Raw genomic sequence first — 493,304 nt, 5'->3', positions numbered from 1 at the left:
TCACACCCTGACAGCAATCAATAATAGAATAGGACTAAACATTAAAACATTTACATATATTCTGTGGTAGTCACAGGAACAAAAACATGTTTGTCCCATCGAATTATACAATACAAATGATGCAATGTCCTACCTGGCTGTCAATGTATGTATTTTGAGTGTAAATGTCAGCATTATCATATTTGTCTGAAGGATTAATGTCTAGTTTAAAATAAGAGCTGTACTCCTGATTGGAGGCTTCCATAAATATAAATTTATAGCCTTACAGCTAAGTTTAATGGTGCAAAGCAAAAATATTTAGAATTGAGTTTGTAACTAACTTAGAGCCCATGCTTCAAAACCAGGCTAAATTGGGCGTAACTGAATAGAGATTGTTTCAAAGCAGCTTCACAGTATTAAACAGGAAAGTACAATCAATAATGCAAACTTCAAAAATAAAATACAAATTCTGATGTGAAGCAGCTGTAGCAAAACAATAGTGTCACTCCAGTTAGTTCAGTGTGGATTCAATTCAATAAGTGTGTAAAGTTAATTCTATATTAATTTAAATTCCGATATAAGCAACTCTACTGATGACAGTTATGTCATTAACTGATTGATTCAGACTTTTTTGATAGAATGTCAAGCAAACGATTCAATGACTTGCTTATAATTAATCACTTTTTGACCCCTACTGATGTAACATGCAGAAGACATGGGCTGTGTTCGAAATTGCCCCATACCCTTAAAGGGATATGTGGTGTGGCAAGCAGCGGGGCGAGGGACCGGCGAACGTTCAACAAACATTTATTTAAAGTAAAGAAACAAAACGAAAGTAAAACCGCGGACAGCCCCTCACGGACGACTGCCCGCAAACACACAAAATAAAACATAACAAACTCCAGGCCTGGTCCTCTCTCGTCTTCCGCTGTCCTTGCTCCTCCTTATATGCTCCCGTCACATGGCCGCGAGACGAGACCGGTGTGCCACGCAGCTGGCACTCGTGAACGTTAATCACCGGCCCGCTCTCGCGGTCCCTCGCCCCGCTGCTTGCCACACCACAGGATACTTCACCACTTTTTCATATTGAACTGTTATTCCCTTAACTAAAACAAGTTGATACATACCTCTCTCGTCTGAGTGCGTGCACTTAATCTCTCTGACGTGCGGTGACGATCTGATAGCATTTAGCTTAGCCCACTAAGCCCAGTTCATTCACTATGGTACCAAACGGAGATCAAGTTAGAAGCCACAAAATATCTCCATGTTTTCCCCTATTTAAATACAGTTACACGAATAGTCGAACGATTAAGTATGGTGACACAAAATAAAACGTGGCGCTTTTAAAAAGGAGAACTATAATATATGGCGGAATAGCACTTCTGAGATTACTTCGACTCGGTGCAGTAAAAAGTCCCGGCCGAAACATCTTCCCTCACATCTCCCCCTCCCCCCTATTGACAGAAATGAGAGTCCAAATTACGCAAAATAACTACTTAAGCACTAGTTAAAGCCCAAATTACGGCGAATAACAAATTGAGTTTAAATCATTTGCTGACAGCTTGGTCCCCCCCAGTTAAAAATTTCTATCTGCGCCCCTGGTGTCAATAGTGATCAATTGCGTTATGCTACGGGTGTATGTGTGTTCATGGAGCGGGGTAATTTTCATTGATTGAAACAATAAGATCTACTCTGTTCTTTACATAAAGATAGTGCGTGGCTTTAGAAGACTTGGAATGCAACATTTTTAATACTTTTATACTGTTTTGGTCAGTTTTTGCAATAAATACCTGTGGCTGACTACATTTGAACCACAATTTTTTTTATAAATAATATATAATACTAATACATATATAACACACACGCACAGTATTTGTAATTATCACCATTTGTTTTGTGAAAATTAGACCCATGATTAATTTTTAGTGTCACTCCTCAACCCTGCATACATTTTGTTCTAAAACAGATAATGATCAATTTAAATAAATTAGCCCCTCAATGTTGTTTAATTAGTTTTGTTCCAATGTTATTTTCATTTCAAAGTAATAAAATAACCCAAAGTTGTTGTAGATGCAGTTATCATTAATTCCAATGTAAAACTCACTGAGAAACACTGTTCCATCTAATCCTCAATCACTCTTCAAATGTTTATCACTGAGTCTGCAGCGTTCTGCTCTGAAGATCTTTCCTGCAACTCTAAATATTCTCTCAACAGGTGCAGAAGAAGCTGCTATGCCAAGATGGCCATGTATATGAATTGCTTTAAATTTTATTGGAATTTAAAATCTGCTTTCTTTAATTCAAATTTTAATTTTAATGCTACATCCTGTTTTTGACATCAATTCAAAATCAAGAATTTAATTGGAATTTGGGAGTCATTCCTAATTCAATTCTGAATTGTGCACAAGCCTGCAACTGACCTTTGATGGCATTTTTACCATGTACTTTTTGCCCTGTAGATGTACCACAACCTCTTATCCTTCAACCCAATGATCTGAAGGAAGTGATGGAGAACACAACAGTCAATCTGAGCTGCTCTGCTGAAGCCCCCTGTCCTGAACAACCTCCTACAATATCCTGGACCAACATCCCTGAATCTGCCAACATTACAACATATTTACGGGAGAACCCTGATAAAACCCAGTCAGTGTTTTCACACGTGACCTTCAAAGCTTCATACATGGATCACAGAAAGAACATCTCCTGCACTGCTACATATCCAAGAAAAACATCTGAAGATTTAACTGTGGAGACCAGCGTGATGCTGCGAGTCCTGTGTAAGAGATTTTGAGTGGTTGTGCTCTTTCGTTAGCATTATGATGTTTAGATTTGTAATATTATAGCATCTAGTTTAGCTAAATATGTTTCTATTTTGCCCTCAAGTTCCTCCAAAAGAAACTCACATCACCATCACTCCATCTGCTTCCGTCTCTGTTGGCACTAATGTGACTTTGACCTGCAAAAGCAAAGCCAGTCCATCAAATGAAATGAACTACACCTGGTACAAACATGGAGAGGACAATCAGCTGGATTTAGGAGAACAACTGACCTTTACTGTAAATAGTAGGAGTGGAGGCTGGTACTTTTGCATAACAAAGAATGAACATGGTTTTCAAAATTCAAATGAGATCCGGCTGATTGTGGAAGGTGAGTTTATTTCTATATACAGATACTAAACATTATCTGATGATCATCATAGGTAGCTCCAGTGTTATGATTGGATAATATTTTTAAATGATCTGCACAGTCCAACCAATTTGACTTTATTTTATTTTTTTTCAATCTGGCTCTGCTTTATTAGAATCAACATCTTTGATCATTGGTTGTATAGTAGGAGTTTCAGCCTTTCTGTTGATATTTCTTCTGATAACACTTTTCTTAAGGTAAGAAGTTACAAGTTGAATTGTATGGAATAGAGGAACCAGACTTCAGAATAAATGAATTAAGACCTGTCATTTTACTTTGAAACGTAACATATCAAATCTGGTGTTTATATAATATGGTGGATTTCTGCTTTTACTATTAATACAGAGCGAAAAGGGTAAAGGCATCCACTATTAGGGAAAACGATGCTTCAGATCAGGTTTGTTACACACACTTTTAGCAGATCATTTTACTTCTTTTTCAAACAGAAAGTTCCATAATAAGCAGATATCAATACCATGCATTTATAATAATGGTTTATTGTACAGAAACCAAAAACCAAGGACAGCAGAGCCACAATAAACAGTAATTTATTATGTTTTTTTCTTTCAGTGTCAGGAAAAACAAGTGCAGATCAGTTCCATTTATGCTAATGGTGCTTTTGTGTCGGGTGAAGAGCTAGAGATGCCAAAGGATCAGAATGACATTGTGCACTATGGACAGATTGACTTCTCCACTCCCCAAACCAAAAGCACCACAGTGAAGAGTTCAGGACAAGAGACGATATATGCCCAGGTCAGAGGCTCAGAGAAGGTGATGGTCAGGAGATTAGTTGACCAGAATTAGTTTACATTAGAATAATGCTTCAGTGAATGGCTGTAAATGTAGTATGCTATATATATATGTGTTGTTGTCGAGTCACCAACTGTTGAGGTCGAGTCTCGAGTCCCAGTGTTCCGAGTCCAAGTCCGAGTCACCAAAGAAGAGTCCGAGTCGAGTCACCATTACCTGAGTCCGAGTCGAGGCTCGAGTCCCGTGTTTGAGTCCAATTAATTATACTTTAAATTATAATTTATTTCTGCGATGCAAAGCTGAATTTTTAGTATCATTCCTCCAGTCTTCAGTGTCACATTATCCTTAAGAAATCATTATAATAATGATGATTCATTATTAAAGTTGGAAACAGTTCTGCTGCTTAATATTTTTTCATATCCTGTGATATTTTTTTTATAATACTTTGATGAATAAAAAGTAAAAAAAAAAAAAAAAAAGCAAATGTTTTAAAAATAGAACTCTTTTGTATCAACAATATACACTACTGGTCAGTAATTTGGGGTCAGTCATTTTTTTCTTTCTTTTTTTTTAAATTAATCCATATTCAGCAAGGATGTGATAAATTGATAAGAAGTGACAGTGAAGGAGATTTATATTATTTGAAAATGTTTTTATTTTGAATAATTCTTTTGAACCTTTTATTCATCAAATATATTAGGCAGCAGAACTGTTTCAAACACTCATAAGAAATCAGAATATTAGAATGATTTCTGAAGGATCATGTGACACTGAAGACTGGAGGAACGATCCTGAAAATTCAGCTTTGCATCACAGAAATAAATGATAATTTAAAGTATAATAAATTGAAAACCAAATCATTTAAATTGTTATAATATATCACAATATTAAAAAAGAAATCTGTATTTTTAATCAAATAAATGCAGGCTTGATGAGCAGAAGAAACTTCTTTCAAAAACATTACATATAGTAATGTGTCCAAACTTTTGGCCTCTACTGAATATGATCATTTAAACATTTGATTATCACCCTAACCCTATGTCAGTGCATGGTTATGTTTTAGTCACACAAGTTAGTTTTTTGGTGAAGGGGTGACAGAGCGAATGTATTTGTATGCCTTTATAGTTTAGAATGTTACACACCCAGTTTGTAATAGAATATTACACACCCATAAATAACTTTTTTCAGGTAACATTTTGTGTATATTTGTTTATTAAAACTAAATTTTATTTTAAATTAAAGTAATTTTAGTCAGAGGAGTTCAGAGCAGATCTTAAATATCTTTTACTGTCAGGTTATTTCATATTGAGGAACAAAAACATACAAAAGAACGTGCATGTTAACGCACCCAATGTTTTATTCTCCGTCATTCAATGCGTTTTGCCTGCACATAAATGAACCTTTATTGTATGTCATCGCAGACAACATTAAGGGGAACGTTAAGGGGAGCACATTCACTATTAACTACAACTTTTGCCTCAATAAACTCTTAATTTACTGCTTATTAATAGTTAGTAAGGTGGTTTTTGTAGCATTTATCCCAACTTCCCAAACTGGACTATTTGCCTTTTTTTCCGGCTACAACTGCGTTCCCACGGGATTTCAGTGCAAGACTACAGCTAGCCGTCTAAAACAGGTGAATTTAAACAATGGCTAAGTGGCTAAACACATCTCGTTGTCATGTAAGGGACCTGTTCATGTTGGACAGTCATTTTAATTGAATTTTGTGTCTGTTAAGAGGCACTAAGACACCCTTTACGTTATCCCCCCAAAGCTGCCGTTTTAGCTGAATGGAGGCTCTGGGCATTAACTGTAATAGCTCTGTATTGCAAGCACCAATCCGGTTTGTTTTTTTAAAGATGCGAATAAAATGACAGGTCATGCATAGATCATTTTTTGTCTCTGATTTTAAATCTTGTTGTATTCACATTGGTTTCTATGTAAATACATTTGACCGTGACCTCAAGAAGCGCGCTATCAACCGAGTTTAGAGAAAGCTGTCTTTAGCATCGCTGTTAACTTGACCGTCCTTGCGCAGGTAACACGCAGGTGAGCGGGTCGACAAGGATCGGTGAGACCCAGTAAAAGTGCGGGGGACAAATACATTTTATTAAAAGTGAGGGGGACACGTCCCCCACGTAATCTACACCCATGGGCTCTATATTGTCATTTGTTTCCTTGGTTACTGATTAATTTATTCACCTGTGTTTTACTTGTTTAGTTTATCATTGTCTTGTGTATTTGAATTTCTGGTTTATTCTGTTCATTGTCAGTTTTATTAAACTGCTGCATGCTGATTTCCATCTCAACTCTCTTTCTGCATGGTGAATGAAACTACTTAAAAAAGATGTTTGTAATCCACACTTTAGGCCTACTCACTGTATACTGCAGCGAAACGCCTTCAATTCAATTTGAGGAACAAATTGTCTTGAGGAACGTACAAAAAAAGCATGTAAACATTCTGTGGTATTACTTTTCTATTAAAAGAACTCTAATGCAATACAAAGAAAGTTTCAGTTCCTTTTTCCAGACCTCAACAAAGCCAAAAATACCACTAAAATCACTAGTGTTGTTCAGTTAAAAAGACAACTGACTGGAAATGACTACACTCTAAAAAATGCTGGGTTAAAAACAACCCAAGTTGGGTTGAAAATGCACCAACCCAACAACTGGGTTGTTTTAACCCAACGGTTGAGTTGTTTTAACACAATGGTTGAGTTGTTTTAACCCAGTGGTTGGGTTAAATGTTGCTTAAGACAACCCAATTGCTGGGTAAGAACAACTCAACCATTGGGTTAAAACAACCCAAATGTTGGGTAGGTGCATTTTCAACCCAACTTGGGTTGTTTTTAACCCAGCATTTTTTAGAGTGTAATGTTGACTCGTCATACAGTTATGGAATTATTCTGTCACATATTGTTAGAATAGAATAGAAGTTTATTGTCATTACAAATGTACAAGTACACAGCAACGAAATTACGTTTGGAGTAAGCCTCCGGGCTGCAGCCAATTGCGGCGCTGCCACGCGCTCTCCGAAGAAAATAAATGCAGATTTTGCAAAGCATAGCATACGTACATAAAAGAAACACAACATAACATAACACAGCACACGTGGTCACGTGATGGGATTTTTTGTTTGGTTTGGGTAAGGGAGGAATTGAGGGAAGGAGGCAGACGGATGGACGGGGGGATGGGATCGGAGTGGGTGTGTATGGTGCGAGTAAGAGTCTGAGTTTGTGTTGTGAGAATGTCAGCCATAACTTAAGATGTTTACTGTTCAGTTCTGTGGCTTGCCCTTGAAGGGAGATAAGGCAGTGCACGGGGAACGATAGCAGACCCAGCTGTCAAGCTGACCTCCCAACCGAGAGAAAGGGAGAAGGTCGGGGTTGCAGGGTGAAATGAAGCAATTTTAATCCATTTTAGTTGATCTTCGGTAATTTGTCCGGATCATAATCAATCAATCAGTCACTGATCCTCAGCGTTCCTGGCGAACGTCCGGTTCGTGGAGTGACTTGGACATTTCGTCCAATTTCATACCCAGACCGGTCATAATCCGTAGAAGTTCACCAGTCTGTCCCCCGATGGTGTCCACTCTTTTCTGTGTCTCCACAGTCCGAGCTGAGATGTAACGGTTCAGTTCATCGATCTGTGTCACTTTCTGATCTAATACCTTCTGTCGGTCACGCACAACCCCGAAGCACCCTATAATTTCCACAGACAGCGGCTGGGTGAATTTGCTTGCAGCTGTCTTACAAATCTTCCGATATGTCAGGGCAATCCCAAGGCCGAGAAATAGGAACCCCGCTATCAAAATCTTGTCAATTGCGCTGAGTGACCAGTTAATCAATTCCATTTCCAGTATTTTCAGGATTCCAGCAAACAGGGGGTCAGAGAAAAGAAAGTTGAACAAGACCAAAACAAGAGCAAACGCTAGAGCGGAGCGGGAGCAGTGGGAAAACACGTCTGCTCTGAGTGAGATCAGGAAGAGCAGACCAATAACCTTTTGTTATTTGAACAAAAGGTTATTGGTTTATTTTTATTTGTATGACATGGCATGTATTTTTAAATTTTTGTTTTATGATTTGAGATTATGATTCTCATACAGTAGGCTAGTGGCTAAAAGTGATGTCCTGAAGGATATTTGTTTTTTAAGACCCTACAACAGGGGTCCCCAAACTCGGTCCTGGAGGGCCAATGTCCTGCAGAGTTTAGCCCCAACCCCAATCAAACACACCTGAAACAGCTAATCAATGCCTTTATAGGACCTATAGAGGGAATGCATCGACGTCACTTTCCCGCCGTAACACGCCCCCTCAGCTGGGCTGAGTGGCAGAAAAGCTGCTGCGTGACTTAGTAAACAAACTCAAAACACGAGTAGAGCAAACGATCCTTACAACTTGCCAAAGATTCAGTGATCCATGGATAATATGCAGCCAGCAATCGTGTTTTCCTGACATTTTTAGGAGCCTCATTTCAACAAGAATGTTTATAACTCATTCATCACATTTTTCAAGTGAATATATGTGACCAATGTACCAATGTATATGTGGATGGGTCTGTGTTTTGAAGCGTGTAGTGGTGATAATATACTTTATATTCACTAAAAGCTGTCACTCATTTAATAAACGCAATCTCACAAAGTTCTGCAGTGATGTTGGTATACAATGAATCTCTTATTTTCACAATGTCTGCACTTACAGAGGATTGCTGCGCGTGTTTAACTGAACTCAGCGCCTGGACAAACGTTCGAGCGGTGAGTGATTCCAAATTCAACACCTGTGATTGGCCAATTCCGTTGTAGAAGTCTACAAACATGTCTGTGATTGGCTACATTACTCACCGAGGCGAAAACACGTTGGAAATGTAATCTTTTGACGAGTGCAAATACAGATACACACTGGATAGCTCCTTTTCGCTGATAATATGCAATTATTACGAATTCTTACAGAGGATTACAGATCACAGACAAGCAGTTATGGGCAGCTTTTCACTCTAAAAGCAGACGCAGCAGCAGGTAGCTGTGGTTTGAGTGAGAAAATTACACGCTATTATCAAGTCCGTCTTAAGCTCAGAACAGCGATGACTATGCGGTCCGTGGACAAGCCTCCCCTACCCCCCTTCTGGCGCCGGGCCTGGTTTTGTGAGTTTTCGCTGCATTCGCACTGTAAACCAATGCTGCCTCTCAGTCTTTCTGCCACTCAGCGGGGGCGTAATCACAGGCACGCCAGCTGACAATGATGTCACGTGCATTTCCTCTATAGAGTCTGGGAATCAACATCACTGCGCGTTGCATTCTGGGCAGTCGCCGCCATGTTTTAGGTCACGCTCATGAGCGTACAATGATAACAAATACGAATCACTAGAAAAAAAACGACTGTATTCGCGTTATTTAAGAACTGCTTGCACACTTGGAATGAATGTATTAATATTTGAATCTATTGCGTACATGAGCACTCAGTCGTAATGTCAGGACATTGCACATATTCATCTCATTTCATTCAATCAGAAATCATACGGCCGTCTATCGCACCACACACAGGACTACACATTGATTTCTCTTTCGGAGTTTTTTTTTAATATAGCCTAACGAAAAGGTCTGTATCTGATATTTAAAATAATATTGCTTGATCTCAGCCAGTGGGTCAGTTGTTTAATCAACATATATCATATCGCAATTCCATAGCGTAACGTAATCATAAGGGATAACATATGAGAGTATGGCCTGTAATGCAGCTTTGAAATGATTTGAATTGTGAACGCAACTTTAGCCTAAGTTACAGTACTAAACAGTTTTACTGGACTTAAAAGGTGCAAGTACAAGAGTCCTTCTACTGAGAGAAGCAATGAAGAATTTCCAGATGTGTTTACATTATTTATGGCGTAACGTTACGCATATGCGGTTCAGAAATCATTCATCTGTAATATATTGGTTATGAATAATAAATAAACACAAATTATAAAGACACATTTTGGGTAAACTGTTTATTTTAATTGAGGTTTACTTTCACCTTCACCTGTTGTTTCCAAGCTGGTAAACTGATAAATTGCACGTCATTTGAGGGTTTTCCCCCCCACGCAGTTCACGAGAGCGGCTATAGCAGTCCATAACACAGCAAGCGTACACCATTAGAATGTGTTTTTAACTATCTAACACAAGTTTTTACGACTACCTTCACTACTACACATTCGCTGATGTAGTGTCTGTGTCCTAAAGTCCACGAATGAGATCCAATGTGCTGTTTCCAGGAGGGAAAGCTAAACAATCACACTCCATTTGCGATTAGATTTCCACTCCGGTCGTGAGTGCGATTATGGCAGTTAATGACACAACACGCGTTCACCATTGTAACTGTTTTTAGCTGAATTAGTTCTACTTTTAGAACTAAAAGTGTCAATTTCCTATACAACACAGTATCGACAGCGGCCTCCGTGACCTAAAGTCCCAAAATGCATTGCGTTGCTTACGTCACAAAGACTAGTCCCAGACTCTATAGTAAGATATTTATTATGTGTTTGTTTGGGGTTGGAGCTAAACTCTGCAGGACAGTGGCCCTCCAGGACCAAGTCTGGGGACCCCTACCCTACAAGTTTGATTAAACCATCAAAATATGAGGAAAACATAGTTTTTTTTTTTTAATATATATGTATGAAAACATAGTGTGGCAAGCAGCTAGGCGAGGGACCATGAGAGCGGGTGCTAATGAGTGCCAGCTGCGCGCCACACCGGTCTTGTCTCACGGTGGAGTGACGGGAACATAAAAGCAGGAGCGAAGACAGTGGAAGACGAGTGAGGACTAGGCCTGGATGTTATGTTTTGTTTTGTTGTGTGTGCGGGCAGTCGTCCGTGAGTGGCTGCCTGTGTTATTTTCGTTACGTTAATTTTTATTTTATTAAAAGTCTTTGAATGTTCGCCGGTTCCCGCCTCGTTCCTTCCCATCTACGAACCCTGTAACACATAGATACAGCTTTTCTATTTACGGTGCAAAAATGCAACAAAAGCTCATAGGAAAAAGCATATATTGACTACAAAATATCAGTGTGTTGGTTCTCTTGTTTTTTGTTTGTGTTCATAATTTCTTTGTACAACAGCCTGGCCAAAATTATGTTGGCACAATTTGGCATGTTTTATTGCACTATGCATGTTTTATCACAAATAAAACTATTGACTCCAAGCACAACTACACAATATGATTCCAAATCCTTTATGATATTTTATATTAATATTTAAATAAAAGGTGAAGATAAAAAATTGTAAATCACGTTTGGTCACTACTGTTTGTTTCACTCACAACGGAAGTGTAGTAATTTACTGAGTTAATGTAATACACACTGATCAAGGAACAAGCACATTTTTGATTGTAGTTGTTAACATGTTTATTAAATGATAAAAGAACATCCATTATATTGTTGTTGATCTATGCTATTCAGTCTCTGTTAAATGTCTAGTGAGACTGACATCTTGAAGAGCAATTCATCACTAATTCATCAGACATCATCACAATAGATTTGTAAAGATTTTTACATTCCCTGCTGGCCACAAGTAAGTTTTGTGTTCCAGGAAATTAAGACTAAGTGTCCAAGTATGTAGAGCTTCAGGAAATGTCCTTGTTTTAATTCAAAGCTGTCTGCATTTAGTCTTTAAAGTGTTGCATGTTTGTGGGTTTTAAGTGTTGTAACCTCCCTCCAAACCAACCACAATGAGACAATGGCTATTTGTAATTTGTAAATGTTTTGTGAGTGACCCTTAAAACACTGTGGATACAAAAATGCAGAAGTACAATTTAGTTTTCACAAAAGCCCTGAGGCTGACAAATAAACATGAATTTCTCAGGTAACAAGGAAAACATTGTTCAGTTACTGTACATATACCGACATAAAATCATCAAAATTACTTAATTATTTAAGTAGTCATGGGTCGCATAAACACATTGTTCATCCATTCACTGGATTATTAGATTTCTGCCAAATTTGATTGGATAAAAATGTAAAGTCAAGGTCCACCCTTACGAAAGGGTGGTAAGTAAAGTAATTAAGTAATTTTGATGATTTTATGTCTGTATATGTACAGTAACTGAACAATGTTTTCCTTATTCTCCATGTTACCTCAGAAATTCATGTTTATTTGTCAGCCTCAGGGCTTTTGTGAAAACTAAATTGTATTGTGAAATATATTTTAATATATGGAATAATATATTGATGGTATTATAAAATATATTATATATTCATGCAATATATTGCAAAATATACAAATGATTGCCACTTTCAATATATTGTAATATATTGGAAAATATAAATATTAAATCCCATATATGTGAGTATATTGCATGATATTTTCAAATATATTGCAATATATTTTTGTTTCGTAAGGGCACATATAATGTTTCATTCAATGTTAAAGGACAACTCCGGCAAATTTTTAAGTTTATCTTGATCATTATACCTTTGTGAGTACAGTCTATAAAAAATAAAAAAAAACGGAAATAAAAAAACGAACCGGTTTGGTGCTTGCAACACGAAGTTATTACAGTTAATGCCCAGAGCCCCCCCTCAGCTTAAACGGCAGCTTTGAGGGCATAAACATAAAGTTGAACGCTAAAACCTCCGCCTACACGTGGAAATTGTGTCTTCTCCTTCTGTCCAAGCCATGCAGGACCACTTCCGCTTTGATCGGAAAGTCCTACGTCAGGCTGGTTTGGCCCTCCACATGATGGCCATTCTTCAAGCTTATCAACCGGACATCTTGAAGGATTTGGATGAAGGTGGCGGTGTCACGCCCGAGGCTGTTAAGGAGCTCCGCAGGGCCACGGATTTGGCCCTGAGGGCTACTAAAGATACTGCGGGTGCCATCCAGCTCCCTAGAGTCATTCCTGACCCTCTGGTCAGGAAAAGGAGAGCTGCGCCCAACGTACGGGGCTGGGTCAGACCGCTTAAGCATTTCTGCCCGCCCCCTGGTTGCTCTCCAAACCCAGTCTCGTCACATTCGCCGCTAAGCGTGTTTCGATGTGCGGGGTTGGCTCAACCCTTTACACCTCTGGTGTCAGAGAAAAGAAACGTTTTAGACTTTCTCCCCTTATGTTCATTGAGCCGAGTCGCGGCTGCCTATAATATGAGATACAGTCTGTTCTCTCCAGGGGTTAGCAAACCTCCAATCATCTACCCAGGCCTGGGAAGTTCTCACTCTGCAACCGGATGACAAGGGCTTTCCGTTGCGGTCAGACGTACCCCCTTACCGAGGTCAGGCCCATCACCTCAGCAAAACAGGTATGTTCACGGCACCTCACCACTTCGCTTCCTCTGTCTCATATCTTCCATGAGTAGAAGCGTCTGCCAGGGGTGTCGCCAACGGTAGTTTGCACGATTCTCTCAGGCTATACGCTTCAGTTTTGCTAGTTTCAACGGGGTCCTCCAAACTGTGGTAAACAGCGCCTCAGAGGCCTCTGTGCTACAGCAGGAATTAGCCTTCCTCCTTCTCAAGGGGATGTGAGAGGACATTCCATCAACAAATGTAGAGCAGGGTTTTTTTTAAGGGATGCACCGAATCCAGATTTTTGAGGTTCGGCCAAATACCGAATCCACTGGTTAAGATTCTGCTGAATCCGAAACCACATGCCGAATCCAACTCCCATCCTCAGTCCATTATCACAGTAAACACATTAATGACATAAACAACGTCCACAGCAGTGTATTTTTAATTTAAATTTAAAAAAAAAGGCAACATTATGCCAGGATGACTGTGCCGTATTGCTGTCTTTAGATTCCTTCATGCACAACTCTTATTCTCTCGGATGGGAAGTTCGGTTCTTTTCCGCGAAACGGTTCTTTCGAACAGTTCGTTTCAATGAACCGGTTAAAAAAAACGGATCACTGCTTCTTTTATGTCCTTACGTAATGACGTTATTTCTATCATCCCGGCGGATGAAAATACATTCAAAACACATTCATATAAAGTATTTTTAATCCAAACTTAAAGTAATAATTAGTATTGTCATCATCATCATCTTGGATACGTTTTTTAATTCATGTTTTGCAAAAGCACTTAATACAGCCACTGTCGTGCAAACACTGATGTTTTACACAGATTAAATAAACTTACATTGACATAACATAAACTTACACAAATCCTTGGTTCACCCGTGCTCATATATTATCAGCATCCGTTTTCCGAGAGAAACAGCAGCCGTCCCACTCCGAGAGAAACAGTTCTGTTCAAGACGACGCTATCACGCATGCAGTATCTCAGCTCACCGGTTCTCACAGCAAAACATGTCTCAGTTCAGTGAACTGTTGGAGTTACAACATATACTTCAAGACATTAGTTTATTTCTAGTCTGAGGGACTGTCACTCATGTCAGAAAGTGAGTAACTATAGTAACTTGTGAGATCAGCGCTGATTTGAGAAGCGAACCGTTTAGAGCGATTCAGTCCGATTTGTTGAACTGGTTTGACCGGATCACTAAAAAGATCCGGTTAAAAAGAACGATTCATTCGCAAATCGGACATCCAGTGGCTATTGTTTAGGGTTCTTGCCACCACGAGACAAATCGGCATTGCAAATTGAACATATAGCACGACTTGAATTGGCTTCTTGGGACTGAAAGTACTGCCGAACAACACATTTTCTGTCCACAAGTTTTCACTTTCTCACAGCCTACTTCATTCGAACGGTCCACCTAGTAAACACGTTGCCATAATCAGCCACGGCATCATGTTCGACCAGTATCGCGTAGTGCAAGCGGGTTCGGTTCGGTGGAAAACAATTCTAAGGTTCGGCAGAAACCGAACCCAGTCAAAAAGCCTAATATTCGGCCGAATCCGAACCCTGGATTCGGTGCATCCCTAGTTTTTTTGAGCCGTTACTTCTTGGTTCCGAAGACGGACGGCGGTCTGCGGCTTATTCTAGACCTGCGTCGTTTGAACTTCTCCCTCATCAAAGGGAGGTTCAAAATGCTTACACTGAAGTCTATCATTGCCCAGGTTCATGCTGGAGACTGGTTCGTTTCGATAGACCTGAAGGATGCTTATTTTCATATTCAGGTCATTCAGCGACACAGGAAGTTCCCCAGGTTTGCCTTCGAGGCAAAGGTCTGTCAGTACAAAGTACTCCCCTTTGGTCTTGCTCTAGTGCCAAGAATGTTTACAAAGTGTATGGACGCTGTGCTGGCCCCTCTGAGGCTCCAGGGCATCCGTATACTCAATTATCTGGACTATTGGCTCCTTTTAGGTCAGTCCAGGGAGCTGGCGAGCTGTCAAAGGGACATTGTACTTCGCCATGTTCAGTCTCTTGGCCTGAGAGTGAACACCGACTAGAGTGTTCTTATACAGTCCCAGCAGACCATCTTTTTAGGGGTCTGTCTGGATTCCGTGTCTATGCAGGTCCTTTTGGCTCCTGTCCGGATTTCCAGTTTCAGAACATGTCTGGCCTGCTTCTCACTCAGCCTTCATGCATCTGTCGGGACCTGTAGCAGACTTCTGGGTCTCATGGCCACAGCTTCTCAAGTGCTTCCTCTGGGACTGCTTCACATGAGACCGTTCCACTGGTGGATAAAGTTTGCAGGGGCTCAATCGGGCATTACCATTTATTGCCTACTAAGAGTGTCGCAAAGTTGTTCTCAAGCTCTGTCAGTATGGCGAGACCCTCTCTTCTCCAAAGAGGCGTCAGCATGGGGGTTGTTTTCTGTCGTCAGATGATTACGACGGATGCCTCTCTCACCGGTTGGGGTGCAGTGTTCAAAGGCAGACCAGCATGCAGAGTCTGGACGGAAAAGACTCTAGCCTGGCACATAAACTGTCTAGAGCTGAGAGTTGTCTTCCTGAGCCTTCGGCACTTTCTCCATTTCCTCATGGGGCACCATGTCATTGTCAAGACAGACAACATGGCGGTGAAGTGTTATGTAAACCGCCTGGGGGGATCGCGATCGCATACCCTGGACAGACATGCACGTCACCTTCTCCTATGTTCTCAGGGCAAGTTCCTGTCCCTTAGGGCGGTTCAGGTTCCTGGGATCCTTAACCTCGCACCAGAATTTGTATCGAGGCAGAAACTCGGGTCAGGGGAATGGATGCTGAACCCGCTAACAGTAGCCCAGATTTGGGAGAGGTTCAGCAGGGCGGAGGTAGACCTCTTAGCGATGGAGGAGTCATCCCAATGCCCACTTTGGTTTCCCTGAGCCCTCCAGCCACGCTGGGTCTAGATGTGTTCGCTCATCCTTGGCCAATCCTATGCATTTTCACCCATCAAGTTGATCCCGGCGGTTCTGCACAGGGTGCGTCAGAGCGGAGTCTGGACTCCCCTCCATGGGAGATTCCAATCGGGGAAGACCTCCCAGTCAGCAAATTTCCTTTGGCCTAGATCTGGCCCAGATAAACAGTTTAGATGTGGCCCAGTTTAGATTGTGTTTGCCAGCCCAGATCTGGCCCCCTTCTTCTTTACCACAGCTCAGCCAAAGCAGTGCCAAACAATACAATTGTATGTGGCCCTTATGTGGGCCTTATATGGAATTATAGTACGGCTGATTTTTGTTAAAATCTAATGGCCCTTATGTGGCCCACATGCAACTTTGAGCATTATGTAAAAGTCTTATTAACTCCATGGTAAATACAACACTCAACAACAAAAATGTATTCAATAATTTACTTTTGACAAGTATTTACAGTTAATCAAACCATTTATATTAATATAAATAACATTCAAAGTGTGACACCAAATTTCAAGTGTGTATTATGCTCAACTAGCAATGAGAGTTAAAGTAGAAGGGAGGGGAAAAGATAACAAACAACAACTTCACAAGAGAAAAAAAGTCTCTAATTGTAAAGAACCGCTCTGAGACAGAAGGTAGGAGATCCAAATGCAGTATTTATTAAGAGGGTAATCCACAATCATAGTCAAAAGCAGGCAAAAGGTCATACACAAGCAAACAGTCCAAAAAGGCAAACAAGACAGGAGAGACAGGCAAACGGGTAATCTGGGAAACAGGCAAGAAATCCAACAAACCAAGAGACATGAAACCGAGGAAAATGCTCAGAAATGCAGTGTACACAAAACAAGACTTCACAGTAAATAACAGAGATAACCAGGCGGAAAACAGAATAATAAGACACAGGTGTAAACAGTGAGTGCTAATGACTCCAAGCAAAGGATAATGGGTAATGTAGTTTATGATAGAATGACAGTCTGGATTGGAGTGCCCTCTGGTGGTGAGCACGGGCACTCACACTGGTGAATTGTGACACTAATCAGTGTTGGAAGTGTGTTGCTGGGACTGGTGTTGTTTCAACCAACTGCACCTGCAAAAAACAGCAATACAACCTGGAAGCTAGGTCTGCATAATTATGATTAAAATAAATGTTAAACTAAAGGGACAATTTTTGAATTTTTTTGTCACTTTTTTTTAATCATTGTAATTTATCATTAGCCAGGTTAAGATTTGAATTTATTAATTTATTTTTTGCGCCAAAAAAAACTAACTTAATTTGTTGCGGCCGCAACCAAACTTAACCCGGGTGCACACTTTTAGATTTATTATAGTCCTTCACGATTGTTCCTTGTCAGGCTGTACAAACATAATCAGTGCTGTAAGCCATGTCACACTGTAAGATCAAAACTGTCATAAATGTCAGACTGTACGATAGTTGAGGCGTGTTAAAAACGGACGCACGCAAGAAAACTAGTCCGGAGTTTTAAATCATCAATCAATGACTCGTTTGGTGATTGTGTGCTGCATTGTGTGCTGAAAATACACTCAACTGAGGCTAATTCAACACCCTCCTCCAACAAATACATAATGCTGCACAAAATAACCTTAACAAGACTTTGAAATGCCAAAACCTCACTTACCTGAAGATATGCGTGACCGAAAACTCATGAGAGCAGATGTGAAAATGGTGCCGTATCAGTCAGATTCATTCCACTAATGAGATGCAAGCACCCGAGGTGTGGAACCTCGGAGGTCAGTTGCGCTTGATTTCAGGTTTCCTGTGTTTTTCCATATATAATCCAAAGGTTTACCACAAGTCAGCCTTTCTCACTTTGTGCCATAGCTCAAACACATATGGCTCTATGACACATATGTGTACATTGTTATCTGGGCCATATACCTCAAATTGAGTTGTGAACCAAGAGAACATTTCCCGCCGATTTTAAAGTTATGGCAAAACAAATAATGGTCACATTCTGGCCCATATCTGTTCAGCCATGCCATATCTGGGCCATATGTGCCAGATAATACCCACATATGGCCCAAATATGCTTGCTATCTGGGCTGTTGTCCCAACTTCAGGGCAGGATCTGGCATCCTCATCTGGAAATTTGGAAGCTGTGGGTCTGGCCAGTCAAGGGCCACCCACTATGAGCGATGGTCTTCCTGCTGACGTTCAGGAGACCATTGATAGTGCTAAAGCTCCCTCTACTAGAAAGCTCTATTTCTCAAAGTGGGGAGTTTTTGGGACATGGTGTTCAGCTTAGCTCGGTACTAGAGTTCCTGCAAGAAAATGTTACAGTTTGTGTGGCGGCAACTACCCTTAGGGTGTATATAGCTGCCATTGCTGCTCAGCAATGAAGCGGATGAACTTCCGCTAGGGAAACTAATAGATTGGTTTCCTCTTTCATGAGAGGGATAAGGTGCCTGAGACCAGTTCGCCCCCTGGTGGTCACTCCTGGGACCTGTCAGTTGTCCTGGAGGTATCGTCAGAGGCTCCATTCGAGCCATTGGAGTCAGCAGTCACCAGTTCAGATTCTGACTCTTAAGGTGGCTTTTTTTTGTTGGCCTTTACCTCTCTTTAGCAAGTAGGGGACTTACAAGCTCTCTCTGTTAGCGAGACTTGTTTGAATATAGCTCCTGGGTTAGTTAAGGTCTCTTTAAGACCCAGGCCGCATTATGTAACCAAGGTTTTTTCCACCTCTTTTTGCTCGCAGGTCACTCACTGCCGGTTCAAGAATTGAAAATATATGTGGACCGTTTGGGTGGCTGGAGGAAGTCTAACCAATTACTGGTATATTTCAGAACCAGCCGTTGGGGGCTTGCCGCTTCGAAACAGAGAGTTTCACATTGGCTTACAAAGGCTATTTCTCTGGCTTATGAGGTGCGCATGCTTCCTTAACCTCTAGGCATTCGGGCTCACTCTACTAAAGGTGTGGCCTCCTCTCAGGCTGTATGGCTTTATAGGGAGTTTGTTTAGAAAACATTTGTGTAGCCTCTGGGTGGTCCTCCCCGCACACATTTGTTAAGTTTTATAGTCTAGATCTTGACATGGCTCCGGGTTTGCATGTTCTATTAGCTTAAATCCAGTCATGTGTGTCTTTCCTGACATTTTGTGCCAGATGCAGCAGCACGTAGCTTGCCGTGTGTACAGTTCTCCTAATGCATCACTACGCAGCGTCAAGTGAACCTATGAAAGAGAACGTCTCAGATTACTCCCGTAACCTATGTTCTGAATACCTATAACCTATGCTCCCTTCTGAATAGGGAATGAGAAGCTGCATACGCTGCCAAGCTCCTATCACTGCCAACAAGCTTCTTTTTCAGCAGAGAAATCTGGAGATAAGATGGCGCGCATGCTGGTATAGGCTCAAGGTGTTGAGTAGAGGGGCAGCGCTGCATCATCAGCCAATGAATTGGCGTGATTTCTCAATTCATCACCCCTTTAAAACTGATCGTAGTGTTTATATCTTTGTAAGATTGGCCAATCTATAGAGCAATGGCAAGGAAAACGTACTCGGTTACTTTCGTAACCTCGGTTCCCTGAGAGAGAGGAACGAGTATTACGTATGGGAAAAACTCCTTTTCTCGAGAATATGAAGCAAAACTTTAATAAAGGTATCCATGTAAAGCGCAGTGCCGCTGAACGGCCATAGCTCAGCGCGAGGAGCGCTCTGATTGGCCGGGCCACGGCAACTGCATGAACCTATGGTGAGGCGGCTGAGAGGAACGAGCCAATGGGGGGCGTTCCAGGAGCCCGCCGAAAAAAGGTGCTTATATTTGCATACAGGAGGCTATATAAAGCCCTAATTTCGCCATAGGTGTCAGGTTTTTAGATCGACTGAAGCGATACCTGAGAAGCATAAACACGGCACGGAACGTAATACTCGTTCCTCTCTCTCAGGGAACCGAGGTTACGAAAGTAACCGAGTACGTTCCCTTTCGAGAGAGGTTCCTCGTATTACGTATGGGAACACAATGTAAAGCGCCGTGTGTGCTGACTGACCCAGTATGCCCAAAGCACATGTAAATAACCCCCGAGACACCGAAGAGGCGGCTATAAGGGGGATGAAGAACCGGAAGAGTCGGTTCGTTTGAACGGCTGATCGGACATAGTCGGATCTTATGATAGATGAAAAGTGCTTAAGGACTGATGTGTACAGGCCAAAACTAAAGGCAATCTGTTTACCAGGGTCAAGATAGAGCCTAGATGGAGAGAAGCCCTGCTTGTAGAGCTGGAACCTCCAATTTATAGAATCTGATAAAAGTGGACGGAGAGGCCCAGCCTGCCGCCGCACAGATATCTTCCAAAGAAATGCCACACGACCAAGCCCAAGATGAGGCCATGCCTCTAGTGGAGTGGGCTTTAACGCCTATAGGGCAAGTCAGGTTTTTAGACTCATATGCCAGCGAGATAGCGTCCACTATCCAGTGTGAGAGTCTTTGCTTCGTGACAGCACAACCTTTAGTGCGGCCGCCGAAGCAGACAAACAGCTGGTCCGACTGCCTGAAGGGGGAGGAGCGCTCCAGATACAGTCTCAAAGCTCTGACCGGGCAGAGTAGATTCGCGTCCTGTTCACCCTGAGATGCGGGTAAAGGAAGCAGAGTAATAACCTGTGCTCTAAAAGGGGTAGAAAGCACTTTGGGTATAAAACCATGTCTCGGTTTAAGAACAACTTTGGAGTTGTTGGGCCCGAACTCGAGACAGGACGGACTCACTGAGAGTGCGTGTAAGTCACTCACACGTTTAACCGAGGCCAGAGCCAGCAGAAACGCAGTTTTGAGTGATAAAAGCTTTATGGTCGCGGTCTGGAGAGGCTCGAAGGGGGGACCCTTCATAGCGTCTAGAACCACCGCGAGGTCCCAAATAGGGACCGAAGGGGGGCGAGGGGGGTTCAATCTCCTGGCCCCTTTAAGAAAACGTACAATGAGCTCACTTTTCCCTAGTGAATGTCCCGCGACCTGAGCGTGGTTAGCTGCTATGGCGGCGACATAAACTTTGAGCGTGGAGGGGGAACGACCCGCGTCCAGTAGCTCTTGGAGAAAAGCGAGCACTTCTGTTGTTTCGCATGAGCGTGCGTCGATATTTCGGACGGCACACCAGTTAGAAAACACTGACCACTTCAGAGTATATAGCCGCCTCGTCGAGGGGGCTCTAGCTTCCGCTATAGTGTTCATAACTCTGTCAGAGAGGTTTCCCGATACCAGTTGATGGGCCATACGTGGAGGGCCCATAGTTCGGGACTGGGATGCCAGATCCCCCCCTTCGCCTGCGTGAGGAGGTCTTTCCTCAGCGGAATGGGCCATGGGGCTGTGTCTGACAGCTGGATCAGATCGGAGAACCACGTTCGGTTCCTCCAGAGCGGGGCTATTAAAAGCACCGCGGATGCTGTCTCCCTGATTTTCTTGATGGTTTGTGGTAGCATCGCGATCGGGGGGAAAGCATACAGCGGGAGGCTGGGCCAGACATGGGCCAGGGCATCCCTGCGTTTGGAGAAAAATATTGGGCAGTGAGTGTTGTCTTCTGAGGCGAAGAGATCCACTTTCGCTCTGCCGAAGGTGTTCCAAATTAAGAGAACCGTTTGCGGGTGAAGAGACCATTCCCCTGGGGGAATGGTTCTCCTGGATAACATATCCGGACCCACATTCAGAATACCTGGCACGTGAGCCGCCCTCAAGGAGCTCAGGTTGTGCTCTGCCCATAAAAGGAGATGCTTCGCCATGCGGTGAAGGGAATATGATCTCAGGCCACCCTGGCGGTTTATGTACGCTACCACCGACATGTTGTCTGAACGAACAGAGACGTGGTGGTTCTTTATATGTGGAAGGAAAGCTCTCAGCGATAAGGCGACCGCTTTCATCTCTAGACAGTTTATGTGCAGCCGCTTTTCTGTTTCTGCCCACAGGCCAGAGATCGGCTTGCCCTCATGCAGGGCTCCCCACCCCCGAGTGGAGGCATCTGTCGAGACCACTTTCAACTTCGTAACTGTGCCCATAAGCACGCCCCTCCGATACCACTCTGTCCTCGTCCAAGGAGCCAAAGTTTTGACAACGCTGTGGCCCACTTTGACGGGAAAACGGCCCCATTTCCATGCATAAGGAGGGACACGGGCGCGTAGCCAACGCTGGAGGGGGCGCATGTGTAGCAGTCCCAGCCTGAGCACTGACGATGCCGAGGCCATAAGGCCGAGCATTCTCTGAAAGTGTTTCAGGGGAACGCGAGTTCCGGCTTTGAATGAAGTCGCCATGTTCTGGACGGATAGCGCGCGCTGTGTCGTTAGCCGCGCGTTCATGAGTCTCGAGTCTAGAACAATGCCCAGAAAAGATATCTTTTGAGTGGGTGACATCGAGCTCTTGGCGATATTGATCCTGAGACCCAAACAGTCTAAATGGTTGAGGAGCCAGGATCTGTGTGTTAGTAGTTCTGCTCGAGACTGGGCTATCACTAGCCAGTCGTCGAGGTAGTTGAGCACCCGCATCCCTTTCAGCCTGAGCGGGGCTAATGCCGCGTCCATACATTTCGTAAACGTGCGGGGCGCCAGGGATAAGCCGAATGGCAGGACCGTGTACTGATAAGCCTGCCCCTCGAAGGCGAATCTCAAGAATGGCCTGTGGTGGGGGGCTATCTGCACGTGAAAGTACGCATCTTTCAGATCTATCGTGAAAAACCAGTCCCCAGGGCGAATGTGCGCGAGGATCTGTTTCATCGTTAGCATTTTGAAAGAGCGAGTCATTAGAGCTTTGTTCAAATGCCTTAGATCTAGGATGGGCCTGAGCTCCCCGTCCTTCTTCGGAACGAGAAAGTATCGGCTGTAGAAGCCCGACTCGCTTTTGGAAGGGGGAACGGGCTCCACCGCTCCCTTCTCTACCAGTTTCAAAATCTCGGTGCGAAGCACGTGACTGACGCTGCTTCTCACCGAGGTCTCGACCACGGCGCGAAAGCGCGGGGGCCTGCGAACGAACTGTAGCGAGTAGCCCCTTTTTACTATGTTCATAAGCCAATTTGATACCCCGGGCATGGCTTGCCAGGCCTGAGCCCGACACGATAGCGGCTGGAGCCGGCGCGGATAAGGGTCGCCTACTAGAGGGAACTCGGTAGCGCTGCCATTTTGTGCTTGAGACATAGAGGGGGTAGTGCTTATGTGTGGCGGCGTGCACTGTGGAGTGGGCGCCGGGACATTTATAGCATGGGTGGGAGGGGTGAATGAGTGTAGGAGTGCAGACTGATGTGTGGGCACATTTACTACAGAGAAAAAGCTATTTTTGAGATTTATTTGGGTCGCCGTGATAACGGCGTTTGTGTGCAGGCGAGTGCGTTTGACAACGGGCTCGTTGGCTGCTAAACTGAGGTCGGCAGTCACCTGGGTGCAGGGAACTGGGAGACCGGGAGGGAGAGATGGGGGTCCGGCCGAGGCGAGACCTGACCATCTCCTTTTTATCCCTGCGGCTAGGACGGCTTCGGAGGCTCGGGGTTCAACACAAGCCTGGGTCGAGGTCCCCGGCGTTCAGGCCGACTGCTGCGGTTCGCAGAGCGGGAACGTTGGCGCGGTCCAGAAGAGGAGCGAGGCCGGGAAGGTGGCTCTGCCGGCTTAGCGGGTTGAGAAGGCGGGGGTCTACCTCGAGAGCGTCCCTGGCCTGAAGACGAGCTGGAGCGCTTAGGCAGGAAATGCCTCATAGCCTGCGAAGCCTTTTGCGCTTCAGTGAAACGCTCCGCGAAACCCACGACGGACGGGCCGAAGAGACCGGTAGTGGAGATGGGGGCGTCCAAAAAGGAGGCATTATCCGCGTCCTTCATCTCGGTCAAATTCAGCCAAAGGTGCCTCTCTAAGACCGTCAGGTTAGCCATATTTTTCCCGATGGCTTGTGCAGTGGCTTTAGTGGCGCGAAGGGCCAAGTCCGTCGCGCTGCGGAGGTCCTTCAAAACCTCGGAGTCGGGGACAGACTCATCCAAGGAGCGGAGAAGTCTGGCCTGGAACACCTGAAGGACAGCCATGGTGTGAAGAGCCGCGGAAGCCTGGCCAGCGGAGGCATATGCCCGGCCAGCGAGAGCAGAAGTGGTGCGGCAGGGCTTGGACGGGTGCTGAGCCCTGGACTGCCATCCTCTGGAGGAGGAGGGCGGGCAGAGGTGCGCGGCGACAGCCTCCTCGAGGGGAGGAAGAGACTCATAGCCTTTTTCCTTAGCGCTGTCGACAACGGAGAGCGCTGGGGAAAAGGCGGATCTGGCGCGAGCAGAGTAGGGCGACTTCCACGACTTCGTAAGCTCGTCGTGTACCTCAGGGAAGAAAGGCGCGGGCTTCTGAGGAGAAGAGAGGCGGCGGCTTTCCAGGAACCACTCGTCCAATCTGCTGCGCGTTGGCTCATCGGGCTGGGACCACTCGAGCCCGAGGTCTTCCACGGCCCTGGAGAGCACGCGGATGAGTTCCGCGTCGACGTTAGATTTGGCGCTCGTGGCGGTCTGCGTCGAAGCGGGGGGCTCCGAGACAGAAGCTGACCACTCGCTACCAGAAGCGGCTGTGGAGAGGCTGTCCTCATCATCCTCTGGCGACGGGCCACCAAAGGAAACCGAACAGGCCGCTGCATGAGAGGGACGCTGTTCCTCCTGGGTGAAGGTGACCGGCGATGGCGAGGCACGCGGGGAGTCATCCGGCGTGCAGTCGCCAGACCGTTCCGGCAGTCTCTGGTCGCGGCGTTTCTTGCGGCGCGGCCCAGCGGCAGGAGGAGGGACCTGGTCGAAGGTGGCGAGGCGAGCCCGAAGGGTCTGCAGCGCCATCTCATCGCACTCGGGGCAGCCGCCCAGAGAGAGTGCGAGCTGCGCGTGGTCCCGTCCAAGGCATACCACACAGATGACGTGACGGTCGCCGCCGAGGAGAGGAGCTCTGCAAGAGCCGCAGGAAATGCGAGGCATTTGAAACAACGCCCCGCGCTCTTTTAGGAGAAGAGAGTTAAAAGGATACGATCGCCGGATGGCGTAGCTGGAACGGCAGAGAAGGCGGAGAGGGAGTCCGTCGTCCTCAGCTGCAGGTTCCGCTGGTGCCTTTTCGACGGCGGTTGCTTCTTCCGGAGGTCAGCGAAGGTATCGCTGAAGGAGATAAAATCTGACACCTATGGCGAAATTAGGGCTTTATATAGCCTCCTGTATGCAAATATAAGCACCTTTTTTCGGCGGGCTCCTGGAACGCCCCCCATTGGCTCGTTCCTCTCAGCCGCCTCACCATAGGTTCATGCAGTTGCCGTGGCCCGGCCAATCAGAGCGCTCCTCGCGCTGAGCTATAGCCGTTCAGCAGCACTGCGCTTTACATGGATACCTTTATTAAAGTTTTGCTTCATATTCTCGAGAAAAGGAGTTTTTCCCATACGTAATACGAGGAACCTCTCTCGAAAGGGAACTAACTTTATTGCACTCTGAGAGCCCCCTCGTGGTCAGGAGCATTTCCATTGTATTGTGACGATTTCGTTGTTGTGGCTTGTTTCTGTTGTGTTGTGATGATTTTGTTGTGTTGTGGTTTAATTTAGTACAGCTGCACTACTGGGCCATCGAAATAAACAGCATTTAATAAATTTGACTGAAAACATATAATTGATATGACAATTAAATACAATAGAATCTCTACGATCTACAATTGTATTATTCATGGGAGCTGCTATACATTCACACAGATATGTAAATATTTTACATTTTTAGTGCTGTTAATATCAAATCCCTTTTGAAACATATTTCTGCTGTCATGTGGTCTGTTTGAATATAATTATGTGGCATTTATTTAGACCATGCAAAAAAAGACCATTTTAAACATCATTTTTTTATTAGGAGAAATATGTTCAATAAACCCAGCGACAATGAGAATAAGCCTTCTGGTCTGGTAAGGCCTCAGTTTAGTTTTGTGTGCAAATCTGGTTCATAAAGGTTTGGTACTCTAGACATTTTTTAATTATTCATTCATCAGCTAATTTATTTATTTTATCCAGCTGATGATGTGAAATATAAAAGTATTTTGCACATAAAACATGATTATAATCTTTTCTCATAGTGCACAGCAGGTTAATATCAGAGACTTAGATTGTGTCAACACGGTTTTGATCATCTACTATGAAAAGACTAATGTCTCAAAACAGCAGAACTCCTGGATCACAGAGACACACTTCAGACATAATGAATACACTGTAGTAGAGTACAGAGTATCTTCGGATTTAATCACTTATGGCCAATACACACTTCACTAGCTCTGTTGGAATCTGTAGCTTTTAGTCACCTTTTCTTTAAAATCAAAAACTTCCAGGCACAGCTCTGCCATTGACTATAAGGATGGGGCGATTACCGCTTTCACGATAAACCATGATAAAATGTACTTTATGGTTAGTATTATCATTTAAAATTTAATTAACATTAAAACCGTGTTTGATTATCACAATTTTGAAAACTTGTGGTAAATCCTGACGCAACCTGCAACATAGTATGTGAACGAGAAAAAATAAAAAATGTAAAATAATTTTCTATTGGCAGTGAACACGTTTTGTTCAGTGCTCTAAGCGTCTGAAGTTGAAAAAAACAACAACCCTGAGCAGAAAAATGGGTACGATATGTTTTGTTGTATCTGCCGACTCACGCATGATACGGTCATGCATCTCTGCGCTCTCGTGTCTCTAGTCATCGGCTCTGGTCTAGATTATGTTGTGCGCTGCTGCAGTGCGCGTAAAACTAACATGAAACCAGACTTTGTTTGCCTCAACTGAAACCATATTTACACTGTCTGAATCGTGCCCTTCACCATGTAGAAAATAGTAAATGTGTGTACAGCTTCAGCGTCTGTTTACAGTGTAACAGGGCCAGACGCTTCAGAGAGCATTTGATTGGACAGAAGAAGTGATGAGAAGATGAAGTCTGCGATGATGTCATCCAAATCTGTGATTCATTTTAACGGAAGTGAGAGACTGTGGCTACGTCTACACTAATCCGGATAAATTTAAAAACGGAGTTTTCGTCTAAAAACACTCCACGTCCACACTATCATTTTCAATCGTTTTCCAAAAAGTGTTCATCTACACTGAAACGTCTGAAAACGCTTACATCCCCGTACTGCGCATGAGCAAATCCAAGACGCTTTGACTTGCGTCATTTCCGCTACTCGTTTATATACTAATTTTGCGACAATGTCGAGAAAAGGCACTGAGTTTTTTAACAGTATGTACAAACTGACATTAATATTTAACAAGGCGGTCAAAACAGAAAGCATACAAAACAACTGCTGTACAATGTCGTTCACCATCTTGGCTGAATCGGTCATATGACTGCATCACATGGCTAAAAATGCGTCATCTTATTAAAAAGCCTCCGTTTTCACAGTCCACATTACTACGCGAAGACAGCGTTTTCAAATTTATCAGCTCTGGAGAGCGTTTTCAAAACGATACGTTTTTATTGACTTAAAATGCTGTCTCAGTGTGGACGGAAGGCCAAAACGGGGAGAAAAATAAACGTTTTTAAATGAAAACATAGTGTGGACATGGCCTGTAAGTTTCGAATGCTTATATCTCCTAAATGCAAATTTTGTCATTGTTTTGGAACACACCAGCTTATTCCTAACCTTAAGGCTAACATAATCCTACCAAAAGCTAAAAAACTTACATTTTTATTTCATGGGGCCTTTAAGATGTTCTTGCAGACGTACGTGTGCATTAGTAAAAATTGCATACAGCACCTTTAAAAGCTCTGTGTGTCTTCCTGTAACTACAGTGGGAGTTCAGTGGTATATGACACCACTAAAGCTATGTTTAAACGGAATAGCAGAAATGAGATACTTTTAGAAACTTTTGGTTTCAGTTCTTTTTTTTCCTTTTCTTTTTTTCTTAATTTTTTCACATATGAATATACCATTTTACACGTCTCCTATGCCAGCTTTGAGTCTAAATATGGTGTAAATTTGAGGGTTTAAGTGCAGTTTTGTGCACCAGTCACAATGAACTCAATCTCATCTGCATTCATAAGCTGTCGGTGGTTAGTTAGTGTAGTTATGGTTAGATTTATTGATAAGGACAAAAAAAGATAGGCAAAAACAGGGTTCACAATAAGCAATGAATGAGTGTAAAAATATGACATTTATCCCGCAAAAAAACTTTAAAAAAAGTATCAAGGAAAGTTTGATATGACCTTATTTCCAATAATGATGTATTCTGATTAATAAACATTTTTGTATTTGAGTTTATCTGCTTATTTGTTGTGTTATGTTTGCACCCTTTTTGAACAAATGACAAACACTTATGCACAGAATGAACAAAGGCAGACTGGTAATATGGTACTGATAAACTGGTGATAAACTGCATAAATGCATAAATGCAAAAACTCATCCTGTAGTGCTGCTTGGAAAAAGTCAAGAGGGCATTACCTCACTAAGTGTTTACCATAGAGGATCTTGCATAGAGGAAGACGTGTTCATAGACTTCTCTTTGACTGCACTGCTCTGAGGTAAGGCTTATCTCTTGTGAACTGACATTTTTAATCGTATAGGCTAAACAACGTGTTCATGACTATGCTTAATTAATAAAGATATTAATCAGTGATGGGAGATTCATGCAGTGACTCTCTCTTCATATCTCAGTAATAATAACACACAAGCTGAAGGTAAATTTAATTACTTACAATCGTGGTTAGACCCTTATGTAAAAGAAGTATAGGTCTACTATTAGTACTGTACATCTTTTATGCTAAAGAATAAGAAAGTATACCACATTGTCTACCTTTTACATATTTCTCAGAAATATACTTAAAACATAAGTATTCTTGACCAGGGGCGTAGCCATCTTTTCAGAAGTAAGGGGGACAGAAATGTCGTAATACCATTTTTTTTTTTTTTTTACCAATATAATTTATCGCATCTCTTGCTTTTAATTCGGTAATATATCAAATACATTGCTGAACAATAACCACTAATATCTATAATTTTTTTCTCCTATATTTTATGCCAATTTAATGATTGGTTTTTATGTAGCCTAAACACTTGTGCATTAAGTCTCCATAGATTGTATGCAATGTAAAAAAAAAAAAAGTTAATACAGGTAATAAAAAAGGTAATACAGTGAAATATTATTCTGATGTAAATCAGCTGTTCTTTATTTGAATATATAGTAAAGTGCAATTTATTCCTGTGATCTAAGCTGAATTAATCATCATTACTCCAATCTTCAGTGTCACATGATCCTTCACTAATTATTCTCATATGAGGATCTGATGATCAACACATTTATGATGATTATCAGTGTTGAAAACAGTTGTGCTGCTTCATTTTTGTGGAAACCACCACACCATTCAAAAATTCATTAGAAAAGAGAAATTAATACTTTTATTGATCAGACATGCATTAAACTGAACACAGGGGATATTTTTAATATTACAAAAGATATATTTTTTAATAAGTGCAAATGAAATGCTGTGCATTGAACTTTCTATTCATCAAAGAATCCTGAAAATGAAAATGTCTCATGGTTTCCACAACATTTTTAAGCAGCACAACTGTTTTCAACACAGATAATAATCATAAATGTTTCTTGATTCTAAAATCATCATGAGAATGATTAGTGAAGGATCTTTGAAGACTGGAGTAATGATGATAAATTCAGCTTTGATCACAGGAATAAATTACACTAGGAGGCCTACTATATATTCACATAGAAAAAAAAGCTTTTAATTTGTAATCATATTTCACAATTACTGTTTTAACTGTATTGTTTTAACTGTATTTTTGATTAAATAAATGCAGCCTTGGTGAGCAGAAGATACTTAACATTAAAAAAACGTCATTATTAACATTAAAAAAACTGCATTATTCATATGATGACATTATTGCCAATAAATAGCTTACATTGTGATGGCTTGAAAAACATACATAAAGCATATTGTCGCAATCGTCTGATTGTCGTCGTCACATTTCAGCTCATAACGATTATTTTCCTTCAGCTGCAGCTCCAGCGCGACAGGGTACGATCCGCTTTTGGACTTTCTGTGAGAGAGTGCCCTCCTCATATTTAGATACGAATAAAATGACAGGTCATGCATAGACTATTTTTTGACCCTGAATTTGATGTATTCACATTGGTTTCTATGTAAATACACTTGCCCGTGGGCTGTGACCTCAAGAAGCGCGCTATCAAACAAGGTTGGAGAAAGCTGTCTTTAGTGTCATTGCCTCCCGCCCACCTCCCGCTCAGGTAACGCCGGTTCGTATGAGGCGCCGTATAGGTTATGACAAAAGCGAAGTGAACCTCGCGAGAGAGACCAACAGTCCGCGAGAGATGCCCAGCGTGTCCGCGGGAGAGACCGACCCTGCATCCCAATTCGCATACTATCCATCCTAAATAGTATTCGAAAATAGAATTAGTAGGCTACGTCCCAAATCGTAGTATGTTGAAAAGAGTATTCCAAAGATTCCCGGAGGGTTTAGCCTACTATTTCCGGTCCGAATTCGAAGTATGGATCGATGGGCACTCTAACTGCTGATATTGCGCACAACCCATTGCGAGTTGGACGAGGATTCGATTAGAACTACAAACGCGGACAAAAAGCGTTAAAAACTACAAACATGACGGATGTGCGAGTCTGACGGTTAAGTAGAGAAGTTTAGATAAAGGGGTTTGAGTGACCAACTATCAATATTTAACCTGACAAAAAATATATTTATTCAGTGTTGTCCACATTATATTTCACCTGCAGCAGCATTGTGAACTTTTTTAAAGGGGGGGGGGGGGGGGGGGGTGCTGTTTCATGCATAGGCTACTGAGCTTTTTACACTGTTAAAGACTTGGATTCCCATCCTAAACATAGACAAAGTTTTAAAACTAATGTTGGACGTTTGATGGAGTATTTCTGTGTCAAAAATACTCCTTCCGGTTTCTCACAAGTTTCGGAGAGTTTTTTTCGAGTATGGGTCCACTTGACGTTAATAGAGTGGAAGGTCCTTGTATGGGCCGTACGGGCTCTTCTCCCGGTAGGGTGCGCGCGCGTGTGACTAGAGCACGCCGTAAACAGTCTCTCAGGTGCAGATCCAGTCGTCCGTGAACACTTATGTGGCGCGCCGCGCTCCACTTTATTCCTATGGGTGACGTCGAGCGACTTCCACGCTTCAGCACAGCATTCCGGGAAGGCAGCGCTGCATTTGAACCGATTTGAACGCAGAAATGACGGGAAGCTTCACAACATCGTTTCAGTCGCGTCTCAAATTGGATTTACTGGAAGCTTGCATACTTTTCTGCTACACACTCAAAAGTATATACCTTTTCTTCACAAAAAGAGTACATACTTTTAGGACGTAGTATAAGTAGGCGAATTGGGACGCAGCACGACAGTGCGCGAGAGATGCCCAGCGTGTCCGCGAGAGAGACACTAGGTGTTTCTCAATGTCAATGATGTTTCCTTGGAAGGACTGATCCTTCCAAGTCACTTCCTTCAGAGGCTAGGCGAGGCTCCTCTTTAGCATTCGGAGAACACGTAAATGGAACCATAGACATCATGTACGTAGACACCCCATGATGTGCTGGAGCGTGATCCAGCGTCGCCGCCATATTGGTTGGGTCTCTCCACTCAACGCTAGCATTCAGAGTCAATGGAGAGCGAGCAGTAATGCCTGAATTTTATGCAGTTTACGGTTGCAATAACGCAATATTGATACCAGATCGCATGGGATTACGTTTCACAAGTAAGATTGAACAATAATTTAGGTTATTTTACAATATTTTACATCATTATCATTTCATGCTTGTGTCATTTGTGGTGTCTGTAGGCCTATTTCACAAAGTAAGGCTGCAACACATCGCAAAATTAACTACCCTGGAGTTACAGAGTGCAAGCATACGCAAGAAGCTGTGCAAAACAGTTCTTTTTAAAGGATTTTAGCTCCCCAGTCCCAGTTGCAAGTCTGACAGTGTAATGTAAGATGCTGGAATGACCTGGAATTATAACGTTTACTTTAGGCCTTTAAAAAATTATAATTCTGAGCTGGTACAGTATACAGGGAGTTTGTATGTGTTACAGAAGGTGAGTGTGTGTGTGTGTGTGTGTGTGTGTGTGTGTGTGTGTGTGTGTGTGTGTGTGTGTGTGTGTGTGTGTGTGTGTGTGTGTGTGTGTGTGTGTGTGTGCGTGTGTGTGTGTGTGTGTGTGTGCGTGTGTGAGAGAGAAATAAATTAAGTGAAAAATCAAACTTGTTTCTTTATTAAAATATAAAATTAATAAATGTATACATTTATCAATATGTCATAGTCTACCATATGTCTTAGTTAAAGCTCGTAATACAAAGTCTTTCTACATGAAAGCAGAATTTTTCAATGTGTGACAGTGTCCTGTATCATAACTAAGTCTCTGCAGTTTGTAACAAACCAAACTGTGTGAAAATCCGGTAAAAACTCGGGGAGTTATGATCATTGTAGTTGAGAATACATCTTCCTCAGTAGAAATAAATGCGGGGGGCGGAGCATTGGGGACCCATCCAAGATGGCGCCGCGCTGATACGTCCGCTCCAATAGCCAGCGTAAGTCTATGGGGCGTCTACGTATATTATGTCTATGAATGGAACAGGCTAGCAAGTGCACGTCATTGTGTCATTACGTCAGTGAAAAGGTCCGTTGGCCATCAATAACGTTATGTGTAACATTATTTGTATATTTTTTTTATATCAATACAGTGGTAATTTGTACCGGCATTTAAACGTTAAACTTTATGTATATTTACTACGGTTATAATAAATGTTTGGTAATGTAAATAAAAGCATTGTGGCAATCAGCAAGGCGAGGGACCGTGAGAGCGGGCCGGTGGAGTGATAATGAGCGGCAGCTGATCGCCACACCGGTCTCGGCTCCCGGCAGAGTGATTGGAGTATAAATGGTGGAGCGTGGAAGACGAGAGAGGACTAGGCCTGGAGTTTATGTTATGGTTTGTTTATGTTTTAAAGTTGCTGAACGCCGGTTCCCGCCTCCTTCCTTCCCATCTCCAATTCATTCATTCATTCATTCATTCATTCATTCATTCATTCATTCATTCATTCATTCAATCATTCATTCATTCAATCATTCATTCATAATAACGTGATGTCTGACGCAGCAAGAAAAATAGTAAACAATACGGGGGACGAAAATACATTTTATTAAAAGTGCGGGGGACACGTCCCCCGTCCCCCGTGTAATCTACGCCCATGTTCTTGACTTATACTGAATAAATATATTTGGGTCTAAAGGTCTAAATATATTTGGACTATACATGCAATTTCTTGTCTTTTGATCGAGATCAGGCCCGGGTTATATGGTGCAGAGCACCCTCAAATGAAAGCAAAAACACCCTCAGTTGATTCTGTAATAATACTGGTGAAACAGATTTGGCAGATTTGCACATTTGTGTCCGAGCTCAGAGCTTTGGAGAGCGTCAAGTTTTTTTCTGCCAGATTTTTTTAGCAGGTTATTCAAGTGTTGAGTTGATGCAGGCTCGCAAAACCTCTCATTAACAAAGTCAAGACAAGATGTAGGGTAAGTAAGAGATTTATTGTTGACAACTTAATTTGTATAATGGAACTTTGTGAGATTGTGATGAACTGACAAAGCAACAGCATTTTAGTGATGGTAGCGATCTTGGCTCGCTTTTTCACGTCTACAGTCTACAGAGGTGTCAAAAGTACTCGCATTCATTACTCAAGTGGAAGTATAGATACTAGGGTTTAAAAATACTTCTGTAGAAGTTGAAGAATCAACTCAAGTTTTTTACTTAAGTAAAAGTGTAAAAGTACTGGTTTTCAAAACTACTTAAAGTATAAAAGTAAAAGTAATGTAAGGAAAAAAATACCATTAAAGACAAAAGCTTAGGCCACACCACAGGGGCATATAGCGCACTACCCCACCTCCTCAAAAAACATTTTTCTAAAGGCCATAATGACTATAATGTTATATTAAAATGTTAATGTTGAAAAATTTTGGGAGGCACTGGCTACCTGTTTCAGCCACATATATACCCATTGAAAATTAATGCATTTTAGTACAATGGAAATATACCATTATGTGTACTGCTGAGCATTAACATGGGTTTCCTGAAGCGGAAGATATGATGAGTGCCTATAAGTAATGTTATCAATAACCTTTATTGGAATGTAAATGTAGGCTACATGTGTGATCAGCCTTTCGCCTTCAGAACTGCCTTAATTCTACGTGGCATTGATTCAACAAGGTGCTGAAAGCATTCTTTCGAAATGTTGGTCCATATTGATAGGATAGCATCTTGCAGTTAATGGAGATTTGTGGGATGCACATCCAGGGCATGAAGCTCCCGTTCCACCACATCCCAAAGATGCTCTATTGGGTTGAGATCTGGTGACTGAGGGCCATTTTAGTACAGTGAACTCATTGTCATGTTCAAGAAACTAATTTGAAATGATTTGAGCTTTGTGACATGGTGCATTATCCTGCTGGCAGTAGCCATCAGAGGATGGGTACATAGTGGTCATAAAGGGATGGACATGGTCAGAAACAATGGTCAGGTAGGCCATGGCATTAAAACAATGCCCAATTAGCACCAAGGGGCCTAAAGTGTGCCAAGAAAACATCCCCCACCCATTACACCACCACCACCAGCCTGCACAGTGGTAACAAGGCATGATGGATCCATGTTCTCATTCTGTTTACGCCAAATTCTGACTCATACCATCTGAATGTCTCAACAGAAATCGAGACTCATCAGACCAGGCAACATTTTTCCAGTCTTCAACTGTCCAATTTTGGTGAGCTTGTGCAAATTGTAGCCTCTTTTTCCTATTTGTAGTGGAGATGAGTGGTACCCGGTGGGGTCTTCTACTGTTGAAGCCCATCCGCCTCAAGGTTGTGTGTGTTGTGGCTTCACAAATGCTTTGCTGCATACCTAGGTTGTAACGAGTGGTTATTTCAGTCAAAGTTGCTCTTCTATCAGCTTGAAACAGTCTGCCAATTCTCCTCTGACCTCTATGGAATAGATTCTCCCAAAATATAATATTACAAAATACTTGTCCACTAGGTCTTGGCTACTGTTTGTGCAGTTTGATTCTTTGAAACAAACACCTGGGCGTATCTTGTAAAATGGTCTGTGCCACCAATATGTTACCCTTTGAGTCAGGCTCAAGTTAGAGGAAATCTATACAGACCAGCTCCATCGGTCCATTGCCAATTTGTTGCAAATGAGCTGCTTTCATGCATGCCGTTTTGTGAGTAATACACTCCCCACAATCCTTGAAGTATCGTTCCACCTCGTAAGCCATTTTGGGCCAGTAGTACTACTGTAGATTAGATCTGTGATTATTATTGCCTAGATGTTCTCAAATCATGTAACAACTTGCATACCTCCTCTCTGAATTCCATAGGCCAAACAAGCTGCAAAACTTATTTTCCTGTGGGTGTTTTACTGATTCAGTAGAGCAAACCTTCTGTCATTAGAAGCCAATTTTCTCACGTTTCATAAGCCATACCTCAGAATTCACTTCACATCAGTAGGTCACGTCCCTTGCTTCAACGCTTCAGTTACTTTTCTCAGAACAACATCACTCTTTTAAGCTTTTGCCAAACAGCTCTGGCCTGGGGTGAAATATTGTGCCCCTAGCCTGAGACAGCTGGGAGGAAGTGCCAAGAATTGCTGCGATGTCTGAGAACAATACTCGGACATACATTGCACTGAGAGACGACAGTCTCCCATGGGAACACAGGAGGATCTGGTGGGTAAGTTTGCATAATGGGCGCTACCTCAGACCCCCCTGATGGTTTAGATACGTGATTACCGACATATAGGCGGAGCGTATCAGGACATGGTGGCCGCGGAGATCCGGGAAAAAGCTCCTCAGAGCTTTGAACACCGCTAGCATCTCCAGTCAATTTATGTGTCAATTTAATATACACTTATACTATTTATATGCATTTTCATGAGATCGGGCTCGGGAAACCCATTATTTATCACATTGCTAGATGCAAGTTACAATAACTTCACAAAATTTACTAATCTAGTGTCACAATGCCATACCTTAGATCTGCAGCAACTTCCATTTATGAATCATCAGCGAAAAAACAAAGGGAGAAAGTCGACGAACAAGTCTCATCACTTCCTTTTATAGAACTGAGGCTGATGGGATATGTTGTTCCTGAAACACGCCCCGTTACATATACTTGAACATTACTTAAGTTTACCTCAAAAAATTAACTCAAAGGGGGATAAAACAATATGTGGGCTTTTTGGCACACAAGTATAGAGTTTACTTTCTGTGTTTGTATTTTCTGTGTTTTTCAGATCTCTAGTGATGTCTGTGTTCCAGATCCCATCCTTCATCATAATCATCATCAACATCATCAGCTCTGTGTTTATACACACTTACTCAGGTTGGTCCATATTACGCCCAGTTTATTATTATTGTTCTTTTTAAAATAATCATATTTACCAGCAGAACCACAAATTATATGATGACACAAGAGGAAAAATACATATTGACAAAGGACAAGAAAATGTATCAAGCAAAGATTACAAATTATTATTTTTATTTTTATTATCTGTTCATCAGATAAAGCTATAATATGGATTCAGAAGACTTTTAAAGGACAACTCCAGTGAGAAATGACCCTAGAGGTATAATTAACAGATGGTTACCAAGTAGATCTTTCTCTGGGATGCGTTTTCATGAAAATCGAATGGAAAGAGTTTTATCTCTAAAAACAGATTAGTTTATAACGCTTGTCTATGGAGCAACGGGTAAGTGAAATTAAATCGCTAGTTAATACAACTAACAAGGCTCAAAATAGCCTCACACTAACACAGTAGGATAATGAGGATCCCTACATGCAAACCGAAGCATTGAGAACTTTGTAAGTGTACAAACAGTTTAATATAGAGACAGTGCCTTGCGCGGTTTACAGTCAGACGCCATCTTGGAAAACAGTCTTGAATAGTCGAGCGACGAACGCTGTTCTAAGTGAGCTGGTCAATAAGTTTGTGAAATTTACTTACATGGACATTTTTATTTTTATTTATTTATTTTTTCTGTTGCGTTCAGTGCTTTCATCCGGAAACAACGGCCCATATGAGATTCCAAGTCACAGTTCATCACTTAGCACAGCGTTCATGGTTTGACTTGTCAAGACTGTGTTCCAAGATGGCGTCTGACCGTAAAAGTGTAATGGATTTTCTCTATAAAATATATTTTTATTAAACGGTTTGTACACTTACAAAGTTCTCAATCTCTTAGCACAGCGTTCGTGGTTTGATTTGTCGAGACCAAGATGGTGCCTGTCCGTAACTGCGTAATGTTCTGTGTTTATAAATTATCTTCTTATTAAACTGTTTGTACACTTACAAAGTTCTCAATGCTTTGGTTTGCATGTAGGGACCCTCATTATGCTACCGTGTTAGTGTGAGGCTTTTTTGAGCCTTGTTAGTTGTATTAACTAGCGATTTAATTTCACTTACCGTTTGCTCCATAGACTAGCGTTATAAGCTAATAAGATTTTAGAGATAAAACTCTTTACATTCAATTTTAATGAAAACTCATCCCAGAGAACGATCTACTCGGTAACCATCTGTTAATTACCCCTAGGGTCATTTCTCAACGGAGTTGTCCGTTAACTGTCACCGTCCCACAGGTGGCTATTTAGTTAAAGGGTTAAAAACTGAGCACAAGTCATATATGTCATAATTGTTTTTATGTTGCTTATTTGTCCTTTTTTCACTTTCCTATGTCAGTGTATATTTTTGTTGTATGCAAGGGCAGCATGAAAAAAATCTCAAATATTTATGTTAGAAGAATAGTTACACAGGTTTGGAAGACCGTGAGGATTTGGAATTGAGAAGGTGTGATTTTTCCAAATTTTCATTTTTTGTAAACTGTCCCTTTAAGACCCCCTCCTCTCTAAGGTTTAAGTCATAATGCACAAATGTGTTTTTATATTTCAGCTGATGATATCTACTATGCAGTGATGCCTCAGACAGTAACAGCTCTGACAGGCTCTTGTGTGCAGATTCCTTGCTCATTCATCATCCCCGATTTTGAGGTCAAACGTTATAGGGCAAAATCTATTTATGGGATCTGGCAGAAAAATAAATCACAAATTGCTGATAGTGATGGTTTTATAGCTTTTAATAGCAGTGAAAACATCATTAGAGGATTTAGTGACATACAGATGACTGGAAATCTCAGTGAGAGGAACTGCACAACTGTCTTCAATAACATCATGAGGAATCATTTAGATTCTCCACTGTCTAGCATACACATTCTTATGCTTTTCTTCACTGATAAATCACTTGATCAATTTAATAAATAAATATCTACTGACATCACTAAGAATGGGCTCTTAATGATGAACTACAACCATTCATCCTGCAGATTCACCACAACCTCCTGAACTAAAACCCAATGATAAACTCTCTGTGATGGAGAACAAAACAGTCAATCTGAGGTGCTCTGCTGAAGCCCCCTGTCCTGAACAACCTCCTACAATATCCTGGACCAACATCCCTGAATCTGCCAACATTACAACACAGTTACAGAAGAAACCTGATAAAACCCAGTCAGTGTTTTCATACGTGACCTTCAAAGCTTCATACATGGATCACAAAAAGAACATCTCCTGCACTGCTACATATCCAAGAAAAACATCTGAAGATTTAACTGTGGAGACCAGCGTGATGCTGCGAGTCCTGTGTAAGAGATTTGAGTATTTATTGCAAAACATGCTGCTTAAACATAGAATGTGATGTTTTACCAAAAAATGTATAATGCGTGTGTTTTACTGCTCTTATGTGTTTGTGTTTCTGTCAAAGTTCCTCCAAAAGAAACTCACATCACTATCGATCCATCTGCTTCAGTCTCTGTTGGCACTAATGTGACTTTGACCTGCAAAAGCAAAGCCAGTCCATCAAATGACATGAACTACACCTGGTACAAACGTGAACAGGAGATGCCAATAGCTTGGGGAAAGAAGATTAGTTTAATCGTAACTCATAATAATACAGGATCGTACTTCTGCATTGCAGAAAATAAACATGGCAATCAGTCATCAGCAGAGATCCAGCTCACGATTGAAGGTGAGTTTACACAATCTAAATGTAAAGAACAAGATCATTTACAGATCTGAAGCAATGAAGATTATTAGAAATACAATATTCTGTCCAATAACAAGTGTTTCATATGCTATAGGAGAAGATGGACACTCTATGTCTATGATTGCTGGTTGTGTGGGAGGAATTGTGGCAGTGCTCACGCTCTCAGCTCTTGGCTTTTTTGCAAGGTAAAATTATTCATATTTTCAGTTATTTAATAATCACTAATGTCATTTTGAGAGAAGCTGTTTTAAGATGTACTCAGCATTGTGTTTGTGTTAACTTAAGCCTCAGCCACAGTTAGAACATATGAGAGTTGATAGTGTTTGACTTCCTACAGCGATCAGATCAGCTATTAAAGCACTTCATTCATGCACAGTCAAGTTTTCAGTTGAATTATTTATTTCCTATCACAGAACCAGGACAAAGACACACAGGGAAGACAAAGTTGGAGAAAAAGTTTCCTTTAATCAGGTTTGTGAATTTCCTCAAACACCAGTTTCAAACAACCACAAAGTTGTTTTTTTCTTTTTTTATAGATCAATGTCATTGCTATGCAATATCAAACAGAATAATGAGCTAAATACAGATAAAAATAACTGGAAGCAGATTACACGGGAAGCCAGACAGATTTAATTTACAAATAGCCATGTCTGTTTTTATGTTCACAATAAGATGGATAGTGTTCGCTGTAAGCTGGTACTGCTGCAAACTATCAGAGTACCTCTGAAACCTATCCAGCAACTGAGTTTGAGACCACTATGCTATGGGATTTTATTTTATTTATTATTATTATTATTATTATTATTATTATTATTATTATTATTTGTATGTGTCAGCAGTGTCATGTCTATGTATTTATTGGCAATAGCAAGTCCATACTCTGTGGCAGCAGCTGCAGCAGCTTAGCAGATCTACAAACTGATTCCCCAAAAGTTGGGACACTGTACAAATTGTGAACAAAAAAAGGAATGTAATAATTGACAAATCTCATAAACTTATATTTTATTCACAATAGAATATAGATAACATATCAAATGTTGAAAGTGATCTATTTTGGATTTCATGAGAGCTACACATTCCAAAAAAGTTGGTACAGGTAGCAATAAGAGGCCAGAAAAATATGTACATATAAGGAACAGCTAGAGGACCAATTTGCAACTTATTAGGTCAATTTGCAACATGATTAGGTATAAAAAGAGCCTCTCAGAGTGGCAGTGTCTGTCAGAATTTAAGATGGGCAGAGGATCACCACTTTCTCCACTGCTGTGGCGAAAAATAGTAGAGCAATATCAGAAAGGAGTTTCTCAGAGAAAAATTGCAAAGAGTTTGAAGTTATCATCATCTACAGTGCATAATATTATCCAAAGAATCTGAAACAATCTCTGTGCATAAGACTCAAGGCCGGAAAACCATACTGGATGCCAGTGATCTTTGGGCCCTTAGATGGCACTGCGACATACAAGAGTGCTACTGTAATGGAAATCACAACATGGGCTCAGGAATACTTCCAAAAAACATTGCAGTGAACACAATCCACCGAGACATTCATTGTTGCTGGCTTAAACTCTATACGTCAAAAAATAAGCCATATCTAAACATGATCCAGAAGCGCAAGGGCCAAGGCTCATTTACAATGGACTGTGGCAAAATGGAAAACTGTTCTGTCATCAGACGAATCCAAATTTGAAGTTATTTTTGGAAAATTGGGACACCATATCATCCGGACTAAAGAGGTCAAGGACAACCCAAGTTGCTATCATTGCTCAGTTCAGAAGCCTGCATCTCTGATGGTATGGGGTTGCATGAATGCGTGTTGCATGGGCAGCTTACACATCTGGAAAGGCACCATCAATGCTGAAAGGTATATCCAAGTTCTAGAACAACATATGCTCCCATCCAGATGTCGTCTCTTTCACATAAGACCTTGCATTTTCCAACATGACAATGCCAGACCATATACTGCATCAATTACAACACCATGGCTGTGTAAAAGAACGATTGAACTGAAATTGCCAGCCTGCAGTCCAGATCTTTCACCCATAGAAAACATTTGGCACATCATCAAGAGGAAGATCTAAGAAAGTTGAGCAACTTAGAAGCCTGTATTGGACAAGAATGGGACAACATTTCTATTCCTAAACTTGAGCAACGTGTCTCCTGAGTCCCCAGACGTTTGCAGACTGTTATAAAAAGAAGAGGGGATGCCACACAGTGGTAAACATGGCCTTGTCCCAACTTTTTTGAGTGTTGATACCATGAAATTTAAAAGCAACTCATTTTTCCCTTAAATTGATACATTTTCTCAGTTTAAACATTTTATATGTCATCTATGTTGTATTCTGAATAAAATATTGGGTAACGCTTTTATATTACAGCCCGGAAAGTACTGCAAATTAAAGTGAATTTACAGCATAACTTTTGGTAGTGTAACTATAAAGTAAGTGCGTGTAGGTATATGGGAACAATATGTAATATTGTGGGAATAAAGGGCTAACTATCAGGAAAATGAATAAATTATTTATACTGTAAGAATTTTTTCAATTAAGTGGTAATTATCTGTGCAGTTACAGGGAAAGTAAGAATCTGCGGGCTGTTAATTAAAGTGTCTTTTGTTCCTCTCGTTTCATGTAGTTTAAGGGTAAGTACAATAAAAACACATACACAAATATCAGCTTATTACTCGGAAAACTTTATTTAAAAAACTAAAAATATATATATATTTTTTTAAACCGATTTACAACACATTCATTGCTCTTGCTTGGCTTCATCCTCCTCTTGTTCCTCTTTTTTTTCATCCTTGCCACAGATGAATCTTAAGAAGGAATCCGAGGTCTCTAGCTAGTATTCTGTATTATGTAACTGTTACACTGAAAATACAGTGCCTGCAGAAATGTCCTCACTGTTTACTCGTCTTTTACCCTCATGCCATCCGAGATGCCATAAAGTCGTATACATAAATAAATAATCTCTGATAATGAAAACACTTTTGGGTTTCTAGCATCAAACAACACAGCAATAACTACAGTAATCCATACAATCAATGGATGAATCAATGTCTTCTGAAGTTAAACGAAAAGTGTTTGTAAGAAAAGTAACAATATAAAAAAAAATAGACTATCGCTTCCGACCAGCAGTCATCTGCGTGTGCATCCGAGGGTTGATTTCACGCTCTGATACGAAAAGATTACTAAATTATGACAGCCTTTCTTGGTGTACTACTTTTTCTTTTAATAAATAATAATATAAAATTTCAAAAGACATGGGATTCCTCTTAAGATCCATCAATGGAAATCACGAAAAAGAAGAAGAGGAACAAGAAAAGAAAAGAAAAGAAAGAGAAGGGGACAAAACAAGCCTCTTTCTGTCAGAATGTTATCATTTGAAATGGAAAGTTTATTTAAAAAAAAAGAAGTGTCATAGCTGTTTTGAATTAAGTTGTTTTTCAAATAAATATTTCTGAGTAATATCAGATGGTGTATGTGTTTTTATTGTACTTACCATGTAACTACATGAAACAAGAGGGGAACAAGAGCCACTTTAATTTACAGCCCACACATTCGTACTTAAAGGAGTACTTCAGCACTGAGAGGATGAATCTGTATCATTAATGTCATTAATTAATGTAGTAGAAATGTGAAATTATTTTTTAATTTGGTGCTTTCTAGACTGAGAAAAGACAGAAAATGTATATTTTGTCTCATGGGGATGAAAGACAACAATTCCCAGAATGCCTCATTGCTCTACGAGGCCACTCGCAAAGCCACCGCTACTAGATTACTGAATTACTTTCACTTTCCCACCGCAACCGCGTTCATTTTCATAAAATCAATTCAGTTAGCGAACAGACACTACAATTAAAAACTGAACGTGTCTGAATATGTGATTTAGCCGCTGAGGGAGTCTCACAGCCCAAAACGCTGCAGGAGTCAAATATATTGACAGTCATGGATGAGCTCGTGATGAGAGCTGAGGTAAACGCATCCGCAGCATAGATTCACAGTGCATGTTCAGTCTGGCGCGTTTTCAGTTCATGCCTTTGAAAGCATAACTTTCATAGGAATTAGTTTGAGAAGTTGAAAGACTTACTTTGCTCTGCTGGCCGCACTGTTTCCATGAATGCCTGAGGCTTCAGCTGCGAGCTGAGTGCTGTGAGTGTGATCTCCCATCCCCCACGCGTGAGTTGAAAACATGCAGAAATGGCTCCCTCTGCTGGCTGTAGTTTTTAGCCTATGGCCAACAATTCCTCCGATTGCGCAAACTGACGATATTTGCGTCATGGGTAGCCTAGAAATCTAGATGCACCCTAGCGGCAGCAAATCTAATCTGCCTGCGAGTGTCGTCTAGCAACTCTCAATACCCTTCTGAGCTGTAATCGCCTAACTCTGGCCGGGCCAATCACATCGTGTATAGAGTCGGTGGGCGGGGCCATAATGACAACGGCCGAGTTGTGTTTGCGTGCTTCTAGTAAACACATGGTGACCGGCGGTCTTTCGAATCAGCTTTGACCGCGACTCTGGAAGACTTGGAGTTAAGCTTTTCTCTGAGAAAAGAACAAAGAACGGCACTGAAGTCATTCTTAAAAAGGGAAGATGTGTTCGGAGTTTTGCTGACCGGATACGGCAAATGTTTAATCTATCAACGAGCTCTGTTTCCCCTTCGTTGCTCTGGTTGGTGGTAACACTATCCTATCGCGTGCAGAAGGAGTTTGAAAGACAACCATTTATCCCGCCCCTCGGATTGAGCCCTATCTATGGTGAGTTTCCAGACCAAACATCTTGATGTGGGTCTGGCTTGTCAGGCTACGTCATGGGAGGAATTTTTCCATAAATCTTGTGACAGGAGGATATGGGGGGGGGGGGGGGAGCTCAATCATTCAAATATACTCCACGGTTTCTACTGATACAAAGCCATATGCTAATCGCTGAAGTAACCCTTTAACCTGTAACTACACGGATAATTACCCCTAAATTAAAAAAATACTTACAGTATAAATAATTTTGTCTGATAGTTACCCCTTTGTTCCACAAATATTACATATTGTTCCCTTATACCTACACGTACTTACTTTATAGTTACACTATAATTACCAAAAGTTATGCTGTAAATTCGCTTTAATTATGCAGTACTTTCCAGGAGTAATCTAAAGCGTTACCAAATATGGTAATGTGAAAGTTCCACATCATTGCATTCTGTTTTTATTCAAAATTGACACAGTGTCCCAACTTTTTTGGAATCGGGTTTGTAGTAAGCTAAGACCAAATACATTAAAGGACAACTCCGGGGAAATTTTAAGTTAATCTCGATCGCTATACCTTTGTGTGTACTGTCACTAAATAGTCTTTAAGTAGTCTTGTGCTGAAGTCCCGTGGGAACTCAGTGTAGCCGGGAAAAAACGCAAATAGTCCCGGGAAGAGCGTCATGTGTGTAAAGTATGATTATTTTATTACTGCACATCTTTCCTCAAGCTGTGTGTCCCCAAATGGAAGGATAAATAGAGTTTACATTACCTCTACAGTGGTTGCACCTGTCTTTGACCATGTAATGGCATTTTTCTTCAATCTTCGCTGTGCTGTGTTGTGTCTGTGTAAGTTAGTCATCCTTGTGCAAGTGTTCACTGCAAATATTTGCATTCTGTTGCCACAATTCAGAAAGGCACAAACACGACCATTTCTTCTTCACTTGTGAGCCGATCATCACTCTAGTGATTAGTGATGTCCGGTTCACAAACAAATCGTTCTTTTTAACCGGATCTTTTTAATGAACCGGTCGAACCAGTTCACCAAATCGGACTGAATCGTTCTAAACGGTTCGCGTCTCAAATCAGCGCTGATCCCACAATAGTTACTCACTTTCTGACATGAGTGACAGTCCCTCCGACTATAAATAAACTAATGTCTTGATTTATATGTTGTAACTCCAACAGTTCACTGAACTGAGACATGTTTTGCTGAGAGAACTGATGAACTCATGAGCAGCTGATACTGAGCATGTGCTCGTATCCGAGCAGATCAGCAGTACAGAATCGAAAACCGCTTCTTTCGGACATGTTCTATACTGAGAACCGACGAGCCGATGAGCAGAGCAATGAGATCACTCTTCATACAAACGACACTCTTCCCAACTGGACTATTTGCCTTTTTTTCCAGCTACAACAGTTCCCATGGAACTTCTACGCGATACTACAGCTAACCGTCTAAAACAGGTGAATTTAACCTTTAAATGGAGACGGATCTCACGAAAATGCGTATAAATAGTACGAGTTTGCAATCTCGTGGAATGTATATGCCAAATGAGTTTTGGCGTGCGTATGGTACGCGGTTTTTCGTGTGCATATGATACGCACTTTATGGCATATTATACATATTATACATATTATACCGAACGACTATTTATACGCATGACCATGAGATCGTGTTGTTAAATGCGTACTTCGGGTCGTTAGCGACCCGAGACGTCATTCACTACCCTGTTCCTTATTAATTTTTTAAAAGTTAGACATCAACCTTCTTAGTATTCCTCAATCAATCCATTTTAAACAATATAGCAAGAAAAAAATAATAGAATTATAATTGAATGCCTGTTTTTTCACTAGTTTTTTGTCAAAATTGTATAGGGTCGCTAACGACCCGAGGTGTGTAGGATTGTACTTATATTTTTTTTGCACAATGATAAATTAATCTATAATGACAAAATAAGGCACAATTCACCTTTATTCCACAAGGTGGCAATGTCTGATACGCAATTATGAAGTGACGTTTCACTCATAGTTACCGCTGACAGAAAACGAAACAATAAAAATGTAATCTGCAAAACTTGAAATGGCTCAGTGATTTACTGCAGAGAGCAAGAACTAAACACAATCAAATATTAGTGTCACTGTCTCTTGATGATGGATGTGGTCCAGAAGCTGTCAGTGATCAAAATTTTGATTTTGAAGACCTTGAAAATGAGTTTGGAGAATATGCTCGAGATCGCGAATATGAGGCAGATGCTGAATATACTGGTAAACGAACTCTGACGAGGACATATGATGATGGTATTAAACATCTGCTCAAACTGAATCCTTCCAAGCTCCAAAAGGTAACGAAATAGGTTTTATTTTATTCTTCTGTAGGTGTTACTCTAACATTAGGAGTTTTATATACTATCACGACAGGTAGAGGTCTATCCATGTTAAATATAGATCCAGGTCGCTAACGAATGTCTGGCGAAACAGTCATGCATTTAAGGGTTAAACAATGGCTAAGTGGCTAAACGCATCTCGCTGTCATGTAAAGGCCCTGTTCATGTTGGACAGACATTTTTATTGCATTTTGTGTCTGTTAAGAGGCACAAAGACACCATTTACGTTTATGCCCCCATAACTGCCCTTTTAGCTGAGTGGGGGTTCTGGGCATTAACTGTAATAACTCCATGTTGCAAGCACCAATCCAGTTCGTTTTTAAAGGTATAGCGATCAAGATTAACTTAAAAATTCCTTTAACATTGTCATATCCATTAACTGTGTTGTCATGATTAAAACGCTGGTATTTAAACACCAACTATTTTTGTTTTAATTTTAGGCACAATGTGAAACTATTGACAGAAATCCCACATATGATAATGTCCTCACCATGACCAACCAGGACAACAAGATCTCTGATGATCAGTTCACGACTGAGATCAACCAAAATACTGGGGCAGACTCAAGTGAAGAAGACAATGAAAAAGATTCAGATGTAGTATATGCTCAGGTCCACATGATACACAAAAAAACAAAAGCCATCAGTGTTGTGCCTGATAACATTTATGCTCAGGTGAAAATATAACTTCTATATCTCAGAGCAACAACAACAACAACAAAAAAATCTATTAAAATACTTTTAAGTTTATGCAAAAAGTGTATTAAAAATGTATTTTATGCTATCTATATGAAAAATAATCATAAACAGTTACTTGAGAGCAATTACAAAAAAGGAGACAAACAATTTAGCTTTCTTTTAAATGTAAATGAGAATTTAATGTTTTCTAGCAACATTCTGAAATGACTTGTATTTTATATTTTTGTATGCTTGTATATATTATGTCTTTTTATGTGAAAAAATATATTTCAGCTTTATATTTTCCGATGAATAATGAATCTGAATAAAACGAGTGACTGCATTTCTTTCTGTTTTCATTGGGTTTCTGTTTTTTTAAATAATGAAAAGTTAGTGAAAAATTGATTAACTTTTTGTCAGTATTAACATTTCAAAAATATTTTTACATACAACACTTTAACTATTAAAAGTCTCTACAATATTCCAAAATGAACAAATAATTAAAGGGCAGTACTGCTTTGCAATAGATTTATATACATTTGTATAACTGAACGAGATTTGAGAACTAAGAAACATTTGCGCAGCACACTTGAGTGTCACTACTTCATTTACTTTCACAGTTGGGTGAATTATTTCTTACAGTCACATATAATTATTTTGCAAATAGTCTTCTTATATCATATTCTTCTAAATATCAGTATAATGCATGTGAATTTGTCTGGGCATTGTCACAAACTCCCATCGCCAGCCCAGTCAAGGCATTATATTTTTTTTATGGTTTTTTTTTTTTTTAAGTTTTATTTTAAGATGTAGATGGCCCGGAGCCTCTCATTAAACCCACTGATCTGAAAGAAGTGATGGAGGAAACAGTCAATCTGAGCCACTCTGCCCCTGAACATCCTCCTACAATATCCTCCTGGACCAACATCCCTGAATCGAACACAAAAAACCATGATTTATTATGTTTGCTTTTTGGAGCATCAGGAAAAACAAGTGAATATCGCTCCATTTATGCTAATGGTGCTTTTGTGTCGGGTGAAGAGCTAGAGATGCGTTAGGATGAGAATTACAGAGAGACTGAAAGACTGAGAAACCATGTCAAGTCAACTTTATTTATATAGTGCTTTTACAATGACGATTGTGTCAAAGCAGCTTCACAGTGTTAAACAGGACAATATTGCAACAAAGTTTGATTTGGCAGTACAGTCGTCCTGGAGAAAACAGTGATGTTATCAGCTTATTTTAATTTAACATATAGACAATGTTGGCAGATCAATTAATTAAGACAATTAATTAAGACCTAATAAATTATTTTTATTTGGATATTTAATTGAATAACTTACATTGAAATTTAAGTGTCCCCAACTGAGCAGTCCAAGCTAAAGGCGACAGTGGCAAGGAACCAAAACTTCATCAGGGCATGATGGAGAAAAATAAACCTTAGAAACCAGACTCAGTCGGGGTGCCAGTTCTCCTCTGACCTATTATTAAACAGTGTATGATTATTATGGCAACCTTACTGTCACGGTTCATGAATGTGTTGGAGGCGTGGTCTCTGATTTTTACCTCTCATTATCCCCTCCAGCTGCACCTCATATCACCTGCCTATATATTAGCTGTGTCTCATTTCAGAAGGCTGCGTCCTCCGGAGGTCGCATTTGAAGGCTGCATACGTCATAAGGCCGTCTCATTTAAAAAAGTGAGTAGGACACTCCAAATGCGTCCTTCTTTCACAGGATTTCGGAGTGTGCATGAGGTGTAGCCTTCGTGGCTGGAGATAACCCATAATTCTTTGCGTCGCCATTAACAACCGTCATATTTATGTTTTTATATTATATGAAAAAAACTGCACCACTGCCAGATATACATGCGAGCATAGGTGTGGTGTTTAAAATGTAAGTTCAAGCTTGTTTTTGTTTTTAAAGCTCTATTACCTCAAACAGATAGTTGGTTAACAGGATTACAACACTTTAGTGCTTTTTAAACGTTTAGAACAGTACATTGCAGTCAAGACAAGAAACATTTCATAGTAATTTTCAAGTTATAAATAATTTTCATTCATATAAACTGGCGTGAGAGCGCAGCGAGGCTGAACATGTTGGCACTGCAACCTGATACTTCCTGCCTGTGTGTCCTACAAAGGACGTCTCGTTTAATTCTGACCGAGGACACTCCGTATACTGCATCCTACACAGGACGTGTCCTCCGGAGGACGCAGCCTTCGAAATTTAACGAAATGAGACACAGCTATTGTCTCACCACACATTCCTGTTTGTCAGATCGTCACAGACTGTTTGTACGGTGTTCCAGCAGGTGCAGTGGATTCGTCCGCTCTTGAGGTTCTTTCTAGTTCCTGTCTCTGGATTACCTCGCCCGGCTCGCCGGCAGAGTTTGCCCATTCGTCCCCTTGGAATTATAAGGTTCTATCTGCGTTCTGAGTAGTTTTGAGATATTGAGCTTCAAAGTTTTTGCATTACATATAGGAAAATTTATATGGGGAACAAGTTTCTTTCAAACATGAAAATAACAGGGACCCTAAATGTATTCGAAATATACAATATCAAAATCCTCTCAAAATTGTACATGGGGATTTTTGGAATGGGTCAAATGCAGATAGAACCTTCTAATTCTAAAAACACATTTTTCGCATAATTAAGAATTATAAAGTTCTATCTGCAAAAACATGATTTAATTAACATTAAATATAAAATTAATGTTGTAACAATGTCTCAACGTGTTAGAAAGTACAGTTTTATCATTAATATGACATTTATTTCATATTTTTAGCACTTCCATGTATTTAGGACATTTCAAATTACAGTTTTTCTCAATTGCTAAAACACTAAATCCCATCGGCTGAACAAATTTCTCAGTTGCCTGAACTCGTTTAGCTAATTGTGCAGTCTGTTTTCAATACTTTAAACCATCTCACATGGTAAAACACAATTTGCAGATCACTTAGACTTTTCAGCAAAACTCTAAACACACTCTCATTGCACATGTCATCCATATGGGTTAACACAAGTGGCAACAATCAAATACAAATGGAGAAAACAATGTCATTGATTGAACACAACCACTCAAAACTGATTTAACCTGTTTCAAATGATGAGACACAACCAATATACAGTTTTTCTCAATTGCTAAAACACTATTTCTGAAACCTTGCTCTATTTTCTGAAACCATTAAACACAAAACCTCTTCTTCAAGCACTATTCACAAAACCTCTGACTCCTCTTGCCAAATGAAACTTTCGCCTCAAAACAGTTTTACCTGTGTTCAAAATCAAACACTGCTCTCAAATCATAAACAAAGTGATCAAAATGATAAACACTATCAAGCAATCAGTAAACAATACAGCAAAAAATAGAAAACACATTGTTCAAAACAGTTCTCAGGCAAAAGTAAATTTTTAATCTCAAAACAAATTTCATATTTTTCTGTCATTGTCTTGTGATCATAGTAGCTCAAGATTGGTCAGAAATTATTACTACTCTGCTTTGCTTTGCAATTTTTTGTTCTTCCTCTTGCTTGTAGCCCTATTTTTACCAGCTCATTCTCATGAAGTGCATATCACATATTGTATCTATTGTGTGATTTATACGGCACAATTATTTTTTATGTGCATATGATTTGCATTGTCATCCCATTGGGTAGGTTGAGTTGTTTGGAGTACGTGCGCATAACACAATATAAAGTACATATCATATGCACGCGAAAACTGCATGCGTAACATATGCACATAAAAACTAATTTTGGCATATAAATCGCTCTATAAATACAATTTGTGCTATAGATATGCATTTTCATTAGATTAGGCTGATTTTTACAGTACTGTACTCTGCATCTCACAAACTTGTCCTTTGTTTCTGTGATACTGTAATACTTGTTCTTTGTTGATATGAACCTGCAACCAGTCAAAATCTATTGAGCAGTCAGTAGCCTACTGTAAACAAATGGAAAGCAACATGTTCAGGGCAATAAGATTTGTTAATTGTACAGTATACAGCCTACAATGCACTGTACTTATATTGGTTGTGTCTCCTCATTTGAAACAGGTTAAATCAGTTTTGAGTGGTTGTGTTTAATAAATGACATTGTGTTCTCCATTTTTATTTGATTGTTGCCACTTGTGTTAACCCGTATGGATGACATGTGCATTAGAGTGCAGAATGTGTCTTGACAATGAGAATGTGTTTAGAGTTTTGCTGAAAAGTCTAAGTGAGATCTGCAAATTGTGTTTTACCATGTGAACTGGTTTAAGGTGTTGAAAACAGACTGCACAATTAGCTAAATGAGTTCAGACAACTGAGAAATGTGTTCAGCCGATGGGTTTTAGTGTTTTAGTAATTGAGAAAAACTGTAAGTACAGTGCATTGTAGGCTATATACTGTACAATTAACAAGTCGAATTGCCCAGAACATGTGGCTTTCCATTTGTTGACAGTACTGACTGCTCAATAGATTTTGACTGGTTGCGGGTTCATATCAACAAAGAACAAGTATTACAGTATCAGAGATCCAAAGGACAAGTTTGTGAGATGCAGAGTACAGTCCTGTAAAAATCAGCCTAATCTAATGAAAATGCATATCTTTAGCACAAATTGTATTTATTGTGCGATTAATATGCCAAAATGAATTTTTATGTGCATATGTTACGTGTGCACGTACTCCAAACAACTAAACCTAACCAATGGGGTGACAATGCAAATTATATGCACATAAAAACTAATTGTGCCGTATAAATCGCACAATAAATACAATTTGTGATGTATATGCATTTCATGAGAATGAGTTGGTAAAAATAGGGCTACACGCAAGAGTAAGAACAAAAAATTGCAAAGCAAAGCAGAGTAGCAATAATTTCTGACCAATTTTGAGCTACTATGATGAAACATGTTTTCATTCATCACAAGACAATGACAGAAAAATATGAAATTTGTTTTGAGAATAAAAATTTACTTCTGCCTGAGAACTATGTTTTGAACAATGTGTTTTCTATTTTTTGCTGTATTGTTTACTGATTGCTTGATAGTGTTTATCATTTTGATCACTTTGTTTATGATTTGAGAGCAGTGTTTGATTTTGAACACAGGTAAAACTGTTTTGAGGCGAAAGTTTCATTTTTCAAGAGAAGTCAGAGGTTTTGTGAATAGTGCTTGAAGAAGAGGTTTTGTGTTTAATGGTTTCAGAAAATAGAGCAAGGTTTCAGAAATAGTGTTTTAGCAATTGAGAAAAACTGTAAGCAAGGTAGGTCAAAATATTTTGTCCAGCGCATAGTCCGGATATTATTGCAGAAATTGTCGATCTTTCTTTTGTTTAGTAATACAGCTGAGCAGGATTTTATTCCACCTATAGTGGGCCAGGTAAAATGGCTTTTTCTCTAGACATCATTATGGCTGAAATAACATGCTAACATTTATTGTTGTTATTAAACCCTATCAATTAAATTGTTGACTATTTGACCTTTAGTCTTAATATTGTAAACATTGAGACATTTTAAGACTTTAAAAAAATGAAAATAAAATTGTCGGTCTTGAGGTTTCTTAAAAACTTTGCGTTGCGTGCCATAATCCTCACAGATATTGGCTGCGTCCGAAACCTGGAAAATGCTGCCTTCGGGGGACACATTTCAAGACAGGAAGGCATTAAGCCACGTCCGAATCTAATGTTAGCTTCACTTCCTGTCTCCTGAAAGACCTTCATCTGATCGAGTTTTGAAGGCAGCATACATGTATCCGTCGCTGCCTTTGATATCCCACAATCCTGTGCTTTGTGTTCTGTGACAGTTGTGCTGGGATTCCCAGCCTGGGAAAAAAGATGGTGTCTGAAAGTTGCGTTTTCTGGTCAGTTTGTGTGTAAATGTACGTATTTTACCAATATTTTCCACTTCTGATGTCCTTTCTAGTGAGAAATTACTAATGTAGTAATTAAATATTTGTTTAGTTCTCAGCAAAGCTCGCTCTATTTTGCTGTAGATCATTGAACTATTACACTGCCTTAGAAGTCTGTCCGAAATCAGTTTTGTGAGGTGCCTTCATGCACAAAACACCGCCTTACAAGCCATTGTCTGATAAGGCATCGAGGCAACAAGTCAGCTGTCTATAGGTGTTCGGACTCAGCCATTGTGTGTCTGCGGTCTTTCCTGTCAAGGAAAAAGCCGGCGACACAATATATAAAGTTGATCATGATTGGTCCTCTTCTGTGCATTCGAAGAGCTGATTGGCTCACGCAGATAAAACCTTATAGAGCCAAGTCAGAGTTCGACTTTGAAGATAGAACCTTTTTCTTTTTTCGATAACAAGTCCCAAAATGTAAACAAATTTAAAAATAATGTAAATAAGTTGTCACAGAATAAGAATATGTGAATAACTCAATTTCGACAAAAATGTCAGATGGAACCTTATAATTCCAAGGGGACGCATAGCGTTCCTTTGTCACCTGGACCCAGCTTCCTCTGTGTCTGTCTGCCTTTCTGGATTCTCCTGCCAGCTTTCCTGGATTCTCCTGCCTGCTTTACTGGATTCTCCTGCCAGCTTTCCTGGATTCTCCTGCCTGCTTTCCTGGATTCTCCTGCCTGCTTTACTGGATTCTCCTGCCAGCTTTACTGGATTCACCTGCCTGCCTGGACGCTGTCTTTCTTCTGCCCTGCGGTTGTTCTGTGTTCTATTTTCTGGTGTTTACTAAGAGTAATAAATCTCTTTGACTCGCTATTGGATCTTTTGCAGGTATTCCCTCACAACAGCATGACACTTACAGGTCAGAAATCATATTAGATATGAAAGCTTTAGCATAAGTTCTGCTGGGAAGACTCAATTACTACGTCACTTAATGCCTTCACTCTAATCCAATGATATTCTCATGCTCACGGTATAAAGGCTCTGTACTTACACGTTTGAGTTCGCAGATACTGAAGTGACGATTACCCCCATCCTCCCCACCACCACCAGGATGGCCCTGTCCATACCCTGCCGGGGGGTCGGCTGCGCCCCTGCCCTCGTCTTCAGGCAGGAATTGCAGATCCGAGACCCTCGGATTATGCTCTTCGGACGGGGCCTACGCCAAAATGACTCTGTACACTATCAGCTTGCTGAGCTGTTAATAAATGCACTATTGTTAATATATTTCTCCCAGAGTCTTTCTGGTAAAACTGAATATTCAACATTTCTGGGTATCACGCAAGAGACAGATTTATTCAGGATGATGCGTTGATTACACTTATTAGAATAATGACAATATTTTATTTGAAAAAGGTAATATTTTATTGACAAAATATTTTAGTTTTTTTGTGTTGTTGATTATGATTTAAGGTGCCATTTGGTCATGCTACAATGTAACAGCCAAACCTGTAAACAATTTTTTTTTTTCTTCTTCATTGTTTTAATTATACTACTCACCATGAGGGGGAGTAATACTCTCAGGTATAAAGTTGGGTGTAGAGAATAGAAGTACAGTAGTAGATTTGAATGGAGGCATTTGTAAGCATGGCTTATGGCTCCAGACAATCATTTGTTCTGATTGGGAAACAGAGTTTGATGCCCAATCTGAAGTAAGCAGTTTCTCTTCTTATATTGATTAAATGTTTACAGTTATGTATGTATAGTTATTTTCCTGTGATTCTTTTTGTTGAATGACTCCACATTCTGTGGGATGTATTTTCCCATAGGGGTGCACCGATCCGACTTTTTCAGTCCCGATACCAATGCGTGGGCTTTGTGTATCTGTCGATGTCTGATACCAATCCGATACTATTGTTAAATTAATAATAAACTGTATACCTTCCACCTTATACCTTCCTTGAAGAGGTTAAAGGCACCAGACTTACTAAATAAAGATAAGACAAAATAACAGATGTATGCAAAGTTTTGAATTCTTATTTATTTAAAAAACAATTGTGCATTTAAATCTAAAATAGAATGTAATCAAACTTCTTTAAATAAATAAAATGGAAACAAAACAGTGTATTGGTAAAACATACAATAGTAATCTGATAGTTACCAAACATTGTAAACATGTAAAAAAAAAAAAAAATCTTATACATTTGTTATATAACAATTTTGCATTTAAATCTAAAATATAATTTAGGGCTCGACATTAAGCATGCTCATGTCTCTCCTTCGGTTAAGTAAATCGGTCATTCGCTTGTCCGAGTAAAAAATGTGTTTGTCCGGAAAAAAGTTGTGTGTGTGTGCTGTAAATATAAGTTATTCTGAAGCAATATTCTCAGTGTTCAATCTGCTTTGACATATTTTAAATCTGCATATTTGTGATATTTTACCTTTTATAAAGGGCATTTTCCCCTAATCTTATTAAATATAAGCTATGCTTCAGGTTTTATATTATATTCTTAAATTTGATCTATACATTAAATTAAAATAAGACACTATAGGCATGTTGCCAATCAAATTAAATTATTTACCCAGAAAAATTACTACTGCATTAAATAATGTTATGAGATTTGTATCTTTGAATAAACAAAATAAATGTTGAAAAATATAGGAAACCAAACCACCAGTAGGTGGCAGTAGGTGAGTCTTAATGAGTGAGTCATTGAGTCATTAATTCAAACAATTCATTCAAACGACTGATTCCTTTAAGAATGAGGCAGGGAGCTTCCCATTTCTTATTTGTGCATCCTCGTTTCCTTTCCTAGTTTCCTTTCCTTGCTCCTTAGCTCCGCCCCTTCAGGACACGAGGGAAAGGCGCAAGGAAAAGACGCTAGGGTGGAGGAATTGAATCAAGTGAAATTATATATCCTCGCACCTTTAACATCACTTCAAAGCGTGTGACTTCATGTCCACCTTCACTACATCCATAAACCTCATCTTTGGTCTTCCTCTTGACCTCCTGCCTGGCAGCTCTAACCTCAGCATCCTTTTACCAATATATTCCCTCTCCCTCCTCTGAACATGTCCAAACCATCTCAACCTGACCTCTCTAACTTTGTCTCCAAAACATCTCCTATCCATCCTCGTCACTCCCAAAGAGAACCTCTTCATCTTCAGCTCTGCTATCTCTAGCTCTTCCTCCTGTCTTTTCCTCAGTGCAACTGTCTCCAAACCATACAACATCGCTGTCCTGTACACCTTTCCTTTCATTCTTGCTGGTACTCTTTTATCACACAACAGACCTGACACTTTTCTCCACCCATTCCAACCTGCCTGCACACGTTTCTTCACCTCTTTTCCACACTCCCCATTGCTCTGGATTGTTGACCCTAAGTACTTAAAATCCTGCACCTTCTTTACCTCTTCTCCTTGTAACCTCACTGTTCCACTTGGTTCTCTCTTGTTCACACACATGTATTCGACTAACCTTCATTCCTCTTCTCTCCAGAGCAAACCTCCACCACTCTAGACTTTCCTCCACCTGCTCCCTGCTCTCACTACAAATCACAATGTGATCCGCAAAAATCATAGTCCATGGAGATTCCTGTCTGACCTCATCTGTCAGCCTGTCCATCACCACCGCAAACAAGAAGGGGCTCAGAGCCGATCCTTGATGCAGTCCAACCTTCACCATGAAGTCCTCTGTCTCACCTACGGCACACCTTACCACTGTCCTACTGCTCTCATACATATCCTGTAGGCTACCACTCTAACATACTTCTCTGCCACTCCACTTTTTACCACTTTTTACTACCCCACTTTTTCTTTTATATTGTCCAGTAAAAGTTCCACTATCCTCTGTGATTTGAGACCCAGACATTGCACCACAGCTCCCACATTTTCAAAAACATTTCCCGCAACTCCTAACAGTTGTCGCAAACAGTGTTGTGCAAGTTACTTCCAAACTGAAATATATTATAGATTAATTATTACTGCTATTTAAAAGTAATTCATTACATTACAATATTACTGTCTCAGAATTGTAATGCGTTACATTACTCCTTTATTACTTTTGAGTTACTTTCACCAAAATAACTTCAGAAGTAGCTCTTATATTCTAAAATGTAGGCAGAGAGCATTTTACATCCAGTAGAAGGCGATATGATGAAGCATAATGACATGGGCTATCCAGGCTAACAATAGAGAATTGGCAAAAAAGTGAATGCTCAAGACAATGCAAGAAATCATGACGATCCAACTCTGTTATAAGTATTATTTTAGAGGTAAAGTGATTATCTGGCAATATCTGGGAATAGACACAACAGAACTGTGTAAACTAAGTTCTGACAATATGCGCATTTGTTCTTTTCTTATTGTTGCAACATAGTTGCGAGATAGTTATTTCGGTTTTAGAAAAAGGTTGTATTTGACTGCATTTGCATTTGACTAGCATACGTTCTTGTCCTTATCTCTGATAAACTAAGCAATGCGCATCCATCTCGCAAATGTGCAGTACGGATGAGACGGTGGGGACATTTTCCCACCAGTTAATCAAAGTGTGATGACAAAACCGGTGTCTGGGCTTTTAAATCACTATTCTATTTAACTGAAAGGAACATGCGCAGTGCCGCTTGGGCATTAATAACGGGAGCGGATGCAAAGTGAGTGCTTTCAAAGAATTCCTATAAAAGTTAAGCTTCCATATGAACTGAAAACGCGCCAGTGCGCACTCACCGTGAATGACAGCTCGTTAGTAAATGCGCGCTCTGTGCAGCCAAGCAGATTTTAGTTTCGGTTTAAAATTAGCCTATTATTCTTAATGAAATACACAACACAACGACAAACCCCCCTTTAATAGGCGCTTTTACATTTCACTTTGAAATCTTCCGCGATCATCTGTCAGCTCAAGATCACACGTTCACATCATGCAGCAGACACCTTCCGTTTTTATTTGAACGGCCTGTTCTCTAACTGAACTAAATTACTGTATTACTATAAAAAATCTAAACGACGGTGTCACGGTGTGCAGTAGTCTGATTCTGTCATCTTCACCCAAGTGTTGTTTATAGACATTAGGCCTATAGTTTGGCTCTGCAGCGCGCGCCTCGTCTCTCGCCCATTCTTCGACGCGCTTGTCGTTGTGCTATTCTTTGAAATGACAGAGCATTTAAACCTTCTTTAGCCACTTTTCCACTGGCCAGCGCGAGCACAGAGGCTGAAATCATGCCTGCGGCACTTCTGTAAAATCCGCAATAAACACGTAGGCCTACGCCTTCACTGGACTATATCACACAATATCCAAATGTACACCAGCAAGAGGGAGATGAATTGAAGTATTGAATTGAAGGAAAATGAAGTAAATCGCTATACAAAAATATATCAGAAGCTGTCATTTAGTATTTAATTACTAACCTGGACACCACACGCGGCATTGAATGACCACGAACAGGTAATAACGCATTTTTCATGCGTTAAAGGGGGGGTGAAATGCTGTTTCATGCATACTGATCTTTTTACACTGTTAAAGACTTGGAATCCCATACTAAACATAGACAAAGTTTCAAAAGTTAAGGTGGACGTTTGATGGGAGTATTTCTTTGTCAAAAATACTACTTCCGGTTAGTCATAAGTTTCGGCAAGTTTTTTGAGATCATGCGTCCCCTTTGACGTTAATGGGGGCGGAATTTCCTTGAATGGGCCTTACGGACAATTCTACCGGAAGAGAGAGAGAGAGAGGGAGAGAGCGAAAGTAACAGGCTACGTCCATCAAAGCGCTGGCTTGTAGGATGCTGGACAGGTGATGTGCACATAACAATGTCACCAAAAAAGTGCGTTTTTGGTTGCCAGACCAAGACAGTCCTGCACAGATTCCCCAAAAACCCCGCGTTAAGGCAACAGTGGATGTAATTTGCTTTTCCGGATCAGCAACTGAGTTGCGCGAATGTTTATATCTGTTCGCTGCATTTCGGTGCCGACTGTTTCATAAACAAGGCCCAGCTCGACGCCGGATTTTCCCGATCGCCTAATGCTGAATGATGGAGCAGTCCCAACGTTAGAACCGCAGGCGGTGAGTGAGACTGCTTCAAATGTCTGTGTTTTTGCCTATGCTCATCAAGTAGCCCAAACATGATCACGTATAGTTAATTGATCAATGCAGCATGCGATGTGTAGTGCGTGTACATTTGTTTAGCTGGCCACTATATGTGTAACTTTATGTTTGTGTATTGTAAAAGCACTCCAAACAACAATACACAAATGGGGGGAAATATGTTGAACTAAATAAGCACGCTTCTTCATTCAAATGCGCTACTATTCCGTGTCTTTCTATGTAAACACTAACTTAACCTGCCGTGCAAAACCAGTCCGCTTACTGTCTACACAAACCACGCGTAAACACACAAACACACGTGCACAACTGCACTTCCCACATGTACACCTTCAAAGACAAAAATACGACGATATAATTCAAGTATAAATATGTAAATAACACAAGCCGCTAAGCATATTATATAGTTAGTGTATAACTTGTACCACATAGAGACGTCCTGCTCTAGTCGTTTTTGCTGCTGCTCCTGTTCAACTGCAGCCTCTGGGTCTGATTCCGGATCATAGATGTATGGCTGTATCTGATTAAAAGCCATATTTTTATTTTGAATAAAGTTTTTTTCCCGCTGTTAGGGATGACACAGCTTTACGACGCACTCGACTCAACACAATAGCAGCAGCGAGCACACGTCATTATTTAGCTCCGCTCAGACGACACGCCTCCACCCGCTCGGCTTTTTTCGGAAAGACTCGGAACAGCGCATCTTTCTTATATAATTATAAAAAAATAAAGACTTTTCTGAGATATGCAGGATGCAATGCTACTCTATAGGTACTCAAGATTGACATGACACTGACTGAAACTGAGTGTTTCACCCCCCCTTTAATGTATCGCGCCTTTTTTCCTTTTCCTTTTTCGTTTTATTGTATTTTTTTGGGGGGGGGGGGTGGTAACGCAAGCATTACTGGAAATTTACAGAGTAAAATATTACTGAAAATTGATTAGTAATGCCTTATACTACTACGTTACAGCAAAAAGTAATAAGTTACTGTAATGTATTACTTTTGTAATGCGTTACTCCCAACACTGGTCGCAAAGTAGTAATTTTTGCTATTATTAGAAAGTTTGTCATTCCTGGTGATGGCATAGACACAGTCCTTACAGTTCTTACTATTGACCAAGCCTTAAGAATACTGCGTTAGTATGACGGGAGACTTTTTATGTCTCCCGTTTCACATTTAATCCAAAACAGATTCTTATTCAATCCCAAACCTACTACTTTTTCCAAAATAAGATTTATTTCTGCTTTCCATACATTGCTTTGACCATATACAATTTTTTTTTTTTAAATAAACTGTAATCTAAAAGCTGTTTTGAGACTTTCTAAATGCAGCAGACCCTCCCTGCCCTCATCCCTTGTTAAATGTAAAACACATTGTGGAACCCATTGCATCTTATTCCAAAAATGATCTACAGTCAGAGCCTGAATTCTTGAATTCTTGAATTCTATTCTACCTGTAGGTGGCAGTCCTGTGGGTGAAAATGCCTTGTTGATGCTAGAGGTCAGAGGAGAATGGGCCGACTGATTGAAGCTGATAGAAGAGCAACTTTGACTGAAATAACCACTCGTTACAACCGAGGTATGCAGCAAACCATTTGTGAAGCAACAACACACACAACCTTGAGGCTGATGGGCTACAACAGCAGAAGACCCCACCGGGCACCGCTCATCTCCACTACAAATAGGAAAAAGAGGCTACAATTTGCACAAGCTCACCAAAATTGGACTGTTTAATACTGGAAAAATGTTGCCTGGTCTGATGAGTCTCGATTTCTGTTGAGACATTCAGATGATAGAGTCAGAATTTGGCGTAAACAGAATGAGAGCATGGATTCATCATGCCTTGTTACCACTGTGCAGGCTGCTGGTGGTGGTGTAATGGTGTGGGGGATGTTTTCTTGGCACACTTTAGGCCTCTCAGTGCCCAATTGGGTCTCGTTTTAATGCCACGGCCTACCTGAGCATTGTTTCTGACCATGTCCATCCCTTTATGACCACCATGTAACCATCCTCTGATGGCTACTTCCAGCAGGATAATGCACCTTGTCACAAAGCTTGAATCATTTCAAAATTGGTTTCTTGAACGTGACAATGATTTCACTGTAGTACCAGCCCAATAGAGCATATTTGTGATGTCGTGGAACGGGAGCTTCGTGCCCTGGATGTGCATCCCACAAATCTCCATCAACTGCAAGATGCTATCCTATCAATATGGGCCAACATTTCTAAAGAATGCTTTCAGTACCTTGTTGAATCAATGCCATGTATAAAGCAATTCTTAAGGCAAAAGGGGGTCAAACACATATGGTGTTCCTAATAATCCTTTAGGTGAGTGTAAGTTAATACAGCCTCTTATTTACATAAGGTTAACATAATGCAGCTTGGTTATTTTAATATAATTGCTGCCATAAAATGTTCCATTTCAAATGTTTACGTGCTTTTAATCTTTTTTTTTTCTTTTTTTTTTAGCGGAGATGAAATGTACTGTTCTTGTAAATACATGCCAAAATTTCAATAATAAAAGGCTGGCTCTTCAAAATGCATCCTAATCCCAGCAAAGCGCAACCGTACGGTGCTCCGCAGTGGCTGTTAGTGAGGAATGGATGGTTTACTATTATAGGATCAATGTGTTAAAGTATATAAAATGTCTTGCTGAAGTTTCATAGAGAGTTTTAGAAATGGACACTTTTCACAGAGAGTGATGACGCATTTCCACAGTTATCAGCATTGCAAATCTAGAAAAGTTCTTCATATAGTCATTTTTTTTCTTTTCTTTTTCCTGCCATCTCCTGTGCACCACTTTAGAAGTTTACCCAACTGACGACTTCTGAGAATCACAGAAATGTTAAAAGGGTCCCATTCAAAGAAAATGGGCTATTGAAGGTCTGTGGCTTTTCACTCCAGAATTTGACCTTTTCAAACAACAAATTGAAAAAGTATAAAAGTATTATACATATTGCAACAATTTTATTGCTAATGCCAGCAAATTAAAACTGCTTCTAAATGAACTAACCACATATTTAACCTTCTGTTTTATTACAATCCATAAAAAGTTGCCATGCTATAATCGGAATTAGATTGGATAGTGGGTGTTACATGTCAGAATAGAGCAACACCAAATGTGGGTTTGCTAAAACAACGCCTAAATAACTATTTGAAAAGGGGAAGTAATTTCAGAGGAAGAGCGAGTTATTACAATATCACCAGTAATGTACTTTTAAGTAAATAATATGGTTCATTTTGATTTCTTATAGACTTGTTGGAACAGTAATTTGCATCATTGGACTATTGAGTGCACTGCAGAAAAGTTGATTAGAAATGGTGGCAAGTCACTTAAACCACTTAAATATATCAGTATGTTCTCAGTGATTTCCGAGAAACACTGTTGATATTTGAAATCCACACCCAAACAAACACACATTGGCCCTCATTTATCAAAAGTGCGTACACCAAATTTCCAGCCTACACCTTGCGTACACCCAAACCCACGGTGACTTTGAGATTTATCAATATGGACGTTGGCGTTCGGCACGCTCAAATCCTACGCCAGCTCAGGAGGTGGTGTACGCACGTTTGAGTTAGTGGGAAAATGCGCAGAAAAACAATTCCTAACACCACAAAACGCACTGACAAGATATGCTGTATTATGACCCACTGTTAAAAACCACAACAACAACATTCAGTGTTTATTTTTGTGCAACATGAACGTCAATGTTTAATTTGTGTGACTTTACCAAAGCGTTTGATTTGTAGGCATATGTATTCTTCCAGTCGCGAGCCTGTGCGCTTCATCTGACGTTTCAGGCCCGCCTGGCCCGGCAGCTGCGCACGGACTGGGACTAAAATAATTCAGACTGACAAAATAATAAAAATGACATTCTTCTTTTAAACAATAATAGTAATAAAATCAATAAAAACGACACTCTTCTTCTAAATAACAAGCGTCATTAAGAATAATAATCATAATAATAAGAATAAGAATCTTACAAATTGTCATGTAATTATTAATGTGAATGAATCTTACTCCACATCACATCATCATCACTATTGTACACCCCAATACATGTGCCGTGATACGAAATTAAATGCTAATTGTTTCAAAACGTGCTGTAAAATAATGCATTGTGATGGTAATTTATCATCCAAACAGCTTTAAACTGCTGGAGTGCGCTTCTCAACCTCCTAAGAGTACTCGTAATTTGGGTCCATATTTTGTTTTTGTAGGTGCCTTTAATCCCACTCTTTAAACTCCCAAATAAAACAATTTCGTTTTTTTTTTCACTTATTCCCTGGTGATGGTCTCAATGGGCGCGTCTCAATCATCTCACTAGTTCAGTAGCCAGGGCACTGATCAGGGAGTCAGCCCATTGACTTATGTCCTAATCAGTACCCTGACTAGTGGACTAGTGAGATGATTGAGCGCGCCCGATCTCCACGTCGGAGAAGTTTCGCTTCTTTGCTGTCTTCTGTTTGTCCATGACGTAAAATGAGGGCGTGGGAGAGGCGGAGACTTGAATATATAGGGGCGTGTTATTCTAATGACGATCGTTTTCAGCCGCCGCATTTATCAAGGGCAAGTATTGCGTACACCTGGATTGCAGAGGTGCGCACAGTTTCATAAATCAGGCGGTGAGAGGAGTGTAAGCATAATCTTACGCCAACATATACACCGGTTTCTACGCAAGATTGATAAATGAGGGCCATTGTGTTTTCAACACCCAAACAAACACCAGTCATTGCTCCACCCCCAAAATAGCGAATATGCTATGCAACACAAGCCACTAAAAGCTGCCTCATCAGACAGCTTACACAAGTATGGATGAATCCGCTGTGATTTAAAGGGTTAGTTTAGCTACTTGCTGATTGGCTACAAGAGTGTTTTGGTGCTCTGTGGATCGCACAATCAACTTAGATTTTTCTCCATTTTATACAGATTATGCAGAAACGCATTTTTTTTTTCAACACAGAAACATCTAGTGGATATTCGCAAAATTGTTTGTTTAAGTGTTGAGTAAAATTTTCATCAGTTTCTCATAAATCGCTTACTGCACCTTTAATTCTTACTACAGTTTTTTCTGAATGCTTAAGCGCTAATCGTGATTCTTGTAGCACAATTTCTAAAACTATTAATACGTATAGCAAAACCACTCACTGAGTGTGCAAAACTAAAAGCACAAATACTGCTTTGCACACAGTTTGCAATTTTTTAACACACACTTTGCAAAACTGTAGGCACAATTCACTGCACAACACTCTTTTTGCAGAACTTTAAACCCAACTCACTGCTTACACTCAATTACCAAATTTCCAACACACTCCTAGCAAAATTATACACATGTTTGGCTATAATTAACACTATTTTGCCAACTGTCTGGCACACTTTCACATGTGAAAACTGTTTTAGATAATTAGTTCACTTTGCAATAAGCCTAAGCACTATAAATAAGCCATAGGTAAGCTGTCTGTGTGGAGTACAATGGAAGGAGCAGTAAGAGTGAAAAGAGTGAGAATCAGAGGAGGCTGAGGGAGAGGACGTGGAGGTGGAGGAAGAGGACGCTGAGGTGAAGAAAGAGGAGGAAGAGGACGTGGAGTTAAAGAAAGAGGCGGAAGAGGACGTGGAGGTGAAGAAGCGAGAGGGTTAGAGGAAGTTCGAGGAAGAGGACAAGGAAGAGCAAGAAGAGGACGAGGAGGGGAAAGAGGAAGGGTAAGAAGAGTAAGAAATAGAATAACTGATGACATCAGAGCTACAATAGTGGACCATGTCATCAACCATGGAATGACCCTGAGGGTAGCTGGCCAACGGGTTCAACCTAACTCGAGCCGCTACACTGTGGCAAGCATCATTAGGACATTACGAAATGAGAATCGGTAAGTACTTTGTAGCACTGCCATACTCTAATGAGAAACACAACAGTACCATACATGCAAAAATACTGAAATGTTACTTTACAGAATTGCTAGACGTCCAGATGCTGGGGGCAGAGGAAGAATGTTCACTCCAGAGCAAGAGACCCATATAGTGAACATGGTGATTGCCAATAATGCAATAAGACTGCGCGAAATACAGCAGCGCATAATTGATATTGACACCATCTTTCAAAAAGTGCAGAAATGCTTACACGTTGTATAAAGTCGTGTACTTGCACGCCACAGAATAAGAATGAAGCAAATTTACAGAGTTCCTTTCGAGAGAAACACAGAACGTGTAAAGCAACTGCGATATGACTGTGCAGGTAAGCTATAGTGTCATTGGTTCTGAATTTGGAAGTGCATACTGTAGTGCTGGGTGGGCCTGATGTGTTGCATTTGTTTTGTCTTGTCCAGAGGGACTGAACTAGAAGCAGATGCCATGGGACATGAGCTACTTTTTGTAGGTAAGGCCAGTTTTAACCTCAGTAAAACCAGGAGACGTGGCAGAAACATTATTGGACACCGTGCCATCATCAATGTCCCAGGACAATGTGGTGGTAGCATAATCATGTGTGCAGCTATAAGCCAAAATGGTGCTGTTCACCATCATGCAACCATAGGACCATACAACACTGCACACATTATTGCATTCCTGGACACCTTACATGACATGCTCACTGTTCAGAGACCAGAGCATACCCGATATGTCATCATATGGGACAATGTTAGTTTCCATAGGGCTGCTTTGGTCCACAACTGGTTTACAGACCACCCATTCTTCATGGCACTTAACCTACCTCCATACTCTCCATTCTTAAATCCAATCAAGGAGTTCTTCTCTGCCTGGCGCTGGAAAGTGTACGACCGTCATCAACAGGTAGCCCTTTTACAGGCAATGGAGGAGGCATGTGGAGATACTGACCAGGCATCATGTCAGGCCTGGATACGGCATTCAAGGAGATATTTTCCCCGGTGCCTTGGACTGGAGGATATTGCATGCGATGTGGACGAAATTTTGTGGGCAGACCCAGAAAGATGACATGATGTAGGCTGATTGTTGTTGTTGTTGTTTTTTTGTGAAATTACTATTTTGTGTCCTGACCTTTTCTTGGTTTTGATGAGTGTGAATAAACACCAATACTTGAATTTTGGATCCATGAATGTTTACATGACACTATGAAAAAAGTATGACCTCAAATTGACATCTGTACACACAGAAAGCAAAAGCCAGATATGTTTTGTATTCATACTATCAGTGTGTAGTTTGCACATTGTGTGCTTAGTAGATGATGGCTTTGTTTACTGTTTGATACAAAAAACAAAATTTTTATGATGGTGTGAAGAGTTTATCTAGCTGTGTTCACTTTTGGAAGAGAACTACAATTTTTTTGATAATTGGGTGAAAGGTTTTCTTATTTGTGTGTAGAGTTTTGCTAAAATAGCCAATAGTTACAAAAAAATGTGCTTAAGCAATCAGAAAAAACTGTAAGAGAACCCAATTAAACAAATAACTGCACATTTTATATTTAAATTTGTAAATAATATAATAATGAATGTATATGCTGGGGTTTATTTTCATGTTTCAATATGAATTTTTAATTCTGAATGTTTACATTTTCTGAAGTGTGGTGTCAGATTTTTTGATCCCTCTGTACCATTTTATTTTTAATTAATTATATACTATTATAGTATTTATTCATGTTTTGAGTTAGCTTTCGTTTGTAGGTTTCTTTTTAAATTTGAGTTTAAGTTAAGCTAACCTAATTTTGTTACATGCTTTTTGTCATTTTTATTAGATTTTTGTATTTCTATTCCGCTTTAATTTCTTTTTATTTCAGTTTTAGTTTCGCTAATTTTAGTACTTCAACTAAAATTGTCAATTTAGTTATTTGCCAAGATAACACATCTAATTATAGTTAAGTTAATATTATACTATAGTATAGTGTTTAGAATATCAACACTTCAGTGGACATGTCAGAAAATCTTGATGCTGATTTTATTGTTACAAATTCCCAGATATCCATATTGGGATAGAAGTTGGAAATTAGTTTTCTTTGTTGAACTAATCTTTACCAACAACCTGACCATTATTCAACCAGTAAGGTTCACTTGGGGGCAACTTCTCACTGTGATGTTTTGCAATGTCAGACTTTGCAAAAACAAACTTGATATATTGAAGCATAATCTGGATCCACACAGAATAGAGCTTAGATCGGGCTCAAAAAATCAAGCCCGACCCTACCCGAGCCCATGCAACTTGTATCCGAGCCGGGCCCGACACATTAACTCTAATTATGAGCCCGAGCCGATTTAAACCTGACATTTTTAATACATGGGCGTTCTGACGAGAGCTAGCCTGTAATGAGCCGAGCGCAGCGAAGCGGACCAGTGCGACTAAAACTATGTTAAAACTAACATTGATAAAATGAAATGAGCTGATAACATCAACGTTTTCTCCAGAGGGACTGTACAACCGAATCAAATTTTGTTGCTATATTTTCCTGTTTAAAACTGTGAAGCTGATTTGAAACAATTGTCATTGTAAAAGCGCCATATAAATAAAGTTGACTTGACTTGACAAACAGTGAATTTTGAAGTGATATGTTCTTGAAAAATCAGATGTGGATTTAGACAGCAATTAAATTAGCACATGACCTTGGGGTTTTTTCGCAGGTGGTGGAAGAAAAACACTGACATTCTGGATTCGGATGGCAATAAAATCACAGACTAGCCCCTTTCAATGATGAAAATACCATATGACTCAATGAGAAACAATTACCATCTGAAAGGGTCTAAAGTCATGCTAACATGCTCCTGTTTTAAGTTGTTTACAATTTGCGATCTCTGACCCAGTTTGTTTGAAGGCTTCCATGGCTGCAATATGCTGTGTTTTCCTGCCAAATGGCAACCCAGTGTGTCAAATACTATCGATTGGCAGTAGGCAGAATCAAACGGATCAAACCAAAAACAATACGTTTTTCAGAGAAATGAGAATGGAAACTCATCAAGTTTCCTAAATATCTGCACATTATTGTATTTTATGCTTTAATTAGCACAAAATTTTACATACAGTACCTTTAAATGTGCTCTATTTTTGCAGTAAACTATCCAAAAACTACTAGGCGAGTGTTATATATTTTGTTCAGTTGAATTCTTACAATAATGTTTCCAACTATTTGTAATTTGTGAGAAAATTGCTATTTTAACTAAGGAGCCGGGATGTCTTAGGGAGTCGCCTGTGAATTGAATCATATCTGCGCTACTCTCGGTTTCTGGTTTTATTTGGCAGTAACAATCGCTCCAGCGGCCTTGCTCAGCTCCTTCAACACTCGGTCCTGCTCTGCTTCATACTACAGTAACATTAATAACAGCATCCATGAACATGATTTATGCCTGAGTTCGATCCCGATTATTTCCACCGGCTGTGAGGCGAAGACCACATGTCCCAAGATTCTGCGCTCAAATTTGGTGTAATCAAACTAGGCCTTTGTTTTGAATAGACGACCTCTAGCGGATGGAAAAGTTACATAGTGCTGCTTTAAAGGTTCTGTGAGTCTTCCTGTGATTACAGCGGGAGGTCAGTGGTATATGACGCTTTTAGAAACTGTGTCTGTCTTTCTAGAAAGAAAAGAAAAGAGCACACCTAGAGCACACAGGGCCTGAGTTACACACTTTCAAAAATGAATTTATTAAAAAAAACCTCAAAAAGCGCCTACTTTTTTTTGGGGGGGGGGGGGGGGGTATTAGTTTTATTAATAAGCACTGAAAGAAGGTTTGCGATAAACAATGAATGAGATGGCAAGTAACATTTATCGTTAATATCAAACAAACATAATATCAAATGCATTGCCTTTCCTTGTTTAATATGATACATTTCAATAATGATTTATTCTGATTAATAAACATTATTATTGTATTTGAGTTTATCTGCTTTCATGTCTATCCTCTTTAAAAAATGACAGGAATCTAAGCACAGAATGAACAAAGATGGAAGTGGTAATATCTCATCTCGTAGTGCTTGTGGGAGATAGTCGAGGGTACGTCACATTAAGTGTTTAACAAATTTCGCATAGAGGAAGAAGTGTTCATGAACTTCCACTTTTCTTTGAATGCACTGCTCTGAGGTAAGGGTTATCTCCTGCGAAATTACCTTTTTTAATTGTAAAATTTAAGTTCATGACAACACTTATTTATTTTATAAAGTCTGGAGTGACTATAGTTAAACACAGTAATATCACACAAGCTGAAGGTACAAACCATTGCTTACAGTTGTGGACAGACACTTGTGAAAAAGTGTGCTAGTATACTTCTTTTAATCTAAAAACTAAGAAAGTCTATTTTGTGTACTTTATACTTCTCAGAAATATACTTAAAACTCAATACTTGATATATGTGGACTATACTTTAAAAATATAATTAAGTATACTTGGCTTGTAATTGTGTTTACTCTTTTAGTTGAGTAGCCTATTAAATACTTTTTTATCATATTTTTGTAATACTGTCTTATAAACCTATTATCTTATTGTTTGTTCTGAGTATATAATTATGTTTGTAGTCCTCTGGTAGTGTACATATTTGGAATTGACTTTTTTGGAATTTGAAATTTGAATTCAAATCTTTCCACTCCATTGACTGAGTTTTCCAGCTATCCATGTTTTCACTGTTATGTGTTCACACGTCTTCTGAAAGAGTACATTGTAAAAAGTGTCACCCTTAATTTTCACACTGTACAAAATTTCAGGCCCCTCCAATTGAAAATGTTCTAGTGATTGGTCACATCAAAAATTTTCAGTTGGCCAAATTGAATTTCTGTGAAATTTTATTGATTAGTTTCTTACATTTATCACAATGATGGAACCCATTTTCTTGCATTTTACGCATCCTAGAGAGCTTGAATTTCCTTTAGATTAAAAATGTGCATTTGTCTTATCATACATACTGCACACACTTTTAAATGAAACAGAAAATAAACTGTTTAGTAGATGAAAGTAATTAGAAACATATAAAGTAAATAAATGAGGTGTGTAAAAGGAATGGATTGCGTGATTTCCAGTTAGCCAGAGATGAATGAATTATTAAGTCTGTAATAATAATTGAGTCTGTGTCTTTAAGCTATAGGTGTATTCTGTATGCTTCTAAAAGCATGCATGTGAATGTATGTCCCTCACAAATGCACAGATAGTTTTGCATGTGTGAGCGCTCAAAGTTTGCAAGCCAAGAAACCATGATTCTGATCTTGCTAAATCAGAAATTAATGTAAATCAATTTAAGGGTTCGTAATAAATAAATGTATATTTGTATAAATGTATATATATATATAGCCAACTATGTTCCTTGACAGTTTCCTGAATCCTACCATCACCCAGTCTCTGCACACTTGCTACCATCCTAATCAGAGATATCGGTTCAAATACTTCAAAGTGTACTTCATAAAAAAAAAAATGTAGTACAGATGCACAAATGAGAAATGTAGTTGCGAACAAGTTTACTACCATAACACTTATAGTTCACTTAATATATAAGCTACTAGCAAGGGGAGTAAAAACTTGATATGAGTTTATTTCCTGTGTTTGTGTCAGAGCTCCAGTGATGTCTGTGTTCCAGATCACATCCTTCATCATCATCATCATCAGCTCTGTGTTTCTACACACTCACTCAGGTTAGTCCGTATTACACACAGTATATTATTGTTATTTTTTTATAATATTTCCCAGCAGAACAATGATATAACGACACAAGAGCAAAAATAATGTGCAGGTGTGTGATTGGCAAAAGTTACGAAAATGCATCAAGCAAAGATTACCCTAACATTTTTATCCGTTTGTCTGATAAAATAAAAGACTTTAAAAACAGGGCACAAGTCATTTTTTGTTTATTAATGTCATAGCTTTTATGGTGCTGTTTTGTCCTTTTTGGAGCTCAACTTTCCTATTTCAGTGTACACTTTTGTTGTGTCACACAGGTTTCAAAGAGCATATTTATTTTGTAATTGAGAGGGTGGGATTTTTCTGAATGTTCATTTTTGTGTGAACTGTCACTTTAAGATAATAATAATGCACAAATGTGTTTTTATATTTCAGCTGATGATATCTACTATGCGGTGATGCCTCAGACAGTAACAGCTCTGACAGGCTCTTGTGTGCAGATTCCTTGCTCATTCAACATCACCGATTTTGAGAACAAACGTAACAGGACAAAATCTATTTATGGGATCTGGCTGAAAAATAAATCACAGTTTGGTAATGGTGGTTTTATAGCTTTTAATAGCAGTGAAAACATCATTAGAGGATTTAGTGACATACAGATGACTGGAAATACCCGTGAGAGGAACTGCACAACTGTCTTCTATAACATCATGAGGAATCATTCAGATCGCTACTACTTCAGACTGGAAATGGAGCCAGATGTGTTCAAAGCAACATTTAACCCTGATCGAGCAGTTTCAACTCATTCAAGAAAGACTGTGAACATCACTGTCAAAGGTAAATGTCATCTTTACAGTCTACAGGTTCTTATGCTTTCCGGCACTTATAAGCCACTTAATCAATTTAATAGTTACAGTTTTTTTGGATTGCTTAAGCACAATTTTCAAAACAGGGCCCGTGTTTTTAAAACACTACACACAATTAGCACAAAAACACACCAAAGTAGCAAAACACCGCAGATACTTTGCATAATTAAACACTCTTGTAAAAACGAAACACTTCTGTTTAAAAACCACACTTTGTTACCATATGAAACACACACGGTTCACATTACTAGACTCTGTTTGCACGAGTTACACTCTGCTGTGATAAACCTAAAACACTTTTAGCACTTCTACTTCCCTATGATTAGAGTAGACTACCATCAACAATGTACAAATATAATATAAATCCACCAAACACTACACAAGACCAACGTTGCAGACTGAAGAAACTCATTTCAACACGGCCAAAATGTTGACATGGACATTCATAATACTGTAACAAAATGCCACTTTACATAGTACTGTACACTGTAATTTTTTTTTTTTTTTAAAGTCAACAATATGAAGGAATTTTCCTTTTTTTTTTTTTTTTTTTAAACAGGTGTTTTACCTGTATTTTGAATTACACATTGCATTAGTTAAGGGTTAACAGAAATTTTCGTAAAATTACTGGAAAATGTACTGGCAGAAAATTACCAGTACAACTTCCATTTTTATTTTTTATAGTGTAAGCTTACTATTATAAAAATAAAAAATAAAATAATAACTATTGTCTCTTCGCCTAGCTGGATCTAGCCAGAGATTTTCATCAACAGCGTAGGTAATGTTATCATTAGCAAGACACCTTGAAAAGAAACGTCTTGAATGACGAATCCATCCTTGCATTGCTGCTCCTCTGTCTGGTCACAGGCCTCCTCCTTGTCCTCCTCGTCGTCTTGCTCTTTCTCTGACTCTTTCCATTGTGTTTGAAGATGGATTTTATAGAGCTCATAAAAAGTTTCAAGGAACGGTGCATCAGATCGGTGTGTCTACAATTAAGCAAACAAGTGTTTGCATACCTGATGACTGTGTTGAACTAATTGGTTGGACGGGGCAGTAATTTGACAGTCAGTGCTTTGGTATTGCAAGGAAGTGACTTCATGATAGATTTTTTGTGTGTAATGTATGTTAAGTCCCTTACGAAACAAAAATATATTGCAATATACTAGAATTTATATTGCAATACATTAGAAAATATATTTCAATGTATCAGAAACTTCCTCATATATTTGAAAATATATAGCAATATATGGATGGACAACCTATTGCTATATATTGATTCATATATTAAAATACATTGATATACAAACAAAACTGAATTATTTCATGTATGTTTATTGAAACAAAGTATTTTTTGTGAGTTAAGCAAGCTCCTGCATATGTTTACAGAGGTTGATTAACAATAGCCCAAATCAGATGGTGCATGACATTCAATATATTTTCTATATTTAGAAAATATGATGGTGCATGACATTCAATATATTTTCTATATTTAGAAAATATTTCTATTAGGGCCGGGACTTTAACGCGTTAATTAAGATTAATTAATTACGTGACTTTAACGCGTTAATTACGTGACTTTAACGCGTTAATTAATTACACAAAAAAAAAAAAAAATTTTTTACCACACTTATTTTTGCACCGCGGAACGTTTTTCAATGAATGAGTTTCGACGGACCAATTATACTGGAACACCAACTAGCGCTACGACAACAACGAACCATGTGAACATGAACGAAGCTATGGAACGAAGAAGCTGATGAGAACGCTTTGCTCGGCCCCGTGGATGGGAAATTTTGTTTTAAAAAACGAAAGAATGGAAGCGTCGTCAAGAGCATGGTTGTGTGCAAGCTATACAACAAGGAATTCGCGTATCACCGCAGCACATTGAGCCTCAAATATCACAAAAATGCTTTTGCTACACTGGCAAACATGCACTGGTCTGCTGGACTGAAATAAATAAACAATATTTTGTTGATTAAGCTTATGTATTCAGTCATTATTCAATGGTATACTAAAAATACATGTGAAAAATTACTTCTCATTGTTCTCAGGTCAAATATTTATATGCAATTAAAATGCGATTAATTAATTACAAAGCCTCTAATTAATTAGATTAATTTTTTTAATCGAGTCGCGGCCCTAATTTCTATATTATATTTTAATCTGTTATATTTTAAAATATATGACAGACAGTGTACATTAGATTATTTCATATTTACATGTATACAATATATATGATAATTATATACTATGTACTAATATAAATCAATATATTTAAGACATATGTTCCCATATAAATCTGATTATATTATCCAGTACATTGAGGTATATTATCTCATATAATTTTACATATATATTTACATATATATACAATGACTCTTCCAATATATAATTTCATATATTGTAGGATATATTTCAATATACATAGCAATATATTGAATAGTATAATGATATGTATTTAGTCAATATATGAAAACGGCAATAATTGCAGTATTGTCCCATATATTGCAATATATGACTTGCATATATAATATATTATTATATAATATATCATATGATATATTACCATGTAAATTTCACAATATATGGAGACACATGAAATATATTGTCAACTAATATATTGAGAAATATATTGTCAACTAATATATTGAGAAATATATTTTTGTTGCGTAAGGGGTGTGTTTAGTGTTTTGCAAGTCACTGTGTGTAGAGTTTTGCAATAAGTGAGAGGTTGACAATGTGTTTATAGTTGTGCAAATATAAGGTTCTTGAGTGTACGGTTTTGCTAATAGTGTACTACTTTTACTTTTAGTGTGTAGGCAATCCAAAACAAAAAACTGTAACATCACTAAGGACAGTTTCTTAATGATGAACTACAACCATTTATCCTGCAGATTCACCACAACCTCCTGAACTAAAACCCAATGATAAACTCTCTGTGATGGAGAACACAACAGTCCATCTGAGCTGCTCTGCTGAAGCCCCCTGTCCAGAACAACCTCCTACAATATCCTGGACCAACATCCCTGAATCTGCCAACATTACAACACAGTTACAGGAGAAACCTGATAAAACCCAGTCAGTGTTTTCACACGTGACCTTCAAAGCTTCATACATGGATCACAAAAAGAACATCTCCTGCACTGCTACATATCCAAGAAAAACATCTGAAGATTTAACTGTGGAGACCAGCGTGATGCTGCGAGTCCTGTGTAAGAGATTTGACTGCTTACTTCCTTTAACATAGCCCTGTGCCTGCTTAAATGCACAAATGCTGCTTAAAAAACGAATTTGGTGTTCATTTACCTAGAAATTGTTTTACTGCTTTCTCTATTTATGTGTTTGTGTTTCCATCAAAGTTCCTCCAAAAGAAACTCGCATCACTATCGATCCATCTGCTTCAGTCTCTGTTGGCACTAATGTGACTTTGACCTGCAAAAGCAAAGCCAGTCCATCAAATAAAACGAACTACACCTGGAACAAATGTGAACAGGAGAAGCTTGGGGAAAGAAGATTAGTTTTGCTGTAACTCATAATAATACAGGATCGTACTTCTGCATTGCACAAAATAAACATGGCAATCAGTCATCAGCAGAGATCCAGCTCACGATTAAAGGTGAGTTTACACAATCTAAATCTAAAGAACACGATCATTTACAGATCTAAAGCAATGAAGATTATTAGAAATACAATATTCTGTCCAATAACAAGTGTTTCATATGCTATAGGAGAAGATGGACACTCTATGTCTATGATTGCTGGTTGTGTGGGAGGAATTGTGGCAGTGCTCACGCTCTCAGCTCTTGTTTTTTTTGCCAGGTAAATTTAGTTATATTTTTAGTTATTTCTGTTACTTACTTTGTCCTTTTGAAAGAGGCTGTATTAAGATGTACTTAACATTGTGTTTGTGTTCACTTAAGCCTCAGCCACAGTTAGAACACATGAGAGTTGATAGTGTTTGACTTCCTACAGCGATCAGATCAGCTATTAAAGCACTTCATTCGCAGTCAAGTTTTCAGTTGAATTATTTATTTCCTATCACAGAACCAGGAAAAAGACACACAGGGGAGGCAATGATGGAGAAATATTTTCTGTCAATCAGGTTTGTGAACTTCCTCAAACGCCAGTCAGTTCCCACCACTGCACAAACAGCCACAGAGTTTTTTATAGATCCTTGTCATTGCAATGAAGCTGAGGCTCTCAATTCTGGCCCTGCACATTTTGTCCTCTCTTAATAATAACTTATACACATCTAATAGATCCTTATTATATTAATGTTCATATTACACATCACATCAGACGTTTATCACTCAATTTATCACTTTTAAATATGACCATTTTTTAAATAACTTAATATTTAAAATATACTTGGATGTTACATGCACATGTATTGTCCTTTAATGTTTATTGGCAAAGCTTTTTCTTTTAAAAATGCAGTAACTATTGTTCAATAATTGTATAAACAAATATAGGCTATATCTAGTTTAGTCATGAAACTCTAGAAGGTGCAGGCTGATTTACATTCAATTTGCTAGCAAACACGGCACAAAGTGATTGGCCTCTGTAGACTCTGCAGCCAATGAGCTTGCTTGCTCAACATTTAAATAGTCTGGTATATACACCTTAGTTTTCAATGTGGAAATAGCTAAGCTATTTTCTGTGAATATGCGAGACTTCTAATTCATAATAGCTAGAAGAATAACAAAGTGCAGTAAACTGTAACTTATACTTTTTATTAAGTCGATACATTTAAATAACATGGTAAGCAATACCAGTTTGCAATATCAAGCAGCACAATGAGCTGTTTTGTACAAATAAAAATAACTGGAAGCACGGGTAGTTTAAATTTACAAATGGCCATGTCTGCTTTTATGGTCAAAATAAGGTGGATAGTGTTCGCTGTAAGCCAGAGGTGGACAGTAACTAAGTAGATTTACTTGAGTATTGTACTTAAGTACACTTTTTGAGTATCTGTATTTTACTGGAGTATTATTTTTTCTGGAAACTTATGACTTACTTCACTACATTTGAAAGACATATATCGTACTTTTTACTCCACTACATTTCTATCTAGGTCGAAATTCGTTTCTGTAGCAGCTCTGAAAGTTGGAGGATGATTTTTTTCATCTTTAAAATGTTTTTTTTTGTTGTTGTTGTTTGTCGTTTCAGACAGTCTGTCAGGAATCTCGCTTATAGGGTCATATATATTTTCCCAACTTTTTTTGAACACTGATCAGTTCATAGCAAAATGGAAGAAGACGGTTCTTAGGCACAAGTGTGTGCACTCATAACCATACTTTGAAAGTATGTTTCAGTTTAAAAAAAAAAAATCAAGATTAGTATAGTTGGCATACACTTGATGCATGTCTTATAAAATATCAAAAATATAAACATCTGGGAGAAAGAGAAGAGTAAAGTTTGGAGAATATCAGATGTGTATCAGTGTATTGGATCCGTGCATTCGGCCTTAAAGTGACAGCAGCTTTGTAAAGAGCTTTGTAACTTATATACAAGTATTTAAATGAGTTAAGGTTAGTCGTATACTAGTACATCAGATGGAGCATCATCTGGATGAATGAATGATAGCAGTGTGCATTTATACAACAATAATAAAATAATGCATTGGCATAAAAAAGGAAATTTACTTTGATACTTTTGTACAGAAGTACTTTTGAAAACAAATACTTCTGTACTTTTACTTGAGTAAAAATCTTTTTTTTTTTTTTTTACAACTTTTACTTGTTAGGGAGTAATATTTGACCAGTAGTACTTTTACTTTTACTCAAGTATAGAGTTGTGTACTTTGTCCACCTCTGCTGGTCCTGCTGCACACTATCAGAGTCCCTTGAAAAGCTTAACTCCACAGGGCTATAGCCCTCCAGGAACCGAGTTTAAGACCACTGTGCTATGGGATTTATGTCTCGATTCATGCAGCAGTAGCATGTCTATGTATCTATTGCCAATAGCAAGTCACTCTGTGGCAGCAGTAACTCAGCAGATCTAGTAAGCTAAGACCAAATACATTAACATTGTCATACCCATTAATGGATGTGTATGTAAGATTGCAGTCCAAAACTAGTACTGAAATCACTTTCAAATGACGGTAGAGCGGTGTTTCAACATCAACATCAGTTGAGGGCTGCAACAACAATTTTTAAATGACAATATCCTGGCCAGACTACTGTTTTCAGTGATATAAGTATTTGAAATTAACAGATTTCTTAATATCTAGTGACATATCAGGGCTATTTTATGATTAATTGAAATACATTTCTTATGTACAGGTCATTTAACTATTCCTATAGAGTTGTCATGATTGAAATGCTGGTATACATACATCAAATATTTTTGTTTAAAATTTTAGGCACTGGATGAAACTATTGACAGGAATTCCCCATGTAATAATGTCCTCACCATGACCAACCAGGACAACAAGATCTCTGATGATCAGTTCACGACTGAGATCAACCAAAAAACAGAGGCAGACTCAACTGAAGAAGACAACCATGAAAAAGATTCAGATGTAGTATATGCTCAGGTCCACATGATACACACAAAAACAAAACCCATCAGTGTTGTGCCTGATAACATTTATTCTCAGGTGAAAATATAATTTTTACATCTCACAGCATATATATATATATATATATATATATATATATATATATATATATATATATATATACAGGTCCTTCTCAAAAAATTTGCATATGTGATAAAAGTTCATAATTTTCCATAATGTAATGATAACAATTAAACTTTCATATATATTTAGATTCATTGCACACCAACTGAAATATTTCAGGTCTTTTATTGTTTTAATACTGATGATTTTGGTATATAGCGCATGTAAACGTCTCGGTTACGTATGTAACCCTAGTTCCCTGAGGGAACGAGACGCTGCGTCGAAACGCTGTGAGAACGCCTCTGCGTTAATGCGTCGTGAAGCTCGTGTAGAACCATTCCATCGGAAGATCGATCGATCGTCGGTGTGATGACATCATCGACCGGAAGCTATAAAGCGTCCGTGAAAACAAACAGGAACTAGCTTCTGATAAAGCCTGAAGTAAGTGATCACGGGCACGCCGGGAGTATGGCAGGGCGACGCAGCGTCTCGTTCCCTCAGGGAACTAGGGTTACATACGTAACCGAGACGTTCCCTTTCAGGGAACTCGAGCTGCGTCAAAACGCTGTGAGAACGCTTATACCCACATCGCCATGGGACCAAGTGCCTCGTATGTGTGAAGCCGAAGCGCACACGACTACGAGAGTACCTGCGCCCCAACTGTAGATGCCAAATCTAACTCGTAGAATCTGATGAAGGTCAGCGGCGACGACCAGCCTGCCGCATTACAAATGTCTTGGAGGGAAGGCCCCGACAAAATTGCTTTAGAAGCAGCCATACCCCTGGTAGAGTGCGCCCGGACAGCCAGTGGAGACGGCTGCCCGACCGCCTCATAAGCAAGTGAGATGGCCTCGACCACCCACCTGCTCATTCTCTGCTTAGATACCGGAGCCCCCTTTTTCTGGGGTCCGAAACAGACGAACAGTTGATCGGTCTTTCTCCACAGGGCAGCTCTGTGGACATATGTATCTAATAATAATAATAATAATAATAATAGATTTTATTTATAATGCACTTTTCATTCCGAAGAATCTCAAAGTGCAACAAGGGGGGGGGGGGGGGGGGGGAATAACAACAAAAAATGAATAACAAGTAAAAATATAGAATACTACAAACAATCAACCAACACAGAAAACAGAACAGAAACAGAGCTGATGGTGAACAGAAAACAGAGCTGATGGTGAACAGAAACAGAGCTGATGGTGGACAGAAAACAGCTGATGGTGGAAGTCTCTGTTAGCTCCGCAGCACACTGTGGTCCACTCCATGTTTCAGATTTCTCCCAGCGGCAGTGTCCCGATGACATTGCCGAGGCACGACAGCTGAAGACCAGATGATGGGTCTTCTTCATGATGATTCAAACGATGGGGATCGCTGCAGCACCATGCAGGAGGCAGAACATTCCTCCGGCCACTTCTGTGGACACACCGGGGCCGGCGCAGATGTCGCTCCACGGTCGCAATGCAGGACGGAACAGCGGCGCAGCCGAGAAGCAGAACATCCCAACATCATGCCGAACGCCGACGACGAGAGCCCGGATGACGCTAGCCCGGTGCAAACTTCAGCCACCGTGCAGCTTAAGCCCAAGGGAGACCACCAGTGAGCACCCGCGGCGAGAAACATCAAATGTCCTCCAAACCAGAAACCAACCGCAGCAATTCAAACGTAAACATTAGAGAAGCGGTTGAAAACGGCGAAACGACGAACAACGACCTCTCAGTGGCTGCCAGCAATTAGCAACAGTCCCAATTGTAGCTCTGACTGTTAGACTAGTCACAAACATAAGGAAATAAAATAAAATGTAAATCTAATAGTACATTAACATGATTTGTTGTGGGTGGAGAAGCGGCGAACAGACAACGCCAGCGTCCTCTCCCCCACGTTGCCTAGCAACCAATCTAACCAATCTAATGCCCTGACAGGGCACAGCAGATTTAACTTTTCCTGGTCTGACGTCATGAAAGGAGGAGGACAGAAGGCTTGTAGAGTAATGGGGCCCCGTGGGCTCGTAGGAAACTTGGGGATATAACCTGGTCTGGGATGCAGTAAAGCCTTTACCATACCAGGCGCAAACTCTAGGCATGAGGGCCCTACCGACAGGGACTGAATATCTCCTATTCTCTTTAGAGACAAAATGGCCAAAAGGAAGATGGTCTTTAGGGTGAGGAACTTCTCTGAAACCTCCTCTAAGGGTTCAAACGGAGGCTCAGATAAGCCCCACAAAACAATGGCCAAGTCCCATGCCGGGACCCTAGAGTGCATAACCGGCCTCAACCTTAAGGTACCACGGAGGAAACCTGTAATAAGAGGGTGTCTTCCCAAAGACACTCCACCCAAAGGGACGTGGAAGGCAGCCAGGGCCGCCACGTACACCTTTATTGTGGAGGGGGTCAACCCTGCCGAGAACCTTGCCTGCAGAAACTCCAGCACTGTACCAACCGGGCAGTTAACTGGGTCCCACTGGCGTTCTCTGCACCATGCTGAGAAAAGTTTCCATTTCAAAGCTTACAGCTTCCTCGTGGACGGAGCTCTGGAGTGAAGGATGGTCTCAACGACCTCGGCCGAGAGACCCTCCTCTATGAGCCTGGCCCCCTCAGAGGCCAGGCCCACAGTTTCCACAACTCTGGGTGTGGGTGCAGGAATCTCCCGCCCGCCTGAGAGAGTAGATCCCTCCTGGTCGGAATCGCCATCGGAGAGCCTTCCAGGAGAGATATCAGGTCCGAGAACCAAATTCTGGTCGGCCAGTACGGAGCCACTAGAAGTACCTGGGCCCCGTCCCGGCATACCCTCTCCAGAACTCCTGGAAGCAAGACAATCGGGGGAAAGGCGTACAGGGGCAGCCTCGGCCACTCCTGTACCATGGCATCCCCAGCGGGGCTGGATGAGACAGAGAGAACCACTGAGGACAGTGAGAATTCTCTGCCAAAGCAAACAGGTCTATCTCTGCTTTCCCATACTTTCGCCATAGGAGCTCCACCACCTCGGGGTGGAGTCTCCATTCCCCGGGCCTCGGCCCCTGCCTCGACAGGATGTCCGCTTCCTGATTTAGGACCCCTTGGATATAGACTGCTCTGATGGACAGCAATTTCCCCTGGGCCCACAGGAGGATCCGACGTGCCAATTTGTCCAATGGAGGAGACCTCAGACCCCCCTGGTGATTTATATAGGCGACCACCGATGTGTTGTCTGTCCTGACTAATACATGATGGCACCTGAGGTCGGGCAGAAACTGTTTCAATGCAAGAAACACAGCGAGCATCTCTAGCCGATTTATGTGCCAGTGTCGCTGGTGTTCCTGCCATAGACCCTGGGATAACTGGCCACTCATGGTTGCACACCAGCCCGTGAGAGAGGCGTCTGTCGTTAGCGTTACGCGACGAACATGAGCCCCCAACACGGGACCCTGGGACAGAAACCCCGGGTTTTTCCACATGACCAGAGCACGTAGGCATCGCCGCGTGACTTTGATCGTGCGGAGCGGATTTCCCCTCGGGGAGAATCCTTTTGTTCTGAGCCACCACTGTAGTGGCCTCATGTTCAGTAGGCCAAAAGGTATTACGTTGGATGCTGCTGCCATGAGACCTAACAGTTTCTGGAACTGTTTCACAGTGACGGCCCGGTCTAGCTTCGGTTCTTTGACTGCTGCCAGGATCGATGTTATGCGTGTTGGCGATAATTGCACCCGCATAATTACAGAGTCCCAGTTCACACCTAGAAAAGTGGTTCTCTGAGCCGGAGAAAGCACACTCTTTTTGGCGTTCAGCCTCAACCCCAATTTCGACATGTGTGCGAGAACAGCATCTCGATGCTGAACCGCCATCTGTTCTGTATGCGCTAGAATCAGCCAGTCGTCGATATAATTCAGTATGCGGATGCCCTGCAGACGCAACGGCGCCAGAGCTGCATCCACACACTTGGTGAATGTGCGGGGTGACAGTGCTAGACCGAAGGGAAGTACCCGATATTGGTATGCCTCTCCCCCGAAGGCAAACCTCAGGAACTTCCTGTGATGTGGAAGGATGGAGACATGAAAATACGCATCTTTGAGGTCTATGGTGACAAACCAATCCTCCGATTTGATCTGCGATACAATCTGTCTGAGTGTGAGCATCTTGAACTTGAGCTTGGCCACTGAGCGATTTAATAGACGCAGATCTAATATCGGGCGTAAGCCCCCATCCTTCTTTGGCACGATGAAGTAACGGCTGTAAAACCCAGACTCCCTGCCGGGAGGAGGAACCCTCTCTATAGCCCCCTTTTGCAGGAGTGTCTCTACTTCCTGTGCCATTACCAGAGCCTGCTCCGGGCCCACCTCTGTGGGTAGGACACCGCTGAAAGGAGGTGGCCGCCTTTTGAATTGAATGGCGTACCCCCTTTCGATTATCTGCAGGACCCAACGAGATATATTTGACAGACGTTTCCACTCGTCTAGAAAATCTACTAAGGGAACCAGCCTCTGGAGGCTGGCCTCTGGTGTACTTTGAACAGCAAGCACAGCACCCTGAAGCGGCGAACCGGCAGGGAACAACTGACTTGACTGCTCGGGAGCCCCCCGAGGGGGCAGGGTTGGCAGCGCGGCCCCCAGAGGGTGCCGCAGGGAAACGGGTACTGTTGGCAGGGGTAAACACCGTTTCCCTACGGGGGGGAACCACCCTCAGCGTCCTGACGCTTCTGGCATCAGGAACGCTTAGACGAGGCCTTCTTGGCGATCAGGACTGTCCTCAGATCAGCCCTGCCCCTCGAAGGACTCGCCTGAGAGCGCCGCCCCTCGTCCCCGCACTGAGGGGGAGTTCGGGTGGCGACGCTCTGTCTCTGTTGTGCCCTGTGAGCTGAGCTCGTACTCGGCTTGGGCTGCTTGGTGTCAGCAGCAGCCCCAGGGACCTGGACCCGGAGAGGGAGAAACTGCTTTAGCGCCGCAGCTTGCTTCTTTGACTCCTGGAACCTCTCGGTGACAGTGTGTACTGAGTCACCGAAGAGGCCGCCAGGAGACAGCGGCGCGTCCAGCAGGAAGGTCCCTTAGCAGGTCAGCCTGATACGCCTGCATTATTGCCATTGTATGCAGGCATGCGGCAGCCTGACCTGCTGCCGAGTACGCTTTGCCCACCAGTGCAGACGTTGTTTTTAATGGTCTGGTGGGCAAAGTCGGGGCCTTCAGGGATGATGCCGAGGAAGGCGAGAGATGCCCCTCGAAGGCTGCCTGGGCATGCTGCGCTCCCAAGCAGGCAACACAAAGAGAGTGTGTATACCCACCCGTGATGTAGCGTGGGCAGGGATGAACACACCTCTTAAACTGACTGCTTTCACTCGCCATTATCGATCTATTATTTTCTCTTTTTTGTTAATATATGGATATATATTTAACAAAGGGTGGAAAAATCTTCTAAATAGACAGACAAAAACACCAAATAGACATACAGGTTCACACAGATTGCTTGCTGAAGGCACAGAAGCTAGTTCCTGTTTGTTTTCACGGACGCTTTATAGCTTCCGGTCAATGACGTCATCACGCCGACGATCGATCGATCTTGGAACCGATGGAATGGTTCTACGACGCATTAACGCAGAGGCGTTCTCACAGCGTTTCGACGCAGCTCGAGTTCCCTGAAAGGGAACCCAAATTCCTATCTCAAAAAATTAGCATATCATGAAAAGGTTCACTAAACGAGCTATTAACCTAATCATCTGAATCAACTAATTAACTCTAAACACCTGCAAAAGATTCCTGAGGCTTTCAAAAACTCCCAGCCTGGTTCATTACTCAAAACCGCAATCATGGGTAAGACTGCCGACCTGACTGCTGTCCAGAAGGCCATCATTGACACTCTCAAGCGAGAGGGTAAGACACAGAAATACATTTCTGAACAAATAGGCTGTTCCCAGAGTGCTGTATCAAGGCACCTCAGTGGGAAATCTGTGGGAAGGAAAAAGTGTGGCAAAAAACGCTGCACAACGAGAAGAGGTGACCGGACCCTGAGGAAGATTGTGGAGAAGGACCGATTCCAGACCTTGGGGGACCTGCGGAAGCAGTGCACTGAGTCTGGAGTAGAAACATCCAGAGCCACCGTGCACAGGCGTGTGCAGGAAATGGGCTACAGGTGCCGCATTCCCCAGGTCAAGCCACTTTTGGGCTACAGAGAAGCAGCACTGGACTGTTGCTCAGTGGTCCAAAGTACTTTTTTCGGATGAAAGCAAATTTTGCATGTCATTCGGAAATCAAGGTGCCAGAGTCTGGAGGAAGACTGGGGAGAAAAAAATGCCAAAATGCCTGAAGTCCAGTGTCAAGTAACCACAGTCAGAGATGGTCTGGGGTACCATGTCAGCTGCTGTTGTTGGTCCACTGTGTTTTATCAAGGGCAGGGCCAGTGCAGCTACCTATCAGGAGATTTTTCATGCTTCCATCTGCTGAAAAGCTTTATGGAGATGAAGATTTCGTTTTTCAACACGACCTGGCACCTGCTCACAGTATCAAAACCACTGGTAAATGGTTTACTGACCATGGTATTACTGTGCTCAATTGGCCTGCCAACTCTCCTGACCTGAACCCCATAGAGAATCTGTGGGATATTGTGAAGAGAAAGTTGAGAGACGCAAGACCCAACACTCTGGATGAGCTTAAGGCCGCTATCGAAGCATCCTGGGCCTCCATAACACCTCAGCAGTGCCACAGGCTGATCGCCTCCATGCCACGCCACATTGAAGCAGTCATTTCTGCAAAAGGATTCCCGACCAAGTATTGAGTGCATAACTGAACATAATTATTTGAAGGTTGGCTTTTTTTTAATATTAAAAACACTTTTCTTTTATTGGTCGGATGAAATATGCTAATTTTTTGAGATAGGAATTTTGGGTTTTCATGAGCTGTATGCCAAAATCATCAGTATTAAAACAATAAAAGACCTGAAATATTTCAGTTGGTGTGCAATGAATCTAAAATATATGAAAATTTAATTTTTATCATTACATTATGGAAAATAATGAACTTTTATCACATATGCTAATTTTTGAGAAAGACCTGTATATATATTGTAACAAGGTTCGTGTGTGGGTAGGAAGGAAGAAGACGGGGTCGGCGAGACTAGGCCTGCACACTTTTATTTATCACAATTCTTCCAGACCTTGGGGGACCTGCGGAAGCAGTGCACTGAGTCTGGAGTAGAAACATCCAGAGCCACCGTGCACAGGCGTGTGCAGGAAATGGGCTACAGGTGCCGCATTCCCCAGGTCAAGCCACTTTTGGGCTACAGAGAAGCAGCACTGGACTGTTGCTCAGTGGTCCAAAGTACTTTTTTCGGATGAAAGCAAATTTTGCATGTCATTCGGAAATCAAGGTGCCAGAGTCTGGAGGAAGACTGGGGAGAAAAAAATGCCAAAATGCCTGAAGTCCAGTGTCAAGTAACCACAGTCAGAGATGGTCTGGGGTGCCATGTCAGCTGCTGGTGTTGGTCCACTGTGTTTTATCAAGGGCAGGGTCAGTGCAGCTACCTATCAGGAGATTTTTCATGCTTCCATCTTTAAAACGTTTTATGGAGATGAAGATTTCGTTTTTCAACACGACCTGGCACCTGCTCACAGTATCAAAACCACTGGTAAATGGTTTACTGACCATGGTATTACTGTGCTCAATTGGCCTGCCAACTCTCCTGACCTGAACCCCATAGAGAATCTGTGGGATATTGTGAAGAGAAAGTTGAGAGACGCAAGACCCAACACTCTGGATGAGCTTAAGGCCGCTATCGAAGCATCCTGGGCCTCCATAACACCTCAGCAGTGCCACAGGCTGATCGCCTCCATGCCACGCCACATTGAAGCAGTCATTTCTGCAAAAGGATTCCCGACCAAGTATTGAGTGCATAACTGAACATAATTATTTGAAGGTTGGCTTTTTTTTGTATTAAAAACACTTTTCTTTTATTGGTCGGATGAAATATGCTAATTTTTTGAGATAGGAATTTGGGGTTTTCATGAGCTGTATGCCAAAATCATCAGTATTAAAACAATAAAAGACCTGAAATATTTCAGTTGGTGTGCAATGAATCTAAAATATATGAAAATTTAATTTTTATCATTACATTATGGAAAATAATGAACTTTTATCACATATGCTAATTTTTTGAGAAAGACCTGTATATATATTGTAACAAGGTTCGTGTGTGGGTAGGAAGGAAGAAGACGGGGTCGGCGAGACTAGGCCTGCACACTTTTATTTATCACAATTCTCTCAAACATAACGCACAAGGGCGCTTCTCTTTCAAATACTCAAAACTTGGTAGGTAACGTTTCTCAGATAATCAGCTTCAGCTCGTTCAATGCTCAGTGTCCTTCAGTGGCAGTGGCAGTGACAGTAGCAGCAGCAGTCCCATGCTGCGTCCCAATTCGCCTACTTACGTCCTAAAAGTATGTACTCTTTTTGTGAAGAAAAGGTATATACTTTTGAGTGTGTAGCAGAAAAGTATGCAAGCTTCGGGACATACTACTTCGCCATCTTTAACGGATTCTGTCGCTTAGTTATGTGCATCCCGTCACCGTTTATCTGCCCTGTCAATCATCGTCAGATTCGTCACAGTTAAAATCCTCCACATTCAGTTTAATCTCCTACCGTATCGGAGAGAAATGTAGCCGCTCGTTGATCTGCCATGTGTGGGTCTTTGTGGGTCAAAGACTCTCCTCGTGTTTGCAGTTTAAATATAATGATGCATTTAAAAGTTAATGGCCAAACGTGTCATTAAAAAAGTTCACAATGCTGCTGCAGGTGAAATATAATGTGGACAACACTGAAAAAAATATATTTTTGTCAGGTTAAATATTGATAGTTGGTCACTCAAACCCCTTTATCTAAACCTCTCTACTTAACCGTCTGACTCGCACATCTGTCATGTTTGTAGTTTTTTAACACTTTTTATCCGCGTTTGTAGTTCTAATCGAATCCTCGTCCAACTCGCAATGGGTTGTGGGCGATATCAGCCGTTAGAGTGCCCATCGATCCATACTTCGAATTCGGACTGGAAATAGTAAACCATCCAGGAATCTTTGAAATACTCTTTTCAACATACTACGATTTGGGACATACTAATTCTATGTTCGAATACTATTTAGGATGGATAGAAGCAGGGCCAGTCCTGGGCTGCGTCCGAAATCGCGTACTTCCATACTATATAGTATGCGAAAAACAGTAGGCGAGCAGAGTAGTATGTCCGAATTCATAGAATTCGAAAAACAGTATGCGAAAAGTACCCGGATGGCCTACTACTTCCGGCGAGATTATGAAGTGCGCATACGATGGACACTTTACTATCCCATGATGCCACGGGAGAGAGGAGCTCGTTATATTTGAAAATGGTGGAAAACGGAGATGCAGCTGTTTTCAAGTGTAAGTACTTTAGAAACAACTTTTTGTATATTTGTGCTTAAATTGTATTTGTTTAACATCATATAAGTAAATGACTGTCTTGTTAGAAGTTTAAATGATGTAAATTAAGGGTGTCCTTTTCCAGCCAATTCAGAAAAATTATAGTTTTATCATTATTATTAGACTAATGTAAATCAGCTACCGATAGCACTGTTTTCATTAAACAAAGACGTTCGTTCTTTAGCAGTTTAATGAGATAGTTACACAACTTCAGTAAATTAAAACGATGAATTTCTCCTTTACGAGTATTGTTATTATCAAAATGTTGTTGGTTACATAGCAAACTACTGTTAACAAGTTTAAGTTACCTCAGCTTGTCCATGTACCGTTAGCATTAATAGACTGACCATGGTTCATCACATGTTAAAATCTGTCTTGATTTTGCAGGGGCTAATGAATACACCCACCTGTGTTTTAACCGAGAAGTGAGAGAAAGAAAAGATTCCTTCGGCTACTAGAAATAATTGCTAAACAATGATGTTAATAAAGAAATCAAATGATACAGTGTCTCTTTTCATTTGTTTGATTCATAAATTCACTGGCATGCTGTTTAGCAAGTTATATTAAAAAACACTTAATTCCTAGGGCTTTACAGTAGCTAGATTGTCAGTGGTAAAGTGCTTAATATATGGCCTTGAGTATTTTTGTTTAAGCGTTCTTTATGTTTTGATGGTTTTTGAAACAAGCTAATTGCAGGTGTATCTGAAAAATATGCTGTCTTACTCTGAATACGAGTGCTGCACTCTAGAGAAAAAAACACACTCCAGACACCATTAAAATGTATTTGCTTATTTTTTGTGTATTTAACTTTCAAATGGATACGTAGGATAAAAAGCTTAAAATAAAATCACATAACTTATATATAAGTTATATAAGTAGTATAAAGTAATAAAGGCATAAAGTAGTATAACAGAGCGTAAATAACCACCAAAAGGAAAGGTATTAAAATGTTTTTTTTATTATAGTGTCATCACGAGGAAAGAAGCTTAAAGGGGTACTTCAGCGCTGGGAAGATGAATCTGTATTTAAACTGGGTCATCAATGCAGTAGAAATGTGAAATAATTTTTGAATTTGGTGCTTTCTAGACTGAGAAAAGACAGAAAATGTATTTTTGTCCCATGGGGATGAAAGACTACAATTCCCAGAATGCTTCGCTGCCCTGTGCCATTCCCCAACGCCACCAACTTGATTAACGTTACAGTGACTGAGTTAGAGAAGACACTACAATTAAAAACTGAACGTGTCTGTTCAATATAATGAGTGAGTTACCGCGCATCACAGCACTGAGCACTAACTGCACGAGTGATGAGAGCTGAGGTAATCGAGACTACACTCGCGGCATACATTCACAACGCGAGTTCAGTCTGGCGCGTTTCAGTTCATGCCTTTACAAGCTTAACTTTCATAGAAATTAATTTGAGAAGTTAAAAGACTTACATTGCATACCATAGCTCCGTTTAAATGAGTGCCTGTAGCTGAGCTGAGCTCTCCCTGCAAGCTGAGCGTTATCTCCCATCCCCCATGCTCAAGTTCAAAACATGCGGAAATGGCTCCCTCTGCTGGCTGTAGTCTTTAGCCTTTGGGCAAACATTCCTCCTATGATGCAAAAATCGTCAATTTGCATCATAGGAGGAATTTTTCTAGAAATAAAATGCATAAATCTCTTGTCTCAGGGAGATATGAGGGGGGAAAGCACAATAATTTGAATATACTCCAGGGTTTCTACTGATACAAAGCCATATGCTAATCGCTGAAGTAACCCTTTAACTTCAGCAGCTTCGGTAAGGTAACTTTCACAGGTTTCAAAAAGATCTAAAAGGACTTTGATACTAGCAATCTCATTTATAGGGCATCACTTTAAAATAATTCACTAACGTTAATGTTATATGTTTCTTTTAAAGCGTGTACAAGATGAAGACTTTACGCTCTCTGTAATTTTTTGGATTTCCACTTGAAGTAAATAATTTGTAAAACATGAAGCTCAAATATGTGATATGTAGCAAGAATTTCAAATGTTTGGCACACAAATTCACACTCAGCCTAAGCCATTGTGCCAGTGGTTGGTGGGTGTCGCCTTTAGGGACCACTGTAGCTCCATTAATAGAGACACGCACACACATTTGTTTCTGAGGTAATATTTAAAAGCTAAATACATTATAATACTTGCATTATTTGAGAAATTCCGCACAAGCTCTCGACGTAGGCGTGACCTGCGAGGAGCTGACCGACGCCTCCTCTGGATTGTGAGCTCGAACGATGTAAAAACACAGATAAAAGCGAAGCAGATCTAAAAACATTGCTGGTGAATGTGTGCAGTCGGTGGAATGGGCTCTTTAAATCTCCACGCTGTCATGACGGCGTCTATCATGTGACAATTCCATCATGGTGCATGTAGTACGTCCGACTCCATTCATACTACCCGTATTCGTACTATATAGAACGTACTTTTTTAACAGTCGCGAAGTACGTTCTAATTCAAATATAGTACCTACTCACATAGTACGCGATTTCAGACGCAGTGCTTAATGGTCTCTCTCACTCTCCTCTTCTTCTTTTTTTGGTGTTTATTGGCGGTTGGCAACCTAACTTATTGGTGCATTACCGCCACCGACTGGAATGGAGTATGGACTATATGACACACTGGACATTGTTTAGATTTATTATTTATTTCCCGCTTTATATTGAGGTCAATAGCAGGGGAGGGGAATAACCATGGAGGGATGGAGGATATTGATACTGTATTGCTGTACTGTAATTGACATAAACCTAAATTCCTAGCCTTTGCATCACCTATCCACCCAAAACTTACAGAGTTTGTTTCATTATGTTCCCAGCTCTCTTTCAATACACTTTTGACAGGATGCGAAACATTTTGTCCCCCGATATTAACCCAATATGTCAACCATCAGTTTCGTTCACCTGATGCCTAAAGGCATTTCTCCCATTTCCACCTGCATTGATGACACTGGGGATGTTTTAAATGATCCACTGCAGATTCTTAAGGCTTGAGCTTGCAATACATCTAATTGTTTGAGATTTGATTCTGCTGCGGACATATAAGCTATACATCCATAGTCAAAGACAGACCTCATGAGTGCCCAGTATATATTTTGTAGAGATGTTCTACTTGCTCCCCATTCCTGTCCTGACAAACACAGAAGAATATTAATAATCTTTTTACATTTGTCTTTAATTTTATCCAAATTAACTTTCCATGTCAATTTTTCATCAAACCAAACCCCAAGAAACCTTACTGATTTGACTTGCTCCAGAGGATTCCCATACAATTTTAAAGATAGAGTGTGACTTTATGCCGCCTTGAAAAACAAATGACTTGTGCTTTTGCTACAGATAATTTAAAACCCCATTTATTAGTGTAGCGACTCAGGCGAATCAAACACACAATCGCCAGTTACATTTAACAAATATGTTTTGAATGCTTTGTAACAGACCTTCCCCCATCACAACAGAGAAAGATTCTCCGTTACCCTGGAAACCATCTGATAAGACGTTTTACGGCCCAAAAGAATTTGGCCACATGAAAAGTCCAGAGTTAAAGACACAAAGCTTGTAAAACACACGCTTTTGCCTCAAATTATAGACAAACCATCTATAAATGAACATGCACCCCAGGACATTGTATGTAAACACATAACTGTCTTGTAAAATGTTTCTTCTGTATGGTATTTTGCATCTTTTTGTCTTTGTCTTAACAACTTACTAGTTCAGGTAACCTCATATATTTCATGTCTTAGGAGGGTGTGAAGAATATGAGGTTTAAGAATAGGTACTATGTTGCTTGTTTCCAAACAATAGGGAGTTGACCAGTATCCCAAATTAGGTTAAATAATTTTAAAACGATTTCCAGTGTAGTATCTGTCATGTGTGCCAACATTTTGTAACATACTCCATCTTTTCCAGGAGCAGTCTGCCGAGCACTTATAATTGCTCTTCTTAACTCAAACATGTTTAGAGGAAGGTTAAGTAAACTCTCTGACATCTCATCTTTCTCTAATAAATTTGGGTAGTCCATTTATGTTCTACTCCTATCTTCCTAGCTTCTTCTGAAAGATTTTCTGAGCTATGAACTTTCTTAAAAGATTGTACTAGAAGTTCGGTCTCACTCTCCTCTGTCTCTGCTGCCGCTTAAATGCCGTCTCTCCATGCCAATTACTGCAATCAGACTCAGGTGTTACTCATTTGCACTTGACCTACTTTCTCCCCGCTTGGTACAGACCTCGCGGAACCACGCCCCCTCCGCCACATATATATTTATATACTCACCTAAAGGATTATTAGGAACACCTGTTCAATTTCTCATTAATGCAATCATCTAATCAACCAATCACATGTCAGTTGCTTTAATGCATTTAGGGGTGTTGTCCTGATCAAGACAATCTCCTGAACTCCAAACTGAATGTCAAAATGGGAAAGCGTGGCATGGTTGCTGGTGCCAGACGGACTGGTCTGAGTATTTCACAATCTATTCAGTTTCTCATAATATACTCTGGAACCATGTCTAGGGTTTACAAAGAATGGTGTAGAAAAGGAAAAAAAAATATCAAGTATGCGGCAGTCCTGTGGGCGAAAATGCCTTGTTGATGCTAGAGGTCAGAGGAGAATGGGCCGACTGATTCAAGCTGATAGAAGAGCAACTTTGACTGAAATAACCACTCGTTACAACCGAGGTATGCAGCAAAGCATTTGTTAAGCCACAACACACACAACCTTGAGGCTGATGGGCTACAACAAAAGAAGACCCCAGTATCACTCATCTCCACTACAAATAGGAAAAAGAGGCTACAATTTGCATTAGCTCACCAAAATTGGACAGTTGAAGACTGGAAATATGTTGCCTGGTCTGATGAGTCTGGATTTCTGTTGAGACATTCAGATGGTCTCTGTCAGAATCTGGCGTAAACAGAATGAGAACATGGATCCATCATGCCTTGGATCATGCCTGCCACTGTGCAGGCTTCTGGTGGTGGTGTAATGGTGTGGGGGATGTTTTCTTGGCACACTTTAGGCTCCTTAGTGCCAATTGGGCATTGTTTAAATGCCACGGCCTACCTGAGTATTGTTTCTGACCATCTCTTTATGACCACCATGTACCCATCCTCTGATGGCTACTTCCAGGAGGATAATGCACCATGTCACAAAGCTGGAATCATTTCAAATTGGTGTCTTGAACATGACAATGAGTTCACTGTACTAAAATGGCCCCCACAGTCACCAGATCTCAACCCAATAGAGCATCTTTGGGATGTGGTGGAACGGGAGCTCCGTGCCCTGGATGTGCATCTCACAAATCTCCAGCAACTGCAAGATGCTATCTTATCAGTATAGGCCAACATTTCTAAAGAATGCTTTCAGCACCTTGTTGAATCAATGCCACGAATAATTAAGGCAGTTCTGAAGGCGAAAGCAGATCAAACACAGTATTAGTATGGTGTTCCTATAGTCCTTTAGGTGTGTTTTTTCATCATACAGACACTTGCTGCTAATTTTACACATCAATGTTTAATTTTTTTAATTTTGAAGTTAACCAGACTGGGTGACTTTTTCTATAAGAACGCGGCTTCATGAAAAATCATGAAATAGATACTTTTCAGTTTTGAAGCTGATTGACCAAATATATTTAGTTTTTTTTACCAGCATTACAAAAAATATTACCTATGCTAGAGTGTATACTGTATACTGCTTATTGCTTAATACACTGAAGGAGGCTGTACTGTACCAACCTAGTAAGAACAAAACTATAATTTGCACTACTGTCTGTTTAAAATACATGAAAAGAAACCTAGCATTGGGGATTAGTTGCTTTTACTGTTGTAACAAACTCATATTGAACCATGACCCCAAAAACTGAGGTACGCACTGACCCGTGACTGTGTACTGTTATATACCGCTAATCTATACATAAATCAGTTAAAAAGAGCTCGTGTTCATTGCAAAACAAGAATATTTACAGATATGAGAACAAATAAAATGCAAATAACAGCATAATCATAAGCAGTATGTTCAATAAAAAGGTTATGAGAAGAGCTTTAGCAATGCTGGATTTTTCAGAGCAGGGTTATTACTTAAACCGATCAGGCATAACATTATTTGAAGGGAATAACACTGATTAGCTCTTCATCACAACACCTGTTAGTGGGTGGGATATATTAGGCAGCAAGGGAACATTATGTCCTCTAAGTTGATCTAGCCAGTGGAGTCCGATTAAATAGAGGATCTACTGTAGCTCAAATTGCTCAAGAAGTTAATGCCGGTTCTGATAGAAAGGTGTCACAATACTCACTCCATGGCAAGAAATACCGAATTCCATCTTGTGTCATTTGGTACAACAAAGCCAATCCCAAGCTTTTCCTCCACAGCATCAGAAGCCTTTGTACTTCGCTTAACCAGGTTCCACAGAGCAGATGCTTTTGCAAAAACAGCCTTTGACATTGTTTTGTAACATTTTTCAGTTACCTTTTCCGTATCTTTGGCCACTAGATTCAAGGTGTGAGCCATGCACCTTATATGAGGGGGGACAGATGGATGATCCAGACCTGAGAGAGGCTCAGGCTCCATCTGGTCATCTTCATCTGAGCTCTCACTGGCGGCAGCAAAGGCGGACTCTGGTTCATTGTCATCTTCACTTTCAGTTTCATCAAAGTGGACCACTGTCTCTGGCATTTCAGTATCAATAGAAACAACATCCATCCCAAAACAGTTGAACGCCTTAACAAAATTTGAAGCATTATCTGTAATTGTACATGCAACCTTATTGTGGGTTTTGAATTCTTTGTTTACATCTGACAATAATTTTGCCAACACATCATGTGTATGTGCTCCTTTAATCCGTTGACATGCCAGTACAGCAGAGTATCTCTTAGAAACATCAGTTTTGTTTAGCCAGTGGACAGTGATGCCCATAAATACCTTGTTCACAGCCGACCAGCAATCTGCTGCTGTGCACACAGTATCAATCTCAGACAGTTCAGTCTTAAGTTCACATATGTTTTCTTTAAATTTCTTGTTTAACAGTGTCTGTACTTTTTTTCTTGATGGCACCTTTTTGGATGGCTGCAACCCCTTAATTAAGTTTATGAAAGCTGGGCTTTCGACTTTACTCAAAGGCTGTAGATCTCCGACAATATACTGCACCACCAGGTTGTCCAGCTGCGGCTGGGAGGTGACAACGGAGCCGCTACAGTACGCAGTTAATGGGGTCTGGGTCGATTATCTGTCCTGACTGTCTTTTGATTTTTTATTTGCTTTCACATACCTTGAAAGGCTAGCCGGGTGCTTCAGTTCAATGTGCCGTTTCGGGTTTGCTGTGGATGTGACTGAAGTGCAGATTTTCTTTTTGAAAGCCAGCGGGCAAAGTTTGCACAGAAAAGTGAGATTTCTCTCAGTCTCACCGACCTTGTCATAAAATTCTTTTAAATGATCATACTCCTTGCAACATGCTGCTGTCGCCTCCATGCCTTTTTTTTTCGTTTTGATGAAGCGTCACGCATGCGGCGGACGGCGGTGCAACACTGGTGGCTGGTGTTGCCAGATTGGGTGTTTTTCTGCTACATATTAAGACCCGTTTAAGGTGTGTTTTAGCCGGGATTTCGCCTGGAAGGCTCTATAGAAATCTGGCACCCTATTGAACAAAGTTAACCTGAGAGAGCGTGGCGTTCACCAGAATGAACGAGTTCACAGTAACGTTCATCAGGCAGTAATACAGCACGTTCAGTTCACGTTCGCCCAAAATATGAACGAGTTTATGAACTATCGTTCAGTGAACTCGTTCAGGTACAACACTGCGGGTGGTGCTGCTTAGGTCGCAATTTCAAATCACTCGCAGGCCGCACGCAGCACTGGGCAGGAATATCAGGAGTCTGGACCACAGCCAATCAGAGGTAAAGACCCGCCCCATCTCTGTCTCTGATTGGTTTAGACCACAACATGATCTAACCATGAGTGTGTGTGAGTTCCGTCAAAGGAGAAAAAACGCTGTTCGTGGAGGCAGCTGAGCTGAGCAGATGCAAGGACGTTAGGTGCACTGGTGCGACCTATGAAAAAATTTAGGCGCCCCCTTACAAATTTTAGGCGCATGTGCGACCAAATTAGGCGCACTCTAGAGCCCTGTTAAAGAAGAAACCCTAAACAGCAACAATATCAAGAATACATCTCATTCAAAGAAAATAAAATTCACATCATGTTAGAGCCTTTCAGCCCAACCACAACCTGCTGATTTCAATCAGAAATAAAGTCCATTTCTCATAACTCCCACATAGTCAGGCAATAAATGAGTCTCTTACCACATTCCCCAAAGTTCAATGCACTTTAAAAAATTATTTAGAAAAAAAGTAACCTGTTTGCCTTAAAATTTTGAGTTCATTGAATTTTATTTTATTTTAGTTTTTTTAGTTTTTTAAATACAATGAACATTTTTTGAGATTCGACAACATTTATTAAAATATTAAAAGATATTACCCAAGGCTTGGGTAATTGTGTGTTTTATTTTTGATGACGCAGTGAAACATGCCAAATAGTGCTATTTTAATGATTTATAACATTTTTTATGTGGTTCAGATACAATAATATTTTGAGTTTCTATTTATTAAACAAATTCCCTTCATTGTATCAACTCAAATTTTTAATTCCAATAAACTCAAAATTTTAAGGCAACCAGGTTACTAACTTTTTTAAGTTAAACCAACAAAAAAATGTACAGTGTGGAAATCTACAAAAGTTCAAATACAGTGTCCCAAACCATAACCAAAGATCAATCCAGATAATCAAAGCTGTAGAAAAAGATCAGTCCAGAAGAAGTGTCTATATTCAAAGAATGAGGCCGAAAGTAAACCCTCTGAAAAAAACATGCAAAGCAAAAATCAAAATATGTAATTAAACACAGAAAACAAACATACAATAACAAAATATATACATAACTCACACTGAGCTGTAGAACCAAAAAGGTTCCTCATATTAGGGTCTCAAGCATAACCAAGTTGAGCAAACACTCAAAGCCATGCCACTACAGCTGTGTCCCAAAGTGAAGGGTGCGCACTTCGAAGGCCAGGCCAGGCCACGCCTTCAAAGTGCATGAAGTGCATGAAGCTGCACAAAGGGCGAACCGAGGAACAGGGTTGCCAGGTCTGAATAACAAAACCCCTCCAATTCAAAAGTATCGGAATCACGGCCAGAATGGGCCAAAATATCCCAAAATGCGGGGAGTGGGCGGTAGAAATATCGCGTAAGTAAAGTATTATTATTATTATTATTATTATTATTATTATTATATATATTATACACACACATATATATATATATATATATATATATATATATATATATATATATATATATATATATATATATATATATATAGTTTTTTTGTGTTTTTTTTTTTTTTTTAGCTTTTTATTATTTTTTTTTTAGCTTTTTATTATTTTGTTGAGCTTTTTATTGGGTTTTTACATGCTTCAAAGCCTGCGACGATGGAAGACCGGACCATAGCATGTAAATCTAGCCACTTAAATATTGTCAAATTGCAAATATTAGTTAACAGTTTATTTCTTATGTTAAATGTAAGTGTTACAATATATTTTAAACATTTAGCCTTGGCCTATATATACGTCCATGTTTTTTTTAAGTTAGCCTACTTATTTTTATTCAACTCATCATCTTAGATGCATTGTCAACATTTTATGACATGCCAGCCGTCGACCGATTCAGCCTCGCAAAGCTGCGGACAGTGGAAATATGCACTCATCCCAGAAGATGATGTCCCGCCAGAGTCTCTATTGTGCATTATTCCCCATTCCGGTCCAGCTCCAGCTTCGCCCGCTCAGCGCAATGAAAGTGTAGAAAAGTGTTCTCTTTCATCATCTCGTTTCGAGATCCACCTATGGGAAGGGCATCCGTACCTGACCTCTGCAGAAGCATCCAATTGCACCAAGTCTGACAAGACAGGCAGGAGCGCGCAGCCAATGCCCAGTAAGGCCCCACCCCTTACCAGCGGGCATATATGGGCTGCATACGCTACTGTACATCAGTTGACATTCGCTTCTCGCGATCTCTGCACTGACACAGTTCGGTTAGATTTGCGCTGCTCACTTATTGTCTGCAGGAGGAAATATCGCCAGATCAGCCTCCACCGGGCGTGACAGTTCTATTCTGCCACATTCTGTGTCTGCATTCGGAGCCGCTCGCGCTCTCGTCCGTCTTCCTGTTCCACGGCTGCCGCCACGGACCTTTCTGAGTTTTTCGCGGGTATGTCGCTCTCTCAGTCTTCTCCTTCTGTGTCTAGCCTATTACGGGCCTGCCCGGCCGCGTGTGGGTCTCTTATCGCCGCTAAGGATTTTCACCCTTTCTGTGTGGTCTGCTTGGGCCTCAAGCACGCAGAGGAGGCAATAGAGAACCCGGAGAACTGCAGTTACTGCCTGGTACTGCCTAAGAAACTCCTGCGACACCGCCTTAAAGTTGCCGCTACTCAGTGTGGCGAGCTCGACTTGTCGTACTCGGATATGGAACACGGTGACGATAGCGCGCTACCGGGGACCTCCCGGGGCGCGACGGCTCTTGTTTTGGCTGACCAGCCCAATCCTGAGTTCCCCGAAGAGGACATCTTCACGGGTAACCTCCCGCTCGCCGACGATCTTGCCGGGTCCGGTGATTACGACGACGCGGGCCTTCTTGGAATTTCGGAGGACGAGGAGGCCATCCCGCCCTCTGTTATTCCCCAGGCTAGCGCCCCCGCGGCCTTGCCTGAATCCATCCTCCTGGATGTGTGTGAATGAGCGGCCGCTCGTCTCAACATTAAATGGCCGGCTCCACAGAGCGCCACCGACCAGGAGAGGGATATTTATGACGGTAAAGTGTTGGGAGCCCCCCCCCGGCCCGAGGAAAGAACTCTTTCCCGTTCTTCCAGCGTGCGCTAAGCACATGAGGCACTACTGGAACGACCCGCTCGATCTTAAACACGGTCTCGCGGGGCTGGAGGTTAAAGATATGGCGGCTCGCGGCATGGGCGAACCGCCTGCCATTGAGCCCTCCATTGCCAGACACCTCAACCCAGTCCAGGGAGGGCTGCCCGCCCCCCCGAAGCCGGTCCTTCCTAACAGGATGGACCGTTTTTCTGCCTCGGTGCACCAGGCCGTTTATAAATCCTCAGCCTTGGCTGTTAGGACTCTGAATGTCTCCTCCCTCCTTTCCGCTTACCAAGCGGAGATCCTGGACGATCTGGGCCAGCAGTTAGATAAGGGATCTTCTCCCTCTCCTGCACTGTGGAAGGAGATCATCACGGTTAACGACCTCGTTCTCCGTAATGCTCGTCAGGTCGTCCAAACCTGCGGGCGCTCTATGGCGCTTTCCGTGGTAGGAGAGCGCTCGCTCTGGCTCAACCTGTCTGGTCTCCCGGATAGTGAAAAGAAACGTATCGCAGGCGCCCCGGTAGAGCCCGGCCGGGCTCTCTTTGGCCCCGCAGTTGCTATGATGCAACAACGATGCGACGACAAGAAGGAGCACGAGGCCTTCATATTGTATCTTCCCAGGAAGACGGTCCCACGCCAGGCGCCCCCTGTGCGTTTGCCTAACCCCCCGGTCCCGGGACGTAATTTTAATCAGGTCAAGGAAAAGCCTCGAGAGAAGTTTTCTGGGCTTTCTCCCTGCCCCAGAACCCCTGTCCAAAGGACGGAAGGTTCCTGCTGTAGGGTGTCCCCCTCCCGTGGCTGCCCAGCCCATATGTTTAGTGGACGATGTGTGTTCCCCCCTGTTCAAGGGGATTGTCGTGAGGAAAAGTTCAAAAGCAGTGTAACCACACCGCACATACTGTGTTCCCCTCACCCAAATAATAAAGGCTTCGGCCCCAGTGTTTCCCAGAAAACACAACACACACAGAAACACAATAAATCTAACGAATCAAATGAATTCGTCACAGCGAGATACCCTCTCAATGTAGGGAAATACCCTTTCTCTCGTAATGGTGAACCTGCACGTGTCGTCCCTAGTTTCTCCACTAGAGGGCGCCATTGCATCACAAATAAGCCAGCTAGGCATGCTCGAAGCCAGCACGGCCTGGACGAGCATTCACACGAGCTGTGTGTCAGCCTGGCTTACTGTATTACGCATGATATTACAGGGCTATCGTCTGCAGATTGCTATGAAACATCCACGTTTCAGCAGCGTTCTCTTTTCTCACACAGAGGAAAGCACGGCCCACGTCCTGAAGGAGGAAATCTCCTCTCTTCTAAACAAAGGTGCGATTCAGGTGGTTCCCCACAATCTGATAAACCAGGGTTTCTTTTCCCGTTATTTCCTGGTCACAAAGAAGGACGGTTCCCTCCGTCCTATTCTGGACCCCAGGGTGTTGAACAAACATTTGAGGAAATACAGATTCATAATGTTAACCCTTGGTTCGCTCGCCCGTGTCATGAAACGGAACGACTGGTTCACATCGGTCGATCTGAGAGATGCTTTTCTCCACATAAGCATTTATCCACCACACCGGAAGTTTCTTCGTTTCGCCTATCAAGGCATTTGTTACGAACTCACGGTGCTTCCGTTCGGGCAAAAATTAAGCCCCCGAACTTTCTGTTTGCGTGTGGAAGCGGGCTTCACTCCCCTAAGAATGTCTGGTCTACGGATCCTGACATACATATGCGATTGGCTCATCATAGCCGATTCGTGGGAAAAGGTGTTGCAGGACACCTCCCGTGTGCTCGCGCACACCCGATCTCTGGACTTCAGGGTGAATGTGAACAAGAGCAGCTTTACACCCAGTCAGAGGGTGATCTTCCAGGGCATGGAGCTGAACTCAGTCTCCATGCGAGCGCGTCTCTCTCAGGAGCGCGTTCTCTCTCTGACGAACTGTCTGTCACAGTTCAGAGAGGGGGCGAGGGTGCGATATCGCACATGTCTCAGGCTACAGGGTCTTATGGCTTTAGCTATCCAGTTTTTGCCACTAGGACCCCTGAGGATGAGGGCGTTCATGAAATGGGTTTTGTCACTACATTTCAGCCCGTTACACGATCTTTGCCGCTCTGTAACAGTGACGCGCACCTGCGCTGCAGCTCTGCGCCACTGGAAGAGCGCGGACTTTTACGCACAGGGTACCCCTCTGGGGACTGTCATGTTGCGGAAAGTCGTGACGACGGACGCGTCCCTAACAGGCTGGGGTGCCACCCAGGAGGGCAGAACTGTGAACGGTTTGCGGCCGAGCAAACTACGTTCAGAGCACATAGATTATTTAGAGCTTCTAACCAATTAGAAGGCTCTGAATCATTTTCTGCCTCGTCTGCAGGGACATCATGTGCTCGTACGCTGCGACGATACCACGACAGTGGCTATCAATCGTCAAGGCGGCGCGCGCTCGCCGAAGCTTCATGCCCTAGCTTACAAGCGTTTGGTATGGAGCGGGCGAGTTTTCCTGTCGTTACGCGCGACTCATGTTCCGGGAATTCTGAACAGAGGCGCGGATCTTCTATCGAGGGGGAACCCGCTCTTCGGAGATTGGCACCTCCACCCTCAGATAGTAGACATGATATGGATGAGACTACGGGCGCCCGTAGATCTGTTCGCCTCGCGCGAAAACAGCCATTGTCCTATGTTCTTCTCGCTAAAGGACTTGGACGCGCCCCTCGAGGTGGACACACTGGCCCACCCGTGGCCCAGAGTGCTGCTGTATGCCTTTCCTCCCCTGTGCCTGATAATTCTCACACTGGCCAGGGCGAGAGAGGGGGGGTTTTCTCTCATCCTGATAGCACCCAGGTGGCCCAAAGCGCCGTGGCTGGCAGAGATAATCCCTCTGTTGTATGCCCAGCCGTGGTGCCTCCCCCTCCGCACAGACCTATTGTCTTAAGCGAACGGGGAGATTTATCACCCACACCCGGACAGGGTAGCTCTCTGGGCTTGGCCCGTGAGAGGACGAACCTAAGCGCGTTAGGGCTTCCCCCGCGCGTGGTGGCTACTATACAGAATGCCAGGGCCGTTTCTACACGGTCCTTGTATGGCTGTAAGTGGCAGGTGTTCGATGAGTGGTGTGATGGGCGGGGTCTCACGTCATATCAGTGCTCAGTCGCTGATATCTTGTGTTTCCTCCAAGACCTTATGGATAAGGGCAGGTCTTTTTCCACTATTAAGGTCTATCTGGCAGCTATCTCTGCTTGTCATGTGGGTTTTGAGGGCTCAACGGTTGGGCAGCATTCTCTAATCCGCAGATTTATGAAGGGCGCCCGTCGCTCCTTGCCAGTCATTAGGAGAACGATCCCTGAATGGGACCTCTCCATGGTGCTGGAAGCTCTGTCTCAATTCCCTTTTGAGCCTCTGGGGAATATTCCCCTTAAGTTGCTGTCCTTCAAAACAGCCTTGCTCTTGGCCTTGGCGTCAGCCAAACGTGTCAGTGAGTTACATGCACTCTCGGTCCACCCCTCGTGCATCAATTTCTCTCTGGGTGGAGATAAGGTTTTCCTCAAGCCTAATCCAGCATTCATGCCGAAATGTTTCCCTGCGTTCACATCGGAGGTGTTGGAGCTATCCGCTTTTCACCCTCCGCCCTTTTCCTCCGCGGAGGATCAGAGGCTAAATGCCCTGTGTCCAGTCCGTGCGTTACAAACGTATGTGTCTAGGACCAGCGCGTTCCGGAAGAGTGACCAACTCTTCGTTTCATGGGCTCCTCCTCGCAAAGGGGATCCCCTGTCTAAACAACGCCTCTCACATTGGCTTGTGGACGCTATAATCTTGGCATATGAATCAAAGGGAGTGCAACCCCCAGGGAACATCAGAGCTCATTCCACGAGGGGCTTGGCCGCCTCTTGGGCTCTGTTCAGGGGAGTATCACTGCAGGATATCTGTTCTGCGGCCAGTTGGGCTTCTCCCCATACGTTTGTGCGTTACTACAGGCTGGATGTCACCAGAACCTCAGTAGCACATTCGGTCTTGGGGGTGGGGTCTTCCTAACCCTGCCTTCCTTATGTGTGACACACATAGCCTATGTTTCATGTCCTGCTTCACACCGCAGTTACGCGGTTGCGTCGGTGTGGCGAGTTCATGATTATGAGACGCGTCGTGCACCGCCCCTCGGGGTGACCGTCTTTTTCTGGCTAACAGGACCTCACTGTGAGTGTATTGGGCAATCGGGGAGCTGTCCATGTCTCTCCCATAGGTGGATCTCGAAACGAGATGATGAAAGAGAACAATAGGTTACTATCGTAACCCCGGTTCTCTGAAACATCGAGTGGAGAGATCCACCAGCGTTGCCCCGCTTACCGCACGAGAAGCGAATATACTTACTGATGTACAGTAGCGTATGCAGCCCATATATGCCCGCTGGTAAGGGGTGGGGCCTTACTGGGCATTGGCTGCGCGCTCCTGCCTGTCTTGTCAGACTTGGTGCAATTGGATGCTTCTGCAGAGGTCAGGTACGGATGCCCTTCCCATAGGTGGATCTCTCCACTCGATGTTTCAGAGAACCGGGGTTACGATAGTAACCTATTGTTTTCTTCTGGTTTGGCTGATAATTAAAATTTCTGTTGTTTCTGATGTTAAACTTAAGTTATATTATTGGTCTATAAATAGGCTATAGTTGTAAAAAGGGTAGGCTAATGTATAGACCAATTTATTTTCATTTACACATTTTAAATTACATGACAAGAGAATACTATGTATAAACATATATAAATGTGTTTAATGTAGCTACAAATTTTAACGTGCATTACAAAAATAAACAATGTAGGCTAAGCTACAACCACTTCTCTTTAATTTAGCCTACGTTTGAAGTGAACGAAAATGAACAATAGACAGTAGTTTCTTTGTTTAATTTACAAATAACTTGCATAATAATAATAATAATAAACTAATAATATAGCCTAGCCATTTAAATTGTTCTGTGTCGGCCACGCATTCAGCCTTTGGAGGATCGATCTTTGACCGTCGTCAGTGAACATTTATTCATTCATTCATATAAAAAACTTTATTTTAGCATCTAAGTCCGCAGTTTTCGTTTATTTACATTTTTTCTTATAATTCTGAGTGACAGATGTCACATTTGATTTAGTCTATTTTTCTGTGATATTTGTTTTAGCTACGGTGTTGACAGGCTATAGCCTAGGCTAGGCTACTATGCTGTAAAAAAATAAAATAATTGCACGGACAATTCCTATCCCCAATGTCTCTCTTTCTGTAAGGGACATTTAAAAGATAGATTCTGGAAACAATAAATTTAGCTGGATCAGTCGGGTCGGGAATAAAATAATTTATAGGAGTGAATTTTTACGCGCGAGCGGAATGGTGCGGTGCGGAATAGCGGGAGCAGGACGAAAATACAGCCCCACGCAGATTTAATTTTGAAGGCTATTTAAAGAAAGTGTATGGAAAAAAGAGAGAAAGAAACAGCAAAAAGGGTGATAATGGACTGATTCATCTTCTTGAGATAATGGTTGCGAAATAAATAGCATTTAAAAATTGGGAAATTAAAGTTAATCTTGGTTGCTCAGGGCAGGGAACTGGAAACTGTGCGAATGCACTAAACGTTTTATTTACTTCAGGCGCTTGCGCTGTTGTGTTCAATAGGCTACACTTGAGTTACCGACCGCTATACCGTCTTTAACTGGGAAATCTGATCGAGTGCCGCGGGAATGCGGACCAGTCAAATCCTGTAGTCACCAGTGTGCTATGAATTCTGGGATAGGGAAGGCTGCGAAGTTGTGGGAAGGTTCCATCTGCTGTACCCTTCCTTTGCCTGAGAACCGAAGGGCGCATTTTGAAGTCGCTCATGAATTGCGGCAGCCTTCGTCGCACCGCTGTGACGCAATCGCACTTCAAATGCGGCCTTCGAAGTGCGTGCACTTCACTTTGGGACACAGCTTACCTCTCCCAAACAGTTTTACTCGTCTCTCTTAAAAGGATATCTCCTTCAGAAACCTCCCTAGATCCCCCTTGAGGTGGGGAGAAACATTACATCATCTCACATGAAACAGCTTTTCAGAACTGTTACAGTGTGTCTCAAGACCAATCGCGTCATTCTAAACTTGTTGTGACAATTTTAAACTTGTCGTGACGTGTGTTTCATTTGAATGGGAAATATGAACGAGTGCGTGTGTGTTCTGTTCACGAAAGGGTGTGATCATTTCAACGACTAAAACATTAAGACCAACTCTGTTCTTCACATGAAGATATCATATGACTTCAGAAGACTTGGAATGCAACATGAGTTAAATACTTTTATACAGTTTTTAGTCAGTTTTTCATAAATACATGTGACTGTACATTTATTTGCCTGTTACGTGTTTTTTATTGTTGAGAGTGGGTAGGTTTAGGGTAGAAGTGGAGTTATTTGCTCCAAAATATAAGATTAGACTATAAATATTAATTCTTTGAGATCAGGTTGGCGGAATCACACGCCGCAGACATACACGCGGAGATGATGGTTCGTTTAAACGTAGACATACACGCGGAATCACACGCCGTAGACAAACAGGCGGATTGCTCAAAATGCGTACAGATAACGCAACTTGGCTTTAGAAAGTGGTGTGTGTGTTTACGCAATGTCATTGTCATGTTGTAAACACAGACTTTATGCTAAGACTGTCTTAAAGAGTTACTTCATCAATTTAGCATATGGCTTTGTATCAGTATAGACACCCGTCTTTCGGATGAGACGTTAAACCGAGGTCCCGACTCTGTGGTCGTTAAAAATCTCAGGATGTCCTTCGATAAAGAGTAGGGGTGTAACCCCGGCATCCTGGCCAAATTTGCCCACTGGCCCCTGTCCATCATGGCCTAATCCCCATATCCTGATTGGCTTCATCACTCTGTTTCTTCTCCACCAATCAGCTGGTGTGTGGTGAGTGTTCTGGCGCAATATGACTGCCGTCGCATCATCCAGGTGGATGCTGCACATTGGTGGTGGTTGAGGAGATTCCCCCTTCTATGTAAAGCGTTTTGAGTGCCTAGAAAAGCGCTATATAAATGTAATGAATTATTATTATTATTATTATTATTATTATTATTATTATTATTATTATTATATTCGAATGATCCACCCCCATTTGGATTTTGATCTCCTACCTTCTGTCTTAGAGCGGTTACATCTATATTAAATTACTCAGTAGTAGGCAACAGCGCTGTTTTTGAAGTAAATAAACTCACAGCTTTAATGTTAGTAGAGAGTTGCTGCACAGACATATAATTCATACACTCATCCCTCTCTATCAAAGATTTTTCAAATCAATTTTGTAATTCAATCAAATAAATGTAATTATACTACTTCATCTCTGTGATTTAAAATGTATAATGCTGGATCTAACAAAAAATAACTGGAGTGTTTACCCTTTTGGTCAAATTTTGACAGTGTTGGCATAGTAAACATAACAAGCCTTATACCTTAGAGTAAAATAAATAAAATTACAAAGAAGAACATTACATACAGCACCTTTAAAGGCTCTGTGTCTCCCTGCATTACAGTTAGATCATCATCCAGCACTACACCACTAAATAAACAGACTAGCAGAAATTAGACACCTTTTAAAAACTGGGTTTCAGTTCTTCTTTTTGTCTCAATTTTACACACAAGAATACAATTTTAGACTACATCTGTTTCTCATAAGTCAGCATGCATTCTAAAAATAGTGTAAATTTGAGGGTTTAAGTGTGATCTTGTGCACCAGTCACAATGAGCACAGCAGCTCTTCTGCATTCAGTAGATGTGTGTTTGGTTAGTTATTATAGTTATTCTTAGTTTTATTAATAAACACTGAAAAAGGTACACAATAAGCAATTGATGAGCATGCAAATAACATTTATTATTAATACCGAACAAATGTTCATGCTATGGCCGTTCCTTGTTTGACAACCCTATTTCCTATAATGATGTATTATGATTAATAAACATTATTATTGTATTTGAGTTTATCTGCATATTTTTGTGTTATGACTTCTAAGCACAGAATGCACAAAGGCAGACTGGTAATATCCCGTCCTGTAGCGCTGCTAGGAGATAGTCGAGGGTACATCATGTCACGTCACGTTAAGTGTTTAACAGATTTCGCAATAGAGGAAGACGTGTTCATGAACTTCTGCCTTTCTTTGAATGCACTGCTCTGAGGTAAGGCTTGCTTTTTGAGAAATTACATTTTTAATTGTAAACATTAAGTTCATTGCAACACATTTGTTTAATAAAGTCTGGAGTGACTATAGTTAAACACAGTAATATCACACAAGCTGAAGGTACAATTCAATACAGTTGTGGACAGACCCTTGTGAAAAAGTGTGCTAGTATACATCTTTTAATCTAAAAATAAGAACGTATATTTTGAGTCTACTTTTTACTTCTTAAAACTTAAGTATATTTGACTTATACTTACAGAAATGTCTATATATTTGGACTACTTGTATTCAATCTTTGTTCGAGATATATTTAAAAGTATAATTAAGTATTCTAACACTTGCCTTGTAATTGTGTTTACTCTTTAGATTGAGTTGCCTATTAAATAATTTTTTTTTCGCATAGTTTTTGGAGCATCAGTGAATGTTTGAACCTTTTTAATAGTTGTGTTTGAGTTCCTCAATTGTCCTCAGTGTAAAAAGATGGATCTTAAAATCGTACAGTCACTGATAGATAGGGTTTGCAAAAGATGCTGGAAAACTGAAGAATTTTTCCTAAAGAACTTTGGGCAGTTACAAACAAGGGACTCAAGAACAACCATCACAAAAAAAAAAAAAAAAAAAAACAGCCTTGGATCATCCAGGAACAACAGTATTAAAAATCAAGAGTAGATCATCTTTTGAACTGATAATTTTAATAAATTCAGCTTCTTCTTTTTTTGTCTTGTGGACTATATGTAAAAAAGAAAAGAAAAGTATGTAAAATCCCAAACAGAAATGTTTATATATTATATATGTCCCTATATCCGAGTAGTGATGTCATATGCTGCGTTCCACTCCACTTTTAGACACGCACTTGCAAACTTCCCTAAGCACTTCCCCTTGGGGGAATCCCCGCCGCCATTTTGAAGTGCGTTCCACTTCGTGAAGTGGACAAGGGAAGTTTATATGGACAGACCCTTGCTCCCTCGATTTTGACCGAGTGAGCGAGTCTACTTCATATGTACACTTCAGGTAGCTTCATATACCACAATGCAACGCGAATATGACGTCACCACATATCACGTTTAATTTACAGAAATGTTTATATATTATATATGTCCCTATATCCGAGTAGTGATGTCATATGCTGCGTTCCACTCCACTTTTAGACACGCACTTGCAAACTTCCCTAAGCACTTCCCCTTGGGGGAATCCCCGCCACCATTTTGAAGTGTGTTCCACTTCGTGAAGTGGACAAGGGAAGTTTATATGGACAGACCCTTGCTCCCTCGATTTTGACCGAGTGAGCGAGTCTACTTCATATGTACACTTCAGGTAGCTTCATATACCACAATGCAACGCGAATATGACGTCACCACATATCACGTTTAATTTACCCCACCACAAACAACTCTATGATATTTTTAAAAACATTTAAAACAACCCAAACACCCCTAACGAAACAAAAATATATTGCAGTATATTGGAAAATATCATGTAATATATTAGGCAATATATTCACATATATGGGATTTAATATTTATATTCACCAATTATATATTGCAATATATGAAAGCGGCAATCATTTGTATATTTTGCAATATATTACAGGAATATATAATATATTGTATAATACCATCAATATATATTTCCATGTATTTACAATATATTATAATATATTTTGAAGTAATAAATTGGTAAATATTTTCCTTTCATAAGGGACATCCATATACATATAGAATGTTGCATTAAACAATTTCGTAAAGGAAAAAAATAAATAATAAATCAACTCCAAAGTGGATTCCAAGTGATCAAGGGCTTAGGGCGTTCCAGTTCAGTCCATTGCAAAGTTTCCGCCAGTAGTGGGCACTCGCAACGAACGAGACGGAGGGAACAGGGAAGTTCGCGAGTGAAGGGCATGATAAAAATAAACTGGAACACAGCAATATACAGTATGTTTCATATAAGGCGACCCATTATTAGAAGACATACGTTTATACCATGTATGAAATGTCCATAGAAGAATTGTATGTACATTAATAATTAATATGTACATATTAAAATGATTTATATGAGGACTTTTTATTTGGTACTGTAGGTTAATGCCATATATGTAAACAATATATGTCTGATTTATATAAGCACTTTTATTTAAACAACATATACAAACATTTAGAATGTTTATATATGATTGTATGGATTTTTATAGACCACATATAAAATACCTATAATAAAAATAGTATATATGCATATATTACAGATGTTTATATAATTAATTTCTATATAGTGCTGTGCAGTTTAAGATCATATATGTAAACAAATTACAATATATATTTGTAATAATTTTGCTTTATAAAAAGCTTATTGTAACATATATGCAAGCATTTTTATGCTTATAGTAATTCTCTTATTAATTTTATTAAAGAGTCTACACTGTTAAATTGTTTTTCATTTTGTTTGAAATTGAGTACCTGCAAAATATAGTTAAATGCTAATTTTCATAACTAGATTTAAAATATATGTAGGCTAACAAATATATGAAGCCATGTTTAATAAAGTATATTTGCATAATTATGCAATTCATATACATAATACAAAATAAAATGACACAGAGATTATGAACATGTGTTTTACATACATTTTGTCAGGGTTCTGTTAGTTGGATAAGGTTTTATTCTTGGTTTGGTGACAGTTCTGACACTCCTATTGTGGGTTTGAGTTTGCTCAGATAATGCGCTCTTCTGTCTGTGTGAATTGCTTTGTATGGTGTTTGGATCCTGGCATTTCATTCTAGTTTGGTTTTGGATTAGGTTCCCTTTCGGTCACGTTTGACGTATGTCAGAACTAGACCGACAAATGGGGATCACTTCTGGAGACCCTATCAGCTTCGAGATTTAGAAAACGGGCCAATGGACAATGGCGTGCGTGCTTTGCATAGCGCACCCCGCCCCGCTGCGCGGGTATAAAGCAGAGGCACTCACCACGCACCATTGTCATTCACTTCGGAGCCGAACGGCGTTGATGAAGCATCTGACTGCCTGCTATCTAGCAAGAGAGAGAGAAAGCGTGTGCCGGGGGAAATCGCTCTTGTGTTGGCCAGACGGCACGAGACAGCGTGACCGCGATCTCACTGCTGCTGAGAGAACTCAGCAAACTGAGCTAGTTACACACACACACACACACACACACACACACCACACACAGTTGGTTCGGTGGGCGTGTTCCTTTTTCTGGTGAGAGTAGAAAACAGGCTGCACACAAATCCTGTCATTTCTGCCGCAGTCGAACCCTGGGTCCCCCTACCCATAGCTCAATCTAGGTCTATTCCTGCCCAGCAGAATAGACCTACTTTGATGGATGGCCGGGGTGACCTGAGGATTACAGTTAGGACAAACCCGTCGAGTGAACCTCCGCGGGACCCTAATCCCTCACGAGTGCCGCAACCGGAGGTGTTTTCGGGAGACCCCGTCGGCCCCCCACATGCGTGGCCGACGGTGTCTTTTGGGGCACCCGCAGACGAACAGATGTCGATCGCAGCATTGGAGGGGGAGTTTCAGTCCTCTGGGGATGAAGATTCGACTGTACTGCCTCCCTCTGGGAGAGTGGCAACGGTCGAGTCGGACCCGCAGTTGATGGCTGATGGCCGCCGAAAAGGTCGGGCTTGAGTGGAACCCTCCACCATGTCCCGAGCCTTCTAGGTAGGACGATTGGTTTCTCGGGGCGGGCCCTGCTGGTTTCATCAAGCCTGCTTTTTACTGAGGCACGCTCCTGCTGTTCATTTGGCCAGTCAATACTTAATCTAGCCACAGCCCTGCTCAAAACCTCCACTAGCTCCTCACTTGCAGGGGTTTGAAGTGGCGAATCTTCAACCCCCACGTCGATACTGCAGACATCAAACTCCTCGGAGGAAGATAAATGTAGCACCTCGGCCGCACCCCGGGCGGGAGAAACCGCAGAGCGGGCTCCCGAACCCGGAGAAACAGCCGTGGATCTAACGGGTGAAGGCTGAGAAAGGGCGGGGCCCGTCTCAAACACCTCCGTTAGATCCAGCTGCGAACCACTGTGCCTTGGCAGCAGCGGGGCCCGTGCTGCGGGGAACACGAGCCGGGACGCTCTCCTCGAAGAGCGCCCGGCAGGATCGCAGCACGTGGAGAGGCAGAGCCTCACAATGCTCGCAGCCGGCACCCTCGAGTGCCGAATGCTCGTGCTGTTCACCAAAACAAACAACGCACATCGGGTGTGTATCCCCGCTCATAAGGAAGCGTGAGCAGGGAGGAACACACCTTCTGAACGACTGTTCGTTCGCCATAATCTCTCACTGTCAGTAATGTGTGTATTTTGTGAAAAAACAACAAAGTCTGAACTCAGACAACACAGAGACAGTTTGGACAATGAAACAGAGCACTTGTTGAAGGCAACAGAAGCTGGGGGTGTGTGTTTGCCGGCAGGCTTTATAGTTTCCAGGTCGATGACGTCACCCGCATATGACGTTCCGTCTCTCCATTGGACTGATTACATAAGTGCTTCACGACGCAATCACGCAGAGGCGTTCCCAGAGTGGTGACGCAGCTCGAGTTCCTTGAACGGGAAACTTATTTTTTCACAAAACGCAATATCCGCCAGCCCAGTTTCTTTACAAAGTGTGATATAACGGTTAGGCTATAGAGCGTTCAGGATGCTGCGCGAGCTCAGGATGTCACGCGAGGAGAGTCACGGCCGGTGAAGTGCTCCGAGCTTGCTCACTGATTTAACGATAATAGCAAAACAAAAAACAGATTTTTAAAAAGAGGATTCAATAGGCTAACTAAAAAACGTTCACCATTTAATAGTTTATTTACATTTACATTTAATCATTTAGCAGATGCTTTTATCCAAAGCGACTTACAGAAAAGGGGAGAGCAATAGAAGCAACGAAACAAACAAGGCCAACAACCTGTAAGAGCTGTAAGAAGTCTCAGTTAATTAGCACAGTATACTTCTTTTTTTTTTTGGACAAACAAACAAAAATTAATGGATAGTTAAGTGCTATTCTTTATTGGTCAGGTGTAATTGGAAGAGATGTGTCTAAAGATGTTTTTTAAAAATGGCTACAGACTCGGCAGCACGAATTGAGATCGGCAGGCCATTCCACCAGGTGGGAACGGTCCAGGAAAATGTCCGTGAGAGCGATTTCATGCCTCTTTGGGATGGAACCACGAGGCAACGCTCACTCGTAAAACGCAAGCTTCTGGAGGGTATGTAAGTCTGAACAAGTGAGTTTAGGTATATTGGTGCAGAGCCAGTGGTTGTTTTGTAGGCGAAAACTAGTGCCTTGAATTTGATGCGAGCAGCCATTGGCAACCAGTGCAGTCTGATGAAGAGAGGCGTAACATGAGCTCTCTTCGGCTCATTAAAGACCACTCTCGCCGCTGCATTCTGGATCAGCTGCAAGGGTTTGATAGTGCATGCTGGAAGCCCAGCCAGAAGAGCATTACAATAGTCCAGTCTGGAGAGAACAAGAGTTTGAACCAGGAGTTGTGCAGCCTGTTCTGATAGGAAGGGTGTAATCTTTCTAATGTTGTATAAGGCAAATCTGCAGAACCGGGCTGTTGCAGTAGTGTGGTCAGTGAAGTTTAACTGGTCATCAATCACAACTCCAAGGTTCCTGGCTGTCCTGGATGGAGTTATGGTTGATGAACCAAGTTGAATGGAGAAATTTTGATGAAGTGCTGGGTTGGTTGAGAAAACAAGTAATTCTGTCTTTGCAAGATTGAGTTGAAGGTGATGCTCCTTCATCCAGTAAGAAATGTCTGTCAGACAGGCAGCGATACGAACACTGACTGTAGGATCATCTGGTTGAAATGAGAAGTAGAGTTGAGTGTCATCAGCATAGAAGTGATAGGAGAAGCTGTGTTTCTGAATGACAGAGCCTAATGATGACATGTAGATGGAGAAGAGAAGCGGTCCAAGCACTGAGCCCTGTGGAACCCCAGTAGCTAGATGATGTGACTTAGACACTTCACCTCTCCATGACACCCTGTAGAACCTACCAGAGAGGTAAGACCTGAACCACTGGAGAGCAGTTCCTGAGATCCCCGTTTTCTTAAGTGTTGACAGGAGGATCTGGTGGTTAACTGTGTCAAAAGCAGCAGACAGATCCAACAGGATGAGCACTGAGGATTTGGAAGCTGCTTTACATTTACATTTACATTTAATCATTTAATCATTTAGCGGACGCTTTTATCCAAAGCGACATACAAAAAAAGGGGAGAGTAATAGAAGCAACGAAAAAGACAAGGCCAAAAACCTGTAAGAGCTGTAAGAAATCTCAATTAAATAGCACAGTACACAATTTTATTTTTATTTTTATTTTTTTATAGACATCTACAACAAAAACTCACGTACGCAAAATGCCGAACACTGGATTTTGATAGGTATGATCTGCTTTTGCCAGTCTCAGTGCCTCAGTTACCGAGAGCAAGGCAGTCTCAGTCGAATAGCCCCTTTTGAAGCCAGATTGGTTGTTGTCCAGGAGGTTGTTCTGTTCAAGAAACACAGAGAGTTGATTGAACACAACTCGCTCAAGCGTCTTTGCAATGAAAGGCAGAAGGGATCCCGGTCTGTAGTTTTCTAAAAGTGCTGGATTCAGAGAGGGTTTCTTAAGCAGTGGGGTTACCCGAGCCTGCTTAAATGCTGTGGGAAAGGTTCCCGTGTGAAGAGAAGTGTTGACAATGTGAGTGAGTGCAGTAGTGATTGAAGAAGAAATTGCCTGAAGGAGGTGAGTGGGTATAGGATCAAGTGGACAGGTAGTAGGGTGATTGGAAAGGATGAGTTTAGTAATATCTGCCTCGGAGAGCGGAGAGAAGAATGGAAGCGTGTTTGTGTTCGTTGTTGAGATGTGCGTGTCAGTTTGTGGTGAGGAGAACTGGTTGCTGATGAGAGATGTTTTGTTTGTGAAAACTGATGCAAAGTCATCAGCTGTAAGAGTTGATGAAGGAGGGGGAGGAGGAGGACAAAGGAGAGAGGAGAATGTTTTAAAGAGTGTGCAAGAGTAGATTCAAATTGTTGATTTTGTTGTGGTAGTATGTTGTTTTAGCAGTGGATACATTTGTAGAGAAAGAAGAGAGAAGAGCCTATAGTTTTTAGATTTCCGCCATTTCCTCTCTGCCGCCCTGAGTCCAGAGCGATGTTCACGGAGAACATCAGACAGCCAGGGGGCAGATGGGGTGGGCGGGCTGGTCTGGAAGAAAGGGGGCAAAAACTGTCTAAGGAGGATGTTAGAGTGGAGCAAAGAGTGTCAGTAGCACTGTTAGCGTCCAGTGCTGAGAACTGAGCAGGTGGAGGGAGTGAAGATAGTGGATAGGCGAGAGGGAGAGAGTGAGCGTAGATTATGCCGAAAGCTAATCTGTGTAGGAGTGCGTGTTGAATCAGGAGTCAGTATGAGGTTAAGAGTGATGAGAAAGTGGTCTGAGGTGTGTAATGGAGTAACTAAAGTGTTGTCCGTGGAGAAGTTGCGTGTGTAGACGAGGTCTAATTGGTTACCTGATTTGTGAGTAGCCGTAGTAGATACTAACTTAAGGTCAAATTAAGTCAGTAGAGTGCTGAAGTCTGTGGCTAGGTGTTTATTAAGATGGATGTTGAAGTCACCAAGCAGAATCAGAGGAGTGCCATCCTCAGGGGAGCTAGAAAGTAGGGGAAAGCAAGGGAAAGAAAGGTTTCCCTTCCCTTCCCTTCCCTTCCCTTCCCTTCCCTTCCCTTCCCTTCCCTTCCCTTCCCTTCCCTTCCCTTCCCTGGGAAAGCAAGAATTGACAAAAATGTTAAATGTGTACCTTGAATGCAATGTAAGTCGCTTTGGATAAAAGCGTCTGCCAAATGCATAAATCTGAAATCTAAATCTGAAGTAACACATCCAACTCCTCCACAAAGTTACCAAGGTGACCTGGAGGACGATAGACCACTACCACATGGATTTTAACAGGGTGAGCAATAGTGATCGAGTGTGATTCAAATGAACTGGCCAATAGAGATGGTAATGGATCAAATTTCCAATCATTTGAGATAAGCAAACCAGTACCCCCACCCCTCCCAATAGGCCGAGGGGTGTGTGAAAAAGTTAAATTGGTTGAGAGGGCTGCAGGAGTGGCAGTGTCCTCTGGTTTGATCCAGGTCTCAGTTAGGGCCATGAGGCTGAGCTGAGAATGAGTCCCAATAGATGAAATAAAGTCTGCTTTGTTTACAGCAGACTGGCAATTCCAGAGACCAATTGGAATAGAGAGTAAAGTAGCAGAGGATTTCTATAGACTGCGCAAATTATTAGGATTGCGGCATGTCGCGCGTACAGAGATTGATTTACGAGTGCTAGTAGTAATAGTTGAGATTTGAAAGCACATGGTGAATACAGATCAGAGAAAAGGCCAGACAGAAAACTGAACACAAACAGTGAAAAGGAAAATGATACTCAAGTGCCTTGTCGGGGTCCTTGCTCGGGAGGAGTTGCACAGGGAAGAGTTGAAGTCTTTACACTCATCGGTCTTGCACAGGGAAGAGTTGAAGTCTTTACACTTGTCGGTCTACACACGGAGGGATTCACACTGCCGCTTCCGCTGCCGCGGACTATCACGCTATTTACACTCACCTGAGTATCGTTATTGAAAGCAGCTGGGAACGCCCCCAACAAACGCTCACTCACAGCGTGGCAATGACCAATCAAATGCTAACTCTTCCAACCACACACCGCAAGAATACACCAAAACTACACCACTGCACTACACAGACAGTGGAGAACGCTGGCATAGAGCGGGATATTGAGCCGAGCGTCACACCGCTCTGCTTCGCTCACATGCTCTGGCTCAAATTGCTCACGAAGTTAACACAGTGCATTGCAGTTTGTTGCAGTAGGGCTGCTTAGCCACAGACTAGTCAAGGTGTCCATGCTGACCCCTGTCCACCACCGCCAAGGCGCCAACATCATCAGGACTGGACCAAGGAGCAACAGAAAAAGGAAGTCTGGTCTGATGAATCATGTTTTCTTTTACATTACATGGATGGGCGGATACATGTGCTTTGCTTACAGTGCAGCAAAAAAGAATTTAGTCAAGTGGAGGACAGAGGAGCCTCTTAAAGAAGTAGTTACAGGTCTGTAAGAGCCAAAAATCTTTTCTTTTTTTTTGCTTTTTTTGTGGGTGACCAAATGCTTACTTTCCACCATAATTTGCAAATAAATTCTTTAAAAATCAGACAATGTGATTTTCTGGATTGTTTTTCCTTCTCATTCTGTCTCTCATAGTTGAAGTGTACCTATGATGAAAATTACAGGCCTCTCTCATTATTTTCAGTGGGAGAACTTGCACAATTAGTGGCTAACTAAATACTTTTTTGCTCTACTGTATCTGAGAAACAAATGGTACCACTCTGCACTATGGGAAGAAGGCAAACCTGCAGAGTGTGATGCTTTGGCCAATTTTCTGCTGGGAAACTTTGGGTCCTGCCATCCATGTGGATGATACTTTGACACGTACCACCCTAAGCATTGTTGCAGACCATTTACACCTTTTCATGGAAATGGTATGCCCTGGTGGCTGTGTCATCTTTTCAGCAGGATAATGCGACAACGCTAAAATGGTTCAGAAATGGTTTGAGGAGCACAACGAGTTTGAGGTGTTGACTTGGTTTCCAAATTCCCCAGATCTCAATCCAATCGAGCATCTGTGGGATGTGCTGAACAAACAAGTCTGATCCATGGAGGCCCCATCTCACAAATAACAGGACTTAAAGGATCTGCTGCTAACATCTTGGTGTCAGATACCACAGCACACCTTCAGGGGTCTAGTGGAGTACATGCCTCAATGGGTCAGGGTTGTTTTGGCAGCAAAACAGGACAAAACTAGGTTGGAAAGAGTAGTACGCAGAGCATCAAAAATTATAGGCTGTAGCCTTCCATCACTTTCTTCACTTTTCTCCACCAGAATAATTAGAAAGGCAAAAAAAATCATAGCGGACGACTCTCACCCTGCTCACCACCTCTTTAATCTCCTCCCATCAGGAAGAAGATATAGAAGCATTAAGACTTCTACTTCACGCTTCAGAGACAGTACTTATCCTCTGGCTATTAGACATCTGAATTTGCAGTGACAGCTAGCTGCACTATCAACTGTATGCACTGTGCACGTTATTTTTCTTGTCCCGGGGTACTGTCTCTTTAATGTCTGCGGGGTTTTGGTCTAAGGTCATACTGTTTGCTGGGTATTGTTGGGGAACATTGTCTGTTTTTGTACTCATGATGTCTGTCCTTTATATCTTTTTACGTCTGAGAGTTGTACCAAGACAAATTCCTATCAACTTGTTGACATGGCAATAAATTATTGAATTGAATTGAATTGAATTGAATTGAATTGAATTGAAAAGGGGACAAACACAATATTAGGAAGGTGGTGAATGCCTAATTGGTGTATATTATTATTACTTCTATTACTTGTATTATTAATACACACTGAAGGTATTCATTACTTACAGTTGTGGACAGAGCAAAATAATTTGTTGTGGGGTTTTGGACACACAAGTATATTGAGTTTATTTCCTGTGTTTGTGTCAGAGCTCCAGTTATGTCTTGGTTCCAGACCACATCCTTCTACGTCATCATCAGCTCTGTGTTTCTACACACATACTCAGGTTGGTCCATATTGCACACAGTTTATTTTTTGATGAAAAATATTACAACATTTACCAGCAGAACTACTAATGATATGACGCATGAGGAAAATTTGTGTGCAGCCATGTGCTTGGCAAAGGACATGAAAATGTTTTGAGCAAAGATTACCTTTGTCTCTTTCTCAGATAAAGCTATCAAACAGGGATGCACAGATATGAACATTTTTGCCAATACCGTGATAAACAATAATTCTTTATATTTGAAAGCCGATAACCAATATATAAATCTAAATACAGATTTTAATAAACTTTAAGAGCCTGATTACAAAAACAAAAGGCTCACCATTAAAAGCCATGATTTTAACATGAATCAAACCTATACACTACAGTAGCCTATTTGTGCCTGTGAAAGATTCCTTAACTTTTCAAGTAAATTGTACACTCCTATGGCAAACTTACTTTATTTTAAAAAATGGTAACACTTTACCATACATTTTTTGTCAACTCTTTGAGCCATGAAGGAGGTTTGCGCGTTCTTGATGGTCATCCCTCAGCCAGCTGAGAGTTCTCAGTTTCATTACAGGTGGAGGTTTCCTTCACAAGCTCAGGTGCAGGATCAGGCATCTTAACTGCTTGTGCCAGTTGCGAAGAATGACATTTTCTTCCATCCCTTACTAAGTAGGTATTCGGACCCACTTGTTCCTGAATTTCAACATAATCTGAGAATTTGCAGTGTACCTTCAGCACATGAAAGGGCTTGCACACTCCCACCCAGTCCCCCTTTTTGAAGATAATCAGTTTTGCGCCCTGCTTTGCGTCCGTGTAGCACTTTCTCTGAGACTCTTTAAGAACAACTCGTTTGCGAAGAGCCTATGGCTGAAGATTAAACAGATGAACAGTAGAATGAATTTTACAATAATCTTTTATTCTCATAAAACCCAAGATAAATAAGTAATAAAAACAGACAAGTTATCAAAAGGTGTAGTCCTTATCACAGTCTGGTATGACAGTCTGGTTGACACGTGACATCCGGATGTGACGTATAACGGCGAGTGATCTCAGCTTCAGCGCGGATAGTAAGGAGCTCCGTGGTCTCGACTTGTGTCCAGTTTGCGCACATTTCTGCTTGTTTAATTTTAGTTTATTTTGTATACGAACACTCTCTGCGTTTAAAACACAGACGACTCTTCTGGCACTGCAGGGTTGTATAAGCTCCAGGAGTCGCACGTTAACACGTTGCGGCATTAGTTTCGGCTTTTGTTCACACAGCGCTCGTCCCAGGTCAAATCCTGCAATATTACTAGGTCCCCGACCCGGGTCGAATTCGGTAATCAATGCCGGGATGTGGTTGCTTTCACACAGAAGGCGACCCGGCAATGTTCCGGGAATATTGCGGGTCCGACGTGCAGTGTGAAAGGGGCTCAAGTGAAAGGTTAAAATATGTGAAAGGAGAATATATGTAAAAGGAGAATGTATGTGTATGAAAGGAGACTGTATGTATGTGAAAGGATAAAATATGTGAAAGGAGAATGTATGTATGTGAAAGGAAAATATATGTACGTATGTGAAAGGAGAATATATATGTAAAAAAGGAGAATGTATGTGTGTGAAAGGAGAATGTATGTGTGTGAAAGGAGACTGTATGTATGTGAAAGGATAAAATATGTGAAAGGAGAATGTATGTATGTGAAAGGAGAATATATGTACGTATTTGAAAGGAGAATATATGTACGTATGTGAAAGGAGAATATATATGTAAAAAAGGAGAATGTATGTGTGTGAAAGGAGAATGTATGTGTGTGAAAGGAGAATGTATGTGTGTGAAAGGAGAATGTGTGTGAAAGGAGAATATATGTGTGTGAGAGCAGACTATATATGTATGTGAAAGGAGAATGTATGTGTGTGAAAGCGGACTATATATGTATGTGAAAGGAGAATGTATGTGTGTTAGAGTACCAGAATGAATTATGGCTTGTACGGCCCCTCATATAATGTGATTACCCTACACGGTAACGCTTTAGATTACGGAAGTACTGCTAAAGCGAATTTACAGCATAACCTTTGGTAATTATAGTGTAACTATAAAGTAATTACTTGTAGGTATAAGTGAGCAATATGTAATATTTGTGGAATAAAGGGGTAACTATCAGGAAAATAACAAATAATGTATACTGTAAGAATTTTTAATTAAGGGGTAATTATCCATGTAGTTACGGGGTAAATACGAATCTGTGGGCTGTAAATTAAAGTGGCTGTTGTTCCCCTCTTGTTTTATGTAGTTACATGGTAAGTACAATAAAAACACATACACAATCTGATATCACTAAGAAATATTTATTTGATAAACAACTTAATTCAAAACTTATTTTATGACACATTATTATTATTTTTTTATTTAAATAAATGTTTAATTTCAAATGATAACTTCCTGACATGACAGAAAGAGACACATTATGTCCCTTTCTTTCTTTTCTTTTCTTGTTCCTCTTCTTCTTTTTCATTATTTCCATTGATGGATCTTAAGAGGAATCCCATGTCTTTTGAAATTTTGTATTAGCCTATTATTTATAAAAAATAAAAATAAAAAGCTGTTACCAGCTCGTGCATGAGATGCTTAAAGCTTTCATGACGCTCTCTTGACTTGTGCGTTTCATCTGAAACACATGCGAGAACTTGCGTCTCTTGTCTTTTAGTCTTGTTTGTTTCTAATTGCTATTATCTAATTATGTTATTGTTTGTATACTGTTGTGAGCATTAAAAAAAAAAAACTACAGAAAGCATCCGACATCCACATGACCAGTATTTTTCGGCGCGCGCAAGTCATGCTTCAAGTGTGAAATCAACCTTCGCTGCGCATGCACACGCAGATGACAGCTGGTCTGAAGCGATATAGTCAACCGTTTAAAAAATGTAAAATATTGTTATTTTTCTTACAAACACTTATCGTTTAACTTCAGAAGACATTGATTCATCCATTGGGATCGTGAGGATTACTGTAGTTATTGAATGTGCTGTTTGATGCTTTAACTCTTAGAAACCCAAATGAGTTTCATTAACAGAGATTATTTATTTATGTATACAACTTTATTCTTTATTTAGAATATGGATCTTGGATGGCATGGGGGTAAAAAACGAGTAAACGGTAAGGACATTTCTGCGCACACTGTATTTTTAGTGTAACAGTTACAGAATACAGAATACTAACTAGAGACCTCGGATTCTAGCTAGTATTCTATTCGGATTAGTATTCGGATTCTAGCTCCGCCTCTTCAACTTTGTAAAGGGAGATCTCGGGCTCTGATTGGTCTAGAATCATGATCGACATGTCTATGTCATGCATAGACACTTCAGAGAGCACTTCAGCTCTGTATCACATTTTGCATTTTTTGGAGAATTAGGCATATCTGAATTTAAAAGAGTGCCCTATCCACATACATTGGAGTAAATTGTTTAAAAATGGTCTCATTTTACAGAAAAACGCTAAATTTTAACACAGTGGTGGAATATTGCATATATTCTATTGTATCTATTCACAATTTTAAGATAAACATATATAAAAAAATTAATATTTTGATTTATTTTTAATTAATTTGTTATTTAAAAATCTATATTGTTTATCAGTTTAGTCTACAACCTTTCTGGAAGTTGTTGATTATATAAATTGGCACTAAACAGGGGAAAAATAATTTTCTTGATATCTCCTTTCAAAAAAAAGTTATTGAGATTTATCTGTCCAAAGTATCTAATAACTCCTCCTCATCTGCATTGACGTAAGCTGGCCACTAGGAAATCGTTAAAAAAAAGGCTCCGCCTCTTCAACATTGTAAAGGGAGATCTCGGGCTCTGATTGGTCTAGAATCATGATCCACATGTCTATAAAGAGCTGAGATTCTCAGCTTTTCTGTCACATGATGCAATATGTGATGACATTAGTGTTGTAGTCAAGACCACCTAAACCGAGACCAAGACAAGACCAAGACTTTGAAGAGCCGAGACCGAGTCAAGACCGAGACCAATGCATGTCCCCACACTTATGATAAAATGTGGAATATGCATATGATTGGCACTTCTCTCGTATGTGTGGGTGTGTAAGTGTACCATGAGAGAAGTTTTGATCAAATTATCAAAAGGCATTGCAGCTTTGTGGGAATTAATATTTTTCTTCTATAAGCAAATAACACTTAACTTTTCGTCAATGGGAGGCACTGAAGACGACGTGTCCATATTGTTTACAGTCTATGGTGGACACAAACACCAACCTGACACTAACAGAGTTTTGTGTTTTGTTTTGTGAAAAGTGCTCAATCCCATTTTAAAACTCAAAGTTCCCTAAAAATGCTAATCTGGAAGAGGTATTATTCTCAGACACAGTCCATTATGTCTTAAATGAATTTGAATAACAGGAGGTGGAATATGTATCATACAGATATGCATTAGTATGCTGCTTAAGCAAATTATTTTATGTATGTACATATTTTTCATTTACAAATTGAAAATGTTATTGTGCAGCTTTATTGTGCAACAACAAGGAAAAGAAACCCTGTACTTGCATTATTATGTATGATCTCTTATCTTGATGTTTCTTTTGTTCCAACAGGTTGAATTGTTTTGGTATATAATCATATCAATATTAGAAATAGCATTAACAGTTAACAAATAGCCACATTTTCTGCCATATACAATTTAATAAAATGATCAGCTAGCTAACAAACAACTTTGTTCTGTTTTCACCTCACTCCAGTCTAAACTAAATGATTTTAGACTATTTATTTTACTACACATTCAACATACATAAGCTGAAATACTGTGGATAGTTAAAACTAATAATTCTTACTCTCCACTCTTGCTAAATTGGGTAAGCACACTTGTGTTCTCATTTCTGAGGTGTTCTGAGTAAATGATTAAACTGATTCGTTCAGTTCATTGTTGAACAGATCAGTTCTTATTACCGTCGTTAAAATGATTCGGTTCAAATGAGAAATTGTTTCCTGTTTATTTAATGTATGATTTATGTCAGCTGTTTAGATGGTCAAACGTTTTTTGAGCGCAATTCACACCGAGCGCTACTTCAAAACAGTTGTCCGAACGCGCAACGTTCAACATCGATTCGGTTTTCTGAACTTTTGATTTAGCTTAATATGTGAAGTATCAGAGAGAGCTTATGTGCTTATTTTGAAGACAGAGAGAGTGCACGCAGGGTGGAGTTCTCTGCTCTTTATATGCCTTCAGCTGTGGTCTTGACCGGTCTTGAGACGAAATCCCGAGTCATCTTCGCCCGAGACGAGACCGAGTAAAAATGCGGTCGATACCGAGACGAGACCAAGACCTTTAAAAAGTGGTCTCGAGACCAAGACCGATCTCGAGTACTACAACACTAGATGACATCATCAAAAATCGTGGCTAACATCGACAATCAAAACTAACGATAATAAGAGTATTTGTCTGCATCACGTTTTGATCTGGACATCGGTCACATATTACAGTGTCATTTGGCCATGCTTGCTCACAGACATGTAAAAATAGTCTCATTTTGAAGCAAACAACCTAAGGAACAAGTTGGTATAGCGTTTGAGGATAATAGCTTTACAAAAAGTTTGTGATCCGAACAGGATTATGACTCATGTGTTTGCTTGTTCAAAGGAGTCATTTCCATCTTTGTGATTCTTTTGATAATAAAGTTACTGTAAATTATTGGATATGTGAAATAAACTGTTCAGCGATATTCTGGAGGCTGATAGCTTTCATTTGATATATGATTTGTCTATTTTAGGTGTGTTTGTGTGATAAAAAATATGAAATTTTATATTATTTGTATGATTTTCTCAAAAGGGGGGGGGGGGTCCATTTCAGAACGTATTATTTTCTTCTATGTAATATAAATGCAGAAGTTATTGGGTTATTAAGAAAGCTGAGGTTCTAATCTTTAAAATGATACCATATATGTCTAGTTTTGTGGTGCGCAAGTTATGCACGGGTGGGTCCAATGGGGGGTGCAGAACTGAAGTGGTTATGATTTATCTGTGGCAAGGATGAAAAAGAAGAGGAACAAGAGTAGGATGAAGCCAAGCAAGAGAAAGGAGTGTGTTGTAAATCTGTTTATTTTTATTTTTTTCATTTTATAAAAAAAGGTTTCCAAGTAATAATCTGATATCTGTGTTTTTGTTTTTATAGAACTTACCCTGTAAATAAGAGCACCTTTAATTTGAAGCCCGCAGATTCGTACTTACCCTGTAACTACACGATAATTACCCCTTAATTAAAAATTACTTACAGTATAAATAATTTGTACATTTTCCTGATAGTAACCCCTTTATTCACCCAATATTGCATATGGTTCCCATACACGTACTTACTTTATAGTTACATTATAACTACCGATAGTTATGCTGTAAATTCACTTTAATTGTGCAGTACTTTCCAGGCCGCAATCTAAAGCATTACCAGCTGTAACATCAATCTGTCAATGAACTAACATATACATCAGTAAACATATAGCATTTGTGCTAACCTTACCCTGCCAGTGCATACATTATGTTAACCAACTATTCAGAAATGTCCACCTCGCCGGCCGTCATCTTGTTCCGGTTTCAAATTGATACGATGTGTCCTCATGAACTCCCGTTGCCATTCTTTTTCCAAAATATACCGCAACTGTTGTCCAAGTAACACTCCACGTGAGTGTGTGTCAAAGCGCCCAACAGAACAGAGGGGTGGGGTGAGCAAAGCTCATTATCATTTAAAGCCATATGCACTAGAATGGCTTGCTGAAAACATAGCTGTTTTGTCCAGGTAAATTGAGTGCTTTCTTACAATACGAGTATATAATAATTTTTTATTAAAGAATATTACAAGTTTTTCATTTAAATACTAAAGAGTCATATTAACTTGTACAAAAATGCCATTATAAGACCCCTTTAACACTGTACCATGTGAAAAACAACAACAACAACCAACCTGAATACTCTGGCAACTGCATCGTAAAACACCCTAGCAACCACCTGAGTACCCTTGCAGCCACATAAAACACCCACCCTAGCAAGAATGAAAACCCTCGCAACCACATAGCAACCATCCAAGTCCTTTAGTTACCACATCACAACACCCTAGCAACCACCCTACAAACCCTAGCAACCACATATAAACACCTTAGCATCCACCTAGAGAATCCTAGCAACCACATAGCAATCACCCTAGCAATCACCCAGAATACTCTAGCAACTGCAAAGCAACACCCTAGAAACAACCCTGAGAATCCTTGGGCAACCACCCTAAGAATACCCTAAAACACTAGCAACCACCCCAATAATCCTAGCAACCGCATAGCAGCACCCTAAAAAAACCAACCCGATCACACATAAATGCGTATAAATAGTACGAGTGTGCAATGTCGTGGAATGTACACGCCAAAACTCATTTTCACGTGCATATGATACGCACTTTATGGCGTATATATGACACACGCTTGGGTAGGTTTAGGGTGGTGGGGTGGGGGGTTCGTATGTATAATACGCCATAAAATGCGTATCATATGCATGCAAAAAACAGAGTGCCATAGACACGCCAAAATGAGTTTTGGCGTATACATTCCAAGGTTATTTTCGTAAACGAAGACTAAAACTATTGGTCAAAAAACATTTTCGTAAACTGAAATAAAATTAAAAAATCTGAATAAATAAAAAACTAAAACTAAACGAAACTAACTACTCTTACTAAAAAACTAACTGAAATAAAATAATAATTAGCAAAAATAAATATTCGTTTTCGTTATTAATAAGCCCTATTTAATGTGGTGGAAAATCTGACTGTGGCGGTTGAGGGAGTGTCTATATATTGCGCAACTGCGCGTGAAGTGATCTGAGGAGGAGATTAAAGGGGGGGTGAAACACTCAGTTTCAGTCAATCTCATGTCAATCTTGAGTACCTATAGAGTAGTATTGCATCCTTCATATCTCCGAAAAATCTTTAGTTTTATCATATTTATAAAAGAAATATAGGCTGTACCGAGTCTTTCCGGAAAAAAACGAGCGCCTGGAGGCGTATCGTGTGGGCGGAGCTAAAGAATGACATGCGCGCAAAGCGGTGACGTCCTCAAGCGTGGAGAAACCCATCGCTATCTCAGCTAATACAGATAATCATCCAGAATCAAATCTGAGGGAGAAATAAATTGAACAGGAGAAACGGCAACATCAGGATGTCCGTCTCTGTGGTATGTAAGTTACTGTATTTAGTGGCCTCTCCACATTTCTGTGTCTTTACTCGCAGTGTATGAGGACATGATTCGGTTTATGGAGTATTGTATGCGACTAGACCTTAGAAGTAGCAAGCAAAACGGTTTTGCACGTCAGACTAAACGTTATACAGAACAACAATGGAGTAACCGTTAGCGCATTTGAATGACGAAGCACGCGATCATGTCGTTTACTGATGTTTACTCATGCGACGGTAGCCAATAGCAGAGACATTTGAAGCAGTTTAAGTTAACTCACCGGCTGCTTCCAAAGCAGGACCGAACCTTTATCGCTGGGACTGCTCCGTCAAAAAAAAACTTCTTTGGTATGATTTGGTAAAGTCCTGACAGCAGTGGCGTGTAAATCCATTTTGAGACGCGACTGAAGCGATGTTGTGAAGCTTCCCGTCATTTCTGCGTTCAAATCGGTTCAAATGCAGCGCTGCCTTCCCGGAATGCTGTGCTGAAGCGTTTAAGTCGCTCGACGTCACCCATAGGAATAAAGAGAAGCGCGGCGCCACATAAGTGTTCACGGACGACTGGATCTGCATCTGAGAGACTGTTTACGGCGTGCGCTAGTCACGCGCGCGCACCCTACCGGGAGAAGAGCCCGTACGGCCCATACAAGGACCTTCCGCTCTTATTAACGTCAAGTAGACCCATACTCGAAAAAAACTCTCCGAAACTTGTGAAAAACCGGAAGGAGTATTTTTGACACAGAAATACTCCATCAAACGTCCAACATTAGTTTTTGAAACTTTGTCTATGTTTAGGATGGGAATCCAAGTCTTTAACAGTGTAAAAAGCTCAGTATGCATGAAACAGCATTTCACCCCCCCTTTAACCGCTGTCCTGTGGAGGACGCGTGCAGACAGTCAACACATCGCTAGTCCTAAACGGCAGTTCACAAAGAATCAATGCGTCCGTGGCAGTGACATGGGAAATAACACAAGGTAATGAGATGCACGTTGAACTTCTTTTAACTTAAGCTCACTGTTTTAGAATGCCGTTTCTTACGCAACGAGAGATGCAGGCGCAAAAGTCAGCAACTAGTAGCCAGTACTAGCCTACTGTGCGTTTGAGATTTCATGTTTGCATAATATTGACAGGCTCAAAGGTGTTATCATAGTCATTTACTACTAATAATATTATTATCTGTGTGGAGACATTTCCCCACAAAGTAGGGAATACCAGGACACACACACACACACACGTTTGTTTTACTATATAAGTGAGGACATTGCATGGACTTCCATTGATTTTATATCAGGTTATTGATATTTTATATCCCCAAACCTACCCATCCCAAGAACGTGCAAAACAATAGATTTAAATAAAAACATGTTTTGGCCGATTTATAAGCCTTTTTAACTAGTGAGGACATTTGACTGGTCCTCACTAGTTAAAAAGGCTTATAAATAATAATAAAGTTATCATAATATTTTACTAGATAAATTAGGACATTGGTCCCCTTTACAATTATAGCACAACACACACACACACACACACACACACACACACACACACACACACACACACACACACACACACACACACACACACACACACACACACACACACACACACACACACACACACAGCACAACAGTGTGTGTTGGCTGTATTCAGATGACTTTAGCTGTGGTCTTACGCTGCTAGCCTACATTGTACTACTGAAGAAATTAAAATAAGCTTTTAATTTTTTAACAATATTTCATCTTTGTTATGAGTGAGTTTGTCTGGAATTTATAATTTTTACTTTTATATTTTACGTTGCATTTATTTTGTTCTTTAAGATAGATCCTCTGAGTATTAGCCTATGTCAAAAATATCAAATATAATTTTTTTATATCAAAATATAATTTATTTCATTTTTAATCTCCAGATCGTTGTTTGTATAGTTCATAGTTTGACTCAAGCTTTTTTGCTCAAAGGTGAAGACCCAACTTTATGCATGTTTTGTAAGACCTTCCTGGGTTTAAACAATAATGCTTGTTTATCAAGTTATTTCACTTAAGGAAGTAAGATTAAACTCTAATCTGTGCAAACATTAAACTTTGCTGAATTTAAAAACCTTGATATGGTCTCTACACTTCATTATGGTAACTCTGCTAAACTATAATTACTAAAACTGAAACTAAATAAATAAAAACTAAATAGAAATGTATTTGCAAAATAAAAACTAAACTAAAACTAGCAAAACCATTTGTAAAACTAACTAAAACTAAACTGAAATTGTCTTTAGCATACAGGTTTTTAATGGTTTTCTTCATCTGTACTGTCCCTTCGGACAAAATACTTGACAAACAAATGTAAATATTATGTACATTATAAGATGAACTATAATAATTTATCCTGTAGATTCACCACAACCTCCTGAACTAAACCCCAATGATACATTCTCTGTGATGGAGAACACATCAGTCAATCTGAGCTGCTCTGCTGAAGCCCCCTGTCCTGAACAACCTCCTACAATATCCTGGACCAACATCCCTGAATCTGCCAACATTACAATACAGTTACAGGAGAAACCTGATAAAACCCAGTCAGTGTTTTCACACGTGACCTTCAAAGCTTCATACATGAATCACAAAAAGAACATCTCCTGCACTGCTACATATCCAAGAAAAACATCTGAAGATTTAACTGTGGAGACCAGCGTGATGCTGCGAGTCCTGTGTAAGAGATTTGGAATGGTTTTGTGTTCATAATACATGATGTGATGAAATTAATAGATCAATGTTATATTTTAAGATTGGGTCTTAATGTTAAGTTTACTCTGTGCTTGTGTTTCTGTCAAAGTTCCTCCAAAAGAAACTCATATCATCATTACTCCAGCTGCTTCAGTCTCTGTTGACACTAATGTGACTTTGACCTGCAAAAGCAAAGCCAGTCCATCACATGACATGAACTACACTTGGTACAAACGTGAACAGGAGATGCCAAAAACTTGGGAAAAGAAGATTAGTTTAATCGTAACTCATTATAATACAGGATCGTACTTCTGCATTGCACAAAATAAACATGGCAGTCAGTCATCAGTAGAGATCCAGCTCACGATTAAAGGTGAGTTTACACAATCTAAATCTAAAGAACACGATCATTTACAGATCTAAAGCAATGAAGATTATTAGAAATACAATATTCTGTCCAATAACAAGTGTTTCATATGCTTTAGGACAAGATGGACACTCTATGTCTATGATTGCTGGTTGTGTGGGAGGAATTGTGGCAGTGCTCACGCTCTCAGCTCTTGGCTTTTGTACAAGGTAAATTGGTTGTATTCACTTTCATTGTGAATTAAACAGTAGTTGTATTTCTGTTAAAGCAGATGTCATTGTTTTAAGATACTCAATATTGTGTTTGTGTTATATATATATATATATATATATATATATATATATATATATATATATATATATATATATATATATATATATATATATATATATATATATATATATATATATATATATATATATATAAATATATAATAGGACATATGGAATTGTTTTCATTTTTGAGAATATAGTCTATGAGCATAAAACAATTCACTTTCCTTTATTAGGAGAAATATGTTCAATAAACCCAGTGACAATGAGAAGAATCCTTCTGGTCAGGTAAGGTCTCAGCTTAGTTTTGTGTGCAAATCTGGTTCATAAAAGTTCCGTATTCTAGACATTTATTATTTATTCATTCATCAGCTTGTTCATATTTATGAGCATTAATTTATAAAAATAGTTTGCACATAAAACATGATTATAATCGGTTTTCATTGTGCACAGGTTAAAATCAGAGACATGGATTATGTCAACACTGTCAGTGACATCATGATCAGTGAACTGATTTCTGATGATCAAACTCTGATCATCTACTATGAAAAGACTGACGTCTCAAAGCAGCAGAACTCCTGGATCACAGAGACACGCTTCAGACATGATGAATACACTGAAGTAGAGTACAGAGTGTATAAGGATTTAATAATTTAAGGCTAATTCACACTTCACTGACAGACAGTTAGCTCCGCTGGTGTCTGTTGCTGTTGGTCAGCTCTTTTTTCAATCATTCAATCAGTGTTTTTGGGTCGTGGAATGTGTCTTGAGAAGTGATGTACTGTAATCTTTTTTTTTTCTTTTTTTTGTGCTGGACACTGTTTGTCAGTGCAGTGTGTATTGACCTACACATACAGTGAGTATAAAATATCTTCACACCCCTGTTAAAATAGCAGACTTTTAGATTATTATTTTTTTTAATTAATCCAACTTTAAAATAAAATGTCACACCTTTTTTAAAGAAACTTAAAGGTATAGTTCACCCAAAGCGTTGTTTCTAGTAGGAGTGTAACGGTACAGGTACAGGTATTCGTACCGGGCTTTCAGGTTGGGTACACGTGTGTACTGAACGGTTCCAAATGCAAACTTGAACAGTTAACAGTTGGCTTGTTTTAAGCACAAAACAAACATACTTCAAGTTCCAATCTGAGATGAACATATTAAAGGAAGTGTATGTAAGATTGTGGCCAAAACTGGTACTGCAGGTGTATCCCCTCTCCCCCTCCCCCCTGACTCGAGGTTGCCAGATAAGCTGCAGGATCAGGAGTAACGTTTGTAGCTGTAGCTGTGGTAACTAGAGCGGATCTGGCAACCCGGATGCGGAAACACTACTGATTTCGTGATTGGTCGATAGGTGGAGGGTGGAGCTTCAGGCCAAAACACAACATGTCAACATCAGTTGAGGGCTGCAACAACAACTTTTAAATGACAATATCCTGGCCGAAATATTGTTGTCAGTGATATAAGTATCTAAAATTAACAGGATTTCTTAATGTCCAGTGACATATCAGGGCCATTTTATGATAAATTAAAATACATTTCTTACATACAGTTCCTTTAAGTATTCAATCCATTTTATCACGAAATTCAAACGATAAATGCTGTTTTGACACTCTTTAATGTGACGTGACTGATCACTCTATATGTGCGTCAGTTTAAGCAGCAGCACTGTGTGTGTGAGTGAACACGTTCATCTCTTACTAAACAATAAACATGAATTATATCTTAACCCTAATATGTCCTTAGTTTCCTGTTTACACTCAGTGCATTTGGGGTCTATATGACCCCAAAATGTAAAGAGTGATTGTAAAAAAAATATACATTTTTAATATTACATATAATATATTATTTTTTTTGTTCACTTCTCATCTATACAGTAATGCTGTGTTTTTGGATATTCAAAGTACTTTTGTACCTATTTACCACACAAATCCTCATTTATACCATTAGCTTGCGTGTGAAATATCAATTTTTTATGAAAAAAATACTTAAATCATGATCTAAATTAAAATGAATTTGTTTCTGGATATTGATATAGGTGTTAGCTGTACAATTCTGCCATCTGTTGGTCAAAGACAAACTTGAAGGAATTACAATTTAAGAAAGAAATTGTTTTGTCCATAGGGGGCAATAGAGATCCATTCATTTTACTGGATGTGGCCAACTGCTCATATCATAACTTTTGTTATACATTTTGTGAATTTATACATGTATAAACATTATACAAGACATAAAAAAATAAATATTCCTTCAAATAGTAGAATTTTGGTAGTTTTTGATAAGTTTTGAAATGTCTGTTTTAACAAAATACCACATAAATCGCCACATAAGAAACACCTAAAGTACAAGACTTAGAATCGGATTGTAGTTGAATATTATTTATTTTAATGAACCAAATGTGGAAAAAAATTATTAACTTTAGAATTTTGAAGATATTAATTTAATAATATATATATAAAAAAACAGCAGCAATATGCATAAATGACCAGGAGTGAAGAATGAACATTGAATAACAATATAATTTTTTGATAATCAAATTCTGAACACTGACCATAAAAGCAATAACTAGCTACAAAAATTATTACATAATTCACATGGTAAAAAAGCAGTTCAGAATGTTGTGAATGAACATGTATCATGAACAAAAATCAGTCCATGCTCTGGCCCTCTTTTGTATGGGAATATATGTTATGGGAACAATTACTTTGCTTTCAAAACAAAGTTGCAGCTCTTAGATCTCAGAGTAAACTTTCTCAAAGTTGAACGGGTCAGTTTCCTTTCATCTCTCCCTTGCTCTCTCTGCGTGTATGTGTGTGTGTGTGTGTGTGTGTGTGTGTGTGTGTGTGTGTGTGTGTGTGTGTGTGTGTGTGTGTGTGTGTGCATGCATTAGGTCTCACTGATTCACTCAGGTACTCACATTTGTTGCTGATTTCATTTGACAAATTCCATAGATGCTCTCTCTCCCTCTCTTTGTCTCTCTCTCTCTCTCTCTCTCTCTCTCTGTGTGTGTGTGCGCGCGTGCCCATGTGCGCGTGCGCATAGGCGCACGTGCGTAATGCGCCAGTGCGCATGTGGGTGGTGCCTCAGTACGCATGTGCGTGTATGCGTGCACATGTGCGCGGGCGTGCGTGTGTGTGTGTGTGTGTGTGTGTGTGTGTGTGTGTGTGTGTGTGTGTGTGTGTGTGTGTGTGTGTGTGTGTGTGTGTGTGTGTGTGTGTGTGTGTGTGCATTAGGTCTCACCCCTTTTATCTTTGTTCTGCATTTGTGGCTGATTTTATTTGGCTATGGCAGTCATTCCTGTTAGTATGTATGTATGTGTGTGTGTGTGTGTGTGTGTGTGTGTCTGTGTGTGTTTGAGTGAGCATGTCTTTTCTACATTGCATTTTTGCTCTAGTACCAGGCCTTCATTTCTGTGTAGAAATTTTCAGATTTTTTTCTGGAATTATTGATTTTATTTGTCAATTTCTAAAAAAAATGCTTTCAATTGGAGTCACTCCTGTGTGTTTGTTTATGTGTGTTTGTGTGCGTGAGCATGTGTGTGTGCAAGTGATCATGTTCGTTCCACTTTACATTTGTGCTCTAGTACCAGGGCTTCATTGTGGTATGGAAATTTTCAGATTTATTCTGGATTTATATATTTTTTTTGACAAATGAAAAATAAAAAACAAATTTTTTTCGATTTTCCCATTCATTTCAATGTGGGGTCATATTGACCCCAAAGCTCCTGAGTGTGACAAATTTTTTTACATGCCTTTAGAACAACCGAATCAAGCCCAGTTTTTTTGTGCATGTACAGATAGATAACTTAGGAAAAGTCACAAAGTTTTATTCCACTGAGATAAAGGGAACCATTTTTTTTAACTAAAGAAAAGTGCTTTGGGGTCATATAGACCCCAGAGCACAAACTAGGGTTAAGGTATGTTGAGGATGCATTACTGAAACGTATCATATGGCGGAAAGATGACAGAAAGATGTCAATAAAACAACTTGTAAACAATGTCACGTAACATTACATTTATCTCAGAAGTCATTCAGTGTCCATCAGCTGTTAGTTCACTAGAAAGATGAACATTTTTAACTAAATATATGCACTATTTTACTTAACCTGTTAGTCTTGATTATTTAATGTATGTTTTAATAAATATGTCATGAAAATGACAGTCCCTATGTATGAATGATTATATTTCAACAATAAATTGGTTTACTTTTATAATTAGATTTAGAAGTTAATGAAAAAAGGAAAGGAGCACTGTAAAAAGAAAACTGTGAAAAATACAGCAACTTGCTGGCAGCAATTAGCTAGTAAGTTGCTGTATTTCATTTCACAGTATTGTCACTGTAAATCACAGTAACTTTTAAATTACTGTAAAAAATGTACAGTAATAATCACAGTACTGTATTTTATAACTATACTGTAATCAGGATTACTGCATTAATTTTGTGTACTGTAAAATAAAGACACTGTCACAAATGCCATTTATTTTCTCACTTTTAATTTCAAAAATTCATTAAAAAAATAGTATAGCATCATTTTTTCAATGTTAAAATTTTTCTCATTTCTCATCAGAAAATCACTTTTCTGAACATACAAAAAAAACCTTTCTGAACAAACAAAATCAATATTTATTAAAATGTTTGGATAAAATTACAAATGTATAAAAATGTAATGATTTAAAAACAGCAGGATTTCAAACCTATATATTTTCTGAACATATACATTTTTTTCAATAAGTTAACATTTCTCTGTGAACTATTTATTTCATTTCAGCACTTTTTTTAAGCAAACAAAACAACCAATATGTATTCAAATGTTTGGGTAAAATTACAAATCTATAAAAATTTAATGATTTAAAGGGATAGTTCACCCAAAATGTTTAATTGTGTCATCATTTACTCACCCTCAACCTGTATAAATTTCGTTCTTTTGCTGAACACAAAGAAAGATATTTTGAAGAATGTCGGTAACCAGACAGTTGATGGGTCCCATTGACGTTCTTAGTAGAAATAAAAATACTAAGGAAGTCAATGGGACCCATCAACTGTCTGGTTAACAGCATTCTACAAGGTATCTTTCTTTGTGTTCAGCAGAAAGAAATTCATACAGGTTGAGGGTAAGTAAATGATGACACAATTTACATTTTTGGGTGAACTATCCCTTTAAAAACAGAAGGATTTCAAGCCTGAATATTGTTTTTCTCCAATAATGTTTTTTCCCCATAACTATTATTCTTTTAAAACTTGACCTGGACTTCCTGGGCTTGAGTCTTCTACCCTGTAGAGGAAGAAATGCATTATTAATGTAAAAGTTTAAAAGTAAGACAGATGACATACACATAAAGTTTTAAATCAATATTAGTATTTTTGATATGCTTTGTTGGTGGTTTGTGGAGTAGCATCCCCCGGGGCTGATATTTTTTATAGCTTTAAAAAAGATGTAAAATGTAAATATATTTTCGTTAACACAAACTGTAACATCTGTAAAAATAAAAACCTATTTTTAAAAGATAAAATGTAAATATTATTATGGAGTTGCAACTCGACTCTTATTAGACAGAATTGGTTTCTGTCATTTGCCATTTAATATTTAATAACTGTCTACAAGAATATTATACAATTGTACATGAATATCCCACATTTCTGCCACAATACCATGTTTGCAGTTAATGATACAACAGTGAAATTTATGTTTGTGAGTTCTCAATGGAAAAGTATTCTAACTGGCTGGTGTTGTCACACAATGTTCCTCGTGTTTTTCATGTCAGTGTTGTTGAATTGCCTTGTGTTGACGCTGTAAAACTGCCTGATTTGAAAATGATGCTTGGCAGGCCTAAAGGGATAGTTCACTTTAAAAATGAAAATGCTATTATCATATACTCAACCTCAAGTTGTTTCAAATCTGTATGAATTTCTTTCTTCTGCTGAACACAAAAAAGGATATTTTGAAGAATGTCGGTAACCAAACAGTTAACTGGAGCCATTGACTTCCATAGTATTTTTTTTTCCTACTATGGAAGTCACTGGCTCCAGTTAACTGTTTGGTTACCGACATTCTTCAAAATATCCTCTTTTGTGGTCAGCAGAAGAAAGAAATTCATACAGGTTTGAAACAACTTGAGAATAAATTTTAAAGTGAACTATCCCTTTAATAGACAAGTTGCTGGCCACCCCTGACTTTCAATCACCATTTAAAGGTATTCAAGGTAACAATTAAAAGTCTCACCTGGAATTAGTTGTTCTGCCAGTCATACTCAATGAAGTCCCTGATGACCACCTTCCCAGTTTGTCTGCTAATCTGGACCTTTGAATTGCACTCGCTGTGCTCTGGGTTAATTCTGACGAAGAATCTGAAAATAAAAACATTAGGCTATGCATTACCCTATCCAAGAAAAAATACCTATTTTTTTCTATTGGATCAGTAACTACTAGAGATTTTTGGAATGTAAGTGCAAGATGCTTTATATGTGAAGTAACCCTTAATATTGGCATCTATAGTGTATGTTGAGTGCTTGGATCTTACCGAGCATGATCAGTCTGGGAGTGTTTGGCAGGGAAATTTGTGCCTCAGCGTTTGCTTGGGTGGAAGTTTCTTGTAACACAAAATAAAACGAAAAAACACTTTTAGAAATCACAAGTTCAATATTCATAAGAGAAAGTGTGTGGCAATACTGTAAAAAATTACAATTTCAAATAATTTTTTATTCAAAGCTTACGTTAGCTACTATTTAATAAAATAAAAGACGTTATAAATGTAATTTCGCCAGATAAGACAAATATTAATACAATATATGCTCCCAAAAGTCGGGAATGGCACTTCAAATTAGGCTATTAACAATCTAACGTTATAGTTTCTGCAGCTTGAAGGCAATGAAGTTCAGAAAAATCATGAAATTATTAAAAATATGTTAAGTAACGTAGCTTAACAGATAACTTAACCTCTAACGCTAGCTGCGTTTTCTCGGCCCGCTTAACTTCAATGTCTGATTCCTCAGGCGGCAACAGCGAGCAAGAGAAAAAAACGAGATATTATTAAACGGCTACCGCGCCAATAAATACAAAAAATTACACCATTTTAAATGAATGTAATTTCCCAATGCTAACGTTAGTCTTGAATCAAATTAAAGATGTTAAAAATGTAATGTTGCCGGATAAGACAAATCTTAATACAGTACAGCCCATGCATGCTCCCACAAGTTTGAATAGCATTTTACCAATCTCGTTTCTGGGGGTTTCCATTCAGCAAAATCATGATTAATCACTATGAAAAATATGTTAAGTTAAGCCGGGTGCACACTGTGCGATTTTGCTCACGATTTGGCCGTCTGAGACAAATTTAGCAAATCCTAAAAGATTCCTCAGATCCTAGGCTAAAATCTGACGTCTTTGGTCGTTAGTTTGACATGTTCACCGGCAGCCGATTAATGAGCGCTGCGATCAAATTTTACCTCAGACGAAATTCTGGCAGTGTCAGAAGATTTGGCACACAATCCTGCAATGTGACTTCTCCTACGACGACAGTCAAATATCTCAGTTTTTCAAGACAAACTATGACCAAAACGAGAGCTAGAGATTTCTTTGTTGCCAGCATTTCAGTCCCGCGTGTAATGCAGCTCACTGTGTCACCCAACATCAGAAATAACATCAGAAATTCAGATCTTACAGAAAGTAGGCCAGAGGTCATCATCAGGGAAGAGTAAAGGATGACGGAGCACCATCTGATCATTTCATTTCCTATTTGTAATGGAATAAAGAGAAAAGATCAAACAGCCCTTTTATACTTTTTTGTTTATTTTAGATTAATGCACGGAAAAAGAGATTTCGGCTAGATTTCTCATTTTTCGTGTGGTTTACTGCACAATTAAATAAGACAGGCAGGGTGCTCTATATTTCTTCACACCCTGACGAAACTTACCAATTCACAAAATTAACAGAATGCATAGCTGATATAAAAAATTGGATGGATAGTAATTTCCTGCAACTTAATTCAGATAAAACTGAATTTTTAATTATTGGACAGAAAAGCTCCACAAGTAGTAACCGAGAATACGTCTCGGGTTATGAATATAACCCATGTTCCCTGAGAGGGAACGAGACACTGCGTCATCGTAGATGACACATCGGGGAACGCCCACGGCGTGACGCTGCTGAGTTCATATCAAAAAAGTCCAATCTTGATTGGTGTTGCGTGATGACGTAACGAGTGACGGCATACCCGGAGGTATAAAGGGACGCCAGTACAAGCAAACGCAGCTTACTGCTATGAAGCGGGCCGCTCTGTAGATAGGCGGGGCTACGAGACGCAGTGTCTCGTTCCCTCTCAGGGAACATGGGTTATATTCATAACCCGAGACGTTCCCTTTATCGAGGGAACTCGCACTGCGTCATCGTAGATGACACATCGGGGAACGAGTACCCACTAGTCCTCGCCTATCTTGCACCCCATGACATGAACCGGAGTGCATAATCAGGGGGCGAGCACCCTAGCGCCTGGCGTCGCCGGGAGGTGCAGACTATAATACCTCACGAAGGTATGCGGTGTGGCCCACCCAGCCGCCTCGCAAATCTCTTGCAAAGAAGCTCCGGAAAGGAGGGCTACCGAGGAGGCCATGCCCCTGGTAGAATGAGCCCTCACGGCTATAGGTGAAGGCAAGTTGCGCACCTGATAGGCCGTGGCTATTGCCTGGACAATCCAGTTACTAATTGTCTGTTTTGCTGCAGGCAGCCCTTTCCTAGGTGGACCAAAGCACACTAACAACTGGTCTGACTTCCTCCACTGGGCAGACCTCTCCAAATAAATCCTCAATGCCCGCACCGGGCAGAGGAGGTGAAGCCTGCCCTCATCTGCCGTCACATGAGGCGGGGGATGAAAAGCCTGGAGAACCACCGACCGTACCGCATTAGACGGTACCTTGGGGACGTATCCCGGGATCGGCCGCAAGATAGCTTTCACGTTGCCTGGGGCAAACTCCAAGCAATTGGGTGTGACTGCCAATGCCTGAAGGTCCCCCACCCTCCTCAGAGAGGTGATGGCTAAGAGAAAAGCTACCTTAAGCGTGAGGTTCTTGGCCTCAGCCAACTCCAGCGGTTCGAAGGGGGCCTCAACCAACCCTTCGAGCACCACTGCCAGATCCCATGCAGGGATCCTGGAACGAGCCACAGGTCTCATCCTCCGCGCTCCTCGGAGGAACCGTACAACCAGATGGTGCCTCCCCAGAGGTCCTTCACCTAATGGTGCGTGGAAAGCTCCTATCGCTGCCACATACGCCTTAAGTGTGGACGGGGTAAGCCCGGCGGAAAACCGATCTTGCAGAAATTCCAGTACTGAAGCCACAGCGCAGTTCACTGGGTCTACTTCACGGTCTCTACACCATATGGAGAACACTCTCCACTTCAAGTTGTACAGCTTCCTGGTGGAAGGAGCCCTGGAGCTGAGTATAGTCTCCACGACACCTGCTGACAGCCCTTCTTCTATGAGCTCTGCCCCCTCAGGGGCCAAGCCCACAGGTTCCATAACTCTGGCTGGGGGTGAAATATCGAGCCCCCCGCCTGAGTCAACAGATCCCTCCTCAGAGGAATCTGCCATGGAAGGTCGTCTAGCAGGTCCATAATGTCGGAGAACCATACCCTGGTCGGCCACCGGGGTGCTATCAGAAGCAGGCGAATGCCTTCCCGGCGAACCCGCTCCAGAACTCCCGGGAGCAGAGCAATCGGGGGAAATGCGTACAGACGCAGCCTCGGCCACGCCCGTGACATGGCATCCAGGCCCAACGGAGCCGGATGCCTGAGGGAGAACCAAAGTGGACAGTGGGTCGTCTCTCGAGACGCAAACAAATCCACTTCCATTTGGCCAAACCTCTCGCATATGGCCTCCACCACCTCTGGATGGAGACGCCACTCCCCGGGCCTCAGCCCCTGCCTTGACAGGATGTCTGCTCCCTGGTTCTGGTCCCCCGGGATGTAAACTGCCCTGAGAGAAGACAGTTTCCCGTGGGACCACAGGAGGACCTGATGCGCCAGTCTGTACAGACGGCGCGATCTCAGACCCCCCTGATGATTTAGATACGATACCACGGCAGTGTTGTCGGATCGTATCAGGACATGGTGGCCGCGAAGGTCCTCGAGAAAACTCCTCAGAGCTTTCCAGACAGCCAGCATCTCTAGGCAGTTGATGTGCCATGAAGCATGCTGGGCTGTCCAAGGACCTCTCGCCCCTCTGCCTTCCATGACCGCGCCCCAACCAGTAAGGGATGCATCTGTTGAAACGGTTTTCCGGCAACACGATGCTCCCAATACTAGCCCCAGGGACAGAAACCAAGGTTTCTTCCATATAACCAGGGAACGAATGCATTTGCGCGTTACCCTGATCATACGGAAGGGATTCCCCTTCGGAGAAAACCCCTTGGTTCTCAGCCACCACTGTAGCGGTCTCATGTGGAGCAGGCCGAGCGGAATCACACTGGACGCTGCTGCCATGAGACCCACCAGTCTCTGGAACTGTTTGACAGTGATGCTGTGGCCCAACCTTATACTGGAGACTTCCGCCCGTATGGTCTCGATACGTGCGGGTGACATGTGTGCCCGCATCGTTACCGAGTCCCACACTATTCCCAGGAACGTGATTCTCTGGGAGGGCGTCAACGCGCTCTTTTTCGCGTTGAGTCTCAACCCCAAACACCTCATGTGTGCTAGAACAGCATCTCGATGCTGAACTGCCATATCGTACGACCTGGCCATGATCAACCAGTCGTCGATATAATTCAGTACCCGGATGCCCTGGAGTCTTAGCGGAGCCAGGGCTGCATCCATGCACTTTGTGAAGGTGCGAGGTGACAAGGCTAGGCCAAAGGGAAGGACCCGATATTGGAACGCTTCGCCCCCGAAAGCGAACCTCAGGAACTTCCTGTGACTGGGAAGGATGGAAATATGAAAATAAGCGTCCTTTAGATCTCTCGTGACGAACCAGTCCTCGAACTGGATCTGACTCACGATAACAGGAATGGTTAGCATCCTGAACCTGTATCTCCTCAGAGACAGATTCAGAAGCCTGAGATCTAATATTGGACGCAACCCCCCATCCTTCTTGGGGACTATGAAGTACCGGCTGTAGAACCCGCCCTCCCTTTCTGGCTGGGGGACCCTTTCTATCGCCCCTTTTTCCAGCAGAGAGTGTACTTCCTGCCCCATTACCCCCACCTGCTCGGGACCGACCACTGTCCAGACTATCCCCCCAAATTTCGGGGGGGGGGGAACTCTGAACTGCAGTCTGTATCCCCGTTCTACAGTGCGCAGGGCCCACACAGAGATATTCGGAAGGCATGACCATGCGCCGAGATACTCTGATAAGGGGACCAGCCTCTCGAGGCTGGTCTGGGGTATCAACCGAACCTCTCCCTCGACCCCCTGAAGCGGATAACCGGCAGGGACTAATCGAGGTAGATTTTCGGTGTGTGAACGCAGTCGCTGCTCTGCCGCAGATTTTATATGTGCTGGCCAGAGCCACGCGCGAACATGGGGAAACAACGTGGTCCGGAGCCCTTTTGACTGCGAGAGCACAACATCGATTTCCCGAGAGCCTCGGGGGGAGAACGACCTCGGTCGCTCCGCCCCGTGGGGGACAGCTCTCAGCGGTCCTGCCGCAGCTAGGACCGCTTGGAAGCCTTCTTGGCCTGAATAACCTCCCTCAGGTCGGTCTTCGGCTTTGAAGACTTCCCGCGAGAGCGTCGCTTCTTCTGCCAAGCTCCCTCAGGAGGGGCACGAGAAGCGACGCTCTGCTTCTGCACCTCACGGTGCGAGGAGCCCTCTGCTGGCCGAGACTGCCCACTCGAGGCAGCCTTGCTGGAGGAGCCCCAGCGGCGAGGGATGAACTGGCTGAGAGCGGCAGCCTGCTTTTTCACCTCCTGAAACCTCTCGACGACGGTGCTCACAGCGCCGCCGAAAAGGCCAGAAGGCGAAACCGGGGAATCAAGGAGAAAGTGTCTGTCTCTCTCCCTGATCCCCGACAGGTTCAGCCAGAGATGCCTCTCCACGCACACCAAACCCGCCATGGAGCGGCCGATATCACGGGCCGCCTGTTTGGTGACACGAAGAGACAAATCCGCTGCCTTCCTCAGCTCAGTCACATCCTCCGGAGAGGGACCCTCGCCCTCATCGAGCTCCTTCAGCAAGTCCGCTTGGTAGGCCTGCAGAACCGCAAGAGTGTGCAGGCACCCACCAGCGCGACCAGCCGCACTATATGCCCTCGCCACCAGCTTCGAAGTCTCTCGGCGTGGTTTCGAGGGCAATGCCGGGGTCTTCAATGAAGCTGCTGTCTCGGGAGAGAGGTGGCCCGCGAGCGTCTCTTCTACCCTCGGCAGCGCAACATATCCCTTCTCAGACGCCCCCAGCACATTAGCGAAGTCAAGCGCAGGGGGCGTAGTCAAACGCGCTGAGAAGGGTTTCTCCCGCGCCCTGCACAGCTCACTGTGCAGGTCGGGGAAAAACGGCAGACCCCGGCGTGGAGGCTGGGCTCGACGCTTGAAGAAGCGCTCGTCCAGCTTGCTTGGCGGCTGGACGTGCACTTCCTCTTGTGGCCAATCTAAACTCAGCTTGGCCACAGCGCGAGTCAAGACCTCCACGAGCTCCTCCATAGCCTGCGAGTGGGGTGGCGACTGCCCCACTGCGCCTGCTTCGGTGCTCATCGTCAACGATCCCTCGGAATCGGACAGCATGAGCACCTGATCCTCCGCCTCGTGGGAAGAAGCCGCAGCGCGGGCTTCCACACGTGGCGGAAGATCCTCTGAATCGTCAGAGGAAGAGAGAGATGCCTCAATATTCCCTAATCCCGCTGACAGATCCAGCTGCGAGCCCCACGACCTGCGGCGCCGCTCTGCCTCGGCAACAGCGGGCCCAGAACCGCGAGGCTCGCGAGGCTGACCGGCCTCGTCAAAGACCGCCAGCCGCGAGCGCAGTACTCTCAGCGGCAGCTTATCACATTCGCCGCAAGCCGCTCCCTCGAGAGCGGCCCGGGCGTGCTGCACGCCGAGACACTGCACACAGAGCTGGTGTGTGTCTGTGCCCGAAATAAAGCGTGGACAGGGAGGCACACACCGTCTGAACTGCTCGCTCGCCATTCTCTACTGATATAATAAGCCCTACGGGACAAACAACACCAAATAGACAGACAGAACACAGAGCGCGACCGCTGAAAGCAGGAAGCTGCGTTTGCTTGTGCCGGCGTCCCTTTATACCTCCGGGTATGCCGTCACTCGTTACGTCATCACGCAACACCAATCAAGATTGGACTTTTTTGATATGAACTCAGCAGCGTCACGCCGTGGGCGTTCCCCGATGTGTCATCTACGATGACGCAGTGCGAGTTCCCTCGATAAAGGGAACTGTCTAACACTTGATGACTGCTCTGTCAAGCCCTCGTCGTCAGTAAGGAACCTGGATGTGCAATCTTTTATTTGAAAGCCATGTTTCTAGCATCTGTAAAACCGCATTCTACCATCTTAAAAATATATCTAAATTACGGCACATGCTTTCAATGCAAAAGGCTGAACAGTTAGTATATGCGTTCATGAGTTCAAGGCTAGATTATTGTAATGCTCTACTGGGTGGTTGCCCTGCTCGCTTAATAAACAAACTCTAACTAGTCCAAAACGCAGCAGCTCGAGTTCTTACTAGAACCAGGAAGTATGATCATATTGGTCCAGTTCTGTCAACACTGCACTGGCTCCCTATTAAACATTGCATACATTTTAAAATCTTGCTTATTACTACAAAGCACTAAATGGTTTAGCTCCCCAGTACTTAAGCGAGCTCTTAACACATTATACTCCATCACGTCGATTGCGGTCTCAAAACTCTGGCCAGTTGATAATACCTAGAATATCTAAATCAACTGCAGGCGGTCGATCCTTTTCCTATTTAGCAACTAAACTCTGGAACAGTCTTCCTAGCATTGTTCGGGAAGCAGACACACTCTGTCAATTTAAATCTAGACTAAAAACACATCTCTTTACTATGGCATACACATAGAACATTTGTAAGTTTCATTATTCAAATCCATTGACCGATTGTTAGGCTGCATTAACTAGGTCAGCCGGAACCGGGAACACTTTGCATAACACCTGATTATGTGTTAAAAGAGTGGCATCTACGCTAATGTTAGTCTCTCTGTTTATTCTGAGGTTTATCCCGGATCCGGGCCGTGTCCGGATCAGATGGTGGACCTGCGCCTGGACATGACCAACGCATCCTGGAGTGTCTGCTGGGCCGTGTCAATTTATTGTCTCCTCTGAATTTGCCTCACTGGCACGTCATGCTCAAAAAACCCGTCTCCGGTGCAATAATTCCGATCTTTCATGTATTCATACTCTTCTGTAATCGACGCACCATCCTAAATAAACCTGTCACTTCTGTGATACCCTGAAATTTTGAATATTCCGATCTAATATGATTTCTGACCTATAATGTAAATTTAATTTTGTAAAACAAGGTATGTATCGAACTGTCAGTTTTGTGTACCGTTATCTACAAAGTCAAATGGAATGCAAAAACCCTGAAGCTCAATATCTCAAAACTGCTCAGAATGCAGATAATAGAACCTTATAATTCCAAGGTGACAAATCATGTCACATACAGTAGCATTCATCCAGTCAAGACTGTGGCAAAATGTAAGGGCCAGTTGCATAAACACCAGACTGATCTCATGAAATGGTATATGTATGACACGCCAATTCGTATGCCAATTTGGCTTTTTAGCGTGTTTATCAACGCCGTTTCATTCTATCCCCCTACACTGGCCCTACCGATCACACCCACAGCCACTAAACCTACCCATCACAAGAAACATTCTGCATTTTTACATTTAAAAAAAAAAATTTTTTTAGAATTTAAAAAAAAATTTCAGACACATTTTGAACGCGTAACTCAAACTCTTCCCTAAACCTACCCATTTGTGTATTATAAAAAAAAAACAGGATATAACGGGCAGATACGACTGAAGGCAGAATTTATTCCGAAAGAACAAATGTTCCAAGTGTTCCGAGGCCAAACGATTGATTTGTGTGAAGAAAATCTCCAAAAGCGATCAGAACATCGAGTCCATTCACCAAAGTTTAATAATACATTTTAAATATTGCCACCGGAAGAAACTTAACGTCAGCTTTGACAGCATTGGCTGTCGTGTGTCTCGTGACCAATTGCGTCATTTTGTCAACTTTGATTGTAAAAGGCCATTGGCTCTCGTGTTGTAACACTCTTATTTTGGTCACATATATAAAGAAAGGATATTCTGGCATTCACAAGTGCAGAGAAGAATATATTTGAAGGCTTAAAGAAGACACCCTAAACAGCAACAATATCAAGAATACATCTCATTCAAAGAAAATAAAATTCACATCATGTTAGAGCTTTTCAGCCCAAACACAGCCTGCTGATTTCAATCAGAAATAAAGTCCATTTCTCATAACTCCCACATAGTCAGGCAATAAATGAGTCTCTTACCACATTCCCCAAAGTTCAATGCACTGTAAAAAATTATTTAGAAAAAAAGTTACCTGTTTGCCTTAAAATTTTGAGTTCATTGAAATATTTTTTTTAGTTAATACAATGAACATTTTTTGAGATTGGACAACATTTATTACAATATTAAAAGATATTACCCAAGGCATATTGGGTAATTGTGTTTTTTTTTTGATGACGCAGTGAAACATGGTACCATGTCAAATAGTGCTATTTTCATGATTTATATGATAAAAAATTTTATGTGGTTCAGATACAATAATATTTTTGAGTTTCTATTTATTACAAAACTATTTATTAAACAAATTCCCTTCATTGTATCAACTTAAATTTTTAATTCCAATAAACTCAAAATTTTAAGGCAACCAGGTTTCTTACTTTTTTAAGTTAAACCAACAAAAAAATGTACAGTGTGGAAATCTACAAAAGTTCAAATACAGTGTCCCAAACCATAACCAAAGATCAATCCAGATAATCAAAGCTGTAGAAAAAGATCAGTCCAGAAGAAGTGTCTATATTCGATGAATGAGGCCAAAAGAAAACCCTTTGAACAAACATGCAAAGCAAAAATCAAAATATGTAATTAAACACAGAAAACAAAACATACAATAACAAAATATATACATAACTCACACTGAGCTGTAGAACCAAAAAGGTTCCTCATATTAGGGTCTCAAGCATAACCAAGTTGAGCAAACACTCAAAGCCACGCCATTACCTCTCCCAAACAGTTTTACTCGTCTCTCTTAAAAGGATATCTCCTTCAGAAACCTCCCTAGATCCCCCTTGAGGTGGGGAGAAACATTACATCATCTCACATGAAACAGCTTTTCAGAACTGTTACAGTGTGTCTCAAGACCGATCGCGTCATTCTAAACTTGTCGTGACGTGTGTATCATTTGAATGGGAAATATTAACGAGTGCGTGTGTGTTCTGTTCACAAAGGGGCGTGATACTCATTTCAACAACTAAAACATTAAGACCAACTCTGTTCTTCACATGAAGATATTGTACCACTTCAGAAGAGTTGGAATGCAACATGAGTTAATACTTTTATACAGTTTTTTGGTCAGATTTTGCAATAAATACATGTGACTGTACATTTATTTGCCTGTTACGTGTTTTGTATTGTTGAGAGTGGATAGGTTTTGGGTAGGAGTGGAGTTAGTTGCTCCAAAATATAAGATTAGACTATAAATATTAATTCTGTGAGATCAGGTTGGCGGAATCACACGCCGTAGACATACACTCGGAGATGATGGTTTGTTTCAGTGTAGACATACACGCGGAATCACACGCCGTAGACAAACAGGCGGATTGCTCAAAATGCGTAGATAATGCAACTTGGCTTTAGAAAGTGGTGTGTGTGTTTACGCAAAGTCATTTTGTCATGTTGTAAACACAGTCTTTATGCTAAGACTGTCTTAAGAGTTACTTCATCGATTTAGCATATGGCTTTGTATCAGTATAGACACCCGTCTTTCGGATGAGACGTTAAACCGAGGTCCCGACTCTCTGTGGTCGTTAAAAATCTCAGGATGTCCTTCGATAAAGAGTAGGGGTGTAACCCCGGCATCCTGGCCAAATTTGCCCACTGGCCCCTGTCCATCATGGCCTCCTGATAATCCCCATATCCTGATTGGCTTCATCACTCGGTCTCCTCTCCACCAATCAGCTGGTGTGTGGTGAGTGTTCTATCGCAATATGACTGCCGTCGCATCATCCAAGTGGATGCTGCACATTGGTGGTGGTTGAGGAGATTCCCCCTTCTATGTTAAAGGGTAACTAAACCCCTGTTCACAGCCTAACTCCGCCCACTGGCAATATTTGAAAAATGCTGCAAAAGTAGGCATAGCCCAACGGAGACAGAGGGGACGAGACGAGGGCGGGGCTGAGCAGGGGGGCGTGCACCTGAGACCCGTAGTAACAACTTGTTTGACAGCTGTCAGACTCACAAAGATGGATAGTGACTGCAATGAGGACAGTAGCTTTGCAACAGAGCGGTCATCTAAAGTAGAGGACTTTTCTCCACCACCTTCACCTGAAGTGGAGGAGGGTGAAATGTCTGTAGACACAGAGCCTTATCATTCGAGCCGCTGGCTCAAACTGCGTTAACTCCCGATGCCGACGATGCTCCTTCATTCATTCATTCATGCTAGCGAAACAGCAGTGCAAGAGAGAATGAGACCACTAACTAATCTATGAACATTGAACAGCCATATCCTTATACTGAATGTCACTAAAAAAGCACAGGATCAATAAGTTCAAACCTAATAGCCTATTACAACAGATTTCCTCAAATAAAAGCTAGACTACATACGCCAGCAGTCTAGCACGTTACGGATTTGTTGTTCATTACCACGGCAACCATTTGCTTGTCAGGGTTTGTCTGAAAGCGTCTGAAGTATGAAAATTATCTGTAGACATGACGGGTGGCAAAATATCACATGAAAAGCTTAACTTTGTACTTGCAATGTACTTGCAACTGCATTATTTATCTGTATTTTCTTCATTAGGATGTTGAAAGCAAGTGACGAGAGAGTTTCATTCATAATGTTTCTACTTAATGTAACATGAGCGCTCATACTGGACTGAAGCTGTTCTAACCATGTGATCAAGGGAAAATATTTCTTAGGGCGTGGTGAGCTCGTGCCAGGGGCGTGGTAGTGAGCCGTTGGAAGTACAATCCTACCTCAAGAAGCACCAATAATAACTACAAGCAAAAATAACTGGAGTGTTTACCCTTTTGGTCAAATTTTGACAGTGTTGGCATAGTAAACATAACAAGCCTTATACCTTAGAGTAAAATAAATACAATTACAAAGAAGAACATTACATACAGCACCTTTAAAGGCTCTGTGTCTCCCTGCATTACAGTTAGATCATCATCCAGCATTACACTACTAAATAAACAGACTAGCAGAAATTAGACACCTTTTAAAAACTGGGTTTCAGTTCTTCTTGTCTTTGTCTCAATTTTACACATAAGAATACAATTTTACACTACATCTGTTTCTCATAAGTCAGCATGCATTCTAAAAATAGTGTAAATTTGAGGGTTTAAGTGTGATCTTGTGCACCAGTCACAATGAGCACAGCAGCTCTTCTGCATTCAATAGATGTGTGTTTGGTTAGTTATTATAGTTATGGTTAGTTTTATTAATAAACACTGAAAAAGGTACACAATAAGCAATTGATGAGCATGCAAATAACATTTATTATTAATACCGAACAAATGTTCATGCTATGGCCGTTCCTTGTTTGACAACCCTATTTCCTATAATGATGTATTATGATTAATAAACATTATTAATGTATTTGAGTTTATCTGCATATTTTTGTGTTATGACTTCTAAGCACAGAATGCACAAAGGCAGACTGGAAATATCTCGTCCTGTAGGGCTGCTGGGAGATAGTCGAGGGTAAATCATGTCACGTCACGTTAAGTGTTTAACAGATTTCGTATAGAGGAAGACGTGTTCATGAACTTCTGCCTTTCTTTGAATGCACTGCTCTGAGGTAAGGCTTGCTTCTTGAGAAATTACATTTTTATTTGTAAACATTAAGTTCATTGCAACACATTTATTTAATAAAGTCTGGAGTGACTATAGTTAAACACAATAATATCACACAAGCTGAAGGTACAATTCAATACAGTTGTGGACAGACCCTTGTGAAAAAGTGTGCTAGTATACATCTTTTAATCTAAAAATAAGAACATATACTTTGAGTCTACTTTTTACTTCTTAAAACTTAAGAATATTTGACTTATACTTACAGAAATGTCTATATATTTGGACTACTTGTTTAATTGAATAATAATTATAATTATATTTCATAATTAAATAATTATAATAATAATAATAATATTAATAACAATAATAATAATTAATAGAATAATCTTTGTTCGAGATATATTTTAAAGTATAATTAAGTAATTATTACTTAATTATTATTAAGTAATTATTACTTAATTTAGTATAATTAAGTAATTATAATTAAGTAAAGTATAATTAAATAATTATAATAATAATATTAATAATAATAATAATAAATAATAATAATATTAATAATATTATTAATAATAATAATAATTAATTGAATAATCTTTGTTCGAGATATATTTTAAAGTATAATTAAGTATTCTAAGTACACTTGCCTTGTAATTGTGTTTACTCTTTAGATTGAGTAGCCTATTTGCACATAATTTTTGGAGCATCAGTGAATGTTTGAACCTTTTTAATAGTTGTGTTTGAGTTCCTCAATTGTCCTCAGTGTAAAAAGATGGATCTTAAAATCGTACAGTCACTGATAGATAGGGTTTGCAAAAGATGCTGGAAAACTGAAGAATTTTTCCTAAAGAACATTGGGCAGTTACAAACAAGGGACTCAAGAACAACCATCACAAAAAACAAAAAAAAAAACAAAAAAAAAACACAGCCGTGGATCGTCCAGGGAACTACAGTATTAAGAATCAAGGGCACAATGGAATCAATAATGCCATATATGTAAACAATATATGTCCGATTTATATAAGCAATTTTATTTAAACAACATATGCAAACATTTAGAATGTTTATATATGATTGTATGGATTTTTATAGACCACATATACCTATAGCAAATAGTAATTGTAATATACCTATAGTAAAAATAGTATATATGCATATATTACAAATGTTTATATAATTAATTTCTATATAGTGCCGTGCAGTTTAAGATCATATATGTAAACAAATTACAATATATATTTGTATTTTTTAAGGTCATAAATGTAAACAAATTACAATATATATTTGTAATAATTTACCTTTTAAAAAGTTTTTATCTTTTTCATTTTTTTATGCTTATAGTAATTATCCTATTAATTTTGGAGTCTACACTGTTAAATTGTTTTTCTTTTTTTTTTTAAATTGGATAACATGAGTAACTGCAAAATATAGTTAAATGCAAATGTTCATAACTTGATTTAAAATATATGTAGGCTAACAAATATATGAAGCCATGTTTAAAAAAGTATATTTGCATAATTATGCAATTCATATACATAATACAAAAGAAAATGACACAGAGATTATGAACATGTATTTTACATACATTTTGTCAGGGTTCTGTTAGTTGGATAAGGTTTTATTCTTGGTTTGGTGACAGCTCTGACACTCCTATTGTGGGTTTGAGTTTGCTCAGATAATGCGCTCTTCTGTCTGTGTGAATTGCTTTGTGTGGTGTTTGGATCCTGGCATTTCATTCTAGTTTGGTTTAGGTTTCGGACATTAATGCTTGATGCTCGTGCTCAGTCATGGTTTGTTCTGTGTAGCATGTCTCTGTTACCCTGTTACAGGGTTGACATTTTCATCCTGTGCTTCAATGGTTGCTCTTTCTTCAAAATATCTTCTTTTGTGTTCAGCAGAACAAAGAAACTCATACAGGTTTGGAAAAACTCGAGGGAGAGTAAAAGATGAAAGAATTTAAATTTTTGGTTGAACTATCCCTTTAAGTGAATTGTAGCCTAAACTCTAATGCTTGACAATCTTATTCAAATGCACATTTTTATATACCCATAAAAATGTTAATTCATAGTGTTTGGAAATTTGCAGAGAAGCTTTACAGAGGACTTTGTTATGGGCCTTGAGTGCGCTGATACCTACTTCTTACCTGTGTTGGATTGTACCAGTGTTTTATCTAGGATTTAGGATTTTACAGGTCCTTCTCAAAAAATTAGCATATTGGGATAAAAGTTCATTATTTTCCATAATGTAATGATAAAAATTAAACTTTCATATATTTTAGATTCATTGCACACCAAGTAAAATATTTCAGGTCTTTTATTGTTTTAATACTGATGATTTTGGCATACAGCTCATTAAAACGTCTCAGGTTACGTATGTAACCATGGTTCCCTGAGAGGGAACGAGACTAGGGTTGGGCATCGTTTTGATTTGAACGATTCTGATTCCGATTCCGATTCTTACTTTCGATTCCGGTTCTTTTCGATTCTCGATTCCGATTCTTTGAGGGGTGGAGTCAAAACATGTCACATCGATATTCAATGCTATTTTCAATACAACGGGGAAAAACGCTGCATATACTGTCAATTAGATATTTTTTATATAATTTTTTTTTGTCTGTCTTTTGAAAGTCTAAGCAATCAAAAAATTCTTCTGAAGAGATCACTTTATATGATAAAGCTTTTAAGCTTTTTCTCATATATAAACATTGATCAATGACTATTAAAATTATCTCACAAATATTTGTTAACTCAATGTATTTTTTACAACGGGGTAATTGTGTTGCAATAGTTTACACACAGCACAAGTAAGCTTGATTTTGAATGTTAAATTGAATAAACAAAGATACATATTACACAAAATAGCACAAATAAATACAATAGAATAAAATATATAAATGAAATAGACAGCTTTATTTTTTCAGGTAGGTCTAACATTCAGGTAAGAAACTGAATAAAAAAATGCAAAGTGGCTAAATAAATTTAAAATAACATTGGATAATGTTTTTTGCAAAAAATTAAATAGTTTCATATAAAACCATTAAAGTTACACAAGTTGATCAGTCAAGAGCAGTGTGATCGTTTGTCTTTTTGTAGTTTGACTTTGAATAACAAATGACTGCTGCCCCTTTAAGAGCTGCCGCACTCATGGATCCTGAACACTGTTCCTGTTACTCATTCTTCATTTCTTCCTGAATTGTTTAAGACTGTGTTTACATACTCTTCAAAATGTGCACTGAGAATTTGTTTGCGTGTATTTGACCAATAATAAGCAGGAAAAAGAAGCACATATTTGCACTTGTATGTCAGAGGGGGCTTTATTACGGTGTGTGTGTGTGCGCGCTTCAGATGTGAGCCTGAAATCTGCGGGGATTCGTAGAATTATGTGCAATCCCGCGCGAAATTCAGACCGATCACACACACTAACACTAACACGCTGTCGTAAGGAAAAGTCCAGCAGAACGCGCGTCCGTCGTGTTCAGAGGTTAACCGGCTGAATGAGAATATATGCGGCTACGCGTCAACTCGCTGTCGGTCAGAGAGGAGAGGAGAGGAGAGCAGCTGGAATCGATTGTGTAGGCTGAGCAGGCTATCGTGTCTTTACAGATATTTCAGTATCGATATTTTTGACAACACTAGTTGCACTGTGCCGACCCAGGCTTTTAAAAGTGAAATAAATCCACACTTCAGAGCCGCTTATCGGGCTTCCATGACTAAAAGAACAAGCGGGCGCGCAAGCTCCGGAAATCACGTGGCCATGGAAACCAAAACTTGCGCGCTTGGAACCGAAGATCGGAACCGAAAATAAATTTTCTAAACGATTCCAATGGAATCGTTATTTTTTAAACGGTTCCAAGTTAGAACCGGTTCTCGATGCCCAACCCTAAACGAGACGCTGCGTCGAAATGCTAGGGGACGCCTCTGCGTACCATGTCATGAAGCACTTGTGTAATCAGTCCAATAGCGGGACGATACGTCACAGGCGGGTGACGTCATCGACCAGGAAGCTATAAAGCACACTTGGACCAAACAGTCACTAGCTTCTGGAAAAAGCCGAACAAGTCGATCACAGGCATGCCGGGAGTATGGCATAGCGACGCAGCGTCTCGTTCCCTCTCAGGGAACCATGGTTACATACGTAACTTGAGACGTTCCCTATCTCGAGGGAACTTCGAGCTGCGTCGAAACGCTAGGGGACCTCATACCCACGCCGCCAGAGTCCCAAATGTCTGTATGTGTGATTCAACCCAGAACCACCCGGGACCCCGGTGTAGAGGCTACATCTAGATTGTAAAACCTCACAAATGTATGCGGAGAGGACCACCCAGCCGCATCACATACCTCTGACAATGAAACTCCCGAAATAAGAGCCATAGAGGCAGCCATACTCCTAGTGGAGTGGGCGCGGACCCTCATTGGTGAAGGATGTCCGGCCGACTCATAAGCGAGCAAAATAGCCTCGACTATCCACTTGCTAAGCGTCTGCTTTGAAGCCGGTTTTCCCTTGCTCAGGGACCCAAAAACACACAAACAACTGTTCTGAGTTTCGCCACAGGGCAGCTCAGTGGACATATGCATCTAGGGCCCTGACCGGACATAGCAGATTTAGCTTCTCTTGGTCTTGACTAGTGAACGGAGGCGGACAGAAAGCCTGCAGCATTACTGGTCCCGGCACATTAGTCGGGACCTTGGGAGCATATCCTTCCCTCGGGAAGAGAAATGCTTTTACCATTCCTGGTGCAAACTCCAGACAAGAGGGTGCCACTGCCTAAGTAGGCACCCTCGAGCGTGCCGCAGGTCTGAGCCTCAAAGTACCACGAAGGAAACGCATGACCCAAGGGTGTTTCCCCAATGATGCATTATCTAATGGAATATGATAAGCAGATATCGCTGACACATATACTTTCAGTGTCGACGGGGATAACCCTGCGGAGAATTTTTCTTGTAGGAACTCAAGAACTGAACCGACCGGGCAGTTAACAGGTTCCAAAGCCCGGTGCGTACACCAGGCGACAAAAACTCTCCATTTGAGTGCATAAAGTCTCCTTGTGGATGGTGCTCTGGAGCGCAACATGGTCTCTATCACCTCAGTAGATAGACCCGTGTTTATGAACTGGGCCCCCTCAGGGGCCAAGCCCACCGTTTCCACAGTTCCGGGCGCGGGTGCAGTACTGACCCCCCGGCCTGCGAAAGAAGATCTCTCCTGACTGGGATTTCCCAGGGAGGACCTTCTAGGAGAGACATAATGTCGGCGAGCCATACTTGGCCCGGCCAGAGCGGGGCTACCAATAAAAGCTGAACCCCGTCCCGGCGGACTCTCTCCAGCACTCCTGGGAGCAACGCCAGAGGGGGGAAGGCGTACAGACGCAGCCTCGGCCATGTCTGTACCATTGCGTCCAGCCCCAGCGGGGCTGGATGCGTGAGGGAGAAATATGCTGGACAGTGTGTCGTAGAGCCCTGCACGGGCCTCAAATCTAGGCCCTAGCCCGGCCCGGGCCCGAGACGCTGAGGCCCTAGCCCGGCCCGTGTCCGACAGCTTATCAAAATTCTCGGCCCGAGTCCGACTAGAGCCCGTTTTTTTTTTTTTTTTTTTTTTTTTTTTACATTGTTGCAGCCATTAAAATAGTTCTGTTTTGTTTTTAATGTCAAAGTAGTTATTTTTCGTTTCGTTTCTTTAGTACGTTAATTTAGAAAAATGTTTAGAGCATTTTTTTGTTTGTTAAATTAAAGTTTTAATTTTTTTAAGTGACAACCAAAAGCGGCCAGCGGCCGACAGTGAGTTAACCGCATATTTAATTAATTTAGTCTCTTAAATCAACTCTTGACTTCTCTTGCCTATAATAAAATCCATAAAACACTTCAAGCATCACAATGTTAGTTAATTTCGCCAACTATTACCACCAGTAGCCTAAAAGGCATTTTTGACGAGCTGAGGCAGGCTGATTCTGCTCGCGGCTCTCGCAAACGGAGCTAAACAAATAAAATAAAAAAAGCACATGCAGGTTGTCTTATAGCCTACCTTACACCTATGCAAATGAATATAAATCCCATCTTCAATTCCCGGGGTATATGCTCATTTAACGGAGTTTACAGCAACGGAAGCAAAAGATTAAGATGCATTTTATTTAGCAGCTTATTTCAGATTCAAATACCACATAAGAGAGCGCGACGCACTGGTAAGATAATGATCTCATTCATCTCATTCATTTTTATTGAAGATGATGGTGTTTTTGACTATCTTAGACTTATTTTAAGTTTCATTTACGGCCATTTGCGTTGGCTTGCATTAGTCATTTGCGGCGATGCGTGTTGCAGCACCATCATATCTATCTGACTACAACATATAGCCCATAAAACATTGTGACACATAATGACATAATGTTTGAAAGTCTGTAGGTTAACATAAATGCAGATAGGCCTAATTGTAATAATAAAAGACAACATAGCCTAATTATCGATTTTGAAATATTAAACCAGTCAATACAGTACGAATTATTCTGTAGCCTTTTGCCGTCAATACCATGGATATGGCATGGGCCGGCTGCTGCCGAAGTTGTCTTTGCTGTATCAATAGGCAATATATTTATATTTAACATGAAGTATAGGGCTTCCCTGTACATTAATAGCACCAGACGCCCCGCGGATGACACGCAACAGAAACGCCATGCTCACACCACGCTTGCAGTGTGTCTCCGTGCTGAAGAAACGCGCGCTGCTGCTGGCGCGGACTCTGAACCTATGCTCTGAACACTGTGCGAGCCATCTTGACAGTCGCGTTAGCTATTATGGTCTCGTGTTGTTTCCACCAGCGCAGAACTCATTGTTCCTTTTAATTGATAAAATAAATATAAAACGAAGGAGAAGCCTATAAAAAGGCCCGAAGCCCGGCCCGCGTTTTAGGTATGACGTGAAAATTGGCCCGAAGCCCGGCCCGAGGGGCGTAAAAAAGTCGGGGCCCGTCGGGCTCGGGCATAAATGCAGGGCTTTAGTGTGTCGTCTCTCGAGACGTAAACAGATCCACCTGGGCTCGCCCAAAGCGGATCCACAGCTCCTCCACCACCTCGGGGTGGAGTCTCCATTCCCCCGGCATCACTCCCTGCCTCGACAGGGAGTCTGCCGCTACATTCAGGACCCCCGGGATGTACATCGCCCTGAGCGAGAGCATCTTGCCTTGGGCCCATGTTAGCATATGATGCGTCAGCTTCCACACCCGACGCGATCTCAACCCCCCCTGGTGATTTATATATGAGACCACCGAAGTTTTGTCTGACCGAACTAACACATGGCGGCCCCGCAGGTCTGAGAGGAAGTGTTTGATTTTATATGATTGAAACACAGCCATCAGCTCCAGCTGGTTTATGTGCCAGGAGAGCTGACGGCCGCTCAGACCTTGGGCCGAGCGGCCACTCATGACCGCTCCCCAGCCAGTTAGGGAGGCATCCGTCGTTAGCATAACGCGACGACAAGGAGCCCCCAGAACTGGACCTTGGGACAGGAACCAAGGATCTTTTCACTTCACTAAAGCACGTAGGCAGCGCCGCGTGACCTTGATCAAGCGAAAAAGGGTTTCCCCTCGGGGAGAACCCTTTGGTCCTGAGCCACCACTGTAAGGGTCTCATGTACCGCAGGCCAAAAGGTACCCCGTTGGACGCTGCTGTCATCAGCCCTAACACTCTCTGAAAGTGTTTCACAGTGAGTGACTGACCTAGTTTTATCTGGTTCACGGTATCCAGGATCGTTTTTATCCTGGGAGGGGATAGCCGAGCCAACATTATTTTTGTGTCCCAGACTACCGCCAGAAAAGTAGTGCTCTGCAGCTTATAGGTGCCAGCACACTTTTCTTTCCGTTCAACCTTAGCCCCAACACTCTCCTATGGGCGAGAACAGCATCTCGATGCTGAACGCCCACTGTTTCGACTATGCTAACACCAGCCGATCGTCGATATAGTTGAGCATGCGAATGCCCTGGAGTCGCACCTGAGCCAGAGCTGCATTCACGCACTTGTGAAAGTGTGGGGTGATTAAGCTAGGCCGAATGGCAGCACTCAATACTGGTAAGCTTCGCCCCCGAAAGCAAACCTGAAGACCTGTCTGTGCTGCGGAAGGATGGAGATGTGGAAGTATGCATTTTTTAGGTCTATTGTGACACACCAGTCCTCGGACCTGATGTGACACACGATCTGTTTTATCGTGAGCATTTTGTTTAGCTGATGCAGATCTAAAAATAGGCCTTAACCCTCCATCCTTCTTTGGAACTATTAAGTACCGGCTGTAAAAGCCCGACTCTCTGCAGAGGGGAGGGACCCGTGTATAGCCTCTTTTCGCAGAAGAGTCTGTACCTCTCGTTCCATGACCAGAGGCTGCTCGGGGGTTACTACCGTAGCAGTAACCCTGCTGAACACGGGTGGGTGTGACCCGAACCCTTTTTATAATGTGAGCAGGACCCATTCTGAGATATTCGGCAGAAGTTTCCACGCTGCCAGAAAATCTACTAAGGGAACCAGCCTCTCGAGGCTGGTCTCTGGATTTTCCTGGGTGGTCAGCCCGGTGTCCTGTAACGGATAACCGGCAGGTAGCAACCGAACTGACCGCCCCGGGGCCCTCACGAGAGGGCGCGAACATCCCCAAGCCGCTACGTTTCTGGGCGGACAAGGAGATATATGTTCGCCGGGGACCGCCGTGCCCTGAAGCACCAACGGTGGCAGGGTAGGACCGCCCCCCCCCGATGGCACCGGGAACGAGCGGGCGCCTTGGCGAGCTGCACTCTCCCGGAGGGGACTGCCATCGGAAGTCCTGCGCCTCTGACGTCAGGACTTCTTAGCCGAGGCCTTCCTAGCAGTAAGGACGGCCCTCAGATCCGCCCTACCACGGGAAGGTCCCGGCTGAGCGCGTCGCCCGGACCCCCGATCTCTCTGCGGGGGGGCCTCGAGCGGCCACGCTCTCTCTTTGTTTTGCTCGGTGTAGGTTTGAGAAAGGCTGTACTCGGCTGAGGCTGCCCCGCCCGACAGCCCCAGAGGGACATTTTGATTCATTTATTATATATATATATATATATATATATATATATATATATATATATATATATATATATATATATATATATATATATATATATATATATATATATATATTTCACATCTCAATATCAATATCCCCCAGCAGGTCTGCTTGTTTTATATGCTTGCAGGGCAACCGCCCTATACAAACCGGCGGCCGCCTGATCTGCTGCCGAATATGCCCTACCCCCAAAGCCGACTTTCTTTTTTTTTTTTTTTTTTTACCGGCTTGTTGTGGGCAGCTGTGGGGCTGTGTGACGATGCTGACTCGGGGGAGAGATAGCTCGCAAGCGTCTCTTCCCCGCGAGACATCGTCGCCCTTTCTGAATGATAGATGCAGACCCATAATCTACGCGATGCCTCGGCAAACACGCGATCTGAGCCACTAGACTCAACCCCGTAATCTACACGCTGCCTCGGCAAGCGCGAGATCCGCGATCGAGTCATATAATCTATATTGTAGACCCGTGATCTACACGCTGCCTCGGCAAACGCGAGATCCGAGCCACTAGATTCAGCCCCAATCATTAATCTCAAACATGCTGTCTGCTCGCCATTATATTGTTCTTTCTCTTTCTTATTTTATTTATATATTTATTTATTTTTTGGCGAACTTCTTGACACTCGGCCGGCCAGTCTAAACTTAACCTGGACACAGCGCGAGTTACACCAATAGCACCTCTTTTTATGAGTGTGTGTGTGTCGTTTTCTTTTGGCAGATCATCATCAGCGCTAACAACATCCAGTTCCTCGGAGCTGGAGTGCTGCTGCGTTTGTGCCTCAGCGCGAGCGAAAGAAAACCGCAGAGCGTGCTTCCAACTCGCTAACTGAGGCATGAGATCCAGCGGGTAAAGGCAGAGATAGGGGATCACCCGTCTCTAACCCCGCCACTAGATCCAACTGCGATCCCCAGGACGCGAGCCTTCGCTGCGCCTCAGCAACAGCGGGACCCGAGCCCTGAGGACCGCGAGCCAAAGCACTCTCCTCGAAGAGTGCCCGGCGTGATCTTAATATGCGCATTGGGAGTCTCTCGCAATGCTCGCAGCCGACCCCCTCGAGAGCTGACTGGGCATGCTCGAGCCCCAAACACATCACACATTAGGACGTGTGTATCCCCACCCATGATGTAACGTGGGCAGGGAGGAACACAACACCTATACTGACTTGCCATATTTCTTTCTTTCTTTCTTTTTTTGAACACACACAATAAATGGACATACAATTCACACAGAGCGCTTGTGAAGACAAAGAAGCTAGTGACTGTTTGGTCCAGGTGTGCTTTATAGCTTCCTGGTCGATGACGTCACCCGCCTGTGACGTATCGTCCCGCTATTGGACTGATTACACAAGCGCTTCATGACATGGTATGCAGAGGCGTCCCCTAGTGTTTCGACGCAGCTCGAAGTTCCCTCGAGATAGGGAACCCAAAATTCCTATCTCAAAAAATTAGCTTATTTCATCCGACCAATAAAAGAAAAGTGTTTTTTAATACAAAAAAAGTAAACCTTCAAATAATTATGTTCAGTTATGCACTCAATACTTGGTCGGGAATCCTTTTGCAGAAATGACTGCTTCAATGCGGCGTGGCACGGATGCGATCAGCCTGTGGCACTGCTGAGGTGTTATGGAGGCCCAGGAAGCTTCGATAGCGGCCTTAAGCTCATCCAGAGTGTTGGGTCTTGCGTCTCTCAACTTTCTCCTCACAATATCCCACAGATTCTCTATGGGGTTCAGGTCAGGAGAGTTGGCAGGCCAATTGAGCACAGTAATACCATGGTCAGTAAACCATTTACCAGTGGTTTGGTACTGTGAGCAGGTGCCAGGTCGTGCTGAAAAATGAAATCTTTATCTCCATAAAGCTTTTCAGCAGATGGAAGCATGAAGTGCTCCAAAATCTCCTGATAGCTAGCTGCATTGACCCTGCCCTTGATAAAACACAGTGGACCAACACCAGCAGCTGACATGGCACCCCAGACCATCACTGACTGTGGGTACTTGACACTGGACTTCAGGCATTTTGGCATTTCCTTCTCCCCAGTCTTCCTCCAGACTCTGGCACCTTGATTTCCGAATGGCATGCAAAATTTGCTTTCATCCAAAAAAAGTACTTTGGACCACTGAGCAACAGTCCAGTGCTGCTTTTCTGTAGCCCAGGTCAGGCGCTTCTGCGGCTGTTTCTGGTTCTAAAGTGGCTTGACCTGGGGAATGCGGCACCTGTAGCCCATTTCCTGCACATGCCTGTGCACGGTGGCTCTGGATGTTTCTACTCCAGACTCAGTCCACTGCTTCCGCAGGTCCCCCAAGGTCTGGAATTGGTCCTTCTCCACAATCTTTCTCAGGGTCCAGTCACCTCTTCTCGTTGTGCAGTGTTTTTTGCCACACTTTTTCCTTCCCACAGACTTCCCACTGAGGTGCCTTGATACAGCACTCTGGGAACAGCCTATTCATTCAGAAATTTCTTTCTGTGTCTTACCCTCTAGCTTGAGGGTGTCAATGATGGCCTTCTGGACAGCAGTCAGGTCGGCAGTCTTACCCTGATTGCGGTTTTGAGTAATGAACCAGGCTGGGAGTTTTTAAAAGCCTCAGGAATCTTTTGCAGGTGTTTAGAGTAGGGATGCACCGAATCCAGGATTCGGGTTCGGATTCGGCCGTATATTGGGCTTTTTGATTGGGTTCGGTTTCTGCCTTTTCATGATATGCAATTTTTTTTAGATGAGCTGTATGCCAAAATCATCAGTATTAAAACAATAAAACACCTGAAATATTTCAGTTGGTGTGCAATGAATCTGAAATATATGAAAGTTTAATTTTTAACATTACAATATATAAAATATATTGAAAATAATGAACTTTTATCACAATATGCAATTTTTTTGAGAAGGACCTGTATATCTTTATTGCCTGCTGGGACTTTTACAATACTCAGATAAAATACTTGCATTGCAGACTGTATATCATTTTCCCTCTATGGCATTTTGAATTGTTTGGTACACCTTGTTGGTTTTTGTTTAATTGTTGTAATGAGGACGCGGAGTCCGAAGCAGAATCCATTTGCAGAGTGTTTATTGAGCAGCAGCAGAACAAACAAATACTGTGAGCCAGGCAATGAGTCAATTTCTAGAAAATCAGTCCAATCTGTTAACATACACAAGAGAAAATCCAAAGGCAGAGTGGAAGGCAGATAGCAGGTCAAAACAAATATCAGTCCGAACAGCCAACCAAGACATAATCAGGTAATCACAGTATAAACAGGCAGATAAATACACGAGGAAGGCAGTCAGGCAATCAGGAGAACGCTCAGCATGTCAGGGTGGCTGACAATAGGCTTGTTTGAGATGCGCCTTGCCTCGCCTGAAATAAAGGCGAGACTAGGCGGCTGCAGTGAGGGGAGGAGTGAAAAAAGTGCAGGAAAGCCAGACAGTTCTCTCTTCTCGTAGTGGATCAGACACCTGCGAGATCAGTTGTGGATATCGCGGGATTCACACTTGTGCGCTCTGTTGCTGATAAACTGGATGTCATTTAAGTTCTGTTGATTTTATATGAAAATAAATATTATGAACAAGACACCCAAAGTTTTGTTATTTATTTCCATTCGAAAGACCTGTTTATCAAGCATTTTTACTTTAATTACATACATGTTTTTATATTTTTTAATAATTATGACAACAATCACATAACCCACAGAGAGATCACACTGTCCGAGAGTTTGGGAATATTCACACATAATTTATACACATTAAAACATGATATCAGAGTTTTAAAATCAAACATTTAAAAAAAGAAAAATACATTACGGTTGTTTAAGCCAATAAGCATTAAGCTGTGTCGTCAGCAAGTAGTTTCCCATCGTGCTTTTGGTCAGCGCAGTCAGTGGAGAGCAACTGCGCTCGACTGCAGAATCCGACACATGCGCCTGGCCATCGCGAGAGATTTTTGACATACGTCAGCATGACATCAGAGCAAGGCGGACCGCCCTCGGACACATTTCTAACCGGCATGCATCTCGCGCTGATCACCGGTGATCGGTTCTGCGCAGATTTTGCTCATCTCAAACAAGCCTAATACTTCACAAAGAGTGCCTATCACTTCACTGGCTAAATAGTCACAAAACAGGAAGTGACAATAGAAGCAGCACAGATTATACTAATCATAGATAAGGGGAGTACTCTGGGTTCGGGCCAAAATTCAGAGCTCAGAGCCATCACCTTGGACAGCACGCCAAATAAGCATACATTTTATTCTATCTGATTATTTGTAAGTGTGAACTTGTAAAACTAGTTATTTAGATAGTAGAGAGTATTCTTCAAAGTGTACTTTCATGAGCTACATTTTTTTACTACAAGTATTAAAATAGTAAACTACTAGTATACTTGCACAAATGAGAGACGTATTGTGAACTTATAGTACACTAAATATATACTTATATATATATAATGTGGCCAATTTAATCCCTAGCAGTATTGAAATATTACACCTACAAAGTTAACTGCACTGTAAAAAATGTGGAGTGGAATTTACTTGAAAAAAGCTTGGAAGCAATTTTTACTCAGAATAGGCTAATAAATTTACAACAATTTGGCAAGTAAAAGCCTAAACATAATTATTAGTATTTTTAATTAGGAATGGTCAAGTTAAGTTTACTTGGGAATTCCTAGTAAATTGTATTGATTCTTTGTTTGTAAATTTTACTTAAATAATGCTTATACATATATTATGATTTATTGATTTTGTTTACATAACAGTCCTTTTTTTTACCTAGTTACCTTTTTTTAGTTATCCTGAGTAATCTTTAAGTTAAATGTTATTTAAACATTACTTAGTATAATTTAATTTGTGATATATTACTACTGGTGTTTTCAATATAAATACACTGACAGATATTTTACTTAAGTTTTATTTAAATTACACTGATGAAAAAAAACTGATTAAACAAAGGGAATTATAGAACAAATTGACAAAAATGAATGGACACATTTATTAAAATGTACTGCTGTTGGCAAAAACATGGCCAAAATGGAGCAAATACAAAAAGTAAGTGTCAAAAAAAAGGCCAACTAGCAGACTTATATTAGTAGCTTTCTATGCAAAGAGATAACTTTTGGAAAAAAGTTTAAAGCATCCAGCCCAAGAAAGATTATCTGAAAGACTTCAAATGTCTTTCTCAGCTTTGGGGATAGCTTAAAGGAAGGGCCTTAGACTTTTGCAGTACTGTACATATCTGAAGTTAAAACAAAATTTAGATTTTATCTATTAATACCTGCCTGGTAGGCTTCAATGAGCTCCTCAGATGATTCTCCCAGGTAAGCAGGCAGTGGATCACAGGTTCTTGCTTTACATCAACTTGCTGTTAAAAACAAAAGTGAATGGCAGCAAAAATGTAATGTACACTTCTATTTACATACAGAAGCAGCAGAATATCAGATGTGCAATATGTACATTTACCTGGCAGAGTGAATATAGCACACTTTAGATTTTTATGCCTGCATCCCCGCCCTTCATTTTAAACAAATCAGGAGCTTTGGAGTATAGCGGTCCGGTTTTTGCAGAAAGGTTGGCTCCAGCCAGGGAAATCCTTCTGAACTCATTCTTAATCTAAGACAAAAAGAAAAGAAAATGTTTTGAATAATATTTTGCCAGCCACACACACATGCATACATATACACACATAAAATCAATTCAGAAGATATAAAGACAACTTCCAAGTTCTTTCACAAATTTTTGAAAGAAATCACACAAAAATGTACACAAATACCTTTAAGATTTAATTATGTAGTATTTAAAAAAAAAACTATACAAATAAGTGCTGCTTTCAGTGTTTGCAAAGTGATTATATAACGTGTGTGTGTGTGTGTGTGTGTGTGTGTGTGTGTGTGTGTGTGTGTGTGTGTGTGTGTGTGTGTGTGTGTGTGTGTGTGTGTGTGTGTGTGTGTGTGTGTGTGTGTGTGTGTGTGTGTGTGTGTGGTTGTATGTGTGTAAGATTATCTATTAAGGAGCACTAGGTAACTTTTCAACCTTCATAATATATTTTTCAAGACTCTTGTGATGATAAATCGACTTACAATAGGTTGAATGACTCGTCTGCCATAGCCTGATGGGGTCTGTATCGTTTTTAATCGTACTTTTAAACTTTGGGTTTCGGGTAGTAACCCGAGAACAAAAAGAACTACAAAATTCGACTGCTTTATGTCACTTCCACCAACACACATACTTCCTTACATTCGGACGTGCGAGCCCAACTTTGTTCGTCGGATAATATAGTCATGTCCGAAGCAGCAGAGACAAATAATAAAGAAAAGGTTTTGTTGGAGGAAAGCAATAAGAGGAAATGAAAAAATGATGGGATTAAAGGCAGGACGAGGATCAAAATGTGACCAGCGTTTGCTCGTCGGCGTGAGCTGAAGGAGGCGTGCCCGACCGATGCTGTCCTGCTTGTTACGGTGAGCCACTCAAACATTGAACTGAAGTATCATATAGATTCTGTAAAACGGTAACCAATAGACTACTATAATGACGCTGGCTTGTAAACGTGAGCATCGTGATTATTTGGCGTTTGAAAAAAATAAAACCCATGAAATTATATTCATACACTGTAAAAAAAAAACACAGAAAAAAATGAGCAAATGCATGGCAGCACAGGGTGCCAAACGTTTTCCATTAATGAAAATAACGGTAAAACCCCATGAACTGAAGTAACATGTTTACACAGCAAAATTAAAAAACAACATTGACCATACAGTACTATAAAATGTTTAAAACATAATCTGAAATAACATATTTTGTCTGTATAATTGCAAATACATACATACACCATTAAATGTAATGGCATTATTTGACTGTAAGTTCACGTAACATGTTTAAACCCTTATTTAATAAAACATGTTTTAACTGTAAATGTAAAAACATGGTGTAGCAGTTGTTTAACTAAACATGATTTGAATGTAGATATAAATGACATGTTGATACCATTACTTAATAAAGCATGTTTTGACTGTAAACTGAAATCATGTTTTAATCATTATTTAACAGAGTTTGACTGTAAATTGAAATAACATGTGTTGACCGTTATTTAAAATAACAAGTGTTGACCATTATTTGAAAAAAAAATAACTGTGATGAACCATAATTTTGAAAGGCATGTACAGCACTTTGATTTTGATTATGGCTTACAGATAATTTTATATGTAGTTCATGAAATGTATGTTATGTGTCAGACAAAAAGTCATTAGAGAAACTATTTTTTATTTGTCCCTCTTTATTTTCTTCTGTTACAGTAGTTTCCATTGTAAATAACAATAATATTAACAACTTTAAACAGTGCTACAGTACCATCATCTAAACATTGCTTATATGCTTAAAATACAACATTGACAACACAAATTAATTTCAACATTGCATCTTCCACAAGCTACACTTCAAACAGAACAATGGTCTTCAAGTCAATGTTGATGCCTTTAAAAAATGAGAGAAAATGTTATTTGTCATACATCACATCTATATTCATTATCATGTCTGATCATGTTACTCTTTTTAGATGTTCTTGCGTTTCTTACATACAATTTTTTTTTAACTAAAAATATTTGTTCATTAAATATGTAATGCACTTACAAATTTTATGATGGTCCACGACACCTTACTTCTTCAGACAGTTTAGTGATGTGACCTCACCCACTGAGGACCAGGCCAAGGGTGCACTGCAACAGCAAAAACAACGTAAATACAGTAACACTTGTTGGTTACAATTTTATGTTTAATATTACATGCCAGCATATTTACCCAGTATGATTACCTCCCAATGTCGCAGGAAATTTCCCCTTTTGCTTTTATGGTAGACATTTTTTGGTGTGCATTTCTGCACTGTTTTGACCTTTCTTGTCCCGTCTTCACGCACGCCATTTCAATCATTGCCCTCGGCCCAACGGCATCAGCCAAGAGACAAAGCAGCAGCCTAATTCTGCAGGTGGCACATCATGGCTCCAAAATAGCGTAAAAAGGCCTCACGGAAAAAATCCCTGTGTTTTTGTTTTGGTCGGGAAACATGCTCATTGACATAGCAAATAAGCTAAAACACGGAGCGGAGTTGGGTTCGCTGGATTAATTACAGGCCTCAGTTTGTTTTCAAAAATCAAGAGTGACTTTGTTAAGTAGCTTTGTGTGTAAAAGTGACCGTTCAGACAGCATATTCTGCTGTATGAATGCAATAACAGTGACTACAAAACAATCACAGACCTCGATGTCGAGTGGTGAATGGTAAGTGTTTAAAAAAATCTGTTAACATGTCATCCAATGTATTTTAAACGTTAATTGGCAACAGGTGAATACAATTACAATGGCAAATCACATACGGCTTTAAATCTTATGCTTAATGTTTGATGCAAGTAGCATTACAAAGTGCTAGGTTTCAGAGTTTTGTTGTTGTTGTTTTAGAAGGTTGCTTGCCTTACACAATCATTTAACAACCCTCATATGCAAGGACAACGGATTTCATCTTATGAGGTGTGTTACCTTTAACCACATGGATGATGATGTATTCGTGCACATTTTGTGATTGCTCTCTGAAGACAGTTAAGGGATATGTTAATCATCAAATCTTACACAGACATGAAGCAAATACTCAATTTCCATGTTGTTTCCCAGAATGCAAATGTAAATTCTCAAAATACAATGCTCTCAAAGCTCATGTTTACCGCCATCACAAAAGACCACATACTCATTTTGATGATTCGACGGGCACGTTTGTTTGCAACAATACAGACTGTCTACAACAATTTACAGACATGAAAAATGTCCTCTCTCATCTCAGGTCACATTTATCCAAGGGAGAGGTGGTGTGTTGTCCTTTTGAAAAATGTGACAAAAAGTTCAGCTTAAGATCAAGTTTCACTGCCCATGTTTCACGAAAGCACAGGACTTCGACATTTGCACAGTTGCGGATTATGGATACTTTATCTGAGCAACCTGCTTCAGCATTTTTTGATGTTACTGAGGATGAGGTTGATGAAAGTGAATTCACAGAGTCACTGACGAAATGTAACACAAAGTCATTGTACATGAAAAATCTCTGCCTGTTTTATATGCAGCTACAAGCAAAATACCTGGTGCCATCGTCAACCATTCAGATGATTGTGGAGGAATTCAGTGGATTAAATTATATCTGTCATCAGTACACACAGAAGATGTTCAGGGAAATACTCAAGTCAAAAACGGCCCTCTCACAATCTGATATTGAATCTGTGGTGCAGACTTTGCAAGGCCAAGATTTACATTCAGCTTGTAATTCATTACTTTCCACAGAATACCAAAGAAGACAGTATTATCAGAAAAACTTTTCGTATGTGCATCCACAAAGTATGTATCTTGGTCGTGATGAGAACCGAAACCAATGTTATGCACAGTATATTCCATTGAAGAACACTTTAAAAACCATGTTAATGGATCCAGTGGTGTGGGAGCAGTGTACCAAACATCAGCATGTACACTCTTCTGTTTTCTCTGACATCTGTGATGGCTCGGTATTCAAATCCAATGACTTGTTTAAGCAGCCTGAGATTACAATCCAACTTATCTTCTACCAGGATGCCTTTGAGATTGTGAATCCCCTTGGGTCAGCTAAAAAAAGACACAAAATGATTGGAGTGTATTTTACACTTGGCAACTTTGAGCCATTTTACAGATCATGCATTGATAACATTCAGTTATCACTTTTGTGTCATGAGAGAGACTTTAACTATTTTGGTCAAACCAAGATTTTTTCTAAGTTGTTGGCAGATGTCAAAGAACTTGAAGAGCATGGATTTGTGACATCTTCGGGTGACATAGTACGTGCAACAATAGTGGCTATTATAGGTGATAATTTGGGGTCCCACTGCATCGGTGGTTACTCACAGAACTTCAGTACTGCCAAGCATTGCTGTAGGTATTGTTTGGTATCTCGCAGTGAACTTCAGAATGTGTGTGTAGACTTTCCCAATCGCACAGTTGAGTCCTATAAGGCGGCAGTGGAAACTCTAAGGACGACCGAAGAAAATGTTGTAAATGGGTTAAAGTTTGACTCCATTTTCAACTCTCTCAAATATTTTCATGTTGCTCAGCCTGGCCTTCCCCCATGCCTTGGCCATGACTTGTTTGAAGGCGTTGTAGCTATTGATCTTGCCATTTTCTTGGAATCCTTTGTAAAAAGGAAGTGGTTTTCATATACACAGCTGAACAGGAGACTTGCACAATTCAAATATCTGGATTCTGATGCTGGTTCTGCCCCCTCTCAGATATGTGAAAAAGGCAGAAAGTTAGGTGGTCAAGCAGCGGAGAACTGGTGTCTTCTCAGATTTCTTCCTGTCATAATTGGAGACAGAGTAGAGTCACAAGACCCTGTATGGCAACTGACTCTTAAGTTGAAAGACCTGGTTGAGCTAGTGTGTGCTCCCAAGATTTCCACTGCACAGATTGCATATCTCAATGTCTTAATACCAGAATATCTGGAAACAAGAAAGGAGCTGTTTCCTGGTGAAAATTTGAAACCAAAACATCATTACATGCTTCACTATACGTCACTCATTTTAAGTCTTGGACCTTTAATTCGTTTATGGTCATTGAGATTTGAAAGCAAACATTCCTACTTCAAAAGAAGTCTGAGAAGAACACAGAACTTCAAAAATGTATGCAAGACATTGTCACACAACCATCAACTTCTTCAAGCATATCTTCACTCACGGTCATTTTTTTCACCAAAGCTTAAAAGTGTTGACTTGTCCACATACTCTCCTCATTTGTACAGTGATGCTGTGTGCAAAGCTGTTGAGACAAGCTTGCTTAATGAACCAGACTTTGTTTCAACACGGGTAGAATACAAGGGTACCCTGTACAGGAAAGGAAACTTAATTTGCCTTAAATGTGAAGAGGAGTATTCTATTTTACAGTTTGGACAGATTGAGCTGATTTTTGTGAAAGATGATGAGATGACTTTCCTTGTGACTCCCCGCCCCTCAGTGTATTTGCATGATTATGGACTTTATGAGATTTTGCCTGCGACAAAGGAATTAATTTGTATAAATGCTGAGGACTGTCTGGATTATTATCCATTAAATGAGTACAGTTTTATGGGACTGAAGGTCATTACTCTGAAGCACAGCGTTGTTCATCTGTAAAAAGGATAAACTGTCCTCTCCCAACAGAAATGGATGCATTGTTGACTTTTATTGAGACTGTGTTCCCAAACCCTTTAACTTCAAAGTTAGCCATAGAGGGTTTGAACAGCCTAGGTGTGGAGACCATAGATGACCTACAGTTTTTGAAAGATGATGATCTAGGTGGCTTTCTGAGACCGATTGAAGCAAGAAAACTAATAGCCCAAATCCCAAGTAAGTTTTCAAATCAATGGTTTTACACTAGATACATATACACTAGTCAACATTTGAAGGGGATCAAAAAGTTAAGTTCACACGAATGGGTTTGGAATTGGTTTCAAGACAACTATTATTAAAGGTTTGATCCACTTTAAATGTTGACTTGTGTACATGCATACAATTAGATGAACTGTAAAAACAACACCCCAGTCCCTTTCATTCTGTACTTTGTTTGCTGTACTCTTTACTTGTATTACAGTGTGTCAGTGTGTTTCTTGTTTCTGCAGTGTTTTTTAATGCAGTTTTTTTGTTTATGCTATGTAGATATTGCTTCCACTCTGCAAAACACTGCCAATGATTTGTCTGCTGAATATACTTCTGATGCATCAGGTTCACCTGCTCCTGGATGCTCAATTTCACCATCCAGCTCTTCAAGTGGAAGACGTGAGTAAAACGCTGATACAACATTAAACAATCCACAAACATTTTGAAAGCAAAACATGTAATTTGTCAATTCTTGTAATTCATATACAGAGAATTAGCCATGTGAGCATACCCAGCCTTTAGCATGCCTGGCAAACAAATTGTGCCACACGTGTAGTTCACAGAGCATTATATGTATATGTACAAACCTGATTCCAAAAAAGTTGGGACACTAGAAATTGTGAGTAAAAAAATGAATGGAATAACTTACAAATCTCATAAGCTTATATTTTATTCACAATAGATTATAGATAACATATCAAATGTTGAAAGTGAGACATTTTGAAATGCCAAGCCAAATATTGGCTCATTTTGGATTTCATGAGAGCTACACATTCCAAAAAAGTTGGGACCCAATAAGAGGCCAGAAAAGTTAAATGTACATACTTATTGCTTATTGCTACCTGTCCCAACTTTTATGGAATCAGGTTTGTATATGTATACTGTATGTGTATATGTATACAAATCTGCAGATTTAGTGTACACTAGTCAACATTTGAAGAGTTTTGGGTATTGGTTTTAAGACAACTATTATGAAAGGTTTTGATCCTCTTAATTTTTACTAGAGTAGTTTGATGGTACAAATCAAACTGTAATGGCACGGGGCCTCAAAGCATTGATTTTGGAAATTGCATACATTGTGCAATACATTGTGATCTGTACATGTGCCACTGTGGTGATTACCTGGTGCAAGAATGGCCAAACCATCTCCAGTTGAGTGTGAAGACTGCTGTTTATTGTTCAGAGCAACTACAGGGCCACAGTGCAGCAGATCACCAGCAACATTTTAAATGTGCCCATTTCATGCTAGTAATTTGTTGCACTGTGGTCCTGCGGTCCCTGTGAAAAATGCACAACAGTCTCCCCTCTGACAATAATGCACTGCGAACATAAAACAAGTCTGGGCCCCCCCCCCCCAAAAAAAAAAAAAAAAAGTACAGCTGCATGAAGTGTTCATCCTGTAACCTGTGGACATTGGCTTATCTTCTAGGTGACAGTAGCTGTGAAACTTCATTTTATGACCATGACTGGCATTATAGTTTTGATGTTCCATGGCAAAAAATGCCAGCAAGTTTCATGGAAAAGTTGCAAAATGGTGAAAGGCCAAGTTGCTCTGAGAGAAGACAGTTGGTCCGCATTGTTGCTTCTGAGATCCTGGAAGTCAGCAAATGTCCAGCAAAAAAACATGTATCAGAAATAGCCCGACAAATGGTGATTGCATACCCAAAATCTTTCAGAGATGAGATTAATTCCCAGGTTGTAGGAAGTGGATATGATTCTCTCCTCAAACAACTGGTGTGTAGAATTGACAATTTTAAAAGATCAAATGCCATTAGTACACCACTTTGTGGTACTCAAGAAGTATCAACAAAGAAACGAAAATTGTTATATGGTTGTATAAATTCTGATCCACAACTGCTAGTTGGAGAAACATCTGAATTGCAACAGGAAAAGAAAGAGAAGTTGCTAGTAATGTTTCAAAATAATGAAAGTGATGTAAAGACAATCTATGACTTAATGACTTCTACTTACACCTATCAAAGAAACAACATCCAATCTGGAAAGGAAACCAAAGATTTACTTGATGAATGGCCATATCTTTTTCAGCCAGCAGGAATGAAAGCACACTTTAAAGAGCTCACTGGCATTGACATAAACAACTGCTTTGAATAATCTGCTTCCAGTAAGTTCAGAAGAATATTGGAGTACTTTCAATTTCAATGCACAGAAAGAGCAAGCAGAGCAGGGAGAATCCTCACAAAGTATGGAGCTGGAGGGGATCATGTTTGTGGGGCAGTGATGTTGCTGCTAACCCATTTCAAAAATGACCAAGACCACTTTCTTGTGATGGTAGAAGACACCTCTGTTCCAAGTGATATATGCTCAGAACAGCTTCCAGCAACACCATGTATAGTAGTGTGTGGTGGGTATTATTTACTATGATCTTGCAGCACATTAATTCCTGGTTTCATGTGACCAGAACTCACATTGTGTTAAATATTATGTCTTACTGATTTTGTGTTTGTTCAAAGGAGAGAACCCACTGACAGCCAGTGTGTACATGGTAGCAGTAGACCAGATGATTGTAAATGACCATCTCTTGAGTTTTACAGAAGCCCTGTATCTGATGTTCTCTCTTTACTATATATTGAACATCAGTTACCCTGTAGAACTGGGAGCCACACTAGAATTCTTGCAAAGGTAATTCATAGACTGCATTCCTTTGGCTAAAGAAGCATACAACAATTATTTAAGGATATTGTTTGTGTTGTGTTTTAAAGGTGCATTTTTAGGATAAATCCTCATAAAGGTTCCAAGGTGGAAAAGAGAGAGAAAAAGAGAGCGTACTCTGTCAACCCCAGAGTATTGAGTCTGACGTCAAAAATTGCTGCATTTGACTAGGGAGAGTAACAGGTATAGAAGCTCTGTTGTCTGTTGTGCACTAAAGGACAATAATTTTTATAATTAATTCCAATAAATGTGATGTAATTATCTGTGGCCAAAACTGAGAGTATTAGGTTATGGCTTGTTGATGTTTCTGCTCTTCTTTTGGTTTGGGTTTTAATTATAACTGTTTGTGTTCCCACAGATGTGGTCTTTCAGAAGATTAACATTTCGCTGAAGAACAGGACTTCTCTTTGTAAATCAGTGCAGTGCTTTGTTCATTTGCATTACTTTGTGATGTGATAAACTTCAAAATTATCAGAGTCCAGGCCCAGTGTTGTTGTTTTATTTGTTTTTTGTTTTTAATTGAACACATTTGTGTTCTGAAACATGCTTTATCCATTTTCCGCATGTGACATGGATTATCAAAATCCAGATTGACTTTTTTTTTTATTATTGAACAAATTTGTGTTCTAAAACATGAGTTTTGCTGGGAAGTGTTTTTCCATTGTTTGATCTTGAAGGTCTGCTATATAATAAAAAGCTGAAGTTGTTTACAGCAATACTCTGGCTGCCATAATTTATTTTACATATAACATTTTACAAAAAAATTGTTTCAAGTGTATTTTAATTTGTTTTTTTAGCATTACTTCTGTTACACAGTATACAAAGATGTCCCTGTACATTTGGTTTAAATGGGGGTGCACGCCGAAGAAGTTTGAGAACCACTGGCTTATAGATTTGGCTTTTTTGTGATTTAAAAATAGCCATTTATTTGCAATGAAAATTTACAAAATGTTTGAAAAGTGGAAATAAAGTGCTTTATTAAGAGAAGAGTGTTTATTAAAAATAAAGTATTTATTGGGTTGGCTTAGGTGTCGGTGTAGAAGGGCTTTTATTCTCACATCAAGGTAGCAACATTTTTAATAAATATAATAATTTTCACTCTAATAATTATTGGATCCTGTTAATCTACAAAAATGATAAGGTGCAACTATTTGCCAATATAGATAGCATCTAGTATTTACACTTATTGAAAATTTGATAATTTTTTTAATGAAAATGATTTACACCTAATGTAAATAGCATTATGTAAAAATGCTGATATTGACACTGAGAAAAAAAAAAAAAAATATATATATATATATATATATATATATATATATATATATATATAATTTTTTTTCTTAGTGTAAATAGCATCTACAGCTGGTTATTTCAGATTTTGATATGGAAATCATGACAAAGCTTACCTTAACAATTAATGGTTTTCCAGAAGTGGTGTAACAAGTGGGTTGGACAGGAGTGTGTGTTTGGATGAGGATACCAATAATTAAATCACATACTAGAAATATGACCTCTTTAACCGCAACACACCAGCCGTGAGACTCGAACCGGCTACTCTTGGGTTACAAGCCCAACTCTCTAACCACTAAGCTACAACTGTGCCCCTGTAGTGATAAAATGCTCTAACAGCCACAAGAGAAAACTGATGCCTTTCGCCACTAACCACAGCGGCAAAAAACAAAAAAAATATGATTTTATAAACAACATAGTCCAGCGCCAGATCGCCTCTTTTATAAACGAACGGTAGGCCTATGTATGACATGTATAAAAATATTAGGCTAAACACTGACTATAAATCAAGGAAACAACATAGTAGCTACATTGTGTCGGATCACCAATGAAGTTTAGAAAAGATGTCTAATGTCTTCAGTGGCACAGGCACTAGTGTGGAAGCCTGGTTTATTTGATGCTTTTTTCAAAGTCCTTGGTTCGAATCTGTATTATATACATTTTCGATGTTATCACAAATCACATCGAAAAGGCATTTATTTTCAACAAAAATAAAGTAGAAATAAAGTGTCTAATGAGTGTTTAATAAAACACTTTAGACTGTATGCTGTTAATGTACACAATTACCCAGATGCGAACAGAATCTGCCAAAATTTAGAATATAGCATCTAAGTATTATTTAAACTTATTGCAAACTATCGCGACATTTACATGATGTAAATAAAAATAGAGTAAATAAAGGGGCGGCAGTGGCTCAGTGGTTCATGTAGTAGGTTGTCTACAGACCAGAAGGTTGGTGGTTCAATCCCCGGTTCCACCTGACCAAGTGTCGAAGTGTCCATGAGCAAGACACCTAACCCCAGCTGCTCCTGACGAGCTGATGTTGCCTTACATGGCTGACATCGCCGTCGGTGTATGAATGGGTGAATGTGAGGCAAAAATGTAAAGCGCTATATAAATGCAGTCCATTTACCATAAAATTATATATAATTTTAAATAAATACTTTATTTCCAATTAATACTTTATTTTTAATAAACACTCTTCTCTTAATATATATATATATATATATATTTGTGTAAATCACAACTGTTGCTTTTTGCATAGTAGTGCATAGTAACTGCCTAATTCACCTGGAAAAAAATGTAGGCTATATTTGGTGTTAATGTATGCATTTTTAGTGGTATTTCACTGTTCTGATGAAAATGTGATATGACTGTGAAATTCTACGGGTTTTCTCTGTAAAACTAAACATTTTTCAACTCTGACCAAAAAATATACAGGAATGTTTTTTTAAGGACATTTCAGAATAACAATAGACAACAATTACTGTTATTTAAAAGAAAATGTCATTATTTTGCAGTAACAAATTTAATTAGTTAAAACACTGGGAAAATGTACATTAGATGTCAAAGTTAGCATTTTTCTGGAATTTCACAGTTCTGATCAAAATGTCATAATACTGTTAAATTCTACAGTTTTTTTTCTGTAAAAATACATTTATTTTTAACAGTGTATGACATGCTGAAGCATATGCCACTGACTGTAACGTTACCTGGGATGAAGACATTTCACACGCAACGCCAGATGAACTCCTCTTGCAGTTTTCAGGGGAACTGTTAGTGCTGCACCGACCCGCGGGACGCTTTTATGAAGTTATTTGGCCCGCACCGCACCACTGTATATATTTTTACAACACGCCGCGCACCTGCGACCATTAAATAGACATACGGGGTCCGCGGGTTATGAGACGACCCGCGCATCACTAGTTCAGGGCTATCAGGGTTGTCATGTCAACAAATGCACGCGCGATGGCATCCCCTGTTGTAGGATGACAGAGCTTACGACAGTAGTTGAGGAAATTATTTTTTCCAAACTGTAGGGGGACCCCGAGAGCAAAAGTAGCCAAGTGGGGCTTTAAAATCAAGGTTAATCAGTGTTGTGTATAGCCAACTTACCTTGCATGAGCTTGAATATTGAGTGCAATCTGTGGAACATATGTTAGAAATTTTAAAATGTATATATTTTTTTTAATCAATTTAATCAATATAAATTTATTTTGGAACTGCTTTCAATTATTAACAAACAAATGTTTGCAAGTAGATCAGAGTTGAGGCTGTCTAGATAGAAAATGCATCACTATTGTTCAATAGGGAGTTTAATCTCTGTTTAACTTGATTAATATGCATCATAAAACAAAGCAGTGTAGTTGATGGGGATTTAGAGGTTTTGTCCGTCATGTTTAAATGGCCCACCAATCTAGGGTATCATTCCGAGTTCATAAATATGACTTCCAAGGCTGTACATGTCCAATTTCTAATCAATTTCTAATAAGGTAGATAGCACCTAAAGGAACAATTATTTATTCACACAGATAAATAAACAAACGTCCTTGGGTTCTATTGCCATTTGTCGTGTTAGTTTATAAGTTCACTCACTGTACATTAAACTTCTCCGTAAATTATCTAAACACAAGACAATTGTTTTCGACACAGACGCCATGAACACATGTTTATGCAAATCAGTTCTTAAGCGAACTCAACACGTATAACTTTATAACTAATATTATAGTATTATAGTATAGTATAAGTGTATTATAATGTTATAATAAACGTATAACTAATATTATGACTTTGCATATAAGTCTACTTCTTACCACATCCAAAAATATTCAGATGATACAGCAGTGGTGGCATGTGTGAAGGGAGGGGACGAGGTGGAGTACAGGAGGGTACTTGAGGATTTCACACACTGGAGTAGGTGCAATGGGCTCGACCTTAATATAACTAAGATGAAGGAGATGATTGTGGATTTTAGAAGGCGGAAGACCCATCATCCGTCTGTGTTGATCGATGGAGAAAGCATCGAGGTGGTCCCCACCTATATCTGGGTGTCCATCTCGACAACAAACTTGACTGGTCAGAGCATGCTAATGTAGCATATAAGAAAGGTCAGAGCAGACTCTTCTTTTTCAGATGACTCAAATCATTTGATGTCTGTAATGATATGTTTTTTTTATCAGTCTGTTGTTGCCAGTGCTATCCCTTACGAAAGGAAAATATATTTACCAATATATTTCTTGAAATATATTTTAATATATTGTACATATATGGAATAATATATTGATGGTATTATAAAATATATTATATATTCATGTAATACTATAAACTGGTCATAAAATGTGGGTCGGTCATGGGGAGAGGCGTGGACTCTTTGGGAGCTTTGGTAGAGAGGAGAATGATGAGCATGACACAGGCCATCCTTAACAACAGCGGCCATCCTTTATATGACTTTCTGGTGGCTCAGAAGAGCAAACGTAGTGATCGGCTTCTCTCCCTGTGCTGTAGGACTAAACGATTCAGGAGATTATTTATACCAGCTATAAGACTTTTACAATAAACTCTGCTGATGTGCACTTTATTACTATCGATAGTAATTCTTAACTTATTTATTTCATTTATTTATTATTTGTTGTTATTAGTTTGGGCAGAGTGTGTTTTTGTTTTTATCTGTTCTTAACTCTTGTATTTATCGTGTCTATTTTTTATGTAATGCTACTCGACACTTGAATTTCCCCTGTAAGGGATGAATAAAGTATCTATCTATCTATCTATCTATCTATCTATCTATCTATCTATCTATCTATCTATCTATCTATCTATCTATCTATCTATCTATCTATCTATCTATCTATCTATCTATCTATCTATCTATCTATCTATCTATCTATCTATCTATCTATCTATCTATCTATCTATCTATCTATCTATCTATCTATCTATCTATCTGTGGTCTGTCTGTCTGTCTGTCTGTCTGTCTATAACCACCAGGTCTGCAAATAGTTTATAGCTCTATACTTTTCTACAAACTTAACTAAATTGACCAATAAATAAATATTTTTATAATTTCATATTAGTATATATTTTATATTAGTTATAATTTTATAACTTACCATCATATCAGTATTCGAGAAAAATTTTCGTTGCTGTCCTCTGCCTCTGCGTGCCAGTTCAGAAACAAGAACGTATGTGCATTGATCACCTGGCTTCATGGAGTAAGTTTTAGCCTACTTGCGTTTTTATTTTATTTTTATTTTTTATTCATTAGATGACAAAACACCAAGTAAATATTACTTGTGCAGTTCCATTCAAATTTAATTATGTATTTAAGCACAATAAATTAAAACGAAACCTCAAGTAGCTTATTGAATTAAACGTGACATTTTGAAGTAAAAAGACAAAATAGGATTTGTTTGTGAAATGTACTTCAGTTATGCTGCTATCATCATTTACAAGATCAAAAAAAATCACATTTTACAGTGTATAATCCAAGTACAAAACATGAAAAGTCTAATAGGATAAACTTAAAATTATAGTTTGTAAATTGATAAAATTGAGTTGTCTACTTAAGAATACAAGTTGAAAACATGAAAAGTCTAATAGGATTTACACAAATAAAAGGAGTTTAAAATACTCAAAATGCTGATGCAAATAGTTGCCTCAATTTTATTGAGTAAAATGGGCACAGTATTTTTTTACAGTGCACATTTTCACAGATTCTGCCAGCTGTTCACACTTTTTCTTGCAACTGTATATAGACTTATATGCATATATAGCTGACTATGTTCCTTGAAAGTTTCCTGCATCTCACCACCACCCGTCTCACCACACTTGCTTGGTTAACTATACTAATCATAGATAAGGGGAGTACTCTGGGTTCGGGCCAAAATTCAGAGCTCAGAGCCATCACCTTGGACAGCACGCCAAGTACGCATACATTTTATTCTATCTGATTATTTGTAAGTGTGAACTTGTAAAACTAGTTATTTAGATAGTAGAGAGTATTCTTCAAAGTGTACTTTCATGAGCTAATTTTTTTTACTACAAGTATTAAAATAGTAAACTACTAGTATACTTGCACAAATGAGAAACGTATTGTGAACTTGTAGTACACTAAATATATACTTTATATATATATATATATATATATATATATATATATATATATATATATATATATATATATATATATTGAAATATTACACCTACAAAGTTAACTGCACTGTAAAAAAATTTGGAGTGGAATTTACTTGAAAAAGCTTGGAAACAATTTTTACTCAGAATAGGCTAATAAATGTACAACAATTTGGCAAGTAAAATCCTAAATATAATTGTTAGTATTTTTAATTAGGAATGGTTATGTTAAGTTTACTTGGGAATTCCTAGTAAATTGTATTGAGTCTTTGTTTGTAAATTTTACTTAAATAATGCTTATACATATATTATGATTTATTGATTTATATATATATATATATATATATATATATATATATATATATATATATATATATATATATATATATATATATATATATATATATATATATATATATATATATATATATATATATATATATATATATATATATATATAACAGTCCTTTGTTTTACCTACCTTTTTTAGTTATCCTGAGTAATCTTTAAGTTAAATGTTATTTAAACATTACTTAATATAATTTAATTTGTGATATATTACTACTGGTGTTTTCAATATAAATACACTGACAGATATTTTCTTTAAGTTTCATTTAAATTACACTGATGAAAAAAAAAAAGATTAAACAAAGGGAATTATAGAACAAATTGACAAAAATGAATGGACACATTTATTAAAATTTACTGCTGTTGGCAAAAACATGGCCAAAATGGAGAAAATACAAAAAGTGTCAAAAAAATAAATATTATAAAAATAAAAATATATTTAGTTTATTTCCTGTGTTTGTGTCAGAGCTCCAGTGATGTCTGTGTTCCAGATCACATCCTTCTTCATCATCATCAGCTCTGTGTTTCTACACACTCACTCAGGTTGGTCCATATTACACAGTTTTTTTATTATTATTGTTATTTTTTAAATAATCACATTTATCAGCAGAACCACAAATGATATGATGACACAAGAGTAAAAATAAAGTGCAAGAGTGTGATTGGCTGTGAATGTAAGATTACCCTAACATTTTTATCTGTTCATCAGATAAAACTATGGTTTCAGAAGACTTTAAAAACAGGGCAAAATTCGTACATGTCATAATTACTTTTATGGTGTTATTTTGTCCTTTTTGGAGCTCAACTTTCCTGTCAGTATACACTTTTGTTGTAGCCTATGCAAGAGCAGCATGAAAAAAATCTTGTAATTGTTGTAATTGAGAGGGTGTGATTTTTTAGCATGTCCATTTTTGTGTTAACTGTCCCTTTAAGACCTTTACCTCTATCAGGTTTAAGTCATAATGCATAAATGTGTTTTTATATTTCAGCTGATGATAAAAACTACTCTGCGGTGATGCCTCAGACAGTAACAGCTCTGACAGGCTCTTGTGTGCAGATTCCTTGCTCATTCATCATCCCCGATTTTGAGAACAAACGTAACAGGGCAAAATCTATTTATAGGATCTGGCTGAAAAATAAATCACAGTTTGGTAATGGTGGTTTTATAGCTTTTAATAGCAGTGAAAACATCATTAGAGGATTTAGTGACATACAGATGACTGGAAATCTCAGTGAGAGGAACTGCACAACTGTCTTCTATAACATCATGAGGAATCATTCAGATCACTACTACTTCAGACTGGAAATGGAGCCAAATGTGTTCAAAGCAACATTTAACCCTGATCCAGCAGATTCAACTCATTCAAGAAAGACTGTGAACATCAATGTCAGAGGTAAATGTCATCTCCACACTCTTTACAATACAGGTTTGTAGTAAGTTCGTAATGTGAGGAAGGAAGAGGACACGGGGGTCGGTTGGACTGTTGATGCTTTCTTTATTTCTGTATCAAACTCAGTGTCACACTCAGCGTGTGCTTCAGACAAACTCATAGACAATCACTTCCGGTTCACAGCGCTTCCGGCTTCCGGCTAAACTCAGGGTCACGGTGTTTCGCATCAACAGTCCGCCTCTCTCTCTTTCTGGTCTCCGGTTCCACGGGCGTTTTATCCCCTCTCCGCGCCCATTACTGGAACAAGATACAGGTGTTATAAATCTGCGTCCAACCCACTCACTTACCGCTCGTCCCGCGGCTCTCTCTCCCGCTGGAGACCTCGCTGAACCACGCCCCCCTTGCCACATACCCCCGGAAAAAAAAATCGGCCACAGCCATCTGAGCACCCGGCCTGTGGACCACCTTGAACTTAAAAGGCTGAAGAGCTAGATACCAACGGGTGATCCGCGCGTTGGTATCCTTCATGCGGTGGAGCCATTGGAGAGGCGCGTGGTCCGAACAGAGGGTGAACTCCCGCCCCAGAAGGTAGTAGCGGAGGGTGAGAACGGCCCACCTGATGGCAAGGCACTCTTTTTCGATGGTGCTGTACTTAGCTTCTCTCTTTGAGAGCTTACGGCTAATGTACAGCACCGGCCGCTCTCCCCCCTCCACCTCCTGGGCCAGGACCGCGCCCAGCCCTCTGTCCGACGCGTCAGTCTGCAACAAGAAAGGGAGAGAAAAGTCAGGGGAGTGTAAGAGCGGCCCACCACATAGAGCAGCCTTAACTCGGGTGAAAGCCTGCTGACACGGCTCCGTCCACTGGACCGTATCTGGTAGCCCCTTTTTAGTAAGATCAGTCAAAGGGCTGGTGAGGTCGGAATAATTTGGTATAAACCGTCTATAATATCCCGCCAGCCCCAAGAACTGTCTTACCTCCTTTTTGGTCTTGGGTCTCGGACAGGTTGCAATTGCAGCAGTCTTATCAATTTGGGGACGCACCTGTCCATGACCCAAGTGGAAGCCCAGATACCTTACTTCCACCCGCCCAATTGCACACTTCTTCGGATTGGCCGTGAGCCCTGCTCCTCTCAGCGACCGCAGGACCGCCCTGACATGCTGCACATGCCGCTGCCAATCGTGACTGTAAATCACGATATCATCCAGATAAGCAGCAGCATATGCGGCATGGGGACGCAAAATCCTATCCATGAGGCGCTGGAAGGTAGCGGGTGCCCCGAACAAACCGAAAGGAAGCGTGACAAATTGGTGCAATCCAAACGGCGTGGTGAAAGCTGTCTTTTCTTTGGACAATGGAGACAAGGGGATCTGCCAATAGCCCTTTGTTAAGTCCAATGTCGAATAAAATCGAGCCGTGCCCAGCCGATCAAGCAACTCGTCAACCCGCGGCATTGGATAAGCGTCGAATTTCGACACTGCGTTCACCTTGCGGTAGTCCACACAGAACCTGACCGAGCCGTCAGTTTTGGGAACCAAAACGATCGGGCTCGCCCAGTCACTGTTAGACTCCTCTATTACTCCCATGTTGAGCATCGCCCCTAATTCTTCCTGAACCACCTTTTTTTTGTGTTCAGGCAATCGATACGGCTGGCTGCGAACTACCACGCCCGGCTCGGTCTCAATATGGTGCTGAATTAAGTCGGTACGTCCCGGTAGGGGCGAGAACACGTCAGCGAACTCCGCCTGTAGTTTTGCTAAATCCATGAGTTGGGACGGTGAGAGGTGATCTCCACCAGGGGCCAGTGCGACCGATTGTGCTTTGATGCTCGCCTCTGACCCGAGATCCTCCTCCCCCCCGATCACCGTGGCCAACAACACGGATTCCACCTCATTCCACTTTTTAAGCAAGTTAAGGTGATATATTTGACACACCCCGTTCCTATCGGAACGTATCACTTCATAATCGAGATCCCCGATCTGTCATGCGACCTCAAACGGCCCCTGCCACTTTGACATTAATTTCTCTCCCGGTGTAAATTTACGTAGTCTCGTACCCCTGTTATATGTCCGGCTCTGGCGGTCCTGGGCTTGTAACAAATTCTCCCTGGATAGCCGCCCCAGTGTGTGGAGTTTTGTTCGCAAGTCCAGCACATACTGAATTTGGTTCTTCGCCAAAGAAGGTCCCTCCTCCCAAGTTTCTCGCAGGACGTCCAGCACCCCCCGGGGCTGGCGTCCGTAGAGAAGCTCGAAGGGGGAAAACCCTGTGGAGGCTTGTGGGACCTCCCGCATGGCAAATAAGAGGGGTTCTAACCACCGATCCCAATTTTTGGCGTCTTCCTGTACGAACTTACGGATCATGGTTTTAAGGGTGCGATTAAACCGTTCGACCAAGCCGTCCGTTTGTGGGTGATAAACGCTTGTTCGAATGGATTTAACGCCCAATAATCCGTACAGTTCGCTTAACGTACGTGACATAAACGCTGTGCCTTGATCAGTGAGGATTTCTTTCGGAATCCCCACCCGGGAGATTAGTCGAAACAGTGCGTCCGCAACACTCTTCGCGGAGATGTTGCGGAGAGCCACTGCTTCCGGATATCGTGTTGCGTAGTCCACGATGACTAACGCAAAACGATGGCCGCGTGCGGATCGCTCTAATGGCCCGATGAGGTCCATCGCAATTCTCTCGAAGGGGACCTGCATTAATGGAAGGGAGCGCAAAGGCGCTTTTGGGGCGGCCAGTGGATTCACCAACTGACATTCCGGACAAGACGCGCACCACCTGCTCACATTGTTATGAATGCCTGGCCAAAAAAATCAGGTCATGAGGCGATTCAGCATGGCCGCCTGTCCCAGGTGACCCGCCATTGGATTAGAGTGAGCCGCCTGGAAAAGCATTTCCCGGCTCTTTGGCACTAACAACTGGGTTGTATCTACCTTTGTCTGAGTGTCTTGGGTCACTCGATACAACCGGTCCTTTATTATGGCGAAATAAGGATAAGTGACAGGCAAGGCAGGTTGGAGAGACTGGCCGTCGATAGAGCGGACCTGCTGGAAGGCGTTTTTGAGGGTCTCATCCTGTGACTGCTCCAGAGGGAAGTCATCGCTGTCCGAGAGAATCAGTCTCTCGATCCCGCTCAGTTCCTCTGAAGCCGTCCCCAAGGGTCCCGTCTTAGTCTCCCCAAGCTTTCTCCCAAGCGGCATCCGCACATAACGACCCCAATAAAGCCGGAAAGGCGGGCCAATTCGTCCCCAGAATTAGCGGATGCCGGAGGTGTGGACTAACCGCCACCTCTACCTTATGCTTTTTCCCCCGAAACTGTATCGTGACTGGGACAACCGGATATTCCACCACATCCTCGTGCACACACCGCACCTTAACCACGCGGCTTGTATCCAATGCCCCAGGCTGCATCAGGCTTTGATGGATCGAGGTTTGGTTACATCCTGAATCCACCAAGGCCTGATATGTACCCCCCTTGATACTCACAGGAATTTGGTACTCTCCTGCTTGATCGGGGGTGGTCCGCTGTACGTCCAGGACCCAGATCATTGTCCCGATGTCCATCATAGGACATCGGTCCACAAAATGATCCGGGTCGCCGCACCGCCAGCAGGCCAGCCCAGGCCTACCCGCCGCCCATGCGGGTTGGAGAATGAGCGCGGGGAGGGGGTGGAACCGGAACCATTATCACCACCCGCCCCCAGCAGCCCCTCGAACTCCCGAACGGCCCAGGGCCCATCCCACCCCGGCCTCTGGGGGGAATGCGAGGAGGGCCTGGAGGGCGGGACCTAGGGAGAGGGACAGGGCGAGAGGGAGAGACAGAGGGGGGAGAGAGAGAGTGAGAGGTTAGTAACGGCTAGCCGACCCCCGGGCACGCCACCAGGTGGTCCTCCGCCAGGTTGATGGCCGTCTCCAGCGACGTGGGTCGGTGGCACTGGACCCACTCTGCGGTCTTCTTCGGAAGCCGAGCGACAAACTGCTCCAATACCACCAGATCGACAATATGGTCCACGTCGCTTCCGCCGGCCAGGAGCCATCTGCGGCACGAGTCCCGGGTTTCGGCACCAGTGTAGTAAGTTCGTAATGTGAGGAAGGAAGAGGACACGGGGGTCGGTTGGACTGTTGATGCTTTCTTTATTTCTGTATCAAACTCAGTGTCACACTCAGCGTGTGCTTCAGACAAACTCATAGACAATCACTTCCGGTTCACAGCGCTTCCGGCTTCCGGGTAAACTCAGGGTCACGGTGTCGCATCAACAGTCCGCCTCTCTCTCTTTCTGGTCTCCGGTTCCACGGGCATTTTATCCCCTCTCCGCGCCCATTACTGGAACAAGATACAGGTGTTATTAATCTGCGTCCAACCCACTCACTTACCGCTCATCCCGCTGCTCTCTCTCCCGCTGCAGACCTCGCTGAACCACGCCCCCCTTGCCACAAGGTTCTTATGCTTTCCTTCACTTGTTAGTCACTTGATCAATTTAATAAACAAATACATATAAATGTTAATATTATTTACATAATTAACTAACATTACTAAGATCAGTTTACTATAATTATTTATGCAGATTCACCACAACCTCCTGAACTAAAACCCAATGATAAACTCTCTGTGATGGAGAACACAGCAGTTAATCTGAAATGCTCTGCTGAAGCCCCCTGTCCAGAACAACCTCCTACAATATCCTGGACCAACATCCCTGAATCTGCCAACATTACAACACAGTTACGGGAGAAACCTGATAAAACCCAGTCAGTGTTTTCACACGTGACCTTCAAAGCTTCATACATGAATCACAAAAAGAACATCTCCTGCACTGCTACATATCCAAGAAAAACATCTGAAGATTTAACTGTGGAGACCAGCGTGATGCTGCGAGTCCTGTGTAAGAGATTTGACTGCTTACTTCCTTTAACATAGCCCTGTGCCTGCTTAAATGCACAAATGCTGCTTAAAAAACGAATTTGGTGTTTAGAAATGCTTAGGTGTTTTACTACTTTTACTGTTTATGTGTTTGTGTTTCTGTCAAAGTTCCTCCAAAAGAAACTCACATCATCATCACTCCATCTGCTTCAGTCTCTGTTGGCACTAATGTGACTTTGACCTGCAAAAGCAAAGCCAGTCCATCAAATAAAACGTACTACACCTGGTACAAACGTGAACAGGAGATGCCAATAGCTTGGGGAAAGAAGATTAGTTTTGTTGTAACTCATAATAATACAGGATCGTACTTCTGCATTGCAGAAAATAAACATGGCAATCAGTCATCAGCAGAGATCCAGCTCACGATTAAAGGTGAGTTTACACAATCTAAATGTAAAGAACAAGACCATTTACAGATCTGAAGCAATGAAGATTATTAGAAATACAATATTCTGTCCAATTACAAGTGTTTCATATGCTATAGGAGAAGATGGACACTCTATGCCTCTGATTGCTGGTTGTGTGGGAGGAATTGTGGCAGTGCTCACGCTCTCAGCTCTTGTTTTTTATGCAAGGTAAATTTTGTTATATTTTCAGTTACTTATGTTACTTACTTTGTCATTTTGAAAGAGACTGATGTATTCAGCATTGTGCTTGTGTTCATTTAAAGGGTTAGTTCACCTAAAAATGAAAATTATTTATTTAATTACTCACCCTCATGTCGTTGGACACCCGTAACACCTTCGTTCATCTTCGGAACACAAATGAAGATATTTTTGTTGAAAGCTGATGGCTAAGAAAGGCTTCAGAAAGGCCTCTATTGGCATTCAGTACATTCCCACTGACCCACTCACAAGACCCATAAAGGTACTAAAGACTTCGTTACAAAGCCCATCTCACTACAGTGGCTGTACAATAATTTTACAATGCGACGAAAATAGTTATTGTGCGCACTAAAATCAAAATAACGACTTTATTACGAAGTTATAACAAGTTATAATAACGAAGTTATTGACGTTAACTCGATGCATGTGCGAGAATATGACGCAGCACCACCGTTCGAATACATGACCTGAAAGAGGAGGAGCGCCGCTATCACGAGATCCAGGTGAGTTCACGTCCGAGACCTACACGGAAGACACTCTAGGCAGATAAAATCATTATTTTTATTTTTTTTGCACAACTATTCCCGTCGCTTGGTAAAATTATTGTACAGCCACTGTAGTGAGATGGACTTTGTAACAAAGTCTTTAGTGCCTTTATGGGTCTAATGGAGGCCTTTCTGAAGCCTTTCTCAGCCATCAGCTTTCAACAAAAATATCTTCATTTGTGTTCTGAAGATGAATGAAGGTCTTACAGGTGTCCAACGACATGAGGGTGAGTAATTAATGAAATCATTTTCATTTTTGGATGAACTTACCCTTTAAGCCTCAGCCACAGTTAGAACATATGAGACATGTGCCGATTTTCGATAATGCGATTTATCACGATAATGAATATGCATGATATTGTTATCGTAGGCACTTTAAAATATCGTAAATAATAATTTATTAACAATTTATATTTTTTTTTTATAATGCACTCAAGAATACTTTGCCCATCAACAGTATAAATGCTCAACACCGCTGTATTATGCGTCAAAGGGAAACACTCAGATGTAAATGAGAAGCACATGAACGAGTGAAGGAGACGCGCTGCTGAAGTGCCGCTCAGTGACAGCAGAGGGCGCTGATGAACTGCAGAATGCAGCGATTACCCTGGAAACCCGCAAACAAACAAAAAAGGGGTGTAGTTTTTAAAACAGCCATTCGTTTTTGTAATCTCAATGATGTTCATCACAGCACCAAATACTTAATACTTAAAGACTTAATAGGCTATTTATTTTCAAACTTAAACATTTTTTATGTTTTAATCTAGACTACAACATGCCCTAATAATTAGAACTGTTCTAATTATTTGTTATTGTTCAGTAAAACTTTGAGACATAGGACTTCATTATTTAACATGTTAATTCATTATTACCAAACTAACAATGAAAAATACTTATAAACAGGGACGTGCACAGGGGGGTTGCTTAGGTTGCCCGGGCAACTGCCCATATGCCCTTCTCGACTCACGTTGCCCTTCCGAGGTGGAAAAAAATAAATAAAAAAATTGTACAATGGATGCAGAATTTCACGTAGGCCTAGATACAAAAAAAATAAATAAATAAAAATTATTTTAAAAAATCGCAAAGCATCATGCACTTCCATATTCGGGTACCCGTCCGAAAGTGAAAGTCAAGCAATTGCTTGGGGCCCTGAGCTGGCCTGGGGCCCCAAGACAAGGACAGGTCAAGAATAAAATGCAATGACAAACTGCTTGAGCGCCCCTTTGAGAGTCAATGCAGTGAAGTGCAATGACACTGTTATCGGAATCCCCCTCAAGAGGGCCCTCTCAGTTGTCGCTGACAGCAGCCACCCAAACACGCGATCTCTGCTGCCGGCAAAATACAAAACCTCCTCGGCAATCATGAAGCGGAATTATGCTTTAGGAAGCCAGAAAAGAAAAAAGAGAAAAAACAAGATAGTGGTAAGTGATAAATTACACTATATAAAATAGCTCTATTTGTACAAAAATGGTGTAATTTTTCAGCAGGTATAGGCTAGCAAAATATGTTTAGCTAACTTACCTGCCTGACGGCAAATGCTGCTTGTAACAAACAGTTAGTGCTTTTTTTTCCTGAACGGACGGAATATGGTTACATCCCGTAATATGTTTTTTAACGTGATAAGGAAGACGCAGATCTGTTCCAGAATAACTGTTTTATCGTATTTAATGACATAACATTGCTATAGCTTAGGTTTTGATGAAACTGGCATAGCATGCTTTACTAACATAAATAAACTGGAATTATTATAAACATTATTTAACCAGAAAGAGGCAGAGGAACATGATTTTTTTTTCATAGCTTATCTAAATGTGCTAGTGTCGGGGTAGTAACAGTTCATGCAAATTTGACATTATTTTTATAAGTTACCAATGGATCTTGAACAGTTAGGCTACTTTATTCTGTGTGGCAATTTTTACACTGTTGCATTTTGAAGTACAGTATCAGGACAACCCACATGTTTTACTGGTACTGTTTATTAACTATTTAACAAGGTATTATAGTCATTTGTTTCAACTTTATAATAACCATCCAGATAATTTACAAACCAACTAGTAACCCTTAACAAAGTGTTAGGAATATTTGGTCTGTCTATAGATGTTTTAAAAATGGTTTCTTAAAGTTTTACAAAAAATTTTTAATCAATACCCGTTTATCTGTAGAAGATTAGCCATGTCCATTTTGCTTGGGCCGCCCTGGCTGAGCCTGCATGAGCGGCACTAGAAGGAGATTGCCGCGGTTGTCGGGTGAGACTTAACGTTATCGGAAACAAACGGACGATCATCCACTTTTTCTATCTGGACACGGAGCATAATAAACATACAACTTGTTCATTATCATTACCTGTGAAACTGTTGATGGCAGTTAAATTAATATTGTTAGACTATTGATATTGACTGGTTTGAGTTCTTTTATTGGTATAGGCAAGGGAAATGGCCTCAAACGCACCATAATGCAGGAAATCACATCTACAAAATAAAAAAATTCTTGGGGGAGAAATCCCCAGACCCCCCCTGCAAAAAAATAGCCCCACCTATAATATTTTTCTAGGGGGCATTAAAATAATAATGATAATGGCAATAACAATAATATGTAATTGGACAGATGATGAGGGTTTTTTTTCAGTTGGGGGGTGCCCTTTTTTTAGGTCAGAGCAACTGCCCCTCAAAAATCCTGTGCACGTCCCTGCTTATAAAGAATTAATCATTCTAAGTAATGTTAATTTCTTAGTTACTGTTTAATAACATTAAAATCAAAATAACTTTTTTTAATGGACCTAAGATAAAACTAACAATGATCAGTATTTCTTAACCAACATTACCAAAAGCATTATACTTTCTGTACCAAATGTAGCTATTGCTCAATCTTAATTAATGCATTAAATAATGAGACCTTATTGTAATTTGTTAGCCTACCTGTTCTTTATTGCCTATTTCTTTTGCACTTTAATCTGTTTGAAAATTGTACTTTTACAGCTCTGAAAAAAATCAAGAGACCACTTAACATTGATTTCTCATTGATTTCTCAATGTTAAGTGGTCTCTTAATTTTTTTCCAGAGCTGTATATATTTTTGGTGCATTATTGTATTAAACATTCAGTTATTTTTGTTATTACAAAAATAGTTCTTAAAGCTGTTATGCTATGGCAACACTTTTTTTGCAACTTATTTCAATACCGTGATAATATCGTATATTGTGATAAAACTTCAGCAATTAATCGCAACATGAAAAATTGAAATCGGCACATGCCTAGATAGCGTTTGACTTCATACAGTGATCAGGGCCTGTATTTATCAAGCATCTCAGAATTACTCACAAAAACACATTCTTGGCTCAAAGCTGTGCTTAAAAGTTAGTTATCAAGCATCCCTATCATACTTTAAGTAAAGTGTAGGACTAAATCTTAAGTGTCAGTCTTAGAGTTGATTTACAACACTTTGCTATGCTACAAACGGGATTTTGGATGATTTCATAGGCATGAACCAATCACTGAATAGATGTCCTTATTTAAAAATATTTTCAGATAAATTCACATTGAATTGTGAAATTCCTAAGAGGAGTTTACATTCAACACACATTTGACAATAAAGAGTTTTCAAGAGAATACATTATAATATACACATTTGAAATGAAAAATAAACATGTCTTTATTACAATTTTTAAACTGGCGTGCTGTTTACTGACCTGCCTATATATGGCCTAGATTCTTTAAATGTATAATCAGCCATCATGGATTCCAAAAGAAAACCAAACTGGCAGGAGGAAGAAGCGATTGCTACTGCTTGCTGAATTAGTCGAACAACGTTTTTTTATTATTATTATCATAAAGCCCAACATTAACCATCGCTAAAAAAGATGATGCCAGCTCTGTCCAAACGATACCCTTTGATTAACTGCTCGTCGTCAAACATTTCGAACACATTCTCCCTCTCTCTTGAAAGATTTGTGCACATCTTTGTCTCCTCAGTGCCATCACAGGCCCCTACTGGCAACTCCTAACCACTTGAGAGACCTCTCGAGCTGTCTTAAATAACTGGGAGAGTAAGAGTGATTCTTAGCTTAGAAATTTGATAACTCTCTTTTATACTTAAGTTTAAAAGTAGGAGTAAATTTCATGAATTCTCAGCACTTCAGACTAGCACTTTGAGAAGCTTGATAAATACGGGCCAAGATCAACTATTAAAGCACTTAATTTATGCACAGTCAAGTTTTCATTTTATTTATATATTTCCCATCACAGGATCAGGACAAAGACACACAGGGGAGACAATGATGGAAAAAAAGTTTCCATTAATCAGGTTTGTGAACTTCCTCAAACGCCAGTCAGTTCTATGGAATGTCAAAGCTGCCAATATAAAAAAATAAATAAATACATAAATAAATATACATAGAAAGCAAAAAAACTAAAATGGATAATTATTTATACATTTATTTCCATATTTATATATTTATATATTTATTTATTTCCTTATATATGTATTTATTATTTTATTTATTTATACATTTATTCATTTCTATTTTTATTTATTTCCACATGTATTCCTTTCTACATTTATTTATTTCTATATTTATTTATTTCTGCATTTTTTTTCTTCCTACATTTATTCATGCGTAGGGTAATGAGGAGGGCGGGCTTTACCTCAGACATAGCAATCGAGCTCAGAGTAGGCAAGAACAAAGCGTTGAGGCCACAGTGACACCTTGTGGTGTGGCTGAAATACAATAAGTATAGCCTAATGATGTTGATTCTGTCTGTGATGAAGGACTTGGATATGTATATGGCCAAAATATTATATCACTGGTTATTACACAGCTCTGTGAAATACTTGATTCTGATTGGTCAATCGTGCATTCCAGAGGTATGTTATTTCCCTCATACGGGTACTACGATTTATCTTGACCGGTGTCATGACAAATCCTGTCCCCCTGTGAAATCGTGTCCGCAAGGACCCCCAGAGCGATTCGATCTGTTCAGAGCCTGATTACAATTTTTACACAATCGCGTTTTGATTTTTGCTGTTTAAATTGTGTTAAAATAGTCTTTAATGTCTTACAAAGCATATGTTTCATATATTAGTAGTATATAACTGAAGCTATAAGTGCTTATATAAGTATATAAGATATACACAAGCATATCTTGTATATAATCTATTTATTTTGTGCACCTGTTCTGTATATTGCTGGGGGGGGGTATTCTTTTTTTAATTTACATTATAGGTACATTACTATGTCATGATTTTGTATTGGTACTGGATAGACTGAATAGATAAAGGCTTAAAGCAGGTTGGAACTGTTTTTCTTCGCGGAAGCTTTGCGTAAGAGCTAATAAAATATTTAATCTCAAGACAATATTTTGTGTCTAATAATTATTTATTTGAGACTAGTAGCCGTGTAATAAGCGGGATAATGTACACCCAGCCGGTTGTTATCGCAGAATAAACCCTGACAGAGTGATCAGGACCCCGACGCGAAGCGGAGCAAACTGAAATACCAGTTTGCAATATCACGCAGCACTATGAGCTGTTTTGTATACGAATAAGTTGCGCTAACTCAAAAACTCATTAATTTAACTCATCAAAAAAATCAATAATTATGATGTTCCCAATTTTAAGCAGAACTATACAATTTTCAGTTTTCATGCATTTCAATTGCTCCTAACTTAAAGAGTTAGCTAATTCATACATTTTCATAGCAATTACCATACATATAAATTAGTACTGGGCAACGTTTAAAATGTTTAATCGTGATTAATCGCATGAGTTTCTGTGATTAATCGCAGTATGCGCAAAATTCAATAATGAATACAAAAGTAGTGCATTAGTAGTGTATTAAAAGTGCTGCTATATGAACAAAAGTGCAATCACGCATCGCGCTCGGGCTGCAGAGAATGTGCTCAATTAAACTGACTTTTCTTCCGACCTGTCTAATATGGTTAAACAGAAAATATGGTAGCTTATAGGCAATAACTGTACTTTTGGTTTAGAATATTAATGATAACCATTTTCTTTCCCTATTAATGTTTGCTGCTGCATCCTTTACGTCTATGGCTTATCCCGATTTCTCCAACTATGGGCTATGGATCAAACAGAAAATGCGTGCTGCAACGCGCGTTAATACATTTAGTGCCGTTAAAATGAATTTCGTTAACGCGTTATTAACGTTATATATACGGTAACTTTGACAGCCCCAATTTCTAGTAGGGCTTTCAAAATTAACGCATTAATAACTCGCACAAAATTAATGCAAATTCATTTTAACAGCACTAATTTTATTAACGCGATTAACACAGAGTGCATTTTCTGTTTGATCCATGGCCCATAGTTGGAGAAATTGAGATCAGCCATAAACGTAAAGGATGCAGCAGCAAACATTAATAGGGAAAGAAAAGGGTTAACAATAATATTACTCTAAAACAAATGCAGTTATAGCCTACATAAGCTACCATATTTTCTGCATAATTAATTAGACTCCAGGTAGGAAAAAAAGTGTGTTTTTTCACTGAGCACATTGACATTCTCTGCAGTCCAAATATGTGATGCACTGCAAGCTCACTCTCGCTCAGGTAAATCATTAACACAATCACAGCTTACGGTACATGTGTTTTATTGAACTAAATACATTACAATCGGCTAAAACGAATACGCAGGATACTTTTCTGAACAAGAGCGCTCCCGAGTCCCGCTAAACGCTAGTCAATGGAGAGTGGCCAGACACGTACAAATGAAATGTATGAGAGTCTGGTAAGACCAGGCAATACAGAAGGCAGTCTGGCAGAAGCTAGAATTTTTACTTTTTAAAGTTTTAAATATGAATATTTTTCTTACAAAACCCTATTGATTCAAATATAGCTCATAGTAAGCTAAGACAAATACATTAACTTAAAATGCTGGTATACACCAAAATATATATATTTTTAAATATTTTTTTATTGTTTAGGCACAGGATGAAACTAATGACAGGAATTCCCCATGTAATAATGTCCTCACCATCACCAACCAGGACAACAAGATCTCTGATGATCAGTTCACGACTGAGATCAACCAAAATACAGAGGCAGACTCAACTGAAGAAGACAACCATGAAAAAGATTCAGATGTAGTATATGCTCAGGTCCACATGATACCCAAAAAAACAAAAGCCATCAGTGCTGTGCCTGAGGACATTTATGCTCAGGTGAAAAAATAATTGTTTACCACAGAAAAAAAAAGAAAAAAAATTATATATACATATATAAAATTATATATACATATATATACATATTACATATTCCAAAAAAGTTGGGACCGGTAGCAATAAGAGGCCAGAAAAATATGTACATATAAGGAACAGCTGGAGGACCAATTTGCAGCTTATTAGGTCAATTGTCAACATGATTGGGTATAAAAAGAGCCTCTCAGAGTGGCAGTGTCTCTCAGAAGTTAAGATGAGCAGAGGATCACCAATTTCTCCAATGCTGCAGCAAAAATAGTGGAGCAAAATCAGAACGGAGTTTCTCGAGAGACTTCCGGTGTGGCGATGTGGGAGAACGCAGCAGAACGGACGGTCTCCCGATCTTTTCCTTTCATACTCACCTTTTGCAGTGAATTTCACTATAAAATCGTTTTTTAAATCTTATTAAACAACTAAGAAAGATTTTACCAACAAACTGGTGCACAATGAGCAATCCTAAACAGAGAAACGCAGCATCGCAGTCGAAAAAGGCTAGTGTAGCTAGCAAAATAGCGTCAATGGTAGCTGCGTCGTCTCAAGATGAAAATCTGATCTGGAGGAAATCATGGATGACTCTCTGTCCATGGCACAACTTATTGCTGTTGTATCTAAACAGCGGGAAGCTCTAAAAGAGGACATGGCCACCCTGACACTAGACTCTGTGAAACCACTCCAAACCTCGGTGGATGCGCTATGCGAAATCATAATGCTCCTTTCAGCGTCAACTAACATCGACAGAAACTATTGCAGGTGAAAACTTTGAGCATCTTGTGGCAGTGGAATCTACAGTTAGCTCCCTTAAGAGTCAAAACACTCTACTACTGGAGCGTATGGACGACCTGGAGAATAGATCACGTTGATCTAATCTGTGTATACTGAATGTACCTGATGGAAGCAAGAATGGCAAAGACCCCACAGTTTTTGTTTCAGAATTGCTGGCGGAAGCAATGGCTGAGGTATTTACGAGCCCACCACCGCTTGATAGAGCGCACCGCTCTCTCGGTCCCAAGCCCTCAGCGGGTAAACCCGCACGTGCCTTTGTGCTACAGCGACCAGGAACTTGCGTTCAGATGGTCCAGGCAACATGAGGTGAAGTTTAAGGTGAATATGCTGAGGATCTATTCTGACTTGAGTACCACCCTTGCCAAAAAGCGCACCACGTTTAACCCGGGGAAACGAGCAATTTTACCCGCTATTCCAAAGCTGGTTAATGGGTTGTAGTACCAACAGTTCAAATACGCTGGGAAATACCATCTGCGTTGTGTATTCGCTACCTATTTTCATTTCTAAGTTCACTATTATGTTTGATAACCGGGAGACCCCCACAGACTATCGCGAGTTCAATGTAATGAGGGAGCCAACATATCGGAAGCATAATGGTACAGGGACACAGCCTTCTTGTATAGAAAAGGATTGGGCTGGGGAAGGGACTTCTTTTTTTTTTGTTCCTTTTTATTTTTTTGGGTTGATATTTTGTTTGTCATCACTTACTCCATGCATATTGCAGGTACTGCTTAGACTTTACAACATACAGAAAACATAACTATGTGGCCGGAGACATCACACTGTTTAAGATCTATATTGAATATTCCTCATATATGACTAATAATCCATAAATAAGCTTTATATTATGGGATTCACAAAAATTATTTCATGGAACATTTTGTGATGTAACCATGTAATAAAGCGTAAGAAAATCCTCACTTATCTCAAGCAAAACAAATCGGACATAGCTTTGCTGCAAGAAACCCATCTAAGTGCTGAGGAATCTGAGAAATGCAAAAGAGGATGGATTGAGCAAGTGTACTCAAGTACATTTAACACTAGGAGTAGGGGTGTTGCTATTTTGATTAGAAAAGGTTTAAACTTCAAAGTCCACAAAGCTTATAATGACCAGAAAGGTAGATGGATAGCCCTGGATTCTAGCTTAGAAGGACAGAAAATTACGATTTTTAATATTTATGCCCCCAATGTGACATCCCCTGACTTCTCTAACATAATTTGCAATCCTATTAGAAATATTGGCAATAATAATATAATATTTGGTGGTGATTTCACCAAGTTAGAAATGTGCAGCTTGATAAATCAAACCACAAACAGGCCACACCTGTAATGTACACAGATTTTGATACTATGGTAGATGAATGCGGCCTAATAGATATACGGCGTACACTTCATCCTCTAGAGAAAGATTTTACATTCTTTTACCATTCCCATGGGTCATACTCTAGGATTGATTATCTTCTAATCTCCAAACAGTTGGTGAGTCAGGGTCAGTCAGCTTCAATTGGGAATATTGTTCTCTCTGGTCCTTACCACATCGAACTACACAAAAAACACAAGGTGGCGTTTTAACAATTCACTATTGCAAAGTGAGACGTCATGTTCCTTTAAACAAGCGACAATAGATTAATATTGGCTTTCAATGATGGCTCTGTCCCTGATCCTGGTATAACATGGGATGCTTTTAAGGCTTTTCTGAGGGGACGGCTTATCCAACACTGCTCGCTAAGTAAATGCATAGAACATGAAAAACTAGTTAAATTAGAAGGAAAAAATAGGACCCCAAAAAAACAACACATTAATCATCCAGACCCTGTAACTCTTAACAATTCAAACAGTCTGAAATTGGAATTTAATGACATAATACAAAAAAAAGCTGAATTCGCTCTATTCTGCACAACACAAAATTATTATGAAAATGGGGGGGATCATTAAAGCTTTTAAATGTTTTTACCAAGATTTATAATAATAATAAGAATAATAATATGTTTTATTTATATAGTGCCTTTCCCATAGCCTACTCAAGGTCGCTGTACACAAAATATACATACACAAAATATACACAAAATAGACATACATATACAATGTAGGTCATAAACATACAAATATACAGAGGGGAAGTAACATTATATACATCCCAAGGGGAAGTAACAATAGAACAGTATGACAGATTCTTCTCTTCCCTACAGATCCCTAGCCTAGAAATCTAGACGCACCCTAGCGGCAGCAAATTTAATCTGCCCGCAAAGTGTCATCTAGCAACTCTCAATACCCTTCTGAGCTGTATTCCCCTAACTCTTGCCGGACCAATCACATCGTGTATAGAGTCGGTGGGCGGGGCCATAATGACGACGGCCGAGTTGCGTTTGCGTGCTTCTAGTAAACACAGAAACTGGCAAACGGTGGTCTTTCAAATCAGCTTTGACCACGACTCTGGAAGACTTCGAGTTAAGCTTTTCTCTGAGAAAAGAACAAAGAACGGCACTGAAGTCATTCTTAAAAAGGGAAGATGTGTTCGGAGTTTTGCTGACCGGATACGGCAAATGTTTAATCTATCAACAAGCTCTGTTTCACCTTCGTTGCTCTGGCGGGTGGTAGCGCTATCCTATCGCGTGCAGAGGGAGTTTGAAAGACAACCGCCCCTCGGATTGAGCCCTGTCAATGGTGAGTTTCCAGACCAAACATCTTGATGTGGGTCTGGCTTGTCAGGCTAAGAGATCCCATGTCTATCCACACAAGATAGAGATTCATTAGAAAATGACATCACTTAAAAAGAGATTAACATTGCCATCCAGGACCTTAAATCAGGTCGTGCCCCTGGGGAGGACGGCTCTGCTCTCTATTAAAAAGAAATCGGCGATATTAGCTCCTAAATTGTTGTATGTCTTTCAGAGTGCCCTGATAAAAGGTACACTTCCAGGTCTATGTCTTCAGCAGACAATACGAGACGATTATTACACCTTATTTGGAGCGCTAGAAATAACAGTGATCTTATCATGGCCTTCTCCCTAGACGCAGAGAATGCCTTTGACAGAGTGGAATGGGGCTTCTTATTTCAAGCACTTAAAAGATTTGGTTTTGGACCATTATTTACTAAATGGGTAAATTTACTGTACACAGAACCAGTGGCATCAGTACTATGTAACGGTATAGTGTCATCGCGGTTTGAGCTACATAGGGGCACAAAACAAGGTCCCCCCCCCTCTTATTTTTGCGCTGGTCCTAAAGCCATTAGCCATTGCAATATGCAATAATCCAAATATTAAAGGTATCATAGTGGACCAACAGGAGCACAAGGTACTTCTATATGCTGATGATATCTTACTTGTCTCCAGTAATCCACAAATGACCACCATCCCTTTTGAAGGAATTTAATAAATATGTAGAATCCTTTATCTGGCAGGGGATAAAACCCCTTTTCAATCGTACTAAATTGCATTCTGCTAAAGACTCAGACGGGCTCTCCCTTCCCAGAATCGACTGGTATCATTGGTCCTTCTCGCTTTCACAGCTGGCTAAAAACAATATGGCACTCAAGGCTTGAGTACCCTGCCTGGGTACATATTGAAAAAGAACTAACTGCCCCCTTTTCAGCAGAGGCCTTCTTGACACAGCTTGCTCGACCAATACCAGACCAAAATCCAGTTCTTAAATTTACTAGGGAAAGCTGGAAACTGTATCACCAACATTCAAAGCAAACCCCATGGCTAACAACTAGAGCCTTGGTATGGCACAACACCAAATTATGAATAGATAAGAGGCCTTTCTGCTGGATACAGTGGGTTAGTAAGGGAATATGTTTTTTAGATAACCTGTATGAGGGGGAACATGTGGTCTCATTTAATTTTTTCTTGAAATAAATCTACAAACTATCGAACACAGACTTTTGGAAATACCTCCAAATAAGACATTGCCTCCATGCAACCCCTCAAGATGGTTCTTAACCACCAACGGATGTACAACTTCTGTCTACTTCTCTTGGCAACAAAAAAAAGGGGGGGGGGGGGGGCTCAGGTTTCTATGCCTATATTAGAGATGCTAATGCACCTAATTTAATTTGTCTTAAAATGTCATGAGAAAGAGATTTAGGAGGGATGATCAAGGAAGAAACATGGAATCAGGTTATATTAAAATGGCATAAAAATGTTCGGGAAACTGAATCCCAGTTGATCAATTATAAAATTCTTAACAGATGCTACAGATTGGCTAGACTTTAACTAAGAGATTCTGCACTATGCTGGCTATTCCTGTAAAGTCTAAACACTGTTTATTTAATCTATCTACTGTAACCTAACCTTTTACTGATCTGAGTATTTGTTATTTACTTTCCTGTTATATGTGCTATTTTGTATTGTGTATTATTATTATTATTATTATTATTATTATTTTATATATTACTAATTTTATTTGTTATTTTATTATTACTTTTTTGTGTGATTGTATTATGCTGGGATAAAATTTAAAACATGTCGCTGTTAACACTTAATTTCTGATGTTCATGTTCAAAAAAGCAAAAGAAAAGAAAAAGAAAATTAAAAAAAGAAAGGATTTTCTCCAAGAAAAAAAATGCAAAGAGTTTGACGTTATCATCATCTACAGTGCATAATATCATCCAAAGATCCAGAGAATCTGGAACAATCTCTGTGTGTAAGGGTCAAGGCTGGAAAACCATACTGGATGCCAGTGATCTTCGGGCCCTTAGATCACTGTATCACATACAGGAATACTACTGTAATGGAAATCACAACATGGGTTCAGGAATATTTTCAGAAAACATTATCGGTGAACACAACCACTGTGCCATTCACTGTTGCCGGCTTAAACTCTATAGCCATATCAAAACATGATCCAGAAGTGCAGGCGTTTTCTCTGGGCCAAGGCTCATTTATAATGGACTGTGGCAAAGTGGAAACTCTTACGTGGTCAGATGGATCAAAATTCAGGTACTGAAATGGCCAGCCTAAAGTCCAGATCATTCACCAATAGAAAACATTTGGCATATCATAAAGAGGAAGATGCGACAAAGAAGACCTAAGACGTTTGAGCAACTAGAAGCCTGTATTAGACAAGAATGGGACAACATTCCTATTCCTAAACTTGTCTCCTCAGTTCCCAGACATTTGCAGAATGTTATAAAAAGAAGAGGGGATGCCACACAGTGGTAAACATGGTCTTGTCCCAGCTTTTTGAGATGTGTTGATGCCATTAAATTTAAAATCAACTTAGTTTTCCCTTGTTTGTATGTATAAAATGTCTACTATGAAAAATAATCATAAACAATCATAAACAGCTATTTGAGGGAAATTACATAAATGAGAGAAAACAATTTAGTTTTCTTTCAAATGTAAATCATGTTTTTTGTAACATTCTTAAGTGACTTGTTATATTTTTGTATATATTGCTATAACCTATTCTTCTTTTAGTTTTATATTTCCTGATGAGTAATGAATGTTTTATTAAAGGCAATGAGTGACTGCATTTCTGTTTTCATTTGGGTTGTGTGTCTTTTTTTATAATCTAGGACGTTTTGTCAGTATTTTTCTATTACTTTGTTGACAATTTTTTTACAGTAGGCTACATACAACATTTTAACTATTAAAAATGTCTCCACAATATTCTAAAATAAACAAATAATTAAAGGATGGTACTGCTTTGCAATAGATTTATAGATTTGTATAACTGAATGAGATTTGAGGACTAAGAAACATTTGTGCAGCACACTTGAGAATCACTACCTTATCACAGTTGTCTTTTATGAAATTAATTAGTGACTGGTTCATGAGCGGGGAAAAGTAGCCACAAGGTCAAGTTTGGAATAAATGATAACAGGAAAGTCATCTTTTTGGGTGAACTATTCCTTTACAGTCACATGTTCTGTTGTTTCTTTTGTTTAAGGAAATTACACTAGTAGGTTCCTATTATTGTCAGGATACACACACTGGACTAGGTTATGGTGAATACACAAGAGGTTTGATTGACCCACAGGGCAGTGAGATGAGCATCAATGGATAGATGAATATGGATCAGTCTTACAGGATGCGTGGAAAGAATGGCAGGATACACAGAGACAACGGTGAAGGCAGACGATGGGGAGAGACTCGGGACACAAAGTAAACACTGAAGACAGGTAATCGCTGGAGAACAGGTAAGTGGTTCTTTCCTAGTTCGAGGTGAGGTGCTGACTGAGGGCGAGTGCTGGGACTATATGGGGAGCTGTGATGAGGTGACGAGATGTAGGTGCAGGTGATTAGTACTCTGGTGACTGTGAACGCTGTGTGCAGGAGGTGAGAGAGTCTGGCAGACCTGTGACACTACCCCACTCTCCAGGGGCTGCTGGAGCGGACCAAGGACCCCAACGTCGTGGTCGGCTGCGGGGACGAGGAGCAGGTCAACTAGGATGACTGCGATGGAACTCAGTGAGCAAGGCTCGAGGATGCCGTCCTTGGGAACCCACGAACGCTCCTCAGGTCCATAGCCTTCCCAATCCACAAGATATTCAAGACGACCACCTCGAAGTCGGGAGTCCAGGATTTCATGAACGGAGTAGATAGCATCAGCTTTGACAGGTGGCTCGGCGGGTAGGTCATCCTGGCCAGACTCTGTGGAGGAAGAACAAACAGGAGGGTAGTGAGGCTTGAGGAGGGAGACATGAAACACAGGATAGATACGATAGTGAGGAGGTAACACAAGCTTATAAGTGACGGTGGTGACCTGTCTTACGACCTGGAAGACATGACCACGGGGTACTGGCTCACCCAGTTCCAGGTCGATGGTGCAATCCCACGGTTGGTGTGGTGGTAACTCTGAGGCTCGCGTCGGGCAGAAGGTGTCTGAGTAGGGCTTATAACAGGCGGGAGTGTCAACTGCTGAATGTGAAAGGACTGCTTCTCGAGGGAACGTTCAATCATCGTCAAATTTACAGCAATGGACTTGAAGGACGTGAAGGTCTTGGTAATCGAGGAAAACAGGAAGGAAAACAGCTGGAGCCCTACTTCAGAAAGTCTCCATTGCGCCAGAAGACCTCAGGATGATGTTGGTTGAGCCAGGGGAGCCCCAGGATGACCGCCGCCGTAGAGCCGTCCAGAACCAGAAAGAATATTTCTTCATGCAGGCAGCCTACTTGCAGGATGACTGATTTCACTTGACGGTTGACTTAGCCGCAGTTCAAGTTTTTCCCAGTTATGGACTTAACTTTGTATGGGGTCGGCGAGCGGACTGTGGTGAGTTTGAACTGCCTGTAGAGATGAAGTTACCGGCTGAGTCAATGAGAGCCGTGACTGTAACAGAGCGTTTGGCAGCAATCAACGTAAAATTGGTAGACAGTGGAGAGAAAGTAACTTTGGGACTTATCACAGAACTCATCAAGAGACATGGAGGACGGATGGAGCAAGCTTTGATATAATGATCATTTGCTCCACAATGCAGACAGAGGTTCTGGGTCACCCGACGAGCTCGCTCAGTGGGGGATAGACGTACGTGATCGATCTGCAAATTATCTGGTTCTGGTGCCGGCGATCTCTCTGTCTGGAGGGAATGGTGAGTAGATTTCAACAGGGATAACTCAGAATAATAACCTTGAGCGCAACGATCCACTCGAATGGATACCTAAATACATTTCTCAGGGATTCCCAGAGAATCATCGTAAATAGCAAGCTGTAGATGAAGTGGGGTGAAGGCCTTGACGATATGTGGTGATCCGTGCTCTCTCATTCCATCTGCTCACGGCAGCCAGTGTTCTGAAAGTGAGGGCATAACTGAAGACGTGCCTTGACATAGATGGTATAATTGCTCACACACATGTGAATCACCCGGAACACGGCCAAACACTTCCTTAAAGTGGGAGATGAAACTTTCCTAGTTCGAGGCTACTTCTGTGACTTAATCCTGCTAGCTAAATGTTAACAGGAAAATCCTCTGACTGGTGGAGATATCGCACAGATGTAAAATGTGAATTTATGGTAATTTAAAACAGAGAGAGTAAGTTTTCACTACCCTAGACTTTAGTCATAATCAAAACAAAAAAATTCAGTACGTTTTAATTAGAGTTTGCCTGACCTGTACAATGCTGCAAGCTAGCTAACATTATGATGAGCACATAGCCTGTCGTTACTCTAATAAACATTCATTTTTAAAAATATGATTTGGATGGTTTTAAAAAATCTTGCAAAGGCTTACCCCCCTAGAAAAAACTTCCTGTGTGATGACATTACATTGGGGTGTTTTGCAATGTCATGTCATGAAGCATGTTAAAAGGCTGTTGCGACAAAGAGGACAGCTTTAGACACTTCTGCTTCTGATAAGAAAAAACTACTTTTCTGAGGTAAGAATTACACAAAATACAGATTTTGTTTTACTTTACTTTCGCACATAATACATTTTACATAGGCTATTACTTGAACCACCAACACGTTCATTAATTCACAGTTCACATATGTGAAATAACAGAAACAGTAAAAGCTGTGAGTTGCTAAGCGGTGAGAGTTTCCAGTAGATGATCAGAGTTCTTGTGAGTTTTACTGAATCAAGGAACTCAGTTTATAATCTCACAAAAATCATTTACTTGATGCCGAGTAAATAATTTGGTATAATCTGTTATGCAGATTAATATAAATAAGTGTATTAAGTGTATGCAAATAAGTGTATTAAGTGTATGCAAAAAATTAAAAATGTTTCAACATATTTTTTTTAGAATAGTCAACCTGATTATTTACAGTGGATGAATAAAATAAGTAAACAATCAATAGAACAGAAGGCTATGTATAAGTGTAACAGTAAAAATGTGGCTACTCATCTTTGTCCTAATATACATCTATCTAACAAATATAGTAGTGCAGTAAAGTAAAGTTGTTAAGTGTGCATATTTTATGTTGTATATAGATGAAGTGTACTGTGATGGTGTTTTGGACTCATTTGTTACTATTGTAAAGTCTGATGTCATACTCGCTACGGACCCTAATGGCAGGAATCCAGATCATTTCCTTCATTTTCATCAGCTTTGTGTTGCAACATACTCATTCAGGTTGGTTAAAATGTCATTATTAAAAATAGGGGAAAGTGTGTTCATAATGTGTTTTAAACCTGAATGCGTATTCCTTTACATCTTTAGCATGATTAATCAGAGTCAGAATTTGTCTTTATTGCCAAGTACATGTCTACAAAGAATCTTGTTGTGGTATAATGTGTTTTTATATTTCAGCTGATGATATCTACTATGCGGTGATGCCTCAGACAGTAACAGCTCTGACAGGCTCTTGTGTGCAGATTCCTTGCTCATTCATCACCACCGATTTTGAGAACAAACGTAACAGGACAAAATCTATTTATGGGATCTGGCTGAAAAATAAATCACAGTTTGGTGATAGTGATGGTTTTATAGCTTTTAATAGCAGTGAAAACATCATTAGAGGATTTAGTGACATACAGATAACTGGAAATCTCAGTGAGAGGAACTGCACAACTGTCTTCTATAACATCATGAAGAATCATTCAGATCGCTACTACTTCAGACTGGAAATGGAGCCAGATGTGTTCAAAGCAACATTTAACCCTGATCCAGCAGATTCAACTCATTCAAGAAAGACTGTGGACATCACTGTCAGAGGTAAATGTCATCTTCACTGAAGCGACAATTCACATACCAAATTACAAAGTGGTATTCATCAACCTTTGAGAAGAATCATTATTTCTGACGTGAAAATATTAGTTAATTACCGGTACATAATTTCAAGCTGGTATATAATAATACTAAATAAATGTTGGTACTGTTTTCAATATGCACAAACTATGGACACATTATGAAACTATATCTTCAGTGTGTCAGTCTTATGGATTTAGTATTAATAACCAAGCACGCACATATAAATAATTTAAATAGAAGATACTCGCTGCATCCAAAATTGCATACTGTCTGACTAAGTAAGACATTTGACATTTAATTTACTTTGTGACCTTTAAAAAATATATACAGTAGTATGAATATGGGTAGTATATGATGAATGATGTCAGTTGCATCTCTCCTCTGCCTCAATTCATAAATCCATTACTGTGGCCTCATGCAAGTAACGTGTCCATCGAATGCACACTTTAGAATCTTGGTGGAAGTAGGTCATCCAGGTAATTTTCGCCTAAAGTTTTTTAAAAACAAGTATTTGGACATACTACTCTTTTGGCATATATAGGGAAGTATTTGATTTCGGATGCAGTGACTGTTTCAAATATTTGCAGCAGGACAAATTTCTGAAAGAATTTAACTATCTGTATCATGTATTAATGGATTTTACAAACAGAAAAACAAAAATGCATTCTCATCTTTCATGAAGGGGGCCAAGGGACCCTTTATATAATTAAGAACAACCCAAAATGTGTGAAATCCACTAAACACAAATATATTAAACATATGTGTGAAAACACCATTCTGGGTTTGATTTTGCATTGCATGTTCTCCTTAATGATGTCTGCAATAATTTATCCTGTAGATTCACCACAACCTCCTGAACTAAAACCCAATGATACATTCTCTGTGATGGAGAACAAAACAGTCAATCTGAGCTGCTCTGCTGAAGCCCCCTGTCCTGAACAACCTCCTACAATATCCTGGACCAACATCCCTGAATCTGCCAACATTACAACACAGTTACAGGAGAAACCTGATAAAACCCAGTCAGTGTTTTCACACGTGACCTTCAAAGCTTCATACATGGATCACAAAAAGAACATCTCCTGCACTGCTACATATCCAAGAAAAACATCTGAAGATTTAACTGTGGAGACCAGCGTGAAGCTGCGAGTCCTGTGTAAGAGATTTGGAATATTTTTGTGTTCATAAAACATGATGGATAGATCAGTTATATTTTATGATTGGGTCTTAATGTTAAGTTTACTCTGTGTTTGTGTTTCCATCAAAGTTCCTCCAAAAGAAACTCATATCATCATTACTCCAGCTGCTTCAGTCTCTGTTGGCACTAATGTGACTTTGACCTGCATAAGCAAAGCCAGTCCATCAAATGACATGAACTACGCCTGGTACAAACGTGAACAGGAGATGCCAATAGCTTGGGGAAAGAAGATTAGTTTAATCGTAACTCATAATAATACAGGATCGTACTTCTGCATTGCACAAAATAAACATGGCAATCAGTCATCAGCAGAGATCCAGCTCACGATTGAAGGTAAATTAGACATTGGCTTCAGATGTATCATGAATTTATGAATACTGTTTAAAACAGACTCCTAAGTAACTCTGTTGTATTTTAGGAGATAGTGAATACTCTCGTGTGATATATGGTTGTACAGGAGGACTTTTGGCTTTTTTTATGTTCTCTGCAGTATTCTATTACTTCATGAGGTAAATGTATAATAACAGAAATATATGTCTACATGGCTTGACATTAAATGTATAGCTCACCAGCCAATGTGGCTAGTGGTTTCTAGCCACTCAGCATTTTCACAATGTTGACACAATTTTGACATCGATACCATGGTGGGAAACTGCCATATTTGTAATATTGCCCAATAATTTGGCAGCAGATATATTAGGCTGTTTTCACTTTAAGACATTATACAGTTACATGTGTTTTCTTTCTTACCTGTCTTTACGTGAATTCTCGCCATTACCAGCATTTTGACATTATTTTGTGTGTATTTGACTATTTAAGAGAAATAAGCAGTGAAAAACAGCTAATTTAGTGCAAACAAAATCTGCGGGAATGAGTGAAATTATGCACAGGTATCTATTCTGGAAAAAAAAAGTATTGTAAGAGTTTCAGATATTTCAGTATCGATATAAAAAATCTATATTTTTGACACCACTACATTGCACTTAGTTTATTATTTTAGATGTCTTTTAAAAAAAACTCATTTGAAAACTGTATATTATATATAAACTTCAACCCGCCAAACTGGCTAGTAGGAGTACTTAGTGCCACCCACATTTGGTGGGTTGGTGGATATTAATGTCAAGCCCTGTATGTATATAAATTAATTAATGTAATTACTTAAAATTATATATATAAATAATCTTTAAAATAATGAAATTATATATATAAATAATCATTTTTGTTTTGTTTTTTACAACAGAACAAAGACATCAAGTCAGGCCCATGTCATAGAAAGTGATCAGGTGGTTTTTTTCTACTAATATATATGAAATAATAAATGTTCAATGAACAAGACACTGAGTAACTTACATTTTAAACAAAATATTGCGAGTTGTTTTGTCCACAGCAAAAATGTTCCAAATGAATCACCGCAGAATTAACCATTGCATGTCTGTGTCTCAAACTACAGCAGTGTTTAAAGGTGCACTATGTAGTATTTTTGCAGTAAAATATCCAAAAACCACTAGGCCAGTGTTATACATTTTGTTCAGTTTAGTACTTACAATATCCCAAATGTTTCCAACTATTTGTAAATTGTGAGAATATTGCTATTTTAACCAATGGCCCTGGACGTTTCAGCATAGCGTTTGAGGGAGTCACCTGTTCATTGTGTCATATCTGCATTACCCTCGGTTTTATTCTGCAGAAGCGCTTTTCTCTTAGTAGTGTGAACATGTCACAGCAGCGCTGAGCGAACGCACAGAGTAACATCATAACATAATTTTAAACACAATTAAATGTATCTAATATGATAAACAGAGCTGCTTTACCTTATATTCATGACGGAAATACTGCAGGCGCCTGGCGAATGTGGGTGCATCTCAATCTGCTTCCTAGTTCAGTTGTCAGGGCACTGATCAGGGAGTCAGCCCATTGACTTACGTCCTAATCAGTGCCCTGACTAGTGAACTAGGGAGCTGATTGAGACGCAGGGTGTGTCCCGTCATAATAAAATTCCCGGTGCTCGCGAGCCATGTGTTTGTTTAACAATCGCTCCAGCAGCCGTGCTCAGCTCCACAACACTCTGCCCTGCTCTGCTTCACACTACAGTAACGTTTATAACCGCATCCATGAACATGATTTCTGCCCGAGTCCTATTTTCCCCCGGCTGTGAGGTGAAGACTACATGTCCCAAGATACTGCGCTCACACTTGGCGTCATCAAACTACGCCTTTGTTTAGGTGCCCTACAGTGGACGGAAAGTTGCATAGTGCACCTTTTATTACTGAATGAATCAGTGTTTTTAACAAATCAGTTTAGTGAATGATTCAATCACTCAGTCATAATTAAATGGTTTGTTCCTGAATGAGTCTGTGACTGCGTATAAATTCGTATACTCTCTTCTTGAGTAGGTCATTATTTTGAATAAGTAATTACTTACCAGTTGCTAAAAATTATGTTCTATAGAGTATGAATGTGTGTGGTGTGAGTGTAATCTGGACGTAGGGCAGAGTGGGGTAAAGTGAGACAGTTTTTACATTTGCTCCCCACTAAGCAAGCTAAAATAATATATATCAGTAAAATTGACATTTCCCATTAATTCAGGATGTTTCCTAGCAATGAAAATTATCAGAATGTATTCAGGATGAAGGTCAGTGAAAACCTGATTGTTTTTAAAAAAAAGTGGTCTTGTGTCTCACTTTACCCCAGCTTAGGAATCAAGGGGGTAAAGTGAACCACTTTTTCTATTCTGAAACTACCATAACGACATATGATGTAACAGTTTGAATTCTGACAACCACACATTACAGAACTAATGTTGGACTAGTAACAAACTCATGGGGATTGGTCAATTAAGCAAAAAATAATAATGTCTAAACACTTAGTAACTCTGAACAAAATCTACAACATGATATAATTCAAAATGTTTGAATTAACATTCAAATGACAGATAGAACCAATTAGATTAGAACACTGGACCCTTAGAGCCAGCTAGTGTTTATGACATTAAAACTATTACATAAAAATATGTTTAAGACTAAAATATGTTATGGGAAATTAGAGGGGCTTGAAAACTTAATGGTCATATGACCACAAATGTGTTTTGTTGAGCAGATACAGGGTCTGTCTCACATTACCCAGTGTCTCACATTGCCCCACTCTCCCCTACTACATTTGCCGTTTTGTCATTGTCATGTGACCTACCAGCGTCAGTTGCGTAGCTTCACTGCCATTCACTGCCATCCTCTCCAGTGTAAATCTTCCATCATATGCATACTTCAGATTCAGAATCTTGCCAGAAGTAGTAGGTCTTTATACTCTTTTTATTTGGACATACTTTTGTCACAAACTGTGCGGTTTATCGCCTAATAAACAAGTGTGCGATTTTTGATGCAGCCTAGCTATATGAACGAATCAATTTGAGGGAATGAATCAATGAAACAATCTGCAGGACGAGTCACTAAATGTTGTTAAAAGTAAATGGTTTTCTGCTGAGCTTCTAAAGTCTCATTAAATGATCTCCTAACAACATTTAATTTGCAGCCAATTGAAAGCGATATTAAAAATAATACTTCCCCTTAATAATCTACCCTTTTTTTCCTCAGGCTACGAATAGAAACAGTATCATGGTGGCTACCTACGCTAACAGTTCCATTGCGATTAGCAAGAAAAGTGAGAGGGAAGAAACCGATGATATCCACTATGGAGAGATTGACTTCTCCAAACTCCAGACGGACAACATGACAAGGAAAAACTCAAACGATGAACCACAGACTGAGTATGGTGAGATTCAAGTGACAGGGAGAAACAACAAGAACCAAAAGTGTTGAGAAAATGGACAAACAGAATTTGAATTAGTCCTAACAACCATATCCCTAAACCTTACACTACAGGGAGTGCAGAGTTATTAGGCAAATTAGTATTTTGACCACATCATCCTCGTTATGCATGTTGTCTTACTCCAAGCTGTATAGGCTGGAAAGCCTACTACCAATCAAGCATATTAGGTGATGTGCATCTCTGTAATGAGAAGGGGTGTGGTCTAATGACATCAACACCCTATATCAGGTGTGCATAATTATTAGGCAACTTCCTTTCCTTTGGCAAAATGGGTCAAAAGAAGGACTTGACAGGCTCAGAAAAGTCAAAAATAGTGAGATATATTGCAGAGGGATGCAGCAGTCTTAAAATAGCCAAGCTTCTGAAGCGTGATCATCGAACAATCAAGCGTTTCATTCAAAATAGTCAACAGGGTCGCAAGAAGCGTGTGGAAAAACCAAGGCGCAAAATAACTGCCCGTGAACTGAGAAAAGTCAAGCGTGCAGCTGCCAAGATGCCACTTGCCACCAGTTTGGCCATATTTCAGAGCTGCAACATCACTGGAGTGCCCCAAAAGCACAAGGTGTGCAATACTCAGAGACATGGCCAAGGTAAGAAAGGCAGAAAGTTGACCACCACTGAACAAGACACACAAGCTGAAACGTCAAGACTGGGCCAAGAAATATCTCAAGACTGATTTCTCTAAGGTTTTATGGACTGATGTAATGAGAGTGAGTCTTGATGGGCCAGATGGATGGGCCCGTGGCTGGATTGGTAAAGGGCAGAGAGCTCCAGTCCGACTCAGACGCCAGCAAGGTGGAGATGGAGTACTGGTTTGGGCTGGTATCATCAAAGATGAGCTTGTGGGGCCTTTTCGGGCTGAGGGTGGAGTCAAGCTCAACTCCCAGTCCTACTGCCAGTTTCTGGAAGACACCTTCTTCAAGCAGTGGTACAGGAAGAAGTCTGCATCCTTCAAGAAAAACATGATTTTCATGCAGGACAATGCTCCATCACACGCATCCAAGTTTGTTTTTTGTTAAGTTGCCTAATAATTATGCACAGTAATAGTCACCTGCACACACAGATATCCCCCTAAAATAGCTAAAACTAAAAACTAAAACTTCCAAAAATATTCAGCTTTGATATTAATGAGTTTTTTGTGTTCATTGAGAACATGGATGTTCAATAATAAAATTAATCCTCAAAAATACAACTTGCCTAATAATTCTGCACTCCCTGTACATTTAAATGATCCCCAAAAACGGAGGGAAATTATAAATATTACTGACTGACCATAGTTGTAAGCCTAAACTTGACGTAAACGAATAGTGCATGTAATATATAATGTAATGTACACACACACTACATGCATACATACATCATATACACAGTAGGCCTATAGGACCAGAATCTGATGAAATGTCACCTGATCATTTTGATGTGTATGTACTGTGTACTTTTGTAGCCATTTGAGTTAATAAATGGTAAACAATGTTTAAGAAATTAACCTTTATCAATCATATTTTGAAAGGGTCTACACACATTTCAGATTACCCTACATTCGTGTCAATTTAAAGAGTTTTATGGTTGTTTTAATCCTTCTTCACAGTATGGGTCACAAGATTTGTTTTGCAGTAGTATAAACATTTTGTCTAGTATAAAAATGCATCTTATAAAACAGATGACTGGTCTTTGATGCTGATTGGTCAATAACAGTGATTTTTTTTTTTTTTTGCACGGATCGCTTAACTAAACAGATCTGTAAGGTGCTATCTGCACAACACTCTTAGCAACAACTCTAGTATAATCGTTTTTTTTTTTTTTCGAATATTATTATTATTGTTGCGTAAATATGCTATGTTTGTCAAAAACTAGATATATTTCAGCAAAATTACCTGTTTCTTAATAATTTATCAGTGTATGAGTGACCTCTGCTGGTTGTTATGTCTTTCAAAGAGGCTGAAGATGTGTGTGTGTGTGTGTGTGCGTGTGTGTGTGTGTGTGTGTGTGCACGTGCGCATGTATTTAAATTCAGTCTCACTCTTAAAGTAATTGTATTTTAGGACAGGGTGGACCCATGATTACTGGCTGTGGTAAATGAGTTTGTGCTTCTGTTTTAGTATTAGTTAAATTTAGCCTTGCTTTAATTGTATCATAGTGTGTATATATATATATATATATATATATATATATATATATATATATATATATATATATATATATATATATATATACATTACATTTTGTGTACATTTTTATATGTATTAAAGACTGTGATGGTTAAAATTTTAATTCATAGAAGTTTTTTTTTTTTTTTATTGGGATAGTCAAGTGCCCATAGTTTCAGAAACACCCATGTGTGGTCAAAAAGAAGGCCTCGAATTGAAGGGGACATTTTTACAAAAGTAAGCAGAACATTTACTGGACTGAAGCTAAGGTTTTTATGACTTATTTCATGTCATGTTACAGGGTTAACTAAGAATCAAATTGAGTGTTTTATGAAGAGTATTTGTGTTCATCTTATAAAATTCACTTTCAAAAAGAATCTTATGTGACAATTTCCTGTTCAAAACAGGATGGGGACTCTATACGTGAGATTTATGGTATTGTATGAAGTATAAAACACTTTATTTTACTTTTTTATGTACTTAAACAAGTACTGAGTGATATTAATTAACAACATTTACTAACTATAGAGTTACGGTTAGGGTTTGGTTTAGGGTGAGTTACTTGTAATTATGCATAATTTCATGTTATCACAATACAATAGTAAGTACATGCTGGGTAGTAACATGTAACTACATCACCTTAAAATAAAGTGTTACCTAAACACTTGCGGTATCATTCAGTCTTTGTTTATAGATTATGAAACAGTTCATTGCAACTGTTGTGATATAAGAAAACCGACTGACACATACATTTTGTTTGAGAATTGTATTTATTCCATCAGCTCAGGTAAAAACATACACACGCAATCAAAGATTGAGACTTACTGGTACTCTTTGGTCCAGATCCTTCAACTCTGGCTACACCTGAATCATGTATATCATATGACACAGATAAAAGGCACATTCTTTTAAAATAAAAAAAGGTTTTCATTAGGTAACCAATGAAGATATTGGTGCTTTCCTTGAAGACATGTCTGATATGTTTTCCTTAAAATTAGTAGATAAAAGTTAGTGTATAAATAAACTATAATTTTAATAAAGATGTTGTGGTTTAAATTCATCAAGTGATCTAGTTTGAACCGAAGATAATCTAAAATGGCATTTTGGTAGTTAGCTTGTAAACATTAAATTGAGTTTTTAGCTTCTACTGTAAGATAAAATAAGGCACCTAGTTACTGATGCCACTGATGACATCTAGTGAACTTTTTGGTTTTGTGTTTCTCAGATGCAGTGTCCACTGCAGTGCAACAGTCAGTCACATTAAAACAGTTACCTCCACCTCCACCCCAACCCATCCTATTCCTCACATCAACACAGCATCAATGTAATGTAGTGTCTGTTCAATCCCTCACTCTCTCTTCCAGTGCCCTCAGCTCTCCCTCCACTTGTGCAGGTAGATCAGCTCCAACCTGCTGGGTGAAGTAGGTCCGGAGCTCCTGCGTTTCCTTCTGCCAGAAGGGTTTGGGCAGGTCAAAGAGGGCACCCATATCGATATTCCCACCCAGGCCTTCTGTGTTTATGGCACCGTTTTGTGGAATCCATCCCACGATGCTCTTGGTGGCAGCCTCGTCTTCACTGGTACGGCCGCAACGCTTGAAGATCCACTCTAGGACACGGGCGTTCTCTCCGAACCCTGGCCACAGGAAAGAGCCGGTCTTCTGATCTTTCCGGAACCAGTTGACGTGGAAGATCTTAGGGAGCTGGGTCGGGCCCTTGCGCGTCTCCATACTCAACCAGTGGGCCAGATAGTCGCCAAAGTTGTAACCGAAGAAAGGACGCATTGCGAAGGGATCATGCATGATTGCTTTACCTAAGGAAAATGAGCCATAAATATTGTAATTTAAGAAAAACATTTTTTGTTCAGTTTGTCACTAGTAGTGTTTAAACATTACTTATAATATGGAGAAAGGAAAGTTTGTACCTTTATGTTCAGCGGCGGCCGTGGATTCAGATCTCATGGCTGCACCCACAAACACACCGTGACGCCAGTTAAACGACTCGTACACCAAAGGCACACCTGGGAAAAAAGACAGGTACATTTTGAGATATAATGTATAGCATTTGTATGTACATATACACACTATTGTTGATAATGTAGTAATAATTATTATTAATGTAGAAAACAGTTGTACTTCTTAAACATTTTGTGGAAACATACTTTTTTTCAGGATTCTCTGATGAATATAAAGTAAAAAATAACAGAATTTATATGAAATAGATTTTTTTGTAACATAAATGTCTTTACTGTCGCTTTTGATAAATGTATTGCATCCCTGTTGAATAAAAGTATCATAAAAGTGTGTATTAGTGTGTAAAGATTAGCATGCTGCGTTAACGTGAGACTCTTATCGGGCGATACAAATATATCACCGTTAATCTATTCTCGAAGGGTTGGGAGCTGGGTCTATACTACTATGATTACTTTCACTTTGATATTTTAGCACGGATGTATACCAAGCCAAATTGTATTGTCGGGGGCGAGAATGAGTCTTCAAACATGTGTATATGCCTAGTGTGAAATCAAATTACCGCCACATCAACATGATGTGCTAACATGGATTCTGCTAATACGCGGCAGGGTTTGCTTCAAGGAAAATTGATTTTATCCCAATGGAAACCTTAATAAGTCTAAGGTTGTTTGCACCGTGCAATGCAGAATTAGTTTACTGTAGGAGTTCTTCCAGTCTCGAGTACAGCCTAAATACACACTTTTTCTTCTGTCAAGCGCAGTTGAAGTAGAAAGTGCCTTGGACAAACACTGTCAAGATGAGAGAGAGTAGCCAGGCTATGTGTCATTATTCCAAAATTATCTTCATAACTTCTTACGAAATAAAAAGTTTACCCCTGAGAAAGATTAATTTTCCTCTCAACATTATAGCCTGGTTTGAGCAGCGTGCACACATATTCTGAATGCAGAATTCAGATGCGCCATTGTAATCTAGATTAATTCCAAAATTAATCTAGATTAAACAAATGAATCTATGCCCACCTGTAGTGTGTGTGTATATATATATATATATATATATATATATATATATATTATTTAGTATTTTAGTATTAAGATTTAGTACTTAATATTATAAACATATTGAATATAATAATAATTCATTACATGTATACCCCAATATACCACCACCAATGAGCGATATCCACCTAGATGATGCGACGGCAGCCATATTGTGCCCGAACACCCACCACACACCAATTTATTGGAGAAGACAGACTGATGAAGCCAATTAGTATGTATAAGGTTGAGCAGGATGCTCTGATTATAATGGAAAGAGGCCAAAGGGCAAATTTGGCCAGGATGCCAGGGTTACACCCCTACTCTTTTCCAAGTGATCAAGGGCTTAGGGCATTCCAGTTCAGTCCATTGCAAAGTTTCCGCCAGGAGTGGGCACTCATGCAACGTAAGCAATGACGCACATCCGAGTGAACGAGACGAAGGGAAGTTTGCGAGTGAAGGGCATGATAAAAACGAACTGTGCTGCGTTCCAGTTCGTTTTTTTATCATGCCCTTCACTCACAAACTTCCCTCCGTCTCGTTCACTCGGATGTGCGTCATGCATATGTTGCATGAGTGCCCACTCCTGGCGGAAACTTTGCAAATGGACTGAACTGGAACGCCCTAAGCCCTTGATCACTTGGAATCCACTATGGAGTTGATATATTATTTATTTTTTACCTTTACGAAATTGTTTAATGCAGCATTCTATATGTATATGGATGTTTGGGTTGTTTTAAATGTTTTAAAAAATAGTTATAGTTGTTTGTGGTGTGGTAAATTAAACGTGATATGTGGTGACGTCACAATCGCGTTGCATTGTGGTATATGAAGCTGCCTGAAGTGTACATATGAAGTAGACTCGCTCACTCTGTCAAAATCGAGGGAGCAAGGGTCTGTCCATACAAACTTCCCTTGTCCACTTCACGAAGTGGAACGCACTTCAAAATGGCGGCAGAGATTCCCCCAAGGGGAAGTGCTTAGGGAAATTTGCAAGTGCGTGTCTTAAAGTGGAGTGGAACGCAGCATCGTAACGCAGCATATGTTTGTCATGTGCTCCTCTTGTCCTGCCTCCTTGTTTGCTGTTACCACGCCCCCTTGTTTAGTCTGGTCTAGTCCTCGTTTGACTTATTGTGCTCACCTGTTCCTCATGTGCTGATCACTTTATATTGAGCTCCTTTCCCTCTTGTCTTTGCTGGTCTGTTGTGTGCTTGTGAGTATGTATTCAGTGTTTGCTTGCAGCTCTTGTCAAATCCCATTTATAGTTAGTCCTTCTGTCAATTCTAGATTAGGATTTCTTTATTTTCAGTTTTTTTCTTTGTTCTTAAGTTTTTAGTCTAGTCAAGTTTTTCATTATTTTGATCTTGTTTCTCTGGGCTTTATTTTGTTTTTTCATTTGTTTTCTCTTTTCTAGGTCCAGTTATTTTAGTTTTTTGTTTTGTTTACTGGGGTTCTAGTTTTGCCAGTTTTTGTTTTATTTGTCTTGAGTGTTGTAACTGGTTTGTTCGTGCCTCCTCCCTGGGATTTCCTGCCTGCTGGTTCCTTCTGCCTGGTAGCTGGACTGGTTCTGAGCAGCCAGTAGCGGTTCTTTGCTTCCTGCCCTGTCTTCACTTCTACCATCTACCTGGTCTGGTCAGTCCTCAGTGGTTCTTAAACCTGCTCCATCCTGGAGCTGGTTCCAGCAGCCACGTTCATCTGTCCTGTCATTTGTTCCCCATTGACCCTGCTGTTTGAACTGTCACTCCTCCTTGTGCCTTGTTGAACTGTCCTGTCAATAAATTGTTAACTCTGCATCTGGGTCCTCCATTTCCTTATACCTGACACAGTCAGGACCTCCATTTAATGCCTTATCTGAAGAATGGTGCTTTTGAGTAGAGTTCCCATGATTATACTGGGGCGCTAGGACCCCACTAGCCTCACTAACACCTCTTCCAGCAGCTATCTAGTTTTCCCAGGAGGACTCCAATCCAGGCACTGACCAAGCTCAACCCTGCTTGGCTTCAGTGGGTGACCCGGTGAGAGATGCAGCTTGATAGCTGCTGGCTATAGTATCGTTAATTTGAGTTAAATATTGAGTGAACACTGGGTTTGGTGGAGATGGCAAGTTTGACAAAAAGGTTCTTGAGTATGTGGAAATCTGTGAAAATGGGTTTAACAAGAAGGTTATTGTATTAAAAACAGGGACTAGTGACTGACATGGATGTTGTGTTTTGAGAATGCGCTGATCGACTTAAGGTGGTACGTGCATGTAAACTGCAGGATGTTTTATGTAGAGACTGACTGTAATTGGATGGATCATTCTGAAATAAAAGTATTTTTTATTTCAGACCACTATTGTGTATTTGACTTTTTTTTTTTCTTTTTTTTTTTTTTTTTTTCTTACAACTGTTTTAATTATCCTTGTTTTTATTTTTAATTCTTACTCTTTGAATTGCCATTGGGTATGAAATGTGCTATACAAATAAACTTGCCTTGCCTAGTAGTATAACTATCTTGATATAAAAATAATTGATTCAGTGACACCCACCTTCTGGTCTTCTGCCTCCAAATACAATGGCATCAATAGGGACGCCCTCATCACTCTCCCAGCGTGGGTCTATGATCGGGCACTGGGCAGCAGGGGCACAAAACCTGGAGTTCGGGTGAGCGCACAGTGTAGAATCACCTGAGAAACAGAAGATAGTTTGATCAATTAAGTTATATTTATATAACCTTATCAATTTGTATATTTATGTATTAAAGGTGCCGTAGAATGAAAAATTGAATTAACCATGCCATGGTGAAATATTAAGAGTTCCGTACATGGACATCACATACTGTGAGTCTCAAACATCATTGCCTCCTACTACTTATGTAAATCTCGTGAATCCATAACACAACGGGAATAAAGTGCTTCTCAACATAAACCCAACCGTGACGCAAGCGTTGGGGATCATTTACATGCACGCCCCCAACATTTGCATCTGTCCAAACATGTTCATTGTCAGGCGGAAATGGGAGCGAATCATCAAAACAAGCTGCTCTCATGGACACACTTCATGTTCCAGGCTGTGCAGGATACTTTTCTACCCTTCCCACAGATAAAAATGTCAACAGTCATGGTTGATGTTTATAATCCAATACCACAACAATTTAATTCAAGATTGTTCGTTTGTTCGGCCCATTTCAAGCAAACTTCGCTCAGCGTCTTAAACTGAGGAAAGTGGCAATTACAACTGTATTACTGCAAGCAGTAAGCAGCAATTTTATCCACTTATTAAATGTTTAAACCATTTCTGATTAAATTGAAAGTTTCTTAGAGAGACAGCATTGTCAAGATGACGCTAGATGCTTACAGTCACAATAGGAAACTCCAAGTACCATACCAAACTAAATAGTGTGTCTAATGACAAAGGGTAATATTATTTTGTATTACAAAATACAACCATAGATACTTTGCTTAGATCGTTCACTCGATCCTTCTAGCAAACGTCACCTTTTCCACCATATAAGTTAAGACGATAGTCATCTGACAAGGCTATTCATTTTGTAAAAATATAAGTTATATATTTTTGAGAACTGAAGTATGGTGTTTCCTATGTTTTTGCCTATTTGTATTTCAGATTAGGCTACATCACAGTCACTGCGTAGCCTACATTGTGACTAATGTTATATAAACATGCAATATCGTTGACGAAAAAAGAAAAAAATGTAGTCTAAAATGTAGGCTGAATGACACACTTTAAGCAGAACATCTCAAATGGAGATTGATTAAATGCAGCTTACTTGTTTATTGGTGTTTTCAGATCATCTGCGCGCGAGAGAGAGCTTGTGTGCATATGGTTGCCAGATTTGACATGTTTAGGTAAAACAGAATGCATACGGGTTTTTTTCACAGAAAAGCTCTGTTTGGGGGATTTAATTACTGAAATCTTGCAACCGCACAAACACGAGCTCTTTCTCGCGCGCGGATGATCTGAAAACACCAATAAACAAGTAAGCTGCATTTAATCAATCTCCATTTGAGATGTTTTGCTTAAAGTGTCATTTAGTCTGTCTGTGTTCTGTCAGGATGGTCAGGACTCACAAGCTAAACAGCTGAACTGCTTGTGAGCTGTGAGCTGCTGAAAAAAGCCAATCAGAGCAGAGCTCAACATTAATATTCATGACACTTCTAAATAAGGCAAAAACAGAGCATTACATCCTAGGGACAATTTATAGGGTTTGTAAATGGACCTGTAAAACTGTATCTGGACAAGTTTTGCCCTTAAAAAGCCACATACCCTCTATGTAGATATCAGAGAACAATTTAACATATTGTTTCAAATTATTCTAGGGCACCTTTAATGAATGTTTCTCTTAACTGTCAATAGGGTGCTTGGTGCTTCTTTTTTTTCTTTTTTTTATTGAATCACATTTTATGAATCATCATAAACTAGGTATCATTGGAAAGTTTACACCTATTTTGAAATCAGACATTGCTTTACCATAGGACTGTATTTAAATTCCTTTTAGCAAGCAATTATTCTATTTTATAATCAAAACATTTTTTAATCTTGACAAAACTCATATAGCTGGAAATAGCTTCTGTTTTGTAATAGAAGTGATATTGTGACAGAAATGTATTCATTTCTTAAAGGAGAACGCATACAATGAAATGGAATGTGCTTGACACCCGGTGGGTTTTAATTATATCAACTTCAAATTTGGAACACAACTTGGTTAGACATATGGCATTTTTAGATTAAAAATAGTTCTGTAAAATATATATTTTGTATAAAAAATTTGTAGTACAGTACATTTGTTTTACAGTAAATTTAAACTTCACTATAGTAAAGTCTTCATTTAGACTTTACTAATCAACAATCTTACCATACTTCCAAGACTTTCCATGCCAGTCTGTGAGTTTGATTCCAGGTGCAGGTGGATCCAGACCCTCCCACCACACACCCCCATCGCTGGTCTCTCCTACATTAGTGAACACTGTGTTACTGGAGATTGTTGCCATGGCATGAGGGTTGGTCTTTAGGGATGTCCCGGGGGCAACTCCAAAGAAACCATTTTCTGGATTAATAGCTCTGAGTTTGCCTGGAGAAGAGAGTCAAAATGCACCATCGTTTGTATTTAAAACATCTATTTAAAATCATAAGCAACAGTATTCTCCTCAACAGATTCCTCATTTCATACACTATACACTCTACACTATACTGCACACATGAGCAACTGTTTTTACTGCGTTTTGTTTGGTGAGCTACACAATTATTTTTAATTTTAATTAGATCTCTCTTTGCTGCCCAATAAACATGCCAAAATAAGAGATATGGTGTAATTTCCTGGCTGCCCATAAACCCACACTTGTGTCAATAATTGCTGTCTAGGACAAGTCATATTTCTTACCCTGACTGTCAAATTTCATCCAGGCGATGTCATCGCCCACACACTCAACCTTCCAGCCTGGCAGTGATGGTTTCATCATGGCCAGGTTAGTTTTCCCACAAGCACTCGGGAACGCTGCTGCAATGTACCGTTTTACACCCTGAGGATTTGTGATTCCCAAAATCTGGAGGGAAGAGAAACAGGGACGAGTATCAACAACATGTTTAGAAATGAAAACTCCAGCTGAGAGAGTAGTATGTCAGTTAGATGCATTGTTTTAAACTCGAAAGCAAGAGCCAGGATTTTGTCTGGCATCCCATACCAGCATGTGTTCAGCCAACCAGCCTTCGTCTTTGGCGATGCGTGAGGCGATACGAAGAGCAAAGCACTTCTTTCCAAGGAGCGAGTTTCCACCGTAACCGCTGCCGAAGGATAAGATCTGCCTGGTGTCTGGGAGATGCGAGATCAACACCTTTTCTGGGTTACAAGGCCAGCTGTTTACTAAAGGAGCTGTGTGGGAAGAGCAGAGATAAGAAAAAAAAAAAATATATATATATACACTGTCGTTCAAAGGTTTATGATGCAGTAAGCCTTTTTTTTTAGAAATTGAATCTACAAGGACATTAAATTGATCAAAAGTGAAAATGTTCTATTCATCAAAGAATCCTGAAAAAACATATCATGGTTTCTACAAAAATATTAAGCAGCAGAACTTTTTTCAGCATTGTTAATAATACGAAATGTTATTTAGATTGTTAAAAAATATTTAGAATATTAATAATAAAATTAATTATTTTAATAATACAGTTAAATACTGAATATTGCTGTTTTTACTGTATTATTGATCAAATAATGCAACTTTGGTGAGCATAAGACACTTTTTTCAAAAACATAAAAAATTCTTAACAACCCCAGACTTTTGAAAGCTTGCGTAAACAGCCAAAAACTATTATTACAATAATAATGTTGTTGTTTAAAAAGGACAAATTGGATCATTTGAAGGAATTGCTGAAGTTTAGAGTTTTATTTGATGGATTGAATCACATTTAATCTGACATTAAAATAAAGCAGTTAAGGTACCTTTGAGTGGTAAAGGTCGGCCCAGAGAGTGCTGGCAGCGCACAAACTCCGCCCCATCTGCTAGTTTCTCCAGCACAGGTGTCCCCATACGTGTCATGATGCCCATGCTAGCCACCACATATGGAGAATCTGTCACCTGAACACCAAACTTAGCAAGAGAAGAGTTCACAGGGCCCATACTGAAGGGGATCACATACATAGTCCGTCCTACAGAGGGTCAGAAAGGTAGAAATATTCAGACTTTTTAGGCATTGCAAAAGTTTCTTTCCAGCCTATCCTACATGATCATGAGGACGGATAAACAACATTAGATTTTAAATGAATATTTCAGGTAAAATAAGAATAAAGTTCTCCTGATGGGAATCTGTGTATGGGTTTTACTAAATGAAAAGCTATTCTTTGCAGTTCAAACATGCCTCCTATGCTAGTCAGGATTGTTATTTATAACAATTATTTTTCACACAATTAACTCTGCACTATCGTTCCACAAAAGGCAGATGCTGCAGTAAACTGAATTTGATTCTGAGAGCTCTGGTTTGTGTACATTTGCTATTGATCATGGCACCAGTAATTCATCATGATAATCAAATAATGGAGAAAAGCATTATAACCAGGTATATATCCAGGCAAACAATATATAAGACAAGTGTACTTTCAGTATTTTAAATAGCTGATTCAGATGCCTGGATCACAGTAGGGTTATTATTAATGTATGTTTGCATTGATTCTTGTCTTTGTCATATCCAATAAATTATCAATACATTGTGCAAAATAATGTTGCCTCTCAAATCTGTTTTATAATTTCTTTTACAACAGAACAAAGACATCAAGTCAGGCCCATGTATATATATATACTATTGTTTGAGGTCAACTAATGATGTTTGTGTGGTTTTTACATTAAAAAACATCATAATAAATGAGTGATAGGCTATTTTCTATGCTGGTTTTGAGCGTAGTGTGTGTGCGACCTTCAAATATCAAGTCAAGAGAGTGAACAAAGTATTCTCCAGCCGGTGACAGCATGCTAAGGTATGTTCTGTTAGACACCTACACATAATCAATACAATCTGTAACAATGCAATACTATCACATATAAAAAACATGTTTTACTCATTCCGCGTGTATGTCTACACTGAAATGAACCAATATGTGTGTGTGTGTGTGTGTGTGTGTGTGTGTGTGTGTGTGTGTGTGTGTGTGTGTGTGTGTGTGTGTGTGTGTGTGTGTGTGTGTGTGTGTGTGTGTGTGTGTGTGTGTATGTGTGTGTGTGTGTGTGTGTGTGTGTGTGTGTGTGTGTGTGTGTGTGTGTGTGTGTGTGTGTGTGTGTGTGTGTGTGTGTGTGTGTGTGTGTGTGTGTGTGTGTGTGTGTGTGTGTGTGTGTGTGTGTGTGTGTGTGTGTGTGTCCAATGTAAATGGATTCATAAACATACTAAATTATGTTTTTTTCAGTAATTGATCAGTCATCTGAGAAACACACAAACCTGCCATGCTGCCAGGAAAGCGGTCCTCTCTGGCCTTCTTGAAGTCTCCCTCACTCATCCAGCTGCCCAGCTGGGACTTGGCACCTCCGGTGGGGATGGGGATAGTGTCTCTTTGGTCTTTCGTGACGATCACTGTCTTGCTCTCAACACGAGCCACATCTTTAGGGTCAGTACGTGCCAGCCAGCTGCACACAGAAATGATTATAAAATCAGCAGAAATTTAAATCAGGATAAAGTTATGTCAGACCATTCATATTATCATCAGTATTTCTTAAAGTGCACCTATTATATTATAATTTTCTCATAATATATGTTGCATAATTATCTGTTTTCTCACCGTGTCTTAAGCTGGGTGCACACTGTGTGATTTTGGCCACAATTTGGCCATCTGAGACAAATTTTGCAAATCCTAAAATTTTTGGATTTTGTTTTTTTAAGACAAACTATGATCAAAACCAGAGCTAGAGGTTTCTTTGTTTGTAGCCACCATTTCAGTCCTGCATGTAATGCAGCTCACTGTCACCTAACGTGTCATTGACTGATGACTTTGGACGAGTTTTCTTGTGTGCGTCCGTCTTTAGAACGCCTTGACTATCGTACAGTCTGACATTAATGACAACTAAGATCATACAGTGTGACACGGTTACATCAAGGATCATGTTCGTACAGTCTGACAAGCAACATTCGCAAAGGATTTTGAAAAATCGCAGTGTGCAGGACCCACTAAACAGTTTCATAATAAAGGTCTCTCTGAACCCCGCCTTTCTGAAAGCCAACGCTGTTCTGCTTGGTCAGATGGCCCAGTCTGTTGTGATTGTTGTGCCGTGGGTCAGAAACAAAATGCCCCTTACCATTACCATATACCATATCATTACCATATCAATTTGAGCCAGAGGGGCTGTTTACATCAGGTCACTTCATGCGTTTTCTCCGGTCAGATAGCTTTCCAATTGTGAAAAGACCAAGTGCCCTCTAAAACGCTTTCAAGGCAGATTTAAATCCGATCACTCAAAATAATTCAGGTGTTTTTTTGTTGTTGTTATAAATGCATCTGGTTAAAAAGCATAATAGGTGCACTTTAAAATACTTACAATACAAGCAAAAAACTACTTACCAGTTTTCATATTTGCTGAGTTTCTTTACCATGCCATCTTTCTCCAGATTGGCCAGGATGTCTGCTGTCTCCTCTGGTGTGCCTGTGACTACGTGCACTTTAGCAGGTTTACACTCAGCCACTGCGCCAGACACAAACTCAGCCACTGATGATGGCAGAGAGGGAATGGAAGAGAGGGACCGCGCTCCTACTGAAGCTGTATTGATGGCATTTCGCCTACATGGGCACATGCAGACAGTAAAAAAAAAGTAAGATCAATCACATAAGAATGGGTGAACCAACAAAACGCACATTCTGGGTTAGTTTTACACATTTTAAAAGCACACACACACACACCAAAACTGAAAATTATAATTATATTATAAACAGTTAAGAGTGTTGACATACAATCCAACATCAATGATTTATCACTGTGGACTGTCAGTTTTTGCATTAGTGGTAGGAATTATTAAGCAATTTTTTTGTAAGTTAAATCAATATGCCAGTGGGTGACAACAAGTGTCTTTTGTGAGTTATTTGAATCATTCACTCAACTGTTTTGTTCAAAACTATGATGAAAGCCTGAACCTGAAATCCTCCATTCACTATTCCCTACATTACTGAACTAATATTGCAATATATTTCACTGAATGAGTGAATGAAAATGAGTGCAGCACTAAATTGATAAAAAGGGATAGTTAACCCAAAAAAGAATAATACCCCATGATGTATTTACCCTCAAGACATCCTAGGTGTATATGCAATTCTTCTTTCAGACGAATACAATCGGAGTTATAATAAAAATGTCCTGCACTGAATGGCAGCTCAAAATTTAAAGCCCAAAAAAATGCATCCATCCATTATAATAGTAATCCACACAGCTCCAGCTCCACAGCTTAATAAAGGCCTTCTGAAGCGAACAGATGGGTTTTTCTAAGATGCCTCTAAAATATCCATATTTAACATGTTAAAAAGTAAAATATCTAGCTTCTGATGGAATGCCTTCCATATTCAACTTATGGGAAAAAAGCATAACTGACATATACAGAATATAGATTCATCCTAAAGTTACAATAGTTATTCAGTCAAGAGCAGTCAGTGATTTACTCTTTTGTTGTTTGATCAACATAACATAACAAACAAAGACAGCAGCAGGAATATTATCAAGAGTATGGCACAGATACTGTACAATGCCAGGCTTTCTTGATTGTTTACATTTACTTCAGACTTAACCAACTATGTTCAGGGTTCTCGCCAAGATGGTCATTTTTACATAATTTTGTGAATCTGTCAGTTCAAATGCATTGGGTTCAACAACAATAACAAATCCAATTAAAACTATTTGTGTGTCAATGTGTTTATAATTACCGTATTTTCCGGACTATTAGTCGCTCCGGAGTATAAGTCGCATCAGTCAAAAAATGTGTCATGAAGAGGAAAAAAACATATATGAGTCGCACTGGACTATAAGTCGCATTAGGGCAGAAGCAGAGCGGGAGCCGCGCGCGCATGCATGCACCCGCTCGCGCCCGCTCGCGCCCGCTCACTGTGCATAACCAAGCAGAAGAAAGAAAGTTTGAAGTGAGTAAGAAACTTATGAGGGACTGGCGAAAAGCAGACGTTACTTTAACTGTAATGAAGAAAACAAAGAAAGCTAATCGCGGACTGTAAGCAAGATGGCCAAAGCTGATGGAACGAGTCCACAGATGCTTGAATTCTCTGCCGGGAGAAGCTCAGCCGCGCGAGACGAACGCTGTGTGAATCGTTCTCGGTTTGTAATTTGCAGAATAAGATTTTCTTTATTGGGGCATTTTGTTTGTGTTCAGTCTTTCTAAGTTGTTGTCTTTAAGTTTTTTTCTGTTTTCAGTCAATTTTTTAAGGGGTAGGCTACAGGAGCAGCATAGAGCGCCCTCTCGCGGCTATATGTTTATTCTTGTCAGTCAGTATGAATTAAATTTAATGTATAAGTCGCACCTGACTATAATTCACAGGACCAGCCAAACTATGAAAAAAAGTGCGACTTATAGCCCGGAAAATACGGTACTATGCAATTTGAAGCAGCATTATTGAGTTTTGAACAACTGGAGGCTGAGGACACCGGAAGACGTGCACATTCAAGTAAAAAAAGTGAGTGCTCTTATATCCTAAAAATAAGGTGGCTATAAAACTCCTATACTCCAGATTCAAATGGAACATTTCTAAACCCAATTAAATTTAAAGGGGGGGGGGGGGGGTAAAACACTCAGTTTCAGTCAATCTCATGTCAATCTTGAGTACCTATAGAGTAGTAATGCATCCTTCATATCTCCGAGAAGTCTTTAGTTTTGTTGTATTTATAAAAGAAATATAGGCTGTACTGAGTCTTTCTGGAAAAAAACGAGCGACTGGAGGCGTATTGTGTGGGCGGAGCTAAAGAATAACGAGCGCGCACAAAGTGGTGACGTCCTCAAGCGTGGAGAAGAAAACGCTACCCTAAATAAACCATGGCTATCAATCAGATTCAACTAATAAATATATGATCCAGAATCAGATCCGGAGGCTGAAATAAATTGAATAGGAGAAGCAACAACAGCAGGACGTCCGTCTCTGTGGTATGTAACTTACTGTATTTAGTGTCCTGTCAACATTTGTGTGTTTACTCGGTTTATGATGACATGATTCGGTTTATGGACTATTGTATGCGACTAAACCTTAGCAGTAGCAAGCAAAACGGTTTTGCACGTCAGACTAGTGTAACGTTATACATAGAACAACAATGGAGTAACCGTTAGTGCATTTGAATGATGAAGCACGCTTTGTGAGAACCTTCCCTAGGTTTAAATTTGGGTGGTTTTACAATAAACAAACTGACACCTATAGTGGTCAGCTAAACAAATGTATTTAAACACACACCATAGATCGCATGCTCCATTGATAAATGGACTAACTTTCTTCACGATCGTGTCGTTTACTGATGTTTACTTGCATGACGATAGCCAACAACATAGACATTTGAAGCAGTTTTACTCAACGCCTGCTTCCAAATCACGACCATGAAGCTTTATCGTTGGGACCACTCCGTCAAAAACACACTTCTTTGGTAACTGTTGATTTCGGGAAGTCCTGATAGCAGTGACCTTGGAGATCCACTTTTGCGAATCTTCCCGGAATGCTGTGATGAAGCGTTGGAGTCGCTTGATGTCACCCATAGGAATAAATTGGAGCGCGGCACGACCATAGGGCGCGACAGAAGTGTTGCACGGACGAGTGGATCTGCACCTTGAAAGCAGTGTTTATGGGCGTGCATCTCTCGCTCTAGTCACGCGCGTGCGCACCCTTCCGGGAGAAGAGCCCGTACGGCCCATACAATGACCTTCCGCTCTGTCGAAGTCAAGCGGACCCATACTCGAAAAAAACTCTCCGAAACTTGTGAGAAACCGGAGTATTTTTGACACAGAAATACTCCATCAAACGTCCAACATTCGTTTTTGAAACTTTGTCTATGTTTAGGATGGGAATCCAAAAGCTCAATATGCATGAAATAGCATTTCACCCCCCTTTAAAGTCTAAGCTAAAGACTGTAGATCATTTATAAACTAGATGAACATCTATGCCATGTTACATTAATGAATAAAAGTGTGTTTAAGCTGACAGTATGATTATTATCAATATGAATACTGCATTATAACTGCTGGATGTACTTTAACACATATCTTTGACCAAAACTGAAAGATAAGTGATTTAGAATCTGCAATATTATACAGTGTCCTTTGGACTTAAATATGCAACATGTGCAGGTGCTTATTAGCATGCATTTTACTAGGATATTGGCTGTTAATTAATACTTATAAAGCACATATTAATGCCTTATTTTGTATGACCTTATTCTACATCCCTCAATCCTAAACAATACCTAAACTTACCTAAAACTATGTTAATTAATATGTATTAATAAGAAGTAAATTAGAAATGTAGCTATAATTGAGTCAGTAGGCATGGTTAATAGTGAGAATTGTACCCTAATCTAAAGTTGTTGTTGCTGTTGTTTTTTTCATTTACAGCAAATAATTTATTATCGTTAAAATTTACAATATTATGGTCATGGCGTTGGTTCCCTTATGGTTGCTTCCCAAGGAATACACAAACTGGTAAAAAGCAGACCTTGAATGTCAAGGCATCTACCAAATTCATAAATGTAAATTGAATAAAATGGCAGAAAAAGGTGAGGAGAGGATATTCTCTTTCAACCTTGCAAATGTGTGTTGTATATATTTTACAAATAAGACTTTAAGTCATTTCTGACTTTTTCACTCACTTTATAGTACGCATCTTTAACTACTATGCACTACATGCAGACATGTTTTTGCGTGGTTGTTGTATTTAACAAATATCAGCATACTTGCAGTTATAATTAACATTGTTAATTACATCTATAATTACAGCCTTAAAAAAGAAAGGTTTTCATGCCAGAGGAGGTCTGCATTTTGTCTTTTCCATTCAATCATCTGCTTCCTGAACTTACATAGGGGTCAAAAACTAGCCTGTCATTCTTTAACGGCGTTAGCAAACTGACCATTCAACTAAAAGGACGGCACATGACTGCAAGGACTGGTTTCTATAACTAAGAGGATATCTGAAGGATAGGGTGGGTTCCTTTTCATTTACCCTTTCATTCTGTTCAGCCCAACCCCCACCCCAAGTGCAACACTCATCTTCTATTGTTTTCCAAAGCCATGAAAAGTATACAAATCACACTTGAACAAAGTCTCTAAGTCTATCACCGTTTTGCCCCCATGATTTCTCACTTTCATCAATAACCACTGAGCTTTAAATTATCACTTATCATAAGCAGTTATACACACCCTCATGTGAACTGACCAATCAGATGGCCTCCTTCGCATTCACTCCCCTCCCCTCCCCTTAGAGTCTGAGGGCCACTATACAAGCACACTATGTGCATGCATGTCATGAACACATACCACACGTACCATTAACAGACATGTGCAATAGTGAAATTTGGGTTAAAAAAAATTGTGCTTTTCTTTTTGAACTATATGCATGCATTACGGCTATACCTCAAGGGCGTTTCAATGCAAGAAAAAAAGAACCTGTTAAACAAGTTAGGAGATTTTTTCACTCAAAACACACACACGTATACGTCATTAACAATCAATTCCCGGTATCATGCAGCTCTAGGGTAAAGTTTAGCTAACTAGACTTTCACACTGTGCATATTTACTTGAAGTCCTGTGCTGATGTAATCACTCATTCTGTTGAGAGACTGACAGAGTAGATACAGATTTTGTTCAACATCATCATTTTGGCCTTGAAAGACATGTGATTGATCTCCAAATATTCCATATTATAGTGGTACATATTGCTCACAAATGCTTGCTCTGCCTTTGTGCGGTCAAAGGTGATGCTACTTACTCATTAATAACCCGTTTTTTCAGATTTACATTCACATTGTCTCTAAACTCAAGAAAAATGCCAGTAGCCTACGTGACTTGTTTCTGCATTCCTGTACGTGACAAACTCAATAACACTCCTTTCAGTCTAATAGTGAGATGTAATATGTGGCAAATGTCATTATATTTGGCAATAGCAGACTGCAGGACTTTGGAGTATCATAATTTAGCCTACTCTGTATTTCTATATAACGCTATCAGATATCATTCTGCCTTATAACAGGCTATCGTAGTTTAGTACCCCACTAAAACAGTTGACACTGTAATTGTAAAGATGTTTTATAGACCAGTTCAAGTTTGTTTAAGTATTAAAATAAACTATATACAAGGATGTTTAAACAGGAACGAGATGGGTGTGATATATTGAATATTTTGAGACAGAAGAAAAACCAATAAAAGTATATCTAGACCTTTAATTCTGTTTTGCAGCTCAACAAGGTAATAGGCGATATTACCACAATATACAGTATGGGGTATCATTACCTTGTTTAATGATGCCTAAAAGACACTCACCTCCTTAGTACTCCAAGCAACAGGCAGGACATCTTTGGTGCAAGTCAAATTGGTGGAGTAAACAATAAAATAAAAATAAAGCAATATGAGAGGGGCTTGTTCCTCTTCAGTCCTGTGCAGCTCTCATATCAGACTGGAGATAGTGTTATTCCAACTCTTGAGGTAGAGGAGAGTAAAGTAAGACCCTTGCACTGTAACACGTGTAACTTATCATCAGCTGATCCCACCCTCAGCTCAGATCCTGGACGAATAATGGCGCTCCTATCTCTGCGAACTAGCCTGAGATGTTACAATAATAAATACAACGTTGTATACAAAGGTCCTAATCGATTAACATATTTTATAAGTGTAATAGGTTACTGTAATAAGCGTGCGTTTCCAATAAAACACGACAAAGTGGAAAAACTAGCTGTTGCATTTCAGTCAAGAGTTCTACACTGACACATCTATGTCATTGAAGTGGTTTAAATGAATCGCGAGGCTGACGCAAGCGCGCGCTGGTTCCTGACTGTATCCGACTCCGCGAAGGACTCGCTGTGCTCCGTCCCGCGTTTCTCAATACCGACTGCAAAAAACGCCTGAACAAAGTTGTGTAGAAGTGATTCTTGCTTTTAAAGCTTCGAAGCTTTAAAATACAGATACAGATCTGTATCGAGTTCTGAAGTCACGCGAGCGTCGTCAGGATTTGCTTCAAGCCAAGTCAGCAGATGTTGAAAAATCTTGTGTTGTTCATTGAACATTGTAAGGCGGAAGCTTATTGGCTCCTTGTGACGTCGCTTCATTCATCGCCACAGCTGGGTTTGTGTAGTAGGAGACTCATTTAAATGTCTTAAAACTGTCTCACTGTGTCATTTTTATAATATTTTTTATAATAATTTTGTAAACTGTAATTTAATTCTCAACTGTGATTCCCTGGTATTGGTTTTGTATTTTCTTTGCAATAAAAAATAAAGAGACGCATTTAAATAAATGCAATGCTAAATGTAAATATGGTGGAAATAAGCCTTTGTTTTTAGTTAATAATACCTAAACAAATAATATTACGTTTAAAAAAATGTGCATCTATATTTTTATTTTACTTTTTTTGTTTATCCTAATGTCGCTACGATACACCCCATTTGTAAATCTTTAAAAACAATAACTGTCTTAATAAAAAGATGAATTTCAATGGTCATGGAGTGTAATTAGCTCACAATTACCTGAAATAATGCGGATATTCTAATGTCTGTCTTATAAGCTACATGTGTGTCTGATTATTTTGCATTTACTAACTCTTGGTTTTTATTAACGTTAGAAGATTTAAGCGTTTTTATTTGATTATTGCCACATTAAAGGCACAATAGGTGGCCTGTGTCAGCAAAATAATTATCCCAATTTTACATTATCCCAAATGTTTTCAAGAGTGTTTAAATCCAGAGAAATTAGCTATTTAAACGTGCCTGCCGTGTCTGTGCATCGCCTATCAATGACATAATAAGCTAATTACTCTCGCATTTTTATTCATGAGCGACAAATCTATTTATAATGGAATGACACAAATGACAAATGATTTGCAAGGGGAGCTTTGTCACGTTGAGTGTAGCTTTAAGCTGTTGCAACGCGAGCGGTCACATCCGGCATAGACATGTGTTATTTAATCTTGTGTTCTTGATTTGCCGCGAGTATTATCTTTACATGCATGCCTAATATATTGATCTAGCCGCCGACCAAACTCTTTTCCACCGGCTTTAGAGGTGAAGACAACAACTCCCATATGATTCTGTGAAATCAAGGCGTCATCAAGCGGCATTGTTTTGAAAAAGCGATATCTAGCGGTGAAAATTACATACTGTGCGTTTAAAACTTGCTCATCAAACATATGTTCGATGTTCGATATAATTTTCTTTCAGTATTTCAATATAGAATATAAAATATTTTACTGTTCAATTCTATTGTTGAAATAAAACATAATAACACTATAATAAAGCGATAATAAAATATTTAAAATAATTTGAATTGCGTGTGTATATATAATACTTAAAATGCTAGCTTTAATTATAATTTGTGAGACTGCTGAAAACAATAGATTTTCTGAGATGTGGTGAAAAAATTTCACCTACTTTTCAGTGCACAAATCAGATAAGAAACACTAGAATGTAAAAAATGTCCAAAAGTTGACACACAAAAATTACCTTGAGTCAACAATAGCAAAAATAGTTCTGAGAAAAGTAGCATAATTTGTTTACAGACTGCCTTTTGGTTTTATATTTGGTCTTGTAGCCTATACAACATTTCAGCATTTTCAACAAGTGTCCAAATACGTTTTAAAGCTGAATGTTCTTGTGCAGATTTGGGACCGAGTCAGTCGAGAGCAGGAAGTAGAACAATTCATTATGTCGGTGTGAAATAAACATTTGTGGAAATGTAGAAATTAAAGCTAAAAACTCCAATCTCCTCCCAAAAATCCAGAAAAAAAGTCAGTTGGTGTCCAGTGACTGTTTTACTCACAGAAGATATCAATCATGACGCCACACCCCGCGTTTTTATAGCATCAACTAATTAAAACCTGTTTATCTCACGTCCATTAAAATACACAGGGGGTGTGGTGGGGGAGGGGGTTATGGGCTACTAGGATCAACCACGAGACGTTTTGGCTTCAGTTTTTAACACGAGTGCGGGGGTAGGCTACACACACAAACCACAGCTATATGCTGCAGGGTAAATTTTCAGTGCAATGACGGTGACCATTAAGTGAGAACGTGAGAGGGTACAGGAACACTATGAACAGGCTAAAGATCACAGCGTGTGTGTTTTGTGTGTGTGTGTGTGTGTGTGTGTGTGTGTGTGTGTGTGTGTGTGTGTGTGTGTGTGTGTGTGTGTGTGTGTGTGTGTGTGTGTGTGTGAAAGACAGAGAGGTAGATTAGAGGAAAGTGGATAAAGATAAGCTGAAAAGCCACTCTGGTTAGACTTTAATCTGTGTGAAATAACAGATCCACTGAAGCCCATTACAACACTAAACACGGTGAATATGACATTCTGTCATATGTAACACATTTGCTGTAAAAGCTATTCACATGTTTAGAGCTTGTACTGTTTTTTGGGGTTCAAAATCATACGAAGGTGCAAAACATTATAACACTTTTTTAGATACATTTAAACAATATTACATTAAAAACATTATATATGGTATGAATTTGTTGAATGGCTGTGACAGCAAGGACCATACTCACTCACTCACACACACACACACACACACACACACACACACACACACACACACACACACACACACACACACACACACACACACACACACACACACACACACACACACACACACACACACACACACACACACAACATTTTATGAGAAAAGAGAACTTTGCCCTTTGGACTGTGCCATTTCAAGCAGTAATTGAACTTGAAAGGAGTTTTAACCCAAACAACAATAACACTAAATCAATATTACTCAATTCAGTTTGACAAGATTAAGCAGACGTGTTCTGTCCTCTTTGATATGCAAACAAACAGAGGTTTTCTGTTTAATCACTGGATATCTCTGATAGAAGAGAGCATGTAGTAGAAAGTCAAGGAATAAACAGTTCTGATGATTAGATCTAGTGGCCTGCACATAATTGTCTACATTCCCAGATAGCAGACAAACAGTGAATCAGTGTTGAATCAATGTTAATGCATCAACTAAAATATCATTGAATCAATGTTGAGATGTCAATGTTGAGAATGTTGATTTTTCATCAGGTCTGCACCCTGAAATAATGTTATTTGAACGATGAAAAATAGATCAAGATGGGCTTAAAATCAATAGTTTTCCAACTAAAATTAAACCACTTATTTAAGTGAATCAATGTTGAATCAATGTTAATGCATCAATCAAAATATCATTGAATCAGTATTGAAATATAACATTGATTTTTCATCAGGTTTGCACCCTGAAATAATGTTATTTCAACAATGAAAAATAGATCAATCTTGCTTTATGTACAGCAGGATTCTAAGCCAGTTAATTTGTCTCTTTATTTTATTCATTTTAATCAGAGACCATGTGTGGCTGCAGTCGATATGATTTTGCATCAAAAAGTCACTCAAAGTAAACACCATCTTTCAGTTTACATGCAAATGCATTTATTTATGCTCCCACAGTTACAACAGGAAATCTTACATCTGCATTTATGACACAAATGAGAAGAGCCTGGAAAAACATGACAACGTGCATCTGCAAAATGGAAGTAAATACAAATGTAAACTTGCCAATAAATACAGAAATGACACAGTACTACTGAAAGAAAGAAGGAAGAAGAAAGAATAATACTCCAAACTCAGGGGGTTCCTCCATGAGCAATGCCCCAAAGCCTTTCAGGTTGGAATGGAGCCAGTTTTGCACCGTCCCAGCAAAGATACACTCTGATGCCTCCTTTTTTATCAGCATTCACAGCATCTAAAACAACAAGAAGTTGGTAAATATTTGGAAATGTGATTAATTATACATTACAAATATAGCCTACTACAAAATGAAGTGAAACTTGAAATTTTATCAATATCTTGATATCCCAGGTAAAACGGTAACATTAAATTCAGAACTTTAAAGGACTTTAAAGACTTTAAAGGACCTGCAGACACACAATGAATGAAAAAGCAAAGTGAATATATCCAGTGTTTTATCTAATAATATTATTGTATTTAATAGTAAATAAATAAAGTGTGAAAATGAAACAAGTAAATTAATGACCAAATAGCGGAGCTGTATAGGCTACATGGTGGTTTGGAAGAGATTTTTTTTCCATTTACAACACGAACTGGAGGCACAACTGTTTACTAAATTTCTGTAGTTTGATATAGCTGCCTACAGAACTTAAAGATCTCACTCTTTTCTTTTTTCTTGCTGCATTAAAGATTAAACTGTAATGATGTTGTGATCTGCTCTCGTGATGATATCTCACAGCTGAAGCAGAGTTATGAGCTGATTGTATTTCCCCTCAGCGCTAACAGGTCAATCAGTTCTAGTTCTGCTTCAGCTGTGAGGTACTCTCATGTGTGGCGAACACAATTACTGACAAGCCAGAAATTCATCTAACCTTCCGATCGCCTCTCGTTTATACACTGGACGAATATAGGATGATTCAAAATGATTCATCTGTGTGTGCAACGAGTAAGATACGTTTGTGGATCCGCGCCGCACATGCATTCATTGACTTGTGAGTCGATCCTATATGGTCTCAAAATCTAAATGAATCAAATAGGATCGACTCACAAGTCAATGAATGCATGTGCGGCACCGTTTCCACAAATGCACATTTTACTCGTTGCACGCACAGATTAATCATCTTAATACTAAAATCATCTCATAAAATAGATGAACACCTCACAACAAACGACGCACGACAAAAAAAAAAAAAAAAAAAGTTGCACGAGTCAGAATTCGGACGCAATTCACAGTGTATATGCCAATCTTAAGAAAAAAAAATGAATACAAATATGATATGGTTTGGTGAAAAACAAACTGAAACTCAATGTATTAAGATTATCCTGGCCGTTGGTTGAGTAACATACGAGGGCGTTCATGTGACTATTATTAACATTGCAGTTCACTCTAACTCGCTGAGCAGAAACACACAAGTTGTAAAACATAAAGATGAATAAAAACACTAAATTAAAATTGAGATGAATTTTATAATTATATTTTTGTAGGCCACTTACCTCTAAAAAACACGGTCGTTGTCCTGTGTTCGCGATTGAAGTCTGTTCAGCTGCGCTTGCTTTGGTTGATTGGTGGATGTCTTGAAGGTGCATTACCGCCACCTACTGGATTGGATTGTGGCGCATTCGATAGGGACACATATTCTAAATTCTTTATTAACTCTATTCTTTAGATAAATAATGAAATACATGTACATTCTACATGATTTAAATAATAATAATATCCTACATTTTTATTTATTTAAAACTGATAGACTAAATTTATGGTAGAAGTTCTTTGTTTTTTTTTATTTGTTTTTTACATTTTTTATTATAATAACATGAAACACAGAATGACAACATTACATGCCAGTAAGCAGGAAAATAATATACCTTTTAAAAAGATTCATAGTTTTTACAGCTTTCTTATTGGAAGAGTCAGAAATCAAACACGCATACAATTTTAACTCTTCCAGAAAAATTTAAAGAAAGGCTTACAATTACAAAATTTACATTTATGTATTCTTTGTGAATCCACATACTCGTTGGTGTACTCATCGTATCCTTTGAGGATAATAAATGTGCTCACATTCACACAAATGTACCCAATTAAGCTTCACCGGTGGAGAATTAAGATGACCAAACATCAGCATTGATTCAATGTTTGTCTTTTCAACACTGAAAAGCGTGGAATTATCATCATTGATCCAATATTATTTAGCAGTGAATTTTCAACATTGGTCCAGTATGGTGTTAGCATTGAATTTTCAACATTGATCCAATATTACTTAGCATTGAAATTTCAACCTCAACCAAAATGATGATTCTGATGGAATTTCAACATTGAATCAATGTCACCATGCTATCTGGGTTTGTATTGCGAGAAACAGCATGCTGCGTAGGGAGACCGGGTATGGATGTAAAACTTTTTTCTTCAGCACCTAACCCTTTTTTTAGCTACATGTCAGAAACTTTTAGGCAAAGTATCCACATTTGTCTACTACAAATAGCAAATAGCTCCAACTCCCACAGACTTTGTGAGATGGTGACAAATTGGTCCTTTGTTACAACCTACCTCACTACTGGGGTAAGTTGTAACAGGTATGCATAAACTGCATACGTTATGAATAATATATATAGATTAATCCTTATTAAAGGTATTGAAGTTATTTAGTCAAGATAAGTCAAGTTATTTAGTTCTTTACATTGTCATTCTAAGTGGTTACTGTCACTTTAAAAGATCTTCCGCTGTCGCACGATATGGATGTGAGATGCTGAAGTGGCAGTTACAAAACTTGCAAAACGCGTGACTGTCCCTCACCCTGCTCCTCTTCAGAAAATTACATTCGCTGTCCCATTGATCACGGTATTTACACGAGGGTTATGTTTTTTTGGCAGGAGTGCCTTCCGTCTTGTTTTTTTTCCCGCGTTGTCACTCGTCATCGACCTCACACATGAACCTCGCGATAACTGCAACCTGCAGATGGCAGTTATCGCGAGGCTAGTTACAGAGCGCAGATGGGAAATGTTTTAGTTTTTTTCCTCTGGTATTATTTTTTTTTAATAATGCAGATTAAAATACGGGATATTTACAGAAAAATACTAATACGGGAGGACGGCGGGAAAAGAAGGGTAAAATACGGGAGTTTCCCAGCCATATACTTGACATACTTGGATACTTGACAGGTATGAACTCATACAACATTATCTACAACGGTAGAGGTAACGTTAATAAGCAAAATATTCTCTTGTTATTTTTATATATTTTTTTTATTTTACTTTCTTATCTCAGAATTATATTTTCTGCTGTAGCTTCAGGAAACCTCCATCTGGGATCATAAAGGAAGCCAGAGGAAACTGAAACTGTCATATGACTCCAATCTTATCCGTGATTCGTGGAATTGGTAGTGTTACAACTATACCCATACTACGTCCTAAAAGTATGTACTCTTTTTGTGAAGAAAAAGTATATACTTTTGAGTGTGTAGCAGAAAAGTATGCAAGCTTCGGGACATACTACTTCGCCATCTTTAACGGACTCGCTTAGTCTGACTCGCGGACTGTCGCTTAGTTACGTGCATCCCGTCACCGTTTATCTGCCCTGTCAATCATCGTCAGATTCGTCACAGTTCAAATCCTTCACATTCAGTTTAATCTCCTACCGTATCGGAGAGAAATGTAGCCGCTCGTTGATCTGCCATGTGTGGGTCTTTAATGCAGAGACTCTCCTCATGTATTGACAGTTTAAATATAATGATGCATTTAAAAGTTAATGGCCAAACGTGTCATTTCAAAAGTTCTCAATGCTGCTGCAGGTGAAATATAATGTGACAACACTGAATAAATATATTTTTGTCAGGTTAAATATTGATAGTTGGTCACTCAAACCCCTTTATCTAAACTTCTCTACTTAACCGTCGAACTCGCACATCCGTCATGTTTGTAGTTTTTTAACGCTTTTTATCCGCGTTTGTAGTTCTAATCGAATCCTCGGCCAACTCGCAATGGGTTGTGGGCAATATCAGCCGTTAGAGTGCCCATCGATCCATACTGTGAATTCGGACCGGAAATAGTAAACCATCCGGGAATCTTTGGAATACTCTTTTCAACATACTACGATTTGGGACATACTAATTCTATTTTCGAATACTATTTAGGATGGATAGTATGCGAATTGGGACGCAGGGCCAGTCTACCCTACACTATCTCTTTCCCTAATTACAGTATTGTCTCTGTCCTTTGTTGATATCATTAAAAGCAACTTTTAGGAATAATATAAGTGTTTTGTATACAAGGTTCTTAGCATCAATGGTTCCATGAAGAACATTTAACATCTGCAAATGTTCTTTATAGTGGAAAAAAGATTTTTAGAATATTCTTCACACTAAGAAAACAATGTTCTTTTGGTTCTTACTGTTAGGGTCTATGTAGGCTATACACTATATACTTTCATTTTTAAATTTCAAATTGTATTAAAAAATATTCCTGTGTAAAACACAGGAAAACCATTGGCTATTCGCACAAATAAATAACTGAAATATATCCCAAATATTTTTAAATTACATTTTATTTAAAATTTATGTTTGTAAAATACATATATAGTTTTTAAAAAACACACATTTTAAAATACATTACATACATACATTATACATATATTTTACATAATATTTTTTCTAATTAATTTTAAATATATATTAGCAATATTTTAAATATTGTTCTATCCGTTAAATACATAAAAGGGGCATACAATGTTTTTGTCAATATAGTTCAATAATATTTCAATAACAAAATAACATAATGACATAATAACAAAATATTGAATTTTGTTCAATAACAAAAAATATTATATATATATATAAGACAGAACTAAAGCTACATGTTCTGTATCCTATTAGACTTTTATTCTATTTGGCAAAGCATAGCCTATTTCCGTAGGCTCGCTAAACGTATTTTGGTTAGTTTCGCCCCCTTCGGTGACATCCGGAATTATTTATTTAATGCATAATTCACTTTCACTTTCATTATTTGTGCTGACTAACTGCGACTTCTCGTCGTTTCGTCGAAAACAACTGGATTTCATCTTCTCTTTTCAAACTAAACCCCACGTTACCCAGTGGGATAAGACAATAAACGCGTTTTTCTGCAAACAGGTTCAGTAAAGTTTTGCAAAAGGACAAATCGAAACGACTATTCTGCAAAAATGACTTCCTTAGACATGAGCCCCGCGTCTAAGAAACAGGTAAGCCGCCAATAATAGGCCCGAAACATAATTTAAAATAATTCATGACTGTTATTGAGCGAAAAAATAGGGAATTTTAGTTATAATCCTTCATATAAACATCAGCATAAATAATGAAGGCGCATTTGTGTTAAAGATGTTTGACAAACACTTCCTATGTGCTTTGCAGGTGGATGGATTCTCCCAAAAAATCACCAAAGAGGTAATTAAACTTAAAATGCCACTCTCTGTCATCACTCTTTTTACAAATTTACCTCAGTAAAAATGCTACAATTCTAGTTATTATAGTTAAAACTGTGTACACTATTATAATTGTGAAAAGAAATGAAACAACGTGACAGATTCATGGAGCAGTTCGAAGGGGAACCAATATTAACATATTATGATTTTGCATTAGTAACAATAACTGTATAGTAAAAGTTTGTTACGTGTCATTCTATTATCAGGCTGAACAGTTAATCTCAAACGTCTTCCCTGAGAAAATTGCAGCGATGGATAAAATATTACAGGTATGAAGTCATGCAGCAGGTGCATCATAAATATTCAGACTCAGTGAGTGCAGGTTGTGCTGTGGTTCAACAATGTCATTTGTGTTTGTATTTATGTTATTTTACTATTTTTTAGGGTTCCTGTAGTCTGAAGGATCTTGCTGTCATCAGGGCTCCTCTGGACATCCCGATCCCGGACCCTGTCAAAGAGGAGCTTAAGAAGAAGAAGAAAGAGGAGGTAGTAGTTATAACACATTCATTTTTATTAACAACCCTGATTATTTACATTATTTCAATATAGAACAAATATACCAAGACAAACAAATGACTCAAATGCATCCCATTTTTACAAATATCATGAAACATTTATTTAAAATATACTGCATATTAGCAACATTTTAGACATTTACTATATTTTAACATACATAATATACATGAAAAATGTCATACGGCATCGTATAAATGAATGACATTCATAATGAATTTAATTCCTTGTTCACATTATTGCTCAGTCAAGTTTTACCCCAAAAATTACACTAATTATCCAAATTAAATACTTTTTAGATCATTATTGCAACTCCAAGTTTGTGGTTAAGTTTAAAGGGTTAGTTCACCCAAAAATTAAATGTATGTCATTAATGACTCACCCTAATGTCATTCCACACCCGTAAGACCTCCGTTCATCTTCAGAACACAGTTTAAGATATTTTATATTTAGTCAGAGAGCGTATGCAAGTGTATGCACACTTTACTGTCCATGTCCAGAAAGGGAATAAAAACATCATCAAAGTAGTCCATATGTGACATCAGTTAGTTAATTAGAATCTCTTGAAGCATCAAAAATACATTTTGTTCCAAAAATAACAAAAACTACGATTTATGATTTATGATTTGGATTGCCAATGTCACGTGATTTCAGCGGTTTGACACGCGATCCAAATCATGAATCAATCCGGTGATTCATGACCATTTCAATCTTTATTTGAGGTTTGAAAACAAACGCGGAAGAGAAGACAATGCTGAATAAAGTCGTAGTTTTTTATATTTTTGGAACAAAATGTATTTTCGATGCTTCAAGAGATTCTAATTAACTAACTGATGTCACATATGGACTACTGTGATGATGTTTTTATTCCCGTTCTGGACATGGACAGTATAGTGTGCATACACTTAGATACGTTGTCGGACTAAATATAAAATATCTTAAACTGTGTTCTGAAGATGAAAGTAGGTCTTATGGATGTGGAACAACATTAGGGTGATTCATTAATGACATACATTTTATTTTTGGGTGAACTAACCCTTTAAGTAACATTTGAACATTTTATTCACACAGAAAGAGGCCAAAGAGGGAAAAGAGGGAAAGAAGGGTGGAGAGAAAGGAGAAGAAGAGGATGAAGGTAAATGTATAAATGCAATTTCGAAAATGAAACTGCAAATGTTAATTGTTCAGTTCCCTTTTGCCTGGATCTGAATTCCCCCAAATTTAAAATGTCAATGTGTAATTCACAGCATGAACACAGGTTGGCACTGTTGGACTGAGAATGTCATGGACATTGTGCAGAACCTAAAGATTTTGAATAACAAAACTCTGTTCTATATGGTATGAATATGTGTAGTATGAATGTAATCTTCACAGCCATTCACAATTCCTCTCCCGTGTCCTCATGGGTTAGTAAAACATCCATCGTATGAACCCTTCAGAATCTCACTAGAAGTCGTGGCTTTTTGCCTGCTCTTTTATGAGTACTGTGAATTCGGACACACTTCTTTTGCCACATACTGTTTTTTCATCTGTAGGAAATTATGGACATTATTAGGAAATTATGCAATTTCGTATGTAGCCAAAGTATTCCATCCATCTCTGTCCTTAAACTAAAGTGGTGATTTGGAGAGCACAAACTTAACTAATGATATTATTTTTGATCTGAAAGGTCCTCCATGTGGTCCCATCGCCTGCAATGAGACATTAGAGAAACTCTTCAAGCTCATCAAGCCTGAGATTCAGACTCTAAAGGAGTGTCTCAACACGGTGAGGAAGTGATAATCATGCTTACAGATCTGAACAGCTACATACAAAATAAAATAAAAAAAACTGTCAACCTGTTAAACCTGTAAAAAAAAGATGATTCAATTTTTACCTTTTTCGATTATTTGACTTTTTTGACATTTGTAATTGCTCAACTGGTTCTATAATATTTTAATTTATAGTTAATATTATACAGCATGTAGACTCTGTGGGCTTCGAGACATTTAATAAAGCATTTTAATACATTTTTGTGCAGGTGTCAATGTGGATTCAGCTACAGGTCCCCAGAATTGAAGATGGGAACAATTTCGGAGTTTCTGTACAGGTCAGTTAGCCCTATATCGTGACTAAATGAAATAACTTTTTCTGTAAGCTAAGATTCGAATATCTGCATATGTATTCGAAAAAAATCGAATAACTTGCTAAATAATGCTATATGATAATGCGTTATGATGATAATGACTGAAGTGTCTGTAGAGAACGTTTCAGTTAGACTTCCCCTGTAAATGCCTCATTGATACATCCTCATTAAACCCGTCGATCTCCGATCAATGTTGCCAGAATTATAATCATACTGTTTGTTCGTTGACCAGAGGAGAACTGGCACTCTGACTGAGCCTGGTTTCTCACAAGGTTTATTTTTCTTCATTCTGGCCCTGAAGGAGTTTGCTTGCTTGCCACGGTCGCCTTTGGCTTGGCCTGCTCAGTTGGGCAGATCTAGCCCGCACTGACACTTTATGATCATTTAAAGGGGCACTTCAGCGCTGGGAAGATGAATCTGTATTTAAACTGGCTCATCAATGCAGTAGAAATGTGAAATTATTTTTGAATTTGGTGTCTTTTAGACTGAGAAAAGACAGAAAATGTATTTTTGTCCCATGGGGATGAAAGACTACAATTCCCAGAATGCATCACTGCCCTGTGAGGCCATTCCCAATGCCACCAACTTGATTACTGCGACTGAGTTAGAGAAGACACTACAATTAAAAACTGAACGTGTCTGTTCAATATAATGAGTGAGTCACCGCGCGAGTCTCACAGACAGCACTGAGCACTAACTGCACGAGTGATGAGAGCTGAGGTAATCGCGACTACACTCGCGGCATACATTCACAACGTGAGTTCAGTCTGGCGTGTTTCAGTTCATGCCTTTGCAAGCTTAACTTTCATAGAAATTAATTTGAGAAGTTAAAAGACTTACATTGCTCACCATATCTCTGTTTAAATGAGTGCCTGTAGCTGCCAGCTGAGCTCTCCCTGCCAGCTGAGTGTGATCTCCATCCCCCATGCGCAGATTCAAAACATGCGGAAATGGCTCCCTCTGCTGGCTGTAGTCTTTAGCCTTTGGGCAAACATTCCTCCTATGATGCAAAAATCGTCAATTTGCATCATAGGAGGAATTTTTCCAGAAATAAAATGCATAAATCTCTTGTCTCAGGGAGATATGAGGGGGGAAAGCACAATAATTTGAATATATTCCAGGGTTTCTACTGATACAAAGCCATATGCTAATCGCTGAAGTAACCCTTTAAATTAGCCGGATGACATCACCATTTTCTCCGGCGCGGCTTTACGGTCAAATTAAATTTTTGTTGCATTATTTTTATGTTAACACCTTGAAGCTGCTTTGAAACAGGGCAATTCATGTGCAATAGGAAACTCGTATTTACGCTAATTCTGAGGGCACGTGAATGCAGCATAGATTACTGGATCATTTGCCGACTGCGTTCATTTTCATAAAATCAGTTCAGTTAGAGAACAGACACTACAATTAAAAACTGAACGTGTCAGTTCAATATAATGAGTGAGTCGCCGAGCGAGTGTCACAGCACTAATGCTGCAGGAGTCAGATTACATTCACCGTCTAGCCTGACAAGCCAAACCCACATCAAGATGTTTGGTCTGGAAACTCACCATAGACAGGGATCAATCCGAGGGGCAGGATAAACGGTTGTCTTTCAAACTCCCTCTGCAGGATAGCGCTACAACCAACCAGAGCAACGAAGGTGAAGCAGAGCTCGTTGAGAGATTAAACATTCGCCGTATCTGGTCAGCAAAACTCAGAACACATCTTCCCTTTTTAAGAATGACTTCAGTGCCGTTCTTTGTTCTTTTCTCAGAGAAAAGCTTAACTCCAAGTCTTCCAGAGTCGTGGTCAAAGCTGATTCGAAAGACCGCCACCGTTTGCCAGTTTCTGTGTTTACTAGAAGCACGCAAACGCAACTCGGCCGTCGTCATTATGGCCCCGCCCACCAACTCTATACACAATGTGATTGGCCCGGCAAGAGTTAGGCAAATACAGCTCAGAAGGGTATTGAGAGTTGCTAGACGACACTCGCGGGCAGATTAGATTTGCTGCCGCTAGGGTGTGTCTAGATTTCTAGGCTATTCACCATCATGAATGAGCTGAATGAGCTCTCGTGATGAGAGCTGAGGTATGGTCTATGGTTGAAAACATGGGGAAATAGCTCCCTCTACTGGCTTTAACCTTTGGCCAAAAAAAATCCCCTGATGATGCAAGTTTTATAAATGTGTGTGGATGACACTTGCAGAATATATGTGCTGCTTTATGTTTTTAAATATACATTTTAAATATGAATTATTTTATATTTAATTTTACATTTCAATTATAGTTTTAAATTACATCACCAATCAAATGTTTGGGGTCAGTAAGATTATATGTTTTTTTTTTTGAAAGCAAGGATGAACTACATTGATCAAATAAGGCACAAAGAACACTACAAAATGATCATGTGACACTGAAGACTGGAGTAATGTCACAGGAACTTAAACATATTGTACTTGAACATATTGATGAGGCTAAAATGTTCCTACAGGAAAAAGTTTTCGAACTGTTTACCACCACCCGCACCAAGATCGAGGGATTCCAGACACAGATTTCCAAGTAAGTGACCAGACTGCATCACAACCACAGTGAAACACTAACCTCCTGATGATGTTTCTGTTACAAATGCAATTATAGTTATTTATATTATAGTTTGTTAATGTGTTTGTGTTTACTCAGGTACTACAGCGAGAGGGGAGACGCTGTAGCCAAGGCTTCCAAACAGCCCCATGTGGTCCGTTTAGTTTATGTTACATTGCTATCCAGCTGAATTAAATATGTTTTCAAAAATCTTTGATAATTTGATTGTTTTGTTGCTTGGAAACAGGGAGATTTCAGGCAGCTTGTCCACGAACTAGATCAGCACCAGTACTGCGAGTTACGCATCGTAGCACTGGAGATTCGCAACACTTACGTGAGTCCAGTCTCGGCTTACCCTAATAAAAACATCTCAATGCTGCATTTCTTGAGTGTGTCGTACGATGGCTACGACTGATTTCATCCATTCTGTTCGACTCTAGGCCATGCTGTATGATGTCATCATCAAGAATTTTGACAAGATTAAGAAGCCCAGAGGAGACTTATCTTCAAAAGCGCTTATCTACTGAGAACGACAGCCGACACACAAACACACACATTTGCTGAAAAGTAAAACATGTCATATTGAGTTTCACAACCACAGTCACACTGCACTGACTTGAGCTTTAGTTACATCAACAGAATCAACTGTAGTAGTTTTTACTCAATAAAGAGTTTGGCTAAATGTGGCATCACTCATGTTTTCATTCCTAATGTAAAAAAAGAACAAAAAAACTTTATAAATGCATTATGGTTTGGCATAACAGGAAAATAAGTATATATATATATATATATATATATATATATATATATATATATATATATATATATATATATATATATATATATATATATATATATATATATATATATATATATATATATATATATATATATATATATATATATATACACTTGAAACCTTGCGAAATAATTTTTTTTTATTTCTTTAACTTATATAAACAGGTATATATATATATATATATATATATATATATATATATATATATATATATATATATATATATATATATATATATATATAGTGACAGTAAAGAGATTTATACAGTTTTAAAGGATTTCTGTTTTAAATAAATGCTGTCTTTTTAACTTTTTATTCATCAAAGAATCCTGAAAGAATTGTATCATGGTTTACACAAAAAAGCAGAAAACACATTAATAACAAGGGGAACAAATGTTTCTTGAGCATCAAATCAGCATATAAGAATGATTTCTGAAGGATAATGTGACACTGAAGACTGGAGTAATGATGCTGAAAATTCAGCTTTCCACCACAGAAAAAATAATTACATTTTAAAATAGATTAAAATAGAAAGCAGTCATTTCAATAATATTTCACAGTATATACTCAAAAAAAATATTCAGGCCCTTCACAGATAAGACACATTTAAATGATGTTTACTTTACTTAATTCAATTCGAAAAAGTCGAAATTAGATATGTTTGTGTTCAATCAGCCTAATATATTTAAAACTGAAGTTTACTTAATTAATTTGCATTAAAACTACATGAAATATTTGTGCTGACACTAACTGGGCAGTGGATCTGTAGTTCCCAGCATGCGAGAGAAAATGTATGGATTAAAGTGTTATTTTATGTAATTTCAGTAAAGGGAAATATGTTACTAGTTTATGTTAGTGTTTAATGTTCAGTTATGTTGGACATTGAGGAGTTTCTGTAATTTTGTGGTTACCATTGCTATAAAGAGTGGTGCCTGTGTTTAGGCTGTGGGCACATACAAATTCATTGGATGGAATTCCTTCTCTCAATTAAATATTTTTAGTTTGTCTAATGAGTTAATTTTGCATTTTATTTTTTAAAAATATGCTTGTTGTTATTTAATTTTTTTAAAGGCAAATTAAATTGATAACAGTATTCACCTTACATAATAAACTTTTATAAATTTAACATCATTAAGTAAACGGCACATATACATATTATGTAACAGTGACAAATTCATTTGACAAATTCAAATGGTTTGTTTTTACTCAAAGAAATTGTGCCAGCTTTACTTGAATTTTTTTTGTTCATATAACTAAATTGTTATTTGTAAAAATTGCTCAATATAGTTGTGCAACCACTTACCACATATTTTTTTAAGTAAATTTAACAAGTAATTTTACTTTACTTTATGATAAAATAAATGCATACTTGGTGAATATAAGATTTTTTTTTTTTTAACTAACCATTTACAAAAAGGTATTATTACTTAACTCTATAGATAATGCATTATCTGGTCTTTGTTAACATTAGTTAATCAAAATACAACATATATATATATATTGTACTTTGCAAAGGTCTTGGGCAGGTTAGTATATTCACACCAAATGGTTTTCAAGCCAGTTATTTATAGAATGTGTCATAGTGTCAGTAAGAAATATAAGTTTACATTTCAAAACTTTAATTTTGCGATTAATTGTAATAATCAAGTAAGATTTTTGCATGCACAAAGAGTCTGACAACAGCCAGTACTCCACATGGAGATCTGATTTCTCCATCATCGTGTCTGTCTCTGATTACATAAAGAAAAATACAGTAAAAACACAGATTAAATCCAGAAGAACTGCGGCAACATCTCCAAGATGCATCTATTTGAATTTGCACAGTACTGTGTGTGTGTGTGTGTGTGTGTGTGTGTGTGTGTGTGTGTGTGTGTGTGTGTGTGTGTGTGTGTGTGTGTGTGTGTGTGTGTATATATATATATATATATATATATATATATATATATATATATATATATATATATATATACATACATACAGTATACTGTGCAAATTCAAATAGATGCATCTTGGAGAATTTCTTATTTCCTTAACATTTATGACACATTTACTGCAGTTTTATTAGTGATGTCCGATTGCAAAGCTTTTGGTCTACAGCACGAGCCAGGCATTAAAACATACCAGCCTTTATAAAGTCCCTTCCATCCCAGATACCCAAGAGCTCCTCCGACCAGCTGGGAAGGGAACTGTGGGAAGTGCCCTAGCAAGCAGAGAATCAGGAAGATCCAGAGACTCATCAACAACACGCACAGCATGAAGAGAATCCTCAGTGGCGCCCCCAGAGGCTTTCCTAGAGCCATGCAGGGCCCAAAAACGGCCATTTCCTCAGCAAGAATCAAACAGCATAAACTTAGAATCAGAATGTCATCAGACACCTCACATCCCTTCCATCGTAGCCCAGCATTAAGGCAGGCTGCTTGACCCTTTTCCTCTCTCAGTAGTAATAAGTGGCCTGTATCAGAGTCCAGGAGCTCCCTGGGGCTCCTGCAAACTTCCATGGTGCTTTGTAGAGGCTCAAAACAGCTTCCTGAGGCGTCCACTAGGAAGGAGAGAACATGACGGATCAGTATCCACAGCGTCCCGGTCACAGCAAGCCGAGAGAGGTGACGGACTGAGTGAACAAGGGAGTTACTGATGCAGTATGACAGAAGAAAGGTGAAAGAACCACACAATATACAGGTCCAGCCCCAGCATGAACGCAGGAACACCCTATGAGATCACAACAACCAGAATCAACGAGACATCTCAGAACACAAAGGCAATACAAAGATAATAAATAATTCAAATACATCAATAAAAATAAATAAAGTAAAGTAATATAGAGTATTAAGACACTACAATTAGGCTACACAAACCTAATTAAATTTAGAGAGGTTTATGCTAAAAACAAGCAAAGTCTGGGAAAAATACAGATTAAGATCAAGTTTGCATTGCAGCTTAAATATTTTACCATTTAAAATAATTAATCGCTTCATAATAATAAATATTATACATATTATTTAATAAAGAAATATGGTAACAATTATAGGTTCAATTTGTTTACATTAGGCTCTAACATTGATTTTAATTATTTTAATTTACCATTTCAACAAGATGAATAAATGAATATGATTTGATGTATTATGAATGTGAGAAAACAATAAACAATATATATTTATAAAATTGACATAAACCAAAATAAATGCAAAAAAAAAAAATATTTATTGATTATGCATAAATTTATAAAACAGCAATTCCTATTGGGTTCTCGCACAATCAGTAATTGAATTGTATTGTAAAGTGTTAAAAAAATCATATTTTAAAGGTAAAAGATTTGATGGAAATTATAAGATCAACTTCACACTTAAAAAAAAATGCAATAAGGTCTCATAATTAATTCCTCTGATACAGTTAACTAAGTAAGATCTTGCCTGTACAGGTAGTGGTTCTTGTTGCCAAATATGCTGTACTTGGATACCCAGAGACTCAGAACAGGTCCAAACAGCACCAGCACAGAGACGAGGAAGTGAAAGTACCGTCTGAACAACAAATGACCAAGTATTCCAGCTGTGAGATCAGTAAATAGCACCAGAGCCGAGTGCAGAAGATTGTTGGCAGAGTTATGGATCTTATAAAGTATCTCCTTCAGTCCACAAGGATCCATCTTGGTTTGCTCAGGGCGGAACTCCCAGTGCATGTCTAACAAATCCTATAACAGCACAAACTGAGAGAAAGACTGTTCTACCATCTGTGTTATCAGCTACCCTTCTGTTTTCACAGCTGAGTTTAACCTGCTGGTTTATGTCACACTTCTCATCATTTACCCTGTCACTCACTGAGTGCCTGACTATAGCTCTGAACATTCCCATCTTATCAGCTTGGTGTACCCTTCATGCATGTGCGTGTGATATAAAGCAGTACAGCTGCCTTTCCTTTGTGTTTTCAACTGTATTTAGCATTTGCAAGTGTGCTCTAATACAATTATGTGTCTGTGACTCAACTATAAAACAAGGGTAAAATAATATTTTTTTTTATTACACTCCTAACATTAAAATAAACTATAAGCCTATATAAAGGCACCACCACTCCTTCCATCCAGCACTTCTCCATTAAAATGAAAGGGTCATGGGTGGTCAAGGCTCATTGATGCACGTGGGGAGCGAAGGCTGGCCCGTGTGGTCCGATCAAACAGACGAGGTACTGTAGCTCAAATTGCTCAAGAAGTTAATGCTGGTTCTGATAAAAAAGGTGTCAGAATACATAGTGCATTGCAGTTTGTTGTGTATGGGGCTGCATAGCCGCAGACCTGTCAAGGTGCGGACCCGTTTGCCACCAAAAGCGCCAGCAGTGGGCACAGGAGCATCATAACTGATGTAAGGCTGAAAAAACTAGTAGATGCCGAAATGTCTAAAGGAGGAACAAGGACTCTCTGAGAAAATAAAAGAAATTAACATCTGAAACTAACATCTGTGGTGTCCCTCACACACCACTGGAGACGCAAGTCTCACCTCACTATCAGCTAATCTACATCTTTCCCTGTTGACCCCCTCTCCCCCAATTCCTTCCCTCTCTAATGCTGAGATCACTGAAAATACACACAAAATCTGTCTTTTACAATGTCAATCCACACGATAGAGTATTATATGTGTTTGATATCATTTGAAATGTCTCAGTGCGACTTGTACAACTCCACAGAAGTAAACTAGAACATCATAAATGTTTTAAGAGTTTAAAGATGTCTTTCCTTGGTGTATGGTGGATGTGGCTTTCAGCCATTTGGCCTCTCTTCCATACAAGTCTATAGGCCTTGATTAATGCAAATTCCTATTGTGAACTCGTGTTTCCATTTGAAAGAGTTTCAAATGGTTCTGGGTATGCATCTGGTTCTGAGTATTTAAGGAAATATTGCAAAGAGCTCAGGGCTTGACACTTTAAACAGCCCGTAATGTTGGATGTCTCAAGATAGCCAGCATTAGGTAAATTTCAGAAGTCAAGTATATTTCATTCTTTACTTCAGAGTATTTGATGTTATATATGGATTACCTTTGAATTGATTATGTAATTGGCATTATACATTTACCTGACTGTTGATAAATTGTAACACTTTGATTGATTCTGACTTGCTCTGGAATTATTTAGGTTACAAACGGCCAAAATTTCAACAAAGGGTTAAACAGAATAATTAAATGTGTACTTAAACTATTATAAATGACCAAATAACCAATTGGCATTCTAACCTAAATCCTAAATTATGATTAAATGGAGTCAGATAAAGAGAAATTTGAATAAAATCCCTTTGTCCTGCTGAAAAGACCGAACGCGCAGCGACCTTCAACCGCCGATCGTTAGCCTCCATTGGGACGATTTGGGCGGCCTTACACTGGGTCAAGGAGCAATGGAAGAAGGTGTCCTGGTCTGATGAATCATGTTTTCTTTTACATCACATGGATGGCCGGTGCATATGCGCAGCTTACCTGGGGAACATATGGCACCAGGATGCACTATGGGAAGAAGGCAAGCCGCCGGAGGCAGTGTTATGCTTTGGCCAATGTTCTTCTGGGAAACCTTGGGTCCTGCCATCCATGTGGATGTTACTTTGACACGTACCACCTTCCTTAGCATTGTTGCAGACCATGTACACCCTTGGTGGAAACGGATTCAGCAGGATAATGCGCCCTGCTGCCACAAAGCAAAAATGGTTCAGAAATGGATCAAGGAGCACAACAATAAGTTTGAGGTGTTGACTAGGCCTTCAGATTCCCCAGATCTCAATCCAATTGAGCATCTGTGGGATGTGCTGAACAGACATGTCCAATCCATGGAGGCCCCACCTCATAACTTACAGGACTTAAAAGATCTGCTGCTAACATCTTGGTGCCAGATACCACAGTACATCTTCAGGGGTCTAGTGGAGGCCAATGCCTCAACGAGTCAGGGCTGTTTAGGCAGCAAAAGGGGGACCAACACAATATTATGTCAAAATGTCTGATCAGTGTATATGTTGAATACATTGATTTTTGTATCTTCATAGATCAAGTGTAGAAAAAAACATGTTCTCTTTAGCTTTAACTACTGTCATTACAATATAGCAAACTAGTGTACAGACTATGTGAGACACTGGCAATGTGAGTACATCAAATCTGACCATCTCATACATTTTTTGAAAATTCATTTTAAATGCATGTAGGACATGAGAAATTGGCCTGAATTATATTTCTTGCAGCTAGCTGAAAATATTTGAGACATAATTTATAGTCCAAAAAAACAAAGTTGTGCGCATAAGTTTAATTAATCTTGTAAAACAAATCTGAGTGTTTCAATGAATTCTAAATGCACTTAAATCATACACAAATCAAACCTCTGTGTCAACACAAACATATTTGCACACACACACTCCCACGTATAAAGAAACTCATTCCCACACCCATAAACCCTACATCTCCACACACACTTTTAACACACATTCAGTTTTTACAAAGAAAATATTTTTTGTTTTTACATTGAACTACAAAATCAAATCCTGGACATTAAAAACAATAAAATATCTTACAATATTAAGAATTATTCCCGGAATTCTTTGCATTTATAGAAATGTGTCTAAATTATTTTGCTATATTACCATACAGTAATTTTTCAAGCAAAGTAGTCGTTTTGTGCCTCAAATCATGCGTTCTTTATATTGGTGAAATTCACTCAAAGTCTTTCACTAAAGCTTAAACCTGCAGTTAAAAGGTCACCTCCAAGCTGAAAAAGAGGTGTAACAATAGGCGTGAAAGAGAAATCACAAAACACCTTGTCCATTAAATAAATGCCATTGATCCTTTTTATCTTATTGTGCCAGTGGGCGGAGCAATGTGGAATCAAACAAACAACACTTGAAGACTCTGCCTGACACTATATCAATGTGTCATGTATCAATGATTTCACAAAATTATCTGCACAAAATGATTTGTCTTTTGTGAGTTATTTCCCCCTTTTCTCTTTATTCCTCCATCTTCTCGTTCCTGCTGGGATGACAACATCTACCTCCGATGTCATCAAAAGCCTTTTGTTTTCATCTCCACCACATCCACGTTCATCCTCTCTCTGTCTTTGTCCAGAAGGTGGTTCTGCGTGTGTTCCCACAAACGTATGGCACCATCCCACTGAGCGAACATGAAAGTGAAAAGAGCGGCAATGAGTTGCTGATGCACGACTTTATTTTTTACAATTTGTACAGTGTTTAGGGTGGTAACTAATGATTATTTTATAATCAATACATCTATTGATTCTTTTCTGATTGTCAACTAAGCCTAAAGCTTCAAAGTATACATTATTAAAAATAGTGATGCCCATAACACTAGGAAATTTTATCGCAACTGACAGCACCAGCACGCTATAATCCTGAGGCAATACTTCCTCTGTCAGATATTTTAAACAATCAACAGCTCATTCAAACGTTAACCCAGATGTGTGCTATTATTAGGCGCGTATCCAAGTCTTTGTGCGTAGTGTGGAAGCTAAATTAGTGCCAATATTACGGCATGCTTAACTTAATATGCATTTCACTCTAAATGCGCATCCACTATGCTGTGAAGATGACAAGTCGTTGTCGACAATTTGATCTCTGCAGCCGACACCGACACAGGATCAGTCAATGTTCAGAAAGTCTCCTTGCGGTTTTTCTGACATATTCATAATCACTTTTGCTGGTGTGCTATGGCAAGCTTAATTCATATTTTAAATGCTTATTATTATAGTTTAGTATTTCTCTGTAATGTAAAACGTTACGTATAGGGGCAGATTTACTAACAACTTGCACCATAGCAACATCTTTTTGATTTACTAAAGACACACAGTGAAAATTGGTGCTAAAAAGAGTAGGAGATTCCATTTCAGACGCAAAATTTAAGGAAGGACAGCATTAAAATGAATCATGCAAGGAAATTTACTAACGTTTGCGCTAGTCAATTTAATGGTAAACCAGACGCTAATTTGCGCTGATCTTGATAGATTGCGTTGGTCATTATGGAAATAATCTGTCTGTGTCTGTTCTTTAATTTGCATGTCGTCAGTAGATCACATGCAGAACTTTCCACTCCCATCTGCACTTTTTTTAAATTGTGTTCTCACGCTAATTTGCTCTGTTTAGTAAATCTGGCCCATAATCTTCTTACTCTGCTCTGAAACTGATAACCATTTTCAGATGCCACTCTCCAACCAATTATATATAATTGAATTAATGTAATTTAATATCACAACTTTAGACTAGTCGAACTAATAGCTTAAATGAGGTTTAACAACTAGTCGACTAGAAAAATATTTAGTCAGCAGTAGTAAATAAAACTTTGTATGAATGCAACCGTATTTAGCAGGGTTGTCACCCTAGCCATTAGCATCTGCTCTAGGGAGTTACATTTAGTTTGAAACATGACAGGGGGATGAACATAAACATTGAGATACAATGATTAATGTATTACATGCAAATCTATGTATTTTCACAATCAACATCATCATTAACAGTATTTAACAGTGGTTTTACTTACAGAGCTGCTGACCATGTTGTTGTGATACGGGTGCCAACTGACGTCCCTCACACATGCATCATGATTGGACAATTTGCACACGACGGATCCTGTCAACACATCGTAGACTACAAAAAAAGATGGGAGGAGGTGAAATGATGCAGATTTGAATAACAAGACTATTTCACACTTAGTTATGTATTTGTTATCAACTTACTGACGATTTTGCCTGTTGAACAGCCTGTGTAAATAAACTTCTGCCCAGTGCTGAATTCAGGGGAAAAGCGACACCGAATGAGCGTGTGCAAAACCCCGTGACCCCTGTAGGTCATCACAGAGGTGTCACCAGTCAGCTTATGTCTCTTTAGTGCTGCAGGGCAACAAAATAACAAGTGAAAACAGATGCTTTGTGTTTATGTGTACAAGTAAAATTGAAAATAAATCTATAAATGTTCCTCAAGTATGTTAACACACCTCTCTGAGGAACCTGCTGCCAGCGGTAGTCCCAATTCTGTTGTGTGACAGCGAGTCGTGAGGCCGCGAGTCCCTCTTTGGGTGAAAACTTCCTCACGTCCCACAGCTTAATGGTCTGATCTTTGGAGTTGCTGATCAAGTATCGAGCGTCGCCCTTTAGGAAAAACATAAAATGCTGCTAAAAAAGTGTTTGAAGGGAAGCAACTAATAGATTGCCATTATATTTAGAGGACAAAAGGGGATGGTCTGCAACACAACAACCACCTTTACCTAGATTTGAACCTTTTTGATAACAGTCCTGCTCTTTAACGATTTAATTACCTTCATCTTGTTCAGACATTTTAAACATGTATTAAAACAGCACTGGGTAACTTTTACTCTCGGGGTCCCCCTACAGATTTGAAAAAATATTGTCATCTGCTACTGTCGTAAACTCTGTCATCCTACATCAGGGGATGCCCGCGTGCATTTGTTGACATGACAACCATGATAGCCCTGAACTAGTGACGAGCGGGTCGTCTCATAACCCGTGGACCCCTAATGTCTATTTAATGGTCGCGGTGCGGGGTGGGTTGTAAAAATATATACAGTGGTGCAGGGCAGGCCAAATTATTTCATAAAAGCGGGCCCCGCGGGTTGGAAAAAAAAGCAGACCCACGCATCACTAACAGTTAACTTACCCTAAACATTGTTAACATGTAGTTGTTCTGCTTGCGTTGCGTGTGAAATGTCTTCATCCCAGGTACAGTGGCATGTCACATGAATATAATTTCATGGGTTTTATTTTTTTCAAACGCCAAATGATTGCGGTGCTCACATTTACAAGCTAGCATCATTATAGTAGCCTAGTCTATTGGTTACCGTTTTACAGAATCTATGATATTTCAATTCAATGTTTGAGTGGTAGGTAATAACCATATCAAGCATGACAGCCAAGTCAGCATCGGTCGGGCACGCCTCCTTCAGCTCACACCAACGAGCAAACGCTGGCCCAATGTTGATCCTCGTCCTGCTTTTAATCCAATCACTTTTTCATTTTCTCTTATTGCTTTCCTCCAACAAAACCTTTGCTTTCTTATTTTTCTGTGCTGCTTCAAACATGACTATAACATCCAACAAACAAACGATAGTTGGGCTCACACATCCGAATGTAAGGAAGTGGGGTGTTGGTGGAAATGACGTATATGCAGTAAAGCAGTCGAATTTTGTAGTTCTTTTTGTTCTCTGGTTACTACCCGAATCCCGAAGTTTAAAAGTATGATTAAAAACGATACAGACCCCATCAGGCTATGGCAGATGTGTCATTCAACCTATTGTAAGTCGATGTATCATCACAAGAGTCTTGAAAATATATTATGAAGGTTGAAAAGTTACCTAGGGCTGATTTAAATATATACTGTATTGGTCAATTTAAAAAGTGGTTTGTTTACTAACATTATTCTCACATTAAACTAGAACTGTATTGTATATTGCACTGTGGCGATTTATAACAGTCATTTAGCGCATATTCACATATAAATATATTGATGTGATAACTGTATTGCAAATCACAGTGTCTTGACAATGACAGTATGGATTGCTATTATACCTTGCTGTGTATGAAGGTGATTCCATCTCGGTGTCCAGCCAGTTGACCCACAGGCTGTGGTCTGTCTTCTCTGAGTGTTCGTCTGTCCCATACCTTACACACAGCATCATCACTGCCTGAAAACAGCAGCTGCGATGAACTGTCTGCAAACGCTACAGCATTCACATCATCCTCATGAGCGTCAATCTGGAAGATGGAGGGATAAAAAAAGAAATACACATGAGTCATTCTACACAGGGCAATGTCTGGATAATGTTCTTACTAAATCTATCATGCTGATCAAAGAACACTTTCAATTCAGAGCGATAGACCTTTGCTTTGATGCACTGAGACCGGAAAGCTGTAAAGATTATGCAAGGAATAAGGTCACAGGATGGCTGATATGTATAACAGATTGACAGTAGAGCTAACTTAATTTGATAAAGAAATAATAATCCATTAGAAGGTAAAAATCTTTCACATTAATCCAAGGAAAAAAAGGCCACAGAATATTTATTTAGATGCCAATGGAACAGAAAAAGTGACACGTGCATCAGATGAAATGTGACAAAACCATTTTGGATTTTCATTTACTGATGATAGGGTTCTTGTTACTTTTTAATAGTCTAAATCAATATTTTTCTAAGATTTTTTTCTCTAGTGCAGGTTTTTATTATTGTTATTGTGATTCTAGTTGATTTTTAACATGTGCAACATACCTTCAGAGTTCTCTTGTTTTGTTCACGATCAAACACATACAGGCAGCCATCGTTTGCACTGTTTGGTGGAGATATAGGTATCTCAGAAAGAGTATACAAAATTTTAAACATACACTTTATTTTCACTTTATATAGACAGACAGACAGACAGACAGACAGACAGACAGACAGACAGACAGACAGACAGACAGACAGACAGACAGATAGATAGATAGATAGATAGATAGATAGATAGATAGATAGATAGATAGATAGATAGATAGATAGATAGATAGATAGATAGATAGATAGATAGATAGATAGATAGATAGATAGATAATGTTGAGTTAAGAAAGGATATTTTAAAGGGGTGGTAAAACACATTCTTTCGAAGGCTTAATTGTGTTTGTGGGGTGCACTGTAACATGTGTTCATGCTACGTAAAAAAAATTTTTTGCACTATTTTATCATATTCTACACTTTAATTTATTCTACACTGCTCTGTCCCTCCTTGAAAACGGTCTGATGGTTTCCAGGTTCTATGAAGCCGGTCCCTCAAAAATACGCATTGGCTCAGATTTTTTTTAGCTGGCCTAGCTGTGTTCTGATTCGCTAGTCTAGTGCACGTTTTTGATGATCAGTAAGTTATCATGAGCTGTGGCTGGGGCGCCGCCATTAAATCCAGCATGCCTCATGATATGTGACATTTTATGAGATAGGGTAATGTAATTTGAAGTGTATGAAACCTAAAATAAACATTAAAAGACACTGAGCTCAGTCAGTCTCTCACTCACTCAGTCTCTGACTCAGCGCCAGATCAACGTCATTTTACGAACTATTACAGGAAAACACATCAATGAAAAATAAATTATACTTACAGGTTGTGGCGTGTAAACCGCTCTTGTTTTTAATGTTGGAACTGCTCCTTCTTTCAGGACAAGCCGTTGTGCGAATCCTTCATTGAACTTGCGACGATTGTGAGCTTTCCTCCATAAAAATGTGCAGCACAGAGAGCGAGATTTGGGTAATAATTATGAGGGACTGAGTTAAAAATAAATTTTAACCATTGATCCCTAACTCCCCCATCCCTAGAAGGGCTGAACAAAGTGGACCTGTAATCCGGATGAAAATAACAGCGTTTTGTCAGCATTGCACAACCGATGGCACTCCGGCCTACTATTCCAAAAAAATGGCCTCGCCCCCCAGGGGTTTATGTAAATATTGGAGCTGGTGATGTCACCAACCCTGAAGGAAAAGGCTATAGTTCCCTACTGGCCGTTTGCTGTAGTCCTTTGAAACTGATTTCTTTAAAATCTCCCTTTGCTTTAAACTTTGAGCTTTGCAGATATTGTTTATGCTCAAACAGCAACATTACACACTAGCTAAAGTTAGAAAAGTGAAATTGTGTTTTACCACCCCTTTAAGTATAAAGGCCATAGTATAAGATACTGACCCGCCTAAAATCTCTTTTCCATCTGTGGACGCTGTCAGCGAGAAAACACAGAACCTCCTTTCATCAGGACTGAAAGGAAAAAAAACATCTGTCAGCATCAGCAACCCTGAACATAAACAACTACAGACATTTATATGGCAGTTAAATATACCTGACAGGTTATACTGAAACATAAACCAATATAAATCTTTTAACATAAGAATGTATTTCCATTCACACTGCTCTACCTTACTTGGGGATGAACAGAACAAGACCAAACCTCAAAAAGTATAATATTACAGTTATGTCAGCAGTCTCACAGCTTAGTGACTCATGCAATGCAGAGAAGACGTCAAAACGGTAATGTGAATTTAATGGGAAAGGCAAAAAAAAAAAAACACGCTGGAAAAGTCAACAATTGGAAATATTAACATATCTGCGCGGCGTTATGGCACTTTAATTACATTTTAAATATAGGAGGGTTGCTGTTCTTGCACACTCAGAAACAACAAATACCTGTTATTCATGCTATATTTTTTATTATCCTGAAGTGTGTTATTTCTGCAACACTTCCCTTAGATTTAACTTTGCCAGCGCGTTCAGTTGTGGTTAGTGCACAGTCATGTGATGTTGTAGTGATGAGTGGTTATGGAAATTTGTTCTACTGTCTGTCATCTACATGAAGAGGAAGCGTACAGGTGATTACCTGAATTTTAATGGTATAATGTACTATGAGGAAACACTAACTTGAGGTCCAGAGCGGTGTGTGTTTCATTGTCTCCATCTACACTGCACACATGGACTAAAGAGATAGAGAAAACAGATGCATGTGCATTAGAACAGTCAATGACAGTAGTGCCAATAAAACAGTTTAAGTGACCTGTCCCTGTCTTACTGTAGTCAGACCAACTGGAGTAGAGCACACAACTTGCGTCAGGTGTAAAACACACATCTAGAATGCTCCAGCCCACGTCTCTGGCCTTCACGGTCTTCTTTAGCGCAAAGCGGCCCCTACTAGTATCATATAACCTGATATTCTGGTCTATAAAAACAGAGAAAGAAAAAAACAGAGAATTGTTTCACAGTATAAAATGAAACTAAAGAGACATAACAACAACAACAAAATACCAAAGTCCACAACACCAGATATTGATAAGTGCTTGTGGAAGGGGGTTATGAGATAGCTGCAACTAAAACATAAAAAACCTAAACGTAAACAAATACATTTTATTGGTCATAACTTCTGGAGAAAAATAGTGTAGACACTATTGTAGTGCATGTGTCGATCGCCTGAGTTTGTGCATGCTATCAAATGGAGTATACTTTAAAAGTAGTATTTTTAAGATGAGTATTTTGTAACATTATACATGTCTTTACTGTTTCTTTAGGTCAATTTAATGCATCCTTTTTTAATAAAAAAAATAAAAAATAATTATATATATATATATATATATATATATATATATATATATATATATATATATATATATATATATATATATATATATATATATATATAAAATGTTTTTTTAAACACATTGACCTCAAACGTTTGAATGGTAGTATAAATCGACCTTTTTTTGAGACAGAAGAGAAACAGTTACAATACAGGACTTCAGTAGAGCTTTGTTATGCATTTGAACATGTCTGAGATGTGCTTTTGGAAAATAATAAGCATAATAACAAAGTCCTGAATTCCACTTTCACCTTGGCATGCAGACAGGAACATGTTTCCCTCATCACTGTAGACTCCACAAAAGACTTTCTGCTGATAAGTGTCTTTGTATACCACATGATTGGGCAAAAAACTATGAAGAGATAAAATAAATATGGATTACTACATGTATGCAAAAACTAATCAATTTTAGAAGCAGAAAAAAAAAATCTCTCTCTTCGAAATGTAAAAACATCTGTGTGCATCTCTGAGTTGCATATAAATGTTTAAAATATGCACTATTATTGTTGTAGCGCAGAAATTATATTACACTTACTGTGAACGGATACGACTGCACTCTCCATGAGAAAAACTTGACCCACGACAACGTCCCTGTTCCCTCTTCAAAAAGAAATACAGTTAGGTTATAGGAAATTGCACACTTCTGATCTCAACCATGAATATTTTTTTGACAATTTGGCTAAAGTATTAAAAATAGAAAATAGCAAAGTAGTAAAAAAAAAATTATGTAAATGAAAGATACAAAAGTATAAACACATCTTACCTCTGCCAGCATATGCGTGAAACTGTATTTGCCCTTTAAGCCTGAGGAAGCGGTGGCAAGCAGGATCTGAGTGCGGATCTCACTGCGGTCCACTTCTTGTGTGTCTGGTTGGGCATCCACTGAGTGAGAATAAGACATATTAATAAACAATAAATATAATAAATAACATAGATAATTATTATTAATACTAATAAATGAATAAATAAATAATGAAGAACCCGGAAGCGCTACACTGTGTTTACTACGTGAACAGCATAGAAGAACCACACAGAAGAGAAAAAATTAAATAGTCTTTTTTTGGGAACAAAAAGTATTACATCGCTTCATAACGTTAAGCTTGAACCACTGGAGTCACATGGGCTATTTTAACGATGTCGTTACTACCTTTCTGGACCTTGAAAGTGGTAATAACTTCTATGTGGGGTCAGAAAGCTTTTGGATTTCATCAAAAATATCTTAATTTGTGTTCCAAAGATGAACGAAGGTCTTATGGGTTTGGAACAACATGAGGGTGAGTAATTAATGGCAGAATTTTGGAGTGAACTAGCCCTTTAAATACCTTTAACGTAAAGGTGGATCCAGCTGTAGGTAAGTTTTTTGCTTATTTTTTTTTTTACAATTTCCATACACTGTACTGCACTGGAAGCTGCAGTAGCCACTAACGGCTAAATGTGGAGGCAATTGTGCATAGAGTCCATCCATTATTCTGACCTGGAGGGTCATATCGATGTCCTAAACGCCCATCCCAGGCACCATCGCTATCCTCATCAGAGTCTGAATATGACTGCACAAGCTGCAGGCCTGTCGCTCCACTTCCATGGACCAGGCGCACCTGGCCCCTATAGTAGAGAAAAAAGGAACACTTTGTATTATCCATTTGATGGAAAAATGGCAGAGTCGTGAAAAACATTTGCAGCAGGCAAAGGTATGTAAAAATAAATGTTGTGTGGGTTACGTATATTTACCTCCGCAGTAGGTACGCCAGAACTTGAGCTAAGTCAACGTCCTCTTCAGATTCTGGTTGTCTCTCTGCCTGTGTTTGACCCGTCTGATTGGAATTCTGGTTGGGTTCTGGTTCTGACTGGTCTGGGTTGCTACCAGAGCCCCGACCGGACATCCCAGAACTGGACTGAGAGCCCATAGACTGATTGTCTGGAAAAATAATTTATTCAACCATAAGCAATAGAAGCAGTCACATTCATGAGATTTTAAAACAGAAAGATACAATGCTAGGATTTTCTTAAAGAAATTAAACACTAGTAATACAGTGAATAAAATGACATACACTCAGACAATAAAAAATGAGTGTCATATGATCCTTCAAAAATAATTTTAATATGCTGAATTAATGCTCAAGGAATATTTCTAATTATCAATGTTGAAAATGGTTGTGGTGCTTAATACTTTTGTGGAAACTGTGATAGCATTTTTATGGATTCTTTGATGGATATAAAGTCCAATACAACAGCATTTGTTTTGAAACAGAACTCTTTTGTAAAATTATAAATGTCTTTAATGTCACTTCTGATCAATTTTCTGCATCCTTGCTTAATAAAAGTATTCATTTATTTTAAAGAAATTCTTACGGACACCAAACTTTTGTACGATAGTGTATGTGTACTCAAACTAGTGACAAAACTGATTTTTTAAAAAAAGATTTATGCTACAAGACTTTAGGATTTGTTATGTTTTTTAATGTCTGTCCAAGAAGTTATGATGATGTCAGGTCACAACGCATATTACGACAATATGAACACTGATGTATTGCATTTATCGTGGGATGTCTCGGTATATTTTGTTTTGAGAAATTATAACATTAAACATGCGATTTAAATGTGGTAAATATTTAGATAGATATGCATCTCACAAAAGACTGTGATGTAACTGACAGCCGACAATGCTAAAGTGACAGGCTAGAATTGAAAAGAGCAAATGACAAGGGGCGAACACTTTATATAATGGTTATATATTTACAAACTAAGACTTTTAAAAAGCTAAATATATAAAAGCCTCCTAATTACACTAACTATACATCCAAAACAACCCTTTGTTTATAAGTTAGCGCTCACGCTAGCACACTGTAAGCGACCTACAAAAGAGAGAGACCTACCAGTGAAATGATAACAGCGCTTTGACAGCTCTTTTACTCCGTTGGTTTATTCCTACAGACCCCGAAAAATAACCACAAAATAGTGTGGTCAAAAACGAAGCTTGTACACGTGGGAGTTCCGTGTGCTGAGCGCTTCTATTTCCCTGAGTTGTTTTCAAGATTCTCCTGGTTCGTAACGCGCCATGTTGTTTACGGTCTCGAGACTCGCCTTCCTCAGGTCACGTGACACACAGACGCTCTCCCAAACAGAGCAAACACAAAAATAATAGAAACAGTACATTGACATAATAAGTGAATGTAGGTCGTTGACAGTGAAACCGTGTATTGAAAATATTTATTACAAACCTTTAACACTATACTACATTATACTTTTTGTTTTGTTTGGATTTTTGCTTTTCATAATGAGTCCCAAAACGAGTCCAAATGAGCTATTCAGTGTTGGGGCGGACTTTGTGATTTGGGGGCCCTAAGCAATTCCGGGAATGGGGCCCCAAACCGAGTCAAACCGTACTTTGTACTTAAATCTCTCTCTCTCTCTCTCTCTCTCTCTCTCTCTCTCTCTCTCTCTCTCTCTCTCTCTCTCTCTCTCTCTCTCTCTCTCTCTCTCTCTCTCTCTCTCTCTCTCTCTCTCTCTCTCTCTCTCTCTCTCTCTCTATAAAATACAATTAATTCACAAAAACAAAACTAAAGTCACAAACTATTACAATTAATTAACCATATTTGTGACAATGCAGAAGCATTGGTCAGCTAATCTTTTTCACAATTTTTCTTATTAATAGCTAAAGTAATTGCTGTTTGTGAATCCTCGGCCACTCTTCACTGGGAAATTTTCTTGTATTTGAACGGGCCCTCTTTTAATAAGCTCACAGCTCTCATTCTCTGAAAGGTGTTTTGGACAGACCGTCACTCATTAAAATGCCCAGTATGATAGGAAAGTTCCACTATGATGACAGTATCATTTAATGATACTGTACAAATCTTAATGGCTAGACAGGCCATACAATAAAACTATGATAATATATAGAGTTTGATTTATATAGGGTTCTTGGTATTTGTTGGGGGTCCCTTAATTCCCCGGGGCCCTAAGCAGAACTCAAACGTCAAAATTGTAAACTGCTAAACTATGTTTAGAGAAACACTGTTTTTAAAGAGTTTGCACCATGTGTTTGCACCATGAATAGGGTTAGACATTTTTCGTTGCAGGACTGTAGACTGAATGGGTAGGCCTATTTATTTTTCTGGCATGATCCTTGCTATAGTGCAAAAAGGCTGATGCATGTTTCTGGGCTGTTGATTGCAGTTGTGGATTTTTATTAGATAATCATTAATCTTGTAATTTCTGTACAGGTGAAAAGGATATTATTTTTGATTTATTTTTCAATTGCATACATACATACATACATACATACATACATACATACATACATACATACATACATACATACATACATACATACATACATACATACATACATACATACATACATACATACATACATACATACATACATACATATTTATACATACATACATACATACATACATACATACATACATATTTATACATACATATTTATACATACATATTTATACATAGGCCTACATACAAATTTAACATTGATTTGCAGCTGAGTGGATTTGACATAATAGGCCTGATAAACTTCAGGTTATGGGATTGAGAAATATATGGCATGCTTAATTCATACAATTATTAATATTAATGGGAAAGTTTTACATACATAAAATGAAATGGTCTGACTCTATCCTAACTTTAACCTAACTGACATAACTTTTCTTGCTTTAAAAATTATTTCAAGCTTTATTGTTCCATTTTGTGTAATTGCACAAGTAAAAAGTCAATCAGAGCTTATATGTTAGCAGGTGACAAGTAGCACCCTCTTCATTATAATTTTGTTCTTGTCCTCTGGCACTGTTTTATTTGACTTTACTTTGTAATGTGTGTCTCATTATTGTTCTGGTTTATGGCATAATAAAAAATGGAAAAAGCAGTTGTGGAAAAAGACACTTACCATATACAATGCATCTCAATCTTATTTGGTAAAATTTGATTGTTTGAGTTATGACAGCTAAAAATTCTTGTTTTTCCAGAATAATTGACTTTTTTTCTATTTTATTTATTTTTCTATGAAATAGATCAATTTGAGTGGACTATATTTAATGATTTGTTTGTAATGTTTTGCACTGTAGACTATTGTTTTTATGTAAAGGTTTAGGAATATTCAATACCAGTTTGTGTTTTTGACCGTTGTTCCTCAAGGTAGCCTACTAACTAACTAACTAACTAACTAACTAACTAACTAACTAACTAACTAACTAACTAACTAACTAACTAACTAACTAACTAACTAACTACTTCAAGTGTTTTTTTATTACATTTATGAAGTTTCTAGAGATTATTCTCCTTTATTTGTAATCATTGTTTGAAATGATTTATTTCATGTTGCAATACACACACCATGGCTCAATTCCACGTAGGGGGACTTTTAATTATGAGCCACATTTTTGAACCGGAAGTATTCAATTGTATCCAGCGTATGTATTTCTCAACTTGTTTTACTGTTTTATATTGGTGGTAAGTGTGACAGTTGTACATTTATTATCCAAAATATAGATTCGTATATAATATTAATCGATCCTCTCATGGACGAAACGATACGATATTGCGATTTATCATTTGCTCCTGTGACCGTGAAAATGTTCTTTTATGAGACTGTTTTAGAAAGAATGAGAACACATGAAATTAACGTACCAAGTGAAGCAAAAGAGAACAATTACATAAACTAGCCAGTATTTTAGGACGAGGGAGGTTGTTTACTGTTCACGCGTCAATAAGTAAAAAAGAAAATAATAATAAGGATTTAGCCTCGTCATCATTTTACAAGTTTGTGTTTATTTCTAATCTTTCTTTCCATTTCTCTCTCCTTCTTATATGTTGACTCATAATAATTGATCTCCTTTCCTATGCAATACACCATAATACTAATGTTTTGTTCTGTTGTTTGCAGGAATACAGTCCCTGTGAAACAATGGGTTTGTATTGGACTTGTATTTATTTGCAAATAGGAAATTGTAATATCTCGATCCGCTCGTCTGCTGTTAGCAGATGCTTTTAATGATCGGAACCTTATCAATTCAGTATTCATCCATTCATTATTGTCAAAATGTTCTCTTCTGTTAAATTTGTAATACTGTTTGTAATAAATTCTGTTTAGCTTCCATTTGCCTGTGACTTTCCCCCCTAAAGAGTTCCAATAACATTTTCCAGCAGATATTGAAGAGAAGACATATGGCGGTTGTGAGGGCCCAGATGCCATGTACGTAAAGCTGATCTCTTCAGATGGGCAAGAGTTTATTGTGAAAAGAGAGCACGCTTTAACCTCTGGCACAATCAAGGCTATGCTGAGTGGACCTGGTGAGAATGAAACGTGTTCAAAGTCTTGTTGTTGCGAAACAGAATTGCACTCAATTTTTTTGATGTTGTGATATTTGAATAGGAGGAAGCTCTAACATTTTTCATGTTTACTCTAAGGTCAGTTTGCTGAAAATGAAACCAATGAGGTGAACTTCCGGGAGATCCCGTCTCATGTTCTGTCCAAAGTTTGCATGTATTTTACCTATAAAGTGCGCTACACCAACAGCTCAACAGAAATCCCAGAATTCCCCATTGCTCCTGAGATTGCCTTGGAACTGCTCATGGCTGCAAACTTCCTAGACTGTTAGATAGGAATGGAGTATGTGTTATACTGTGACCATTTGTTTGCCATATATTCCTATGAATTTTGAGTGTGTATTTATAAATGTTTTGTTTGTTTGTTTTATTTGTTATGTTGTGCTTAAAATTGACTAGATAATTTGTTTTGTATGTAGAGTTTTAAATGTCTTGCATTAATTTTGTATTTGCAAGTCTTTTGCAGTTGCCCTAGTCTTGCACTAGGAATAAATGTGGATGAACCCAATGTATCACTGTCACACCTCTATGTGTTTGTGTTTTGGCTGGTTTAATATTTAGAGCAGATTAATACACAAATTGGCTTGCATTTCTTGTAAGACAAATGAACACAGGGTGAAGGATGCATTCTACTTGCTGTAAACTATGGCATGATTGTACCATTTGATCGTGATAAATAAAAATACATCACTCAAATATAATGATTTTTTTGTTATTTCAACCCAGGTGACTGACTTTCTTCAGTGACAGATTAATGAATTAATATTCTTCGCATGTATTAATAGATTAAAGAATGATTTATTTAAAACTATGAATAGTAATAATTAGTATTTACAAAATAATAAAAAAGATAAGATCTATACCTTAAAAGTCATTCCAAACCTTTGACTTTCTTCTGTGACGGAAGAGTGAATTAATAGACTTTTTCTGTGACAATAATGAAACAGACATTTATATTTCTCAAAAATATGAATAAAATATATATTAATGATAACTATTTATAAAAACAAATATTCATAATTAAAAAGAATAGTTTATCTCAAAATCTAAAAAAATATATATTTTGAAGGTTGTTCCAAAATGTGGCCTTCTTTTTTCTGTGACAATAATGAAACAGACATTTATTTTTCTCAAAAATAATAGATATTTATTTATTAATGATAAATAGTCATAATGCATAAATAGACACTGTACTTATTAATTATAAATTAAACAAAAATCTCTATTTTGAAGGGTGTTCCAAAATGTTGCCTCCTTTGATCTGATAGAATGATGAAATAACAGACATTTATGTTTATCAAAAATGTGAATACAATATATATTAATGATAACTATTTATAAAAACAAATATTAATAATTAAAAAGAATACTTTATTCCAAACTCTAAAAAATATATATTTTGAAGGTTGTTCCAAAATGTGGCCTTCTTTTTTTCTGTGACAATAATGAAACAGACATTTATATTTCTCAAAAATAACAGATATTTATTAATGATAACTAGTCAAAATGAATAAATATAATAATTAAAAAGAATACTTGGCCTGAAAATAAAAAATAAAAAAAATATTATGAAAGTTGTTCAAACCTTTGTTGTAAAGTTAAAGTTGTTTAATAATAGAAATAATTGATATTTATATATATATATATAAAAAATTTCATTAATTATAACTATTCATAATAAATACATAATTTAATAAAAAATAATACTTCAACCAAAAATAAAAAGTCTGTAACCTATCTTGAAAGTCGTTGTATGTATTCGTTTGTATTATTTACAGTCTATGATGGAAACCTATGTGACTTTATTTCTTCTGTGACAGAGTAATGAAATAATAATAGATATGTATTACTTATTATAACTATGATCAATTAACTGTTTACTAGTATTAAAACATTGGAATAAAGAGACGATATAGTGTACTGGGGTTAGATTTTGGACTATCAGAAGAAGGTTTTATTTTATCAGAAGTTATCTTGTTATCAGAACACAGAAGCGCTCGTGTGTCACGTGATGGTGACGTCAGTCGCCCTGCGTTACTGTGCGCCACTGATGCAGGGGGATCCATCATGGCGTCGATGCAGGTAAGATCACAGCTGACATCTAGCCCTGTTTAATCTATCAATCACTTCTTGATCAGGTGTCAAGCATGTCGTCTCTGATAGTGTAAATGCTGTTTTTTGGATACGCCTAATAAGGGGATCGAATATTGCCGTGTTATTTCTGAAATCATAACTTGTCCTCCTCGCTGTTCCTGAGCTGTCAGGGGGAGAATTATCGGTGCTTTAAAAGCAACAGCTGGCGAGCAGGACTCATATAAACTACTGATTTACCGCAAACACAGCGAATGTAAAGAGCCGAATCAACGCGTTCTTACTAGAACTATTACGAGTTTGCTATTGAATTGCTTGAAATCGTAAAAATCTACATATTTTTTATCCAGCCTTGCAAGGTTATTTATGACTGCCGGACATATGAAGTTATATTTTCATTTAACTTGACTTAATATTATTCTGTTTTATGTTGAATATTGGCAATGATAAAATGTAGGCAATGCTTGTTGCCACACACTACTTAGTGTCTGTATATTTAAAAAAAATCCAGATGGTGAATTCAGAATTAAAAAATGAGTAAGTTATACTATTTTTTATATTATGCTGTGGTGTGTGAATAATGTCTCGTATGAATTAAGTTGATTTTAATGTTTAATTTTAAGAGCTAATTCTGACTGGTATATTCCTGGCATAGATTAAGGGGTTTGTTTGTTTGTATGTGTGTGTGTGTGTGTGTGTGTGTTATAAACAACCTCTGCTTTAGATTCTCTTCTTTTCCTATCTTTGTTCAATACTTTTTCTCTATTTCTCAACAGAAAAGGTTACAGAAAGAACTGCTAGCCTTGCAGAATGATCCACCCCCTGGAATGACCCTAAATGAGAAGAGCGTACAAAACACCATCACACAGTAAGGCCGACACTTCTCAACTCTTTGTTTAATCTTATACCCGTGTGTGATCGCAGTTTACTTGTTAACTGGCTAGCTTTCTCATGTCGTCCTGTATCACGGATTGTCACATTTACAAGTGCAGTATGACTCCTTGCGTTACATTTTACCCATACTTTTATTGTTGTCATGTCAGACCTGGGAAACTCACCCATTGTGGGCATATTTTCAAATTTGTAAGCAAAAGATTTTCCATGTGGAGTCATTTGTAAGGCTGCTCTGCTCGGTGTATATCTGCTCAGACTAATCAAAAATTAAAGCTAGAGAAGATAGTATTGCCGTAACAAACCTTATTGACCTCTTTTTGGCCTGTGAATAGTCTGTATCTGTCTACAAATATATAGCAGTCTTTTGATGAAAAGACAAAAACGTGGATCACAATGTTCCAGATAGGATTACTTATGTCACTGAATGTCAATATATCCGGTCTTGTGCTCTGCTCAGTAGTAGTTACTTCAGAAATTGGGATTGAGCTGTCTTCACATATATGTTTATACCTTTCTGTGCAGCAGGAATAAGAATACATGATTGACATAATTACTCGTTTTCAGAAAGCTAAACTTTGACAGCCAAGGGTTATAAATGTGTTTTCTTTTATGGAACTTGGTTTTGTGGGCAGATAATGTAATGTGGGTTAGGTTAACATTTTTATCCAGCCTTGTAGCTTTATCTCAGTATGTGTTTTGTCAAAGAAATGTCAAGTATTGGCTATAAGTTTAGCAGCTTGCCAAACGTGTTTGTCCTGACTAATTGGTCTAATTGTGTTCATTGTTGTCCTTCAAGATTTTTGGAGGAAGTTCATTGTGATGTTATGATTGAAACAAGCCAAATCAAATCCAACCTTGTGTTAAAGGTGCACTATGTAGGATTTTTGCAGTAAAATATCAAAAAACCACTAGGCCAGTGTTATATATTTTGTTCAGTTGAGTTCTTACAATATCCCAAATGTTTCCAACTATTTGTAAATTGTGAGAAAATTGCTATTTTAACCAAGGAGCCGGGACATCTGAGGGAGTCACCTGTCAATTGAGTCATATCTGTGTTACCCTCAGTTTCCGCCATTCATGGGTCTTTCATTAGGAGACTCTCATGTGTTTGCAGTTTAAATATAATGATGCATTTAAACGGTTCTAGCCAAACATATCATTCGAAAATTTCACAATGCTGTTGCAGATTAAATATAATGTAATGTTTAATTACATTTAAATTACACCCGTTTAACTTCTCTTCTTAACCATCAGACTCCCTCACATAGCCGTCATGATTGTAGTTTTTTTAATCCACGTTTGTAGTTCTAATCAAATCCTCGTCCAACTCGCAATGGGTTGTGGGCAATATCGGCTGCAGACGTAGAAAGTAATGAATTACATTTACTCACATTACTGTAATTGAGTAGTTTTTCTGTGTACTTCTACTTTTTTAAAGTAGTTTTAAAAATCTGTAATTTTACTTTTACTTAAGTACATTTTGATTGAAGTATTGTTTAAAACTAAATTTTAAACCACATCCGTTACTGAGTAAAAATCAAACCATTAATGCAAAGAGGGGAGGAAAAATGACATGGTCTGTGAATATTAAAGCACAAAACATTGCTATATGAATATATGATCTGCTTGTTCTGTCTCTGTGAATGAGTTGCTCCGTCTACTACATATGGACTCTATCATTCTTAAACATTTGAATGAATTAATGATAAAAATAAGTTGTTAATCTAATTCATAATCATTTATTGAATTTAGTTTATTAGTCATGTTTTACTGAAATTTTAATAAACAAAACAAACGAATGGTTTTAAGTTTGTTATAATAAAGAATTTGTTCAACCCCCTTCATTTAACATCATTTTAACTAGTGATAATAACCATAATTTAATAATAGGTACAGTTTATTTATTAAATAATTGTTTAATACCATGATGTTTTCTGAGATAGTTGTCATATCGTGAAAATCTCATTCTATCACAACCCTACAGGGGAGAGTCCCACTGTTAAAAAAAGTAAAACATTTTAAATGAGCTACTTTTTACTTTTACTTGAGTAAATTTTTAGACCAGTAATTTTACTTGTACTTAAGTAAAATTTCATTGAAGTAACAGTACTTTTACTTGAGTAGAATATTTTGTTACTCTTTCCACCGGCCGTTAGAGTGCGCATCGTTCTGCATGTCGAATTCTGACTGGAAATAGTAAACTATCCTGGTATCTTTGGAATACTCATTTCGACATATCCCCCGATTTGGGACGTACTAATTCTATTTTCGAATACTATTTAGGATGGATGGTATGTGAATTGGGACACAGCTTCTTGTACATTTTTGGGGAAATATTATTAAAGCCAAAATGTCTTGAAGATATTTCAGATTCCGTTCCACTGAGGAATTCTCCATGTGCAGTGGTTAAAACAACACTATTTGTTCAGTACACATGTACACACGTACACACCAAACATTTTCAGTACAATTGCACCCCTACTATCTATATTAGCATGTGAAGTAATAATGTTCCATTCAAACTGAAGCAGAAATGTGAGCTCCCCTGCCGACGCAGCACTGATGAACCAGGGATATTTCCACTGCCTCCGGAATGTTCTCAGTTTTCTGAAAACAAACTGCTGCTGTAGATGTATGATAATGCTGTGGTAGGAAAATGTCATTGTGGACACTTTATCTGACTCTGGTATGTTGCACTTGCACATTATTGCATATTTAAATATGTGCTACTTACTACTTACCTTTTTATAACATTAAAGGCTTACCAACCCCAAACTTTTGAACGGTAGTGTATTTTTATGCTGTAATTCAAAATTATTGTCTGACATTGTGTATTTTCTCTTCTGTGTTTTTAACCTTACGTCACACACACACACACACACACACACACACACACACACACACACACACACACACACACACACATATATATTAGTGCAACATAAAGTTAAAAACACTGAGGAGAAAATACACAATGTATAATATATAAAAATTAAAGATGTAAAACATTTTAATTGTAAATTAGTTTCATTTTTAGGATACCAAGTCGGCATGAGAAATTATCTCATTCTCATTATATAATGGGGTGCATTTTTGTTTCCAAAAACTGAAGGTAGTTAATTTAACCTTAATCATCCATCTGTGCCAGATGTTTCCTCCAGTGGTATCAGGCAATCTGTGTTCATAATCTGTGTACAAAATGCTTTAGAATTAGTGAAGGACACACATGAGCACATAGTGACACATCCCAGGAGTCCATGTGTTGAGTCAGAAAAATCACCTCACTCTTTAGTTCTCTGTCCATTTTCACTCTCACCTCAATACCTTTGATGCTAGGAAAAGAAAGCTTGATGGTTCTCTATAAGTATATGGTAGCCAAAATAACAGAAAATTAAGCAGAGAGGCTTGGTGAAGATTTTTTTTTTGCTAGAAAGAGCTGTCATCTTTTTGACCTCTGGCATAGTTCTGCTTCCCTTATTGTTTAGTTCTGGATGTTTAATTTTGTCCTGTCTTTCATTGCTCATTATCTGTCTATTTCCTGTCTATCTCCTTTTATGGCAAAACGTGAAACACTCTGCTGGCTGGCAGTAGAGTAGTCCTTTTTTCTCAATAGTTTATTAGCTTTGTTGCTAATATGTATTTAACTTATGCATAGTATAAGTTAGGGCTACTCGATTATGGCAAAAATCCTAATCACGATATTTTAGTCAATATTGTAATCACACAATTATCCATTATGAGTGGACCATATGACCAAAACCCTAGGAATACTTTTTGTATGATACACCGATCAGATACACCTTCATTGTATTGTATTGGTGTCCCTTTTGCTGCCAAAATAGCCCTGACTCATTGAGGCATGGACTCCACAAGACACCTGAAGGTGTGCTGTGGTATCTGGCACCAAGATGTTAGCAGCAGATCCTTTCACTCCTGTATGCTGTGATGTGGAGCCTCCATGGACGGGACTTGTTTGTTCAGCACATCCCACGGATGCTCGATTGGATTGAGATCTGGGGATGGCACCTGGCCATCCATGTGATGTAAAAGAAAATATGATTCATCAGACCAGGCCACCTTCTTCCATTGCTCCTTAGTCCGGTTCTGATGCAGAATGGGCACCCTGACAGGTCTGCGGCTATGCAGCCCCATACGTGATGAACTGCGATGCACTGTGTATTCTGACACCTTTCCATCAGAACCAGCATTAACTTCTTGAGCAGTTTGAGCTACAGTACCTCGTCTGTTTGATCGGACCACACGTGCCAGCCTTCACTCCCCACGTGCATCAATGAGCCTTGGCCACTCATGACCCTGTCACTGGTTCACCACTGTTCCTTCCTTAGACCACTTTTTTTTTATATAGTATTTTTATTAGGATTTTAACATTTTACAAAAAGGCTAAAGAAAAGGCACATAAAATCAATAAATTATAATAATAATATAATTTGTAAATAATTCTCTCTTTCCATGTGCAATATTACAGTAATATAGGTCAATGAGTTCTTGAACTGAGGAGGAACATCAATGGATTTCCTTGGAGCACTTTTGATAGATACTGACCACTGCAGACCGAGAACACCCCACAAGAGCTGCAGTTTTTTTTTGGAAATGCTCTGACCCAGTCGTCTTGCCATCACAATTAGGCCCTTGTCAAATTTGATTCGAACAACTTCAATACCACAGCAGAATACCAAGCTAACTAATGCAGGTAAAAAAGTCCTAAAATTATTGAAACAAAAAAAACAAATAAACATTTGTTTTACAAATAATAGGACAAATTTAATAAAACAAAGTTACAAATGAAACATACAGTGCTTTAAGTTTTTCAATCAAGCCTAGAAATACTTAGCTCTGACAGCCTACCTTCAGTTGAGCAGTAAGAGGAAATATTTGTATATTCATTTAAATTTTAGTCCTTATGTAGTAAATGTGCTTGTATATCTTTTCTTTTAGTTTTTGTTTAGGATATTTATAAATAGTTAAAGGTACACTATGTAAACCCCCCCCCCCCCCCCCCCAAAAAAAAAAAAAACCCACTAGGCCAGTGTTATATATTTTGTTCAACTGAGTACTTAGAATATCCAAAATGTTTCCAACTATTTGTAAATCATGAGAAAATTGCTCTTTTAACCAAGGAACTGGGACATGTGAGGGAGTCGCCTGTCAATTGCGTTATATCTGCGTTACTGTCTCAGTTTTATTCTGCAGAAGCGCTTTACTCTTGCAACAAATCAGCCACTGTGATATTCAGCTCTATCAGCCTACTACAGATATTGAATAATAAAATGTACAATAAAATGGAATAATCGTCACTGTAAGAATTAAACTTGCTTTCATTCTTAATAAAGCTACAAAAGTCCTTCAGTCGAGCAGTAAGTGATTTTTCTCTTAGGCTGCTATCACATTAAGACTGAAAGCACAGATCCAATAAAATGATACACATCCAATTTTTAACCCAGTTGTTTACATACAGTGAAGACAAAATTGACTGTGTTTTTGTGAATACTTCCCATGCCTGGCATTTTGACATTTTTTTTTTTGTCTGTTTAGGCGTGCAGCCGAAGCTCAAAGTTCACTTTGCTTGTCCATGTTCCGCTCCATCTCGGAACGCGTGCATAGTTTTTTTTTTTACGCTTTTAACAACTCTTTAATATCAACCATGTCTCATTTCACGAAAATTATGTTATATGATTTTACTGGTTTGCATCTTCAATGTGGGCTTTTATAAGACGGAGGAGCGCTGCTGGAAAGGAACGGAATGCAGCACAATAGTTTTTTGTTGATTTATTGTATTTTCATAATCATTAGCTAAAATTAGTCGAATAGCTCTAGAAATCATTTATACAACTCAAAGGCTTAATTATTATTGCGTTTCTGTTTCTCTTTACAGATGGATTGTGGATATGGAAGGAGCTTCTGGTACTCTTTATGAAGGGGAGAAATTTCAGCTTCTATTTAAATTTAGTAGTCGTTATCCCTTTGACTCACCTCAGGTAAGTCTAAATATTATTTATGAACTGTATTAAATACAAAATAGTTTATTTATTTTTAGAATATATATTTATTGGCAGCAATATTATTAGGAATGAATTATTATTATTTTTTTTTTCTCACCAGCAATATTCTAGTGTTATTTATATAATATTATAGTTTTTATTGACATTCTGAATTAGCTTTTATTTTTATATTTTCAGTTTTCATTTAAATTGTAGTCCTTATGTAGTAATTATGTTATGTGCTAGTATATCTTTTGTTGTCTTTTTGGTTTAGAATATTTATTAATAGTTAAAGGTGCACAATGTAATCCCCCCCCCAAAAAAACCCACTAGGCCAGTGTTATATATTTTGTTCAACTGAGTACTTAGAATAGCCAAAATGTTTCCAACTATTTGTAAATCGTGAGAAAATTGCTCTTTTAACCAAGGAACTGGGACCAGAGTCCTGCACGGGTCCATTTTTGGAGACCCGCCCCCGCCCGTACCCGCAAGGTTTAGCACCAGATCCGACCCGTGACCCGTGAAAATATCAAAATTAAATCCGCACCCGCCCAGACCCGTTAATATTTGGCCCGTTACCCGACCCGTGCCCGCGATAAATCACACGCTAAAACATTAAAATTAAAACATGCTTTATTTTTTATCCTGCACCTCTCTCAACATCAACAGCGTCATGAATGGGCTTATGAAACAGGCAAAAGTGCCTTTAAAGACTCATTGTCAACAATTTCATATAGGCTACTCCACTCACCAACTTTACTTTTACTTCATCCATTGCTACTCCTGCAACGCTCGCTCCATCTGCATCAACAAAAGTTTCAATGTCGCTGTGGTTGTGACGTGATGGGTCAAATGGCATATCGTTGTTGCGTGTGTGTGTAATGGTAATTCGGACATAGAAATTGTAATAGCCTACAATGTGTTCGATGGGGGATGAAGGAGGCGGGAACCGGCGAACATTTAAAAGACTTTAACCAAACAAAACGAAAGTAACGTGGGCAGCCCTCATGGACATCTGCCAAGCGCACACACATAAAACGTAAACACAACTGAACGTCAAATCCAGGTCTGGTGATCTCTCGACCTTATATGCTTCCGAGCTCCCTCAGAGGACTCGAGACCGGTGTGGCTCGCAGGTGACGCTCATTCACAATCACGCGCCGGTCTCGCTGGCTCGCTCTCGCTCGCTCTCTCGTTCACTTTGCCACAGAAATATATCCGCATCCTAATATTGCCATCCGCGCTACTACCCGCCCACACAGAGTTAATTATCCGCCCGCATCCCCGCCCGTGAATTTTATAAATGTCACAATCCACCCGTTTTAGCCACTTTTATGCGGGTACCCGCGGATACCCGCGGGTACCCGACCCGTTGCAGGACTCTGACTGGGACATGTGAGGGAGTCGCCTGTCAATTGCGTTATATCTGCATTTCTCTCAGTCACGGTTTTATTCTGCAGAAGCGCTTTACTCTTGAAACACCGCAAAGTGTCACCTCAGTGTCACAGCAGCCACTGAGCGAAAGCAAAGAGTAACGTCGTAACATCATTTTAAACACACTTAAATGTGTCTAATATGATAAACAGAGCTGCATCACCTCATACTCATGACTGGAAAAGCGGAAATGGCGCCAAAGACTGTGGCATAATAAAAGTACAGCTACTCGCGAGGCGTGTTGCGTTCATCTTATTAACAATCGCTCCAGCGGCCTTGCTCAGCTTCTCAACACCCGGCCCTGCTCTGCTTCACACTACAGTAACATTAATAATCGCATCCATGAACATGATTTCAGCCTGATTCCTATCCCGATTCTTTTCCACCGGCTGTGAGGTGAAGACCACATGTCCCAAGATTCTGCACTCAAACTTGGCGTCATCAAACTACGCCTTTGTTTTAAATAGGTGCCCTCTAGCGTACGGAAAAGTTAATGCACATAATGCACCTTTAACTTTTTATTTCCATTTTAAACTTTTATTTAGTTCGATGTTTTAATATTTAACCTATATAACCTACATTTATTTAATTAATTTTTTTTTATTTAGTTTGTTTTTCATATAATATTTATATTTTATTTTATTTCAGCTCTCAATTAAAGGTGCACTATGTAGTATTTTTGCAGTAAAATATCCAAAAACCACTAGGCCAGTGTTATATATTTTGTTCAGTTGAGTACTTACAATATCCCAAATGTTTCCAACTATTTGTAAGTTGTGAGAAAATTGCTATTTTAACTACGGACCGGGACGTTTCAGCATAGCGTTTGAGCAAGTCGCCTGTCAATCGCGTCATATCTGCGTTACCCTCGGTTTTATTCTGCAGAAGCGTTTTTCTCTTAGTAGTGTGAACATGTCACCGCAGCGCTGAGCGAACACACAGAGTAACGTCATAACATAATTTTAAACACAATTAAATGTATCTAATATGATAAACAGAGCTGCTTTACCTAATCATGACCGAAAAAAAGCAAAAGTGCAGGTCGCCCGGCGACTGTGTCCCGTCCCGTCATAATAAAAGTCCCGGTGTTTGCGAGCCGTGTGTTTGTGTAACAATCACTCCAGCGGCCGTGCTCAGCTCCACAACACTAGGTCCTGCTCTGCTTCACACTACAGTAACGTTAATAACCGCATCCATGAACATGATTTCTGCCCGAGTCCTATTTCCCCCCGGCTGTGAGGTGAAGACCACATGTCACATAGTGCACCTTTAACAAAATATTTTTAATAATTAAATTTTAGATCACAACACTGGTATTCCATATGACATGATTTTCGGTACACATGTACGCCGCTCTCTGTTCTGTTCTTGGTAGTCTTATTGCTGCTCATTTAAATAAATTATATAAAACTCGATGATATACAAATGCATAAAATCAAACTTTGTGCATTGCTGAACTGACCATAATATTAATTTGTAGTAGTTAGGTGAACATTAAAGGGTCAACTAAGGTATGTTTTGCACCTACAACAGTAAATTAATAGGATCAATCTGCACAAGGGCATTTTATGCTTGTAGATTGCGGATTTAAAGGCCACATTTAAAGGGATTAGCTCCGATCTTATTTTACATATCAGTCCCTCTATAAATATCTGACCGGTATAGACCAAATTAGATAAAAGAGCTCACACACCTTTAAGGCTTTTAGAGTTAAGAACTGTATGGCAGCAGGGACTTTTATAATTGACAAGCACATCACAACAAGTGACAGAAATGCTTTTGTGGTTTAAAGCTGATACAATGTGTAAATGGAGCAAAGGTGAGTGTATGCCTTGGCTTAGTGCATGCCGTAGACTTTTAAATGTGATAGAGGACACTCACTTAAGATTAAAAGTGACTGATGAACAACATTTTTGTTGCTGAAGTGGCCCTAGCAGAGTTTGTGTGCATTAAGTGCATTTAATCGGAAGTGAGGCACTGGTTGTATTATGATCGAGGGCGCTCTATGCTTTTCCTCATGTAAGTCCGGATCTGGCGCCGGCTTCTCATTCAGCCGGCTGTCTCTGTCTCCACCTCCTAATCTAGCGGCCTCATGCCAATTGTGAGGACTAAGCACTGGCTTATTATTTAAAGGGATAGTTCACCCAAAATATGAACGTTCTGTCATCATTTACTCACCCTCGTGTTGTTTCAAACCCAAATGTCTTTCTTTGTTCTGTGGCGCATAAAAGGAGAATGTCCAGGAGTTTTGAAGAATGTCCATGCTGCTCTTTTCCTTACAGTGTAAGTGAATGTGGACTGAAGCTTTTAATCTCTGAAAATGACAAAAATATCTACATAAAAGCATCATAAAATAAGTCTATACTCGTGCACTGAATTCCAAGTCCTATGATTTTTTATATAATAGCTTTTTGTGAAGAACAGGTCAACATTTTAGTTATTTATTGAAAAAATTCATCTTGACCACCATAGCCAAGTCACCTTTATTTATATACCGCTTTATACAATATATTGTTTCAAAACAGCTTCACAGTGATGCACAAAAAATATGGACCAAGAATGCAAACTTCATCAAATATGAGACATTTCATTATAGAAGTGAATAGTGTCTTTATTCTGCTGAAGTTGATGATTCAGTTTAGTTCAATTACGTGTCGATGTTGCAAAATGGTGTCTTCATCAAGTTTTATTCAAGTGTCGTTCAAACGGTCACCATTCATTTTTCATTGTATTGAAAAGAGCAGCTTGGAGAAAGTCAAGCACACATGGTCATTTAGTGCATCATATTGAAATGAAAACAAATATGTTGTGTTTTGACAGGTAATGTTCACAGGAGACAATATACCTGTCCATCCCCACGTTTATAGCAATGGCCACATCTGCCTGTCCATCTTAACGGAGGATTGGTCACCAGCTCTTTCGGTGCAGTCTGTTTGTCTTAGCATTATTAGCATGCTGTCTAGCTGCAAAGAGAAGGTAAGTGTCTCGCTTCACAATGCAATAGTTTTCAAGATGTGTGTTAGAGCTGCACAGTTAAGAATCACAGTTTAAAATAGTTCATGTTTCTCCTCTTATTCTCTGGCAAAATGTTAATGGCTGCAGTCTACTTAATTTTTTTTTAAAATTAATATATATATATAATATATATATATTTTGCTGCTGATGTGTGAATGGTGTTTTATTGGTAAAAAGCCTGAACACCTTTGCATGTGTGAACCAACTATTTGTAGCATATTTGTGTATTTACCGGTAAATTTATGGTAATTTACCGGTATTGCTGTGTGAAAAGTGGCTATTATCATTTGACTTATGGTGTACGGTGTCAGTTACGTTGCTTCACCTCCTTTTCACAAATCTTTTCCCGTGGCATCAGGGGCTATTAAAGCGTCCATTTAATGCCCACTTCAGAATCTTTCTGTAAGTAGTAGGTCATCCGGGTACTTTGACCTACTGTTTTATGAATACTACGAATTAGTTTTTCACCTACTACATAGTATGGAAGTAAGCATATTTAGACACAGGGTGCATTTTTGAATGAGTTGCTTAAATGGTACAATAGCCATGTTTCCATTAAAGATTTGCGCAAACTTTTGCGGCACTTTCTAAATGTCGATTAAAAACTATTGCGAAATGACACCATTTCCATTAACCAATGTTATGCGACTAAAACATAATTTGTTTTATTCATTCCAAAAATCATGGAAACAGATGTTGATAGGTTACATTTATCCCAGCCACACCACTAGCCATTATTTTGAACCAAACTGAGTGCACGTATGAGATGTTTCTAGGTATTTCTCCCTCCTTTTGGCTTCAAGGTCTTGATAAATTGTGGCATTTCTTTGTTTAGCATCCAGTATTCCCGTAAATTATTTAGCCTTTAAAGAACTCTGTATCATCTTCTGTCCAAAGCATATGGCATTATCTTTAAAGAATGATCAACTGTTACTTGCTCCAGGTGACCAGTAAATGTGAGAACTGTTTCCATTGCAGTTTTGCGAAATGTTTGGCTGAAAAACCACCTCATGCAAACGTAAAAACTTTTTTTTTGTTGCTAAAGTGACCTATTTCCATTGGGCGTATTTTCAATTTCAATTTGCACAATTTAAAGGGTAATGGAAACGCAGCCAATGACAAATACATGTTTATAACTTCTCGCCACATATTGGTATGATGTAATTGATACAATCTTTATTTGAAGCATCAAATTACTTTGAATGGGACATTTGCTCTATTTTGATCGCTAATGTAGACAGTCTTTACATAAGAACTATAAACTTTTATCCCAGTACTTCTGTGATAATTTGAATTATTGTAACAGAAATGTATTGTGTGGTTGAAAAGACTTTTTGTGAAGCTGTTTCATACATATACATGGCAACTGCTCTGGATCTGTAGGAGGAGCGCCAACACAGATAGATGTAGCCGGATTGTTTTCCTTTAGGAATAGGATCATGTGGGTGTGTAAATTGAGATTGCGGTCTTTTAACGATTAATCATGCAGCCATAATGTGTACTATCTAAAAGTATTTGTTTGTCGCATATTTTTGGATTCTAAAGTTGCAGTGCAGATGAATATGCAAATATGGCACGTTTAGGTTCTAATGTGGGACATATTAGACAGATATGTTTGTTCATTAATTACAATAGTAAGACATTCACCGTGTCACACAGCCATATCTGGCGCCTCTCTGAATCAATGGCTTACTAATTATAGTAGTTGCTCATAACTGACTTTTTATAGTTGACAGTTTATAAGCACTTAGACAGGAGAGGAAAACCTTAAGCATGTATAATCTGTTCAATTTACACACTCCAATTGAAACATCAATGATATTTTCTGGACAGAATTCAAATAATTAAAAAAAAAGTTCAAAAGTGTCATAAACTTGCATTGATTTTTGCAAGCATTGTTTCTGGAAACTAGTTTCATATACTGTGTAATATATACACTACTGTTCAAAAGTTTGGGTCAGATTTATTCATTTGTATTTTTTTAAGGAAATTAATACATTTATTCAGCAAGTTTGCATTAAATTGATTAAAAGTGACAGGAAAGCCATTTATAAAGTTTTCATCTTCAAACCAATGCTGTTCTTTTGAACTTTATATTCATCAAAGTATCATGATAAAAATACATCAGTTTCCATTAAAATATTAAGCAGCACAATATTGATTTCAAAATTGATAATGATGAGAAATGTTTCTTGAGCACTCAGCATATTAGAAGATTTCTGAAGGATCATGTGACACTGATAATTAAAGTAATGATGCTGAAAAATCAGCTTTGGGAATTCATTACATTTTTTAAAATATGAACTGTAATATATTGAAATATTGTTTTTATTATATTGATGAAAAGAATGCAGCTTTGGTGAGCATAAGAGACTATAAAGGCATAAAACATTAAAAAAGCATGCTGTCCCCAAACTTTTGAATGGCATTTTTTATCAAAATATATATTTATTATATTAATTTATATTTTTCTTTACAGAGGCGGCCACCTGATAACTCCTTTTATGTACGGACATGTAATAAAAATCCAAAGAAGACAAAATGGTGGTATCATGGTAAGAACTAATGTTTTAGTTATCAAATCAACTCATGGAAATGCATTTTAAATGTATTTCAAATATGCCTTTTTTCCCCCACAGATGATACCTGTTAATATGAACTTTCTAGAACTCCTACTGACCAATAAAAGCACTTTTTTTAAAATCACATGGTCTCTGAACTTTAACCTTGGACTCAAGCATGGACTCAGACCACAAACATGGGAGAGGAGGTCAGCTGTGCTACCGGTAACCAGTTGGATGCATGTTTGGGAAATAAAATAAAAAAACAGAAGAATGGAAATAAATTTGAGAGAGGATGGAAACGGATGCATCGTCTGTTTGGTGTGGAGGAATTTAGATTCATCCAGGAAGAATGTGTTTTTTTGTAGTGAGATTATTGTCATCTTGGGCCACACATGTTCCTGTTCTTTTGCCATTGGTATGTTTTAGGGTCCATGTGTCTCGTGCAATAACAAGGATGGGTGCATAGCAGGGCCAGTAATGAGAAATCCAAATGATATTGTTGAAATCCAAAACAAATCTGGAAAAGATTGTAGTGTCCCTTTGCTCTTTTCTTTCCTTTTATTCCTACTGAAAATGACATGCACTGTGAAAGAACAGTTTATTGTGATGCAGTTCTACTGATGGCGTGCCACTTCAGGGGGTAGAATTTGGATGCTCCACTGTAAATAGTTTAATTTAAGAACGGTACGGTTTTTATCTCCATCTCAAGTTCTGACATCACAGCAAATGGTGGTTTCATTGTCGCTTATGCTTGTTAGGACAAAATTTGGTCTGTGTGAGCATTAAAACCAACCTTGACCATCCATGAACTCATATTTACCTTCACCAAGTCATGGGATGGAACCAACGTTCTATGTAGTTTTGGCTTTAAAGCAAAGCAGGTAACCCAATAAATTGAATGTTGGCAAGAAAGTTTGTATAAAATGTTTTGTATTGATATGTAAACTCAATTCTCTTTTGACTCTTCCATTTTTAAAAGCTTTCGTCCTTGCTTTTTACTTTTTTTCGTTCGTCATGCTTTTATTTTTTTGGGTGCAAGTAACGAAACAGAGTTGAAGAATGGAAAATGTTTTTGGGAGTACGTCTTATTTAATTCTTGGTACTTCATTTTCTGTAACTTCAGATGGTTTGGAAGTTATTGTGGTGTGTATATTCTCAATATTTTGATCATCCTGGTCATACTTGTCTGGCTCAGGTAATTTTTTCAAGGAAAAGAAAATGACAAATATTCCTAAATATATTCCATTTGATTATATTTTCTCCTAAAGGACTGTTACATAGTTAAAAGTGAATTGAACTCAATTGGCAGCATGGTCTATATGTCGATATGCAAATTATGTTAATGCAGAGCACATATTTGATAATGTTTGGATCCTGCACTTTTTTTTCCCCAAAAATTAAATTATTTATCCAACATTTTGTGTTACTAGGGTCAAAGATTATCAGTAGTTTGGCTTTAGAAAATATTCTGACCCCAGCAATTATATATGTTTAATGTACGATATCTGATTAATGTTTGATTTCACACTGTTGATTAACTTCATACACTCCAAAGATGTGTTTTTAGCCATTTATTAAGAACTACTTGAATATTTCAAACCTGGTTGGCTTGTCTTCTTTCCCATTGTCTTTGGCTTCCAAGTGAATGTGTTGGAGTAGATAAAACAGAGATAACCCGTGATTCTTCCCTCTGCACACAATATCAGGATGCTTAATTTTGTGTTACACATGTAATTGTCCTTCCTTACTACTGAAAGAAAATGTGAGACAACAGGGCTAAACTTGAATGTGTGATTGGTGGTTGAGAATTATATTGGTATGATATAAGACACCTGTCATCATTTGAAAGTCAATAAGTATACATGGTTAAGTAGACTTGGGTATCTACATTTCTGTTTGTTTGTTAATGAAGGGTTCTAATTAAATATAGGTTTAAAAATTATCAGAGGCGATATGAGCTATTGTTTTTCTTATACTTAAAGTTTTTTTTTTTTTTTTTGGTATGTACAAATTATGTAAGTTGTGCCTGTTAATTTAAAATAAAAAAATACAGGTTTTGAGTGAGTCTTTATAATTTAAAAACTGCATACACTGCATACAGTTTTGTGTATGTATATGTATGTATATATATATATATATATATATATATATATATATATATATATATATATATATATATATATATATATATATAATGTCATCACCATCGCTTTTCATTCATTTCTCCCTCTTTTTTCAATCTTACCACAAATGGTTAAATGTTATCAGTGGTTAAATAAAAATGTTTAGCAGTAAAAAATGTTTTCAACATTGATAATGGTATTAAAACATTGGTTTCTTAAGCAACAAATAAATGAACATTCTGATTTGTCATCACAGGACTACATTTTAAATGTAAGTAGCCTATTTTAAACTGTAATATTTCACAATCTTACTGTTTTTTTTGTTGTTGATTAAATAAATGCAGCCTTGGTGAGCATAAGACACACACACACAACCCTATACACATAGGCCTATACAGTCGTAATTCTTATATTTGAACCTGTTTATAAAGTAATAATAGTAATAAGAATAAATGTAATAATTTTATTAATTACATTCATTGCATATTATATTTAACATGCATTGAATGATATGTGTAACAGAACACCACAGCGTGTTAAACACGTTTTAAAAAGTCATGTAGTGTGGTATTTAAATGTTACAGAGCATGAATTCATCCACAGACGCTATCAGGAAGCCGGACTGTTCCATCTGTGCGACAGGGGAGGGGTGCACTCTTTTCGCTGTCCTCAAATAACTAATTACAAAATTGACCAAAACTATGCTAATTATAAACTTAAACACATACTATTCACAAAGCAGTGTTGTGCCGTCGTCATATTAGACTATTTTTTGGGGAAAACGTGTCGCTCAAATGTTGGTTCGGTCTTGGTACCATCAGTTCTCTTTAGTGTTTGCCAATGTTGGAGGTGTAACTGGGGTCTGGCCCTGGACGAAGGTAAACTATTATTATTAAATGCGTTATGATTTGAAGAAGCGATGAATTCAGAATTGTTCTTGAAACTGCTCTCTGTCGTTTGGTCGTTTAGCGGCCGCTCAAACAGTGTTCATCGATGAGATGTGAGGGGTATTTAGTCGTTCAGCCATGATGTCTGCACATTCCCAGCTGAGTTCAGACCGGTGGCCTGTGTGCTGGAAGGGAAGGTTGTGTTTCCAAACCCAGATTAGGGTTTGAGACAGCCATAACCTAGTTTATGTTACTGTATAAGGGAATATAACACATCCTAGCATCGTGTCTTTAATCATAACAGACCTTTGAAAATGATACCCTCTATAGTCAGACAACTGGGAAGAGAGTGACCTCACTTTTGAGAGTCAGGTTTACAAAGAAAGCTGTCTTCTGATCTTCTGCACTAATAATGTCCGGGATGGATCGTAGTGGTCAAATGTCACTCCACTGTCTTGATGCTGACTTACTTCCAGTCCGTCATTTGTCACGCTGGGTTTGTTTGTTTAGGGATGGATGTCATTCAGTGTGAGCATTTGATGTTATTGTAGTGTGGATAGTATATTATGGAAATATACAGGTATTCTAAAGGGGTGATTTCCAGGTCCGGAAAAGCACATGGAAATAATACAAAATTAAAGATTATTGTGAAAGTCATTGATATGTGGTAAATGTATGTTTTCCTATCTGAAATGGCTAGAATTTTCGTTATTACTATTTTCATTCACCATTGTTTCTGGAGCTGATAGTCGATCACATTCATCCCAAATACAGCAGTGTTATTTTATTAGGCTATTATATGCTAATATTTTTTTTAATAGGCCTTTATTTTCATAATTTTATTTGGCATTTTAAAGTTAGTTTAAAGAGATAAAATAAAAAGTATCATCATTTACATAAAGTTGTTCGAAACCTGTATGAATTTCTTTCTGCTGACCACAAAAGATGATGTTATTAAGAACATTTTCTTTTTCAATTAAAAATTATTTATATAACCAACTTTCACAATAAATGTATGTAAGCAGCTTACATACTGCATTCAGAATATTGACAACCCCAGTGAACGAGATGAAAGGGGACTATAGTGAGAAAAACTCACTACTAGATACAAGCATACATATACAATTCTGGAAAGTATGTATATGGCAAGAAAGGAGAATTCAACATTTAGAAATGTTGTAGATTCATTTTTGCTTTGTCTTTTTATTCTCTGAAATTTTCTGGGGACCACTTAGAACCTTCTGGAGGTTCCTGGACCCCAGTTTGAAAACCCCTACCTTAAAAGGGTTTAGTTCACTCAAAATGAAAATTATTTCATAATTTACTGACCCTCAAGTCGTTCCAAACCTGTAAGACTTTGTTCATCTTCAAAACACAAATGAAGATCTTTTTGATGAAATCTGAGAGTTCTCTGACCCATTTTGGCGCTTCAAAAAGTTAATAAAGAGATCATAAAACTAATCCATGTGAATTGAGCGGTTTAGTCCAAAATTTCTGTTAGAGACTCAATCGCTTTATATGGTGAACAGATTTAATGTAGGCTTTTATTCACATTTAAACATTGATCAACCGAACCTGCTTGATGCGCAAGAACAAACCTCATTGGTTCTTGCGGAAGCTCAAACGTGTTGTGTAACACGAGAATAAACCTCATTGGATTTTTTCTGAAGCTCAAACGAGCTGCGTGACACAAGAATGAACCTCATTGGTTCTCGGACGTCAAGCAAACATGCTTAAGCTTCCGTTTACCACCGTTGATGAATGCTTACATATGAATAAAAGTGAATAAATTCAATCTGTTCCTCATATAAAGTGGTCGTTTCTCTTCAGAAAATTTTGACTAAATCATTTAATTCATATGGATTAGTTTTACAATCTCAACATCAAAATATCATTTGTACAGCTGCTTATGGAGGGTACAGAAATCCCTCAGATTTCATTAAAAAAAATATTGTGTGTTCTGAATTTGTGTTCTGAAGATGAATGATGTCCTGACATGAGGGTGACAGAATTTCCATTTTTTTGGAGGAAGTCACCCTTTAGTAAATTTGTCATGTAACTTTTATAATTTTTTATTTAGCTTTAATTTATCAAGTGTTTCATGTAATATTTAGCTATATTTAATTTGCCTGTTGGTATCCGATACACTTTAGGTCACCAGAGTGGTGATGTTTCTTTTGTGTTGCTTGCATATATAATATATGAGTGACTGTCAGACAGAGTTAACTTTGAGCTAAAAAAGTTACAGCCTTGTCTGTTTTAAAAAATAGCGCATTTGGCTTATCCAGATTGAAATTATCTCATGGCCTAGGCTACATCTGTCCTATAATGGACTTGAATGGGCATTTCTCTTATAACCTACAATACTACAGAATATATAGTTGATGTTGAGAGATTTTTTTCATGTCAAATTATGTTGTTATTATCAGCGATAGAGCATGGCTCAAGTGAAAGTGCAGACCTCAGCCCCCTTGTCTGGACCTGGCCTGACCGCTGTGGTGCCCGCTGTGGCCATGCCCAGCCCAGGAGCTCTGGGTCTGCAGCCCACCATCAATGGCACAGTGCCAGCCACAACGCCCACCTGCCCCAGCCCTGCCACTGGCTTTGTGGACTCCACTGTACCAGCCAGCCCACCAGGTACCAGGATGCACAGATCTGATGCATTTTGCCAGTTTAGTCAATGTAGACTAGTTTGGAAACAGTACAGTAAAAGCAGTAATATTGTGAAATGTTATTACAAATTGAAAGACCTGTTTTATATTTGAATATATTTCAAAATGCAATTTTATTCCTTTGATGGCAAAGCTGAATTTTCAGCATCATTACTTTAGTCTTCAGTGTCACATGATCCTTCAGAAATCATTCTAATATGTTGATTTTGTGCTTAAGAAACACTTAACAGTGGTGCTGCTTGTAATTTTTGTTATGATGGTGATATTTTCTTTTTAGGATCCTTTGATTAATTGAAAGTTCAAGGAACCGCAATATATAAATTGTATTTATTAAATGTATAAAAGCATTTATTAAATAGAATTCTTTTATAACATTATAAATGTCTTCCCTGTCACTTGTCATATATTTAATGCATCCTCGATGACATTTATTTTCTCTCTTTTTTTAATCTTACCACAAATGTTTATATGGTATCAGTGTTTCCATAAACAGTTTTTTCAACTTTAATAATAATAGTAATACATGTTTTATGAGCATCAACTCATCACAATGATTTCTGAAGGATCATGTGACACTGAACTGAAGACTAGAGTAATGATGCTGGAAATTCAGCTTTGCACAACAGGAATAAATTATTTTCCAGTTTCCAAACTTTTGACAGAAATTAGTTTAGCGCAGTATACACAGCCTTTGTATATCTAAAGTTTTTGGTTTAGTTCAGGATGTTTATAGTGGTATTAGTGTAGCTTTTTTGGAACTATATATAAAATACTGTGATAAAACTTGACATGCGTTTGTTCATTCTTGCATGGGTGTCTTTCTAACAGGCCCTCCTCAAGAAAACATGGCAAACCCTAAAGAGAAAACTCCCATGTGTTTGGTGAATGAGTTAGCCCGTTTTAACAGGATTCAACCTCAATACAAGCTGCTGAATGAGAAAGGCCCTGCACATGCTAAGGTACTCATAAAGGGTCATTAAACCCTAAAACACATGTTTTTGTACAGGTTGCACATCAATGAAAGCATCAATAGCACTCATTATGTTTATTATAAAGGTAAAAGTGGTATTGCATTTCCCTCCACGATGCGGTCAGCAGAGGTAGGTAGAGTATCCAAAAACCTGTACTCAAGTAAAAGTAGAAGTTTTATAGAAATATTTATTTAAAGTGAAAGTAATAATTTTAAAAGTTACACGAGTAAGAGTAAAAAAGTATCCAATGAGAACTTAAGTAGCTAGATACTTATGTATATAAATGTATTCAAAAAAAGTGATTCATCACTCCAGAGAATACGAGTCCAGTAGCGCCGTGCTTTACATCACTGCATTTGATGCTTTGCATTGCACTTGGCGATGTAAGGCTTGGATGCAGCTGCTAGGCCATGGAAACCCATTCCATGAAACTCTCTACATGGTGGGTGCTTCTCAATATCCTTCCTCGTTTCCTCGTTCCTCCGTCCTCCATCCTATGAAAACGGATGGAGCTCAGCCATCTTGTAGGAGATCTCGATTCTCTAATTGCACTGTGAGGAGGCGAGGATGGAGGAGTGAGGAAGCTTCCTGAGGAGTCGTGAGCAAGGATACACAGGTGGATCCTTTACTGAAGTGGTTTATCGACCTTTATAGACCTTCTTCCTAATTTTTCATATAGACCATATAGCGCTGCAAAGTTATAATGCTGATTTGCCAATATTATTACAATAATATTATATAATTTATAAAAATGTATATAATAGTTGTTAATAATAGTTGTTAGTAGTCTCTAATAATTCGATTTTTGTGAGTTTGTTGTCATAGTTATATTTCTAAAACGACCAGTGCTTAAACAGGGGGGTTTCATGATACTTTAATAAGGAACTGTGCTAATGGCTATCCTGTTTAATGATGAAACGTATCGAATTAAACTAATGAAAAATTAGCTCACTTGAACAAATGAAACTTTTTAGTTTAAATAATGTCATATGTTAATTAGATTTGCACATCCCAAAGGAAAAACAATCGCAATGCAGCAATGAATATTTATAGATTGTTCACCATGTAGTGAAAGCATTGATATCATTTGAATAATCAATTGTGATTGGACTTATCTTTCTTGCTTTTATTTAACACTTTATAACTAACACTTTATAACTTTCATATTTACCCTGTATCATATTTAATGATCAAAATCATATTGACTTGAATTAAAGAAAATGTCATATTAATAACTTCATAATATGGTAACTAAAAGCTTTGATTATGTTTACAGTGTGCAATATAACATGAGTTCATGTTTCGCGTGAGACAAACAGTATTTTTCACACAATTTACTTATATGTGCACCGCGGTCTTCTCTGTCCTAAAAACGGCCTGATGATTTCCTTGTTCTATGAATTCTGTCCTTCAGAAATACGTAACGAGTTCTGATTGGGCCAGCGCTTCCCGTGTTGTGATTGGACAGCAGCTTAGCGCACTTTGCCCGGAAAGGTCCCGCCTCTTACCATAACGGAGAGATGCAAGCACTGAATGCGCACTCTTCTCCACGTGGGAGAGCAACAAGACCACGCCCCCTATTTTGCGTGTTCTTGTGGGCGGAGGGTTAGTCAACAAGCGGTTCTAGTGACGTCATTCCTGAAGGAAGTGCAGGGGTGTAGTCCACCGGCCGTTCGCTGTAGGCTTTGAAAGGGAACTTCTGTTAAATAAAATATCTCGCTTGGCTTTGAACTTTGAGCTTTATAATTTTACAGGTATTATTTATGCTCTAACAGCAACATTACACACTAACTAAAGTTTGAAAGATGGAATCGCGAAGAACGGGACCTTTAACGTGAACTGACAAAGAACAATACATCTACAGCATGTATTAATCTTATTGTTAACTATAGTTAAACATGTAAAATTTAAAGTTGTATTTGTTAACATTAGTTAATGCACTGTGAACCATTATCAAAGATGAATAGATTCAGACCCACTTTATATTAGGTGGCCTTACTTTGCACTAACATTTAAATTAATCATTTTATATATTGCACTTGTTGTGTACATACGTTTTTACATTGTATTATTTGCATTAGAAAAATTACCTGCATGTAATTACATCTGTTATTCATTTATTTTAATTTTAAAACATTTATGACACTTCCCTTACACCTAACCCTACCCTTGAACTTACCTATCCCATCTCAATATCAGCAGAAGTGTTCTTCAATACAATATGAACACAGTAAATACATTGTACTTATTTTTTTGGTGTAAATACATAGTAGTTAAGGCCACCTAATATAAAGTGGGGCCATAAATGAATTAAAATATATTGCTCTTTGTTAGTTCATGTTAGCTAATGCACTAATGTAACAAATAAAATCTTGTTGTAAAGCGTTACCATTAAATGTAATACATATTAATTTAATTAGGACATTTTAGGGCCTTTGGCATTTTAGAGTTAAAAATCTTCATTTGTATTATACTGAAAAAACAAACACTCCGTCATTTTGGATGCCCTGGGGGTAAGCAGATAAACATCAAATTTTCATTTTTGGGTGAACTATCCCTTTAAACAACGTGGCGCTGGACGTGAAAATGATAACTGCGTCTGGCTGAAATTAGCCAAAAATAATTGCGTCATGCCTGGCATCGCATTGCACTGGGTGTATGATAGGGCCCTGTATGTAATTAATTAAACCTAATACAAATATTTAACCAGAAAACATTGTACTGTCTTGAAAGAACTCAAAACATGTCAATAAAGACATTCACTCATGTGATCCCTTTGGATCATCTTGCAAAAGTTAGGTATATTGCTGCCAAGAGCTTGTCTGGCTATCACCAGACCAAGCTCAATTTAAGATTGAACATTGTTCTGGGGACTCTGCTGTGTATTTTCTACTGCACAAGCAGAGTCATTCATTTATATGCAATTGGATAGTCCTTCAACCAATCAGACCACAAGAGGCGTGATTAATGGGCAACAACCCATAATTTCTCTATCTGTCATCGTGTTAAACCCGCCAATAGCTGGCCAGGTGGATAAGCCAGTCTGTGATTGGTTCCTGCAAAAGTGTAACAGAAGCAGTAGAAATTAATGTACAGGTTTCCAGACTGAGTTGCAGAGCAAAATCAAATCTGCAGCAGATCAGGCTGGGTTTACCCAGTCTAGCAAAGAGCCCAAATCTGTAAAAAATGCTTAGCAAGTATGGGATAACGTGCAGTCATTATCAGTATCTTGCATAATTTTGAAAGCTGTTATTTTGTGACAATGACTTGCTGACGTGGCTATTTAGCTCAATAAATAAATACACGGACAATAATACTGATTTGAGTTATATTGTGTTATATTCTGCTGGATTGTGTGTGCAGATCTTCACGGTGCAGCTGTGCTTGGGGAACCAGGTATGGGAGTCAGAAGGCAGCAGCATCAAAAAGGCCCAGCACTCCACAGCTACTATGGCCCTGACAGAGAGCAGTCTCCCCCGACCCCCTCCCCGCTCCCCTAAAGCCGACAGCAACAGCAATCCAGGTACCAACATCTCTCAGGGACATTATAATTGTACATTAGGGGTGTCCCCTACTAATGATTTACACATTCGAATCAGAATTGTCGAATCTCTCTATGGTCGAATGATAAATTAGTCATCTACAGTGAGGAAAATAAGTATTTGAACCCCCTGCTATTTTGCAAGTTCTCCCACTTGGAAATCATGGAGGGGTTTGAAATTGTCATTATAGGTGCATGTCCCCTGGGAGAGACATAATCTAAAAAAAAAACATCCAGAAATCACAGTATATTATTTTTTAACTATTTATTTGTATGATACAGCTGCAAATAATATTTGAACACCTGTATATCAGCGAGAATTTTGACCCTCAAAGACCTGTTAGTCTGCCTTTAAAATATCCACCTCCACTCCATTTATTATCCTAAATTAGATTGCACCTGTTTGAGGTCATTAGCTGCATAAAGACACATGTCCACCCCATACAATCAGTTAAAATCCAACTACTAACATGGCCAAGACCAAAGAGCTGTCCAAAGACACTAGAGACAAAATTGTACATCTCCACAAGGCTGGAAAGGGATACTGGGAAATTGCCAAGCAGCATGGTGAAAAAAGGTTCACTGTTGGAGCAATCATTAGAAAATGGAAGAAGCTAAACATGGCTGTCAATCTCCCTCGGACTGGGGCTCCATGCAAGATCTCACCTCGTGGGGTCTCAGTGATCCTAAGAAATGTGAGACATCAGCCCAGAACTACACGGGAGGAGCTGGTCAATGACCTGAAAAGAGCTGGGACCACTGTTTCCAAGGTTACTGTTGGTAATACACTAAGACGTCATGGTTTGGAATCATGCATGGCACGGAAGGTGCCTGAACCAGCACATGTACAGGCCCGTCTTAAGTTTGCCCGTGACCATTTGGATGATCCAGAGGAGTCATGGGAGAAAGTCATGTGGTCAGATGAGACCAAAATAGAACTTTTTGGTCATAATTCCACTAAACATGTTTGGAGGAAGAAGAATGATGAGTACCATCCCAAGAACACCATCCCTACTGTGAAGCATGGGGGTGGTAGCATCATGCTTTGGGGTGTTTTTCTGCACATGGGACAGGGTGACTGCACTGTATTAAGGAGAGGATGACCGGGGCAATGTATTGCAACATTTTGGGGAACAACCTCTTTCCCTCAGAGCATTGAAGATGGGTCGAGGCTGGGTCTTCCAACATGACAATGACCCAAGGCACACAGCCAGGATAACCAAGGAATGTCTCTGTAAGAAGCATATCAAGGTTCTGGCGTGGCCTAGCCAGTCTCAAGACCTAAACCCAATAGAGAATCTTTGGAGGGAGCTCAAACTCTGTGTTTCTCAGCCACAGGCCAGAAACCTGACTGATCTAAAGAAGATCTGTGTGGAGGAGTAGGCCAAAATCCCTCCTGCAGTGTGTGCAAACTAGGGCTGGGACGGTATGGATTTTTTCTTACCGCGGTTGAAAAGCAAGAAATTCCCGCGGTTCAGCGACAAACTGCTTTTAAACCTGTGATATATTAAAAAAAAAAGATTAGTGTGTGTCACACTCACAACAAGACACACACTAATCTTTTTCTATAGTTTGCTCTGTAAATTAAATTGAGAGTATAACTAATGCATATATGCTATTTTAAATACTGTAGTATCATTCAAGATATATATAGACTACATTAAATAAATGCTCAAACATCCATTTCATAAGCATGCATGTTTATTTTCTGTCAGTGAAAGCCTGTAAAACATCTAAATGATTATAAGTAAATAGTGGTAATCTTAAGAATAAAATAAAGTTAAATATTTGTTTAAAAAAAATATTTGTTTTAACCTATTGTCCCGCACAGATGCGTCATTTCGCTCTGTGCTTTGAGATGAATGTTTGACACGAGCTGGATAGACACTGTCTCGAATATCTTCGTCTTCATGTTTTCTCCTGATGTTGCAAAACAAAACTTGTTGTAAAATGTCTACAGAGTGAATTTTATCTTCCACAGGGTCAAGACATTTAGGCTATGTTTGATTATGCACTGCTAGAGAAAACGAAAGTAAAATCGCTGCGTGTGAACTGTCCTATTCAAATAAACTTGACATGCCTCAAGTCTAATAACAAGCACAAATATAATTTCGTCCTACAGTGTTTTTCTACTTTACCACAGTAAACGATGTGAATGGGTATAGAATAGACTTAAGCAAACGAAAGAAAGAAACGTTTATAATTCCCTGCGAATATGAGTGTGACGCGAGTGAAGATTTGGGAAAAGAAACGAGAGGTCCCGTGAGATAAAATGGACTAACGTTAGGCCTATTGTTAAAATTCACGGAAATCGGAATATCGGATGACCAGATCGCAAAACAGAATTAAAAAGTTGGTAAATCTTAAATTGGGCTCAGCCTCACTCTCTGATTGTTTCATGGCTGCTATGTAACATCTGCAAATTTATTTCCAAAACTTTGTGCTTCACCCCTGTGGTAAAAATCACGTAAAACAGCGTTCACATACAAACACTGGGTCAATATTATAATTCGAAATAATAGTTTTAAGTAGAAAATAGTATGAAAGGAGATATTAAAATAAAAAGTGCACAACTCCTCCTAAGTGGAAGCAAGCTACTTTTTCCCCCCCTTACGTGCAACCTAGCCCGGATGAGTCCTTATTTGGGTTATTTGGGTATTTGCAGCTGTATCATACAAATAAATAGTTAAAAAAAATCATACATTGTGATTTCTGGATTTTTTAAATTTAGATTATGTCTCTCACAGTGGACATGCACCGAACACACACATTATATATGCGCAAGCTCAATTTTGAATCGACTTCTGACAGAAGAGTTGCACGATGGGTGTATCTTGTAGCACAGGGTGAAATCAGTATGTAACGTTACGTTAACGATTTGAGGGAAATATAATATAAATTTTATATAAAACCTTGTAATGGAGCTCTGTGGCACGGCAGGATTTTAAACAACTTCCTGAGTTGCGGACAAGCACCAAATGCCACCACCGGTGTGCATACACCCATTGAAAAAAATGTGTTCGAATTTTAAAGACGTGGTGCTGAGCTTCGCGCCCTGTGCGAAGCGCCCTTAAAGGGGTTGAACACCCGATGCGGAGCTAAGCGCCGCGCCATGTCTTTAAAATATTGTGCACCCCCGTATTGCCAAAATGGTATGATCTTCGTTTCATAACACCCGCAAAGATTCGACTGAGATCGGTGGTCGAATATCGATGCATCGAATCTTCGATTGTTTGGGGTCTCCCCTACTGTACATAATAAAAAGCATAGCAGCAGCATTGTAGGTAAAACATTCGAAAGAGTTCTATATATGGAAGGGGGGAATCTCCACAACCACCACCAATGTGCAGCATCCACCCGGATGATAGTATAGCGTCCACATAACTTTACTGGGGAGTTAAAACCCACACAGACCACAGGGTAAGCACCTCCTGTTGGCCTCACTATTACCTCTTCCAGCAGCAACCTATGGAACTTTTTTCACTGCATGGTACGGCTCACTTTTGGGGGGTTTTCCGCTTTAGACAGTACCTGGTACTTTTTTTAATACCACCTCGGTTGAGGCTTCAAGCGAGCCATACCAGTACTAAAATGTGACATGTAAACACTGCAGATCACCAGCTATGTTTATATGGATACTTGTTTTAATTTGAATGAAATCATTCCGATTGATGAATCCGAACATAGTGTTTACATGAACGATAAATAAAGTGATCGGGTTGATGTGCGTTTTTGTATGTCACAAGCTTCTAATCAGCCTCGCCTAAAATATAGATGAGAGTAGCCCACTGCAGTGAGAGGCGGAGAGAAAAAAGTGCAGGCAAGACACTTCTTAGAAGGCAAGTTCACCATTCTCTACTTATTGTGAATCAGACACCTGTGAGGTCAAAGGAAGATAGTGTGGGATTTAATTTAAGTTCTGTTGCTTTTATATGAAAATAAATATGATGAACAAGACACACAAGTTTTTGTTATTTATTACCAATCGAAAGACGTGTTTATCAGTCATTTTTATTTATATATATACATAACGTATATAATTAAAGTTAAAATGACTAATAATTACTATATATAATAATTATTGATGTGAAATATTTTTTTATATGACAACAATTAAATAACTTGTTGGAGAGATCGCATTGTCACAGAGTTTAGGAATTTAGGAATAGTTTATACACAGAAAAACATGATATCAGAGTTTTAAAACAGAACAATACATCCTGGTTGTTTAAAGCAGGGGTTTTCACACTTTATGATGGCATGGACCCCGAAATACGATAAATCTTTTATGAGGGACCCCCATCCTAAATTCCATCTATTTTTATGGAGAGAAAAAAAAAACATTTAAACAACTAGATAAATTACAATACAAAAATATTGTTTCCAAACTTAATAAATTGGCTATACTTAATGTTGGATGTATAAAACTGAAATACATTTTTCAAATAAAAATGATTTGTATAAGCAACTTTCACAATAAATGTATGTAAGCAGCTCACAAGCCCATTGAGCAAGATAAAGGGACAGACTAGAAAGATACAAACTAAACATACAATTGTATGCGGCAAGAATGGAGAGACACATTTAGAAATGGAGCCGACTATTTGGTAGACTTTATCCTATTTTGCTTTGTCTTTTTAATCTTTGCAATTTTCTGGGGACCTCTTAGAACCTTCTGGAGGACCCACGTTTGAAGATCCCTGGTTTAAACCAATGAGCATTAAGCTGTGTCATCAGCAAGTCGTTTCCTATCGAGGTTTTGATCAGCGCAGTCGGGGGCAGCTGCTTTCCATAGACTGCGCTGATCAAAAGCACGATGGAAAACGACTTGCTGAATCTGACAGAATCAGCGACACACACACACACACACACACACACACACACACACACACACACACACACACACACACACACACACACACACACACACACACACACACACACACACACACACACACACACACACACACACACACACACACACAGACACCATATATAGATATATATAGAGATATATATTATATATTGAGATGTATGCAATATATATATATTCAGATGCGCCTCGCCTCGCCCGAAACATAGATAAGAGTAGCCCACCACGAGGGGAGGAGTGAATTTTTTATTTTATTTTTTTACATTTTTATTATATTTTTCATATTATATTTTGTTCAATTTGAAAAAAATCCACTGATCCTTGGTTTTTGCAGGCAGCATCACTCCTACTGTGGAGTTGAATGGCTTGGCCATGAAGCGAGGGGAGCCAGCTATCTACAGACCCCTTGACCCCAAACCCATTCCCAACTACAGAGCCAATTACAACTTTAGAGGAATGTTCAACCAGAGGTATGTGTTAAAGCCTGAGGGCTTTTTTAGTATGTCATTGTCTCTGAAGTAGAACTGTTATTGTCAAGAATGGTAGATTCTTTAGTAGTTTCATTTTCCGGTAGATTATATTTGGTATTATTGGTCTTTACTGACATCTAGTGGGATAAAGCTTGTGTTAGGTCAAACATAAAATACACACAGTGCATTTAAGTGAACTCACACTGGCTGTCTAAATAGGGTCAACTAAGGTCAACATTAAGAGATTGACCTCTGTTTGAAACATTTGAAAGATTAGGATATTAGGTGTGATTTTGTTCTGAGCCTTCACTAGTGGGCAAGAGAACAACTTTTGAAATATACAGAGATTCTGCTCATTACCATAAGGTGGCACTATTGCTCTTTTTGTCTTGTGTAAGAGGACTTTGACTGTACTACCCCCATTTTACATTAGACATCAAGAGGAAACCCAGCACACTGACAGAAATATAAAAGTAAACACAACTGTGCTTAATTATCAAACAACGAAATGTATTAATATTGCCATATGTTTGGGTGGTGCTGTGCTGGAAAAACTGACTTTTCTTCATGTCTAGTTTAAACGTTTGGTTTCTAAATATCTTTTGAATTGTGATGCTTTCACCCTCTTGACAGACAATAATTCGCAGCACACACACATTGTGGTTGGCGTGAATTGCAAGTGAATTTATTTATTGTAGTCTGGGTTATATATTCTTGTATATTGCCTTTTGTTCATGGTTTTTGAGGATGAGGGCTTCTCACAAAACATACCCATGTTTGAATTGTGCTGCAAATGATCTAATTAGATACTTAAATAAATGTAATTTGAATCTATTTCAAGTCATTTTTTTCAAGTTTCACTATACTTTTGTATATGTGTAGAGCTTGAGTGAACATTTAGCTCCTCTAGTTTGGAAAATTTATGTTTTATGAAAAATGTATGTGTTTTTAAAATTCGAGTCACTATTTGTTCGACCAGTTTATTCCAGCTAAACTGGCAAGAATCAAAAGAAATATGGCAAAACTGGCGTATTTACCAGCTAAAAGGCACGAACAGCGAGAAGCAACGTTGACGCTAATAAGAAACCTGCACTTCATTACAAGGAGCGCATTACACCTTAATCCTGTTGTCATTTGAAGCTTTTATTTAGACATTTGCTTTCGATTGAAGCTCAATGGACACTGTGAGAACAAAGACAAGGTGAGAAACCTGAGTCTTGCTAATGCTGAGATCTCAACCTGATATCAAGATTGTGAAGTGATTTTATGGAAAGAAATGTATATATGTTTCTTCGCTGCACATCTAGAATTTCTGTGATGTAGTCTTTGAAATAGTAATAGAACAAGGAGCCAAAGTAAATCAGATCCCTCCGTGTGATTGCATCATTTTGATGCAGAGCCTGGCCGGAGACCACCATGAGAGCCTGTTTGATATTAATGGTGTTGCAAATGTATTCTACCTTTGAGTCTTCTGCTCTCTCCTCAATCAACACAGATACTCTCTGAGGTGTTACAAGCCTCACATAATTTAAACACTGATTCACTTATTCACAGCACTCTAATTGATAGTTTATTAGCATATTGATGGTGTGTCTCTACTGTTCATTATGGAGAAGAGTAATTGCATGGCTATAATGAATTGAGGGATAATGAGAATTGGCAGATATGTATGAACATCAGGAAGAATATTGAGCAAAATTGTATTTGATTTATGGGTCATATCGTGAGGAAACCTTTGAGATGTATAAAAACACACTCTGACTGAAACTTTATGTTAGACAGCTGAATATATTTAAGTGCGATGCGTTAATAAGGTGGAAGTGGAATGTTCTTATAGGAAAATCCACCAAACATTGTGCTGTTCTTAGTTTGGTGTAGCACCTACAGCGCTGCACAAGTGACTGAAGTTTATTTTTTAAAGATTTTTCTGAAAATAACTTTTGGCTTAATTTAAGTTAAACAAACTTACTAACATTATAAATGGACCAAAGAGGAAGTATTAAGTATTAAAGGCTTAGTTCACCCAAAATTGAAAATTCTCTCATTAATTACTTACCCTAATGTCGTTCGACACCTGTAAGACCTCCGTTCATCTTTTGAACACACACAAAAAAATATTTTTTAAATTTGATGGCTCAGACAGGCCTTCATTTACACCAATGTCATTTCCTCTCTCAAGACCCATAAAAAGCACTAAAGATGTCGTTACAAAGCCCATCTAACTACAGTGATTGTACAATAATATATAGCGACGAGAATAGTTTTTGTGCGCAAAAAAACTAAATAACAACTTCTAGTAATGGGCCGAATTCAAAACAAAGTTTCGAATGGTTATGAATCAGCGTATCTATTCATGATTCGGATCGCGTGCCAAACTGCTGAAATCATGTGACATTGGCGATCTGATTTGTTTACAGCGTTCGTCTCCCTCAGGCTATAAACGAAGCTCTAACACACCAGATAACACGGAAGAGAAGACAATGCTAAATATAGTTTTTGTTATTTTTGGACCAAAATGTATTTTCGATGCTTGTAAAATTCTAACTAACCCACTGATGTCACATGGACTACTTTGATAATGTTTTATTACCTTTCTGGACATGGACAGTAAACTGTACATACATTTTCAATGGAGGGACAGAAAGCTCTCGGACTAAATATAAAATATCTTAAACTGTGTTCTGAAGATGAACGGAGGTCTTACGGGTGTGGAACAACATTAGGGTGAGTCATTAATGACATCATTTTCATTTTTGGGTGAACTAACCCTTTAATTATATTATTAATTAGGCTTAACGGTGTAGAGTTGCTTCGTCCGACATGTATCCTTTAATCAGGCGACAAGTTTGGGGTCTGTAAGATTTTTTAAAATGTTTTTGATAGAAGTCACTTATGCTTACCAAGACTTAAACATACAGTAAAAACACTGATATTGTGAAATATAATTAGGATATAATTCAATTTGAATATATTTTCAAATGTAATTAATTCTTGTGAATTTTCAGCAGCCATTACTACAGTATCACATGATTCTTAAGAAATCATTATGATATGATGCCTTAAGAAACATTTCTTATTATCAATGTTGCTTTATATTAAATAGTTGCTTAATATTTTTATGGAAACCATGACACGTATTTTAGGGTTAGTTGCATCGAAAGTTAAAAATAAAAGCATTTATATGAAAGAAATATAGACTATTGCATTGGTTTTAACTTTGCATGTATTTACTGATATCTACTCATTACAATACTGGCTAACTGGCTATCCTCTCTCAGTCTATTGAGACTGCAGTGATGCAGATTAACAAAAGCATCTTTTCTGAGAAACAAATTATGCACCCAGTGGAGCTGTAAACACCTCATTATCCCAGCTTAGTTAGACTCAGCCCAAAACTCATCCTGGCTCAGTTTGTGTGGATCCGAGTAGGAATTAAACTGCAGTCAGGTAGCATCACACAGATACCTCATTTATACATTCTATATTCATCTGCCTTGTGGTGCGTCTGCATTCTTTCAGAGTCGAAATTTGGATGGGTTTTTTTCCGGCACGGCCTCACCTTCTCTCATTTGGGCATGACAGTAATGTTGTGTCTGCTTAACTGTTACAATAATGAAGATAATTACTGTCGAGCCTCTCCAGTGATATTTCCTGGTCTGATATTGAGCTGTTGCTGCAAAGACTGGAAGCTCAGTGGAGGAGAGTTTGTTAGCCGAGCCGGCTTAGTGGAGGTGGAAATGCGTCACTGTCTAGGCCAAATCAGCACCTTGTTTTGTTTTGATTGCAATAAAGATAACACGGCTCTGAGGTAGGGTTGGCTCAATACCAGATTTTGCTTTTATTCTTGTACCTCAGTCAGTATCCATCCTAAACACATTCCTCCTTGCAAAAAGATGGTAGGTAGGCAGGTAAATATGCATTTGTCGTGTCATTTAAGTCGAATGTTTACTTGTAGGCTAATTAAAATATACTGTATTTTTTTTCCATCAAATGATTCAAATTGCATTTCCAAATTGGAATATTCTACAAATATTCCAGAATACAAAAATATAAACTGAGCAAGGAAATACTGATCATTAACTTAATGGCTGAAATGGAAAAACTTGAGTATGAATAATGACACCGATACAGTGCCAGCTCAGCAGGGAGTTCCTCAAGGTTCCGTGTTGGGCCCAACTCTGTTTAGTTTATATATGCTCCCACTTGGGCAGATTAATCGGAAGTATGGCTATGGGTATCACTGCTATGCTGATGATACTCAAATTTACATCATCAAATTTACTAGCCCTGATGTCAGCTACACGTTAGCTCTTTTGAGTGAGTATCTAGAAGAAATCAGAATTTGGATGGTGCATAATTTCCTGAAACTGAATTGCTCCAAAATGCTGGCTTGTACTACTCTAATGTTGATCATATTTTGTTTGGTCGTCGATTCCAACATACTTCCCACTTCACAGGTATGGAATTTGTGTGCTCACACATACTTCTCCCGATACACAGGTGCTTTTCAATTACACTGGCTTCCCATTCACACTAGAATTGATTTAAAAATTCACATTTAACATAAAAAGCATTACATGGGATGGCACCAGTGTATCTTTGTGATCTCAATAATCCATATACTCCACACCTCCATACACCACGTTCTCTCTGTTCTGCTAACACTTTTTCTTTTCATCAGCCTTCATGTAAACTTAAAGTGCCCCTATTATAGAATTTTGAAAATGACCTGTGGGCGGAACTTGACTGCTTGCGTTCAGTTATGGTAATGTGCATCTGTTTCCAAAATACGTGCTCTACGCGGTAGACCAATCACAACGGACTGGGCCATCTGACCAATCAGAGCAGAGTAGGCTCAGGAGGGATTTAGAGAGACTGAGTCATCTATCTAGTCGTTTGAGAATCATTGAACATTGTGGTGATGTGCCATGTGTATTATGAGAAAATGAAACAGTTTTTTTTTTTAGCTTTGATGCATCTAAACCTGTTTCAACAACTAAAAAAACAACTAAATTAGGAAACTTTAATATAGCATAATAGGGGCACTTTAAGACCATAGGGGAAAGCACCTTACTTACAAAGCCCACAAGTTAAGGAATGCTCCTCTCTTCACTATCAGAAATGATCCAATCATCCAACTACAAGTATAGATGCATTAAGGTTGTTTAATGTTTTTCACTAACTGTTTTAGCACTTTTATCCATGTTGCTTATTGTTTCCTTTTTTCTGTTTTTGCCGTAACCCTTCAGGTGGGAAAAAAAATATTATTATTATTATTATTATTATTTTTATTATTATTATTATTATTATTATTATTATTTATCCTAATTTTATTTGCTGCCTTTTTTATTTGTCTAACAGAGGTCTATTAATAATAAGGTAATTATTAGTAATTAGTGATGAACCAAAATTTGAGCAAACTAAAATATAACATTGTTTTACATTTATTACTTAAATCACACTTAACTCCTAGACTACAGGATAAACCATATTATATGCAATATCCTGCAAATCGAGCAGGTGAGAGAGAAAGCCTGTTTCCACTTGGTAATTAAGGGATAATTCACCCAAAAATGAAAATTAGCCCATGATTAACTCACCTTCAAGTCATCCTAGGTGTATATGACATTCTACTTTCAGACTAATAAAATCGGAGTGATATTAAATAAGTCCTGGCTAATCCAAGCTTTATAATGGCAGTGATTGTTGCTCTGTTTTTGAAGTCCATAAAGAATGCATCTGTCCATCAAATAACATGATCCATACAGCTCCGGGGGTTTAATAAAGGCCTTCTGACAGGAATTGATGTTTATGTAAGAAAAAAATATCTATATTTAAAACTTTATGAAGTAAAGTTTCTGCCAATCGCCTTCCATATTCTATTTATGGAAAAAGTGTTGAAAGTGCCTCAGCAGTTCAAAATGCTTACACAACCAATTACGCTCGTCAGACGTAGTGTAAGCATTTTGAATTGTGGGAAGGCACTTTAAACACTTTTTCCACAGAAGGTGATCAGCTGGAACTTTACTTTATAATTTTTTAAATATGGATATTTTCTTACACTTAACTTTTTTCCTACTGTGTACCACACAACCCTACACTAAAGAGCAAAGGTTGATTATTAAATATCATCTAAAAAAGTTTCTTGTTCTTGAGGATGACTTTCAGAATGAGATCTGTCCTTCACAACTGAAAGTTGTTTCGTTTTTAGTAGGTTGCTTTTAGCTTTTTTTTTTTACCAACTGTTTTAGATCCTCTAAATGCTGGGAAATCATTTGAGGATTTAAGTTTGTGGCATTGCTGCTGGCAAGATACGATAGAAAAAAGAACGGTACTTTTCACTCAACAGCTACTCCTTCACCCATAAGCAAAACATACTGGATATAAAGAAATACATTGTTTAGTCAGTACATTATCCTGATTTCAGTGTATCTCATCAAAAGGAATTTTGGTCAAGGGGAAATCTTTGTTTAGTGGAAGTAATTTATCTTTCCTGTTACATCTGAGTCATATTTTAGGAATCATGTCTGTCACTGTTAAGCATTTCAAAGATAAAGCCGGTGACCATGACTGGTGTTAAGATAGTCATGCAGCATGAATGCCCAAAACAAAGGAAGACGAGTCAGGGCTGTTATAGTAAACTCAAACAGAAACTAAAACATTAAAAAAAAAAACACACACAAAACATTCTACTTGAAATAAAATAAACATAAAAAAATACTGGAATAATGTCAAATATAGCTGCCAGCAACCATTATCGGGGCCAAGTACAAAGAAGAAGTAGCCTAGAAATCTAGACGCACCCTAGCGGCAGCAAATTTAATCTGCCCGCAAGTGTCATCTAGGAACTCTCAATACCCTTCTGAGCTGTATTCCTCGCAATCTGGGCGGGCCAATCACATCGTGTATAGAGTTGGTGGGCGGGGCCATAAAGATGACGGCCGAGTTGCGTTTGCGTGCTTCTAGTAAACACAGAAACTGGCGAACGGCGGTCTTTCGAATCAGCTTTGACTGCGATTCTGGAAGACTTGGAGTTGAGCTTTTCTCTGAGAAAAGAACAAAGAACGGCACTGAATTCATTAAAAAGGGAAGATGTGTTCAGAGTTTAGCCGACCGGATACAGCGAATGTTTAATCTGTCAAAAAGCTCTGTTTCACCTTCGTTACTCTGGTTGGTGGTAGAGCTATCCTATCACGTGCAGAGGGAGTTTGAAAGACAACCGTTTATCCCGCCCCTCGGATTGAGCCCTGTCTATGGTGAGTTTCCAGACCAAACTTCTTGATGTGGGTCTGGCTTGTCAGGCTAAAGAAGAAGATTAAACATGCCAGCATAGCTGGAAGTGTCAGACCAACTGCAACAATGAGCCATTAAAGACCTATTAAGGTGACAGGTACAATTCTAAATACAGTTAATAATAATGATTTAATGGTTTATTACTTTCGACCAATAGGTGGCACAGTTACGCAATTGATGTGGTTTGATCAGAATAAGAGAACAATGACACATGCAAAGTTTGGTTTCAATATGTCAAAGCAGGGTGTCAATATGTTGTCAATATGTAATTGCAGACATATAGCCTCAAAAGGCCTTATCATTGTAAGTATGGACCACATGGTGGCTATGTCTCATTTGGGGGAAAAAATTCTGTGGTTTTAAAACTTCCTGAGGCTCCTTCAGGGCATCGTGGTGATGACCCATTGAGTTTTTTAACAATTCGTTCATGTGTTCATAAAATACAGCATTTTTAGGACATAATTCAAAATGGCAGACAGCCAAAATGGGCGATATGGTAAAATTGGAAATCAGTCGACTCGGCATGACGTCCCGAATTTATCGAGATATAAAATATAATAGTATATAATAATATAATCAAATAGCAATTTTTTTGTATCTCCGGACCAGTTGGTGGTTCTGTGCTGAAATGCTACATTTTGCAGGTCATTCTTGTGTTGACATGTACCAAGTTTGGTTTGAATAAAATAAAGCGTTGCAGACAGGGCTGGACTGGTAATCTGGCATACCGGGCATTTGCCTGGTGGGCCGACGCACTTTGGGGCCGGTAGTGTTTTTAATTTTTTTTTTAAATATTTTTTTTATACCACTGACAACATGCAGCGACAGCGGCCCATTGATTTGTCTTCTGAATTGACAAGCCGACGCGAGAGAGGCCTCCCCTCCATATTAGGCACTTTTTTTCTATTTATTTTTTTATTTATTAGTATTTGAGCGCATGGAACTGCAAAAGGCGAATATCCGCACAACGCAGCCGCTGACGAACGTACTCTGCGTTTAAATGCTGCTCAATATGGCACTTTGGCTCCGAATTTTGTTTTATACAATCATTATGATATTAATATGATATGGAAACATTACAGGTTCTGTGGTGAATCAGCTGAAAACAGCCGCGAGCGTGTGTTCATGACGAGGTAAAGTGGACTGTGAAACTGTTCACTGTTAACAGTGAAACTGCAATACACACAAACGTTTCACTTTAGCACAACCACAACTTACTCTGACTGCAGCTACTAACAGCGAAGAAATATGGTGTTTTGGAAGAAACATTTTATTAAAAATGTTGCTATATATTACTTAAAGCTACACTGTGTAACTTTTTTAGTTTATTCTTAGCTAAAATCACTTAGTTCTTTCAAAAATATATGTGCTCATTAATGTATATTTACTTCTTTCAAGTAATAATGCATTCTCGTAATTTTATAATATACCATTGAAAATGCATAAGTGTTAGGGGTTCGGATGGCGGTTGCCATGTTGCTCCTCCATCTTGAAAGTACATTTGCCAAAGAGGGACATACCATAATATTTCAGAATATAAATCACTTTTATAGAGGCTGTTTTCGTATTTTCTACAGGTGTTTACATTTTTTTTACTTACAAATATAATACTTTATTATATATGTTGTATATAGTTTTAGAAAACATATAGCCATATAATGAGGAGCAAGGTTTGTACAGTCTATGTTTTTTACCCTGTGACTACCATGATCTTACATTTAAATGAAACTGGCCAGTTAAACTATAGTCTATAAAACAACTTTAAAGTCTGGATCCCATTAATTAAGGACAGCTTTTTTTCCTCTTTAAAAGTTTTATTTACTTTTATTAATAGATTTAATGAAATGTAATAGCCTCATGAAAGATAGATATCAGTGTCTTACTTAAATGATGTGTTAACTCTTGAAAAATATGATTGTTCAACTCAAAATGTGATCATTTACTCACCCTAATGTCATTCCAAACCTAAATGAATTTATTTCTGTGTAGCATAAAATAAAATAATTTGAGTCTGTTTTTTGTTCATACAATATTCAAATGGTAGCCTAACCAAAATGGCTTGGTTGCCAGCATTCTTCAAAATATCTTATTTTGTGTTTCACAAAAGTCATACAGGTTTGGAATGACATGAGAGTGAGCAAATGATGACAGCATTTAAAATAAGTAAATTTACTTTACTGCATCTTAGCTCAAAATCATCAGTGCTTTACTGCCAAGGGCATTTCTGTGTGACAAAAAAGCAATATTAAGTTTATCTGCATCAGCAGCTAATTCGATACTATCTATCATTATTTGTCCTTGTCCTAGTTTTGTTTATATACTCCAATTTAAGGCCCCAACCCCAGCAAAAACATTCACAGGGAACTCATGGGCCGGATGTGCTGGGTATGCCAGAGCCAAATTTTAGCTCCAGTCCAGCCCTGGCTGCGGATATATAGCCTTAGTATACTTTCGCAAACGCTATGTAGAATTTGTTCACGCGATTAGCGAAAATATTTGATGAATCAACTTAACCCTTTAGGTGCCAGAGTTTTTTTTCCTAAAACGTCCTATGTCCTAAAAATTGTCCTAAAAATGGCACAATACTTAATTTTCAGGTAAATAATAAACAAACTATGTAAATCATTACAAATAAATGGTAGAAACACACCGAATGCATGTAGGGGTTTGCCTTTTGCTGTAGAGATTTTCCATTTACTACATACAGTAGGCACTCTGATTCCATGTATGGAGCACATTTATATTATATATTATACACTCACTTAAAGGATTATTAGGACCACCTGTTCAATTTCTCATTAATGCAATTATCTAATCAACCAATCACATGGCTGTTGCTTCAATGCATTTAGGGGTGTGGCTCTGGTCAAGACAATCTCCTGAACTCCAAACTGAATGTCAGAATGGGAAAGAAAGGTGATTTAAGCAATTTTGAGCATGGCATGGTTGTTGGTGCCAGATGGGCCGGTCTGAGTATTTCATTCAGTTGCTGTTATAGCTTTAGATACAAAAAATAAAGAAAAAAGATGTGAAAATGATTTGTTGAAAAGCAGAGAACAGCCATTCCTTTTAACCGAAACAACCAGAGGGAGAGAGAAGAGTGCACGTGAGAGAGAGAAAGTGTGTGTGTGTGTGAACGCAGTATGTGGCAGCCACTGAGCTAATAATAGTCATAAAGATTGAGCGTATGTGACGTGCTTGTGCATGATTTGGCAATAGGGGACAGCCATATGCTGGTAAAAATCGGGCCGACTCCCCGAACTTTTTAAACATGTTTAAAAATGATCGTATGGTCGGGAGGTGCTCTTAACGTGCTCGGCTCGTCTCGTATTTCCTCTCACACGTTGCGAGCCGCGACCATACGAGCATCCACGATGTCCACGCGATTTCACCCGAGAAAAAAAAATCGTCTGCGAGTTCGTACGACAGCAAAAATCGCACCGTGTACGCCCGCCTTTAGGTATCGTTTTAAACACTCTTTACTCGTGTGTTTTCAGGATTTTTGATGATCAACTTTATTATCTAACATTCTTCGTTATAACTTTATTTTACAATGTCATTTTTAAATATATTGCATGTACTTACCAGAGTAATAATAGTAAATGATACATAATTACATGCAACAAACGCTCAACCGAACCCTAATCCTATCCTAAACTTATAGTTCGTTTATGTTGTTAAATAATATTGCAGAGTACTTAAATATACAACTACACTTTAACAATGACACCTTAAAATAAAGTAACCCAAGGTAAATTGACAAAATATTTACAAAAAATCATTGTGTTGGCATATGAGATTTTTATAGATTGGCATCAAGTGTTTATATGTATGTAAGTGTTTAAATAACATTTATTTTTCTGAAATTCTGAATATTAGTTCCAAATGGATCAATTTATGAAAGAAGAATTATTTTAATTAGAGTACAAATCAATAACTTTAAAAAAGTTCAAACATTTATATAAACTACTTTTTTGAGTAGTTTTTTTCTTTTTAAAGTTTGGTGTCAGTAAGAATTTATTTATTTATTTAAATTATTAAGTGGGTTACATGCATATAACATGTTATAAAGTGCGTATCATGCACGTGAAAACTACATAACATGCACATAAAACTCATTTTGCAATTTGCGATATATATATATATACTCAGTTCATGAGAACATGTTGAAATGTGTACGTGTGTACACACACACACATATACATGTGATAATAGTCCCTGAGAAGAAACAACAACCCAGACATAACTCAGCCATTAGGACACAGAGCTGAAAACTAGGCCAACTATAAACTTCCTATTAAATTCTGTATGATGTCACACTAATAATCAAGTAATTTCACACATAAGTATTCATTAACCAGTGCCCAGGACTGTAATCTTATGAAGGCCCACCAAACAGCTCTAGGAGAATCCATTAAGAATTCCAGACGTACATCCAAGAGGCAGCCAGAATCCACAGTTCATAAACGATTTAATATAAGTGCTGTTATTATGGTTCTGTATTTCCTCTCATAAGAAGCAGCCAGAATAATCACTTATTTACCCCATATCTGTATCAAATGCAGAAATGACTCCAGCCTTGCTTCTGTTTGAGGGCTTCAGGCCGAGCAAATTGCCAGTAACTCATAAAGCCAATGTTTATGTGCAGCTCTTGGGTTATTGTGGAATGGTGCATGATTCTGGAACTTAAAAAACATTGACTTTTATTTTAATTTATTGTGTTTTTAATGACCTTGTGGATCACTATTTTATTCCATAATAATGCATACTTTTTATGAAGAACATCTGAATTTTGCCACTGAAATACGTGTTATGTAGTTGAGATGATCATCAGTTGTTTGTTTTGTTTTTTTGCATTGCATTGGATTGCCTTGCATTATGGTGTTTCTGGTGCTTGTTAGGTTATCAATAAATTAAATGTCTATTTTTGACAAGTGTTTTTCAAAATTATTTCTATACTATTATAGTGTGTTTTTTGAACTAGCTTTTATTTTTTATATTTTTAGTTTTATTATGTTAAATATTTAGTTTTTGTCATTTTTTTATTAGCTTTTTTGTTTTATATTACTATTGATATTATTGATATTATTTTTTAAATGTTTTTTATTTATTCCCAGTAATTGTAAAGTCTAAACTTAATGTACACACACACACACACACACACACACACACACACACACACACACACACACACACACACACACACACACACACACACACACACACACACACACACACACACACACACACTGCGACAGCACGCAGATGTAGTTACATTGTAGCGAAGCGCTGTCCAGTATCGATTTAAGTATTTAAGTAATTAAATATGCTGCAGTCATAGTAACTATTATTTTAGACAGCATGCTGAGATTTGGATAAGGAAAGAAGTTGAATTATGATAGATATAAAATATATAAATTACTTAATTTTGTATCAATGTATTTACTTACTATTACAGCACATTTATTGTTTTCGTTAGTATTTTATTTGTTTATTTTAAAATTATTTAAAAAAAAGTAACCTGGTTGCCTTAATTTTGAGTTCATTGAAATAAAAAATTTTAGTTACTGCAACAAACATTTTTCAGAAACGACAACCTTTATTCAAATATTATTAAAAGATTTTGTAAGCATATTGAGTAATTGTGTGTTTTATTTGTGATGACGCAGCCAAATTGTGCTATTTTCATGATGTATCACATTACTTATGTGGTTCAGATACAATCATATTTAGAGTTTCTATTTATTAAACCAATTTCCTTCATTGTATCAACTCAATTTTTTATTTCAATAAACTCAAAATTTTAAGGCAACCAGGTTACTTACTTTTTTCGTACTTTTTTTTAAAGTACTAAATACTGAGTAATGGGTTGAATATTTAGGACCATGCAATATTTCAGTTTATCTTTTTTAATAAATCTGCAAAAATGTCAACAATTCTGTGTTTGTCTGTCAATATGGGGTGCTGTGTGTACATTAATATATATATATATATATATATATATATATATATATATATATATATATATATATATATATATATATATACATACATATATATATATATATATATATATATATATATATATATATATATATATATATATATTACTTAAATGAGTCTAACAAAGGGCTGCGATGTAAAAGAGTGAAACATTTAAAGGGGTCTGAATACTTTCCATACCCACTGTATATATATGTATATATTGTGCATCCCTATGGCTTTTGATACTTTTTCTCTTAGCATGCTTGCAGTCAACTACATCCCAGCTGCAGAGCTGCTCCACGTAATGGATCTCCCAGGTCAAATGAGGTCTTTTTGTGTGAGCTGGAGCAATGTCAGGCTAGCTCATTGTTCTGGAGGTCTCATGCTCAGCCCAGCTGTTGTGGTCCAGCCTCATACTTGTGGTTTGTTAGCATGAATCACTCCAAAACTCACATTTGTATTAAAAGGCTGGACCATCAACTCCTTCATCGATTCAGTGGTTCCCTTTCCATTCTTATCTAATTCTGTTCCGTTCTGAGGGGTGTCAGAGCGCATGACTTCCTGTAAATGATGAGGTGAGGGTGTTTGTTGGAAATGTGTGTTTTGGAGTACTCAGCGGCGGCCCTCCCTGTTGTTGCACAAGCCATGTGCCTCCCTTCACACAAAGGAGGAGTTGCTATGAAAATGCTTTTTTTATGGTGGCATTGTTTTGTTTGGGCGAGTCATTAATGCTTTTGTGGTTTGCAGTCAGAGGACAGCTGCTTGTCCTTAAGTCATACAGTTTGTTTCTCTTCTGTGTTTGGCTCCAGGTGCTCGCTGCTTACAGATCCACACAGGTGTGCCTCACAAGGGGTCTGTTTTGGATACTGTCCTTCTTATGGTTTGATCTTTCATGGCAACCATCCAACATGCACAGTAAAGCAAATATGGTAACTAAGGACCCCGATAATCGCCGCTTGTGGCTATATTTTAGTTTATGTTTTTATTTATTCTTTGTAACTCCTCTGAATGATTCACTGAGTGAGTCTGATTCAAGTCACCAGCTGTTTCATGAATCTTGCAAATCAGGATTTTAGGAATCATTTGGACTGACTGTTCATAAAAGTCTTTTGTTCTAAGGCCCTGTCCCAAGTGGAACCCTAAAGCCTAAAGTATTCTTCAGCAGCCCGCATTCCGCAGCCGTCTGCACACTGTCAGTGTGACAATTTTCGTAATCGGGTGGGTCCGCAGACTTCCGTGCACATTGTCATGTGCAGCCCAATTTTTGTGTCCGCGTGGAGGGTGCATGTACAACAGCACATATGCAAGTGACTTGAATGCTTGAAAACAAAATCCACAAGACCTAACGCATCTGTCCGCACTCACGCCCAGTGGAGTGTACTTTGAAAGGCTTGTGCGCTTAACTTTGTTCAAGACAATATGAAGTATACCTGGGATTTTAGCCCTCGCAGTCGTCCTCCGACTCTACGCTTTTGTGACGTAATGCCTCTTTGAAAAAGTCTATTGCAGAGCTTGGAAAAAGTATACATTAAGGGGAGTGCTTGCGAGTACCCTTTTGAAACCTAAAAAGCGGGACACCCTATGCCACAGTCTTATGGACATAACTCATTGTCCTCAAGACTGCATGTGCACATGAAGTGTGCCATATTTTTCATGGGCTAACATTAGGATATTGTAAATATTTGTGGATAATTCATAAAAGGGTCATTTCACCCCAAATTTCTGTCAATAATTACTTACCCTCACGTCATTCCAAACCCATGAGACCTTCGTTTATCTTAGGAACACAAATTAAGATATTTCGGATGAAATCCGAGAGCTTTCTGACCCCCCATAGACTGCACAAACATTATTCTCGACGCTTTATAGCATTAAGGTTGAACCACTGTAGTCACATGGACTATTTTAACAATGTCGTTACTACCTTTCTGGGCCTTGAGATGGGAATAACATTGTTGTCTATGTTTATTTTTGTTGATATTATGTTAATTATACTATGTATTAGTTAAAAAATAACATGTATAAAAAATTACTTTTTGAACAATAGAAGTCCTTACTAGCACCCACATCACCTGCATCATGAGCGACTTGCAACAGGCATGCGCCATGTGGCTTTTTAATGTTATGTAATTTTAATAAGTCTGATGTGGTAGAAAAAAGCTCAGGTCATGGCATTGCAATCGCAGATAAACCTCTTCCAATAAATTCCATGTGAAGGTCATGAATGTTGTGATCACAGCAGTTGCTTTACCGTCTTAATTAAAACAATCAGCTACTAGCATTTAAACTAATGCCGTTAATGAGGACAGAAGCAGCTGTGCCGGGCATCAGTCCAGCTTCAATCCGTAATGCCAAAGTTGCTTCATTAGCAGTAAATGGACTGACACTAAGTGTTTCTGGTCCAATCTGAAGTGTTCAATGTACAAGTTATATTGGCCGCTGCCTCTTTCTGCAAATGAAAATGACACAAATTCTAATTAAATCTCAAGATGTGCAAATACAATCTTAATAAGCTAGTGTGTGATTTTAATTCAGCCATAAGGAATCAGGGAGGGTCGGAATTTGACTTCGCTGCTGCATTTTTGAAGCGATAAAAAAGGGGAAACCCACTGATTAAACCACAGAAAGCTTTGCAATCTCATGCTTGCAAGAGGAACCATAACACACACTGCAGAGGAATTTGGGTTTAGCTGACCTTTAATTAACATTATAAACACTGAAGTTCTGTACTATGTCGTCCGAAAGGCAGATCAGGGGCTTTTTAAAGTGATATGTGGCTTATTTTTCTGTTCTGACTGTACTCTGTATTGTTAAAGAGCATATTGCAGGTTAGAGACTCCAGTGAGTCAGTGTTTAGAAAAATAATGTAGGATGTAGGCTTTTTGATTCGTTTTTATGAGACAATTTTACTTCCGCATCTAAAAATGCCGAAACCGGAAGTGACATAACGAGAGGCATTGCGGTGAATTTCATCGATAGGAAAACAATGGATTGCAATGACTGTTCGGACGCTGAGGAAATTATACATGTTTATTAATACTCGTATGGCAGACCACAGCCAAACAATTATGACACACAATAAGGGACAGGCTACGATTAGACAGAACAACGATTAGAGGAGAATAATTGTGTTGTTGTGTGAGGAGAAACAGTGGAAAACGGAGCAGGTGAGAGTTCGCTCATGAGGTAACGTTATATACGTAAACATATGAACACTTTGCTCAGATTACAATACTTTACAGATAATTATAATGTATCAAGCAATCACAAAGCTGGTATTGGTCATCTAGGAGTATTGATAGCAATAACAAAAACTAAAAATATGTTTTTACCCTTGGCTTAAGTCACACTCGATCCGTCCAATGTTAAAGACGGGCGCGCACTGTGCGATTTTTGCTGTCATACAAGATTGCTGACGATTTTTCTCTCTCGCGTGGACATCGTACTCTTATGTTGGCGCGCAGCATGTGAGCGGAAATACGAGACGAGTCGAGTTACAAGCACCTTCCGGTTAATTTTTAAACATAAAAATCACAAACAATTCGGGAGTCGGCCCGATTTTCACCAGCCCCAATTGCCAAATAATGCACAACCATGTCACATAGGCTAGATCTTTTAGTATTATTATGCTATTGAGAATGAGGAGATGTCGTCACGACACTGCGCCCCGCCCCCTTCCGCCATTTTGGGAGGATGGTCCGCCAGGTATTGGATTCGGGCAGAGACTGGAGAAGAGATATTCTGATGATTACCATGTACATAATTTTCCAAACTCAGTGGAACATGAAGTTTTAATCCACCCCAGCCGAATCTGAGAAAGCAGCTGCTGGTAAACATACGTCATTATTTCACCACAGGGTGTCAGTCATCGTCTTACTAGTGCCGCGATGCTGGAGTGTGTTGACATCTGATGAACACTATCCTTTATTTATTTGTATTAAACATTTTGAAAACTATTCTGTCATTTTTCATTGTCAATAATTGTATTGTATGTAATTTACATGTTAATGCCAAAATGATTCCTATTCAAAGTAACTTAGGCCAATTCGCCTTATTCACCTGGCGGCCATTTTGAAAACTCTAACGCCGTTGTGGGGTTCACAAACCCGGAAGCTGGACTCCGATACAGTACTAATCAGTAGCAGCATTCTGTTTCACTGCACTTCGTCACTCAGGAAAAAATCCTACAGAGGACAAACCTGTCACCGTTTTCCGGAGGATAAGGGATTACATGGAGAGTGGATTAAAAAAATATCAGAAGGGATCCTGGTCGTAATTTCTGCATTTTACTACAGACGAAGTTCGAAAGACTCAAGCAATAGCAAGACTGGGACATGTCAAGTCAGCTTTATTTAGCGCTTTTACAATACCGATTGTTCCAAAGCAGCATCACGGTGTAAACAGGACAACAAAATTTGATTTGGCTGCAGTCATTCATGAGAAAACGGTGATGTTATCAGCTTATTTTAATCTATCATATAGTGTCAACGTGGACAGATCAGTATTATAGTTGATACAGTTAATTTACATGTGGGAGATATGTGTATGTATAAGCTGGATCTTCATATATGTAAAATAAAATGTCCATTTATATAAAGAATAAAGTACAATTTTATTACACATGGATGATGTCTTTCATAACTTGACGACTGGTCAGAACATCAGAAAGAAATAAGTCATTCAAAAACATTGATAGGCATACTGGTCTAGGTTTGTAAGTGGTAACTGTACATTTATTGGTATGGAGGAATACAAATGGCCTGCTTGTGTATTGTAAGTATGGAAAAACGTACCAGAAAAGGGCAGAACATTAGAAATTACATTAGGAGGAAAATTAAAAAACATTAACAAATGAAAACTATATACATAAACATATTATCAGTGATGCATTACATGATTTTGTTACACACAGCAGGCAGAAAGTGAGTGACACAGAATGCTGCTACTGATTAGTACTGTATCGGAGTCCAGCTTCCGGGTTTGTGTACCCCACAACAGCGTTAGAGTTTTCAAAATGGCCGCCAGGTGAATAAGGCGAATAGCTAGTTGACTGTCATTTTCCTCTAACGTTACATACTGAGCATATAGTCTACCTAAGACTGGACCAAAAGCACCAGCGCACACAAGCGTTCCTTTTTATTAGTTAAATTTATTTAGAAATGTAAACTCATCAGGTATAAAATATGGTCAGTATGAGAAAAACACTGTTAATGAGAGGACGAGCACTAGACTGTTGCAGGATAGTGGGGAGATATATTTATTTATTATTCAGAATGCACAAAAATATATAGAAACATTTCAGGAACGTGCAAGGTAGTAAGTTAAAGCGTCGAAGGTTAGGTCTCTGTTCCATTCTGCTTCCGGCAGCTCATATGGATTGAAGTTTTGATTTCATCCAGCTCCTTTAAATACCTCTGCCTGGCGCTGGTAGCAATTTCTTCCTGTAGTGAACCTCCATTTCTTTTTATTTTCCATTTTTAAATTTCTCTGTTTAAACGACGTGATACTTCCTCGAGCCGTCTTTCCTGCTCCGATCTCTGTATCGCTCTTAGTGTTGCCCCTGGCAACCGATAGCATCGGATCCCAAAATGGTGGACGGGCCCAAACACCGCCCAATTTTTCACGTGACAGCAAGCTACCATGACATATGTCCTCATTCTCAATAGCGCAGTGGCTACAATCATACAGCGTGCATACACACCAGATACACACACAAACACACTGCGCACAATCTCTCTCTCCCTCTCTGGTTGTTTCTGTTGAAAGGAAGGACTGCTGTTCTCTGCTTTTCAGCAAATCTTTAGCTATAGCAGCAACATTGAAAGCTCCAGTCTCTTTTTAACGGGAAAGCTCGTGTGACTGCACAGTGCACGCCGGCCTTAGCTACGGTGCAGTTCACCTTTTCTTCGAGCTGCATCTTTGACAGATCCATGACCGTCAAATTTCCCGCTGCGGCAGAACACAGACAGTATAATAGTATAACGTTAGTGTTATTGTGTGTTTCATGTTATCCTTTATTCACTCATTCTGTGTTATGGGTTTATTTTGTGCCGATTCACCGGTAGTGTGAGGATGACGTTTTGAGTATGTATTTGAAAGTAAAAAAAATTTTTTTAAAGTGTGAGAATATGCATCTGTGTTTATGTAACCTACATACTTTGTAGTTATCAATGTTGAAATTGATTCACGTAAAAACATCAACAAAGAAGCACCACGTGTGGGTGTTTAATAATTTAATATTATCCTTTAACTAGGGCTGTGTTGAAAAAATCGATTCACCGATTCTGAATCGACTTTCATATTAATTTCTAAAGATCGATCCGTAACTCAGAGGATCGATTTAATCAAGTAGAGGTAACTGCAGACTGGAGCAATGGGCGTGCCATGAGGTCGGAAAGGAATGGGGCGTGCCGCGAGTAGTTAGGCGTGCCGTGAGGTGTTCTCGTCTTTTTACAGTCTATAACCAGGACGCGAAAAGCTTCCTGATCCGCATAAAACCGAGCCATAAACTGAATCACTATAATTACACAAATAATTATACAAGACAAAATACATTTCTTTCACTCTAATGAACTAGGGAGCTGATTGAAGACGCAGGGCATGTTACCTTCGAAACCTTCTGTATGGCGCGGGTTACGTGACGTCATCACCACCGCGACTTTTTTAGGATCAATCACTAAAAAAACATTCATACTGTTTGTGATAAATGCACTTTTTTAACACATCACTTGAATATATTAAACATTTTTTTTTTGTATTGCCCTTTTTCTATTTCATTTTGGACTGACTTTAAAATAGATATTCCTAAAATAGAAATTCCTAGTATTAGAATTTAGAACTTCATGGCATTTTACTTTGTTTCCAAAACCCATATTATACTTGAAATGTCTGTACTTGAACTAAATAATAAAATAAAAAATAATTAAAAAACAAATTATTATTTTAAAGATAAAAATGTCTCCTGACACTATTAAAGTCATACTAATTTTGTACTTTCATTTAAAGTAGGCTACACACAAACTAAAAGTAATATTATTTTTATAATAATGGTACATCAAATGTATTTGCTGTATATACCGGTATACTTGTTTGATCAAACACTCATCATTATAATATAAAATGAAGTAAAACCGGTTTAATAAACTACTTTTAAAGGTGAACTATGTAGTATTTTTGCAGTAAAATATCCAAAAACCACTAGGCCAGTGTTATATATTTTGTTCAGTTGAGTACCTACAATATCCCAGATGTTTCCAACTATTTGTAAATTGTGAGAAAACTGCTATTTTAACTAAGGACAGGGACGTTGCAGCATTGCATTTGAGGGAGTCGCCTGTCAATTGCGTCATATCTGCGTTACCCTCGGTTTCGGCTTTTATTTGGCAGGAGCGCTTTACTCTTACCAGTGTGAACAACTGAACGCACGGAGTAACGTCATAACATCGTTTTAAACCCACTTAAATGTATCTAATATGATAAACAGAGCTCCATTACCTCAAAATCATAACCGGAAGAGCGGATCTGTGCAGGCGCCCGGCAAATGAGTCCCGTCCCGTCATAATAAAAGTCCCGGTATTCACAAGGCGGGTATTTGTTTAACAATCGCTCCAGCAGCTTTGCTCAGGTCCATAACACTCGGTCCTGCTCTGCTTTAGACTACAGTAACGTTAATAACCGCATGCATGAACGTGATTTCTGCCCGAGTCCTATTTTTCACCGGCTGTGATGAGAAGACCACATCTCCCAAGATGCTGCGCTCACACTTTGCGTCATCAAACTACGCATTTGTTTTGCATAGGCGCCCTCCAGTGGACAAAAGCTGCATAGTGCACCTTTAAGTGACATTAATCAAGTAAGCAAAACAAACAACATTTTATCTTTATATATTTATTCAATAGTCATTTTTACAATTAAGTTTTTTAAAATGTCAGTCGAATTTGTCATCAAAAGCTTGTGTTCTAAGTCAAAACTCATTCCTCCACTGATTCATGCGATAGTGAAACTAAGGTTACTGCTGATTGGCCAATGCAGTCACCAGGAGGAAGCTCCTTTGACCAATGAGAAACCTCTCACCACGCCCCTACCCCCTGCCACGCCCATTACTCCAAGCTGCAGCTACACTGTCTCGATTAATAATAGGCCTACATTTTCCCTGTGAATTTTAATTTGCCGTGTCATTGAATTCACGCATGCGTGCGAGGTGGAAGGACATTAAAACAACGAACATGGCAGCTTTGAAAACTCCAGAAACGCCGCATACAGAGAATACTAGATAAGATAATCAAGCTCTTACTGAAGCTCTCGTCACTATACCGCCACCGCCGTGCTGAAGAAGCGCTGCGGACAGACCCGAGTTTTCCTCACTCTTCCACTTCTTTCATTCCGCCATGGTAAGAACCGCCACGGACAGAGAATACTAGAGTAAATAAACAAACTCGAGCCGAAGCTCTCATCACCGTTCCGTCGCGCTAAGAACTGTCGCGGACAGAGAATACTAGAGTAAGTTAGACGAGCGAACACGGGCTGTTGGATATTTCAAGAACGCGGCTTACGTCACAGCCGTTCTCACTGCAGCGCGCTCTAAATTACAAGGAAGTTGTAATGGCTGCCCTCTCCACAGCGTGCGTTTGCTGACTAGAGCACTCTGGAAAGGGGATTGTTCTTTACAACCATAAATACTCCATTAATTTGCAGTTGAATGTCTATAATAATAGTATCAATATGTTTCATAACTACAGTCCTGTAATTCAGGTAACAGCTGGAAAAAAATGCTTTCTTCAAAAACACTTATCTAAATCTCAAAGATCGGATCAAATCGAATAATGATAATCGATTCAAGATCTTGAGAATCGGAATCGAATCGATTCTTGAAATTTGAATCTAAACCCAGCCCTACCTTTAACAATACATGAGTATTGCAATGTTGAACTCCATCATATTGCCGGAATGATAATCCGCGGCGTAAAGTGAACGGCACACACACACACACCACCGCGTGTGGCGAAGCAGACGTAGAAGTGAGGTCCCGTCTCTGCACCTGCACAAAACGATACCATGCAGGCTTTTCTAACTTTTTTTTTTGAGGAAACCTGTGGACTTGATGTCCTGACAGGCTGGACACAATAATTGTCCATGACAATGATAAATTGAAATAAAAAAACTACCGAAAATACACTGATTCCTACTGAATACCAACCTATTCTGCACTGAGCCAATGCAGAGCTTGGCACGCGACTCCCTCTTGTGATGTAAAATTTTACAAACGAAACTGCCACTGTATCTACTAAATATGTGCTTATGTCTTTTAAAAACATTTTAAATCCTGCATTACCTTTTCATATGGCATTTTCATACAAGGTTATATATTCATCTTGACATTTTTTTTACCTGCAATATGCTCTTTAAGGACCATCAACCTCTGCTATAGCCCAATTAATGCCAGACCATGAATACTTAGCCGTGGTTTTTATACAGTTTTCGGGTCCAATGTGGATTGGAATCAACACCGCCTGCTGTTTATTACAATGGTTTTGAAAGTGGCATGTTACCAAAATAAGTTTTTTGTACTACATTATTACCAGCCAAGTATTTGTTTCCTGTATTATGTTGGTTCATACAATAATTCTGGTGAAAAAGCCCCATGGTGCCCTTGCCTGTGCTGTTGTATGTCAGTGGATGGTGTTTTTGAAGGCGTCACACATCTTCCTGTCTTCATGGGGGGTTTGGTTTGCTCCATGCCTGTTGCCTTTTCATATCCCCTCCTGTGACAAGTCTCATGTAGGAGGTCTTCACCCCCTGATGACAAACCTTTTGTGATCAAGCGGGATGCTTTGTGGTATCATTTTGTCATTTTCCTTTACTCACATTTGTGGAAAAAGCTCCCGCAATGGGAAGGGATTCGACACAAGGAGGGGTAAACAGGAGGAAGTATCCATGTTTTCCCTTCTTTCTCAGGGGTACAATGTCCTGGCTTCTGCAGAGGTTAAATCTGTGCCACCGGCACATGAGAACGTTTCAGGCACTGGTTAATAAAGTGCCATTGTCCCGTTGACCAATTTGACTGTGTCTTCTCCCCTTTTAGTAGAGGGTGTTTTTCACTTTCTATTGTAACTAGGGGTGTAACGGTATGCATATTCGTACTGAACCATTTCATAACTTCAGGTATGGTGCCAAATGCAATTTAACAGTTAACAGTTGGATTGTGCGGAACATACTTCAATCCGAGTTACCACACAAACATGTTATGTATTAGTCAATTTTTTCACGAAATTGAAAAGATAAATGCATTTTGGACATTCTTTAATGTGACGTGACAGATCACAGTATAGGCGCATCAGTTCAAGCAGCAGCACAGAACTGCGAGTGAATGCAGTCATCTCTTCCTAGTCTAATAAACATGAATCAACATCAAGGTATTTACACTAAAGTTACTGAAATATATCATAGGTCGTGTAATCACTCAGTTAGTGTTTCAACGGCAGAAAGACGCCAATAAAACATTTACATTACATTACATAGCATTACATTTACCTCAGGCAAGTCGCTCAGTGTCCATCAGCTTGTTAGTTCGCTAGAGAAATTAACTTGTACGTTAAGTATATGCACTATATTAGCATATTGATTATATTTTACTTAACCTGTTAGTGATGTCTTGATTATTTAATGTATGTTTAAATAAATCTGTTATGAAAATGACAGCCACTGTGTATGAATTATTTTTTTATAATTGATTTAGAAGTTAAAGGAACACAGAGACTTTTTGGTACTTTAGCTTATTCACCATTTCCCTCAGAGTTAGATAAGTCCATACATACCATTCTCATCTCCGTACGTGCCATAACTCTGTCTGATGCACCCACCACTAGCCTATCTTAGCACAAAGACTGCCGGTAAATAGCTCCATCTAGCATACTGCTCAATAAGTGACAAAATAATGGCAAAATTGTCCGATTTACATGTTGTGATGTGTATAGTTACATTTTGTACTAAGACTATTTTTGCATCTGAAAATAGTCCCCAGAACGCTCTCTTTGCAAGCAGGTTGTCACAATGGTTTTGTTTTCGGAAGTTAGCCTATTTTCAAGCAATGTGTAATATCATTGTGCCTGTTGCACCCATAGTATGGCAGCAAAGTTCCTGTATTATTACGCAGGAGTGAGAGTATAGTTCCTAGCCATATCTGTCTAGAAAATTGCAACATTTCATTTTCCGTCGGTCTAAGTATGTAACTACACATCACAACATGTAAATAGGAAATTTAAAAGGGAAATAGTGACTGCACCTTTAGATTGAGGGTTACAATTTACTTTCCAGTAGTTTTATTTAGGCATCTGACTGGACAGACCCATCTGTGGGTTACTTTTATCATGCAGCTGGAGAATCTATAACACCTGTTAGCGTGTTTATACTCCCTTTAATCCTCACAGGATTTTCAGGCCTCTACACTGAAAATTCACAAGTGATGTCCATGTCAATGAAAAGAACAAAACTGCGGTCGGGGCCTCCCGTTAGCAGTTAAAATGGCAAGAGATAGATTGGAGTCATCAGAGGCCCAGCATGTGCTGCTAGCTCTTACGTTATGTTAGCAACACACTGATGATCAATCAATGATGAGAAAGGGAGATAGTCTGGCGTATTGCCTGGATGTTAAAAAGCCTGTCCAGGTGACTAATCAGTCAAGACCCAGTCTATCCATTGCTTCTGTGTTTACATCTATGTGCTGCAAGCTAGTTCACTTGTCGGCCCAAAGTATATTTACTAAATCCATATTTAAAGGTCCCGTTCTTCGCTTTTCCATCTTTCAAACTTTAGTTAGTGTGAAATGTTGCTGTTAGAGCATAAATAATACCTGTAAAATTATAAAGCTCAACGTTCAATGCCAAGCGAGATATTTTATTTAACAGAAGTTCCCTTTCAAAGCCTACAGCGAACGGCCGGTTTGGATTACATCCCTGCACTTCCTTCAGGAATGACGTCACTAGAACCGTTTGTTGACGAACCCTCCGCCCACAAGAACACGCAAAATAGGGGGCGTGGTCTTGTTGCTCTCCCACGTGGAGAAGAGCGCGCATTCAGCGCTTGCATCTCTCCGTTATGGTAAGAGGCGGGACCTTTCTGGGCAAAGTGCGCTAAGCTGCTGTCCAATCACAACACGGGAAGCGCTGGCCCAATCAGAACTCGTTACATATTTCTGAAGGAGGGACTTCATAGAACAAGGAAATCATCAGGCCGTTTTTAGGACAGAAAACAGCGCTGTACAGATAAGTAAAGTGTGAAAAAGACTGTTTTTTTTACACGCGAAACATGATCTCATGTTATATTGCACACGGTAAACATAATCAAAACTTTGAAAACACCCGAAGAACGTGACCTTTAAGTTTTGACATTACGTTAAGTGTATACGTACAACCAAACGGGTAGACCTTCAAAGTATACTCATTGACAAATCCGCATTCGAAAGTCTTTAGTGCTCATCAACACAGACATCTAATATTGCTGCTGCGTCCAGTAGTTTGTAGTTGTTCCATCTCTCGTTTCTTATTCAACTGTGAAACAATGGCCCAGGCCAGGACCAAACGAAAGTATACAAATATATGTATATACTGTTGAAAAAAACAGGCTACTTGCGCACAGCACGAGTACCGTTGATGAAGTGCTAAAATCGTGTCACGTATCCTGATATATCTGTCATATTCTTTGGAAAATAATACTTTGACTCATTAAAGTGGCCCTATTTTACTATTTTAAAGGATCCTAATTTTCTTCTAGAGGTCTCTAACAAATCGATTTACACGGGTCTAAGTAAAAAAAAAAAGCACTTAATTTTCTAATAATATAAATTACAGCATCACCTCTTGTCTCACAGTGTCAGTTTAACAGTTTGATAAAGGATTCAATCTCTCTTAACCCCTCCTTTACTCTGCTCTGATTGGTCAGATGGCCCAGTCTGTTGTGATTGGTCAACTGCTTACAGTCACAGTGCATGTCGGAAATGACACGACCATTACCATATCTGAATTTCATCTCTATTGGCTTCCTTAGCACTTGTTTACACGGTGACATGGGCATCGGTGGTCAAGTCCTTATTCTTTTGGAAGAACATGCAAGTGGATTTGCTTCTGCAGTACAGAAAGCAGTCTTCTTGACATGTTGACGACACAAACCCAACTCGTCCAGGCCTCAGGTACAACTGAACAGTGTTTGAGGGCGGGTTAAAGTAGACGTTCGTTGGCAGCCAATCAAGACTATAGGCTGGCATTATGCAAATTGGTTCCTAACTTACGTAGGTTCAATAACAGACAGTTTAAAATCTGTTCTTTCTTTTGGGAGGAAATAACTCCATTTGTCATGCACTTTGATCTTAGAAACTTTGCAGACCTTTTCATTTCACAAACATCTATACACATGAAAGGTAATATCTAAAAAAGCATAATAGTTGCACTTAGTAAGTGGCACACACTCCTAGGATGTGTTGACATTTGGCACTTTCGGTACTATTAAAACGACCCTGATGTGATTGCTTTGTTAGTGCAATTCAACATTATATCGCACATTTATCAAACTCTTATTATTTTATCAAGGAAAAATATTATCTTTTTATTGCCTAGTCCTTCATGCAATCCCTAAATGCTTCATTCATCAAAAGCATACCAATGACATTTTTCACAACTTTTAAAACTGTAGAGAAGATCATCCTGGCCAATGCTGAAACGCAATCCTACATCTGGGCTAAGGAACTCCGCTCGAGATTTGGGCGTGAGCCTCCTCCCGTGGGAGTCGAGGTGGATTTGTGCTTGAATAACTACAGGAAGGGAGTCTTGCCTTGTTTTTGGAAGGATACATGAGCTTTTGTTAGAAAATAGTGTGTTTGTGATGAGCCATGTGCGATTGAAACTTGAGGGAGTAGTAGAACTGATCATTAGTAGTAGTGTTGATCACAAATCAAGTCATTTGTTAACTATGTTCCAAATGAGAAAGAGTTTTCACATACTGGCGTCGTTCATTTCATGATGTGTAAATGCTTTCTTCCCTTGGAAGTGTGGTAGATGTTGATTGATTTCGATGACCTCACACATGAATGTGTAGCTCTTTCCTTTGAATTGACAAACTACAATGCAGTTCTTTGGAACGGGAATCTAAATAATGGCTCTCCCATCTGATGTTTTCTTTGAAATCTCGGATCAATTAAGATGACTTGCTGAGAAGTGTATTCTGGAATCACAAATGCAGTCTATTAAAAACTTGGAAACGTCACCTAATTGCTGAGCTAGTGTTGGGTTGCTGTATCATGATGTATATGTCGTGTTCTTTGAAAAGTAATACTTTGATGACTCATTAAGTCTTAAAGGGATAGCTGAGCCAAAAATAAAACCAGGTAATCCTTTACTCACCTCATGCTGTTCCAAACCTGATTTCTCAGTGTGTTGCTCCCCACTGACCCCTTCACTGTATGCACGTCAATATCATTATCATTATTTTTCCTAATAAAATTGCTATTAAAGGTGTAGATACTTTTGCTTGTCTAGTAAATACTTCTTGTTGTAAGACTTTTTTGATGTTTGGACTAGAAACAAGACAAAAATGCTAAGTAAGAAAAGCATTTTTTGCAGTTTAGATTTTTAACTCCAACCGTTGCTCATAATGCATGCCAATGGGGTGTATTTCTATGAGAGTAAAAAAACAGAAATACAAATCCATATAAAATCCTGTGGCTCGTGGCCACAAAATTTCATTTTTGGGTGAACTATCCCTTTAAATGCTATTTAACTTCATTTTTTTTAAACGAGGTTTTCTGTGCTGCTTTGTTTAACTGAGAACAATCTAGACACACATTTTTCCTCAATATGGCTCATGAAATTATTACTACACTGTAAAAAAAAAAAGAGTCAAATTTTGAACTTTTGCAGTACAATCGACTTGGATGTTTAAATTATTTCAATTTAGATTATGGTAAATGGTAAATGGACTGCATTTATATAGCGCTTTTATCCAAAGCGCTTTACATTTTTGCCTCACATTCACCCATTCATACACCGACGGCGATGTCAGCCATGTAAGGCGCCATCCAGCTCGTCAGGAGCAGCTGGGGTTAGGTGTCTTGCTCATGGACACCTCGACACTTGGTCAGGTGGAACCGGGGATTGAACCACCAACCTTCTGGTTTGTAGACAACCTACATGAACCACTGAGCCACTGCCGCCCCGGCAGATTATGTTAAACTGACTTTAAAAAATGAGTTACATCTTGTATAACTTATTAAAAAAAGTTTAACATTTCTTATCTTATTTTGATGAGTTAAACCAATGTAAAAACATATGTTGTCATAACTTATTGAACTTATCATTTTTTACAGTGTATGCTATAATAATAATAATATGAATAATATTTCACTGTAAAAAGGAAAAAACTAAAACAATTAATGATCATTTTACATTACTTTTTCTTAATTTCTTAATTCTTGTGTGTTCCTTGAAACAAAAGGCCTTTCAAGGAATTTTTTTTTTTTCTTTGGGTGAACTATCCCTTTTAAATGTCACAACAGTGTCTTTCTGATTGTGGTTCAATAGGCTTCAGTCAACGCTCTCCGACTCATTTCGCAGATTAGCTGTTCTTGAAACCACATCTTCAAAGTCTTTTTCAAAGTCACTCGTTGTGATCATTTTGAGTCATTCCCTGTCTCTTTTCATCATTCCTTCTTGCTCTGTTCTCTCATCCTGTCTTCAGGCGGCCGCATTCACACGAATAAATAAAAGACAACACTAATGATTGCCTTCCAGTGGGTTTCTCTCCCTGTCCTCTCACTAGGTGTTCCCGCTTTGGCTTGTGTTCCTTTCTAATGCAGACCAGACAGGCCTGGCTGGTGTGTGTGCTGATAGATTATTGGGTCTAATGTGGCTCAGAGTGTGTCAGCAACGACTTTCCCACGTTGCACAAAGGGGCCTCCTACGAGCCGGGGCCACAGCCACTCTCCCTGCACCTGTAACCAGAAAATCGACCGCCCCAACATCCTGGCTGGGTCCCATGTTGCACTTGGCATTTCCTCCAAGCGTCTGGGACCACGCTTGACATGCAAGGGCAGGCTCCGCCTCCCTCAGAGGGGCTGTGGTCAGTCGAGCGCAGAGCCCCTTGGAATTCTGGGAGAGAAATGCTGAATCACCGTTGGAGCAGACAGGAGACATGCAGGATGCTGGCGCAGAGATGTGGCTCCGAACACACATGTGCTGGAATGATTGTACATCCATTAAAAAACCATAGACAAAACCTCCCACTCAGTTTGAGGAAATCAAGGAAGGATTTACCATAAAATGCCGGTAGACACATTTATGATGCAGAACTGAAACAACAACAACAACAACAAAACAAACACATGCTAAATTATCAGAATTTAACATGTTTAAATACTATTGTTTTATTTAACTTTATTTTGTTTTATTATTCTTAAAGGTGTTTTATGTAAAATTCAAAAACCACTAGGCCAGTTTTATATTATTTTTATATTTTGCTCAGTTGAATACTTACAATATCCCAAATGTTTCCAACTATTTGTAAATTGTGAGAAAATTGCAATTTTAACCAATGAACCTGGACGTGTGAGGGAGACGGCGTCAATTGTGCCATATCTGCGTTATCCTCGGTTTCCGGTAATATTTTACAGAAATGCTTCACAGTAGTGTCACAGCAGCCGCCGAGCGAACGCACAGAATAACGTCATAACATAATTTTCAACACACTCAAATGTGTCTAATATGATAAACAGAGCTGAAATGGTGCCGGTGACTGTGGCATAATAAAAGTCCCGCTACTCGCGAGGCGTGTTGCATTCATCTTATTAACAATCGCTCCAGCGGCCTTGCTCAGCTTCTCATTAAACTATGCCTTTGTTTTAAATAGGCGACCTCTAGCGGACGGAAAAGTTGCATAGTGCACCTTTAAACCATAAATATTAGATGATAAACTTGTATGATAAATTTGCCGTGGCAACTAACTGAAATAAAATAAGTTGAAGTAATAAAATACTAAAATTAAAATTAAAATACATTTAAGCTAAATTATAAATAATTAAAAAACAAAAACTAATGAAAATAAAAATACAATTTGAATTGAAGTTAATAAAACTAAATCTAACTAAATTAATACCAATGCTAAAATAATACATTTCTAACAGTTTTAGAGTTTTAGTGTTTTTAAAAAAAAGTTTTCTCTTAAATTTTTGGAATTGCTTTCACGTCTGCAATAATCTGCCTACTGTAGGTCTTGCTTTCCAAAGCATTCCTGAATTGCAATCATTTAAGTTCAAATCTGTGCTCAAAAATTGGGTTGACAGTTAACAGGTTGAGTTTAAATATTATTATTTTTAATTATTATTTATTATTTAAATATACTATTATTTATTATTTAAATATATTTATTATTGTATATTAAAAAAATATACAATTATCATGTTATTATTATTATCATGCCCCCTATTATTATTTTTTGTTTAACTATAGCTTTTATTTACTGGATTTTTATGGAACATATTTAAAATATAAGGTTTGTGCTGAGCTTGTTATTGCCAGAATTAAATACAGATACATTTAATGTCTTGGAGACCCACATTCATGATTTATGTGGTTGTACTAGTTACTCAGTCATTGTGGAATTATTATGATATAATTTTATTGGGCAGGGATATAGTTTCTGCGTTTCATTATCATGCATGTAACGCTATCTTTTCTTCTTTCCTGGTGGCTTTGGCATGCCCTTTGATTTCAACATCTCCCAGATGGCTTTAATTGGTATCAAATCTAATATCACATGCCCTACAATGAAATGGAAGTTCTCTATTAGCTGAAACTAAATAACTGGAACATTTACGGAAAAGTATATGTAGATCAAATGACCCTTAGTTTAGTATGATTCAGTACACTGCACATGTCTGTTTCAGTTTTAGACTTTTTCCTCTGTTCAAGTTTAAACAATCAAGAAACATTTAAGCATAGGATTTTTAACAGTGACCACTGATGCAGTTTTCTGCCTATAAGGTTTCACAACTGTATTACACATTATAAACATTTATGTAAAACCCATTTTACTTTTGTAATCAGAGGTAAAGTACTGTTCAAAAGTGTGTGGTCAGTAAGATTTTTGCCACCTTATTGTACCAGGTTGGATTCCCTTTTGACTTCAGAACTGCCTTCTTTGTAGCATAGATTCAACTAGGTGCTCAACATTCCTCAGAGATTTTAGTCCATGATAGCATCATGCAGTTGCTGCAGATTTTTCGGCTGCACATCCATGATGCAATTCTCCAATTCCACCTCATCCCAAAGCTGCTCTATTGGATTGAGATCTGGTGAGGCCATTTGAGTACAGTGAACTCAAACCAGTTTGAGATGATTTGAGCTTGACATGGCATGTTATTGTGCTGGAAGTAGCCATCAGAAGATGGGTACACTGTGGTCATAAAATGGAATGGACATGGTCAGCAACAAAACTCAGGTTGGCTGTGGTGTTTAAATTAAGCTCAATTGGTACAAAAGCCCCGTTTCCACCGCAGGAACTTCACCTAGGAACCAGGAACTTTGGGTGGTACTCGGTGTGTTTAGACTGCAGGAACCAGGGTCTAAATGAAGTTCCGGGTAAATATTTCCCCCTCCAAACGGCCCTGCCTGCGAGGTAGTACTTTTTCAAAGTTCAGGAACTTTCGAGCGCGGGACTGGGGCGCTGAACATGCTGATTGGTTTAGCATTTTATTTCAACCGGCATTTTTAAAAGTCTTTTGCGAGGTGTCAAACTGCATGTGACAAAATGATTGCGATTGAAAGTCATCACATGTAAACACCAGATCAGTTTAGATAACGTCTCATGTAAACAGTCCACTAAATCTTTCAATCGGAATGACAAAAAAGTGTGCTTGTAAACGTGGCTAGTGTTGCTCAAAAATGATTACTGTACGTCACTGACTTGGAGGAGCAGTCGCGCACAGTCCTACATCACCGGACTTATCTGCCTAATCTTCACAGAACTTTATCCCGGTGGAAACGCAGACAGTTGCAGGTCTGGGGGGAGAAAAGTTCCTTTAAAAAGGTTTCATGGTACAAATTGTTCCGGGTAATTTTGGTGGGGGCTTAAGTGTGCCATGAAAATATCCCTGACATTATTACACCACCACCGGCCTGAACCGTTGATCCATGGACGGATCCATGCTTTCTTGTTTTTTATTCCAAATTCTGACTCTGCCATCTCTGTCACAGCAGAAATGGAGACTCATCAGACCAGGCAATATTTTTCCAATTTTCTATTGTTACATTTTGTTGAGCTCGTGTGAATTGTAGCCTCAGTTTCCTGTTCTTAGCTGACAGGATTGGCACCCGGTGTGATCTTCGGCTCCTGTAGCCCATCTGCTTCAAGGTTCCACATGTTGTGCATTCAGAGATGTTCAGTTGTAACGAGTGGTTATTTGAGTTTCTATCACCTCGAACTAGACTGGCTATTCTCTTCTGACCTCTGGCATCAACAAGGCATTTTTTTTCCCCACAGAACTGGATATTTTCTCTTTTTTCAGGAAATTCACTGTAAAACCTGGAGATGGTTGTGCAAGAAAATCCCAGTAGATCAGCAGTTTCTGAAATACTCAGACCAGCACGTCTGGAACCAACAACCATGCCACATTCAGGGTGTTTTAACACTGGCAGTTTAGTTTGAAACAGGGCATGGTTTGCATTAAAAATTGGTACCAAACACAGAGACTACCTGGTGGTCTGAATTTGGATGCAGTGGAACTGTGGTGCGATTCGACTCGAGGTGCACACTTGTTCAGGAAGTAACATAACATGTGCTTGTGTTTTAGCCAATGACTTAAAAAAACAAACACATGTAGTAGATTACAATGGTGATGATTTACCTTCTATACAAATGAGAGTGAGCGTGAAGTGTTATTGTGCAAGAGTTCAATCTGAGGGGCAAATAAATGGCTTGTAATCCGCTGTCTCCTTAAAAGATTTATTTTGCAAGCAGCAGAAAGTCGCTGCCTTGCAACAGACATACAGTAGACGGAAATGTCAAATGAGTATAATAGCACCACATTTATTAACTAACAAAATAACAATATATTGACCCGCTTACTGTTTTCTATTAACTAAAAGTTTGTGATGACGTAAAATGAATGCAAATGCATCAGGGTTTGATAGAATCTACACCATTCTGATGCTCAGTTTTGTGCTTCAGCAGATTGTCTTGACCATGTATGCATCACAATCAGCTCCCTAGTTCAGTAGTCAGGGCAATGATCAGCTAGTCGGCCATTTTAAGGGCTGTCTCAATCAAATAATCCTTCCAGTGCACTTAAACGTTCGCTCCCTAAAAAAAATCCCACAATGCACTGCAAAACCCAGGGTGCATCGATGCTCACTGGCATGTTCCCTTGACGGAAGTTCTGAATTACCAAACTTAAAGGGGGGGTGAAATGCTGTTTCATGCATACTAAGCTTTTTACACTGTTAAAGACTTGGATTCCCATCCTAAACATAGACAAAGTTTCAAAAACTAATATTGGACGTTTGATAGAGTATTTCTGTGTCAAAAATACTCCTTCCGGTTTCTCACAAGTTTCGGAGAGTTTTTTTCGAGTATGGGTCTACTTGACGTTAATAGAACGGAAGGTCCTTGTCTGGGCCGTACGGGCTCTTCTCCCGGTAGGGTGCGTGCGCACGCGCGTCACTAGAGCGAGAGAGAGGAAATGCACGCTGTAAACAGTCTCTCAGCTGCAGATCCAGTCCTCCGTGAATGTCGGTTATAGTCCGCGCCGCGCTCCACTTTATTCCTATGGGTGACGTCCAGCGACTTCAACGCTTCAGCACAGCATTCCGGGAAGGCAGCGCTACATTTGAACCGATTTGAATGCAGAAATGACGGGAAGCTTCACAACATCGCTTTAGTCGCGTCTCAAAGTGGATTTCCATCATTCACTGCTGTCACAGGACTTCACCAAATCATACAAAAGAAGTGTGTTTTTGACGGAGCGGTCCCAGCGATAAAGGTTCAGTCCTGCTTTGGAAGCAGCCGGTGAGTAAATCTGCTTCAAATGTCTCTGCTATTGGTTATCGTCGCGTGAGTAAACATCAGTAAACGACACGATCGCGTGCTTCGTCATTCAAATGCGCTAACGGTTACTCCATTGTTGTTCTGTATAACGTTACACTATTCTGACTCTGACGTGCAAAACCGTTTTGCTTGCTACATCTAAGGTCTAGTCGCATACAATAGTCCATAAACCGAATCATGTCCTCATAAACTGCTTGTAAAGACACAGAAATGTTGACCGGTCCCTAAATACAGTACATACCACAGAGACGGACGTCCTGATGTTGCCGTTTCTCCTGTTCAATTTATTTCAGCCTCAGATTTGATTGTGGATCATTATCTGTATTAGCTGAGATAGCCATGGGTTTCTCCACGCTTGAGGACGTCACCGCTTTGCGCGCTTGTCATTCTTTAGCTCCGCCCACACGATACGCCTCCAGGCGCTCGTTTTTTTTCCGGAAAGACTTGGTACAGCCTATATTTCTTTTATAAATATGATAAAACTAAAGACTTTTCGGAGATATGAAGGATGCAATACTACTCTATAGGTACTCAAGATTGACATGAGATTGACTGAAACTGAGTGTTTCACCCCCCCTTTAAATGAGCCAACTCACTACACACTTTGTTTTTAAAAATAGAAACCATTATTTTATTATATTCCAGCATAAACATGCACCATTAGACATATAATAAACATAATCTAGCTAACGTTTATAATTTATAATTAAATGTTGCACTTCAGTATTATGACATGTGAAGTGAATAAAACTGATTATCTGCATTACAGCACCTGTTAGTGGGTGGGATATAATAATAATAATAATAATAATAATAATAAAAATAATAATAATAATAATAATAATAATAATAATAATAATAATACACTTTATTTGTAATGCCTTTTTCATTTTAAAGAAAATCTCAAAGTGCTACAAAGGGAGGAAAAATAAAATAAAGTATTTAGGGTAATTACGAAGAAGTTAAAATCAACAACAACAACAATGTAAACACAAAGAAAAAGCAATTTGAACATTGAAAGACTTTCTTAACAGGCAACTTTGTAGTCAACGCATCAGTCGTTTGTGGAGTCCTCAGATGTTTAGAGAGGGCTTTCCACAGGCATGGAGCAGCGGAACAGAAGTCTCTGTCCCCAGTGGGGCGGGTCTTAGTCCTAGGGGGATGTTTGTGGAGCGAAAAGAACGTGCTGAGATGTCACGATATAACAAGCGGATAATCCTCAGCGAATCAGTCCTCATGATGTGAAAGAGACAAGACAGGGCCCACAGCTGTCCAGATAGAAGGGATGGCTTCACCAGACCGGGAAAAAACAAACTTTTGCCAAGCACTTCTGTGTAACAAGGCCGCCGTAGGAGTCCAAGTTCTTGAATAACTGATAAACATGATGGAGCATTGTAGTTGTTAAAAATACCATCAGCTGGGTGGCCGAGTAGTTCATTATGCCAGTCACACAAACTTCACGTATATCTTTAAATTATGTCTTTCATTTTGTCCTCAAAGTTGATGTGTAAGAAGTAGAAAAATGGGCAATCGTAAGGATTTGAGTGAGTTTGACAGGGGCCAAATTGTTATGGCTAGACGACTCAGAGTATCCCCAAAACTGCAGCTCTTGTGGGGTGTTCCTGGTCTGCAGTGGTCAGTATCTATCAAAAGTGCTCCAAGGAAGGAACAGTGATGAAGCGGCGACAGGGTCATGGGCGACCAAGGCTCATTGATGCAGGTTGGGAGCGAAGTCTGGCCTGTGTGGTCCGATCAAACAAATGAGATCCTGTAGATCAAATTGTTCAAGAAGTTAATGTTGATTCTTATTTAAAGAAGTCAGAATACACAGTACAACTTTTACAAGGATAATGTGCCCTGCCACAAAGCTAAAATAGTTCATGTATGGTTTGAGGAGAACAACAAAGAGTTTGAGGTATTGACTTGGCCTCCAAAATCCCTAGATCTCAATCCAATCTAGCATCTGTGGGATGTGCTGAACAGACAAGTCTGATCCATGGAGGCTACACCTCACAACTTACAGGACTTAAAGGAGCTGTTGCTAACATGTTGGTGCCAGATACCAACAGCAGACCTTCAGGGGTCTAGGGAGCCCATGTCTTGACGGGTCAGGGCTGTTTTTGCAGCCAAATGTGGACCAACACAATATTATTCATACTATTATACCTGATCGGTGAATATGTAACAAGCAAAGTATTTATCATAATGTACTTTTAATAACATTATAAGTAATGGCAGAAAGATATCAGCTCTGCTGTTGTTCATAAATACCAATAGTGATGTTGTTCCATGAGGACGTTATCACGTCACTGGATATCACTGTGCCAGTGTGTAGTGAGCCTTACCAGTGTCCAAATTCGTGTACACGATATATTGATTGACAAGGTAGGGAACTGATTGAGACACGCTCATGTCTATCTGTCTAAATGCACTGAGTTGCTGCCATGGGATTGGCTGATTAGATATTTGTGTTAATGAGCAGTTGAATAGGTGTACCTAATAAAGTGGCCGTTAAGTGTGTTTCACAATGATATAATAATTTTGATTCAATAAATGTAGCCTTGGTGAAAATAAGAGGCTTTTAAAACCATGAAAAAAAATCGCACTGATCACAGATTTCTGAATGATTCTTGATGGATACAATCAAGTGACAACTTATATTTTTTCTGGGTTTCACTCAGAAATGCATCAAATTATGTTAAAAGTAAAAGGGGTTGAAAACAGTTAACTTTCGCAAAATGTACCATTTACTTTCATGATCTGATGTATTTCTGAGTGTCCAAACACATTTTGACCTTGTTCTTGAGCGTTGTTGATGCATTTTTAATTCCCCAAATGCTGATAAGAGCTAAAACCGTGAGAGCGTGATGATTTTGGAAAGCAGCAGCTACTTTTTAGCACAATTCGGTCCCCAGACGCTGCAGAGGAGTGTGAATGGGTTCTCCCCAGCAAGGGAAGGGGGAGAGCTGACGCTAGGTCAGTCGGTACCGTTCCTCATAAAGGCCTTAAAGTGCAAACAGACCCTTAAATCTGCCCACTGAACAGCGGCCTGACAGCCCTGCATGGGTGAGCCAAAGTTAAGATAAAGAAAGCTGGATATATGTGAAGCCGCTTTTGTTCCACGCTCCTTCGCTTGGAGCCAATGGGAGTCATTATTTCACCAACTCATTGTTATGTCATTGACCCCACGGAAGAAGGGCCCTTTAATTTCACCATTTATTACTCTACCAATATTGTTCGGGTTCCACCTCAGAAATAAATCTGTCTTTTTTCTAGTTGTTTTAAAGCTTTGTACACCACTCCCATCAGCCTTTGTGTCTTTAGACACTTACTTCATTGGAGCTCTGTGACAGCAGAATGAAGGGGGTACATAGTAATGTACGATATGGCTGCATGCATAGCCATATTGGGCCACAATGCGGTTGAGTCTTTTATCTATAGTTTTGATTTGTTTAGTAGCGGTGCTTTAATTGGTATGGCAACAGTTACGCTTTACTTCCTTTAAAGCATATTCGGGTTGTACACATTCAGATAGATGTCCTCGACTGTTGCCTCACATCTCATGCTGTAATACTGTAAATATACCAATTTTGTTTATTTAATTGTGAATGCTTACATCCCCTACTTTTACATTTATACTGTATTACATTTAACGTCAGCAACGCTCACCTAAAGTAAACTAATAATTGAATAACATGGCTTTAGCAAATCTCAAAAAAAAAAAAAAAAAAAAATATATATATATATATATACTGATACTGAATATCAACTTTTACACACTGCATGATTAAAGGATTAAAAATGAAAATTTACTGATGATTTTCTCACCCCCATCTTATCCAAGATGTTCATGTCTGTCTTTCTTCGAAAAGAAATTAAGTTTTTTGAGGGAAACATTCCTGGATTTTTCTCCACATAATAATCGTGGATCGTTCAGAGCCCTCTGAAGCCCTTTGAGCCCCTTTGAAACTGGGTCTTCAACCCGTTGGTTGCCGTTGAAGTCCAGTATGTGGAGAAAAATCCTGAAATGTTTTCCTCAAAACACTTAATTTCTTTTCGACTGAAGAAAGAAAGACATGAACATCTTGGATGAGATGGGGGTGAGTAAATTATCAGGAAATTGTCATTTTGAAGTGAGATCTCAATTCAAACATTCAAGTAATCTTATTCCTCAATTACAACGATTTGTCTATGTCTGTGAAGCCTTTGACAAGTACAATTACAGAGGAACATTTAAATCTGCGCTGGCACTGCCACTGTTCCAGAGAGAGCAGTTGTCTATATGTATGAAACAGCTTCAGAAATAGTCTTTTCAACCACACAAGATCACCATTCGCATGGAAAATTGGTAATGTGAAACCTGTCTCCTCAAAAGAGTTTTTTTCAAAGCAGCAGAAAGCTGCGTTCATGCGATGCACATACAGTTGATGCAACTGTCTTTGTGTCACTCTGCTTTGCATAATGGCACCAAAATAAATAAAAAAACACCATGTTTTCTACCATTCTCCCCTTCCGACAATGTAAAGTCATTATCTTGATGGTTCTACAGATTATTTACAGATTAGATTCTAGCAGATTTTCCTTGGGATTATCACATGAAACGAAACAATACCCAATCAGAAAGGGAGCTGATGGAAGACTATTGATGGAACAGTAATTTTCACACCATCTCCACAAATTCATCTAAACATTTTCCTTTTTCCCCTGCAAAGGGGGGAATGCTTTTTACAGAAACTATAAGAGCTATTGTTAATTTACTTTAAAGTCACGTTTGAGATGTTTTGATGTGAGAGATTTCGCAAGATTTCCCGCTTTCACAGACGGGACTCTGTTATTTGTGAAAGGAATCTGTTCGTGTGTGGTGTGTTTTCCTGGTCACATCGCAGCACTCCACACTAAAGGATCAAAACGGTTAAAGGTCCCGTTCTTCGCGAGTCCATCTTTCAAACTTTAGTTAGTGTGTAATGTTGCTGTTAGAGCATAAATAATACCTGTAAAATTATAAAGCTCAAAGTTCAATGCCAAGCGAGATATTTTATTTAACAGAAGTTCCCTTTCAAAGCATACAGCGAATGAATATCGAACTAAATGTTCATGAAAACGAAACTAAGAATGAACATAACTAAACCTAGCTGAACTTAACCATGACATTTTGTCGTGCCTTATAGCATTTCAAATGATATATTTTTGTTTTTAGGGTTTTACAAAACTGTATGGAATTAATTCATATTGATAGTTTTATTCGGATGTTATATATGCCATTTATTGATTTTCGGCCATGACAGGAATTGAATTATCAGTTTATCTCATTGGCCGGAATTGTAATTGTGCTGCATTCTTGACAGCATGGCCAGGAAAAGAAATCCTTATTTATTTAGCTTCTTCCTTTATGTCACAAGTCATGTTTTTCCCGTCATTCCACCCAATTAGCAACCGGCATGTTTAATTCATTTCCTGGTTGTTTTCAATCGTTTCCATTCTAGAGCTTGCACAGTAATAAAACTGCCAAGTTTCGATAAGATAATCCTCTTATAATTCAAAGGGCTTTTTTTCCCCTTTTACCTGCCTTTTTCTCTTTCACTCAACCTTTCCTTCTCTGTCTCTTGGCCCTCTCCCAAACCTAGGTACCATTACCCAGTGCCTAAGGTATTTTATGTGCAGCTGACAGTGGGGAACAACGAGTTTATCGGAGAGGGGCGGACTCGCCAAGCTGCCCGACACAATGCGGCCATGAAAGCCCTTCAGGCCCTGAAGAACGAACCCATTCCAGAAAGACCACCTCAGGTAACCTGTCCCACCAAACAGAACACACACGACACAGCCATTCAATCTTTAATTTCACATAGCATCTTAAGAAAATCTTACATACACTCTTAAACACAATCTTTTCTTTTTGTAAGGAAAAAAATGCTTTTATTTAGACAGAATGCGTTCAGTTAATCAAAAGAGACAGTGTTTCTAATTCAAATAAATTCTATTCTTTTGAACATTCTTTAAATCAGAATCCTGAAATAAAAATTATAACGTTTTCCACATAAATATTAAGCAGCACAACTGTTTTTATTATTGGTAATAATAAAGGTTTCGTGATCACCATGTCAGCATATTAGAGGATTTCTGAAGGATCATGTGACACTGAAGAAAATTTGGAATAAACTCCATTTAATATGTATTGAAATAGAAATAAATATCTTTTAAATTGCAGTGATATTTTTTTATTAAATAAATGCAGCCTTGAGGAGCATAACATTATTTAAAAAAAAAGTAAATTATTCAAAGAAATTTGCAATTTGATGCATTTTAAATAATGGTCTCAGACATTTTATGTGGTTTCCAGTGTCCTGTTTTTCAGTCTCTGCTCTTGAAAGCCTATCATGCTCTACATATTCATAACTTATGACAGGTAAAAGTGATATTCAGGCTGAGGATATTTAATACAACCCGACTGTCCTGTTTCCTCATCATCTGTCAATGTTCACAACATCTCCTCTGAGCTTCAGTCTAGCTTCGGGCTATCCTTCAAAATACTAATTTCTCCCACCGGAAATCATATTACATTGTGCCCCAAATGCCTGGCATCGACCAAGGTTATTTAAACCGTTGTGGCGCCTCTCCTGTTTGCTCTTGTCCCCCTTCTGTCTCCATAATGAGGGCTTTGTCAGACACCTTTTCCGTGTATTGCTTTACAAATTGATACACACTGTACCTCAGGGCAAAACTGTGTTTGTCTGCATGTCTGCTCACTGCTGTACCAGATCTCAAACCTCGAGGATGAGTATCATGCTCACATAAACAAGCACACACACACACACACACACACACACACACACACACACACACACACACACACACACACACACACACACACACACACACACACACACACACACACACACACACACACACACACACACATACACACACACACATACACACACACACATACACACACACACAATGGGTCTCTTTCACACGTATTTGTGCGCACATCTTGACTTTTTTTTAATCAGTAAATGTGTGCACATGCTCGCTCATTTAGAATAATCCAGATTCTTTGACATTAGAACAAGAATAAGAGCAAGTTTATGTGCGTACGCACATTGCCACATTTTTTGCTCTTAAGTAAGGCCATTTACGCAGTTATTAGTCAATGAGAATCATTTTATCAATTGACTCTTATATAATAATAATAATAATAGATTTTATTTATAATGCACTTTTCATTCTGAAGAATCTCAAAGTCCATCAAAGGGAATAAATAACAACAAAAACAACAATAAAAAAATGAATAACAAGTACAAACATAGAATAATTAAAAAAAAATCAACCAATACAGACAACTGAACAAAAACAGAGCTGATGGTGAACAGAAAACAGAGCTGATGGTGAACAGAAACAGAGCTGATGGTGAACAGAAAACAGAGCTGATGGTGAACAGAAAACAGAGCTGATGGTGAACATAAACAGAGCTGATGGTCAACAGAAACAGAGCTGATGGTCAACAGAAAACAGAGCTGATGGTGAACAGAAAACAGAGCTGACGGTGAACAGAAAACAGGGCTGATGGTGAACATAAACAGCGCTGATGGTGAACAGAAAACAGCTGAAGGTGAACATAAACAGAGCTGATGGTGAACATAAACAGAGCTGATGGTGAACAGAAAACAGAGCTGATGGTGAACAGAAAACAGCTGATGGTGAACAGAAAACAGCTGATGGTGAATAGAAAACAGAGCTGATGGTGAACAGAAAACAGAGCTGATGGTGAACAGAAAACAGAGCTGATGGTGAATAGAAAACAGAGCTGACGGTGAACAGAAAACAGCTGATGGTGAACAGAAAACAGAGCTGATGGTGAACAGAAAACAGAGCTGATGGTGAACAGAAAACAGAGCTGATGGTGAACAGAAAACAGAGCTGACGGTGAACAGAAAACAGAGCTGATGGTGAACAGAAACAGAGCTGATGGTGAACAGAAAACAGAGCTGATGGTGAACAGAAAACAGAGCTGATGGTGAACAGAAAACAGAGCTGATGGTGAACAGAAACAGAGCTGATGGTGAACAGAAAACAGAGCTGACGGTGAACATAAACACAGCTGATGGTCAACAGAAACAGAGCTGATGGTGAACAGAAAACAGAGCTGATGGTGAACAGAAAACAGAGCTGATGGTGAACAGAAAACAGAGCTGATTGTGAACAGAAACAGAGCTGATGGTGAACAGAAACAGCTGATGGTGAACAGAAAACAGCTGATGGTGAACAGAAAACAGAGCTGATTGTGAACAGAAAACAGAGCTGATGGTGAACAGAAAACAGAGCTGATGGTGAACAGAAACAGAGCTGATGGTGAACAGAAACAGCTGATGGTGAACAGAAACAGAGCTGAAGGTGAACATAAACAGAGCTGATGGTGAACAGAAAACAGAGCTGATGGTGAACAGAAACAGACAGAGCTGATGGTGAACAGAAACAGCTGATGGTGAACAGAAACAGAGCTGATGGTGAACAGAAACAGAGCTGATGGTGAACAGAAAACAGAGCTGATGGTGAACAGAAAACAGAGCTGACGGTGAACAGAAAACAGAGCTGATGGTGAACAGAAACAGAGCTGATGGTGAACAGAAAACAGAGCTGATGGTGAACAGAAACAGAGCTGATGGTGAACAGAAAACAGAGCTGACGGTGAACATAAACACAGCTGATGGTCAACAGAAACAGAGCTGATGGTGAACAGAAAACAGAGCTGATGGTGAACAGAAAACAGAGCTGATGGTGAACAGAAAACAGAGCTGATTGTGAACAGAAACAGAGCTGATGGTGAACAGAAACAGCTGATGGTGAACAGAAAACAGCTGATGGTGAACAGAAAACAGAGCTGATTGTGAACAGAAAACAGAGCTGATGGTGAACAGAAAACAGAGCTGATGGTGAACAGAAACAGAGCTGATGGTGAACAGAAACAGCTGATGGTGAACAGAAACAGAGCTGAAGGTGAACATAAACAGAGCTGATGGTGAACAGAAAACAGAGCTGATGGTGAACAGAAAACAGACAGAGCTGATGGTGAACAGAAACAGCTGATGGTGAACAGAAACAGAGCTGATGGTGAACAGAAACAGAGCTGATGGTGAACAGAAACAGAGCTGATGGTGAACAGAAACAGACAGAGCTGATGGTGAACAGAAACAGCTGATGGTGAACAGAAAACAGAGCTGATGGTGAACAGAAAACAGAGCTGATGGTGAACAGAAACAGACAGAGCTGATGGTGAACAGAAACAGAGCTGATGGTGAACAGAAACAGAGCTGATGGTGAACAGAAACAGACAGAGCTGATGGTGAACAGAAAACAGAGCTGATGGTGAATAGAAAACAGCTGATGGTGAACAGAAAAAAAGAGCTGATGGTGAACAGAAACAGCTGATGGTGAACAGAAAACAGAGCTGATGGTGAACAGAAAACAGCTGATGGTGGAAGTCTCTGTAAGCTCCAGTTCACTGTGGTCCACTCCATGTATTACATTTCTCTCAGCGTTTTAAATGGACCATATAGCACCCGTTTACATGATGTTTTGACCACTTATTTACATGACATGGGTGTTTGGGGGTCCTGAAAATGGTACCGTTATTGTCTACTGGTGTAGGGTTTGTTATCAATTGAATTTTAACAATTCCAATTCTGCTCATCAATTCTGATTTTTATCAATTCATAATTTTCCAACAAGGTAAAAAAAAAAAAAAAAAAATTGATATCATTCACATTTATTCTAAGTCTGACGCCGGTTAAACACTGCATGCGCAAGCAGTGCGGTGGCAGCACAGAAGCTGTGTGCGTGGAGTGGGGGAGCCGCACGCCCCCGTTGGGCTTTCACACTGGCAGCATTTGTCTCATGCGGCTGAACCGCAACTTGTGTAGAGCAAATACATACGAATTTCGTCCACTCTTTCATTCAGACCCCTGGCATTCTCGTGCTTTTATTTATGAAAGTCAGCATACATCTACTGCAAACACGACCATGTCCCCCTCTGTCCCAAACACATTTGCATATAACATGCAGTATATAGTTTTACATTCACTTAAGACATAAGCAACTGTGTTTATTTTGATTATTGATTTTGATTATAGATTATTTTGACATATTTTGCGTGTAATTGTCCGTAATACTGTATGAGAGGCAGCTTTCTGTGCGCATGTTTAGCATGTGTGCAGTAAAGTCTTCTTGCTCTTGGGTGGTTTAAAATCACATTTTCTGTCACATTCTGTCACATGCGTGTGCATCAAAGAATACATCGTCCGCGTCTTCTTGAACTTAAATGGTTTGAAATCATATTAAACTGCACACAAGGAATTAATAAGAAGAATCAAATTATAATTTTTTTTTAACAAGGAATCGATTTTTGATTCCCAAACCTAGTAATATGCATGCTTATTACACGTGTTTCTCTACAAATTGAAATTGCCAACTACTGGCCTGGCAGGCATAATATAGTGTTTTTAGTCATTCTTGCATATTCGTGTGAGTGAGGATCATCAAAAACTTTAAGGAAAAACATCCGTTTTTAGTAAGTTGTTGTCGTGTAAACGTACCTTTTAAATGAAGGACACTTATTCTATTATTAGTAAATGAGAGTCAGTGTGGTTTGTGGCTCAGCTGATTTTTATTAAGTGCACCATGTTTTCCTTCCTCTCAACACGCTCATAAACTCACAAAGCCAATTGTTTACCATGTGCTAACAGGCAAATACGCTCATGCCAGAGTTGTCGAGGGAATAAACAACACCACAGTATGTACAGTCAGCACAGCTCTGAATGGTTGGTAAACAGACATCGGGAAGCTCCTCAGTACCGTTCAAGTCTGAGTAAACTAAGGGTTCTGTCCAGTGGTTATCATGGGAACGTGTTCAGTGACCGCACACTGTAAGCAGGAAATCTCTCCGATGAAGACATGCTGACAGAAATGTGGATTTGAGGGCTTTTCAAAGAGAAAATGGATGATTAATCCATCAGAGATGTTGACTTTCAATTTACCCTTATTTAGCAGAAGAGCCTAAATGATGTTTGGAAGACATTCATTTTATATCAAACACTTAAGAGTTTATTTTAGAAGAAAAAAAAAATGAGACTCAGCTTCATTGGTTCACATGTTTTTGAAACATACAACATGTGTGCATCCAAAATAAATAAATCTGTGTGTTAAATCAAGAATAATGGAATAATTTGCACACCTAAAGAATGTTTGTCCTTTTTTTTCTTTGCTATTTCTTTGCTATTTTCTTTGCTACTTAACCCTTAATCTTAACTCTATATTAGTACATGTAGTTAATTAATATTACTCAGTACAATGTAACTACATCACCTTGAAATAAAGTTTAACCTATAGCTTCATTGGCTAAGGACCATATAACTGTGAGAGGTTCTCAATAAGTAATATTTTGTTTAATTGTTTCTACACCTGTGGTTCTTATTTAAAGGGATAGTTCACATCGTTTGACGTATGGCGTAGGCGTAGCGTAAGTTCCGGTGTTGAACCCAGAAGCGCAGAGGATAGAGCAAAACAAAACTTGGTTCTCGCGAGAACCTTCACATTCTCACCGTGTTTAAGTTAGAGATTACAGTTTGTAAAGTTTTAAATATGGATATTTTTCGTACACAAACACATCGCTTTGTTTCAGAGGGCCTTTATTAACCCCTGGAGCCATGTGGAATGATGGATATAGATGCAATTGTACACTTCAAAATGGAAACAATTATAATGCTTGGAAGAGCCAGGGCATTTTTTAATATAACTCTGATTGTATTTGTCTGAAAGAAGAAAGTCATATACAGGATGGCTAGAAGGAGAGTAAATCATGGGGTCATTGGCATTTTTGAGTGAACTATCCCTTTAGTATCCATTATTTGGTGATTATGATGATGATGATGATGATGATGATAACAATAATAATAGAAAATGTAATTAGTTGTTGTATTTACATACAGTTTAATAAGTGTTAGTCTGACGCTATGCATAAATAGTGACAAAGGTTTTTTTTACGGTACTCCCACGATCCTGGAGAATGTTGAAAGGCCTGGAAAAATCCTGGTAAATAATTCAAATTAAAATAAAATCAAATAAAATCAAATTTTTATAGTCAATATAAATGTTTCTATTTCGGGGTGCATTTGCATGCGCAAATCTTTTACATTTTTGTTTGTTGATAAATACAGAACATTAAATATGTAACTCCAAAACTTTTTATCAACTGCTATTTTACCAAATCTCTGCGCCGTTTGACCATTATAACACATAACACATTGATATAACGCGTCAAATTTAGCTTGTGACCTGTCAGATCAGTTGAAGAAGGGCACACAAACAAACCTTCACAGCCTGTCATACAAAGTCTCACACTCTCCAGACCACCTGATGGCTTTCCATCCCAGACATCATTAAACAGGCGTTTGAAGGAAACGAACAATGACATCCTGCCGTGCGATCGCTATAAGGACGACACTGAGAACGCGGTATTAAATGTCTACGAAAAAGCACAACTCGATCGAGCTCTCTTAGATCACACACTCCTGTTCATGTGTTGCACGAGAACACACACTTCATTCTGAAACGAAATGTCAGTACTGTAATGGAGGTGACCAAGATAATATGCTGCAGGGATCATATTAAAAGTCACCCTTTGGAACTTGTGTGAGCGTACTATTGCAGCTCCTTTTATAGTTGATAAGATATAAATCGGAAGTAAGGGAACTGCTTTTGGATCGGTTTGAAAGCTTTTTCTTCTCACAAAACCAAGCCACTTTCTCCAGAATTCTCAACTGTTCAACAAAACCAGAAGCATCTATTTTCAGTGGAGTTACATGAGAAACTGCAGTCATGCGTTGAAGCAGACTCACCATCGGGTCTGAGATCATACAGCCTGTTCTTAAGATCTTCCTGGCAGGTCTTCATTCTCTTAAGAGGGTGCACTGTAGGTTTGAGGCTGAATTGAGGTCAGCGACAGAAATTTGTGTACCGTAATAAAGGGATTGTTGAGAAAAGTTAATCAAATCAAGCCGATGTTATGCATTGAGATTTGTGAGTTCTCTCAAAAATTATTAATGATAATTGTAAAACGCTGTTTAAGCCATTTTTATTCACTAATGCAAAATGTCCCACTTAAAGGGCGGTCACACTTGACTTGAGCATGGAGAATTTCTGTCATGATATGACGTAATGCTGTGTGGTGCCTTTTTTTTACAAAAACAATTTCAACATATAGCAAATAATTATAAATCCAGAGTGTAAAAATATACAATCTACTCCACTTTCCTGCAACCCCGCAAACTTGCAGCTTTAAAGTTTGTGCTCTTAAGATGTCACACCATGCCATATCATTCTTCTATTGGTTGCATCTTCATGTGATATGAAGTCACAGGTCAGAGTTCACCAATCACCTAACTTTGCAAAACTAAGTTTCTAAAATGTGTTTCAAGTGAAAATGTTTATGTTAGCTGCCCATTTAGCCATACAATTCTTGTGAAGGCAAATAAAAGTTTCTTGTTCAACAAATTATTTCAAAAAATATGCATATACAATTTCATTTAAGTTTTACATACAAATAATACATTTTTACATTTGATTGAATTTTTACTAGTGCTGGGAAACAATTAATCGTGATTAATCGCATCCAAAATAAAAGTTTGTGTTTACATAATATGTGTGTGTGTGTGTGTGTGTGTGTGTGTGTGTGTGTGTGTGTGTGTACTGTGTATGATTATGTATTATTATTATGTACACTACCAGTCAAAAGTTTAAAAATGGTACAATTTTTAGGAAGTCAATTACACGTAGTCAATTCTGTTCACCAGGGCTGCATTTATTTGATTCAAAATATGACAAAAACAGTGTTATTGTGAAATATTTTTTACAATTTAAAATAACTTTTTCTATTTGAATATATTTTAAAATGTATTCCTGTGATTCAAAGCTAAATTTTCAGCATCATTACTCCAGTCTTTAGAGTCACATGATCCATAATTCTAATATGCCGAATTGCCGCTCAAAAATTTATTAACATTTATTATTATTATCAATGTTGAAAACAGTTGTGTACAGTTTTTTTCAGGATTATTTAATGAATAGAAAGTTCAAAAGAACACATCATGGAACACTTTCGCAACATTATAAATGTCTATACTGTCACTTGATCAAAAAATAAATAATTCTTAATGACCCAAAACTTTTGAACAGTAGTACAATGTTAAAAGCTTTCTATTTCATATAAATACTTTTCTTTTGAACTTCTTTTCATCAAATAATCCTAAAAAAAGTTTTACATTTTGAATGTACATTTTTGAACAACAAATCAGCATATTAAAATGATTTCTGATCTCTTATTTTACTTTTTAATAATATTTCACAATAATACAGCTTTTTGTATTTTTAATATAACATAAATGCAGCCTTGGTGAGCAGAAGAGACTTCTTTAAAAATACTTTAAAAATCTTACCGTTCTCAAATTTTTGACTGGTAGTTTATATAAAAATACACATTTCTTAAATATAGACATGCATGTATGTGTATTTATATATACATAATAATTATAGACAGTAGACACACATATATTTCACAAACTATATATAACACAAACTTTTAGTTTGGATGCGATTATTCACAGTGAAATTTTCCTTAGCACTAATTTTTACACATAATCAAATAAGGTAAAAAGATTTTCAAAAAAAATTGTGATTAAAGAAAGCCAGCAAACAGAAAAACATATTTTTTTGTGCTGAAATGCTAGGCTTATTTTATCACCCACTTCTGGTTATTTTAGCAGTACAAAAACAGTTCATTATGCTGCTTGTTTGTGCTAACTGGTATTTGCTATCATAATTAAAATAACGTATTATCATAATTGTATTAATATTATGTATTATATTATTATTGTTAACTTATTATTGTAATCATTAATGCATTGGTTTATAATGCAAGTCATTTACTGTTTACAGCACACCATTTTCTTCTAGTTATGTACGTTAAAATGAAAGTTGATATACTGGATAAAATGTAATTGCATTTTTATAGTTGGTCTGTTTTGTGTTTAACCCTTTCAGTGTTCAGAGGAGAAGAAAGAAATGGAGGAGAACAGCGATGCAAGCAAATCCGAGATCAGCCTGGTCTATGAGATCGCCCTTAAAAGGAACCTGCCTGTTAACTTTGAGGTAAACTAGGCTAATTTAAAGGGGTGGTTGCATGCGATTTCACTTTTTTAACTTTAGTTAGTGTTTAATGTTGGTGCTTGAGCATAAACAACATCTGCACAAGTTACAGCGCTCAAAGTTCAATGCAAATGGAGGCAGTTTATTGCCTACAAAAAGGGCCGGTTTGGACAACAACAAGCGGTTCTTTCCGGGTTGGGAGACCGTAGATGTGACTTCTGCCCGTAATGGTAAGGGGCATGGCGTCACCGGACAACCTGTGCTTGGCACTTGAGCCAATAAAAATACTTGAAACTACATTTGGCCATCTAACCAATCTAAGACCATTGCGTTTTTCGGAGGGATGGGCTTCATAGAAGCAGAAAGCAAACGAGCCATTCAAAGGACAGTAGAGACAGCGGTGTGGAATAAAGGTCAAATATAGGAAAAATACAGCATAAAAAAAGAAAAGAAAAAAGTATTAAGACATGGTATACTGCGCCCCATAAACACAACCAAGCCTGGGAAAAAAACACGGAACCACCCCTTTAATTGTGAATAGAAAGTAAGTGGATTATCAATCAATCAATCAATCAATCAACTTTATTTATATAGCGCTTTTACAATGACGGTTGTTTTCAAAGCAGCTTCACAGTGTTAAACAGGACAATATTGCAACAAAGTTTGATTTGGCAGTACAGTCGTCCTGGAGAAAACAGTGATGTTATCAGTTTATTTTAATTTATCATAGCGCGACAAAGTTGGCAGATCAGTATTATAGAATTAAATAAGACCTAATAAATTAATTGTATTTGTATATTTAGTTGAATAACTTAATCATAATTTTAGTGTCCCCAACTGAGCAGTCCAAGCTAAAGGCGACAGTGGCAAGGAACCAAAACTCCACCAGGGCATGATGGAGAAAAATAAACCTTGGGAGAAACCAGACTCAGTCGGAGTGCCAGTTCTCCTCTGGCCTATTATCAAACAGTGTTTGATTATTATTCTGCCAACCTTACAGGTCAGAAATTATTCGATCGGAATATTTGAAATTTCTGGATAGCGTGACGATTACACAATAATATGTATATTTGACAGATCGGAGTGGCGCACCGGAGACAGGTTTATTGAGGATGACGTGCCGGTGAGGCAAATTCAGAGGAGATACCAATTGACACGGTCTCAGCTGACACTCCAGGATGTGTTGGTCATGTCCAGACGCAGGACCACCATCTGATCTGGACACGGCCTGGATCCGGCCGACCGCACTAAACCTCGGGATAAACAGAGAGACTAACATTAGTGTAGATGCCACTCTTCTTATGACGTAACGAGTATATCAGATGTTATGGGAAGTGTTGCCGGTTCCGGCTGACCTAGTTAATGCAGCCTAACAATCAGTCAATTGATTTGAATAATAAAAGTTACAAATGTTCTATGTGTATGCCATAGTAAAGATATGCGTTTTTAGTCTAGATTTAAACTGACAGAGTGTGTCTGCTTCCTGAACAATGCTAGGAAGACTGTTCCAGAGTTTAGGTGCTAAATGGGAAAAGGATCGATGTTTAATACAGGTGTAAAGGGGATCTAAAACATCTTGAGCTTGTCCATTTTCTACCACTTCCAGAGGTAGAGCACGCATTCGACCAGATTGCTTTTTTTAGTATAAATGCTCATGTGGTCCAGTGTGTTCAAACAGCGCAAAAGACCGGCTGCTCTCCGTCTACTGATCTAATGTGCAAACATTATGGGAAGCGCACTAGTCAAAGACGTGGGGGGAAAAAACATACATTTACCCACTCATAGACCCTCCCCTCAAAGAAATCAGGAGAGAAGTGGTTGAAAGTGGACAAAAGATGTTTAAAATACCAGGTATAAATGGGTGTGTCTCCCTCATCTAGTTGTGATCTGATCCATCAAAACGCATCTTAATACCAGGTGTTGAATGCTTTTGAGACTTACTTTCTCAGCCAGACAGCACAATATAACCTCAGTTTCATACGTTATTGCTACTTCTTTGGAATCAAAACCGATTAAGCTGAAAGTCATAGTTAGCTACATGGGTAGCTGACTTCTAAGAAAGCATCCTTATTGCAATTTAACCTGATTTGAATGCAGCAACTTCAAACATTTGGCATATCTGCCATTAAACACATAGGAGTCTCATTTCACAGTGACGTAAACTTGTTGCTAAGCATAAAATGACACCACACACACAAATATTGGCTAAAAGTACTTATAATAAATATCAATTTGTATCTATATATTGTATAACCTTATACAATGTATCTCTGGGTTCGTCCACTATCTTGAATTCAATTTTCCCCATTGAACTCATCATTCTGGGATTGCCTTATCATTGTATGATGAATGTAGTGCTGCCTTAGACATCGAAAAGAAGGTATCTTGAAACTTTTGGAGGAGGCTTTGTGTTGGGAGCATGCCTATAATGGCTTAAATTTCTGTCTAGATAGTCGTTTTACTGGGTTTTGGAACAGGGCGAGTGACCCTCTTTAACGGTAATGTTTTTTCCCTGCCCTTCAAGTGTTCGTTCCAATTTAATCAAATTCACCATCAAAATATATTGGATATCTGTTCAATCGATAAATTGAAAATGACTAGCTTCAGGTAAAGAGGATTAAAAAAAGTAATTATATTAAATGCCTATTCTTGGTCAAGCTCTGTCAGCGTCAGTAAAATCCAGTAATTGTAATTGCTTTAACACTTAAAATTATTCAGTGGTCGAAGGGAGGTCAATATGGACAATAAGACAAATCAGCATTTCATTAAAGAGCTGCATCAATGACACTTCAGATCAACACAAACCTCTTCACTCAACAATAGAGGAAGTCTGAGGAGCTCTATAGCTTCACTACTACTGCATCCGTTTTTATCTTAAATGATTTTCCACGGCTGTCTCCAACTTCATAATCTGCAATCATCTGCTTGGCTTTAAAACTAGAATCTTCCTGACGTACATTCTCCAAGAATCCCTTGTACTTGCATGCAATTTGTTTCATCTGGGGACCCCAATCTAACTGCATTTGGAAACACTGTAGTTTTTTTTTCCTCCTTTGTTTAAAGTTTTGACTAAGTCTTCTGTGAGAGCCTGGACTGGTTTCAACCTTGTTAGATCTTTTCAGGAATTTTCTCCCCAGCTATTTGTATGAATGGAAAAGTTTTTCTGTTCCTGATTCAATTAGAAAATTAAAGTGAACAACAAATTATTTCCTCCATGGTTTCTTTCTTGCATAGTAACAAAGATGTGGGATCTACATGAAAGCTTTTAATTCCTTCCTTCCTTCCTTCCTTCCTTCCTTCCTTCCTTCCTTCCTTCCTTCCTTCCTTCCTTCCTTCCTTCCTTCCTTCCTTCCTTCCTTCCTTCCTTCCTTCCTTCCTTCCTTCCTTCCTTCCTTCCTTCCTTCCTTCCTTCCTTCCTTCCTTCCTTCCTTCCTTCCTTCCTTCTTGCAGGACTGTGATTTAAATATCAGTATAACTATAATAATAATATTGATAATTCTTTATTATTTTATCAAGATAATTATTGTTACCAGATAAAATCAAACTAAACTAGTTTGACTATTACTATAGTCATATCAAACTAGTACTATAGTCATATTTTACTTTAAAATAAAAAATCTTTAGCTTTTACAAAAATGATAATCATTTTATTTTGTAAAATATTTATGCTGTCTTAAAAAATATAAGATTAAAAAAAAACATTATTTCTGCCCGAGCCTGACCGATTCCTTTCCTTGCTGTGGAGTTGAAAAGACATGCCCGCTACTCCCATGATTCCATGCTCATCCATGGTGTCATCAAGCTACACATTTGTTTAGAATAAGCGATCACTAGCAGCAAAACTTACATAATGTGCCTTTAATTGTTCATTTTCAAATGTTAAACCATCAATTTACATTTTGATAGAGCATTTACTGCAAACTAGCCACTTTGATGCAGTTTGAAAACATGTAAAATGTGTGAATGAACAGTGCTCACGTGTAAATCAACACAGTGTCACGCTTCACTCGACATCACGCGACACATATATTTATTTATTTTAATCACAACCCTTGTGATTTGATAATCACACTTAGTCGTTTAGTGATAGTCGTTTAGTGATTTTGGTTTCAATTTGAATAATTGAAACAGAAACAGAAAAAAGAAAGTTATACAGGTTTGGAACAAGCTAAGGTCAACCAGGACAATGTCTCATCTGTCCCCTTATGAAGTCAAGGACCACTCTGTAATCTACACACCTTTACCTTCTTGTCGGTGTCAAACAATATCAAACAGATGCCAACTTCAAAAGGCAAATGTATTAATCACAGTTTCTGTCATGGATGACACCTTCACAGAGCTACAAGAGTGGAAACCCATGCCAAGAACCACCCATCGAGTACATAAGTACCTTCCCTCAGGGAATATACATCAACAATCCATACAAAAGAGCTTTTCTTCATTATATCAGTCCTTGTCATTGTCCCACCCTGGCCTGGTATCCTGCCTTTTCACCAGGCTGAGGACATGGCGGTCTCACTAATACCATATCTCCCCTGGCATCCACAGAGGGGATGAAGAATGATCAACCTCATGTTACAGCGATTCCTTCCTACAACTTGATCTCCGTTGCCAGCCATGCGAGACTGGAGCGCAGACAGAGGAACTGGCCACCATCAGACACAAGAATCAAACACTTGCTGAAATCCCATCGCTGCCCGAGGATGCCATATCATCTGTTGTAGACAACACAACCTCGTCTGCCGCCAGGAAGAGAGTCGGGCTCCAGTGCCAAGACCTCCTCACAGTCCTCGTTCACCCGATTAGACTTATTCATCGGCTGGAACTGCCGCCCACCTACCTTTAGTGTTTTATAGCTGCCATGGAAACTGTGTCAGGAGGCCAACTTGAGAGTTACCAGGCCCGTTTTGACGTCTTGTTTGTGCAGTTGGTTACCTCAGCTTGTCCTCACTAACAAGAAATGTTTTGTTAAACCGATCTATTCAAATTAATGTAAAATAATATAGAAAAGGACATTGCATCCAAAAATTGAATTGGCCATGGCCAATGGCCGTTTACTTATCCTCATCTCATTCTAAACATGTACAGCTTTCTTCCTGTGGAAAGAAGATAATTTGAAGAATGTTTCAACAGTTTTTTCCATATAATGAAAGTCAGTGGCTTTCATTGTACAAACAAAAAAGCACAGAGACATATCTTCTTTTTTGTCCTACAGAAGAAAGAACGTTGTACAGGTTTGGAAAGATGAATAAGTAGATGATGACAGATTTTTTGTTTTTGTGTGCACCGTCGCTTTAAGGTGACAGTCTTGCATATTGTGCCCAAGCTAATTCACTATTAAATTAAATTAACTGTAATTTGTAACAGAATTTGCAACAATAAGTGTTTTCAACTCTTCTATTGTTTGACAAAATAGATAGTTACATTGACATTACATATACAGCTTTATTCCTTATTCTGGGACTCTACATTTGAAAATTCCCTTTTCAAGTTATTTGAGACATTTCTCATCAAGGAGGATCTCAGAGAAGTTCACATCCTGTTGGAGTCTCTTTTTTTTTCTCTGGGAATTTTTTTGGTCCACTTCTTAGCTGAATTAAGTTAGTTGTATAATCAGAGACTGTGAGTACAGTTTTACTTAGTGCCGTCCTAGATAAATCTCCTCTCTCAACCCACGGAATAGACCATGTGGGAGTTCCCTCAATGACGAACTCGCAACACTAAGCCCTTTTCCTTCCTCCCCACACCTCATCCTCGCAAGAGAGCTTAAAACGATAATGATGATATTTCCAAGAGGGAAGTATAGCAGAATTTCGTCATTTCATTTTAGAGTGATGCTCACCCTGAGGAATTCTCAATACTTATGTAACATCTAAGTGTGATGATCAACTGCATTCCACATCAAGGCCTAGTAAATATTGGGTTATGCCGCTCTGTCAAGTGTGCGGGAAATGCACAGTGCTCTCTTGTGCTCCTCGGTTCCTGGCCATCTTCAGATGAAAGCCCAGATTGTTGAGGATCAGAAGCTTACAGATGAAGATTAATGACGTTTGTCTACGCTTCAAATCATTCATAGTAACTGTCTTGAGCTTTAAAAAAAGTTCTCTCAGAAATGACATTTCTTTCATCATTTACTCACCCTCATGTTGTTTGAAACCCGGATGATTTTCTTTCCTCTGTGGAACACTAAATGTGACAGTGAATGGGAATCGGGGCGGTACAGATCAAAAAGCACGATGAAAATAACATAAACACGGCCCATATTTATAGTTTTCTTCATTCACTTTCTTCATTCTCTCTCTTTATTCATTTATTTTACTCAGTTTATCCAAACGACAGCTTTGTTCTATGAATATATTTAATTGTATTTTTGTTTGCATTCAATTTTTAAATGGTTTTGTTTTCATTTTTTAAATTTTTTAATTGGCTTACATTTTGATTGATTTGTTTTGAATTCCCAGTAAAATGTCTGTCTGTTTGATATCATATGGCTTCAGAAGACTTAGAATATAGTTCATGAGCAATATGGACATATTTTGTGGGACTTTTTGCATCCATTTTCAAGCGCTGCAGGAACATTCATAACATTTCTCTTTTTGTTTTGCATGGAAAAAACAAGTGTGCATAGTTGGAATAAAATGATGGTGATTAATAATGACAATTTTCGTTGATTAAACACATTTTTGGATGAACTATCCCTTCAAGTCATTGCGCGTGGTTTGAAACGGCATGGGCATCCAAGTTTTGTTTATGTAAGTCATGACGCTTATTGAAGTTTGCCACTGTATTTGAGTCGGACGTGATAATCTTCATTAGTTTTGTATGTTGATCTGGCTTCTCTCAGCTGAGCCTGTTTCACTGGAGTGTCACATGTTTGTATGAATGCCAGAATGGTCATGTGTGTGAAGAGAGGATGTGAGGAGGGAGTCTCTGGAGACGGATAACTTTCAGTTCTGACTGAGCACATAGAGGCCCACCCTCAGCTGTGTATGTGCGTCTGTGTGAAACTCAATCCCCCCAGTGTTGCTCTTAAAGAGCTCAGAGCAGCTCACCTGTTTTGTTGACCGTCTTGATGATGTCACAGGAAGTAAATACGATTACATGTGCATTACATTAAATTTGTGTTTCTCACGACATGCATTCGTGAGAAATGGATAGTAGTAGCAGAACAGAGGATTAACAGTCGGCACACAATTGCGACACACAGAAAGGCAGTTTGATGAATCTGTTGCGAATGAAATCACTTCTGATCAGCCATAAAACAATAACTGAAATAATTATCTTTTACATAATAATTTAGTTATGTGCTTTTGTAATTTTTATTATATTTAGTTTTTTTATATTTCTATATAGGATTAATTTATTTTTATTTCAGGGTTAGTCATTTTAGTCCTAATTGTTTAATCTCAGTTAGTTGAAAGCAACATTTCTAATTTTAGTTTAAGTTTTTCAATTAATGAAAATTATTTTAATAGTTTTACAATAACAACACTGATTTTACATCTACATATACTATTTACAATAACAACACTGACACATCTACATATACACACATATGTGTATACAGACGTGTGTGTGTGTGTGTGTGTGTGTGTGTGTGTAGATGTGTTAGAAGCAGAAAAAAAAGGCAAGCTTAAGTATTTGAGCTAGTTTGACAAGGGCCAAATTGTGACTGGGTCAGAGCATCTCTAAAACTGCAGCTCTTGTGGGGTGTTCCCGGTCTGCAGTGGTCAGTGTCTATTAAAAGTGCTCCGAGGAAGGAACAGTGATGAAGCGGCGACAGGGTCGTGAGCGGCCAAGGCTCATTGATGCACGTGGGGAGTGAAGGCTGGCCTGTGTGGTCCGATCAAACAGATGAGCTACTGTAGCCCAAATTGTTCAAGAAATTACGCTGTTTCTGAAAGATAGGTGTCAGAATACACAGTGCATCGCAGTTTGTTGCCTATGGGTGTCCATGTCAGGGTGCCCATGCTGACCCCTGTCCACCGCCAAAAGCACCAAAAGTAGGCACATGAAAATCAGAACTGGACCATGGAGCAATGAAAGAAGGTGGCCTGGTCTGATGAATTATATTTTCTTTTTCATCACGTGGACCGGGTGCATGTGCATCGCTTACATGGCACCACAAGTTTGAGGTGTTGACTTTGCCTCCAAATTCCCCAGATCTCAATTCAGTCGAGCATCTGTGGGATGTGCTGAACAAACAAACAAATCCAATCCAATTAGGCTCCACCTCTTAACTTCCAGGACTTAAAGGATCTGCTGCTAAAATCTTGGTGCCAGATACCACAGTACATCTTCAGGTCAGGGTTGTTTTGCAGCAAAAGGGGGTCAACACAATTAGTGTGTATATATATACACCCTATATATGACCCTATATATATATAGTTTATGAGGACATGATTCTGTTTATTGACTATTGTATGCGACTAAACCTTAGCAGTAGCAAGCAAAATGGTTTTGCACGTCAGACTAGTGTAACGTTATACATAGAACAACAATGGAGTCCGTTAGTGCATTTGAATGACGAAGCACGCGATCGTGTCGTTTACTGATGTTTACTCACACGACGAGCCAACAGCACAGACATTTGAAGCAGTTTTACTCACCGGCTGCTTCCAAAGCAGGACTGAACCTTTATCGCTGCGACCGCTCCGTCAAAAACACACTTCTTTGGTATGATTTGGTGAAGTCCTGTGACAGCAGTAACTGTGAAGATCTACTTTTGCGACGCGACTGAAGCGATGTTATGAAGCTTCCCGTCATTTCTGCGTTCAAATCGGTTCAAATGCAGCGCTGCCTTCCCGGGAATGCTGTGCTGAAGCGTTGAAGTCACTTGATGTCACCCATAGGAATAAAGTGGAGCACGGCGAAGAGTGTTTATCGGCGTGCATTTCCTCTCTCGCTCTAGTCACGCGCGTGCGCACCCTACCGGGAGAAGAGCCCGTACGGCCCATACAAGGACCTTCCGCTCTATTAACGTCATGCCGACCCATACTCGAAAAAAACTCTCCGAAACTTGTGAGAAACCGGAAGGAGTTTTAACTAAAGACTTTTTGGAGATATGAAGGATGCAATAGTACTCTATAGGTACTCAAGATTGACATGAGATTGACTGAAACTGAGTGTTTCACCCCCCCCCCCTTTAAATGCTACTGTACATCTCTTAGCTGCCATTGTAAATCTTTATATATAATTTTTAAAGTAAAGTTTTAAGTTTAAGTAAGGTTTTTCAAGTCTTTTAAGTAAAATAAAATAAAGAGTATTACAATAAAAAAATTCTCCTTAATCTCTTTCTGTTCCTGTCACATAAGAGTAGAATAGCAAAAAAACGAACCGACCCAAAAACGATAGATAGATAGATAGATAGATAGATAGATAGATAGATAGATAGATAGATAGATAGATAGATAGATAGATAGATAGATAGATAGATAGATAGATAGATAGATAGATAGATAGATAGATAGATACAAAAATGAAATTCATATTTTAAATGTTTTTGTCTTTCAGAAAAGGAAAGCAGCTTGTTAACAAGCTTAAAATGTCCTTAAGTCTGTATTAATATGTGTGTGCTTCTGATTTATATTCTTAGATATGCATATTCATATATATTCATATTCATACTTAGTGTTTAAGAACCAGGTGCAGTCTCATAAGTTCCAGTGGTCTCTCTCCCCATATGAGTTATTGATCCGGGTGTTAAAGCAGCTCGGATTTAGTGAGTCTAATTAGCAGTATTCCCATTTGCTGAGAAAGAGGAAGAGAAAGGGCAGAAGGAAGAGAGTGTGCAGCAGACATGGCCAAAGGGGCAGAGATAAAGGGAGCATGGCTAGAATAACTGCTTTCCCACTTCTGCATGCATGTGTGTTCTCTTGAGTAACGTGTTCATTACATGCCCCTCAGGTGCTGAAGGAAAGCGGACCCCCACATATGAAGAGTTTCCTCACACGTGTGACGGTGGGGGAGTTCTCAGCCGAGGGTGAGGGGAATAGTAAGAAACTCTCCAAAAAGAGAGCGGCCCTCTCCATCTTACAAGAACTGAAGAAACTGCCAGTCCTTCCTGTGGTGGAGAAACCCAAAGTGCATTACAAGAAGCGGCCCAAGACCATATTAAAGGTGGGTCAATTTAGGAGTAGAACTAATTTCAGAGTTAAGCTGGAATATTGCATTTAATTCACTTGAATTATATGTATTATGGGATGTATTTTGGAGGGTGTAAAGGTGAGGTGTGTAATTTCTGCACTACTTGCAGCTTTAAAAGGAATTGCCAAATTAAAGCTTTTAGGCTTTGTATACATTCCTGCATCTACTCTACAACAACCCTATCAATGGATGAAGCCCATATTCTGTTATACATTTTAATTTGTTTTATGGAGTTTTGTGTTTAAAAATACAGTAAAAGAAATGTGAAGAATTTTTTTTTATTTTTTAAATATACCTGTGATGGCAAAGTTAGATTTTTCAGCAGCCATTACTGCAGTCAGTTTTATTCTGAATTATTTGAATATAAAGTTTTACAAAGAGCTTAGTCACTTTTGATTAGGGATGTCAATTTTCACAAATTCCCATGATTGATCGTCGTTTAAATTAACGATCAATTAATCGATTAATCGTTAACCATAATACTAAAATATGCGTCAACAGCAGTGGCTTATAGCCGACAGCATGACAGGATGTACAAATGCTGCTCAAAACGCCATGTTCTTCACCAAATGAATGAGAAGGATTTTTTTATCTAAACAAAGAGCTATGGGATTGTAAAACTAGTCGATGTTATTTAAAATTTAATTAAATGACTTATTTAATAACCAAATATAACCTGTAGGCCTAATACAACACGAACGCCGCCTCAGATCTGTTATTCAGAATGTGTGGACGCTCTTCCAAGAACAACGTGCTGAAACGTCACCTAAACCCAATTAATTCAAACGATTTATTAAAATATTGTTTTTATTAATGTTATGTAATGTGACAGTCCCAATCAAAGTTATTATTAGTCGCACGTTGCTGTGTGAACTGCGCGAGCTGAAGCCGATGTGCTGAATCAACACTGGTAAGTTACACTGAAGCTTTGCTAGCGCGTTATTTAACTCAACAAAAAGCTTCCTATATGAAATTAATCAGATTTATATAAAGTTAACAAAATATTACAAAATCTTCACAAAATGATGCGCATGCACAAGTGAACTTGAATTGAGTTGCTGATATTCATATTCAGAATGGGAGACGTGCTCTTCCCGGAACAACGCTCTGAACACGGCACCTAAACCCAATGACTTTACAACTATTTATTAAAATAGTGTTCTCATTTATGTTATATAATATGACAATCCCAATCATCGTTATTATGCATTGCTCTGTATGCGCTAAAGCCGAAGCACTGAATGAAAACCGGTAGCCATCACTGACTGAAGCCACTTGCTAGTGCGTTTTATTTCACTGAAAGAAACGCATCCTATATGATTGATCACATATATAACTTTACAAAATAAATGTAATATTACAAATTACTTCAGCACAATCTGATGCGAATGCATAAGTGATCTTGAACTAAGTTACATGCGCGAGTCAGAATGCGTGACTCATGTTGTGCATGCGCTCTTCCTGGATCAACGCAATGAAACGCACGGCAAATAAACCCAAATAATTAACAATCACAATGTTTTATTAGGCTACAATAGTGTTCTCATTAATGTGGTGTAATATGACAGTCCCACTCATAGTCATTATTAGCTGTGCATTGCTGTTGGAGCTGAAGCCGATCACCGCCACGCTTTTACTACCGCTCGCCTCTAACGTTATTATTAACCAAATGCATCCTTATGAGATAAATCAGCTATAGATAGGCCTGCACAATATAAACACAATATTACAACTTACATTTGCACAAAACAAAAGGCTGCGAATGCACATGCAAGCTTGCAGTCATCATGATGAAGGTGTGACTCCAGCTGTAAAATGGTCCCTAGTAGAACTCGGGCGCGCTCGCATAATTTTTCCTCCCGTTTCGCGTTTGAGCCGCACGCACGCGCATGACCCTGCTTAATCGATGATCGATAAGTCTTATCGATCAAATGTCTTATCGACAATTAATCGATCATCGATTAATCGTTGACATCCCTACTTTTGATCAATTAAATGCAGAAGTATTAATTTCCTGACCCAAAGAGTGTATATGGAGCAGTAGTGTATATTTTAAAAAACTGCTGCGCAGGTGTAGAATTTGATCCTTTGGTCAAATCAAGCCAGATGATCAACTAACACACAGAACCTGAAAGAATATTTTGGTCAAAAAAGTTTGGTGTTTCACTCAAAGGGTTGCTCTTTTCCATAATTAAAATTAATGAGCATTGAGTCTGTCAACTCAAAGGAATCATTAAAATGTCATAAAAGTGTCCACATGGATATTCTATATTCCAAATCTTCTGAAACCATAAGATAGCTTTTTTGTGAGAAACATAATTCATGTCATATTGAAGGGATAGTTCACCCCAAAATGAAAATTCTGTCATTATTTAGTCAACCTCAAGCTCAGTGTTGTAGTCGAGACCAGCTCAGTCGTATCCAAATCAAGACTGAGTTCAGAGTATGTTAAGTCCAGGTCAAGAACGAGTTCAGACAGAGTATGTTGAGTCCGAGTGAATACAGAGACCAGAGAAAATCCACAAACAACATTAGAACTCAATTTTATTAACTTTTTAGTTATGGAGGGCGTGCACAAGAGTGACTGATGAAAAATTGCTGCCTTTTTAATGGAAAAGTGTGAATGTGCTGGAGAGAGAGAGGGCGGGCGGCCTTCTGTCAGACATTTTTGGGGGGAGATGCTAAGTGTTGAGACTGTCATCAATCATTGTATCTTCATTCATTTTATTATTTAATTAAATGAGATTTGGTTTTCTCTGTGACACGTTTGTCCTACCTTGTAAAGAATAAATATATGAAATAGGGCTGTCAGTCGATTCAAATATTTTATCGCGATTAATCGCATGATTGTCATGAGTTAACTCGCGATTAATCACAACTTAATCGCAAATTTTTATCTGTTATAAATGTATCCTAAATTAAGTTCAAATTAAGTTTTTAACACTAATCAACATGGGTATGGACTAATATTCATGCTTTATGCAAATGTACGTTTATTATTAGTGAAACCATACTTATTCAATAATAATCAACAATACAGTATGAAGACTAGACATGCATCAAAGGTCATAGATGTTTATCAAAGAACTTGTTCATGTCTCTTAAGCCTAAGCTTACAAATTCAGAATAAGCAGTGATTTCTCTCATTTTAAGAATATAAATAAAGGGAGTTTTTACACTGGCAGTTTAGTTCAGAACAGGGCACAGTTCGCATGAAAAATTGGTCATGTGAAAGCTGTCATGCAGACCTAGGAGCGCACCAGTACCACATCATACCCGGAGGAGGGCCATATTCCACGAGTAGGAATATAGTTTGGCCCCTTTAAGAGATGCACGTTCCCTATTGAAATGCCAGTATTTTGTGTGTGTGTACCGAACTGTGCCGTGATCCACGCGAACAGTGTGAGAAACACTGACTTGGGAGCGTTCTTGTTCAGAAAGTGCCATTAAAATGAATTTGCGGTAACACGTTATTAACATGTTCATTTTGACAGCAATAAATATGAAAATAACACAGTTGAGACAAGTAATGTAGCAATGTGTCTTTCTGGAAAGTGAAATCACTACAGGTGGATGGCAGGTGGACAACAATGTAAAATAGAAGCGAGAGCGGATGGGTCACGGGTGTGGGACAGAACCTGGCAGGAGTCAGCGTTACTCTCAAGTCATGCAAAGATCACCAATCATTGGATGTGTCAATGAAACATCAATTTAAAGAAATTTACATACAGTAATAATCATGAAATATTTTGAATGGTACTCAAATGGACTGAGGAATAAGTCCAATTCCTATTATGTTCGAGTAAGAGTCAGTACCAAGTCAAAATGCACACAATCATTACAAGACCAAGACCATTAAAATATGGTCTCGAGACAGAGTTCAAGACAGAGTCACGAGTACTAAGACACTGCTCAAGTTGTTCCAAACCTGTATATATTTCTTCGTTCTGCTGAACACAATGGACGATATTTGGAAGAATGTTTGTAACCAAGTAGATCTCGTCAGCCATTGACTTCCATAGCAGAAAAAATAATACTATGGAAGTCAGTGGCTGTCGAGATCTGCTTGGTTACAGACTTTCTTCCAAATATCTTCTTTGGTGTTCAGCAGAACAAAGAAGTGTATACAGGTTTGGAACAACTTGGGGTGAGTAAATGATGTATTTTCATTTTTGGGTGAACTATGCCTTTAATTAAAAATCTTTGTCGGTTTGAAGTTTGACAGCCCTAATCCCAATTTATTTTCATTAAATGGAAATGGAAGTCATTCAGAAATTCACTTTTGTGTTGCACAGAAACCCATGTTTGGAACAACAGAGTAAATCATGACAGAATAATCCTTTTTGGGTGAACAATTCTTTTAATTCATTCAGGCTGTTGCTCTTTTAAAATTCTAGAAATGTGTAAAGCCTTTTATATCATACAGATGTTTATTGCCTTACTCATTCGCTCACTCAGTCAGTCACTCATTCACACACGCTCATTCACTCTTTTGTCATTCTCCTGACAGGGTTACTGACGTGAACATTAACCAGCCATCCATCTGTCCCTTTGCTGCTTTATCTATGTCTCTCATCCTCATTCTCATTTTCTTTTTCGTTCTCAATTTCTCTCACAGACAGGACCAGAATACGGACAGGGCATGAACCCTATTAGCAGACTGGCTCAGATTCAACAGGCCAAAAAGGAGAAGGAGCCTGAATATATGCTGCTTTCAGAGAGAGGAATGCCTCGCCGTAGAGAATTCATCATGCAGGTAAATTAAATAGGAAAGGGAATCAGGAGGTATAAAGTAAAAGAAAAAACTATGAGGGGGAGGGGGGCAGTCCTGCACAAACACTGATAACCTCCCACTGTGCAATCTGTCTTAATCAGAAAGACTGTCACCTCCTCTGGCTCTGATTACCACTGACCTTCAGCTCTGTCAAAGTTAGGCAGAGACTCTTTTTATACTCTCCCTCCCTCCCTCCCTCTCTCCCTCCCTCTCTCTCTCTCTCTCTCTCTCTCTCTCTCTCTCTTTCACACACACGCAGGCACACACACACACACACACACACACACACACACACACACACACACACACACACACACACACACACACACACACACACACACACACACACACACACACACACAAACACACACACACACACACTCTCTTGGTCATTTCATCTAATTGCAGTTGTTAATAGATAATTAGTCTTAATTTAGATCAGGCAATAACTTGCCCATGTGTACAGTAGGTCCCAGCACATTTCAAAGCTTAAACACACAACTTTGTGCAAAAGTTGTGCATTTATGCATTTGACCTTCTGCATGAAGTTATATGCAAATCCCAGGCAGGCATGATAATTGACCTTGCCTTGTATTTAATCTTTTCCTGATTGTTCACTGCATTACACATGCACTTAGTCGCTGGTTTATTACTGGTCATTAAAACAACAATAGCTGTACTGCTGGCTGCCCAGTGAAAAATTTGACTTTACCTCATACTTTAAAAATGAAGCCCCCTGTAGCCACAACAGCAGTGCTTATTCTGAGCGAACAAAGACGCGTACAAATGGCTCAAAATCACCTCAGATTTCCACATACGTTTTGAAATGACTCCAACTTGGATCTGCTTTTGGACACTAGTTTTAGATCTTAAATCATAAAAGAGCCCAAGAATCATGGGCTTAAAGGGGAGGTTGATTATGATTTCACTTTTTTAACTTTAGTTTAGTGTGTAATGTTGCTGTTTGAGCATAAACAACATCTGCAAAGTTACAACGCTCAAATTTCAAAGAAAAGGGAGATATGTTATTTTAAAGAAATTGCTTTTTAAGGGCTGCAACAAACGGCTGGTATGGTAGGGACTGCAACAAGCTTCTCATGGGTTAGTGGCATCACTAACCCTAAAATTTACAAAAACCCAGCCTCCGGGAAAACACAAAAAAGGCCATGTTGAGAAGAGCAAGAGTTATGTAGTGTTGTTTCCATGCTGTCGAAACGTTGTCATTTTCACCACTGATTGCAGGTCCTGGCTATCACCAGACCAAGCTCAATTTAAGATTGAACATTGTCTGGGGGACAACAGTCTGGGGAGTCTGCTATGTATTTCATACTGCACAAGAGGTGTGATAAAAGAGCATTATTCAAATGACTCTGTACGCAATTGGATAGTCCTTCAATCAATCAGACTACAAGAGGCTATCTGTCATCGTGTTAAACCCGCCAATAGTGTGCCAGGTGGATAAGCCAGTCTGTGATTGGTTCCCGCAAAAGTGTAACAGAAGCAGTAGAAATAAATGTACAGGTTTCCAAACTGAGTTGCTGGGCGAAATCGCCGGCAGATCAGGCTGGGTTTACCAAGTCTATATGGACGCTGTACTTAGGGAACAATGGTTAAACTTTTTTTTTTTTAAACTCTGTTCCTGAACAGTATAATACAAATATAGCTCTCTATGCTGCACATTTTACGGAAGACAGCTTCCTTAATGCCGGATTTGCAAATAAAGCTTGTCCTTAAAGATGGAGCAGGTCCCAATTTAAAAGCTTTAAATTTTGTTACAGCGCACAACCTGTAAGTATGTTTTATTCTTTGTTGATGTGTTTTCCATGAATAGTTTCTATTGTTATTTTCATGCTGTAGTAGAGTAGACTAGAGTAGAGTAAAGTAGAGTAGAGTAGGTTCGACTATAGAGTAGACTATAGAGTAGAGTAGAGTAGAGTAGAATAGACTTGAGTAGAGTAGATTCGACTAATGAGTAGACTAGAGTAGAGTAGATTCGACAGTAGAGTAGAGTAGTGTAGAGTAGAGTAGAGTAGAGTAGATTCTACTGCAGAGTAGAGTAGAGTAGAGTAGATTCTACTGCAGAGTAGAGTAGAGTAGAGTAGATTTGATTGTAGGGTAGAGTAGGGTAGAGTAGAGTAGATTCGACTGCAGAGTAGAGTAGAGTAGAGTAGATTTGATTGTAGAGTAGAGTAGAGTAGAGTAGATTTGATTGTAGAGTAGAGTAGAGTAGTCTAGAGTAGACTATAGAGAGTAGAGTAGACTATATAGTAGAGTAGAGTAGAGTAGACTATAGAGAGTAGAGTAGACTATAGAGTAGACTATATAGTGAGTAGAGTAGAGTAGATTTGACTATAGAGTAAATTAGAGTAGATTTGACTATAGAGTAGAGTAGAGTAGATTCAACTATAGAGTAGACTGTAGAGTAGAGTATAGAGAGTAGACTAGAGTAGATTCGACTATAGAGTAGAGTAGACTAGAGTAGACTATATAGTAGAGTAGAGAAGACTATAGAGTAGACTATAGTGTAGAGTAGAGTAGAGTAGATTCGACTATATAGTAGAGTAGAGTAGAGTAGATTCAACTATATAGTAGAGTAGACTAGAGTAGAGTATACTAGATTAGACTATATAGTAGAGTAGACTAGACTAGAGTATAGAGTAGAGTAGAGTAGATTCGACTGTAGAGTAGAGTAGAGTAGAGTAGAGTAGAGTAGAGTAGAGTAGATTCGACTGTAGAGTAGAGTAGAGTAGAGTAGAGTAGAGTAGAGTAGAGTAGAGTAGAGTAGAGTAGAGTAGAGTAGAGTAGAGTAGACTGTAGAGTAGAGTAGAGTAGAGTAGAGTAGAGTAGAGTAGATTCGACTGTAGAGTAGAGTAGAGTAGAGTAGAGTAGAGTAGAGTAGAGTAGAGTAGAGTAGATTCGACAGTAGAGTAGAGTAGAGTAGAGTAGAGTAGAGTAGAGTAGAGTAGAGTAGAGTAGATTCGACTGTAGAGTAGAGTAGAGTAGAGTAGATTCGACTGTAGAGTAGAGTAGAGTAGAGTAGAGTAGAGTAGAGTAGAGTAGAGTAGAGTAGATTCGACTGTAGAGTAGAGTAGAGTAGAGTAGATTTGACAGTAGAGTAGAGTAGAGTAGAGTAGAGTAGAGTAGAGTAGATTCGACTGTAGAGTAGAGTAGAGTAGAGTAGAGTAGAGTAGATTCGACTATAGATAGTAAAGATATTGCTGAGCTAAGTAAATTAGAATATTGGAAAGTAAAGTAGTGCAGAATACATGAGATAGATCGGAGCAGAGTGGAATAGAGTGAAGTAGCATTGAGTACAGAAAAACGTAGTTTCTCGCAGGGCGGGAAGTGGCAGAAATGGTATACAATGGACACTGTAGTTGTGTCCTGAAACATCATGATGTTGAGTGTCATTCTGAATGATCTATCAGGGGCTCATCCAGCAGTTCCACGCACGTAAACATGTATCAAGCAGCATCCAAGTTGGAGAAGTTTCTCTCGGCTGTCTCCCGTCCGATAATCCCTCGCTTTAAAGCACTCCGTGCATCTCTGAGCGTGCGGTAATGCAGCCTCTAACTGATTCTCCATGCTCCTTTCACTGTCGCATTAGACTCTGCTTGTGTGTGTTTCTTTTGTGTTGCCCAGTCGCTTCTAAAATTTCCACATTGTTCCCTCTCTGCTCTGTGGGCATCAATACGTGTCTGTTTTCAGGTTTTCAGGCCCACACCATCTCTCCCCGCCTGCTGATTTGCTCCTTATAAATATGAAAAGGTGGTTGTCTGGGTTTAGAGACAGATTGACAACAAAATGTATTTATCTTTTATTTAACTTTTAGAGAATATAGTACTATACCGATTGATTGTTGCTTTCATTTTCCGTCAGATTCTGGTCTGCTCTGGTCTCTTTTTTCATTTTTAAGATAGGAAATATAACTTTTTAACCTTTCAGACCACATTTGATGTATTATTGTTGCTTTTTTCCCCCCAACAATCCTTTCTGTAGGAAGGTAAAAAGCTCAATTTAATGTAATCCAGCTGCCATTTAGTCATCTGTACTGCTAATGTATGCTAATGCTAACTTGTTAATGAGTTGGTTACAATTTTACAGTAGCGGTGGACATCCCGATAGCACTAAACATCTACCACTGCATTGGCAGGTGAAAGTAGGTACCGAGGTGACCACAGGAACTGGACCCAATAAGAAAGTGGCCAAGCGTAATGCAGCTGAGGCCATGCTTCTTCAGCTGGGCTACAAGGCTTCTACACCATTACAGAACACTCCGGAAAAGGTCAGTTTCAATCAGTGCTGGGGAGGTTAACAACCTGCTATTAGGTTACATTTCACATAAGTTAAAAATAAAAGCAGTATTTATTTCAAAAACATGATGTTAATTAAGTATCTCAATTATTTCTTAATTTTAGTGCATATTTTACACTAAGTAAAGTACTAAAGTAAATAAATTATATAATAACTTATAACAATAAATTATATAATAATTATATAATAAAACCAAAAAAGTCAATCATTTAAATACATTTTTATATTTAATAATTTATTTCACTACTAAAAAGTGAATATTATTGTGATTACAGGAATTCATGTTTTTGAAAATTTGAAATGAACCTTCCAAAAATGTTTCAGACTGTTTTTACTTTGTTATTAATATTTGCATGAGGTAATTTTGTAGCACATCAACTGTTATTTTTTAAAATGATATATATTTAGTAACATTTTGGTTTGTCTCTCATTTAACAAGCCAATTGCTCCAATGGAGGAAGTGAATAAAAATTAAAATGAATAAATAAAATAAATTGTTAAATTAAATATTTATAATTAACATTTTACCTTCTGGAAAGTATCTATTGGGATGACATCTGCTTGTTGTAGATGAACCACCTGGGGAAAAAATCTTAAACTTTTTGCTAAAATGTTGCAGGCTCCCTTAGTAGCACATCAACTTTGAAGTGTGTTTTTACATTTAGGTAAGCGTTCTATTAGATGTCTCTCTCATTTAGCTCCCTTTCAGTATGAACAGCATGGCGGAGGTTTCAGTGAGAGAGGATGTATACGTTTGTATCATCACGTTGCATCTTGTTTCATTGCGCACAACCTTAATCTTTAAATCTCCCATCTACTTAGTCTTTGCAAGTTAGTGACGCTTATGCCGTGATGTCTCAATTTGGTCGGGATTCTCCCTTTCTAATGGAAACAAGGGAAAGCGACTTGTCTGACATGCATGGAAATGGGTTTGCTAAACCGGCCCTCTCTCTCTCTCTTTCCAATATCTTTCCGCTCCTCTATTATCTTAACATTGGCTACAGATGGACAACAAAGGCTGGAATGGACAAAGGGCTGCTTTTCCTGAAACAACAACCAACAGTAAGTGTTTTTCTCTCCGTCTGTGTTCCTCAGCGTAGGTGATGCCAGGCCGTTTAATCTATCTGACTGATTAATAAGGAACCCAGTCGGCTCAATCACAAACTCGCTTCTATGGAGAGCCTGTGAATTCTTCCTTTTCACGTAGACTTATGTGCTTTCCCAGGGGGTCTGTGAGACCACTGTATTAAACGCTCACACACATTAACCACCCAGTTTTTCAGGGTACAGCCATGGTCTTCCAGACGGGTTTACACACACACACGCACGCATACATGCACACATCCATTTTCTACCAAAATGGTGCTGGTTTTTGAGCTGTGCTCGGCTGGGAGCCCACGTTTCCACTGACTTTGAGAGACGAGTAATGACGTAACTGACTATGTTAATATAACCTGCCAACAAACAAACAGCACATCACTGTCTTTGTTTATGAGCATTGAGAATATATTTTATCATCCAGAGTCATTTGAATCACTGTCTTATGTAATCACAAGCTGCTTTTGATGCGGTTAGAAGTGTAATGAGTAAAAATCATAGCAGTCATTTCACACGTATGCTATTTATAAATACAATCATTTTAGACAGATGGAGAAACAAACAGAATTAGAGTACACACAGAGTGTCTGTCAATTGAACATCTCTATAAACAGTTTCATGATTACAAAGGCAGTGATCTAGTTTTGTTTTGTTGTTTTGAAGGACATTATTGCACCCCTGGCCTCTGCCGTTGTTGGCTCCTGGTGTAGTTTTTCCAGGCCCAAACTCTTTTTGTTTCTTTTTTTCCCCAACTGTGAAAATGTGCAGATCTGGCACCACGCTTGAGGTGAAAATTATATGAAATTGCATGATAACAAACAATTTTCTTTAGTAAAAATCATTGTCAAATGCTAAAACAGCCAGCCTCTGAGAAATGCACTTTAATAAAGAGTGATACGAACAACATCTTTTGTATACACAACGTCCCTCGGTGAATCTGTAATGACCACATTGTGTAATTAAGCCTGCAGTTTTGTTGCTTACTCGATATGAAGCAGTGTTTGACAACCGTTTTGGATGAATCGACGAAAACAACAGCTTCTCTAAATCATCTCTAAATCAGGTCACTTGTGGACAAATGTTTAAGCGTGTTTGACTCAACTATGTAGTGGCATTCCTGGAACTCGCGCACATGCTGACGAAAGCTCTTGGCTGATGGAAAAAACTTTATCATAGTGCTTGCGGCAAGCATTTTGTTTTCTTCCCCGCAATTTTCTACAGTTAATTCAGCTTGGAGCGCTAAGCGTACTGTATTCAAACTTGTTTTAAAGATAATTTCAGCCTTGGGTGTGCTGCCTATTTTTATTTTTCTAAGAAATGTAAGGGTAAATGAAGAAAGAAAAGTTCCTCTTTACTTGGTCTATTGTTGAGGTCCCCCCCCCCCCCCCCCCCCCCCGACTTTCATCATTTATGTACTAAATTGTCATCTAAAGGGATGGTTGACCTAAAAATAAACATTTTGTCATCACTTACTCACCCTTAATTTGTTGCAAGCCTGCATGAGTTTCTTTCTTGTGTTGAACACAATAGAAGATATTTTAAAGAATGTTGGTAGAGGACAAAAATACTATTAAAGTCAATGGCTACCTTCAACTGTCTGGTTACTGACAATCTTTAAAACCTCTTCTTTTGTGTTCAACACAAGTTTGGAGCAACTTGAGGGTAAGTGAATGCATATTCCAAGAATTCATATTCTAGGTTCAGTTTCAAGTTAAACTCAATCAGCAACTTTTTTTTTTTTAAAGCGTAAAAGTCTAGGTTACAGGGAGGCACTTATAATGCAAGTTAATGGGTCTAAGTGTTAAAATACTATATTTTGTTATACTATGGGATAACAATTATTAATTAATAATGAAATCACATGATTATTTAACATGATTATTATTAGGTGATTATTTCATGATATTAGTCATCATAAATGTCAGTGAAATTTCACACAACGTAAGCTCGGAAAGTTCGTCTGGTCTTGATCCATTGTGGAGCCACTATGCTCGAACCAGAGCTGTTCAGACCAATCAAATTGTCAGGGCGGGCTTTATACGATGATGGACAGATGATCAACAGTAACGTAATCATCCACGTCACCAAAGGGCGCTTTGGTTAAATTTGTTCTAATCCTAAATGGAGAACTTGTTCACTTATGCATTCACATTTACTTTTTCGCTCAAAAATGATGAATGTTGGTAAGTACTCCGTGTATCCTTAAATTATTTTTACACCACTGGCAAAGATCGTTTACACTCATCTTCTTCTTCTACCTCTTCACTCAACATACGTCACTTACTCCGTTGCTCTGATTGGTTGTAGATCTGTTCAATTGAGTGCAGAGGCATTTTCTTTCCTGGTTTGGTTGAAACACCCCATAATCACAGCCTAATGGAGCAGTATCAGACTCATATTCTGACTAGAATCTGAGTATGATGACGTCAGGCTAACAATTATCAATACTTCTGCCAAAACTAATTCTAGGTTAATGTAAGTCAAAGTCCTCAAAACGGTTACAGAAGACAAACAAACAGTCAGCAATACAATAAGAACAAAGAAACAAACCAACAAAACCAACAAAAAATACAACAGAACAAAATTAGAAATTAAATAAATATTGGTTTAGGTTTGTCAGGAAGATGTACTAACAGTGGTGTTCAGAGAAGTAATAGCCTGAACAGAAATTGAATAAAATAATTAAATGTAAAATAACACTGCTGTATACATTAAATATAGACTTATTCTTATGAAACTACTGCAGAGCGCCCGCACAGAAAACCGCCTAGAGAACAGCATTTGTTTCGCGGCTTAATGCGTTTTTAATAACACTATTTAATATCATGCACATCACACAGTTTAGCAACAGTAGACTGCATTCACTTATTTGGCTGATTTGGATGTCAAGATTGGGCTTTTAGGGAGGAATGAAAGCGCTCCGCTGTGAAGGAAAGGAAGGTGCACGGGATGGAATGCGGCAGCGGCACGATAATCGTTTCATGTTGATTATCTTGTTTTCATAATCGTTGGACGCCGAAATCGAAAAACAATTATGATTAATCGCACAGCCCTACCTTTCTAACATTTTCTAATTTGTATCTAATTATACAACTTTGTTGACATGACAACATAACACCATTAAACAATAATTTACTGCCTAAATAATTCACTTGTATTTAGCCCGAATAATTAACGCTTAACATGATCATACAGCTCTGGAAAAAACTAAGAGACCACTTAATATTGAGAAATCAATGTTAAGTGGTCTCTTAATTTTTTCCAGAGCTGTATGTGTAAGGTCTTTTTGTAAAATTACAAGCTTTGCATTTTAGTTTTTGAATCCCCCAAAATTGACCCATTCACTTCCATTGTAAGCGACTCACCATAACCTTGATTTGAGCTATTTGCGAAGAAAATTAAAGAAAGGTTGAAATCATTTTTGTGCTACTGCTAATCAGCCTTATGCCGCACATGATGATTGTTCGTCCCTTTTTTTCAAATCGGATCATTCCTGTAAGCTTCTATTTTTGTTGACTTCTGTTCTAGTGCTGAATTGGTCTTTGTAGATTGCACAAGTTCTGCATCTGAACATGCATGTTTACCAAAAAAAAAAAGCATTATCAGTCTCTTTCTTCATCTCTTTTTTTTAATCTTTTGGCCTTTGCTCTGTTTTGGAGAGGATCCATTCTCCAGCTTGACTTTGTCACACTGATGTTGTTTGACTCCATCTATCTCCTAATTGACTTCACAGACTTTCTCAACCGTAGAGTCTTTAATGTCAGAATAATGCTTGTTAATTTACGGTTCCTGAGATCTGCCAGTGAGAGAATCAACGTCTCTAAGGGGTGTAAACTCAATTCAGAGCAGATGTATGTGTCAGTGACCTGCGAACTAAGTTTTTCCTTTCCGCCCTTGTGAACACAGAACCAGGTTCTCTCTTGCAGATTTATGGTACCTTGTCCATCGCTGCTAAATGTGCAGATTTATCTGCATTTTGATTATGCAAGAGAAATGATTTTGATCCTTAGCTCAGCATTCTTGGGTGTTTCTTGAACTATGCACATTTTTGGCTCTGTGGACTCTCTGAAAACAGTTTTCACACTAGTTGTCCATCAGTGCACTTTAAAAAAAAAAAAAGTCTGTAAAAATAGGGCACAATGAACTATATAAATATGAAGGAATTTTCCATATTGTTTTTTTTACAGGTGTTTCACCTGCATTAGTTTGTGCTTCAAGGGTTAACAGAAATTTCCGTAAAATTACTGGATAATTTACTGGCAGAAAATTACCAGTACATTTTCCGTTTTTATTTTTAATAGTGTGTATATGCATGTATCACATGAGAATTCTGTCAATTCTATTTATTTATTTATTTATTTATTTATTTATTTATTTATTTATTTATTTATTTATTTATCTAAAAGTTTTGATCATTTCCACCCCCTCATATTATGGGGTTAATGCATTCTGTAGTGGAAATGATAGTGGTAGATTTTTTTCTTTTTTTAAATAAAATGGCCAGCTCATTTCTTAGGTAGCATTTTATGTCTGCAATTAAACAATAATGGTACTGAATAATTTACCGGTATTCACACTTTTTGCATCATTTGACAAAGTTACAGCTTGGAAATTATGTAGTTAGTAATATTCTCCTTACTAGTAATTGTGTGTAATGGTACAAAAGGAAATGTGGTACAAAATTGCATATTAAATCACTGCCTTCACAGCCATATGGTCTTGGGGCTCTTGTAACATGGTGTATTTAAAACAAGAAGACAGTGTGTCATACATTAATAATCAATTTCCTGCACTAGTATCCCTGAAGGTTTGAGCTTTAGTCCCGTGATGCGTTCTTTTGAATGTACAAACCCACATAGATGCATGGCAAATGTGTTATATTTGTGTGTGGCGTAATGAAAGGATGAAGGCGGGAGGGACGGATTAAGGGATGCATGGGAGGTCTCAGTGTTGAGTTGTGTCCCAGAAAGGCAACATGTCTTCTTAATTGAGTTTTTTTGTTGTTGTAGTCCTATACAATCATCCACAGCTATTAGAAGCCCAAAAACTTCATTCTAGATAAGCATTTCAGCAGCTTTTTCGTCTGCAAAATGGCCATAATTTATTTCCTGGTGTATGTTTCTGGTGTGCGTGTGAGAAAGGGTCTGTTTGTGTGTATAAAGGGAAAAAAGTAGAGCAGGATTCCACGAAAACTGCATGTATGAGTAAGACAGCGGTGTGTGTGTGTGAATATGTCAGTGTGTTAGTGTTTAGTGTCTTGGAGCATTGCTTCATTGTGTTGATTTACAGTTGGGCCTTGTGTGTTATCTGTTTTAAATCACAGCTTGGGCCATGAGCTGGCCAGTCTCCAGCACACCATTCTCAAATTCAGCCCATTATACTGGGTGGAACCTGTTGGAACGGGGAAAGAGAGAGAGAATGAAAAAAGAAAGAGAAATGATGGTGCCGATGGGGTGGTGGTATTGTTTTTGTCTTTGCGTTTGTGCTTATGTGCTTTTTGTCGCAATTCCCAATTGATGTCATTCTGGCTCACACCTCTCGTTTTATACCATTTTAAGTATGCATTTTTCTCATGCGGGCTTGGGATGCTGATTGTGTAATATGAAATGCATGCTGTTATGTTACATTTTAAGCATTCAATGTCAGTTGCCTCTTTGCCAGTCAACCTTGTTGAAATGGCCGACGGGAACTCAAAACTGCTGGTTTTCATTTACATTCCCACTCCATGAATTAAAGGCCTGCATCAACGACACACTGCAGCGCTTAGAGGAACTAACTATTTACATTTCTCACAATTTTCTGGGATAATATTTACCAGTTTTATGGTCCGAACACTAAGTTAAATCAGTTGCTGCTTATTCTGGGTTGTCATAAATTGTTGAGACCAACCGTCTGCTTTTGGAGACTGCGTTCAGGACAGAAGACACAAACAGGAAGTAGAATCTGTGCACAGATGAAAACATTTGCTGCAGCTGCTCTATTCCTCTCCTCTTTTTTCCTTTTCACTATGTACTGGCTTCTGTAAGGACCCCTAAAATTAGAGTTCTGTGGCTTTTAGTGCATGTCTGTCAGCTTTGAGGTTATTTATATGCTGTAGTGTTCTCATAAAAGATGACACAACTTACTTTTAACAGATGGGCATGTTTAAAATGGACCCTTTTGGGGAAATCATCTATCAGGTGAAAATCATGAGGCAGATCAAAAGTAATAGTCGGCATACCTCAAAAGCCTTATGATTGGAGATATCCTTCATGTCGGAAATACAAATATATAAGAAAACAATAAAAAAACATTTTAATTATTAAAAATAAATCTACACCGTTTATCCTTTTTATCTTTTTATTCAAAAAGTGGGGGTAAATCACATTATGAAATAAATGTTTTTCTCTAAAACACATTGGCCATAATTATTGGCACCCTTTTATTAAATACTTTTTGCAACCTCCAAGATAACAGCTTCTCCTATAATGCCGGATGAGTTTGGGGAACACCTGACAAGAGCTCGGAGACCATTCCTCAATACAGAATCTCTCCAGATCTTTCAGATTCACAGCTCCATATTGGTGCTTCTTTTCTTCAGTTCAGCCACTCATTTTCTATCGGGTTCAGGTTAGGGGACTGGGATGGTCATGGCAGATTTTGTGCTCAGTGACACATTCGTGTGTTGATTTTGATGTTTGTTTTGGATCACTGCTCTGATGGAAGATCCAACCACGGCCCATTATAAGATTTCTAGCAGAGGGCGTCAGGTTTTGATTTTTTTGTCTGTTGGTATTTGAACAAGATGTCAGGACCTTCAGCTAAAAAAATAGGCCCACAACATTAAAGATCCAGCAGTATTTTTGACCGTGGGCATGGGGTATGTTTTATCCTGGTTTGCACCAAACCCAATTGGTGGGTTTGCTGCCAAAAACCTATTTTTATAGTTTCATCTGACCACAGAACCAGGTCCCTTTCGAATTTACAGTTGTGTCTGACAACTGAATCTGCTGGAGATCGTTTCTGGATGAGCAAGAAGGATTTTTCTTGAAACCCTCCCAAACAACATGTGGTGATATAGGTTTTCCCCCCATTTTTTTCAGACCCTATAAAGGGGGTCGCACACTGGACGCGAAGCGTCTTTAAAATGCACATTATTTTCCATGAGTGGCATTTGGCGCCTGTCCGTGGCAATTCATAGTTTTATATTAAAGGTTTTATATTTAATTTATATTATATTTCCCTCAAATCGTCAATGTACATGCTGATTTCACCCTGTGATACAAGATACACCCATCATGTTGTAGTTATAGCTCTTCAGTCAGAAGTCGATTCAAAATTGAGCTTGCCCGTATATAATGTGCACGTCCGGTGTGAGATATCTGAGATGCGGCATGGCGCTGCGTGGCACTGAGCTTCGTGTTCGGTGTGCGACCCCCTTAAGACTCAACTAATCCCTGCGATTCTCCATCTGTGATCATTGGGGAGTCTTTGTCCTCTCAAATTCTCCTCCTCGTACATTAAGACAATATAGAAACACGTCCCCTTCAAGGCAGATTCGTTACATCTTTAGTCGAATGGAACTTCTTAATTATTGCTCTGATGCTGGAAATAGGGTCAATGATTGAACTATTTTCCTACAGCCACTTTTTATTTTGTGAAGCTCAAAAATGTTTTGATGCACATCAGAACTATATTCTTTGGCTTTACTCATTGTGATGAATGATTAAGGGAATTCGGCCTTTGTGTTTGCTCATATTCTTACTCCTGTGGAGCAAGACGTCATAGCTAGACAATTTCATGTTCCTAGTCACCCTGGTGTGCTAAATTTTTTAATTATTAATTGGAATATACTTCAGAGATTTTTTACTCATAAAAAATTCTAGGGGTGCCAATAATTGTGGCCAACATGTTTTGGAGAATTTTTTTTATTTCGTAATGTGATTTTCCCCCAAATTTCCCTTGTTTTACTTCAACGAAAGGTTAGATTTGTGTAAATGTTTTGAATGATACGGACCTTTTAATATGACCTTTTTGACTTTAAGAATGCAATCATGCACGTAACTAACCCTTTGTCTTATTCCTTCCCAATATAGCACAAAAAGGAATTCTTCACCTCTCACCAGATGTGTATCAAGAAATGGAAGCAAGCAGGAATAAGGGAGTTCCTGGTGCCCCTGGAAACTATCTGACACCCAAAGAAATTGGCCAAGGTTCCGCAGGCCCATTCTACACCCCATCGGTGGGAAACACCGCAGCCATTGCAAGAGAGCTGCTGCTGAGCGGGACATCACCCACCGCAGAGGCCCTGATCCTGAAGGGGAAAGCACCTGCTTTGGCCTGTGGCTCCATCCAGCCTTCCCAGCAGCTGGAGTATTTAGCCCATATTCAAGGCTTCCAGGTATGGAATAAATGAAGTGATTTTGCAGATTTGTTTATCTCTCTCTCTCTCTCTCTCTCGCTCTCCACTGCTAGCGCTACCCAGAGAATCAGACTTCTAGAGAATAACATCTCTTGCCGAGCCTAAACTTGATCTGCTTGGCTTGCACTGTTCGTCCATCTGGATGAAACTGTGGAAATGTGGAAGTGCCTGCTTCTGTCATTGATGTTCATACAGGCCATGGAAGTCATTTCTCACAGTTCCATTTCCTGTCTGTATACCGTTGCAGGCAAAGGATAACAACCTGTCTTTAGTCGATTCGTGTTCCACGGCTGTGTTTGTCCTAGGGCTGTGTAATTGACACATTATAGTTGTTGAATATTTCTTTTAAAATATCATGATTATTAATCTATACAAGTCGAGTTTACATTAAAATGCTTATTTTGTGTCGAGCAGCTACACTTATATTCTAAATGTAGGCTACACAGGACTCAACAATAAGAATGGCTCACACTGTATCTTAAAGGTGTCATGAACTGTTTTTTAATTTTTTTATACTGTTGTCTGAGGTAAGTAATGATGTTTGTGTGGTTTTTACATTCAATAATATCTTAACTAAAAACTAATAGGCTATTTTGAAGCTCTCTCCTGAACGCTGGGTTTTGATGGGCGTGACGCACTGTAGACTTGGAAGTAAACGCCCACGGCTAGGATTGGATAAGATTTGCATATTGAATGAGCTTTATCTCCCCTGTCAGTTCAGATCATATGAGGGAGGGATTGTTTTGAAAGCGGCAACCGGAATGATTCCTCTCTATCACAGGGCTCGTAAATGTCTTTATCAAACAAACACAATGAGTAAGTTCAGTTCAGTAAAACTAAATAAATGGTATAATCCATCAGCACTTTTTAGTTTTTGTAATCTGGATTTTTAATATCCAGTGAATTGTACCCTTCTTGGTCTCCCCCGTGTATGTTCTCAATATCTTCCACAGCCTTTCGCGGAAAACCATGCCAGTGACTGTAATGCGGCCTCCAGTACCTCACCCTGAGCCGCCCCACTTAATTTAACAGCAGGTGCTTTTCATATTGGACAGTAAAAACATTTTATCTTAACCTGCTGAGGTTGCCTTTGAAAAAGCCTTTGTTTTTGCTCAGAGCTTTCCTGTAGTCTGAAACCTGATGAAGAAGATTGAGGCAGCCAAACGTAAACACAGGGGGAAAACAGCATGTTTCACTTAAAGGGCCAGCTGCGAGGGATGAGCCGACCTGCCTGTGTGAATCACTCCACGTTAAAATCCCTTTCCCCCTCAAATACCCAGATAAGAATCCCGACTGTCTTTATCCCTCCCATTCCTTGGTGTCTTCTACCAGGAGGGATTTGAGTGTGTAATGGAGGAAAGCAGGAAATATGTGTTTCATTGAGACGAAACACTGAGCGATATGGGTTGGCAATGAAAACCTGAATGTACCAAAAGCAAAACAAAACCGCCAAGCTGCATCTTTAGCGCTGAAAGGCAGATTCCAGACTATTATGTTTGTTGACAAATTTTCTTGTGCAAAATAGTGTGTGCTTATTGGCAAACACCTAACTGTTTCTAATCAGAGCGGCAGACATGCTATCCACAATGCCAAAGGACATGTTTAAATCAGACCAGGTCTGTCCGTTCAGTGATTCAATTTGGTCTTGACTGAGCTGTTATGAAAGCCCCTATGAGGCCCTTTTTGTTGGCATTGGAGCAACAGAAACACCTGCAACAGTTTGGAAAAGCCACAATGAGAACCGATGTTCAATCAGTTTCCTAAAGCAGTTGTGCTACACAGATGTGGTACTCATTGACGTGCGGTTATTCATGCGTCTGTTTCCTCTAAAGCCAGATTCTGATCTCGAAACTCTTAACGGAGAAGTTAATTGACAAATACGGCCGTGCCTTGTGAAAATAAGAACCTAGCACAGGCTGTCTTTGGCGTTCTTGGAATTAACTCTCAGTTGAGATTGGTTCATTTATTTCTTTCGCTCTTGTTAGGCCCCAACTAGACACATGGGGCCTTCGAGAGTAAAGAGATTTGATTGATGGAATTTAGCCAGAGGTTAAACAATAGATAGGGGCATCAGCATAGTGGCTTTTTGGAAGCAATGCTGGTTTAGAGAGAGTTGGAGAAAACTCTTTTGCTGTTAATTTCCCTGTTGTCTCAGGCCACATGTGATGGAAGCAGTCCTTTGAGTAATGCACAACATATGCTTTCTCTTTTTGTTTCTTTCTCTTTATCTCTGTTGTACAAGTGAAATGTTGTTATTGGTCTGTGATGAGCTTCACATCTGAGTTTGTGCCCATGCTCTAGCTAAACTTCTCAGAGCGATCTTAGGTAGTCTTCTCAGTTAGGTAGTCTTCTCAGAGGGATATTAGGTTGTCTTCTCAGAGAGATCTTAGGTAGTCTTCTCAGAGGGATATTAGGTAGTCTTCTCAGAGAGATCTTAGGTAGTCTTCTCAGAGCGATATTAGGTAGTCTTCTCAGAGAGATATTAGGTAGTCTTCTCAGAGGGATATTAGGTAGTCTTCTCAGAGAGATATTAGGTAGTCTTCTCAGAGCGATATTAGGTAGTCTTCTCAGAGAGATCTTAGGTAGTCTTCTCAGTTAGGTAGTCTTCTCAGAGGGATATTAGGTAGTCTTCTCAGAGCGATATTAGGTAGTCTTCTCAGAGGGATATTAGGTAGTCTTCTCAGAGAGATATTAGGTAGTCTTCTCAGAGCGATATTAGGTAGTCTTCTCAGAGAGATCTTAGGTAGTCTTCTCAGAGGGATATTAGGTAGTCTTCTCAGAGGGATATTAGGTAGTCTTCTCAGAGAGATCTTAGGTAGTCTTCTCAGAGAGATCTTAGGTAGTCTTCTCAGAGCGATATTAGGTAGTCTTCTCAGAGGGATATTAGGTAGTCTTCTCAGAGAGATATTAGGTAGTCTTCTCAGATGGATATAGTCTTCTTAGAGGGATATTAGGTAGTCTTCTCAGAGCGATATTAGGTAGTCTTCTCAGAGGGATATAGTCTTCTCAGAGAGATATTAGGTAGTCTTCTCAGATGGATATAGTCTTCTTAGAGGGATATTAGGTAGTCTTCTCAGAGGGATCTTAGGTAGTCTTCTCAGAGGGATCTTAGGTAGTCTTCTCAGAGGGATATTAAGTAGTCTTCTCAGAGGGATATTAGGTAGTCTTCTCAGAGGGATATTAGGTAGTCTTCTCAGCAAGATATTAGGTAGTCTTCTCAGAGGGATATTAGGTAGTCTTCTCAGAGAGATCTTATATAGTCTTCTAAGAATGAATGAATAATTCGTTTTGAGGATCTTTTCAATTAATCAATTGATCCAGTTCACCAAAGTGGTAGTTCTGTTCCTCACTCAAGCCATGACTGGCAGATGTTTTGTAACATCTGGGATTTTGGGTACAACTATTTTACTGGGTTAAATGTTATAAGCCCCTTCGCATGATGTTTAAATGGCATCTTCCTGTCTAAATTAGGGATTTTTGTCCAGAATAAGCTGGACCAGAATTTATGAAAATAAATAACCCATAGAGAATCATCTTGACAACACTTTATGCTAGAAGTCAAAAGTCTGGCTATGTGAGACCAGGTTTTATGTAGTACCAAACAGGATTCAGCAGCTATAGTTATAGGCATAACTATACTATAGCTGCAGGGATTCTCAGCTTCTCAGAGGGATATTAGGTAGTCTTTTCAGAGAGATCTTATATAGTCTTCTCTGGGGGATATTAGGTAGTCTTCTCAGAGAGATCTTGGGTAGTCTTCTCAGAGGGATATTAGTTAGTCTTCTCAGAGAGATATTAGGTAGTCTTCTCAGAGGGATCTTGGGTAGTCTTCTCAGAGGGATCTTGGGTAGTCTTCTCAGAGAGATATTAGGTAGTCTTCTCAGAGGGATATTAAGTAGTTTTCTCAGAGAGATCTTGGGTAGTCTTCTCAGAGGGATTAGGTAGTCTTTAAGGAGATGTTTAGACTGCTCTCACTCATTTGAAAATGGTCCTAAATACCATCAGATTAGACCTATAACTAGGGCTGCATGATTAATTGCAATTAACCCAGAATCATGCTTAAACTGATTTGGCTTAGTGTGATTTATGAAATCACTATGGCTGCGATTTTTTTAATTCATTTGATGTGTAGCTTGGCAGTAAAGCACGGATCCATAGTTAATGCTGCTCCATTTGAATGCACTGCGAGTTTGAGTCGTTTATAAAATGCATTTTAAAAAACCAACACGCTTCAAATATCTTTCCAAACATGAGAAGCATTAATGACCCGCTTGTCCAACAAAAGACACCATTTAATAGCATGTTTTTACTCCAAACTCTCTTCATAACAACAGTTGAGTTTTTGAAAACATCCTTCTGTGATATGATGTGGCTTTTTAAACAGAATAAGGCACACAACATATTATTTTATAGTATTCTATGCAGTGATAAAGGCTATTTCGATTAGTTAGCATTTAAGTATAAATATACTTTATTATCATGAAAATACCAGAGAAGGCTTGAAGAACTCAGATAAACACTATAGTGGTGCAGTCGTGTGTTTATTAGTCATGTTAAATCAATCAAATCGTTTCAATCTTATGTTTATTCAGCTAGTATAATGCCCACAGGGATTTCCTGGAATCACGTGCGTTACCAGCTCTCAGATGCAGGAGCATTTACTGCTGATCATAGAGCCGTGCCTTACTGCACATTACAAAAATCCCAGAATGTGTCAAATCGCCTATGTTTAATTTTCGATTAATCATGCAGCCCTACCTATAACTATAGCTGAATCCTGTTTGGTACTACATAAAATCTGGTCTCACATAGCCAGACTTCTGACTTCTAGCATTGTGTTGTAAAGCTGATTCTCTATCGGTTATTTATTTTCATAAATTCTGGTCCAGCTTATTCTGGACAAAAATCCCTAATTAAGACAGGAAGATGCCATTTAAACATCATGTGAAGGGGCTTATAACATTTAACCCAGTAAAATATTTGTACCCAAAATCCCAGATGTTACATAACATCTGCCAGTCATGGCTTGAGTGAGGAACAGAACTACCACTTTGGTGAACTGGATCAATTGATTAATTGAATAGATCCTCAAACAAATGATTCATTCATTCGATGATTCAGTGATTCAGAGGGATGTATCCAACCCACATTTGGTCCCAAACTAACTTGTCTATACTAAATGAGAACTTAATTTAGGCAATACTTACAACCCTATTTTTGATTTGGATCATGAGATCCAGATCAGTCTTATTTGAGAACAAACCAGTCTCACCACTTTTTTGAACTGGATCAATTAGTTGAAAACATCAAATGAAATGATTTGTTCCCATCCATTTGAATCTTGTAAACATCAGTCACCTTTGTAGTTGAATGGAAAAGAGCGACCAGCAGAATTCCACATAAAAAAATAAATCCATATGTGTTTTTAATGATTTGAGGGGGACTAAAGTATGACAGCATTTTCGAGTGAACTGATGCTTTTATAAAGTGCACATCTAAAGCTGCATTAAAACACAAATCAGTGTTTTTTCTTTATCAAGTCCCCTTGGCTGATCTGACATGCTTCAAATTATTCAGTAACCTTCAGTGGTCTGGTTAAACTCTTGAGCCTCTTTTGGTCAACTGGGTGACTTATTTGGTGCAAGTAGCATCAGCTTTAAACAGACCCAGAGATGGATCTTTCCACAAATCTCCCTTTAGTCAAGCAACCGGAGCCCTGCCAGCTATCGCTCATTCCCCAGGCTGGGGACACAGAGATTCGGAGAGGACGAAAGCGAGAGGAGAGGTGGAGCAGTGAAGCCAATCTCTGTGGGAACGCTGCTCTTCGCCGCATGTCAGGTGCACATCATAAAGGGCCTTTTGTGCTGAGCCTGTGAGCTGCAAAGCAGTCTGGGAGAGTGGAGAGCAGTAGGTAGAGCTCATGTTAGGGATGAGTCCCATCGCATTTTCATTTTATGAACCCTATTCATCTTATCACACCATATGAGGCTGCATGAAACATACTATAGTACCATAGTCCTGTAGTCTACAGGATAGCTTGGCACTTTCCATGAATACGGTATTGGTATCTCACAGCTTTTTGAGATCTATTAGCCAGCATCTGAAGTGTCTCGAGATGTTATGACCATCTCAAAGTGAATAAATCTTTTACAAATTTTTACAACTATTGCTGAGTTGACTTCTTTAACAAAAGTAAACTTTGTAAAAAATATTTAATACTTTTTCAGTATCTACAAACCAACATTTGTTCCTAAACTAAATAAGAGTACAATTAATTTAGGCCGCATTTACATGCATATTTCTCGGTTTTATTTTGATTTTATACATTCTTTTATTGCTTTATAATTATTATTATTTAATTTTTTTATTTAAAAAAATGTTTTGTATACATTTAGTTTTTACTAATACATTTTGTTTTTATTTTATCTTACTTAAAAAAACTCAGAATTAAACCAGTAGGACCCCTGTTTTTTAAGAACAGAGATGCATTAATTGTTGATGCAGTATGTTATTTTCTATTTCTATTTTTTATGAGCTATATGAAATTAATATATAATAACACACTGTAAAAAATATTGGTTTAACTTAAAAAAGTAAGTAACCTGGTTGCCTTAAAATGTCAATTAAACAAAACATTTGAGTTGATACAATGAAGGAAGTTGGTTTAATAAATAAAAAATTAAAACATGATTGTATCTGAACCACATAAAAATGTGATAAATCATGAAAATAGCCCAATTTGGCATGTTTCACTGCATCATCACAAATAAAATACACATACAATTACTCAATATGCTTAAAAAATATTTGAATAATATTTGAATAATGGTCGTCGATTCTCAAAAATGTTCATTGTAATACCTCAAATTTTTTATTTCAGTCAATTCAAAATTTTAAGGCAACCAGGTAACCATTTTTTAAATATTTCTTTAGAGTGCACTCATGTAACATTTAGTTGACAATCAAATTTTTGTAGAAGTTAAGCATCTCTTTTCAGAGATAATTTGTTCAAACCAAGCAAAAAAAAAATGTTGTACTTAAAACAAAAATGAAAGAGTTTCAGACTGTATACTTATAGAATATCCCCTTGTCGCACTTATTTCCCTTGCCTATTTCAGCTTTCCCTTTCCCTTTTATTTAATCTTGCTCTTTCTGTTTCCTCCCACCCTAAGGACCTCTGCTCACTGCCCATCTGTTTCTCTTTCTGTTTGTGTATTTCTCACATGATTTCTAACCTTGGTTAGAAATACCAGCATACCTAGATTCAGATCACAGGCTCGCAGTTATTTCTTCAAATATCGCCCATTGATGTTTTCTGACCTTCTAGTGAATCGCAGCTTAGTTTTTAGATGAATGGAGTCGAGCTGATAGAACATCCCGTGCTTAGATTTCTCGTCCAGAGCTGGGCACACATGCATCTTTGAGGTGCTGGCGGCTTTGATCATGGGCGTCAGCATTCAGCATCTATATGCCAACTGCTGTGAAGTCATGCCATTAATCACTTCATAAATTGCTTCATATACAGGTGATAGCGTCTGTGATGCATCTGTTTGATCCTTTATATCAGTGGGACCTACACCAACGATAACCTTGCTTTCTACTAGAACTCTACATGGGGATTATGTTTAGGCTCTAGTGACTCGACCAAACCTGGCAATATTAAATTTAATAATAATAAATAAAATGTATATATTATTTATGAATACACTATATTGCCAAAAGTATTGGGACACCCCTCCAAATCATTGGATTCAGGTGTTCCAATCACTTCCATGGCCACACAGGTGTTAAAAATCAATCACCTAGGCATGCAGACTGCTCTAGAAATGTGTGAAAGAATGGGTCGCTCTCAGGAGCTCAGTGAATTCGAACGTGATGCCGTGATAGGTTGCCACCTGTGAAGTCAATTCATGAAATGTCCTCACTACTAAATATTCCACGGTCAAATGTTAGTGGTATTATAACAATGTGGAAGCAATTGGGAACAACATCAACTCAGCCACGGAGTGGTAGGCCACATAAAATCACAGAGAGGGGTCAGCGCATGCTGAGGCTCACAGTGCCCAGAAGTTGCCAACTTTCTGCAGAGTCAATATGTACAGACCTCCAAACTTAGTGGTGCCTTCAGATTAACTCAAGATCAGTGTGTAAAGAGCTTCATGGAATGGGTTTCCATGGCTGAGAAGCTGCATCCAAGGCTTACATCGCCAAGTGTAATGCAAAGTGTTGAATGCAGTGGTGTAAAGCACGCCGCCACTGGAGTCTAGAACAGTGGAGACGTGTTCTGTGGAGTGACGAATCATGCTTCTCTGTCTGGCAATCTGATAGACGAGTCTGGGTTTGGTGGTTGCCAGGAGAGCGGTACTTGCCTGACTGCATTGTGTCAAGTGTAAAGTTTGGTGGATGGGGGGGGGGTAGGGTGTGGGGTTGTTTTTCAGGGTTTCGGCTTAGCCCCTTAGTTCCAGTGAAAGGAACTCTTATTGCTTCAGCATACCAAGACATTTTGGACAATTTCATGCTCCCAAATTTGTGGGAACAGCACCAGTGAACAAAGCAAGGTACATTAAGACATTGATGAGCGAGTTTGGTGTGGAGGAACTTGACTGGCCTGCACAGAGCCCTGACCTCAACCCGATAGAACACCTTTGGGATGAATTAGAGCGGAGACTGTGAGCCGTCCAACATCAGTGCCTGACCTCACAAATGCACTCTAGAAGAATGGTCAAGAATTAACCTTGTGGAAAACCAACTCCATATTAAACCCTACAGATTAAGAACGGGATGTCATTAAAGCTCATGTAAAAGTAGACGTCCCAAAACTTTTGGCAATATAGTGTATCTGTCGAGATATTGAATATTTCATTGTACATGCTACTTTCCCCATTTGTACATTTCTATTTTTAATTTATTTAGACAAAATAGTACAGTCATTTTATTGTCAGCTTATATCAGTTGTCTGCCATAACATAGGGACATTAACAAACAGCATTTTATTATCAGTGCATCCCTATACTTTTTCATTAATTACAAACTAAGTCCAAACATGAAAACTGGCCTTGAAGCTAATATTATGATGGACCAGTCAAAAGTTTTAATCACGCTTTAATTTCCGTGCTGACCACCTGCAGCATCTTTATAACCTGTTACCCACCATCCTGTCCTTAATGGCAAAGCACTGACTGATGATATGAAAGTGATTTAATTTGATGCGAGAACATCTGGAGTTGTATTACTCAGCGGTAGCTTCAGGTTCATAATTTCAATTATAGAAGTGGATTGATGTGGGCTTTTGAAGGTGACTCGCTCCATTTATGGCGAATGAAATGATTCACAAGATGTTTTTGGCTCTGGTATGCCTCCAATTTGACCCAATAATCAGTGAATAATTGTTTTGTGGATGACTTATGAGGCGATTAAAGATATATTTATGTTATAACTGTAAAATCCGACATGCATCAAATTTGTTGATGTGCCGTGTGTGCTTTAGTGGTAAAATGAGCCATATTTGGTTAGGAAAAGTGAAGCTTTATCTAACCCATTTCAGATGTTATACAATATAAAAAAATATTTTCAAAGTTAATAAAACAAAGATTATTGAACTACATTTTACTAGAAAATACTATATCAGTCTTACTACTTTTTATTTTATTTTATACTTTTTACTTTTCATTCTACTTATTTTATTATGCCACCAATTATTTTTGTTGGTAATTTTGTTTTGTTTTAGCAAAATGTAGTTTGTTAACTTTGGGTAATGCATTAGATATATTGAACTAACAGTTAACTATTTTTACAGCATTTATTAATTTTGATTTATGCCTATTTATGCATATTTAATTACTACGAGTACTACTAATTACTTATTACTAATAAGTAGTTCTAATTTATTGTGTTATGTCCTGAAATGTTAATATAGAAATGAATATTGTCCTAAATGAATAAATGCTGTAAAAAAATATGGTTCATTGTTAGTTCATGATACCTAATGCATAAATGATGTGCCTAGTTAATTATTTTTACACATTTCCCTCCTTTTCCGTGTAGAAAGTTTCACCCCAGTTGTCCAAAAGAGCATTAAATACTCATGCTGAAGCTAGACGTATCATAAACCGAGCCATGTTATGACTTGAACTGCTTTCGATATGCAATATGATGTTATCAGATTTACTCGTGTGTTAAATCCACCAGCAATATCGTCCTGATAAAGATCTCTGGTCCATGTGCTTAAGTCAAAGGCAAGATGTTTCTCCATTTTGTTTTAATTTTCTTCTTCCTCGCTATGTAGCAAATCCCACTTTAATGAAAATAAAAACTATAGGATGATGTATGTTTTGAACATCTGCGCCAAAAGATCCGCCTCATGACGCGGTTTATTCTTTTGTGTTTTTCTTACCCCCCATACTCTGCTCTGTTTTCTGTGTGAGAAGCACTTCAAATAGCACTGGCAGCGTCCTACGCTTGGCTTGGCTCCTTTTCCACTGCACATCTCCCGTCTTATACACAGTCGACATCAAACGCATCTCCTGTCCTAGCATCAAAGTGCGGGACGGTTTGTTTCTGTCCCTCTTGCCCTTTCCCTGTTCCTGGAGCTGGTGTTTATGCTGGGATTTTCATTAGCAAACACATGCTAGACGTGCTAATCCCTTGTGGTCTTATTTTTGCCTTGTTCTGATGGGGCCCAGCTGTATCGCTGTGGCGTATTTGTGCGAGGAGCGATCTTTAAAAACAAAGTTTGTCAGGGAGATGAATCTTGGGGCTGACAGGAAGCTGGCACTGATCTTGGTGTCTTGAGCTTGATGGTGGCCCGCAGTTATTTGCTCAAAGTGACGGTACTCCACCAAAATTAAGTGCATTTGGAAACGTTTTAAATCAAACCCAGCACTGCTAACGGATACACAGTCAGTGTATGTTTGCGCTATAGTTCAAACATATTCCATTAAGTTGAAATCAATTTCATTTGGTCCAGGTGTTGTGTTGTGCTTCATAATGGTGATATAAAATATGTAAATAAATAGAATTATATATAGAAATATCTACAAAAGCTTGTGTTTTCTGAAATGGTTAGTATGTATAATGTAATATAATCATTCGAATTTTACATAGTTTTTGATTTATTATTAAATTGTATAATTAATTTAAATGTTAAATTCTGCCCCTAAACATACCTATCACAGGAAACATTCTGCAATTTTACTTTCTCAACAAAAAAAACCCACCCTGTATGATATATAAGCATTTTGAAAAGTGGGGATATGGGTAATGTCCTCATATTTCACCCTCTCCTTGTAATACCCATGTCATTATACACATTTGTGTCCTGATATTTCACAAAAACAAGCACACATACACGTGTGTGTGTGTCTATATATATATACACACACACTCACTCACCTAAAGGATTATTAGGTACACCATACTAATACTGTGTTTGACCCCCTTTCACCTTCAGAACTGCCTTAATTCTGTGTCATTGATTCAATAAGCTGCTAAAAGCATTCTTTAGAAATGTTGGTCCATATTGATAGGATAGCATCTTGCAGTTGATGGAGATTAGTGGGATGCACATCCAGGGCATGAAGCTCCCGCTCCACCACATCCCAAAGATGCTCTATTGTGTCAAGAGCTGGTGACTGTGGGGGCCATTTTAGTACAGTGAACTCATTGCCATGTTCAAGAAACCAATTTGAAATGATTCGAGCTTTGTGACATGGTGCATTATCCTGATGCAAGTAGCCATCAGAGGATGGGTACATGGTGGTCATAAAGGGATGGACATTGTCAGAAACAATGCTCAGGTAGACCGTGGCATTTAAACGAAGCCCAATTGGCACTAAGGGGCCTAAAGTGTGCCAAGAAAACATCCCCCAACCATTACACCACCAACACCACCACAGTGGCCACAAGGCATGATGGATCCATGTTCTCATTCTGTTTACGCCAAATTCTGACTCTACCATCTGAATGTCTCAACAGAAATCGAGACTCGTCAGACCAGGCAACATTTTTCCACTCTTCAACTGTCCAATTTTTAATGAGCTTGTGCAAATTTTAGCCTCTTTTTCCAATTTGTAGTGGAGATGAGTGGTACCCGGTGGGGTCTTCTGCTGTTGTAGCCCATCCGCCTCAAGGTTGTGTGTGTTGTGGCTTCACAAATGCTTTGCTGCATACCTCGGTTGTAACGAGTGGTTATTTCAGTCAAAGTTGCTCTTCTATCAGCTTGAATCAGTCGGCCCATTCTCCTCTGACCTCTAGCATCAACAAGGTATTTTCGCCCACAGGACTGCCGCATACTGGATGTTTTTTCCCTTTTCACACCATTCTTTGTAAACCCTAGAAATGGTTGTGCGTGAAAATCCCAGTAACTGAGCAGATTGTACAATACTCAGACCAGCCCGTCTGGCACCAATAACTCAAAAAATGCTTAAATCACCTTTCTTTACCATTCTGACATTTAGCTTGGAGTTCAGGAGATTGCCTTGACCAGGACCACACCCCTAAATGCATTGAAGCAACTGCTATGTGATTGGTTGATTATTATTAATGAGATGCATATTATTAATGCATTAATGAGAAATTGAACAGGTGTTCCTAATAATCCTGTAGGTGAGTGTGTGTATATATACACAGTGCCTTGCGAAAGTATTCGGCCCCCTTGAACTTTGCGACCTTTTGCCACATTTCAGGCTTCAAACATAAAGATATAAAACTGTAATTTTTTTTTGAAGAATCAACAACAAGTGGGACACAATCATGAAGTTGAATAAAATTTATTGGATATTTCAAACTTTTTTAACAAATCAAAAACTGAAAAATTGGGTGTGCAAAATTATTCGGCCCCCTTAAGTTAATACTTTGCAGCACCACCTTTTGCTGCGATTACATCTTGGGGGTATGTCTCTATCAGTTTTGCACATCGAGAGACTGAAATTTTTGCCCATTCCTCGTTGCAGAACAGCTCGAGCTCAGTGAGGTTGGATGGAGAGCGTTGGTGAACAGCAGTTTTCAGTTCTTTCCACAGATTCTCGATTGGATTCAGGTCTGGACTTTGACTTGGCCATTCTAACACCTGGATATGTTTATTTTTGAACCATTCCATTGTAGATTTTGCTTTATGTTTTGGATCATTGTCTTGTTGGAAGACAAATCTCCGTCCCAGTCTCAGGTCTTTTGCAGACTACATCAGGTTTTCCTCCAGAATGGTCCTGTATTTGGCTCCATCCATCTTCCCATCAATTTTAACCATCTTCCCTGTCCCTGCTGAAGAAAAGCAGGCCCAAACCATGATGCTGCCACCACCATGTTTGACAGTGGGGATGGTGTGTTCAGGGTGATGAGCTGTGTTGCTTTTACGCCAAACATAACGTTTTGCATTGTTGCCATAAAGTTCAATTTTGGTTTCATAGGTTATTATGGTTATAATTAGATTCTATATTTATATTTATAAAATATAGATGTTAGTTAATTAAACATTTTAATTTAACCAGTTTCTAAGTATGTAATGATAAATTAAATTACTTAATTTCAGTGTATTGGATTGAATTTAGTTTGCTGAGAAAAAATTATTGAAAATCTTTTCTTTTTTTGATCTTATCAAATTATTTTACTTAATGAATCATTGTTTTAAAATGACAGCCTTAATAAGATGAAGAGAGGGATCTGTTGCTGTAGAATACAACAGAAATATTAACCAACTCAGTGGAGCCAGTAATTTCTTCACTTCACCAGACACGAGATGTTTGTATATGTCAGGAGTTCCTGTTTCCTGGAGCTGTGAACGCCAATCACACATTGTGCTTCTTGCAAACCATGTTGTTAACATTGTCTTTAAAACACACTTCACAGAGGAATGCCCCGTGGATCTGGCCCATCAAACCACTTGAAGACTAAACATAAACACACGTTCATGGAGTGAGAGATTCCTTCAGTCAGCAATTGTAGTCATTGATCTGTTTTTCTTCTCTTCGGGATTCTCAGTTTTATGCATTGACCTGTTACTCAGTAGTATATAATGGCCGCTTTTTAAATATATGGCTAAATGACAGCAACACTCTCCAACTTGTATCTCTGTTAAAAATCAACTAACCCAATCATATTTTGGACTTCACAAACTGTTTGTATCTATGAATCACAGGAGATTTGCATGTGTATAATTCAGATTAGATCACTCTAAACAGACATGATAGTCCAGCCCCTGTTATTTTTTTCTTTCTTTATTTTTTCTTGAAATGCTTGAGCATTAGTCCAAGATATTTCTCATGCTAAGGAACTCTCCGGAAGCAGTCAGTCACGCATTCGTCCAGACAGCCACGTGCAGTTTTCCCATAGAGCGACTGACACTTTTCCCAAATCTGTACAATCATATATCCGTATCCAATTAATTACTCAGCACATTTATGAGTGTTTTTAAGAAATACTTTGAGACATTATGTAGTTTTTTATTTATGTAGTTTTAGTTCAGCTTGTTCTGCAAGTAAAAAAGTCTTTAAAATGGCCTGGATATGCATATAGGTCAGGCATAACATGATCAAAGTGGTCGAGTGTAGTGTCCAAAATCCTTACACACACACACACACACACGCACACACAATCCTTTGGGTGTTGCTGAGTGGAGTTTGACATGCAGAGGTGTTCTCAATAACCCCAAACGGGGCCAGACCCCGGATCTAAATCACTATATCGCTTGCCATCAGCGCACTTGAGAAACCATAGATTGTGAACCATTCACGAGGATTCAAAAATTCAAATCTTAAACCACTGCGGTTATCGAGTAAAACTGAGCACAAACTACCAGCCAAGACTGAGGATCCAGGTCATGCTTTTCCCACAAAACATTTTTCCAAGGTCAAAACCGCAGTGCAAACCGTGCTGTAAATTGCATCATGTAATATTTAATACTCCCTTCCCTTCTCTTGTCTCATGCAGGTGCAATACTCAGATCGGCAAACAGACAAAGAGTTCATGACCTACCTGACCCTCTCACCTGTGCAGATGACTTTCCACGGCATTGGGAGCTCCATTCCAGCTAGCCATGACCAGGTAATCTAACTGCTCTATCACTCTGTCTGGCTGTCGTTCTATCTATTGTTTATTCTCTCATTCTATCTATCGTTTATTCTGTCTGTGTATTGTTTGTTCTGTTATTAAGTCTATCTGTCGTTCAATCTATCGTTCTATTTTTGTTCAATTCTATTATTATTCTGTCTATTGTTCAATTGTCCGTTCTATTCATTATTCTATTATTATCATTATTCTATTATTATTCTATCTATTCTGTATTTTCGCTCATTCTATCATTTGTTCTCTTGTGCTATCTATAATTTGTGTTGTTGGTCTGTCTCGTTCAATATATTGTTCGTTCTGTTGTTCTGTCGCTCTTTCTACCGTTTGTTGTCTTTCATCTATCTATCTATCTATCTATCTATCTATCTATCTATCTATCTATCTATCTATCTATCTATCTATCTATCTATCTATCTATCTATCTATCTATCTATCTATCTATCCATCCGTCTGTCCGTTTGTCTGTCTGTCTGTCTATCGTTCAATCTATCTATCTATCGTTCAATCTATCTATCGTTCATTCTATCTATCCTTCAATCTATCTATCCATCCATCCATCCATCCATCCATCCATCCATCCATCCATCCGTCCGTCCGTCCGTCCGTCCGTCCGTCTGTCTGTCTGTCTGTCTGTCTGTCTATCGTTCAATCTATCTATCTATCTATCTATCTATCTATCTATCTATCTATCTATCTATCTATCTATCTATCTATCTATCCATCTATCCATCTATCCATCTATCCATCTATCCATCTGTCCGTCTGTCCGTCTGTCTGTCTGTCGTTCAATCTATCTATCTATCGTTCAATCTATCTATCGTTCAATCTATCTATCATTCAATCTATCTATCTTTCAATCTATCTATCGTTCAATCTATCGTTCAATCTATCGTTCAATCTATCGTTCAATCTATCGATCTATCTATCTATCTATCTATCTATCTATCTATCTATCTATCTATCTATCTATCTATCTATCTATCTATCTATCTATCTATCTATCTATCTATCTATCTATCTATCTATCCATCCATCCATCCGTCTATCCGTCTGTCCGTTTGTCTGTCTGTCTGTCTGTCTATCGTTCAATCTATCTATCTATCTATCTATCTATCTATCTATCTATCTATCTATCTATCTATCTATCTATCTATCTATCTATCTATCTATCTATCTATCTATCTATCTATCTATCTATCTATCTATCTAATCTTAGATGTATGCATTTTTTATTATTTAACAAAACATTAAAGAAAGTTTATATATCAGAACACTAAGAAAAGTTTCCACCATCCATTAATTACACCATTTAGAGGGAGGTCATTAAAATGTTTTGAAATGTTCTGAAAAAAGCTTCAGCAGGATAATTTGTTTGCAGATGCCACTGATATTTTACATGACATTCAAACATTGTCCATGTGAACTTAATTAATGTTAAATGAGTTTCAAATACAGATGATTTGAAAGAAATGATTTATTCAACAGGCTGGTATTTTGTCACCTTTTTCCCACAGTTTTTCTAGCCATTTGACAGTATTCCAAGACGATTTGTTGATTGCTTGGGAATACAAAACTATTATTGGGAAAATGGCAACCCGATTGTCAGCCTCGTGCTGACAGGTCTGAAAGCATCATGGAGTGTGCTGTCAATAAGAGGTGTTCATTATGAAGATTCATTGGGGAGAACATGTTGTGCACAGATTTTTGTATTGCATTGTTTGTTTGCAGAGTTTCCTTGGATATATCCTACCATACGCAGCCAGTTACTTACCAGCGCAATTTCACTTTTCAAGATTTTATCACCGTCAACATTCAGGCAATCAGAGCAAGCACAGCCATTATTCCCATTGTTAATGATAAGCGTGATTTAGTGACAGACCAGACCGCATTTGATTAGGTTTTCTTATTTAATTTTTCTTGCTGTAATTATGAAACAAAAAGAGCCCTAGGATCTGGAGTGGCTAGTATTCATGAGGTGGCTTATTGTGTAGTGTCATCCATGCAGAAAAGCGGTTGCTTACATTATCTAATCTAAACATAGGACACTCTTTTGTTCTGCCCTTCAAAGCTCCACTCTCTAATAAAGCCCGTTCTATAACCAGTAATAGGGATTTCTGTTGTGGGGACACAGCCGCCAGAGCAAAATGAAGGCAATATAGGCCATGGACTTGTTGTTGCCAAAAGCACTGGTGCATGACCGACTGTTAGGGAGCCTTTCTTTTCCAGATTCCTTAGTACAGTGGCGTCCAGCCACAAAAGGAGTCAGAACAATGAACCCAGGGTGGTTCTGGATTGTGACACTTTTTGGCCCAAGTTGCTCCACTGCCCCACAGTTTGCAGTCATTGCTTCTAACGATAATCCACTTCATAAAGAATGAGAGCAAGGCTCTTTCGATGTCACTGTGTAGTTTGTGGTTGAGCGGGGCTAGTTGTAACACTTTTTACTGCATTGAATATTTCTCAGGGTGGGTTTATTTTTGAAAGATTTCTATATAAGAAACAAACGGTAACTTTTTGTGACAGGATGCCCCAATAGCAGGAGGAGTTTTCACACTTGATGGGGGAATTTTTTTATGTGTAAAATAATAATCTGGCAAAACATAGTAAATTTTTTTGTCTAAATGGACTTACGACCTAAATAACAATGGACATACACAATGATCTGTGTTGTAACAGATGAGTTTGAGTTGTAATTATTAAATATTATAATTAGTGCTGTCAAATCGAGCCTTTTTCGGCGGTGCAATATTCCCCCAGTATCAGCACCAGAACCGTGTCGGTGCTTTATCATACTTATGCCATCGAACTGCTGTATAAACGCAATATCACATATGTATATATGATATTGCTCATATATTTTGTTGCGGTGTTGTCCTGTTTGACACTGTAAATCTGCTTTGAAACAATCGTCATGGTAAAAGCGGCATATAAATAACGTTGATTGATTGATTGATATACACAAACTTGTATGTTAGATATGATTAATCGATTTGACAGCACTAATTAAAATATTATATAATAAATGTATGCATTTATAATATATAATTAATTATATGTATTGTGTGTGTATAAATATATTTGGAAATTGTAGATAATTTATTTATACTACTGCTGATAATAGTAGTAATGCATGCTATATTATAATGTGATTATTTATTACTGTTATGTTTTTATTAATTATTTTGCAGTTTTGCTGAATTCACAACAAATGTTCTTCTAATTTTAGAGGGTTTTAAACTTAGATATTTCTAACCAACATGCTAAATCACTGCTAGAGAAAACGCATTTGTGTAATTGGATTTTTGAACCTTATAGCAATTGAGATGTGACAACTAGCCCCGGTTTACCTTCAACTGTTTCAGGGAAAGTGCAGCACTGTCAAGGTTGAGGAATCAACCTCACGTGTATGCAGATGGGGTTTGTGTTGCATGTGGACTGAGGCACGTGTGCTGGGGGTTGCTCAGATGGACTCTTATCTCTCTAACTATGTAGCCAGTGGCAATGTCATGGGCTCCATTGATAACTCTTTCCTGGAGATTACAGTATACTGTCATTCAACCTGAATGAAGACTATCAGTGCCCAAGAAGAGAGACTTATCAGTGTGTAGCACTTTATTAATCCATCTAAATTAAATTTAGCTTCTTAAACCAGCCACACTATATTTTGTATCATATATCACAGATTAGTGATTAAGATGTTAATGTGGCTGTAATGTACACAATGTTTCCCCATAGTCACTTTTTGACACTTAGTCATTGGTAGAATTGACAGAGTCCTGCGGAGAGGCATGTAGAGTTGCTCCTGCACTTTCCTGGATCCTGCAGAGCCTGTCAGTTCACAGGGCCGAGGGCCCTGCTCTTTCTCACTGCCAAAGAAGGCCTCAAGCCCCCATAGCCTGACACCCCTCCTGCCCTGATCCTTGGCCCTCCATGTGCATTCCTGGAGGGCCTGGGCGTCTTAGATATACAGCTGAGCGCCCCCGCCGACCCTGTGCCAGCCACGCAATGCCATCTGCCCAACATATGTTTGCATTCACTCGTCTGCCTTGAGCTCCGAACTTACTGGAGGCCAAAAAACATACTTAGCTCACATCTCTCTTGGCTCTTAATGTCTTTTTCGAATGCTGTATATGTAGGTTTTGATTCTGTGAATCGATTTTAATGTTGTCATTAGTGCGCTTATGAAAATATTACTTGAAAAGTTACTTGAACTGGTCCAGCATGTTGATCCCAGAGTGTTTGATTCCAGGAACACCGTGTCCATTTTTGGCTTGTTAAGGCCTTTAAATTGTCCATGTTCTACAGAGCTGAAGTAACATAAGTGTCAGCCCACAGCGGCAACAAACATGTCAAAGCGGGGAGCTCACAGAGCCCTGCACGAGGTGTTGCTTATACAACATGGAGGCCCTGAAATCGAATGTGACAGGGCGAATTTGGCTGCTGCTGCGTGTGCACGCTGTGCTCAGCTGGCTGCTCTTTTCCCAAGAGCCTTTGCATCCAGCCTTCAAGCTGAGTCCTGGGAATAGTGCAACCTCATACATCAGGGGAGAGCTGAAGCTGGCAGATTCTGAAGCTCTAAAATGAAGACTAAGAGCTGACTGTCAGAGGACAGAAGTTCTCGAATCTCAACTAAAGTTTGGTTGCTCACTGTTTTAATCCTTTAGGACTTAAGATATTTTAGGAGATAATTAGTAAATTTCCTACCATAAATATACTAAAAATGTATTATTATTAGTATAGCCCGATATATTGGTCTGTTGTTTTTATCGGTCTGCAGATTTTATCGGCATATATGGACCTGTCACAGATATATCAGCATCTGCGTATATGCGGAAGATAAGCCACCGATTTGAACACACCCAGCATCTCACAGCGCACAAATATTCACACAAATGAAGTCAAAATGCCGGTCTTGTCGAGTATCATCGTAAACATAGTCGGTTATGTCTTAAGTGAACAAAAACATGAAAGTTTCATGGTCACAGAATATTTTGTGTGAATATCTGAACATGCAATATATCAAAAGAAAGAACACGTTATTCTTACTTCTTGCTTTCTTTTTTTATCAACACTTGAATCTGGGTATGTTTCATGAAAAAAAGCAACATTTTGAGGAAAAAAACGTTTTGATTTATATGATGTTATTTATATCGCGATTTCTATCGTTATTTTATTTACATATGCATCTGCTCATATGAGATCACTCGTGTCTGCTACTTCTTCCCCTGTGTTTTGATCAGGAGATTTTGTACTTGTTTAGGTGATCCCCCCACCCCACCACCACCACCATAAAACAATGGAAACATGGAATGTGGTCAATGGCAGGAAAGCGTTTTCTCATTAAAGACGAAATAACGAAAGACAGAAAAAAATCACTCACTGCTCTTGACTGAATAAGTTTAATAATGGTTCATCTATATTTATACAGTGAAGCCTATGAAGTGATATTTTACACCTGATTACTATTTCTGTAGCCTACCTCAAACATAACTTTTTTCATTTGTATGTTTGTTCTGTTTTAGTCCTTTTTATGTACAATGTATATATATTATGTATATACTGTATTCTATATATTTTTTACTTCCTAATATCGGTATCGGCCCCAACAACCCATATTGGTCGGGCTCTAATTATCAGTAAGTTGCTAATGACTTGATTAAACTTTAAAGTTTAAACTTTAAAATTGAACTTTAAAGGCGATTTTCTCAATATTTTGATTTCTTTTCCCACCCTCAGATTCCAGGTTTTCAAATAGTTGTTTCTCAGACAAATATTGTCCTACAAAATCATACTTCAATGGAACGCTTATTTATTCAGCTTTCAGATGATGTGTAAATCTCAATAAATAAAAAAACCCACATTTACGTTTTGTGGTCACATATACAAAAAAGTTGGAGACAGAGGCTCAACCAGACAAAAGTTTTCACATTATATGTATATATATATATATATATATATATATATATATATATATATATATATATATATATATATAATGTGAAAACTTTTGTCTATATAAAAGGGATCGTTCACTCAAAAATACATATTTGTCATAATTTAATAACCCTCATGTCATTCCAAACCTGACGATATTTTGAAGCTAACTGTTTTTGTCCATACAATGAAAGTCAGTTTTATTGTGATGAAAATGAAAACATTTTTCAAAATATCTTCTTTTGTGTTCGACAGAAGAAAGAAAGTCCAAGTTTCATTTTTGGGTGAACTATCCATTTAAAGTTTCAGCCAGATTGTTTCATTTCTGTCTGCGGGATGCATACAAACCATGAAAAGTTCTTAAAGTTTTTTTTCTTCTCTCACATAACTGGAAAGACTTTGAGACAATTTCTCCTGGCATCTTCACTTCCTAACAGAACTGAGACATTGTTCTCGAGCAATTAATTGCAGCCCTTGGATCTTGTATGTTTCATTATGTGCTTGTTTGTTTGCAAAAGAAAACTCGTTCATGGTGAGAATGCTTTCCTCTTGTTGGAAAATGGCTCTTTCATTACGTCAAGCGAGGAGAAAGTGATTGTGCGACAATTCGGACACCTGTTGAGAGGATGGGCAGCTATTGACAGGCCTGATTCATGGCCGAGAGGCTGCTGCGTCCATCTTCAGAAGATCTCCCGCCGGGTGCTGGGCCGTTTGAAGTCTTCTCTGGCCCAGGGCTGGAGACGTTAGTACAGCAGGCCGCCTCTGTCAGGGGTCTCGGCATGTTACTCAACTCGGCAGCTGTTCTCGTCTTCTCCCTTTGACATGGACTAAGCCTTGCATAATGTCTGTGTCGCCTACAACGGCACCTGTAGGAAATCCGTTTACGTAAAAACACAACTAAAAGGGCCATGCCTAATCTTCATTCTTTTGAGGAGGATTATTTTTGCGAAGAGGATTATTTTTTCCAAGGCTAATTGTATTTTAAAAGTCCACCAAGCCAAAACCTGTTACATTAATTGGAATGATGAGAGAAGTTCATATTAGGTTAGAAAAATACTATGTATGATATTTACAGCTGATCTTTGGGTATGTTAAAAATGGCCTCAAAACGTTCAATACTGTAAAGGCTTTGGGCAAATTAAGCTAAATTCAGTTCTAAATTTTAACCGGCATGGTTTGGAAAGGGTTTTCCGACACATTCTAATATGGAAGTATTATGGAATTTTGACCCATTAGTTAATAATTGCTAAAAAATAATTGTTATCTTTCAAATCAACTGAAGCTATAGGGCTTCTGTGATTATACACTTACCATTCAAATCTTTGTGGTCGGAAGGATCTTTTATGGCTTTTGAAAGAAGTCTCTTATGCTCACCAAGGCTGCATTTATATGATCAGAATTTTGGCAAAACAGTAATATTGTAAAATATTATTATTATTATTTTTTTTTTTTTTTTTTTGCTGTATTCTATGTTCATTTAGTTTAAAATGTAATTTATTCTGAAATGGAAAAAATGAAGTTTCAGCATCATTACTCCAGTCTTCAGTGTCAAATTATCCTTCAGAAATCATTCTAATATACTCATTTGGTGCTCATTAAAACAGGTGTGCTAATTAATATTTTTGCAGAAACCACAATACATTTATGTTTTCGGGATTTTTTAATGAATCAGAAGTTCAAGTGAACAGCGCAGCGGTTTCTTTTGTAACATTATAAATGTCTTAACTGTATCTTTTTATCAATTGAATACATTCTTAATGCATCCTTGCTGAAAAAAATGTAGAATTATTTTTTACAAACTTTTGAAAGGTAGTTTAAAGACTACAAATTACTAACTAAACCATAATTGTTAATAAGAATTAACAAGAAAATGCAAACGTGTCTAATAATAAGAGCCTATTTATACTTGCTTATTCCATCATCATTTCTATAGTAAAGGAAGATGCCTATAGATTGGAATAAAATGGGCATCTACATATGTACACACACACACAAACACACACGTCTGGTGAACTATCTTTCTGGGGACTCTCCATAGACGTAATGGTTTTTATACTGTACAAACCATATATTATATTCTCCTACACTGCCCCTGCCCCTAAACCTACCCATCACACGAAACTTTATGCAGTTTTACATTTCAAAGAACTCATTCTGTATGATTTACAAGCTTTTGTATCCATTTGGACCTCAGTTTAGGTCCCCACAGTGACACGAGTCCTCGTGAGTCTGTGTGCTTTCAGGTTGAAGTCCCCACGAGGCTAGAAAAACATATGCACACATACACACACACACACAAAGAAAACACAAAAACTTCCTAAAGTTTGTATTGTGTTGAAGCCTTTATCATGTGGTTTCCCCCGGAATGATTCCTTCATTTTCTTGCCTAATAGAAGCAGCTGGATTTTCACTGACCTTAAACTGGTCCCACTGAAAGACTCAAGAGGTTATATTGTGATGGTTGCATTTTTCTAGATAAATTATTCGATTTCTATAGATTAATCTGCTGAGTATTGAATCAAATAGGGCTAAACTAGGTTTCTCTACTTCTAGTCCATCCCTCCTTTTAGTGAAGATTCGGTCCTCCCGTTGGCTTGTTTAGGATCTTTAGTGTCATTTAACATTACTCATTCATCTCTTCAGCTTTTGGACATTCATCATAAGCCGCTCGGGTCGAATGTCAGCTCTTATCACCGCTCGCGACGTGTCGGGAGGAAAACGAATAATGATAACGTGAGGTCGTGGTTTAGTGATACCAGTCCCTTTTCTCTCTACACCCCCCAAAGCCCACCGTTCTAGTGGCGACTTTTCCCCCCTTTTTTCGGAGCCCCTGCTTTCAGCAGGAGGTAGCGGGTTGATCAGCACCCATTTGTCAAGCGGGCCCACACTGCGGCGAGACCCCATTAGCCTGTCTTTGAACGTCGCTGTCTCAAACCGTCCCATCGAGACCCCCCTGACGGCCCGTCGCACCAGCAGCCGCGGGCTTTGGTGAGAAAACAAAACCCTTCCATTGCACCATCACTCACCCTTGCATGTCTGTCATCTGTTTTTCTTAGGAAACGACTTTCAAAGTTGGGCGTATTAGAATGCGGGGGGACCTCAAACGAAGCGTCAAGAGATGATAGGGCGAAGGGGAGGGAAACGTCTTTTCTTTTTCCCCTCATTGACCCCCCTCCAATGCCCATCCCTCAACAAGCTTTGAATCGGCCTGCCAGAGGATACGATTGTCGGGCCACTAATCTAAACATGAACTTGCACATTAAGGGCAACTTGTTGATACCTAAAGAGGCCTCTCCAAACACAAAGGGTTTGATAATAGGGCATTAGCACCTTGACGGACTCTTAAGTGCCAGACTCATTGGAGTTAACTACGGTGCCACAGTCGTGCTTCCCACTCGATTTTTCAAAGCCACAAGATTTTAATCACTCTGAGATTTCTATCGCTCACATGTTTGCTCTGGTGTTGAGTTGTGCAATGAGTATAATTCAGTCGGTCTGGCTCTGATTCACCAAACACGAAATTCCCATTTTTTTGCGTCATGTTTTACAAGAATTACCATTTAAATTGGGCTCATTTTAAACATTTAAAATGATTGTTTAAAAATTGTATGCAGCCTTGATTCCAAGCGATCTCACGCACTAAATACCGAAGGGCTCCTTTTGAATTTTTTTTCTTTCAGTTTTTATTGAATTAACCCATTTTATCTAATCTGTTTGTTGAGTTAGCCCATAAAGAAATCTGTTTGTCATACCCGTACACCAAAGTTGTGAGGAATGTTTGTTGACTTGTGCTCGGTGGATTTTGTCAGCCCACGTCAAAACTGGTTTTCATTTTCCGTTTGTTAATCTTTGTTAAAAAGCTTTTGTTTATTCTTCAAGGAGCAAAACAAAACAAAGGCTTAGTAGCAGAGCGAGAACATATGTTTGCCTTATCTGCAAGTTCAATGCATATGTGGGTGTTAGTGGTAAAATGATTATTTCAGACCACAACACCTCCATTGAGTCTTTCTGACACGGAGCTGCTGTTTTTTCGCACCCTTGCTAAGTGCTACATTCATTAGCACCTTGGTGCCAACAAAGCACAGTGTTTTGCCAATGGCCATTTAAATGTGTTATTTGGTGAGGGTTGTGTGAATTTATCGTTTGCTCAAACTGCACTGAGCTGTGATTATCAGTTAATCAATTCGTTCTGTTTGGTTCCTTTGAAATGAGTAGATGAGTGAATCTCATGAAACCTATTAAGAACATGCCCATGTGATATTTTACCCCAAAATATAAGAGATGATTTGTAAGATCATCTACTGGTTTGGTAAGATAATCAAGTGCACATTATTGAGTATATTTATAATAAATGCAATAATATCCAACCTATAGTACACTTTTTTATTTTATTAATATACAGTTTGAAAGTTGGGGGTCGGTTTTTGAAAATCAAATTATCTTATCAGGCTAAATTTATATGGCCAAAATAGCAATAATATTGAAATATTACCATTTAAAATAACTGGTTTCTTTTCAAATATATCTTTTTTAACTCTTTCCCCACCAGCGTTTTAAAAAAAAAGTTGCCAGCCACCGCCAGGGTTTTTGACCATTTTCACAAAAATGTAATAGCCCATAGAATATTGTGTTTTATGAATATTTTAGAATGCAATATATCAAAAGAAAGAGCTGACCCTCTTCTTTTAAACAACAACAATAACAAAAAAAAAAACGTTTATTCTAGCTTCATGCATTCCTTTTTTATCAACACTTGAAAATGGGTTTGTTTCATAAAAAAAGCAACATTTTGAACAAAAAGCTGAGAAAATCTCTGACTCAGATTTAGAGCGATGATCAAACACAGATGGAGTAGATCGAGCCTGACAACACCCCTAATGCTTGCACAGTCCTGTACCTCGTCCTGGGTCGACATTTCATTCAGTAACATTAGGCAGTTTTGATTTTTATGATGTTTAATGTTGATGATCACGTTATTTTACATATGCATTTGCTTACGATCGCGTGTTTTACTGCGTCTGAGCAGGAGATTCTGTACTCATTCAGAAGATGTGTAATAGCGCCCCCTAGCATCTAACAGTGGAAACACGGAAAATTGTGTGTTTGGCGGGGAAAGAGTTAGAGTAGTAATTTATTCCTTTGATGGCAAATCAGAATTTTCAGCATCATAACTCCAGTCGTCAGTGTCACATGATCCTTCAGAAATCATTCTAATATGATTTGATGCTCAAGAGAAATCTCTTAGTAGTATTGAAAACAGTTTATAGTTCATATTTTTTGTGTGTTTTAGGATTCTTTGATGAATTGAACAGCTTTTATTTAAAGTTGAAATCTTTTGTAACAGAATGATATGTCTTTACTGTCAGTTTTGATCAATTTAATGCAACCTTAAGATTAGAAGTATTATAAAAAATACTCATTACTGTAGTGCAAAGAAAATTTTAAATAATGTTAATTGCAAAGTGAAAGCTATTATTTTAAAAGCTAAAAGAATATTATGAATAATAGGATCAATAGGATAACAAGGCTCAATAGTGAAACATTTGGATAATTTTGGGTGAAGGGTGTTTAATTGCCTCTAAAACACTGTCACAATACAAAATAAATCTCAATGGCCCCTATAAATAGGCATTAATTTCAAATGACAAAATATAATCATCTTTTTTTTGTGAAGTGAACTACAACCAGGACATGTTTTGTGACTTACACCCACATATGTCAGTCTTTTGTATATATTTTTCCTATATGAATCCTTTTCTCATGGTTCCTTGTATAACCGCAGAAGTCAGCGCTCTTCTGTATTGTCAAGGTGAGAGGAAGGAGAGCTTTATAAAACTACATTTACAAGCCCGTGGGAAGGACCGGGTTTCACGCACAACCCGATCTATAAGCCTGAAATAGTCTCTTGATCCCAGTTTTCTCGATCGCTGTCACAGCGGCACTGAAAGACTCAGTCGGGAGCAAACTAACACTGACATTTAGAGATTCCTTCCCTGAAACAAACCCTATCCTTTGTCTGCTTTTTTAGTTACGCTTTAGTGCGAAAACCAGAGATTGAGATCCTCCCTTAACTTGATATGTGACACGCGTCTTGCGGTTGAGAGCTGTTCTACATTAATCATCGCAGAGCGCTTCTCCTGAGAACAGACTTTCAGGGGGTAATTGTAAGCATACACGAGACAATGAAACACGTTGTGTAATAAACCGCGAGTAGTAGGAAACACTATCCCGAGATGTGTTGATTTATTCATTTAAAAACATTTTTTTTGACAACCTGTAATTACGGGATGTCCTTGCCCAAATTATAGACTATTACTTGCGCTCAGCGTCTTAAGTGACAGTCTTGTTTAAAGTCTCAGCACGAGAGGATACGTTTGCTTTTAGCCGGCCACAGGCGCATGTGTGAGCGAACGTGTCCTTTTGTCCCGCAGACCTCAGGATGAGGATTGTGGATTTCTTAGCAGGGGTTCATTAGCGGCCCAATCAATTATAAGCACCTTAATCAGAGTTATCTAATGGAAGTGAGAGGAGCAATTTGAGAATGTTTTTCTGTCTGTCTGGGACCCCCTCTCATCTTTCAGACATCATGAAATTCCCGTGAACAGCGAGTGCACCAGGGGTTAACGCGGATTACGACCGAGGTGTCACACACTCCTGCTGCTAAAGCAAACAACAGGCTTTGTGTGTGTGTGTGTGTGTGTGTGTGTGTGTGTGTGTGTGTGTGTGTGTGTGTGTGTATGTGTGTGTGTGTATCTTAGGTGAGGAGCTTGATGAGTTGCCCCAATGTTGTCAGGATCCATAATAAGACAATACGTTCATTTTATTTCTGTATTATTATTATTTTTTTCAGAGAGATTATTATTACAGATCTGGGCTGCCTTTGGTCGCTGGTATTTCGGAGATGTACGTGTCGCAGGAAGTGTTCAGAAATGCATGACAGGTTTTATATGTCAGATTAATATACCCTTTGCATTTTCTGATTGGAAAAGGAAACTCTGCCTGCGTGGTCCTATCACATCTTCCTTTGCTCTCATGTGCATAGATTAGACAGGAGGAAAACGTGGCCAAATCATATAGCAAAATTGATGATGGTATTGTCAGTGTCATAATATGACAGTTATTTTTTCAGTTTTAGAACCCGAAGGGGAAGGTTAATATGCGCAGTTGTGTGATAAAAACAAATTGCTAGTAGATATTGAAATTTGATGTCAGTGTATTACAAAGTATAATGTGCTACCGTTTAAAAGATTGGGGTCAGTTCTTTTTTCTTTTCTTTTTTTGTATGAAATAATTTGATACTTTAATTCAGGTAGGACACATTAAGTTGATCAAAAGTGGCAGTAACAACATTTATTAATAAAAGATAAATCCTGTTATTTTGACATTTCTATTCATCCAAGAATAATGATTCAACACTGATAATAATAAATGTTTTTAAGCACCAAATCAGCATATCGAATGATTTCCCAAGGATCATGTGACTGAAGACTTAGCCAACTTTGCTAACACAGGAATAAATTACATTTTAAAATGTATTCAAATAGAACACGGTTATTTTAATCTGTAATAATATTTCACATAGGGCTGGGCAATAAGCTAAATCACATTGAGATTGCGATACAATTTACCTTTTTACTAAATATGGATTAATCTAATGGCACATCTATCTCAGACAGTCAGTGCAAGCGCTAATAAGTGATTTCTGCGTGTCTCTGTGTGAAGGAACTGCGTGGTTTTGTCTGATACACAAACTCACACACACTGTACGCTCAGCGTGTTTTCAGCATCTGCCGTCTCAATGTATGAAGACAGGATCTTCATCTCCAGAGCTGCTTTGAGAGTCACTTCACAAGCTTTTCACCATTTCTTTTGAGGAAAAACTACCATCAAATACACACTACTGCACTGTAAAAAAAAATCTTTGTTGGTTTAACTTAAAAAAGTAAGTAACCTGGTTGCCTTAAAATGTTGAGTTTATTGAAATACATTTTTTTAGTTGATACAATGAAGGAAATTTGTTTAATAAATAGAAACTCTAAATATTATTGTTACTGAACCACATAAAAAGTGTGATAAATCAGGAAAATAGCACAATTTGGCATGTGTCACTGCGTCATCACAAATAAAACGCAAACAATTACCCAATATGCTTACAAAATCTTTTAATAATATTTGAATAAAGGTTGTCGATTCTCAGAAATGTTCATTATATTAACTAATTTTTTTAATTTCATTGAACTCAAAATTTTAAGGCAACCAAGTAACTTATTTTAAAAATAATTTTTACATTGCATATACTAAAATATATTTCTCAAAGTCAAGTCAGGTCAACTTTATTTATATAAAGCAAGCAAAGCAGCTTCACACAAAAAATAATGCAACAGAATTTGATTTGGCTGCTCATTTAAATTATCATATAGAGACAATGTGGGCAGATCAGTAATTTAGTTGATTTAGTTGATTTAGTTTAGTAATTAAATTTATTTGGATATATTTAGTTGAAGTTTTAGCATCCCCAACTGAGCAAGCCAAGCCAAAGGCAGCAGTGGCAAGGAACCAAAACTCATCAGGTGTAAGTTAAGTAATAATCATAATACTGTTATTTCTAACGAATATCTCACAACCAAGAAGATATATTTTCATCCATGTTTTAAATGTATACAGTTCTTTTGTGATGCATCTTATTTGACAAAAAATAGAAATGCAATGTTTTGTTGTCATTTTTTTTGTCCCCATCCATTGGGAAAAGAGCAGCAATGAACATTCATTACAATTTCTCCTTTTGTGTTCTACAAGAAAGTTTCAAATTTAAAATGGCATGACATGATTATGAGTAGATGATGATGATGGCCTTTTCCTTTTGTTTTGAAAATCGTGGGTCATTGCCATTTTGGAACTGCATCTGATAACTCTGCAGCGTTATCCAGACAATCTCCATAAGCGACAAGTACTTGATGTCTGAAACAGGATTTCAACCTTGAGTAAAATAGCTCTGCTTAACATCAAGGCTTGCTATTCAAAGTAGGCACTTTAATATATTCTTCTCAAAGGTCTTGAGATTCCCTCTTTTTCATGCAGTCCCCATAACTTAGGAGTCTAGACGTGTAGCCTTGCGAGGATAACGGGTTGTGACTTTGAAATGAGATTTGCAGGATGAAAAGACAAGTGCATTGATTTATAAGAAGCCAGTGGGCAAGAAAATGTTTTCAGAGGCTGCGGAAGGCCACAAGGTCCTCCATTAATCCCCTGACCTCTGATAGGAGCAAAGAAGAAAGAAAGACAGGCGAAAGAGGATAGGGAGAGAAGACCTTGTCTGCTCTGTTGCGTGATGGGCTCAGCTGCAGGAATGGCTGGCTCTTTTGTTTGAGGCGCTTCGTTCATTTTGCGCTGCACCCTTTTACGACTCCCCTCTTAGTTTTACTGTCTACGATCTAATTAGCTCCGTCCTAATCATGTGTTAAATTGCATTACCTGGTGTTTACTATCTGTTTGCTATGTTGTAAAAACGTGTGAGGGTGCCTGTAAACTCAGATCGCAATGAATTTGATGACTTTCCCCTCCTTTAAAGAGCTTCTGGTATGGGAGTCGCAGGGCTACAGGAAGATATGGAACCTGCAGAGCTGGCATTTAAAGAATCATGTCCTGCACAGAGCATTCTGGGATTTTGTTCTCTGCTATACATTTTGCCATGGAAAGTCAGTACATATTATTAATTTTGTAGGACTTTACCTTAATATTAAGATATTAAGATATAATTAAATTAAGAGTCCCGTTACACATGATTTTCCCCCTGTTAGAAGAAAATGAACATTTGATTATTTATTAAATTACCTTATTCTTTTCTCTTTAATCTTTTCACAAGTTTTTCCTAAGATCAACCTTAGTTACTTTATAATGAAAAAAATTAAAATAGGAAAAATGAAATGTGTTTGTCCACTACTATTTTAAGGTTTACACATTTCATAGTAAAATTCCATCACATGACTTTGAATAATCCTTACATATTTTAATTTAATAATTTAACAATCCTTAAAGGGATAGTTCACCCAAAAATTTAAATTACCCCATGATTTATTCACCCTCATCCTAGGTGTATATGAAATTCTTCTTTCAGACGAATACAGTCAGAGTTATATTAAAAAATGTCCTGGCTCTTCCAAGCTTTATTATGCCAGTGAATGGCAGCTCAAAATTCGAAGACCATAAAAATGGATCCATCCATTATAAAAGTAATCCACACGGCTCCGTAGGGTTAAAAAAGGCCTTTTGAGGCGAATCGATGGGTTTTGTAATAAAAAAAATTCCATATTTATATAACGCATAATAAAGTAAAATATCTAGCTTCCATTGGACTTTCAACAAAGAAAGTGTAGTGCCTCTCAGAGTTTAAAACGTTTTTACGTTACGTACGACATCATCGTCGCACCAGTTACACTTTTTTATGCTACATCCGACTTCATTGTCGCACCAGTTCATTCAATTAATATGTGTAAGGATTATTCAATTCAGTTTGATGGAATTTTACTGTTAATTGAAATGGTTGAATATTAAAAAGAGGCCAGTAGTTACCAGTATTTAGTCCCTCCCTAGCTCTCTACTAAGTCTCTACTAAGAAATGCTGATTTTTTTTTATTTTTATGTTGATTTCACTATAACATCTGAGTTAAGTGTAAAATATTAAACTGTATAAGCTGTATTTAGGCGCATTAGACACGCAACCAAGTTACGAAAGTTAGGTAACAGGATTGAAAAAACCCGGCAAACTTCATATAAAGTGTATGGAAGATGATATTATTCGTCTGTAATGTATTTGAAAAATAGTTATTTTCACCAAGCTGCATATATTGATTAAAAAGTAAAGCAGCACTATAACTCCAGTCTTCCGTGTCACATGATCCTTCTGAAATAATTTGCTGATTTGGTGCTCAAGAAACATTTATTATTATTATCCTTGTTGAAAACAGTTGTGCTGCTTAATATGTTTGTGAAAACTGATACATTTTTTCCCGGATTCTTTGATTGATAGAAAGTTCAAAAGAACAGCATTTATTTGACATAATTTGTAACATTATACATGCCTTTTACTGTCACTTTTGATCAGTTTTGATCACTTTTTTTCAGTTGAGACTCTTTGCTTATGACATGGAATATCTGTGGAAGTGTTACTAGTATCTCATTTCACAAATAGCTTGTTTCTGTATTGATTCTATATAAAAATGCAGACACAATGTAAACTATTTGCTCTGGCTCTTGTTTTAAATAATTTTTTTCCGTTATGCTGCTTTTTTCATCTGTTCTGTTAGCGTTGTACAACCAGAATGTGGCGGTTGGTCTGTGTTGTATTTGTCCCGCCCCTCCTCCACTGTGATTGGACGGCTGGGTTAAGAGTGACAGTGATGAGCGCTGCGTTCTATTCAAAGTTGAACATTGCTCAGCTTTTAACGACCAGTAAAATATGGCAAACACTCAGCGCTAGAGTGTGAAATACTCGCTCAGCGTCAACGCTCATGCCGTTCTAAAAACACGGAGCTCCCATTTAAAAAAATGTAATACTCCAGCCAGCTGCGTGAAGAAAAAAAAACGCTTTGGTGGGCACACGGCCTAAACGGAAGTGTAATTATTTTGTTCAGCCTTCGGAGTTTGACGATGAAGGTCAAAATATTTACTTCAAAATGGGTCCTATTTTATTGCAGATATAGGACATAGAGTCTCTCAGACATACTTTTTCTTTGTTTCCCAAGGAAATACACTGACATTTTTGTAATCAACTCGGCACGCCACAGTTAACATTATTGGATTTGCCTATGAAATGCCATTATTTGCACACCTCCTCTTATGTAATTAGAGCCTCTGACATCACCATTACGAAAAATACAACTCCATTTCCTCGAACACCATGCGAATGCTCTGAAATACATATGCGTCACTTAAACTAATAGCCCAATCAGGCACATGTTATACATTCATCAAGTCCAAGGCACATGGGTCCAAAGGTGCCAGGATTCCAACTACGTCAGATCCCTCGAGTGGCCAGCCTCTTTGATACAAGCAATTCAGAATGTATTGTTTTTTGTAAACACATCTCAATGATGAAACGTCCACTGATTGTGCCGCACGTTCTCCTGGCAACAAGGTCAAGTTTTTCCCCAACAAATTGGCCAATGTTTTGGGGGTAGGGAGGGAGGGCGACGCAGTCGTTTTTGTAATCAGCATCGAGTGGCATGTTTGGTGGGAAACGCAGATGGAGAGGGGCGTCCGTACCCTGCGAGTTTGAGTAATGGGGAATCTTGCACGCCATCAGGGATGGGCCCTGCTCATTACACCGTGCATTCGAGCGTTTTATTGGTGCGTCCCGTTTGGATATGGAGTGGTTAGAACTTCCTCTGAGGCCGCTATGGGGGGTGTGGAATTGCGTATCGGGACTGAGGGGTGTAAAACGCTGTCTGACTGCAGACACTCTCTAGTTACAGGTTTTGGTTACAATCATACACACACATATGCATACCTCTCACCCCGTCCAGGCAGTCTGTCACTGCGAGAAAAAGATAAGCGAGAGAATTATGGCAGAAAGCTATTCATTTATGGCTTATACTAGATCAGGCACAAACATACTCAATATTTTTAGTCGGCATGAAAATAATTCTATTTTCTAAATACATGTTATAGATCTTATTGTGATCTGCGCATGTTTCTTTTCTTGTTTTTATGACCTGATAATATGTAATCAATAAGCCATAACCCAAAATCGTATGCAGGACTTTTCCAATCATTTAGTCCGCTTAAACCCTGTTTCTGAAAGCTCACGTTCATCTGCCTTGACTTTTGAGTGCAATTCCTATCTCAAAATCCAATCAACAACTTTTGAATAGAATCATGTGGTCCGCACTATATTTTGGTATTTTCAGATTAACAATTATGCTCTGGATGTAAGCCACAATATAACAAAAAGTTCAGTTTTCAGCAACTTTAAGCCATTTGATGTCAGATACACTGTACTGTTTAAAGGTCTCTAATATAATAATAATAAATTAATAATAATAATAATAATAATAATAATAATAATAATAGATTTTATTTATAATGCACTTTTCATTCCGAAGAATCTCAAAGTGCAACAATGGAAAAAGGGAAAAAATAACAAAAATGAATAAAAAGTAAAAATAAAGAATAATACAAACAATTAATCAATCAATCAATCAATCAATCAACTTTATTTATAAAGCGCTTTTACAATCACGATTGTGTCAAAGCAGCTTCACAGTATTAAACAGGACAATATTGCAACAAAATTAGATTTGTCGTTCTGGAGAAAACAGTGATGTTATCAGCTCATTTTAATTTATCATATAGCGACAATGTTGGAAGATCAGTATTATAGTTTATAGAATTAAATAAGACCTAATTCATAAATTTTATTTGTATATTTAGTTGAATAACTTTGATCATAATTTTAGTGTCCCCAACTGAGCAAGCCAAGCCAAAGTCGACAGTGGCAAGGAACCAAAACTCCATCAGGGCATGATGGAGAAAAATAAACCTTGGGAGAAACCAGACTCAGTCAGGGTGCCAGTTCTCCTCTGGCCTATTAACACACCGTGTATGATTATTATTCTGGTGACCTTACAGGTCAGAAATCATATTAGATCGGAATATTCAAAATTTCAGGGTATCACGGAAGTGACGGGTTTATTTAGCACGGTGCGTCGATTACACAAGAGTATGAATACTTGAAAGATCAGAGTTATTGTGCCGGAGATGGGTTTTTTGAGCATGATGTGCCGGTGAGGCAAATTCAGAGGAGACACTCAACACATAAAAGCCTTTCTGAACAGAAAAGTCTTCAGTTCAGCTTTAAACTGGTCCAGGCTCGGTACTGCTCTCAGCTCACTGGGAAGGTGGTTCCAAAGCAGAAAGCTCGATCTCCCATTGTACGAAGCCTGGTGATGGGGAATTGAAGAAGCAGGTGGCCTGATGATCTGAGTTCAGGCCCGTGGGCAAAGGTGGAGGATTTCAAAGTGATGAATTCGAAAAGTAAGAATCGAAAGTAAGAATTGGAATCAGAATCGTTCAAATCAAAACAAGGCCCAACCCTAATGACATGTAATAATTTGCATCAATCAAAAACCTCATGTTTTTTTTTTCAGTTCATTGAAGCAAACGTAGGTGTTTTTGTTAATCCTGTCGACAATTAGTTGTGAATGGGGCCTCACACACTGCTTAATTCACGCCTGCCATTTCTTACCTTGGGTTTTACGTTTGGGGAAGGAAAAAAATTCCACCCTCCGTCCAAACTTTTAGAATAGGTATCAGATTTGCACAATCCATACGCACACGTTCACATCGGCATGTTTCCCTCGCTCGAAAGCTTGACAGACCGTACGCGCCTAGTTACCGCTGCTAAGCCACGATTGGCCTGTGCCGGTTTTCGGGCGTGGCTTAGCGAAGGGTCAATTTATACAATCACACACATACATTTTTTTTGTAGTTCATATAGTGTTATGATGTCAGAATGCACAGCTAATTTTGCATTTCTGGTGAACAAGATGCAACCAGCAGGGGCAAAACTGTACATGCTAACCAAACGCTGACCCCCCTTGACACACTGTAAAAAAAAAAATCCAGTCCTCTCCAACTCAAAATGTTCTAGTGACTGGTCTTTGCCTAATTGAATTTCTATGAATTGAGTGTTATCAATTGTGGCAACAGTCTGTTAACATGGGCTCAATCAGAAATAATATGTTGAGCCAATGTAACAAATGTATTTTACTAACCGGTGCTGTTAGTCCAAATGAATTTTTTAAATTGTAGTAGTAATTGTTTTTTTCTCACTGTCCCAAAAGAAAAAAAAAACAATGTATGAAAAACATAAATACATCAAGGAAAATACAGAACAGAGACAACTGGGTTGACATGTTATCACAAATCAATTCCAACACAGGATATTTCGTGAAAATACTTTTGGACAAATACTTCCGTAACCAAGGCCGCTGGCAAAGTCGCACTGTAGAGTAGTCAAATAAGCGATGTAGGCAGCAAAGCCGCTCACTTGGTTTTGGTACTAATATATCACACTAAGAGCAAACAATGAATAGCCTACAGTGGACATGGGGGCTGCAATCTCAGTGGTCAGTTTATTATTTATGCAAATGACAGGAAGTGATTACACGCCCACACCAAACCACGGTTTCCTCACTGCTAAGCTTATGATTTAAAGGTCTTTTCCACTAGGTATGCAGTGACATGACAGCTGCCTGCTGATAAGCAAACCTCCATTTGCATTTGTTATGCTTTTTTCCCGGTCTGGATATATGTGCTATGATGAAATCTATAGATGGTAAGGAAAAGAAAGGGGTGTGGAGGGAAGCCCACCGTATACAGGTGTCTGATAGGCTGAGTCCCCGTGTCCGCCCTCAGTTTTCCATTTTGCCTTCGGGATCCTGTGCGGACCAGATTGTAATATGTGTGGTTATAATATGAGGGAGACAGGTGATAAAAGATGCTCCAGGCAGAGATGAAGGGAATCCTATTTCCATGGTGGCATCCCTATCATAGAAAGTTTTAACTGTATGATGTCAGTGGAAGACTAGTTTCATGTTTCAAATGTAATGACACACACACACACAGACACACACACACACACACACACACACACACATATATATATATATATATATATATATATATATATATATATATACACAAAATAAATATATTTTTGTAATTATACATGCATTTTCTGTCACTTTTGATGAATTCAATGTGTCCTTCCTGAAAAGTATTATTTAAAAACAAATTATTGACTGTATTGTACCATGCACTTTCTTTTAATGTGAGAAACTTTTTTTTTGCTTCACAAAGGTCAGAAAAGCAACATAGAGTGGTCCAAGTGAGAGAATCAGCGAATCATTCAGAATCAAACGATTCATTTCACTCTAAAGAGTGATTTGTTTATGAATTCAACATTGCTACTCAAAAGCAGAGCTATGGTAATGTCAAGATTTTCAGTCAGTAACACAATAAAGTTTCATAATTAGTTTTGGGGTCCATTTTGAATCTTCATTGTAATTGCATGGAAAAGAGCGACCAGCACATTCTTACATTTCTCGTTTGTTTTCCACAAATGAAAGAAAGTAGCACAGATTGTATTTATTGCGTAGTATCCATAGACTGTAAAAAAAATATGGACGTAGTGTCCGTGACATCTCCCATAGGCTTCTGAAGAGCAGTTTTGAAGTGTAAAGTAGGGTCGAGCTGGCCGTTGCCATTTTGAAAATGGACAAAGAGGCAGGACGTGGGTGGAGCTGAGGTGACGTAATGACTAACAGACAGCAGACAAACGACAATCCACCTGTCACTCAAAGTGGCCACGCCCTTAATTATGCAGAACTTTAAGGCTTTGTAATGTAAAGCGAATGAGTTATAAAAAATTCACCCCCTCACACTTGTCATGAAGAGCAAAATTAGATGTATAGACCAAAACCACAATTTGTACCAGGCTGTAAACTTGTTTTTTTTCCTGCTGTAAATTTAGGCATTTTAACATGGGGCTCAATGAGATTCTGCTCCCTTCTGGAAGCATGAGTCGATGAATCGCAGTCACTTCCGTATTGGCTTCAAGAGAAACTGGGGAAGTAAAGGCCCATTCACACCAAAGATGATAATAATAGCTATGAAGTTATGAGCAGGGAAGTCCACACCACAGCAAATTCAGATAATGACACAGAGGAACAATATCAGTGAATTTATTTTTTAGCTGATGAATGATAAAAACACTGAAAGCCGATAAGAATCTATCCAACTTTAAAGAGCTGGAGTGGCATTTAAAGTGGCAGTACTTTTATAATAAACAGAAAGTTATCAGGTGTTGGTGTGGACACTTATATAGATGTTGTAATAGTCAATCATTGCTATAGTTCATTTAATCATGACAGAATTTTCATATTTTAGTGAACAGTCCCTTTAAACCACAATAAAGAGATTTTCCCTCATCTCCCTCTTTAGCGGCTGTAATAATTGTTTAGTCTAGGATGAGATATGTCACAACCTCGCCGCTGTGAGTCATCCATAAATTGTAATTCTTCCCTTTAGCTCTGATCCTGTGGCATTAGCGATTTGACGAGAAAGCAGCTCTGACTCTTTTGATGTCAACAGCCTGTAAAGTCGTGTAATAAATAAAACAAAGAGCAGGATTTGTGTTTCCATTCACTTACGCAAGCTTTGGACGGCTCAGAAAACCCATCTGTTGGACAGTAGAGAAAAAGCCCACCGGTGTTGGAGGGTGAGCCCGAGCAAAAGAGATTGTGTCTGTGTGTACACCTGCAGAGTGTTTGATTGCGTTTCAGATTATGGGCTTGTTTATAGTGCTGCCAAAGACGCAGTGAGCGGTTCCTCGTCGTCAGTGGTTAATGGAGGACTAAATGGGCTGTGTCTTCAGCAGCATGTCTCATAGAGATGAGGTGGCAGTGAAAACAAATGATGAAATGCCGATCAAAGGCCAGCAGGGGACCAGGACTGATGCTCTTGGAGTGGACCGTGGATGAGCTTTGGTGGGAAGCTGTGCCGGACCATGGGAAAAACCCACCGGTCCACCAGATGAGAGCTAAAGCCTGGGCTTCATCTCTCCCCAGTAAAAACAGGAGATGATCAGGTCTAATAACATACACTACTACGCCCATCTCGCAAATATTCCCTCTAGTCAATACAAAGAAGTTGGACTGAATGTTCTCAGAATCAAAGACACTTGTGCTCATTGAAGCCATGGCCTAGTGCAGTGGTTCCCAAATTTTTCTTCCAGACCCCTTTTTGAAGAAATCATTTTTTTTCAAGCACCCCTCACAATCCCAGACATGACCAGAATGAATCCCGGAATTTATTTGAAACATTGTAATTAATACAGTACTACAGCTTGTTTGACTTCATACTTTTGAGGAACAAAAACTTCATTACCCTTGTACTGGTGAATCTGAGGGAGGGATATGCCTCATCATATTTTCTTTCGGTTGTCCTTAATTAACCAATTTCTCAATTAACCGTGCTTAAAAACGTCACGGTTAATTAACCGTAAAGGCTCTGCTACACCGAGTGTTTCTTTTGCATGGAACAAAACTGTTGCAACTTGCACAAAACGAACACAAAGTTACACCAGCGGTTCACCAGCTTTAAGTGCCGTGCTTTTCAGAGTCATGGAGGCTACTTAGTGTACACTGGATTAACTGTGGCAGAGGGATCAAACAGCAAAGCTTTATTTCCACCAAAGAAACGCCTGGAGTCGGCAGTCTATAGCTGAGCCGTCAGCGCGAGGTTTTGTTTTAAAGCATTATTTTAGAACATATTTCCATGCCTCAGCGCTCTGTACAGTCACAGTACAGAGATACGCATCGTGTTTATTTAGTTTTTCCTTCTTTCATTTTTTTTTTTTTTACAAACTTGTGAACTATATCATGAATTATTATATATTCCGATTGTCAAAAATGTGGAAGGGAATGTATTTTTTCGTTTAAACACCTTTATAATGACCATGTTAGTTGATATAACGCACAATGATCGGTTTTTCATTACGTAAATTCATCAGTTTTCATTCATTCAATTTCATCAGCCAATGAACACGAGAGAATAACAAACTTTGTTTCATCATGCACATTGTGTATCTGATGCGAATAAAATATTTATTTAAATTATAATTGAAAGCATTATTATTGCAGCTTCCATAGATATGTGTATGGAATATAATTTGAACAAACTGTACATGTCTTTTTTTATATAGGATAGTAATTCATTTAAATGTCTATTTAAATCTCTGAAACCTCAAATAAACATTATGTGGTGAAATAGTGATATATGAAAAGCACTGCACGTCGATCGTCTCTGGCTCAGCGCAAGGCAAACCTTCTTTAAATCCTTTCTTTAATTCCAAAGGGAAAGATGGACTTTTGTCTTATTTTGTGCTGTATTATTTGGTTACTGTGTTATTTCAAAAGGTATACAAAAAACACACACACACACAAAAAAACACTTTCAAATCTAAAGAATGTTCATATGATTTTATACATTGTTGTGAAATTAATGAATGCATAATAATCAGAAACCGTAATTATTTATCAGAGTATAATCGTACTAACAAAATCTATAATCATTGCTTCCCTAGTCCTCACTGGACATGGCCAAGCGGACATTGGAAATCCATTTTCCCTCTGTGTAAGAAGTTGTGTGAGTTCTTGTGCGTCAGAAATGGAACAGGAATCCGTTTACTGTTGGGTATTTGTCATGTTTTGATGCAGTCTATGTAGACAGCGTCACTGGCCACGTTTCCACCAACGGGCTAGCGTGCTAGGCGTTTCCACTGTCACTTCCGAAGCTTGATCAGGCCTCCTCAGAGCTTCCACTGGGCCAACGGCCAGGGTTTTTAGGGCCGCCGAATACCTTGGTCCAAAGCGGGATCCAATGTAGATTTGTGGATCCAATGTAGATTTGTGGATCTGTCAGTACATCTCGTCTCTTTATCTGTCTGATATCCATATTTAGCTCTGCATATGTCATAAAATAAAGCAACTCTTTCGGGAGCTTTCCTCTATTTCTCTGACTAAAAATATAGCCTACCTGTATCGGGCTGACACTGGAGAGAGTGCTAATGCTCCTCAGGTGTTTTTTTGTTTTGTTTTTTTGACAATTTTTAGAAAATATAATTATTTCTAAATGTATTCTAAACACTGTCCTGTGATTACAAATAAACAGATATGTGCATGTGTCCGCTTTGTTTTGTGAAGTGTTGGTGCCTCACGGGCGGGTTTTAGTAACGAGCTTCTGTCCCGACGGTGGAAAAGCAGCGTGGTTTTAGGCTCAGCTATTAGCCCAGCCTGGCCCGTTGAAAGCCCTGGCTTGCGCTGGCCCGAAAGTGGAAAAGCGGCTACTGATTAAAATAGATTCTATTTGCTTTTGTAACATCACATCGTGCCACTCACATCTAATGAAGACACAATGTATTGGTATTTGTGATGTTTTTTTGTATTTGTGAAGTACATTCGGGGGCGGCAGTGGCTCAGTGGTTCATGTAGGTTGTCTACAAACCAGAAGGTTGGTGGTTCAATCCCCGGTTCCACCTGACCAAGTGTCGAAGTGTCCATGAGCAAGACACCTAACCCCAGCTGCTCCCGACGAGCTGGATGGCGCCTTACATGGCTGACATCGCCGTCGGTGTATGAATGGGTGAATGTGAGGCAAAAATGTAAAGCGCTTTGGATAAAAGCGCTATATAAATGCAGTCCATTTTACATTCATTGTCTGCCTTACGTCCCCCCATTTTGGGAACCACTGGCCTTGTGGTGAGCAAAGATAGATAGAAGACAGGATTCAAACTAGCATTTCATAAGACCCATGTCTCAATCAATAAAATAGACAGAAAGGCTCTCTGGGGCTAATTTAACCAATACTGTGCAATATGTGTTGCTTAGAAAGCCACCTGCAGTCCAATTTATAGGTGTCATGAACTGGCTTCTTTTTTTTTTTCTATTAAATATTGTCAACTTACGACGTTTGCATGTTTTTACATTCAAAAACATCATAACTAATAAGTAATAGGCTATTTTCTACCCTGGTTTTGAGGCTCTCTCCTGAACGCTGGGTTTTGATGGCAACTGGAGACTTAGAAGTAAACGCCCACGGCTAGGATAAGATTTGCATATTTAATGAGCTTCTGGTCCCCTCAGTTCACTTGAGAGATTGTTTTGAAAGCGGCAACCGGAATGATTCTCTCACAGGGCTCGCAAAGCGTCTTTTTTAAACAAACACAATGATTTATCTCACATCCACCCGTGATTGATTCAAATTATTAAAATGATTTATATAAAATTACTTTTTTATTACTTTTTTATTTCTCAATTCATCACCCCTTTAGCCAGACATTCATACAGTGGGCTACACAAATATTAGCAAAACTGTGAATATAGTCTTTCATTCAAAATTTTCACAAAACTAAACTTTGATTTAATTAAAATAGTTCCAATGATTCTTATCATAAAAACATTTTATGGTCAGATGAGACCAAAATAAAAGGTTTTTGGAAAAACACTGAAGTTGGGTTTGGCATAGACAAAAAAAAAAAAAAATGTAGAAAAGTGGATTTTTAATGTTGTGGGGTTACTTTTCTTCCAAAGACCCTAAACAACTTGTTAGGATAGCCAGATAATAAATCAACACATGACTAACCCTGTCTGGAGACTTAAACTGGGCCCTGGTTGGATCTACCAACATGATCCAAAAAACATCTCAAAATAAACAACAGAATAGTTCACTGACCACTGAATGGAGATTTTGCTATGCACATAGCAGTCCCCTGACTCAAACCTCATAAAAACAGTGGGACGAGCTGAAGAAAAGAATCCACAAGCAAGTCTCTGAATATGAAGATCTGGAAAGGTTCTGTATGGAGGAATGGTCTCAGATCTCCTACCATATGTTCATCAACCTTATGACCAATTACTGTATAGGAGAAGATCCAGAGCTATTGTCTTGGCAAAGGGATGCTGCTCAAAGTATTACATTAATATTTTGAATAAAAGATTAAGAGAAGAATTGCAATAGCAAAATCTAATTTTCACAGTTGGTTTTGCTCATATTTAAAAAGGATGCCAATATATCTGGAGCCCGCTGTATAGTGCATCTCAAGTGTTTAAGTCATTGTTTTCTGACCAAACATGGCTTCTCTCTATGCAAATGAGGTTTATTGAGGATTAAAATTTCTCCCTTTAGGTCGTGGTACGTGTTTCTTTTTGCTGTGAAGGTACACATAATAATTTTCTTTTATATTAAGAAGAATATAATATTTCAAGATGAATACTACTAGACTAAATCTTGGGTTTACTTGATTATCCAAGTATATATATATATATATATATATATATATATATATATATATATATATATATATATATATATATATACTTTTTTATTTCATGTTAAAATTTGATAATCAAATATGATGCATCAGGCTTTTGAGAAACGTTTATTTGTACATCTTTCAATCATGATTGTATTGCATTGCTTTGTATGTTTATCATAATTTCATCTTACTCTCTTCCCATATAAACATCAGTAACTGCACTAACTTGCATGATTTCTTTCTCGAATATGAGCTGCATATATCTCACTATATATCATACTATAGGCTCATAAAAGCCTGATGTATCAAATAAGATAGATAGATAGATAGATAGATAGATAGATAGATAGATAGATAGATAGATAGATAGATAGATAGATAGATAGATAGATAGATAGATAGATAGATAGATAGATAGATAGATAGATAGATAGATAGATAGATAGATAGATAGATAGATAGATAGATAGATAGATAGATAGATAGATAGATAGATAGATAGATAGATAGATAGTTTGAGCCTGCTGAACCATTCTTAATACCATCCATCCATATATATAGTTTAAAGAACTGTTCTGTTTCAAGAAAATGTATTTTTCTGACTTTTATTTGTTAGACTTTATTTGATAAGATAACATTTTATTAAAAATACACTTATATTTAGCAGCTGTAAAGATAACGAATATCAGCATTTTATTATAAAACAGCTGATGATATTGAATTCTTAAGTAAATACACTAAGAATCATTAAGTGAATTTGGTGCTCTAACAACACTGCATGCAAATAAACAATGGTATAAGTTGGCGCAATTAATTTTTATTGAATCCCCCCCAAAGTGTCTTTCCTACTGGGACCAACTGAATGTAGTTAATGCTTGCTTTCTACGCTCCGTGTCCGTGAGCGATAGGCTGTCAGATTCTCTCCACTTCATCTTGAAGGCTTCCATGTTATCCTTGTTGGATGCCCCCCCTGTGAGAGCCAGGTCGATAGAGGTGCTTGGCCCTGTCGATCCATCACCTCCCGCCCTGTCCGTAAATTGGCCTCATAGGCATAGAGCTCATCTCTAGGGGAAAGCGCCACTGTTTAGCCAAGGCAGTGAAGGAAATGAAAATGCAATCAGGGAAACCATTAAAGCGGCTTAGAAAAATTACTCCTCACTGTCCTTTCACAAAGTCCTCCGTTCGTCTTCCCCCACTCGCCTTTTAGTCCGCACTGAGATATTTACCTTTGACACATTTCACATTCCGCTTTTTTTCCGTTCGTTTGAATCCAACGGTGAGCTGATGAATGCGACCCGCAAAGTAGCGCACGTCAAGATTTATCGATCGAGGTTACTAATGCCTTCGCTGAGTGGTGGCGTGTTATCTAAAGCAGGGGAGGGATGTGGGGGTGTCACCTAGGGTCCCGGGACAGCGCTACTTCAGATCTGATGTTCTCAACGACAGAGATTGACCACTTCCAGGTTGAGGGGCTAGACTAAACATATTTCAGCCCATCAGTGATTCGGCAGGCTCACTCTATCTCATTAGAAAAATAATGATGTAATTGACTGTTGTTACAATAGATAGTCGGATATTTATCTTTGAGCCCGCTGTTTGGTGATGGGCCGCCGGGCCTTTATCACAAGCCTGTCTTCTCCCGCTTGATTCATGGTCTTTGTCTGGCAGTGCGAAAGCAGATGCTGCTTATTTACTCAGAGACTGTAATGGCACACACACACAACACCGGTAATTACCCTTTTGATTGCAATTTATTGGCCACAGGAGAGGATGAGTTATGCGCTTTGTACCGTAGAGGAATCTGCATCCAAATCCATCAAAAGTCCAAGCCTAATTTTTAGCCAGCATGCAGGGCTTAGGACGCAAGGCTGTTGAAACATACCTTACATTTCAGAGTAAATTTAGTCGCAAAGGAGGGTTTTGATTGAATAATTTAGAGACTTATTCATGTGTTGGAATGCTGTTGTTTTCATTCCCTCTCCGTTTGTTTCCATATCGTGCATATGTTCCCTGAAGTAAATTAAATGCATATTGAAGTCAAATAGCAGAGTATTAAGTTGGCCTACGGATGATTTATACAGCATTCAGGAAGTCATTTTGTTGCTCGCGCTTTCATAGCAGTCCTGAGAACTGTTCGTTTACAGAGCAAACTCAGAATGCCTTTAAATTATTGTCTGGAATATTGAACAATTTCCTGGCTGAATAATGTTCTCCTTATTGAGCCTTCTGCACACTTGTCATCAATCACCAAAACAAATTTAATTTAAACCTGATTTATTACTGGTCCAAACGCCGCTGGGAATTTACATGCATGCTGCAGCCGTACAATATGTTCCATTATAGATAAGAGCTCGTTTTCCAGAGATTTCACAACTAGATAAGACATTCCACACATAAAAACCCCCAAAAGTGTTCCTTAAATGGACAAATATATGTGCCGTGATAGAACGGCTTTTCAGCGTTCACAGTGATTTGACTGTCATCCCTGCAGATGTGATGGCATAAACTCACTAATGTGGCTCATTGTCATCTACTGCACTCATTTCCTGTGCTTTGGCCAGCTTAAACTCAAATTTTCACATTAGCACATGATGAACTATTCTTTGAGATGTTAAGTCAGAGTCTGGGTTTTTGTCAAGTTTCTGTAAGGAGGATTGGATTTGTTTCAGGCCTGTCTTGACCGTTTATCGACTATGAGGCTTTCCGAATGTTAGAATTGAAAAGCAACCATTTAGGCCACACTTAATATATTTAACTATTTAGCCATTTAAGCCCAAAAATATTTAAAAATCCATGCAGAAAAGTACCTCTCTCTCTCTCTCTCTCTCTCTCTCTCTCTCTCTCTCTCTCTCTCTCTCTCTCTCTCTCTCTCTCTCTCTCTCTCTCTCTCTCTCTCTCTCTCTCTCTCTCTCTCTCTCTCTCTCTCTCTCTTTTTTTTCTAGAGAGAGAGAGAGAGACAGAGGATATGTCACAAGACCTTTTAAATAAATTGTTTTGTTTAAACTTGATATTCATCAAAGAATCCTGAAAAATAATCTATATTGATATTAATAAGAAATGTTTCTTGAGCACCTAATCAGCATAGAATGATTTCTGAAGGATCATGTGACTGAAGACTGGATTAATGATGCTGAAAATTCAGCTGTCGTCATCTCATGAATAAATTCTATATTAAAACATATTGAAATAGAAAACTGTTACTTTAAGTTGTAATATTATTTCACAATATTACTGTATTTTTGAGCCAAACAAAAAGGCTCAAGGCTTTTGCAGCCTTGATGAGCATAAGAGACTTGTAGAAAATTTTTTTCTATTTTTATTTATATTTATGAGTGTTTTAAAAGACAAAAAAATGTGACGCTTGGTTACCAAACGTTCAAAGTCAAAAGCCTTTTAGGCATGTTTAAGTGTAAATTAAACATTTAAATACTTTTTCTGACCACTGTGTACTATATCTTTAGAGTATAAGATATGATAAATCTAAGATAATGTGATATTTGATACATAGCACTCATCAAAGTCTGTTCTATCTGAGAAGGACACACACATATAGATACAACAGGGTGCCTGACACAATTAGCTGGCGTTATTTGATCCGGCCAAATGCTGATTAATCAGTGTGAGGAATGCACAAACATCTGTGCGTGTGTGGTGTCCCCGCCTCATGAGTGGGTTGGGGTGCTGGGGGGTTTGGGTTCAGAGGGAATAGGCTGTCAGCTGTGAGAAATATGTCATGGTTGTTGCGTCCCATACAGCACATCTGGTGCTCATTGGCAGGATGCTGGAGAGAGCATCAGCCCCGACAACCAGGTGGATCTGCCAATTCTCAACCCGCTTCTGTCACTGCGAGGGTCTCCCCTCAGCAACTGCACTCTCACTATTCTCTTTTTCTTGCACTCTGTCCCTCTTGAGCCATGATTCTCAGTCACAGTAATTTTATTTGGACCTGCTGAACGAGGCTTTAGGGATTGTGACAGACATGCAGACTATCATGTTCTGTAAGATTTTCTAACGTCCGGCTGAGGAGAGAAGCATCTGCCTGTAATCTCTGATGGCCAACTTATATACAGTCCTGCAGGATACACTTCCTTTTTATAAAGGATGCATTTAAGGCAATTATGGCCTATGTGCATTTGATGGGGTTGGGTAAAACTATGTTAAGTGATAAAGAAGAATTTAAGGCTTCCTTTTCCTTTCATGCTGGAATTTGGATTAATTTGGCTACCTCATACAGTTAAATGTTGAATGGAAGTGACAGGAAGAGGAATTTGCTGAATGCTATCCATTAAAAATTACACAAATGATATGAACTAATTATGCAGATTTATTGATTTACTCGTGTGCTTTTTAAGTAATTTTGAGCTTATTAGATATGTACAGTGTTGTTATTGTTAACTAAAACTACAAAACAATGTATACATTGAAATAAAGCTGACATTAAACAAATATTTTTAAGTCTGCCTTGGTAACTAACTGAAATTAATTAATTGAAGTACTGAAATTACAAAAACTTAAATAAATTAGTGGTGTAAAAACGATTAATCGCGATTAATCATATACAAAATAAATGTTTGTATTTACTTAATGTGTGTGTACTGTATATAATTATTATGTATATATAAATACTCACAGTACACTGTATATAAATATAAATTTATATAATTTATATTATACACCAATCAGGCATAACATTATGACGACTGACAGGTGAAGTGAATAACACTGATTATCTCTTCATCACGGCACCTGTTAGTGGGTGAGATATATTAGGTAGAAAGTGAACATTTTGTCCTCAAAGTTGATGTGTTAGAAGCAGGAAAAATGGGCAAGTGTAAAGATTTGAACAAGTTTGACAAGTGCCAAATCTATCTCCAAAACTGCAGCTCTTGTGGGGTGTTCCCAGTCTGCAGGGGTCAGTATCTATCAAAAGTAATCCAAGGAAGGAACAGTGATGAACCGGTGACCGGTTGTATATAACCGGTGATATATATATATATGTGTGTGTGTGTGTATATATATATATATATATATAAATAATTGTACACAGTACAGACATATATACTATATAAACATACATAGTATGTATGAACGTTTATTTTAGATGCGAATACAGTCACTATTAAGAAATTTGACAGCACTAAAAGAAACTGAAATTAAAGCAAAATAGAAATATTAAACACAAAAAACATTTAGTACAGCCATTAAAATGCAAATATATTTTAATTTTGCCATATAGCAGCACATAATTTCCACCACATTGTTTTCAGATAACTTTATACCAATAAATACTGACATCAGATTTGAGTCTGATCATAGAAAATATTTTGTTCTGGGAAGTGAAATGCTCTTCGTATATGCCATTTTAAACTTTTAAACTAACAACAAATATATTTGAAACCATTTTTATTCTGTGTCCATTAGGTATTTTATGTTTTTTGTTTTGTTTTGTTTTTTCAGTTTAAAACTTATGGACAAACTTAATGGATTTATTGAAGTCTCTCATTGACTTTTTGGAGCAAAACAGGATATCAGTTACACCTGAGTTATCAGATGTTATTTCAGCACACTTGATTTATTTTTTGCATATCGGTCCATAGCGTGGCTGATCGGCAGTGTAAATCCCACTCATTGGCTGGAGGACATGCAAGCCTGAAAACATTGACCTAATAACATTAGATAAACGTTAGATAAACAGAGATCTAGAAAGAGCCAAACAAAACAAAGGGAGCAGAAAGCATCCTGTCAGTCTCAGGTTTCTGATAGTAAGTGTTATTTAAAAAGCAGCTGATGTGGGTTATGTTGTCTTACTCAAAGCCATCTGTTTCCTTACCTCACACAGGCTGCTCTTAGTGCCTTGAAACAGCTGTCAGAACAAGGACTGGACCCAGTGGATGGACCAATCGAGGTGGAAAATGGATCATGTGACATGTATGTACACACAGAGCCGTAAGTACGCCACACCACCCGCACCTCCATTTCAGAAAGGATCACATATGTAAATGACTCCCAACAAGAAGAACTCCGCTATCTCGATGATGTGATATAAATGGCACAAGTGCTTTAGAGGCAGTCTGGGTAGCCATTGCCTTTATATAAACTGTTAGGAGATTCTCAAGATGATTTAACGAAATGGACGTGATTTATACTTTTTTCCATTTAAATATTTACAGATCATCATGTTAGCGGCCTTGAAATGCTTCCCATGTGTTGTTCCAAGCAGAGTTAGCTTAATTTAAGCCAATATATTGGCCTGATACTGGCATAAACCAGAATTAATTCAGTGTTTTGAATGCTGCTCTGAAATTCATGATGTAAGAACAGTTCATTACATAAGTAAATGTGAGTTCATTTGAAAACAACTATCACAATAACTGTTTGAATGATTCATTACAAGTTGTGGGGTGGGGGACACACAATAAAAAGCGTCATCTTTGCTTGTGAATTTTAATTTTGCGATTTGACCTGCCTAATTGATTTGCATAATGGAAGATCTGTTCACGTTACGTGGTTGATTAACCTGATGCTGTGTTTTTTCTCTAAAACAAAACTCTCAAAATATACCCCCCCCCCCCCCAATTTCCCTCTATTAGGCTTTTTCAAATATTCCCTTTCATGCAGTATGTAATGTAGCTATAAATGAATGTAAACGGTCTGCAAAGCTGTGAAGCCGAAAGTGCACAATAAATAAAGTATTTGTCTTTTAAAAGAAAGAATCGACTCTGAACCGCCTAAACAAGTCGTCAGAAATTCCACTTCCGTGACCTGCATACATAATGTGGTAACCAGTGTGCAAGTTACTCTGGAAATGTAATTTGCTTACTGATTACTCATTTTAAAAGTAATTGTGTTACTTTCCTGATTACTTTATTTAAAAAGTAATTAGTTACATTACTAGTTACGTTACTAGCCCCCACCACACCCCCTCTAAAAACAGAATAACCTCTTCAGCCTGTTGTGTCAAATTTAGATCTGCTCATGTGTCTCATACTTTTTAAGCGTTTAACAATGTTGCGTGCTTTAACCAATGACACACGACTGTGTTGAGTTTATGAATGCTAATGCTCAGTCAGAGGCACAGGGCCGGCCCTGACCAATTTGCTGCCCTAGATAAGATTTTACTTGGTGCCTCTTGTTTTAAGGTTTTTATATGTTGGTTGTTTTTATAATAAAATAAAAAAAATTAAAAAAAAACAAACACACACACACAAACGTCTGGTTCACTATCTTTGTGGGGACTCTCCATAGAAGTAATGGTTTTTATACTGTACAAACCGTATCTACTATCCCCCTACACTGCCCCTAAACCTACACCTACAACCTACACACACACACACACACACACACACACACACACACACACACACACACACACACAGCCCCTATCACAGGAAACATTCTGCATTTTTACTTTCTAAAAAAAACTCAACCTGTATGATTTATAAGCCTTTTGAAAAGTGGGGACCAGCTCACATTTCAATGAGCCGGTTGAAAAGTGATTACTATCAGCTATTACTCTCCTTATGGGGACATTTGGTCCCCACAATGTAATATAAACAGGGACACACACACATATATACAAAAATGTGTGTATACGTATATCCTCCACTAAACTATGCATGCTCATGTTTTCACCATGAATTAAACTTTTTAAGAAATTTTCATATTTAGTGTGCATTTTATTTAATTGTTTAGCTATTTTAGATAAACCTGTATATAAATATCCTTACTAATTTCAGAAAATAAATTTTACTAACGCCATATATCCCCTTACAATTGCACAACTGAGTAAAAACATTAGGCTATTAAAAAATGATATATGTTTATAAACAATTGACATGATTTTTTACAGATTCTGATCACAGGTTAAAGATAAAAATAACTTAATAACTATTAATTAGCAAACATTCATTTTTAGATAATGCATTTAGTGCATAAACTGTTCATTCATTTCATCACTTTACCTCTGTTTTTTTCCCCCTTATTCCTTTATTTTCCTGAATCAGAGGGCTTCGGTCTTTTTGACACATTGGCCATAAATAATTAGGCAACTTTCCAACTTTCACTGGCACGAGCGAACCAGCACATTCCTGTCTGTTAGATGCACGAGAGGCGACGCAACAACAAATTCCCACCGTTAAACTGATCGCGCGTTCAATATCGGACACACTAAAGCACTCGCTGGGCAGGAGATTGATGCGGTGGTCTGGGAATTTGTTTAAGGTTTTTTTGGTAATATTTCAAATTAATATTAATAAAAAGTAGCAGTAATAAAACCAGAAAAATCACTCATTTTGGCGCCCCTATGGACGAGTGGCTCCCCTAGCATTTGCCTATTCCGCCTATGCCACGGGCCGGCCCTGCAGGGGCATTAAGGTTAGTAATAGCTGAAACACCGGGGGTTTGTTCAGTGCACGCAATTTAACAAATTCTCTCATCATAAACTGATAAACATAAAAATATTTGGTGATTGTACTCTTGAAAGCATCTAATATAAATTCGTGCCCACTTTGTATTAGGTGGCCTTAACTACTATGCACAACATTTTAATTACTAATTTGATAAAATGCACTTATTGTGTACGTACGTTTTTACATTGCACTTACATTTTGAAAATTACCTGCATGTAATTACACCTGTAATTAATTTCTGTAGTCTCATTTATAATGACACTTTCCTTACACCTAACCCTACCCTTAAACTTACCCATCCCACCACACCTGTCCCTAACTCTACCCGTATCCACCTCACTATCAGCAGAAGAGTTTTGCATTAATTATGAACACAATAAGTACATTGTACTTATTTTTTGATGTAAGTACATAGTAGTTAAGGCCACCTAATATAAAGTGGGGCCGGATATTCTTTGTACAGTCAGCTTAATCCTTTTGCAGAACTTTGTGAGACCGCAATGAACTAAGATTTGTGACATGAGTAAGAAGAGTGCTGCATTTGGTAAGGCAATGGTTAGGCTATTTATTTGCCATGCCAAGTCACGGATATGCTTGCCTCAAATTCAAATTATAGTGGTTTGTGAACATAACCACTTTAATAACAAGAGTGTTTATGCTGGGACGTGTCAGGACGTCGTGTGTGCTTTGAAAAAACTATTTCTCTTTTTTTAGAATCTAGATGATAAAACACTGCATTCTGTCAGCAATGATGTTGCACAGCTGTAACTTAAAGTGACCTGGGCTTGGAGCTATACTCTAATTACTATTTTGGAAATTATATTGTATTAAATTACTCCATTACTAAAAAAGAAAGCAAAATACACTTTCAAAGGATGAGGAAGTAAAAAGTTGGTGGCTAAAATAACCACAGTGATACAACAGCAGGATAACCTTTTGATGATTGCTTCTCAAATGTAAATTTCCAAAATTTTAAGCATTTTGGATTTCCAAAATGCTTATCCATTAAATAACTACATATAGTACCCCCTATACTCACCAATACACTACCCACTTTGCACCAACATGCTCCTCAGAATCACAACCTGTAAGTATGATTCATTATTGATGTATATATTTTCTACCAGGTGTTGAAAATCCGTGGTCTCTGGCTGACTCACGTGATTACTGTCTTCCTGAAATGCTTATTTTTATCATCTATAGGCCACTGTTATCTAAAATGGTGTCCATTAATGCGGATTGTCTGTTGTTCTTACTACTTTGAGTAAAGATAAATGATGAAGCAAGATTTGCATTACAATCTCTAATGTTACATCAGTCATTCATGTTAGTGCTTGGCTAATGTATGCGCTGTTATTGATACAATAATGATACAGTTCCCACGCATGCACCACAATAAATGAGAAATATACACAACAGTTTGTTGATGGACATAATGCTGTTAATGCTGATGGTGAGGAATTACAGTTGCAACATCTCAAAGTTTACCTCAAACTGAGTAGCGTATCATAGAGAAACGTCCCGCTCAAGTCATCAATGTGATAGAGGTCCCGGTTGGATAACTAGTTCTTTCAATGTTTCATCATCGGACTCGCGCTCAGATTGATATGGTAAAATAATTTCTATTGTTACTGTCTTTACAGTGTGTACAATCGCTGAGCTTTAGGATGCCTCCAGAGCTGAAGTTCAGTTATGGTAATGAACTTTTTGTTTCTAACATGCGCTCTAAGCGGTAGACCAATCACAACAGACTAGGCCGTCTGGAGGAATTTAGAGAGATTGAATCTTCGGACGAGTCATTTGAGAATCATTGGAAAATGTGGTGATGTGCAATTTATATCATGAGGAAAAGTGTTTTTTGACCTTTGATGCATGTAAACTTGTAGAAAACATCCAAAACAAAATTAGCAACCTTTAAATTTGCATAAAATGGGCACTTAAAGCATTAAAAAGTGTTTTTTTAATGCTTTAAGTGTTATTTATACCGTTGAAGCGCAATAAGCAGCGAAAGAGATTTTGGTACACACTGTCTGAGAGATGCACGCCAATGAAGCCGCTGCTCATACAGCGTGTGAGCTCTGAAGTACTTTTTTAATTGAGCTTGAAAGGCTAAATACACATACTTGTGTGTCAAAATGTCTGTCTTTGCAAGTATCTTTGCGAACACAGTCATTTTATGACTTAAGCGAACATAAAGGGTTGAGAAAAAAATGCATGTGAATTAGTATATTGGATCCATGCATTCGGTCTTAAAGTAACAGTAGCCTAATATATCTGCTGCTGACCGTCATTAATGTTAATCAAACAACAAAGACAAAATCTCTCATGCTCTTGACTGAATCACTTTTGTGACTTTAATAAGAATAAATGTAGGCCTATATTTCATTTACACAGTGAAGTCAATGCAGTTATTTTTTTTATATATTTGATTACTTTACAATTTATGTAGCATTTCATATTTCTTGCACTTGTCGTTTTTCAGTTTGCTTTCATATATGCTTGTAATTAGATTCTTTTTTCTTATTGTATTACTGTTTACTTCAGTAAGCATGAGAGTTTTTTTTTTTAGTATTTGTTTTTTGTAATATTGAAATTGCTGAGAGGAATTATGACATTTTAATGGTATCAAAAATAATGAATCATCATAACTTTATTTAAAGCAAAAATTACTATATCGTGTTATATTTCATTATTGTGAAATACAGTTACTCACACCGTGATTTTTGGTCATATCGCCAGCTAACTACAGGGTGTCGGAAGGTATGAGCCGTTCATGATGTCTCCCAACTTCCTGTTGAGTAGGAAACACGTGAATGCAGGAAAGAGAACTACACATAAACACTTTCTCACACATACACACACACACGCGCACACACACACACACACACACACACACACACACGCACACACACGCACAGTATAGTAAATATCAGTGGCAGGTGGAGCTCCTTTCTGATTTTGAGCTGCAGAGACGGACATGATTTGTCCTTTAAATGTCAACGTCTGAAACCTGGCAGCTCATTTCACTTAATCACTAAAAGGATTATAGACACACGCACACGCACACACACACACTGCACACTGGCTGAGCTTATCACTTTCACAGAGTGCTTGAAGCACACGCACACAATATGCATTTCCCCTCATTTCCCCCTGGTATTGCCCACTTCCCCAATCGGTCCACCCGCAGTGGAAACCCTCACAGCGCTATACTCAGTGTCTTTGCATGATCTTTATCCTCCTGTAATCAGAGGGATTGCTGTGGGAAAAATGAATCTCTGGCATATCCGTGATGAACAGGGCAGGAGAATGAAATATGAGAATGGAAATGATAGACACACCAGAACGGAAATCACACCAACCCGCTCAAGAATATTTTCATAGTAGGTGTGCCGTAGGAAAAGGTTAAAGAAATGTTTATTTACAGTGGCTTCAGCTTCTCAGTGCAGCCGTGAGCTAGAACAGAACAAAGAGGAAAAATGACCTAGAACAGCAGCCCATATAGGTCACAATGAAAGGGGCTGATGGGAGGGAAATCCTTCAGGAAGAATCATTAAGATCCATTCTACTGTACCTCACTGCTTTCATTTAAACCATTCAAAGGTTTTTTATATTTTTGACAATTTGTTTGATCAAAAATACAGTAAAAACTGTAATATTGTGAAATATTACAATACAAAATAAAGGTTTTCTGTTTTAATGTATGTACAATGTAATGCATTCCTGTGGTGACAGCTGATTTTTTTAGCATCATTACTCCAGTCTTCAATCACATGATCCTTCAGAAATCATTCTATGATGATGATTTGGTGATGTGTCATATTTTTGTGGAAAATGTGAGGCATTCTAAGTTCTAAAAAACCTATTTTATTTAAAATAGAAATCTTTCGCAACTTAATGCCTTTACAGTCACTTTTGATCAATTTAATGTGTGCTGCTTAAATAAAAACTTGACCAAAGTTTTGAACTGTAGTGTATTAAATAAGTTAAATTAAATAAGTTATTACATATCAAATCACAATATATTTTTGATTTATTATTATTATTATTATATAAATATTATTTATTTATCCTAATTGTTTATTCATTTTCATTTATATTTATTACAGATTTCTATTATTCTGTATTTTATATAAATTTTATTGTTTTTTAATTATTTACCGTTTTTAGTGCCGTCAAATCGATTAATTGCTTCTAACATAAATGTTTGTAAATATATAATGTGTGTGTGTGTGTGTGTATATCAGAGTGTTTTCATATGCAATATTTTCATATTGTAATATTTTCACAGTTACTCTCCAAATTAATGTAGAAATAACCTAAAGGCAGCATATTTTAAATATTTGTTGAAATGGTATCTTTTTATGAATGAAGGCCAGTATCATTAATAGTAATACTGTTACCGATGTCTCTATTAAATTCACTGTAAAAAAAATTCTAATGCTTTCAACTAATTATTATTTATTATTTAACTAGTTCCACAGATTTTTTACGTTCACTCAATTTCATTCTAGAAATTGTTACCTGAATTAATATTTTTTAATTGGCTCAAACTTGACTTCAACATTGAAATGTACGTTTGCTCAATTATATTTAAAGTTAATTGAATTAATAATTTTTAGTCGGCTCAAACTTGACTTCAACTTTAAAATGTACGTTTACTCAACCTGTTTTTATAATTAATTCAACTAAAACATTTTAATTAGGGGTTTCATTTTTAAATGGTTTTAATTGTTACTAGAAATTGCAGTGGAACTAGTTACAACATGTTATAGCGAGGATAAAAGCAAACGAAAGCACATTGTATCATCTGCATTTATAACATTTGTCATCCAAACAATACATTTTCATAAGAATTAATTTCAAATTTCTTTAAATAATAAAAAAATGACCAAAGCCCTTGTCACATTCCTTTAATGTCTTTAATGCACCTTTAGTTTTGAAAATACACACACAGTCGAAGTAGATCACCAAAAAGGAAAATTTTTATTATTTGATTGTATTTATTGTTATAATTTTTTTAACATGTATAGAGATTTTTTTAAACGTGATGGATGGTAGATATTCACCATTGCAGTATAATTCAAAGCTGTCAATTTCAACATTTATTATGCTTCTTAATTGCATAAGTTGTACAATAAATCAAGATTAAACCTTAATACCTCAGCAATTTTAGCATAATTCTATTATTGTTAGTTCAGGAGTGAAAGATGTACACTGATCAGGTATAACATTATGACCACTGACAGGTGAAGTGAATAACTGATTATCTCTTCATCACGGCACCTGTTAGTGGGTGGGATATATTAGGCAGCAAGGGAACATTTTGTTCTCAAAGTTGATGATAAAATGGATAAGCGTAAGGATTTGAGTGAGTTTGACAAGGGCCAAATTGTGATGGCTAGATGACAGATAATAGACAGTGAATAGATGGGTCAGAGCATATCCAAAACTGGATATGGGCGGCCAAGGCTCATTGATGCGCGTGGAGAGTGAAGGCTGGCCCTTGTTTTCCGATCAAACAGACGAGCTACTGTACCTCAAATTGCTCAAGAAGTTAATGCTGGTTCTGATAGAAAGGTGTCAGAATGCACAGTGCCTCGCAGTTTGTTGCGTATGGGGCTGCATAGCCGCAGACCAGTCAGGTGCCAACAGTGGGCACCTGAGCATCAGAACTGGACCACGGAGTAATGGAAGAAAGTGGCCTTATCTGATGATTCATGTTTTCTTTTACATCACGTGGATGGCCAGTGTGTGTGTGTGTGTGCCACTTAACTGGGGAACACATGGCACCAGGATGCACTATGGGAAGAAGGCAAGCCGCCGGAGGCAGTGTAATGCTTTGGGCAATGTTCTTCTGGGAAACCTTGGGTCCTGCCATGCATGTGGATGTTACTTTGACAGGGACCACCTACCTAAGCATTGTTGCAGACCATGTACACCCTTTCATGGAAACAGTATTCCCTGGTGGCTGTGGCCTATTTCAGCAGGATAATGTGCCAAGCCACAAAGCAAAAATTGTTCAGTAATGGTTTGAGGAGCACAACAAGTTTGAGGTGTTGACCTGGCCTCCAAAGTCCCCAGATCGCAATCCAATCGAGCATCTGTGGGATGTGCTGAACAAACAGGTCCTACCCATGGAGGCCCCACCTCGCAACTTACAGGACTTAAATGATCTGCTGCTAACATCTTGGCGCCAGTTACCACAACATACCTTCAGGGGTCTAGTGGAGTATATGCCTCGATGGGTCAGGGCAGTTTTGCAGTAACAATAATAATACAGCGCAGGATCACGGTGGACCAACACAATATTAGGAAGGTGGTCATAATGTTATGCCTGATCAGTGTATATAAACACACACACGTATATATGTACAAACTTTTATGTTAGAATATGATTAATCGTGAAACAGCTCTTATTATATTATTATTGTTATCATCTAACTAGTCATCATTAATCTTCATTTACACCTGTTTGTTCTGCAGACAAGCGAAACGTCTTGCCGAGAGGACAGACAACAAACCGACTAACTCAGGCACCACTGCTCAGGACTGCAAGGATTCAAAGGCCGTCGTCTAGGAGCTGATCCCACCCTTATGTGCCCTCGCCCCAAAAGCCCCCACGACCGCCGCTGCATCCTTCTACACGTGTCAACATGCAATATGGTGGATGTGTCCCATGAATACTAAATGACAAAAAAATGCATTCTTTGAGTCTATGTGAAGACAACACTATCTTAACACAACATTTATTTACTCTAGAGTTAACTAAAAGAGCAAGCAAGTGAACTTAAAAAAAATGATAAAAATGTAATGCATGATAATGTTTGAAAATCAAGGGAAATTTCCCCATTTGATAGATGTTTAAATATTATTTTCACCTTGCCTCCAAGTGATATGGATTTAAACAGGCTTATGTCATGCCATTAGTATAAACGAAACATTATTGGGGAAAACAAAGTTGTGTATCTTAGTTGGGGGGGTTATATTATTTTCCTTTTCTCTTTAATCTATGAATAATAATGCTTGAGTATTTAAGTATTAACCAATGCCAGTGCTGTGAAGTCGTAGTTGTTGTCTTCATATATAGTCACCCAGCTTACCGTGTATGCTGACATAAAGCATTCATCTATCTATATGGATGTATATGACTTGTAGAATATCATACGCAGAGGAAAAGAAAAACATAAACTACGAGTGTAAACCAATGGATAAAGCTGATGCTAGAGGTGAACAGCGCAGGATCACGGGCGATACAGCTGATCCACGGGATCCGAAATTGCCTCTTGCCTTCTATAAAGTTCCTTGAAATTAGAATTTTGTTCAAGATTCTTGACAGAAACGCAAGAGCATAGTGATCCGTGCATCTTAAGCAAAGTCCTGTTTGATGATTGTTCTCTTCTGTCTTCAGTTTTGTCCAGCACATCTACACCTATGTTGTGTGTTGTATTGACTCGATGCATCAACTGAGTGCTTTTAAGGACTGCATTCTGGAGAAAAGAGAGGCTGTGATCAATAGACAGGCTTTCTTTTCTAAACAAAAGAGTCATAGATTTATCTGAAACTGGTAACTCACCGGAAGAGCGTTTTTCTCTCCCTGAAGATATACAGTGTAATAACAGACATGTCAGTTACTTAAAATGCAGTAAAATCACATCAGTTCATGTTGAAACCATTGGTGTCTGTTGTCTTCTTTTCCAATTGATTATACCATGATGTTAATAAATATTTCCAGGTTCAAATGGAAAAGAAAATCCCAGATTTTATACCACATTATGTGCAGTATGGTCGAGAAGTCTGAGTTCACCTCTGATTTATGGACCCCAATGTACATAAATGCAAAAAAGGGGGATCTAACACTTCTTGGTAAGCTCCGAATGACCATGTTCTTTGTAGCTACACAACCGGATTTGTATTTTCCAGCCAACACATGGGTGTGAATTAAAAACCACAGGCGATTTGCTCAAGCATATGGCGTAGTGCTGTGTCATATCTAAAGGGACTTTAAGGCTCAATAACACACGAAGGAGCATCCATGAGTGTTTCAGACATTGCGACACCGCAGTCTAAAAATAAATCCATAGCATACTAGTCCATTCAGTATCACCAAGGAAACCAAGTCATTCATTCATAGAGGAAGATTCCTTCTCTACATTACGTTATTGAAAATGATTTTTGCAGGCAACAAATGCTCTATTGCCAGTAGTGCAGTGGAGTATGAAGTACCACTCACACAGAAATCACTTTCAAATCAGCTTTTTGGCCTCCAAACATGGCAAATGCGGGGAAACAGGGTTGCCAACTCTCACGCATCTGGCGTGAGACTCACGCTTTCAGGCTCTGTGTCACGCTCTCACTCCGCCCAACTCAATCTCACGCCAAATTGCCAAACCTACTTTTGATATTAAACAAAGCTATAAGCTTTAATTTTTTTAAATGTGTTTTAATGAAATTCAAACAATAAATAGCGTTTTGGCGCTAATGTGGCATAATGTCAAAGCCAGAGGCGTTGAAAAGAGTTGCATGCTCTCGTCTCCCTGCGGTGCGCGCTGGTCACGTGGCCCATGAGCGCTCAATACTTCTAGCGCTGTGCCAATGAATTTAAATCGCTTAAGCGGATACACAACAGTTTCACCATATAGATGTTTGCTGCAAGTTTTGGTAAACAGTACAGCATAGTGTTAGTGTTTATTGATTATTAAGTTAGCCATATTTACAGGATCGTTTTATTATGGAGAGTGATAGAGATTCAACATTGTTAACATTAATGTTATTCTTGTATTTAGCCCTCAGGTTTTCCTTACTAATAGGTCACACTCATACTCATTAAATTATATTTATTGAATATTTTGAGGATATCTTTTGGTACTAAATACTATTTGTGCAACAATTATTGTCAATAAATGACCACTTAAAATATTTTTCTTCTAATATTTGTATTTCTTCTAAAATTTATATTACAATTAGTGTAGTAATTAATATTAAAATAGAGAATTCCAATTCAAAGAGTCATTTTGTGGCTAAAAAATATTAATGTTTATTTGTAATGCCATTAGGTGCCTTATGGCTCTTTAATAAATATACATGTATCTAATCTAGTTGCTACTATCTAGTTATACTAGATATAAACTGATACTGAATCAAGATCAAAAGCATTACCCCCCCCCCCCCCCGGCCCTCAAAAAATCTCACTCCAGCCTAACTTTAAAGTTGGCAACCCTGGGGGAAATCTTTCACCCTTGCATGAAATTCCTGATTGCATGGATTCCTAATGAAATGGCTGGATTTTACCCACAGAAATGTATCAAACAGTAATTGGCCGCGCCTTTTACATCTTAGCAAATGTATAGCAACAAGCTAAAAACACTTTGAGCACCTTAAAAAATGCATAGCAACATGCCACTCAGAATCTTTGCAAATTTGTAGCAATTCCCTAAAAAACTAAAATATAACATTAGCAATGTGTTAAAAAGAACGCCTTAGCAAATTAATAGCAATGTTAGAACACCGTAGCAAGTATAGCTACTCGCTTAACAGCACTTATCATATATTTACAAAATGTTAAACACAATCTGAGTAATTTAGCAAATGTTTAGCACACTCATAAAACACTCAGACCACCTTGGCAAAAGAATAGCAACGTGAAAAACCATAACACTAGCAATGCGTTAAAAAACATCTTAGCAAATTTATAGCAATGTGCTAAAAACACCCAGACCACAGCAGACATCTTAGCAGTTATCAAATATATTGCTATATATTTGATAAGTCCTCAGTGTTTTTAACCCATTGCTATATATATGTGTGTGTGTGTGTGTGTGTGTGTGTGTGTGTGTGTGTGTGTGTGTGTGTGTGTGTGTGTGTGTGTGTGTGTGTGTGTGTGTGTGTGTGTGTGTGTGTGTGTGTGTGTGTGTGTGTGTGTGTGTGTGTGTATATGTGTATATATATATATATATATATATATATATATATATATATATATATATATATATATATATATATATAGCAACGGGTTAAAAACACCCCGAGCACCTTAGCACTTATCAACAGGCTAAAAACAATCCGAGCACTATAGCACTTACCAAATATATAGCAACACACTAAAACTGTCTGAGCACATTAACAAATGTTTAGCAACCCCTAAAATCCCTGACAACACTGTAGCAAATGCATAGTAGTATAGCAATTGCATAGCAGTATTTTTTTTATTTTAAATGAATAACTGTCGGTGAAATTAAATGTGTCATTCTTCAAATGTTATGCTGTTGAAAGCTAACAGTCATTGCCAATGAGAATGTCCTGTTTGACCCATATAAAGCTGTTAACTCTGGCTTTTTTTTGCTATGGGGAAACAAAGTTGATTGATTTTCCACTGGAATTAAGTGTTATCGACCAAATTAGTGCTTATGTTACTCTACTGAGTGAAAGGAAAAAGAAATCCATCAGGATGTGCAAGTGAACCATTTCATCTTGTGTTTTGAATTTCTGGCATGGTGAAGCTTAATTATTTTCTTAGTGGGGAGCAGCATCAGTAGACTGATCCTATCTGACAATAACTGCAGCTGTGGGAGTTTTGATGTGTCAATATTTCACTGTCTTTGTATTAACGGTAATCTCTCGGTATGGACCATCAGTCAGGCCAATTATCCGACTCAAATGCCTCCACTGCAGGCTACTGACGTCTGTTGCCTTAAGATCAGTGCTTTTCAACACTTAAAGATCATTGGCTTCCCAAATAACTGGATATCTGCAGTGCATGTTGCTATGCATTTGTGAATGACTGTGACCCATTATAAGGTGACCAGATTTCCGAAATGGATTCTTTCCTAGTTCATTGTTCTAAATGTAATTGAAATCTCACTTCGTATGTATGTATGTTTTTATTTTTATTTTTTATAAATGGAGATAATATAATTTACTGATATAACATAACTGTAACTCTAAAATAACTTTTTATCGTAGGTACACTTCAACTTAAAGAATGCATTGCAAATTATGATGGAAAATAAGTTATTGGTCACCTACAAAAAAAGCAAGATTTCTGGCTCTCACAGACCTATAACTTCTTTTTTAAGAGGCTCCTCTGTCCTCCACTGTATTAATGGAACCTGTTTGAACTCGTTATCAGTATAAAAGATTCCTGTCAACAAACTCAAACAGTCAGACTCCAAACTCCACTATAGCCAAGACCAAAGAGCTGTCAAAGAACACCAGAAACAAAATTGTAGACCTGCACCAGGCTGTGAAGACTGAATCTGTAACCGGTTAAGCAGCTTGGTGTGAAGAAATCAACAGTGGGATCAATTATTAGAAAATAGAAGACATACAAGACCACTGATAATCTCCCTCGATCTTGGGCTCCAAGCAAGATCTCACCCTGTGGCGTCAAAATGATCACAAGAACGGTAAAAATCCCAGAACCACACTGGGGACCTAGTGAATGACCTGCAGAGAGCTTGGGCCAAAGTAACAAAGGCTACCATCAGTTACACACTACGCCACCAGGGACTCAAATCCAGCATCGCCAGACGTGTTCACCTGCTTAAGCCAGTACATGTCCCTGCCTGTCTGAAGTTTGCTAGAGTGCATTTGGATGATCCAGAAAAGGATTGGGAGAATGTCATATGGTCGATGAAACCAAAATAGAACTTTTTTTGGTAACTTGTCGTGTTTGGAGGAGAAATAATGCTGAGTTGCACTGTGAAACATGGGGGTGGAAACATCATGCTTTGGGGCTGTTTTTTTGCTAATGGACCAAAACAACTAATCCATATAAAGGAAAGAATTAATGGGGCCATGTATCGTGAGATTTTGAGTAAAAATCTCCTTCCATCAGCAAAGGCATTGAAGATGAAACGTGTCTAGGTCTTTCAGCATGACAATGATCCCAAACACACCGCCTGGGCAATGAAGGAGTGGCTTCATAAGAAGCATTTCAAGGTCCTAGTCAGCCTCCAGATCTCAACCCCATAGAATATCTTTGGAGGGAGTTGAAAATCTGTGTTGCCCAGTGACAGCCACAAAATATCATTGCTCTAGAGGAGATCTGCATGGAGGAATGGACCAAACTATAACAACAGTATGTAAAAACCAGGTGGCAACTTACAGAAAATGTTTGACCTCTGTCATTGCCAACAAAGGGGAAATAACAAAGTATTGAGATTGTTTGTTATTGACCGAATACTTATTTTCCACCATAATTTGCACCATAATTTTAATTTGTAAATAAATGTGATTTTCTGGGGGTTTTTTTCTCATTCTGTCATAATTTAAGTGTACCTATGATGAAAATTACAGGCCTCTCTCATCTTTTTAAGTAGCAGAACTTGCACACTTGTTAGCTGACTAAATACTTTTGGCCCCACTGTAACTTTCATGTGAAATTCATTGAAAACACTCGCTTTCGCATGATCATCTGAAAATACTACCGGGTTTCTACTGATACAAAGCTTAATGCTTATAGCTGAAGAAACGCTTTAACATATAAAATAGCATCAGTAAACTTTTTTAAATCCGTAAAGGTGCCCTATATGTTTCTGTTGAAACAATATGTTAAATTGTTTTCTGATATTTACATAGAGAGTATGTGGCTTATTTAAGGGCAAAAATTGTTCAGATACAGTTTTACAGCTCTATTTACAATCCTATAAATTGTCCCTAAGATGTAATGCTCTGTTTTTGCCTTATTTAGAAGGGTCATGAATATTAATGTTGAGCTCTGCTCTGATTGGCTTATTTCAGCAGCTCACAGCAGTTCAGTTGTTCAGCGAAGAGAGAGAGAGCTTGCGTGCATATGGTTGCCAGATTGTAGAGGTTTAGGTAAAACACAGGATAGTATACGTGTTCTTTTCACAGAAAATCTGATTGGGAGATTTAAATTACTGAAATCTGGCAACCAAAAGCACGAACGCTCTTCTTTCCCCCTGACAAAACCAAAACCAGTATACTATCTGGTGTTTTGGTTATACATGGTACTTGGAGTTTCCTATTGTTACTGTACTAGCATCTTCCATTGTCTAGACAATGCTGTCTCTCTAAGAAACTTTCAATTTAATTAGAAATCGTTGAAGCATGTGGATAAAATTGCTACTTACTGCTTGCAGGAATATAGTTGTAATTGCCCCTTTCTTCAGTTTAAGACGCTGAGCGAAGCTTGCTTGAAATGGGCCGAACAAACGAACGATTTTGAATTAATTGTTGTGGTATCCAATTATAATAAATTTCAACCATGACTGTTGACATTTTTTGTCTGTGGGAAGGGTAGAAAAGTCCTCACATCCCCTGCACAGCCTGGAACATGACGTGTGTCCATGAGAGCTGATGTTTTTGCTGTCCCTGAGTGTTGCTCGTTTACCTGTAGTCCCGATGATTCGGCTCCATCAGTTCCGCCTGACAATGCACATGTTTGGACTGATGCAAATATTGGGGGCATGCATATTAATGATCCCCAACGATTGCATCACAGGTGGTATGTTGAGAAGCACTTATTTTTCCGTGGTGTTTTTCATGCATGAGATTTATATAAGAGGAGGCAAAAGTGTTTGAGACTCACAGTATGTGATGTCCATGTACTGAACTCTTATTATTTCACTATGGCAAGGTTAATTCAATTGTTCATTCTAGGGCACCTTTAGCATTTACTATGGCTTTTCTGAAAGCACACATTTTGGTTCACCTTGCCCACTCAACATGCAATACAGTGATGCAGGTATGACATGGCTAAAATGTGGAAGCGAGCTAGCATTTTAACGCTTTCTAGCATTTTAGAACTTTGGTTAAATTGCTAAAATAAGGTATGTGGTGAACACAAGCTCAGGAAACTTTCACATTTTATTCGACAACATAAAATACATGTTTTACCCCATTTGTGAATTTTTTCGACTAATGCTTTTTTTTTTTTTTTTGGTGTAGTTTGTTTAGAATCTACCTTTGGCTTTTTACTAAGTGTTTACAAAATTCATAAAACTTGTGTTCAAGTATCGTAAACTTTTGTTGATCAGATGATTTTTTTGTTTGTTTTTTTGGGCGATAATTCAAAAGCCTATGGGAAAATCTTATAGGGTTTTTGTTGAGGGAACCAGTGTGATGTAAGCTATTGATTTGCCAACAAAGTGACAATCATACCTGCACTCCTCTTGTGCCATCTTAAAGTCATTTTCAAACTCGATTTTTACTTCGAGTGACGACATCATCTGAATAGCTGACTCTTCTCTTGGGGCGGCAGTGGCTCAGTGGTTCATGTAGGTTGTCTACAAACCGGAAGGTTGGTGGTTCAATCCCCGGTTCCACCTGACCAAGTGTCGAGGTGTCCATGAGCAGACACCTAACCCCAGCTGCTCCCGACGAGCTGGATGGCGCCTTACATGGCAGACGCCGCCGTCGGTGTATGAATGAGAGAGTGAATGGGTGTATGTCAGGCAAGATGTAAAGTGCTTTGGATGGCCATAGGGTCTGTTAAAAGCGCTATATAAATGCGGTCCATCTACCATTTCTAAGATGGCAGACAAGTAAAAATGTTGAGTGGGCTAATGTGGCATCTAAATTTACATATCTATGCTTATGATCATTTCTGAAATGAACGTACGCACAAAAAAAAGCCTCTCTTCCAGATGTTATATCTATAAATTGCAAATGATCTTGAAATTGTATGCAACTGAATGGGCCTCATACCACCTAATGTCATTAACATATAAAATAGCATCAGTCAGGGTACAAATTCTTTAGCAGCATTTAATACGGCTTGTTTTCTGAAAGAACATATTTTGGTTCACCGTGCCAACTTAACATGCAATAGGTCAATCGTATTTTAAAATAACTCCTTGTATATGCAATTCAGTTTTTGTGACATTGATTCATCGCTTATGAAACACTCATTCACAGTCTTATCAACAGGCTCCTCTCTTCCTGTGATGCATTTCCCCTTGAGGTAGTCACTTCACAAGGATAACTTGCATTTTAGCTTGAATGGAACATGTGAGTCAAACATTCTACCCCAAATCCCACCCATATGCTGTCTGACGGACAATATTGCTGCATAAGAGTAGTTCCCTTCTGCGAGTTTTCAGTTGCAGTAAGTCACGTCTCTTGCTGTAGAAGTTACTTACTTAGGAATGTACTTACTAGAAAAGATGGCAAATAAAACCTATGCTTTCTGTGCCAAGTTCCTTTGGACTTTCTGGCATTTTGATGTTGCTGACAGTCAGGCTTATGAAAAGACACTGTGGGTTTTACTAAGACACAAAAACCAACACATAATCTAAATCATTTTATTAATTTAAGTTAGGTAGAGACACTAAACATTGGAACCATGTTGTGTGCTCTTATATAGAGCACTCTTTAGGAAAGTTACAAAAAGAGTATTTATGTCATACGGTTAACAAATGGCAAAAATGAAGAGGTAGAGATTTTAGGCTCGTCACATGCCTATTGGAATGTAGTTTAAACTCGTGTGTTGTCATTTTTTGCCTAAACATACAAAATAGCTGTGGAAACAATGGTTCAGGTTTGCATCAACAAAAAGGGAAAGTGTTAAATGAACAAATGTGAAAATGCATCCTGTTCAGATGACAACATGTTATTGACTGAAACTGAGTCAGTCCCATTTCAAATTCATTTTAGGAATTGCATAATGAATCAATAAAAAAAAGTATTTCCATTGATGCAGATGTTCAAAATGGGCCATGTACTAAATATAATATTCAATGACAAGAAAATCAGGCCATCCGTTTAGATTGACATATACAAAATACCATAATTCTCTGTAGATTAAAGAAAAAAGGCAAAACACTTCCTTCCAACCAGCAGCTGGAAACAGACCAGCGTTTTACCCACTTCTCATGATGTCAACAAAAAGAAATGGGTGGGTGGGGTATATGCAATGTAAAATATTTAATCTATAACATCACATGGTTCATAACTGGGCCCAGTCGGACACATGATCTCCAGCCGCTGCCTTTAAATGGATGGAATTGTGGAACGGAGTGGCATGATGCCACAATGAATGCTGCAGATAATGTTGGCAGTGTAGAGGAAAGTAAATACAGTGCATGTCTACACACAAACGAAACAAAAAAAGTGACAAGAATTTACTGTTCGTACAGTAACATACTGTATAGTTTCACAAAGACGCTAGATAATGCTGGTGACTACATTACGTAAATAGTTAATTACTGAATAGCTCATGTATGATTTCAAAACTATTGACACAGTATATAGATTGAACAAACCTTAAAAAAAGACAACACAAATCAACAAATAAATCCTTAGTGTAGTACACAGCTTTCTTTGTTCCAGAGGAACAATATGGTAAACCTTTGCATCTGCCAAATGCAAGTGCACCAGTCTAAACGCAGTCTTTTCACTTCCTTCTGCCCTCTCAGTGGTCTTATCCTCATGCGGGTTAGAAATGTACCCCTTGTGGGTTGGAAACGGCGCCCTCTAGATCCCATTCTTTGCCTCGTTGTTGTTCATCGCCTCTTTCCTCTGAGCCAGGAAGGGGTACATGCACTTATCTGCACCCAGGAACCGGTACATACACACGATTGCTTCGAAGGGCAAAATGCTATAAAACAGAAACAAATGAGATGCGTTATTACTCATTGTTCCGACAAACTGGAAGTGTTTCAAACTGAAGTTTTGGGACCATCCAAATCCCACCTTTTCATAAAGTTGACCATGTATACAATGCGAGGCGTGCAGATCATGGGCTGGTCTGTCAGGATGGCCCTCATGGACTGTTTCACACAGAACTCCGGTCTCAATGGAGGGAGAAACGGCTCGATCTCTTTCCTGACCCGCCCAGGCGAAAAAAAAAGGAAGGGAGAGAAGGAGAAAACATGATGATTAAGAGTCGTCTTTGTTTAATAAAGTCAGCCCAAAGTGCTTCGCCAGTCAGAGCAAGTCATTATTGAGTGGAAACAGATCCAGCATGCACCTTCTATTCAAGTGGAAGCCCCTATTGTGTGCATGAAAACCCAAGCTGACAGTGACATGAGAGGCCACAAGCAAAGCTACCCTGACTGTTGTTAAGCAATGTCTACTCGAACTAGATACGCATTGTGTCGTTCGCTCCTTTAGTGGCCATCTGAAACCCAATCTTAACATTTGGACGGCTCCTTTCTTTTACCTTATTCTGCATCCTCTGAACATGCCCGTGTCCACCAGGTAAGGACACACCAGCGTCATCTTGATACCGTCCTTCTCCGAAGCCTTGATTTCGTGGCTCAAGGACTCGTGGAAGCCGATGGCACCGAACTTGCTAGCGCAGTAATCCTAGAAAACCAAGAGGAAACAGAGTTTGGTAAACACGATCAAGCTTCCCGAGGCGGTTTTCCTGTAATAGCGCGGGAGCTACGGTTTCATTAGCATTCTTCTGTTGTGTGTGGAGTATAGGTAGAGCCGCATGGGAGGGTTTTGATGTGGTTCGCGGTCGACGGGATCTTCAGAACGGAGTGGGCAAACACAGATGCGTGTAGATAAACACTCTGGAATAAAGGGGCTCACAGCGGCTTGAGTCACTCCAATAATGCGAACCATAAAAAGTCACATTCAAGGAAACATAATAGGTCAGACAGTGTGACTGGGCTTCTGGGACCCTTTGAAGTGAGAGTAAAGATGAGGGCTTGTAAAATAGAAGTGCACGTACAGCTAACAAAACAAAAAAGGTAACTTTCCACAAAAGGCTGCTGGGAAAATGACACCAGTTTGGACGGCAGTGAAAGAAGAGGATTGTACATGTACTAGACTCCGAACTCTAAGGGATCCCTTATATACACAGGCAAGTTTAACGGATTAAAAGTGACTCTAGACTACTCTAGCGCCAATGAAAGGGTTCATTTCTTTAAAAAAAAAAAAGGAAAAAGCTAATTTTTTTTTAGCAATTATGTGTACACGAGTGTTGTATTACTTGACACCAGTCTTGGTCTTGAGACCGGTCTAAAGACTGAGACCAGTCTTGGTCTTGAGACCGGTCTAAAGACAATTTTTTGAAGGTCTTGGCCTTGTCTCGGTCTCGACTGCATTTCTCGTCTTGGTCTCGGACTTGGAGGACTCAGGATTTTCTCTCAAGACCACAACTGCAAGGATAATCACTAAATTGCTGGTGCATTGTCTGATTTACCATCATTAAATGTGATTTGATGTAAAACGTTCTGCTTAAAATACAAGGATTGCACTAAATAACTAGTTTGTAATGTGATTTCTTTTGTTACCGTGCTGCCGGGTTCAAAAGCGATGCATCATCGTCTCAAATGCCCAAAATGTATATAAATGGCCAAAACATTCTGAGATTTAGTTTTTTTATACAACAATATATAACATTAAATATAAGTTATTTTATATATCACAAGAGCAAGAGAGCTGTTTTCATGAATATAAAGCGTGATTTCAAATTATATTGATTTATACAAGCATTCAATAAACAAGGTTATATATATATAAGAATTTTAAACAGTGTCTTTGCTAATTCGACAACGTTGTTATTAAATCAGCTACTTTGAACAAATCGTTTGAATAAATGATTCTGGGAATGTTAAGTAAATGTTAAAGGGCTGATTAAAAGGACTTCACACTAAACTGACAGATGGCGACCAACGGCAGCAAACACTTTGTTGGGGTTTGTGAGGTTACCACTGTCGCCGTTGGACGGCCAATTAATCACTTTCAATTAAAGTCTGTTGGGTCATGGAATGTCTAAGAAGTGACTATGCAGTGAATTAAACACACACAATAGTGCTGATATAATCAACAAACTATTACTTCAAAAACGAACAGACATCTCGGTTCCTATTGGAGTAAGTGCAAAATATCACAGTATGTGTGGAACCCCAGTGGATCATGGGAAATATGTCTCTGCAGCAGGTAGGCCCAGCGTTAGCGTGCTCCTTAATTGGCGCGAAGTGCTAGGAGTGCTGTGCGCCGCGCCAAATTTCCATGCCACGGCGTGCCAACATGCGGAGACTCTCCAAACACGCTCTCTTTTTAATTTCAGTCTGCCAATAGATTTATGTGATGGATGCAATGTACTAACCTCCACACCAGCTGTGCTGAAAAGGCCCAGTGAACTGGCAACTGTCACAATGTGGCCATGGTTCATCTCTAGCATCTTGGGAAGAAATGCCTTGGTGGTCTGGAAGAGGAAGAGAGAGAGGGGGGGAGAGGGGGAGACAAAGACAGTTATTTTGCTGTTGCTGTTCATCTCTGCCAAAGCCCTTTGATCCGTTTTTTTTTCCCTCCTCCCTGACTAATAATTCACTGAGACTAAACACTCATCTCCCTCATCCTGCTGGGGGAGTTAAGAAACACAATTCCATTACAGTCTTAAAGGCCATTTACAGGGAGCTTGCTTTCCACATGCACTTAAGAGATTAATTTATGTACAGCTCAATTTTGTTTTGGTAGTACTAGTTTTTGAGAGTTTTCATTTCCGACATGGAGGTTTAACTTGGATGGGAAGCAAACTACTTTAATGGATGAAGTACTGCACAAGACTTTGCGGTGGTTTCGGATTGGTCTGAAATGGCTTATTAAAAAGGTGAAAAGACCGCTTGCAAGTTCACAACAAGTGGTTTGTCTGCGGTTTCCTTTTCTCCCACAACGAGTCGGTCCCAAGAGTGGCATCTCAGTATCAAGAGCACAAAGCCCGTGCGGCGTACTCACTCACCACTGTCACCACAATACGGTTCAAGACCACAACACCACCGCTGTAGGTCAACAAAGATGGGAAACAAACACCACCTTTTTAGTCTGGATTACGCATTGGAACGATTAAAGGCATAGTTCACTTGATTTAAAAAATAAAATAAAAAACAACAAAACACTAACCAAAGCTTGTGTTAAGGAATGAATTGTAAACCAAACAGAACAAATGTTTTAGGTTTTGTAAACCATATTGAAAAGACACTACTAAAAACAACAAAATCCATTAAAAAAAAAAAAAAAAAGTATAGTTTGAAATGACGAGTGCCAGTAAATTTTGCGTTTTAAGCTTGGTTTAAAATGTGGTTAAAACATCAACTGTACTAACTGAACACTTCTGGACTACATGTTAACTTTTTTCAGCTGTTCTGACATCTTGCCTGGCTGTTATTGACCCTTTCTTTCATGTAATGAATCAGTCATCTTCCACTTTCGCCTCATCCCACTGGACAAAAAAAACAGTGAATAAAAAAAACTAAAAAAAAACTATTATGCCTCATCTTCCATTCTCTTCAGACCTAGAGGAAGTGAGGGGGTGGACACAATAATGATGAAAAACATGACTGGCGTCATCCATTTACTGCACTCTTAGAGAAGATTTGCCGTATAAGCCCCGCAGAACCGCCTGTGGCTTTATAGTCAATCCTCAATGGAACACGAAGCATGCTATGAAAAAGAAAAACGTGTGAGAGCCAAGAACAACAGAGCCCCTTCCAGAGGCCTTCAAATGATATCACCATTTATAAACATGCCCAGTAGAAAAGGACCTTGGCCACACTTGAGAATGGTACCATCTTGCACGGTTCGCACCTCTGCCAGCCGTCTCAACACGGCATTTTGACATGTTGTTGAAATATGGAACTGGAATCTCTCAAATTTACTTCCACTGACTTCATTCTCATGAGGCAATCCACTCGTGCAATTGAGCGCTGCGGTCCACATGCTACGCATTTAATCCCTGATGTTGAGAGTAAACTGTGTATTTTTCCAGTGCATTAAGTGTAAAATTGCTCTTAATATTCATCTCATTGTGTTGGGGGGTTCCTTCAAGGGAGCAGACTTGGACCGGTTTGAATCTGTACTTGTGCCTTGCATGCCAAACTGATGGTAAGTATGCGTGCAAATGAAGCATTAAGATAGATTGGGCCTTGAGTGAACAAATGCCAATATATTCCAAACACTGCAATTTACAATATTAAAATTTGATTTGGAGAGTATGGACTATGTGCTGCCGCCAATAAGACGGATTAGACTAACATGATACAAGACAAAGTCCAGATTCAGGCAAATCGAAAGTCTTTCTTGCATCCAATGAGGATATACTTTTTTTAATTACTCTTGCTGTTCATTTGTGCACTGTAATAAAAGCCATCAATGAAAATGTGATGTGGAGATGCCGACATTTATTAACATGGTAAAGCATTAAGTCGTTGGACAAGGACACCATATAAGCTAATTCAGTCTACATTTACTTTGTATTAGCAAACACTATAAAAGCTTACTTTTGTACATAGACCAACTTGGATCCCAACAATTGTGCAGTTCGTTGAACCCATAGACTGAAAAAAATAATAAAAAAATATGGACGTAGTGTCCCTGACGTCTCCCATAGGATTCTGAAGTGCAGTTTTGAAGCGTAAAAGTAGACAAGAGCTGGCCGTTGCCATCTTGGCAAAGCGTCATTGTGCGTCACGCCTGGATAAATGGGCAATGAGGCAGCACGTGGGCGGAGCTGAGGTGACGCAATGACTAACAGACAGCGGATAAATGGCCGTCCACCTGTCAATCAAAGTGGCCACACAATTATGCAGAACTTTAAGGCGTTATATAATGTAAACGAATGAGAAAAAAAGTCACCCCCCTCATGGTTGTCATGAAGGGCAAAACTAGCCGTATAGACCAAAACCCCAATTTGTACCAGGCTGTAAATGTTTTTTTTCTGCTGTAAAGTTCGGCATTTTAACATTGGGCTCAATGAGATTCTACTCCCTTCGGGAGCCTATCCCTAGTGGCCAGTCGAGGAACTGCAGTTTAAGTGACTTCAGTATTGGCTTCTAGAGAAACTGCGTGAGGTTGCCGCTTGGTTAAACCTACCAAATCAGCAACATTACAACCTCAATTCCTTGATCAATCAAGTTCAATCTTGCAATGTAGATTAGTAACCAAGCTAGTGAATCAACCCAATGTTACCGAACTCAACACAAGTCAAGTAATTGGACTTTAAAAGTATCTGGGATGGCAATTTGGAGCTTGAGTGCCTAAGAAACTAGGCTGGGTTTGATTTGGTCAAGCAATTGGGTTGGTATTGTAATCAACCCAATGATTTGTTAAAATAGCTGGGCTTGACCAAATCAAACTGAACATTACCAGCTCAGCCCCTTGACCATTAGTCTATCATCCCATAACCTTTGAACTTGCACAAATGAGCAGAAATGGCTAAGAGTCTTTGTAAAAAAAAAAAAAAAAACCCGCTATGGAATGAGAGGCCCGGCACTGATGTGGGCATGGCCTTGCTGACCTCTCAGACACAAAATGTGTGAAACCGAACAGAAGTTCATGTCTTAATTCATAGCTTCCGTAATTGCTTCTCAGCGCCTGAGTTTACGCTAAATTAACTTCCAACAGCAGAGAGCTTCCTTGGCCCTTGCAGTGGTTCTATGCCTGTTGTGCTCTCTAATTGATACAAGCTCAAGTGCATCGCTCCTCACAAAGCTCTTCACAGCTGCCGTGTCAGCCTGGATTAGTGCTAATGTTTGACCAATAGGAATATGCACAAATTTTGTTGCACAGAATAGCCCAGATGGCCGTTAATTAGAAGAAAGTGGACCGACCCGAGAAATGTAGCAAAGCATTGGCCAGATTGATGTACAGCCCTCAGACTCTGAAGCCCAGAGAATATAAAGTGGGGGCTAACTGATACGCTCGTATCATATCGCCAATGTCTCATTAAAATGGGGGTCCGGATCTAAGGAATCGGTTAGAAAACCGAACCACTTTATTCAAATAAGCCAAATAAAGCCATTGGTGAATCTTGTTGGCTGGGAGCGCTTCAAATATAAAGCAGCCCCAAATCAAATAACGGGTACAGGTGCATTGATCTTAAGCAAGACCATCTAAAACTACTCAAGTAAGACCCTTCTGCCTGGCTGCTCCCTTTCTCCTGGTCGAGCAGGAATGCAGGCTGGAGAACTTGGCTCCTGTCGTTTGGCATCTTGTCAAGCTGATCCCTAGACAAGAAAGCAATTGTCATATAAGTGGGTCAGGCAGCAGCTCCCCATTACCAGCAAGCTTGTGTACAAGACTCTCCATCCCTTGATGCTTTTCTCTAGGGACAGCCCTGAGTCTTTTGCTTCAACCATGCTCACTTAGCAACTAGGAGGCTTTTACGGACACCATTGCAGCCAGGTGTGGAATGCACCGCTCGCAAATCGCCTATTATGGGGTCAATGTCAGAGAGTAAAAGAGAAGCTTACTCCGCCCAGCTCTCCAAATCTGACTAGACACTAAATCTGGTCATTTGCATCACTTTTACTTCACCAAGTAACAGCCAGTCCTCCACAGTGCCAATCCTATTCTCTAGTCGGTCTAAAAGGGCTCAGCAGAGAACTCGCTGGTCCTGGGACTCAAACGCAGCTGTAAGTACGGCCGAGCACAGACGGCCTGGAAGAGCACCATTCGGAGATAATGGCCTCACTTCCTGTTGGCTCCTCAAGTTGATACATTCCCACCATGCTATCCAACAAAAAGATGATGTCCATCTGGAGTTTGCCCTTCCGCCTTAAGTTTCGAAACGGAGCAGACCGTTGAAATGAAGGCACTGAACCGGCTGCCAGGTCATATTTGAGACTCTTTAAGAGGATGACATGGACCTGTTGTGAAGACAGGCTTAAGAAACTTCTATGACCCCAGGGGAAAAAAATTAATATAAAATTAAAGATTTGGAAGGCAGTGGCTACAACTCTCTGGAAAGTACTCATACAGTTACATTCACAAAACAGCTTTTGCCATTTATTTTTTTTCCAGTATAGACAAAGAAATGGACAGCTTAAAGACCCCAGTTTGCCCAGAGTTCTCTAGTCTATGCATATCCAATTAAAATGCATTGGGCAGGAAATATCAAGGTGGTGTTACTAGGAACAGACAAGGTTTATCTTTTTCAGATGGGCACAGTATATTAAAAGGGATAGTCCTGTCAAAAATTAAAGTCGGTCATCTCACCCTCAAATTTTTCCAAACCTATAGAAACTATTCTTCTGCTGAACACAAAAGATGATATTTTGAAGAACATTGGTAACCAAACAGTTGATGAGTTTATCGACTGGTTACCAACATTCTTTAAATATCATCTTTTGTGTTCAGCAGAATAATACAATTCATACAAGTTCGGGACAACTTAAGGGATAAATAAATGACAATTTTCATTTTTGGGTGAACTATGAGGACACCCTATGAGGACGTTTTGAGTTTTGGCAGATACAGAAAGTCAATTGAGTTTCTCATTTCCAACATGATTTCTCACTTTAATCATAACTGTATTTTGTAATATTGTGTTGTTCATATTTGCCCTTAAGCACAAAGGTGGGGTTTTAGTGGCCTCCGCTGTCACTGCTGAAAAAACAACAACATTCATCTGCTTCATGTGGTGTTGAACAAAGTGATGCTCAGTCTCTGTTCAGTTGTTCTCTTCATAAAGAAATGCGTAATCTAGCCTATATGCTCATTCAGAGGCCAATGAGCAGACGAAGTGGCGTATATGACACGCCAATTTGTATGGCATTTTGGCGTGCTATCAAGACGCATAAAATCGCTTTTAAGCGTATTTATCAATGCCGGTTCATTCTACACACACACACACCATTGTGCATTTTTACATTTTCCAAAAAAAACAATTTAGAATGTTTATACATCCATTTACATTGTGGACACGCACATAATGGTTCGTTTTGGCGTAGACATTCACGCGGATTCACACAGTGTTGACATACATGTGGATAGCTCAAAATGCTTCCAGACAAACACGCCACTTGGCTTTAGAAAGTGGCGTGTATGTTTACGCAAAGTCATGATGTAATGTTGCAATGAGAGTCTAATGTAATGTTTATACAGACTCAAAAGTTTGAAATCAAAGGGATACTTCACCGCTTTCATATTAAACTATGTTATTCGATTAACTAAAACGAGTTGATACATACCTCTCTTGTCTGATGCACTGCGTGCACTTAATCTCTGACGCGTGGTGACGATCTGATAGCATTTAGCTTAGCCCACTAAGCCCAGTTCATTCACTATGGCACCAAAGAGAGATCAAGTTGGAAGCGACCAAACAGCTCCACAGCTTCTTTATTTAAATACGGTTACACAAATAGTTGAACTATCAAGTATGGGGACAATAAAACGCAGCGCTTTTCTAAGCAGATTAAAAAGGAGAACTAATGTATGGTGGAATAGCACAGTAAAAAGTCCCGGCTGAAACATCCTCCCTCACATCTCCCTCTCCCCCCTATTGACAGAAATGAGAGAGTGAGGGAGGATGTTTCAGCTGGTACTTTTTGCTGCGCCGAGTCGAAGTACTAAAGATCTGAAGCTATCAGATCGTCACCGCGCATCAGAGATTAAGTGCACGCACTCAGACGAGAGAGGCATGTATCAACTCGTTTTAGTTAAGGGAATAACAGTTTAATATAAAAAAAGCAGTTAAGTATCCCTTTAAATCTCACCAAGGCTGCATTTATTTGATCTAAAATACAGCAATACTCTGAAATATTAAAAGTTAAATTAACTGGTTTCTGTTTTAATACATTTTAAAATGTAATTTATTCCTGTAATGCAAATCTGAATTTTCAGCAGTCATTACTCCAGTCTTCTGTCACCTGATCTTTCAGAAATCATTCTAATATGTGGTATGATGCTAAAGAAACTTCTGATTATGTTAAACACAGTTGTGCTGCCCCCCCCCCCCCCCTTTAAAAACAATCTTACGTCACCCAAATGTTTGAATTGCAGTGCATCATGATTTACAATCAATAAAAATAAATAAATGTTTTCAACGTTGATAATAAAAATAAACCATCTTAGAATGATTTCTAAAAGATGATGTAAAACTGGATTAAGGGCTGCTGAAAAGTTAGCTTTGCCGTCACAGGAATAAATTACATTTGAAAACCTATTACAATTATTCATTTGAATCGTAATAGTGTCAGCGCTAAGCATCACATTGAGCATGCATACTTAAAATATCCTTTCTGTACAAAATATGTCAACACAGAATGAATTGTAAATAGGAGGACAAAAGAGAAGGGAGTTATGCAGTGTTACAAACCACATGCAAGCAGCAACCAATTAAGAGAACATGTTTGTGTAAGAGAGAAAGAGGAAAAGCAGTGTTGGTGCATTTCTATTCAGCTGGCTTGTGGCTTTAATGACCACATCCTCCGCTTGGTATTCCTTGCCTGTCCTTAATGATTAAGCTCTGCTTTCATCTTAAACCCCCACAAGAAACCATGCATTGCATAAAGCTTAAGCAAACACAACCAAAACCTTAATGAGAATCCCAACTCTACCACTAACAAGTGCATCTGCTACAGCACCACTGCGGCTTACAGTGAAAAACTTCCAAGTATATAAAAGAGAAAGAGTATAGATGGCAAAGAACATGGTTACACTTAAGCTGTATTTGTGTCCAGGCATTCATGCTTCATTAAAAGGACTTCCAATGTTTAGGATGTGCAGTCACATATAAAAACACCTATCAATATTTATTTTCCAGGTGGTCTGGGATGATGTCAACCCTCAATTAAAGGGATAGTTCACCAAAAAAAAAGAACATTTACTCACCCTCAAGTTGTTCCAAACCTTCTGCTGAACACAAAATATATTTTGAAGAAACATTTGATACGCCATTACTTCCATTTTTTCCCAACTATAGAAGTCAATGAAGCGCATCAACTGTTTAGTTACCGACATTCTTCAACATTGTGTTCAGCAGAAGAAAGAAATTCATACAAGGGTTGAAAACAACTTGAGGGTGAGTAAATGACTAGTTTCATTTTTGGGTGAACCATCCTGTAATGCTAATCCTTAAAATATTAAGAGCCCCAAAAGTCAGATGCAAAAAAACCTCCACAATTCTCCTTAAAGCAGCACGATTTAAAACAAACTACAGCTCTACAGACAGGCCTTTTACGCATTTACTGGCAAGAGGTTAATTAGCGAGGCCAAGTGAGAATGGGCTCGTCCAAATGGTACTTCCCCGGGCAGGATGTGCTCTTCAATAGGCTTTAAATTAACAAACCAAGGCAGAGCAGATTGTTCCTGGTGATGTTACCAAAACCCCCTGCTGGAGTTGTCTTGCTCAGAGCTTGTTTATATCCACAGATCGGGGAGCTTTGGAGAGGGCTATGTTTGAAACGACAAGGGGGCATGTTAATAAAACTTCTCCGAGTGGAAGTATGGTTTTAAGATCAGTTCTGATGTTATAACTCCCAGGGACTGAAATTGATAAAGTCAGGGAGGGTAATCTGATCCTAGATCAGCTCCTGTACTGATATTCTTATTGAACGCATGCCAGAGCCTCATAATCTCACAGCCTGTGGATGTCTACTTTAGCAGTACATCCAGACAGAGCCGTAAATATTAATATTGGCTGCCACAAAGGAATGAATGGAAACAAATGGATGACAGGCTTAAAGAGAAGGGGCCAGACAGGAGTGGGGTGATTGCATGAGGAATATGCAAAATGTGTGTTTTTAGGGGGGTGGCCCATCTCAGATGACAGACATTTGTTTGCACTCAACACCAGACGGATTTAACGGCTGAGCTTCTAAGTGGTTGATGTAACTGATTTTGAAAGAGTAAAGTGCTTTTTTAGCATACAAGTCAATTTTTTAAACTTCACTCTGGTTTATGAACATGCATTGAGCAAAAGATGTTTGCTTTCCAACTTGGCTCAAGCACAAATACCAGAGCAAAGAAAGGAGTACGTGCTGAACAGATGGGTGCATGAACAGTGGCATCATGTGATATAGCCCAATCACAAAAAAGGACATTCCACTGCATTTTACCCACTTAAAAACAGAGCTGTACAGTTGATCCACATTGACTTTCAATGTCTGGTTATGCTATTAGACTTTGCAGTATACAGTCAAACCAACAAAATATTCAGACAGCATATATATTTTTTACTAGTGGGTGCAGGACATTATAGTTCATGTAAGCAAGGATAGCAGAACTGACACAGTCGCAAAAGTTCTTCATACAGTGACTTGATAAAAATGTTGGACCAAAAATGTGGTTGTGTTAATGTGACCTTTTACAGCACAGACTGAACAAAATTAAGCATTGCTTGTTCATTGGGTATTATCTATTTGTGTACATAAATTAAACAGCTGACAGGTTGATTGGTAGAAAGTTATGTAATGGAAATTATCAAGATGAATGTTCTGACAGTTTGTCATATTTTATTACCGTTTTCTAAACTAGCGAATAAACTGTGATAATGTGAGAAAATGTTGAAGGTGTCGGAATAAATTTTGGTTTGACCGTACAGTTGAGTCGAGGAGTGACGTTAAACGAGACATACCCAGAAGTGTGCATGGCAGTTCACCACCATGGTCCTCTCGATCAGCTCATCGGGGCACTCCAGCAGGTGGTGGCCGGACACAACACCAGCGTTGTTGATCAACAAGTTCACTTCACCGACTTCCCTGCGCACTTTCTCTGCTGTGGAGTACACACTCTCCCTCTTGCCCACATCTACCACGTACGTATACACCTGCGGCTGAAACGGAGGGACCTCTTCTACACCACCGACAGCTCCTTAGGAAAAACACATTAGATCATCATCGGATATGTAGAAAACCACAAAACTTTCTTTGCAGCTAAAGCTTCATTTGATTACAAAAATTTTATTGGTTTAGAGTTTCAAAAAAACTAAATAGCCAATTATATTTTGCATGATTATAACAAGGTAATTGGATAGGACAGATCAAGTCTATTTTTTAGAGCTAGATCAATAACAGTTTGCTTGATATCAGGTCTACCAATAGATGGCACCAAAATGGTGGGCGTCTAGCGAATAATCACAACAACACCATTGCACCACTACACGTTCAACAGAAAACAATGGTGTTCATAGGCAAACAAACTTATTCGATTATGATAGTTTGCAAAATTGCACAACTTTTAGAGCCATTCATTCTCAAATTAAGATGAACAATAATACATTTTAAAACACAATAAATTTGACAACCCAGAGTGCAACAGCTTAAAGTGATAGTTCACCCAAAAATAAATTTACTCCCGCTCAAGTGGTTCCAAACCTGTGCCTGTCTTCTGTCAAACACAAGATATTTTGAAGAATGTTTTAACCATTGACTTCTACAGCCTAGTTTGGAAAGAAAGAAAAAAAAAACTGAGGCGCATCAACTGTTTTACCAACATTCTTCAAAATATCTTCTTGTGTTCAGCAGAAGAAAGAAACTCATACAGGTTTGGAACAACATATGGGTGAGTAAATAAAATATTTTTGGGTGAACTGTCCCTTTAAATAAGTTATTAGAAAGCATCCTTATACGTTTAGGCTATAACAAATATGAAATAATTGCATATTAGAATACTCATTATAGTATTATATCTTCCTGATGGTTGTTCATAATGATTATTTAGTTATTATTGCCAATAAGGGGAACACTTTCCCTTTTTTTTAAAGAATGGTTGCATATCGGTTGACATTTGAACAAAAATGTATAGGTCCTCCTTAATTTAGGCTATACGCCAAAGGCACTCATTCAAGGAACACAAAACAAACTTAAATAGCTACATGAACCTATACCTAGTCTGCCTGGGATAAATATAATAATTAGCCTAAGTAAACATAAAATGTTAAATCCTTCCATTTACCCTCTTTTGCCATCGGGTTGTCTTGCTCTCTGTAGATCTGCCGCACCATCTCCGCAGTCTCCTCATTGCTGTGGCTGTTGATGTCCCACAGCACTAGTGTAGCCCGGCGCCGGGCGAACTCCTTGGCGAAGAGTCGCCCAAGTTCGCCGCCCGCTCCGGTGATCAGGCACACCTGTCCCGCTACGCTCTTCTCCTTCGGCCGTATGAGCCACTTGAGTCCGGCCAACACAATGGCCCAGAGAACTTTCAGAATGACCACGAAAAACTCCACGAAAATGTTCATCATCATGTCTAATGCCTTTTTGCGACTTTTGTTATAAATAAAAATTAACGTTTCACAATGTTACAAATAAAAGACTAAACAACCTGAGTTTTCCTGTTGTGCTGCTACCATTAGCATTTAATTTATTCTTTAACTATCAGTCTATTTAAAAAGGTAATGGGGTGGACATCCAATTACCCCAACTGTCAAACAACTACTAATATACATATATAAAATCGTATAAACCAATCAAGATAACGCATTAAAACTTCAGAATAAGAGCACCACAAATAAAAGTGTGGATAAATACAGCCGAGTCTGCCGCCAGCGAATGCCCGTATGAAAGCTATCGTATCCCGGCACGGCTGCGCGTGATAGCTGCCAGTGCGCTGCTGCTCTGTGAGAGATCTCGAAACTGACTCACTCCAGTCTGATCTCTTCAGAACCGCTGCTGCTGCTCGCGCTCTATTTAAACCTGCCCCTCTCCACAGGACCCCACAGAGTGATTGGCCCAGATGCCTGATTGAAATTTACATCTACTTAGGTCAGCTGTGGACGTTTGAGGATGGGAAACAGAAAGGATGTGTAATGACTGTGGTTGTACGTTCATTATAGACGGATGGACATATTCAATGCATATCAATGGATATTGTGTGATTTGTGTGTTTTACTGGCTAGAAGAAAAGCCACAAAAAAGCCACGGCAGTATATTTGACAGTGAAATGCGTTGTTATGAGCCCACCACTGAAAATATATTTCTTAAAGGAGTAGGCAGGTTTCCAATAGTTAACATTGGTTAATGTGTTACAGTATTTATTTAAACAGTCCGTCACTGGAATAGCTGAGTTCTTGAAGAATGGATCTGGCTTTTCTCTATCTCAAGAGATGTTTTGTGTAAACTCATGTCTTCACTGCCCTCTGCAGCCACTAGTTGGAACACGTTCATCAGAAGTTTGTGAATCATTTAGAGTTGACCACAGTGCATAGTATTGATAAGTGTTGAGGGTAACACATTGCAAGTAACTTGAGTTACGTAAATCAGATTACTTTTTCAAGTAACTAAATGCATTAAAAAAAAATGAACAACAAAATATGAGTTCTGTTTTTTTTTTTTTTTTTTTTTTTTTTTTTGACTGACATCTCTCCTGTCCCCATAATGAGAAAAATCAAGAGTAGGTTCATTGTCATTGTGTGTACACAGGTTATTGTAGTTTCAGACTAAATGCTGTGAGCATTTACTAAACTACAAAAAATATTCAGTATTCCTCAAAATGAATCAAATCAGTCAAATGCAAAATGAGAATACTATGCAAACACCCAATAATTAAATATTAATAAAACTAATATTTTCATGAATTTAACAATTGCTGCTGACCTTCAATTACTTAGTTAAACTATGAGCAAAAAATAGTTGGAGCCCAGCCCAGCCGAAAAAGTAACACAAAAGAAACTCATTACTTTTCTTAAAAAGTAACTAAGTAACATAAGTTATTTTTTAAGGGAGTGACACTTGTCTGGCTATCAACAGACCAAGCTCAATTTAATATTGAACAAGAGGCATGATCAACTGGCATTATTTGAAGGACTCTTCAGGACTCTGTATGTATTTGGATAGTCCTTTAACCAACCAGACCACAAGAGGCTTGATTAACAGACAAACGACCCATCATTTTTTCTCTATCTGTCATCGTGTTAAGCCCGCCAGGTGGATAAGCCAGTCTGTGATTGGTTCCCACAAAAGTGTAACAGAAGCAGTAGAAATTAATGTGCAGGTTACCAGACTGAGTTGCGGGGTGAAATCAAATTGCCGGCAGATCAGGCTGGGTTTACCCAGTCTAGAGTAATGCAATATTGTAATGCCTTACTTTTCAAAGTAACTTTCCTCAACACTGGTGGTGATACCAGAGAAACATCCGGAAACTTAGAACTTCTAAAACACTCAAAAGCAGATCAAGGTCAATGGATGTATGATCACTCGTTCACTATCTTCTTCTTGGTCTTGATAATGTTCTGGGATGCCACCCACTTCTAGACCTTTAACCTCTCTTGAAACATTCCATATTTTCCAAAACTTACAGAAAGATAATAAAATAAGTGTTGCTGGGGGAGGACACATCCGCCAGTCTATATGAACAGTCAGGGAATGAACAGCCTATTATTAGGATGTGAAGGCTTGAAACAATAAGACTTGTAAAAAGCACTATATTATAAAGGTGATTTGACTTGAGTCATGACTTTTGGCCAATGTTGGGTACTCTTCTGTAATTGTGAGTCTATTACAATATTGCATTACTCCCTTAAAAAGCAACATTGCGTTACTTAGTTGCTTTTTAAGAAAAGGAATGTTATTTTTGCATTACTTTTTCTCACCTTGCATGTTTGTTTTGTTGTTGTTGTTTTTTTTTTATAACAAAAAGGTATTTTGTGTCAAATTTAAAGATCCTTTCACACCAAAAAAATAAAAAATTAATTAAAAAAAACTGAAGGAAATGCAGATCAAACATTCAGCTGTATGAAACCAATGAAAACAAACTCTAAAGTCATCATTGCTCATGGTTAAACTGAATCATCTGAGCAGCAGCAAGTAATGTCAGATTAAATGCATAAAAATCTTTCTTTTATTTCACATATTTAATTATTGAAGGTTTGCGTAGTATTCAGATTTTTCATTTGACTGATTTTATTCATTTTGAGGAATACTGAATCTTTTTTGTGCAAGTGACATTAGTAAATGCAAGCTCACGTTTAGTCTAGAACTATAACCACCTGCACATGATTTTTCTCAACTGGGACAAGAGAACTGTCAGTCAATAAATGGGGAAAAAGTAACTTGCATTACTTATTTGAAAAAGTAATCTGATTACGTAACTTAAGGGGGTAATGCTTTACTCCCAACACTGATCATTGTATAGGCCTATGTGAATTAATTATGCACCCAAACAGCCCACCTGCTGACATTATAAACCCACATAAACCGTTTTAACCCATGAAAACTCAAAAATAGTCTACAAAGCTTCTGTACTTTCTAGGTGTTATTACTACACATTATTACACTCATTATATGAATAAGTTATAACTAGGCCTAATGAATAAACCGAATCAGATGTGTTCCTGAAGGGAACGCATAGGCCTACACAAAAATACAACAAAGCCGCCACCTGTTGGACTTGAACTGTAATTACACATTTAGCCTATTTTTGGGAGGTTTTTTTCGATACTAGTGTTTCGTGAAATTGTTAGGTTCGAGTTTTAAACTTTCATAACATTGGTTTTATGCAATACCGTAATCATATAATTAAATAAAAAAAATGCAAATATTTTTTTTCTGAATTTATAATTCCGACTGAATGTTCAACTTCAAAGTAGGAAAATCCTACACGTGTAAACTAATTCAAACCAACTAACAAACAAACAGCGTGGTGTATTTATATAACGTTACACATGTGCGTTTATTTTGTGTGAGTAAAATCAACATTTTGAGTTTATCCTGTCATTAAACTGTTGTGTCACGTGATTTTGGTAGTAGTAACTGTGGCAACGTCGACGCAATGGACTAACAACTTACCAGTGTCCTTTTTTTATTTTTATTTTTACTTTCATTGACCGCTATAGGCCTTTTTTTTATTTAAATAATGGCCGTAACTATTAGTGTAAACCTACTTAAACGTACTGAAATGACGTTATCATTTGTCTGACATCCAAAAGGGGAGATGAAGCCTTATACCAACGTCGTTAGACCCAAACTGGTGTCACTGCCAACTGAATCTCATGTGATAATAAAGGACATTACAGGCGCGCGACCCAGTTATTCTTCAAACTACATCTCCAGTCCTCCAGTTTCTGGATGTTACACGGCTGCCGAATCCAGGATGGGTGTTTTCTCAGCGAGGCAGAAATATCCATGCAGTTCAAGCGGTGAGTAACGTTAGGTTTTTTTTTTTTTTTTTTATATGCTAACGTTATACTGATTAACGTTACTGAATAGTAGGCTAACGTTACATGGCATGAAGTCTATGACAGCCTAATAGTTAACGTCTTATCATGTGTTATGGCAAGCCGTTTTAACATTCAATCCTTACAACGAACTAGTTGGGAATGAACAAGTAACGTTACTAATACTCAATGGAATAGATAGATAGTGTCTAAAAATAAGAATTACAGTAGAATGAAAATAAATATGAAAACGGTTTGCCACAAACGTCTCTACAACAAGATACAGTGTTCCCATTTATAAAGTTCAGTGCTGAAGAAGAGTCTGCAGATGGTGTTTAATTAACATACATTCAATGTTTGAAATTGTTTAATGTTTGAAATTGTAGATTCGCGGGAGCACGAACCTCACAGCTCTATTGATGGGTGAGTACTGAATAGGCTACACTAACCATTAATAGGCCTATGTTTTTTCTTCTTCTTCTAGAATATGTTGAGTTGTTTGTGTGTTATTTGAAGAACTGTACCGTCGTAGATTAATATGACACTCACTTTACGGTTTTTTCTTATAAAACTGAGAAACCTATGCAATTGAAATGTTTTTAGGTCACTAAAGTTGTCATGTGCATTTCTGAGCAAACACAATGGCAGAATGAATTAAAACCAAATACTTCTGTCTTCTCAGGTCTGTACTTCCATTGTTAGCCAAAGACCGGTCAGCAATCAGCAAATGTACCTCACATAATGTGTTCGACGGTGATATTTCTGGTCGTCATTTTTTATTTGATGAACGATGGAGAAATGGAACGCACGGTTCTACTGATATGAGAGGTATTTATCCCTCTTTCCATTCACAAGATATTAATAATGCCGGAGACATTTATTGTATCATTATTAGTATACAACTGGGAAAAAATGTATTTGTGCATTCAGATTATGATACCGTCACATCATTATTTAATGAGATGGAACAAATGTGTAATTGGTCATTACAGTGGGGTAACCAATAGATGGCGCTCACAACATTCACATGAATATTTTTGCAGTTCGTTTGAATTTATCATTTCGATAAAAGTGGTTAGATTACCATTTTTTTCAGGAAACCTCAAAGGTTTGTAATATGTTATTATGTTGTATTATGTTGATTTTTTCCAAGCAGACGGTGTTCTGATTAACCACAACCCCACAAGCCCACTTTCTCAGGACTTCCACGTTTATCATTCTCACAATTTAACCAGATTTGCCCACCGCAAAGAACTTTCCCCACGCGACCCGAGACCACGTATTTGCGGGTGAGTTCTTCAAGACTGCTAAAGTGAGTGAGTTCTTAAAGTACTGCAATATTATATTTTTTGTTTTGTTTTTTTTATTTACTAATATTCTTCGCATCAATTCCAGGTCTGATTATCTGACCTCATTTCCATCAGTTCTGTTACCAGCCACCTCCCCATCTGTCAGTGGACGACTCTGTTTATCACAAAACTATAAAAACAGGTAACAAAGATTTATTCTTTGTTATGCATATGTGCACTGTTTATTGTATATTTTACTCTCTCATCTCTTGCATTTTTTTCATGCCAAGGGTAACGAACAGAGCTCGCAATATCTTCCCTGTTGGTGCTAACAACAAAAGTGAGTTTCATCTTTAACAAGTTAGCATGTCATAAATTTGGAATAGGACCGAATTGCAACTCACTTTGGCAAAAAAAGTCGGCATTGTGAGTTGAAATGACCATTTTATTTATTTTTTATAATCTAAAAAGTACAACCCTATGCAATGCCACTGAAAACCAACATGACAATATTTCAGAGAAAAATAATAAAAGTAAATTGTGAGATATTAAAATCGGAATGAGATAAAAGATAAGAATTAATTGGGAGTTATAAACTCAAAATGGCAACAAAATAAAAAAGGTCAGATTTGTAAGATATTAATTTGCAATTGCAAGTTATAAAGTACAAATTGCAACTACCCTTATTATTATTTTTATTCTTTGGTGGAAACAAACTTCCATACATAACATTTCTAAGCAGACTATTGTCTTAAGCTTATTTACTATATATCCGTTGGTGTTGACGCTGGTAAACTGGGCACATTGTACCCCGTTTTCACAGACAAGGCTTAAGCTAGTCCTAGACTAAAATGCATGTTTGAGCTGTTTTAAATGTAAGCAACTTTTAATATCTTAATATGTCAGTGCCATTGTTTTTTCTCAAGATGCTCACCAGTAATGTTTTTTTTCTAAGGCACATTTATAAAGCTACGTAAATGTTCTGATTGAACTAATGTCTAATCCTGGAATAATCTAAGCCCTTTCTGTGAAACTGGGCCTGTTATGCAAAGTATTTGCTCTCTTACTTTACACCTGTTACATGTATGAACTTCACATGTGCATGAGCTCACAAACAGTACTTAGCACTTCAGTACACACACACACGCACGCACGCACGCACGCACGCACGCACACACGCACACGCACACGCACACGCACACGCACACACACACACACACACACACACACACACACACACAACCCTCTGCCAGACACCAGGCCATTATTGAAATCCCCTCTCTTTTGTATGAGTTGAGGAGAGTGTTACCTGTGTAAACCTGAATAAGCAAACTTTTTGCTTCTTGTCTAACCAGCCTGTGGGCCGGTAATTGTTTTTCAGGCCAGTCGTACCCTGATCCACACTTGGGTGCCTCTGCATCTTTTGTTCAGAGGCTCACTGAGATTTCCTGCCTGGAAGCAGAAACAGTCCGGCAGGAGAAAATGAAGAGACTCAGAAAGATCAATAGGCAGGACTCTTAATAGGAGTTCATTAGCCAAAGAGGAAACGCATGACACCTGAAATCACAACTGTGCCAAGACGGAGTAAATAAAGTCAAGGGGAAAAACTGAGGTACATCAGTTTATCAGTGTTGTAGTGCAGACACTTTATTATAACTGATTACAATACTTTATTATAGCTACAGTATATAAAAAGTCTACACATCCCTGTTAGAACAGCTGGGTTTTGTGATAAATCATATCAGAACTTTTGCACCTTTGATGTAAAAATGACAACCTATGCAAAGCCACTGAAAACTAAAGCGACACATTTCAGAGAGAGAGAGAAAAAAGAAAAAAAAACTTAAAAGAACCTATGTGCATAAGTGTGCACAGCCTTTGGTATGTGACTATGTTCATGTTTAAATTGAACTAATCATCAAGCTCAAGTGACACTGTGTCCAAAAATAACAGACTGTATAATAGGCATTTAGTTTGAGATGTACTTTGCGACCATTAAGTCAAATCCCCTTTTTTTTTATATAGCGTTTTGTATAATACAGATTGTTTCAATGCAGCTTAACAGGAAAATAACGATTCAATGATGCAAATACAATTCAATTTTGCTGTAAAGCAGCTCTAAAAAGTCAAATGTAAAACAGCCATTATTCAGTTGAAATTAGTATGTTTTATATTGTATGAATGTCGTTGTAGTACCAATGACATCCATACATATTACATCCGCCATGTTGTCATTATCATGTGACCTACAGCTTCAGTTGCGTTGCATCACTTCCATTCATAAATCCTCTCCTGTGGCCTCATGGGATTGTAAAGTGTCCATTGAATGCACATTTTTTTGCCTGTGGTTTTATGAATACTATTCATAATACTCAGAATACTTCAGAATACTAATTCAGATATCATAGTCAGCTTACATACTTTTTTGTGCTTACGGTGTTTTGCATGCTACACTCAAAAAAATGCTGGGTTAAAAACAACCCAAGTTGGGTTGGAAATGGACAAATCCAAAAAATGGGTTGTTTGAGCCCTAGTAAATGGACCCAATCAAACAACCCAATTTCTGGGTTTGCCCATTTTCAACCCAACTTGGGTTGTTTTTAACCCAGCTTTTTTTTAGAGTGTATAAACTAGTGTTTGATCAGGGTTGGAGCTGAACTTTGGCCCTGCCCCAAATGGCACACTTCATGTGCACTTTCAGTCTTGTGGACTTCTAATTGCCGTTGTGTGCGCTCGTCCGTTAAGTCCATAAGACCACAGGGTGTCCCATTTGTCATTTTAGGTTTAGAAGTGTGCTCGCGAGCGCCCCCTTTGCGGCCGCTATGTGCCCTCGATGCGCACTTCAGCCGAGTCCGCACTGGTGCGAGCTACGCAGAGGACTTCTTCCCGGCAGTCAAAGCGGCGTTACGTCGTGAAAGTGCAGACTCAGAGTAAGACCGTGAGGGTTTAGGGTGCCATTTGGGACAGGGCCAAAATTCAGCTCCAACCCTTATTTTAGGTCCTGTCCCAAATGGCACCCTAAACCCTTACGATCTTCCTCTTAGTCTGCACTCTCACAACATAATGCCTCTTTGACTGGCAGGTAGAAGTCATTTGTGTAGCTGGCAAACTTGCGGGCTCAGCTAAAGTGCGCATCGAGGGCGCATAGCAGCCGCAAAGGGGGCGCTCACGAGCACCCTTCTTTAAGCTTAAATGACGAATGGGACACCCTACTACGCTATGGTGTTGTGGAGTTAACAGACACGTGCACGCAATGGCCGTTGTAAGTCCACAAGACCGAAAGTGCACATGAAGTGTGCCATTTGGGACAGGGCCAAAGTTCAGCTCCAACCCTGATCAAACACCACCGAAGCGGCTAATTGAAATCTTCAGGGGCTCTTCAGGGGTGTGTTGGATCCATAGACCGTAAAAAAATATGGACGACTCGACATCATCCGTTTCCACTTGCCATATTTGAAGCTTTCAGGCGGCCTTGCACGGCGCAGACATCTTGGGACCGAGTCTGCGCAGTAGCGATTTCGGGACCGGAGTTGCGCAGTAGAGCGCAGGAAGTAGAGCAGGAAGTACAGTCGCGATATCAAAAGCCCGCCCACACTCTCGCAGATGCAGAACAATTAATTATGTTGGTGTGAAATAAACAGTTATGGAAATGTAGAAATTAAAGCTAAAGCTCTAATCTGCTCCCAAAAATTTCGAAAAAAAGTCCGTTAGTGCCTCAGTGACAACTTCACTCAGAGAAGCCGTCAGTCTCAGCTGTCAATCATGACGTCACACCCCCCCGTTTTTATAGCATCAAATAACTAACTCAAACTAAACTTATTTTTAAAACGAACACCTGAAATGAAATCATCGTGATGATAACTGCCTTCAGTGACATAAACTAACTTTGGGGAAAAAAATTTGAAGTGTAATTTTATTATTTAGTTTGCCTCGCGTCCATTAGAAATCACAGAGGGGCGGCTATACTGGGACCGGTCACCGGGGGGCGATCGAGGCGCGAAAGCTTCAGTAAATGAGAGGGAGACTGCAGGCTTGGTTGGATCAGAGCTAGATCTGAAGTCTGCAGGTAGGTGGATCTCCAGGAACAGTGGCATTATCTAGAACAGGGTGTCCCTCCAAAATTGATGAGAGGACAAAGAAAAAACTGGTCAGAGAGGCTATCAGGAGGCATACAGCAACAACATACTGTTTACTCTACATGTGACAACTATCTCCTGTATTCTGCACCTGCCTGGGCTATGATATATCTTTGTTTTAGTTTTAACAGGAGTGTGTAGACTTTTTAGATCCACTGTAACTATAAAATAAAAATGGTGATTGTAGCAACGCATTGCATTTCTGGTGTAAAACTATCAGGGATTGTTGAATCTGAAATCAAATTCACCTGAAAGTGTATTTTGTATTCGCCAAGAACAACTGCCTTAATATTGCGTAAACTATAGCACTTATATGTTGTCTGTGTCATGTTGCATATATGGAAAAACGTTACGTTTTATATACTGCCTTTTAAAGAAAGTAGCCTAGTAATTATGATCATATGCAACAACAAAACATTTTGTCAAAGAAGCTGTTTCAACATTATCAAAAAGATGTTTTTATTAGTGACTCTTGGAACTGTAATATTAAATGATATGAAACTGCAAGTGTGTTAAATGTTCAATTTTTGTATATACCAGTAGCGATCACAAACAGTAGGCGCTGTGTGTTTCAGTGGATAACAGCAGTGGTTGAATGCAGGTGGCTTGCAGGCTGCATCTTTGTGCAGGTTATCGTAGAGAGCGTGAGAGAGCTCCATTCTACACCAAAGTGTCTTTGTCAAAAGGAAAAGGACCAGGTTGAGCCGGTTCAAGACTAGGTTGGCACATTCTGGGCATAGAGAAAAGAGATAATGTCTTTTGGCTATAAGACTTACATTACAGGAGCCACCTGCAATGAGAAGCAGATTATTAGTATTATTGTTATATTATTATTAAATTTTAAAATGGTAATGATTTATAGAGGATTATTATTAATCAATAAATTACATTATTAATTAATTAAATTATTTAAAACAGGGTTGTTTATTATTATTATTATTAATAATAATAATAATAAAAAAATAGTCAATACATTAATCTATTTATTATTTGTTAAAATCTTAATGATCTCTATAGTTTTTTTAGATGTTATTATTAATCAATAAATTTAATTATTTATTACTTATTACTTAAAATTGTAATGATTTTATAGGGTTTTATTATCATCATTAATATTAGTATTATTCAAAAGATAAATTAATTAAATGTTATATATTTTTAAATGTTTATGATTTTTCAGAGGGTTGTTTATTATTATTAATCAATACATCAATTGCATTATTTATTTGTACTATTATTATAATCAATGTTATTATTATAATCAATTACAATCAATTAATATAATTAATATTATTATGAATAAATACATGAATTAATTGTAAATTGTAATGATTTCTATTTCATTATAATTAATTAATTTAATTATTAGTTTAAATTGGAAATGATATAGCCAGTTGTTTATTAATATTATTAAATAAATGTAATTATATTTTATAGAGGGTTGTTTATTAATAATAATAATAATCATAATAATAACATAATTTGTTTAAAATGGTAATGATTTATAGATGGTTTTTCATTATTATTAATTTATTTATAACTTGCTTAATTTTAATGATTTAAAAACTGTTATTATTAATCAATGAATTAAATTATTTGTTTTAAATGGTAAGGATTTCTAGAGGGTTGTTTATTATTATTATTATTATTATTATTATTATTATTAACAATAAATACTTTTTTTATTTCGCAAAGTCGCACTTAACTTTTTTTCTGTCTGAAGAGGCGCCGATATCTGAAAGCATGTTTCAGACATTTATTGTGATCCAGAGTGAAAAAGCTGCTCAAGCACTCTTTATGGCTTGTTTTGTCTTTCTCCAGCGAGTACCTTTTTAAACTTCAGTCAATCAAAATGACCTGGAACAAACAGTAAACAAAGAGTCCTTTAATAGAAGGCTGCCAGACCTGCCCAGGCGGTTTATCATTTCAGCTCAGCTCCGTTTAACTCGCTCATGCACATACCCTACAGTTCAGAACCCTTATAAATGTTTCAGTGAAATGATGCAAAGTATGTGTGCCCCTTTAGTGTATGAGATATTTTGCTTAAGTGGTCCATAAAGTGACCACAAAATGCAGTGACATGAGGTTTCCGTGAACTGGAAAGGAATGCGCCTCAGTCAGGTTAATGGTAATGATATACTTCAGTAAGTTCACTCACAGAGAGTAGACAGTGTCCTCCTCTATCTTCATGAATCTGAGAATGGAGACGGTACCCAAGCCAAACCTAAACACAGCCAAATCCACAAATCAAAAGGCCCAGATTTGGCAAGAGTTTTGAGGGTTTGCTCAATAGAACGGTTCAAAAGTCCAGTTCAAAGAATGACTTTGATATCAGGTGACATCAGTATGTCCAATATTAAACTTAAGAAACCTTTTGCTTCAGGATCTTTTTCTCAGGTATAGGTTGGTGACACAAAATGGCCAAATTAATGCTTTTTCTTTCTTTCTTTCTTTCTTTCTTTCTTTCTTTCTTTCTTTCTTTCTTTCTTTCTTTCTTTCTTTCTTTCTTTCTTTCTTTCTTTCTTTCCAAAATTGAACTTTATTAAATATACATTCTTGGTCATTTTGATGGATTAATTGGTACATTTTATTCCAAAGAAAAAAAGTCTTCTTTCATCAACATGTAATAACATGCTCTGCCTCTTAAATGACTTTCAAGCACCAGTCATACACAGGCCACTTTTAACTCCTGGTGGATTTGTGTTGCCCCACTTTTTTTTTACTCATTTTTGAAAATCCTGTTTTACTCAGAAATATTTGATATTTCAGCAGTAAAATAAGTAAAAAAATCGGAATGGTTTGAAGGAAGTTTGTTTTGGTTCCAAGATTGCGGCACAGTTATAAAATGCCAACGTTATGAGACACTAAGTCATATTTATGAATGTGATACTGACAAAAAGTCAAAATTATTATTTTTTTAAATCATAATTATGACTTTATCATAAATCATATATTTTATGTAATCATTTAGAATGTTTATCTCAAATAGGAATTAGTATCTATATATTTGTCACGACTGCACAGCCTTCACCCTCTCACACAGACACTCTGGCCACTCCCACTCATCCCCAATCACAAGAACTCCTGACACCTGTGCACAATCACCACAACCCTTCATAAACCTCCTCATCCCTTTACTCGCGGTCTGGTCTCGCACCGATCTACCCACGATTACCTGTCCTTCCTCGAAGCCCTCTTCAACGGCCTTCCTCGTCATCTTCTTCATCATCGTCATCTTCGTCTTCATCCTCGTCTTCGTCTGCACCATCCTCGTCCATCGACTTCGTGTCAAGCACTCTTCTAAGTATCACCTGTGTCCGTACCTCTGTTAACAAACTTTGCACTAACACTAATCCATCTGTGTCCTAGTCTGTGTCTGACAATATTAGTATAGTTTAAACTTTGTCATAATTGTTGCGATGTTTTTATTAACTAAATTTCCGGAGGAGCACGTGCAGATAATTAAACCTAATTAAACACAAGTGGAGCACGCTCAGAAAATTAAAGGAGTGCTTTAGCGCTTGGAAGATGAATCTGTATTTAAACTAGGTCATTAATGTAGTAGAAATGTGAAATTATTTTTGAATTTGGTGCCTTCTAGACTGAGAAAAGACAGAAAATGTATTTGTCTCATGGGGATGAAAGACAACAATTCCCAGAATGCTTCGCTGCCCTGTGAGGCCATTCCCAAAGCCACCACTACTGAATCACTGTGACTGGGTTGGAGAAGACCCTACAATTAAAAATTGAACGTGTCTGTTCAATATAATGAGTAAGTTGCCGTGCGAGTGTCACAGCACTAACGCTGCAGGAGTCAGATTACATTTAACATCATGAATGAGCTGATGAGCTCTCGTGATGAGAGCTGAGGTAATCGCGACTGTGGTCGCAGCATATACATTCACAACGCCTGTTCAGTCTGGCGTGTTTTCAGTTCATGCCTTTGGAAACTTAAAGGAGTACTTCAACGCTGGGAAGATTAATCTGTATTTAAACTGGGTCATTAATGTAGTACACTGTAAAAAAAAAAATGTTGGTTTTTGTTGGTTTAACTTAAAAAAGTAACCTGGTTGCCTTAAAATTTTGAGTTAATTCAAATTAAAAATGTAAGTTGATACAATGAAGGAAATTTGTTTAATAAACAGAAACTCAAAATATTTTTGTATCTGAACCACATAAAAAATGTGATAAATCACGAAAATAGCACAATTTGGCATGTTTCACTGCATCATCAGAAATAAAACACACACAATTACCCAATATGCTTACAAAATCTTTTAATAATATTTTAATAAAGGTTGTCGAATCTCAAAAAAATGTTCATTGTATTAACTCAAAATTTTAATTTCAATTAACTCAAAATTTTAAGGCAACCAGGTAACTTTTTTCTAAATAATTTTTTACAGTGTAGAAATGTGAAATAATTTTTTAATTTGGTGCTTTCTAGACTGAGAAAAGACAGAAAATGTATTTTTGTCTCATGGGGATGAAAGACAACAATTTCCAGAATTCTTCGCTGCCCTGTGAGGCCATTCCCAAAGCCATCTTAAAGATTACTGAATTACTTTCACTTTCCCACCGCGAAAGTATTCATTTTCATAAAATCAGTTAAATTGGAGAACAGACACTACAATTAAAAACTGAATGTGTCTCTTCAATATAATGTGATTTAGCCGCTGAGGGAGTGTCACAGCCCAAACGCTGCAGGAGTCAGATTACATTGACAGTCATGGATGAGCTCCTGATGAGAGCTGAGGTAAAAGCGACCGTGCCTGCGGCATAGATTCACAGCGCCTTTTCAGTCTGGAGTGTTTTCAGTTCATGCCTTTGGAAGCTTAACTTTCATGGGAATTAATTTGAGAAGTTGAAACACTCACTTTGCTTCGCCGGCCGCACCGTTTCCGTGAATGCCTGCAGTTGCGAGCTAAGCTGTGAGTGTGATCTCCCATCCCCCATGCAATTGAAAACATGTGAAAATAGCTTCCTCTGCTGGCTCTAGTATGGAATTACCTTTGTCTCAATAAAACTGAACGAAACTTTATAAAACTGAACGAAACTTTTTCAGAAACTATCAAAAATATGCCATTAGAAAAAAAAAATGAACTCAGTCGCACAAATGTAACAGGATATTCAGTATGCTTCATTCTTTGTTAAAGGGGGGGTGAAATGCTGTTTCATGCATACTGAGCTTTTTACACTGTTAAAGACTTGGATTCACATCCTAAACATAGACAAAGTTTCAAAAACTAATGTTGGACGTTTGATGGAGTATTTCTGTGTCAAAAATACTCCTTTCGGTTTCTCACAAGTTTCGGAGAGTTTTTTTCAAGTATGGGTCGGCTTGACGTCGACAGAGCGGAAGGTCCTTGTATGGGCCGTACGGGCTCTTCTCCCGGTAGAGTGCGCGCGCGTGACTAGAGCGAGAGAGGAAACGCACGCCCATAAACACTGCTCTCAGGTGCAGATCCACTCGTCCGTGAACACTTCTGTCATGCTGCGCTCCACTTTATTACTATGAGTGACGTCAAATTACTTCAACGCTTCAGCACAGCATTCCGGGAAGGCAGCGCTGCATTTGAACCGATTTGAACGCAGAAATTACGGGAAGCTTCACAACATCACGCTTCAGTTGCGTCTCATGTAGTATCTCATGCTTTCAACTAATGTCATAATTATAACTTTATGTTATGATTTACTAAAGCATTTTCTTATAGCTGGGCTTCCATAGTGTCTTTCCTTAAACCCAAATAAAAATAGGTCATTTAAAATCTGAGTATGATATAAAAACTTTTTTCATGTCATAATTCTGACTTTTTGCTTTTATGATCTCATTTATAACTCTTTGTCATTTAATAAAACAAAACGATTAAACACCATTTAAAGTCTTAATCCAAGTATGATATACAATTGTGTTCTGAATCATAGACTTGCATCTTGCACTCATCAAGTTTATTGACTAAACACATTTCTTTTTTTCATCATGAGTTCATTTGCAGCTTGACCCACTATTTTTGGTCAGGGTCAGAGAACATCCTGTACTACTTTACAACCTTCCCCACACCATTATCACATGAGTAATGATCAGGAACTCTGGATTCTGAAGAAAAAGCAAGAGTCGGTCATGTTTTCACAGTTGACTAAGAGAGCAAGTGTTATTTCATTGGTATGTCTTTAAAATGCCTTTTTTTAAAATCTTCATGGTCCATGCAGTTTACCCATCTTTATATGCACTCTGGTTCAGATGTCCAAGACAAACAGACTCTCTGTTCTGTCCATTGTCAGCGGCACACCTGCACCTTAGACAAACAGAAACAGGAGTCTGCTTCTCTACATTATCAAGAGCTGAGTCAACAAGCCAGATGACTGTAACAGAAGGAAACCAGGCTAAACTGAGTAAAGAGGAAGCGCTGTAAACTAGAACATTAGAGATTATAACATCACACTAAAAGAAGAGATGTACGGTTGTCGATATACAGTCTGTGAAAATAACCAGTCCTGAATGCAGAGGTTTTTAACATGGATTATGGAGTGAGAGGGTCTGTGGAGAACTTGACAGAAAGGAAATAGATTTGCAAAAGAATATTTGTTGCACTTAATTATATCACTATAAAAATAAATCAGAATTATATTAATCTGATAGGGAGAAAAGATATGCTGCAACTTAAAATACAAGCAGATAGTATTTTATTCATTTGCTTTGGATTTACAAATCTCACAATGCTATTCTTCTATATTGGATCCGACAGGAATGCAACACACTAGTAGTAATATAATCCGGCTTATGACAAAAAGATTTATGGCTTTGACCTTTTGACCTTTTGCCCGATTGAACTTCCGGGGTCACGGTCATGGAGGGGTTTCCGGTATGATTTATGACGTGACCTTTGACCTTCCGGGGTTCATGGGGATTACGGGTATAATTTATGACATGCCCTTTGACCTTCCGGGGTTGGTGGGGATTACCGGTGTAATATATAATGTTTTTGACAGATGTTTTTATCCTTTGAAGTGGGTATGATAAAGTTTTTATCCTTTGAAGAGGGTATAATATATGATGTTTTTGAAGTCGTTAATAATATATGAAGTCGTTAATAATGATAATATATGTTGTTTTTTATCCTTTGAAGAGGGTATGATATATATTTGTGACGGAAAGTTTTATCCTTTGAAGTTCGGGCTATCAGGACCCTCCTCCTCCTCCTCATACCATATTATCATGCTGTACTGTGAAGTGTATCTCACACAAGCCTTCTCTGTTAAGTCTTATATGTTTTTTAAAATAATATAAACGAAAATCTACCCCACAAAAGTTGAATGTTTATAAAATAGTTTAATAAAAAAAAAAACCTAAACCAACCATTTTAGTTTTAAATAAAATGGAGTCACAAAAATTAGCAAATTGTATCAAAAAGTGTTTATAGATTCAAAGTAAAAAAAAAAACACTACTTATAAAGCAATACAATGTATGAAACGGTTCACACAAAATCATTTAGAGATATTATTTAGCAATATTTAGTGAACCTGCATCTAACATTCCACATCTTTTAAAAAATAATTAAATAATTAATTAATTAATATAATTTATAAGCTGTTTTGCGCATGGGTCAAATTTTGATCAGGGGAATACCTGAAACGCACACGCACACACACACACACACACACACACACGGTAATTGGTTCTATAAAATTAACTTTTCTCTATTTTAAATGAATAAAAACAAATGTTACTCAAATTATTTGAACACTTTTAGTTATAGTTTTAGCAAAATATAATAATAAATATAAAAATAAATAAATATAAAAATACCTTTCATTTTTAGAGAGTTGAAGAAGATAAAAAGCAAATAGTTTAAGCCAAAACACCCTCCGATCCTCCCAGAGTACTCCACTATGAAACGAATGCTTCAGACCCTCTCTGGACGGGAGGGGTTAGAGCTGAGACTCTGTGCATCATGTCACAGCACATGTTAAGTTTGTCTGCCAATGCCTTTCCAGAGCCAATATTTTGTTTGTACTAATTTTCTTTCAAAGGATAATCTTTAAAGTTTAAATGAGATCTAAAGCCAATCTTTAAAGTTTAAATAAAGTCATATGTTCTTTATCTTGCTATAAGACATCCGTATAAGATCTGATGCCACATTGTAGGAATGATTTTCCTTAAATTCAACCTAAAGTATATTCTTACTAAAATCGTGTGTTCAAAAACTTTAGCTTTTTTAAAATATAAAATCTTAGATCTTATTTCTACAAATATTCAAATCAGGTCTTAAACGATTAACCTTGTATGAACCCCATGCTATGAAACACATCGACAAAGTTTGTCATCTGTGGTCAAAGACACAGCATTAGTAACGTTTAATTTTACTCGTCTTATGTCTAAGCACGATCTTTAAATAATAACCGGTCATATCTTATACTACTACTACAATAGTCCAACATTTTATGGTAGCCGTGATCTAGGATTGTAAGTCGCATATGATTTTTATTTTCTTGCATCTTCCAAACTGGTCTTCATCAGTTTGGAAACATACCCTTTACATAAAATATACTATCAGTTATCTACTCAAAATGCATAGAATTTTGAAAACGTAATGCTCATGTATGTTGTTGAGACAGTTTGTCTGTTGGCCAGCATGAACAGACTTTGGGAGAGCGGATGACGCTAGCAGGGAGATTGCCCTTTGACCCCAACGATTTTGCAGGCCCTGCAAGGTAGTCATTCATTTCAGTTGTTATTCACAAAACAGCGCAGAGTGAATCTGTAACATTTAAAATTGTGCATAAAAACCTTACAATTAAACTTACATTTTAAGATGGTACATGTCCCATGGATCTATATTTTACTTTTCTTAGTTCTACAAAGTTTCAATATCAATTAAACTCCTAGTTGACAATAATGTTTGCTGCAATGCACACAACTGTAAGATACACTACATATGTAAGATAGCAAAATAAAACACTGTATGACACTAGTTTAACATTTGAAGAAAAAGTTTACCAAATGCATCTACATATCCGTTGTGTTCTGACACAAAGCCGTTAATTGGTACGTTTTGTTTTATAAAATGTACTTTTCCTATTTCTGCAAAGTTTCATGCTACTTTTACTAGCCTGATAAAAATGTAGTTAATACATTGTGAAACAAGACAATCACGCTACCAAATACATTTGATTTTAAGAAAAAGCAATGTTTTAAAATACAACTAAACAAGATTATTTTCTCTTTTGACAAACTATTAGAAAAAATACTTTCTCTGTGATGTTGGAATAGACCTAGGTCTTTTTTAAGTATCACATCAGGCATGTAACAATCATGCGGTACAATGATCCAGATGAAGCTTCTTATCAAACAAAGACAATTATATTTATCCTTCACTTGTGAATATTTGTACGCTACTATCACACTTACCATTTTTAATAGTCTTTACTATTGCCTTACGCATCCCAATCCAGCTAAGTTATGCGTTATTTCAACTGTTTATGTCTTTTTCCTGTATTATTTTTGGCACAATTGAATCGATATCGATTAAAGCTTATCGGCATTGCTTCTTCCCTATACGGATACAATCCAAACATGTTCTTTGTAGGAATTATGTGGGGCACAAAACTCTGCGTAAATTCAAGAGGCCTAGAGTAAGAAAGCAGTGACATTGTATAAGAAAAAGTGTCCGCTTTATTGCCATACGCATTTTTTCCCCCCATTGCCTATTCTTAGTCGTATGATCAAGATTACTGTTCACATTTTATTTGCCCGGCGGTATTTGTTTTTAGGTAAAGATTCCTATCTGGTCGTTGTCAGTGCAAGTTTGTGCAAATCATTTTAAGCATTTTTACTAAACGTCTGACTAAACTTATTTGTTTTCTTTTGACAAACCTACATTTCAAACGATTCACCTCCAATGTTCCACAACCACAGGGAAAACATTTTGTTTTGCAACACTCCTGAAACCTAATCTTAGTGAATTTTTCTCACCTAGAACACAAAACTTTGTTCATACCAAACAAGTACGTTTTACCCATGTTGACTATTTAACTATTTTTGTAGGTATCATGACATTTTAGAGGAATTACTAAAAGATTAAAACACCAAGAATCACAATGTTTGTTGATGATGTGATTGTCATATTTAGTTACATTTCAGATGACCGTTTTGTTTGTTGAAATTTTTTGGCAAAGGCTCTTCTTTGAGCACCATCAACATTATAGGAATAAATGAAAATTAAGAAATGACACGACAGTCTTTCTATTTGACAGTGTTTGACTAAAGTGATATTTCTTTTACTGTCACTACAGTCTCAGTCTCATCTACGATGAGGAATCACATGAACCGTCACCGTGAAAAGTAAGTCTGCTGTTCTACAGCTGAAACATATACGCCTGTTGCATTCATTAAAGTTTGCGCTTGTTAAACAAAGTTAGACTCCTCTTATAAAGGTTATAGACACATTTTGAACATTAGCCTTATACGCGTTTTATCCATGCACAAATCTCTATGTAATTCGAGAAGTACATTTACGAAAGTATCATTTTATAATCAATTTAGGAAAAAAAAACATTCACAAGCAATTGTGAAAGTTTGTTATTTTGGATTTGTAAATAATGATTTTTACTACTCCACCAGATAGGCATGAGGTTTAGATGATTTTAAATGTGTGACCAAACTCTTCTTTTGACAAACCAACATTTCAAATTATGTAACGAATCGTTTCTTTCAACATCCCACTTGACATTAAAGATTGTGACATGTCGTCAACTATCATCGACGTCTGACCCTGACGTCCGACACATCGGTTGTAATAAACAAGATGTGCTAAAAATTCCATCTGATTTGTTAGTGCGATAATACCGCATCAACATAACCTGTTCCTGTTTTAGGTTCTAGGTCAATTCAAGCATAATCTTTATGCAACAATTAGTACGCGTGCACAATTTACCACAAATGTTTACCGCGGATAAGATAAGAGACATTCAGCTATAATGAAATCATAATACAGAAATCCTTTCTTCTGATCTATTGTAAAAGTTTGTAAAGTAGATTTTTCCCTGCCAGTAGAGGACAGTTTTACATTTTGTTTCGAAGACTACACTTTGAGCAGAGTCAAACAGGCATAATACAGCATTAAAAAAATTAAACTATGTTATTTTAGGGGGTCTGTCTGCATAATGCGTCAACATGAATAGCGAGTCTTGATCTTTTTGAAATATTACGTTTACCATCCACAGAACAGGGGTTAGAAGCCGTGACATGATTAATCTCACTGAGTCTGTTAAAGCGGCTGGTGTTTTATGGCTATCGAAAGCACCACATTCTTGTTAGTCACATCAAAGCTACAGCCCCTGCCTACATAATTTAGTAGGCCTATTTAAAGAAGTTAGGAAACGGTCTGCAACTCTAGCGTTACAATGACTACTGAAACATCTTTGGTGGGTGTAACACCGACAAGAAGTTCTGTTGAAACGGTAGAAAACCTTCCTTACGCACTACAGAAAAAACAGAGGATCCATTTGACCAAGTTTCTTCATGAAGATGAAGATTTTGTCAAACAGGAATTTCTGCTAGGTGACGTTTATATCGGGGGGTTTGTTTTTGACAAGACATCACACACGGTCAAACTCTACGCCATGGAATTTTTTGAAGAAGAACTTACATCGGAGACACCTTGCGTGCTTTTCTCCGCTAAAGACTGGTCATTTTTCTACAACCGTGTTTGGAGCGATCTTAATGGGGTTGCTAGTAAAACCTATTACATAAACGAATGGGATGGAGCGACGCCCAATGTGAGGTACAAGGTGACAAAGGACAGTAAGGAACCAAAGCCTGATGATTACGTACTCGTATCAACCTGCAGGAACAAGACACTACATGAACAAAACCGCCTTAAGTTGCGTAAATGTTATGAGGAGGCCGAAATTCGAAATTCAAAGTATTGGCTTCAAAGCAGCAGTGATTCCGACTCTGATAATGACTTCCCAATTCCAGAGGACTACCCTTTCGAATGCTGTACAAAGAGTCTTGTCCTCTTGTGGAGTGACATGTCTATGCTGCACAGCACCTTTTCACTGATAGACATGTTCTTTAAGCTGAGTTATATGTTGAGTGATACTGAATGATCAATCAATCAATCAATCAATCAATCAATCAATCAATCAATCAATCAGTATTGGCGTATTACATGGTTAAGTCCTTTGTATTGAAAATATTAATACGTTTCAGTAAAAACATGCAGTATTTTAGCAATTACATTGTAATTGTAATGTTCCTTGTTTTGTGTTACTTGACATTATCTTAGTTTTTTTGTTTATTGGAACCAATTCCAATCCCCTCTATGTTACAAACTTAATAATAATTCACTCAAATTGTAGAATATTGTTTAAAATTGTTTGTATTTTTTGAAAAACAATAAAATTATTATTGATGTGTTACATAAAATATGCGCATTGTGTTTTAATTTTTCTTGAGACAAATTAATATGACCATGTCAGTAAAAGTCTATAATTGAAAATATCATCTTAGCATTATCTTCAAAGTCTGCACAAAAAGAAATTTCAACACTATCTAATTTCTGGTTTTTGTTTTGTTTTGTAAATCATAACTGGACTGCGTTACACTTCTCTCTGGTGACATTTGGACTTTTAACATGCGGGTACTTGTAGGACACAATCTGTAGGCGCATTTTCCAAAACTCGAATCACAATTCGCGCAACGACCTTCTGTTTTTACCACACATTAACACAATCCATGTTGGTTTCACACAATATCCAGTCATTTAAAATAATTCTAAAATGCATACATTTTCTTTTCATACATGCTTAGCCAATACCAAAAAAATCATGGTTTCTTCCGGTCTTATTTACAAATGCTTAAACAGTACGTCACAAATGAAGAGCTAATGGTCCAATCTTTAAATATAGTATAAAGCCTCTACATCTGTAATAATACTGTTTGTAACAAGCTCAGACATTGTTCATAAAATAATCACAAATGATTGAGCCTTTTATTTTTTAATAAACCGTTTCTGGACCTTGATACACTTAAGCTCTCTCCTAAAGTTGAAGAACAAGCTGCTCAAGCAAGCTCTTTGAAAAACAAGCTGCTTGGTTGACTTGTTTCTTTTTTTTGTACTGTGAATGTTCATAGGCATTTATATGCCTTATTGACTTGCTTTTTTTAATTATTTACCCTGTGACATCTAAAATGTTCATTGTGTGCAACCTTTACACTTACATTTCTATTAGTTGCATGTACTGCACATTATTTAATAACGAGGGTTGCCATCATTTGATAACTGTTTTGAAAAAATATTTTTACATTTTAAACATTTCAGAATTTCATTTCAGGTTTTTGTTAGTTTAAAAGGCTTTCCAAGTGTTCTGATACTGAGATTACACTATCTATGCATATAACTGCTAGTTCCAATATCTGTTTAATATGTCATTGAACGCTGATGTTTATCATCACTCAAGCTGTTTAAACCTTTCAACTGATTTCAACCATTATTATAACAGTAACATTTAATTAAATTTAAAACAATTACCAGCATATCATAAAACAAGTAAAATGTATTTAAAAGAGCAAATTATTTTAAGGAATTACATTAATTACATCAGACTTGTAAGTAAAAAATACTTTATATAACTTAACAGGACAAGTTACATTTAATTATTACTTTGTCAATTTTACTCCGCATAGTTCAGTAGATTTCCATATCTGTAAAATTTACATAAAAAAATATTAGAGCAAAAACTTGCCAAAATCTACATTTCAAAATGTAACCAATGGAATCAAAACACAGCAAAACAAATTCAAAATGTAATCATTACGTCAAAACTCTATCAAAACACTAACTATTGATGTCATTATGAAAAAAACTACAGGTAGAACACAGTACAATAGGAATGCCATTGTTTTTGTATTGTTCAGTTTAATTTTACTGTAAGCCATTCTACACATTCTCTCCTCCAACATAGGTTAGCAATAATATTTCTTTACAAGTTATACAAGGATCAACATTTTTTTTATTTTATTTAAAGAAACTATTCTTATTTAAAGAAGCAATAGAGTCCTATTTTTCCAATGGAAAGAAATTCTAGCCTGACAAGCCAGACCCACATCAAGATGTTTGGTCTGGAAACTCACCAGACAGGGCTCAATCCGAGGAGCGGGATAAACGGTTGTCTTTCAAACTCCCTCTGTCGTTGCTCTGGTTGGTTGTAGCGCTATCCTATCGCGTGCAGAGGGAGTTTGAAAGACAACCGTTTATCCCGCTCCTCGGATTGAGCCCTGTCTGGTGAGTTTCCAGACCAAACATCTTGATGTGGGTCTGGCTTGTCAGGCTAGAATTTCTTTCCATTGGAAAAATAGGACTCTATTGCTTCTTTAAATAAGAATAGTTTCTTTAAATAAAATAAAAAAAATGTTGATCCTTGTATAACTTGTAAAGAAATATTATTGCTAACCTATGTTGGAGGAGAGAATGTGTAGAATGGCTTACAGTAAAATTAAACTGAACAATACAAAAACAATGGCATTCCTATTGTACTGTGTTCTACCTGTAGTTTTTTTCATAATGACATCAATAGTTAGTGTTTTGATAGAGTTTTGACGTAATGATTACATTTTGAATTTGTTTTGCTGTGTTTTGATTCCATTGGTTACATTTTGAAATGTAGATTTTGGCAAGTTTTTGCTCTAATATTTTTTTATGTAAATTTTACAGATATGGAAATCTACTGAACTATGCGGAGTAAAATTGACAAAGTAATAATTAAATGTAACTTGTCCTGTTAAGTTATATAAAGTATTTTTTACTTACAAGTCTGATGTAATTAATGTAATTCCTTAAAATAATTTGCTCTTTTAAATACATTTTACTTGTTTTATGATATGCTGGTAATTGTTTTAAATTTAATTAAATGTTACTGTTATAATAATGCTTGAAATCAGTTGAAAGGTTTAAACAGCTTGAGTGATGATAAACATCAGCGTTCAATGACATATTAAACAGATATTGGAACTAGCAGTTATATGCATAGATAGTGTAATCTCAGTATCAGAACACTTGGAAAGCCTTTTAAACTAACAAAAACCTGAAATGAAATTCTGAAATGTTTAAAATGTAAAAATATTTTTTCAAAACAGTTATCAAATGATGGCAACCCTCATTATTAAATAATGTGCAGTACATGCAACTAATAGAAATGTAAGTGTAAAGGTTGCACACAATGAACATTTTAGATGTCACAGGGTAAATAATTAAAAAAAGCAAGTCAATAAGGCATATAAATGCCTATGAACATTCACAGTACAAAAAAAAGAAACAAGTCAACCAAGCAGCTTGTTTTTCAAAGAGCTTGCTTGAGCAGCTTGTTCTTCAACTTTAGGAGAGAGCTTAAGTGTATCAAGGTCCAGAAACGGTTTATTAAAAAATAAAAGGCTCAATCATTTGTGATTATTTTATGAACAATGTCTGAGCTTGTTACAAACAGTATTATTACAGATGTAGAGGCTTTATACTATATTTAAAGATTGGACCATTAGCTCTTCATTTGTGACGTACTGTTCAAGCATTTGTAAATAAGACCGGAAGAAACCATGATTTTTTGGTATTGGCTAAGCATGTGTGAACAGAAAATGTATGCATTTTAGAATTATTTTAAATGACTGGATATTGTGTGAAACCAACATGGATTGTGTTAATGTGTGGTAAAAACAGAAGGTCGTTGCGCGAATTGTGATTCGAGTTTTGGAAAATGCGCCTACAGATTGTGTCCTACAAGTACCCGCATGTTAAAAGTCCAAATGTCACCAGAGAGAAGTGTAACGCAGTCCAGTTATGATTTACAAAACAAAACAAAAACCAGAAATTAGATAGTCTTGAAATTTCTTTTTGTGCAGACTTTGAAGATAATGCTAAGATGATATTTTCAATTATAGACTTTTACTGACATGGTCATATTAATTTGTCTCAAGAAAAATTAAAACACAATGCGCATATTTTATGTAACACATCAATAATAATTTTATTGTTTTTCAAAAAATACAAACAATTTTAAACAATATTCTACAATTTGAGTGAATTATTATTAAGTTTGTAACATAGAGGGGATTGGAATTGGTTCCAATAAACAAAAAAACTAAGATAATGTCAAGTAACACAAAACAAGGAACATTACAATTACAATGTAATTGCTAAAATACTGCATGTTTTTACTGAAACGTATTAATATTTTCAATACAAAGGACTTAACCATGTAATACGCCAATACTGATTGATTGATTGATTGATTGATTGATTGATCATTCAGTATCACTCAACATATAACTCAGCTTAAAGAACATGTCTATCAGTGAAAAGGTGCTGTGCAGCATAGACATGTCACTCCACAAGAGGACAAGACTCTTTGTACAGCATTCGAAAGGGTAGTCCTCTGGAATTGGGAAGTCATTATCAGAGTCGGAATCACTGCTGCTTTGAAGCCAATACTTTGAATTTCGAATTTCGGCCTCCTCATAACATTTACGCAACTTAAGGCGGTTTTGTTCATGTAGTGTCTTGTTCCTGCAGGTTGATACGAGTACGTAATCATCAGGCTTTGGTTCCTTACTGTCCTTTGTCACCTTGTACCTCACATTGGGCGTCGCTCCATCCCATTCGTTTATGTAATAGGTTTTACTAGCAACCCCATTAAGATCGCTCCAAACACGGTTGTAGAAATATGACCAGTCTTTAGCGGAGAAAAGCACGCAAGGTGTCTCCGATGTAAGTTCTTCTTCAAAAAATTCCATGGCGTAGAGTTTGACCGTGTGTGATGTCTTGTCAAAAACAAACCCCCCGATATAAACGTCACCTAGCAGAAATTCCTGTTTGACAAAATCTTCATCTTCATGAAGAAACTTGGTCAAATGGATCCTCTGTTTTTTCTGTAGTGCGTAAGGAAGGTTTTCTACCGTTTCAACAGAAATTCTTGTCGGTGTTACACCCACCAAAGATGTTTCAGTAGTCATTGTAACGCTAGAGTTGCAGACCGTTTCCTAACTTCTTTAAATAGGCCTACTAAATTATGTAGGCAGGGGCTGTAGCTTTGATGTGACTAACAAGAATGTGGTGCTTTCGATAGCCATAAAACACCAGCCGCTTTAACAGACTCAGTGAGATTAATCATGTCACGGCTTCTAACCCCTGTTCTGTGGATGGTAAACGTAATATTTCAAAAAGATCAAGACTCGCTATTCATGTTGATGCATTATGCAGACAGACCCCCTAAAATAACATAGTTTAATTTTTTTAATGCTGTATTATGCCTGTTTGACTCTGCTCAAAGTGTAGTCTTCGAAACAAAATGTAAAACTGTCCTCTACTGGCAGGGAAAAATCTACTTTACAAACTTTTACAATAGATCAGAAGAAAGGATTTCTGTATTATGATTTCATTATAGCTGAATGTCTCTTATCTTATCCGCGGTAAACATTTGTGGTAAATTGTGCACGCGTACTAATTGTTGCATAAAGATTATGCTTGAATTGACCTAGAACCTAAAACGGGAACAGGTTATGTTGATGCGGTATTATCCCGCTAACAAATCAGATGGAATTTTTAGCACATCTTGTTTATTACGTTAGGGTCAGACGTCGATGATAGTTGACGACACGTCACAATCTTTAATGTCAAGTGGGATGTTGAAAGAAACGATTCGTTACATAATTTGAAATGTTGGTTTGTCAAAAGAAGAGTTTGGTCACACATTTAAAATCATCTAAACCTCATGCCTATCTGGTGGAGTAGTAAAAATCATTATTTACAAATCCAAAATAACAAACTTTCACAATTGCTTGTGAATGTTTTTTTCCTAAATTGATTATAAAATGATACTTTCGTAAATGTACTTCTCGAATTACATAGAGATTTGTGCGTGGATAAAACGAGCATAAGTCTAATGTTCAAAATGTGTCTATAACCTTTATCCTAAATTGATTATAAAATGATACTTTCGTAAATGTACTTCTCGAACTACATAGAGATTTGTGCGTGGATAAAACGAGCATAAGTCTAATGTTCAAAATGTGTCTATAACCTTTTCAAGAGAAGTGTAACTTTGTTTAACAAGCGCAAACTTTAATGAATGCAACAGGCGTATATGTTTCAGCTGTAGAACAGCAGACTTACTTTTCACGGTGACGGTTCATGTGATTCCTCATCGTAGATGAGACTGAGACTGTAGTGACAGTAAAAGAAATATCACTTTAGTCAAACACTGTCAAATAGAAAGACTGTCGTGTCATTTCTTAATTTTCATTTATTCCTATAATGTTGATGGTGCTCAAAGAAGAGCCTTTGCCAAAAAATTTCAACAAACAAAACGGTCATCTGAAATGTAACTAAATATGACAATCACATCATCAACAAACATTGTGATTCTTGGTGTTTTAATCTTTTAGTAATTCCTCTAAAATGTCATGATACCTACAAAAATAGTTAAATAGTCAACATGTGTAAAACGTACTTGTTTGGTATGAACAAAGTTTTGTGTTCTAGGTGAGAAAAATTCACTAAGATTAGGTTTCAGGAGTGTTGCAAAACAAAATGTTTTCCCTGTGGTTGTGGAACATTGGAGGTGAATCGTTTGAAATGTAGGTTTGTCAAAAGAAAACAAATAAGTTTAGTCAGACGTTTAGTAAAAATGCTTAAAATGATTTGCACAAACTTGCACTGACAACGACCAGATAGGAATCTTTACCTAAAAACAAATACCGCCGGGCAAATAAAATGTGAACAGTAATCTTGATCATACGACTAAGAATAGGCAATGGGGGGAAAAAATGCGTATGGCAATAAAGCGGACACTTTTTCTTATACAATGTCACTGCTTTCTTACTCTAGGCCTCTTGAATTTACGCAGAGTTTTGTGCCCCACATAATTCCTACAAAGAACATGTTTGGATTGTATCCGTATAGGGAAGAAGCAATGCCGATAAGCTTTAATCGATATCGATTCAATTGTGCCAAAAATAATAAAGGAAAAAGACATAAACAGTTGAAATAACGCATAACTTAGCTGGATTGGGATGCGTAAGGCAATAGTAAAGACTATTAAAAATGGTAAGTGTGATAGTAGCGTACAAATATTCACAAGTGAAAGATAAATATAATTGTCTTTGTTTGATAAGAAGCTTCATCTGGATCATTGTACCGCATGATTGTTACATGCCTGATGTGATACTTAAAAAAGACCTAGGTCTATTCCAACATCACAGAGAAAGTATTTTTTCTAATAGTTTGTCAAAAGAGAAAATAATCTTGTTTAGTTGTATTTTAAAACATTGCTTTTTCTTAAAATCAAATGTATTTGGTAGCGTGATTGTCTTGTTTCACAATGTATTAACTACATTTTTATCAGGCTAGTAAAAGTAGCATGAAACTTTGCAGAAATAGGAAAAGTACATTTTATAAAACAAAACGTACCAATTAACGGCTTTGTGTCAGAACACGCCGGATATGTAGATGCATTTGGTAAACTTTTTCTTCAAATTTTAAACTAGTGTCATACAGTGTTTTATTTTGCTATCTTACATATGTAGTGTATCTTACAGTTGTGTGCATTGCAGCAAACATTATCGTCAACTAGAAGTTTAATTGATATTGAAACTTTGTAGAACTAAGAAAAGTAAAATATAGATCCATGGGACATGTACCATCTTTAAATGTAAGTTTAATTGTAAGGTTTTTATGCACAATTTTAAATGATAAAGATTCACTCTGTGCTGTTTTGGTGAATAACAACTGAAATGAATGACGACCTTGCAGGGCCTGCAAAATCGTTGGGGTCAAAGGGCAATCTCCCTGCAAGCGTCATCCGCTCTCTCCAAAGTCTGTTCATGCTGTCCAACAGACAAACTGTCTCAAAAACATACAACATACATGAGCATTACATTTTCAAAATTCTATGCATTTTGAGTAGATAACTGATAGTATATTTTATGTAAAGGGTATGTTTCCAAACTGATGAAGACCAGTTTGGAAGATGCAAGAAAATAAAAATCATATGCGACTTACAATCCTAGATCACGGCTACCATAAAATGTTGGACTATTGTAGTAGTAGTATAAGATATGACCGGTTATTATTTAAAGATCGTGCTTAGACATAAGACGAGTAAAATTAAACGTTACTAATGCTGTGTCTTTGACCACAGATGACAAACTTTGTCGATGTGTTTCATAGCATGGGGTTCATACAAGGTTAATCGTTTAAGACCTGATTTGAATATTTGTAGAAATAAGATCTAAGATTTTATATTTTAAAAAAGCTAAAGTTTTTGAACACACGATTTTAGTAAGAATATACTTTAGGTTGAATTTAAGGAAAATCATTCCTACAATGTGGCATCAGATCTTATACGGATGTCTTATAGCAAGATAAAGAACATATGACTTTATTTAAACTTTAAAGATTGGCTTTAGATCTCATTTAAACTTTAAAGATTATACTTTGAAAGAAAATTAGTACAAACAAAATATTGGCTCTGGAAAGGCATTGGCAGACAAACTTAACATGTGCTGTGACATGATGCACAGAGTCTCAGCTCTAACCCCTCCCGTCCAGAGAGGGTCTGAAGCATTCGTTTCATAGTGGAGTACTCTGGGAGGATCGGAGGGTGTTTTGGCTTAAACTATTTGCTTTTTATCTTCTTCAACTCTCTAAAAATGAAAGGTATTTTTATATTTATTTATTTTTATATTTATTATTATATTTTGCTAAAACTATAACTAAAAGTGTTCAAATAATTTGAGTAACATTTGTTTTTATTCATTTAAAATAGAGAAAAGTTAATTTTATAGAACCAATTACCGTGTGTGTGTGTGTGTGTGTGTGCGTGTGCGTTTCAGGTATTCCCCTGATCAAAATTTGACCCATGCGCAAAACAGCTTATAAATTATATTAATTAATTAATTATTTAATTATTTTTTAAAAGATGTGGAATGTTAGATGCAGGTTCACTAAATATTGCTAAATAATATCTCTAAATGATTTTGTGTGAACCGTTTCATACATTGTATTGCTTTATAAGTAGTGTTTTTTTTTTTACTTTGAATCTATAAACACTTTTTGATACAATTTGCTAATTTTTGTGACTCCATTTTATTTAAAACTAAAATGGTTGGTTTAGGTTTTTTTTTTATTAAACTATTTTATAAACATTCAACTTTTGTGGGGTAGATTTTCGTTTATATTATTTTAAAAAACATATAAGACTTAACAGAGAAGGCTTGTGTGAGATACACTTCACAGTACAGCATGATAATATGGTATGAGGAGGAGGAGGAGGGTCCTGATAGCCCGAACTTCAAAGGATAAAACTTTCCGTCACAAATATATATCATACCCTCTTCAAAGGATAAAAAACAACATATATTATCATTATTAACGACTTCATATATTATTAACGACTTCAAAAACATAATATATTAGACCCTCTTCAAAGGATAAAAACTTTATCATACCCACTTCAAAGGATAAAAACATCTGTCAAAAACATTATATATTACACCGGTAATCCCCACCAACCCCGGAAGGTCAAAGGGCATGTCATAAATTATACCCGTAATCCCCATGAACCCCGGAAGGTCAAAGGTCACGTCATAAATCATACCGGAAACCCCTCCATGACCGTGACCCCGGAAGTTCAATCGGGCAAAAGGTCAAAAGGTCAAAGCCATAAATCTTTTTGTCATAAGCCGGATTATATTACTACTCACACTTATATGAGTAAAATGTGTTTTTTTATATATATGTAATAGTATTGCATTGTTATAAATCGTTTAGCCAACATGACATCATGACTTTGCGTAAACATACACACTACTTTCTTAAGCGAAGTGGCATGTTATCTGAACGCAGTTTGAGCATGTATGTCTACGCCATGTGATTCCGCGTGAATGTCTACGCCGAAACAAACCATTATGTGTGTGTGTGTGTCAACAAGGTAAATGGATTTATAAACACACTAAATTATGTTTTTTAAAAATGTAAAAATGAAGAATGTTTCTTGTGATGGGTAGGGGCAGTGTGGTGTGTGTGTGTGTGTGTGTGTTGGATGGGTTTAGGGGTAGGGCCAGTGTAGGGGGATAAAATGAAACATCGTTGATAAACATGCTAAAAAGCGATTATACATACACCATTTCATGAGATCAGTCTGGTTTTGCTTATGTGTACTTTTCTAACAGAACATATGGCATGCTGGACTCAGACATGTATGGGCAAGGGCTCGCAAAGCCCAACGTCCCGGGGCTGTGTTTTCCAGACGGGCTACCAAAACGTAAGCCCCGTCGGCAGGCCAATGAATCTCATTATATTCCTTTCTTGATCTGTTGTTCACTCTCTCTAGACTTTTCATTTGAAGTATTGAACGATCGTGCGGGCTATGTAATACAAAAATAATAGTCCAATCAATCGTGGGTGGATCAAGCAGCAACCTGATCTCTCTTGAAGCCAATACGGAAGTAATGCAAACTGCAGTTCCTCAACTGGCCACTAGGGGCAGGCCCCAGAAGTGAGCAGAATCTCATTGAGCCCCATGTTAAAATGCCCAACTTTACAGCAGAAAAAAACATGTTTACAGCCTGGTACAAATTGTGGTTTTGGTCTATACGGTTAATTTTGCCCTTCATGACAACCGTGAAGGTGGTGATTTTTTTTTAGAACTCATTCGTTTACATTATATAAAGCCTTAAATTTATAATAATTAATTAAGGGCGTGTTTTTTTTTTCAGTGACAGGTGGATAGCCATTTTTCTGCTGTATGTTAGTCATTGCGTCACCTAAGCTAAGCCCACATCTTTGCCCATTTTCTGTTATCCAGGAGTAACACACGATGACTCGCAAGATGGCGACGCCCAGCTTGTCTCTACTTTACGCTATAGAGCGTCTTATCGGAATCCTATGGGTGACATCACGGACACTACGTCCATATTTTCTTACACTCTGTGGGGTGGATGAGAAATAAATCACTTTGTTTGTTTGATAAAAACGTACTTGAATTATTCCAGTTGCTGCTTTCAAAACAACCCCTCCCTCATGTGAACTGAACAGAGGAGCTGAAGCTCATTAAATATGCAAATCTTATCCAATCTTAGCTGTGGGCGTTTACTTCCAAGTCTCCAGTGCTACATGCCCCATCAAAACCCAGCGTTCAGAAGACAGCCTCAAAACCAGTGTGGAAAATAGCCTATTACTTATTAGTTATGATGTTTTTGAATGTAAAAACCACATGAACATCATTAGTTGACCTCAGACAACAGTAGAAAAAAATAAAAAAGCCAGTTCATGACACCTTTAAAATTTTTACCACAATCTTTTTAACAGTAGAAAATGAAAAAGAATGAACAGCTTTATAGTATTAGTGAACAGTTTTAGTGAAATCTTTGCAAAAATGTCATCATATTTAGGATTCCTTCTGGCTATAGGACTGCAGGTTTGATTTAGGGTTTATTTGCATTGGTTTGTATCCAGTTTGGCCGTTTGTATCCAGGACGGTTTTCTCAGGAGGCTGTGGTATGCATAACACTGACATGACCCCACAAAACACTCTTTCACATATACACAATAAACACGCTTAAACGCACAATGCATCTTAATGCAATTAAACATGCTTAATGCAAAAAATCCATTCAAACATACAAACGAATGACATGAATGAATCTCTAATTCAGACTCCATAGAGCCTGACAAAACTAAACACAGGAACTCTTTTTCAAACATTTTTCAAGAGACAGCCGGAAAACCAGGCACATAAATATAGTGTTTTGGTAAGTAATAAAGGACTTTTGCTGCCCTTTCAATGTATCTAAAAGGAAACATGCAGAGAAAGGAAATGCATTCCCAATGTTTTCTCAAGCATGCAATTTTCAAAATAAAACAGATGGCTGATGCTAGTATATTTTTATGTGTTTAATATCATAAATGGTTCACAATTATTCTTACATTTGAATCAGTATTTTGCCGGCTGAGTAGTGAGGTCATTTCCTCTGTTTGATAACAGGGAATGTTCTCAGAACGTTTTGAACAGCCCTCAAAATTATGAACAAACACTCTTTGAGAAATGTTAACAGAAGGTTTGTTCAAAGTTCTTTGTTATTTGTATTAGATGGTCATTTTTTAAGCCGTACTAGTTAATGTTCAGAAACAACATTTTCATAACTTAACCCTCTGGTACTGTTCGTGTGTCAGTCAAATTAAAACTAAAAATCTTAAATGCTTTGGAGCACTTAAGTTTGGCCTCTTTTTAAAGATTACACTGTTTATTATTGCTGAAGTGAAAATGTTTAAAAAAGTTAAGTTTTAATTACTATTTTTTTAAAATAAAATATATATTTTCCAAAACACTTTTTACTCAACAACAAAAAAATACTATAAAAAAATATAAATCTAAACAATAATTCTAAACAAGCCGTTCCAAATTTGAGGTTGTACACATTTCTTTGTTCAGGGAAGGAGGAGGTGGAACCGGTGAACGTTCAACAACTTAATAAAAAATAAACACAAAGTGAACGTAAAGCAGGCAGCCCCTCACGTATGGCTGCCACACACACATAATAAAACTAAGCACAATGTCAAATCCAGGCCTGATCCTCTCTCGTCCTTCACTGTTATCACTCCTCCTTTTATGCTTCCGTAGCTCCTCCGTGAGAGATTCGAGACCGGTGTGATGCACAGGTGATGCTCAATTGCAATCACGCCATCGGCATCACACCTTTCTCTCACGTTCTCTTGCCCTATCACATACCCCCATCACCCCTCGTAGGCCGGGGGATCCCACAAAACTGGGCTCTACTCATCTCTTGGAGGTACGGACAGACGGAATGAGAGAAAAGGAGATGGAAGCACAAGGAGCGACAGAGATGAGAGAGGAAAAAAAAGTCTTGGTCTCTAAACACATGTCAGCCAGACGAGAGGCTCTTCCTCGTGGTGCCATACGATGGTACTGGACGCTCCTCGGTGGATGGCTCGATCCACCTTTGCCCCCTGGCTCCTTCAGCTGAGGGCAGCCAGCAACAAGGCCCCCCGTTCCTCTCGCATAGCCAGACCTTCAGACTGACGGCAGAAGGTCTGCACTGTATTGCAGCTTTCATTGGTTTAGGACCGCCTAAGAGAAAGTGTGACTGACGTCATGCAACCAATCACAGTTCTGTTCCACTTCAAGTTTAGGAGCGTGGAAATGTAAAGTCGACGTTCCTGCAATAACAGACTGCAAAGCATCTATAAATGATTCATTCAAGAACGTTGTTCAAGTTTACTGCAACAATGGAGTCGCAAACTTCACATATTTTTGAAAATCCAGCATTTAGTTGATCCTGGTAAGCGCTCCTTGTAAACGCGATGGCGTTTTTCCAAGAGGGAGCTTGGAGGAACGGCATTTGTTTCCCGGCAGACCGTTAAAGAACGTCCTGTAGAATTTAAGATCAGATTGACTTTACATGACTTCAAAACTCATGGAGTGTTTCCAGATAAGTGTGTTGTATGCATCATACGTTTAGCCAACGATCTGTGGGCCTGATGTCTGAGACTACCCCATTCCCTGCTATTATGTCGGACGGTAGCAGGCTCTAGGCCACGGTGAACAGCGGCGACTCCTTCACTCCATCTCGGACGGCCGCCATCCCACCTCGACCCAGGAGCACGACAGCGAGCTCTCCGTCCCACCGGATCTTCCATCGCTCTAGCACCACCGCCTTCGGCAGCCACTCATGGTCTTCACTCCTTCACGCACCGTTCTCTGATGGCTCTCTCTCACCCTGCTTGTCACAGAGGTTGATATCTCAGAAAATGAGCCCTCATTAAGAATTTGTCTGTGCGCAGTACTAAACTTTTCCAATAGACATAATTCGTCTCCCATTAATTTACAATGTGGTAATTTTTGACCACGAACAATACAAGTTTTACAGGACCAAGTAAAAACACCAATTGACAAAACCATTACCAAGTTTTGTACCATTCTGATAAAGTAAAATTTTTATTTTATTTTTTTAAATCTAACATACAATCTTTTCGGTCAAAAAATGACACCTTTTTGGGTAAAATTGCACTTTTAAAATTGCACCAGAGGGTTAATAGGAACATTAGCAAACCGTTCTTAGAACATATTTCTGCTTACTATGATGGTGATATTGATGATGGTTTTAAAAAGTGTTACTCTTGCTTAAATTAGTTTTCCCTTGATACACCGAACAATCAAAGCAGTTCCAGGCTGCCGACAGTTACAGCAGATCAGAGATTAATTCTCGCTAATATCCCGTCTTTCCCTTGATCTTGCTCTCTGTGCATGAGCAGGCTCTCATTCCTCTCATGATTAGTCGGAGTTCCCTGTGGAGGGCACAACAGCCTGAGCCAAGCATAGACAAAAAAAGATCTGATCTCAACATCCCCATTTTCATGCCTTGTGTGATGTTTCCCAGCTAACAGGGAACGAACTTTGACTAATTTTCTGGCATGGTCCTCTTAAAGCTACTAACAAAAGTTCTTCCAGTAACGGTAATAGAATGTTTGTTCAAAGTTATCTGGCCTTTAATAACTCAAAAAAATAGCACAAACACATTATTTATTAAAATTATACATTGTTCATGAAGCTTTTTTTCGGAATGTTTTAGCTGGACGTTCATCAAAAAAAATTTTTAATGTCACTACTTGGGTGGGTAGACACAATCAGTATGGACTCTACAGATTACAATTGTCAGTTATCAATTGTGCTGATGAGTCAAATGTTGAGCCTAATTTGTTATGTGTGTTCTGTTCATTTACTTTACAAATCTGCCGACTTTCGGCACCTTTTGTCGACTTATTTAGACTGCAAATCGCAGCAAACATCATGTATTTCAGCCTTGTACTACAGGGTTGTTGAATGCTTGAATCGGATTGGTTGAAGAACGTTCTAGAACTTACACCATTTCATGAGATCTTGCAATAGACCTTATGTAGCTCCGCCCTTTTCACCGCTGCGCTCGTGTTCTGTCTTCCGGTTTTTATTACCACAATATGAAGGTAAGATTTTATGGGTTTATGAATGAATCGCTCATTTTAAAATCTGCCCAGTTTACTGAAATGTATTATGACATCAGCTTCAAACATTACAATGCTCATGATAAATTTCATTAAACGTACAATAAGTAAATTCACTGCTTATTACTCGACAGCGATGCCATAGAAATAAACAGGGCTACTACAATAACCAGAGTTCAAAGACACATTTCGAAAGATTACTGCGCTCTTGTTTCTCTGGTGCATAGTGTCTAAAGAGTTCAACAGTCCCTGCCCCCTTTTTTTGCAGTGCTGGTTACAGAAGTATTTTCCCATAGGCATTTTAAAAAAAGTCTTCCTTCACACTTTACCAGCCAGTGTTTTAAAAAAGTTCCCAGCCACCGCCAGGGTTTTTGACCATTTTCGCAAAAATGTAATAGCCTATAGAATATTTTGTTTTACGAATATCTGAGCATGCCATATATCAAAAGAAAGAGCTGACCCTCTTCTTAAAAAAACAAAACAAAAAATGTTTTATTCTAGCTTCATGCATTTCTTTTGAATTTTTTTAACAAAAAGCTGACAAAAGCCCCGTTTCCACCACAGGAACTTTACCCAGGAACCAGGAACTTTGGGTGGTACTCGGTGTGTTTAGACCGCAGGAACCAGGGTCTAAATGAAGTTCCGGGTAAATATTTCCCCCTCCAAACGGCCCTGCTCGCGAGGTAGTACTTTTTCAAAGTTCAGGAACTTTCGAGGGCGGGACTTGGGCGCTGAACATGCTGATTGGTTGAGCTCAGGCAGCATTTTATGTCAACGGGCATTTTTAAAAGTCTTTTGGGAGGTTCGGTCTACGTCCAGTAAATATCAGTCTTGCTCTCTGTCTGATGGCGCGCGCTGCGTTCGTCTCAGCCATCTCACGTGCAATGTCCGTAAAAGCTGATAATAATATACATTGTCATTTTAAATCTAGCTTTACAAGCTTTCTGAATATGCTGCATGCTGCTGAATCTGCATATTAGTGCTCTTTAATGTCATTGTTAATTACCTCGTAAACCTATACATAACCAGCAAAAGCAGCACAGCTTGAATCTCTTCTATACTCGTTATGAATTTTTTTTCACCATGTAAACGACCTGACCGATTACTTTTAAGTGTGTGTCCTTACATGATGTGACGGCGCGCGCCGCGCTCATGTTGACAAGAGAGGAAAGTTAATTTTTCTGAGGGGTAAACTTTTAATTTCGTAAGTTATGAAGATAATGTTGGAGTAATGACACAGCGTATATTGCCCCAGGCAATTTTTACTTTAACTGCGCCTGACAGAAGAATTTTTTTTTTTCTGAGATGATTATTACACTTTACAACAAATAAATAACTATAAATAATCCTGTATTAGTCCTGGTGGCCGTTAAGAGTTGCTATGGCTACAGTTAACACATCCCAGCTGCTGGAGAAAACAGCGGAGACATTTTTGGTGCGGCAGACAAACTGCATGTGACAAAATGATTGCGATTGAAAGTCATCACATGTAAACACCAGATCGGTTTAGATAACGTCTCATGTAAACAGTCCACTAATTCAATCTTTCAATCGGTACACACAAAAATGATTACTGTCCGTCACTGACTTGGAGGAACAGTCGCGCGCAGTCCTACATCACCGGACTAATCTTCTCGGAACTTTATCGCGGTCGAAACGCAGACAGTTGCAGGTCTGGGGGGGAGAAAAGTTCCTGTAAAAAAGTTCCTGGTACAAATTGTTCCGGGTAATTTTGGTGGAAACGGGGCTAAAGGAACATTTTTGTGAAAGACTATCCAGATCCGATTCAGAGCGATGAGCAAACACGATCGAGCATTAAGGGCGTTGAAATCGAGTCCATCAACGCCCCTAATGCTTGCACAGTCATGTAGCTCGCCCTGAGACCACATTTCATTCAGTAATGATCACATTATTTTAAATATGGAGCTGCTTACTTACGATCACTTGTTTTACTCTGTCTCCCTCACGTGTTTCATGATCTGGAGATTCTTTACTCATTCAGGAGATGCATAATAGCGCCCCCCAGCTCCTAACAGGGGAAGCATTTCCTCGCAAATAACGGAAAATTCTGTTTGGCAGGGAAAGAGTTAAAGAGTTAT

General features: G+C 38.6%; 15 protein-coding genes, 2 long non-coding RNA genes and 1 gene segment (V, D, J or C); 12 read left to right on the top strand and 6 right to left on the bottom strand.

Annotated features, from left to right (window-relative positions):
- The first annotated feature begins 2,460 nt into the window (after nt 1-2,460).
- On the top strand, nt 2,461-4,075 carry LOC137063260 (platelet endothelial cell adhesion molecule-like). Its single transcript, XM_067434304.1, has 5 exons — nt 2,461-2,756; nt 2,863-3,126; nt 3,281-3,362; nt 3,511-3,562; nt 3,736-4,075. Exons 1-5 carry the CDS (start codon nt 2,486-2,488, stop codon nt 3,967-3,969), a joined length of 903 nt encoding a protein of 300 aa, XP_067290405.1. The 5' UTR covers nt 2,461-2,485; the 3' UTR covers nt 3,970-4,075.
- A 24,446-nt stretch (nt 4,076-28,521) lies between these two features.
- On the top strand, nt 28,522-130,017 carry LOC137064132 (junctional adhesion molecule A-like). The gene is made up of 7 exons (XM_067435466.1): nt 28,522-28,569; nt 36,376-36,464; nt 38,459-38,776; nt 38,896-39,159; nt 128,461-128,551; nt 128,851-128,902; nt 129,068-130,017. Exons 2-7 carry the CDS (start codon nt 36,386-36,388, stop codon nt 129,269-129,271), a joined length of 1,008 nt encoding a protein of 335 aa, XP_067291567.1. The 5' UTR covers nt 28,522-28,569; nt 36,376-36,385; the 3' UTR covers nt 129,272-130,017.
- LOC137064011 (uncharacterized) lies at nt 99,004-100,751 on the top strand. Its single transcript, XM_067435345.1, has one exon. The coding sequence runs from the start codon at nt 99,330-99,332 to the stop codon at nt 100,614-100,616; it is 1,287 nt and encodes a 428-aa protein (XP_067291446.1). The 5' UTR covers nt 99,004-99,329; the 3' UTR covers nt 100,617-100,751.
- LOC137064264 (B-cell receptor CD22-like) lies at nt 116,027-128,398 on the top strand. The segment is given in 4 exon segments: nt 116,027-116,115; nt 117,000-117,076; nt 127,644-127,961; nt 128,085-128,398. Coding segments are annotated over 4 exon segments (798 nt in total).
- Nucleotides 130,018-163,914: 33,897 nt separating the features above from the next.
- LOC137063997 (uncharacterized) lies at nt 163,915-164,940 on the bottom strand. The gene is made up of 3 exons (XR_010901464.1): nt 164,456-164,940; nt 164,288-164,373; nt 163,915-164,131 (listed from the first exon to the last, which is right to left on the bottom strand). It is a non-coding gene; the product is annotated as an uncharacterized lncRNA (long non-coding RNA).
- Nucleotides 164,941-167,178: 2,238 nt separating this feature from the next.
- Nucleotides 167,179-170,907, top strand: LOC137063259 (uncharacterized). Its single transcript, XM_067434303.1, has 5 exons — nt 167,179-168,036; nt 168,346-168,465; nt 170,234-170,428; nt 170,538-170,706; nt 170,787-170,907. The coding sequence occupies exons 1-5, from the start codon at nt 167,853-167,855 to the stop codon at nt 170,905-170,907; spliced, it is 789 nt and encodes a 262-aa protein (XP_067290404.1). The 5' UTR covers nt 167,179-167,852.
- A 7,066-nt stretch (nt 170,908-177,973) lies between these two features.
- On the top strand, nt 177,974-208,207 carry si:dkeyp-28d2.4 (myelin-associated glycoprotein). The gene is made up of 7 exons (XM_067435216.1): nt 177,974-178,047; nt 202,156-202,560; nt 203,435-203,752; nt 203,864-204,127; nt 204,213-204,303; nt 205,035-205,077; nt 207,382-208,207. Exons 1-7 carry the CDS (start codon nt 177,981-177,983, stop codon nt 207,604-207,606), a joined length of 1,413 nt encoding a protein of 470 aa, XP_067291317.1. The 5' UTR covers nt 177,974-177,980; the 3' UTR covers nt 207,607-208,207.
- LOC137064263 (myelin-associated glycoprotein-like) lies at nt 178,721-192,152 on the top strand. The gene is made up of 6 exons (XM_067435637.1): nt 178,721-178,898; nt 183,462-183,779; nt 183,926-184,189; nt 184,302-184,392; nt 189,208-189,265; nt 191,904-192,152. The coding sequence occupies exons 1-6, from the start codon at nt 178,721-178,723 to the stop codon at nt 192,150-192,152; spliced, it is 1,158 nt and encodes a 385-aa protein (XP_067291738.1).
- A 2,307-nt stretch (nt 208,208-210,514) lies between the features above and the next one.
- Nucleotides 210,515-228,270, bottom strand: pck2 (phosphoenolpyruvate carboxykinase 2 (mitochondrial)). Its single transcript, XM_067435539.1, has 10 exons — nt 227,737-228,270; nt 221,798-222,013; nt 220,684-220,868; nt 219,203-219,409; nt 218,445-218,632; nt 218,144-218,306; nt 217,619-217,834; nt 215,295-215,432; nt 211,685-211,780; nt 210,515-211,573 (listed from the first exon to the last, which is right to left on the bottom strand). The coding sequence occupies exons 1-10, from the start codon at nt 227,766-227,768 to the stop codon at nt 211,104-211,106; spliced, it is 1,911 nt and encodes a 636-aa protein (XP_067291640.1). The 5' UTR covers nt 227,769-228,270; the 3' UTR covers nt 210,515-211,103.
- Nucleotides 228,271-236,898: 8,628 nt separating this feature from the next.
- On the top strand, nt 236,899-243,273 carry psme1 (proteasome activator subunit 1). The gene is made up of 11 exons (XM_067435334.1): nt 236,899-237,148; nt 237,318-237,350; nt 237,595-237,657; nt 237,773-237,874; nt 238,973-239,036; nt 239,571-239,668; nt 239,922-239,990; nt 242,503-242,570; nt 242,691-242,745; nt 242,839-242,925; nt 243,032-243,273. Exons 1-11 carry the CDS (start codon nt 237,110-237,112, stop codon nt 243,116-243,118), a joined length of 765 nt encoding a protein of 254 aa, XP_067291435.1. The 5' UTR covers nt 236,899-237,109; the 3' UTR covers nt 243,119-243,273.
- A 2,110-nt stretch (nt 243,274-245,383) lies between these two features.
- Nucleotides 245,384-247,100, bottom strand: fitm1 (fat storage inducing transmembrane protein 1). Its single transcript, XM_067435369.1, has 2 exons — nt 246,801-247,100; nt 245,384-246,099 (listed from the first exon to the last, which is right to left on the bottom strand). Exons 1-2 carry the CDS (start codon nt 247,064-247,066, stop codon nt 245,427-245,429), a joined length of 939 nt encoding a protein of 312 aa, XP_067291470.1. The 5' UTR covers nt 247,067-247,100; the 3' UTR covers nt 245,384-245,426.
- A 2,539-nt stretch (nt 247,101-249,639) lies between these two features.
- Nucleotides 249,640-260,593, bottom strand: dcaf11 (ddb1 and cul4 associated factor 11). The gene is made up of 15 exons (XM_067434964.1): nt 260,374-260,593; nt 259,229-259,415; nt 258,975-259,102; nt 258,264-258,382; nt 258,036-258,100; nt 257,752-257,852; nt 256,940-257,086; nt 256,792-256,846; nt 256,066-256,134; nt 254,634-254,691; nt 253,936-254,121; nt 252,348-252,501; nt 252,091-252,243; nt 251,895-252,001; nt 249,640-250,514 (listed from the first exon to the last, which is right to left on the bottom strand). The coding sequence occupies exons 2-15, from the start codon at nt 259,402-259,404 to the stop codon at nt 250,407-250,409; spliced, it is 1,626 nt and encodes a 541-aa protein (XP_067291065.1). The 5' UTR covers nt 259,405-259,415; nt 260,374-260,593; the 3' UTR covers nt 249,640-250,406.
- A 2,271-nt stretch (nt 260,594-262,864) lies between these two features.
- Nucleotides 262,865-264,543, top strand: eloca (elongin C paralog a). Of its 2 annotated transcripts, none has more exons than XM_067434736.1 (4): nt 262,865-262,966; nt 263,400-263,424; nt 263,660-263,806; nt 263,924-264,543. In XM_067434736.1, the coding sequence occupies exons 2-4, from the start codon at nt 263,421-263,423 to the stop codon at nt 264,112-264,114; spliced, it is 342 nt and encodes a 113-aa protein (XP_067290837.1). In that variant the 5' UTR covers nt 262,865-262,966; nt 263,400-263,420; the 3' UTR covers nt 264,115-264,543. The 2 variants fall into 2 exon arrangements, with proteins under 2 accessions (XP_067290837.1, XP_067290838.1); XM_067434737.1 differs by having other exon boundaries at nt 262,871-262,966; nt 263,663-263,806.
- Nucleotides 264,544-265,836: 1,293 nt separating this feature from the next.
- ube2wb (ubiquitin conjugating enzyme E2 Wb) lies at nt 265,837-281,895 on the top strand. The gene is made up of 6 exons (XM_067435094.1): nt 265,837-265,924; nt 266,710-266,801; nt 272,721-272,823; nt 277,081-277,236; nt 279,755-279,830; nt 279,915-281,895. Exons 1-6 carry the CDS (start codon nt 265,910-265,912, stop codon nt 279,926-279,928), a joined length of 456 nt encoding a protein of 151 aa, XP_067291195.1. The 5' UTR covers nt 265,837-265,909; the 3' UTR covers nt 279,929-281,895.
- Nucleotides 281,896-282,688: 793 nt separating this feature from the next.
- Nucleotides 282,689-432,614, top strand: stau2 (staufen double-stranded RNA binding protein 2). Of its 2 annotated transcripts, none has more exons than XM_067434823.1 (15): nt 282,689-282,840; nt 285,279-285,486; nt 286,350-286,480; nt 289,856-290,015; nt 295,241-295,376; nt 335,363-335,522; nt 344,829-344,936; nt 354,840-355,052; nt 359,698-359,835; nt 364,007-364,138; nt 365,172-365,229; nt 373,341-373,645; nt 388,589-388,702; nt 422,374-422,462; nt 431,429-432,614. In XM_067434823.1, the coding sequence occupies exons 2-15, from the start codon at nt 285,288-285,290 to the stop codon at nt 431,520-431,522; spliced, it is 2,037 nt and encodes a 678-aa protein (XP_067290924.1). In that variant the 5' UTR covers nt 282,689-282,840; nt 285,279-285,287; the 3' UTR covers nt 431,523-432,614. The 2 variants fall into 2 exon arrangements, with proteins under 2 accessions (XP_067290924.1, XP_067290923.1); XM_067434822.1 differs by having other exon boundaries at nt 422,374-422,480.
- A 7,578-nt stretch (nt 432,615-440,192) lies between these two features.
- rdh10a (retinol dehydrogenase 10a) lies at nt 440,193-455,243 on the bottom strand. Its single transcript, XM_067435175.1, has 6 exons — nt 454,535-455,243; nt 453,216-453,451; nt 443,970-444,068; nt 442,068-442,213; nt 441,599-441,730; nt 440,193-441,503 (listed from the first exon to the last, which is right to left on the bottom strand). The coding sequence occupies exons 1-6, from the start codon at nt 454,821-454,823 to the stop codon at nt 441,380-441,382; spliced, it is 1,026 nt and encodes a 341-aa protein (XP_067291276.1). The 5' UTR covers nt 454,824-455,243; the 3' UTR covers nt 440,193-441,379.
- A 3,084-nt stretch (nt 455,244-458,327) lies between these two features.
- Nucleotides 458,328-462,534, top strand: si:ch211-171b20.3 (uncharacterized). 2 transcript variants are annotated; one of them, XM_067434966.1, is made up of 7 exons: nt 458,328-458,711; nt 459,116-459,152; nt 459,412-459,557; nt 459,886-460,018; nt 460,125-460,220; nt 460,309-460,358; nt 461,400-462,534. In XM_067434966.1, the coding sequence occupies exons 1-7, from the start codon at nt 458,507-458,509 to the stop codon at nt 461,537-461,539; spliced, it is 807 nt and encodes a 268-aa protein (XP_067291067.1). In that variant the 5' UTR covers nt 458,328-458,506; the 3' UTR covers nt 461,540-462,534. The 2 variants fall into 2 exon arrangements, with proteins under 2 accessions (XP_067291067.1, XP_067291068.1); XM_067434967.1 differs by having other exon boundaries at nt 461,374-461,534.
- An 843-nt stretch (nt 462,535-463,377) lies between these two features.
- Nucleotides 463,378-466,502, bottom strand: LOC137063705 (uncharacterized). The gene is made up of 3 exons (XR_010901422.1): nt 466,313-466,502; nt 465,861-466,011; nt 463,378-464,944 (listed from the first exon to the last, which is right to left on the bottom strand). It is a non-coding gene; the product is annotated as an uncharacterized lncRNA (long non-coding RNA).
- Between the last annotated feature and the right edge of the window lie 26,802 nt (nt 466,503-493,304).

This window comes from Pseudorasbora parva, chromosome 24 (assembly GCF_024679245.1).
Source record: "Pseudorasbora parva isolate DD20220531a chromosome 24, ASM2467924v1, whole genome shotgun sequence".
Taxonomy (NCBI): domain Eukaryota; kingdom Metazoa; phylum Chordata; class Actinopteri; order Cypriniformes; family Gobionidae; genus Pseudorasbora; species Pseudorasbora parva.
Note: the sequence above shows the minus strand (reverse complement) of the source record. Positions and strands in the feature narration are given on the sequence as shown.

Bases quoted from the DNA above. Each gene is read 5' to 3' on its own strand.
- LOC137063260 (XM_067434304.1), top strand. From the start codon at position 2,486: ATGGAGAACACAACAGTCAATCTGAGCTGCTCTGCTGAAGCCCCCTGT. The intron at 3,363-3,510 runs GTAAGAAGTTAC...CTATTAATACAG, and splicing joins CTGATAACACTTTTCTTAAG to AGCGAAAAGGGTAAAGGCAT. The intron at 3,563-3,735 runs GTTTGTTACACA...TTTTTCTTTCAG, and splicing joins AAAACGATGCTTCAGATCAG to TGTCAGGAAAAACAAGTGCA.
- LOC137064132 (XM_067435466.1), top strand. From the start codon at position 36,386: ATGTCTGTGTTCCAGATCCCATCCTTCATCATAATCATCATCAACATC. The intron at 36,465-38,458 runs GTTGGTCCATAT...TTCATCCTGCAG, and splicing joins GTTTATACACACTTACTCAG to ATTCACCACAACCTCCTGAA. The intron at 128,552-128,850 runs GTAAATTGGTTG...TTCCTTTATTAG, and splicing joins GCTCTTGGCTTTTGTACAAG to GAGAAATATGTTCAATAAAC.
- LOC137064011 (XM_067435345.1), top strand. From the start codon at position 99,330: ATGGTGAACCTGCACGTGTCGTCCCTAGTTTCTCCACTAGAGGGCGCC.
- LOC137063259 (XM_067434303.1), top strand. From the start codon at position 167,853: ATGGATGCATTGTTGACTTTTATTGAGACTGTGTTCCCAAACCCTTTA. The intron at 168,466-170,233 runs GTGAGTAAAACG...TTCAATGCACAG, and splicing joins CAGCTCTTCAAGTGGAAGAC to AAAGAGCAAGCAGAGCAGGG. The intron at 170,429-170,537 runs GTGGGTATTATT...GTTTGTTCAAAG, and splicing joins ACCATGTATAGTAGTGTGTG to GAGAGAACCCACTGACAGCC.
- si:dkeyp-28d2.4 (XM_067435216.1), top strand. From the start codon at position 177,981: ATGTCTGTGTTCCAGATCACATCCTTCTTCATCATCATCAGCTCTGTG. The intron at 204,128-204,212 runs GTAAATTAGACA...GTTGTATTTTAG, and splicing joins GATCCAGCTCACGATTGAAG to GAGATAGTGAATACTCTCGT. The intron at 205,078-207,381 runs GTGGTTTTTTTC...TTTTTTCCTCAG, and splicing joins ATGTCATAGAAAGTGATCAG to GCTACGAATAGAAACAGTAT.
- LOC137064263 (XM_067435637.1), top strand. From the start codon at position 178,721: ATGACTGGAAATCTCAGTGAGAGGAACTGCACAACTGTCTTCTATAAC. The intron at 184,393-189,207 runs GTAAATTTTGTT...TTCCCATCACAG, and splicing joins GCTCTTGTTTTTTATGCAAG to GATCAGGACAAAGACACACA. The intron at 189,266-191,903 runs GTTTGTGAACTT...TTTATTGTTTAG, and splicing joins AAAAAGTTTCCATTAATCAG to GCACAGGATGAAACTAATGA.
- pck2 (XM_067435539.1), bottom strand. From the start codon at position 227,768: ATGTCCTGCCTGTTGCTTGGAGTACTAAGGAG. The intron at 220,869-221,797 runs GTAAGTAGTTTT...TTCTGTGTGCAG, and splicing joins CTCAGCAAATATGAAAACTG to CTGGCTGGCACGTACTGACC. The intron at 218,633-219,202 runs GTACCTTAACTG...CTTCCCACACAG, and splicing joins CCGACCTTTACCACTCAAAG to CTCCTTTAGTAAACAGCTGG.
- psme1 (XM_067435334.1), top strand. From the start codon at position 237,110: ATGACTTCCTTAGACATGAGCCCCGCGTCTAAGAAACAG. The intron at 237,351-237,594 runs GTAATTAAACTT...TTCTATTATCAG, and splicing joins CCCAAAAAATCACCAAAGAG to GCTGAACAGTTAATCTCAAA. The intron at 242,926-243,031 runs GTGAGTCCAGTC...GTTCGACTCTAG, and splicing joins TGGAGATTCGCAACACTTAC to GCCATGCTGTATGATGTCAT.
- fitm1 (XM_067435369.1), bottom strand. From the start codon at position 247,066: ATGCACTGGGAGTTCCGCCCTGAGCAAACCAAGATGGATCCTTGTGGA. The intron at 246,100-246,800 runs GCAAGATCTTAC...GTGATCTCATAG, and splicing joins AAGAACCACTACCTGTACAG to GGTGTTCCTGCGTTCATGCT.
- dcaf11 (XM_067434964.1), bottom strand. From the start codon at position 259,404: ATGGGCTCTCAGTCCAGTTCTGGGATGTCCGGTCGGGGCTCTGGTAGC. The intron at 256,847-256,939 runs GTAAGACAGGGA...CTATCTCTTTAG, and splicing joins CTCCAGTTGGTCTGACTACA to TCCATGTGTGCAGTGTAGAT. The intron at 254,122-254,633 runs GTATGTTGCACA...TCCATCTTCCAG, and splicing joins AAAACAAGAGAACTCTGAAG to ATTGACGCTCATGAGGATGA.
- eloca (XM_067434736.1), top strand. The intron at 263,807-263,923 runs GTGAGAATGAAA...GTTTACTCTAAG, and splicing joins GGCTATGCTGAGTGGACCTG to GTCAGTTTGCTGAAAATGAA.
- ube2wb (XM_067435094.1), top strand. The intron at 266,802-272,720 runs GTAAGGCCGACA...TTCTCTTTACAG, and splicing joins GTACAAAACACCATCACACA to ATGGATTGTGGATATGGAAG. The intron at 277,237-279,754 runs GTAAGTGTCTCG...TTTTCTTTACAG, and splicing joins TGTCTAGCTGCAAAGAGAAG to AGGCGGCCACCTGATAACTC.
- stau2 (XM_067434822.1), top strand. From the start codon at position 285,288: ATGGCTCAAGTGAAAGTGCAGACCTCAGCCCCCTTGTCTGGACCTGGC. The intron at 286,481-289,855 runs GTACTCATAAAG...TTGTGTGTGCAG, and splicing joins AAGGCCCTGCACATGCTAAG to ATCTTCACGGTGCAGCTGTG. The intron at 295,377-335,362 runs GTATGTGTTAAA...TCCCAAACCTAG, and splicing joins AGAGGAATGTTCAACCAGAG to GTACCATTACCCAGTGCCTA.
- rdh10a (XM_067435175.1), bottom strand. From the start codon at position 454,823: ATGATGATGAACATTTTCGTGGAGTTTTTCGTGGTCATTCTGAAAGTT. The intron at 453,452-454,534 runs GTAAATGGAAGG...GTTTTTCCTAAG, and splicing joins CAACCCGATGGCAAAAGAGG to GAGCTGTCGGTGGTGTAGAA. The intron at 441,504-441,598 runs GTGGGATTTGGA...TCTGTTTTATAG, and splicing joins ATGGTCAACTTTATGAAAAG to CATTTTGCCCTTCGAAGCAA.
- si:ch211-171b20.3 (XM_067434966.1), top strand. From the start codon at position 458,507: ATGAAGCCTTATACCAACGTCGTTAGACCCAAACTGGTGTCACTGCCA. The intron at 458,712-459,115 runs GTGAGTAACGTT...TTGAAATTGTAG, and splicing joins ATATCCATGCAGTTCAAGCG to ATTCGCGGGAGCACGAACCT. The intron at 460,359-461,399 runs GTGAGTTTCATC...ATTGTTTTTCAG, and splicing joins TGTTGGTGCTAACAACAAAA to GCCAGTCGTACCCTGATCCA.